Raw genomic sequence first — 571,574 nt, forward strand, 5'->3', positions numbered from 1 at the left:
GTGTCATATGCTTGTTAGGAAAGCTTCAAGCAAGTTTCATCCTGATAAAGTATAAGTTAATAGATATATCCTAACACTAAATATTTTGATTTACCTGCCAATATAACATGGTATAAATTTCAGTTTTTTATTTTTAAAAGACAGGTTTTTTTACTTAAAATTTCTTAGAGTCCAATCCTTAGGATTGGAGTCTTAAACTAGTCAGTGCACACCAATTGCTGTTAAATGCAGATTTCCAGTCCCATACCCAGAGAGTCTGAATCCAGTTAAGACAGGGGCGCCTGGGTGGCTCAGTTGGTTAAGTGGCCAACTTCAGCTCAGGTCATGATCTCGCAGTTGGTGAGTTCGAGCCCTGCGTTGGGCTCTGTGCTGACAGCTCGGAGCCTGGACCCTGCTTCGGATTCTGTGTCTCCCTCTCTCTCTGCCCCTTCTCTGCTCATGCTCTCTCTGTCCCTCAAAAATAAATAAACATTAAAAAAAAAAAAAAAACAGTTAAGACAGACTCTGTGCTCAGAGGCACTGGAATTCCATATCAGGTTCCTTATTTGCTTCTGATTTTGGGGACTCAGGAACCACACTTCACATATAGCCCCCAGGCTATAGTACACCTGTTTATCTGACAAAGATGATTATAATTTTAGAGGAACCTCTAATATTTGTGTGCTCTTTACTTTGTAATTTTTTCCCCTCCACTTTTTTCCTTTGAAAAAACTGAACGAATGGAAAAATGTGTTGAGAGACAGTGAGTACAAATGTTTAGTAAATTTTAGAAATTTGGAGGTTAGATGGTTTTTCTTGTAAAACATATTAGAATATTCCAAATACTTTTTTCTTAAACCAGAATATTGCCTTTTTTGTCTGTTTTCCCACTAAATGCATTCCTGGGGGACTTGTTTTTGATTCCCCAGTGCCTGAACACAGAGCTGGGTACTTAATAAATGTTGGTTCTACTAATTTATATGTGAAATTGGTTTTCAAATAATAGCAAAGTCTAGAAAACACAGACACAAGTCTCCTTTTATGGAGAAATTTTAGGGTCATGCTTAACCGAAGTCTCCTCATTCTATTTATAAAAGAGACTACTGCATCATGGTCTCTGAATGCATCTGCCCCCTGTTGAGCTCTTCCTTCGATTTCCTGTATAAACCATTGCACTTATCCTCTTCCTGTGCTTACTTCCTTGGGCTTTATTTTATAATATCTCCTTTTGTAATAGAGCCACATTGTATGTTTGGGTTTGTTTGGTTGGTTGGATTTTTTGTTGTTGTTTTTTTTGTTTTGGTTTTTTAGAGAGCGTGTGAGCAGGGAAGAGGGGCAGAGAGAGAGAATCTTAAGCAAGCTCCATTCTCAGCACAAAGCCTGATGCAGTGCTCGGAACTTGATCCCACAACACTGGAATCACCCGACTGAGCCACTTGGGTGCCCCAAGCCACATTGTTTCTTATGCTTCTAGGACAAAAATATACTGAACACTTTTCCTTTCATGAGAAAGTTGGAGGTTTTGTAAAAGCTTTTTACATTTTTTTAGATTTGCAAAATTTGAGCCACATGTTTCTGCCATATATTTTTTATGCAAAGAAGAGGTTTGGTGTCATTATGCTTTGCAGCTCTTAATCCAGAATATGATAGGGATCAGCACCATAAGAATAAGACTACTTTGACTATTTTAGGCCAATGTTAATTGTAGAGCACTTTAGTGGGTTGAGAAGTTTTTATTTTGTTAGTTTACTTGCTGGCATACTACTTTATACTGGAGGACATACTTCTTCAGAAGCCCCCCCCCCCCTTTTTTTCCTTATCCATAACTCCCCATTCTTGATGGAATAGGTAAGAAACTGGATTATTAGAGAACTGTTAGTAGCATGGAATTAAACATTTAGGTTTATTCTACCCAAGCCAGGGTTGAACCTGAGTATCCTGGTATCATGGTACATACCTTCTTGGTGATTACACAGACTATTTCTGCCTCTCTGATTATATCTCAGAGTCACGATTACATTTAATAATCTTCCTTTCCAGCTTTTTGCCTGGAGTTCACAGTTACCACCGATTTTTACCAATTTGCCCTGGCACTTGCTCATCCTGTTTTTTAGTTTTTGGTTTTTTTTAAAAAACTTGTTTAATATTGGATCTTTCTGTTGACAGCAGTAACACATTTTCAGATTATGTTTATAGAATTGTTTACTAGCTAACTAACCCCACCTCCAGTGTATGGATTTTGGTCAGGTCAGTCAACACTCTTCATAACCTTTCCTCTTTTTCCTGACCTTTGGTTAAAAATCTCTTCCCAAACCTTTTACTATAATAAATACTGACAACATAGTTCTAGTGCCTACTATGGGCAAAGGCTAATGGAAATAGTTGGGTTAGAAGAAATGAACTAATAAGTGGAATGCCAGTTCTGTAACATTGTATGGCAAACTCATTGCCAGTGTATTTAGTGTGGTCCTCAGACATAAAATCCCATCTTCTAGAGTAGGAAACTAGCACTCTTTGAGGTTGAACAACTTTTCTGTAGACCCACCAACAAATTAAGGGCCAGGGATTCTAGATTTGAACTACGGTCTGACTTGCTTAGTCAGCATTCCTTAACCAGTGTATAGTACTGCTTTTCTCTAATGGAAAGTCTTTTTTTTTTTTTTTTAATGGAAACAGTCTTTTAGGAAATTAATCTGACTATAGGATACCAGATGGGTTCCAGGGATGGAGAAATTTGAAGTTCTTTTTTTTTTTTTTAATTGTTTTTAACATTTATTCATTTTTGAGAGACAGAGCACACTTGGGGGAGGGGCAGAGAGAGAGGGACACAGAATCTGAAACAGGCTCCAGGCTCTGAGCTGTCAGCACAGAGCCTGACATGGGACTTGAACCCTTGAACTGCGAGATCATGACCTCAGCCGAAGTCAGTCACTTAACCGACTGAGCCCCAGGCGCCCCTTGAAGTTCTTATTACAGTAGTTCAAACATGAGGTTTGGAGTGATTTGGTGTAGAGGGATGGCAGTCAAAATGGAAAGAAGTAAAAGGACTCAGTAACTGAGCCAGTCAGTTGCTGAGAACTGTCTCAGCACAGCCCTTCTCAAGGAAGCCTACCTTGATGCCCTCAGCTCCTTTACATTGGGTCTCTCACTGGAATGTTGTCACAGCACTTCTGACAATTGTAATGAAATGACTAATTGTGTGATTGGAGTTTTCCCCCACCTTTTTAGGTTGCTCCTTGAGGACAGGACAGTGCTATTTTATGGCTGTTTCCCTGTTGGGTAAGCAGGTCTTCAAGGTCAAAACTTCTCATAATACTGAGATGACATTATTTACCTTTTCAACTCCTTACCTGTGATGACATCACTGATATTAATCAAATGGTGCTGTATATATTGAATTGTCTAGAATTTCCTAAGGCAGTATGTTTAGAATGTGAATATTTACATTTCTAGAAACTAACTTAGTTTTTAGGTTATACCTTCTATAATTCTAGCAACCTCCAATATTGTGCGATTGTTATTTTGAAATCCTGTAAATTTCATTGTGCCTAAGCATAAACATAAATAGTTTCAGCTGCAGTGTTTTAAATATTTCCTTAAAACTTCTAAATTTTTAAATCTGAGTACAACTTTTTTAAGAGTAACTTTATTCTAAAACCAATTTATATGTATATTTTAAAGTTTGAGAGAGCATGTGTGCAAGTGGGGGAGGGTCAGAGAGGGAAAGAGAATCTCAAGCAGGCTCCACAGTGTCATCACAGAGCCCTACACGAACTGCAAGATCATGATCTGAGCCAAGATCAAGAGTCAGATGCTTAACTGAGTCACCCTGGCGCCCCTATATTTTTTTTAAAGAATGGATCATTGGCTTTAAAAAATTATGACTACTTGTTCAACCCACAGCTACCATCTATGTCTAAAAATGGAAAAAACATTAAACCATAATATATTACAGAGTTCTCTCCTAGGAAGAATCAACTGCAAAGAAACTAAGAAAAAGCAACCTTAAAGGAAAAGTTATTGTATTATATTGGCTGGAGAAACATTTTGCAATAGCTGAGAAACTTTGCAAAAGCCATATACACAGTTGACACTGCTGATTGTCTGCTGAATGAAAAGGAAAAATCATGGCAGTGCCTTTTTTTTTTTTAAACAGCACATTGTCCTATTAAACATTGTGTGCAGACATGAAGTCTGTATTAATAGCTCATCTGTAGAAGTTTACTTTAAACCTGACAAATGGATGAATGTACAAACATGGCTGGGCTTGTTATTTTGCATGTATTTGTCTTACATCAGCTAGTCAGAGACTGTTCTGTCAGAGCCTGGCAACAAACACAACATATCCTGAAACAGCTGAAGTCTTGAGTAACTTACTTACTTATTTATTTCATTGAGTAATCTCTATACCCAGTGTGGGGCTTGAACTCACAAATACAGAGGTGAAGACTGAGCCAGTCAGGAGTCCTTTGAGCAACCCTTTAAAGTCTCCTGGTTTATTCTGATATTTTCACGAACAGTGAAAAAGCAAAAGTTGGTCAAGCAGCTGGCATCTTGGCATTAATCAAGGCAGTGACACCAAACTAGAGTAGTCATTCTTTACTGCCATTCATTTTCTTGTGAGAACAGTAAAATCATTTTATGAAACCTGGACCTTGAGTATGTAACTTTAACACTTCAGCTTCATGTTTAAAGTACAGTGGTTTTCTTAAGAAAAAGTGGTCATGCAGGTGAGTTGCAGGCAGAATTAGTGATTTTCTTTTCACAGCATTTTTACATCAAAGACTGTCAGAGTTGGCTATCTGGCAGACGTTTTTTCAGAATAGAAGTGCCCTTCAAAGAAAACAGTTGACAGCAGTTGTCAGTGATAAATCTCAAGCTTCACATCTTCCTAATGCTTAAAGGAATTTTTTAAATGAGCTAGGTGGTAATATAAATGATTTGTAGATACTATATAATAAACTGGGCCGGGGTTTGGGGAATTTATGTAATTTGGTGAACCGTATTTTCCAAATGACCAAATACATGAAATGACAAAATTGCGAGTATAAGTTAATATATCTCAACAAATTGAATGTGAAGATAAAAATCCAGCTGCCTACTATTTAGGCAGATGTGTAAATGAATTGCAGTAATACAAAATGGTATTACTCTGTTGAAAATAAAGTTACTTCCATGAAAATACTAATGCAGTTATTACTTTTTTTGTGTCTATTTTTGGAGAGAGATGATGAGTGGAGAGGGACAGAGAAAGAGGTAGACAGAAGATGCAGAATGGGGTTCTGCACTGACAAGAGAGCCCAATGTGGGGCTCAAACCTGTAAGCCATGAGATCATGACTGGTGCTGAAATTGGACATTCAACTGACAGAGCCACCCAGGCGTACCTCAGTTTTAATTTAGAATATGGTAAAATATTGGTTAGCCTATTTGAGGCCCTCAAGTTTTAAGAATGTGAAGGGGTCCCAAGGGCAAAAATTTGAGGAAGAGCTGCTCTAGCACAATGTACATAGTAAATATTCAGTTGCTTGTTGAATAACTGGATGGAGTTTAAAATGACTCCAGGTATGAAGTCTGGATGACTGGGAAAATGGGCGTGGTAGGACAGTTAGCAGGTTTTAATGGAGAAATGGTCATGGTTTGAGGGGAGATTTACAAGGGTAACTATGGGGCAGTTGGAAATTTAGAATATGGGCTTGAGGAAAACTAAAATGCCATTTTCCTTTCCATAAAAGTGCTTTTATCATAGAAAGTATCTCTGAATAGCTACTGACTTCACAACTGATGTGCAAACTTGTTAGCCTTGGAGCTAAAGTGTAAGGGTGACTAGGGACACAGTATCCTCTTATAAACAATCATAGTTTTCACACTTTAAATTTTTATTTTAGAGAGAATCTTAAGCCGGCTCCATGCTCACTGTGGAGGTTCCATCCGGTGACCCTAGGATCATGACCTGGGCCGAGGCCAAGAGTCGGACAGACGCTCAACTGACTTAGCCACCCACGCGCTCTGTGTGTACATTCTTAAAATTTGGTATAGGAGAGACCGGTTTCCTCCAAACTTAAAAAAAAAAAAAAAAAAAAAAAAAAGATACCTTTTTAAAATACTTTTTTTTCAATCTTCAACTTTGGGTCCATGCAGTGGAGACCTGAGCCATATCTGACATTGATATACCAGAATCAACAGTTTTGGCAGTTTACTGAAAGTCTTCCTACTATTGTAAAAGGAACGTTTCAACAAATGTTTCCCTTTGTAGCCCTAGTACATCGTCGGTCTTTGCGGGGTAACGATCATCCTTCTATTAAATTTATAAAATCTCTTTTATTTCCCTCAAAAATTTATGGACTCTTTGAATAACAGAATGTCTTGGTCCATAACTTGGTCATTTTGTGTTCTGATTCCCTTCCCTTTTCACATTCCCATGGTACAGGAGGTTCAGGGTCACATAACTAGTTGGTGACTGCAGCATGTGTAGGTCAGTCCCACTTCTGAGTCTTCAGCCTATTTCCTGTTCCTGTCACCGTATTAAAAAACATAATAGGGAGGAAGATAGCAGTTGTAGAGTGTTCATGGCATATTTGCATCATCCTTTTTAAAATTTTAAAATGTTTATTTTGAGAGGGAGACAGGATCAGAAGCAGGCTCTGAGCTGTCATCACAGAGCCCAATGTGGGGCTTGAACCCACGAGCTGGGAGATCATGATCTGAGTGGAAGTCAGATGCTCAACCGACTGAGCCACCCAGGTGCCCCTATTTGCATCATCTTAAAATTAATCTGGTCATGTTCTTAGTGGTATTTAGTAGAACTAAAGCTATAATGGATCAACCACAAGGTTGTTATAATTAAAAATTAAGCCAACATGCAAAAATACTTGTTCAGCAAATATTAAATGCCCACCCAGGTAGGTTCTATGCCAGGCATGTGGTAAAACAGTGGAGAGAACAGATAGGCTTTCCAGTTCTGATTTCTGACCAACAGATGTTTAAATGGTTTATTAGATGTGCAAGATGTGTTTTATGTGTTGAACTGAAAACAGTGTAACTGTGCATTCTGATGGTAAAAACTATTTCTAATTCATTTTGAAGTATGGGAAGTAGATCAGAAAGAAACCAGACTATGGCTGTTGACTATGCTGCTAGTGGGAACTCTTTCAAAAGAAACAAGTGCTGTGTCTAAACATGCAGGATTTAAAAAGATAATGAGTAGTACTACTATATTACTAATATGACACTGAAAATCTAAGCTGAAGGTAGCCAGAAACTCCCATAATAAACTGCATACTATAAAGAATTGTCCCAGGGAAGCACCATTTTCAGAAGGACTTAATGTTCATTTCATTTTCTGCAACTGGAAAAACAGCTAAATATGAACACAGATCCAAGAGAAAATAGAATTCTCATGAAGTTTTTAATTCAAAGATAACATCAGTGTGTCTGTAGTCCTTTTAAAAAACAAAAGTAGGGGCGCCTAGGTGGCTCAGTCAGTTGAGTGTCCAACTTCAGCTCAGGTCATGCATGATCTCCTAGTTCGTGGGTTCGAGTCCCGTGTTCGGCTCTGTGCCGACAGCTCAGAGCCTGGAGCCTGTTTCCGATTCTGTGTCTCCCCCTCTCTCTCTGCCCCTTCCCTGCTCATGATCTGTCTCTCTGTCTCTCAAAAATAAGTAAATGTTAGAAAAGATTTTTTTTAAATAATAAAAAACAAGTACTTTTGGCAGGTTACTGTTTGACTTTGTGTGCTGAAAGAAATTAAATTTGGCTTGTTGGTCCCGTATTTCACCCATCAGTATATTTGCTGTTTACAAACAGAAGTGTCCTATACTGCTAACAGTAAAACATCTGCAATTCCTTCGATCAGTCCTCGTCCTCTATTTTAATGCATTACTGTCAATAACAGGCATATTTTAATCTTTAAAGCAGATGGTAAACTTTCCAGTTGGTCTTGTGCGATTTCATCTTGTCATGGGGCCAACACTATTTCACAAAATGTAAATGCTTCATTTTTTTAAGAGTGAGGTAAAGCCAACTGGAAAAACTAAAGAGCAAAGCTGCACAGGCAATGCAATGTAGCCCAAAATGTTCTGATTATGTTCTCTTCCTTTGCATTAGGCCAGGGTAGCTTTCTACCTGCTACAATGGAAAATAGGAGCTGCCATGAAGCCTGAAAAGAAATACTCAAAACCCAAATCCTGGAGCATTTTAGTAGGCTTAGGATCTTCAAAGCATTTTAAGTAGTAATTTCCCAGCTACTCCTTCAAAAAAGCTCCAAAGCTCTGCGTAAGACTTTCAATTCCATTCATACCTTTTGCGAATGAAGGTGAAGAGCTTTAGATCAATTTAAACTATAATTTTATTAACTCGATTTTTCTCTCAAACCATATTCTTTATGCTGACATTCCTAGTGTCAGGAGGCACAAATACCATTAGGCATCTCTATTCTTTGCATCACCAAGGAGTTCTTTCCCCATCTTGTTCTATAGGATGAACAAAAGCTTGAGGTGTCCGTTTCAGAAGATAAACTGCTGCATGAAGACCCCCTATGTTCACCCAGACAGTATGCACCTTCCGCCAAACGTGTCCCATTCCGGATAATGCCTGTGTGTGCAAAAAGCATACAAGTAATTAGCAGATAATCTGTAGACCAACTAGAGGTCTTGCTGCCAGTAAGAAACCATGGGGGAAGAGAAGACAAATGTTACTAAACTAATATCACTAAGTTTAAATTCAAAGATCCTAAAGCTGCCACAGGGTGAGTTCTGGGGCTGGTTTACGGCACCTTGGTAAAGCACTTCTTGTCCTGAGTAAGCAGCACAGCTCGGCCTGTCCCTGGTCTACAGACACGGCTCATCTCTCGTAGGCAAGCTGGATAAAGGTTCCAGTTTCTCTTTTTGGAGCCCATCCTATGAAAGAAGGTCCAGTGAATCAAACACTTAGCAGATAAACAACCAGGACTATATGAAATGAGAAATTAAAAACTCATTCTCATTATAATAAGAACATTCTCAAGCCCAAACAGTTGTCCTTTAGAAGTCAAGGCTTTGCTTCTATATGCCAATGAAATGGGTGATCAGACTTAGTAAACTGCTCAGAAATATGAATCGGATGAACTGGTTACAGAATTTTTTGACCCCTCTAGTAGTACTATTAAGGAGTAAGTTAAGCATATATAAACTAAACCAGTGATAAGACAACATTTATCCTGAGAAATAGAACCAGGCTTCTCTCAATCTTTGTGCAGTACCCTATAATTAAACAATGGGCCAGGAAGTGGATTTAACCTGTGATGGTCAGATCAAAATGTAGTTACTATATGAGTTCTCAGAAGCAATAAACTGGGTGACTCTATCATATAATTTGCTTTATCATTTCATAATTCTTAAGTGAATAGAATAAGTTCAAAGAATAGAACAGATTTTGAAGACAAATTCGGTACTAGTTTAATAAGTGACTAGTTTTTCAAAAGCTAAGTCCCACCTTTTTCCAAATGGCATGTCTGTTACAATAATGTCCACAGAGCCAGTTCTCAATGGCAGACTGCAGATATCCCACTGAACAGCATCTATGGGCAAGCCCCAGGACACTTTGCTATGGGGACAAAGGAAAGATGCTTATTCTGAAGTATGAAATCTAAAAGCATTTCTGAAGAGGCTGATATCAAGTACAAAATGCTACTAACATGATAGTATCAGTGACAACATTAACTTAAGCAAAATTTTTAAAGCAGAACGTCAGAAGAAAACATACAGTCCTAGGATAAAACTTTTATGATGACAAAATGACAATTTAAAAAATGGTTCAGATTGGTTTCCAAAAGATGTCTGGTTTCAGCTACAATTTAAGAAAACTAAAGGGGTAAACAAGATTGCAACACAAAGAACTGCAAAAGATGGCAACAGTAATGAGGCAGTAAATTATATAACTGAGAATGTAAAACATCGATGAACACAAGGTAAAAAAGATTATGAGGTGACACATCTAAAGCCTGGTATAACTGTGTAGTAATAACAGGAGACCTAAAGAAACAGATATGTAAAATTAGTAGATATAGAGATACTTGTTTGAAAATTAAAAGACATGTTATCCTACTATAAAAAAATACGGCAAAGAAAAAGAATGAAAAAAACATGACAAAAGACAATGACTATAGTAAATGAGATAAATCCTCATTAAATCAAAGCCACTGGTATGAGAAAATACAACAGGCAGTAATAACAGGCTAAAAAGCAAATCAGATTGTGAGTAGAAATGAAGAGTTATTATACTGAGAGTGAAGAACTAGTGAGAAAATAAAATGTGTAATAAAGGCACTCCATAATGGGGGAAAAAAGCACAGATAACGAAAATATGATTATTGGGGCACCTGGGTAGCTCAGTCGGTTAAGCATCTGACCTTTGATTTGAGCTCAAGTCATGATCTCAAAGTTTGTGAGTTTGAGCTGTGTTGCCTGCTTGGGATTTTCTCTCTCAGACCTTCCCCTGCTTGTTCGCGCTCTCCCTTAAAATAAATGAACTTAAAAAAAAACTTGAATCTTATAAATCACAGGCACCAATAACTGCAACAAAATAAGAAATGAAGAAAAAATTTTAAAACCCTAGATAGATTGATAGAAGTAGTACAGGTAGACTAGATAAAAAAGGTACAGAGGGCCTGAAAAGCAAACAAGATAAAATATCCAAAAAATACAAAAGAAATAATTTGTTTAAAAATGTTTATCATGTCTCAAAAAAACTGGGGATTACTAAGCCCTAAGAAAATCTCAATAAACATGAAACAAAATGTACCACCGAAATTCATCACAATAAAACAAATGTAAAAACAAATTAAGCATTTCAATCACATATGTATAAACAATGATCTAAACCCTGGGTATTTAAAGGGGACCTCAGCCCAGCAGCATCAGTATTACCCATAAGCTTGCTAGGAAATGGAAACTCCCAGGTCCCCTCCAAAACCTGCAAGACTAGTTACCAGGATCCCCAGGTGCCTCATATGCAACAGTGAAGTTTGAAAAGCAATGCCCTAAACAACTACATCAGAGACACAAGTACACAACCAGGAATTTCAAAAGAAAAACAGAGAATTGTCAAAATCCATAGGATATGGTCAACAGGCATGCTTAGCATAAAAGTCAGCTCTAATAAAAAATTTTATCATTGAAAAGAAAACATTGATGGCCTATAACTTAAGCTTTTAGATAATAATTAAAAAAACAAAAAAACCTCAACAGGAAACAGGAATAAAAAACAAGTACTGGACATAAAATCATAGAACAAACAGTATATGAAAGAACTAAACAGAGCATTGGTGATTCTAATCTAAAAAGGGAAAAAATTAGCAAAGAAAAGAGGATAACCGACATACAGACATAAAACAGCATGAGTGAGGCATACCATGTATAATAAGTCTGAATAAATGCGTGTAATATCTGCATCAAATATTAAAAAGAAAAAACCAACCACCCTGATTTCTGCTTACAAATATAAACCTCACATTAAGGAGGCAGCTGTTTTTAGGTTTGGTATAATGACGTCCCTGAGCCATGTATTCAGAATGTGGAGCATCTACATTTGAACAACTCCCGCTGACCACTTACTACCTACTCTCGCCACTTTATAAGAAAGTGAAAGGCACAAGCAGAGGAGACCAGGGAAACAATTTTATGATGAGGCCTCTGGTAAGAAATAGAAGACCAAGTGACAATTTAACCAATTCCTCCCAAAGACAGCCCACACTGAAAGGACAGTGAGAGGCTGGCACAGGTGGTGGCACGGAATATGACTGGTAGCAGCAGGCCAGGGCTTAAGATACAGTAACAACGTATGGCTCAGATAAGCACCAAAATTTCCCCAAGACCAATGGACTTCCAGTGCACAGATATCAAGAAGATACAGCTGGAGGAGGACCTTGGACTATTTTGCTTGCAGAAGAGAGGATTTGGAGTGGGACAGGAGGAGGGGGAGTTTTGGTAACCTTTCAAATGTCTGATGTCAATCATTGTGTGATCCAGAGACAGGATTTTTCTTTATGGATCCCAGTGGGACTACAGAAAACCAATGTGTAGAAGGTACAGAGAGAAATTCTGTTCGCTGAAAGATCTGACTAGCACTCAAAGCTGTGCAAAGGCCGAATCGACAGCCTCCAGCAATAATCATTACAGACGGTTACCCGGACAGGAAGACTGCTGGTCAGGAGCTCCTAAAGGAACACTGAGGTAACGTGGAGATGGCTTTCAGGTTTCTTCCAATTCTGAGACTGCGTTAAAGTGCCAAATAATAGAGCAAAGGCTAAATGAACTGTAGTATTTCTACATAATGAAATACTATGCAGTTATTAAAAACAGACTATACAAAAACATTCAAAGTGTTTGAAAATTTGGAAAACTGAAATAAATCAACACAATATTCTCCTATTATTTGGGAAAAAAGATACATGAATAAGGAAAGAAGGCAAATATAGTTGCATTAGGGTGGGGGGATTATTGTTAAATACAAAAACATGTTTGTAAGTTATTTTCAATAAACGGTTTTAAAATTTAATAGAGTCTCACAGTATTCATTTTGGTTATAATGGGATCACCATGACCATGCACAGGGGGTATTAATTCATAAAGTCAATAAGAAAAGTGATTAAGTCTAAGAGATGCTACAAAATCTTTTAAATTAAAATTTTACCCTTCTTTAATTTGGCTCTTGGTCAATAAAGATGAGATGTTATTTGCTGCTCTACTCACAGCCAATGGATTATTATCACCAGCAATATGATAACAGTTAGACCATTCAGTAGCCCCCTAAAAGACAATAAATATATATTATAACCAAAGTAGCAAACTGCAAAAAAAAAAAAAAAAACCCAAACCAAAAATGATTAAAGGGAAAATAATTTCAACCGATTGTCAATAAACTAGATAATCCAAACCAATAATCCAATGCTTTTCTAAAGTGGCAGAATACTGCATGTTGTGAACTTTCTATTCCCCTTGCTAAAAAAGCCCTCCTGTTCTTTCTTGCTTGCTGAATTCCTACTTATCTTTAAAGACCTAGCTCAAATGTCATGCCCTCTCACATCAACCCCAACTTTCCATCCAAGTTGCCTCTCATCTGCCTCCCCACCCCAAAGTATTTTGTACATACTCTGCCACTGCACTTCTTTTTAATTATTTCTGTACCTGTCTACCTCTCAAGGAATCTCCCTAAGGAGAAGGCTGGTATTTTATTCAATGCCTCAGCCAGCAATGTCTGGCACATAGTGCACATTACAGACCTAAAATACAAACATAGTTTGAAAACTTAACCAAATTAAAGTGGCTGACCTATACCCTTTTGTGATTATATAATCTGATAGATTGGAATATTTGAAAATTTCAAAATGAAATGTAATATACACCACATAGGCCTCTGAATGACAACCACCACATCCCTGAAAGGATTTTGTAATGTCAAGTCACAAACACGTCAACAGAAGATAAATACCAATCTTACATCTCATTTGTGAAGGAGGTGACATACTACCCTAGGCTGAACAATGTTCTAAGTAGATTAACAGAAGGTTTCTGACATGAAAGCACAGACAGTTCTGCCCTCTATTTAGGGCTCTTCTTTTGTAAACAGTAATCCATCCGTATGCATGGACAGAAGGCTTCACCTTTTCTTTTGCCCACACACTTGAGGGTGATGTAGAAGAGACCTACAGAATTTGATGAAAGGCTCTCAGATGATTCTGACTCCCCAACGCTAATTTTTGTTTGAATGTGTTTAGATTTTCAGCCTCTGAAAGAGATGCATTTTATAGTACTTGCAAAGCTTTAAAAGGAGTACTCTAGATCAGGCATTTTATACTTTGGTGAACAATTGTGTATACATATCCTGTCAATTCCTTTTATACTTCATTCATTCTGATTACGTATCAGCTTTGATTTTTCTATGACATCTTCATGTCTACTCTTACAGAGAAATGCCTCAACCTTTTTCTTTTTATCTTTTTCAGCTGCGGAGTAGGGAGGGGGCTCTTCTGGACTCTCTCTAGCTCTGTTGTATATTTCTTGACATGTTGTTAACTTTCCCTGCTATTTCAGACATAAACACATCATGGTTTAATGCTAAAGAACACTCTGCTTTGTTCCCAGAATTTTTCTTCACAGCAACTGTTTTCTCTGTGTGCATCTCTTTAGCCAGGGTCAATTTCCCTAGCTCACACTACCAGAAAATAATAGTCATCTGGGCTATTAAGATTTCCTTCTGGGATTTCAACTCCCAGATGAAACATGTCATTTTCTAACTTGTTAGAAAACTCTGTCCAGTTTCTGCCCACTCATAGAATGCAAGTATCTCCTTCAGTATATTCCCATTGGCTTTAGGTATATGTAAGGACATACTATGTTTCATAAATTTGAGCAATTAAAACTTTTTTTAAATGTTTTATTTTTTTGAGAGACAGACAGAGCGTGACCTGGGGAGGGGCAGAGAGAGACGGAGACAAAGAATCAGAAGCAGGCTCCAGGCTCTGAGCTAGCTGTCAGCACAGAGCCCGACGTAGGGCTCGAACCCACAAACCCGTGAGATCATGACCTGAGCCGAAGTCGGGTGCTTAACCGACTGAGCCACCTAGGTGCCCCAATTTAAGCAATTTTAAAGAGAAGCACCCTCTTCCAAATTATTTGTAAAAGTATAGATAATACTAATTCAAGGAAACTCACTCTCCTGTTATATGTTCTCCATTTAGAAAATGCCTTTCGATCCTTTTCTGTAAGCAGTTTCTGAGTCCTCTCAGTATCAATAATTTTGAAAACTATTTACGATCATTTGGTGTGTGACCTTGTTAGACTTCCTAAAAAATCTAAATAACATGCATAGGTTTCTGTTTTACAACTATATTTACTCCAAGAACCTAAGTGGATTAAGAAGCATAATCTCACTTTATAGAGATGAAACACCTTCCTCCAGTTTAGGCCTTCAATACCTTTTCTGTACAAGTCTACCAACTCGTCTTTTATAGAAAAGAGATCACCAGTTTGTAATTACCAGCCTCCGCTGTAATCCATGGAGTAACCATCATTTATAATCTATCAGTCCTTAGCTAATTGTAATAAGTGGGCATATCCTTCACACAAATATTCCAGCTTTAGTAGTACAGTTCTACAATTCTTTTTTTAATTTTAATTTTTTATTTTTGCCAGTGTAATTCTTTAACACTTTTAGGTCCACTAACCCAACAGTGGTGATTTCATAATTTGGCCATTAGTTCCAGAACACTCTTGATGTATCACTTACTTATCTAAAAAGTAAAGTTATTACCTCTATTGGTATTGCCCCTGTTCCACACATCGGATCAACTATTATATCGGTAGGTTGAGGAGCACAGAGCCTATAGGAAAGAAAACAGCTTATACCAAACGACTTCAATCAATAGCTGAGATTTTCACACTGACTACTCCTGAAGCTATAAGATCAAGGACCTATTATGCTAGCATAAAGGAACACCAATCAATATTCATTTTAAAAATCAATTTGTAATTATAGGTTGACTCTATATCCTAGAAGTTTAAAAAAAAATTACATATAACTGACTCATCCAAAATCCCATTTCACTTCCAGAGCTTTTAACATACATATATATATATATAATAACATAGACATATGTCTATCTATCTGTGTCTGTCTACCTATGTCTGTCTATCTATGTCTTTAGAAAACACGTTACTTTGTATATAAACCTATTTTGTTATGTAAGGAAAAAAAAAACCCTCAAATGTATTTCAAGTAAAACATGTATTGTTAAGCATCAATGAATTTACTGGCAATTAGACATTCAGTATTCCTTTTACTTATGAATTTAAAATTTTTTAATGTTTATTTTGGGGGGGCAGACAGAGAGGGGTACAGAGGATCCGAAGCAGGCTCTACACTGACAGCATAGAGCCTGATGCAGGGCTTGAATTTGCAAGCCGTGAGATCAGGACCTGAGCCAAAGTTAGACATTTAACCGACTAAGCCACCCAGGTGCCCCATGAATTTAATTTTAAAGATCATAACCTTGTCGGGGCGCCTAGGTGGCTTAGTCGGTTAGGTGTCTGACTTTTGCTTAAGTCATGATCTCGCAGTTCGTGGGTTCGGGCCCCGCGTCGGGCTCTGTGCTGGCTGCCAGCTCAGAGCCTGGAGCCTGTTTCAGTCTGTGACTCCCTCTCTCTCTGACCCTCCCCTGCTCACGCTGTCTCTCTCTCTCTCTCTCCTAGAAATAAATAAAACATTAAAAAAAAAAAGATAATAACCTTGTCAAAAAATAACCTCTTTACTTTGAGCACTCAGTATTTGCTAAGCATGGATTTAAGCTATTTGCACGTATCATCTCATTTCATCTTTTTAACAACCCTTCAGTTTTTCTGTGAATTCCCTAGGATTTCCAATAAACTCCCCTTCCTACACAACTTTTTTTTTTATCTTGAACTAGCTCACTTAGGTTTCTAATAGTTGCACCCAAAATAACTCTCCATATTCCTTGCTCCTACCATAATGCCTGGCATTAGGTAACAAATATTTGTTAAATGAATGAAAACTGGTAGCTGTTCCTTAATCAAATGGACCTAGTTTTCTATTAATGTCACTGAACTGATAGACTCTAACTGTGCTGAACTGTGACTCCATGGATGAACAGGGTGAAAGAGGAAGCAAAGACTGGAAGAGAAGGAAATATACTTAGTAAGTAATTAATAATCAATACCAGGATATGCTAGGTACTGTATATAACAAGTAATAAGCACATATTTCTGCATCTACTCCTCGTTAACAATCCTGTAAGTCTCACATCAAATCCATTTTGCAGTCTGAAGAACAGAAACTAGACAACACAGCTGTCCGAGTGGTGGACAGAAGCACCCAAGAAAAGGGCAAAGGGCAAAGGAGACAGAAAGCCATTTGCATTTGAAAAAGTGGAAAATCCTGGATGGTTCCTGACACGTTTTGAGTGTAAACTTTAAAAATATAAGTGAAAGTTCAGGGCGCCTGGGTGGCTCAGTGCGTTAAGCATCCGACTTCAGCTCAGGTCAGATCTCATGGTTCATGGGTTCTAGCCCTGCATCAGCCTCTGTGCATAGCTTAGAGCCTGGAGCCTGTTTCAGATTCTGTGTCTTCCTTTCTCTCTGCCCCTCCCCCACTGATGCTCTATCTCTCTCTGTCTCAAAATTAACTATAAAAAAAAATCTTTAAAAAAATATACATAAGTGAAAGTTCTCTGTGTTCATTCACACATTATACACATTTTTAAAACTCTCTGCTTTCAGGGCACTGGCTGGCCCAGCTGGTAGATCATGCAGCTCTTGACTCTGGAGTTGTGAGTTTGATCCCCACACTGGCCTTAGAGATTACTTTAAAATAAATACATAAAAATAAAAAATATAAAAATCTCTGCTTTTATTTGCTTCATGGCAAAGAAATGAAACACAGCAAAATTGGTTGTTATTTCCCAACATATAGTATACCCTTTGTAAACAGAAATGTGGTAACCCCACTTGAGAGGCAGGTGAAGCCTATGGTTCTCATTTTATTTTGTTAAAGTTTACTTATTTCTTTTAAGAGAGTGAGAGAGAGTGTGAGCAGGGGATGGGCAGAGAGAGAGAGAGAGAATCCTAAGTAGGTTGTGAGCTGTCAGCACAGAATCTGACTCGGGGCTCAATCTCAAGAATAGTTAAGATCATGACCTGAGCCGAGATCAAGAGTCAGATACTTAACCAGCTGAACCATCCCTATTGTTCTCATTTTAAAATCAAGAAAACTGAGGGCACCTGGGTGGTTCAGTCGGTTAAGTGACCAACTCTTGATCTCAGCTCATGTCATGATGTCAACAGTTTGAGCCCTGCATCAGGATCTGTGCTGACAGCCTGGAGCCTGCCTGGGATTCTCTCTCTGCCCCTCCCTAGCTCATGTTTTTTCTCTCTCTCAGTAAATAAATAAACTAAAAACAACAACAAGAAAACTGAGAGGGCCTGAGCGGGTTGGTTGGTTGAGCATCCAACTCTTGATTTCTGCTCAGGTCATGATCTCACGGTGTTGAAAGTGAGCTCCACGTAGTAGGGTAGTACTCCGCGTGCTGAGTATGGAGCCTGCTTGGGATTCTGTCTTTCCCTTTTCCTTGCCCCTCCCCTACCCACATGCATGCAGAGGGCTGGCATTCTTGCTCTCTCAAAATAAATAAACAAACAAACAAAAAAGCTGAGATAATAGTTAAGTGATATTTTCAGGATCACAAGGAATCATAATGGGGTATGAGAATGAAAGAGACCATTAGCTTTTCATCCTGTTGTTCATTCACTAAAATCTAAGACAGTATTTCACAAAAAATTAAAGTGTTTTAAAGGGAAAATTCAAACCAAGGTGTCCCTTTAATCTAGATGGCAAACTCGTTCTCTTACCTGAGCATCCCATAGGCAAGAGTAGATCTAAGAGTTGTAGGTCCAAAATGTGTGATATTTCTTCGATGGAGACTCTCTTCTGTCAGTGCAATGCCCACTACAATTTCATTATCATGGATGTTCAGAAGAACCTATAATAAAAGACAGAATAAAATAGGGGCGCCTGGCTGGCTCAGCTGCTAGAGCACACTAGAGCACACAACTCTTGAACCTGGGGTTGTGAGTTTGAGCCCCATGCTGGGTGTAGAGATTGCTTAAGAATAAAATCTTTTGGAAAAAAAAAAACGACTACTACTGCCACAAATTAGGATTTTGTTTTTTTTGAACTTCATATACATGAAATAATCTAGTATATACCACTTAAACATTTTTAAATCTATTTTAATTTTGGGGAGCACCTGGGTGGCTTAGTCAGTTAAGCATCCAACTTTGGCTCAGGTCATGATCTCACAGTCTGTGAGTTCGAGCCCAGCCTCAGGTTCTGTGCTGACAGCTGAGAGCCTGGAGCCTGCTTTGAATTCTGTCTCCCTCTCTCTCTGTCCCTCCCCTACTTGCATGCACTCTCTCTCCAAAATAAACAAACAAATATTAAAAAGAAAAAAATGTATTTTTTTATCCATTATAAGTTAGTTCAAACCAGACAGCCTCTGAATTTTAAAAATACCAACATTTTTGGGGGCGCCTGGGTGGCTTAGTTGGTTAAGCGTCCGACTTTTGCTTAGGTCATGATCTCGCAGTTCGTGGGTTTGAGCCCCGCGTCGGGCTCTGTGCTGACTGCCAGCTCAGAGCCTGGAGCCTGTTTCAGTCTGTGACTCCCTCTCTCTCTGACCCTCCCTGCTCACACTGTCTCTCTCTCTCTCCTAGAAATAAACATTAAAAAAAAAATACCAACATATTTTGAAGGTTTATGGGTTAATATACATTTTAACTTTTTTGGAAAAGGTTTCAAACATGCTCTAGAATACTTGCACAATGAACTCTTAAATATGCTCTTCACTTAGATTAACCAACTGTTAACAACATGTCACATTTACTGTATCGCTTATTGTTTTCTTAAGGGTTTTTTGAATGACTTACTTAATAATGCCTCTGAAATATTTTATCCCATTGTTTTTCTAACACACAGTGAAATATAAACTATTCTAGTAACAATAAAACGTGCTCCAGTCTTCCACATAACATGATCTTAACAGCAGCAGCAGACACTGATCTAACACTTGCTATGTGCACACCACTGTTCTACACACTTTACAGTCATTACCTCATTTCAGATTCACAGCCTCCAAACCATGTATTTTTTTATGCATATATTTTTTAAAGTTTTTATTGACTTATTTGGAGGCAGAGAGAGCGCGCAAGTGGGGGAGGGACAGAGTTAGAGAATCCCAAGCAGACTCTGCATTGCCAGCATGGAGCCCAATGTGGGGCTCAAACCCACGAACTGTGAGATCATGACCTGAGCTGAGATCAAAAGTCAAACCACTCAACTGACTGAACCATCCAGGGCTCCCCCAAGCTAGGTAATTTTTTTTTAAGTTTATTTTTTTTATTGAAGTATAGTTGACACACAATGTGACATCAGTTTCAGGTGAACTAGGTATTATTCTCTTTCTTTTAAAGATGAGGGAATTGAGGCACAAAGAGGTCCTCTTACTTGCCCAAAGTCCTACAGCATTTACGTTGGGATCTGAACCCAGGGAGCATGGCTTCAGAATGTGTGCTCTGAGCACTGCACCCCCACCCCCACCCCGCCACTAACTTTCGGACGTTACTGTCCTAATAGCCTAGTCATTCTAATAACACCTATTATGTGAAAAACAGGAATGGGCAATTATTCTTCTGATTTGATATCCAAGGAAAGTGTATCGAAAGAATAAGTGACTTGCCCCAGATTCAAGTGTCCCAAAAGCAACAGGAAATGACTTCTTGGAAAAAGTGTTGGCTGCTAGGGGCCTTTTAAGCTGTCAGAGATTGTAAAGGCTACTTAGCATTGCCCACATGTAAATCAAGAGTAAGTATGCTAAAAAGAGGCATGTGAGTTTACGAATCTAGCAGTATTTAGTAAAGAGCTGGCTGTGGATGAGTATGAGCAATGACATTCAACTTCCTGATAGGAGGCTGGGATTTGTTTTAAAAATGTACTCCAGTTTTTTTCAGTAGTAAACCTCTACAAACAAGACACATAAAAACAAAGTGTTTTAACTCTGGTTGGATTTTATATTCTGATAGTTCATATAATGTAAGAAGTACTAGATAAGAACAAAGAAGTCTTAATAACTCCCATCTATCTACTGAGCGCTTACTATATACCAGGTATCACACCAAATACCTAAAATGTATTATCTCATTTAACTTTCAGGACACACCTATAGGTATATACTATTACTGGCTCCCTTTCAAACAGAGGCTCAGAGACAACATCTTGTCTGAAGTTATGCAGCTGTAGAGTCAAAATCTGAATTGAGATGTTTGCCCATGCTCTTGTTAACCACAACCCACTAGCTATGTGGTCGCAATTTAACTGCCCATAAAAGCAATTAGTCTGCAAATGCTACCTATTTGTGATGGCCTTGGAATCCTTACAACCAGGGGGCCCTGTACATACCTCCACATCAAAGTTGGTCATGTCAGCCTTCCACTTAAAATAATCTTGAACAGCACCCCCAAAATCTCTTGCAGCCTCATTTGAGGAAAAACAATGCTTTTCTCCTGCCCTGTTGCACGTGACTCTAAACTTGAGCACTTCAGGAGCGTCTTCTTTTGAGCCTTCATCAGTCTCGTCTTTGCAAGATGCCAAATCATCTCCTACTAATGTTGATATCTCTTCTTTGATGGCTGGATTTTCATAATAGTCTAAGATATGGGAATCTAGGGCTTTATTAGTGAATCCCTTTTTATCATCCTTCTCATCTGCTCTATCTCCTTGTCCATTATCAATCTTCTCTTTACTTGAATTCTGATTTATCTTTTTGCGCTTTGTTTTTTTTTTCTTGTAACTGGTGTTAACTTTCCATACTTTTAAAGGTTCTGACCATGGAAGCTTCCCAGCCAATTCTTCAAAATCCTTTAGAACTTCTTCCTGTAAAAGACAGAATGATGAAATCCATGCACCTCTCACCACTTTTTGAACAAATCCCTACTCAGCCTATAGATGTTGGGGGTGGTAGGAATGCAGGACAAAAGAGGAAATAGATAATGCCTACCGTTAAGGAAACTAAAATCTCTTTGTAAATTAAGGTATACACAAATTAAGCCACTAGTGAATAATACGAGATAGAATGGTAGATCAGAAGTTGGGCTTCAAGATTGAAATGTAAGCAATCAGAAACTATTAATGATTACTTCTGGGGAGTAATTACTTCTGGGGAGGGGAAGTGGGTGGACGAAAGACAGGGGAGGGAGGGCAACTTACCTCTCACTGAATGAATTCCTTCTGAATTTTGTGCTGTGTCAACATAGTACTTTTAAAAGTAGTATTTTTTTTAAAAATGCAGTATCTTTTAAAAGGAAAAACTAAACAAAAAAACCCCACATAAAACAAAAAAAAAGGAAAAACTTTAAGCAGTTAAAAACTCATCTATCCAATTTCTAAATAACATCCAGAATCATCTTTTGACATTTTTTTAATGTTTATATTATTTTTGAGAGAAAGAGAGAGAGAGAGCGTGAGCAGGGGAGGGGCAGAGAGAGAGAGAGACACAGAACTCGAAGTGGGCTCCCGGCTCCCTGCTGTCAGCCCAGAACCCGAGACGGGGCTCGAACTCATGAATCATGAAATCATGACCTGAGCCAAAGTCAGAAGTTTAACCTAATGAGCCACGCAGGTGTGCCCTCCCCCCACCCCATGTCATTATTAATAATTTAAAAGCCAGATCTTCTGAGAGACCTGCTCTTCATAAAGCAGTCCTCTCTAGTCCTTCTCTTCCCATTTTCTTTACAGAGCTTAGCATTATCTGAAGTTACTAGGCTTCTGTTTTGTTCGCCATCAAAGGTTCTCCCAGAAGAGGGTGGAAAGGACCTTACCTGTCCTGACCACTTTCTATAAGCCACATGTCTACAACAGTATATGGCATACAAATGGTTTTCAATAAACGGCTGCTGGATAAGATGTGATTAAATGTTAAAATGGGTGGTGCAGAGCCATGCCATCCAATACAGCAGCTATTAGCCACATGCAGCTATTGAAAGTAAAATGATTTAAAATTAAAAGCTCAGGGGCGCCTGGCTGGCTCAGTTAGTAGGGCATTGACTCTTGAGCACATGAATCATGAGGGTCATGAGTTCAAGCTGTACGTTGTGCTTAGAGGTTACTTAGGAAAAAAAAAAAACCAACTCAGTTTCTCAATCCCGTTAGCCACATTTCGCACGCTAATGCTAGTGGTTAGTGTTGGATAGTGTAGACCAAAAACATTCCCATCAGAAAAGTTATATTGCAGAGTGCTGGTATATACAATATATGCTACTGAACATCAAGTTAGAAAGAGGTCAGTGTTCACTGATGTAACTGTGACTTGAAATGGAGATGAGTGAAGGCTTTCACACTAATTGAAACCTAATGAAATAACGGTAAATTTCAGGTTTGGCAAAGTCAATTCTATTTACAAATTATTTCCCTATAAAAGGCATCTGCAGGACTTGGAGATTTTATGTGATGGAGAACACTGGTACAGCCCCTTTCTCCAGATACCATTCTAAACCACCAACAGAAATACCAAATTTATCTTATGCTTTTTAAAATATTTATTTTTGAGAGAGAGAGAGAGGGAGAGAAGGAAAGGGACGTGAGTGGGGGAGGGGCAGAGAGAGAGGGGGACAGAGGATCCAAAGCAGGGCTCAAACTCAGGAACCGTGGGATCATGACCTGAGCCAAAGTCAGACAGTCAACCGACTGAGTCACCCGGGCACCCCACCAACTTTATCTTAACAGAATCTATAGGATATCTATAACCTTGAACCGGGACATAAAATTTCTAACATATGATTCCCAAGTGCAGTGAAGGTCAAACAGAGGTACAGAAAGACACCAGAAGGAGAATGCCTATAGGTCTCAGACAAAGGTCAGAGAAGTCTGCCAAAGAAGTAGCAAATAAACTCTTCTTTCTAACAGCAGGACAAGCATGTACACTGACAGAAGGAGCTGCCCTGAACTTGATCTGTACCAAGAATAAACAGGGGAGAGAAATGGGAGCTGAACAAGGGATCTTACAGACATGATCTATTTGCTGCAAACAGTGTTGACGAGGTAGAGCTGGGGAGAGATGTTCTACACTGTAAACAACCCTGAAGCTGCTGATCCCTTCAGGCCAGAGAGAAGTAATGGTTAAAAGAGCTTACGCAGTAGTGGGGAAATTATACCTCAATAATGCTGTTAAAAAAAAGAAGGAAGAGGGGAGGGCAGGAGTGGGAAAACGATTAAAAAAAGAAGGAAGAGAGAACTCATTCATCTGTAACCCTTTGTCAGAAGGAACCTCACAGTGAAGCAGGGGAATTTCTTGCTGGCCTGGAACAGTTCCTGGCTTCTCCCACGGCCTCCTATCAAAAGCAGGTCCAAGAGGAACTTCCTCATTCACAGATGAGCAATCACCAAAAGTTATCAGCACAACACATATATGGACATAAGAAAGGACAAAGGAGGAAAGAACAGAAAAACAAAGAGCAGACAAAAACAGTGACCACAAAGACAATGCCACAGAGCAGTTGAAAACTGTGATCAATGGGAGTATGTGGGTGGCTTAGCTGATTAAGCTTCCCTTAATTTCAGCTTGGGTCATGATCTTTCTGTCTGTGGGTCTGAGCCTGGGCAGTATGAAGCCTGCTTGGGATTCACTCTCTGCCCCTCCCCGACCCATGCTCATTTTCTCTCTCAAAAATAAATAACAGCAACCCCCCCCCCCAAAACCTGTGATCAAACATACTGACATGATAGAAAAAAATTGTTAATGAGGAAATGCCGTTGTAAGATAAGAGCTCCAAGTGGAGATATAAAAGTGGAAAGGAGGTGAGGTGAGCCACCATAAAAAGATAAAACAGTAGCTTATAGATTTCAAAGAAGTGGAATAAAAAAATAAAACCACCGCAAAATGAAGACCATATAGAAAGCACCACATATAAAAGACTCCTAAAAACACAGTAAAGAATGTAGAGAAAAGTAAAGCAAATACAATGGATATAAGCAAAAAGTATAAAAAAAGGTGAAAGAAAATGAGAAAACATGAAAGAAAGTCAGGAGATCCTGCATATGTACAACTGGTTTATCTCTAAAGAAAGGATTTGAGGGGCGCCTGGGTGGCTCAGTCGGTTGAGCGTCCGACTTCGGCTCAGGTCATGATCTCACGGTTCGTGAGTTCGAGCCCCACGTCGGGCTCTGTGCTGACAGCCAGCTCAGAGCCTGGAGCTTGTTTCAGATTCTGTGTCTCCCTCTCTCTCTGACCCTACCCTGCTCACACTGTGTGTCTCTCTCTCAGAAATAAACTATTAAAAATAAAATAAAATAAAGAAAGGATTTGAGATAATGAGACAAAAAATATTTTAGGGGCACCTGGCCTGCTCAGGGGGTGCAGCGTGAGACTCTTGATCTCAGGGTTGTGAGTTCCAGCCCCACGTTGGGTGTAGAGTTTACTTAATAAAAAAAGATAGTAATTCAAGAAAACTATTAAGAAATGTCTATGAATGTGAACTTCTCTACAGACTGACATGTCCTGACAAGGAATTATCATCAATGAGACATCCTGGTGAACTTATGAGATTTCAGAGATTAAAAGTAAAATCTGGGCATGAAGCAAAAGTATTGAGAAAGCAAGAAATAAAGAGGAAAACATTAAGACAGCCTCAGAATTTTTCATGGCAACATTTAACACTAGAAGAAAATGAACACAGCCTACAGTATTTTTCAGAAAAAGCATCACTCCAAATTTTATACTTAAACTATTTATCAAACATAAAGGTGAAAATCATTAATTTCTGAACTCCTGCCATTCAAGTGATAAAAAAGAAAACTGGGATTATGACCACAGTCAGAACTTAAATATTACAAACTGGAATGCAGCTGGAGGGGAAGGAAAGAGGAGATGCTGGTATCCTCCTCTGTCAAGAGATTAAAGGATATGGGGAGCCTGGATGGCTCAGGCGTTTAAGTGTCCAACTTCAACTCAGGTCATGATCTCGCGGTCCATGAGTTCAACTCCCGCACCGGGCTCTGTGCTGATAGCTCAGTGCCTGGAACCCGCTTCAGATTCCATGTCTCCCTCTCTCTCTGACCCTCCCCTGCTCATGCTGTCTCTCTCTTTCAAAAATTAATAAAGACTTTTTAAAAATTTTAGAGTGATAAAGGATAGAAGTTAGAACATCGGTTCAACACTAAGATGAATAATAAAACTGGAGGGTGAAAAGGAAGGAGGGGAGATGTGGAAAATATGCCAACTTCATCACTGCTCTTAGTAGAGATTAAAAAAAAAAAAACTATACAAATAATAGATTTAGTTGTAGTTATAAACGTTAACAGCTAGAAAATAGAAACCTTCCAAACTATTAACATATATGTATATGTAAATAAGCAAAGAAAACACATAATGGGGGCAACTAGGTGGCTCAGCTGGTTAAGTGTCTTGACTCTTGGTCATATCATGGTTTGTGAGTTTGGGCCTTGTGTTGGGTCTCTACGTTGACAGTGCAAAGCCTGCCTGGGATTCTCTTTCAAAAATAAATTTCGGGGCGCCTGGGTGGCTCAGTCAGTTAAGCGTCCGACTTCAGCTCACGCCATGATCTCATGGTTTGTGGGTTCGGGCACCGTGCCAGGCCCTGTGCTGACAGCTCAGAGCCTGGAGCTGCTTCAGATTCTGTGTCTCCCTCTCTCTCTGACCCTCCCCTGCTCACACTCTCTTTCTCTCTCTCAGAAATAAAACGATAAAAAATTTTTTTAAATAAATAAACTTCAAAAAAAAAAAGGAAACACATAATGAAATTTTTAGTAAGAAAAACCAGAATGTGTATAACATAAATGTGACAGAACTAAGGCAAAACATTTCTGTCCCACCAATAAGTATCGATAAAATAAGGTATCTTATTAATCAGAAAAATGACCCTCAGCGCTGGTTGGCTCAGTTGGAAGAATGTGCAACTCTTGCTCTAAGTAAGGGTCATGAGTTTGAGCCCCGCATCGGTGGAGAAATTACTTAAATAAATAAAACTTAAAAAGAGAGAAAAAGAGAAAAGAAAAATGACCCTCAGATTAAACACACGCACAGATGTATAGAAGATATTTGTTGGGGCGCCTAGATGGCTCCGTCGTTTAAGCGTCCGACTTAGGCCCAGGTCATGATCTCACAGTTTGCGGGTTTGAGCCCCGCGTCGGGCTCTGTGCTGACAGTTCAGAGCCTGGAGCCTGTTTTGGACTCTGTGTCTCCCTCTCTCTGTACCCCTCACCCACTCATGCTCTGTCTCTGTCTGTCTCAAAAATAAATAAACTATTAAAAATACATAAATAAATAAAAAGAAGGTATTTGTTGAGCCACCATAGTAGCAAGAGTCTGAAAAAGCCTTATATCCTAAATTGGGATAACTAAATTAAGATATAGTAAAATCCAAGGATACTGGCATGCTCTTCAAGATACAGGCAAACAAGTACAGCACAGTATGTATGGTGTGTCTTCATTTGTGTAAGTACATAAAACGCACATATTTATAAAATATCTCTAGAAGACTACCCAAGAAATTGGGAATAGTTGTTGCCTCCAAGGAGGAAACTGAATGGTATGGAGATATAGGAGCAAACATTTTCCATTGCGTATCCTTTTGGTCTTTACAATTTGCCCTAAACACATATATTACAAAAAAACCAAAAAACAAAAAACAAAAACAAACAAACAACATATAAAGCACAGTGGTCACCTTTTGTTTTTTTTTTTAACAGGTTAATGAATTCATGATATCATCTGAATAGTTAAAAAGGAAAGGACCTATCAGAATGCTAATTAAATCTTTTTATAAGACATGTGAAAGTACAATGCTACAGTGAAAATAATAGTCAACAGAAAGCAAGAAGCAAATCTTTCTTTCTTTCTTTTTAAAGTTTTTGTTTTGTTTTTTAGAGAAAGAGAGAAAGAGAGAATCCCAAGCAGGCTTCACAATCAGTGCAGAGCCTGAAGTGGGGCTCGATCCCACGACCCTGGGATCATGACCAGAGTCAGATACTGGACCAACTGAGCCACCCAGGCACCCCAAGAAGTAAATATTGAAAAACAAGCTTTTACTGGGGCATATTGTAATTTAAGTCCACAAAGTGAAGGACTAAACCATTTTTCATGGTCACACACACGCCCTTGCATAGGTCTGAAAATCTACTTTAATCCTTGCTGCTCTTCTTTTGGGACTTCTTCAGCAACCTGTTCTCACAGTTACTTAGAAGGCAACTCTGCAAAGCTGGCTCACATAGAACCATTATATAATATCAAATTCACCTCCATTTAGAGATCAAACTTCACAAAATAATACAAAAATGTTAATAATGCTATAGTTAAAGGCAAAAATTTTCAATGAAACTTTACAGGATTTTTAATTTTTTTAAAATCGTTTTTAAAAAATGCCTGTTAGCATTTACTCATGAATAGAATTGGCTATTCAAATTTCCAGATATCAAGCAGCAAAAATTTTCAGTAGCTCCCGGTTATGTCCCAGCTTCGTAGATATGATTCAGTTAACAATGATCATCAGAAGTCTGCAGTGTTATAATACTAGTGCTGAAAGTTACATTCTTAGTTAATAAAATCTTAATCTATTTTGTTTGAATTCTTTTAGGTCTGGTTTTATCTTTTCTAGGCTCCGGGTTCATATCACTTTGATTGGTTATTGAATAATGCTTTAGAAATCTATCTGTTGCCAATAAATAAAAATCAGAGAATTAGGCAGTGTATCATAGACTTAAAAAATACACTGTTTCTAATATAGGCAATAAAACTGTTAGAAAAAAGTTTTTTAGCATTTGACTCTGGAAACCTGACCAAAAAGCAATGTGGAAAAATACTAATGCATTACTGAAATCTATTTTCCAAACTTCAACTTAGGCAGCATATCAATATTTAGGAATCAGATGCTAAATACAAATTGGAAACAAAGCTATTGCCTTAACAACTGAAGGAGTATTTACATATTATTTTAGCTTTAGTTAAAAAAAATGAAGTTAGAGAAGAATGCAGTTCTGCAAAAGAACTGTGAGAGAAAGTGTTATTTGCAGATGACTCAGTCACTTAATCTTTGATTCATAGTCTGGAAGCAATTCTATTTTGAAACCATGTATGTCAGCAAAGTTAACCTAAGGTATGTATCTTTTGGTAAGAAAGTAAAGAATTTATTTTATTTCTTATACACTTTGATGTCTTTCTAGATTGACATTTACTTGCTTATTTTTTTTGTTATTCTTTCATCTTTTAAAAAAGAAGTGTAACTGACCTATAACATTATTTTAGTTTCAGGTACACAACATGATTCAGTATTTGTACATATTGTGAAAGGATCACCAACCAACGTCTAGATCACATCTGTAACCACACATAGTTCTAGAATGGTTTTTGTGGTAAGAACTTTTAAGATTTACTCTCTTAGCAACTTGCAAATATGCAACACAGTATCTTTAGCCATACATTACATCTCTAGGACTTATTTATAAATTTGTACCTTTTGATCCTTTCTACCCACTGTGTCCACTACCAACAATACTGATTTTTTCAAAACAACTTTTGAGACAGACTGTCAACCAATCTCTGAATTTTATTATAAAAGCCTCCCAGGATTCTAGATTATAAAGCAACAGTAATGCTAAATGTCAGAATGCAAAAAGTAGGCATAATCTCTTTGGGGAAGAGCTACTGTGGGAAAACTCACCTTTGTTTCTTTGAACTGGTAATCTTTAAACTCCTTAACCACCACAAATAAGTTATCAACTGATCTCAGACAATGAACCTGGGGGAAGGAAAAAGAAATGGTAGAAACAGATTTCTGAGAAACGCTTTGAATCACACACCATCAAAATTTAAATATAAAAATGAGGGAGGGGAGCATCTTGGTGGCTTAGTCAGTTAAGTGTCCAACTTGGGCTCAGGCCAAGGTCCCTCGGTTTGTGGATCCGAGCCCTGCAAGGGGCTCTGTGCTGATGGCTCAGTACCTGGAGCCTACTTCAGATTCTGCGTCTCCCTTTCTCTCTGCCCGCCCCCACCCCACTTATTCTCGGTCTCTCTCTCTCAAAAATAAACATTAAAAAATTTAAATATAAAAATCAGTTATGAAAATTTTAGGATAGGTAATATGTATAATTTGTATTTTAACTTTTCCCATCTCCCCCAGTCTCCCATGTTTTGGGTTCCCCATTAGCTTCTATTCCCCTACCCAAAAGGAAGATTGAAGGGTTACCTGGGAAACACAGGTTTGAGGGAGAAAGGAAAGATGAAGACAGTCAAGTGGGGCTTTACTATATATTTCCCTCATGGCTCCCTAGGGTACAGTGTATCATGTGCAGTGGTTAAGAGCACAGGGTTTGAACTCCAGCTGTGATTACTAGCTGAGTGACCCTGGGCAAATTACTATCCCAACACCTAATGATTAATGAGGACAGTAACAGTATCTGTCTTCTCAAAGCTGCTGAGGTTATGAACTAAAATACTGGGTGGAAAATATCTGCTTTCTATTCATTCCACAAATATTTACTGGGTTTCTACTATACGCCAGACACTAAGAGCCTAGAAGATATCAACCAAAAAGAATCCAGACAATTCCTGCTCCTTTGGTGCATATACTGTTATGAGATACTGGTTAGCTTTTTTCCTAGTGGAAAGGCAGTTTGCTGACTTTCACTTTTCCCTTTCAGTGATTCTTGATGACTTTTGAGCAAGAATTTCTTTGACAAAGATTAAAAGAAAAATCTCTCCAGAGGCACCTGGGTGGCTCAGTCCGCTAAGCGTCCGACTTCGGCTCAGGGCATGATCTCACAGTTCGTGGGTTCGAGCCCTGCGTCGGGCTCTGTGGTGACAGCCAGTTCAGAGCCTGGAACCTGCTTCAGATTCTGTGTCTCCCTCTCTCTCTGACCCCTCCCCTGCTCACGCTCTCTCTCTCTCTCTCTCTCACAAATAAACATTAAAAAAAGAAAAAAAGAAAAATCTCTCCTTATATGCTTCACCAGCAAGTCGAAACTTTAGCTAAATGATGAACTCAATAAACTCAAAGTTGTCTGGCAGATATTCAGAATTTCTTCAAAAGTCACATAGGATTCTTTTTGGTGAAATTTGTCCCCAGGAAATATTAGGATCACTTCTAAAAATGTTGCAAATCTACTAGTCAAACTTACAAATCAGTACCAAAGAGAAAATTCAATAAAACTTTAAAATCACCAGATCTGGGGTAAAGAAAAGCAAAAAAGATTCAAGAGGGGTCTGTAAATCAGAAAACAATCATAAAATGATCTTTTCAGAAAACCATTTTTAATATTGCTTCATTCAAACCTGAGCCAGACTTTCCACTGAAATGTCAAAATATATCTTGCCCCGGTCTCTGCTGATTTTGCACGATGACCCCAATTTCTCTCTCACTTCATCTGCGGCTGTTTGCTCAAAACCAGTAGGTACAGTGGCTCCAATAGTCACTTGGAGGTGCTCAGACTCACTTCTGGGACCACCTTCTGTCACTTGTATAGACTTCTGGTTCCCATGAAGGTGCACATCCAGAAGCTGGTTAGTGGCTTCTTGAATATCAGACATGTTGACAGTGCTTCCAAGGTTAGTAATACAGTCCCTTTAAAAGCAGCACAGAAAAGAAAAAGAGGTAACGCCTAAACATTATCACCTCCTAGTTCATCTATAATTAAAAACCCCTGCTTTGGAGGGCTGGAAGAACAGGTAACACAACTGTTACCTCCATGTTCAGTCACCAAAGATAAAAGGATAGAGTAACATGGGCACAGAAGAAAAGATGTAAACTGTGATATTATTAAACAAGCAATATAGACGCTAAGGAAGAAAAGGAGGCAGAGGAATAGGAGTATTTACACACCACGCAACGTTTTGTTTGGGATCATCTGTATTAACAGCTGCTAGAGCACGTTCAAATATTATTTCCAAATCTAGTTCTTTTTTAGCTAGCAGTTCAGAATCCGGGGCTTTGGAACTACCGACATGGGTCTGAATTCACGCTGTCACCATTCACAGGGTGAATGGCCTAAAACAAACCTACTCTTCTGTGCCTCAATTTCCTTATCTGCAAAATGGGAACTAAATAATACCTGTCTCCTAGAGTTGTTGGGAGACAAAAGGGAGACTAGCATACTGCTATTGAAACTTGATATTAGGATATCTATCTTCCTCCTAGGAAGTGGACAGGGAGTCAGCCATGGGTTTAAAAATGATTAACGTGGGGGCGCCTCGGTGGCTAGGTCGGTTAAGCGACCGACTTCGGCTCAGGTCCTGTCACGGTTCGTGGGTTCGAGCCCCGCGTCGGGCTCTGTGCTGACAGCTCAGAGCCCGGAGCTTGTTTCAGATTCTGTGTCTCCCTCTCTCTCTGACCTTCCCCTGCTCACGCTGTGTCTCTCTCTCTCAGAAATAAATAAAACATTAAAAAAAAAAAAAAGATTAACTGAACATCTAGAATCTAATGCATTGCAAATGACTGTCTACCACAGGCCACGATCTGGGATCCAAGGACAGGAAACCGTTTCTATATCTGTAACAGAAAGCCAAATTTCCTGTTTCTGAGCGGGGGAGGGAGAGGTTGGGCAGGAGAGGTGGGAAGTGGGGATCAACAGCTCTCATCAAATTTTCAAAGGTTTCGTGACTCAAAAACAACTTAGGCAGGCAGAGTGCCTATACTGTACTGTTCTGTGCCCGGACAAACAACGTCTTTAACACTAAAAAGGCCCGTTCCAGACCTTAAGGAATTCATACTGGCTGTGAATACGACTTCCACCTCGTAACCAAAGCTGGTCAAGTTCACGAAAGGACATATCCCGCCCAAGGTCAGAGAGAGCCGATCAGTGACGCTGGCTGGAATAAAACCCACGTCTCCTGACTCCCACGCGCAGGGCTCCCCAGGAATCCCAACGTGCGGGTGAAGGCCTAACGGAGGCAACAAGAAGGGATCCGCAACACGGTCGAGCCGAAGTCCGGCTCGGGTCGCAAGACAAAGGTCGCTCCTCCCCACCACCGAAGGTCGCGGCGACACACCCGGCCACTCCCACCCGCCACCCGGTTACCGGTAGCCAGCGCAGACCCTTCCTGCTCCGGCACCCCGCCAGCCCAGCGCGCCCGGGTCACGCCGCCGGAAGTCGCGTGGACTCCCCCGGAAACGGAAGTCAGGCGGCGCGGTCCCAGACGCTGCGAGCTAGGGGCGGCGCGCCCTGGCGAGCAGGCGTGGAGAGAGGAGCATGCGCACAAAGGTCTGTGCGCGCTGGCGCCGCAGGTGGGCTAGTAGGTGTTGACGTTGGGTTAGAACGTTCTGCGAGCGGAGCTTGCAGAGCCTCGGGCCTCGTGGCCCGTCATCGTAGTAGCTAAAGCTTATAGCGCGCGTGGCCATGCCGAGTTCTGAGTGGCGCTTCACCGCGTCATTTCGTTTGTCCCAACAGCTGTGTTAAGGGCACGGAAATTCCCAGTTTTAAAATAGGAAACACTGAGTCTCACAGACGTTACATATTTTGACCAAACTCTCAGGCACGGCACTTTAGAAGCGCAGCGAGGTTTGAACCTGATGCTGTGACTCCAGAAGTCTTCCTCATGGGGTCTGAGCGAGTGTTGTTCACACTAGTCCCTGCGTTCTATATTGCCTTCACTTCTTTTTGTCCAATTGCACTCCCGTTTCCTTAATATTTTCTTTAGGTATGTATTTTTATCTTAAGTTATTTTGGAAGGAAATGTGCGCAACCCAACAAAAATAACCCAATTTAAAAATGGGCAAAGGCTTGAATATTTCTCCAAATAAAGTATACATATGGCCAATAGTCACATGGAAAGATGCTCAACATCCTGAGGGAAATGCCAATTAGGACCAAAATGAAATACCTATTTTAGTGGCTAAACTTTTAAAGAAATGGACAGCTCCAAGTTCCAGTTAGTATGTAGAGTAATGGAAGACTTACATATTGGTGGGGGGGATGCAAGATGGTACAGTCACTTCGTAAAACACTTGGCCTTTCCTCAAAAAATTAAACAGAATTGGAGTGCCTGGGTAGCCCAGTTGGTTAAGTGTCTGACTCTTGGTTTCTGCTCAGGTCACAACTCGTGGGGTTCAAGCCCTGGGTCAGGCTCTGTGCTGACAGTGCAAAGCCTGCTTGGGATTCTCTTCCTCACTCTCTGCCCCTCCTGTGTTCGTTTTCGCTCTCTCTCGCAAAATAAATAAACTAAAAAAAAAAAAGTTAAACAGAATTGCCACATGACTCAGCAATTCTACTCCTGGGTATACAGATGTTCAAACAAAAACTTGTGCATTATGTGCCTAAAACATTGTTTGTAGTAGTCCCAAAGTGGAAGCAAGTCAAATGTTTGTCCATCAGCTAATGAATAGGTAAAGAAATGTGGTTTAAATATCCATACAGTGGAATATTATTCAGTCATAAAAAGGAATGAAGTAATGATTCATGCTACAAAATGGATAAACCTTGACGTTATGCTAAGTGTGAAAAAAAAGTCCCAAAGACTACATACAGGATTCCCTTAGTATGAAATGTCCAGACTAAGCAAATATATAGAGATAGAAAGATGAATGGTTGTTTAGGGCTAGAAAGAGTGAGGGTATTGGGGGGGTGATAGCTAAAGGGTAGGTTTTTTGGGGGGGGCGTGATGAGGATGTTCTGAAGTTGGATAGTAATGATGGTTGTGCAGCATTGTGAATATACTAAGAACCAATTGTACAGTTTAAAATATTTAAAATAGTGAATTTTATGTTATGTGAATTTTATCTCAAAGGAAACTTTGGTCTCATGGGAAACTCAGTTTCCTCTAATGCAAAATGATGTATCTCTCTTAAGAGTTATTGCAAGATTTAAATGAGATTAACATGTTACCAGTCTCCTAATTGAAGTAGACAATGCTCCTAAAAATAGTACAGTGAAAACAAGGTTATTAAAATTCTGGCCAGATACTGTTCCCTGCAAAAGGCTCTGAATAAACTCTATAAGGCCATTCTCTATTCTTTAAAAGGATAAATTATCAAGTATCAGAGATACACTACCGCTATGTGAGGCTTTCTTGACATGAGAGGGATTAAAACATTGAGAAGAAAAGATTCTTTCTACTTGATTCAGTGTTATTTAATGCATACCTTTATACTATCTAAAATCATTTCTTATAAACAGATTCCACACTTGAGGAAGCATTGCTCTAAGACATATTATTTGCCTGTGGTATCACGTTAGGTGTCATTTAAGTGACAGAATTTATTGAGCACCTATTACGTGTCTGGCATTCTTTTAGGCACTATGGCTACAGCAGTGAAAAATTCTTCTAGAGCTTATGTTCTAATGGGAAATACAGAGAATACAGGAAACATCTAATATTCCTGAGATGATAAGTATAATGGAGAAAAATTAAGCCAGTCTGGGGACTGGAGAGTGCTGGAGAGATAGAGGGGAATGGTTACTTGATATCAGGGGGTTAAGAAAAGCTTCTTTGATAAGGTAACAAAGTAGAGCCTGAAGGTAATAAGAAAGTAAGCCGTTTAGATATCTGGGAGAAGAGCATTTCAGGCAGAGGGCAAGAAGATGTTCTAAAGGGTTTTAGAAAGGTCCAGGAGGCCAGTGCGGCTGTGGGGGAGTGTATGAAAGGGACAGAGTTAGAAGAATAGGTGGGGTGGGTACATCATATAGGCCAATGTTTTACAAATTATAACATTCAAAACGGATCACTCTGGCTGCTGCATGGGCAAGGATGGGAGCAGTTACCAGACTATTTCAGTGGCCCAAGTGAAAAAGAATAATGGCTCAAATTAGGGTATTAGTGGCTCAAATTAGAGAATTGTCAGATTCTGGTGTATTTTGAAGGATGACCTGTCATTGCTGATCGATTGGATGTGGATCTGAAAAGAAGGTAAAGAACAGGAAGTTTGAGGGTCAGACCCTGTCAATTTGCCCAGCTAAAGGGCCCTACTCTTGGGGGATGAGTGCTGAAGAACTGCTGAAATGCTGTGAAGGAAGTAAACATGGACACCGCTGCTCTTAACTGATTCTGATCTATTGCAAAGAATAATGATATTTTAGCTTATATCAGAAAAACTATGGTATCTACTGTAAAAGTATTGACTAAAGTGGATCCTTGCTTCAAGATGCCAGTTTTGGACAAGTGGCATATACAGGTGGGAATAGAAGCCCCCAATTTCTTTCTAACTCTCAGTAGTATTATGATAAACTGAAGTGACCTCTATGTTAATAAGCAAATGATTAAATGTGGTAATTCCCATTCAGATATAGCGACACAGATTAAGAATTCAGCATTACTTGGGGGCGCCTGGGTGGCTTAGTCGGTTGAGCATCCGACTTTCGCTTAGGTCACGATCTCGCGGTTCGTGGGTTCGAGCCCCGCGTCGGGCTCTGTGCTGACTGCCAGCTCAGAGCCTGGAGCCTATTTTGGAGTCTGTGTCTCCCTCTCTCTCTCTGACCCTCCCCTGCTCATGCTGTCTCCCTCTCTCTCCTAGAAATAAAAAAAAAATTAAAAAAAAAAAAGAATTCGGCATTACTTGTTCCCATGAATCGTGATATGTGTATCACCCTAATAGCTGTGAATTCTTGCCTATTTTTAAGGCTGAAACAAAGTCACAGTTAGAAAGTCAGATAGTACAGCCACTCCTCAGCCCAGCCCCTTCCTTTGCTCTTTTATAGAAGCAAGAACTACTAACTACCTCTTCTTTCAGTTCACATGGTGACTTCCTCCATGTCTCTAAAAAAATATCCTGCTTATAATGCTATTTCTTGTGTTTTCAATTTTGGGCAGTATCTACAGACTCTATTACAGTACTTGAGGTAGTCTATTAATATCCCCACCACCCTATTTTGCCTTTCCTTCTCTTCCCATTACAACCCAGGGGTGTTGTTACAACCCGGGGGTGCTTGCGTGGCTCAGTTGGTAAAGCATCTGACTCTTGATTTTGGCTCGGGTCATGATCTCACAGACTTCTAGCCTGTGTGTGGTTCTGCACTGACAGTGCAGAGCCTGCTTAGGATTCTCTCTCTACCTCTCTCTGCCTCTCCACCATTCACGCTGTCTGTCTGCCTCTCAAAATTTATGAGAAAGAGAGATAGAGTGTGAGAGGGTGAAGGGCAGAGAGAGAGGGAGAGGGAGACACAGAATGCCAAGTAGACTCCACGCTGAGCTGTCAGCACAAAGCCCAATGTAGGATTCAAACTCACGGACCATGAGATCATTACCTGAGCTGAGGTTGGACGCTTAACCAACTGAACTACCCAGGTGCCTCTCTCTCAAAATTAAATAAATAAACTTAAAAAAAAAAGTTACAACCCAATATATGGGGTGCGTGTTTGGCTCAGTTAGAAGAGCATATGATGCTTGATCTTGGGGTCATGAGTTCAAACCCCATGTTGAGTGTAGAGATTATTTTTTTTTATTTTATTTTATTTTTAAAAAATATTTATTTATTTTGAGAGAGAGAGAAAGCACCCAAGCAGGGGCAGGGCAGGGAGAGGGGGAGAGAGAGAATTCCAGGTTTAGCACTGTCAGAGCAGAGCCCTACCTGGGGCTTGATTTCACAAACCCTGATATCATAACCTGAGCCAAAATCAAGAGTCAGGTGCTCAACTGACTAAGACATCCAGGCACCTCAAATATAGAGATTATTTTAAAAAATTTTTTTAACATTTATTTATTTTGAGAGACAGAATACAAATTGGGGAGAGGCAGAGAGAGAGGGAGACACAGAATCTGAAGCAGGCTCCAGGCTCTGAGCTGTCAGCACAGAGCCTGATGTGGGGCTCGAACCCATGAACTGTGAGATCATGACCTGAGCTGAAGTCGGACGCTTAACCAACTGAGCCACCCAGGTGCCCCAGAAATTATTTTAAATAGATAAACTTACAATCTGTTATAGCGTGTTCCTGTATGTTAAATTTACTAAGTAAATTTAAGTGATATATTAGACATCTTTTTGTTCTTTCAACTCTAGACAGCATCTCTTGATCCCTCATACTGTACGATAAGAGTTTTGTCAGCACTCCTGGCCTTTCCTCTACCTGCTCTTCCTTCTTTGTACCTTCCATTTGGAATTCCATTTGGCACGTTGGATCCCTGTGGGGATGTAATTGAAAGACGGGAGGTCCCTACACCTGCTTCTCAATAAATTACTGAAATTCCATCTTCCCCAAGAAAACCTTTTGGGACCTCACAGGGAAGTGGGTGATGTGTCTACAATCCCATTAACAGTCCATGAACTCTTAACTCAACAGACCTTTGGCCTGTTGGGTGTTAACAACCGGAGGGGAAAACAATCAGCATTGGCCATGCCCTAAACATGCTGAGGTTTATTTACTTTTCTCATGCCCTTTAAAACCAAAGGCTGTAAAACTGCTTTAGTAATATAACTCTTCTGAGAACTCTCCGATGGAGTTAGTGCCATCAGAGTGCATTTTCAAGAAAATGTACCTGAAACTTATTGTTCACCTTGAACTTCATATGGATAAGTTGATTTAAAAGCAAGTCATTCACTTTGAAAGGAACTGCATCTTAGCTGTATTTGAGATTCTAAGGGTTGGAGTGGTGGAGAGACGGTAATGAACTGGGATCCGAAACACTGCTGCCACCTAGTGGTTGCTCATTCTGAAACACTGCAATTCTTTCAAACCACACGCAGCTGACTTAGTGCAGGAACCACCCTGCTAAGTCCCAAACCAGAGAAACTTCCATTTCCTTCTCTTTTGTTAGAAAGAGATGTTAGTGAACCTTTTGTAAATGGTCACAGGCGAAACAAGGTATTAATGGGATTAGCCCGTGAGAGCTGCTCTTCTTTTGTGTAATCAGAAGAATTAACAGAGCACTGATAAAGGCCAAGTGCTGTAGGTCAACATGGACAGCCACCAGATCTCTAGCACGAAGTGGCAGTTCCAAAAGGAAGCAGGAGGTGCAACGAATGAAAAGAGGGACCATAGTGGGGCAGGACCCTCAGTAGCGGTCACTGCAACGGCAACATGGGTCCAGAGGCAAAGCGGAATCAGAAGCAAGATCAGCAGGGAGGATGACGATCAAGTCACATATTATCAGGATCACTGGTCAGCAGTAGCTCTGAAGAACATGGCACTCAGGGAATGAAAAAAGTAATTAAATTAACCCTAGCTCCTAATAGTGCTATGGAGTCAATATTGTTATCAGTCCTGTTCTACAGATGATGAATTTGTGGCTAAGTCACTAGCCCAGAGTCACAGAACCAGTGAGGCTTAGAGCCAAGATTTGAACCAAAGCAAGTTAGACCCCAGAGTCTGAGCTCCTAACTACTGTGCTTTTCTGCTTCCCTCAGGGAGAGGGAACCCGGGGTTTAACTTCTCTAACTCTGTTGACTGTTGTTTTGAGGGATGGTTGTGAATTAGAACTCTCAAGGTGGTAAAGATTTGGTCCTAGATCTGTTACCTACTTGCAGAAGGTATTTAACCTTTAAGGAACTAAGTTTCCTTACTTGCAAAATAGGAACCAAAGGAGACTATTTATTTATTTTTTTTAAAGGAGGCTATTTAATAAGTTGCTTTGAAGATTCGTTGAGATAATATCCAGTTTCTGGCATGTGGCAAGTAAGACAGCTTGCCTGCAAAGGTGATTGCCAATGATTCTCATGATTGTAAGTACTACCACTCTTCTCAACAAGGGGTGGAATCTGTTTCCCTCCCCCTAGAATCTGAACTGAGCTTATGACTTGCTTTGACCACTGCAAGTGTCAGATATATTGTTGGCCAACTCCAAGCCTAAGTCTTAAGACTTAAGTCTTGCTTCCTTGGACCATCTGTGCTACTAGATAAGGAAGCCCAGCCTAGACTCTTGTATGGTAAAGACCACATGGAGAAAGAGGTACCAGGGAGACAGGATCCCACCTGAACTCACCATGTGGATGGGGCCACATGAGTGTACCACATGAGATCAGAAACGAAATGCCAACCCACAAAATTATAAGAAATAAATTGTTAAACTACCGAGCTTTGTGATGGTTTGTTATGCAGCTGTGAGAAATAAGCCCACTGACCCAATCAAAGGAGGGACATGGAGACTCAGAGCACAGCGCAGCAAGGCTTTAATCAAGAGTGGGTGTCTGATCGACAAGCATACTCGGGGCAGTTACACAGACAATTTATCTCCTGGCACACAACTCCCTCTCCTGATTCCCCATAGGCTGATACTACAGAGGTTACAGCCTTACCCCCATGTTGCCTAAGCTCATGTAAGACAAAAAGTAGTCTGATTGGAACAAATGTACATTCCTTGAGGTGATACAGAGGCTTCGGTTCTTTGGTGCATGATCATTGCAAACCCCGTAAAAATAAGCCCGTGAAACAGAGAGGGGAAGAACCAGGAGTGAAGTGTCTAAGGGTTTGGGACTCCACTGTGGCCGTGAGCAGGGGCTGAGTGGGGTGGGTGGTGCATTTTCCAATAGGTTGTAAACCTGTTGTTAATTAGACAGCACAACTTTTATTAGGTACTTCTGAAAGTGAATCATCTCCCTTCTCACAGCAGCCAATAGAAAGTCCTCAATAAATAACGTCTATTAGTATTATAATTGGTGCTGGTGAGGGATTCAGACAAATGTCTGATCCATCTTTTCTTAGGTCACTGACTTTTTTCCCCTTTCACTGTTATAGGCTGGGAGAAAGGAGGGACATATGTGCAGATGGACACTGCTTATTACAGATATGTTTATCTTTTTTTTTAAAATGGAATATTGCTGGGTATCTGCTCAGAAAGACTGTTAGCATTTCAAATTGCTATATACATTTGAGATAGTATAGAAGCATATTTCTTCACATATTTATAATCCAGACTTTTCACTAAATTGGTTATGGTGGAACCTTACAAAGCTTTTGTGTTGGAGGATTTGAGGCATGAGCGGCATGAACAGAGACTTATCCCCTTAATCCGGCATCTCAAAGCCCTGACAGTGATTCTTTAACTTTCATCTCTTTTATTTATTTATTTATTTATTATTATTTTTTTATTTTTTTTATTTTTTTTTTTAATTATTTCTAGGAGAGAGAGAGACAGCGTGAGCAGGGGAGGGTCAGAGAGAGAGGGAGTCACAGACTCTGAAACAGGCTCCAGGCTCTGAGCTGGCAGTCAGCACAGAGCCCGACGCGGGGCTCGAACCCACGAACCGCGAGATCATGACCTAAGCGAAAGTCGGACGCTTAACCGACTAAGCCACCCAGGCGCCCCAACTTTCATCTCTTTTATATCTCCTTCCCTAAGTCCTCTTTTTCTGTCCGTACATGTACTTTGCCTTCTTACCATGCCTTTCCTATCTCTTTTCCTTATTGTGACAATCAAATGAGACATTCTCTACCAAAATGTAGGCTCTGAGATGGAAGAGATTTTTATCCCTTTTGTTCTCTACAGAGTATTCTTAGAACAATGCCTGGCACACAGAAGGTGTGCAATGACTGTGTTTTAAATGAATTAAATAATTCATGTAAAAGCTATGAGAACAATATCTGGCATAAAGTCAATGATGCTCAGTAAATATAACCTATGACAGGCCAGTACTGTTATAAGTGCAGTTATTCACATTCATTTTTAAAAATGTTTTATTATTGGAGTGCCTGGGTGGCTTAGTCGGTTAAGCGTCGGACTTTTGCTTAGGTCATGATCTCGTGCTTCGTGGGTTCGAGCCCCACATTGGGCTCTGTGCTGACTGCCAGCTCAGAGCCTGGAGCCTGTTTCAGAGTCTGTGACTCCCTCTCTCTGACCCTCCCCTGCTCATGCTGTCTCTCTCTCTCTCTCTCCTAGAAATAAATAAAACATTAAAAAAATGTTTTATTATTTTGGGGCGCCTTGGTGGCTCAGTTGGTTCAGAGTCTACTTTGCGCTCAGGTCATGATCTCATGGTTTATAGGTTCGAGCCCCATGTTGGGCTCTGTGCTGACAGTGTGGAGCCTGCTTGGTATCTCTCTCTCTCTCTCTCTCTCTCTCTCTCTCTCTCTCTTTCCCTCTCTCTCTTGCTCTCTATCGCTCTCGCTCTTGCGCTCTCTTGCTCTGCCTCTGCTCCCGGCTCCCCGTCCAACTTGTGCTCTCTCCCTCAAAATAAATAAACTTAAAAAATGTTTTATTACTTTTAATCTTCTTCCCTTTTCTTTCTACTTTGTCCCTTTCTTCTTTTCTTTGTTTTTCTGTCATTGCATCTTCCCTCCAACCCTTACTCGTGGCCTGCCTGAGACCCTCATAGTTGTTGTTTTGCCTTAACTCAGAGGATGTTCAAGAAAAGGTTTTGGAACTTTGTCTTGGGTGGAACAGAAAAATTTGTGATTCATAGCTGACCTAAGATTACACATAAGATTCTGCTATTGAGATGAACCTAATTTTGATGTTACTAAATATTTTAACGAGGGGCCTAGATTATGGAAAAGCAAGCTAATTAAGTAATAGGCTAACAAATACCTGACTGTACATGTCTCTGAGCGTGTGGGTGTTTCTAGTGCCTGTTGGTGAGTAACTGTGCTGCTCTTGGCAATAGAAATGTGAGGAGAATCAAATAGAACTGGTTTTGCTAATGTTTTCTTCCCCCTTTTCTGCACAGGGGAATGGAAATGAACCAGCACGTAGTGTATAGGTTCTTTCTCAGGCTGGTAACATTACGGAATCCCTGTTGAAATGCAGGCTGGACTGGTGGAAATCAGATTTCCCGTATCTTCTCAAAGGCTGTTTGTCAAGGTAAATCCCATACATTTAAAACCATGACTTCCCAGGGCTTAGATGGGAAAATAGAAAGCTTTGGGCCTATAACCAGAACCGATTATGCAGATGTCTCCATTACCTCGGGTGGTCACTCTTGTAGGAAGAGCTCTCTCCTCTTTCCTGCTGGTCTTTGAGATTCAAATCAGGAGTTTCACCAATGTGCAGGCCAGTGGGCTGGGTAGCTTGGCCAAGTACGAAACAGTATTGACGCTGTTCTCAACACAGCCTTGTGTATGTTTCAACTATGCTAATAGGTGGCTCAGACTTTTAGCCCTGCTAGTGTTTAATAGAATCCTGTTCTATATGCAGATAACATGTATTTCTGCATATATTCTGTCACATAAGGCCGGTGTGTTAAAGACTGAGAGTTGGGAGGAGAACGGGTGGGTCTGTGAGCCTCCTGTCACCTCTCAAAACTGCCTTCAACCACTCTGTTTTTCTTTCTTTCCTTCAAACATTTGATCATCAGATAGACAATAATTTGCCAGGCCTCTTTATTAGTTAGCCAACCTAGTAGGCTAACCTAGAGTCAGGGTGGAGAGATTTTGAGGCATTCAGACCATCAGTTCTCAAACGTGCTAACTTAATTGGCACACAAGACCTCACAGTACAGCTAACCCATCCATCCCACTTCTGGTGGGAAAAGAATTTGATGATAAAGAATTATAGAGGAGCAAAATGGCAACCCCAAACAGCTAATGTGTATGCATGAACAAAATGATCAAACACCGAAAAACAAGGTTCGAGATGTGAAATAACACATACAAGAAGGGCTGTATTTTTGGGGCGCCTGGGGGGCTCAGTCCGTTGGGCATCCAACTTCGCCTCAGGTCATGGTCTCGGGATTCGTGGGTTCAAGCCCCGCATTGGGCTGTCTGCTGTCAGTGAGGAGCCTGCTTCAGAACCTCTGCCTCCCTCTCTCTCTGCTCCTCCCCTGCTCGTGCTCTCTCTCTTTCTCTCTCTCTCTCTCTCTCTCTCAAAATAGATAAATAAACATTAAAAAACAAAACAAGAAGGGCTGTATTTGAAACTCAAGACACTATGAAGCCCTCTCCCCCAACAACAAGCATCTTTCTTAAAAACTGTGAAAATCCCAGCAATCTAGGTTGTTATGTGTGCAGCAGGAAATTTATATCATTGCCAGCTTTTCTGTGGCAGCAAAAGTTTTCAATAATTGGCAATGCTGCATGGTTTTTTGTGGGGTTTTTTTGGTGTGTGACTATACAAATTTAATCACTCTTAATAATTAACGAAGGAAGCTGTTAGGTACTTAGTCGTATGTAAAAATGAAAGTCGCGGCCTTGCATGGCATTTACTCTAAGAGTTGTGGAAAGAATTTGCATACTTCGATCTCCTTTCATGGTTCATCATAAGACTGTGGGGCCACAGCTATACTTGGAAACGTGCTGGCTTAAATACCTGTGACATCCTTATTTCTGGGCCTTCTCTGGTCTAGTGTTCTTGAGCCTGTAAATTCTCCCAAGTATTTGAGTAAGGATCTGATTTCTACATTAAAATGATCACTTTACTGGCAGAAATGTAATAAATGGACAAAACCTTTCCAGGAAGTATTTGGCAACAGGTTCAAAGTCTTAAAAGTATGCATTACCTATTCACCCAGCAGCTCCACTCCTAAAGAAATAACTATGAATATGAGCAAAGGTGGATGTGTGAAAGTGATTATTATGTTATATTTTAAACTATTTTTTATATTGGGAAATTTTTCATGATGCTAATTTTTAAAAGTAGGGTATATTAGTGTGTATGATATAATCTTTTTCAGCTAAAGATGTAGGTATATTCATAGAAAATGGCTGGAAGTATATATAATACAATGTTAATAGTGATCATTTTGTATTATTACCGACTTTTCTCAAATGTCTACAGTAAACATGTAGTACTTCTGTAATAACAAGGAAACGTACTTAAATGTGCCTGCAAGAATAGATGTTTTTGGCAGCAGTGATTAGAAGAATATGAATGGGGAAAATTGGATGAGAGGTTATTACAGTGGTTCAGGCAAATGACAATGCAAGTAAGAGCCAAAGATATGGCAGTGGGATAGAGAAGAACACTGATTGGAGACATATTCAGTAATCCTATGAGAACTATAAGCACACACCACACCTTCAAGTCAATAATAAAACTGATCTTTTTAAAAAAAATTTTTATTTATTTTTGAGAGAGAGATAGAGACAGCATGAGCAGGGGAGGGTCAGAGAGAGAGGGAGACACAGAATCCAAAGACAGGCTCCAGGCTCTGAGCTAGCTGTCAGCACAGAGCCAGATGAGAGACTCGAACCCACGAACCGTGAGATCATGACCTGAGCTGAAGTCGGATGCTCAACTGACTGAGCCACCCAGGTGCCCCAAAATGGATCTTTTAAAAGAACCAACGTGATTCACCCATCTCGTTTAGTACCTTCAAATACGCACTTAAAGAAACTCAGAACCAACTCTGATTTAGTTTCCTGGCTTGTTCTACTAAGTTAATGAGGGTCTAGTTGACAGAACAGAGAAGGACTAGATAGTAAAGGGAGAGAATAAATGCAATTTTAGACTTGCAGAGTTTGAGGAGTTTGTGAAACGTGTAGTAAGCTGTGGTACATGAGTCAGAAGCTCATGTCTGATCGGTAGATATGGAATCAGAGATCATCAGTTTACATGTGATTGTTAAGCTAGTCTAGAGAGTGAGAAAAGGGCTGAGCGGGGAGCTTGGAGAACCTCCACCATTCAGGGCAGGATGAAGGAGACTTCTTCTAAGTCGCTGAGAAGACTGAGGAGTGGTGAGGTAGGCCAGCCCATAATAGGCTAATCCAGGTTCAAAGCTAGGCAAGAATGACCAGTTACACCAGTTCAGGGCTGCTTTCATTTCAGTTCACTACCGGGTCTGCAAGCAAGCATTGCAACAGGCGCAGGAAGTGAGACTGAAAGTGGGCGAGGAGATTCTGGGGTTTCTTCTGCTCTCATGGAGCTGTGACCCCAGTGTAGGAGTCAGCACAGCCCCTCTCAAGTCTGTCTGTCCCTCCCTGCTCTGCAGGCTGGGGAGGGGGCCTGGCAACCCTCAAGGGTCTAGGTACCTTCGCTTCAGGCAATTCCTTGCTGTGTCATAGGCACGTCCTCGTGTGTTCTCTTCTCATTGCCTCATCCCCTGCACAGGGCTTGGCCATGGAGTACCCAGAGTAGCCAGACGGGTTTGGAGGGAAAAGGAAGTTAAGGGATGAGAGAATTTCAAGGAAGGAGTTGTCAGCAATGTCAGATGCCAGAGAGTTCAGGCAAGTTAAGTGCTGAAGGGCTCCCATTTGGCGATTCAAAGGCTATTTGTAACCCTAGACATAGGGTACCACCAAGCTCAGATTCCCATGAAAGTCATTTTCATTCTCACAAAATATAATCAAGATACTTATTTTAGGGCCGCCTGGGTGGCTCAGTCAGTTAAGCACCCTACTCTTGATTTTGGCTTAGGTCATGATCTCAGGGTTCGTGAGATAGAGCCCCCATGTTGGGCTCTGTGCTGATAGCGCAGAGCCTGCTTGGGAATCTCTCTCTCCTCTTTTTGCCCCTATCCCACTCACGCTCGCTCTCTCTCTCAAAATAAAGAAATAAACATTAAAAAAAGATATTTATTTTAGTTGTGGTATTTTGTTATGGCAACCTGAGCTAAGACATAAGAAGGAGTCACTCTGCCAGACTCCTTTATTCATGGTGATTTATTCTTAGTGGCACTATTGTCTTTTCTAACAATCCATCCCTTTTTAAGGAACTCCCTGTCTATCACATTGTGGGCTGTGTTCAGTGTCTCTTACATAAGCCTCTTATGGCCCAGGAACATCAAGGAATGTGGCTGGGTACCAGTTTCATTGTCCCCAGACCTTCCCAGTAGGTGAGAAGATGATTAGATGTTGGTCTTCCCAGAACACGTGATGGGCGTCTAGATGACTCAGGTCTATCAGGGTAATTGCCAACTCATGGAATGCTCAGATACCCGTAAGTGGCAGAATTAAAGAAACACTTTAGAAATGAAAGAGACACTGCAGGTGGGGGAGTGTCGGTCTTTAGCACAGAATTCGAATATTTGGGTGTTCTAGAGCAAAGTGTATGTTGGGACTCAACAGTACTTAGATTCTTCTGGAAGGGATGAAGCAGCTTCAAACTTGTGTTGTTGGGCTAGCTTCTTTAGGCCCCCAAACCAAAGCAATATAAATATCCGTATCTTTTTACGTCTGTCATTGCTTATTTGGTTTTCCATCTGTCCTGCTCTGAAGTAGGAGGAGGAAGAGAAGGCAGAGGGAAATCGTGAGCTCTTTAGAGGAATAGTGCCAGATATTAAATCTATCAACAAAATAGATTGAACCGGAAGGAATGAGTCAGAGATGAAGGAAGCATGAAAGCAGTATCACGCTGGGAAAATGTCACCTGAAAGTGCTGACTGAATGTTCCTGGCATACTCGTGATTGGCCCCTGAGGTCCGGATCAGCACAATTTGGTTCCTGGACTACGTGTGCCTCACTGCCCTATTGTGTGTATATTCGTTGTTTCCTCATTTCAGGCCCTTAAATGCATTTATATAATACAAGCTGATGACCCATGGTGAGATTGTCCTTTCCTCTGGTGATAATGATCCTGTCACACCAGGTCCCTATTTCACTGGAGCATGAAGAGAGTTGTGCTGATTGATGGGGACCAAGCTGGAGTGAAATAAAGATTTTGCTGGAGGGTCCCTTAGTCTTCCTGTACAATATGCTCAGAGAGTACTTAGAGCTCGGAGTTATCTGCGGGCTTTGCCTTCTCAGAGTTAGTCTGTAATGGAGGTTGCAAACGGGCAGCCCCTGGGTCAGATGTATTTTATTTGGTCCACCCAGGATTTGGAGTTTGTTGCCAACATTTAAAAATAGGCATATTTCATATCCAGGTTTCCCACTCCTCTTGAAAACAGGAAGATCTGGAACATTGGACCTGTATCCCCTCCTGGAAACCACTGGCTAATGCCGAGTGGATCACTGCCCTTTCGTGGGGACAGGAACCCTTTAGATTTCCATAGTCTCCACTGCTGCACACTTTTATGGTGGCCACCATAGGCACTTAAGTGTGTGTTCCATGGTCTATAGGAAGGACGTGTAGGGGAGGAAAACCCTTTTTTTCTTTACTCCCCTAGGTTCACTGTTTGGGTCCAGGAATCAGGCTGATAATGGACAGATTAACAACAACAAAAAATCAGTTTTAATTACACAGTTACACAAGGGAGCTTCACAAAGAATAGAGACTCAAGGAGGTGGCCAGGTAATAGAGGCTTACATACCCTCTTAGGCTAGACAAACAAAAAGAGGTTTGGGGGCTTCTGGGTGGGGAGGCCAGCTCTGGGAAAGCAAGGGGAGGAAACCTAAGATAACATGGGTTGTCTCCTTATGAGAGGGGACAGTCCCTCAGGTGATAAAAGTGTCTTTCTCCCTGGCACAGAGATAACTTTACAAATGGATGTTTCCTTTCTAAATGTGAATTTCCTTTACAAAAGGGGAAATATATACTCTATTTTTAAGCAGTTAGAGGGAGAGAACAAGCTTTTCCTGCCTCTGCTGGCTCTCAAGTGCCTTTAGCTCAAAATAATCCTTATGCCAAAGAGGTATATTTTGGGATGACATATCCCCAGTACCCTTGAGAGGGAAACTAGCATTTATTGAGTTACCTTTATGTATGGACCACTGTATCTTGTAATTTGCACATATGATTTCATTTGATTATGCTCACAATCCAGTAAAGTTTGAGCTCCAGTGCTACAGGGACCATGCCTGTGACATGCCACCCCAAATATGACATTTTGGTATATTCAATATTTTGTTTGTTAAATTATTATTTTTTTTAAAAGTGTATTTATTTATTTTGAGAGAGAGAGAGAGAGAGAATGTGCATGGCAGGAGAAGGGCAGAGAGGGAGGGGATAGAGAGAGAATCCCACGCAGGCCCCATGCTATTAGTACAGAGCCCAACATGGGCTCAGTCCCACAAACTGTGAGAGCATGACCTGAGCTGAAATCAAGAGTCAGATGCTCAACTGACTGAGCCACCGTGGCACCCCTAAATTATTTTTTTAAATGTTGTTTTAAAATTTATTTATTTTTTAGTAATTACTACACCCAATGTGGGGCTTGAACTCATGCCCCTGAGATCAAGAGTTGCATGCCCCTCCCACTGAGCCAGCCAGGCATCCCTGGCATATTGAACATTTAAACTGAAGGAGTTTGAGAACATAGCAGAAGCAGGAAGGTCCCTCTGACCTTCTGCCTACCCTTCTTCTTTATAGTAAGTCGTAAAATCTTTGTGTGAGAGGTGCCCTCCCTATTCCAGGAGGAAAGGAGCATCCTTATCTCTGAAGACAAAGGGGCCTGGGAAGAATGCTAACCAAGAAACATTTCGAAGTTTCCCTCATACTCCTCGTGAGAAATAAGCCCACTGACCCAATCAAAGGAGAGACACAGAGACTGGAGCACAGTAAAGCGAGGCTTTAATCAATGTTCTTGCAAGAGTGGGTGTCTGATGGACAAGCACACTTGGGGCATTTACAGCAGACGATTTATCTCCTAGCTTGCAAGTCCCTCCCCTGATTCCTCATTGGCTGATACTACAGAGGTTACAGCCTTACCTGGAAGTCACCTATGCCCATGTGAGACAAAAAGTAGTCTGATTGGAACAAATATACATTTCTTGACGTGGGTTCTTTGCGTCAGTTCTTTGACGCATGCTCATTGCAAAGCCGGCAAAAATAAGCCCGTGAAACAAAGAACCGGGAAGTGAAGTGTCTAAGGGTTTGGGAATCCATTCTGGGGGCGGTGGAGGGTTCATGCATTTTCCAGTAGGTTGTAAACCTATTGTTAATTAGATAGTACGGCTTTTATTTGGTACTTTTGAAAATGAATCATCTCCCTTTCTTCTCATACCCCTGAATCTATCATATTCTTCCACCTCTGTCCACTCTTTATCAGACGTAGCATAAACACTCAGTTCTGTTCCACTGCATCTTCATTTCCTTATGAAGGCTTCTGGGGCATGCAAAACTTATATTACATAAATTTGTATCCCTTTTTTCCCCATTAATGCATTTTTGTCAGTTTAATTTTCTGACCCAGTCAGGTAACATAAGAGGGTCGAGGAAAATATTTTCCTCTCCTACAACCGTTTCTTTTACTACTATGCCAGTCCCAGCACTTAGTATAGTCAAAGCTAAGGTAGGAGCTCAAAAGCATTTGCTGGATGAGTGAATGTACACACGGATGCATAAGTAAATGAATGAGTTATTTTTATCCTTTTTTTTTTTTTTGTAGATGGGAAAATCTAGGGCCTGGACATTTAAGTAACTTGTTTAGAATGATATAGCCAGTAGAGGTTATAGGAGGGATTCAAATATGAGACTATGTGACTCCAGAGGTCCAGTGTGAAGGAAAAGGGAAAAGGCCATAGATCGTTTCAGGGCCCGGTGCACAGCAGGCATGTTGGAAGCACTTACTGAATTGGTTGATAATGCTTAAATGTAGTTTCATGAGTACAAGCAAGTAGAAGATTACAAATGAGGTTTTGAGCTTCTGAAATTTGTTTAAAATCTATTGGTGTCCAGGGGCACCTCAGTGGCTCAGTCGGTTAAGCATCCGACTTTTGCTCAGGTCATGATCTCGCTGTTCGTGAGTTCAAGCCCTGGATCGGGCTCTGTGCTGACAGCTCAGAGCCTGGAGCATGCTTCAGGTTCTGTGTCTCCCTCTCTGCCCCTCCCCCACCTCTCTCTCTCTCTCTCTCTCAAAAGTAAATAAGCATTTAAAAATTATTTTAAAAATTGGGATTTCTTAATAATGAGGCCTTGTAGCAGAGGGTACTATTGGCATGTAGCAAGGAGGGCATAACGTTCCTGTTCACAGTTGACTTGTGTTAGGTAAATGTGGTGAATTTCTAAAGCTAATCCTCCTTACACATCTAAAGAGCTTCCTCCTGGGCTTATTTCCTTAAACTACCTGCTGGTGGTGCTTGGTTACCACCCAGAGCCCAGAGCTGTGCTCAGGAATGAATATAATTCAATGCTTGCTTGAGGCTATTATTAGGAGGCTATTATTAGGAGGACCTGAAACTGGCTTAGGAAGCATGCTGTTCAAAACGGAGCCTTTTACAAAGAGAATGGGTTGGCCTGGCTGAGGGAAATGGGGAAATGGGTAAGAGATATACTCTTGTGACTTAAGTTCTAGCTCTGCACTGATGACTTCCAAATTGATTTATATTTTTTCCAAATTGATTTGTAATTTTCATATCTCTCACAGAAGTCTCATAATTCCAGAAACTGCTAGATATTTCCTGCAGACCTCTGTCTACCATGACCCTACACCTAACATTGAAAACTGAACATACCACATTTCTGCTCATGAGCGTCTTTCCTTCCAACTTTCTCTATCTGTGGCTCTTTATTTTTTCGCTTACCAAACTCCAAACTTCGGAGTTTTCTACTACTCTTTTCTATTTATAATTCATATATGTGCTGACACTTTTCCATAAAATGTCTCATTTCCTTCCTCCTCCCCTTCCATCATTCCTATCCAAGTGGAAGCCTCTATCCTCAGATCTTGATTGCTAAAGTAGCTTCTCTCTGCTTTCAGGCTTACTTTTCTTTTATATCCCTGCATACTACAGCCAAATTTATCTTAGTAAGTCCTGTTTTCATGTACCTTTTCAGGTTCCAAATCTATATTATCTTCTTGTGGCTTTGTTGCAGGATTCTCGCTCAGAGAGTCGTGACACGGAGACTTTTCTTTCCAGGAAGCAACTTTATTTTGCCGGCACCGCTCAGTTGGGTTCGTACCCAAAAGAACTGAGCGGCCCACATCATATGGCATAGGGTTTTTTATGCATTTTCTATTTCTTTGTCTCCCATATATGGTAATACACATAAACATGTAGTCTGATTAAGTTGTTTCAGTTTACAGGAACATGGGGGATGTAGGCAGCTGGACTCATATCTAGGTGACCTTGAAGTCTCCTCTTCTCTCTTCTTCAATTTTTTTCTTTCTCCTTAGGGAGGGGTTCCTACCACAGCTTGGACTCGCTTTTCCCATTGTTATGTGAAGCTTTCATTCCATAGGGAATTAATAGGGTTTAAATAAAAAACAGATTCTGTGATCAAATGTCAGAGAAATGCTAGGTTGACAAAGTTATGAGCCATTTCTTTCCTGCAGGATAACTCATAGCTTTCATGTTAGTATATGGTGTATAAACACTTAGTATATAGTGTTTTCTGAGGTTGATATTTTCACAGAACCTTTTCGGCAGAGCGTTTCACTGGTCTAGGTCTTTATGCACCACACTTCGGAAACACTGGTCCACAGATTCAAGTCCATACACCCTGTGATGGTTAATTTCATGTGTTAACTTGACTGGGCCATGGAATTGTTAACCCTAAAAATCAAATGACCAGTTATTCTCCCAACAAATAAATAGCAGAGAATTGCTATCAGGGACAAGCAAGGTACAGCAAAATCATAGGCAACTCTGCTGAACAAAGGAGAGAAAGGCTCTTTTGTACAGGAAGTCGGGAAGTTGGGAGCGCCGAATCGTGACTGTCTCTCATTGGCTGAGCTGTAGCAGGGGTGGGGGCGGGGTGAAAACCCTTCTTTCCCCCTTCTGGAATGATAAAAGTAGTGTCTCCCTGCAAGGTCCCTCTCTTGCTGTTGGTATCTGCAACTGATAAGGAGTGGCAGGGCATGAGAGCTCCCCCTGCTGGCCTTCCCGCTTCATTCTAGTGAGCTTTCCCTTTATTAATTTTCACATGATGTCCAGATATTTGGTCAACCACCATTAACCATGTTTCTGTGAGGCTGTTTTTATTTTTTATTTTTATTATTTTAAAAATATTTAGGGGTGCCTGAGTGGCTCAGTCGGTTAAGCGCCCGACTTCGCTCACGTCATGATCTCACGGTGCGTGGGTTCGAGCCCCGCATCGGGCTGTGTGCTGACAGCTAGCTCGAAACCTGGAGCCTGCTTCAGATTCTGTGTCTCCCTCTCTCTCTGACCCTCCCCTACTCACGCTGTCTCTCTCTCTCTCTCAGAAATAAATAAAACATTAAAAAATAAGATATTTATTTATTCTTGAGAGAGAGAGAGACAGAGTGTAAGCAGGGATGGAGCAGAGAGAGAGAATCCCAAGCAAGCTCTGCACTGTTAGCGCACAACTCCATGCAGGGTTCAAACTCATGACCTGAGCTGAAATCAAGAGTTGGATGCTTAACAGACTGAGCCACCCAGGCACCCATGTGAGGGTGTTTTTGGATGAGATTAACATTTAGGTCCGTAGATTGAGTGAAGCAGATTGCCCTCCTTAATGTGGGTGAGCATCATTCAATCAGTTGGAGGTCTGCATAGACCAAAAAGGCACATCCTCCTGTAAGAGAGAATTCTCGTGCCTGAACTGCCTTCAAACTGGGACATTAACTTCTTCCTGTCTTCAGACTCAAACTGAAGTATTAGCTTTTCCTGGGTCTGCAGCCTCTGCTGCCCTTCAGACTGGAGCTACACTGTCAACTCTCCTGGGTTCCCAGCTCCGACTTACCTACAGATCGTGGGAATTCTCAGCTTCCAAATCACATATGAGCCAACTCCGTCTATCTCTACACACACACACACACACACACACACACACACACACACACACACACACACACAGAGTCTATTGGTGCTAGTTCTCTGGAGAACCCTACTACACTCCCATCTTTTTCTCCAAGGCAGTTTAAGAGCAGACTCCTGTTACACCTGCTTGAGTTGATCTGTTTCCCAGCACATACCTCTGCTTCACGTAAGCTGGTCTTCTCATTATTTCTACATGCCCCTTGCAGAATTCACCTCCAAACTTTGTCCAAACTGTTTCTTTTGCTTATGTATGGCTCTTCCTTTTTCTGTGTGTTCACATTCTACCCATCTCTTTCTCTTTTTCTCTCTCCCCCTTCTTTCTTCCCTAACATTTTCTTTTGAGAAAATAAATTTCCCAAAGACAAGTCCTGCAAAGCATTGACTCGCATTCATTGCTAAGCACTGTGCTCTGTGGGAAGTGGCTAGAATGCTAATCCACTAGAAATTCAAGGAAGGAAGACGTGGAGGAAGTTCCTATTAGAAGAATAGGTTTAAAAAGTGAGACTCTTTCTCAGTCTTCTAATTCCCCAGTGCCTTCCCCCAGAGGCATCTACAGTTACCACTTTCTTTTTTCTCTTGTTTCAAGACCCAAGTTAATTCCCATGATTGAAAATGAGAGTCACTTGCAGTGCAGTTAAGACTCTTGAGGGCCAGGCTGCACCTCAGACCATTTACATTAGAATCTCCGGGGTTGGGACCGAGGCATCATTTTGTAAAGTTCTCCATTTGATTCCAGTGCATAGCAAGGAGTGAGAACTAGTGTGAAGTCTTCTTGATCAGAAGGTACTGAGCCCATGGTTCTTTTGGTATGTGCCACACAATCTGGCGTGTTGTGATCTCGTCTTATTTAAAAATGAGAGCCTGTGGCTTACCTGGTGGTGCTCAAGGAAGAGAATTTCTCTAGTTCTGAAAGTCAGCTTGTATATCCCTTCCACCCTTTCTCCTCTCGGGTATGGAGAGCAGTGGTTCTCTCTAGCAAGCATGAGACCCACCTCGAAGCCCTACTCCTAGAGTGTCTGAATCGTAGTTGTGGTGGGAGCAAGAATCTGCATTTCTTTAAAAACATTTTTTCAACGTTTATTTATTTTTGAGAGAGAGACACACACATACACAGAGTGTGAGCGGGGAAGGGGCAGAGAGAGAGGGAGACACAGAATCTAAAGTAGGTTCCAGGCTCTGAGCTGTGAGTGCAGAGCCCAAAGCAGGGCTTGAATTGATGAGCTGTGAGATCATGGCCTGAGCCGAAGACAAACACTTAACTGACTGGGCCACCCAGGTGCCCCAAGAACCTGCATTTTTAACGAATTCTCGGGTGATGCTGACTCTGTTGATCTATGGACCACATCTGGAGAACCATTGACCAAAAGGACCAAGATGCAGGAAGAGAGCCCAGTTGGGCCTAATGTGGCCTCTTGGGCCTGAGGAAAACCTAACGGACCGGACACAGAGGTAAAGGCTGGCTAAAAATACTACTTAACATGTAGGGTTACCAATTGGTGGCCTAAATCCTAAATTCAGTTCATAGATGTGTTTCACAGGGTCACGCAGTATTTTCTTTCCATAAAAATAGTTCATACTTAAAAATCAGGGATTTACATACACACACACACAGATATTTCAAATTTTCAAGAATTGATTGGCATCGGGGTGCCTGGGTGGCTCCGTCGGTTGGGTGTCCGACTTCGGCTCAGGTCATGATCTTATGGTTTGTGGGTTCGGGCCCTGCGTTGGACTCTGTGCTGACTGCCAGCTCAGAGCCTGGAGCCTGTTTCAGATTCTGTGTCTCCCTCTCTCACTCATCCTTCCCTACTCACGCTGTCTCTCTCTCTCTCTCTCTCTCAGAAATAAATAAAACATTTTAAAAAAATTAAAAAAAAGAATTGATTGGCATCAAGGGGCCCAATTTTGTATGTGACAACATTCAACTTTTAGCAACAAGGAATAGCTGCTTTGCTCTTCCAAATGAACCCAGCCCCCAGCTAACCTTACAAATGAATATAGCGATTTGAGTGAGCCCAGGCAAAACAGCAGCAGAAAAACTACTGAGCAAAGCCATAAACTAGTGAAAAGTAATATACTATTGTTGGCTTAAGCCACTGAGTTGTAGGGTGATTTGTTACATAGCAGTAGCTAACTGATATAACAATTGGCAGAATTCCCACAGGTCTGCTTCACTCAATTATGTTACTTCCCAGGCCCCTGTAGGCAAGTGAGCTTCCAGCCTGAGCCTTTTCCTATGGAGCACTAAGATAGACTTGAAAGCCTTTGCCACATCTATTATCCCAACAACCTCACAAAGTCAGCTGGTAATAAATCCATTTTGCTGATGAGAAAACTGAGGACTAGCCAGCTAAGGATCCCTAGAGCCACGTGGGAACAACACGGTGAGACTCCATCACTTTGTACTTTTATTTCAGTGCTTGTCCCCTTTCCTCCTGGACGATCAGCTGTTTCTCTCTCTCTAGGCCAATAGACTTGACAGCCACTAAAACCAAACTCTGTGAGGTCACAGAGTATGATGTTTTCAAGAAGGGGAGCCCTCTAGCTAGTCTTTATAGATTTTTTTTAAAAATTTTAATGTTTTGGGGCACCATGATCAGGTCATGATCTCATGGTTTGTGGGTTCAAGCTCTGCGTTGGGCTCTGTGCTGACAGATTCTGTGTCTCCTTCTCTCTCTGCCCCTCACCCACTCATATTCTCTCTCTCTCTCTCTCTCCTTCTCTCTCTCCCTATCTCTCTCTCTCTCCCTCTCTCAAAAATAAATAAGCATTTTTTAAAAATCTATAGGGACACCTGGGTAGCTCATTTGGTTGAGCATCCAGCTTCGGCTCAGGTCACGATCTCGCAGTTTGTGGGTTTAAGCCCCACATCGGGCTCTGTGCTGACAGCTCAGAGCCTGGAGCCTCCTTCGGATTCTGTCTCCATTTCTCTCTGCCCCTTCTCTGCTCACGCTCTGTCTGTCTCTCTCTCTTAAATATAAACAAAACATTAAAATTTTTTTAACTTTTTTTTAATGTTTTATTTATTTCTAGGAGAGAGAGAGAGAGAGAGAGAGAGAGAGAGACAGCGTGAGCAGGGGAGGGTCAGAGAGAGAGGGAGTCACAGACTCTGAAACAGGCTCCAGGCTCTGAGCCGACAGTCAGCACAGAGCCCGACGCGGGGCTCGAACCCACGAACCGCGAGATCATGACCTAAGCGAAAGTCGGACGCTTAACCGACTAAGCCACCCAGGCGCCCCTATATATTCCCCCTTCTATAACATCCTTTGATGTCCTTTTCCTTCTTTCCCTACTCACCAGACTCCCAGCTGGAGAATTTCATCTGTCTTCTAAGATCTGGTACATTTTCTAATCTCTTCTGCAGCACATAATTACACTGTATTATGTTTTCAAAAATTTTAAATTTTTATTAAAAATGTTTTTATTTTTGGGGCGCCTGGGTGGCTTAGTCGGTTAAGCGTCCTACTTTCGCTTAGGTCATGATCTCGTGGTTCGCGGGTTCGAGCCCCGCGTCGGGCTCTGTGCTGACTGCCAGCTCGGAGCCTGGAGCCTGTTTCAGTCTGTGACTCCCTCTCTCTCTGACCCTCCCCTGCTCACGCTGTCTCTCTCTCTCTCCTAGAAATAAATAAAAAATATTTTTTAAAAAATGTTTTTATTTTTAAGTAATCTCTACATCCAACGTAGGGCTCAAACTCACAACTCCAAGATCAAGAGTTGTATGCTTTACCAACTGAGCCAGCCAGGCACCCTTAAATGTTCAGATTTTTTTTTTTCTTTAAGTGGGCTTCACGCCCAACGTGGGTCTTGAACACAGGAACCTGAGTTCAAAAGTGGCATGTCCTATTGACTGAGCCAGCCAACCCCCCCCCCCTTTTTTATTATATTTTTGATGTGTCACTCTACTCCTTCAGGTTCTGGGTGCTTCCATTTTAGGGATTATAGATTTCCTTTTTATTTCCACAAGACCTGCACCAAGGGGGGTGCTGAATAAATGCTGATCAAATGGAAATGAAATTAAATTGCAGAGTTGCAAGATACATTCAGTCATAGTCTAGCTTGACCCCTATAATAATGATCCTGCAAAAGCAAGTACTATTATATCATTTACCCATATTAAAAATAAAGAAACAGAGGGGTGCCTAGGTGGCTCAGTCGGTTAGGCGTCTGGCTCTTGATTTCAGCTCAGGTCATGATCTCATGACTCTCAGATCTCAGGATCTCAAATGGAGTTAGCTGTTAGCACAGAGCCTGCTTGGGATTCTCTCTGTCCTTCACCTCCACACATGCATGTGTGTGCCTGCCTGTGGACATGCTCTTTCTCTCAAAATAAAGAAAGAAAGAAACATTTTTTTAAGTAAAGAAAACAGAATCTAACTCTACTAAGAATTGCTTTCCAATTGGTGATACTCAGGTGATATTTGTTAGGCTTTCCATCAAACAGTTGACTGTTATTCTTTGCTTTTCTTTATAATTTTTCTTTATCAAGTTTTCTCCTTGATGGCAGACCCTAAGCCTTAGAGCTCTATGCCCAGCATGAGGTGCGGCAGGTGGTAGACAATAAGTAAGTGTTGACTTGAATTTAATTTTCACTTCTGTGTTAGAAGCTACGTCTGGTACCGATGTGGGAAACAAAGGCAAATGAAAAATTAAATTTCCTTACTGCCTACAGCCCAATGACAAGTCCTTGGAAAGACAGTGATAGTCCTATAGGAGCTCAGCTGCCTAGATGATGACACTTTGCTAAAGGCAAAAGAGAATCTTAGCTTGATCCCAACCCCCCAGGATCCTGTAAGTACTTACCATATAAAAATTCCTTTGGAAACTTTTATCTCTACCCCCCAAGATATATGTTGGCAATCATACTCCAAGCATGTGGCCCACTGATATACATCTGAAGGGTCTCATGACTGAGATTTTACTGAACAGTAATAAATGACCTTTTCCTAACAGCAGCTGGTCCTTCAAGATCCTGGAAGGGAAACCTTGTTTCCAAAATACCTTAGAGATGTTTGCTGTCCCTAACCCCCTCCCAGCCTGAAGGTATATAATCAGTCACTCTTCACAACCCCCAGTGCAGCCCTTCCTGCCCCCGGGTCCTGTCCCCGTGCTTTAATAAAATCATCTTTTGCACTGAAGATGTCTCGAGAATTGTTTCTTGGCCCCCACTCCCGAACCCCAACACTTTGGTCCACATCAGTACCACTTTGGAAGGAAATGTTTAAAAGAGCTATTTATAATTTGCTTATGACTAGGTCCTACTTTCATTCATTCTGTCAGAACATTAACCAAACATACCAAAAGATAAACTCTTTTATCACAGTTTGGATGCCTGGAGAGACAGACAGAGACAGAGACAGAGACATACACAGAAAGAGACCGACTGACTTGTATCTTTGAGACAAGAAGGACACAGAAGATTGCGGGGTAACCAGAGCCTGTCTGAGAGAGAATTCTTTCTTTGTGCTAATGGTGGAGAAATGCGGGGCTGTCATGTGAGGAGCAGACCTACTCTTTGTGTATCAGGTAAGGCAGAAAAGAGATGACTAAGGTTCAAGGAAAGGGAGAATTAGAAGCGGCCAAGTGATTGCAATCAACAAAAGGAAGGCCAAGAAATATGAGACACGAAGAGGAAGGAAAGAAAGACTGAGAGGGTGTTCTGTCAATAGCATTTAAAAGAGAGTAAGGGATGCAAAGTGACCCGCTGTGAAGGAGCTACAAGACACCATCTGTGTTCTTTTCCCTGTGAGACCCTCTCCTCTGAAAAGGATTGTCATTGCCAAGCCCCAAACAGTGCTGCACTATTTTGTTGGCGATGTTGCTTTTAAAATGTAGACTATAATTCTAAGAGTTGAATTAATCTGCGACAACATACTGTTATTTTGTAACACGAAAATCTTCCGAGTCATCCTGTCAAGACAGAGGATAATCATCAAGAAGCTAGGGTGTTTCTTTCCTGTCATCACGGTTGCTGATTTTGACAGGGAGTTACCCAATGTGTAAGGAACATTTCTCGGTGTTAGCAGTGGGTTCCATAGCATGTTTTGAGCTAGCATGGTTTTCTGGTCTAGAGCCATTTGTGTCTGAACCAAACTGATGGCTGTAGTAACAATTTGTCATATTCTCCTTGCAGCTAGTTCCTTTTGCTCATGAGCCTGTTATTATTGAAGAAGCATTTTAGTTGTAGGTAAATGACCCTTGCCTTCTGTCTTTAATTGAAACTCAGCCTGCCACAGTTAATATGTTTCATGACTCACTAAATCCTGGAAGGAAAACCTAATGTGCTATAAAAGCAAAAGAAACAAAATTAATTGATTTCAGCACACATTCTCCTATGCAATCGAGCCAGCTATCCCTAAAGTGGAGTGCATATGAGTAGCTGGCTGTGGGCACGTATGTGTCTATGATTATATTGCGTTGCTTTTCATACAGAAGGAGTTCTTTTGATATTCTTCATGATGTAATCTTCCTCACTTTCTTACCAGTATCTGCTCAGTTGTATGGTTAGTTCTGTTTTGAGAAGAAGAAACCTTTGGTCTATATGAAAGGGAGTCTGAGATCTGTCTGTAGTCACCTCATGGGCATGGAGTGTGGGCTTGATCTCTATATTAGGAAAAGAGGTGCAAGAGCCTCACTAAAAGAGCTTTTACCACATTGTGTTAGATTAATATTTTTCTGTAGCACTGACCCAGCACGGGCACCTTGACAACTTGAAAGACAGCAATTCAAGTTGTTAGCTATTACTGCATAACAAATCACCCCACAACTTAATGGTTTAAACCAACAAATGATATATTACTCTGAACTATTTTCTGCTGTTGGTTTTGCCTGGGCTCCCTCAGGTGGCTATATTCATTTGTAAGGTTAGCTGGGGGATGGGCTCATTGGGGATAGCCGGAATGGATGGGCCTCATGGTCCATGTGGTATTTCATTTTGAGCTTCATTCCTCGGCGGTCCTGGGGTTCCACGTGCATGAGGGTGGAAGCTGCAACATCTTTGGAACTTTCACAGTATCACTTCTACCATATTCTGTCAATCAAGAATTCAGAAATTCTGAATTGCAAATTTAGGTACAAATTTGCAAGTCTCAAGATCAGCTCAGTTTTGAGGAATGGGGAATCTACCTCTCATCTTGCAATATTTTGAGGAGCCACAAAGTATTGTGGCCAAGTTTTTCACACTATCACATGACTAGTTATCTAGGAGAATTTATAATTTGTAGGCTATTTGGGGTTGGAAAGGGTGGTCGTATCTGCGTTTTGAGTCTAGACACCTGAGCCAGAGGTCTCTAAAGGGTAGTGCGCGTGAAAGCAGCTGGCGGGTAAGTGTACTCCTCTATAATTGTACTCCAAAGTCAATCAACATCATGGTAATTGGGCAAATTGCTTCAAGTCTCATTTCTTCATCTTTAAAATGGGAATTGTAATGATGCCTCTCACAAAAACTGTGACAACTAAATGAGAGAATTAATGTATAGAAAGTGCTTTGTATAGTTCCTGGCACATGGTAGGTGCTCAAATACATTGTAGCTAATTTTACTTTTAAGTTTTCTTTTTAAAAAGTCCTTAGCTATTTTTGTTTGTTTGTTTTACAAGTAATTTACATTCCTAGCATGAAAAATCAGAAAATATTGAAAAGCAAAAAGAGAAAATATATTTCAGATTACCTAATATTTTACCAGAGATTTAGCCACTAACAGCCTTTTGGTGAATTCATTTAGATTCCAGATTTTTTTTCAGTGTATATGCACATATGAATGAGCGTTAGAGAAAGACACACACACACACAAATACACACAGAGAAATATTTGTGTGTATTTTTAGATATATACATAAAAGTTGTTTTTTTTTAACAAATAGTTTATTGTCAGATTGGTTTCCATATAACACCCAGTGCTCATCCCCACAAGTGCCCTCCTCCGTGCCTCTCCCCCTCCCGCCTCCACATCCATCAGTCCTCAGTTTTTGTCAGCATTCAAGAGTCTCTCATGGTTTGCCTCTCTCCCTTTCCCCCACCATTTCCCCCCTTCTTCTCCCCCTTGTTCCTCAGTTAAGTTCCTCCTAATCCTCCTATACGTGCAAACATATGATATCTGTCCTTCTCTGCCTGACTTATTTCGCTCAGCATAACACCCTCAAGGTCCATCCATGTTGCTACACATGGCCAGATTTCATTCTTTCTCATTGCCTTGTAGTATTCCATCGTATAGATAAATCTTCTTGATCCATTCGTCCGTTGATGGACACTTAGGTTCAGATATATACATAAAAGTTTTAAAAACCAAAGAAGTGGGGCGCCTGGGTGGCTTAGTTGGTTAAGCGTCCGACTTTTCGCTTAGGTCATGATCTCGCGGTTCGTGGGTTCGAGCCCCGCGTCGGGCTCTGTGCTGACTGCCAGCTCAGAGCCTGGAGCCTGTTTCAGAGCCTGTGACTCCCTCCTTCTCTGACCCTCCCCTGTTCATGCTGTCTCTCTCTCTCCTAGGAATAATAAAAAAAAAAAAAAACCCAGAGAAGTACTTACTGCTTTTTATTACTTGTAACCTCCTCACCCTGCCATTTGTATAGGGCAGTCTCAATTACCCAGTGTTTTCTTTTCTTTTCTTTTAAAGATTTTATTGTTTAAGTAATCTCTATACCCAGTGTAGGGCTTGAACTTACAACCTCAAGATGAAGAGTTGCATGCAAGGGGCACTGAGTGGCTCAGTCAGTTAAGCATCTGACTCTTGAGTTCAGTTCAGGTCATGATCTTACAGTTCATCAGTTCAAGCCCCACGTGGGGCTCAGCACTGACAGTATAGAGCCTGCTTGGGCTTCTCTCTCTCTCCCTTTCTCTCTGCCCATCTGCTGCATGTGCATGTTCTCTCTCTCTCAAAATAAATAAACAGTTTGTAAAAAGTTGCATATTCCACTAATGGAGCCAACCAGGTGCCCCTCCGTTACTCAGTGTTAAATAGTACCTAACTCACAACCTATCGTTTTAGTCTTCTTTGGATCCCAGATATCAAGGCAAGAGCTCATACCTGTTACCAAATCTGAATTTTGCAGAGTGAATCCAGGAAACACCAGGCTCCTGAGATGCTCTGAGAAAAAAATTCTTGGTCAAATAAGATAGGGAAATGCTGCATATTTTCTCTTCTAGTCTTTGAGAATCATAGATGCACATTTTTTAAAAGATTATTATTATTTTTTTTTATTTTTAGGTAATCTCTACACCCAGTGCAAGGCCCGAATTTACAACCCTGAGATCAAGAGTCACATGATGCACCATGAGCCAGCCAGGCATCCCTATAGATATTCATTAGTGATTCAATAAATATTCAGTTAATTAATACCTATTAAACATGTGATTAAAGTGTGTTAAAGGCTCTGAGAAGCCCTATTATAAAGCATCCTGTTTTGGTCTAGCCCCAAATTTTCCACATTCACATGAATTCTCCCTTTAGTTTTATTTTGAAAAATATACAGTAAAATTAACATTTTTTGGTGGACACTTCTGTGAAATTTTACACATATGTGGATTTGTGTAACCATGACCACATTCAGGATACAGAATAGTATTATTACACCCCAGAACTCCTTTGTGTTAGCCTTTTATAATCACATTTCCTACTTCTCTAACCCTTGGCAACCACTGACCTGTTCTCCACCAATATAGTTTTCTTTTTGACATTTCTCTTTTATAAGAATATCATATAGATGGAATTATATACTATGTAGCCTTTGAGACTGGCTTCTTTTTTTTAGGTAATACCTTTTGAAACTCACCCATGTTGTTGCATATGTTAATTATTAGGGGTGTGTGTGTGTGCGTGTGTGTGTGTGTGTGTGTGTGTGTTTAGGTCTTTGATATTTTTTTATTTTTGAGAGACGGAGTAAGACAGAGTGTGAGTGGGGGAGGGGCAGAGAGAGAAGGAGACACAGAATCCGAAACAGGCTCTGACGTCTGAGCAAGCATTCAGCACAGAGCCTGAGGTGGGGCTTAAACCCACAAACCGTGAACTCATGACCTGAGCCAAAGTCGGACACTCAACTGACTGAGCCACCCTGTTATTGTTGAATAGTATTCCATGGTATGGATGTATCACAGTTTATTTATACTGTTGAAAAGTATCTGGGTTGGGGTGCCTGGGTGGCTCAGTATGTTAAGCCTCCAACTTTGGCTTAGTTCATGATCTCATAGGTCATGGATTCAGGCCCTGCATGGGGTTCTGTGCTAACAGCTCAGAGCCTGGAGCTGCTTCAGATTCTGTGTCTCCCTCTGTCTCTGCCCCTGCCCCGCCCATGCTCTGTCTCTCTCTGTCTCTCAGAAATAAACATTAAAAAAAAAAAAGAAATGTATCTAGATTGTTTCCAGTCTTTGGTAATTATGAATAGATCTGCTGTAAACATTCATGTACAGGTTTTTGTGTAAACATAAATTTTCACATCCCTAAAGTGAATACCCAGGAATGGGATTGCTGGGTCATTTGGCAACTGTATGTAAGCAAACGCTCTTCATTTGTGTAATACCTACTGAGACATAACTAGTATGTCACAGAATGTCTTTGACAGGATGCACTTTGGGGAGAAAAGCTTTAGGAAGGTCTTGAAGGGCGCCTGGGTGGCTCAGTTGGTTAAGCATCTGACTTCGGCTCAGGTCATGCATGATCTCACAGTTCGTGGGTTTGAGCCCCTGCGTCGGGCTCTGTGCTGCCAGCTCAGAGCCTGGAGCTGCTTCAGATTCTGTGTCTCCCTCTCTCTCTGACCCTCCCCTGCTCACGCTGTCTCTCTCTCTCTTAGGAATAAATAAAACATTTTTAAAAAAAGTTAAAAAAAAAAAAAGGAAGGCTTTGAATGCTGTGACTTGTTGCTGTTTTTGAAAGTCAAATGGACCTACCTCACATCCATTTCACCCACCCAAAGTTTGCTTATGTTCCGCCAGGACTCCCCCCCACACTCTTATTTGTTGAGGACCTACTGCCAGACATCTGTATCACAATCTCATTTAATTGAACCCTCCCATGATTTTGCAGGTGAGGAAACTGAGCCCCAGAGAAGCTCACAACCTACCCAAGCTCCCACAGCTGGTAAGTACCTGAGATTGGAATCTTTGTTTCTTTTCTTAAAGTCCAGTGTTTCTATTGCCACCCCTTCTACCTTTTTCTTCCTTTCCCTCTTTGAATGTTATTATGTGGGTCTATAATCAATTGTCTTAGACCAGGGTTGGCAAATAAAAAACACAATCACTATCACTTCCCACTTCATGACAGACACCACTTATTTATTTACTTCTTAATATTTATTTATTTTTGGGAGACAGAGGGACAGAGTGCAGGCAGGGGAGGGGCAGAGAGAGAGGAGACACAGAATCTGAAGCAGGCTCCAGGCTCTGAGCTGTCAGCACAGAGCCCGACACAGGGCTCAACCCACAAAGCGCGGGATCATGAACTGGGCTGAAGTCAGACGCTCAACCAACTGAGCCACCCAGGTGCCCCCAGATACCACTAATTTAATTTCATCTCCTCTTTCTTGCTCAGCCCTGATGCGACTTTCTCTAGACCATTGTCAGCTGATTGGAGTTAGCATTTGAACTAATAACCACATGTTGTTTTGTTCTTGGACTTTGTACTAGTTATCTACTGCTATGTAACAATCTCAAAACATCGTGGCTTAAAAATAGTATCATTTATGATCTCTTATAATTTCTATGGGTCAAGAATTCAGATAGGGCACTTCAGAATGGCTGTCCCTATTCTGTTATGGCTGGGGGCACAGTGAATTAGCAAGGACTCTTTGAGAAAGTGACAGATAACCAAAAAAGGGAATTTATCAGTTCACCTAAGAAGTTCAGGGGGATGAATTTGTAGTGATTGGATGCAGGGCCCCAGAGTGTGTTCTCAGGATACGTATTCTTTCTCTTCTGGTCTGCCTCTGTACTTTGGCCCTACGTTCTGTGCTGTTGTCTTTATTCTCAGGCAGGCTTTCCCTAGAGGCAGCCTATGTGGACAGTACCAGCTCGAAGCTTATTCTCCTGGCTTAGCAAGCTCAATAGACCAATTATCTCTTTGCCTATGGCTCCAGAATACTTATAAGACTGACACTTGTCTTAGTCATTTTCAGCTGCCTCAACAAAATACCACAGTCTGGCTAGTTTATAAACAACTGAAATTTATTTCTTACCGTTTTAGAGGCTGGAAGTCCAAGATCATGATGCCAGCCCACTTGGTATGCCTGGTGAGGGCCCACTTCCTGATTAGTAGAAGGCGCTTCCTTGGTGTATATTCACCTGGTAGAACGGGTAAGGGATCCCTGGGGGGCAGGAATCTCTTTTATAGGAACACTAGTTCCATTCATGACATAAGTACCTTCCAAATGTCCCGCGTGCAAATACCATCTTTAAGGGTTAGGATTTCTTTTTTTTAATGTTTTTTATATTATTTATTTCTGAGAGAGAGAGAGACAGCGTGAACAGGGGAGGGTCAGAGAGAGAGGGAGACACAGAATCTGAAGCAGTTCCAGGCTCTGAGCTGTCAGCACAGAGCCCGACGCGGGGCTCGAACCCACGAGCCATGATCATGACCTGAGCCGAAGTCGGACGCTTAACCGACTGAGCCACCCAGACACCCCAAGGGTTAGGATTCAACATATAAACTTTGGGGGGGGGGTGTTGGGGACACAAACATTCAGAGCATAGCAATGCTGACTGGCCTACCTTTGGTCACAGACTCACCCCTGAGCCAGTCACTGTGACATGGAATACAGGACTGGCTAGTAGGCAGCCAATCCCTCTTGAACCCATAAGCCATATTGGGGACATTTGTTCCTCAAAAGGATGAGATGGGCTTTGTTATCTGAAGAGGGCATGCTAGACAATGACAGCAGATGTTCCCTGTGCACAGCGAGGTACCTTTTGACCCTGAGGACATTCTCTCATCTCCGCTCCCCTAGTCCTGCCATGGCTTTTTCCTCAGCTGCATCCTGTCACGCTTATGTTCCTACTTTACTTGTAGGCTCTTAATTTCCCAGGAGGACAATTTAAAGGCAGATGTACCCTTTCACAGTTGACGGTCTAGCTCTTGATTCCTGATGCCTTGATTTACTTCCATGACTCCCTGTATTCCTGATTCCTAGTCTGCTCAAGATTTGAGGGTCACAGAGCACTTTGGTTTGGGTCCTCATTTTCCGGACACCTAACCTGTCTCTTGTGATCAGGAAATGGTTACTCCTTATCTGTGGTCTTGACTCTGGGCCTCCTGACTCCTAAGTCTCTGCTGTTTATAAACCTGTTAACCCCTTGCATCTTGTTTTCTTTTTTTACTGTTCCTTATTACTACCTTCCTCTTGGTTTAATAGTATCCCTTGGGTCAAATTATTTCCTAACAGACATCTGCTGATCAGTTTGCTGGGCTTTGTCTTCCATCAGCCGACTTCTCTCTCTCCCTTTTTTCATTGGAGATAAGCTGAGGTGTAGTATATTTAGCCTTGGATTTGGAAGCAGAAGCCCTGACATATGTGACTTTAGGGAAGGCTTTTTAATCTCTTTAAGCCCTAATTTTCTCATCTACAAAATGGAAGAATACTATCTACCTCACAACAGTGCCTTGAAGATTAAACAGGAGAATGTAGATACTACAAGATGCTAATGGGTGATTATTCTAAAATGCTAGTGTTTATGTGTATGTGTTTAAAGCAGATTTATTTTTTCTCCCTTCTTTTTTTAATATTTAAAAAATACATTTGTTTTTAAATATTTTTTAATGTTTATTTATTTTTGAGAGAGAGAGAGAGAGAGGGAGAGGGAGGGTGGGTGCCAGCAGGGGAGGGGCAGAGAGAGGGAGACAGAGAATCCGAAGCAGGCTTGGCACTGTCCACAGAGAGCCTGAGGTAGAGCTCGAACCCACGAACCGTAAGATCGTGACCTGAGCAGAAGTTGGATGCTCAACCAACTGAGCCACCCATGTGCCCCTATATTTTCTCCCTTCTAAGCATCTTTCTTTTATGCAGTTTTCTCCATTCAAGCAGCTAGGCTATTCTGTGCTCATTAACTCAGGAAAGGAAATGTCAGAGCAGAAAAAAAACAAATAGGAATCTTTCTGGCTTTGGATTTCAAAAGGCTAATGCCCTCAGGGGAACACGGAAAGCCCTGGACTGGTCAAAATGAGTGGGAGTAAGGGGTTTGAAGAGAGAGCAAGAGCTTCCACAGACTGGTAAAGGAGTCCACTTTTTGGGCAGAGGTGGGGGGGTGAGAGGAAGGAAGAGAGACCGAGGTGGGGGTGTAACGACAGCACAGCTGCAGCAGGACCCCGAATAAGAGGGGCTCGGGCCCTCCTTTCTAGACAGAGCCCTGGGGGGCAGAAAGGGCAGAGCTGGCAGGTTCTGGGTTCCCAGGGGAGCCCACAGATGGTGCTGGGCTGGAAGGGGTCATGCAGCCTGGGGCCGAAGGACACATCAGTGCTGATCACTGAGGATTGAAGCCTGTAGGCCTGACAGGGTGGTGGTGATTTCCCTTGACAACCGCATGGATAGATGACAGCACGGACCAGAGAGCACTTCTGTCCCACCCCCTCCCTGTACCACGATTCTCCATAAGCACCTAGAACCTAGAGGCATGCCCTGAAGGTGGAAGGAAGTCTTCAAGTTAACTGAGGTTACATTTTTGCCACTCTGGTTGAATAGGGGGCTAAACATGGAGTTGAGTTCAAAAATATTTTGTGTCTGTGGTAGATTGAGACCCATACCCACTGCCACAGAAAGCGCTTAGCCTTTGTCTGTAGGTAGGCACCAGAGTGTTTACCGAGTATGAATTCGAAAGCTGTTGGGTCTCGAATGTATGTAATGTCCTGCTTGATGTTTGGGGTCTGGTGCAGCCACTCTCTACATCAGGGGTTCTCGGGGTATGGTCCTGGGACCAGCAGCATCAGCACCGCTGGGCATTTGTGAGAAATGCACATTCTCAGCCTCCCCGCTCCCCTCCACTGAATCAGAAGCTCTTCCAGGTCATTCTAATACATGCTAGAGTTTAAGAACCACTGCTCTACATCCTTTCTATTTTCTCTTCTTATCTACACCCTCAGTTTCTCAGACTCATTCAAACACTCAAGTTACCATTTGATACTTGACTAGCATCAGCTTTAGGCTAGCCAGATACTTTAAGTGCCCCACAAGAGGACAGGAGAGCTTCTGATTTCCCCCAGAGTTTTCCTCATAACCACCCCCTTTTATTTCACCTCATCGAGGATCCAGCTCCTAAGAAGAAAACAAGGGAGGCTGGAAAGAGACCTTTTAGTAAATGGGGAGAGGGGATCATAGGCAAACACGATCTTAAACCTTTACCAAATCTTCAAGGAGCCGGTGAACTTCATAGCGAATGATTTTGTGGCCTGGCAAGGTCCTAGGGAAATTTATGGCAGAAACATTTCCCTGTTTCTGGGTCAGGAAATGATAGCACACAGATGGAATTTACAATGGGAGTGTGAATGGAGTGGCCCCACCCAGGCAGCCCAGCAAAGGCCCCTTTTACTGGCTCTATTCAGATATAATGAGTGCTCCCCAGGCTCTTCTGGCTGGCCGCTCTTTCTTTTTCCTCGACTGCTTTCACTTTTTCACAGAGGACTGCCCCTCATGCGGTCCACTTGGGACAGGGGTGAGCCTTGATTTGGCAGGAGAAAGGAAGAAGTACACGGTGGCCTACAAAATTGAATTGCTCTGCCTCCCTGGCCCCTTTCCTTGAATAATAGGCCTTTGTGCTTTGAAATGTAGGGAAGTCCCAGTTTCTCAGGCTTTAAAAAAAAAAAAAGCAAACCTTCCTAAAATCTTTTCTCCTGCCTTAAGATGCTTAGCAGAGAGTAGTTAAGGGCCAGAACAGTTATTAAATCAAATGTTTCTTTAATAATTTTAGAAAGTTTGTTAGGATAGCTGATTTCTAAACAAATATATCCCATGCATTCCTTCAGATGGACAAAAATATTGGCTCAATTTAAAAATCCAGCTTAAAAAAATCGTATGAAACAAATCTCTACATTAAAGACAAAGCCCAAAAAAGTGTCTTTGACTCTAGCCAGTGACCCACTTTTAGGAAATACTTGACAAAGCAAAATTGCATTATCAGAGAGGAATTCAGACAGACTTTGGAGTCTGTTGAAATGAGTTTTTGATAATAGGCCTGATTTATTTTAATTTTTAATTTTTCTGTCCCCATCCCCCCACCGCCAGCCGCCCTCCCCCCACCAGCCTAGGCATGATTCATATCATTCCATCTTGTAACCGAGCCAATGAACCAACGTGAGTTTGCTCCTTGGTGAGTCACAGATACCCTAGGTGGAATTGTCATAGAAAGTAAACTTTATTTGCATCAAACAAGGTGATGGGGGGGGGGGGGGATAACTTCCAGAGCCATGACTCCTTGAGCAAGGATGAATGGGTTCCTTATTTAGGGTTAAGATGGATAGGGGAGGGTTGTCGTGGTATGTAGATGTGGGGCATAAGGAGGCACCAGCACCTTCAGGAAACATGCCTATGCATACATTGTGTTATGTAAATAAAACTTGTGGTCCTTCTTGGGTGGAGATTTTAGTATTATAATGAGGTGAAGGTAGTTGTCATTCTAGAGGTCACTTGGTGGGCCATCTGCATCGGCATGAGTCACACTGAAACGGGTCTGGGTGGTCTGGGCCAGACAGAGGTCTTGTCTGGGCTGTCACTATTATTTGAGGGGTGGTTTTGGGTTCCATTTGCCTGAGTTAAGAGATAAGCTAGAAAGAAGAGCTTAAGGGTAAATGTGGGACAAAGGTCGACGAGTATAAGCAGGTGGGCAGCAAAGGTCGGGTCTTGGGGTCTAGTTGGTGACAATCTGTTTTCCTTTCACTAATTGTATCCTTCTCTTTCAAAGGTGTTTGTTAATAATAGCATTTCATCCTTTGTTTTTTTAATCCTGAAAAGAAATTATATTGAAAAATCATTACCATCATTTATGTCCCCATGTGTCTCAGTGGTTTAAGTATATTTGAACATCTTTGATTTTCATTTTATTATAAAAGGTATGATTTCACCATTTATTTTTTTTGAATGTTGTGGAATGTGGCAGAAAGTTTAAAACATTCTTTAGTCAAGGACCATTATTTGTCTCTTTGGCTGGGTTACCGGAGGCCAGGCTCTGGAGCTAAACTTGGAGTGAGAGGTGATTGTTTGCTCCTCCAACAGTCATTTTCCGTTCTCCCGGTTCCAGCCCAGATTTGTGTTTTCTTCTCTCAGCCAGGTGTTCTCTGTGAGGCACCACTCCCAACTCCTGATCTCCATCTGGCCAAATTATCAAATCCTTTGTCCCACCCCCAAGCATGAGGGAAGGCGAAGACCACAGTGATTTCTTCAGGGATGGGGCACATTGATACAGTCATAGCCAATGAAATACAGCCAATGCTTTTCTGGGATTGGCTGGAGAGAGGCAGGTGTCCTCCTTCCATTGGTTCTTAAGTCTGGGAAAAGATGGGGCGAGAGGTGCAGCAGCCATTTGGTACCCTGAGGGGAAAGCCTGAAGCTGTGGCAGAGGCTGGGGACCTCTGAGGAGCCCAAGGACGAATGAAACTGACCCAGCTAAAGATAGAGCCAAGAAATGGAGAAAAATTCAAGCCCAGTGACATCATTTGAGTCCTGTGCCTGAGTCCAGCCCTCTACCTCTACCAACTCTCCTCAGTGTTGTTGTAGGCTCCTTTGTGTAATGAGCATCACATTCATCATTGAATGTTTAGTTATTCAAGGGGCGCCTGAGTGGCTTAGTCGGTTAAGCGTCCGACTTTCGCTTAGGTCATGATCTCGCGGTTCGTGGGTTCGAGCCCCGCATCGGGCTCTGTACTGACTGCCAGCTCAAGCCTGAAGCCTGTTTCAGAGTCTCTGACTCCCTCTCTCTCTGACCCTCCCCTGCTCGCGCTGTCTCTCTCTCTCTCTCTCTCCTAGAAATAAATAAAACATTAAAAAAAAAAAGAATGTTTAGTTATTCAAGCCAACAAACCTCCTTAGTTGCTTAAGCAGGTTGGGGGTGGATTTTCTATTGGGTGGTTTTTAGTTGTTTTTTTTTTTAGTGGTTATGCCAAGGCAGGTCTGGAGTCCAGAGGCGCTGGGAATTTGCCAAGACACAGCTCCAGGTGTTGAATATGAGGCTCGAGTTTGGTCATCAGAACTGGGCCCCAGTGTTAGGTCCCCTTCTCAACCTAGCCTGGTGGAGGGGTGACTCAGTGCTGGTTTCTGTAGAGGGATGTTGGGGTGGCTTATGTCCTTGCCATCTCAGGTCAAGTCCGTCCTGGGAACTAGGAGCAGGACTGGACTTAGAGCTGGAGACCACAACCCTTCACTTGTTTTGAGAGAAGAGGGAGGTTGGGCACATGGTGTCAAGGACTATAGTAAGACAGAAACTTCATGCTGTGTTACCTCTCTTCACTGCATGGACCCTTTATTCTCTCCAGGGAATGTGTCTTTACTTTGGATTTCTGCCCCAAACATCTCCCCACCCTCTTGTGGTCTGCTGAACTTGTACAATTGGGTTAGACAACTCTCCTCAGTGTTGTTGTAGGCTCCTTTGTGTAATGAGCATCACATTCATCATACTGTTGTTGTTGTTTTTTTTTTTTTTTAATGTGACCATATTTGGAGGTATGGCTTTTATTTTATTTTTTAAAATTTTTTATTTTTTATTTTTTAATTTTTAAAATGTTTTTATTTATTTCTGAGAGAGAGAGAGAGAGCGTGAGCAGGGGAGGGTCAGAGAGAGAGGGAGATACAGAATCCGAAACAAGCTCCAGGCTCTGAGCTAGCTGTCAGCATAGAGCCTGATGCGGGGCTCGAACCCACAAACCGTGAGATCATGACCTGAGCCAAAGTCGGACACCCAACTTACTGGGCCACCCAGGCACCCCATATTTTAAAAAAATTTTTAAAAAATATTTATTACTTTTTGAGAGAGAGAAAGTCAGACTGCAAGCAGGTGAGGAGCAGAGAGAGAGGGACAGACATAATCCAAAGCAGGCTCCAGGCTCTGAACTGTCAGCACAGAGCCCAATGCGGGGCTCAAACCCTTAAACCATGAGATCATGACTGGAACCAAAGTCGGATGCCCAATCAATTGAGACACCCAGTCGCCCCTTTTATTTTTTATTTGTAATGTTTACTTATTTTTGGGAGAGAGAGACACAGAGTGCAAGCAGGAGAGGGGCAGAGAGGAAGGGAGACATAGAATCTGAAGCAGGCTCCAGGCTCTGAGCTGTTAGCACAGAGCCTGACACGGGGCTCGAACTCACGAACTGTGAGATCATGACCTGAGCCAAAGTCAGATGCTTAACTGACTGAGCCACCTAGGCACCCTGGTGACAATTTTTGCTTATTTATTTTGAGAGAGAGAGAGAGAGCGAGCGAGAGAGAGCACACACACACACACACACACACACACACACACACACACACATATGAGTGGGGGTAGGGGCTGAGAGAGAAGAGAGAGAATCTCAAGCAGGTTCTCTTACACTTAGTGCAGAGCCAGATGTGGGGCTTGATCCCACCACCATGAGATCATGACCAAGAGCTGCCTGCTTAACTAACAGGCCCAGTAGTGAAAATTGCCCCAGTGTTGATAATTTTTAATGCACTGGTAAGGGAAGTCTTCATGGGAAGGTGGCATTTAAGTAGAATTGAAGAAGTTGAATGAAGAGGCCATGTGAATATCTGGGGGAAATATTTTCCAGGTGAATGGAACAGCAAGTGCTAAGGCCCCGAGGGTGGGGGCTTGGTGTGACTGAGGAACAGCAAGGCAGCCATTGTGAGTGGAGTGGAGTAAGCACCAGGGAGAGGAATAGCGGTTGAGGTTGGCATGGGATTGACAGGAAAATAAGGATCAGCTATTGAGTTCTTTACTGCTGCATAAGGATCCACTTTAAAACTTAGTGGCTTAACATACCATTTATTAATTCTCATGATTTTGTGGTTTGACTAGGCAATTATTCTGTTGGTCTCACCTGAGGACCATCTTGTGGCTGCTCAGGCAAGACACTGGGATGGCTGGGCCTCTCTCCTGATGTGGTTTCTCATCATTCAAGTGTCTTGCCCAACCTTCTTATGTGGCAACAGGGTGCCAAAAGGGAGCATTCCAAGGGGACAAGCCCCAGTGTGCAAGTGCCTTTCTAGCCCCCACTTCCATCACATTTGCTCATGTACCGTTGGCCAAAGAACCCATATAGCCAAGACCAGAGTCAGTTTAGGAAGGGACCACATGAATACCAGGATGCAGAATTCACTGGGGCCACCCATGGAGGTTCAAGGATCCTTGTTTCTAAATCCCTCGAAAGAGTGGGGCAAGGGTGTACATGACTGATGGACTGTGGTGTTGGACTGGAATAGAAGACAGAGCCCAGTTCAAGAATGTTGACTACATTCCTGTGATCTGGTTGACTAGCTTTGTCCTTGGGTAGAGCCAGGGAATCACTGGAGAAGATGTAGTTCCCCACTGTTTCCATCAGCCTCGACCTCCACTGATATTAACAATTGGCATCATCCCACTTGTATTTAAGGTACTTTGCAAGCACAGTTTCATGACAAGTCCCCAAGCTCGATATCCAGCTAGATTGCTGCCTTTCAGCTGCACCTTAGTAATTTTGTAGTGACCACTGACCCTATAAATAAAAGGAAATGAGATCTGGTGAATCCATCAGGTGAACAAATGCCATTCACCTGAATTTGAAAGGAGAGATGAAACTATAAGGAAATGGTGGTTTGCCAACATGATTGTTTACTGACTCATACAACAAATATTTGGAGAGCATCTACGGTGTGTTAGGCATATGCCGTTACCATCATTTAAAAAAGACTGCAGAGGGGCGCCTGGGTGGCTTAGTCGGTTAAGTGTCCGACTTTCGCTTAGGTCATGATCTCGCGGTTCGTGGGTTCGAGCCCCGCGTCGGGCTCTGTGCTGACTGCCAGCTCAGAGCCTGGAGCCTGTTTTGGAGTCTGTGACTCCCTCTCTCTCTGACTCTCCCCTGCTCGCGCTGTCTCTCTCTCTCCTAGAAATAAATAAAACGTTAAAAAAAAAAAAATAAAATAAAATAAAATAAAAAAGACTGCAGAGTGGACTTGTAGAGGGGACCCGTGGGATTGTGAGTTCAAGCCCCACGTGGGGTGTAGAGCCTACTTAAAAAAATAATAAAGGCCTTTTTCCATCTTTTCCTTAAATGTGGCCTATATTTGGTTGACTAAAACACCTCCTGAATAGTTGTGTGAAAGGTTCCTGGGATGGCCATCTCCTTCCACACTGTTGAGTTGAATTGTGTATAACCATGGTTACCAGGCTTACTACCATTACATCCTTAAAGTGCCTTTCCAGCCCCCATGACCCCTGGCTTGCCTGTGTGTTCAGAGATTAAACTCCCTCGAGAAGTTTGGTGCCCCGGCTGTGGGTGGTGAGGGTATGTGTGTGCGGGGAGTGAGGTGGGCAGTGATAGAAGCTAGCTCGGCTTCTGTGGGCTTCTGTCCCACGTCTTGGCCCTCTTCACCCCTGAGACTTAAAACTGAGCAGTGCACTGCCATCGTAATACTTGTCACATTGCGTACTAATCCTTTGTTGTGTGACTGCCTCCCTACCTGGGAAGCTATGAGCTTCCCAAGGGGAGAGACCTTTCCTATTGGCCTGTGTCACCCAAGTATCCTGTGCAGTACCTGGGAAATATTTGCTGAATGAATGAATAAATTAATGAGTGACTGAGTGAATGCGTGAAAAAATGCAAGACAAATCCTGATACTACAGCCAGACCATGTTTGGACGCTCAGTTGGGGAAAGAAGAGGGAGGTGGGGAAGACCAAGGCTCAGAGGAACACAGCCTTAAGTCTATGGGCTTTGGAGTGAGAAAACCAGGGCTCACACTTGGGCCGGGGTACCCACCAGTCGGGTAAGTCACTCAACTTTTCTGCACTTAACTCTCCTTATCCACAATAAAGGCATTAATTCAAGTAATTGATTCAGTAAATACTTATTGAGTACAGTGTGCTAGACACTATTCCAGGTGTTTGGGGAACCAGCAGGGATCATGCTGCGAGGGGCGTAGTCAGCTTCAGCCTCCCTCCCCTGCTCCACTGTGTTCCTGCTGAGGCTGTGGTGAGAGTCCTAGGGCACTGCGGCCTGGCCTTTTCTCAGCCAGCCCTTCCTTCTTGTCTCTCCGTAGCTGTCACACCTGCTTCCGGCTTGGAGCACACCTGCCTATCCCTGCTCCGTCCCCCTTTATCCTTCTCGTATGCTTTTCCCAAGAGCTCCCCTCCATGTCTAATTCTGTCCTGGCATCTGCTTCCTGCAAGGCCCAAACCAACAGCTTTGTTCTCCTGAACCTTACCTGACAGAAGTCAGATAAAGCCCATCTCTGAAGGTTGTTGCGAGGATGAGGGAAATGATGTTTGAGAAGCGCTTAGCAGTAGGCCGGCACCCAGTAAGAGCTCAGAGATGTGCGTTGTTGTTGCTGTTATTGTTATCTTCACTGGTTCTGTTCCCCGGGTGAGAAGGCGGAAAATGGTATCTTTGAGGTGTCAGTTTCATGAGTTGGTTTAAGCTGGTGGACTGCACTTAACCCCGGGGCATCCTTCAGGGTTTTTTTCAGGAACAAAAAGCATACAGGCATACTGTAGGTATTCACTCTTCATTAATATGCATAATATTAGAACGGGGCATATCATGTAAAAAACCCTCAAAAAGTGTTAATTAAGTCAATGGGTATAAAGTTTCAGTTATGCACAATGAGTAAGTTCTAGAGGTCTGCCCTACAACTTAATGCTTATAGTTGATGACAATATGGCACTGTATTGTACACTTAAACATCTACTAAGAGAGTAGATTTTTTAAAAAGTTTATTTGAGAGAGAGAGAGAGAGAGGGAGGGAGAGAGAGAGAGGGGGAGACTGTGTGCCAGCTAGGGAGAGGGGCAGAAAGAGGGAGAAAAACTTAAGCAGGCTCCCCAACGCAGGACTTGATCTCAGGACCCAGGCATCATGATCTGAGCCCAAATCGAGTGAGTCAGATGCTTAACCAACTGAGCCACCTAGGTGCCCCAAAAGAATAGATCTTATTTTAAGTGTTGTTACATTAAAGACAAAACAAAGCAAAACCAAATCAAAGCAAACAAAAAAAAAAGTGAAGGAAAAAATAGAGGGAAAAAAAGAGGAAATGCTACAGCTTATGAGTGCTGTATGACTTCTAAAATCTATCATTCATTTCCTATTCACTGCATTTCAAAATAAAGTAAAAAAATGTGGGAGTAAGAAAGTGTCAGCTATTGAAAATATATTTTTTAAAAGTTTATTTAGTTTTGAGAAAGAGCACAAGCAGTAGAGGGGCAGAGAGAGAGAAGGAAACAGAGGTTCTGAAGCAGGCTTTGTGCTGACAACAGAGAGTCTGATATGGGGCTTGAACCCATGAACTGAGATCATGACCTGAGCCAAAGTCAGAAGATTAACCGACTGAACCACTCAGGCGCCCCTCAGCTATCACAAACATGACCATCCTTGATTGTTCTTTACTGTGTCTTACTGATCAGAATTCTGAGGTTCTGAAAGTTGAAGCACCTTGCCAGGGGCCACACAGTTGGGTATGGGCGTCTAGTCACTGGGAACCAGGTCTCTGGAGTTCCAGCCTACTGCTCTGAGACATTCTCCGAGCCTCTCACTAGGTGGCGCTCTTCCCCTGGGATAGGAACCGACCAAGGCCCCAGCTATAGACTAGCCTTTTCTCATAGCAAACAGGGATTTAGAAAGACAGAGGAATAAAGGTGTGAAAGTATGTCTCTGTGCCCAGAGTTATCCATGGTCACCGGGTGGTACTGGGGCGGTGTCCTAGTTTGCCCAATTCCAAATCTCCTTTGTTTCCCATGTGGCATCCCTTGCCCACATCCCCATAGCTGCTTCTGGACCCTTTCTTACAGGACTAGGTGCTTCCCTGTTGGGCAGGTGCTACGTTCTGCTATCTGGGTGTGGAGAAGGTATTTAGGGACAGGGCAGGGCTTTGAGCCAGGATGGGAGCCCCACCCCCATCGCTGGCCATTTCTTTTCTAAAGTCCTTCAGTGGCTGATTGTGTACTGCTCAGGGCAGGGACCCTGGAGCCAAATCACCCTTTGTCCAAACCCTCATCCTCATCCTCCTCTTCCCACCTGTGTGCCTTGGGTGACTGGTGAAACTCTGTGTCTCATTTTCCCATCTATTAAATGGGAATAATAGAATATCTATCACATAGGGTCTTTGTGAGGATTGAGTTACTATATGCAAAGCACTTAAAATAGCTGTAAGCATGTGGTATGAGCTATAGAAGTGTTTGCTCTCAGCGTTATAATTCACTAGCGTGAATATAAGCATCTACGCAAGAATGCTAATAAATGTCATCATACTCTTCACCTATTCAGTCATCCCATAATATGCTTTTCCTAATGCCTGCCATCTACTTGCAGTTATGCTGTGCAGTAGGCTAAACCTGGGATTTCAGTATCTCAGTTAATCCACAGAAAACCCTCGGTTACTGCTCCCAGCACAGGAGTTGAGGCTTTGATGGGACTAAGTCGTTTACCTACGATCTTGGAGAAAGCAACAGACCCGAGACTCAAGCTCAGACCTGTATGAGGAAGCTTTTTACCACTACAACACTGTACCTTCTATTCAAGTCCTTTACAAACACCAAAACCAGCCAGCCCCTGGAGGAGCCCCAGGGGTCAGCGGTGCTCACAGTGCAGAAGATTCCCTTCTCCGGGGTGGAGTTTCTTATCACTCTTACCCTGGGAGACTGAGGGGCAGATTTGATAGATGCCTCCCTGCTCCCCTGCAAAGGCACCACATGCTTTGACCGACAAAGAGGCCTCTTTAGATTAGAGGTGAGTTAGCCATGCAGCCTTCGAGGGCCATCTTCCCCCATCCTGCTTATTCTGAAGCTTGAAGGCTTGGCTCTTCCTTGGGCAGGTGGGGAGCCTTAGTCTCAAAGCTTGAGTGTGCATTCGCTTGAGTTCTAGGCGGTCCAGGATGTCACACAAGCTCTTAGTGACTCAGGCCAGCCTATCTGGGACTTTTCCTCTCTTGGCATGTGAGAGAGTCTGGGCAGCAGTGACATCTTTTAGCCAAGAAAGAAACAGCCAGCACCAACCTACAATTGCAGACTCAGAGAATGTCAGGGCTGGAAGGGACCATTGGATGTGGAAATTAGGATCCTGATGAGGGAGGGGTTTTGCTTAGGATCACATCAGATTTAAGCCTTTCCTCATCCTTCAGTACCCTTCCCACGACCCTCAGCATCCAGGAATACAGAGAGGAGGCCTGAGTTGGGATGAGGGTGGGGATGTGCATTCAGGCTACTGAGCATATGTGCATTCAGCCAGTTGGTTCTCTCTTGAGAGCATATGTGATGAGCCTCTATAATAGTTTCTAAGCCTCGGCACTATTGGCATTTGGGGCTGGCTAATTCCTTGCATTGTCTGATGTTCAGCAGCGTCTTTGGTCTCTACCTACTAGATGCCAGTAGCAGACCCCCCGTTGTGTGACAACCAAAAATGTCTCCAGGCATTGGCAAGTGTCCCCTGGGGACCAAAATTGCTCCCCTTCCTGCTTTCCACTCTTCTTGAAAACCAGTGCTCTAAAAGCAGGTTCCTTCCCTTCCAGAAAGATGTATCGAGGGCCTGCTATGAGCTATGCTCTACTGGCACATGATTCAAGCAGGGGCTGTGTCCTTAAAGAACTCAGAGACTAGTTGGGGAGACAGTCAGGGCCGCACAGGTGGCAAAGTTTGGGAAGCCCCTCCACAGAGACCAGAGGTAGGTGCTCTGAGGAGCACAGGGGCAGACCGCACTGACTGGGGAGATCCAAGAAGGCTTCAGGTAAGGATGTGGGAATTTTCTAGGCAGACAGGGCAAGTGAGAGACATTTCAGACAGAAGGAATGGGATATACGAAGGTAAAGAGTTGTGAAGTGTGATGTGCTGGGGGAAAAGTATTTTAGTATGATTGTCCCCCAAAGTGCACCTGGGGAGTAGTTGGGGGGGGAGGCTGGAGGGAGGCAGCACCGATGACGATAATGACAGTTAACACATAATTGAGCACTTATTATATGCAAGATACTGTTCCAGGTGTCTTACATGTATTGTTTCTTAGTCTTCACAACAATCCTTTGAAGAAGATATTATTATTATTACTTCTACAGATGGGAAAAATGATGCACAGAGAGATTATGTAATTTGCCCAAGTCACACAGCTTGGGAAGGTTACAGAAGTTTGGTTATGGTTATAGTTATACCAAGGGTTTTAAGTAAAGCAGTGTCATCGTCAGTGTGTCAGTTACCTTTTGCTTCATAACAAACCACTCCAAACTTTCTGGTTTAACCAACACTACTTTATTATATCTCATGATTTTGTGAGTTGGTTGAGGCTTACCTGGGTAGTTCTTCTATGGATCTGACTTGGGGTCTCTCATTAGCATCAGTGAGATGGAGACTGGGGCTGTAGTTTGGGACTGGATGTCTGGCACACGGGTGTTTCTTCATGTGGTTTCTCTATCACTCTTTGTCCTTGTGCATCTTTCCTCATGACCTTTGTCCAACAGAGTAGCCTGTTCTTGGTGGCTCAGGAGCAGCCAGGCCTTCCTAACGCCTGTATTCAGGATGTTACTTCTTTTGTGTTAGACTGGTCAAACTCATCCAAGATGAACCCAGATTCATGGGGAGGGAACAGAAGAGGAGGTTCATTTCCGGTGGGCTGATCAGCCTATGTGTATAGGGAGGGGTGGAATTGTTTGAGGCCATCTTTGGATACTAGATATCACACCCAGATTTTTATTCCAGAAGCAACGTTCTGGTAGCATTGTGGACGTAGATTGAAGAGGGCGAGACTAAAGACTTGAAGATAAATTATGAAGTCCTTGTAATAGCTTTGATAATTTTTTTTTTAAATTTTTTTTTTAATGTTTTATTTCTAGGAGAGAGAGAGAGACAGCGTGAGCAGGGGAGGGTCAGAGAGAGAGGGAGTCACAGATTGAAACAGCTCCAGGCTCTGAGCCGGCAGTCAGCACAGAGCCCGACGCAGGGCTCGAACCCACGAACCGCGAGATCATGACCTAAGTGAAAGTCGGACGCTTAACCGACTAAGCCACCCAGGCGCCCCTAGCTTTGATAATTTTTGTGGAGTTGGTCGCTTAGCCTCTCTGTTTGCTTCCGTACTGTGGAAAGACCAGAGTAATTGTCTTTTAATAATGATAACATAATAATCAGGCCAGCGTACGTTTATTGAGTACCTAAGTGCCAAGCACTGTGCTGTACTTTTCTAGATGATTTAATCCTCATAATGATCTCATGAGGTATATATATCCTTACCTATTCCTATATTGGGTAGCTTAAACAATTTGTTTTCTCATTGTTCTGGAGGCCAGAAGTCTGAGATAAGGCATTGACAGGGTTGGTTTCTTTTGAGGCCTCCCTCCTTGGCTTGCAGATGACCGTCTTCTTCCTTTGTCTGTGCAAGGTCTTTCTTTTGTGTTTATCTGTGTCCTAATCTCCTGTTCTTATAAGAACATCAGTCATATTGGATTAGGGCCCACCCTTATGACCTCGTTTTACCTTAATTACCTCTTTAAAGACCCCCATCTCCAAATACAGTCACATTCTGAGGTACACATTTTGAGAGGACACAATTTAGCCCATAGAATCAAGAAATTAGCATATACTCAGGTAGTTAATAGGTGGAAAGCCAGAGTTTGACCTGCATCTGATTTTACACTTCTTTATTAACTATTTCTTATACTATTGCCCATAACTGTGTTCAGCTCTTGTCCCAAGAGAAAAATAGCAAGTTAGAGGAAGATACCAAACCTGCTTAGCTTTGCATTTAGGATCTATCTATTTATAACTTGAGCAGAGATTAAATTCCAGTTACTTGTTCTGTTTCCTTCACCTATAGCTCTATCATAGTGATCTTTTTAGAAGGACATTGAAAGGTGGCATATCCTGACAGAATCATAAATGAGAGTGATGATAATGATCACTAACACTTTATGAATGTGTACAGTGTGCCAGGTAGAATGCTAAGTCCTTATATGCATTATTTAATTCTCACATTGATTCTATTAGAAAGGTACTATTATGTTTCCTATTTTACATATGGGGAAATTGAGGAGAGTAGTGTGTTAACCCATCTAAATCTACCCTACTAACGGAAAGTGGCAGGTCACACTGAGCACTGAGGAAATCTGAATTTAAAACCTGTGCTTTTAGCTATTATGTTTCCATATTGACTCTGAGAACCTGGTGAAGAATAAATCTAAACCATTCCCACAAAAATAATCTAAGTCAGAGAAGACTCATTAAGCTATCATTTTTCTTTTTTTCTTTTTTTTTTTTAAATTTTTAATGTTTTATTTATTTCTAGGAGAGAGAGACAGAGACAGCATGAGCAGGGGAGGGTCAGAGAGAGAGGGAGTCACAGATTGAAACAGGCTCCAGGCTCTGAGCCGGCAGTCAGCACAGAGCCCGACGCGGGGCTCGAACCCACGAACCGCGAGATCATGACCTAAGCGAAAGTCGGACGCTTAACCGACTAAGCCACCCAGGCGCCCCAAGCTATCATTTTTCTAAAAGGTTTCTGTTGCAACCATCAAGATATTTATTGCTACATATCAAAATAAAATACTGATACTGCTGGTTTTTGATTTATTAATTTTAGAAATCACATTGTAAGTTGTTGTTATCTGAGATAAAAAACATCGGTCTGTTTCTTCCTCCCTGTCCTTTACTGCAAATTCCTGTAGTCAAAGAATAATTTTTGTTAAAACAGTATTTTTTATTATTATATTATGTTTTATATAATTGTTATCCACTGCAAATCCAAAAAGTATACAGTGATTATATTTACTTCTTTGTATAACTTTTTGTTTTTCCTGAAGTTGATAATTTTTTTTGTTCATTTTATTTGCATTATTTTCAGTGTACCTGCTTTTCTTTGCTGTCAGAGCATTCATGGCCTATAAATAGTTTTTCATACTCAAGTGGATATACTTTCTAGACCTTTCTGGAGACTTCCTGTTCTAGTATAGACAAGTTTTTCATTAGGCCTTATAACTGTGTTGTTATTCTGGGAGTTTTCTTTGCTTCTTTTTTTTTTTTTTTCAATGTTTATTTATTTTTGAGAGAGAGACACACACAGATAGAGATGGAGCATGAGTAGGGGAGGGGCAGAGAGTGAGGGAGTCACAGAATCCAAAACAGTTTCCAGGCTCTGAGCTGTTAGCACAGAGCCCACTGCAGGGCTTGAACCTACCTGCGAACCGTGAGATCATGACCTGATCTGACCTGAAGTTGGATGCTTAACTGACTGAGCCACCCAGGCGACCCTCTTTGCTTATTTTGTATATTGGAACCTGTCTTTCCTGGGTCCCATATCTTATTTTACTTCCTTGTTCTGGTTTCTGTTGCTTTCTTCTTTCTTTTTATTTTTTATTTTAGAGAACGAGAATGTGTGAGCAGGGTAGAAGGGCAGAGGGGCAGAAAGAGAGAGAGAGTCTTTTTTTTTAAGTTTATTTATTTATTTTGAGAGAGAGAGAGCAAGCAGGGGAGGGGCAGAGAGAGTAAGAAGGCGAGAGAGAGAGAGAGAGAGAGAGAGAGAGAGAGAAAGACACCCAAGCAGACTCTATGCTGTCAGCACAGAGCCTGATATGAGGTTCAATTTCATGAACCATGAGATCATGACCTGAGCTAAAGCCAAGAGTCAGATGCTCAACTGGCTGAGCTATCCAGGCACCCCCGGTTTCTATTGCCTTCTAAGAGAGGGTACATGGAGATACATTTATTAAGTCCTTACTAATCTGAAAATGTCTTTTCTTCTTCTCTCACTCTGGATTTACAACGTGGCTATATAGAACTTAGGTTGCAAATCATTTTCCATTGAAGGCATGCTCCACTGTCTTCTTAGCTTCCAGGGTCATTTTTGAGAAGTCTAATGCCATTTAAAACCCTGTTCCTTGGGGTACCTGGGTGGCTCTGTCGGTTGAGTATCTGACTTCAGCTCAGGTCATGATCTCACGGCTTGTGAATTCAAGCCCCACATGGGACTCTATGTTGACAGCTCAGAGCCTGGAGCCTGCTTCAGATTCTGTGTCTCCCTCTCTGTCCCTCCCCTTCTTGTGCTCTGTCTCTCTCTCTCTCAAAATAAATAAACCTTAGGGGCGCCTGGGTGGCTCAGTTGGTTAGGCGCCCGACTTTAGCTCAGGTCATGGTCTCACAGTCCATGGGTTTGAGCCCCATGTTGGGCTCTGTGTTGACAGCTCAGAGCCTGGAGCCTGCTTTGGATTCCGGTTTTCCCTCTTTCTCTGACCCTTCCCTGCTCATACTCTGTCTCTGTCTCTCAAAAATAAATAAACATTAAGGACATTTAAACAATATTTGTCCATTAAATATTAAAAAAATAAACGTTAAAAAATTGAAAAAAATCCTGTTCCTTTATTTGTGATTTATGTATCTGGACACTTCTAGTTCTTCTGTGTGTCCCTGGTATGCTAAAACATGGCATTGGTCTTTTTTCATTCATTGTGCTTTCAACTGGAGACTCATGTCCTTCAGTTCCAGGAAATTTTTCTTAAATTATTTCTTCTATAATCTTCTCTTCCTCTGCTTTCTTATTTGGGTATTGAATTCACTTGAGTCCCTAAGTCTTTTACCCTTACATTATCCCAATTATTTTCCATAATTTTGCCTTTTTATTACTTCGAACCTATTAACTTTTTAATATTGACCATCATTTTTATTTCTAAGGGCTCTTTTTGTTTTTCATAATATCCTGTTTTCTAAAAAGTTGATGGATGCAATATTTTCACTTAACTCTCTTGGGATATTATAGTTTTTATATGAAGCTTTCTTCTGTTCCTGGCATCATCTATTTCTTCTTGGTTTAATTTTTTTTTCTTGGTTTCTCTTGGTCTCTGTCTTTCCTGAACTGTCTGGATGCTTAGTTATCACTTCATATTTTAGGGTAAGGCACAAAACTTAGCCCTGTGAACATAGGTAGAGCTTATCAGGTGGAGACCTTCATTGTTGGGCTTTTGGTGGGGATCTTTCAGTCTTGTTAGGGGAATCCCAGATGTCACTAAACTATGGTTTTCTCTTCCTGAGGTAGTGCAGTTTTTTATGAGAAGAATCCTTCATCTTCTGCCTAGGAGTCACATGCTTTGCCTGCATTTTGGGAGCAGAGTCAAGGAGCAAGATTGGGGTTCCCATTTCTCAGGATGCGCTCTTACCGAGTCTCCCCGTTTTCAGACCTTACCTCACTCCTGTGGGCTACTCTGCCAGTTGTACAGGAAGCTAGCGCCTCCCCAGGGCAGATTTCCCAGGGATTAAGCTTCCCTTTTCCTGCCTCTGGCTATTGGGGCGGAGGAGGTTTTCAGCCCTCATCTCTACCCTGGCCCATCCCTCCATCTCAGCCTGAATTCTTCAGAGCTTCTGTGGGACAAATCAGTTTGTTTTTCATTTGTAACACCCCCCCCCCCTTGCTCTGCTAAGATAGTTACCATCCCTCCATCTGCTTTCCATCTCTTAAAAATAAATAGAACAAATGCCAATAAGCACATGCAAATCTGCTGCACATCACTAATCATTAGGGAAATGCAAATAAAAACCACAATGAGATATCACTTCACACCAAGAAGGATGGCTATTTATCAAAAAAACAAAAACAACAAGTTTGGGGGTGGATGTGGAGAAATTGGAACACTTTCACACTGCTGGATGTACAGTGGTGCAGCTGCTATAGAAAACAGTCCAACAGTTCCTCTAAAAGTTAAACATAGAATCACGATTTAGTTCAGCTATCCCACTTCTGAGCATATACACAACAGTTTTGGAAGCAGGGACTCGAATAAATATCTGTACACCAATATTCATGGCAAAGTTATTCATAACAGCCAAAAAGTGGACACAACCAGATCATGTATCAATGAATGGATAAACAAAGTGTGGTATATCCATACAATAGAGTATTATTCAGCCTCAAAAAGGAATGAAATTCTGTCAATTACACCTCAATAAAGATGAAAATAAAATATAATCTGATTTAGTATGGGGAGAAGGGAATAAAATTCTGATACATGCTACAACGTGGATGAATCTTAAATACATGTTAAGTGCAGTAACTTAGACACAACAGGGCAAATATTGATTCTATTTATATTATGTATCTAGAGTAGTCAGATTCATAGAGACAAAAAATTGAGTAGTGTTACCATGGCAGAGGGGAGGAGGGAATAGGGAGTTGTTTAATTGGTACAGAGTTTCAGTTTGAGAAGATGAAAACGTCCTGGAGATGGGTAGTGGGGACGGTTGCATAACGGTGTGAATGTTAACGTCATTGAACTCTATTCTTAAATAGGATTAAAATGGTAAGTTTTATGTTATGTGTATTTTACCACAATAAAAAAAAAAAAGAGGAGAAAATAATAGAAATCACTTGCCTACTTTGGTTTCATTTCTTATTGATTGATTGATTGATTGATTGTCTGTGTGAGCTGTTAAAAAGAAAACAGCAGATCCAAAATGGAGTCACTTATGTTAAGTCCCATGTCAGCAAACCAGATTTAATACCTAACCTAATTGCAATTTCAACCCCTCCAGGAATGTAACAGTCAACATGGAATTTCCTGATCAGCACTAGAAAATTTACTGATAAGCTCCTTTCATTCCCCTTAGGAGGGCGACCTTGCCTAAAACAATGCATTCTTTGCTAATAATTTTTTTTCTTCTCCCTCTTTGCCTTTAAAAAAACCTTTCCTTTTCTGTAGCTCAGTAGAATTTCTTTCTGTTTGCTAGATGGGCTGCTGCCTGATTCATGAATCATTCAAGAAAGAGATTTGATCTTTTAAATTACTCAGTTGAATTTTTGTTGTTTAACAGGACATATTCCTTTTTAGTCTCTTTTTTTTAAGTTTATTTATTTTGAGAGAGACAGAGATGGTGTGAGTAGGGGAGGGGCAGGAGAGAGTGAGAATCCTAAGCAGGCTCTGCACTGTCAGTGTAGAGCCTCAAGCGGGGCTTGAATCAACGAAACCTTGTGACCATGATCTGAGTCGAAACCAAGAATTGGGCTCTTAACCAACTGAGCTACCCAGGAGCTCCTCCTTTTCAATTTCCCTACTGTCATTTTAGTGGAGTCTCAGGAAAAAGAGACAATAAATGTGTGTGGTCATTCCACCATGTATAACTAATTTCCCTCAAGTATTTTTCTCAGTGTTTGGTGCATGGATGACACTGTGCTAGAGAATATAAATATGATTGGTTTCCATGTCAGAAAAGAAAAAAGTTGCAGGCACAATACTCCTTGTAAACGTGCATGCTTTCAAATACAGTTTTGGCTCTGAGGTCACTAAAAGAGGAAGAAAATGGATTTGCAGCAATATTTAATATATTTGCTGTCATTTTGGACTATAGCCCTAAGTTGCCATAGCAACAGACCAGAGCAGGAACTTCATTAGAGGAGGAACTCCTTGGATTTTAACCATGTTATTCAATCAGGCATGAATGATGAGGTAGACCATCACATGGCACCCATAAGATCTTTTACTTTGATAAGCTGCATAATTAGCTAAATCTAATAAGTCTTTCGAACAAGCAAAACAACAACCTAAAACCTTGCTTTTTTGTATCTTTGTTCCAGAGTCATCAGTAGTCAAAAGACCTCGCTGGAATTTTTTTGGTGGAACTATCCAAAGTATTGCTAGCAATAACATCTGAGCATCTCATTCACCAGCAAATGGCAGGAAGGGACACCAAAAGATTAATGATGGGTAACAGCTTACTGTTACTGGCATTTTGAAAGAAGATGCCTGACATAAGCGAGGCCGTGAAAATAAAGACATAATAGTCAAGTTTTAGGTCTTTGTCACAAGTGAATAGGGAGCTATTTCTTGGAGGGAAGAAGGGCAACTTCTTACACACACACACACACCACACTTGGAAAAACTTCAGTAGCAATTTTAGTGCAACATGTAGTGAGTCCATATCGCTAAGGGAATTCCGAATAAAATGTGACCAGAATCAGGCAGGGGTGGCGTGGTGGTAATCACCACCAGGGACGGACTCCAGGAGGGCAAGAGCTTTAAGTAGAGCTTTGGAAAAAGAAAGAGTCGCTCTTGAGGAAGGCAGAGGAATTTCTGATTCATTAAGGTCTTACCATCACTTCAAATACTGAGTTTGTCTGCCTGTGATTCAGTCGGACTCATTTCTAACATTTCCCCCTTACCACCCTTCCAGGAGGCATCAGAGAGAGCCATCCATTGGAATCATATCCTGGTGAACTTACTCCGGCAAGTTATTTTCAAGACTTTTTACCAACGCTGGAAATCAATTGTTGACTCATTTTCTTCTCCTGAAGGGTACCTTGAGTTTAACCCTCCTATTTCCATTAGTGGTCTTTTTTACTGCAAATATTCTTTCATTGTGTTGTTCTCCACTGGATACAATTGTAGTATCGTGAAACATCTAAATGAGATAAATATCTTCCTTTCTCTGATTTTTTTTTTTTTTTTTGGTGGGAAGGAGGGCAGTTACTAATTCTAAAGCTGTGAGCTGGTACTGTGTGGTTTGTAAGAAGGGCCAAATGTAGCCCCTTCATGCTCTTAGGGGACAATTATAGGAGAAATGACAGAAGACGTAACCGGTGATTAACTACCAAATGAGTGATAGATACCAGGTGGTCCTCACCTGAGCTTCTCAGTCCCACAGGGTAATGAGGGAACCTAGGGAGGGGTGTCTCTGAGCTATTTTCAGTACTTCAAAAAGACTAACCAAAAAAGCTCGTGTTTACCAGAGATTAGATGCAAAGGCATCTAAACTAAGCATCAGGTTTCTTTGCTTTGGACTAGAATTATACCAACTCAGTATAGAAACATCAGTTACCCCATGCTGACGGGAAGCTCGGATTCGAAGTTACTCTTGTCTTTGATTAACAAAACCTGAGAAAACAAATTATTACTTGATAAGTGTGTTCTGATTAATAGACAAAAATATTTCAAAGCATGGGACTTGCGAAAGGAGGATAATGTTTGCTTTGGGTGAGAATTGATGAGATAGACAAGAAGTGACTAGGGGAAGTTTAATGTGGATAGAGAGGGCAGGAAGGGAGGGTCACTTAAACAGGGCTGTAGAAGATGTGTAGGAGTCATCTGCGCTGTGGTTCCCTAAGTGTGGTCTGCACCCACAGCATCAGCACCACTTGGAAATTTCTTGGGCTTCACCTGCTGACTCAGAAACTGGGGATGAGGCCCCTGGTCTAACGACTCCTTCAGGTGATTCTGACGTATGCTGCTGTTTGAGAACCACAGATCTATATCATCCTTTCCCAAAGTTGAAGGATCAGTGGAACAGGAGATGATTCTAGGAGATACATGTTCAGCCTTAAAACAAAATGAATGACTATTGAGAGAGTACCTTCCTTTTCCAGTCTCTTTTGCCTTTTGATAACATCACAGAAAAAGACTCAGTTTGGTCCTAGTAGGTCTTTAGTTTTTTGTTTTTTTAAAGTAAGCTTAGTGTCCAATGTGAGGCTTGAGCTCATGACTCTGAGATCAAGAGTTGCATGCTGTACCAAATGAATGAGCCAGGCACCGCCTAGTAGGTCTTTAAAAAGAAACATTCAAGTATCTTTTTTAAAATAAGAGAACAAGTTTCATTCAGGTTCAGAGTCTTGGCAGGTGTTGGAATTTGAGTGTAATAACTTGTTTTTCCTCCTTACACATTTATCTATCTATCTATCATCTATTTATTATTTATGTAATCTCTACAGCTATTGTGGGACTCAAACTCATGATCCCGGGATCAAGTGTCACATGGTCTTCTGACTGAGCCATGCAGGTTCCCCTAAAGATTTTATTTTTAAGTAATCTCTATACTGAATGTGGCACTGGAACTTACAACCTAGAGATCAAGAGTTGCATGTGCTACTGACTGAGCCAGCCTGGTGCCCCACTATGCTGTACTTTGTATCCCCATGTCTTATTCCATAACTAGAAGTTTGTACCTCCTAATCTCCTTCACCTGTTTTGCCCATACCCCTCACCACCTCCCCTCTGGGATCCAGCAGTGTGTTCTCTGTATTTATGAGTGTGTTTCTGTCTTGTTTGTGTATTTGTTTTATATTCCACATGTAAGTGAAATCATATGGTATTTGTCTTTGTCTGACTAATTTCACTTAGCATAACACCCTCTAGGTCTACCCATGTTGTTGCAAATGGCAAGATTTTATTCTTTTTTATGACTGACTAACATTCCATTGGGTAGAGATATATTTGTATCTATATATCTGTATCTGTATCTATCTGTCTATCTATCTATCTATCTATCTATCTATCAATCTATATCTCACATATATATATCTCATATATATATATGTATATATACACATCTTCTTTATCCATTTGTCTATTGATGGATGCTTAGGTTGCTTCCATACCATGGCTATTTTAATAATGTTGCAGTGAACATAGGGGTGCATATAACTTTTCAAACCAGTGTTTTCATTTTCTCTGGGTACATACCCAGAATTGGAATTACTGGATAAAATGGCATTTCTATTTTAGTTTTTTTGAGGAACTTCCATACTGCACCAGCTTACATTCCCACCCACAGCACATGAAGTTTCCCTTTTATCCACATCCTCACTAACACTTGTTATTTTTGTCTTTAAAAGAAAAAATTTTTAAGTTTATTTCTTTTCAGAGAGGACGGGAGGGGCAGAGAGAGAGGAAGAGAGAATCCTAAGCAGGCTCCATGCAGTCAGTACAAACTCCAGTGTAGGGCTCTATCTCACAAACTGTGAGATCATGACTTGAGCCAAAATCAAGAATTGGACACTTAAACAACTGAGCCATCCAGGCTCCCTATTTTTTTAGTCTTTTTGATACTAGCCATTTTGACAGGTATGGGGTGATATCTCCGAAATATTCTTCATGAAAATGGGTGCCTGGGTGGCTCAGTTGGTTGAGCACCCAACTCTTGACTTTGGTTCAGGTCATGACTCACGGTTTGTGAGTTCAAGCCCCACATTGGGCTCTGCCCTGGCAGCACAGAAACTGCTTGGGATTATATCTCCTTCTCTCTCTGCCCCTCCCCCATTTGCTGTCTCTCTCTCTCAAGATCAATAAAAATAAACTTTAAAAAATTAAAATATTCTTCATGAAAGCTTTTTAATATGAAACTCTGATTCAGTTTATTCTTTTTAAAATGTCTATTTATTTTTGAGAGAGAGAGTGAGAGAGAGAGAGAGAGACTTAGTGGGGGGAGGGGTGCAGACAGAGAGGGAGGGAGAGTCCCAAGCAGGCTCTGTGCTATCAATGTGGAAGCTGATGTGGGGCTTGGTCTCACAAACCATGACATCATGACCTGAGCCAGAATCAAGAGCTGGACGCTTAACTGACTGTGCTGCCCAGGCACCCCCAAAACTGTGATTCAGTTGAAAGAAAAAAGATAACAGTACTGGAGGTATGTGGAGATGGAAAACATAATGGCATTATATGTAGTATCAAAATTTGTGAAATATATTCAGGACAATTTGTGTGTGTGTGTGTGTTTGTGTTTGGTGTTGGTGCTTGGATGGATGGGTTTGTATTTGTCGTTGCTCATAAGTTGTTTTTTGGAGAATAGGCCACAAATAAACACATGCACCCCGTTGGAGCAAGTACAATGGAAAAAGTATCCAAGTAACAAAGGGTATTCCAGCCTACAACCTATGACCATTTGTGGGAGCAATACAAAATTCTGCACAGCAAAGGGACCCACTCAGTACTTTGGAGTTCACTGTACCAGGATTTTGTGATACTTCATCTTCCTAAGTACAGGGTTACTGAGATATAATGAGAGTCAGAACATAGGGTTTGTAATCTCCTGAGCAAAATGAGAAAACAGTTCTAGAATAGGTGACAATTAACAGCATGTTTTCACCCATACCAGGTTTATGGAGATGCCTTTTTATCACTTCATTTTGAGTCAGGAAATGCCACAATTAATTGATTTATGTACAAATATAGATGTGTTCCAGCATGCTGTGGGCAGGGTTATTCAGGGGGAAATTATACTGCATTCATTTTCCTCACAAGATTTTAATTACAGGTAAAATCTGATAAAAAAACAAAACAAAACAATATAAAGGGCATCCTTTTGGGGCACCTGGCTGACTCAGTCGGTAGAGTGTGTGGGCTCTTGATCTTGGGGTCATGAGTTTGGGCCCCATGTTGTGTGTAGAGATTACTTAAAAAGAAGATAAAGGGCATCCTCTATGACATTGCTTCTCTAACTTTTAAAAAATTTTAATACATGAAACATATTTTATAGCTTGACCTAGTGTGTATATAAGCACACACGCACACATATCCACACATACACTTTCTAACACCTAAACAAAGATTTAATGAAATCATACTCATAGCAAAGGGCACATTCTGTGAGTTTTTAATATTCTATTCTATCTCATTAAAAAGTGATTTCCCAGCCTGCTAATGATCTCTTCCCCACTCTCCTTCCCCGGGGAAACTGATTCAACAGGTTTGGGATGGGACTTGGAAATCTACAGGTTTTGATATATGAACCAGATGGTTCTGATGCAGGTGGAACTTGGTCACGCTGTGAGAAACTCAACTTTAAAGGGAAACGAGTAGAATCCTGAGATGTTGGTATATGAAACATGAGTCTTGTGGTCCAAATTTGGAAGCACCTCCATCACCTACTAGGTAAAGCTCAAATGCTGAATGATATTCAAGGCCCTTCATTGGCTAGTCCATACTGAAGTTTTCAGATATTTCTCCAGCTGCAGTCTCTTTGCCTTTCCTCACTTCTTTTTCAAACAAACAATCAGCATTAAACTGTTCATCATTTATACACCAAATGCTTTTATGTGAACTTCCATTTCTTGCACTTTGGAGGTACTACCTTGATGGATCCTCCTGCTGGAAACAGCTAAGAGCACTGGATAACACATAAAGCCACTTAAAAAAGTGTTCAGGGGCAACTGGGTGGCTCAGTTGGTTAAGCGTCCAATTTTGGCTCAGGTCATGATTTCATAGTTCATGGGTTGGAGCTCCACATCAGCCTCTATGCTGACGGCTCAGAGCCTGGAGCCTGCTTAGGATTCTGTATCTCCCTCTTTTTCTGCCCCTCCCCACTTGCACTCTCTCCCTATCTCTCTCAAATAAATATGAAAAAAAATTTTTAAATGTGTTCATAATTCAGCAAGTTATTAAGGAATCCTCAAAGGTCAAACACTAAGAAAGTAGATTTCCAAGGCTGCTTTTTGCCTCATAGATACATGCTGAACTAGGTGATTTTTGAGCTTTTGTTTTTCATAGCTTTAGTCACAGAAGAGAGGAGATGAAACCTAGAACCTGCCCAAATTAAAGATCTAATAGGAACCCTCCTATATAGTCAGGACCTCAAATGACCATACCTTAGTGTTAAGGTGATTTAGTACAAGGGTAATTTGGAAACAAAACTGTCATTGGAGGGAAAAACAATGGGACTTGAACAATGGGACTGGGTGGAGAGTTAAAAAAAAAAATTCTTCCCTGACAATTTGTAACCACAAGTCAACCCTTTGGAGGATCTGTAACACCAATTCACACGACCCAAGTGATGCTAGATTGGCAGTGTCCCTGAAGTGCCTACCAGAACCCAATGCACACCCCCTTAGAGGAACTCACCTTTTCCAGGCCTCAAGGAATTCTTCATGATAAATTTCTAAGAGATTTCAGCTCCTACTCAAAAATGATAAAATACGTTAAGGAAATCAAGGAAACGTGAGTACTGAGCCAGAAGAAACAACAGACAGCAGAATCAGACCCACGAAGGATGCAGATAGTGGAATTATCAGTCACAGAAAGAAGTATTTTAATATGTTTAAGGAAATAAAATTATGCATAAAGAACCAGACTATAAAACTGACAGGGTACATTTGAAAAACATTTTCAGAGATGAAAAATTAGGGATTCAACAATTAATTAGTCAGACCGAAGAAAGAATCAGCAACTAAGAGGAGAGCTCTGAAAAATATATTCAGAACACAACACAGAGAGGCAAAGGATAGCAAATATGAAAGAGACATCAAGAGATCTGGAAGACAGACTGAAACAACTTAATACATGAATAACTGGTATTCCACAAGAAAAGAGAAACATACAGAGACATGATACAGAGACAATATTTAAGCAGATAATAGCTAAGGATGTTTCAGTATTGGCAGAAGCCACCTGTCCATGCATTCAGGAAGCTCAGTGAATCTCAAGTGAGGCAAAAAGAAACCCAGTGTACACTCATCTTGATGAGCACTGAGTAATGTATAGAATTGTTGAATCATTGCATTGTACATCTGAAACTAATATAACAATGCATATTAATTATACTCTCTACAAAACATAAAGTGGGAAAAAAGCTAAGAAGAAATCTGTACTTGCACACATCATGAATGACACTGTAGATCGCCAAAGCAGAGAAGATCTTAGAGCAATCGGAGGGAAGACAGATTACATTGAAAGAATGGCAATTATCCTGACAGTTGTCCTCTCAACAGTAATCATAGAAGCCACTGAAATATCTTAAGTGTGTTGAGAAAATAACTGTAAACCTAGGATTATATCTGCAGCAAAAATATTTTTTAAAGGAGGAGGAAATAAAGACATCTGTAGATAAAATCTGAGAGAATTCATCACCCGCAGACTCTTACCAAAGGAAAATTTAAAAAAAATTTTTTTCTTTCAATGTTTATTTATTTTTGAGAGACAGAACACGAGTGGGGGAGGGGCAGAGAGAGAGAGGGAGACACAGAATCTGAAGCAAGCTCAGGGCTCTGAGCTGTCAACATAGAGCCTGAAGCTTAAACCTACAAACTGTGAGATCATGACCTGAGCCGAAGTCAGACGCTAACCAACTGAGCCAACCCAGATGCCCAAGGAAATTCTAAAGAATATACTTTAGGCAGAAGGAAGGTCTGAGACGTGAGAAGGAATGAAGAGCGAAGAAAGTGCTAAATAGGTGGATGAATAAAAAAAAATTTGATTCTATAACAATGCGTTTGTTGTAAGGTTAAAAACAAACAAAAATGAAATGTATGATACAAGTGGTACAAAATTTGAGAGAGGAGGTGACAGACATTGAAGAGTTACAATCCTTATTTTTTTGCAGGGAGAGGAGGACTAAGATACTGATCAGTTTTGGGTTTTGACAGGCATCCGTGTTAACATTTCTAAGGTAGTCACTTAAAGAAGAGAAGTGGAATGATCTCTACCTCTTCCCTGTACAATCTGTACTAGTGGATTCCTCTGTCCTACTTGGCTCTATACTTCTGAGTGGCGTTATAGGTGGGGAGCAGTGGGGATGATCTGCCCATGAGGGTAGGAGTATTTTATCACTGGCATTATTTGGAATTCCCGTCACACACACAGCATTATTTGGAAATGCCAGTACATGATAGTAACAGCGCATACCAACTGTAGTGGGTTTTATTATTGTATTGAAATTCTTCACTTCCCTAACCCCATGCCACTGTTCCTAGATTTTCATTGATAATTTCCGCAAGCAGTGATTATTCATTTTTTTTTTTTTCTGAGAGAGAGAGAGACAGCGTGAGCAGGGGAGGGTCAGAGAGAGAGGGAGATACAGAATCTGAAACAGGCTCCAGGCTCTGAGCTGGCAGTCAGCACAGAGTCCAACATGGGGCTCGAACCCACGAACCGTGAGATCATGACCTGAGCCGAAGTTGGATGCTTAACCGACTGAGCCACCCAGGCGCCCCAGTGATTACTCACTTGGCAGATCTTTGGCTTTTGTTGCTTCTCCGTCTCCTTCTCCTCCTTCTTCTCCTTCTCCTTCTTTTTAAATAAGCTCTATGCCCAACGTGAAGCTTGAACCCATGACCCTGAGGTCAAGAGTCCAAAGCTCTACTGACTCAGCCAGCCAGGTGCCCCTGTTCATTTTTCTTTAAATCATTTCCTTGATCAACTACATACCTTAGGGCGGTGGTTCTAAAGTGTGGTCTACAGACCCCTAGAAGTCCCCAAGACCTTGTCGGAGGGTCCTCAAGGTCAAAATTATTTATCAATCTAAAAGTATTAGATGAATACTAAGATCATTATTTGCCATTTCACCATGTTGACATTTGCACTAATGTTGTAAAAACCAACGGCAGCTAAACTTGCCGGCACCTTAGCAGAGACAAGGCCGTGGCACCAAAGTTTACTAGGGTTACTTGTGTTGCATACCAAAGTACGGTGATTGTCTCAGGGAGCGTATTTGTACTGAGTCGTGAGCAGAACTAGCTGCCTTTTTCTAAAAAACAGCATTTTTCTTTGAAAGAATGGGTGACAGAAGACTGTAGGGAAGATTTGTACTTCATAGGAAAACTGTGCGTGGTCTGTAGCAGATGCCTAGCTGAGAAAGATTCTATGGAGCTATTTTACAGCCCTGTAAGTTGTAGATAATTGATAGCAATGCAAAAGAATTCTTGTCTATAGATATGCAAATGAATCCGCCTCCTGAGGGACATCCTTTCCCCTCTATGAAAAAGCCAGTTTTGTGCCATTTGCACATTCATTTCAACATGCTTTTATTCATTATAAATTTGTGCTTCTTTGACTTTTTTGAACTGGTTAAAACATCTGTCTGGTTCTCTCATTATGAGTTAAATGAAATCTTTAATATGTGTTCATTTTATATTTGTAGAAGTATGATTTTTACCTTTTTAAAAAATCTTTTAACAAAAACTATAGTTACTCCAGCTTAGGTATGTGGTAGAAAATTTCTCAAAAAGAATTGAAATGAGCCTATGAAGGAAAACACCTATCGTATTTGTTACCAAAGATTAAAATCAAGCCTTTAAGTGAGAATTAGAATATCTGTCACTGTGAACTTGACAGCTTCCCAATAAAGACTTATCTCATGAGATTAGTAGTGATGTTAATGAATATGATCTTGTATAGTGAAATATGACAATATTTGGAAAATCTGTGTAACTCAGCCAATATTTTCCAAATGACCAATACATGATGTTAAAAAATAATGCATAAGTTTGGGGCACCTGGGTGGCTGAATAGGTTAACTGTCTGACTTTGGCTCAGGTCATGATCCAATGGTTTGTGAGTTTGAGCCCCACATTGAGCTCTTTGCTCTCAGATCAGTCCTCGTCTTTCTGCCTCTCCCTCACTTTCATTCTCTCTTTCTCTCTGTTTCAAAAGTAAATAAACATTCAAAAAATAATGCATAAGTTTTAAAATATCCACTCAAAGTACATGATAGGCCAAGAGATTGTAATGTTACAGAGTGTGAAAATTTCATTGATGCGGTTTCAGATTCTACCTGCAGCTGTTCTTTAAGAAAGTATCACTTGCTGAGTATTGAGGTAGTAATAAGGAAGAAAATCCACAATTATCTAAACAGTCTATTTAAATATTCCTCTTTTCTGACTATTTTCCTGTATGAGACTGTATTTTCTTCATATGCTTTAGTTCAAACAGTATATCACAGTAGATTGAGTGCAGAAGCAGATTTGAGAACGTAGCTGTCCTCTATCAAGCCAGACATTAAAAATATTTGCATAAATGTAAACAATGCCACTCTTCTCATTAAGTGTTTTTGTTTTGGAAAATAGTTCTATTTCATTAAAAATTTTTTTTCAATGTTTATTTATTTTTGAGAGACAGAGAGAGACAGAGCGTGAGCAGGGGAGAGGCAGAAAGAGAGGGAGACAACAGAATCTGAAGCAGACTCCAGGCTCTGAGCTGTCAGCACAGAGCCCAATATGGGGCTTGAACCCATGAACCACGAGATCATGACTTGAGCCAAAGTCAGATGCTTAACCAACAGAGCCACCCAGGCGCCCCCTCTCTCTTTCTCTCTCTTTTTAAATGTTTATTTATTTATTTTTGAGGGAGGTAGGGGCAGAGAGGGAGAGAGAGTCGGAGAATCCCAAGCAGGCTCAGCATGGAGCCCCGTGTGGGGCTTGAATTCATGAACCATAAGATTGTAACCTGAGCTGAAACCAAGAATCTGATACTTAACTGATTGAGCCACCTGGGAGGTGTCCTGGAAAATAGTTACATTTCATAAAAATATATAATTAATGTTAACAAGTAATGAGTTTAGTATTATTATTTTTTCAAATGTTTTTTATTTCTGAGAGAGAAAGAGAGAGAAAGAGAGAGAGAGACAGTGTGAGCCGGTGGGGGGAGGGGGGTGTCAGAGATAGAGGGAGACACAGAATCCAAAACAGTCTCCAGTCTCTAAGCTGGCGGTCAGCACAGAGCCCAACGTGGGGCTCGAACCCATGAACCGTGAGATCATGACCTGAGCCGAAGTCAGACGCTCAACCGACTAAGCCACCCAGACGCCCCTATTATTATTATTTTAAAAGAAACTAATAAATAGTTTTAAAAACCCATATAAATGAAAGCTCTTTGGGAATCCTCAATAAGTTTTAAGTGCAGAAAAGTCTCCTAAAACAAAATGTTTGAGAACTACTGCCTTAAAGAAGATTGTTAAATTTGAACTGGTTAAATGGTCAGTTTGTGTCAAAAGACGGTGGGATATGGAAAGAAGTGGGACTATGGATTGAGGTGAAGTTGGATTTTCTCTTGCATTGTACACAAGTCTCCTGGGGAGTAATTGGTTTAGTTCTGGCTTTGCCATTAATAAGAGTAGCAATTATTTGGGGGGCACATATTATATGCTGAATACATGGATTACTTCTTTTCTTAAGTTTTATTTTATCTTATTTTGAGAGAAAGAGAGAGTGGGGGAGGGGCAGATGGAAAGAGGGAGAGAGAATCCCAAGCAGGCTCCACCCCGTCAGCATGGAGCCCGATGTGGGGCTCTATCTCACAAACCCCAAGATCATGACCGGAGCTGAAACCAAGAGTCAACCTACTGAGCCACCCAGGTGCCCGTTTACTTCATTTATTCTTACAACAATTTTAAAAGGTAGGCCTTTTATTATTATCAGCATATTTATTATTCTTAACTGAACCCAGGTTCAGTGAGGTTAACTGACTTGCCTGGACTCTAATAGCCAGGATGCAAACCCCATTCAGTCTGGCCCTACAGCTAGTGGCCTTACCCGGGAGTCCACGTCAACTTCTGATTCTCAGTGACCATGGCCAAGTCTCCTAAGCTTCCTGGGTCTCAGTTTTCCCATCTATAAAATAGATGAGATTGGACAGAGCTTTACCTAGCTTACAGGCTAGGTCCTTAACCCTGTGTAAGACACATAGCACATTCTCTTGTCTTCAGGAGTCTCCCAGGCTTGGTGATCCCTGACATCTGGTCCAGTTGTCTGATTCTGTAATTTTCAGAGCTCATATTCTTTGTGTCATCACCATCAGTCCTGGGGTTTGAATGGCTTTGTGGTTGGAAGTGAAGAAGCCCAAGCAGAGGATGAAGAGGCTGCCAGCTCATTAGTGTGGAGAGGCAAGATATTAATCCAGTAGTTAATTCATCTTGCCACTGAATCCTGGAGGCCTGAAACCAGAAACTCAAGCATGAACCTTCCACTGCCAGAGGATTTTATCCTCCCAACCCTCCCCCCTACCCCAATTCAGGAATTGCTTTCAGCCAACATTACCTCTGCTTTCTGAGCACAAGCCAGGCTATTGTGCTGGAAATAATCTGTGTTAGTCTTACTGGAGTGGCTTCTGTTGCCATAGTTACTGTTTGGGTTCTGTGCACCTAAAATTTCAAGTATTTATCAGGCAAAGAGAGTTTGCTGATTTTTTTCTCTTTGGAAAATCGAACTGGAGAGACAGATTTTATATCCTATTAAATGTCTGTTCTGGGTGGGCACTGTCATAGCCAGCATTACGGAGTAATGGTGAACTCTCCAGTGGTGAAAAGTGGGTCTGGCCACAGCCTTGAAAAATGGAGTTATCAGCATCCTGCTGAGGACCCACAGTCACTGCCCGATGATGGATGGAAAAGCAGATTGTCATTGCTGATTGCACAGCTCAGGAAATTGCACAAGACAGCTGGTTATTTATGACAGAGCAACACGGAGCTCCTTAGTAGGGTTTCACAGTTGCAACCACTCTAAATGGTCGCTTGCTACCCAGTGCTGAGGCTGGGTGGGAAGTTTGCATGGAGATGGGAGGTGGGGTGGGCGCCGACTAGTGTGGGCAGAGAGCAAACTTGGCCCCTATGTACCCGAGAGCAAATAGAAGTGCAACATATGAAGACTCTGGTTTTGCAGCCATGATGTCTGTTTGTACTACTGCCTGTCTGCCTGTCTGGTTTGCAGACTCTGTGTCGGCCCACAGTTGAGCCCAGAAATAGTCCCCTTTGCCTGGTCGCCATGAGCCAGACTTGTCTTTATGTGGCTGTCTCCTAGGAACCCAAAGCTATGCCACATGGCTGGAAGCTGTGTTTACAAGCTTTTCATCCGTCTTCCTTAACTTGTGGTTGCTATGGTTTTCTTTGCCTGCTGGGCTTGGCCCTTTTAGGGGGACAAGCTGTCCACTCAACCAAAAGCCAGACCCACAGCTTCACCAGCATTGGCTTCTTGGCTGCCGTCCCAACCATATCTTGTTACCTGCCCATTCTGAGCCCTAAACTCTGCCCCTTGTGGGCTGACCTTGACTTTTGCCCATGCCCAGCGTGGGATCCAACACCTTACTGCCCGTCCTGAGACCTTCTGCATTTGCCTCAGTCAGGGTGCTCATTTTACTTCTCATTGGGCTGACAGTAGCTCAGAATTTACTTTGCAGAGCCCTGCCCTCCTCTATAATTACCACAATTACCTATTTATTTGCAAGGCTCATTTAAATCTGGAGACAACTCCATAGCGTAACCATCACATCCTCTGTCATGGACATCTGTTGCTGCTGGCCTGGGCATCCATTGCCCAATTTTCAGGTAATAGCATTTTGTCTTTTGGAGAATCATTCCTCCACCCCAATCTCACCTTGCTTTTTTTTTTTTTTTAATTAACTAATTAAAAAATTTTTTTTAACATTTTATTTTGTTTTTGAGAAACAGAGCATGAATGGGGGAGGGGCAGAAAGAGGGAGACACAGAAACCGAGCTGTCAGCACAGAGCCTGACACGGGGCTTGAACCATTGAACCATGAGATCATGACCTGAGCTGAAGTTGGATGCTCAACCAACTGAGCCACCCAGGCACCCCTCACCTTATGGTTTTCTAATGGGGTTTGTCTCACTCTTCTTATTCCAGGGCATGACCAGTCAGAATATTATTATCTCTCAGCTTTAGTATTGGTCTGGGGATGGACACGTGATCCAGAATTAATTCTGGAACTTTGAGAGTAAAGAAGTTTCCTGCTCTGTGTTTGTTTATGGGGCTGCATGTAATCCTGATGTGTTGGTGGGGGGTGGTGGTGGCTATCATTTAAGAAGAATGATACAATGCATAGGAGAATAGAGTTAAGAGTTCAAGAAAGAGCCTATGTCTTGGCAACATTGTTTGCATGCCTAAACTCTAGTTCAAATACTTGAATCAGAATCAACTCCCCTTTTGTTCACATGCCTGTTGAGCTGGATTTTCTATCAGTTGCAACTGAGTCTGATACATTCTCATTCATGAGGACACTGAGGCTCAGAGAAGTGAAATAACCTACTCAGAACACCCAGCCACTATGATTTGACCCCATTTCTTTTGGATTCAAAGACTATCTCTCTTCCATTATCCCACACTGACTTTGGAATAGTAATCTTAGATTTGTGGTGCCACAATATGGGAGTACTTTCCCATGGTTTTCATGGCTTACTAATTTACTGTTCTCTCACATGTGCTCTCCACACAGGACTGTTATTATTATTTTTATAAACACTGTATTATCATTCCCATTTTTCAGATGAAGGCATTGAGGATTGACTGCATGTGCACTGTAAGGTGGAGCTGCTTATTTTAAGTCTGGTTTAAGACTCATTTCATTTCGCTTCATTACTTCCTGAACATGCCACAAAAAGTAATTACCCCAGCTGGTGGTCTCTTGCCCCTTACTTTTCCCCAGGGAGCCTTGACCACTCCATACCTTGGAGGTAGTTGCCTTTGGAGGAGACCTGACATGACGGAAAGGGCATGAGGTGTGGGGGTCAAGGAGATCAAGTTTAGATCTCGTTTCCACTACTTACTGGCTCTGTAACCATGGGTGAGCTACCTTATCAGAACTCTAGTTTCCTTTTCTCTAAAACCTATGAGGCAGGCAGAATAGTGCTTACCTTGCAAGATTTTTGTGAGGATTAAATGAAATCAATGCATGTGAGCAGTAATCATAATAATATCAACAGTGAACATGAACGGAGAATTTACTATATTATTTACAATTATTATCTCTATATACCATATGAGAAAACCTAGGAACAGAGAGGTCAAGTGGTTCATCCAAGGTCACATATCTTGTGAGTGGCAGAACAATGTTCAACCCGTTCATGATGGTTAAGAGCCCTAATCATACACCTGAAACAGTGTCTAAATAACAAGAGTCTCTTTCTTCATCCCACTCCCATTTCTCTGGAAAACTCAGCATCCAGTGTTGGTATTGAAGCAGTGAAACTAGGGTGGAAGAGGGCCATATGTAGGTGGCATAGATCAGAGTGGGGCTGGAAGCAGTATGGGGGAGGTAATGATGGTCAAAGCACTCACGTGGACCAGAAACCAGAAAGACAGATAGAACCCGGATGCCAACGAAGGAGGGCCCAGCAAGACAGATGGGCTCAGGAATTAAGACCCACAGGACCAGAGAAGACAGGACCAGTGATACCTTAGTGACCCGGCGGGCTCTGTATCACAGACCCAGAGCTTTGCTGTGGTCTCTGTTAAGCTAGGTGCCTACTAAGGAGTGGTTGGCCAGGGCCCAGCAGGAGAAAGGGGTAGGATTTGGGAATATTGCAGCTTCTGGCAGGTGTCTTGACGCTGACTAAAGCTTGATGGTGATAATCTTGATTCCTTCATTCAATAGATCTTTGTAACCCAATGGAGAAAAGTCTTATTTTCATAGTAGATTCTTCCTTCTCTTAATGTCCCCTTCCCCGATCCAGAAAACCCATGTAGGTAGGGTGAGCACTGTGATCAGCTGCTTGCAGTGGGGGTGAAGGTGAGCCCCTAAGCATTAAGCTTAAAGAACAGTAGATAGGTGGTTCTGCTCCATTAACCAACCACCAGGCTCTTATTTGTCTGAGTGGGTTGGCACGGTAAGGCTGAGAACTGAATAGTTTTGGGACAATAGAGCACACTTTTTAGAGCTGAATTAAAGGGAGACAAAGAGGAGGAAGGAAAATGAAGTAGTGGCAGTGAGAAGACTGAGGAAAAAGAAGAGAAATATTTAAAGGAGTTTTATGAAGTCTTGACATATTGTGTGCAATATAAACTCTCCTGTCTTCCCAAGAATTCTTCAGTAAAGTAGACATTTCTTGTCAATATGTTGTGGCGTTTAGTCTCTTTAAGAATGCATTGAATTGCTGAGTCCCAGTTCGAGGTGGCCAGGTGATGAGCAAAAGTTGCCTACTAGCATCTTGACATTTGGGTCATATATTTTTGGCCTCACCTACTACGTATCAGAAACAATGCCAGGCACCAAGGTTACAAAGACAGCTGGACATGGCCTTGTCTCTTAAGGAATGTACAGCTTTTTGGTGGAACGTGTATGGAATCAGATTACAGTGGAAGACCTTTAATCTGTGATGCCAAATATCATAATTGTTTATAGAGCTCTTAAAAGGATATTAAAAGTGATCACTCTGCTTAAAACAGACATATAGACCAATGGAATAAAGAGCCCAGAAATAAATCCTCACATATATGGTCAAATGATTTTCAACTGGGTTACCAATAGCATTCAGTGGGGGGAAAGGACAGTCCTTTAAATAGATGGTTTTGGGAAAACTGGGTATTGACATACAAAAGAATGAAGCTGGGCTCTTACCTTATACCATATCCAAAAATTACTTCAAAATGGATCAAAGATCTAAATGTAAGAACTAAAACAATAAAACTCTTAGAAGAGTAGGGAAAAAACTTCATGACATTGGATTTGGCAATGATTTCTTGATTTCCAAAGCGTAGGCAACAAAAGAAATAAATAGATAAACTGGACTACATCAAAATTTAAAACCTCTGTGTATCAAAGGACACAATTGACAGTGATAAGGCAATGAATAGAATGCGAGACCATATTTGCAAATCATGTATCTGGTAAAGGGTTATAACCAGGATACATAAAGGATGCCTACAACTCAACAACAACAAAAACCAAACAACCCAATTAAACAATGGGCAAAGGACTTGAGTAGATATTTCTCTAAGGAAGAAAAACACATGAAACGATACCTAACATCACAGCTCAGTAGAGAAATGAAAATCAAAACCATAATGAGATGCTACTTCACACCCTTTGGGAGGCCTTCTCTCAAAAAAGGAAATAACAAATGTTGGTGCAACTGTGGAGAAATTGAAACCCTCACACACTGTTAGTAGAAATGTAAAATGGTAGAACCACTGTGGAAAACAGTATGGCAGTTACTCAAAAATGTAAAAACAGGGACACCCGGCTGGCTCTGTTGGATATGGGACTCTTGATCTTGAGGTCATTGAGTTCAAGCCCCATGTTGGGTGTAGAGCTTACTTTAAAAAAAAGTAAAAACAGAATTATCATTTGAGCTAGTGATTCCCCTTGTGGTTATTTACATCTAAAAATTAAAAGCAGGGACTTGAACAAATATTTATTTAATTTAATTTTTAAAATATTGATTTATTTTTTGGGGAGAGCACAAGTGGGGGAAGAGCAAAGAGAGGGGGACAGAGGATCCAAAGTGGACTTGATGTGGGGCTTGAACTCATGAACTACAAGATCATGATCTGAGCTGAAGTTGGATGCTCAACTGACTGAGGCACCCGGGTGCCCTGAACAAATATTAAATACAATGATATTCACAGCAGTATTACTCACAATATCCAAAAGGTGGAAGCAATCCAAGTGTCCATCAGTGGATGAAATGGATAGACAAAATGTGCTATATACACACGATGGAATATTATGTAGGCTTAAAAAGGAGTGAAATTCTGACACACGCTACTACTACCTGGATGAACCTTGAGGACATGTTAAGTGAAATGTACTAGTCACAAAAGGATTAATCCCATATGGTTCCACTTGTGTTAGAGACCTAGAGGAGTCAAATTCAGAGACAAAGGAAGTAGAATAGAGGTTACCAGGAGCTGGGGAGTTTAATGGGTATAGTGTTTCATTTTGGGATGATGGAAATATTCCTGATGGTAGTGATGGTTGCACAACAATGTGAATATACTTACCATCACTGAATTGTACATTTAAAAGTGGCTAAGATTTGGGGCCCCCGGGTGGCTCAGTCAGTTACGCGTCCAACTTCAGCTCAGGTCATGATCTCATGGTTCGTGGGTTCGAATTCCGCGTCGGGCCCTATGCTGACAGCTCAGAGCCTGGAACCTGTTTCGGATTCTGTGTCTCCCTCTCTCTCTGCCCCTGCCCTGCTCACACTCTGTATGTCTGTCTGTCTCTCTGCCTCAAAAAAAAATTAAGAACAATTAAAAGTGGTTAACACCGTAAATCTTATGTGTATCTTACCATAATTAATTTTTTTAATTAAAAAGAAATGATCACTCAGAAATCATACCACTGTCAAGACTGACAACATGGTGTTATCCGAGATGGTTTGACCCAGTGAATTGTGAATGACTGCTGCATACCAGTGGGTAACCACTGGTGATGGTTACCCAGATAAGGCAGATTCTGGTAGACAGTGGCCATGACATTGCAATGGACTCATGGCAACAGACTCTATTACAGTTTTCAGACATTTATCTGTTTTAGCAGGTAGCAATGACTTCAGTTTGATCATTGTAAAATTAAACACATTTTGGCATTAAGATATTCAAACTTCATTCTGAATTTATAATAGTTCTGAAGTTTGAATATCTTAATGCCAAAATGTGTTTAATTTGACGCTGCACCAATCCCTTCCTTTGTCTTCAGAAATTACTGGTACAAGAAGTTGGTCATTTCCTGGAAAGGTAGCACAAAATACCTTTGCGTCATGAACAAGAAAGGTGTTGAATTTTTGTTCCTTAAAAAATACCTCTTGGGGCGCCTGGGTGGCTTAGTCCAATAAGTGACTTTGGCTCTGGTCATGATCTCACGGTTCATGGGTTTGAGCCCATGTAAGGCTTTGTGCTGACAGCTCAGAGCCTGGACCCTGCTTCGGAATCCGGGGCCCCCCCTCTGCCTCTCCCTGTCTGCCTCTCCCCTGCTCACACTCAGTCTCTGTCTCTCTCTCAAAAATAAACATTAAAAAAAAAAATCTTGCTCAAACAATATTATAACACAAAATGGGAATAAAATTTTATTAGGCTTGCACCTTCTTTAGGCATTGCTTATTTTGTTGTGCTGCTATTGGTCAATATTCTTATACCAATTTTATATATGTATGTATAAACATTATATGTGAGTATATTTATAATATTTATATTATATGTATATAAGCAATACAAAATTTCCCTGATTGCAATGGTTATTTATTTATTTTTAAAGATTTTATTTTTAAGTAATCTCTATACCTAATATAGGGCTCGAATTTATAACCTCAAGATCAAGAATCGTGTGCTCCATCAACTGAGCCAGCCAGGTACCCCCACAGTGGTTATTTTTTTTAATGAGTTAAATTTCATACAGAGAAATGGGAAGATCTTAAATATACCATTAGATTAGTTTTAATAAATGTATACATCTGGGTAACCAGCACCCAGTCAAGGTAAACATTTCCATCATTCTAAAAACTTCTCTAGTGACCTCTTCTGGTCAGACTTCACCCCCTCCCCCACAGGCAACTCCTGTTCTCATTTCTTTTTTCTTTCAGTTTTATTGAGATATAATTGACACACAGCACTGTGTAAGTTTAAGGTATATAGCATAGTGACTTATATATATATAATTTATGTATATATAGTATATATTACATATACTATATATGATTGAAATGATTACTGTAATGATTACTGAAATGTGAAATGATTACTGTAATATGTTTAGTTAGCATCCATCATCTCATATAGATACAAAAAGAAAAAAAGAAAAAAAATTTTCCTTGCAGTGAGACATCTTTTGATTGACTCTCTTAACAACGTTCACAAGTACCATACAACAGTGTTAGCAAGTCATCATGTTGTGCATTACATCCCAGTACTTATTTATATTATAGCTAGACGTTTGCACCTTTTGGTCCCCTTCATCTAATCCCTTCTACCCCATGTTCCCTTCTTCCATGTCTCTGGTAACCACAAATCTCATCTCTATTTCTATGAGTTTGTTGTTGTTTTGAATTTCACATATAAGTGAGAATATATTGTACTTGTCTTTTCCGTCTGACTTATCTCACTTGGCATAATGCCCTCGAGGGCCAGCCATATCATTACATATAGCAGGGTTTCCTTCTTTTTTTTTTATGGCTGAATAGTACTCTGTCGTATATAAATAAAACTTCTCTATCCATTCATCTGTTAGTGGACACTTAAGTTATATCCATGTCTTGTATATGGTAGATAATGCTGTTACGAACATGATAGGGGGAAGATATCTCTTCAATGTAGTGTTTTTGTTTCCTTTGGATATATTCCCAGAAGTAGGATTGTCGGGTCATATGGTACTCCTATTTTTAATTTTTTAACTTCCCCACTCTTTTCCACAGCGGCTGCACCAATATATATTCCCATCAAAAGTACAGAGCAATTCCCTTTTCTCCACATTCTAGCCAACAGTTGTTATCTCTTGTCTTTTTGTTGATAGCCATTTTAACATTCATGAAGTGATGTCTCAAATAGTTTTGATTTATGTTTCCCTCATGATTAGTCATGTTGACTACCTTTTCATATACCTGTTGGCCGTTTGTCTCTTCAGCAAAAATGACTCTTCATGTCATTTGCCCACTTTTATTTGGATTATTATTTTTTTTTACTCTTGAGTTGTAGGGGTTCTTTATATATTTTGTATATTAGCCCCTCATCAGATGTATGATTTGCAAATATTTTCTTTCTTTCCATGGGTTGCCTTTTCATTTTGTTGACAGTTTGCTTTGCAGTGCAGAAGTTTTTTAGTTTGATGTAAACCCTCCTGTTTATTGTTCTTATTTGCTTGTGCTTTAGGTATCATATCCAAAAATTATTGCCAAGACTGATTTCTGTCACCATGGATTAGTTTTTTAAAAGTTTATTTATTTTGAGAGAAAGAGAGAGAGAGCGAGCGAGCTCATGTGCAAGAGCTGGGGAGGGGCATACAGATAGGGGGAGAGGGAATCTCAAGCAGGCTCTGCACTGTCATCATGGAGCCTGACACAGGGCTTGAACCCACGAACTGTGAGATCATGATCTGAGCTGAAAATGAGTTAGATGCGTAACCGATTGAGCCACCCAGGCGCCCTTACCATGGATTAGTTTTGTCTGGTTTTGAGTTTTACCTGGAGGGAAGCATACATACTTAACGTTTCTGATACATACATATTGATTTACCATTTTATTTTTTATACTCATTTATTTGTTGAAGTATAGTTGACACACAATGTTACATTGGTTTCAGGTGTATACATTGTGTTAAAGACATTTATACATTATGCAGTGCCCACCACAAGTATAGCTACCATGTCAGTAAAGTACACTATTACAATACCATTGACTATATTCCCTATGCTGTATTATTTTATTTCTGTTACTTGTTCCACAACTGGAAGCCTGTACCTCCTATTCCCCTTCACACCTTTTACCCACACCCTTACCACCTCCCCTCTCGCAGTTATCAGTTTGTTCTCTGTATTTATGGGTCTGTTTTTGCTTTTTGTTTGTTTCTTCATTTGTTTTGTTTTTTTAGATTCCTCATATAAGTTAAATCACAATAGTATTTGTCTTTCTCTGTCTGACTTATTTCATTTATTACCCTCCAAGTCCATCCATGTTGTCACAAATGGTAAGATCTCATTCTTTTTTATGGCTGAGTAATATTCCATTGTATACATATACCACAACTTCTTTATCCATTCACCTATGGATAGACATTTGGGTGCTTTTATATCTTGGCTACTGTAAATGACGCTGCAGTAAAGATAGGGATGTATATGTCTTTTCTAGTGACTGTCTTTTCTCTGTTGAATTGTACCAGACATTTCTTTTCTCTCTCTCTCTTTTTTTTTAATTTAAATTTTAGTTAACATACTATGCAATATTGGTTTCAGGAGTAGAATTCAGTGATTCATCACTTACATACAACACCTAGTGCTCATCACAGCAAGTGCCCTCCTTAGTACCCATCACGCATCTAGCCCATCTCCTACCCACAGAGTCTCTTGTGGTTTGTTTCCCTCTCTTCTCTTTCCCCCCACTTCCATATGTTCTTCTGATTTGTTTTTTAAATTCCACATATGAGTGAAATCATATGGTAGTTGTCTTTCTCTGATGGCATATTTCACTTAGCATAATACCTTCTAACTCCATCCATATCATTGCAAATGGCAAGATTTCATTCTTTTTGATGGCTGACTAGTATTCCATTTATACCACATCTTCTTTATGCATTCATCTATGGATGGACACTTGGGTTGCTTCTGTATCTTGGCTATTATAAATAATGCTGCAAAAACATAGAGGTGCATATGTCTTTTCAAATTAGGGTTTTAATTTTCTTTGGGTAAATACCCAGTAGTGGAATTACTGAATCATATGGTATTTCTACTTTTAACTTTTTGAGGAACCCCCATAGTCTTTTTCACAATTGTTGTACCAATTTACATTCCCACAAACAGTGCATGAGGGTTCTTTTTTCTCCACATCCTCCAATACTTATTTCTCGTCTTTTTTTATTTTTTATTTTTATTTTTTTGTCTTTTTTTATTTTAACCATTCTAACAGGTGTAATGTGATATCTCGTTGTTTTTTTTTTAATGTTTTATTTATTTCTAGGAGAGAGAGAGAGAGACAGCGCGAGCAGGGGAGGGTCGGAGAGAGAGGGAGTCACAGACTGAAACAGGCTCCAGGCTCTGAGCTGGCAGTCAGCACAGAGCCCGATGCGGGGCTCGAACCCACGAACCGCGAGATCATGACCTAAGCGAAAGTCGGACGCTTAACCGACTAAGCCACCCAGGCGCCCCCTCATTGTGGTTTTGATTTGTATTTCCCTGATATGAGTGATGTTAAGCATCTTTTCATGTGTCTGTGGACCATCTGCATGTCTTCTTTGAAAAAATATCTATTTAGGTCCTCTGCTTATTTTAACTGGATTATTTGGGTGGGTTCTGTTTGTTTGTTTGGTGTTGAGTTGTAGAAGTTCTTTATATGTTTTGGATATTAACTTCTTATCAGATATATCATTTCCAAATATCTTCTCTCACTTAGTAGGTTTCATTTTCATTTCATTGATAGTTTCCTTCACTGTGCAAAAGCTTTTTATTTTGGTGTAGTTCCAATGGTTTATTTTTGTTTTTATTTCTCTTGCTTTAGGAGACATATGCAGAAAAATGCTGTTCTGGCTGATGTCAAAGAAATCACTGCCTATGTTCTCTTCTATGAGTTCCACGGTTTCAGGTCTCACATTTAGGTCCTTAATCTATTTTTAGTTTATTTTTGTGTAAGGTGTTAGAAGGTGGTCCTGTTTCATTCTTTTGCTCGTAGCTTTTCCAGCACCATTTATTGAAGAGACTGTCTTTTCTCTATTGTATATTCTTGTCTCCTTTGTATAGAGTAATTGAACATATGGATTTATTTCTGGGCTCTCTATTATGTTTCATTCATCTATATGTCTATTTTCGTACAAGTAGTATACTGTTTTGCTTACTATAGCTTTGTATTATATCTTGAAATCTGGAGTTGTGCTATATTCAGCTTTGTTCTTTCTCAAGGTTGCTTTGGCTATTTGAAATCTTTTGTGATTTCATACAAATTTTAGTATTCTCTGTTCTAGTTATTTGAAGAAATGCTGTTAGCATTTTGAAGGGATTGTGTTGAATCTGTAGATTATTTTGGATAGTATGGGCATTTTAAAATATTAATTCTAATCAGTGAGCATGGGATATCTTTCCATTTGCTTGTGTTGTCTTCAATTTCTCTCATCATTGTTTTATAGTTTTCAGAGTGCATGTCTTTTACCTCCTTGGTTCAGTTTATTCCTATGTATTTTTCTCTTTGGTATAATTATAAATGGAATTGTTTTCTTAATTTTGCTTTTTTCCTACTTCATTATTAGTGTATAGAAATGCAGCTGATTTCTGTGTATTAATTTTGTATCCTGCAACTTTACTGAATTCATTTATTACTTCCAATAGTTTTTTGATGGAGTCTTTAGGGTTTTCTAAGTATAGTATTATATCAAAGTATATTTCTAAGTATAGTATTATGCATGTGGTGACAGTTTAAATCCTTCCTTACCATTATGGATGCCTTTTATTTCTTTTTCTTAGCTGATTGCTGTGGCTAGGACTTCCACTACTATGCTGTATAAAAGCTGTGAGAGTAGACATCATTGCCTTGTTCCTGGTCTTAGAGGAAAAGCTCTCAGTTTTTCCCCATTGAATAGGATGTTAGCTGTCAAATTTTCATATATGACGTTTATTACACTGAGGTATGTTCTCTCCAAACCCACTTTGTTGAGAGTTTTAATAATGAATGGATGTTGTACTTTGTCAAATGTTTTTTCTGCATCTGTTAAGATGATCATATGATTTTTATCCTTCATTTTGTTAATATGATGATACACATACATTTAAAAGAACAACTTCCCCCCCTTGTTTTATAATTCCCTCTACTTATGTAATTTTCTTGTTGTATATAATACATCAGCATTTGAAAACATGAAATAATATTATGTAGCATTAAAAATGGTTGTCCTTAGATCTGCTTTCTATAGGTAATCACTGGATCCTGACATATTTTCTTGCAGAAGTGGTTCTCAAAAAGTCTGGACTAGACTAGTCCAGACTAACAGCATCAGAGAACCTGTCAGAAATGCAAAATTTCCAGTCTCATCCTAGACCTACTAAATCAGAAACTCTGGGGGTAGGGCCACCAGTGTGTTTAAAGATGTTTTCCAGAGTGTCTCTGATAGGTGCACATTTGAGAACCATTTCCTTAGAATGCTTTTCCCCCCCTTTTCTCTTTCTTTTCCAGATAGATTATACAATCCTCACATTTTTACAGTCTATCTTTTTATGTAACAGTTTATTAGGAACATTACCATGTCATGATGGGTAAGGAGTTAGCTTATCCAGATTAATTACAACTGGTATGGTCTGTAATGAGGCTAAATATATTTTGGCTCTTGTGTTCTCTTGCAGTAACTCTTTCTCAACAGGACCACATTTGTGGATGGCTTCCTTTACTGGCTCTCACCACCATATAGTGTGATGATGCTGGAAGTGTGTTTGGGTGGAATGACTCTAGTTGTATGTGGGAAGATTTACAAATGGACCTTATCTCATACAGGACGGTGAGTAACAATTTCATCCAGGCAAGTGACACAGAAGGATGATACTTGTGATTGCCAAATAAGAACTGGTTTGAAGAAATCAAGGTCGGCAGACACAGACACACCAATGACAGGGGAAACATCTTGAAGGAAAGTAACTTAGATAGCTCTTTGGGGGACACTGGATTCTTGGTTCTTTTTTTTTTTTTTAATATTTCATTTATTTTTGAGAGAGAGATAGAGACAGCATGAGCAGGGGAGGATCAGAGAGAGAGGGAGACTCAGAATCTGATATAGGCTCCAGGCTCTGAGCTGGCTGTCAGCACAGAGCCCGATGCGGGGCTGGAACCCATGAACCGTGAGACTGAACTGTGCCAAAGTCAGACGCTCAACCGACTGAGCCACCCAGGCGCCCCTGGATTCTTGGTTCTGATTGAACAATGACCCCCACTCTTGCCTCATGGCACAGCAGCACCAATTAGTACTGCTTCCACTGGTAGACTCTGGACTGTCCGGCAGACTCCAGGCTGACTCTTGGAAAATGCCCATTGACTCTTATTGTCATGAGATGATATGTGATAGGCTGAAAAAGGAGGGTGAGGGACTTAATCTAAAATTGTCCCCAGAATGTAGCCCTCTACATAAAAGCTTTGTATTCCTCTTATAAGAAATACCTTTCGAGAGATGCCTTGTGAGGACTCAGGTTGGGGAAGAGACTTGCAGTTACTTGCACAGGGGCAGTGTCAGACTGGTTCAGAGTGACGGCACCTGTGTTGACACCTCTGGGAAAAGGCAAGGAGAAAAACATGAGAAACACTGTGATCTAATGCAAAACCAAATGCGTTCTAGGACCAGGTTGACTTGATTTAGAATCAGAGCAGAGGCACTTATGGGTTGTGTGGCTACATCAGTTCTCTATTGTTAGTAACACATTACTCCCAGAATGTGGCATTAAAAACACACATTTATTATCTCACAGTTTCTGTGGATCAAAGATTCATTGTTGGATTCTCTAGCCCTCTGCTTTAGGCTGCAATTCAGGCTCACAAGTCTGCAATGGAAGAGTCAGCTGGTGCTGAGGTCTCATATGAAGACTCAACTGGGGTGGGTCTTATATTCGTCAGCTCAGGCTGCCTTGACAAAGTACCACAGACTGGGTGGCTTAGACAACTGATATTTATGTCTTCCCAGTTCTGGAGGCTGGAAGTCCAGGATCAGCATGGTGGGCTCTGGTGAGAGCTGTCTCCCTGGCTTGCAGATAGTTACCTTGTTTTGTCCTTGCATGTTGGAGACAGAAAGAGACCAAGCTTTCTGGTCTCTTATAAGGCTCTTAATTCCATCATGAGGGCCCCGCCCTCATGAGCTTATCTAAACCAAATTACCTACCAAAGGCCCTATCTCCAAATACTAGCACTTTGTGGCGGTAGAGCTTCAACATAGGAATTTTGGGGGAGCACGGTTCAGCCCATCATGGATCTGCTTCCATGCTGACTTATGTGATTGTTGGCAGGATTCAGTTCCTCACACGTTGTTGGACTGAGCGCCTAAGTTCCTTGTTGCCCGTTGGTCAGAGGTCACCTTCAGTTCCTTCCACGTGGGCCTCTCCAACAAGGCAGATGACTTAACTTCTCTGAATTCCCCCCCATTTTTACCCTGTAAAATGGGAATAGTTATAGGTGTCCTAGAGTTGCGTTGTGGGATTCATTGAGTTAGTGTGGAAAATGGCTTTGCATGGAGGCTGGCATTGTTGTGGCTTCCCAAATGGTAATTATTATTACAATTTTCAGAGCATCTGATACTCTGGAGCCTGGCTTTTGTTCAGACAGCATATGGAGCTATGCCTCTTGTCCTCTGCTATAACACAGAGGACTTCCCAGGTAAAGGACAGTTTCTAAACTGCAGAGAAAATACTTTTCCTGAAGCATCTCAGACTACATGACTGACAGTTCTCAGACATGCACCGTGGAGTACATAGTAGTCATACTGTTTGTTGTCCCTTCTGTGTCAGCCTCTCAGAGCAGGCCCAAGAATTTGCTTTCATGCCCGTGGAAACAGACTATGTATAGCATCCATTGGCCGTGCATCACATGCATTCTTGGGGAAGTTCAAAATGAGCCACCGTTGCACGGTGGAACTCAGTTTGTCCTGTCTTGTAAAACATTGTGTGTTCTCTGTCAAAGATTCTGAGTCTGCTTCTTTCCTATCTAATCCTAGGCACAATTAACAAGTTGAAGTATGCTTTCCAGAGGTCTTGGAAGCCATATCTTTCTCAGTCATCATTTGGGGTGATTAGAGGGGGAAGTATAACTTTGTCTTATTGCCACGGGATAATGTAGATGTCCTAATCCTCACTGTGTAGAAATAAGACCAGACTGAACGTCTGTTCTGAATTATCTTTCTGACTAAATAGAGCCCAGGAGGGACCCTAACTTGCAAAAAATATATTTTTCAGCCCAATGCTGATTTCATTTCCTAAAAGAGATTGGGTCCAAATAAGACTTTAATTGAATTCAGCCTCTTGACCCGATACTGACTTGGTTCTCCTTCCTAGTGCCTTCCAACATTAGACAAGGGAGGAGGAGGAGGAGGAGGAATAGACAAATAAAGCGATTCACATGGATTTATGGGCTGAGCACTTCCACATTCCATAAAGCCCAAATGACTGTATAGGAAACAGCTGCAGTATTTACTGGGGACTGGTGAGGCCTCATTATCATCCCACCTCCTCACAGGGGGTGGTTGGCTCCAAATGGAGTGCAGTGGAGGGAGTAATTGATTCTGCTGCCCTGGCACCTGGTGTTTCTGCCAGATGCCCGAGGTCATTGCCACAAACAGACCCCACCCCACCGGGTGGAGGGAGGCCTCAGGGTTTCTGGTGAGAGGTGGAGAGCAGAGCGAAGAGCAGGTCAGAAGAGATTTTGATGTTCATCTGTTCATATCTTTGTTCATTTTGCTTAAGAATTATTTATTGAACAACTACTAAATCAGGTACTGTTGAAGGCACAGGAACATAGTGACAGACATGGTCCCTGCCTTCTTAGAGCTTATACTCTCGAGCTGCTCAGTCCAATACAATAACCACTACCTTTAAATTTAAACTCATTAAAATGAAATCAAATTAAAAGTTCAGTTCTTCAACCACATGTCAAGTACTCAATAGACTAGTGGCTATTGCATTGGACAGTACAGGTATAGACCATTTCTAGTATTGTAGGAAGTTCTATCAGATGCACTAGTCTAGTGTGGGTAGGGTATGAAGGGTCTGGAGACTGTCATTAAGTGAACTAACATATAGGTAAATAAGGTAATTTCAGATGTGGTGGTACTATGACGAAAATAAAACAGAGGAATGGGCTATAGTGGCCCTTTAATAGGGTGGCCTGGGTGGGCTCCTCTGAGAACATGACACATGGGCCAGGACCCTGGAAGGAGCGGCGTGAACAGAAAGTCCTTGTAGCATTCCAGAGGTATAAGAAAGCCATTGTGGCTTGGAGTAGGGAACCAGAGAGAGAGAGAGCAGTATGAAATGGGGCCAAGAGCAAGTAGAGACCCAATCACATGGGACCATTGGGAAGAGTAGGCATTTAATTCTAAGTGGTGGGAAGCCACTGCAGGATTTTTACCAGTGAACTGTCACGATCTGATTTACATGTTAAAAGCTCATTCTGGCTCCTACGTTGATCATAGATTATGTGGAGGCAGAGGACCAGGAAGGAGGCTATTAAAGCTGTCCAAGTGAGAGAAGCTGGGCCCTTGGAATCAGGGACAAAACCCTGAGGGGTGGCTCTGTGGGGGACAATCTCTATCTGAAAATATGGGGACAATATTAGTACCTGGTGTATGCTCTCACTGATACAAAGATACAGTGAAGGAATGTTTGTAAAGCGCCCCATCTTCGCAGTACAGCAGCACGTGGCATTACCTTGTCTCACCTACCTTTGTGTGTCTCCTAAATGAGGGTGACAGCCTCTCCTCTGCCCCTCTAGACCTTTGTCTTGTTTGTTCTAGTCTGGTTTCCACACTGCCACTGGAGTTACCTTTCCTGAAATTACAAATCTGATGAGCTCAGTTCCCTTCAGGGGCTCCTGAATGAACCCGGCCAAACCCCAAACTTGTTGACATGGCTTAGGAGGCTCTTCAGACTCTGGCCCTCATCTCTCTCCAGCATCATCTCCCCCATGTTCCACCTTCAGCTGAGGCTCCGGCTACCCTGATTATCACCCTCAGCTCACGCGGTTCCCTCTGCCCACAGCACTCCCCGTCCTTGTCGTGAACTTGCAGTCTCCAGCTCTCTGTTTTTCTAGGCTCAGCTTAGAAATTTCTGCCTCTGAGAAGCTGTCTCTTGGCTCTCTAAGCCAAGGTCAAGGGCACTGATTACGAGATCCCATGGTACCCTGAACTTTTCCATCACACTGAATTATAATTCATTGTTTACTTGTATCTTCCATTAAAGTAAGATCGCCGTGAGAGTTGTGACTGTCTGTCTGGTTCATGATTGTGTCTAGTTCTTTGTATGCTTAGCCCATGAGAAGTGCTTAAGATGTATTTGTTGAATGAGTGGGCAAACGAGGTAAAAATCTCCTATTCATAGCCTTTGACATAGCTACGTCCTTTCACTATATCCTCTTTCCCCCATTATTACTATTTTTTTGAGTTAACCATTCTCCAGGCTTCCCAGCCTAAGTGTCTTAGCTCAGGCTGCAATGTCAGATACAACAGACAGGATGGCTTAAAAAATAGACATTTATGTTTTCACAGTTCTGGAGGTTGGAAGTCTGAGATCAGGGTATCAGCATGGTCGGGTTCTGGTGAGGGCCCTCTTCCCGGCTTGTACATGGCCAACTTGTTACTATGTCCTCACATGGTCGAGGGAGAGAGGGATGGGTAAAGGAATGGAGGGAGAGAGAGAGAAAGAGAGAGGCTGAGGGAGAGCAAGTGCAAGCTCTTTGGTGTCTCTGCTTATTATAAGGGAGTAATCTCATCACAAGACCCCACTCTCATAAGCTCATCTAACCCTAATCACCTCCCCCAAACCCCACCTTCAAATCCCATCACATTGTGGCTTAGGGCTCTAATGTTGGATTGTTGGTGGGGGGGGGGGACACAACTTTCAGTCTATTAACACTGAGACAAGGTGAGAATTTTCTGTGGGTTCCCCATTTCCTACCCTGATCTCCAGATCACTTATGAATTCATTGGCAGTCGATAGCCTGCATGAAGTACTAGAGTCAGATGACCTATGTTTAGAGCCCAGCTCCAGTTATATCAGAGTTACATCAGACCTCGATCAAGTCACATCATCTCTTACTTCTCCCAGTACTCAAGGGAGGGCACTTAAAGTGGCCAGGACATACTCATTAACTGCATACACAGGCTCAGTGGGCACTTTAATAATTCTTCATAGCCCTATGAGAAGCCTTCTCGTTCATGATCTCACCCATGCTTCTAAGAATCCTAAGAAGTCATATTATTCTCCCAGTGCAGAGATGAGGAGGCTGAGACTCTGAGAATCTTAAGTTGGCCCTTTGTCCTGATGCTGGAATACTTTCCCTATGCTTTTGTTTCACGGTCTCCTCTTTTACGTCCTTGCTGTCTCTCTGGTCTTGAGGACTTGTGGCCTACGCAGGTATCTACAGGTCTGTAAGATGTGACCTGAGTCATTATAGCTCGGTGCTGTGCTCTGAATGTTTGTATCCCCTCCAAAATATGCATGTTGGAATTCTAACACTCGATGTGATGGGGTTAGGAGGTGAAGAAGACTTTAGGAGGTGGTTAGGTCATGAGGGTGGAGGATTTATGAATGAGATTAGTGCCCTTACAAACAAAACCCAAGGGAGCTTCTGCCTTGGGAGGATACAGTGAGAAGTCTATGACTCAGAAAAAGACTCTCCCCTAACTACACTGGCACCCTTGTCTTGAACTTCCAGCTTCCAGAACTGTGAGAAATAAATGATTGTTGTTTATAAGCCACCCAGACTGTGGTATTTTGTTATAGCAGCTCAAAGAGACTAAGACTCTTGACCATCTGACAAAGCACCCACAACTGTGCACAGAAAACCTTGAAAAGCTGTAAATATTTTAGTGTTGGGCTTTCATGGGGTTTATGTGTTACAACCTTGTCTTCCTCTTTCAAGTTTTGGACCAACTTAGAAGTAAATATAGGAGACAGATGGAGAGTCTTTAGTTGTTTAACAAACACTTATGAGGTACTTACTAGGTGCCAGCCAGCAATGTGCCCAAGGTCACGCAGCTAGTGAGGGCAAAGCCGGGCTTCCAACCCAGCTCTAAAAACTTTGTTATTCTGCTTCTTAAAACGTAAGCTTTATTCATGAAAAAACTAGATTAGAGGACATGGTTTAAGCGAGTGTCTAAAAAGGGGATTTAACTCTTTATCTCTGAATTAGACTCTTCCAGCTAGTGGTGGCCACCACAGATGCCCTCCACTTACTACACAGGGCACAGCTATCTTGCCCCCCCTCCCCCCTCCCTTACTGCAGGGTGGGAAGAGCAGAGCCAAATGTATCTTTCTGTAAGCAGAGACGTCTGGAAAGAGAAGATGAAGGGGGAAAGTCAGTCTCTCTTTCTCAGTTTCACCATTTGGCTCTGTCACTTTTTCTCCCCTGGGGAGGATAATGAGCCACAGTACTTATATTTTCCATGGATCTCTTCTTTTTTTTTTATTTTTAAAATGTTTATTTATATTTATTTACTTTGAGAATGAGAGAGTGTGTACATGGGCAGGAGAGGGGCAGAGAGAGAGAGAGAGAGGGAGAGAGAATCCCAAACAGTCTCCGCGCTGTTAGCTCAGCACAGAGCCTGACAGAAGTGCTCAATTTCACAAACTGTGAGATCATGACCTGAGCTGAGATTAGGAGCTGGTTGTTTAACCAACTGAGCCACCCAGGTGCCCCTCCATGGATGGGTCTCTTCTGTGAATTCCCCTTTCTTAACCCCCAATTTTTTTTGTTTTGTTTTGTTTTGTTTTTTGAGACAGAGAGAGAGAGAGAGAGAGAGAAAGAGAGAGAGAGAGAGAGAGGCAATAGGGGAGGGTCAGAGGGAGAGAGGGAAAGAGGATCTTGAGCAGGCTCAACACTGGGAATGGACATGGGGCTCGATCTCATGACCATGAGACCATGACCTGAGCTGAAATCAAGAATCTTAGGCTTAACTGACTGAGCCATCCAGACTCCCTTCCCCAATCTTTTTCATAGCAGACACATGTTGATTTTGCTCATCCAGAATCCATTCTTCTGGAATAGCACCTTGATCCTTCTTTGGGAATCTCTTGGGACATGCTGATTGTTTGGGACTGACCTCAACCCACAGCTCCAGGGGCAAGCCCGTGATCCATGACTGGAGAAGCAGAACATTGCACCCTTCCGGCCACAGTGATTGGTTCATGGGTAGCCATGCACCCCAGCCCAGGCCGGTTGACTATTCCTGGGACTTTTGCTAGAACGCTTGGGAAAGGCTGCCTTCATGATGGAATTGCCAAGCTGGGGGAATGTGAGCCTGGAGCTGTCGGGCCACCTTTCCATCTTGTGGGGACCGACTGCTACCATACAGGAAAGCAGAGTGGAGAGTTGGATGAAGACGTACAGTGTTGACATTGTTAGAACCCCTGGATCTATCTAGCCATGCCTGATTTATGCTCATTATGAATGAGGTTGATTAACATTTCATATGTTTTCCCCTTTTTGTGAAGTGTTATTTGTAGCCTTTACTTATTTCTCCACTGGACTGTTGGTGGTTTTTTTTTCACAGATTTGAAGGAATTAAAAAAAAATTTATTGCAATGAAGTTCCCATGACAAAATTAACCATTTCAAAGTGTACAATTCGATGGCATTTAGTACTTTCACAGTGTTGTGCAATCATTTCCTCTTTCTAGTTCTAAACATTTTCATCACCACCACAGAGACCCTGTACCCAGTAAGCAGTCACTCCCCATTTTCCCCACCTGCCCCAGCCCCTGGCAGCCACTACTCTGCTTTCTGTCTTTGTGGGTTTATCTAGTCTGGAAATGTCATATACATGGACTTATACAATATGTAGCTTTTTGTGTCTGACTTCTTTTACTCAGCACAATGCTTTTCAGGGTTCATTCATATTGTATCATTATCATATCATTCATTTCTTTTTATGGCTGAATAATATTCCATTATATGGATAGAACATGTTTTATTTCTCCATCTTTCTATTGATGGACATTTGGATTGTTTCCACCTTTTGGCTCTCATGAATGGTGCTGCTATGAACATCCATGTCCAAGTATCTGTTGGAATTGTACATTAGGGAAATTTGTACGTTTTTGTGTAGTAGGGAAGTTAGTCCTTGGCTTATAAGCAGGTGCTGCAAATATTCTTCCTCAGTTTGCACTTTGTCTTTGACTTTGTTTATAGTGCTTTTTAACCAGGCAGAATTTTTAAAAAATAGTTATGTACTTGACTGTGTCAGGCTTTTACGGCTTATGGGTTTTGTGACATAGTTAGGAAGGCCATCCTTATATGTGAGGTTCTAAAATAATTCTCCCATCAAAGCTGCCACTTATATGCTCCTTTCCTCAGACAGGGATTAAAAACAGGCCACTTGTGCTCTCTGCCAGGGTTATTGTGAGGACCAACTAAGATAAACAATATGAAAGGGCTTCATAAAATATAAACCAGTACATACACGCATGGCTTGTGTCGTCGCCACTCTTACTTCGTATGCGATTCTGGCACTAACTAGCTGAGTTCTGTTGTTGCTCTCATTTTGCAGAGCAGAGACTGAAGGGCAGAATTAGTCACTGAGCCAGCCAAGGATGAAGTAGTTGGTAGCACTGGGGAATGTCACAGAAGATATCAACCCTTATTAGTCATCTTGGGGAGTTTTCATATTTGACCAAAAAATGCCTTAAACCCAAAACTTTTCTGGTCATTCTTCCTCCAAGTAGAATCTTTTTTTTTTTTTCCTACCAGGAAGAGAAACCAGTTTAGTGGGTTTGTGTTTTTCAGCTGTAATTGTAATTTAAGCCTCATCAATGGCCATTTTTGATATGTTTTCCTTATTTTTTAAATTAAAAAAAATTTTTAAACGTTTATTTTTGAGAGACCGAGAGAGAGACAGAGCACAAGTGGGGGAGGGGCAGAGAGAGGGGGGGAGACACAGAATCTGAATTAGGCTCCAGGTCCGAGGTGTCAGCACAGAGGCCAATGTGGGGCTTGAACCCATGAACCATGAGAGAATGACCTGAGCCAAAGAAGGACGTAAACTGAAAGAGCCACCCAGGCCCCCCTTCCTTATGTTTTTAAACCTAAATTCTTTTTTTAATGGCAAACTTTAGGTTGAACACTGTATTGATTGAAAAAAAAAGTCAATACTTGACAGCAGTTATTCCTACGATGATTGCTCTGGTATAGAATGTATGCCGATTAAGTCCTTGGGCTCCAATATCAGTCAGACTTGGATTTGAATACGATTCAGTTGGTGGCTAGTTGTGTGATCTTGGAATTGCTTCATTGCTCTGTGCCTCTATTTCCCTATCTGTAAAACAAGGATGATTACAGAATCTGACCCACTGGATTGTAGCAAGAAGTCAGTGATAAAACCTAAATAAAGTACTTGGCCCAGTGCCCGGATGGAATGGGGTCTCAATAAATATTAGCTATTAGTATAATTCAGAATAACTAAAAGAATTTAGGAAATGAGCCGGAGATAAATGGAATATACCCTTTCAGTGGGTGTTCCCAGCCTTGGGGGTGGCACAGATCAAATTACATAGTAGAGCCCCTGGCCCACCGCATAGCACACTTAGTTTTGGAAAAATCTGAGCTCTGTTACTACCTTGTAAAGGGTAGTCATCAGGTGTGGCAGCAGGGAAGAAGTGACCACGTGGAGGGGAGGGTCACAGAAGCGCGCTGAGCCGTGGTGAGGACAGGAAGGGGGAGGTGGAGGACATCGTACCGGGGGGCCTGCCCCAGTCATACTACTTCCTCTTGGGAAAGGGAGATTCTGGACGATGTGGGTTCACTGTGTGTGGTGATGCATTTGCAGGGGGCATAGCCCTTCTTTTCTTTTTTCTCTCTTCCTGTTCCTAACTGAGGGATCTGTGGAGCCCCAGCTCTGATTCTAAGCCCTGGCCGGGTGGGCCTGAAAACGAAATGACATCTGTGGGACCTCTGCCACGTGCCAGGCACTCTAAGCTCATAATCACGTTGGATCCTGAGCCATGAGTAAGAGCACCACCTATTTTACAGGCGAGGAAATGGGAGTGAGGCTCAGCAGAGACATAGAAGCTGCTCAGGGCCAGCCCCATGCTGGTAAGCAGGAGAGCTGGAGTTTTCATCGCCATCTGTCTCACACCCAAATCCAGCGTCCTTTGCCGCTCAGCATGTAGCTCTACGCCATACCTCCCTTCAGTTTCGTATACCCTTTGGTGACGTTCCTGTGGTTCAGCGCCTGCACATGGGTCTCCCAGAAACACATGTGGACTCGAACTCGTAGTAATGATGCGAAAGGCTCACATGCACTGGTTCCTGCCTCCAACAGGCAAGAAGCAGGTTCTCAGAACTACTGTGGCAGAGCCAGGCGGGGAGTCCAGTCTGTCATATCCCAAGATGTGCAGTACTTACTTAACTCTTATTTTCCTTCGAGAGTCAGGCTTGAGGCAGGGATGCTCATCTCTGAGCACATCTTTCTCAGGTAACATGTGTGGCTTTCACTGTTTTAAACTGGTCCAGAGGGGAACCTCAGAGGCCTGAGCATGCCCATGGGAAGTGTGAGGCAGGGGGGTGATGGCACGGGTTGGGGGACAGTCCCTATCAACTCTGTGACTTTCTATCTGGACATGAAGCTGTAATAAGCCCTGTGTTTCACCGCCTGGACTTCCCCATGTGCTCTCTCCAGGCAGATTCTCTGCCTCCCCATCTGCAGGCTTAGCTCATACTGTTTGCTACGTAGGAATCTCCTGTCTCCTCCCGACCTCCCCCTAGAACCTCCCTGCCCCCGGGCCCCATGCCTGTCTGAGGAGATCCATTGCAACTGCCGCCCCCTCTGGAAAACCTCAGTGGACTGGCATGGATTCATTTCTGAACCCAAATCCAATTATTTATTATACACAATGTAACGGGCAAACGTAAGACTGTTCTGAGAAATTTGTGAAAATACCAAACTTGGGGGATAATAGGTATTAAGGACAATCTTGATATGTGTAATTCCCGTGCTTGATTTCATTTTTAGAGAACAAATCTTATTCTACCTAAGTGCCTCTGAAATGTTTTTGTAAATGTTTATTTATTTATTTTGAGAGAGAGTGTGTGTGCATGAGCTTGTGCATGGATGAGGTGGGGAGGGGTAGAGAGAGAGACTCCCAAGCAGGCTCTGTCCCATAGAGCCCGAAGCGAGGCTTAGTCCCACGAAAGGTGAGATCATGGCCTGAGCCAAAATCAAGAGTTGGATGCTCAACTGACAGCCATCCGAGGGCCCCTGAAATAGGTTTAATCTCTCTGGTAGAATGCGGGATACTCGAGTATTTGCATGGTCAAAATCTGGTGTCAGATAGCCCTATTTTTTAATATGCTGGTGACCTTGGGTAAGTCACTTCCCATATCTGTGCCTCTCTTTCATCATCTGTGAAAGAGGGATGCTTATACTGTGTTGTTAGGTTTCTTTTGGGGGAATATCATGGGGTAATAATTGCTACCATTTACGGAGTGTTTACTACTATGTGCCCAGCGCTGTCCTAAGCTTAGCTTTACATTCTTAGTTGATCCTCCTAAGAGCTCCCTCAGTTTTGAAGTCCTTTACCCTATAATATTTTCTTCCCCAATAGCACTTACCTTCTTTCCCATGTTGTATAATTTACTCATTTTGTTTATTCATCTTCCCCTTCCTGGGCCTCTTCTGTCGTGTGACTCCAGGAGGCACGGTTCACAGGGCATTCTGGGTTCTACCATTACTGAGAATGTTAACATGACTGGTGGGGATTTCCCAGAGTTGTGTAGGGTAGGATCCTGGAACTGCTCCAGGAGGGCAGGGATTTTTTTTTTTTTTAAATGTCTGGGCATATTTTGACCATTGCTGTATCCCTATATCCAGAATAATGCCTGATCTCTGCTAAACTTTCAATAAATATTTGTTGAAAGAATGAATTAAAAGGCCCTAGAGAGATCCCATTTCATTGGTGAGGAAACTGAGGCTCAATGAGTTATTGATTTGCCTGAAGCTCTAAGAGACAGTGAAGCAGCTGGGTGTTTCTAGCACGCCGGCTCTCAACAGCTTTGCAAAGCTGCATGTCTGAAATGCCTGGCATTGTCCCTGCCACCCCGCAATTGCTCAACAAATATTAATGAGCTTGCCTACACGGGTCAGTCTCTCTCTCCTCTGCTAGACAATCCCTACAGAGTAACATACTGTCACATAGCCGTTGCTTTGAGAAATTAAATTGCACGGTGCAAAGAAAAGGTGAGCCGTTTGGAGTTTTTGGAAGAAAAATTCCTAACCCGACTGCTAATGGAGTTTGCAGGGGCCTCTCATGCCTTTCCAACCCGATTCTTTTTCCTGCTGCCTTCCCTTTTGTGAGAATTTCTTCCCCTTTTTGCTTGCAGTGAGTTCTGCTCTCCTGTAGGCTACAATGTGTCAGTTGTTATAAAATCCGGGAGGTGGAGCTTGGTGACGAGGTGGGTGGGGGAGCGCTCAGCCAGCCCTGCAGGGCGAGCAGTCCAGCCCTGGTTCACCGGAGCTTAAGCCTTGCAGCCGGAGAACTTCCATTTCGCTCTTCTGGCTTTGATCCTCACTGTACATCAGACCAGAGGCGCCGGAGGGAGGGAGGATGCGAGATGACCGGTCCTTTGGCAACCTGACCATCTCCTTAGCAGAGCCTTCGAAAGCCAGCCGGAGACTGACTGCACAAGCAGGGAGGCGCCGCGCCTCTCGTGGATGTGTGTGTGGATGTGTGTGTGTGTGGGTGGGTGGGTGAGCGGGTGTGAGTGAGTGAGTGTGTGTGTATGTGTGCATCACGACTGTGTGTGTGTCCAGATGAGTGCGAGAGTGCACGCGTGAGTGTGTTTGTGTGCATGTGTGTGTGATTGCTCTTGGTTATCATTTTTTGTGGAAGAAAAATCTTGAAAATCTGGGGCAGGTTACTGTGCTCCTAGAGGTGGTAGTTCTTCTTTTGCAAGAGGAGCTGACCAGACCAAGCTACTAGAGACATTTTTCCAGCAAGTAAAGAGAATTTTCCTCCCGGAACGAGAGGGATTTCTCCCCCTCCGGCTCTGCAGCCGAGTAAGAGAGATTAGTCCCTAAACCCTGTGAAATCGACTAGAGCCGTGTGATTACCAGGGCTTGAGAGAGGACTGGGGAAGAAAAAGAAATAAATCAAACAGCCTGTCAGTGCCTTTGGCCACGTTGGAAGATGTCATCTCAAACTAAGTTCAAGAAAGACAAAGAGATCATTGCTGAATATGAAGCCCAAATAAAAGGTGAGATGCGGGCTGGGGAGTCATGCTTCCCCTCCCCTTTCCTTTTTCTCTTGCTTTGGCTTTCTTTTACCCCTTTTCCTTTCTGCCATCACGAAATGTTGTTCTGCATCAATAATCTTATTGTGAGTAGGAACAGTGGCAGGCGCACAAGTCCAGACTGGTTTCAACTGCAGAGAGCCCTGGCTCTGGGAGTGTGGATTATAGAATGGGCAGCAATCACTGCATTGCAGGTGTGTGAGGAGGATCCTACGCCCGGCTTGAGGAGTGTCGTGGATACTCCATCATCTTGGCTGTGGCTTGTCACTCTAAGGCCATTTTGACAGTCACAGCCTCCTCCTCCCTCCCACGCCGAAAGCCCCTTAATGTGATTTTTTTAACGATCCGCTTTTATTTTCCTTTCTTCTTTTTGGTTTTTGTCGTTGCTTTCCCCTGCCCCTTTCTCTGGGCTGGAAGTCACATGCATGTGCACGGAGAAGCAGCATCCCTGGGCTGCACTTCTTTGTCAGTGTCTCTCGGCGGCCTGGGTTGCCGTGGATTAACTGTTATGGGGCATATTGATCCAAACTAATGCAGGCATTTAGGCATAAAGAGGGAGCTCGGTGCAGAAAATGTATCCTCTCACAGCGTGCAGCCCCAATCACTGTCCCTCCGCCTGCTAACGCGTCGGGTCATCAGCCTTCATTCAAAGCCAACAGCTTCGTGTGCCGATTTGGCTGGTAGGAGCTGCGTGGCTTCCATAGCGCCAGAGGAAGCCTGCCAGCGGGGTGGGATGACCTCTGGATGCCTGTTCCAGCTCTGGGGCCACGGGGTGCAGGCTCCTCTCGGCAGCTGCTCCCCAGTTCCGCACCAGCAAGGCAAAATAGGAAACTGGACTCAGTCGCAGAGACAAATGCGGGCAGAGTCGTCATTCACGCCAGGTGGGGTTCTCCCACCTTCACGAGTTCTAGGCTTAGTTTTGGCAAGGCAAATCTAAAAGCACCACGCTCGCCTCTCTCCGGGGACCCCGAGGGAAGCCTGTGCCTGCGTGTCTTAGTGTCTGTTTTCTCTCTGGTCATGGACGTCCTTGCTGCGGCACAGGGAGTGTTTGTGGTCCCCCACCGAAGGACTGAAGACAAAATACATCTCTGGTGGATGCTGACGCCTGCCCTTGAGATTATGGGAGGACTGACTATTTGAGCAAGTTGATTATCTGGGGCTCAGGTGACCTGAGGCTGCCACACCTGCTTTTAGGTGCTTCTGCAGCTCCAGACTCAGCGACCCGGGAAGTCGGGTCGCCTCCCCGGGAGCGGTGGGGGGCCGGCATCCACAGCTGCTGCTCCGGCTCCAGATGCTTGGGAACCTTTGGGACGGGAGCGGCCATTAGGGGAGGGCTTTGTTTTTTTTTTTTCCAGTCTCTCCAACCCTCTTGTGTCTTTCAGTCCTGGTCAGGCCCGGCATGCGAATCACCTCTGAGGGTGGACCCCGGGGTGAAGGGAGCAGAAAACCCTTCCCCAGGTTTCAGCTCAGTGTTGAAAACTGACTTAGGGTGCTTCAGCTTTGCTGAAAATTGAGTCACAAGCCCTTTACTGGTTAGAGATTTGAACACCCCCCCCCACCCCACTGCACCAATACAAAAGCCCAGTTTCGGCCTTTGCGTACACACTTTTTAGGGAGTTTATGTTTTATAAGACGAATTTGGCTGATTATTATCGTTCTTTTTAACTGAGGTTCTCATGAGCCTCCCATCCTAGAGAAAGGGATGCTGAGTTTTGGAGAGTTTGGGGGTTTTGTTAGCATTGTCTTGGTAGGAAATACGCTCGTCTGGGTTTTGGATTACTACCACAGGGCCCGTGAACTTGGCTTGAGGATCAATGAAGCATTTATTGCTCTGGCTGATTGTTTTACTTTCTTACCTTTTGCTTTTATTTTCACAACTACTTAGCAAGTCCAAGGCAATGCATTTCAGCAGGAAATTTGTCCAGATGATCTTGTCTCTTCCAGACCCTAAAGGTCTCTACATTCTGGTTAAAGGAGTTGAATTTTATTCCTTTAGAATTGACACCCACATGACTTAGGTCAGGATGTTGCTGTGCCCGAAGCCGTCTGGAATCTTTTCGTTTCAAAATTCTGTTTGTTAATCATCATCATAATTACTGATGATGTACGCACAGGGCCCCACGGTTTCTCTGTCTGGCTCACTCCCAAACATCACTACTTTTGGCCTGCACAACGTACGGAAAGTGTTCGTATGAGCGAGCTTAGCTTTAGAGATGAGGAGACCGAGGCTTCGTCAAGGCGAGTGACTTGTGCAAGGTCACAAGGCCAGAAATGTGAAGGTAGCCGGTCTTCTCTCCCGGCACACTGTCTGCCTGAGGCTGCCCCTTGAAGGATTGATGTCAGTGGCAGATGGCGGTTTCGTGGTGGGGACTGGCTGTCTCTTGACCGTGTTCCATTGTTTACCCTCATACTTTTATCCCTCGTCTTTGTTGCTTGCCTCTGAAGAATGTTTGACCAGTCACCAAAAATAACGCCTGATGCTGGCTTCCTTTCTCCCTGGGCGTCATTTGACCAGTTTGGTGCAACCCTTCGCCTGCTTAGATAGATTTGTTCCTCTGTGAATTTAGTGAGGGGGATTTTTGGTTTTTAAAAATGATACTGAGTTCTTTGTTGACTTATTCTCTTTTATCTCTTTTTGAAGAATTTATTGACCTAAGGAGAATATTTTAACACTTTTTTTTTCTGTTGCAAGAAATATCAGATCCATGCCTTCTCTTGCCTCATCAGATGCCCGAATTCCTTTGATTATGTCTTTGCAATGCAGTAGTATACCATATGCTTGTACATGTCCAGTGGTGGGGAGCTCATCACCTCCCAAGTCCACATATTCTACCTTTGGATACCTCTGGCTGCTGTAAGTGGTTTTTACATCCATCTATTGGTTCTATAGTATCTTCCCCTTGGGAGTTCATAGAACAAGACAGATGCTACTTCCCCATGGCTGCCCATTGGATGGTTGGAAACTCTGATCCTAGCCCCCCGGACTATGATTATCCTCGTTTACTCATGTAAGATGCTTATCTGCTGCTTAATCATCTTCACTCTCCTTTGGATTCACTGTATCCTGGGTTACAAACTCTAAGTGCCTTTGTGTGCTTGACAGAATAAATGAGTGAAGTTGGCTAAGTAAATGACTTGCGATAGTTGGTCTACCACCTCCGTGAGGGCAGTAGATGCAAGGCTTGTGGTGGTTATGGAGCCCTTGAGAGCACATGTCCTGTCCAAATGGAAAGTCACTACTTGGGTCCGACCTCTTGTTGCTGTTTAGGAATGTAGGCCTGGACAGATCTTTCCGTTTTTCAGCAGATGCCAGAAATCTAGATGAGAGCTGTATGCTTTTAAAGATGTTTTGTCAAGGACTGCCTGACTGGCTCTGTTGGTAGAGCGTGTGACTCTTGATCTCTGGTAGGGGAAGGGGTGGCCCTGAGTTTGAACCCCACGTTTGGCATTACAGATTACTTTAAAAAATTGAGTTTGAGCCCCACGTTGGGTGTGAAGAGTGCTTGCAAATAAAATCTTGGGGCACCCGGGTGGCTCAGTTGGTTAAGCGTCTGACTTCGCCTCTGGTCGTGATCTTGCCATTTACGAGCTCAAGCCTTGCGTCGGTCTTGCTGCTGTCAGGGCAGAGCCCACATCAGACCCTCTCTTACCCTCTCTCTCTGTGCCTCACTTACTTGTGCGTGTGCTCTCACTCTCTCAAAAATAAATAAACATTAAAAAAAATCTTTAAAAAAAGGTTTTGCCAAGTGGACCTCCAAAATATCATACTATCTATCAAAAACCTGCTTGAAGAGTGTTTCTTCTTCTTCTTCTTTTTTCAAATGTTTATTTATTTTTGGGAGAGAGGGAGACAGAGCATGAGTGGAGGAGGAGCACAGAAAGAGAGAGAGACACACACAAAATCCAAAGCAGGCTCCAGGCTCTGAGTTGTCAGCACAGAGCCCGATGCAGGGCTTGAACTCATGAACCATTAGATCGTGACCTGAGCGGAAGTCAGATGCTTAACTGACTGAGCCACCCAGATGCCCCCTTTAAGAGTACTTCTGAGTTCTAGGGGCCTTGGGTGGCTCAATCTGTCAAGCATCCCACTTCAGCCTAAGTCACAATCTCACTGTTCCCGAGTTTGAGCCCTGCATCGGGCTCTGTGCTGACAGCTCAGAGCCTGGAGCCTGTTTCCGATCCTGTGTTTCCCTCTCTCTTTCTCCCCCTCCCCCACTCACATTCTGTCTCTCTCAAAAATGAATAAACATTAAAAAAAAAAAAAGAAAAAGGTGTTTCTAGTTCTAGATGAGAAACTCTTGATGTGGTCAGAGAAAGAAAAACAATTATCACCTCCTTTATGCTGCATGTAATGCTTCTATTAATATAGCCCTAGGGTTGAATTAGCCCTTTTTGCTGCTCACCCCTTCATTGTACCGTATCTATTATACCTGCTATATTTCTCCAATCCGTTAGGCTAGAATCTTTGTCACAGAGAAGAAAATGAAATGAATTTAATATGACTTTTTCTTGGTGACCCTGTGCTGGATCCAGATGGACTCTGTTTCCTGTGTGAGATACTTGCAAGTGTCCCTTTATGAATCAGTTAAAGAACTGTGCTTGAGAGTGACATCACATTCTCTAGTCTGGAAATAGCAAGCTCTAAATTCTTCCCCCTTTTCAAAATCAGAACAACATTTGGGGCGCCCAGGTGGCTTAGTCAGTTAAGTGTCCGACTTTCGCTTCGGTCATGATCTCGCGGTTCGTGGGTTTGAGCCCCGCGTCGGGCTCTGTGCTGACTGCCAGCTCAGAGCCTGGAGCCTGTTTCAGAGTCTGTGACTCCCTCTCTCTCTGACCCTCCCCTGCTCACACTGTCTCTCTCTCCTAGAAATAAATAAAACATTAAAAAAAAATTTCAAAATCAGAACAGCATTTGCCCATCTCCAGCATTTTGTCACCTATCCTGTTTTTCACAGTTCCCTCAAAGATCACCGATGGTGTTTGGTAATCTTATCTGCCAGAGTTCTCAGTACCTTGGGCTCTCATTCATCTTGCTGTCAGACATAATGATCTAGTCTGCATTTATCCAGAGTTCCCATTTCTATTTCAACCTAATAGAAAATTGAAATAGAAACACAGTGATTGACTTTAGGGTTTTGTTTTGGCGTTTAATTGTACATCCATAGCATGTTAGAGCATCTTCTTCTTTTTTTTTTTTAATGTTTTATTTATTTCTAGGAGAGAGAGAGAGAGAGAGAGAGAGAGAGACAGCATGAGCAAGGGAGGGTCAGAGAGAGAGGGAGTCACAGACTCTGAAACAGGCTCCAGGCTCTGAGCTGGCAGTCAGCACAGAGCCCGACGCGGGGCTCGAACCCACGAACCGCGAGATCATGACCTGAGCGAAAGTCGGACGCTTAACCAACTAAGCCACCCGGGTGCCCCTTAGAGCATCTTCTTAATAGCAAGAGTCTAGAATTTAGGAGAAGAAGAGCAGATTTTGAAGAAGATCACAGAGAAGTGTTTATTTACTCATTCATTTATGTATTCATTCAATAAACATTGATTATCTACTTTCTTCTTAGTCTTGAGCTGGGTGTTGTGAGAGAATGCAGAGTATACGATACATTCTTGGCTTTCTAAGAGTTTTCTTCAAATGTGGTGATAAAATCGGTGAAGAAAAAAAAACTCAGAACACAAAAACTTCGAGTTGAGAGCCAGAATGAGTTTAGTCTTCAAGAGATTATGCCATTGAGTGAATGGACGAGCTCCTTAGGAACCCTCGCTACTCTCCGGCTTCAATGAGGAAAGCATGGTGGGTGGGGGAGGCACGTGGGAGTAGTGAGGACTGTGGCTGATTAGGGCTCATCACTGCTCAGCTCCAGTCTTCAGCGCCAGGCAGGATGTGAGCCCGGAACGGTTAGTTCTTTTAGTGTTTCAAGGGCATCTGGATTTTAAGACAAAATCTCCACATTTTTATTTTTCATTTTAAGTTTTTAAAAATGTTAAAAACATTTAAAAATTGGGTGGTCTTTTCTATTTTTGAGCTGTAAATTTTTTTTAAAACTTTTTAAAATATTTTTGAGAGAGAGAGACAGAGAGAGACAGAGCATGAGCAGGGGAGGGGCAGGTAGAGAGGGAAACACAGACTCGGAAGCAGGCTCCAGGCTCTGAGCTGTCAGCACAGACCCTGATGTGGGGCTCGAACTCATGGACCATGAGATCATGACCTGAGCTGAAGTCGGATGCTTAACTGACTGAGCCACCCAGGTGCCCCGCTGTAAATTTTTAAAAAATTGAATGATATTTGACACAGAAGGTTATAGTAGTTTCAGGTGTACAACATACTGATACAACTCTGAATGTTACACCATGCTCACAAGTGTCACTACCGTCTGTCACCATGCAGTGCTGTTGTAATATCATTGACTATATTCCCTGTGCTGTGCCTTTCATCCTCATGACTTACTCATTCCAGACTGGAGGCCTATACCTCCCACTTCCCTTCACCAATTTTACTCATCCCACTACCCCTCTCCCTCTTACAGCTGTTAGTTTGTTCTGTGTATTTATGGGTGTGTTTCTGCTTTTTGTTTGGTTGCTCATTCTGTTTTTCAGATGCCACATATAAGTTAGATCATATGGCATTTGTCTTTCTCTGTCTGACTTCCTATACTTAGCCTCTAGGTCCATCCATGTTGTCACAAATGCCAAGATCTCATTCTTTTTTATGGCCAAGTAATATTCCACTCTATCTAACTGTCTATCTCTCTATCTCTCTATATCCACACATGCGCATACATACATAAACACATCACATCTTCTTTATCCATTCATCCATCCATGGACACTTAGGTTGCTTCCATAATGGCTATTGTAAATAATGCTGCAGTAAACATAAGGGTGCATGTATCTTTCCAGATTTGTGTTTTCATTTTCTTTGGTTAAATACCCAGCAGTGGAATTGCTGGATCATATGGTATTTCTGTTTTAATTTTTTGAGGAACCAACATACTGTATTCCACAGTCACTGCACCAATTTACATTCCCACCAACAGTACATGAAGGTTCCTTTTTGGAGCTATAAGAGTTCTTTATTCTGGATACAAGTCCTTTATCAGATATATGATTTGCAAATATTTTCCTTCCATTCTGTGGGTTATGTTTTCCCTTTTTTGATGGTGCCCTTTGAAGCACTAAAGTAATGTTTATGAAGTTTAGATTATCTATTTATTCTCATGCTTTTCAGGTCATATCTAGGACTCTTTTGCCAGATCCAAGGCCATGATGAAAATATCCTGATTTTAAAAAAGATTTTGTTTAGTGTTTATTTGTTTTTGAGAGAGAGAGACAGAGAGAGAGAGAGAGAGAGAGAGAGAGCCAGCCAGTGGAGGAGGGGCAGAGAGAGAGGGAGACACAGAATCCAAAACACCCTCTAGGCTCTTAGCTGTCAGCACAGAGCCTGGCACAGGGCTTGAACTCATGAACTGTGAGATTATGACCTGAGCTGAGATTGGATGCTTAACTGACTGAGCCACTCAGGTGCCCTGAAAATCTCCTGATTTTTACATGTGACCCAAGTTTTTAAAAATATTAAAATTTTTTTAATGTTTATGTATTTTTGAGAGAGAAGGAGACAGAGTGGAAGCAGGAGAGGGACAGAGAGAGATGGAGGCACAGAATCTGAAGCAGGCTCCGGGCTCTGATCTGTCAGCACAGAGCCCGGCACAGGGCTCGATGTGGGGCTCGAACTCACGAATTGTGAGATCATGACCTGAGCTGAGGTTCGACATTAACCGACTGAGCTTAACACATTTTTTAATGTTTATTTATTTATTTTTAAGAGAGAGAGAGAATGTAAGCTGTGTAGGGGCAGAAAGAGGGAGAGAGAGAATCCCTAGCAGGCTCCACGTCGCCAGTGCAGAGCCCCATGGGGGCTCAAACTCACAAACTGCGAGATGATGACCTGAGCCAAAATCAAGAGTTGGCGCTTAACTGAGTGAGCCACCCAGGTGCCCCAAATGTAACTCAAATTTTTAAGAAACACTATGCTGCCTGAATGAACCCATCAGCAGGACAGTGTCAGCTCATGGGCCACCACTTTGCAGCTTCTGGCCTACAAGGTGAACTCCATCAAGGGTCTTGGTGATGGAGCCTCAGACAGTTTTCCTGTTTTATCTTCAATTGTTTCTCTATAATAGGTCTGTGCGCTTACAACCACATGAGGCCGATCCCTTGTCTCGGAATCCTCCGTACCCCTTCCTGGAACCTTCAAATCTTCCCCATTTGTGCCTTTCTTTGTTTCGTTCAAAATGTCCCCCTTCCAGCACCCCATCTTTGTCTGGCCACCCCCTGACTGTCCTTCAATGCCTGCCAAAATGACACCTTCTTCTACATTGTGTTCCTAATAACCCTCCGAGGCAGAATTAGTGGTTCCCTCACATCTGCGCCCCATATTCTGAGTCTTACTATCCTTTATTACCATCTTGTGATAAGTCCTTTGGCCGTGAACTCTTGAGGGCAGACACGCTCATGGCCATTTTGCTTCCCCAGTGTGGTTGGCACAAGATAGGCTGAGCAAGTGGCCGGTAAGTTACTAATGAGCAGTTTTACTCTTTACAACTTTTAGCTAACTTAGTTATTTTCTTTGACATGTGCCTTAGTCTGTTTGGGCTGCCGTAGCAAAATACCGTGAACTGAGTGCTTAAACAGTAGATGTTTATTTTGACAGTTCTGGAGGCTGGAAGTCCAAGATCAAGGTACCAACAGACTCAGTTTCTGGTGTTGTAGGTGGATGTCCTGTTGCCATATGCTCACGTGGCCTTTGCTTACTGTGTAGGGGGGAGAGAGAGAGCTGTCTGTCTTCCTCTTCTTTAAGGGCACTGATCCCGTCATGAGTGCCCCACTCTCATGACCTTCAGCTAAACCTGATTATCTCCCAAAGGCCTCATCTACCTCCAGATACTATCACATTGTGGGTTAGGGCTTCAACATAGGCATTTGGAGGGAGAGACACAAACAATCAATGACAGCACCCATACTTTCTGTTCCGTGAAAGTCGGGGTGTGGGCCACCTGGGTGGCTCAGTCAGTTGAGCGTTGGACTTTGCCTCAGACCATGATCTCAAGGCTCCTGAGTCAAGGCCCTGCATTGGGCTCTGTGCTGAGAGCTCACAGCCTGGAGCCTGCTTCAGATTCTGTCTCCCTCTCTCCCTGCCCCTCCCTTACTCATGCTCTGTCTCTGTCTCTCTCTCAAAAATAATAAACATTTAGAAAAAAAGAAAGTAGGGGTTTTATTGATAAAGGAAACATTCTCCATAGTTGACTGAAGTTCCTTGTTTGTCCCTGATAGGGGAGATGTTTATTAGTGTAGATTTGGTGAAGGCTGATGTGTTCAAAGCCAGAGTAGTATTTGATGAGGTGATGTTTGCCCCAGTCATGCTGGGGTGTGGCCAGGAACACAGGCTCTTTGCAGTTTGGGGAAATCCGTGAATCTAGAGGTCTGTATTGGCCATTTTTGGAGTTTTTACCACCAGAGTTTGTTAATGACAACCATTCCTTTCTAGAAACCTCAACCACTCATTCATTCACTCACTCACTCACTCACTCACTCACTCACTCACTCATTCCTTCAGTGACTGTTACAAGCCATGCTTCAGGCTGTATAACTTTACTAAATGTGGGAGGTAATTAATTATTATTTAGTTCCGGGTCTCAGTCATATATACAGCACCTCATTTTGTGATCTCAGTACTTCTCAGAGGTTGTCATTATTCCCATTTTATAGATTAAAAGCTCTAACATTCGGAGAAGTAAATGAAATCAGTTGCATCAGATTGCACAGGGAGTGGTGGCGGAGCTAAGGTTTAAACAGAGCCTTCCTGACTCCAGCCGTTCAGTGAGGGGAGAGCTGTGTCACAGCAATGTGGCCGTGACACCCGGGAGATCCTTTCCTGGGGGGCTGTTCTGCGAGGGGTCTTCACCTCTGACTTCCTACCACTCCTAAAACTTCACCTCCCCTTCTAGTCCGACTTCTCCTGGTTCTCCCTGGATGCCACCAGCTGTGTTGGACCCTTCCGCACCGTCCCACGGGGTCACTTCTGCTAACGTGCCTACTGGAGACACTCTGTAGACTCAGCCGAGGCTGCCACATCTGCCTCCACCAACCTGGAAACAGGGGACTGGGAATTTGAGGGGTCTTCGCGTCCACCTCCCCCACTTTTCTTCCCCCACCCCCCAGATGTGGAAACTAGTGTTCAGAGAAGGGTTCTGGCTTAGAGACACTTCTAGAGCGTATTTCCATGAGAGGGAAAGCTCTCTCTGATAGGTTCATTGCTGTAGGCTCATGCCTGGCATCTAGTTGGTGATGGAGAAACATATGGGGTTGGATTGCTCTGGAGGGTGGTGCAAGGCCAACCGGTGGGGGTGGTTTCCTGGGAGGCGGAGCTGAGTGGTACCTTGGAGAATGGGATGAGGCAAGGGTGTCAGAGTCAGGAGGTGAGGGGTCAGGAGGAGGTGAGGTTAGGCTCATTTAGAAATTGGGTCCTGTCCTTGTCACTGCCAGGAAGGGACAGGGGTTGACTTCTTCAAGGTGCTGAGTTTTAGAACCTCTGGCCTAATACAGGACCCAGCAGTGGTGTTCTAGACTTGATTTCACTTGTAAATGATTCATTCCTGATGGCTTGTTGGTGTTTATAAAATATTTTGGCTGGCCAGGAGTCGGATTTTGGCTCTTTTCTATATGATTATTCATATAATCATTAGGCCAATTTATGTTTGGAGTAGTGTTCCCTGAGATTGGATGTGAAGAGGTGTTATGTGGGAACAATAGTTATGTGGTCAAATGGGTCTTGGAAGTTCTAACATAAACTGAGTTAAATAGGCTTATTTCCCACAGGACTACTTCTTCTTCTTCTTCTTCTTCTTCTTTTTTTTAAAGTTTTATATATTTATTTTGAGAGAAAGAGAGCACGAGTGGGGGAGAGAGAGAGAGAGGGAGAGAGAAATCCAAGCAGGCTCTGCACAGCATCCTACAGGGCTCCAGGTCACGAACCTGGACCTGTGAGATCATGACCTGAGCTGGAGTCCAGAGTTAGATGCTTAACAGACCGAGGCACCGGGAAGCCCCCCCACGGGACTTCTGGGAACCTTGAATGTGCTAAGTGTGAATCGCCAAGAAGGGCCATGAACTTTTCTTAAACTTATTCCATCTTGTAGATGTTTCTCATGGAAAATCTCACAAGTCTGTATTCCTGAGATCACATTTTGAAATCCATAATTTGTGGATTATCCAGATTCTTCCTCTTTTTGCCTTTTGCCCAGTTGGCTAATTTTTACACTTTCCTCTGAGGGCAGTTTGAAGAGGGGAAGGGGTAAAACAAATGCGTATTCAGCTCAGCTAAGTGATATTGATGTGGTGTTTTGAGGTCACTTAGAAAATGTGGGTTTTGACATCTCCAGTCACAGAGTGCTCAACCATTGATTTAAATGGTAATTTGGCGACAGCTTGCCCCTAATCAATATGCGTGGCGTGTGCCCGTCTGTGTGTGGCAGGAAGGGGATGCACTGGGCTGCCGGCCATGTTCAAGGTTCCTCGAAGGGACCGCAGCACTGCCCCTGGGATAGTGCAGTCGATGCCAGGGGATAGAGGTGCAGAGGGACGCTCAAAAGCCCGCAGCCCGTGTGCCTCGGAGTGAACAGACCCCAGCCACAGATTCAGGTGTATGAGAGAGAGGTTTTCTGTATTTCGCTGTAACTTGATTTCCATTTCTCATCTCTTGTTTGCTGGGGGTGGCAGAAATCAATCTAAGTCAGTTTGGGGTTCCTCCTTCTTCCTTCAGGGCTGTGCCCCAAGGTCCAGGGGACTGAGGCGGTGCCGCGTGACCCCTGTGGTGGTTTATCATCAATCTCTTGTGGCAGCTGAGATAGCCTCCCTCCCTTTGGGTCGTCAGTGGTCTGTCCATGCCAGTGATGGATCCTTCTTTGTTCCCAATCTTGAGACTTTCCCGTGTCTCTCTCTTCAGCCCTTCTACGCTGTTTGCAGGCACCAGGAGCCATCCCGGCGCTCACATACCGTGTTGGGCTGTGAAGGACTCTGGACATTTGTCTCGGGCCTGTCCTGCCCGGCCCCACACTTGATTCCCCTCCAGTGCCTTCCCACAGCCCTGCTTGGGGAAGTGGCCCCGCTCCTGTCTCTTCTCACATTCTGCAAATGTATGTGGGCGGTCCCTCAGCACCCTCTTTCCCTGGGCTTATTTGGGGGGAGGTATGGTGCAGGCTGTTTTCCTATACATCCATAAAATCTGCATACACTTTGCCTTAGTGACTCCTGCACAGCTTTATCCATGTCCAGAATTGGGAAGGGGAAAGGAGGTTATTGGGGGTGGTATCCTGGCTCTTTGTCATCGGACATTCCCTCAAAGGTATTTTGAAAGTCAAAAGCTAAGAATTGACTCCTCTGTGTTATCCCTGAGGCATTGAACACAGAATGCCCTCTTTGCCTGAATCTGGTCCAGAAGCTCTTAAGGAAATATGGAAGAAAGCCCTTCAATATTTCAAGATATTATAGTGGATTTTGTTTCTTTTCCACCTGCACCATCCCGGCCCAGACCACCATCGCCTCTTGCTGGGACCCTGGCAACATCCTTCTACCTTAAGGTTTCTCCACCTCTATACTGCTGACATTTGGACTTGGATTCATTTGTGTGGTGGGGGCTGTCCTGCACAGCACGGCTTGTTAGAGGCCTGTTAGTTGTTAGAGGTCTGTAGACCCTAACCCCCTCCGTCCCCCAAGCTGTGACAACAAAAAATGTCTCCAGACTGTTGCTGAAGGTTCCCAGGGTGGGGGTGGGGGGGCGTGTGCAAAAGAGGCCTCAGTTGAAAGCTACTGACCTAACTGGTCTCCCTGCTTCTCTTATTCCAGTCACCTGTTCTCTGCATAGCAGCCAGCAGTAACCCTTACACGACTTAAATCTAACCATGTTGTTCTCCCTGGTTACAAACCCTCCTGTAGCATCTCATTGTGTAAGAGTCGAATCCAAACCACTGGCTACCTTGGCCACCCTACCTCTCCACAGCCCCAGCTTGTAATCCACTTTGGGCCTCCGTACATAGCTTTCCCTCTTTCTAGGATCCTCTTCCCCTGGATTGTCACATGGCTGGCTTCTTCTTGGGATTCAGCTTTCAGCACTCAGGTCACTTCTTGACCACCCAGCCTTAACTAGCCATGAAGGAACTTGGATTAGCTGACCTGAGTTCTCAGCAGGGCACTTATGGCCATATGATATTTTCCCTTCTTTGTTGATTTCTTCTCTTTACCAGAATTGAAGGTCTGTAAGAATAAGACTTTTGCTTCTTCTCTTGTCCATTTGTGTTTTGTTAGCACCTAGAACAGCCCTTGGTATGTACTGGGTGATCATGCTATTTGTTGAGTGAATGAACGAACGTTTCCTTTTGATGGACTTTGCACGTATAGATGCTCTGCTTCAGGGTACATGGGACTGTGCTGGGGATTGCCGTTTAGAGGAACATGAGGAAGCTGATCTAGGCTTTCCCCAAACCCTGACTCGAAGGCAATTCAGGAAGATGAAGAAGCCAAAGAGCAGGCAATTGTATAAGTGCAGAGCTGTCCACCTCATTTGAGGGAATGAAGTAAGGGGACCAGGTGGCCACTTGTAGTGATCCTGCAGGAAATCCAGTCTTTTCTGTTAATTGAGCTCCTGGTTTGTGTCCGAAATGGGGACACAAAAATGGATAGAATATAGTCCCCATGCCTGTCTCGATGGACTCTGTTTTCTAGGAAAGATAGTTACAAACATAGATTAATTGATGATAGTAAGAATGAGAAGCACCGGGACAGTGCTGGAACCTTACATGCTTGGGAAACTGAGAGTGAAAGTTGACCGCTTTGCCCCCGGCAGCTGGAGAAGCTCTTACAGATGAAATGACTTCACAGTAGAGTTTTGAAGGATGGGTAGAAGCACAGCTGGTGGTGAAAGTCATGTTGTGAAGAGAGAACAGCATGTGCAAAGCCATGAGGGTTATAAAAGGGCCTGGGTACTTGCAAAATGGTGAGAAGGTTGATATGGCTGAAATCCAGAGTAGATGGAATGGTCTAGGGATGGGATATGAAACTAGAAAGAAAAAGAGCTTCAAGTTCCTTTCTAACCACTGGGTCCCATGAGTCTTTGACTTTGGAGATGGTGGATAGGAGTCTTCTTTTTTTTTTTTTTAAATTAATTAATTAATTTATTTTGAGAGAGATAGATTTAGCACAAGTGGAGGAGGAGCAGAGAGAGGGAGAGAGAGAGGGTCCCAGCCAGGCTCCATGCTGCCATCACAGAGACCGATGAGGGGCTCAGCCTCGTGAAACTGTGAGCCCTGAGCCGAAACCAAGAGTCAGATGCTTAACCGACTGAGCCATCCAGGTGCCCTGGGTGAGAGTCTTATTTTTTTTTATCACATTTTTTTCTGATTATGAATATAAGACATGTTATTTTAAAAGTTTTTTAAATATAGAAAAATATAAAAAAGAGAAAGAAAGAATTGAGAAGCCACTTCCTGAGCCAGCACTATAAACATTCAGTGTGTTATTATCTTCCAGATTTTATATCTCTATTTACCAAATCCGTTATATACACATATATGTGTATATATATGTAAATTTATGTATATATATACGTATATATATAAAACAAAAAATGGGATCATAGATCTTTAATGAAAAATTATAAAAAGAAAGCTGATAGGCAAATCATCATAGGCTTAGCGCTTAAAATAGATAGCGTATGGCCTAAAAATAAATAGACTTTGTCAAGTAAGAACATCGATCAATAAGCATAACCTTCCACGTGTCACGACGGCCCTTTAGAGCAGGGGATTGGTTTGTTGGGAGCCATTCTGTTGTGGGGATTGGCTTGTGTTGCTGCTTCTGTCCCACTGGATTTGTATAAAATTGAGGGAAACTGAGTTGACTCATCAAGAACCGCCCCTCCCCCCCATCTATTCTAGCCACTTGTAGCTAAAATTTTCCCCCTTCCTGGTCCCTAGAGTCTCACTTCCCTGTTGGTACCCAGGCAGCAGTTCCTGCCTTTGGCAGGAAATATTAAAAGGAGAGTGTCGTCTCGGCTAAAGAGTTTAGCCTCAGCAGCAGCTGACCCTTCCCTGCTGGTACCTTCTCTTCAGTCCCCTTTTCCTCGTTGGTCTCTGCCAGTGTCCTGGTCATCGGTAGTACTTTCGGGGATTCCTGATTGCTGGTCTGCTTCCAACAGTGATAACCTGCTTTCTCCTTACTTCTGATGGTCAGTGAGGCTATTTCAGAATATGGTTTATTTTAGATTAGTAACTTTTCCAACTCTTTGTCGGACAGAATGGCCTGGATTCCTGTAGGCGGGCAGAGCTCTCACTCAGACATTGGAGCACACTGGGAGGGGACAGCTGTGTAGGAGCGCTTTCTAGAGTTTAGGGTGCCTTTAAAGGAAGGAAAAAGACACAAAGAGAGATGACATGAGAGGACTCTTACCAGTGAAACACCTGAGCCACCTCAGGGGCACGGAAGAATAGGTGTCAGTTCTCTGATTTTATTCGTACTAAAGAATGCAAACCGGCTGAGCAACATGGCTGCCCTCCAGCTGTCTTCTGGGTAGGGCGTCTGTAAGCACGGTTGACTATTACATGACTTTTTACTTTACACTGTCTTCATTCTTATCAGTGGCCTCTCCAGACACTGTGCTTTGGATCTCCCAAAGACACATCCTCTTGAGGAAACTGAGGCAGAACAGCAGTTAGTCCCTGGCTTCTGACACCTGGTAACTGTTAACTCCTTGACCTTCTGCCCTGGCCACTTGGGCTCCTGACTTTTGCTAGGTTGTGGTCTTTGGACTTTGTTTGTCCCTTGACCCTCAGCTAATATAGGGCTTTCGTCTGGGCCTGACCCTCCTGCTTAGGCACTACCCTGAATATCTCTGACTTGCTGGATCTCATGCTTGGCATAAATTTGCCATCAAAACCCTGCGGCAAAAATGTCAGAGGCCCTACTGCTGTCTGCTAGAAACACGGAATTGTTCTATCGGAAATGGTGGGAAAGAAATGTTGAGAATGTGGTGGGCCAGTCCACTTCGATTTAGCTTAACAAGTATTAGTTGAGTTCTTACTATGTTCCCTGGCCTCATAGACTTTTAAAATTCTGCGAGGAAGACAGATTTTAACCTGTAATGACAAAAATGTTGAGCGTTACGAGAGGGTGGTACGGATGTCCGGGGTGGGGCGGGGGGGGGGGACCTGAAGCAAGTGAATGTACATGGATGAAAATATTGTAGGTGATATCTGATATTGATCTATAGAGCTGAACCACATCGGCCAAGCTTTTGTCACCACCATCATTTCCTGAGCTATTTGGGATCTGTACAGAACCATCTGTCCATTTTGAGAAGAGTCAGAAGCCATCAAAATATTGAAGGAGTCAGGAAGTGGTACTTGTAAGAGAAACATACAACTCCTGGTATAAAAGACAAAAATGGTTCCAGCAAAGGAATGTAGTAGTAGTTATACTCAAGATGGTAAATACAATTGTGGGATAAGTGCTATTAAGGGGAAATTAAAGCCAGGGCTCAGCTGAAGAGGGCTGAAATCCATCTGGTTGAACAAGTTATGCTAAAGGCACAAAGGGGAGGCGAGACAAGTATGTGGACTGTGGAACAAGGTGGGGACCGTGGTCTGGATGGAACTGTGGAGACCTGGGTCTGAATTTTGCCTTATGGCTTATCAGCTGAATGACCTTGGATAAGTCTTTTCTTATCCGAAAAAAGAGAAGAAGAATGGGGATGGTATTTCACCAGTTACTTTTTTGGAAAATGGGGATGATAATGTCTCACTTGCGCACACGTGCGAGTGTGTGTGGGGGCGGGGAGGAGAGAGAGAGAGACTGAAAATTAGTTGAAGTAACACATATCAGCACACTGCTTGGTACACAGGAGCATTTACTGATAAATGAAAATGTTAGCTGAACCAGTAAGAGAGTCACCAGCATTCAGAGTCCTGGACAGGGAGCCCCTGCCTACAGAGGAAGCACTGAGTGAGTGCAGCTGGTTGGAAGAGAGAGGCAGAGGGGCAGAGCTAAGACACCGTGAGGGCAGGAGGAGCTGCCCGCATGGGCAGCTGGAAAGTAAGTCTCAGGCAGGGCTTTGACTACTACAGTGTTTTTACCCATGTGGCTCCTGGCCCACCTGCATCGGAATCACGAGGAAGAATTTATAGCAAATTCAGATTCTGGGGTCTTATCTCAGACCTATTGTATTAGAATATCTCAGAGGGGGGGTGGTGGCTGGGAACCTGCATTTTTAAAATGCCGCGGGTTTTATGAACTTGAAATATTTGCATCTGAACTGTAATAAACTCATCCATTTGACTCTTTATATCTTTTTTTGAGGGCAAAAATCATTTAGTAATTATGTAGGTTATGTGAATGAGAAAGAAAACCGTGCGTGCGTGTGTGTGTGTAAGTAATATAATCCCGTTTTTTTAAATAAAAAATATGTGTCTTTGTGTATTAGGTGTGTGTAAAAAGAGTCTGATTATTGTTACTGATTTGTAATGCTGTTTACTCTTGGGGACTAGAAATGGAATGTAGGTCAGAAGTGGGGGGCAGGATGGGAGTGACAGGAAAATGTGGAAAGGAGACCTTTTTTCCTTACATTCTTTCACTTTGATTGATTTCTAAAATAATGAGTGTGATTACTTTTCTAATTAAAAAAACCCACAAAGTTGTCAATAAGTAAGGAAGTAAGTGTCTGATGCTGGTGCTCAGACATCAGCTGAACTATGAAAGGAAAGAGGGAAAGAAAAGAAGACAGACGCATGCAACAGGTATTTAAGTAATGCTCAACTTCTTGTGTTCCTTGTGTAAGAATGATGGCTAAGGCTTGCCTGGGGGGCTCAGTCAGTTAAGTTTCCTATTTCAGCTCAGGTCGTGATCTCACGGTTCGTGGGTTCGAGCCCCACATTGGGCTCTGTGCTGACAGCTCAGAGCCTGGAGTCCACTTCGGATTCTGTGTCTCCCTCTCTCTTGGCCCCTCCCCTGCACATGCTGTCTCTCTCTCTCTCTCTCTCTCTCTCTCTCTCAAAAATAAACATTAAAAAAAAAATGATGACCGAAATGAAATATACTACTTTATTGGATTATTCCACAGTGGAAGTGGAAGGTGATTCTTCCTGCTCTGTCAAAATTCTAAGTGATGGGGATAGGGGTGGAGTAGTTAAGCCCAACCATTTAATTTCTTGGGTTTTTATCAGGAGCCATTGTGATACCTGTCCGGAATCTGGGGTGTAGAGTTGTAAGACCTGATTTTCCATCTCTGATCTGTTTTTTGAGCAAGGCACGTCTCTATTCTGCATCCTTGCTTCCTCATCTGTGAAATGAAGACATTATCTACCTTAAAGGCTAGTTGCTGTGAGGATCAAATGAGGTGGTGTGTGAGAAAGTAAACTCGGGAGTGCTGCAGAAATGTTAATTATTTCTATTTTTGCCTAGCTCCTCCCCTGGACATGCTGCTATTACTGTGGGGTTGTTTATGTGTCTGTCTCCCTGTGAGATCATTGAGTGCGGAGGCCTTGTTTTATTCATTCCCGAATTCTTGTGCTTAGTGCCTGCCACACAGGAGGCATTCAAAGCAAGTTCTGGAATAGCTATCAAGGATAGAAAAATACATGCACAGTTAGGTTTAGGCTTATGAATATTAAGATGCTCTTCCAGGCAACACTGCCTTTCACTTCTATTTAAAAGATTTTATAGAAAATTCATTCAACTCCACAACAGGAATGATATTGCTAGGAGAAAGAAAAGAACTTCATTAAGGAAAATTTAATTGCCCAGTTTTCTAAAGAAACAGAGCCGCATCCCTCCATCCTCATTACCGTCAAATGCAGTATGGCCGGTTCCAAGGAGGGCAAGATGAATGAAAAGAGATTGTGAAAAGGCAAACCCTGATACTCCTGAAGAAAAGTCTCCCAAGAAACAGGAATGCCCCCTGGATCACCAGTTTCCTTTATTGTTTGTCAGAGCCCGGGAATAAGCCTCCTCTGGGCAACTCAGACAAAAGCTGTCTTTGGCCTCTACCCCAGACCTTGGCCAGTAAACCACAAAGTCCCTTATTTCCCCTGGAGGCGGGAAAACTTCCAGTTGCTTGACAAAACGGGAAGGATTGTCTGAGGCTCAACTTGGGGGCTCCAGTACCTCCAAGACCCGGGTAATTATCATCTGAATGGGCAGGAGGAGGACTGGAGCGCAGTCCCGAGAAAAGAGACCTGGGGTAGACCCGCAGTTAGGAAGGAGGGGGCCAATCTCAGGTTTGGTCCTCTGGACCCTTTGCCCATACTGCCACGAGTCTGCAGTCTCTTCTCCCCTCTCCTGTGCCGGTTCAGCCCGAGGGCACCACTGGATGGGTTGATGATTGTCCAAACGAGTGCCAGTTATTGCACGGACCACTGTCAGCCCGGGTGAAGTCCCTGGTGGTCTGCTCAAAGGCTCTACCCGCTTCCGTGTTTGAATGGAGCAGTTGGATGATGACGTGAGCACGCCCATGCTGTTTGAGAATGGGAGGACAGCAAGGAGAGCAGGTTAAGTGGCATGGTTAGTGGGAGCATGGTTAGTGGCATTGAACTACCCAAGGTTTGCAGCCCAGCTCTGCTGCTTTCTAACTGTGTGACTTTAGACAAGTCTTTTCATCTCTTGAAAACTCAATTTCCTCATCTGTAAAGTGGAGGTAATATTCCCACCCTAAAAAGTAATCTTGAGGGTGGAATGAGATAACACCTGTAAAGCGCTCTGTACAGTGCCTGGCACACGGTAAGGACTCAGTCAATGTTAGCTATTGTTCTTAATATCACAGCTGTAAGAGTCACACTGCAGGCTTTGGAGTCCAGTAGATTGGGCTTCGATTCTAGCTCTGTCATTTATTAGCTGTGGGCAATTTGTCTAACCTTTAGAGGCTCAGCTCTCTGTACTTCTGCAGAGTAGGAACAATAGATAATACCTATCTTGGGCGTTTCCGTAAGGCATTTAGGCCAGAACAGACACATAGGTAGATGTTCCATAAACAGTGGGTTACCATTAGGAGAAACAGCACATCCTATGATAAAGAGGACCAGGAAGCAGAGAGATCTTAATAGCATGGGATGAGGGACAGACTCCAAAAGTATGAAGTTTAATAGTTTCTTAAGAGAAGACCACTAATTCTTCAAGAGAAGCTCAGCTTTTCTTTTTCTTCTTTTTTTTTTTTTTTTGCCTCTTGATCCCTGAGAGGAGTTTCTCCTATGCATAGATAGAAATGTGAATAGGAGGGGGCGCCTGGGTGGCTTAGTCGGTTAAGCGTCCGACTTTTGCTTAGGTCATGATCTCGCGGTTCGTGGGTTCGAGCCCCGCGTCGGGCTCTGTGCTGACTGCCAGCTCAGAGCCTGGAGCCTATTTCAGAGTCTGTATCTCCCTCTCTCTCTGACCCTCCCTCGCTCACGCTATCTCTCTCTCTCTCTCTCCTAGAAATAAATAAAAATATTAAAAAAAAAAGTGAATAGGAGTAGGAACAAATTGGTATTTGGCGGGGATTCTAGACCTTGGGTCCTGACACCATCCTGTCTCTTGTTCAGGTATGTCTTGGCCCCTCCCCAAGAGGCCAGAGGGAAATATATGATAGAGGCCACTGACGGGGTAATGAACACCCATCCTGAAGCTGCTTAGCACTCCAGTGCTGAGGGCTGGTGAGCCGTTCTCCCCTGGAGAACTCCTTTAGCCTATGTGGGTTAGGCATGCAGGCCTCACCTCCACGCCCATACTTGAATCTTGGCTTTATTGTTCCACAGTAACCGAAACTGGGCTAGAGCTAGAACCTCTGACCTCTTCCTTTTAGGAACCAGCCCAGACAATTGCTCTGATTCCTCTCTGAGAGGCCACCAGGCCTAACCGCCAAAAGGGAGAAGAGTGAGTTAGAAGTCTGGACCCCCTAAGATTTGAACTTTGGCCTCCTTGGAAGTATAACCTCTAGGAATTTTGGTCCATGAAGGTATCCTAAAACCTGGCCAGTCTATATATAATCTCAGCTTTCCTTCAGGTGGGTAGATTTCTATGGGTTAAATCTTGACCCTGACTTAGGAGGAGTGAATAGAGTTGGCCTTCAGCTCTCTGAAGGTCAGCATCCCCCCTTCCTCCTTCTGACCTTTCTTTGAATGCCCCCAAGAGCTTAACAGCCAAGCCTATGATCAGCTCAGGGTGTGGCTCTCTCCTTCTCAGAAGAAATCAGTGGAGAATCCATGACGTTCATTCTGCATCCTCAGCCCTGCTCCATAGTGTGCCTGCCATGCAGCCAGGAGCTGGGACGTTTAGCCCCGAAGGATTTAAGAATACCTCTTTGATGTCCCTCTCCTTCTCCAGATTTTAAAAAAACAGCTCGAGCCTAAACTGAAAAATTCAGTGTCGTTTTTCCGATCCACTCTGATCCCCAAGCAAGAAGTAGTCTGCAGGCCAGAGATGTATTTTCTTAAGGTGCACAGCAGAGTCAGGCAATTTAATATACAAATCTGTATTGTTCACTTTTTGAAAACAAATCAGGTGATCTGGCTGCACTAGGTCCCCATTCCTACATGGTAACAAATCAGCCAGAGCTGAGTAGCAGCTGCCATTTTTAAGTAGGTGGGGCTCAGTTGGTTAAGCATCCGACTCTTGGTTTCGGCTCAGGTCATGATCTCACAGTTCATGAGATCAAGCCCCAATTCAACCTATGATATAAAAATGCCTCCAACTTCCCACCATCCTTCCAGGTTCACAAAAGAGATGCTTGTATTATGTAAGTACATCCCTTTTCACTTCTCCTCAAGGATGAGTTTGACATTGGAGTCAAGGACAAGACATTCTCCCTTAAGAAGGGCAACTGTGTTTGCCCCTGACCCATCTTTGAGGAGAGGTGGGGAAGGAGAAGAGATTTATTTATTTGTAAATAATGGCTTCAGCTGCTAGAAGCCAGTACAGATCCTGAGATGTGGTGGATGGCGTCCTTAGTTACCTCATTAGTAGTCACTACAACACATTTTTAATAGTTAAACATCCCTCAGTGTAAGCTATTTTAACATCAAAGCACAGTTCACTTAAAGCAATTCTGCTCAAACAGTGTGGTCCCAGAACTCCATCCTGGACTCTGAAATCAGACAGACCTGGGACTGCATTCCATCTTTATCACTTACTAATTGTTTGACATGGGGCAAATCATCTCGTCTCTCCACTGCTCAGTTTCTGTCTCCTTAAAATGGGCACCTCATTGGATTCTCATGAAGACTAAATGAGATAATCCCCACTTGGTATCTAGCCCAGGGTCTGGAACACGGGGAACACTCAGTGAGTGCTCTCTATTATTATTCTTACCCAGACTTAGAGGGCTTGAGTTGCTCCAAGAATGAAATTTAGACCATCTACCGCAGAACCGGCAGCTTGGAGGCAAACTTAAACCCACTAGTGTGTTTTGCTTGGCCTTTGGAACATTTACAAAAGTGAATTAGTTTCCAACACTTAAATATTAAGGGGCGCCTGGCTGGCTCCGTCGGTAGAGCACGCGACTCTTGATCTCAGGGTCGTGAGTTCAAGCCTCACCTTGGGCGTGGAGCTTACTTAAAACAATAATAAAATAAAAATCAAGAAAGTGCAAAGAAATCAGGAGAGTTTACATACAAAATCCAGATTTCTGGCATTTCTTGTGATATGGGGAGATGTAGGCATTTTGCCCTCATTCTCAGATAGAGGCAAAAATTGGCTGTCCCCTTCAAATGGGGTACGGGGTTCGCCTGCTCCAGGGCCCACCTGACCCACTGCACTCATTTTTGTTGCCTCCTTGACTCCTAAGGGCAATTGAGTTTTTGATCTGAAGGAATGGACCAACCTCCATTCCTCATTATGTAGGATTCAGTCGGTCCTCCATAAATATTACTTCCAGCAACTGGGCTTTGGAGAAGGTAGGCAGCAGGTTGTATTAGCTGGCAAATGCCCCGGTGCCATCTGTGTTATCGATTAAGTGCAGAGCCATCGGCTTCAACAATCCATGGAGCAGAGGTAGGGTCAAGGGCTTCTTCAAAGAATCTGGGAAACTAACAAAGATGTGTACCTGTGAACAGATGCCCACCTCATTACAACATGTAGGTGGGCTGAAATTTAATAAGGAAAAAAGTATGAAGTCTTGCCCTCATGTCTAAAAACCCAGCTGGCCAAGTACAGACGAGGGAGAGATGTGCTTAGCAGCAGTGCTTGTGAAAAAGACTTAAGGTTCCCCTTGACAATAAGTGTGATGTGAGTCACAGGGAGGCAGCTGCCAAAAACCTGATCTGACTTTGGGCTGAGTTTATAGAAGCCTGGCGTCTGGGAGACCTTTCTAACAATTAGGCCCGTCTTGAAGGGCCAGGCAGACAGGCTCAGGAAGCCTTGATCTCCCTAGAATAGGAGGTGTTTGAGGCTGAAGTGATATGGCCCTTGGAAAAGAGGGTCAGAGTGGGGATTTAGGCAGCAGAATATTTGTTCAAGGTGACATAAGGTTTCTGCCTGCCAATCTTGTGATTCTGCTTTCTGCAGCCCACTGGAAGAAGATGATTTCCATGATAAAAGTAAAAGTCTTCCTTCCTGATAGAGGAGAGCAGACTTGCTGAAGAGGCTGATTGGATGCAGCCATTTTGATCTGACTCTGTCAAAACAGAAGCGTGGACTTCCGGTTCTTACCACATTATTTGGATGCAGATGTCACTGGGCCTTCTTTATCCCTGAACCTCATCTCACCTGGAACCCCACCGCTGGCCCCCTGAATCATATCTCAGAGACGGAGGGGGTGGGTGAGCGGGGAAGGATCTGTTTTGCACATTACTGGTAATTTGTTTAAGCTGGACTTTTATGCAGAGCTTGCAAACTGACGGCGTACAGGCCAACTCCAGTCCTCAGATGTGTTTGATTTGGCCTGTACTGTGTCTTTGAAAAATGCGACGTAGATGCCAACATGTAAAAATGAGGAGATTTCACATAAAATCTGGATTTCCAGCACCTTTAAAAAAAAAATTTGGAAGGTCTGGCGACCTGGGGCAGCGGCAGCTGGAGCTGAGCACCCGTAACCCTCCTTGGATAGGACTGGAGCTCACTTGGCCACTGTCATCTCCCTAACCTGCCCTGCTTTGCTAGTTCACCTGCTGTCCCTGGTCCCCATACGTATTGGAGGTAACCCCCCCACCCCCCCCACCCCCAGCTGTAGTGGTGGTGTTTGTTTGTTTGTTTTTTTAAAAGCTTCTTTTTTTTTTAAATGTTTTATTTATTTCTAGGAGAGAGAGAGAGAGAGAGAGAGAGAGACAGCGTGAGCAGGGGAGGGTCACAGAGAGAGGGAGTCACAGACTGAAACAGGCTCCAGGCTCTGAGCTGGCAGTCAGCACAGAGCCCGATGCGGGGCTCGAACCCACGAACCAGGAGATCATGACCTAAGTGAAAGTCGGACGCTTAACCGACTAAGCCACCCATGCACCCCTTGTTTGTTTGTTTGTTTTTAAAACAAGAATGTCACTGAACTTTGTTTTCATTATACAAAAGTCACTGATTAGTTTTCTGCAACCTTGGAGGGAATATTGTGTTTGGGATGGGCCTGACTTCGAATATAGCCTTCGTGGCATACCTGGAATGCATTTTCTAGGAGGCGTGTCGGGGGTACTTCAGAGAGAAACAGGCCTCTTCACAGCAGCTGGAGCTCAGGTGAAATCTGTCCTGTATCTCAGGAAGAGACTTGCGATAGGTGTCAGGACTATGTGGACCAGAAGATGGGCACCAAACTGAAATTTTTCTCCCAGAGCTAACGCTGTACGGTGTGTTGTTTCACGATAAGGAGAATAGATTTGTTTGCTTGTTTGTTTGTTTACTTAAGCCCAACTCTATGTTAGATAATGGTTTATTTTCAGGACCACATCAAAATGCCCCGCGCTGTCAGAGACATCTTTAGGATGTAGTTGTGGGCTCTGTTCATTCATCTTCCCGACAGGGGGGCTGGCAGCTGGGGGTCCACGGGGGAGGGGTGGGGTAGAGGTGGGGTGGAGGGAGCAGAGGTAGTTGCTCCTGATGCATACCTGTGGCTCATTTATCACAAGCCCCCAATTCTTGCGTCTCAGGGAACATCCCGGGCTGTTCTTTTGAACCACCCGAAGGCTTCTGTTGGTTTTTCTTACGTTGACCCAAATCTTCATCCTTGTTACTTCACTGTGGCCTGTTCTGGAGCCATGCCGAACAATGGCTACTTCTTCCGCAGCACAAGCCCTGCCAATATTAGCAGATAGTGGTCTCCTCTGTTTTGTGAGCCGGCTGAACAATCCCTGAGGAGAGGGGATGGGGGCAGGGGTGCAGAGAGACCAGGTGGATTTAAGAGAGACCATATTGCCTTCAGGTGGGTCTTGAGCTGGGTGATTGCTGCCCCGCATTTCACACAAAGCACCGTCCTCTCCAAAGGCTCCTTGTGCTGGCCTCTGAACCTCCCAGTGAGTTGCAGCGATCGAGGGGAGACTACAAAGAACTGAATCTTCTAATAAAGCTTTGGTATCTGGTGGTAGAAACCACAAGAACTTTACCAGAAGCAGGGAACCCTCAAGTGCGGTTAGCATAGTGTCGACAAATTGAGGGGAGCGAGGCCCAGCTATTGGCCCAAGACAGAATTTGCTAGATCCTTATGCTGTTTGAGTGTCTCTGCGCTTAGGTTCTCAGACTGAAATTGTCCAGCCTGGGACTTCAAAACCCTGAGGGACACCCTCCGGCACCACTTCCTTGCTGAGTGGGCCCCTCCCTTCATGGGACGTCAGGTTTATCCCTTAGGAAATGCCCTTTCGGTCTGAGTTCTCTCTGGTGTGGACAGAGGGTCTTGTCTGGCTCTTCATGGTACAGCATCTGGTGGCAAGTGTGTGTTTTCACTGTAGTCACTTCAGTGCATCCTGTCACTGAGTCATCCTCTAGGAGTGGCATTTCTCTTTCACCTTTTCTCAATCTCTCTCTCTCACTTTTTTTTATTTAAAAACTGTTTAATGCTTATTTTATTTTTGGGGGGGAGGGGCAGAGAAAGAGGGAGACACAGAATCCAAAGCAGGCTCCGGGCTCTGAGCTGTCAGCACAGAGCCTGATGCGGGGCTTGAACACACGGAACCGTGAGATCATGACCTGAGGCAAAGTTGGACACTTAACCGACTGAACCACCCACTCGCCCCTCTCTCTTTTTAAAAGACCTGCCCTTGCCCTGGGCCTTTCTTCGACAGATAGAAGTGGTGTATATGTGAATTGTGGGAATTCCAGGAAGATATTATCTCTTGGGAATGGCAGGGACTCCCTACAATTACGTGGCATCTGGAAGACGCCGGAGTCTGTGTGGTGGGGTGGGGGAGAGATGGGCAGGCGCCATCTGAACTGCCTGGACTGCAGGTGAGTGGCTGGCGTCTCCACATGTCCATCTTCCTTCCCACTTTCTTCGCTCTGTCCCCTTTCCCACATGCCCCACTTCTTGTTTTGGAAGAGGAAATGGTGACATCCATTTGTAAATGGTGTGACATCTCAGCATAATGTCATTGCTACTTCCTAGTCTGGGGTGCTGGCCATTCCTTACCTTATCTGCTGGCCTTCCTGCCGGTGCTTCTATGGGTCTGAGTCAGAATAGAGAGGTTTGTGTCTGGACGAGTTGTTTATTAATTGGGCTTGGGTGATAGTTATGTGCGAGGGCTCAGGGCAAAGGTCATGTCCGTGTAGTGTGGGGAAGGGTCTACCATCGGAGGGGGGTCAGGTGTTCCTTCTGGAGGAGCACCTGTCCCCTTCGGAACCCCATGGTCTGTGAAATGGCTTTGCGTGAGGAAACCGTGTGTCTGGAGCCCATGTCACTCCCGTGTAGTATGGAGAGCGAATCAAAACTTCCAGAGGAGAAGTGCCTGTCTTCCATCCAGAATCAAGATTAATTGATGTTCTTTAATGGAAACAAATCGAATCTCTCAGCAACCCTTCCCATTAAGCTTATAATCATGTACTTTTCTACCGAGGCACAGGTGAGTTTTTCAGAATCAGCAGGTTCTTGGAAACAGCTGACTCTTGGAGGCCATTTTTGTCTGTCTTCAGAGTCGCTGGTGGGAAATGGAGAGAAAATGCCTCTAAGTTACTGGGCAGGAGGTATAGTTCTCATTTGCCTGTGGTTTGCACGGCCTACTCATATCAGTGTTGCTTTTGATCTTCCTGACAGCCCTATGATGCAGGTAGAGCCAGGGTTATTATTATCTCTTATTTATTTATTAGTATCTATCTTTATTCTCAAATTGACAAAAGCATATAACATACTTTACAGTATAAACTAAGTAAGTGCTATGCATTTTGCTTATAAAGTGACTTAAAGTATTTCAAGCATTATATACTTCAGTTTGTACACAAAGTAAATTTCCAAATAAAGCTTTGGTTAGTAGAACTGATAATGTACTGTCAAATCCATTTTCCAAAGTTGTTCAAGGGAAAAAAGGCTTCATCCACTAATGCAGCGTTTTCTTATATAATCAGAGCTTTTTACTATTTAGTAAGAGTGGAAAATATTACAATAATTGCATTTAATTTCCCAGTCTGGATCAGACTTTTTCTTCTTATTTATATGCGGCCAGAATCCTATGACTTTTGGAAAGCGTAAGTTAGGCCGGGTATTATCTCTATTTTATAGATGAGGAACTCCCCTAGACTTCGGAACACTACTCCCTCAAGATATTTGCTATAGAAAGGGCTCTGTTCAAGTAAGTGTAGGAAGCATTCTAGTATGCTCCCTTAAAGATTCATAGTGTGCCTCCATATACTAAAGGCTCTGATAAGTACTGTAAAACATAACTTATTTAGCCCATTGTTTCTTGAACTCATTAACCCAGGTACTATTTTTTCTTTAGGATACACCTATCGTCATCTTCCAGATGTACAAACTTTTTCTGTAAAGGGACAGATAGTAAACATTTCAGGCTTTGTGGGCCATATGATCTCTACTGTAACTGCTCAGTCTACTGTTCAATGCAAATGCAGCCATCGATAGGAAATGAATGGACATGCCTGGCTCCAAAAAAACTTTATTTACAAAAGTAGGCTGTGGACCAGATTTGACTCATGTAGTTTGTAGGTTGCCGACCCCTGTTCTGGAACAAGCATCCTGCAGTACCTTCTTTGGGAGATGCTGTGTGCAGTGTTCAGGGAGTCCTAGATAGGGACTGAAGTCTTCACCTCCCAGAACAGTTGGCGTGAGTGGCAGTGTCTTGTTGAATGTGGCTCAGAGATTGAATGCCTTGCTTAGGGTATATGACTGTGAAGTGGCCATGACAGAGAGCACTCAGGCTTTAGACTATAAATTTTATTTATTTTTCATTGTTTCTGCTCCTTTGGAGTGAAAGCCTCAGGAAGTGAAGGGGGCAAAATGCCCTGAATGCCTGCTGCGTGGAATTGGAGCACATAGGTACATGTGGGTGTTTGCGTGCAAGTTGGTCTGAGTGTGACCATGGTATTTTTGTTATTAAGCATCAGTGTGGTTGATGGATAAGTTATCCAGTTAGAGGTCTTTGTTTCAAAGCACCTAATGGGAGATGCTGAAGAAATTCACCACTGCTATTTGAATTGAGGTCTGTGGCGATAAATCAGGAATATATTCAATGAATGTACAAGAATTTACAAAACACATAGCTTGTGCCCTTGCTTTAATAACTTTTGGTTGTGGTCAACAGAAACCAGCAGAAGCGAGCGGTAATGAAATAGGGTGTGTTTAAAGATACATGGTGTTCCGTGGAACCCAAGTGGGGAAATGCACTTAGCCTCATGATGGCCAAGAACCAGGCACTGGGTTGTTAGGGAGCCGTGGAGTGTTCTAGATGTCAGCTGGCGTACTTTTCTCTCATTTTCGCTTCTCTTTGCACATCTGCTCCACTCTTCCTGCTCTACTATTTCTTCTCTGGTTATTTCTGATATTTCTTTGTGACAGGTAAACAATGGGTGCTGGCAGCTCCCAAGTTCATGTTTCATTTGGAGATGAACACATGGAAAGACCATCTCTATGGCTCACTCTCTCTTTTCATTTTTTTTTTAAATTCCTCCTTCACTTCATTATTGCTGGGGAAGGGACTCTGATTGGCCCAGCCTAGGTGGTCCCTGAGCCAGTTGGTGTGGCCTGTGATGTGAGGTTAACATCAGAACTGTGTCAGCCCTCCCCTGTCAGTGGGCAGGCGTTTTCCAAAGAAGGCAGTCTATCATAGCCCTGCCCTGGCTGGGCACTGAGCAGGTGCAAGGTGAAGTAGGCTATTTCTATCCACTGACATTTATAGACTAGTTGGAAAGTAAAACAAATACATAGTAGTGATGAGAGTGTCAGATGTGCTAAATTGTTTCATTAAACAGTGAAGAAGGTAATGGTATAAATAAGGGAGTAATTTTGCCGTACAGACACTGAATGCAAAAAGAGAGACAGGAAAGGCCTGTGTGGGCTCACATCACCAGAAAGGGCTTTAGGCAGCAAGATATGTTCTCTGAAGGTGGGTGCGAAGCAAATAATTCTGGCTAGGGAGATGGGCATGGATAACGATATAGAATTATAGGTGTGAATGCAGTCTGGTTCTTTAACAAGAAGATTCCTTAAGAGGAGGGAGGTGGGGGCGCCTGGGTGGCTCAGTCGGTTGAACGTCCGATTTCGGCTCAGGTTCGTGGGTTCGAGCCCCACATTGGGCTCTGTGCTGACAGATCAGAGCCTGGAGCCTGCTTCAGATCCTGTGTCTCCCTGTCTCTCTAGCCCTCCCCTGATCATGCTGTCTCTGTCTCTCTCAGAAATTTAAAAAAAAAAAGAGGAGGGAGGTGGCTTTAGAGAGCAATGGGATGTACGCTCAGGTAGTAGGAAGCATTGCTGGAGACAGTCCACTGTGGTCAGGTTAACTGTAGCACAGGACACGGGAGGGGCCATACCAGGAGGGGCGGGAAGCCAGAGCTCTGCCCACGTCGGAGAGGGGACCCCCGGCTCCACATGGGCTGGCAGGTGCAAGTCTACATAGGTGACAGTGTTGGGTATCTGAGTTGGGGTTACTCTGTAGTACTGGCAACATAGTGCAGGAAGCAGGGCCTGGCCATGGCGTTGGTTAAGTCAGGGACAAGCCCCAGGCGCTGGGTATCAGGGCGGTACTGGTGCTGGAGGGTGGGACAAGGCAAGACTTGAGAGTCGAATGCAGATTGGGGTACAGGACAGAAACCCCAGGAATCTGAAATGGGCCATGAGGCTGCAGCAGGCCTGACCGTGAGAACGGAGTTGCTTTGTCTTTCTGCAAACTATCCCTTTCCCTGGTGGCGGCCTTCCTGTTCTTCCTTCTACCGCTCAGGACCTTGCAGCCTGTGGTTGGCTGGTCATCTGGAGACCCCTTGAGCTCGCACCCCGTTTCGGAACTTCTGCATTGGAACAGAAGCTATAAACACCGCAGACCAAAAGAACGATGGTACCTGGGATGTTAGGACAAGACAGTACGTTCAGTATCAGAAATTCCATCGGTGCCCCTTTGTGGAGGGAACTCTCACTTGGAGACGGGATGAGCAAACAAGATGCCTGCTGTCTAGCAGTGAAGCAGCTTGACCTGGATCTGAGCACTCGTAGAGCAGCAGAAGTGGGGCTGTCCCCTAACACGTGGGCAACGTCTTTAGGGAAGATAAAGCCCCCAGCGAAGGTTCTGTCGGAGAGCCAGTTAGCCTCGGAGGAGGCCTTGTCTTGCTGCGTGTTCGCAGCTCATGAAAGTGGGTGGGAAACAGGTAGGACTTGAACTTGCAGGGTCAGGAGGTGAATTCTTTTTTTTTTTTTTTAAGTTTATTTGTATTGAGAGAGAGAAAGCACGAGCGGGGGAGGGGCAGAGAGCAAGAGAGAGAGAGAGGCAGTAGAGAGAGAGAAAGTGCAGAACTCAACTTGGGGCTCGAACCCGCGAACCATGAGATCATGACCCGAGCTGAAGTTGGTCATTCAACCGACTGAGCCACCCAGGTGCCCCAGGATTTGGTGGGCCAATCCCTCCCTGTGTGAAGTTGATCCCCCCCCCCCCCCCCCGCTGCCTATATAGAGGTCACAGTATCCACAGTGATAGCCCGCGGGCCTGTCTCTGCCACATGGTAAGTGCTCAGTACACAGGTGTTACATCTGAGTCTTCAGTCTTAGTTAGCATCACAGAATTTGCCTGGATGCCCACACTGGACTGGAATTCCTGATGGCCTTGAAGCCTCTGATTGGAATGTCCAGTAGCAAGGGACCGACCACTTCATAAAACAGACTATCCTGTTCTTGGAAACATTTGCTAGAGAGATCTTCCTCGAATAGGACTGCAAGGCACCTCTGTCTTTTGGAACAACTCAGAATAAGTCTAAGCTGCTGACTCATGCATGGTAACATTTCCACTCTCTGAAGACCATTCTTAAGTACTCCTAAGTCAAGGGTGGGGAATAGTTTATATCTAATGTATCATCTGGGCCCCTTCATGGAGAGAGCTCTCGTTTGGAGATGGTATGATCCCCAACTGAGTGCCAACTATGATGGATTGGTAGTGCCTGTTAGAGGGCTGTACTGAGAAGGATTCTGGGACTATGTTCCAAGGTCAATAGGAAAAAATATTCGATCTGCCATGGTGTGGGCAGTGGTGACTTATGTACAAGGTATTTGTTTTCTCTGCTAAGCATTCTTTTTTTTTTTTTAAATGTTTTATTTATTTGTGTGTGAGAGAGATAGCATGAGCAGGGGAAGGTCAGAGAGAGAGGGAGATACAGAGTCTGAAACAAGCTCCAGGCTCTAAGCTGTCAGCACAGAGCCTGACGCGGGACTCAAACCCACAAACCGTGAGATCATGACCTGAGCCGGTCGGACGCTTAACTGACTGAGCCTCCCAGGTGCCCCAAGCATTCTTTTATTTTTTTAAAAATAGTTTATTGTCATGTTGGTTTCCATACAACACCCAGTGCTCATCCCCACAAGTGCCCTCCTCCGTGCCCATCACCCGCCTTCCGCTCTCCCCCATACCCATCAGTTAAGCATTCTGATGCTTAGATTCTTCTATTATGCCCTAGATGACTTGTTCCCTGACCCTCTGGTTTCTTTTTCCTGCCACATTTCAGCTTATCAACATTTTAAAAGCCATCTGGCTGCCATTATCTCCCACCTAATTCATTTCTAGGATGGATTTAACCAATCTGGTTAACAGGGTTGAGGTCTCTCCTAGAGCAGTGTTTTCTGGGAAATCTTCCCAAATAGAGGAGGACCATTTTTGCGTCTGCAGTCCACTGATAAACCTTCCAAATTATTAATATCCCTTTAAATATGGAGACCAGGCTAAGCAGTGTCTTTCAGAAGTACTCTGAACAATATGGAGGCCGGCGTGACTAATAATACATCCCTTGATCCTGTTAATGCAGCTTAGAGGTTGCATTCGCTTTCTCCCTGTGTTTGTAAAGCTGAAGCTCAGACACTCTGCTCTTGACTCGGAGGTTGGCGGGGAGGAGAGGGAGGAGGGGGGGAGGGGAGTGGGGGGGAGGGCAGGAGAGCCGGACGCAGCCAGGACATCTCCTTCTGTCCCTACTCTGCCAGCCCCTTGTGCTCTCGTTCTGTCCCACGTGGGTCGTGACCACTGGCACACGGCTCACTGAGGGAGGAAGAGCTTCCACCGGGCTGGGGGGCTGCCTCGCTGCCTTTTTTCTGCCATCGCAGCTCTCTGTCTTACGCTCCCCCCCACCCGTCTCCTTCGTGCCTCTGTGACTCTCTTGGTGGTTTGGCTTCAACAAGGCTGTGGGGCCTGCAGCCAGCGCAGTGAGGTCCAAAGGCCCCAGGCCTCCTTCTGTCATGATGAGGGTATCTGCTCTAAAGGTCCCCAGACCACTGTCAGTCTGTGGGGTGTCTGCTGGGCTGCAGTAACGTGAAAAAAATAAGGACAATGCAGGGATTTTCCCTTAAAGCTAACTCTATGTGATTAAAGACCTGCTGTATATTCTAAATGTTATTCTTCCTTTCCAGTGTGTGTGTGTGTGTGTGTGTGTGTGTGTGAGAGAGAGAGAGAGAGAGAGACAGAGAGAGAGACAGAGAGAGAGAGAATGAGAGACAGAGAGAGAGAGAGAGAGAGAGATTATACTGTCCTAAACAATTGGGGTAGCTTTTCACCCTAATACCTTTTGTTATATTTGCCACCGTTTGTAGACACCCCCTCCTATATTTTTGGATGGTGGAGGTAGATTTTACTGGACTATGAAATCTAGTCTGAAAACTGCAGCCTTGTGCAAGGTGAGGCCCATCAGGCCTCAATATGCTTCCTAGGATTGCAGAGGGAGGGGTTGGTGTAGAAGATGCAATCTGGTGTTCCAGTGAGGCCACTGAGGCACAAGATTGGGGCACTGGGTCACTTTTACTAGTAGTTTAAATTTCCCACAGCTCAGTTTATTGTCAAAGCAGCACGTCTGGGATTATGGATTTGGGAGATTCTGTTAATGAGTGCCTGCCCTGCCAATTTTTAGCATGGCTCTGGCAAGTGGCTTAGCTCCTCAGTGTCTCTGTTTCTTTGTTTAATCAGAACGGTGGTGTCCTTTCCCTAGGGCTGTTGTGAGAATGAGTTTGCAACGTTGTTTAGCTGCAAGGAGCTATCAGATGCTGTCCTTTATTGTAGTTATTTCTGACAACATTCAGCGAGCGCTTCTCAGGGCTTCTAGTCTGAGGACATTCGGGGATGAAGGGTGGTAGAGGACTCAGGGAAGCGATCAGAGAGATGAGTGGGCGGTTCCACAGGGCATTTGGGGGCAGGTGAGTCTTCTTTGAGTGGACTGTCCCGTGCATTGTAGACGTTTAGCATCCCTGGCCCCTGCCCAGTAAATGCAGGTATCGCTCCCTAGTTTTAGTGGCTTACTTCTACCAAGTTTCGCATTCCCCTTGGGCTGGTTCTGCTTTAGGGGAGAGCCCCTGGCTGGGTGCTCTGGAGTGGTCCCAGGCAGGTAAGTAGATGCAATGTGGAAAAGAGGGGCCTTTGGAGAATGGCCCAGTGGGCTGATACTGTTAATGCTTGGTATTCTAGTTTTCTGGGTGTTGAACAGAGAAGGAGCCTGGTGTCACAAAGGGAGCACAACACAGGGAGGCAGGGTCTACATTCAGGCTCCAACATCACTCCTGCCTAGTTGGGGGACCTTGAGAAAGCCTCTTCCCTTTTCTGGGTCTCATCTGTAGAATGGGCTTTATGGCTCCAGGCTCTGAAGGGAAATGGCTTCGATTTGAGTGAAACCAGAGGAAGCACTTGCTACCTGTCATGCTCCGAAGAGGGAGGAGTAGCCTGACTGCTTACCTCTGTCTGGATTGGGAAAGATGAAATCTGATGGGGAGGCTGGGCCTGGAAGAACTGACCTACCGAAGCGGCTGCCTAGACCAGTTCTCTTTTTAAAAACTATTTGTTTAAATTTAGTTCATTTTTTTGAATACATAATACAGACACACATAAAGCAGTCTAAATATAATGGTAAATGCTCCCTCACGTCCACCCAGCTCCCCTGCCCCAAAGGCCACTTCAGTTTACCCTCTTCACTCTCAGTTTCTGTGACCCGAGACGGAGAAGATACTTTTAAACATGCCGTGGTTGTTATGCCTTTAACTTTCTGGTCTGAAGGATGAGAAATTTGATCCTCCTGTAGCATGTGGTTAGTTTCCTACAATGAATTTCCCCCATTAGTCATAGTTTCTTTTTGCCGCTCTTGAGTAGAGGTACAGCCCTGTACATCTCTCTCCACTCCCCCGCCCCTCCCAAGTGCCCTGTCCTTCATCTGAATCAGGGACTTCCACAAACACAGATCAAACTCGAGACAGGACATCTGGGTGCCTTGCATCTTCTCCGTCCGTGGATTTCAGAGGGGGCTCATTTTACGTAATTGTCTATTTTGATGGTTTCCAAAACGGTTCCAAAGCCTTATATTCTTTTTTGTCTTGGAGCTTAACCCAATCCTGCAAGTAACTGCTTTGTTTCTCCTTTGGTGTTGTGAAGTTTATGCCCAGTGAGTGGGAAGCTCTGTTGGATGTTCACTGCAGAAGAGAAGAACCCCAGGCTAGAAGGGGAAGACCTGGGTTTGAGTGCAAAATAGGCATCTTTCTTGCTGTGTGATCTTTGGCAAACTGCTTGGCCTCTCTGAACCTATTTCCTCATCTGTAAAATAAGGATTGTGCTCCCTGCCCTTTACAGCTATTTTTAAGGTTATGTAGGGTAATGAATGTGAGCATACTTTGCAAATTGTTAAGAGCCTTACAATTAAAATTATTGTAATTCTTTAAACAAGTATTTATTAAGCTTCTGTTGTGTTCTTGATATTAGAGACAGTGTGGGAAATGAGCTTATATTCTGCTGTGTGTGTTGGTGGGTAGTGTAGGGGCATAAGGAAAAGCAGGGAGACTGGCAATAAAAAGGTTGATAATCAGACAGATTCAGATAATGGTGATTATTACAAAGAAAATAAAATAGCAATGGAATAGAGATGGGGTGAGGGGGACTGGAGTTCTTGATAAAAGAGTGGGAAAAGCCCAAGTTGACATCTAAATGGTATGTGAAAAGCTGGGAAGCTGGGCCCAGGCTAGGAAGCAGCATGTGCAAAGGCCCTGAGGCAGGAACGAAAGCTTTGGAGAATTAAATAAGAAAAAAGAAAAGGGGGGAATGAACTGTAAGAAAGTGGATATAGCAGGAACAAAGTGAGCATGATAGAGAATGTCCCAAGAAGTGGTGAAGAGGTTGGCCAGAATAGGGTCACAGAGGGCCTTGTGAACCATGTTAAGAACTTGTATTTTATTCCATGTGCTGGTAGAGATTTTAAGCAGGGAGATAACATGATCAATTTTCTTCTTTCAAAAGACTCTTCCTCCTGGAACTTGGAGAATAGATTGTTGGTAGGCAAGGAGAGGCAGTGAGGTGAGTTAGGGGCTCCTGCAGCAGCCTAGGCAAGAGATGATGCCGGCAGATCAGAAAAAGCACAGCTAACATCATCCTTGAGGCTTGTGTACCGGGTGTGAGGCTGTGAAGCTCATGGAACAGTTTTCATATGAAAAGGACAGTCTCCTGGTATAAGGTAGCAAGTTCCCTCTCTTCCTTTTGCCCATCTGCTTTGCTCTCTCTTAGGAGTATGGAGGGAGTTGTGTACCAGGTGTACATTAATGAGCAGACAGACAGGCTTCCTGCCCTCATGAAGCTTATAGTCTACTAGAATTCACTCCATCTTCCTTTCTTTGTAACAGCTGGAGAGCTTCCTTTTGGGGAAGGCTGGGCTGGTCTCAGCTCCTCCCTGTAGCTCTGGGTCATGAGATGCTGGCGCCTGATTTGGAAGTACCTCCTGGAGTTGGGCAACAATGACCACAGTGCACATGCATCTCAGTCCAGATTTCAGGGCAATGGGACCAGCGTGGCTGCACACTGGTATTCGTACAGCTCCTTCATTCACCTCCGATTAGGAGAAGCAAGAAAAAAAAAAAAAAGCGGCACTCTGGTTTCCATTGGAAAAGGGAAAGATTTGTCCTTGAGACTCAGAGTCTTCATAGAAGCTATACCTAAAACATGTACACTATTCTGTATGTCTGTTACACTTCAGTCAATAGTAAAATTGATTGAGCTGCTGGGTCTGAGCTTAGAGAAACGAAGGCAGGGAGGTGGGTCAGGTGTATAGTGAGGACTTCCTGGTGTCTCTGTATCTTGATGGGGTCCTCAGGCCCTTGACTTCATTCTTCAGCTTTTTTTTTTTTTTAGGTTTATTTATTTTTCAGGTGGGGGAGGGGCAGAGAGAGAGGGAAAGAGAGAATCCCAAGCAGGTCTCCCAGTGCTGTTGAGTGAGGAGCCCAGTGCGGGGCTGGATCTCGCAAACCCTGAGATCATGACCTGAGCTGAAGTCAAGAGTCGGACGCTTAACTGACTGGGCCACCCAAGTGCCCTTGATTCTTCAGCTTAATGAATAATCAGTTTATTTTTATCAGACTTTGAGAAATCCTCCCTCCTCCCCTTTTTTTTTTTTTTTTTTTTTTTTGCCAGCCAAACTGAAAAGAAATTGCTTTATAAGCCAAGGTGTCCATAGATAGGTTAACACTGAGGGATGTACTTCTCCAGGGCCTTCGTTTCTCCGGCTTTAAGGTGGCTGGCTGGGAAACAGAATTAGTCATTGTTTGGGGAGCTTGGAATGAGAGAAAGGCAGAGATGGGTGGTTTTCAGATTTTTTTTCCAGGCTGCGGTGGAGCCAGGAGAATGAGAGATTCCATACATCTTGTGACCAGATGTGGCATTTGTAACTGGGACTCAGCAGTATCAACGAAACCAAGTCAATTTAAAACAACACTGCTTTACTTATTAATCTTAATTTTTACATTGTATTTTTTTAGATTATAAAAGCCATGCTCACTTCCCCCTAATGTTTTACTAGGAAAATGTTCAAACGTATAGCAAAAATACCTAATTAAAAAAATCATATATATATATGAAGTGCACCATAAAGAAAGTAAAAGGTTCTTATAATCCTGCTTCCTGGAGAGAATAGTACTGTTACCTGTTTCCTATAGATTCCTCCAGAATTATTTTCTGTGTGTTACTAACATATATGATGATTGCCTTAAGAATCATATAATATTATTCATACTATTTCATCTCTTTAAAAAAATTTAACAGTTTTTCTTGGGCATCCTTGCATGTGAGAATTTATTGACTTATCTCATTCTTTTTCTTTTTAATGTTTACTTATTTTTGAGAGATGAGCCAGGGAGGAGCAGAGAGGGAGGGTGGTGGAGAGAGAGAATCCCAAGCAGGCTCCACGCTTAGCACAAAGCCTGACACAGGGCTCGATCTCACGAACCTCGAGATCATGCCCTGAGCCCAGATCAGGAGTTGGGTGCTTAATGGACTGAGCCACCCAGATGCTTCTGTCTCATTCTTTTTGTAAAAAATAGTTTTACTGAGGTATAAATTATGCACCATAAAACTCACCTGTTTTAATTCATTGACTTTTTAATAAATTTTCAGAATTGTGCAACTAACACTGTAATTCAATTTTAGAACATTTCTTTCACCCCCTAAAATATTCCTTGTGCCCATTTGCAGTCACTCCCTGTCCTCATCTCTGTCACCAGGCAACCACTAATCTATTTTCTGTCTCTATAGATTTGCCTTTTATGGGCTTGCATATAAACAGAATAAAAAGTATGTATTTTTCTGTGTCTAGCTCCTCTTTAACAAACAAAACTGACTTTCATTCATGTGACAGACCCTTGTTCTTTTTGAACAGTATTGCATTTCAGGATATTCTACATTTTGTTTATCTACCAGTTGGTGGATATTTGGGTTGTTTCCAGTTTTTGGCTAGTATGAATAATCCTGCTACAAGACATTCATGCACAAATCTCTGCAAGGATGTAGGTTTCATTCTTTTTGAGTGTTTCTATAAATTTCCATTTTATGGGTGTACAACAGTGTGTTCAGCCGAACCTCACTGGTGACCATTTACATGTGTGTTGTTTTTGTTTGAACAAATAGTGCTGTGTTGAACATCCTTTTTTTTTTTTTAAGATTTTATTATTTTAATGTTTTATTTTATTTATTTATTTTTTGAGAGAGAGATAGAGACAGCGTGAGCAGGGGAGGGTCAGAGAGAGAGGGAGACACAGAATCTGAAGACACGCTTCAGGCTCTGAGCTAGCTGTCAGCACAGAGCCCGACGTGGGGCTTGAACCCCTGAACTGTGAGATCATGACCTGAGCCGAAGTCGGACACTTAACCGACTGAGCCACCTAGGCGCCTCAAGATTTTATTATTTTTAAAAGTAATCTCTACACCCAGCGTGGGGCTCGAACTCACGACCCCAAGATCAAGAGCTGCATGCTCTTCTGACTGAGCCAGCCAGGCGCCCCTGTATTGAACATCCTTGTACATGTATCTTTATGTATGTGTGCATGTTTTGGGAAGATATATATTTGGAAGAGGAGGTTCCAGGTCAACAGATGTAAACATCTGAAATTTCCATAGCTAGTATCAAATTGTCCTCCAGGAGAAGTTGCACCAACTTCTGTCTCCTGCCCCTGGCAGCAGGTGAGAGTGACTCTTTTCCCTTGTACTAGTCAGTGCAGGCAGGAATGAACGCTTTTCGTTTTTCTAATCTCACAAATGAAAAATGTCTTCTTGTCATTTTAATTGATATTTCTTTTATTATTAGAGCAGTTTGTCCATTGAGTTTTTTTTTATCTTTCCTATAACTTTGAAAGAACTCTGTCTTTTAGGAAATTGGCCTTTTGCTTATAAAATCTACTGCAAGTTTTTCATTCCTCAGCTTACCCTCTTTTTTTTTTCCTAGAAAATCTGTTCATGATAGTTGTGCTACACACAGCTGTTTTACATTTTTAAGTAATCATATCTGGGAGGGGTAAAAAAAAATCTGTGAACCGTTTACAAGTATCACTTAGATATTTATAATATCCCCATAAGGAGGTGAGGAAGGTAAAATATTGATGGAGGAGAAAGCTGAGGAATGTTGTGTACGCTTCATCTACCAAATATCTGGATGGTTAAGATTTTTTTTCAGTGCTTTATGTAGTTGTTTTGTGTCCTGTAAGCACAGACTCCACATATTAGTACAAAGTCTGAGAACTAAATTTGGATACTTTTTGTTTCCCAGACCCTTGTTAGTAATAATTATGACAGCTGATGTGAATTGAATGCATACTATATGCCATTGGTTGCCACTAATCCATGCAGTCACTCTGTGAGATAGGTGGTTGTTTCCCCATCGAAAAAGACACAGGGATCTTTGGGTAACTGGCTCAAAGTCATACAGCTAGCAGGTGCTGGGGCCGAGATTCAGACTCAGGGTCACCTGACTCCGGAAATTGTGCTTATTAACAAGGACCCCTTTCATTGTCCCTGGCCCAAAGCAGTCGATGAGTTGACTTAGCCTGAGCTATCCTGTAGGCTAACCTGGATAGGTCTGGGGATATTGAAGGCCTGGAAAGGATATGGTCAAAATCCATAAAAGCCTTGGGGGAGGTTTGAGGGTGGGCATACATTTGCTGATTTATTAGTTACTCAGGAAAGCTAGGGTGCCAAGGGCAACTGTGAGATGAGGGCACAAAGATGAATGGAGGCTGCTCTCAGGGGACTCGCTGTCTGGTTAGGGAAAGGGATCTGGTCAGAGATTCCTTGAACTAAAGTAGAGGCGTGACTCAAGAGGTTCAGATAAAGAGCTGGGAGGCAGAGCAGAAGGAGCACAGACTTCACAGTGATATCGTCTTGGCCTTGAATTAATGTCCTGAGGTAATGACAACACTAACTTGTTGAGCACTTACCACGTACGTTGCACGGTTTGGCAGACAAGGTCCTCTTCAGGACTGAAGGACTTATCCTTAGGTCTGATGGCTGACAGCCCTCAGCTGTTGAGCCCGTTGGAGAACTGCCTCTGCTGAGGAGAGCTGCGCAACCCAAAATTACACCCCTCCCCACCTCCCCCAAACTTGGGTCAACTATGAAAGGCCCTTGGAGTGCCTCCATGGGGCTGTTGTGGCCTGACTTCTTACTGTGCCCAGTCCCTTCTCCGTCCTTCCACAGGGTTTGAAACAAAGAGCACAGCCTAAAAAACTTTCTGTGTGATGATCTCCATCTTGGAGTTTGCTTCCCAGCCTCCCCCGTCCCCCCATGGCGCATCGGTGATCTGTTTTCACACAGTCAGAGCCCTGAGCTGGGATTACTTGCTCCAATTCACAGGTGAAGTCACTGAGATTTAATGAGGGGGGGTTGAATGGTTTGCCCAGTGGCATTACATGGCAGATCTTGGGTTCAAACCAAGTCCAGTTATGGCCAAAGCACAATCTTTCTATATTGCCACCTTGTAGGTGTGGGGCTTTAGGGACTGGAAACCATGGGGTTATAAAATTGGATTGCTGAAAGGAAACTCAACGCTGCTTTGGTTAGACCTTCTGTTCTTTAATCTCTGGACCTGAGGTTTTCACATGCAGCCCGGAAGGTCTCATGTCCTGGGAATGCCTTTCCTCACTGGTGAGCCAGGGTGGTTGGTCACCCTGTGTGAGGACTGACTGGAGCACTCTGTGAGTCCATCCATCCAGTCATCCATTCATTCAGCAAATATCCTTGAGCATCTGCTGTGTTCCAGGTATCGCTTTAGGTACAGCAGTAAACACAGCAAACTCCCTGCCTTGGAGTTGCCTTGTAGCAGGGGAGGCAGAGAGCAATGAAGTAGACAGAAAGGTGCATACTGTAATGTCAAGTAATGGTAGGTGCTCTGAAGGAAGATGAAGAGAAGAGGGGGATGGAGGGTGTGGAGCCGAGGGCACGAAAGTGTTCTATTTTAGAGACAGGGAACAAAGAAGCCTTCTGGGATGGGGGGACCTCTGGCTAAAGACCTGAATGAGGGGAGGAGCTGGCTACACGGATGTCGGTGGAAATGCATTCCAGGAAGGAGGAATGGCACATGCCAAGGCCCCGGGCATCGGCAGGTTTAAGAAGGATGGAGAAGGCAGGTGGGAGGAGCATGCTGAGCCAAGGAGGAGAAGAGATTGGAGAGGCATCAAGGGACCGTAATCCGGCAGGGGCTGGGGGTCGGGAACAAAGGTCTTGGGTTTTATTGCAAGTTGGTTTGGAGAAGGTGAGTGGTACCATGAAGCCTATGTTTCAAAGAAGGTTTCATAGCTTTTATGCCGAGAATAGTTTGTAACAGGTGTCATTTCCATTTCCTTCATGGATTATTTCTATTTCTATTTGAGGACAGAGAGGTTTTATGAAGGGCATCATATTTAAGAGCACAGGCTCAGGAATCAGTCTCCCTGAGTTCCAGTCCTGGTTCTGACCCTCATCGTCCCTGGGACCTTGAACTATCTGCTTAATATGTTTACACCTCGGCTTCCCCATCATTAAAATGGAGGTAATAACACCTGCTCTATGAGAGTGGGCTTATTGTGAGGTTGAAATGTGGCCATGCTCATAGAGTTTAATATAGTACCTGTTTTTCCTTCATAGCTGATTTTTTTTATTGTGATAAAATGTAACTTAAAATTGGGAGTGCCTGGGTGGCTCAGTCGGTTGAGCATCTGACCATTTTGGCTCAGGTCATGATCCCATGGTTTGTGAGTTCACGCCCTGCATCAGGCTCTGTGCCATCAGCACAGAGCCTGCTTGGACTTCTCTCTTTCCCTCTCTCTCTGCCCTTCCCCTCCCTCTCTCCATCTTTCTCTCTCAAAAATAAATAAGTAGACTTAAAGAATATAACATAGGGGCCCTTGGGTGGCTCAGTCGGTTAAGCATCCAACTTTGGCTCAGGTCATGATCTGGCGGTTGGTGAGTTTAAGACTGGCATCTGGCTCTGTGCTGACAGCTGGGAGCCTGGACCCTGCTTCTTTCACCCTCTCTGTCTGCCCCTTCCCCCGCCCCATCTTTCTCTCTCAAAAATAAATAAACTTAAAAAAAAAATAAAGTTGACCATTTTACCTATTTTTAAGTGTATGGGGCAGTGGCATTAAGCACATTCACATTGTTGTGAAGTCATCACCACCATCCATACCCAGAACTTTTTTCATCTTCCCAAACTGAAACTCTGTTCCCATTAAACATGAACTCCCCGCTCCTTCCCTCAGGCCCTGGCACCCACATCCTACTTCCGTCTCTGTGAGTCTGACTGTTCTAGGGGCCTCATATAAGTGGAATTATACAGTGTTTGTCTTTTTGTGACCGACTTATTTCACTTAGCATAATGTTCTCAAGTTTCCTCCGTGTTGTAGCCTGTGTCAGAATTTCCTTCCTTTTTAAGGCTGAATAATATTCCATTATATGCACATAGCACATGTTTATCCATTCATTCACTGATGGACATTTGGGTTGCTTCCGCCTCTGGCTATAGTGAATCATGTACTTGTGTTCTGTAAGCACTGGACTTATCTTTGCTGTAATTTTGATCCTGATGTAAATGGTGGGAATGGTAGGTGCTCAGGATCAGGAGACAGGAGATAGAAGTTCTAGATTTGCATGAGGCCAACTCATTTATTCAGGCTGAGCCTCAACTCTCTCATCTGTGAAATGGTGACACTAATGCCTACTTCAGGGGGTTTGTTATGAAAGTTCAAACTAAATAGCTTGCAAAGTTTATTTAAAAAAATTTTTATTAAACATTTTAAAAAATATTTATTTATTTGGGGGTGGGGGCGCCGAGAGAAAGGGAGAGAATCCAAAGCAGGCTCCAGGCTCCTAGCTGTCAGTACAGAGCCCCATGAGGGGTTGAACTCACCAACCGGTGAGATCATGACCTGCTCAACTGACTGAGCCACCCAGGTGCCCCTATTTTGTAGCGTTTAGAGCTACGCTGGCTAATATGGTAGCCACCAGCCTACTGACCATTTAAAATGTGGTTAGTCTGAAATTAGGGCATGTGGTGCATGTAAGATAAACACATTTTGAAAACAGTACAGAATAAAGAGAACGTGAAATACTTAGTAATAATTTTTTATATTGGTTACTTGAAGTAATAATGTTTTGGATATATGGTTAAATAAAATATATTATTAAAACTAATCTCACGTCCTTTCATTATTAACGTGGCTACTAGAAAATTTAAAAAGAGCGTGTGGCTTGCTTCATATTTTGTTTGGGCACTTCTGGTTTAGAGTTGAGGCATAGTTTCAGAGCACACTGGGGCAATTTTCTGGGTGTTCCTCCCCAAGCTTAGTTAGGGTCAGAAAGGAGCTTCTCTCCCAGAGCTCCAGGCGGACAAATGATTTACATCACTAAGGTGCTGCAGTCTAAATGGTGATCAATGTTTATGGCCCATGGAAGCTTAAACAAGCCGAGAGAATAGGCTCAGCGTTGCTGCAAATAACGTCCAGCCATTAACGTGCAGCCTCCCGGCTCCGTCTACAAAGGGAGGTTTCAGCGTGGCCACTCTGCTGGGAATTGTGATTTAGCTCCGTGTTCCCCAGTGACAATAGATTTCTTCATTTCAAAGCCTAACTCCTACGGAGGCCGGGGCTGGGGGGTGGGGAGGGCCGGCGATTTCCCAGCTCAGGCCTCTGTGTATTGCTAATTGTATTATCACAGTTTCTTTAGGGAAAAACCACGCATTCATTTAGGACTTAAAAAAAAAAAAAAAAAAAAGGACCTTAGGGAGAGTTAAGATCCGTTTGGTACCGTGTTTGGGTGAAAAAAAAATTGTTCCCCTATGGGGCAGAAGAGAAAAGAATTTCTATTTTGCAGCTGGAAGAGAGCTTTTGTGTGCTTACCCCTCCCTCCTCCCTCATTTTATCTCTCAACCGATAGGATATTCAGGGAGCTGAGGCAGCGAACGTTCCACAGAAACAGATAAGTTGGGAGCCCAAGCCGGCGGAGGCAGGGGTGCATCCAGCCCAGCTCCGGCGGGAGGGCGCAGTGGGGCTGTGGGGGGCGTGGCTCCTCTCCGCTCCCAGCTCGACGGATTCTCTGCTGGGTCAGCCCTAGTGCTGCCTCCCCACTTCCCCGAGGCCCACGCGCCCCCAGGCTTCCGTTAATGTACCTTTTCCGCAGATCCTCTGCCTTCTCCACTTCTCCTGAGTGGGACACACAAGGCCCTGCTCCCTAGGAGTTTTGTCACAAGCGGCTCTTATGCCTTGGGGTCTAAATAGTTTCCAAGAGGAGTCCAGATGCTTCATGGCTTCTTGCATTCAGTTAGGGTGGTGGTCTCCCAATGGGGGGAAGTCACAGATCCCATGAGTGGGCTGGGCTTGGTGGAGACAAGGCCTTCCTAGAGATGTCAAGCTCTATGTGAGGTCTGCCCTCTTGTTTTGGTTGGGGAGGCTCAGATGGAAGGGACGTAAGCCGGCTGACAGTCGGACCTGGCTGCGCCAGGGTGCAAGCCACTTTGGCACACCTCGGTCTTTGGGTTTCGGCTGTAGAATGAGACAACGGTTCCAGCCGTGCAAAGTTGTTATGAGAACCAAATGAGACCATGGTTATGAAAACAGTTTGCACATTTTAAAGGGCTGTGTGAGCGCAGGGTATTATCTTTGCTTTTACTGCGACACCTTGCTTAATGGCTTAGTGAGTTAGTTTGCAACTATTTTTATGCCCTTAACATGTGCCAGGCTCTGAGATAGGCATGGAGAATACAAAAGTCAGGAACCGCATTCCCTGCCCTTATGCAGCTCACGATCCAATGGAGGGGAAAGGCACAAAGCAGGTAATGAAATGCAGAGAGAGGATAAAGGCTACAAGAAGGGTAAGATGACGGGCTGTGGGAAGACAGAGGTGATCTATTCTAGCTTTGGGGGTTGGGGAGGGCTTCCTGGAGGAAGTGACTTTGAAACTGGAGTTGCAGGGAAGAAAACATGGTCAGTCTTCAAAAAGTACTTGTTGAGTGAATAAGATAATTAAAAATGCCATTATCTTCAAAGATAACAGCCCCAGTGTTCACTTATCAATTTATAGATGGAAATCTGACTCAGAGAGATTAAGTCATTCTCTAAGACGTGCTTTCTTCACCCTAGAGCATGTTTGGAGAGGGGCTCAGCTGAAAGCTGTTGGCCACCGACCCTGCAGGCAGCTGGGGAATGGTCCCAAAGTTCTGGAGTGGGGAATGTACTCTGGCAGCAGAAACAATAGAGGCCTGCTGCTGTGAGACCCAAAGTCAAGGCCTGCAGGATCAGTGGTGAATCAGGCAGAACGTCAGCTTGTTGCTTCCCACGGAGTGAAAGAAGAGTTTCAAGGGGGTGGACAGAGCTGGGGTAGGAATCTAGGAGGGGGCTCAAGTGTGAGGCAGATAGATGGGCAATTTCCATCTGGAGGTCTGAACAGGGGCGGGAAAACCTCTGCTTCAGACAAGAGTCCTGGAGAGGGCCCCGGTCTTTGCTAAAGCACTGAAGGATAGTGAAAGTCTGATTCTCCTTGCCCCGGGGCCTCCTCAGGTGGGATTTCGGGCCCCTGAAACTGGGGACTCAACGGATGATTATAAGGCTTGACTTCACAGAAAACCTGGTGTTTGGATTAGCTGGTGTTTTGGGAGGGGACTGAGCCTTCAGGTGGTCCAGCTGTGGAGACAGGAGAAGCTGAATCCAGAAGATAAAGTGGGAGCTGACACCACTCTCTCTTCATCAAGGAACAGTCTGCACAGTCCCCAGCCCAACTGCCTCAAGAGTGAGATAATTTGGCCACAGCTCCCCACCATAGCAGTTTCCATGGATACGTTTCAAGCCTCAGTCTGGTCATCTTCAAAAGCATCAAAGGCAGCAAACCCCATCCGTGCATAATCTTTTGTTATAGCTGCACAAATAGCTTTTGTTACAGCCCTTCCCCCATCTCTCCCACCCATCCTCCAAACCAAAGAGACTGGCTTAATTGTGGCACAGTCATCCTGTGACAGAAGTGTTGGACTTTTTCCGGAAGTTTGAAGACCTGAGTTTGAATCCCAGCCTTGTCATTTGTAAAATGCAAATAATAGCACCTAGGGATAGAGTTGTAGGGATTAGATAAGTTAACCGTAACTGAAAATGCTAGACGTTAGTTTCTTTCCTCTTTCTATTTGTCATTTGCGTCACTTAGAAATCATGTTTCTCCAATAGCACCCACACTCTGTACGGCGTCTCCTTGAGTGCCCCATGCTCTTCATACTGAATAAGTTGTCCTTGATGCCAGTCTACTTTCCCTGGTGGCTAACATCTAGTGCTTTGATTACAGCCTCATCGGGTGTCTCAACCATTCTCTTTGCTGGCCCCCAAGTTTGCAGGGGTCCTGAAGGCAAATGGACCAGTGTCTTTCTTTCCCTTCTTGAGGCCAGGTCTTTGCTGGGAGCATGCAGAGGCACACAGAGGTGGGGGAAGCTCCTTGCCTCCTGAGAGTCTGTCCCAGCAGATGGCTCTGCTGCAGTTCTGATTTGGAGGTTAATGGACACCAGATGTCTGGGCAGGCAAGCTTTCATTTTCTCCTAGAACCACTTAATTTGGCTGAACGTCTGCCTTGGCTTCCAGGCTTTTCTGTCACCTGAGCTTCAACACTGGTTCAATCACCAGTGGATGTCAGAGGACCTCCCTTGCCCCTTTCCTCACTCAGGGCCTTGGGGTATACCAGTCTGATTTGTGAGAGGTAGAGTTTGTGGCCGGGAAGAGACAGGAGTGGGCCATGGTTGGCTCCTGTCACTGCCTTTCATGTGTGGTCTCTTGTCACTGAGCCTTCCTGTTGGAAAACCAATTTTAAGCCAACAGAATGGTGTCTGCCTGATTAGGGGATATGTCCATCTGGACTGGCACAGGCGGACTATCAAGGGCAGAGAGGCGAGGAAGTCTTTGGCAGTGACTTGAACAAGGTGCCTACATGCTCACCCCTCTCCTGCCCCATGGCCTTCATTGATGCATTTCTAAACCATTGATGGCAGATGGTCTCAGGGAGCAGTTGTGACTTGATTTGTGCTTGGAAAGTGCCATTTTGTTGTTGGTATCACTGTTTTTTAAACACTAGCATGTGTATCAGAGTGACCGGAGGCATTTAGTAAGGCTCAGACTGCTGCACCGCACCGTAGGGGTTGGGAGTCTGTAGTGGAGCCCAGGCATCTGCATTTGAAACAAGCCCTCCAGGGAACGATGGTGCAGGTGACTTTAGACTATTCAGATCAATCTGGCCTGGAACCCTGTCTTTTGGGGTTCTGGAATTTCTTCTGTTTTCTATTTCAGGGATACACATACAATTTTTTGTTTTTTGTTTTTTGGTTCTGTTTTTCTTCTTTGCCTGGGAAACTGCTCATCCAATAAGATCAGATCCAGATAAAAAATGACTTCAACTTAGACCTTTTCTGGACACTCCTTTATTGGGCAAAAGGACTTGCTTCTCCTTATTTTTCCATAGCACTTTGCAGGTACTTTTAAAAGACAGCACAACTTATGTTTATCACGGGCTTTTTTTTTCTTTAAGTGTTTTTATTTATTTTTGAGAGAGAAAGAGAGCGAGCACGAGTGGGGGAGGAGCAGAGAGAGAGAGGGAAACACAGAATCTGAAGCAGGTTCCAGGCTCTGGGCTGTCAGCACAGAGCCTGACGTGGGGCTTGAATCCACAAACTGAGATCCTGACTGGAGCTGAAGTCTGACACTTGACTGAGTCACCCAGGCATCCCTATCATGGGCTTTTAAGTGCTTTTTGAGGACAAGGAGCTCATTTTCATCTTTCTATTTATCCTAGAATGTAGCATAATAGCGTGTCATAGGCACCAATAAATATTTATTGACTAAACAAAATAATCCTTATCCAACCCCCTAAACAATGTACTCTTATAATAAATAGGGTCTTCATAAAGTATACTCAAATAAGACAATTTTAGTTTTGATAATTTAGCTTATTTATCTTGAAAACAAAATAAACTGTGACATTTAAAGGACAAATACATTTTCTTCTCAAGGTTCATGGCTCTGATCCTCATAGGGTGCAGTTTACTACTTTTCTGGCTGTAGCTGTGTTTTTACCCAAGCACGCAAATGATTCCTTGCTTACAACGGCCGTGTTATCAACCCCTACTTTAGCCCATTTGCTTTTATTTATTTATTATTAAAAAATTTTTTAAAATAGGCTCCATACCCAACGTGGGGCTTGAACTCACCCCAAGATGAAGAGTTGCATGCTCGACCAACTGAGCCAGCGAGGCACCCCAACCAGTTTGCTTTTAATTGCCATTTTCATGGTTACTAGCCAACCTACAACCTATATTGCATTTTGTGATTCTTAAGGCCTTTTTGTAAAAAAAAATTCTTTTTAACGTTTATTTTTATTTTTGAGAGACTGGGAGGAACAGAGCATGAGCAGGAGAGGGGCAGAGAGAGAGGGAGACACAGGATCTGAAGCAGGCTTCCAGGGTCTGAGCTGTCAGCACAGAGCCCGACGTGGGGCTTGAACTCACAAGCTGTGAGATCATGACCTGAGCTGAAATAGGACACTTAACTGACACCCAGGTGCCCCAAGACTTGATTTTTTTCTTAAACATTTATAATTTAATGTCTAGAGTGATACTGGTCTCCTGCTTCTTTTTTCCATAGATCCTCTGTTTAATACCTTAAATTGTTGTCTTTCTCAGTGGCAGGTTTCCAGTGAACAGGGATCACATATTTGCAATTGTTTTTGGACAGGGCGTGGCACATCCAGTCATAATGAAATATCTAGAGTATTATACAGTTTATAAAGCCCTTTCTCAAGAACCATGCTTTGGGTTAGAAATACTCTAATTTCCCCTTTACGGTCTCACCATCTAGTAAGAGACATAGACACAATCTGAAGGCAATCTTCCTCCTTCTAGATTCCATGGTTTCAAAAATAATCATCACAGCCCTATTTATAATGACAAACAAACAAAAGCACGACCTCTGTAATACCAACAGGAAGAGAATAGCTAAGCCTTAGATGGCATCTTGGTCTGCTTGGATACCACGGATTGGGTGTCTTGGAAACCAGACATTTATTCCTCATACTTCTGAAGGCTGGGAGGTCCAGGATGAGGGTGCCAGCATGGTCAGGTTCTTGGTGAAGGCTCTCTTCCTGGCTTGCAGATTTGCAGATGACTGCCTTCTTGCTGTATCATCCCACGGCAGAGAGAGGGATGGGGGCGGGGGGGAGAGAATGAGCGCATGTGATGTGAGTATATGCATGAGTATATGCACATCAGCACCAGGGCTCTGGTCTCTTCCTCTTTTTACAGAGTACACTAATCCTGTATGGGGCCCCACCCTCAAGACCTTATCTGAATCTAATTACCTCCCAAAGGCCCCACCTTCAGACACCATCACACTGAGGGTTAGGGCTTCAACATTATGAGTATAGGGCATACTATATGCATTTCATTCCTAAGAGATGGTCACAATCATTTGATGGAATATTCCTCAGCCCTTAGAAACGAGGTCTCTAAAGGCAATATAGCAACATGTAGATGTATTTATTGTCATGGCAATGATATAAAATGGATAAGAAATAAAACATGGGAAAATGAATGCCATTCAGTTGGTGAGAGTGTGTGAAATGCTGTGATTTTTTTTTAAATTTCAGTCAGTGTTGTTAGAATGTCAGTGTTGAAAAACAGAAACAAAATTGAACACCCTCCCCATTTCTGCCTCCCCCTCCTCCCTCCTCCCCCTCCTCCCTTTGCCACTACACATTTGCACTTGGTTAATGCTTCTGAGGTGCTGATGAAGTGAGAACAACTTTCAGCTTCCAGAGGAAAAAAAAAAGCGTGTGCATGAGTCACAGGAGTGTGGTCTGATGCAGATGATTAAGCCCCTGGCAAATGCAGAATTAAGTAACTCTGATAACAGAGCCCTGGAGCATCCTTCTTGGAGATTAAACCTTTCAGGCTTTTAGCAGCTGAGAGGTTCTGGGGATGGGAGATAGCTGGCTTAGAAAGGAAAGGAAGGGGGGCACGTATTAGATGGGGATGGCAAGGAAAATGCATCACATTCAGGTTAGTGCTCTTTTCTGAAATTGGCAGTCGCCTGGAGAAGTGGTGGAAAACGTACCATTATCTGGGGAGAGGACAGTGGGTCTCCTTCCTGTCTTTTGCTTGCCTTCTGAGGGGCCAGGGTTTGGGTTTTGTGTGCCGACCTATTCTTCCAGCTTGTTTGTGTGTGCATTTTCATTCTCACTTGGTGACTGATCCTGTTTTACATGTGAATGACCTTCAAAATACAAGGGCGGTTTTAGGCCTTTCTGAGAAGAGAAAGGACCCGCCTCCCTCTTCTGCGGCCCTTTCCTCGCTTCTATTCATCCAGTGCGTCCATAGCTTGCCGCTTTCTAGTGCTGGGCACAATGCTAGGTGCCGGGAGTCGACAGATGTGGTCTTTGCCTTCATGGTACTGACAATTAAACATTGGTTGTTCAGGACTGGCTACACAATTTGTATGGTCTGGTACAGGGCCCCTTCATAGAAAATTATTAAGCACTTCCAGACAGTACTGGCAAAGCACCAAACTAAGCATCCTTCGGATCGCCGGGCCTACGTAGCTTGTATGTGTACAGGTCGTGTGTCCAGGATGCTGACCCTGAGGCTGTTTCTCACCCTGCATAAGAAGAGGGGTTTATTCCTTCCTGATTGCCCCAGTCTTCCTTATCACTATGTTCAGGAATTGAGCAGTCTCAGGAGAGGGTGTTATCTTTGACTCAGTTGGCCTGCATAGAGAGACAGTAGAAGGCAGATAAAAGGCAATGTAAATATTAAATACCTATTGGTTGCATGAGGCATGCAGCTAGGCCACATGGACATACATAGAATGTTCAACTTCTCTGAAAATATCTGGACATAATCAGATATGATAATGGAAATCTTTGCCATTCAAAGTTTTACCTTTTGGAGCACATAGATGGGCAGTGATCAGTCTAATTACTATGGGCCTGAAGGAAAGGCTTTGTGGTTTTTTCCTTTGTTCGTTGTTGTTTTGATTTTTTGAGAGGAGTTTTTTCTTTTTTTTCCCCCAAAGATGTTATTGCCAAAGGTAATTTATTTTATGCAAACTTACCATAAAGCAACTGCTCAGTGAATAACAAGATCATACAAATTTACTGGTAAGCGCATTTATTCCCTGAAAGATAGGCTTTGGTATGATGCCTGTGTTTTGTATGGTAATGTAGAATAAGGAGTTTTACCTGTTTCTATAAAGGACTAGCTGAAAGTAGGGATAGAGCTAATAGTAACTAGGGGCACCTGGGTGGCTCAGTTGGTTAAGTGTCTGACTTCGGCTCAGGTCATGATCTCATGGTCAGTGGGTTTGAGTCCTGCTGTACTGACAGCTCAGAGCCTGGAGCCTGCTTTGGATTCTATATCTCCTTTTCTCTCTGCCCTACCTCTACTCATGCTCTGTCTCTATATCTCTCAAAAATAAATAAATGATAAAAAAAAGTTTTAAAAAATTTTTTAAAAATTAAAAAAAAGAACTAACAGTAACTCTAACAGGCTGGTCTCACATCTCTCAAAATGTCCTCTAGCATATTAATTTTAAGGGAGAGATTCTACCTAAATTGGTTAATTTGACAATTAAAAAAAAAGTTTATTTATTTTTGAGAGATGCAGAGTGCAAATGGGATGGGGAAGGGCAGAGAGAGACACACACACACACACACACAGAATCCAAAGCAGGCTCTAGGTTCCGAGCTGTCAGCACAGAGCCCCATGCGGGGCTCAAACACATGAACCATGAGATCATGACCTAAGCCAAAGTCAGAAACTTAACCGACTAAGCCACCCAGGTGCCCCTGCAAACCATTTTTTTAGGTTGCTTTATTCTCTGTTGCCTATTGGAGATTTATAATGCATGTTGACAGTGCCATAGCACTGAAGAAGCCCGTGACACTTTCAACACAAGGTGTTTTGATTATGACATCTGTCTTAAAGAGTAGTAACTACCAACTATATCTCTATCTCTAGATACACATAGTAACATGGATATTTATGTATACCTTTAGCAATCTACGTATACAACAGGGATTTTGAAGAGTATATTGTGGGAGACGTTGGTGATACAATTCTAGACTTTTAAGATGAGTGGTCTGGGGTCACAGGATCGGGGTTTGAGACCCACTCACAACAATGAGCAAATTACATGGCCTCTCAGAGACTGTTTCCCCATTGGTAAGTAATAGTACCTGCATTACACAATCATATAGATTTTTTAAAAGAATGTTTATTTATTTATTTTGAGAGAGCACACATGTGCATGTGAGCAAGGGTGGGGGGGAACAGAGAGAGGGAGAGAGAATCCCAAGCAGGCTCTGCACTGTCAGCGTGTAGCCCGACACAAGACTCAACCCTACAAATCTGAGATCATGACCTGAGCCGAAATCAAGAGTCAACACTCAAGTGACTGTGCAACACAGGCACCCCTACAATCCTATAGATCAAGTGAGACACCCAGGTTTGAACATTTTGTTAACTACCCAGTTGTTGTGCAAAACATTTAGTGGTTATTGAAACAATAATGAAGTAAATAGGAACTATTGTCTCTATTTGTGAGTGAGTAAACTGAGACCTGGAGAAGTTAAGAATGGAATCTAGAGTTCAGAGCCAAGTAATAGCAAAGGCAATCTGGTCAAGATGTATTTTAAACCAGCTCTGCTTCTAGATTTCAGTTTAGAAAACACTTAGACCGGGACCCCCGGGTGGCTTAGTCGGTTAGGCGTCCGACTTTCGCTTAGGTCATGATCTCGCGGTTCGTGGGTTAGAGCCCCGCGTAGGGCTCTGTGCTGACAGCCAGCTCAGAGCCTGGAGCCTGTTTCAGTCTGTGACTCCCTCTCTCTCTGACCCTCCCCTGCTCACACTGTCTCTCTCTCTCCTAGAAATAAATAAAAACATTAAAAAAAATTAAAAAAAAAAAAAAAGAAAACACTTAGACCACCTCTTGGGAAAGATGAAACAGCCAGAGGCGGACGCTGGCATCAAAATGCCAACTTTTCATTCCAGCTTTGACAATTGATGTTAGGAGAATAATGAATTCAGAGGTGACAGATTTCAAGAGGATTTGTATCCTCTGCAGGCCAGCACACCCTGTTATCTATATGAATCTCTTCTTTACACTGAAAACCAGCAGTGAGGGTGACTTAAAAGGGAAGGTGGCTTTTTCTTGTCAGGAATGACCGGGGCTTGGTGCCTGTGATTTATTGAAGGCATGCCCTTCAGGAGAAACTGGTAAGGGGAGAGGGACTCAGGAGAAGGTAGGGGGAAGGGCTGAGGGGGAAGTGGCTGCTCCTCAAGTCTAGCCTTGGCTTGATTCACTGGGGGCTCCGGAGTTAGTCATGCTACTGAGTTGTTCCCTGGATGAGATGGGTGGGCAAGACTTTTGCACCCCCATGTCAGTCACTGGTGGCAGGTGGTCAGGGATGGAATGGAATGTGTTGGAACTAGCTCTTAAGGACTCATTGGAGCCAATTGTCAAGTTTTTAGGAAATCTTGTGAGCCACTATGAAAATTAAATTAGGGGCGCCTGGGTGGCTCTGTTGAGCGTCTGACTTCAGCTCAGGTCATGATCTCACAGTTCGTGGGTTCGAGCCCCACATTGGGCTCCGTGCTGACAGCTTGGAGTTTGGAGCCTGCTTTGGATTCTGCGTATCTCTCTCTCTCTGCTCCTCCCCCATCCGTGCACTGGTGCACTGTCTCTTTCTCTCCCTCTCAAAAATAAACATTAACAAATTAAATTATGTAACGTATAATTAAATAAACAATAGTAATAAATGTTCAAAACTCATCACTTGATAATTATTTTATTACAGTTTTCTTTCATTGATGCTCTGGTGCTTATTTTTGCCTGCTAATATCGTTCTGATGAAAATACCACAGGGTGAAGAGGTGCTACGCGTCACCTTGCAGCTCCACATTCAGCGGTGTCACATTGCTAGCTTGGTAGGAGTATTTACACTATGGAAAGTGGTACTCAAACCAAGACTCCCTCCTCCCCCGCTACCAGAAATGGTTGGTAAGCATTTGCTAACACAGCACAGGGTCTGCTTTCCTGGGCGAGGCGGCTTCCATCAGCCGGACAGGCAGGGTAGGAGTTGTCCAGGGGAGAGGGCAGCTGGGAGCCACTTTTGGCCAGCGCTCACCTCGGCTGAAGGATAGTGCACGCATGGCCCGGGAAAGGGGATCTGATGAGGCACCAGCAGTGTCCTCTAGACAGTAGCAAGTCTTTTGGTGTCTTATCCGTGTCCTGAGTTGTGGCACCCTCTCTTCTATTTTTATAAGTTTCCATGGAGAGGAAGGAACAATGAGATGTAAGCCTGGAGTCCTGCATTCTGGGCTTGGCTTTGCCACTACCTTGCTGTGTCACTCTGGGAGAGCTATTTGACATCTGTCTCCTCACCCTTGAAAAGAGGAATCGAATGATCTCTCAGGAGGCTCCTAGCTCTGCACAGCCTCAGACCATGTGATGCTTTTAACCACTCTGGCCTGAGTTGGGAGCCTTGCATAAACGATGATTCATGTATTACCTACAGGACCTAACACCTGAAAGTGTCCTCTCCGATGCCCTGGCTTCGAGAACCAGCAATAGAAGTAGGTAGCATTTATTGAGCACTCACTATAGACAAAGCATTTTAGGCCTTAGCTCATCTCATTCATATATCAGTCCTGTGAGATCGGGTTTGTTTGTTCTTTCGGTTTCACAGATGAGAAAACTGAAGCTCAGGAATATTAAGTCACTTGCCCAGTCACGCAGCTAGCATAAGGCCAAACTGGGATTCCAGCACCAGTCTGCTTAATTCTTGGGCCTGTGTTTTCAACCATTTCCCATTGTCTCTTATTGGGAAAGAACTTGTCAGAGGCTCTTGCTACATCAGAGTCCCCATTTGGGACTTTAAAGACTAGCTGGTTCCATCCCCCTTCTGCCTACTCTTTGCCTTTCTGAATCTGGGCACTCTTCTGGCTAGAATGGATTCGAAGCCTTTTTACGGCTCAGGCCTTTGTAACTGTTGTAAAAGCAAATGAAGGAGGAAGGCCAGGAGGGCAGAGGCCAGCTGTGCACTTAGCTGTTTGTCTGGGATGCACAGTGATGAAGTGGGGCGAGGTAGGGGGTGCGAAGAAGCCTGGTAATGATTGTTTCCCAGTGATGCCTGCCAAGGGGTGCTGCAGGCTCTGTGCTGCTGTCTGGGACTGTTGGGGCCATCAGAGCACAGCCGGGAGATGTGGGATTTGTCCTTGGAGTTAGTGACAGGTTGGATCACCTTTACTCTGAAGGCCCTGCCACTCTTCGTGATGTTGGGTTCTGGGCACAGGTGGGGAGGGACCACAGCTCACACTGACCCTTTGCTACTGGGAAACCCATGAAGTGTAGGGGAGACTTCCTGTGCAGACCAAAGGGCTTTCATTTCTCACCAGTCAATTAACCTTGCACACTGCCCCCACTCTGGTATAACAGGGATCTGAGTCTTACCTCCCCATTGTCTGGCACAGAACCCCATCGTGGTGATTAAAATCTCATATATCCGTTGTTTCTTTAGGCCCCTGCCACCCAACCTGGGCATTTCCTCTGCCTGGCTTCCCATTTCACAGAAAGAGCTAATGCCTTTCTTGTGATTCTGCCAGCAGAGAAATCGAGGTCAGGGAGATCTGCCAGGTACACGTTTCGGTGGTTTTTAAGGAGGAGCAATGTGTAAGCGGTCACAGAAGACACAGGGTTGAAGGGAAGGCTTCAAGGAGAGAAAACAGAATGGTTGAAGCAATCTGTTTGCCCCTGAAATTCAGAAATGAATACAGTGGAAGAAGCCAGGCTGGGCTTGGGAGTCAGGACACCCCCAAACATTAGCTTCTCCCTGCAGGGTTTCCCGTTTCAGTGACTGCCACTGTCATCCATCCCGTTGCTCAGGCCAGAAAACTGGGCCTTATCCTTGACTTTTTCCCTCGCCCCGAAGTCCATTTGGTTACCAGGCCTTGTTGCATCTGTCTCCTGAGTATCTCTTGAGTTCAGTTCTTCTCCATAGTCACTGCCCACTTATCAAGGGCTCACCAGCTCTTACCTGGACTGGTTAGCACTCCCCTCCCTGGTCTTGGTCTTCCTGCTTCCAGCTCTGTCCCCTTCTCCCAACCATCCCCAACTGCAGTCTGAAACACTCTCCAGAAGTGTGTATCTGACATTGTCATGCGAGCCCCATGTTAAAACCCTTCCGTTCTATAACGACCACCTCCAGGTGAAGTGCAAACTCCTTAGCCTGCCAGGCGAAGCCCTTCTTGATTCGCTCTTGCTTGACCTTCTGTGACAGGGGTCCCCAAGACCACCTGTAGATTTGATAATTCACAAGAAGGAGTCAGAGAACCCAGAAAAGTTATTATACTCACAGTTATGGTTTATTACAGCACAAGGATACAGATTAAAGTCGGCAGAGGAAAAGGTGCCTAGGACAGAGTCCAGAAGACCCCAAGCATAAGCTTCCAGTTATCCTTTCCCAGTGGGGTTGTGTGGACAGTGCTAATTCTCCCAACAATGGTGTGTAACAACACATATGAATTATTGCCAACCAGGAAAGCTCACGTGAGCCTTGCTGTCTAGGGGTTGTATTGGAGTCAGTCACATAGGCATGATCACCCATTTGACTGACCTAAACCACTCAGTCTCTAGCCCCCCGCAGAGGCCCAGGGCCCCAGGCACACAAGCATAGGCCTTCATCACACATCACATTGTTAGTGCACACTATTTGTTGTGGCCCAAAGCCCGAGGTATACAAAGATACTGTCAGGCAGGAAAAACAAGATCTCAGAGTTTATCTCCCAGGGATCGGTCAAGGATCTATTCTTTCTGTGGAAAGCAAAGGCTTTGAGCACCCTAGGCTGTTGGGTTAACCCTTTTATTGTACACTCCCCAGTCTCACATCCACCACTCTCTCCCAGGCACCCCCACACTCTAGCCATCCATTTAGCAATACTCTCCTGCCTCTGTGCCTCTGTACATACTGTTCCTTCTGCTTGGAATTCCCTTCCACCTCCCCTGCCCTAGTCATGCATCCTCAGATCTCCAGGGAAGCATCTCTCCCCTGAGAAACCTTTCCCCGTGCCCCCAGCCAGGCCAGGCTTCTCCCTCTCTGTACCCAAAGCACTGTGTAAGCACCTTCTGTCCTTCATATGTCACTTCCCACATAGTAGGAACCACCGTAAGCTCTTTTGGGTTTTTTTTGATTTTTAATTTTTTTAGGTTTTAATTTCAATTCCAGTTAGTTAACATACAGCAGAGTGACTCAGCATTTCCACACATCACCTGGCGCTCATCACAACAAGTTGTAAGCTTCTGTAGAGTGGGGACACGAAGTCCATTGAAAAGAAATGTTTGTTTTATTATGTTATAGTCCAGTTGTAAAAGTAATACTTGCTCTTGGTAAAAAAATTCAGCCCCTTTGTCCCATTCCAACTTTTTCTTTCCAGTGCCTTCCACATGATCCTGGTGACACAGGGCCTGGGCCTGGCTCTGCCTCCGGGTTGTTCTCTAAACCTCTGGAAGGTGAATGAGGGTGGCCCATACCTGTTCTTTCCCATCCCCCTTTCCCCTTCATTCCAGAAACACGTGAAATGGGTTGGGAGCTAAGGACATAGAGTTGAGGAAAATGCAGCCCCTGTTCTGAGGAGCTCAGGGTGGTGGTGGGGTTGGCTTTAGAGGGCTTGTTGTGTGAGAGTGCCATGAAGGAAAGGTGTGGCACTGTGGCAGAGAAGGAGTGACTTTTTGCTGCAGGAAGTAGAGATGGAGTAGGCATGGAGTAAGTGAAAATCCCCTGAAGAAGTTGCCATCTGGGCCAGGCCTAGAAGGACCTGAGAGTTTTGCTCAGGGAGGGGAGGAAAGAAGTTTCCAGGCCAAGGTCATGGGACAAAGGGGTGAGTGGCAGTGTATGGCCTGGGCTGGCTGAGCACAAGGCTGTGGTACTGCCCTTCCTCCAGAGGCCTCAACCCTCAGATGTGACACACCACTTGCCTTTCCTTTGATCCCAGGCAGGGGTTGTTCCCAGGGGGCTGCCCTTGCTGAAATGCTGGCCCCAAGTTGTGTTTTGGTCATGGGGCTTGTTTATTTTGTTTTGTCATTTGGCCCTGGGTATGTGTGAAATTGTAATTCAGGCTCAGAATTGCTGGCTGATAAAAAAGTAGTGAAACAAAAAAAAAGAAGGGGGAACTGTGCACTGAAACAGATGCCCAGCATCCCCAGGTAGCTCAGCTGCATGCCAGCTTTCAGCCTATAAATACATCGATGGGCACGTCTTTCTGTTCTGAATCAGCAAGCCCTGGGGATCAGAGCCAGCCAGTGCTATTCCATGATACCACGTTTTTCGTTTTAAAGAGTATTTTGAGCAAAATGGAACCTTTTGGGGCCAACTTGTCATGCTTGAGGTTATGAGGAGATCTGCATGTTCATGCCAAGAACTCAGGGTCCTACCTGGGTCCTGCTGACTCACCTGCTCTCATCTCCTGTCTCCTAAATCTCTCACTGCTGCTTCCTGTTCCTGTAACTGGGACTCTTCACTCCTTATCCTGCAGCTTTTAGGGGCTTTGAAAAGATTGCCGGGGCTTTCTGGGGGCTACTTTTCTTTTTTTTCTTTCTTTCTTTTTTTAATGTTTTATTTATTTCTAGGAGAGAGAGAGAGAGAGAGACAGCGTGAGCAGGGGAGGGTCAGAGAGAGAGGGAGACACAGACTGAAACAGGCTCCAGGCTCTGAGCTGGCAATCAGCACAGAGCCCGACGCGGGGCTCGAACCCACGAACCGCGAGATCATGACCTAAGCGAAAGTCAGACGCTTAACCGACTAAGCCACCCAGGTGCCCCGATAAACTGTAATCTTAAATATAGGGGTGTGGGGAGCTCCATTTTCAGGCTCTACAGGTCGTCCATCTTATTCTCTTCCCACATAACTTTTCCCATTAAGTGTGATGATAGATAAAAACTGACTTCCGGAAGGGACTTGTAAACACGTAGCTAAGGATAGGTTGGAACCTGTCCTTATTGGATGCAGCATTTCCTACGCTTCAGTTTTCTCTGGGTAATATTCTAGACAGTCCTACTGAAGGTCTGAACATGCTGTATTTCTACTTTGAATTTGGTTTTTAAATCAACTTAATAAGTATTTGCATTCTTATGACCGATTTTAGGTACATGTGGACTGGGCTTGGCCTCCGCCCTCAAGGAGTTTATAACTTTACAGGGGAGGGAGGATTGAGGCGCACAGAGCAGAAAAAGTACAGTACAAGGATGTATACAATCAGATGCTAAATTAAGTACTAAAATATACATTATAAATCAGAGATAGGAAAATATAACATCACTGCCACTTTTGTAAAATCATGGCAGACATAACTAATCAATCCTGGTAGCTTTCTTAGTACACTCAGATGCCACTCAGCAATCTTCTCAACATGGAGTTGCAGGCAGCCACTCCCATAGGTCAGAGTTGGCATATGAAATCAAATCTGTATGTCATCCCGTGTTAGATAAAATACATAAAGCTAGCTGCTGTAGCCACAGAGAAATCTCAGTGGCTTAGCACAATAAAGGTTTATTTCAAATTCATTTTATTTTATTTTACTTTATTTTAACCTTTTTTTAAAAAAGTTTTATTTATTTTGAGAGAGAGAGAGAAAAGGAGAACACAAGTGGGAGAGGAACAGAGAGAGAAGGAGAGAGAGAGACTCCTAAGCAGGTTCCGCATTTTCAGTGCAGAGTCCAATGCAGGACTTGAACTCACGAACTGCGAGATCATGACCTGAGCTGAAATCAAGAGTCAGATTTTTAACTGACTGAGCCACCCAAGGACCCTCAAATTCATTTTATTTTAAAATTCTATTCATTTTTATTTTATTTTTTTAATGTTTATTTATTTTTGAGAGAGAGAGAGAGACAGAGACAGAGACAGAGATAGAGACAGAGACCGAGCACAAGCAGAGGAGGGGCAGAGAGAGCCAGAGTGTCAGAATCCAAAGCAGACTCCAGGCTCTGAGGTGTTAGCACAGAGGCTGACGCGGGGCTCAAACTCACAGTGAGATCATGACCTGAGCCGAAGTTGGATGCTTAACTGACTGAGCCACTCAGACACCCAAATTCATTGTAAATTGCTAGTGAAGTCTTCTCCACACAGTGATTCAGGGACCCAGGCTTCTTCCATCTTGTGGCTTGGCTCCTCCTCCAGGCCTTTGGAATCCTTTCCACTCAGCCATATGTAGATGGAGAAAGAGAGGACCAAACCTGAGAATTCTTTAGGGGCTGGGCCTGGAAGGGCATGCACTGCTGTATTCACCTTTTATTGGTCAGAGCCCAGGTACATGACCACTGCAAGGAAATATGGGAAATGTAGTCTAGCTTTGTGCCCAGGAAAGAGGGAAGAAACGCAGGTATCTGTGGACACTAGCAATTTCTGACACACAACCTGGAATAACAAGAGACTTCTAACAAGAGTGGAGTTGTCAGAGAAGGCTTTGAGAAGGGCTCCGAAAGATGTAGAAGACATGGCTATGCCAAGGGGTGGAGAATAGGGAGGGCATTCCTGGCCAGGGCAAAAGCAGGAATAAAGGTTAGATGTGGGAACCATTTGCCTTTAGGCAAAGACAGGAAGGAAGACAAGACTGGCTGGATCTAAAGGTATCTGGGAAGAAGTGCAGCATAGATGGGATTAGGAGATGGTGGATCCTTCACTGTGATGATATTTCATCTCTAAATGGCAGAAATTCGGAGCCGTGTTTTGTCCCCAGCAGAACGGAAAGACCCTGTAGCAGTCACTGGTCTGAATCTTTCAGCTTCTGTTTTCTCCTTCTGCCATCATTTGAAGAACCCAGCAGCTTATTCAGAAATACCACCCTTTCCCAAGTTTCCTCAAAAACCCTTTCTTTAATAGTGTAAAGAGAGTTCCCACTGAGAAGAGAGTGAGTGGGCCAAGGAGCCAGAAGCCCTAGGTCTTAGCCCAACTTTGCCTCTCTCCCTATTTGCATTTATTATCATGCACTAATTATTCGCAGAGAGCCTTGCCCTTTGTGGGCTCACATTAATTTAGATTGCTTTTGAAAAGCAATCAAGGAGGGAATTAAGTGATCATACATCAAACGGAGAAAAGATGTGGCACCCAAAAGCCAGGATGTGCTTTGCTGTAACAGGCCATGTCAGGCTGCCGTGAGCTTCCTCTAGCCCAGGACACACTGGCAGGTGGCCTCCGCTCTAGCACCGCTGGGACCCTGTCTTGATCACTATCCCAGTGAACAGGAAGGTAGAGGAGACGTGTGTGGCAGATGATCACTGGACTGAGATGCGGCTCGCTCTTCTTCCCAACCTCATTTTCCATATCTAAAAATGAGAAGGTGAATTCGATGATCATTTACCTCCCCACCCCCCAACCTCTAGGTCTACAGCTCTCTTCCAAAGTGTTTTTGAAGATGAATAATTGTGTAACACTACAAATAGACACACTAATTACCTGCTCATAATCCATACGGCTTTTCCTTGCTCAGTCTTCCCAGGGGCATTATTAGGAACAGGAAAGCAAGCTGATACTTTCCTGTCTCACTGCGGTTATCCAGGGCTGCAGACCTAGCCGGCGGTGTCTCAGGTGGTTGCTTTTTGTTCTATTTGGGGTCTTTAAAAGGCTGTGTAAAATGTGGGGTGCCTGGGTGGCTCAGTAGGTTAAGCGTCCAACTTCGGCTCAGGTCGTGCTCTCATGGTTCGTGGGTTCATGCCCCGTGTCGGGCTCTGTGCTGACAGTCTGGAGCCTGCTTCAGATTCTGTGTTTCCCGCTCTCTCTGCCCCTCCCCTGCTCACACTCTGTCTTTCTCTCTCTCTCAAAAATAAATACACATGAAGAATATTTTTTAAAAGCTGTGTAAAATGTGATATACAGAAGGGCACATGTTTGATACGTGTGGTTTGATCCTTGCTTTCTTTTTTTTGGTAATGTTTTATTTATTTCTAGGAGAGAGAGAGAGACAGCGTGAGCAGGGGAGGGTCAGAGAGAGAGGGAGACACAGAATCCGAAACAGGCTCCAGGCTCTGAGCTGGCAGTCAGCACAGAGCCCGACGCGGGGCTCGAACCCACGAACCGCGAGATCATGACCTAAGCGAAAGTCGGACGCTTAACCGACTAAGCCACCCAGGCGCCCCTGATCCTTGCTTTCTATGTTCATTTTCTTATATCCCCTTTCTCCTCCCCGCACTGTCTTTTAATTTGGGATGGACGCTGAAAGGAGCTGGGACTAGAGTCCCAAATCTCTTGTTCGCATAGGCCTTTGGCAGGGGGTTGTTTGCTAAATGAGTTTGGGAGACCGGCTGTGGACCTGGTTTCTGCTTCCCTAACCCTCCTTACAGTTCATGCGAAGATGATCTGAGGGTGTTGCTGATTGGCACAAGCCGTATCTTAACACGGGATTCGTGAGATACCCAGGGGGCAAACCTCCAATGGAATGAGTCAGAGGCTGAGGGCAGGGCCCTGACTGGAGAGCTTGACACGGGAGGAGAGTGAGATGGAACAGAGCACGCGTCCTCAAGACGAGCAGCAAAGAGAAATAGGCGGCAGAGACAAGATTCATGTAAACCAACGGGGGCGGGGCAAGTTCCGGCAAGAGAGGGTGAAGAGGACCAGGGCTGGACAGCGCACTAGATTTGTGACCAGAGGGCTGGGTGAAGACGGTTCTTCTCTGAAGAGGTGAAAGGGAGGTGGTGTGTGCAGAGATAATGGGTGCGAAGCACTCAGCAGTTTGTGTGTGTGCTGGTGTGTTTCTCCCCCTAATTACCTCTCATCTACCCTCAATTACTGGGCGACAGTGATTAAATCCTGCCCAGCCCCTTCCTCAGTTAATCTACCAACTGGACTGCCTCTTTTCTGCTTTTTATCTCGGAGGCATATTGCCTTTTAGAGAGATTTGCCATGAAAGCTGTTTTGGCTGAAGAAAAAGTATGATTCAGGGAGAATTTAGTACCCACTGGCCTTAGAAAGGGCTAATTAACCTTGCTCTGACAAGCCTCTCCTCTGTCGAATTAACAGATGCCCCTGATGTTTATTCAAGAGCAGCTTATTGATTGGACTGACTCAAATTGAGTGGATTTCAATAACTGGAAAGAATATCTACTTGAGGCTACCTAAGGACACGGCATAATATTCCTAGGGTCATGTGCACATACTTGGGTTTGGAGAGAACTGGAGTTGACATTTAGCCGAGGTTCTTCAAAGGACAGATTCCTTATCTGTAAAATAGGGTAAGTGATTTATAGTTTGCAGAGTTATATGAGGATTAAATGAGATTGTCTATCTCACATATGTAGTCCCTGGCATGTAGTAGGCATTCGATAAAAGGTGGTACTACTGCTATTACAAGCAAGCATTTATTGAGTGTTCAGGTGCCGTTCTAGAATTTAGAATACAGGGCCCTGTTCTTATGGAGCTGGCAATGCAGCAATAGTGGGAGACTCATAACACACGGCAAGGAAATAATCACAAGGTGGTGTGGGAAGTTTAAGAGGGGCACTCGGGACTCTGTGCGAACACAGAGGCGAGAATGAAGAATTCATTCTGGGAGAGGCAGACAAGGCTTCCCTAAAGCAGGAGTGTCTTAACTTAGACCTTGAAAGCAGAGGAGCGAGGGTTTTCCTGGCAGAGGAAACTGCAAAGTCCAAAGGCCATGTTGTGTGAGGCACTTTGGTGCTCTGCAAGAAAGCGTAACTAGTGCGGTGAACCGGGCTTGGTGATGACTTCTGCCAGCCCCAGGGTTTGAGGGGTGGCTTGGTGGGAGGGTGCTGAGTGGAGTGCTCCAGAACCTGTCTAGCTGAGCTCCGCGTGCCTGCCCGCTCCCATCTAATCCTCCCAGCGGCCTTTTGGGAGGGATCAGGCTCGGCAGCCAGGGCTCATTACAGTCTGTTTCCAGTCCCTTTCCCCCTGTAATCTCAGACACCCATATTTCTCAGCATTTGCTCAGCAGCCCTCTTACAAACTGGGTGCCACTGGTACAGCCTTCCTTCCTGCAGTGAGCCCAGTTCAGAGATGGCTCCTTCTCCTCCTGAGCCGCCCTCTCTAAGCCACTGCAGCCTGTGCCTCATTCTGGAACAAAGAGTAGCTAATGAGAGGTCTAGGCCAGGCATATGGGGATAGAGAGGCATAACCTGGTGGGAAAGGCATGGCAAGGTGTCCAAAGGTACCCAGCTTGCCAAAGGGGGATTGGAATCCAGGCAGGCAAAGGGATTCACAGTGTTTCTGAAACCACAGGACCCCTCCCTGCCCCAGCAGGTGGATAGAACACTGCAAAGCAGCGCCTGTAACCCTTGGGAATCCAGTGCAGGGCCTTGTAGGGAAGACCCCAGTCTGGTAAGAGCCAGATACACCAGACAGGTAACTGGAATAACACCCACCCAGGGCAAAGGTGGGACTTCGGCTGTCAACACTGGCATTCACACGGCAGGAGCCACAGGGTGGGGCCTGAGCTGATTCACAGCTTCTGTCGGAAAGGGAGGTTCCAGAGCTGGGGGAGAGGCTGAGGAGGAGAGGTTCAAGGGTGAGGAGCCGGGCTGGGCTGGATAGCTACCCCTTTTAATCTCTCCCATAAAGCAGCTATCTAACTAGCTATTTACTATTTGTTTGACCATTAGCTTCCTTCAGGCCTCATGTTTACTTTCTTGGGTTGGTAAATGCCTCTTTTACCTTGTAGCCAAGATCTCACTGAACTTTCAAGTGGCTCTGCCTAGCTTCCAGCTAGACCCTGAAGGCCTGGAGGAAAGGGTCTGTGTCTGTATCTTTAATTCTAATAATAGTAATGACATCAATAGCACCCATTTGTTAACCACTTCCTCTAGATGCTTGGGAGATTACATGTGTAACTCATTCATTCTTCACGTTAAAACCCGAGGCAAACTGATCCCCATTTGACAGATGAAGAAACTGAGACTCAAAAACTTAAAACCTGGTATTGAATGAAGATTGCACAGCAAGTAACTGTTGTAGTTCAGATGCAAGTCAAATCTGATGCAAAACCAGTACTTTTAATCCTTGTGCTATTCTGTGAAACAAAATCATTTCGATTTATTGAAACAGGTCTTTGTTAAAGGCCATAACTGTGTGGCATCTTCCCACATCTCTTCCTCACCTTGGCCTCTGGCGTCACCTTGCTCAATAATCTCTGTATGTGACCTTGTTTGTTTGTTTGTTTTTAAGTTTATTCATTTATTGTGTGAGAAAGCAAGCAAGCAGGGGAGGGTGGGGGGGTGGCGGGTGTTGAGAATCCCAAGCAGGCTCCGCACTGCCAGCACGGAGCCCGATGCAGGGCTCGAACTCACAAACTACGAGATCATGACCTGAACCAAAATCAAGAGTCAGGTGCTTAACCGACTGAGCCACCCAGGCGCCCCTGTATGTGAATTAGTTGATTGGTTGACTGGGAGTAGGGATTGAGGGACTGCACAACCCAGGGGGTCCTGGAATAAAGGGGACCCTTGGGAGTGGATAGAAATGTTTGCAGAGTGTTTCCCAGTTGGCCCCCCAAAGCATTCTGCCTAGCAGCCAAGAGCCTTTCAGCATGCAGGTCCTGGAGGAGGAGCTTACGGTGGTGGGGGCCTTTTTGGAGTGCTTGTCTCTGGCTCCACAAAGGCAGCAAGCAGCAGCGGACGGAGTTTCATCTTGGCCTGTGCAGCTGAGGGTCTGAGGTTGGGTGTGGGAGTGAAGGCTGAGGAGAGGAAGAAGGTCTTTAGGGACTGTTTTGGGGGTGCGTATGTGTGTGAGAGCAAATCTGTGTTTCAGTATTAGCACACAGCTGTGTGGGTGTAGAAGGATGTGCTTAACTAGGTTCCCAGGGAGAGATGTGTTTTTAATTAAGAACAGTTTGAAATTATAAAAGTAATCCATGCTTGCTGTAGAAAGGGAAATATCATAGAGGTATATAAACCTCTAAATAAAACATTGAAAGCTCTTCCACCCACCATAAGTCATCACTCTTAACACTGTCAAATGTATTCTCCCAGACTTGTGTATGCATGTGCATACGTGTGTGTGTACATACAATGTTTTATATATGTGTAATTAAACATCTGTAAAATAGATACCTAACTATAAGGGCTAAATTTTATTGAAAGCTTACTATATGCCAGGCTTTGTAATGAGTGGGAGGTGATCTTTATTTTCATCACCTCATTTAAATCTTTTTTTTTTAATTTTTTTTCAATGTTTTATTTATTTCTAGGAGAGAGAGAGAGAGAGAGACAGCGTGAGCAGGGGAGGGTCAGAGAGAGAGGGAGTCACAGACTCTGAAACAGGCTCCAGGCTCCGAGCTGGCAGTCAGCACAGAGCCCGACGCGGGGCTCGAACCCACGAACCGCGAGATCATGACCTGAGTGAAAGTCGGACACTTAACCGACTAAGCCACCCAGACGCCCCTCACCTCATTTAATTCTTACATCTCATGAAGTTACATACTACTATAATCCCTGTTCAAAGGGTGAAGAAAATGACACAGAGCAAGTTGCAAAGGTGGGGAAATGTGGCTGCCAGGTGCCCACTTTGTGTTGTTTATAACCACGCGGGACCAGATTAGCTCTCTTTGTAACCTGGCTTCTGCTCCGGGCCGTTACCCTTGGCCCCTTCTCCTCCTCTTCTCCCAAGGTCCTTGCTATGGCCTTTCCCTCTGGGCTCCGTGTGCTCTGTGAATCTCAGTGAAGGAAATACGCTAAAGCATGGGGATTGATCGTCACTGGATGAATTCGGTAGGCAGAATAACAACCCCTGAAAGATGTCTGCACCCTAATTCTCTGGGAACCTGTGAATGTTACTTCATACAGCAAAGAGACTTCGTAGCTATCATTAAGGTTAAGATCCTTGTATTACTTTTCCGGGGCTACTGTAATAATGCATCAAAAACTAGGTGACTTAAAACAACAGAAATTTAGGGGCGCCTGGGTGGCTCAGTCGGTTAAGCGTCCGACTCTTGGTTTCAGCTCAGGTCGTGATCTCACAGTTTACGAGTTCAAGCCCTGCACTGGGCTCTGCATTGACAGCACAGGGCCTACTTGGAATTCTCTCTCTTTTGCTCTCTCTCTGCCTGTCCCTTGTTTGTGCTCTGTCTCTCAAAATAAATATATGCGCTGCCGAAGCAAACACAGTCTCTCAAAATAAATAAACTCCAAAACAAAACCCAACAGAAGTTTACTGTCTCACAGTTCTGGAGGCCAGAGATCTGAAATCAAGGTGTTGGCAGGGCCATGCCCTCTCTGAAGGCTCTAGGGGAGACTCTTTTCTTGCTTCTTCTAGTTTTGAGTTTTGGCCCACAGTCCTTGCTGTAGATACTGCAGTTGGGTTACATGGCTGCCTTCTCTCTGTGTCTTCACATCTTCCTTCGGTGCGTGTCTGTCTCTGTGTCCAAATTTCTCCTTTTTATAAGGAGACCAGACATATTAGATCAGGGCCTACCCAAATGGCCTCATTTTATTTAAATTTTTAATTTAAAAACATTTTTTAAAGTGTATTTCTTTATTGAGAGAGCATGAGCGGGAGAGGGGCACAGAGAGAAGGAGAGAGAGAGATGTGGGGCTCAAACTCACCAACCATGAAATCACAACCTGAACCGAAGCCAAGAGTCTGATGCTTAACCGACTGAGCCACTCAGGCGCCCCTTAAATGATCTCGCTTTAACTTGATTACCTCTGTTAGAGCCTATTTCCAATTAAGGTCACATTCTGAGATATTTGGGACCTAGGACTTCAACATATTTTGGGGGGGGCATAATCCATAACACCCTTGAAATATGGAGATTATTCTGGATTATCCAGTGGGTCCAGTCTAATCACATGAGCCCCTAAAAGCTGAGAACTTTCTCTGGGTGGAGGCAGAAAGCAATGTATGAGAGGAAAAGTCAGAAGACCAGGACACCCTGCACCAGCCCCAGCTCTGAGACAGAGGGGCCCTATTTAAGTGCAAAGATTGGAGAGAGGTAAGGGCACCCCGAGAGGACATCTGGCCAAGAAATGGTGACCTCAATCCTACAACTGCAGAGAACTAGATTCTGCTGTGACCACAATCCGCAATCCACAATGAAGTAGATTCTCTGCAGAATCTTCCCATGAGAGCTCATCCAACAGACACCTTGGTATCAGTCTTGCAAGACCCTAAGCAGAAAAGCAGCTAGTCATCCCACCTTCTAACCCACAGAACCGTGAGATAATAAATTTGTGCTGTATTAAGTTGCTAAGTGTGTAGAACTTTATCCCAGCAGTAATCGAAAAGGAGTAAGTCACCTTCCCATTACACTGGCCCTTCAGCACCTAAAGCCAAAGAAATGGCCGATGCTAGGAATTCCTCAGGAGCTCACGTCTACATTGGTGGGTCTTTGAATACTAATACCATCTGCCTGTGCAGAATGTGATATTTCCCAGTACCTTTCACACAAAATTTCATTTGCAACTCTCAGCAGCCTTGTAACATGTAGGGATATTATTCTCCCCATTTTACAAAGGAAGAAACCAAAATTTAAAGAAGCAAATGCCTTGCTCAATGCCTTAAAGAACTGGGGCTGCAAGCCAGGGTTCCTGCTTCCAAATCACATGCGCTTTTTGCCACAGCCCACAGCTGCCTCCATTTCCCAAAACCATCTGTTGTCTGGACGTAGTTACGACTGTCCAAAGGGCTGGGCTCCCTTGTGATGTCGTGAGCTTCCTTTTGCTGAGAAATGGTCAAGTAGGAGCCAGTGGACAATTGATTTGGGATGCCGAAGGAATCAGTCTCTGCCATCGTGGCAACAAATTAGCAGGTGCCTGCTAATATCTTTTTCTTTTCAGAGTCTACAGTGGGAAGGGTGGTAAGCTTTTGGCATTGCAGTTCAGACAAGAGAAACTCGGTGGGAATTGCACTGGCCAGGAGACGGGTTCACAGAGGTGGCGAGATCTGCATGAGGATTTGGAGAATGAGCAGGACTTAGAGAGGATGGCTGTGTTTGGGTTTCTGGCCTGATTGTAGGGTACGACTTTTGCCCACGCCTTCCGACTCCCGTTGCTTTGGTAAAACTTATAGGCAGGAACTGGGTCAACCCTGAAGTGACCCATTCCACCCCCAAGTCCGTCGTGGTGGCTGAGGGTACGTCATGCGGTTGCCTCCTTCTGCAGCCAAAAGAACAGTGGTGGGAGAGCAGAAGGGCAAGGGGAAACACAGGCTGAGAATAACTTCCTGCTCTGCCTTGCCTTCTGTGGCTTCCCCGCTAACCCACCATAACTCTTATTAACTCTCTTTGTCTTTCTGTGGGTGGGAACCAAACAGCCTGTCTTTTGAGGGCAGCTGCCTGCCTATCAAAAGTTCTTTAGCAATTTCCACTTGTCCTTCTTGAGCCTTGTCCCCTCTTCTGCCTTGTTCTGTGCGTGACTTACAGTGTGTCTTCCCCAAGCTGAGACTCTCTTGGGAGCTGTGAAAGCCACACACTCCCTTCCTTTCCCCTGCATGCCTTGGGGTGAGCTCTGGGGATGTGCTGGAAATGTGGGCCTAGTAGGCTTCTGCCTGGGAGACAGCAGGGCACTGTGGAGAGAAGCCAAGTATTTATTAAACACCGGCTGTGTTCCTGGCCCTGTGCTAGACTTCAGGGACACGGTACCGAGCCAGACAGCCAGAAGTCCATGTACAAGTCTTAGTCCTGTCCCTTGTTAGCTGTGTGGCCATGAGCCAGTCACTGCACTTCTGTGTCACAGTCATGTCTCACAAACACTGAAATGGCACTTTGAAAGTATGTTGCCAACTATAAAGCTCTATGGAGGTGATATCGTTACTTATTATTCTTTACTTGATTCTCTCAGTTACCTGTGAGATAGCAGCACTTGATAAACCCATTTTACAGACGAGAAAGCAACGCGTCAGAGAGGGTACAGAGCAGGAGCAGGAAAAGGCACCAAATGTTCAGCTTCTTAGTTGTGGGCTTGTTCTGTTTTACTGTGTAGCTGCATCCCCAGCAGGGACCGTATTTAATGACATTTTCAACAATAGCAACGTTAATAACTGGACATTCATGAAATGTCTGCTTTGTGCCAAGTACTGGTTAAATCCTTTACATGCCTCTTATTATACCTTCTTTCCAGATGAGAAAATTGAAGCTTAGCAAGGATAAGTCATTTGCCCCAGGTCACTTTTCCAGAAAGAGGCAGAGGCAGGATTCAAATTCAGGTTTGCACTCGAGAGCCGAGACTTCCAACCTCCGTGCTCTCTGCTTCTCCACTTGGGCCTCCCAACCTGATGTGGCTGAAGCAGCCAGAAAGCATACAAGAGAGCAGGAAAGGGCTAGACCAGCAGAACTTCCCGCTCCACACATACCAGCACGTGGAGGTGTGGCCCCGGCAGTGGCAACATCAAGAAGGGGCAGCTTTCTGCAGCCTGCAGTTATTTGGGAAGGTGGATCTTGAACAATGGGCAGGATTTGAAGCTTAGAAGGGCAGAGGCTGGTCTGAACAGGGGGCGTGGAGGAGGAAGAGAACCGAGGAGGGGGTTCTGGCTAGTGGGTGCCTGCCAGGGAGCCGTGGGAGAGGAGGTGGGCTTTGACTGCACCAACAGAGGTGAAGCTGGTTCCAACAGCCTTGGCCACCAAAGGAAATTTGAACCCAGAGATGTCTCTGGGTCTGCAGTGGAACAAAGATCGCGCCCTCATTGCCATTTTTCTTTCTGAGACCTTGAGGTTAGAAAAGAAGGACAGAGCTCTTCACCCTGGAGTTGGGGAGAAGGAGGAAGAATGGAGGGGTGCAGGCCAGTGGGGGGCATCAAAAGTATTGGGCATGTCCTCAGGCTGCTGAAGGGCCTTGTGCCCGACAGCAGCAGGAACCCTGGTCCGGGGGTCCAGCGGCCCAGGCCTTTGTGCTTATGTGTAGCTTTATGACGTTGGAAGATTCTTCTAAGGGCCTCAGTTTTCCAAACTGTGACTTGAGAGATGTATGAGTAAGAACCACTGGCTGCAAGTGACAGAAACCTAATTCAGACTGGCCCCAAACAGGGACTTATTGACTCTTGTGACTGAAGAGCTCAGGGATAGTTCTGATTCTAGGGAAGGTTGGATCCGGATGTTCAAATGGTATCTTTGGTATCTGTTTCTCTGCATCTTTTGGCGCTACTCTCTGCTGTAATGACTTTTGTCACAGGCAAGTTCACTGTTCAAGATCTCAAGGTAACTGCCAGCTGCTCCAGGCATATATTTTACCAGCCTTGCAAACAAGGGATTGCAAACAACTATTAGGAGTCGCTGCGGAAGTCCTAGGGTGGATTCTTATTGGTTCTGCTGGATCACGTGCCCATCTCTGAGTCTGTGCCTCTGGCCAGGGCAGACTAAGGTTAGATCAGGCAGTCTATGCCTGCCTCTCATTGGGCCACACTAGGGTTACATGATTCTTCCTAGTTAGGGGTAGAGTTAGTCCCACAGAAATCACAAGGAGTGAGAATGGGAGGGATGATTTCTCCAAAATCTGGTGCTGACCCCAGAAAGAGGGGTAATGAATGTCAGGCAGGCAAAACCCTCACATGTCCTGTTCATCATCTAAGGGCTGGTCTGACTGGCTCCAAATGAAGCCACGGACAGTGGGACCCGTGCAAAGTTTGTTAGGATCAGAGCCCTTTGAGAATACCATGAAAGCTATGGGCCCTCTCCCTAGAAAACCAAAGTTGGGCCTCCCTGGCATGGCCTCGGAGGTGCCGCACAATCTCTCTCTTCTGCCTCCCCGAGGTTCCCCAGCCAGCCACACTGCCCTCTTAGATTTTCCTGATACTCACCATGCTGCCTCCCTCCTATGGGCCTTGATCTCATTGTTCCCTCTGACCTAGTAAATCCCTCCTCTTTGTACGTTCTCTTTGCACCATGAACCGCTCCTCCGGCCCTATGTCAGTGTGGCAGCTTTACATTTTTTATATGATTATTTGCTTAATATCTGCCTTTCCCAGTAGAACAGAGGCTCCATGGGGGGAGACAGCTGATTTGGCTTTCCTTCATATGCCCAGGAGAGCATCTGGCATGGAGTTGGGGCTCAGTAGTAAATGGATTAGTGTTTGCCCTTAAAGACACAATTTTCTCTGAATTTTTTAGTGGCATACATCTTCAGTCTGTGGACCTCAAGAAACTCAGAATAAAAAATGGAAAAATCAAGGCACTGGAAAGTAAACTCTCTTAAAGCAGGGCCATACGAATGAGTACCTTCCAGGCCAGCTTTCCTGACAATGTAGATGCTACTGACTTAAGTTGATGTCTCACTGAATAGAATCCCATGGACAATTAATTCTGGATAAAATCTGTAGTCTAATACATTTGTGGGATACTGTCTAATCTATCCTGCTCTTGGAGATTCATAGTAGACAATAATAGTAATGTAGTTTTCAAAATTATCATCACTATAACTACCATTTATTGAGGGTTTACTACGTGCCAGGTGCCTTACTAGGTCCTTCATATGTGTTTCACATATAATCTCATAGTAGCCTTGTATCACAGATGCCATTATAACCCCATGTTACAAAAGAGAAATGAAATGCTTGGAGGGTTTAGGAACCCTAAGTTATCTTTTAGGAGATGGTAGATTTGGAACTCAAACCCTCGCAATCTGACTTTGTCTGAAGCACTTAGAAGGGTCCCAAGGATCATACCTAGTTTGGGACATGCTAGTGAAGTACTGATTCATGTTGAGTAAGACAGGAAGAAGGTAGATTCCTCAATTCCCCATATGTTCTGGAGCAGCCCTGTGCCAGGCGTGGTACCAACACCATGGGCACAAAGCCACATCCTCACTGACCAGAGTTATCCAGTGCCCTTCTTGTCACCATGGCAGACCAGAGCCTTGCCTCTGGGCTACCCCACACAGAGCCCACCCATCTCGGGGGCTTCCTTGGAACATTCAGCTGTGTCTTCACTGAGTCACGTCTGTGAATTAGTTCATAGCAAAACACACACTGGTTCTCTAATTGTTGTTTACTGAGGACCTCTGTCCTCTAGGACCTTTGTAGGGACTGGGGATATAGAAACAAATGAACACTGTCTCATTTCCCAGGAAATCTATTGTCTAGTTGGGGGAGGAGATTGGTGCATAGGAAACCATAATAAATCCAAGTACAAGATAAACTGAGAAGTGCCCCATTAGAGGTACAGACTAGTGTACCTGGTGAGTGATTGCTTTCTTTTTTTTTTTTAACCAAATTAATTTGGTTTGAGATTTAAGCTCATGATGCTAAATGATGCTGGAACATCTGGACAATGGGCAAGCCCAGATGTTTGGCTGACAGCAGTGAGCAGCCATGTGTACAGTAGCATCCTGGGGAATTCCTGCCTACCTGAGCAGGGAGGGACGTGGCAATGAGGTGCTGGTTCGCCAGGCTCCCTTGGGCTGGGCCGCTGGCCACACCTAGGCAGTGCCTGCATGCATAGCATGCCATCACCCCCTGCACCTGCCTGCCGATCTTTCAGCCACGGAAGGACACCTTTGTGGTGTCTAGCGTTACTGGGTCACTCCTATTCCCGCAGATTTACTCACCGGAGCCCTCAGAGACGAGCGTGGGCTTTTCGTTTCACTGACCTCATTTGTCAGATGTGAGTAAAGATTCCGCCTCACACAAGGTGTCTGGGAGCATCAAATGAGATGAAATACACAGAAGAGTTTTATAAATGTCACATATTGTTAAAGCCCTGTCAGGGACCGGGGGAGTCCCATTGGAGGAGAAGCAGAGGGTTATGGTCCCCTTTGCCCCCTACTTCACTCTAGTGCATATGGGCAAGGTCGGGGGAGGTGGAAATTCTTTCATGGTTCCTAAAGCCTCATGTGACCTCCAACCTCTGGGTCTTAGCTTGGTGCAGTAAACGAGCTGATGATCGCTGTGGATGTGTAGTGTAGTGCCTGCCTCAGTGGCTGATCTTAACAAACGGTGCTGGCTGTTGTTTGGCTACTCTTGTTCCATTCCCTTTGCCTGAAACGCACTTCTGTCTTTTCCCTCCTTCTTCCATCTGACTTCCCCCTCCTTCTCCTTTCCTCGTTTACTTATTTGGTAAACACATCTTTCTTTTTTAAATTATTATTTTAATTATGGTAAAGTGTACATAACAAATTTACCGTCTTAGCCATCTGTGTGTAGTTGAGTGGCATTAAGTGCATTCGCATCATGGTGCTACCACCCGTCTCTGGAACCTTTTCGTTTTTCCCAGACTGAAACTCTGTCCCCATTAAACACTGACTGCCCCCTCCCCTCCCTCAGCCCCTGGCACCCACCATTCTACTTTCTATCTCTAAGGCTTCGATTACTCCAGAGACTCATGTAAGTGGAATCATGTAATATTTGTCTTTTTTGTAACTGGTTTATTTCACTTAGCATAATGTTTTCGAGGTTCACCCATGTTGTAGCAGGTGACAGAATTTTCTCCCTTTTTAAGGTCAAATAATATTCCATCATATGGGTAGGCCTCATTTTGTTGATCTGTTTTTCCGTTGATGGACACTTGGGTGTTTCTGCCTTTTGGCTATTGTGAGTCATGCTGCTGTGGGCATGAACGGGGGTGAGCACTTTTTGAGCATTAGCACGTACCTGGTGCTGTGCTGGGTGCTGGGGCTGCAGTGACGAGTGAACTTTGGTCCCTAGCTTGCAGAACTTATAGCTTCTGGAAGTGATGTTAAAAAGCGAGCAAGCCAATAAACACAGCATGAAATTTCTGTATGTCCCATGAAGGCAAAGAGCAGCGTCTGGGAGAGAGAATGATGGCAGGTGTGAAGGTGGGTGGCCCTCACGATGAAGAGGTCTCAGGAGGTGGCCTGAAGGAAGGGAGGGGTGATGGAGGGGCGCAGGGGTGGGGAGCAGCATTCAGGCAGAAGGAACAGCGTATGCAAAGCTACTGAAGTGCAACAGAGTTGGCAAGTTGGAGGACTTGGAAGAAGTTCAGTCCTTAGATTGTCACTTTATTGTACTATCCTCCAGGGAACATCCCACCCACCTCCAGGCTCAGTTTATATTACTTCTGGCCCATCATTTTCTCCACCCTGGTGCTTATTGTAATCCATTCAAACTGCTCCTTTGTTCAGCTCTTTTCTCTCACTGGCCAGTGAGCTGGTTGAATGCAGGAATTATTATTTTATCTTACTTTGCTTTGCTTTATTTTATTTTATTTTACTTTACTTTACTTTACTTTATTTAATTTTATTTATTTTATTTTGGGGGTATGCTTGTATGTCTTGGTAGGTGTCAGTGACTCTTGGACACTCCTCTGAAAGACGTCCGCTGTTTTACTGATAAATCCCCAAGACCATCTAAACAAGGGGACTTTGCCATCTGGGGCCTTCTAGAACTGGACAGAGAACCAGCATTAGGACAATTGACTCAACGTGGAAGTTTTTCCTCTGCACCTTCGCTCAGGGTGTGGCGTGCACTGTGCACAGCAGTGTGCAGTGCTGCCCGTTTCGGCTGCCTGAAGCTTTCCTGCTCTGCTGCCTCCTAAGCAGGGAGGGTGGGAAGCATCCTGCCCAGGGCCGGGCCAGATGTGGTCAAACCTCCCTCATGGCATCTGCCCCGGTCTGCAGATGTCCCGGGTTGCTGTGCCAGCTGAGCGGACTCACCAGCCATGGTGCAGAGTGCTCCGGGGTTGGTGGCAGTGGGCCATGCCCAGCCACCTCTCCTGTTGGCCTTGGTAGCTTCCCAGCTTCCTCTCACATGACTTCTTTCTCTGTTTACTTCTCTCTGGCCTCCCTGCCTGCGGCGTCCCCATGCCACCTCGAGTCAGATCTGCTACACTAGACACAGCCATTGCGATGGCCCCTTCATGGTGGCCTCACTCCAGAGAGCAAGCTGTCTTTGGCTAGGCCTCCTAGCTTATGCTCCTCACCCCCATCCCAGCTCTCTATGCCATGAGAGTGAGGATCTGTGCAGTTTTTCAGTATAAGTCTATGATGTTGTATCTGGGGCTCCTCCATCAAATGCCCCCAAGGGGACCAGCCCCTGGGTGAGGGCAGAAAACAGGTTAATCTTGAAGTCATGGGATGAACATTCCACAGTGGCCTAGCCCAAGCCTGACGGAAAACAGATGAGCGAGGTAGACATGAGGGGTGGCAGACATGAACTGTGATCTAGTCTCCGAGAGTCCCGGAGACTTGGGGAGAGGTGTCTTTTTTTCTTTTTTCTTTTTTCTTTTTTTTTTTTTTTGAGAGAGAGAGAGAGAGAATATAAGCAGGGGAGGGGTGGGGAGAGAGAGAGAATCTCAAGCAGGCTTTGCAGTATCAGCACAGAGCCTGAGGCAGGGCTTGAACTCACAAACTGTGAGATCATGACCTGAGCCAAAGCCAAGAGCTGGACGTTTAGCCAGGCACCCCAGGGGAAGGTATTCATTATGGGTTGAATTGTGTCCCTCCAAAAGATGTTGAAGACCAGACCTCTCAGTACCTGTGAATATGATCTAATTTAGAGATCAGGTCTTTGCAGGTGATCAAGTTAAGATGAGGTCATTAGGAAGGGCCGTAATCCAATATGACTAGTCTTTATATAGAGGAGAGATTTGGACACACCGGCACCCCCCCCCCCACACACACACAGAGGGAGGATGCTATGTGAAAATGAAGGCAGAGATCGGGGCGATGCATAAATCCAGGAATGCCAAAGATTTCTAGCAGATCAGCAAAAGCAAGGTAAGAGGCAAGGGACAGATTCTCCCTCACTGCCCCCAGAAGAGCAAATCCTGCTGGCCCCATGGTCTCAGACTTGTAGCCTCCGGCACAGAGGCAGTAAGTTCTGTTGCTTGAGCTTCCCAGTCTGCAGTGCTTTGTGACGCCAGCCTCAGGAAGCTGACGCAGTATTCGAGTACCTTCAGAGTTTCTCGCCCCTGATTATGGGTCATTGCGCTTTAGCTATTGGGTTTCTTCGTATCTTATTCTTTTGGACACACAGGGGCTATTTTGAGGCACCCAGGCAAAGATTTTAGTAATAATAATTTTAAAAACTTTTCATAAGACTCTGATAAGAGTTTTAATAAGAAACCTTGATATCCTTCCAATTGACATAGAGCTGGGCGAGGGGCAGTCATACCAGGAGTCCCACACATACTTTCACAGGGCTTTCCAGTTTACAAAAGGGTGTCGTATTTATTATCCATTTTGACCTTCAGGGCAACACTGAGCATTCCCATTTTGGAGAGGAGATAACTGAGGCCCATAGATGTTCCCTATTTGTCTTAAGTGGCAGCACTGGGATTTTAAACATCGGCCTTCTGATTTCCCTCTTCTGTCCTTCCTGTGCCCTCACAGCTGCACCTGAACTTGGAGCAGGCGGGACAATTCAGAGGCAGCTGTCCCCTTACCTCATGGCCTGAGGAGTAACACATTCTTCTGATCCTTTTTCAGGAGTGAGGAAGAGGGGACATCATCTTGCCAGGACCTTTCCAGGTTCTCCTAGAAGCCACGGAAGGCCTCTGGGGTTCTTGGGCCCCTGCTAGAGCAGTGTTCCATTGTGAGAGGCCTGAGTTCAAGCCTTGCAGAGTATGACCTTGGGCAAGTCCCTTGAGCTCACTGAACCTCAGGGCCCGCACCTGTGAAAAGGCTGGGTGAGCACATCCACCTTGCTGGGAGAGATGAGGATGAAAGGATATGGCGGGAGAAGTGTACAATGATTGATCTCAGTGTTATTCAGGATAATAATGAGTGAATGTCAGGCATGTTTGGGGAAGAGGCCATAGCTCCTTCTGCCTATGAGGAGCCATAAAGCACCACCGGCAACTTCTTAAAGGCAAGTCCTGCTCTGTTCCATTTGCCTGTCTTTTGTTGTGTCAGGGTGTGACTCAAATTCTTTTGCAGTGTTTGGCCTCTTTAGAAAACTCTTCTGGTTTCTATCACCAGAGAGTTTCTTTCTGCTCTATCTCTTCCCGCCTCCTCCCTGCCACCACCACTCTGAGGCTGTCATGTGACTGTTTTCCATGTAAAAAATCTGGAAAACCCATTCAAGTCAAGCAGAAAGACAATATTACTGAGTCTGCAGTTGACTGAGTTCATTACTCAGTTGCCCTGGCTTCGGCAGGCTTGACAATTCTCCAAGTGTCAAAAGTCTTTTCAGTTTGTAGACTCAAAGGGTGTGAGGCTGAGGGGCTGTTCATCTGAAACAGTCATCGAAACATCATGCATAGCAGCACCGTTTCAGTGGTGGTGATCAAAACTTCGATCCCTTCTTCAGTACTTCCTGTGGGTCTGTGACTGTGTGAAGTGTTCTACATATATTAAGTCCTTGTGGTAGGGGTGCCTGGGCGGCTCAATTGGTTAAGCATCCAACTTCAGCTCAGGTCATGATCTCAGGGTTCGTGGGTTCGAGCCCCGCATTAGGCTTTCTGCTGTCAATGCAGAACCCTCTTAGGATCCTCCGTCTCCCTCTCTCTTGCTGTCCCACCCTCTCCCCTGCTCTCATGTGCTCTCTCTCTCTCTCTCTCTCAAAAATAAATATTTAGAAAAAAATCCTTATAGTATTCTCCTAATAAATGTCAAACACAGATCTATCTGACTTTAAAGTCAGACTCCAAGCAGTTATGGTATTGTGTCTTTGAAGAAATTCTAGCCCAGGCCCTTCATCTTGTAGGTGAGGAAAGTGAGGTTCAGGAAGAGGGATAGTGAGTTCCTAGAAAGGAGGGAGTGGACCCCAGGTGTTCTGACTTCCACGTTTTTTTTTCTGCTCCTCCCTCTTCCCCTCTGGAGAATCACTGAGCTGCTGCTAAGGGGTGCCCAGTGAGTGCCAATGGGAGCCCTGACTCAGCAGCGCTCTAGCCGTTACTTCCTGGGGCCTGGTTAAACCTGGCCAAAGTGGCATTGGTTGATTCAAGCCATTGTCTACTTCAAAAGGCTTTGGCCGAATTGACCCAAAGTACAGCTACTTTGAGTTTCAAAGTCAAGTATCCAGATTCATAAGTTAGGCACCCGGAGGGAGTTATTTGCTCATTTACTGTGCACCTGAGCTCAGCAAAAAATTCATAATTAGTGGTTAATAGTGCAGGAACTTCTCACTGTTCCCAGAACATGCAGTGACATGTAACGCCTCATTTCCTTTGTACGTACTGTTCTCAGAGCCCTGAATGTTCTCCCTCCCAATCCCAACCCTCTCTTATTCCCTGCCCGGTGAGTTCCTATTCATCCTTCAAGAGCGATTTCCTGATTCACATCCTGCCACTCTTCCCCACAACCCTTGGCATAAATAGATGTAACATTTCTACAATCTGCCTCTCCCACTAGACTGTAAACTCCATGAGGGCAGGAACTATATCTTATAATAATAGTACTTTAAAAAGTCCTTCCTTGCAGTCAGGCTGTGTGCTAAGCACTTTACATGCATTATCTCATTTTGTCCATGGACATTATAAGGTAAATAACCACTACTATCCTCATTTCCTAGATGAAGATATAGATTCCTGGAGAGGCTCAGAAACTCGTCCGAGGTTACATGGGAGGTGGCAAAGTCCGGATTGAAATCAGTGGTGCCATGTAGAGTTGTGCTGGCTGCACGTTGCACAAGGGCATCGGGGGAGGAGGCAGCTAGTAGAGGCTTGCTCTCACCTTAATGCAGAGCCGCGAATGTTGGGAGGAAGGGACTCACAGACACCACGTGGTTGGGCTCAGGCTGTAAGCTCTTAACCACTGCAACATGCTAGAAATAGAAATATACATATTTATATTGCTAGTGTCTGGCACAGAGTAGGGGCCTAAACACGGATGAAAGGGAGATCATAAGCCAGTAAGCTTTTCCTTTTTTTCCCTTCCCTTTTTACTCATATCTGCAGAAACAGGTCATTACTTAACAGGTTCCTCGGTTTAAGAAACACATCTTTGAGTTGATTTGCCTCCTAGCCGGTACAAAGAAATGGCTGAAGATCCAGAAAGAAGCCACCGTTTGGAGCTCTAAGCGTTACACAGGTGTCTCGTGCTCTAAGTAACTTCATTCTGCCAGCTCTGAGACCTTCGAAAGTTGTTCAGGGAATATTAAAAAGCCACAGGCGAGCAGAAACAAGAGACTTTTTTCGAGCCAGCTGCCAAGAACAGAACATTTCCGCATGCACGGTGTGCTGGGTTCTGGCTCTAGTTGAGGTGCGTGAACACCGGGTCATCCCGCTGGGTCTCACCCCGGTCCCGAACGAAGTGGGGTTGCTGCTGCCCAACCAGGCAATTTTCCGCGAGTACTTACAATAGCCGGAATAGCACAGCTGACAGATGGGCCTCTGTCACAGGCAAAAAATGGGCTTTAGGACGAAATGACTTCAGAAATGTCTGAGTTTGTCCATACTGAGGCTGGGGCCTGGAGAGACCTGGGGAACAAAGTTCTCTCTGATGGGCTTTTGGTCTGAAAAGTCAAGCCATGCATTTTGGACCTGATTTGTAACTGTCGTATCTCCTAGTGACATAGGAGACTACCACGTGCTAGTTGCATCCTGGGCAGGTCTCTTAACCTCTCTGAGTCTTTGTGTACTCCCCAGCAGAAGTGGGGGGGATGTCACCTGCTGCTGAGGATTCCAATGGGGAGTCAGTGAGCTAATGTTTATGGAAAAAGTACTCTGTGAATTGGAAAGGGCTGTACAGAGGCTAAAACCACCATTATTTGTCATTAGGTGGTTTTTCTTGCCGTTCCCTGGGGGCAGTTTGCTCCCAGCTGCATCGGCTGAGTGAGCTTGGAGGAGGCGTTGAGGGAGGAGTAGAGTGGGAAGGAAAACAGCAAGGCAGGCTGAGGACTGGAAGGCTTTCAGGCTGGGGCTCTTGTTTGGAAGTGGAGAAAAGTGGGTTTTGCTTTTTTCGGTCTGAAGTGGGAAAATTGATGGTCTTCACCAGATGCTACAGAGTCGTTTGGGAATGGATTTCTCCTCCCTCCTTACATTACCTCCTGGGTGTCTGGGGATGTTCCTTAAAACCAGCACATCCCAAGGATGGAGCCAGCCCAAATTTGGGGACTTGGCAAAGGAACCCAGGTCCCAGCTTCTCCTCCTTCTAGGCTGGTCTCTTTGCTGTCTGCCGGTTGCCTCATGCTCACACCCACCTCCACACTCTCGCTCCGATGTTCCCTTCATCCAGCACATCCTTCCCACGCCCGTCCAAATCAAAGCCGTGCTGCAGAACTGTTCACACCTCCATTCATTCCACAAGTATGTGTTGGGTGCCATTACTCAAGACATGGATCCCAGGAGAAGGCTCATAATTAGGGGAACAGGAGAGGATGCTAAGTGTCATTTGGACATGTCAGGGGTGAGGAGCATCTGGCAGCTGTCCTGGAGGCAATAGGGAATCAGCCCCTGGAACTTAGGAGCAAAGTCAGAGAATTAGGCCACTGATGTAGATGTCATCACATGCAGGTGAAATAGGGACACAGCATGGGATGACTTAAGATGTGAGTAGAGGTCAGCGAGAGAGATGGTGCCTTGGGGAGACCAAGTGTCAACTGGTTACGTTCAGAAGGGAGCTAGCGATGGAGAATGAGAGAGGGAAAACCAGCAAGAGGAGTAAGAGCCTCTTGTGGGGTGACCCAAGTTGGAATGGTGGGTGAGAATGGGAGGCCAGGCCAGGCCACAGTGGGGGAAGGCAGGATGGATACCGAACAGAGCCCACACAGCCCTTTGAGGATTGATGTCCCCCTTCCTCCTGCCATTGGTGAGCTGTTGATGGTGGGAGTGGTCACATCTCTCAAGGCTGCCGGTTCACAACAAGGATGCAGAACCCCAGGACTAGAAATCTCCAGGAGGCTGGAGAACAGGGATGGTTGGGTATCAGGTAGGGGCAGAAAGAAAAGAATGAGGGTTTACAACTAGAAAGCGGAATTTTCCAGTTCAGGATTTCAGAGGGCAGTTCCTGGAAGTTATCAAGGTCAGAGTGGGTTCTAAGAAGGCCTGGAACAGAAGACTGTTGGGTTCGTGAGGACAAAGAAACGAAGTCAGGGTGATAATCAGTCATCAGCGTGGATGTTCAGAGGGCTCCAGACAAGGGCAGGAGTGCACATCACGAGGAAACTGCCTACCTGTCCTTCCGCGTGTGGTCTGGAGGTCTGTAGATATACTATGCTTACATATGTGAGACGTTGCTCTGTCTCTCTCATGTGACAGTCCCTAGCTGTAGGGGACGCTCTGCTCTATGAGGTCATGTGGGGGCCTGGGCTCCCTCCATGTAAAGACTCTTCCATTTTCTGGGGTGCTGCACTTACCTACATGCTGATGCTCGGTGCCATGATGTCTGCTCACATCCCATCGGAAAACACTTAGTCACTGGGGGTCACCTCTAGTGCGAGGGAGGCTGCGGAGTTTTCTCTGGGTCAGCTGTAAGCCCAGTGAACACTATCCCTGTGGATGAAGGGGAGAACGACATTTGTGGGACCACCTAGCAATCTGGTACAGATAGCGTTAAGGCTTCATCCAACAAGTACTTACTGAGTACCTCTTAGGTGCTAGATACTGAGGTCACAGAGGTGGGGGAGATGCCTGCCCTCATGGAGCCCACAGCCTAGCGGGGGTATGGTTTTCAGCCGAAGAAAAGAAGGCTGCCGAGTGTTGGCCGTAGGTGAACCATGTGCTGGCCAGGAGACGGGCAACCTTCCCAGGGGAAGGCTGTGAGGGGAAGGGTGGTTCGAGGGAGGTTAGACTTGGTCTGAGGCAGTAGGTAGAGGAAGAGTCATTCATTCACTCACTCATTCATGCATTCAAAAGCTACTCAGTGATAGGGATACAGTGATAAGTGAAACCGGGTATAGTGCCACTTTCATGGGGTTTTCTTCCTCATTAAGTAGATAATCACATGTGTGGGATGAATGATTACAACCTGAGACAGATAAGGCTTTGAAGGAGCAGAATTTAGATCTGTGAGAGCTCTTTTTTTTTTTTCTTAAGTTTATTTATTTATTTTGAAAGAGAGAGAGAGAGAGAGGGAAAGCACACACCAGCTCGGGAGAGGCAGAGAGAGAGAGGGCAAAAGAGAGAATCCCAAGCAAGCTCTGTCAGTGCAGAGCCCAATGTGGGGCTCGAACTCATGAACCATGAGATCATGACCTGAGCTGAAATCAAGAGTTGGAGGCTTAACCAAGCAAACTACCCAGGCCTCCCACTGTGAGAGCTCTTAACAAAGGGATCTGACCCAGAGTGAGGGTTCAGGGAAGGAGGAATGACGATTTGAAAGATGACAGGTATCAACCAGGTAAGGAGCACATCACAACAGAGGAGTACCTCCCAAGGCCTGAGGATGGAAGGACTGAGAAGTGTGTGGCAGAAGTGGTGTGGAGTAGAGGAACCAGTTCAGTTCCTCCAATGGAGGGCCATTGGGAAGGCGATCAGGGGCAAGCACATGCAGGACCTCAAGGTTCTGGTAAGGATTTTGGCCTTTATCCTAAGAGCCAAGGGAGGCCACAGATGAGTGACATGATGAGAACCCTGAAGAGGGCCAAGCCTGTGAGGCAGTGTCTCTGCAGCTGAGTAGACAGCTGAGTAGACAGGAAGAGCTAGGAGAAGGCTCAGAAAGGGGTCAGCGAGACTGCGAGAGCAAGGAGGACAGCAGACACCCTGGGTAGGGTTATGGCTCATGGGGATGATGGAAGAGGGGAGTTGAGGAGCAGAGGGATGGACAGAGAAGGGGCTCTTTAGTCTCAGGCTGTGAAGCTTTGTGCCTGGGCCTTCCCCAGGAAGGGCTCCGTGGCTGCCTGACTTGCTGGTGGTCATGGTGGGTGCCTATCCCAGCATAGCCCCCTCCTGGATAGTGTGATCCTCTTTTCTAGGCAAGACAAGACCATACTAGGTTATGTCTCTGCTGGAGTCCCTTCTCCCTCTCATGTGGCACTGGTGACTGGCAGGTGACTCAGGCCCTGGGAGACATCTCTGGGTCCACATGGCTGCCTCCAAAACTGATAGGATCATGGGACTCTGCTCACTGGGAGGCTAGGCCTGTGGGCCCAGAGATGGGGCAGGGAATCAGGCGAGGCGGGTGCTGGAATTGGAGTCATAGGGTAACCTCTATGTGGATTATTTCCCAAGTGTGGGGACTCTACCTGTTTTCTTCTCTGTAAAACGAGCGTCAAAGTAAAGGTTAGTTAGTTAACAGTGAGATGCAGCATGCATATCATGGGCATTGATAATAATAATATAGACTATCTGGAGTACGGAGTGGCAGTGACATTCACCTGAAATGCCTGCATCATGAAGCGAGAAGGATGATAGTGTTCAACTGTAAACACTAGATGTGTTCCTTATAGGTAGTTTTTGAAATAATTATGTGTGTGTGTGTATAAATTGGCCTGGGGGTCAGGGGTTTTGGGCTCAAACTCAGAATCAGCAGTAGTTGCTGGCAATCTTGAGCAATTCAGTTTCCCAATTTATGTGGTAGATTATTTTGTTTAAACGCACAAGGTCCCGGGGCGCCTGGGTGGCTCAGTCAGGTAAGCGTCTTGCTTTGGCTCAGGTCACGACCTCACAGTTCGTGGGTTCGAGCCCCACGTCGGGCTCTGTGCTGACAGCCAGCTCAGAGCCTAAAGCTGTTTCTGATTCTGGGTCTCCCTCTCTCTCTGACCCTCCCCTGCTCTCTCTCTCTCTCTCAAAATAAATAAATAAATAAATAATAAAATAAATAAATGCACAAGGTCCTGAAAAAGATCAGCCAGTTTTCAAATCCACTGAGCTGTTTGCCAGCTGTGTGACTTACAAAAATACAGAAATAATGGTCGCTGCCGGGAATTCTAGGAGATGCCACACCTAAGGTGCTTCATATGGTCCCGGCACAGTGAGTGCCCATTAAATGGAAAGAGTGGGCCCCAAGTTCCTCATCTGCAGAGTTGAGCTGAGTCTACCCCCGTGGTGACAATGACAAGGATTTCCACTGGGAGTGTCAGAGTTTCCTATGAGTGTCTCCCCCGGGTGGGATCCCGGGGTCTCTGAATCACTCCTGCTCGGCTTGTGCGCAGGCCCCATTTTGACCGCTGTCCCCGGCCGGGGCTTGTTGGAGGCCTGGAGTGCAGGTCCTTGCAGTGGTTCGAGCCAGGCTGCTGGCCAGGGTCCCAGCAGCACCCACAAGCCCTTTAGTAGGGTCTGTCTCCTTTTTCCATTGTGCCCCCCACCTCCCAACTCTCATGGCCTCTTTGCGTTGAAAGCAGCTGCCTCGTAGTTGGGGCCAAGTGGCAGAATGGCCTAAATTTAGCCCTCTTGCTTCAGTGGTGAGCCACAGGTGAAGACCAAGGGGCAAGGCGGCCACATTTTCAGAATACCTTTGGTCAATACCAGAAACGGAGCAAATGTTAGGCCCACAGAGGGGCCCACACCCTCTGCTTGTTTTTGAGGGAAGGTTGGAAGACGGTCTTACTTCCTTCTGGTCTGCTTCTGCAGATGGCCCGCCCTCAGGGAGGCCCGCGGACCCTTCCGCCTCAGCTCGGAGCAGCCAGTTGGAAGTGTTCTCTCCCCTGAGAGTGGGGGTGTTGGGCTGAGGGGGAAGGCCCTGCAGGCTGTGTTTGGTTTGGCTGGATCTAAGCTAGGTTTGGCTCGGACAGACCAGGCCTCATTATGCAGACTCCCTCCCCCTCAGCCTCACCCAGGGTTGCTCCCTTATGAGGCCTGATCAGACAGGTCTGGGGCAGATGATGCTAACAGTAAGTGCTCACATTTACTGAACACTTGCTGTGTACTGGACATTGTTCTAACAACCTTATCTTCGTCAGCACATTTGATCTTCCTAATAACCTAAGAAGTGGGTACAATGATGACTCTTTTTATAGATGAGCAAAGTGAAGTACAGATGGAGTAAGTTGCTTTCTCAAAGTCACACAGCTGGTAAGTGGCAGAGCTGGGACTGAAATTCAGCCTCCGAATCCCAGCCCTTGACCACTGCAGTCGCTGCCTCTGTTGTATAGCTTCATCCTTTTTGAATCATTTACGGTTGTTGTTTTTTTTTTAATTTTTAATGTTTTATTTATTTCTGAGAGAGAGGGAGAGAGAGACAGTGTGAGCAGGGGAGGGTCAGAGAGAGAGGGAGACACAGAATCTGAAACAGGCTCCAGGCTCTGAGCTGGCTGTCAGCACAGAGCCCGACACGGGGCTCAAACCCACAAACCGTGAGATCGTGAGCTGAGCCGAGGTCTGAGGCTTAACCGACTGAGCCACCCACACGCCCCTCAATCATTTATGGTTTTTGTGTATATTATGTGTATTATGTCAGTTAATCCTCAACACAGCCTATGAGGTAGGCGCTCCTATTATCATTTCCTTTTTACAGAAGTGGTAACTGAGGCTCAGAGAGGTTGATTGGCTTTCTCAGAGTCTGGACAGGCAGCTGTGGAGTCTAGCCTGGAGTGCCAGGTTGTAGAGTTTATGACTCCTAGCCCTGTCCACCTTGGTGGCCCACCCAAAGTCAGCTTCCCTCGTGTGTGTTCCCACCCGCAGATTGTCCTGGAGCCCCGTGTCTCCATGTCTGAAGGGCTGTCTTCATTGTGGTTTTTCCTGCGGGCTTCATCACAGCAGCCTGCTAGTGCAGTAGAGGAGCATGGAGGGCTCAGGATTCAGAGTTGTAGGCAGCCACCTCCATGGGCAGGGGCTGCTTCCAGAGCCCCAAATATTAGGACTGAAAGAGTCCAGGTGTTCCTCAAGGATAGAGATTCTTTAAAGTCTATCCTTGGAGGGGAGGGGGGTGTTAAGGGAGCATCTTAATATCCCATTCACAAATTTTCTTCATCTATTGCATATACCGAGGTGCTTATTTAACTGTGGCAAAATATACATAAGATGAAAAATTTAGCAGCTCAGCCGTTTTCAAATATACAGGTCAGTGGTATTAAGCACATTCACATTGTTGGGCAGTCACCATCACCATCCATTTCTAGAGATTTTTTTGTCTTAAACTAAAACTCCGTCCCCATTAAACACTAACTCTCCATTTTCCTCGCCCAGGCTCTGGCACCCACCCTCCTACTTCCTATGAATCCGGCTGCTCTAGGAACTGTGTATAAGTGGAATTGTCCAATATTTGTGCTTTTGTGTCTGGCTTGTTTCACTGAGTATGTTTTCAAGGCTCCTCCACGTTGCAGCATGTGTTGGAATATTCTTCCTTTTCAAGGCTGAATAATGTTCTGTTGTATGTATATAGCACGTTTTTTGTTCATCCATCCATCCATCCATAGACACTTACGGACCTTCTGGCTATTGCAAAGTAACACTGCTGTCATACAGTAAGGTTTGTGAAAACATTTGCTTGAAGAAAACTTTGGCTGCTGAAAGAAGTTTGAAAACCCCAGCCCCGTCCAAAGTTGGGGGAGGTGGAGACTGAGCAAGTAAGTGTGAGTAAGGTGCCCGTGCAGGAGGGCCAGAGCTGGAAATACAGCATTTATACTCCACATGCAGCACTTCCCCTCCCCGCTCCGGTGGCTGGTTCTTTCTTTAAATTTTTAAATTTTATTGTAATTATTATTATAATTTTTTCGTAAATATAATTTATTGTCAAGTTAACTAACATGCAGTGTATACAGTGTGCTCCTGCTTTCGGGAGTAGACTCCCATGATTCATCACTTACATACAACACCCAGTGCTCATCCCAACAAGTGCCCCCCTCAATGCATATCTCCCACTTGCCCCTCCCCCTTGCCTTCCCCATCAACTGTGTTCATTCTCTGTATTTAAGAGTCTTTTATGGTTTGCCCCCCTCCCTCTTTGTTTGAAACTATTTTTTCCCCTTCCCTTCCCCCGTGGTCTTCTGTTAAGTTTCTCAAGTTCCTGGGGCGCCCGGGTGGCTTAGTCGGTTGAGCGTCCGACTTTTGCTTAGGTCATGATCTCGCGGTTCGTGGGTTCGAGCCCCGCGTCGGGCTCTGTGCTGACTGCCAGCTCGGAGCCTGGAGCCTGGAGCCTGTTTCAGTCTGTGACTCCCTCTCTCTCTGACCCTCCCCTGCTCACGCTGNTCGTGGGTTCGAGCCCCGCGTCGGGCTCTGTGCTGACTGCCAGCTCGGAGCCTGGAGCCTGGAGCCTGTTTCAGTCTGTGACTCCCTCTCTCTCTGACCCTCCCCTGCTCACGCTGTCTCTCTCTCTCTCCTAGACATAAATAAAACATTAAAAAAAAAAAAGTTTCTCAAGTTCCACATGTGAGTGAAAACATATGGTATCTCTTTGTCTCTGACTGACTTATTTCACTCAGCGGAATACCCTCCAGTTCCACCCCTGTGGCTTCAAATGGCAGGATTTCCTTCTTTCTCATCGCCAAGTAGTATTCCTCCAATGGCTGGTTCTGATGTTTATCAGAGGGAGGGACAACAGTGTAGCTCTGTCTCGAGGGCAGCTGCTCTGAGTTTCCCAGAAACCTCTTGGAGCTGCAGAAAGGACTGGCTTCTGCATTTATTCCATGCCCACGGGATCCAACATGGAGATGGATAAAGCAGGGTCTGCCTCTCCCTGGTAGTATGACCTTGGGCACGTTATTCACTTCTCAGAGCTTCGGTCCTTGTGAAGATCAAATGAGAAGACACATGTCTGGTGCTTCCTGGTGCGGTGTCTGGCACACAGAACCGGGGAAGAAGGAGCCGCCGCTCTGTGAGGATGAGGAGGTGAACCAGGCAGGCCCTGGCCCCTCGGAGTTCAGCACTGCAGCGTATCCAGAGTCACATGATGTTGGTTTGCCCCCTTCTTGGCGATATTGACATTTATCAGTTGATTAAGATAGTATCTGCCAGGTTTCTGCATTGTAAAGTCAATTAACCAGTGTTTTGTACTTGCCAATTAATTAGTATTTAATAAGCGTTTTGTGGGAACTGCTCTGAGACTATATAAATATTCTATTTCTCATCAAACTTTCACCCTGTAGTTTGAGCACCACGTTTTGCCAAATGTTTATTTTAGAAATCCATTATTCTTTTTACATTTATTACTTGGAATTTTACTGCAAGGCAGAGCTTTCACTTCTCCTTTATTCATTCATTCATTTATCCATTCATTCATTCATTCACTTATGTCAGCATAGATTCATGAATTTCTTTTTTATTCAGTGGGTTCTAATCTGTAACAATAATTATTATTTTGATGCTCAAGTTGTTTGTCTCTAACTTTGAGGATATCTAGCTAATGTGGCTATTGGCAGGGGCCTCAGTTCCTGGCCACATGGACCTCTCCATTGGGCCACCCGAGTGATCCCCCAGAGAAGAGTAAGGAGGAAACCACAATGCCGGTATGACCGAGTCACAGAAGGAGTACACTGGCACTTTTGCCACATCCTATTCATTAGAAACGAGTCACTTAAGGAGAGGTGAAGGATGCTTGTAGGCCCGTTTTGAAGAGAGGAGGTCAGAGAATTTGTGGCTAAATTGTAAAACCACCCCAAAACATGTGAAGTCTTATTAACTCTTTCATCTCTAGCAGAACCCCATGAAGTAGGCATTACTCTGAACAAATAAGTGCCTTACCCAAGATCAGACAGTGGTAAAACTGGGATTTGGATCTAGACAGCCTGGCCCCAGGGCCCATGTTGTCAGCTACTACCTGATCTGACAGGGCCTTGAATCCTTGGCTAAGCTGAGCTGAGGAAATGAAGGATTTCTGGAGGTTTTCAAGGGGGAGAGAGACGTGATCCAGCCTCCTTGTGGAAGGCAAGGTGCGGCAGTGTGCACGGGAGAGGAGAATGTCCGACTGGATTCTCAAGCGGGGCCTTTTCCCCTCCGTAGCTGGGAGGCCTGTTTTTTCACCTGCTGCTCTCCGTCTGTTCATTTCGCAGGTAGTTAGAGAAAAACAGTGTAAACTGTAGTTTTTAAAAAAGGGCCGGCATACTTCGGATTCTCTGTCTCCCCCTCTCTCTCCCTCTCCCCTGCACACATGTACACGTGCTTTCTCTCTCTCTCTCTCTCAAAAATAAATAAATCTTAAAAGAATAAAAATGGGCAGAGTGGTCCTGCTAGACTTCCTTTCCTGGCAAAATGTCAGGGGAAGTCTGGACGTGGAACATGTATAGTGGGGTGGGGTGGGGTTGAGGAAGAAAATGGAACAATATGAGACATAGTCTTTACTTTCAGGAGCATGTTGTCTGTTCAGAAGACAAGAATATCAACGCAAATTTACTTAAGACCCCGATTACTTGTAATTAACTGTTAAATGGTTGGGCCAGTGATTGCGTTTGGTTGCCTTTCTGTTTGGTCCCAGTGCGTAGCAGGGTGCTTCGTTTTGCTTGTTAAGCAAATGGAAGACAACTAGATACTTGATGGTGTCCTGCCATGGCATGGCTCACAGAGACCAGAGGGAGGTGGGTGGTGAAGCCAGATGAGCTGACCAGGGAAGGTGAATGTTATGACACATCTGGCCCCAGAAAGCCAGAGTAGCAGACTCAGCAGATGTCAACTGCTGAGGTATCATCAGGGGTCTACAAAGCTTGGCAAGCGGCAAGAGATGGGCCAAGAACTCAAGGATGAGGAGACGCCAGAAGTCAGGAGAGGTCTGACATGGAGAATCTTGGGGCAGGTGGGTGTCAGCACCTGGAATCTAGGTGGATAGGCCAAGAGAGGTACAGCCTCAGAATCAGAGCACGAAACGTGGGCTCGAGCCAGGAGCAGACGTACTTTGCCTTTTGGTGCCCTTTGAGCTCACATGGGCCTGAGCTGGTGTCAGAGGGGTTCATTGTCAGGAATGTGAGCAGGAAGGGGCCAGGGCGAGTTGGAGAGGCTCCTGTAGCTGCTGATGGGCTCTGCCATGGAGGCTGGAGATAGGGGCTTTATTTGGGCCAACCCACTGCACTGTGTCCTGAGATTACTGAGGCCTTCACACCCCCAAATTCTGGGTTATGGTGCAGACTGGGGTGAGGATGAGCCTACCTTCAATGGATTTTTAGTACTAAATTCCCTAGGAGAAACCCAGGGCCACTCTGGAAATGACACCCAAGGAACACGACCACCATGCATACCATACCTGTCTGCAATTTTGTACCTTTCCTACTGTGTGAAGAGAGAGAATTAGCTTCTTCAGCTTCTCTACAGAGAAGGTTTCAGTTAGTGATATGAGCCCCAGCTTTGCTACTTTCTTCTTGAAGGACCTTAGTAGGTAGGTGATATGGGATAATTCCTCATCTGGGATATGGGGATAATTAATATCCACCTCTTGGGCTTCGGGGAGAATCAAGTCCATCAGACATGTAAATTTAATTGTTTGAACAGCAAAGTGCTGTGGGAACCCAAGGGAATATTACTGTGAAATAAACTTCTCCCAGAGAGAGCTGAAAGTACATAGTATTGTCCGTGGATCCCTCTTCACATATGAACCTGGACATGCCAGCCATGTTCATAGGGCAGCTACAGAAATAACTCACTGCCCTTCTCTGGCTCATGGAGCAAAAACTCAAGAAGAACTTGGTTAATAAAACCCTCTGATCTGACTAGAATCCCTCCTCACCCCCAACTTTCTGTAAAAGATTGATTGGTACCTTCTGTGAGAGTATCATATAGAATCTTCCCAGCTATGAGCAGATGAGACAGCCAGACAGAATCCCTGGGTGGGCCACACGGTTTCACTCCAGCTAGGAAGGGGCTTCACTTTTACACAGCACTGGCGTTCCAGCCAGGCTCACTACTTCTTCATAATACTTGGAAGAGTTATTTTAGTTGGATTTTCATAGAGACCACAAAAGGATTTAGGTGAAAATAGCAGTGGCTGTTATTCATTGAATGGTACAAGAGCAACCTCTGAATCTGAATTTCCCCTTAAAGAATCTTCCCTAAGCCTAAAAGCACTCCTTTAGTATTACTTACTGGGCTACTTCCGATGTAACAGGAAGTTGTCCCTCCTGCCTGTAGAAGTTTGTATTTTACCTGTTTGGTGTTTACATATGTATGGGTTATAGGTTGTAAAAGTTGTCCTCAACCCTTTGACCTGCGTTTTATTTTCCTCTTAGGGTCCTCTTACTTTAATTCCTGGTGTCCCCCCAACATAGTTTAGAGAAGGCTAATTGTGTATTGGCCAAGAATGGGTGCTCTGGGGACAGACTCTACCATTACTAGGTGTGGGTCTTGGCCAAACTTCTCTTTCCCTTTCCACAAAATAAGGCTAACAACAGTATCGGTCTCATAGGATTGTTTTGGGGATGAAAGTTACTAATGTGTATAAAGTGCTTAAATTGTACCTAGTACCTAGTGAATACTCAATAAACATCATTTTTTTTTAAAGTAGCATATACAGGGGCGCCTGGGTGGCTTAGTCGGTTGAGCGTCCGACTTTAGCTTGGGTCATGATCTCACGGTTTGTGGGTTCGAGCCCCGCGTCGGGCTCTGTGCTGACTGCCAGCTTGGAGCCTGGAGCCTGTTTCAGTCTGTGACTCCCTCTCTCTCTGACCCTCCCCGGTGTCTCTCTCTCTCTCCTAGAAATAAATAAAAACATTAAAAAAAAAATAAAGTAGCATATACAGTATTAATTACCCCCAAGAGAAATATACTCCCTAGAAATATAAACATCTTGAAAGGTTCACATATATTCATGGATTCATACTTGGAATATTAAAGAAAACTAAGGTGCTTGGCAGTACAGAGTATAGTCATAATACATATTTGTATTTGTGTGTGTGTGTGAATGAAGGGTACAGGGGATGCCCCTTTGACGTGCTAAGCCCTGCTGTGCTTGGCTGCATCCTGTCTGTTGAAATACTTACCCATGTTTTTGCCTTCTGCTCTTATTTTTCCAGAACTGGTTGACATCCCTTGGGAGATAGGTCGGTAGCTCTTGCTCCCCTGGCCAGTGCAGCTCTTCTCCACTCCTAGGCTGGAGCCTCAGTGCTTTAATGATGAGACCAAGTGGCAACCCCCCCCCCTAGAATACAGTACATACAGGGAAATAGGTCTCAAAGTGCCCCATGAGAGGCAGGGTCCGAGACAGACTTACTGCCTGAAATATGGGACTGGAGCAGAGTTCCCTCACCTGGGAAAGAAGATTGGTAAAAAGCTTCTCTTGATTGCTGCCCAAGGCTATGGCACGTACCAAGTGATGTGCCAACATGTCCTTCCAGTTAATAGCTGGAAAGTCACCCGGCGGCTCAGTAGCAGGACTTGGAATGTCTCCTATATCACCGTAGTCTGGTTCTGGACTCTGGTGGCCGGAACAAGCCAACTACAAAATGCCAGAGGGAGGGAGGGGGAAAGAGAGAGAGAGAGGGAAAGAATATGCAACAAACACCAAGCAAACTTAGGAAGAAAACTATGCTAAGGGAAAAGGAGAAAGGATGAAAGGGATATAGCCAGTGCCGTCCACAATAGGAAGGTGAATTCATAAGAAATAAGAGCAAAAACTAATAATGACTTCCAAATATGTGTGATAAGGATCCTCAATGGTCTGAAAAAAAGAATAACATCTGTAAAAAAAATAGTGAAATAAAAAGTTAGCAGAAACAAAACAAAAACACAGAACATAAAAAGAACAAATTAGAAATCAGGAAATATAGAGTATAATTTTTAATTTCTTAATAGAACCTCACTAGATGGGAGAGCCTCAATACTGGACATAACCGAAGAAAGAATCATGGATTAGATGTCATAGTGTGAAACTGAAAATATGAAAGAGCAGTTGAGATACACAAAGAATGTATGTCAGTCAGAGTTCCAGGAGAAGAAAATTGAGGAAATGAATGAGGAGCGATATTTGCTATTGAATGCACATTGTCTCGTAACGGAAGAAAGACATGAGCCGAGATAGAAAAAAAGCACCGTGACTGATGAAAAATAAATCTACACCTTATATCGCAGTGCAGCTTCAGAATCTCAAGAATGCAGACAGTCTCAAATGTTCCACAAAGAAAAGACAAATTACCTACAAAGGAGCAACAATTAGCCTGACAGCAACTTCTCATCACCAACAACAGCTGCCAGAAGACAATGAAGAAGTATCTTGAAAATGCTGAGGAAGAGGAATTGTCAACCTAGAAGTCTATGTTCGGCTAAACTAGCACTCAAGAGTGAAGATGATACAAAGGCATGTTCAAATATACAAAAAAGAAGAAGGCTTAGTACACACTGACACAGGTTGTGTGTACTTTCTTAAAGTGTGAACTTTATTCAGAAGAAAAGTAAAGACTGACATTAAAAATGGCATGCAAAAAAAAGATTGAGCCTACAAATTGGTGATTCTGTTGGTTGCAAATTTACATAACTCTTGATTATTTAAAACATAAACTTTTGTGCAAAAAAAAAAAAGTGCAGACAGGTCAGTTTCTACTTCCTTTCATCTGATCAATGCCATTAAGAAGCAAGCCTTGGGGCGCCTGTGTGGCTTAGTCGGTTAAGCGTCCGACTTTCGCTTAGGTCATGATCTCGCGGTTCGTGGGTTCGAGCCCCGCGTCGGGCTCTGTGCTGACTGCCAGCTCGGAGCCTGGAGCCTGTTTCAGTCTGTGACTCCCTCTCTCTCTGACCCTCCCCTGTTCACGCTGTCTCTCTCTCTCCTAGAAATAAATAAAACATTTAAAAAAAAAAAAAAAAGAAGCAAGCCTTGTGTTGCCAGGTCTCTCAAAATGAGCCACGGCGCCAGAACTTTTATGTGAAGTCTCCTGACTTTAATGGGTTTGCAACAAATTCAGGAATTTTTTAGTGTGCCAAATGCTTCAGCACTTTGTAGATTCAAGAAAACTTCATGGTTAGATCCCAGGTTGGTTTTTCTTTGTTTTTTGTTTTTTGTTTTTTTAGTGAGAGCACTCACACACATGTGTCCAAGTAGGGAAGGGAAGAGGGAGATGGAGAGAGAATCCCAAGCAGGCTTCATACCCAGTGCAGAGCCCAGTCTAAGGCTTGGTCTCACAACCGTGAGATTATTACCTGAGCCAAAATAGTCAGATGCTTAATGACTGAGCCACTCAGGTGCCCCATCGAGTCCAAGTTTTGGCAGGGAAAAAAAAAAAACCAAAAAAAACGAAAGAAAACATCATCCTTTCAGCCTGTAATCGGTGACCTCAGGTACAGACAATATTTAAATGTCCCTTTGGCTCTCTCGTTTCTATCACATGAACAAGGATGCCTTCTCAGAGGAGGGGGTATTTGGACTGGGAACTGAAAAAAGAAAGGAATCTAAGTAAGTGGAAAGCGGTGGGAAGGCTAGTTGGGACCTTGAGGTAGGAGAGGTTTGGGCAATAATGAATTTGATGGGGGTGGGCTTGGGAGGAGGAGGTGAGGTTGCTTGGGGCCAGACATATTTGGATATTGTCCTGTACCCTCATGTCCTCCTTAACATCTGGCAGCGGGTCTATTTTGAGTCACAACGTTTAGTGTCTTACATCATTCCCCAGGGACGGCGGTGGTGAATAAATGAACACTGTTTGGTGATGAGGGTGAGAATGCCAATGAAAAAGGCAAGAAGGAGAAATCCGGGGACATATGGGAGAATATGTGGTGGATGGGATGCTTCCCAAGGAGCTGTGTAATGTGTCAGCCGGTCCTTTAATTAGAAACAGCGAAGGGGCGCCTGGGTGGCTTAGTCGGTTAAGCGTCCGACTTTCGCTTGGGTCATGATCTCGCAGTTTGTGGGTTCGAGCCCCGCGTCGGGCTCTGTGCTGACTGCCAGCTCAGAGCCTCGGGCCTATTTCAGAGTCTGTGTCTCCCTCTCTCTCTGACCCTCCCCTGCTCACGCTGTCTCTCTCTCTCTCCTAGAAATAAATAAAAATATTAAAAAAAAAAAAAAAAAAAAGAAACAGCGATGGAGAATGCACGGCTGCGGTATGGGTATTCACGTTGATTTCTCAGTAGCTTGAGTCTCTGGTTCTGAGTGTTCCTAAATAGCAGTGTGGCAGCGTTCTGAACCGGTTGGGTTCCTTCGAAATAAAACCACATAAACAAACGGAGGGGGACGTAGGTGGGAATGGTGCAGGGAAACTGAGTGGCGAGTCAGGCGACCCAGGTTCTAGTTCTGTGTTGGCCAGCAGCTCCTTCAGAGGAAGATCCGCCTTACAGGGGTTTGGATTCCAAAGTCAGCATGTCAGGCCATGGCCGTTCCCGAACTTGCTCTAAAATATAATGTACAGTTTTTACTGTCTATAACAATATACATAATATGTGTATGTAAAATATATAGTGATGTGCCATGAGTACAGTACATATCATAGATAATTTATTATGGAGAAAATTACATTTTTCAAATATTTTTCGTCCCTCTTTTTTTTTTTGCCACATGCGTATATATTTATTTTTGCAACTTAATGAGGATTTATTTTTTCTCACGAGCAAGAGTGGTACAGTGACTCAATAATGTCATTTATGTTCTAGGGCAGCACTGTCCAATAGAAATACAACATGAATCACATATGTAATTAGGTACAGTTAGTTTTAGTAATATGTATCATTTAACTTAATATATTCCAAGTACTGTCCTTTTAATATGAAATCAATATAAAAATTATTACAGAGATATTATACATTTGGGGGTCCTAATTCTTCAAAATTTGATGTACATTTACACTTAGGGCACATCTTCATTTGAACTAGCTGCATTTCAATTGCTTAATAGGCTCATGTGGCTAGTGGCTACTGTATTAGTATAAATCTAAGGCTTTCATCTTTTTGGTTTTAAAAAAAATTTTAATTTAAATTCTGGTTAGTTAACATACAGTGTAATATTGGTTTCAGGAGTAGATTTAGTCATCCATGCCACATGAATATTTTTATTTTGCATAAGCAAATGCTTATATGTTGCAACTGGATTGTGTGACCTTGAGCATAAAAAATATCATCCCTTTGAGCCTCGGTAAGATAAAATGACTGGCCTAGATAATTTATAAGCCCTCATCCGGCTCAGAATATTGACTCTTTGGCATTGTGATTGTGTGTTCTTGATGCAGGAGGCAGGGTTGAATATGGTTAGGAACACAGGTTCTGTGTCTGGCCAACTGGATTTTCATTTGGACTTTACCCCTGCCTAATTGTACGGTTCTGGGAAGGCATGCCTCAGTTTTGATCTTTTAAAATCTCTAAAATGGGGATAATAGCACCTGCCCCAGATGGATGCTGTGAGGATTCAGTAATCCTTGTAAAATGCTTAGAACAATGCCTGGCACATAGAATTTACTCAATAAAAGTTACCTATAATTATTATTACTATTATTCGCAAAGTACTGGAGTAAGGGCTCTTGGCAATACAGAAGAAGGAGTCATCACAGGGGCGCCTGGGTGGCTCAGTCGGTTGAGTGTCTGACTTCGGCTCAGGTCATGATCTCACAGTCTGTGGGTTCGAGCCCCGCATCGGGCTCTGTGCTGACAGCTAGCTCAGAGCCTGGATCCTGTTTCAGATTCTGTGTCTCCCTCTCTCTCTCTCTGACCCTCCCCTGCTCAGGCTGTCTCTCTCTCTCTCAGAAATAAATAAAACATTTAAAAAAATGTTTAAAAAAAGGAGTCATCACACTTGAAATGGATTTTTTAAAAACTGGTACCGTCAGTCTAATCAAGACTTACTCATGCTGGCTAATGTACAAAGAATTTATCGTAAGGGTAGACTGGGTGATGTTAGGGCTGTCGAGGGTGGGGTTCCCTGGGAAACAGGTGCTGAGGTGGAGATTACTATGTGGGACATCTATTAGGGAGTTCAGTTGGGCCAGTGCCCATGAGAGTGAGGCAAAGGCCGGAGGGTTGGACAGAGGGAGCAGCTGAGCTCTGGTGCAGTACCAGTGACGGCCTCAGCCAACTCCGGGGGACACTGTGGAACCCGCAGAGGCCCTCAGAGTTGCCTCAAGTTGGCGCAAAGGACCCGGGCCTCTGTGTCCCCATGCTGGTCAGTCATGGATGTGGGCTGCCGCTGGAAGGCAGCATGACCTACGGTGAGGCACCTTTCTTCAGGCTCCACAAAGGGCTGGCAGCAGCCCCAGTAGCTGAGGGAAGGAGGCCTTCCTTCCTGAAGGTGAATCTGGTGGCTCACCATAGTGCCCTCCAGAATGCCCCAGGACTGCGAACAGCACTGAGGCCATCGTGCAGGGAGGGAACGGGGAGGTCGGGAGTGGAGGCCGCTGTGCTCACGTGCCAAGTCTGTACGGGTTTCGTCCCTGCTTCTGTCTGCTCCAGTCTCCTGCCTCAGTCACTGAACACCAGCTTCCTCCACCTCCTCACTCTGCACGTGGCCCAAGATGGCCACCAGCCCAGAGTCTGTATGACTTGTCGTGACTGACATCAAAGACCCCTGTGTCTTAGTAAAACCATGTGGAAGAGAGACAAGCCTGTGAGTGGATACGCTCTGCCCACTGCCAGCCTGATTTACTGCCCCGTCCTGGGCCGGTCACTGGCGGTGAGGGGCCGGATCTTGTTGTCCGCCCCTTTCCTGGGGTTGTGGCCAGACAGGCACCTGGAACATGTCTATGGGTGGTTAACAGGGGTGTCCTGAGCACCTCTGATGGGCCAGAAAGTATTCCAGCCCCAGGGGATAAGTAAGGCCCGATGCAGGTGGACTGGGATCCAGAACAGCATCCTCACAGGGCACCTGCGATGGTGCGGGGGAGCGGCCAGAGCTCCTCAGGAACCCAGTCTGTCATGGCTTCTCCCTCCCTTGCAGCTTCGAGCTTTCCTTCCAGCTGGCTCCTCACTGCTTCCTCCTTCTCCTCTCCAAACCTGTCTTTTCAGAGCAGCAGCCCCTTTCCTTACCATTGCTTTCCCTCCAGCTCCTTGCTGCCCCCTTAGATAATCCAGCCCCCCATGCCTGACTGCCACCTCCCTTAAACCTGCAGCCCCTCCGGCTTTCCTGTGTACCTGGATTTCACAGCCGTTCTCACAGATGTGAGACCTTGGGATGACCTGTGACTCTGCTCTTTCCCTCCAGCCAGTCATCAAGTCGTTTGGCATCGGCTTCTCACATCTGTCTCCTCTTCTCTGGCCAGTTCTGGCAGGATCTTCTGAACTGCTCCCGTTGGCTTTGGTCTCTCCTTTCCGGCTATCTCATTGGTCAGCCAGATTAATATTCCAGAAACGCACCCCTGATGTCACATTCTTTGACTTGATATCATCTTCTGGATAAAGTTCAACATCCTTCTCTTGGCGTCTCAGAACTTCCTTGACCTGGCTCCAAGTTGCCTTTCCAGTGGACATTTCACCTTTTTCGTATTGTTGATGGCTGCGCTCCAAGCATCCAGAATGAGTCCCCAGGTGGGCTCCAGGCTTCGCTCCCTCCATGGTTTTGGGTGACTTTGTCTCCCTCTAGGCCTTTCCCCCATTCTCCTCAGTCCCTGACTCATCTTTCTTTCTAGAAACCTTAACCTGATTCGCTCATCCAGATATGGCCCATCTTGCCGTCTTCCAAGCTCCCCAGACGCCATCTGAATCTCGTCTTACCACCCCTTACCACCTGTTAACTGTACTACAGACCATTCCACACTCCATAGAGTTCCCCACTCAGTGGCTGAGCCAACGGCTTGAGGTAACTTCCCTAGGCCACCCCAGATAAATACATAATCTAAGTAAAAGTAGGGTCTTGATATTCTTACCCAGCTTTATGACAATTTCCCTAGTGTCCACGTTCAACAGATTGCCCCCACTAGGCTCTGCCTGTGTAGAAAGACGTGGGACCTCTGAGAACAAGGTCGAAGTCAAACCAAAGGACTGGTTAGTCCTCCACGGCAGTGGTGGGGGGCTTGCAGAATATTTGTTGGCTGGAGGAAGGAATGCCACAACACACAGCCCTTTCTAGAATTATCTTTTCTTCTTTTTTTTCATAGAGGTGAAACATACTTTTGTTTTCTTCCAACTGGCTGCTTGAGAATAGTGCTCTAGGCTCTAGCTCTCATGTCCTGGCTCAAGTCCTGTGTATGAAGTGGCAAAGAACCTGCAGCTCTAGGCAAGTAGCTAATGTCGCTTACGGTCCAAATGCAAGAACTTCTCCAGCTGCCCTCAGAAGGCTGTCTCCAGGCCCAGCCCCCTCTGAGGGTGCACTGGAAAATGTTCTGTGGCCCTTAACTATGCACAGAGAAGGCTCCTGTTTCCTCTTCTGCATTTCCCTTGACCTTGAAAATAAATACAGAAGAAGTACCTGGGGGTGATCGGGTCTTCCGGGTGCTTGCCCCTCAGGATTCCCTTTTCCTGTCCCACCTTCTTACTTCAGGTCTCCAACCAGCCAGTTATGTGTCTCCTCAGGCCTGTGCCGGGCTGTGTCTTCTGCTGGGAAGAGGCCTCCCTGACACCCTCGCCTCACCCCACAGGGTCGTCTTCAGTCTTTAGATTTCCACCTACATATCACCGCTTCCAGGAAGCCCTCCTAACTGCCCTGGCGCAGGCTTTCTTCAGTCAGGTTCACCTGCCCTGTGCCTGTGCTACGCCCTGGCCTTACGCCAGTGTCCGTCTCACTGAGGTGTAATCATGAGCCCTCCGTCCTGGTGTGCACACTCCGTGATGGCATGGTGGGGCCCGTCTGCCCACCACCACATCCCTTGTGTCCAGCACAGTACAGGACACACAGTAGATGCTCAACAGGTACACTGAATGAATGCACGGAGGCACAGGTGGGTGGGTGGGTGGATGAACCGAAGGGTGAAACAGGTGCTATGTATCTGGTTAGCTGCTGCTACAGAACTGTGCATGGCAACCCCATTCACCTCAGCGGCCTTTATAGTAACAAGTGTTTGCTGCTCATGCTTCTGGAGTTATCTGGAGGTCAGCTAGGCAGCTCTGTTGATCTTGGCTGGGCTCCCCTGCATGTCCGGGGCGGGCTGGTTTTGGCTGGGGTGACAAAGGCAACTAGGGTATCACAGTTCCACTCCTTGTGTCTGTTATCCTTCCACAGGCTAGCCCAGGCACGTGCTCCGGGTGACGGCTGGGGTGTAAGAGTGAGTGGAGACACTCAGGGCCCCTGGGGTCCAGCCTGGAACGGGCACACCACATTCTCCTGGCCAAAGCAAGCCATCGGCCAGCCCACATTCAAGGGATGGGGAAATAGATGTCACTTCTTTAGTGAGAGAGGAACTGTAAAGTCGCAAGGCAAAGACTGTGGGTATAGGAAAGGAAGGATTGAAGAGATGGGGCCATTGCTACATTTAAGCTGCCACGCAGGGTGTCAAAAATCCTGGGTCTCGGTTCACAACGAGAGATTGTGAATGGGGATCTCGGGGAAGCCACACATGTCAGAGGGACTCAGGAGCTTCATTTCCTCACCTGGAAAATGGAATGGTGTCATCCCCCCTGCCCATCTCCTGTGATGACAAGGAATTTGTTCATTCTGTTGTCAGTCCATGCTCAGAGTTTGGGAAGGATTATAAACTGTGAAGTGCCGTGCTGTGGGAAGCAGAGCGACCTCTCCTCAGGTGCCCACCCAACAGAACTGGCGAGGCATGTAGAGCAGCAGAGGCGGGGATGGCAAGTCCAGGAACCTGCCTGCCTGACCCACACCTCCGCTCTGGACGTCTCACATTCTCCACTGCGCACAGCGGCCATGTGGGGTCTGGTGAATAATGGATGTAAATGGGTGTTTGGGAAGCATCAAGCATTGTGTGGTTGTAAACTATCATTAGATGCAGGACCCCCTTCACCAAAGTAGCCAGTAGACAAATCTGGCTTTAGCCCAAGGCACTTCCTCTGTCTCCTCAGGAGATGAGATGGTTGGGAGCCAATTATTCTCAAAGGTGTTTCCATAGCCCAAGACGAGGGTGAGCGAGACTCACCAGGTGTTCATTCCCTGCACTGGACCGTGAAGTTCTGCCTGTGAAATTGCTGGTGGTTGTGTGCCAGGCCCCTCCGTCTGTTGTCTGCCCCGGGCCGAGCAGTGCTAGGGCTGGTGCTTTGCAGGGGCAGTTTCTTTCTCCAGTCGTACTTGGCCATCCCCGCAGAAAAGTCCGTTGTTTCTGGAGAAGCAGGCATCTCCTCCTTCTTTCCTCCCTTAAGTTTATGGCCCGTGGTGATCAGCTGCAGCTCTGAAATGCTAATGGGAGGTTCACTTGGGCACTTGCGCTAAACTTGATCCGTGGGCATTTCTCCCACTGGCTTTGGAGGAAAACACCCATCAAAACAACAGCCCCTCTCTGGCTCTGGAGACAGTCATGGGGGTGGAAGGTGGGGCCTGAGGCCTTTCATTCCCAATTCAGAAAGCGAGGCAAGCGGGGGTGGAGTTGGAAGCTCGGTCTTGCAGGATGAGAGGGAGAGGCCAGAGAATGGTAATAACCTCTCAGGGCCTAGGCGCCCATCTGAGCTGCGTGGACTCTGGCTTGCACCCTCTTGTCTGTTGGTGTGGCTCAAGAGCAGGCCGCATTCCTTTCTCCCTGAGGCCTCACATCCCTCCAATGGCCGCCGTCTGGCTGGCGGCGTGGAAACACCTGGCTCAGAGCAAGTCCGGTTCCTGCAGCGCAAAAGGAAGCGCTCGAATGCTCCTCGCTGACAGCACATTGTTATTTTCCTTTTCCCTCTCTCATGAATCATTATGTCTGGAATCTTCCCTGGAAGCATTCGTCGGGCCAATAATTCTGTCCCCAGTACTGGGGACTCTGGTGCATTGGTGAGCAATGATCCAAGGCGGCTGACATCTGGGGGGATGAGCCGTATTGGGCTCACACAGCCATGGGCTCAGGTTCTGGCTTGCGGGACATGCCGGCTGAGGGGATGTGGGGAGCTTATCAAGTGGGCCTCAGTTTCCTCATCCACCAGCCCCTCTGGGTTCGTGGGCAGCCTGAAATGAGATCAGGTGGTGAAAACTGCCTTGCATAGAGGGGTTTTGAATCTGATTCAAGACCGATCAACCCTAGAGGCTCCTGATCCCTCAGCCCACGTCTCTGCTGGCTGCTCTAACCCCATGTCCATTTCCCTCAAAAATCCAGGCGGGGGCCTGGCAGTTCTAGGTGTCACAGGGTATCTCACGTGTGCCGTGAACAAGCCTGCTCATGCTGTAGTTGATGTCTGCTTCTTGCCACGTGCCAAGGGCGAAGCGTCACCCTCTATCACATCCTGCTGGGGGTGCTCCCTTGTGGGATTACCATTTGTATTCCTTTTTTTAAAAAAGTGTTTGTAGTTTATTTATTTTTGAGACAGAGAGAGACAGAGCATGAGTGGGGGAGGGTCAGAGAAAGAAGGAGACACGGAATCTGAAGACAGGCTCCAGGCTCCGAGCTGTCAGCACAGAGCCCGACGCGGGGCTTGAATCCACTAACCATGAGATCATGACCTGAGCTGAAGTCGGACGCTCAACCGACTGAGCCACCCAGGCGCCCCACCATTTGTATTCCTTTCCGAGTCTTGTGCTCTCCAACCTGCATCCTCTCAGGTGCCATTGTATTTTCACTGGTCTGAGTGGCCCCAAGGCCATCCTCATTCTAAGGCAAAAGAGGGAAGAAGTCCTTACCCTCAACTCTACCATACTTTGTCATGAAATCTCACAGTGTCTCCCGTGGTGCATCTTAATTGGGCCTTGCAGTGTGAGTAGGAGTTCAACAGGTGAGGGGTAAAAATGACACTTATATTTTGCTTAGAAGCTACCCTTTCTCTCAGATTGACTTCCTCTTTATAGGTTTATGAAGTCAGTTACACAGATTGATCCTGGGGTTACCTGCCCTACATCCCTCATCTCATTTTGGGCTGGGAGCTCCGTGCACTGTATCAGCAGCAGGAGTAGCAGCTGCACATCTTATCTGTATCCCCACTAACCGCCGCTGGAACAGGACTCTGACCTGGACACTGTAAAGGAAAGGCTGTGTGTGACCTCTACTACCAGAAACTTAGCATTTGATATTGGCCTTGTGGCATCACATCCGCCGAGCTCTTGGAAACGTCAGCCAACCAGGATTTGTCAGTCAACATGTGAAATGCCTACTTTATGGAAGAAATGTAATAAATACCTCCCAGTTGGTTCGCCCAGTCCTGACTGTAGTATTGCAGTGGCCCCCTAACTGGTCTCGTTATCTCTTGTCTCCTGTACCAATCATTCACCTGCCCTTCGTGCTGCTGCCAGGTTTTTCTGTAACCTTGACTGTGGGGTAGAGTCTAATCCCCTTAACGTGGCCTTTGAGGTTGTTCACTATCTGGCCGCAAAGGAACCCTTTCTTTCCTTCCTTTTTTAAAAAGGATTTTGTTTTTCTTTTCTTTTTTTTTTTTTTTTTAACATTTATTTATTTATTTTGAGAGAGAAAGAGCATGAATGAGGGAAAGACAGAGAGAGAGACAGAATCCGAGCAGGCTCTGCACTGTCAGCATAGAGCCTGATGCGGGGCTTGAACTCACACACCATGAGATCATGACCTGAGCTGAAACCAAGAGTCAGACGCTCAACCGCCTGAGCCACCCAGGTGCCTCACGAGGAACCCTTTTTGCCTGAGCTGCTCCTGCATCCTGCTCAACTTACCTCCAGCCTCATCACACCCTTTGCCAGTTCTTGAACATGCCGTGTGCTTCCAGGCCTCATGGCCTTTGCCTACTCAGTTCTCCCTGTTCTGAGCCAAAGTGCGGAGAAGGCCTGGTGGTGCTGCCTTTTGTGTCTCCCCTAACCCGGTGGACCATCCTCCCTTCAAGGCCAGGCCGGGTGAAGCCTCTCTCTCTACCCACTCAGCTTCCTTATCACTGTGCCTGTAAGCAGTTCTGTGCATGTCTGTTCTAGTTCACTGTCCTGTAATTTTTTGTATATGTTGTTCCCTGTTGAATTCCTCAAGGGCGGGTCCTCTGTCATCCCTGTAGAGGTGTTCCCCTGTCCTGGTACAGAGCCTGGCGGATGCTAATGAATCTTGAGTGAATGTGTCAATGAATGAGTATGGAAGCATAATGTTACCTATGAATTAGATCATCAGTATCTTAGGAGGAAGGGGGATTTTGAGTACCGGCATAAAACATAAAGTTTATATAAGATGGAGAGGAAGGCAAGTGTCTGTGAGATTTCCAGGTCTAGGTAGAAATAAGAACATTTTTGTTTCCCTCCTGAGCGTTGTGAAAAGATTTGCCAGAGTTGAAGATAAAGCTGTTAACTTAGAGGAGAAAGAAAGAAGGAATACACCGGCGTGGGTAAGAATGGACTTTCTGATTTAAACATTTATAATGCATCGGTAATAACGTTTATTGAATTCCGAGGCAGTGTGCCAAGTGCTTTGGCACGCATAGTCTTCTCTAATGCTTTTAGCAACTCCATAAGGTAGTTACTCAACTTCTGTGAACCTGAGACCTGAAGATGAATAGGACTTAGATGGGATAGGAAGGTGTAATGGAGGGAAGAAGAGAAGGGCATTTCAGGTAGGAGAAATAGCAAGTGCAAAGGCCCTGAGGCAAGAAGGAATTTGGGGTGTTCAAGCAGCAGAGAGAAGGCTGGGGGGTTTGGAGACAGGGAGTAGGGGGCAAGTGGAACCAGATAAGGCTGTGGGGGTGTAGAGAGAGCACATGTAGAGTCTGATAAGCCACATGAAGGTGGGGAGTGGGGAGGACAGAAACCTGCTGGTGGTCGTATGGACTAGGTTTTTACTTTCCAGAGAAGAATTGGTTTGAAAATATTGGAAGAGGGACAGAAGTAATGTGGGGGCTGCTTTAGGAGGCTGTTGGGCATGTCCAGGTCAGAGACGATGGGCACTTTAACTGGCGATGGTTGGTAGGGGAGTTAGAGATATACAGATAAATTTAGAAATGTTAGGCAGTAGAATTGATAGGACTCGGTGATGGATGAAGACATGGGGGTAAGCAAGAGGTAAGGAATGGATAGATATTAGCTCGAGTGTGTAGGGGAATAGAGGTGCCACTTCCTCACATAGGGAATATTCAGCGAAGGGGTGAGTTTCAGGGTAGAATGAGGGTCATCTCATGGGCACAGGGGACTGTGGAACTCCCTGGGGCAATGCTGGTTCCCTAGAATTTGTGGAAGTAAACCTGGGGTGAGACTGCTACCCTCCTATCCGGTGCTTCTAGCCCCATGATGTTTCTTTCCTACGGGGAAGCGGTGGACTGAGAGCTAGTCGTGATCATTGTTTTGCCCACTGCCCCTCGGCTGTTCAAAGACAGATGCTGGAAAGAAGCCAGCATCACTAGCATCTCTCTCTGTTGTTGGTATGTTATATTTCCTACTGTGAAGTATTTTAGGGTCCAAAAGCCTTGGTTCTGGGAACTAGAATGCAAAATTATTTTCTTTTTTTCTTTTTTTTTTTCGTTAAAAATAGTTTTTAGGGGCATCTTGGTGGCTCAGTAGATTGAGCGTCCAACTTTGGCTCAGGTCACGATCCCATGGTTCGTGGGTTCGAGCCCCGCATCGGGCTCTGTGCTGACAGCTCAGAGCCTGGAGCCTGTTTCAGATTCTGTGTGTGTCTCTCTCTCTGACCCTGCCCTGCTCACGCTCTCTCTCTCTCAAAAATAAATAAAACATTAAAAATTTTTTTATTAAAAAATATTTGTATTCGTTTTAGAGAGAGAGATACAGAGTACTAATGGGAGAGGGGCAGAAAGAGAGGGAGACACAGAATCCGAAGCAGCTCCAGGGTCTGAGCTGTCAGCATAGAGCCCGACGCGGGGCTTGAAACCATGAACCGCAAGATCGTGACCTGAGCTGAAGTCAGACGCTTAACTGACTGAGCCACCCAGGCGCCCCTGGAATGCAGAATTAAATGACATTTTCTCTGTTGACCTCCCGTTGAGCCAACCCACAGCATCCTCCCTCCTTTAGGAGGGAGACTGTGAGTCTTCAGAAGTGAGAATCTGTCCCTGTTGTGTTCTTGTCAGAGCAGATGGCCCTGGGCTACTCACCTCAGTGCCGAGGAGAACTTAGCAGAGGCGAAAGGAGGAGGGAGGGGACATTGGAGCCCATCTCTGTGCAGTCAGTACCCAAGGTGTGGACCTTGCCTTTGAGGTGGTTCTTATGGGACTTTTGAGCATATAACCTAATTTATTTTTTTAAATTAAATTAATTAATTAATTAATTTTTTTACAAATAGTTTACTGTCAAGTTGGTTTCCATATAACACCCAGTGCTCATCCCCACAAGTGCCCTCCTCCGTGCCCATCTCCCCCCACCCCCCCACACCCATCAGTCCTCAGTTTGTTCTCAGCATTCAAGAGTCTCTCATGGTTTGCCTCTCTCCCCCTCCCCCACTATTTCCCCCCTTCTTCTCCCCCACGGTCCTCCGTTAAGTTCCTCCCAATCCTCCTATACGTGCAAACATATGATATTTGTCCTTCTCTGCCTGACTTATTTCACTCAGCATAACACCCTCAAGGTCCATCCATGTTGCTACACATGGCCAGATTTCATTCTTTCTCATTGCCATGTAGTGTTCCATCGTATAGATAAACCACATCTTCTTGATCCATTCGTCCGTTGATGGACACTTAGGCTCTTTCCATGTTTTGGCTATTGTTGAGAGTGTTGCTGTGAACATTGGGGTCCATGTGCCCCTATGAATCAGCACTCTTGTATCCCTTGGGTAAATTCCTAGCAGTGCTGTTGCTGGGTCCTAGGGGAGTTCTATTGTTAATTTCCTGAGGAACCTCCACACTGTTTTCCAGAGGGGCTGTACATATAACCTAATTTATGCTCAAACAGGACTCAGCAGTGTGTTAGACTAAGAAATTGCCCACTTGTTTGACATACAGTAAACTCTTAATGCGGAAGCAGACCTTCATCCAATGACCCCACTTGGTGCAGAATCTGAGGCCCGGAGCTTGGTTCCTAGTAGGACCACAAGAACAGCCCACTGACCCACTGACCCACTGACCTGGAGTAGTGAAGCTCTTCGCCCATAGTCTCACAAAGAGTTATCGCCCGAACAGGGAGCAGGAAAGTGGTGCCAAGTGGCAAGCTCATAAACACGAGGTGTTTTTCCTCTTTGGTAACAGGACTCAAGACATGAAATATGAGCTTGGCAGAGAGTTCCACATTGCGTTAAGAGGACAGATAGATTTATATTGGGGTGGTAAGTGCTTGTGCTGAGCCCAAGTGTGAATGATTGGACTGTAGCCTGACCGTGGAGATTTGCTCCTGTGCTGCGAGTGCATCCGCTAGGGGAGCCGTAACCTTTTCCTGGTTGATCTCGTCACTATTGCAGACGGTGGGCATGCAAGCAACATTTTTCACTAATTGGCAGGTAAGGGACTCTTATACAGTAATAATAATTATACTATGAAGAAGAATCACACCCATTTGTATAACTGTTTAGAGGACTCTTTCATGTATGTATATATTTCCTCATTTGATCTTAACCACAATTCAGAGGGAGATACCATTAGTCCAGTTTATGGATGAGGTTGATGCCTTGAGGCAGAGCTGGCACTGACCCAGAACTTACTTCTTGAAGTCCATGTTTGAGTCTGAAATAGCCTGACCAGATCACAGCATGTATATATGCCAGCATTTTCTGCGCTCAGGTTTGGAAACTCTTATTAAGCCATTAGGCAGCTATAATGATTTTTTCTGAGCCTTTTCCTAGAAGTTCGCTGAACTTAGCATTTGAGCAGGTACTTGATCCTTTTTCTTATGTTTTGCTGCACTTCGCCTATCCTCAGGGACATGTAGGGTCTCCTCAAGAGTTGCTCTTGAAGGTTCACTGACGGGCGACAAGAATTGATAGCAGTGATTGTAAGGACTTGCTTGACATGCACTGTAAAAATGAAACTCCTTCAAATAACCAGGCCCCACTCACGGACCTCCTTGAAAATTTAATCTCTGCCCCTGTTTTGGAATGGACAAAGATTCCCTTGGAAAACCTTTGCAGAGTTTACGAGTTTATGAAGGTTAAAAAGAAAATGTGTGTGTGTGTGTGCGCACGCGCATGTGTGCTCCGCCCCCCCCCCGCCCCCCCCCCCCCACTCACAGGCCCGAAATCAGACCCTTCTTGTTTCCCCTTCTCTCCTTTACAAAAATCAATCGGCAAGAATTTGCTTGCCAGGATGAAGTAATGGGTAATAATTCACGTGGCTTTCAGAAACATAAATCATTCAGCCTGATGTAGTGCCTTTCTGTGCCGTGGCCAGCCTTCGTGAGCAGTAGCTGCAACGTGCATAAGATATTTGGGCTTTACTGTGGCCTTGGATATGCTTCCATGTGGCATTCTCATCAGGAGGTCAGGGAAATTCGTCCTGCATCCATTACTGTCAGGTGAATGCACACATGGCCGGAGGCACCTTCTCAGTGAAGATTAGCAGCTCTTGCCTGGCCTGGTCGTTTCAGCACGGGGTAATGGGGGTCAGGGTGGGGACAGCTGTGGCAGAGTGGGGACCGCCTTGCTCTGGGTTTGAATCTAGCAGGGCTGGCACTGGCTAAAGTGATGTTTTCTGGGAAGGTTTTCCAGGGTCACAAGCTGGAAGTTGACGGATTTTTGTTTAGTGGGTACAGCAGTAGCTTTAAAGAGTGAATTTGAATACATTTGGTCGGATCTTGCTCTCTGTCTTGTTTTACACTGGGTTTTACATTTCTGTTTTACAGGAATCCCATTTCTGTTACTCAGCTAACAACCCCTGGGGGTATTTAAGGTTGTCACTCCTAGAGGAGATGTCACCCTACGAGATCCAACCTTGGCCTTCTCAGGCCAGGCTAACCGATATGGAGTATTTTCAAAAATGTACGGTTTCCCCCCATATTCGAGGTGTATTACCTATCATGTGGAACATTGAAAGCATATAGAAAAAGTGCAGTGATTAGTATAGGGGTTGGCAGCACACTGGCCAAATACAGCCCGTCACCTCTTTTTGTACATAAAGTTTTATTGAAACACAGCCATGTGCATTCATCGCATACTATCTGTGACGTGCCTGCTCTTGTGTTACGAGGGCAGAGCTGAGTAGTTGCAGCAGAGATTGGAGGGCCTGCAAAGCGTAAAATATGAACTATCTAGCCCCTTACAAAAACGTTTGCCAAGCCAAGGCGCTCAGTAACTATTTACTGGAGAAGTGAAAATATCTGTGATCCCACCACCTAGATAGAGGTAACCACAATGAAGATTTTGGTGTATGATATTTAGTCTTTTCTCTGGGCATAAATAGCTGAAATTACATTTTAGGAGGGCTAACCTAGACATCCTAGTTTTGTCACCCACCTTTGTCATTGCACTATACATTACGGGCATTTTTCAAGGTCATTATCATCATACAGCATGGTTTCTAAAGCCATGGGAGTTGCATGGATGTGCCAGGATACTTACCCAGATCCCTGCTGCTGGATTATGTTGTGTCCACATTCTCACTTTTACAAACAATGCTGTATAAATATCTCTGCACATACAGTTTTTGTGTGTTTGCCTCTGGTCCTAGAAGGGCAGTTAGGCCATCTCCTATTGCTAAATGTTTCTTCACCTCGGTATGGCCTGTCCTCCCAATGCATTGGGAGGTCCCTGAGAGCAGGGATCCTCCTGTGTACGTATGTCCGTCTCCCCTCCCCCAGCCACTAACACACACAGAGCAGGCAGCCAGTAAAGGCTTGTGGGTGGATGACAGGATGCCCGCCTCCCCCTCCTCCCTGCCTGCCCAGATCCCGCAAGTCCTCCCCAGCTCTCCTCCTCCACGAGGCCTCAGCTGACACTCCGGCACCCCCGACCCTGCCTGTTCTGGTCAGCTGACTTGCTGAGGCCACATTCTCTCGTTCTTGAGAGCTTCCAGGGTGGTGGGATGTATATTGTATTAGTTTCCTATGGCTGCTGTGACGAAATACTGCAAGCCTGGTGACTTACAGCAACACTCATTACTTCTCTCACAGTTCTAGAAACCAGAATGCTGCAGTCAGAATTCTGTTTCACTGGCTCAAAAGTAAGATGTTGGCAGAGTCCCGATGCTGCTTCCAGAGACTCTGGGGAAGAACCGTTCCTTGCCTCTTCCTGCTTCTGGCGGCTTCTGGCGGCTTCTGGCATTCCCTGGCTCGCAGCTGCAACACTCCCGTTTCTCCTCTTCTGTTTGTGCCAATCTACCTTCTCTCCCCAAAGGGACACTTCTAATTGCATTTGGGCTCCATCTGGGTAGGCCAGGATAATCTCCTCCATCTCCAGGTCCTTAATCACATCTGCACAGTCCTCTTCTGCCTTTTAAGGTAACATTCACAGGCTCCAGGGACTGGGAGCTGAATATATGTTGGGGATCATTATTCAGCTTACCACATATGTGACTTCATTTGACCGATTAATTGATGTAAAAATATTGTGAGGAACCGACGTGGTGGCAGGTCCTGGTGCCGTGATAGCTGCCTTTCATCACAACAGGGCAGAAGGGACTTATGTGTGACGAACTATAGTCAAGGTAGCTGAGCGCTGGCCAAGGAGCTGGGAGATCCGGGTTCTGGCTCCACCCTGAATGAAGCTCTCCATTCTTTGACTCCTCTGTGAATTAAGGGGGTTGGAGCAACCACCGTCTTCTGAAAGTGAGGACAAAACACCACTGCTGGTATAGATGGAGGATGATTTTAGGTGGTTCTCAGAGACAAAACTAAATAGCAATGACTCACAGACTCTTTTTAATTCTCTTTCAACCCTTCCTATTACCTTAAAGAGAAAGTCTCCGTTAGGTGCTCACATGCCTTTAACACTTCCTTGCATACTTGTCAGACTCCTTTTATGACAAAGAAAGCAGGTCCCAGACAACAGAGTCTGGGTCGAATTTACTATTATTTTGTGTCCATTGTTTTTAGTTTTACAGTTGCCTTCCATTAATGGTGAGTGATTCAAGTTTTTCTGTTGATGCTACTATAAAATATCCCATGTAAAAAAGCGAGGTGATTTAAAGAAATACATTAAATAATTACAGGATGGAGGTTTTTTAGAGAAGACGCATTGTGAACATGGCTCTGAAGTCTGGGAAACACTCAGATGTTTCCAGGCTGGCGCCCAGCTCTCCGACTTTTATTTCAGTTCTAGAAGCAGGGCAGGATTGAAAACAAAAAGAAGCATCTTCAGTCAGAGGACGCAGCTGGAAATTCAGCATTAATGAATCCTGATTTCTTCCCATTTAAATGCATCTGATCCTTCAGGGACCATTGGGCAGCAAAGCCGTGAATATTAATCTCGTGTTGAAATTGATCACGGCCCACTTTAACTCAGAGCTTCTGGTCGGAGGATGCGTGGCTGTATTGCGACCGTGCTTTGCATTTTGCTGAACATCTGGAAGGCAGGGAGGCAACTTCTGTCTGACTTCTTTTCGAGGTGGAATGGCTGTTAGACATGACACAGATGCTGTGGGGAGACCTTCCCCCCCACCTACTCTCCTCTACCACTTTCTGATTGAGGGAAGTGGCTTAGTAATCCAGGTAAAGGTGCTCAGGGGGCTTCGGAGCTTGGTCTCTGCCTTGGGACCACAGTGGGAAGTGGGACTCCCCTGTTTCCCGTCTCTTCAGCCATGGATGTATATCCAGTGCTAATTCCCTAACGTGTTTGGGGACCGTATTGTTTCTTCTTACTTAGAGGAAGGTTTTCCCACAGCATCACCATCGCCGTTATTAAGTAACTGTTAGTTTTTGCACAACCTCACTCATGTACTGTGCTTCCTTTCTGGGGGAGGGGGCGGTGCCGGCAAGAGGAGGGGGAAATGCCAATCATTTCACCCAGCTCATGTGTTCCCTCACCATCCAAGAAAGCTGGAAGCAGATGTGCTTCGCTTCCAAGAAGCCTCAGGAGTTGGTGTGCTTTGATTGTCTGTGCTAAGCCTGGCGTTCGCTATTCTGAGGAATAGTAGATGGCTGGAGACAGAGTTTCTCGGCTGGCTTGGTATAGACTGGATGGCAAGTGCTCGGGAAACATCTCTGGCAAATGGTACAGATTTGGAACCAAAAGACTCCTTAATGTCTCGGTGAACTTGGGCAGGTCACTTCTCCTCTCTGTGCCTTAGTATTCTCCTCTGCAAAATCAGGTAACAGTAGTAGCACCTCCTAAGGCTGCCGCATGATATTCACTCCTTTGCCTGTATCAGGAGACAATTCATAGAAAACACTCGGCACAATAATCATTTACTGTTATTCTCTCCATTTTGCAGATGGTAAAGCCACGGCCCAGAGAGGTTACTGACTTGCTGAAGGTCACACAGCTAGCAAGCTTCAAGGCCAGTCTCTGAACTTAGCAAGTCCGATACCAGATCCAGGTCTTGGCGTTGCATCACCCAGCCGCCCATTGATTTGGGGCCGAGGTGGTGAAAAGATTTGAGGAATAGCTCTGATATGGGGCTGATCTGCTCTGATTGGTGGGGACAGAGCTAGACTGGCCAGCGACTGGCAGGGCTAGATGGGACCAACTTTGAGTCCTGTGGTTCAGGCAGGTCCTTTCCCTGCCCCTGGGCCTCACTTTTCTCGTTTATGGCATGATACCCACCCCCTCCCTGCCGCCCTCTTCTGTGGTCGGAAGCCGTGATGGATATGAATGGGCTTGGTTGGGTTAATACAGGACAGACTGATGTCATGGGTAGGGGTCCTTGGCCCAGTGCCTGGAACTGGTTCATGTCTGCAGAGAAGGTGCAGTGAGGAGCTTGCTCCCCGTCACTGACCCAGCCGCAGCACACACCGAGAGGGTGGCATGCAGGGGAACGTCCCGCCCCCCCCCCCCCCACCGTGGTTGCTGGGGAAACGGCGCTGGTGGCTGGGGCTGGCTGAGCAGCTGGTGCCCTCCGGCATGGCGTGGTGCAGAGCCTCGGTACCCTTTGGGGGCCTCAGGCACCTAGGACAAGCCATTCCTTCACAAATGGGAGGCTAGGAGAAGGGTGGGGGTGCAGAGCCCGCACGCGGGCCGAAGGAGCCTTCTGTGCAGGGCCCGGGGAAGGGAAGAAACATGGGTCTAGGCTTTCAGGGAGGGCGGAAAGAGGAGGGAACCACGCTGAGGGGCCCCAAGGATGGTGGCCAGTAATAGAATACAAACTGCTTGGTGGGCTTGTGTTTGGAGGGTGTGCGATGCGCCTTGGGGAGCACCTAGCTCAATGCCCCGTGTGCCCCATGCTCAGTCTACATGGCTACTGTAGCAGTGGCCTGCCATTTTGGCTTGTCTCCTCTGCACCAGGCATTGTGCCGGGCACTTCACATGCATACCGTCTCTCTTTTGACAAACCTGAGAGGAAGGTATTATTATTCCCCATTTTATAGGTGAGAAAACAGGGAGTTGAACTGACTTCTACGAGGTGGAGCAAACCAAGCTTCTGCCCAGGCTGGCTGCCCCCGAAGCCTGTGAACATATGCCCTTCCCTTGTCCCCAAAGCCTGTGAGCATGTGCCACCTCTCTGTGGAGGCTGTTTGCCTGGGGTCTCCTAGGTGCCTGGCACATTACGCACGTTTCTAGTCTGATCCTTGCCGTAAGCCTGCGGGATGAGCATGGTTACCTGCCTTTCACAAATGGGAACACAGCTCAGAGAAGATCACATGCCTGCCCAGGACCTCCAAATGCATACCTGCCAGAGACAATATTCTGCCTTGTGACAGCCGCTGGAGTCCAGGCTCTGTTGATCTGTCCACTCCTCTGCTACACCACCTCCTTCCCCTAAGGCTGCAGTTGGATGGCAGTGGGCTCCTTCAGCATGCTGGCTGTTGGGCTGGCCGCAGAAAACAATATTAATAAATGATGATTGTAGCTAATGAGAGCTTTTATGAAGCCTCTAATACAGTGCTATCCAACAGAAGTTTCTGCAGTGCTGTAAATATTCTGCTCTATCTGATACGGTAGCCACTAGCCACATGTGCTTTTGAGAACTTGAAATGTGGCGAGTGCAACTGAGAAATGAATTTTTTATTTTAATTAAATTTAAATGGCCACATATGTCTAGTGGCCACTGTGTTGGACAGTGCAGTGCTAAAACAGATGAAGCACTGAACTAAGAGCTTTCTTGAATGACCACCTATTGTCCTTACAACAATACCAGATAGATCATTATCATCCCCATTTTACAGAGGACATGGAGTCTCAGGGAAATGAAACCAACACGCCCAAGTTCATTTGGCTAACTGTGTAGCAGGGCTAGGATTTGAATCTGCTGGGCAGGTAAACCCCAGAGCCTGCTACATTGTGCTATCAAGTTGATGTTTCCCTCCACCACCGGAGGGCTTGAGGTCAAGGTCAGGATGCACTGGGTTGGATACAGTGACAGCCAGGACCAGTGAGAATGGCAACAGGGTGACAGATGGAGTGCGGGATGGAGGCAGGAGGTGGAGCCAGACACGACCCCTGAAAGGGTAGACGCTGGATCCCCCAGGGAAAGCACCTTGGCCTGGAGACCGGGCGATCTTGGTTCCCGTCTGCCTCTTACTCTGGATTGGAGCCCTGGCTCTGCCAATTTCTGAGTGACCCCCGGGGCAAATCACTCCTCCTCCTTGAGTCTCAGTTGCTTCATCTGTGAAGTAGGAATGATAATAGCTCCAGCCTCATAGGACGGGGCAATAATGAGGCGGGATTGTGCGTAGACGTGATGAGGCACTGTCAGCTGTACATAACGTACAGGTCATCTCCTTGTTAGCCCCTGAAACTGTACCAGGAAGGGTGTGCCCGGCTGCCTCTGTGGAGCAGGAGGGGGTGGCAAATGCTAACTTGATCCTGATTTTCAGGACCCCGTGAAAGTGGGGCCTCATCATCCCAGGAGGTGTCATTTACCCAGTTCTCAGGACAGGATCCAAGGATTAGGATTGGGTGGGGCCTGGGAAACTGGATATAGAGTTGCTCTTAGGGTCACATTATGGTCCTTGTTTCTAACCCATCTGCAGGCTGGGGGCAGAGGCCTCTGGGGACAAGTTATTTGGCATTCCTAACTGGTCAGACCTGTTAACCAAAGCTGCAGGCTTTGTATCAAGTTACTGACTTTGTCTGCCTTCCTTTTTTCCCTCTTTTTTATTGTGGAAAGTTTCGAACATTCCCAAAGTAGAGAGAATAAATAACAAGCCTCTTCCTCATATCCGTCATCACGGCTAAACTTCATCAATGACAAGGCCAGTCTTGTGTTACTTACAAACCTGCCACTCCCCAGCCCACCACCCAAGGTTATTTTGAAGCAAATCTCAACATATCTGTTTTTTAAATAGGCCCTATGACCCACTCGGAGATTTCTGGTAGAGGAACAAATTGGTACAACTTCAGAGGAAGGCACTTTAGCAGTCTCAAAATACTAATGCAAAATAGGAATGCGAATTCCTTTTGATCCTCTACTTCACATGAGGAATTCGTCACGCAGACGATATACCTGCACATGTGCAAAACAAAGCTTGTGTATGGTTATTCATCCCGGCATCGTTGATGATTATAGTAAAGGCTTACAAACAACCTAAAGGTCCAGAAAAGGGGGCTGGCTAAAACATTAAAAATTTTTTACTGTGGAAGTCTGTATGTAGTACTGTAAAACGGAATGAGGAAGTTCTTTATAAAATTATATGGACTGGGGGCTGCTGGGTGGCTCAGTCTGTTAAGTGTCAGACTTTGGCTCAGGTCATGTTCTCACGATTCGTGGGTTCAGGGCCTGCATTGGGCTCGGTGCTGACAGCTCAGAGCCTGGAGCCTGCTTCGGATTCTGTCTCCCTCTCTCTCTGTCCCTCCTCTGCTCACGCTATGTCTCTGTCTCTCTCAAAAATAAACATAAAAAAATTAAAAAAAGATAAAATGATCTCCCCAGTGTGGTTTTTTTTTTTTTTTGATGTTTATTTATTTATTTTGAGGGGGGAAGGAGGGGCAGAGATAGAAGAGAGAGAGAATTCTAAGCAGGCTTCCGTCTGACAGCTTAAATCAAGAGACAGATGCTTAACCAGTCACCCAGGTGCCCCTCCCCAATGTATTCTGAAAATAAAAAGGTAAGGTACAGGACACTGTGAGTGATATGCTATTATGTGTGTAAAAACGGAAAATAATATATTTGAAATATGCCATTATTTCTAGAAGGATGCACATGAACCTAGTCACTTGTTTGCATTTTTAGAGGGGGACTAGGTGGCTGGTGGGCAGGGGTGGGGGAGAGTTGTTTTTTTTTAAGTTTATTTATTTACTCTGAGGGGGGGAGAGCTGGGGAAGTGGAGAGAGAGAGAGAGAGAGAGAGAGAGAGAGAGAGAGAGAATCCCAAGCATGCTCCACACTCCCAGCGTGGGGCCCAGTGCAAGGGGCTCGATCTCATGAACTGTGAGATCATTACCTGAGCCAAAATCTAGAGTCAATGCTTAACTGACTGAGCCACCCAGGCCCCCCCACGATTTTTTTCTTTATATACCCTTTCTACCTTTTGAATTTTGTACTAATTTTTTAAATTCCTGTATTTCCTGTATAAAACTAGAACTCCTTTTCTCCCCCTGTAAACCTAAGACTGCTCTTAAATATAGTCTATTAATTAACAAAAAAGGTTTTTCTCCAAGCGAGTTGGAAAATTTATTTGGCTTGCACAATGCATTCATAATCCCCCCAAACTGGTATCTATCAAGATGTCTTTCAGTAGGTCAATGAATAAACAAACTGTGAATATTATTCCATACAATGCAATATTATTTAGTGATAAAAAAAAAATGAACCTTCAAACCATAAAAAGACATGGAGGAACTTCAAATGCTTAATGCTTAAAAAGCCTATATAATGTATGATTTCAAGTATATGACTTTCTGGAAAAGGCAAAATTAGAGAGAGAGTAAAAAGCTGAGTCGTTTCCAGGGATTGCAGAGAGGAGGGAGAGACGATTAGGTGGAACACGGGGGAGTTAAGAATACTGTGTATAATAGCAACATGACAGCCACACGACACTATGTATTTGTGGAAACTTGTGCGATGTAAAACACAGCGAGCCCTAATGTAAACTATGGACTTCAGGTAATAGTAACATATTAGTTGGGGCGCCTGGGTGGCTCAGTCAGTTAAGCATCTGACTTCGGCTCAGGTCATGATCCCACGGTTCGTGGGTTCGTGGGTTGGAGCCCCGCATCTGGCTCTGTGCTGACAACTCAGAGCCTGGCGCCTGCTTCAGATTCTGGGTCTCCCTCTCTCTCTGCCCCTCCCCCACTCATGCTGTGTCTCTCTCTGTCTCAGTAAGAAATAAACATTTAAAAAAAAAAGTAACATATTAGTTTTGCCCATCGACTTGTAACAAATGGACCATGCGAATGCAAGATGTTGACAGTGGAAGAAACCGTTCAGTGGCCTGAGAGGGAGTACATGGGAACTCCCTGCACTTTCTGGTTAATTTGTCTGTAAACCTAAAGCTTCTCTAAAAAACAATCTATTAATTAAAAAAAATAGAATTTCTAGTTACCTTGAACCTGAAGAAGATCTGTTGCCTCTGTTTGTGAGGTGTGTTTTTTTTTCTTTTAATTTTTTTAAATGTTTTATTTCTGAGAGAGAGAGAGAGAGAGAGAGAGAGAGATAGTGTGAGCAGGGGAGGGTCAGAGAGAGGAAGATACAGAATCTGAAGCAGCTCCAGGCTCTGAGCTGTCTTGTCAGCACAGAGCCCGACGCGGGGCTCGAACCCATGAACCGTGAGATCATGACCTGAGTCGAAGTCGGACGCTTAACCGACTGGGCCCCCCAGGCGCCCCTGTGAGGTGTGTTTTTGAGAGGGATGGGGAGGGTGAGGGTACTAGTTCACCTGCAAGGCAGGTCATTGTCCTGAGTGCTGCCGTGGGTGGTGACGTTGGCACAGGTCAGTGGCCTTTGGTGGTACCGTTTTTATGGGCAATGGATAGGCCGGCTGTAGATTCCTGGGCTTTGAGTGTCAGAGGAGTTTGGTTTTGACCCTATTAGCCACAGGGAGCCATGGAGAATTTTATCAGGAGAGTGACCCAGGAGAGCTGTGCTTCAGGAGACTGGGGTGTCAGAATTAGCTCTGCCCCTTCCTTGGGCCTCAGGCCTCTCTCTGTAAAATCAGGAGGCTGCTCTAGGTGATTGGAGAGGGCCGTTCCAAGGTTCTGAGCGCAGAGAGCCTTTCCAACCCCCTGCCCTTCCCTGCCCCACCCGCTTTTCATTTTTCTGCCACTCAGTGCTGTGCTGTGGCTGGAACTGCCCCCTGGGGGGAGCGTCTGCTGAATGGAGTCTGAGCCTTGGGAGCAATTCTGTTTTATTTTATTTTTGTCGCTCCTTTGAAATCTTGAAATCTTCAAGGAGAAAACCGAAATCTGTGCCAGCTCCAAGGAGGAGCAACTTGGAAAGGAGTTAGAAATAACGAGATGGGTAATCAAATCCTTTCAGGGTTCCAGAGAGAGCACGGGCAAGCTGCAGTCTGAGATCCGGCCAGGACTGTTTCCTGCTAGAAAGATTTGACTCTGAGCTGTCCAAGCTGCTGGAAGGTTCTATGCACGACCCAGCCTGGAGGCTCCAGCTGATGGTAGGAATTGGGGGAGATTCTCTGTTCCTTCCAAATCCTCTTCTGTCATCACAGTGTGATTTATGAGTTTCTCCTCTGAAATATGAGAACGTTGGCTCCTGATCATGCCCCGTAATGGAGGAAAGCAGTGGCTACAGCATTTCTGATTAATAATACTCTTTAGACCACCATCCTGTTACAAATAGGATACAAGAGGTTGAAGACAGATGGATTAAAATGTTTTTTTTTAAAAAATAACATGGTCTCAGTCTAGTTAGATATCTGGAGGGTCATTGCTCCCTTCTGAGGGATCTGGGATTGATTCCTAGATTAATTGCAACATACCAGCTGTTATGAACAGAGGCTGCTTACCTCCGAGCCTCTACCTCCTCCTCTCTAGGGGCGGGGGGCGGGGGGGGGGAAATGTGGGGAAGGATCACTAGTAGCACCTGCCTTATAGGGAAGCTGTACAGATCATGTGAGATAAATACGTAAAGAAGTCAGCACTAGGCCTGCAAGAAATGACAGGCTCTGTAAGTGCTAGTGATTATTATTAAGATTATTTTTGAGTCCCAAATAGTATATAGTCTGAAAGTAATTTGAAAAATATTTGGGAAGCATCTTTATAACTGTGTGTCGACATGGCAGGGCTTGCCCTTTGGGGAGTCTTGGCTTCTCCATCCAATGTTACAAGTAGGCCGTGTCATAGGTGCACCTGTGTGCCTTGTTACAGTTCAGGGAACAAAATGTGACCTTGGACAAGTTCCTGAGTGTAGTTTATACAGAGCCATGGTTTCTTCCTCTATAAAAATGGATAGTGATGGTGTGATGGTGTGTGTGTGATGGTGTGTGTGTGATGGTGTGTGTGTGATGGTGTGTGTGTGATGGTGTGTGTGTGTGTGTGTGTGTGGTGTGTGGTGTCTGTGTGGTATATAGGTGTGTGTATATGCGTGTGTGTGGTGTGCTGTGTGGTGTGTGTGTGTATGTTTGTGTCGAGTGAGACTCCTGTGATCACAATGCTTAATGTCCTTGGGCAAAAGCACTTGGTAAAGATAAATAGTAATTTTCTATACAGATATTTCTCCTGATGATCTATTATGTGCGGGGAAAGTCCACCACCTTCAGACCTTAAATTTCATTTGAGGAGCTAAGGCGGATATGACACATGCACCGAAAGAATGAAAACAGCAGCAGGAGACAGAAACAAACCGGAAGTGACCGTGTGAGTTCAGAGTAGGGCCAAGACGGACAAGCAGTCCGGGACTCCCTGGGAGGAGCCGACCTTGACACCGGCCCTCGGGCTTGGTTTAAGCTCTTTTGCTTGCCTGCCCTCCAAGTGAACTTGGTGGGGGAAACTCTCTTGCCTCACACATCTTAACTTGACATCTGAAAAATTTCATTTTAACTTTAAGTAGTTACAAAGGATCTCGTGTGTGCCATATTGTAAATATTGACCTTGTAGAATAAAGTGACACTAGTCTCTTACATGCGTCAAATGGAAACTAACGTAGCATTTTTAATCTGGCCTCTTTATCGCAGGATCACGATACCAGTGTACCTGCCACCCAAATCGAGGTGTAGTTCTTCTCCAGTGTTCTAGAAGGTACCCTTTTGCTTCCTGCCAGTCAGTATCTCTCCAGCAGTGACCATTTCTCTGATCTCTGTCGCCATAAGCTAGTTTTGCATGATCTCATTTGTTCTGGCTTCTTTCAATCAACGTCAGGTTTGGGAGATTCAAGCATGTCTCTGCAGGTAGCGTAAGTTCATCTTTTCCATTGTTGGATAGTATTCTATTGAAATCTCAATAAAAAAAGAAGGTCTTGTCTACCCTTAATGGACATTTTGGGTTGTTTGTATTATTTGGCCAGAAAGCTACTATAAGTATTATTCTATGTATTTTTTTGGTGGACATAAACTATGGATTTGTTTTGGGTATGTAGTCATGAGGGAACTGCCAGGTCATGGGATAAATACCATAATGCATTGGTATCCACCACTGTCCATCAAAAATTACCCAGATAAGTCACGAATTTTATATTGCACTTTACTTTTTTAAACTCATAATTCCCTTCTATTTCTCCAGCAGAATTTTATCTTAATGTATTTTTATACTTGAAATTCTTTTATTGATTACTCTCTCATATTTCTTTTTTAAAATGTTCATTTATTTTTGAGAAAGAGTGTGAGGGAGGGTCAGAGACAGAGGGAGACACAGAACCTGAAGGAGGCTCCAGGCTCTGAGGGGTCAGCACAGAGCCTGATGTGGGATTCAAACTCAAGAACCACAAGCTCATGGCCTGGGCCAAAGTCAGATGCTCAGCCGACTGAGCCACACTCAGGCGCCCCTCTATCATACTTCTTTTGATCCAGAACATGTATATAAATTGAAATGGACATTTAAAATGTTTCCTTTGCCCATAAAAGCTCTAAGTATCTATCTTTTGGATTAATTTACCAATTTAGTGATCACATATACAGTTCATCAAAATAATAGCAATATTTTACACATTTGATAAATAATGACGAAACATAAATAAAAAGTACTGTAGTGTGGGAAATGCTTCTCATAAGGAGATGGATGGGATGGTGGATGGCAGTGCTTCTCATACTCTGAGGGACATTAGGACTGCCTGGGGATCTTGCTGAAATGCAGATTCTGAATCAGAAGTTCTGCATTGGGGTCTGAGATTCTGCTTTTCTAATAAGCCCCCTGGTGATGCTCATGTTGCTGGTCCACAGACCACACTTTGAGGAGCAAGCGTTCATGATCCGAAAGGAAGATCTGCAAACACCAGCATGCTCAATTGTCCATTTTGGGGGGCACCCAGGTATCTTGACACCTGGGGACACTGCACCATAGTCAGATTATAGATGGACGAAGAAGTTGGTCTTTCTTCTTCTTTTTTTTTTTAATGTTTTTATTTATTTCTAGGAGAGAGAGAGAGAGACAGTGTGAGCAGGGGAGGATCAGAGAGAGAGGGAGTCACAGACTGAAACAGGCTCCAGGCTCTGAGCTGGCAGTCAGCACAGAGCCTGACGCGGGGCTCGAACCCACGAACCGCGAGATCATGACCTAAGCGAAAGTCGGACGCTCAACCAACTAAGCCACCCAGGCGTCCCCGGAGTTGGTCTTTCTTCTGCAAAGCAGGTGTGAAGAGGGAGGTGGGGAAGGAGAGCAGGTATGTCACCTAGACTGAGACACATTCTCAGGCAGAGCCGGGAAGAGTGGGGAGATGGAAACAGGATTTCCAGCTGATTCCTTGTACTTTTCCTGCCTGCATACCCCCTGGGGGAAGCCTTTGTCGACCCCGCATAGGGCTGTCCCCATGAAGACCACTTCCCTGAAGGATGCTGACATGGTGTTGGCCATCATTTCAGACAGGGTGTCCATTTACACAGGTGGGATTGGACCTTTCAAGGACTAGTTTGAATGGTTTCAAGAGTCTGTTGGGGGTAAACTCTGAGAAGTTAAGTTTGTGTCTGGGTGGCCGGTGGCCTTGAATTGGAGTTGGGCTTATGCTCAGGCAGAAGGGGGCTGTGGGGGGTTTTGAACAAGGAGTTTGTGTGAGCAGAGCGTGGGGAGGCAGGTGTTGAGCAGCTTGTGGGATGGCCGCGAAGGAGTTAAGGCAGAGGGACAGCAGCAGCGACAACACTACGGGTCTGAAGATGAGGTTGGCTGTAGTTACTGGGATTTGGCTGTGACTTTTATCTCCACCTCCCAGCTTTTGAACTTTTGCCCTGGTTGCACGGATCTGGTCTGCTGTCAGTATTTCCTGGAGCCTGGGTGACATTCCTCTAGGGGTACTTGAGATGTTTATGCGTGGACCTCCAGGTGATATAAAGTGGAACACAGATGTGGCCTTAAGTAACACTGAAACCCAAGAGCCCCCACCCCCATCCCATACCCTTCTCAGCCTCTCTCAGTCCGACTGCATCTGGGGAAAGCTTTTAGCGACTTGCATGCTCCCATTTTCCTTTTTTGATAGAGAGCAGGCAGCTTGGGCTCAGGGCCTTTGGTGAGCAGCAGTCTCTAGATAGAATTCTACAAAATTTTTGTTTTCGTTTAAATCATTTTCCGTGCACCAGGATGGCATGCGGTCCTAGCTTTTTCCCTTTAGCTCCGTGACACAAAACCGTTCACTCCAAGTAAGTTCATTTCAGGAAGAAAAGTGAGCCAATTTACTAGATCATATGGAAGAAACAATAATGCTGGCGGCTTGTGGGTATGGCAGAAAGCATGGTGGTGACATGCAGGGATTCACCTCTGGGAAGCGTCGGGTTAGACCACGTGACCGGAACCGGCACGTGCCAAATCCTCGTGCGGGGGCCTGCAGGCTGGGGTCCGGGTCGGGGGAGGGCGGTGGGGGAGGGGGGCTGCGGGAACTGCCCGGCGGGTGGCCGGAGCAGCCCCGCCTAACGCCGCGCGCCTTGCCTCTTGCCCGCAGAGATCCGCACGCAGCTGGTGGAGCAGTTCAAGTGCCTGGAGCAGCAGTCGGAGTCGCGGCTGCAGTTGCTCCAGGACCTCCAGGAGTTCTTCCGCCGCAAAGCCGAGATCGAGCTCGAGTACTCCCGCAGCCTGGAGAAGCTGGCCGAGCGCTTCTCCTCCAAGATCCGCAGCTCCCGGGAGCACCAGTTCAAGTGAGCGGGGCCGGGGGGAGGCAGCAAAGCCGGAAGGCGGCCAGGATTCTTGAGAGGCAGACGGTGTGCTTTTAAGGCCCTGGGGTCTCAGGTTACCCACCTCTCTGTGCCTGACATCCTTCGGGGGACGATATTTGTTTCCCACGCAGGAGGATGCCGTAGGGAATAAACGAGAAACACAGGAACAGCGCTTAGCGCAGACAGCAAATGTGTACCCTTGTCCCACCAAGCGACTCATGAGTTGCTTGCATGAGTCTTTATTTGGGCCAACGTGACATCCCCCGTCCTTTGAGGACATCCTGACCCTACCCAGTTCTCTTTCATCTGGGGGTCAGCCGGCCCACTCCCCCATTCCTTCAGCACAGAGGCCTCAGGATCGCTTCCCGGTGGAGCTGATGCTCCACGCACCCTCTGCCCCGCTCCTCTGGAGGAGCCGTGCCCTGGCTCCGTCTCTGCCTTGCTTACTTACGATACGCAGGCTCCCGGGTCCTGATTTCTCGCTCTCCAAACTTCGGGGTTGTGAGCTGGGATCTGCTCAGGCACTGACGTGGCCGGCTGCGTCCAGAACCCGCGCGGGGCCAGCCGCTCAGGGCAGGTAGAAGGTTCACTCCGCAGGGCGATGCTCTGCGACCCTCCCTCCAGCTGCCTCGCTCCCGGACCTCCTCTTCCTCCCGTGCTGTGTGTCCAGCCAGCTGCCCTCAACCGCAGGGCATCCTCAACTTGCATCAACGCCTCCCATCCCCCACCCTGCGCCCCCCTGCTCCTTCCTCTGGGTTCCATCCTGTTCTTCTCTCTACATTAAAAAAAACTGTGGTAAAACGTACGTAATATGAAACCAGCCACCTTAACCATTTTTAAATGTACGGTTATGTAGCATTTAGGATACTCCTTCCCGCCATTGGGCATCTGTCACCACCATGCAAACCCCGTAAATGCTTTTCATTTTGCAAAACAGAAACTCTGTACCCATCAAACACTAACTCCCCATTTCCTCTCCCTCCAGCCCCTGGCGACCACCATTCCGCTTTCTGTCTGTATGAATCTCACTGCCGTAAGGACCTCATCTAAGTGGACTCATACAGTAGTTGCCCTTTGGGACTGGCTTCTTTCTCTTAGTATAACCTCTAGGTTCTTCCACGTTGCGGCATGTGCCCTTTTGAAGGCTGAGTAATATTCCACGGTGTGATAGAGCACATCGTGTTTATCCATTCACCTGCCAGGGGACGCTGGCTTACTTCCACCACCTTTCTTTCATGTATGTTTTTGTGTTCTGCTCTGGCCAAGGAGTGCTCTTCCTTTAAACCCTCTTAAACATTTCCCTCGGTCTATGCCACACCATGGCAACACTCACTTTCATGCAGATTGTTTTATCAGAGAGCAACAATTTATGATATCTTTGCGAATACCACTCTCGTGCTTCTGGCCAATCTCTATTCAAACTTAGGCTGCAGGAGGAAGCTTCTATCAGTAACCTCCTCCCAGCCACTCTCTAGGCCCTTTCACACACTAATCTCATTTTTCTGATAGATTTTTTTTTTTTTGAGAAAACGTGCTCCCCGCCTCCCCAAATGATGAAAGTAAAATGCTTTACTTTCAATTGTATACAATTTAGAAAACACAGACAAATAGGAGGAAACAAAGCTACTCGCCCAGGGCTGCCACTTAGAAGCAAACATGGCTCATGTTTTGGTGCCTTCTCTTGCCTGTCGTTTAGTGATGGCAACAGCAATGGCAGTGTATGGAGTGCAGTAACCGAGCCTGCGGTGCCGGGTGGGTGTTGCCGCCCTATCTTAAAGACGAGGACAGTGAAGCTCTGAGAAAAGCAGCTTGTGCAGACATGTCTGTGGACCAGTCATTGCAAAGAGACAGATGTGCACTGTCGTTTTCCTTCTGCCTCCTTGGCCTCAGATAAGAAAGAGCCAGGGTGCAGCCAGAGAACAGCGACAGGATCTGAACGCTCCCCTAAAACCACAGATAACAGACGCACGCATGGAAACCCTTGTCTCAGGGTGAGCTGTCACTGGAGCCATCCAGGGCTGTGTGGTCAGGCTGTAGCCTCAGCTCTTGCCAGTCTCCTCCGTTCCCATTTTCGGCGTGAACATAGGGGAAAGGCGGGGGAGTGGGAGAGCATGGGCAGGGGTCCCCTGTTCCTTCGCGTCGCCTGTAATGAGCTCGGCCGGCCCCTCACGGGTTCATTAAACAGAGGCCACCAAAAGGAACAGGAGCCCCAGCTGGCAGTCGGGCCAAGCAGGCTGCTTGACACACTATGAAAGTCTAATTAGGGTGTCGGTCCAGGCCAGTGCAGCTGGCATGGGCCCTCCGCACGATGCTAATGTGGCTTTTGGAAGCGGGAGTCTCTAAGGGATGCCTGGATTTGCCCTTTGACCCCAGGGCCAACCAGTGCTGACCCCTAGCTGCCCCCCTGGAGCTCAGCGAACAGGATCTGTGCTGTGCTCTGCGTCCTTCGTCCTGCTGTCCGGAGAAGGCTTGTCTTGTTGTCTTTAAGATCCTTCATTTTAGAGTGTCCATCTCACTGGCAGGTAGCCTCTCAGGGCCTTGAGGGAAGGGCCCATACCTTGTTAGTTTATTCCCAGGGTAGTGGGTCCAGTGCCAGACAGAGATGGGGGGTTTGTGAATGAGCGGCAGCAATGAAGGGAGGGCGGAAAGGCTACTCTGGCTGAGAGATTGCGTTTAGAGACGGAACTGTCGTGCCCAAGAGAGGGGATTGATTTGCACGGCAGATGCGTGTCCGAATCGGGATGGGGACCCTCAGTCCATTTGGCTGCTTTAACAAAGCACCGCAGACCGTGGTGGCTTATAAACCCATCTCGCACGGTCCTGGAAGCTGCAAGTCCATCACAGCAATCATTTGATGATCTTTGCTTTCTTTTGTGGTTTATGTTTGATTGTTCATCTCTTTTCCGCTAGACAGGAAGTTCCACTGTGGCAGGAACCGCCTGTCTTGTTTACTGCAATAAATCAGGGCCTGGCACTTGGTAGGTGCTCAGTAAATACCAGCTAAATAAGCAAATCAGCAAATACAGAATGTGATGGGCACACAGAGGAAGCACCAGGTCAGACTCAGGGAAGCTTTCTAGACGAAGTGACCTCTAAACACCGAACCCCGGAGAGTAAGCAGATGGCAGAGTTCAAAGGACATGGCCGCAGGGCCTGGGTGCCCACCTCAACCATACAGACCAGCTGCGGGCCTGCCCCATGCCCTGTGCGTGTCTCTCAAGAGAAGGGACAGTATTTGAGAGCAGGGACTGTGCCCCATGAACCTTTGTGTGTCGGCACCCGGCACAGTCTAAGAAAATGAGAGTCCTCCCTGTCGCAGTATGTGATGGTAGAGACGAGACCAGCGATGCCGTTGTTCTCCCGATGCCCAGCCTGCCCCAGGCGAACCCTCAGAGCTGTCACCTGAGGCTTTCTTTGAATCACGTGCCGCAGGGGGCTCAGCCCCAGTGAGTCCAGCCCTGACGGGATGCCAGCATGGCCGGGTTCTGTAAAAGCCTTCTCAGTGTGCGGACCGCTCATTCTCACTGTGCCTTCACGTCAGCTCTCTGCTGACCCTTCTGAGGACACGAATTCCATTCGTGCGGGCTCTGCCCTAATCCTGATTGTCTGCCACACGTTCTACCTGAGACCATCACACTGGGCGTAGGGTTTCAACATATGACTTTTAAGGGGACATAGACATTCAGTCCCTAACAAGAACTCAGGTCTCTTGATTCTAAGTTCAGTGTTCCCTCATTTGCTTCTTATCTGCCTGGGCAATTGAAAAAAAAATGTATAGCTTCCCAGGAGGTGCAATGATGGAAATAAACGTAACGCAGAGCGTTCTGGTTATGTAGCATGTGTAACAGCAATACTAGGTCCCACATCTTAGTAGCTCATGGTTTAGTGGGTCAGGAGTTTGGACAGGGCGCAGCTGGGTGATTTTTCTACTTTATATGGCACTGACTGGCATCACTGAGTGATATTCAGCTGGTGGCTGGTCTGGCTAGAGGGTCCAAGATGGCGTCACTTAGGAGCTTTGGTGGGGATGGCTGGAAGGCTTCAGACTTCAGGCCCCATAACCCAGGACCCTGAGAGAGCAGTGGGGAGGCCCCATCTTCAGTGCTAGGTCTGGAACTGGCACGGCACCACCTCTAAGCCTGAGCTCAGCTTCAGGGAGATAGGAAATAAAGCCTCCCTCTCATCAGAGGACTGTCAAAGGATTCCCAGCCCTCTTTCATCCTCCACGCTGAACTAGAACAGCAGTCAGGGAAGGTGCCTGGAGGAGGTGGCATTTAAGCAGAGACCTGAGGAATGAATAAGGGCAGCTCTGGGGCAGCATGATCCCATTTCTGGTTTAAAAAAATTTTTTTAATGTTTATTATTATTGAGAGAGAGTGAGAGAGAGCACAAGCAGGGGAGGGTGAGAGAGAGAGGGGGATGCAGATTCTGAGTCAAGGCTCTCAGCTGGCAGAGGCTCCAGGCACAGAGCCCAATGCAGGGCTCGAACTCACAAATTGTGAGAACACGACCTGAGCCGAAGTCGGACACTTAACTGACTGAGCCACCCAGGTGCCCTGCCTGTTTCTGTGTTTGAAAGATGACCCTGGACTGGAGGGATCATGAGTGGAGCAGGGGAGACGGGCAGTGTGGATGGGAGTTTTGCCCTACAGGTGAGTGGTGACGATTGTAGGGATGATGGCGGAGCAGACACAGAGGAGTGGACGGCGCTGGGTAGTCTTTCAGAGGTAGGACTGAGGAAGAGAGGAATCAAGGATGTCTTCCATCTCTGACTTGACGGAAGGACTTGAGAAGAGTGAGGCAGAAGCTACCATCCTGTGCTGAAATCACCTCTGTTCTTATCCATCCCCCTTTTGACAACCAGTGGGCTATGAGCTCAGAGAAGGCAGAAAGAGTGGCTCTTGACCTAGGGTCACTTAGCACCCGCTTTGGCTTGTTGTTGGCACTCGCTACATGTTAGTTGGATGAATGAACGAAGATCGAGTGGTAATTGGAATTGCTCTGGGCTGGGGCTGGTGGGAGGCAGGGAAGGGCCGTCTGTCTTCTGGCTGCCTTAGGAGCTCAGTGGGGCTATTTGGGCAAAGGGTCACCCACGCCTTTGCCTGGTGCCCGGCACAGTGTTGTTGAGGGGACATAGTGTGGGCTTTACGGTGCTCTCCCTGACCGGGTAGTTGGGATGCTAGGGCACCAGTTTACAAAGTGTGCTCCTGACCAGCAGTGTCACGTGGGGACTTGTCAGAAATGCAGAATCTGGGGGGCGCCTGGGTGGCTTAGTCAGTTGGGTGTCCGACTTTTGCTTAGGTCATGATCTCGTGGTTCGTGGGTTCGGGCCCCGCGTCGGGCTCTGTGCTGACTGGCAGCTCAGCCTGGAGCCTGTTTCAGTCTGTGCCTCCCTCTCTCTCTGACCCTCCCCTGCTCACGCTGTCTCTCTCTCTCTCCTAAAAATAAATAAAAACACTAAAAAAAAATTAAAAAAAAAAAAAAAAAGAAATGCAGAATCTGGGGCCTCCTCCAGACCTGCTGAATGAGAAACTCCAGGGGTAGGGCCCAGCAATCTGTATTTTCACAAGCCCCCCAGGGGATTCTGATGCTCATTTATGTCTAAGGGCACCCGCTGTGATGGTTTTCCAGGTGATAAATTATTCACCACTCACTTTTAGGCCATGCTGGCCTTCTAGACCCTTTCTCTTCCCCAGAGTCAGGTCCATAATCCGCTGTCCTTTCCCAGCCAGCCCTGGCCTGAGCTTGGCTTGTCCTTCGCAAAGCCTGGAACTGAGCGCCCTTCCTGAGCAGGAGTGTGGTACGGGTGGCAGCACCCAGGGGGTGCTTAAAACCTGCCTCTGGGGGTACACGGACGTCCTCCAAACAAGTTGAATACTTCTAGGAAGCCAGGGGGTTCCTGGGACAAAGACTTTTCCTCCCTCGGAGGAGGGTTTTCTAAGACACCAATACACTGAGATGTCTAGGGACCAGGGCAAGGTTAGGGCATATGAATGGAGTCAGGAGCAACTACCCGTCCCTTACTCCCTCCTTTTTTTTTTTTCTTTTCTTTTTTTTAATGTTTTTTTATTTATTTCTGAGAGAGAGAGACAGTGTGAGCAGGGGAGGGTCAGAGAGAGAAGGAGACACAGAATCTGAAACAGGCTCCAGGCTCTGAGCTGGCTGTCAGCACAGAGCCCGACGTGGGGCTCGAACCCAGGAACTGTGAGATCATGACCTGAGCCGAAGTCAGACGCTTAACCGACTGAGCCACCCAGGTGCCCCATCCCTTACTCCCTCTTAATGATTCCCGACACCTGTTAGGGTATGGAAGGCTCTGAGAAGTTCTGCAATAAATGAGCCTGTTGATTTCTTTGTGAATGATCACAGAATTCCTCCTCCCCTGTAATTTTGATTAATATTTCACCAAACGAGCACTTCTTGGGACCCAGTTTGAAAAGCCCTGTCCTAGCCCAGCTCCAGGTTTCCATCCGGAATATTAGCGCCACGTGCAAGTAGTGCCCCGTGTGTGAGGTGATGTCGTCTTCTATCCTGACACCTTCACAGTGTTTGATCCCTCTTACCTTCCATGGGCTATACCTGAGAAAAGTGCTTTCTCCAGCCAGCTGCTGGTTGCTGTTATTTGGACAGCTGTGTGTGTGTGTCTTGCGGGAGGTGGGGGGTGGGGGGTGGGTGGGAAGGGTGGGGAGGGAAGCAACAGAGAATTCTGTTCAAATATGTTTAAAATTGGGAAAGTTGGATTTTGGAAAGAACTGGGAGGTGCGTGGCTAGCTAATGAATAATGCCTAACAGCGTGTGCGAAGAAGGTTTGGAGCCTCAGCTGCACGGAGCAGTTGGAAGGGAGGATTCCAGCGAGCAACTAACGTTTTCTCGCAGATGTAATATTTCCCTAAAAAGATGCTAGAATTTAGATTTAGCCTTTCAGGTGAAACCTAAGCAGAGAAGCACTTTTGTAGCAGGTAAATGGAGGCTGTCAGTGGGCTGAGGATTCAGAATGAAAAGGTTTGTTTTGACCGAGGTGGGGATGAAGGGGAAGGTCCTCCAGGCGGGGCCCCTGTCTCCATTGATAGCCACTACTATTACTATGACTAGTATCACACTAGTAATAGCTGTCCAGTAGTACCTCCCAGGGCTGATATTCTCCCAGTACGGTGTGCTAGCCACGCCTCTCCTGATCGCTCGGTGCCGTGCTGTGCAGGCTGTTTAACCCTTGAATACCCATCATATCCACGTTACCGGGTGCCGAGTGTCCCTCTAGATCTTTCGCATGTGTGGCCTCATTTAACTTTCATGGTAAACATTGTGATCGTTGAGGCAGGCACTATCCTGCCTTTCTCACTGAAAACATTGAGGTTTTGAGAAATTAAGTCATTTGCTCAGAGGGACATGGCTAGAGCAGGTACGTGGCAGAGCTAGAATTCTGATGTTGGTTTTTCTGGCTCCAAAATGCAAACCTGCTTCAAGCTGCATGACTTTGGGTATCCCCTCACCTCTCTGAGATAGTTTAGTGTTTCCTGAGAGCCACCCGGAAGTCTAGACCAGTCCTCCATGTGTGGGCATTCAGGGTTCCCTTCTTTCCTCCTGAGCAGTCCCGGCTCATCGCAGGAGGGCCAGCTCAGGGCTCACTCCCTTGGGGAAGCCCCTGCTGTAGACACCAGGCCCACAGTCAGCTGCTCCTCCTCTGGCCTCCCAAGGGGACCTGTGTGTCACTCACATTGTTACAATCAGATTATCAAAGAATGTTCCAGTTCATATGTCCTGTTCTCCCACTTGAGTCTGCCGGCTGCTTGAAGGCAAGGGGTCACTTCTAGTCTCTCTCTCCCTCTCTGATCAATGATACACATTTTTTGAATGAATAATTGAAAACACCAAGATATTACCAAATACTTCCTTCAAACACATGAAGGAAATAGACTTACTTGATGTGGCTACAGAAAGGGGAGAGGTGAAGTCCGAGGATAGCATTTTCAGAGAAACGGTTACACCTCGACCTAGAGAACATTCCAGTAGCCAGAGCTGCCCAGCAAGGAAAGGGCTGCCTTGAGGATGTGAGTTCTCTGTCTGCAGAGGGTTGCACACAAAGATCCGGTGTTTTAAGTGGGCATTTCTGCAACACGAGGGATGGTCAGACCAGATTGGTGTTCCTCAAAATGAGGGTGCGATCACTGATAGCACAGAAACCATAAACACTGAATTATTCAGTTCTCTTTCGGGCTCTGTGGTTGGCTCAAGGAGGCAGTCTCAGTTTGGTTACCAGTGTGTTGCTATGCCTCTCTAATCTCCCTTTTCACAAGTAGGCAACAGACCTCAGCCACTTGCCTAGAATTGAATGATGCTATTTTGTTTTCCTTGAACTCACTTCTTCAGTTAACTTTCTATTTATGGCAAGTGATGCTGGTTTTTCAAATTTTATTTTAACCAAGACTGGGGAAAGTCTTTTGTAAATAAATTCATTTAAGTGGAAAATAAATAATTAACAGGGAGGTATTAAATACGGTGGGCTTGCAGGAAAGGCAGAAAGCCTGAAGCCCATGGAAGACCCCCCCAGGAGCCCCTTTAGCTCCTCCTGGGGAGTGAACGTCTTGCATCACAACCCTTTCTGTCTTCATTGCTGGGAGGGATTCTAAAGCGGGAGTCTCAGCCTAAACCATGGTCTTTGCAACAGTCACAGCCACTTTTTCTCCTTCCAAGTTTTCTATTCTGTTCCTTTTCTAGATCCTACACCAGCTTTCCTGGAATCTTCAGAGACCATAATTAGCAACTTCCAAAGTATTAACCAGGACGTGGTTTATTTATGTATGATATGCTTTATATAAACCTATATGTGCATATCATTTAAATTTTATTCTAAAAATGAAAAATAGATGATGTCATAAAGGAGACTTCATGTTTTTAATTTTTTATGTTTCATGGCCATTTGCATTTTATTTATAACTGCATTTGAAAGCATGCTTGCCATTCCTCATTAGGCATTGTGGTATTTGATATAATCAGAGGAGATAAGTTTGTTGATTCCTAAACCCATGAGCCACTCTAAGCCCACTCTTCTCTCCATTCACTTCTTTTTTTTTTAAATTTTTTAAAAATTTTTTTAAATTAATGTTTTATTTATTTCTAGGAGAGAGAGAGAGAGACAGCGTGAGCAGGGGAGGGTCAGAGAGAGAGGGAGTCACAGACTCTGAAACAGGCTCCAGGCTGTGAGCTGGCAGTCAGCACGGAGCCCAACACGGGGCTCGAACCCACGATCTGCGAGATCATGACCTAAGCGAAAGTTGGACGCTTAACCGACTAAGCCACCCAGGCTCCCCTCTCTCCATTCACTTCTAGACAGGATATCTAGTGTTACCTTTTTTAAAATATAATTTATTGTCAAGTTGGCTGCCATGCAGTGTATATACAGTGTGCTCTTGGTTTTGGGGGTAGATCCCCGTGATTCATCGCTTACGTACAACACCCAGTGCTCATCCCAACAAGTGTCCCCCTCAGTGCCCATTTTCCTCTCTCTCCCCTTCCCCATCAATGTTTAGTTTGTTCTCTGTATTTAAGAGTCTCTTATGGTTTGCCTCCCTCCCTCTCTGTTTTTTGTTCTTTTGTATGTGTGAGGAAAATTTTAACGTTGTGTGAGCAGAGCCATTAATTCCAGAACATCTCACTCATAATTATAACAGTATTAACCTTTATCAAAAAATAGCAAATGTAGAAGAGATACTAATGCATCAAGTATAAAAAGGAATACTTTATAAATTATTAACATTTAATAAAAGTGATCTTAAAGTATTTTATACATACATAACACAGGTTAAATTTTGTATAATTTGCATTCAAAGAAATTTGGATGGAAGTCTACACTTTCTATAACAAGTGCAGACACTGTCTATTGACCCCCAGTGCTTTCAGTTACTTTCAAAAGTAGGGCCATACGTCTTGAAATTTGTCATTACCATTTAATAGGCACCAATGGTTATGGAAATATTTGTATAGTAAACCACAGTGAAAAATTAAATTGTTATTTTTTGTTGTTGTTTTGTTTGGAGAAGAATATTTATTTGTAGGAGCACTTGAAGATAAAGTTTTAAAGGTCAGCCTAGGCCAGTTTTTCAGAGCTTTTTTTTTTTCCCCTTAAATAGTTCATTGTCAAGTTGGTTTCCATATAACACCCAGTGCTCATCCCCACAAGTGCCCTCCTCCATGCCCATCACCCCCCTTCCCCTCTCCCCCACCCCTATCAGCCCTCAGTTTATTCTCAGCATTCAAGAGTCTCTCATGGTTTGCCTCCCTCCCTCTCCCCTACTGTTTCCCCCCTTCTCCTCCCCCACGGTCCTCCGTTAAGTTCCTCCTAATCCACCTATACGTGCAAACATACGGTATCTGTCCTTCTCTGCCTGACTTATTTCGCTCAGCATAACACCCTCAAGGTCCATCCATGTTGCTGCACATGGCCAGGTTTCATTCTTTCTCATTGCCATGTAGTATTCCATGGTATAGATAAACCACATCTTCTTGATCCATTCGTCCGTTGATGGACACTTAGGCTCTTTCCATGTTTTGGCTATTCTTGAGAATGCTGCTGTGAACATTGGGGTCCATGGGCCCCTATGCATCAGCACTCCTGTATCCCTTGGGTAAATTCCTAGTCGTGCTGTTGCTGGGTCATTAGGGGAGTTCAACTGTTAACTTTTTGAGGAACTTCCACACTGTTTTCCAGAGGGGCTGCACCAGCTTACATTCCCACCCACAGTGTAGGAGGGTGCCCGTGTCTCCACATCCTCGCCAGCACCCATAGTCTCCTGATTTGTTCATTTTCGCCACTCTGACCGGTGTGAGGTGGTATCTCAGTGTGGCTTTGATTTGTATTTCCCTGATGATGCCTCCCTCTCTGATTGAAACTATTTTTCCCCTTCCCTTCCCTCATGGTCTTCTGTTAAGTTTCTCACATTCCACGTATAAGAGAAAACATATGATACCTGTCTCTCTCTGACTTATTTCACTTAGCATAATACCCTCCAGTTCCATCCACATTGCTGAAATGGCAGGATTTCATTCTTTCTCATTGCCAAGTAGTATTCCGTTGTGTATATAAACCACATCTTATACGGGAGATTTTAGTAAGCAGTAATATGCAGGGATTTACTTTTGAGTCGATTCCATTAGGCAAACGGGATAATCATGACCTTCGAAGAATATGTAGCACCTTCCTTACACGTTGCAAGTGACCTCTCCAGCCTTAGCTTCTTAAATCCTCCCAAGAATCCCAGTGGAGCTGGGAGTCCGAACAGGTGTCATCCCCACATGACGCACAAGGGGCCTGAAGGCCAGACAGGGTGAGTCCTGGTTTAGCATCCGCAGGTGAGCAGTGAAAGAACAAACCAGAAGAGCCATGGGTCAGGGCTAGCACTACAATGGTGCACTCATTTTGCAGATGGATAAACCGAGGCAAAGGGCTTTGTAGGGAAAGAGAAGATAAGGTTGTCCGGGCTTTGCCCCCATGGAGGCAGAGATTTTCATTCTGGCGCCAAGAATACTTTTAGCAAGTTCAAGGAGAGCTCAAAGGTGTGAGCTCTGGACAGCAGACCCAGTGTGCTGTCACTGTGAGGTGTGAGAGTGAGGCAGTGGGTGAATCATTCTGCCCCTGGGTGGAGGGGGAGGCCCAGGACCATTTGCACTGGATCTTGAAGTACACATGAGAGTTCGCGGTGGCGGAGGAAAACCAACACTTGTAGAAAGCCTACCATGGGTCGTATGTCTGTATACGTGCATCGTGGGACTTTCCTAACAACCTAATGTGGCGCTAGTGGTCATAATAGTGATGATAGCAATAACAATAATAATTATCATATGCTGGGTTTGGTGCTAAGAGCATTCCATGAATTACCTCATTCAGTTCTTAAGGCGCCATTGTGAGGTATGTGTTATCAACCCTGTTTTACAGATATGGAAAGAAAAGGTCTAATTAACTTCCCAAGTTCACCCAGCTAGTGAGGGAGAACTGGGATTTGAGCCCCGGCCTTTGACTCAGCACCGCAGCATGGGTAAGCAGATCCTGCCTCAGCCAGGTGACCCAATGGATGTAGTCCTGCCCTTCCGAATTATTCTGTCTCAGGGCCAGTGTCAGCCAAAGGTAGCTTCTAGTCAGTGGACTTCATTTCGCTCTCCTTGCCCTAAAAACTCACATTCACCGTCTGTCATGGTGGCTCTGAGGTGAAGCCCCAGGGTAAACTCTTCCTCCTCACCTGCATGGCTGCCCTGCTTCCCACCCGGCCTCCCTGCCTCAGTGATCTCGTCATTGGCCCACTTCAGACCTTCATTCGGCCTTGATCTGTGACGTCCTTCCTGCCCCAGCTGCCTCCGCTTCCCTGTGCCCTCCCTCAGCCCTGCTCTAGACACTCCGCTCCGTGTCCTGTCTGACTTGACAGCCTCACACTCAGGCTTCCCTCTGCCCGTGGGATGCTCCCGTCTTTGCCCTTCGCACCTGGCAGACTCTTCTGCGTACTTCAGGGCCCAATGCAAATGTTCCTGTGACTTTTCCTCTACCCTGAGGCAGAGTTAGCCCCTCCCTCCCTCCCTCCTCTGGGATCCCATTCCTCACACAGCAGAACATAGTAGGTGTCTGTTACTGTCTCTGCTTAGCATCCCTCCTCCTTTCTTCTGATAACGGTATTGAGATTTTCCTCTGGGGAATCATCCCTAAGCAATGGTGAATCTGTGACCGGCTCTATATCACCTTGGTCACAGAGCTATAAGCTAATAAATGTAATTCTAGGACTCTTAGTGGACTGATGGTGGGGGAGGGGGGGGAGGAGAGAGGCTGTCTTTCTACTGGGATTACTAGCAGCCAGTATTTTTGGTCTGTAAAGGGCCTGCCTGAGAGTGAAGCCAATGCAGAGAGAGGAAAGCAGAGCCGAGAGATGGAGAGCAAGACCAGATCCTGAGAGCATCCTTGGAGCCCCTGCATCCAGCTATTCCTGAGGCCAGCCCCCCTCCTATTCCTTTATAATTTTTGATTAAAATGTTTTATCCTTTAAATTTTTCCTCCTCTCACCTACTATCATGTTTGCTTAAGCCAGTCTGAAGTATTTCTGTCACTTAAACTAGAGGAATTCTGACCAATAGCTGTAATAATTCTTGGTTTCGGTTAATTTTACCTGTTACACTGTGAGCCTAACTGTCCCTAGCACATGGCAGAGGTTTAAAAAAATATTGGGGGGCGCCTGGGTGGCTTAGTCGGTTAAGCGTCCGACTTTCGCTTAGGTCATGATCTCGCGGTTCGTGGGTTCGAGCCCCGCGTCGGGCTCTGTGCTGACTGCCAGCTCAGAGCCTGGAGCCTGTTTCAGTCTGTGACTCCCTCTCTCTCTGACCCTCCCCTGCTCACACTGTCTCTCTCTCTCCTAGAAATAAATAAAAAAACATTAAAAAAAAATTAAAAAAAAATATTGGAAGAGCGACTAAGTGAACAAATGAATGAATGAATGAATGAATGAATGAGGTTCTTCCAAGGGCTATGGAGGAATACAAGGAAATACAAGAGACTATTCCTGCCTTCGAGGGGCTTCTAGAATAAGCAAAGGAGCAAGCCCCATACATGTGAGTGGCGATTGATGAGGTGAGCAACAACATAAACGGTGACTGGAGGTAACTATCTGAGAAGATCTAAGTGGGTGGTTTAGACAGATCTCAGATAATCCCCAAAGGAAAAGCCTTTTGAACAAGATTTCAGAGAATGGGCTTTCGTTGTGTGGAAGGGGTAGGGGAAGGCTTTCAGGGTGAGTGAAGACAGAATGTTCACAGGTGCCCAGGCATGGGCGCCCACGAGCCGGGAAGAGCGGGTACCCGCTTCCTGCATTTCGGCAGCCTCATTGTCCTGTCGTTGAAGATACATACATGAAGGGTCCTGTGTAATGGCTATTCACAGTTTTCATTTTTGTGCATCTTGTGAGGCTTTTCAAATAATGAAGCTGGGGAATTGGGAACAAAAAAGCTTTTGTCAGCTTATGTGCATGCATTTTGGTTTTGGAAAACACAGTCGATGTCGTTAACATTTGAAGACCCTCACTGGCCACTGAGTCATTCATCCACCCCTATGATAGATGAGACAGTGAGCCTCAGAGAGGTAGACCGACAAGCCCAAGAACACACAGCTGATTAGCAGCAGAGTCTAACCAGAGTCAGAACCTCTCCAACTCACAATACAATGGCCTCAGATTCCTTGGGAGGTAAAAAAAAAAAAAAAAAAGATGAATGAAGATACCCATCCCTGGCTCAGAGTTTCATCCACTGCCTGGAGAAGGTTTCTACAAGCAGAGAGGGGGCTGAGGGGAGGAGTGGACTGGCCTTGAGTGCCAGCTAATGGGGTCAGAATTTGTCCTCTGCATCCCGGGTCCATTTGTTCCTCTGGTGGACCGTATGAAAGATGCCTGAATGATCATGTAAACTGTCCTTAGGCTCCTGATCCACTTGGGGCAGGAGCCTATTATGGGTTGAATTGTGTCCTCCCCAAATTCCCGTGTCAGAGTCCTAACCTCAAAACTTTAGAATGTGACCTTGTATGGAAATAGGGTCTTTGCAGAGATAATCAAGTTCACCTGAGCATAGGGTGGGCCCTAATCCGGCATGACTGGTGTCCTTATAAAAAGGGGAAATTTGGACACAGACGCGGGGAAAACATCATGTGAACTCAAAGGCAGAGACTGGGGTGATAATGTCTATAAGCCAAGTAGCACAAAAGATGGCCAGCAAACCACCGGAATCTAGAGGAGAGGGTGGAACAGGGTCTCCCTCAGCCTCCAGAAGGAACCAACCTTTCTGACACCTTGATCTCAGACTTGTAGCCTCCAGAACTGTGAGCCAACACATTTCTGCTGTTTAAGCCCCCAGTGGGGTACTTTGTTCCAGCAGCTCTGTACCACAGCACCCAGCCCCGATGCTCATCCTGCCCTTCAAGGCCCCCGCTCATGCTACCTCTCCAGCCTTGTCTGCACCCCTGGTCACCTCCTCTCTGCTCTCTGGCCACACATGTCTTCTCTCAGTTTTATGAGGTGTCCGTGCACACAGAGCCTTCATACTTACTGCTGGGAATGTTTACGCTGAAATCTGCCCATCCTTCTGATTCCAGCTTATCCTTCTGGATAATTTTCATCTCTTCAGCCAACTGTGTGCCCAGGCCTGCCAGAGAAAGAGTGGTGAACATGATAGACATAAGCTTGAGAGGAGTCAGGGACCAGAAACAGAAAGTAAATGAAAAGGACAAATCTCAGGAATGGAGTGCTGTAATGACAATAAAATACGGGATTGTGCGAGGGACCAGGGAGCCCCTGAGGGCCAGGGAAGACCTCATGCAGGAGAAACATCTCAACTGAAGCCTCGATGATAAGAAGGACCAGCATGGTCAGCAGAAACCCACTTCTACCTCCCTGGGGTGGGGTAAGCCCCCATTATAGACCCGTGAGGTCTCATGCATTTCTCCTTCATCGCCCCTACCAGTGGTACAATTTTCTATTTATTTATGTGATTATTTGATTATCACCTGAGGCCCCCACTGGACTGTATACTCATGAATCAGGGAGTGTGACTTATTTTGCTTACCATTGCCTGGCACACAAGCTGGCACTCAGGTAATATTCGTGGACTTAAATGATTCATGCTCCAAGCAAAGGCAATGAATTCCAAATCCTGCTCAGAAAAGCTTAGGTAGCAAGAGGTTACTCATACTTTTGGGCACTAGAACTAATGGAGGGAGCTCTTTTCAGGGGCAGCTTTGCTAGCAGTCTCTAGAGCAAACCAGTGTAAGCCCCAGGAACGTCCTAGAAGGGAGCAGGAAGCCAGAGGCAGGCATCTGGCTTCTTGGGGATGGTGTCAGCTGCAGGAGCCTTCCTCTCTCCCAGAGAAACCACAGTCCCTGGGCAGGAGATTTGGATTCATCTGAAGTGTGGGGTTCTGCAGGCCTGGGAATGGGTTCTGTTTGCTAAGCGGAATTTTCCGGCCCCCAGCTGAGAAGCAGGAGAAGCTGGCTCACTGCTAATTTCATTTCCCTAGCTCACCAGCTTGGCAAGGCCTTACTTCTCCAAGCTGCATTCTCTTGGAGCCTCATACCCAGCAACTCTAGCCAAAGAAAGAAAGCTGTGACTCACCAGAAATTTTCATTGCTGTTTTCTGGCCAAAAAAAAAAAAGAAAGAAAATATATATACATATATGTGAAAGTTCTCACATATATATGCATATGCCTGCTGCTTCTGCTGCTGCATAGATACTGGGATGCAAGATTGGAAAAGCAAAAAAGATGCTCAAGATGTGCCTTAGAGGACAGAGTGCTGGCCAGGTTCACTGTGACACCTTCCAAAAGTGTGGCTGCAGCAGGTGAAATGAGCCCTGGAATGGAGAGCTGGGTTTCAGGTCACAGGGGTCCCATTCTCAAAAGGGACAAGTAACCCCCTGGAAAAGGTAGGCTGGCGTCCAGCTCTTCCACGTGTGGTTGGGTACTTCTTCCTGGGTTCCAGGACAATCCACATGGCCAATGGGATGGCGATCGATGTGCTGGCCTGAGCCCTCGAGACCCTGCACCAGTCTCCTCCTCTGCTTTGCTTCCTGGGCTCCAGCCGCAGTGGCCTTGATTCAGTTCCTAAATGCACCATGCCCCCCCCACATTTGCCCATTCTCTTCCCTTTGCCTGGGCCCTTGTCCCCTGAGCCTCCCCTCCCACCCTCTTTACCAGGTTCCCTGCCCTCTTCCTTTAGAGCCCAGCCTGGAGACCCTTCCTCAGGGATACTTTAGGGACTCCCAGGCCTGGTCTCCTTGTTAAGGGCTCCCCATGGCACCATGCTCTCTAGCACTTCCTGCAGCTGTAACTTGAGACACATTTGCAGGATTTCTTGAGGAGTGTCTGTCTCCCCCACTAGACTATAAACTCCACGGAAGCAGGAAGTGTGTCTCTTGTGCCCAAAATTACATCCTTGGGGTCTGGACGATATGAAATAGTCAATAAAAAAATGCATTGAGTGGATGAACTGCTGCATGAATGACCATGGAGCTGTTTTCTGGTGTTTAATCCCAAGGTTAATGGGACCACTTGAGTAGCTAGAACACAGGGGTTATGCACAGACCTGCATAAGGTCACGGAGGCGGTGTGGTGGACACAGGTGAGCAGTCACCCTCAAGTCCAGGCATCATTCTGTTTTGCCACGCTGGGTTCCATCTGCGGCTCTCGCTGCTTCTTTCTGACACACTGAGAGCCTGGCATCACTGTGGCCAAGGCCATGGATGGCAGCTTTCCACAGAGCAGTCGATTCCACCCCTGACCCTGGCTGTGGACAGCCCTGTCCCCCACCCCCCACCCCCCAGCCATGTAGTCTATGAACGAGCTGCCCCGCACAAAGGGAGCCAGGGCCGGGAGAAGGTGAGGCGAGCAGAACAAGCAGAACTCCCATTCTGGGACAGACCAAGCGGATGGTGGCGGGCCTGGGCGGCATCTCTGCAGAGAAGGATGGGCTAGCCCATCATCACCATCCTAGGTGATGGGGGGCAGCCTCAGCCTTGCCGGGCCTCCTGAGGACTTACCTCCTCTGCCATGTGGCCGTGCACATTCGGAAAGAGTTCCATGTCATCCCATGGTTTGAAATACCATCTGAGTGCTGGGTGCCTGCCTCCCCATTTGTTTCTCTAGCCCAGATACCACCATCCGGGGGTTCCCTAAGCGCCGTAGCCTGTTGTGTTCAAACAGGGCTCCTCTCCATCCCTGCCTGCTTCACCACTGCCCTGCTCCTCCTCAGTGCCGCAGATGCCACCCGTGCTCTCCCAAGGTGCCCAACCCAGGAACTTGGGAGTCTTCTGGACATCTCTTCCTCCCTCCCCATCCCCATCTCAAACTCCATGCGATCAGCCTCCAGGCCCAGGCTGTTCACTACCTAGGTATTTCTTGAGTCCCTCATCTTCTCTCTTGGCCCCTTTGAGCCCATCCTCCACAGAGTAGCCAAAGCTAGAGTCTGCAAACGCAGTTTTACCTTTTTCACTCCCCTACTCTAGATTCTTTGATGGCTCCCCACTGACTTGAGGACAAAGCTCAAACTCTGTAATGGAACTCATAAAGGCCCCTGTGTGGCCTCTGTCTGATTCCCCAGCCTCCCACCTCCACTCCAGACCGCCATGCTGGAGCCCCCTCGACTATGTTCTCCTCCCCCACAGGCTCTCCCCAGCCTCCCTTGGGGCCTTTGTTCACCATATTTCTCCGTCTAGAAAGCTCGATCTATCTTCAGTGCAGCCTTTAGTTCTCAATCTAGAAAGTGCTTCCTCTGGGAAGCCATCCATCACCTCACCACCAAATGTGAGCGAGGGGGCCCTCCTGTGCTCCACAGCTCCTTCTCATGACTACATTTATGAGGCTGTGTCATCATCTTCTGTTCCCCTGTGTGTCCCCTCACTTGAGTGGAAGGCATGTGGGGGCAGGGTCTCGGCTGCTTTGGTCCCTGCTGCATCTTCAGCACCTTGCTGCGCCTGGCCTGTACACAGAGACTGAATGAGTGAAGCCTGAGAGAACTAAGACCTTCCTCTTCCCAGCAGCTGCTCACTTTAGCTTGACAAGCCCTTGGTTGCTTTCGGGTAACTTTCTCCCGCTTGCCGCCGCTCGCCCTGCCTCCCTGTGGGACCCTGCCGGAGATTGCTGAGATTGCTTCCTGCCCACAGCTTCTGATGAGGAAGGGCTGTGCTGTCTTTCTCTGACCGAGTCTCTGACCAGGGTACCTCATTTCATGGCTCCCAAGCCATCCCAGCACTTCTGTAGCCTTTCAAGATCACTTGCCTTCTTACACCCCCACCTGAAATTCACCTCCTGGCTGTGACTTCCATAAATTTTGTACATTTAATTCCCTGATGCTGTTCAATTTTTGCATCCCAGACTGAGCTAAGCCCCTGAAGTAATTTGAGTAACAGCTCAATTATCTCATCTCTCCTTTAATCTTTCCATTTCTATTAGGAAGCAGTGAAAAATGGGATGTGCAAAGTATTTTCTGCCCAGCCTGCTTCTCCCTTGCGGTTGTTATCTCACTTTGTGTCATCAGCATCCACCCAGTTGCCTTGGGATCACTCTCCTCTCCTCCCTCCTTCCTCCCTATTTCCTGGAGCTCTCCATGGTGATCTGCACTCCCTTGGAGGTGTCTCAAGCCCTCCCTTCTCTGGCCACACTGCTACCCACCCAGGCCCTCATCATCTCTCTTCTCCTAGACTAAGGGCACCTCCTGACTGTTCCTCCTCTCTCCAGCCCCGTGCCTGTGTCCACACCCAACCATCCTGCCATACACTCACCCATCTCTCAGTCACTCATCTATGTATCCATCCGCTCATCCACTAATTCACTCATTCACCTACCCACCCACTCATCTACCCATCCATCCACTTACTCATATATTTACCCATCCATCCACCCATTTATCCATTCATCCATCCATCTATCCATCCATCGACCCATCCATCCATCCATCCATCCATCCTACAGTCTGCCCTCAGTGATCTTAACCTCTGCTTCAGTAACTTTCATAACCCCTCACTGCCTACAGCAGTCATTCTTAGCCCTGGCTACACATTAGAATGTTACAGAAAGTGTTTTAAAAATACCACTACTAGGGGCACCTGGGTGGCTCAGTCGGTTAAGCATCCAACTTTGGCTCGGGTCATGATTTCATGGTTTGTGAATTTGAGCCCCACGTTGGGCTCTGTGCTGACAGCTCAGAGCCTGAAGCCTGCTTTGGATTCTCTCTCTGCCCCTCCCCTGCTCGTGCTCTCTCTCAAAAATAAATAAACATTAAAATTTTTTTAAAAAAATACCAATACTAAGGCTTTACCCCTAGAGATTCTGATTTAGTTGGTCTTGGATTGGGCCTGGCTCTTGGTGTTTTCTTAAAGCTCTGCAGGTGATTCTAGTGTACAGCTAGGTAGAGAACCATGTGACCTAGAGGATAAATTCCAAGCTCGCTAGCTTGGCATTCGTTGCTCCCCACAATCAAGCCCTTACTCTGTCCCTCCAGCCTCATGTCTTACCAGTCCTCCCTTAACGTATTTGAAATTCTGGCTCTACTGAGCCACTTACCTATCTTTGTGTCCATGGTCCCCTCTGCCTACAATTCTGTCTCTCTCTGCTCTGTTTTGGAAAGCTCCTACCCGTTCTTCAAGACCCAGCACAAATGTGTACTCTTCTCGTGCAACTCTCTTCTACAGCATCTGCTATGAATCAGGCCCGTTCCTGGGCACTGGCTGTGGTACCTGGACCACAACAGTCTCTCCTCTGGAAGAACTTACAGTAGGATGAGGAACGGGGATGGAAACTCCTTAAGGCAAATGTTCTCAAACCCGAGTGTGTTAGGGCACCCAGGGGGCTGGTTGAAACACAGATGCTGGGCCTCCCCCTACAGGGTTTCTTATTAAGTGGCCTGGGGTGGCCCTGAGAACTTGCACCTGCAACAAGTTCTTGGCTGATGCCAATGCTGCTGGTCCAGGTACCACAGTTTCAGAACCCGTGCCTTAGCGTTTGCTCACAGCTGTGCTCTCTGTGGAGGCACCATTGAAGCTGAGACCAAGAGGAAGAGAAGGAGGCAGTCACAGGAAGAGCAGGGGCTCGCGCGTTCCAGACGGAGGGAAGAGCATGCGTGAAGGCCCCGGGTGGGAGGGAACCTGGCACGAAGGAGAAGGGCGCTGCGTGCCCGGCGTGTGGAGAGCACGGGGGAGAGTGGTGCCTTCTCCAGCTTCTCAAGCGGAACTGATGCTCCTTACACGTCTCCATTATAGCGCTTTCTCTCCTTCACAGCCCACCCGAGACCTGACGCTGAGTAAATGCCGAGGCAATGGGGCTGGGTGGTTGAGTTTTTTCGTGTTCTAGCTTTTTCTCTAGGCTACTAGCAAGGAAGCATTTGTTCATTTTTCTCCTATGGCAGCCTATCTTTTCCTTTTTCTTTATGCATTTCCCACCATAGCCATCCTCTAAACCAAACTCTTTCCTCCGCGATTCCTGCTGTCTAGGCGGCATTTTAGCCCATTTGGTGCCAGCAAGAAAATTCCTGTAAGAGGCCCCTCCTCACCTGTCCTTCCCAAGCTCAGGTGTTGGGGTGGAGTATGGGGCGTAGGGGTGCCGCGGGTGCCCGGAGATCGTCAGGGCTGCACCCCTGGCACATCCACTTGGCTGTGGGAGGATGATGTGGTCATAGTGAGGGTCAGCAGAATCGCCTTCCTCAAAATTGCTGCTAGTGGGTGGCTGGCTGCATCTGTGTCCAGCCCTCGGGGGTGGCCCACCCTGAGGGCACGAGGGGAGAATGCAGGTCTGGGGGCATCGTAGAGGCCACCAGCGTCACAGGCGGACGGCCCTGTCCCCCACATCCTGCCTTTCCAACATGTCCTTCCCACCCTGGGAAGTAGAGTAAGGGAAGAATCAGGGCCAGAGGGCAAGAACACAGCACACCACCACATGTGGCCGCGTGAGATTATCGGTTTCTAATTACCCTGACCTCTTTCTTTCTGGAGAGTAGGATGTGTACACACACACACACACACACACACACACACACACACACACACCCTTTACCGAGGCCAACAGAGAGGCTTTTGGGAAAGTATACAGAAGAGAGGGATATTCTCCCATTTCAGTTTTCAGAAAAATCCCATTTCTCAAGCCTTCTGAGACTGTGGTATGTAGATATCTGGTGCTCAGACTTTAGCTTGAATCAGAATCCCATAGAGGGTGTGTTAAAACCCACATTGCCACCTCTAGCTGATTGAGCAGGTCTGGAATGGGGCTCAAGAATCTGCATTTCTAGCAGGATCTCTGGTGATGTTGCTGCTGGCCTGAGGAACTCACTTTGAGAATCCGCGCTTCAGCAAAATGCCCACTTAGAGGCTGCTAAGACCTGTCCGTTGTTACAGGAGAGAGACTTCTTTGTCTTGTATGTACTTCGCTCAGGCGTGCCATTTGGGAAGATGGGCTAACATCCTTTCAAGTACAGAACCTGAAACCCTCCAAGCCCCCAGCTCCACTGGGAGACAAAAGACATGTGTTTCCAAGAAGCCAAGACACAGAAGCTGACCCTTGTCAAGGGTCCAAGGGGCTGGGGGAGTCAGGGAAGTGTCCACTTCTGTTTCTCCACTGCATAGTTTTAGAACTACTGTGGGTATCTCAAACACAATTGGTTGAGTATTTCTTAGCCTCATGGAAGGCAGCTTCTGCCCAGAAGGGAGCGATGCACATAGCAAATGCCACATGCAGTGGGAGAGGGGAATGGGAAAGGACTTAGGACCCAAAGACCTGGGTTTGGCCCCAGCACTGCTCTAGGACCTTGGGGGAATCACTTCGCTAGCTGTAAATGTGTTCCAATGAAACCGAACTTGAAAGGGCCCCTTGAGGGTCAAAAGAGCTACAGTGGATGACCATGCAGAATACTATGTGGGCGACAGTCCCAGTGAAGCCAACCTGAGCTGCCTTGGTTTCCACAGGAAGGACCAGTACCTCCTCTCACCCGTGAACTGTTGGTACCTAGTCCTGCATCAGACCAGGCGGGAGAGTCGAGATCATGCCACCCTCAATGACATCTTCATGAACAATGTCATCGTCCGCCTCTCACAGATCAGCGAGGATGTCATCAGACTCTTCAAAAAGGTGGGCAAGCGGGCCGCTCCGCCTGCTTGGACATCCCTGCCCCAGGCTGGCCACGGCATCGCTGCCGGCCACGGTGGGATATGGTGTGGGGGGGTGGGACCGGGAGGGCAGGCGAGCTGAAGGGTGCAAGGGGCCGAGGGCTGGACACGGTGTCCCAGACTCTGAGTCTGAATCCTAGACATGACTGGTGGCCTCAGCCACTTCCACAGCCACCCCCACAAAAGTTAAAATCTCTACATGGTTGGCAAATACTGCATGTTCATTGTGGAAAACTGGGGGAAATGGACATGTGCACACACACACACACACACACACACACACAAATTAAAATCTCTGGGAATGCTATCACCCTGCAATAATCACTTTGGTACCATAGGAATTTATTTTTCATATAACTGCAAATACATTTTTTGTAAGTTCTCATATCTATGCATTTCCACTATACATTTCCCAAATGACACAAGACTGCATCGATAACTTTACTACCTTATGTCACCTAACAAATTACATAACACTGTATTACAGAATTTTCGCACGTCAATAAATATATTTCTGTACCATTTTTAAATGATTCCATAGAATTTCATGGTAGAGATTACCCAAACTTATTTAACCAATCTTTTATTGCTGAACACTTAGGTTAATCTCCATTATTTTACTCTTAGAAATAACACGGCGGAGAGCGTCTTTGTATAAATACTTTTGCCACGGTCACTGCTATTATGGTCGGCTTCTGCAACAGGAGTTTTTGGGTCAAAAGTTTGCTCATTTTTAAGGCTTTTAACACAGTGCTCTGTTGCTTTCAGAAAGGTTTTACCCATATAAATGCCCAGAAGTCAAGTGTGCAGGGAGCAGTCACTTGTATGTGCCCTGAGGTCTCTACATCCCCAGCGCCTTGCACGGCGCCTGGCAGACAGTAGATGCCGTGTGTGATGTTTGTAGATCTGAACCCACCTCTGTGAACTTCCGTTTCCTCTCTGTAAAATGGGCTAGTCCTTTGGTTTCAATGGGCCTCATCTTCTGTGTCCATCAAATGGTTTTAAGGTCAACTACTTCCCAGGGGCAGTGTGAGGGTTGAAGGGGATAGTGCGTGTGAAGGACGGGGAGATGTTGACCAGGGTGTGGTCTCTGGGTCCAGAATTTTAAAATTCCTGGGTTCATAGGTTCATAATCCTGGTTCCATAATTTATCAGCTGTGTGTCTTTGTGTGTTGTTCCTTTAACTCTGTGCCTCAGTTTCGTCATTTGTGAGATGGGAATAAAAACACACACGGCCTTGGGGAAGATTAAGAGGGTATTAACCCATGAAAAAAATAAAGATAAAAAAACAGAAACGACTTCAGCACAGGTCACGATCTGTTCAGGAGTTCAAGCCCCGTGTCGGGCTTTGTGCTGAGATCACTGAGCCTGCTTCGGATGGTCTGTCTCCCTCTTTCTCTGCCCCTCCCCCACTCTCTCTCTTTCTCTCTCTCCCTTTCAAAAATAAACATTAAAAAATTTTTTAAAAAATAAGAGGGTGTTAGTCCAAAGAAAGACACGGACAGTAAGTGTTCGGGAAAGCCGGCTACCACTATAGCAAGGTGAGCGTTACTACCAAAATTATTGAGCTCTTCTGGCCCTGCCACGTGCCCATTTTAGGGGTTCGGTGACCTGGGATTGCTAGACGCAGGAGGAGGAGAACAAGTCGATTTGAAATGTAATCATCTCCGTGTGGTCTGTATTTGGATTGTCCACTTTCAGGACGACTTCCACGGCAATACTGTAAAACCACAGGCTAATTCCCTTCCACCACACAATGTGTGCCGCTCCTCTCCTGGGGAGGTGTTTACGAAATGTGGTCTAAGTTTAATATTTGTGTGAGCAAACATAATTAGGAAGGTAAATACAGTGCCATAATAAAAAAAAAAAAAACAACACAGTGCTTTGCAAAACCAAACAGATGATTCCGATCCCTCGGTCTGGCCAGAAGCCCCCCGCCTGGTGCCGCTGTCACATCTTTTTCCTGGGTGGGAGTGACTCACAGAGAAAGGGTCATCAGGGCCGTTAGGAAATGAAGGGTCTTTTTCCTGACTGAGCGCTGGGACAAGTGAGATAAATCTTTTCAGTTCTCATTTAGGCTGACAGCAGCCTCACTGGTGATGGGGGTTAACAGGGTAGAAAATAATGAAAAAATGTCGACAGCTGAGCTTCTGGCTCCTTGTTACCAGGCCTGTGGCTGTGGAACAAAGGAAACGACCTGGCCCCTGTGGGCCGGGAGAGAGCCGGAGAAGGGCCTGGCTGGCTGATTTAGCACAGCTCGGTCCCTTTGTGTCACATCAGTCACAGATAATCTCGGCACGGAGGCTGCACTCCTCATGTACTAATAGATTCCGCAGACCTCAGAGCAACGGTGAGGCCAGTCTCTGGTCAGACTGGGGAGTGGGATCGCCACTCACCCCACTTTGCTAATGAGCAGGTAAAGCCTGAGAAACTTCCAGAGAACCCAGACTTGTCCACTTTGGGCCCCGTTTTCACCACCGGCGGGAAGCAGTATGGCTGGGCTTTTGAAGTTTGTCTCAGAACTGCCCCTCACTGACTCGTGAACCCGGGCAAGTCTCCGAGCTTCAGTTTTCTCGAAATCTAGGGAATGGAGATGGTGACAGGGCCCATTTTAGGGGCTGCTTTGAAGAGCAGAGGTAGGCCAAGTGTCCGGCACAGACCTGGCATCCATCAGATGCTCATTAAATGGTGGCTAATGACCCCGAAGACTGGAGCAGCCCCCTCCCCATTCCTGAGCTGGGTCCTAACACTCGAGTGGGTGTTCCTTCACCACCTATGCACTGCTCATGCATCTGCAGGAGGTGGGAGAAGCTTCTGGGCCAGGTGTCCTTCCTGGGCTTGGGTCTGGGGCAGCTGCTCTGCCTGCCAGCTTCTCACTGTCTCACGTGCTCTTTGACTTAATAACGTACCTTCTCCTGATTCTCCATTTCCCCTTTGCAGTCGTTCTTATGACTAGAGACAGCACTTCCCATTCCACAAGGCATCCTACGACTCCTGTGGGCAAGTGGACATAGGCACACAGCGGCCCTTGCATTAAGGACGAGATAAGGATCCGTTGCAGCCAGAGGGACCGGCTGAGACCTTAGAGGCCATCATGGTGGTCAGAGCTTTTATGGTTGCGAACAACAGAAACCCATCTCAGCTGTCTTGGGCCAGGGACTTAGCGGCTCTCCAGAGCCAAGGCTGGCTTGGGCATGGGGGCTTCAAGGGCATAGAAGAACTCCATCTCCCTGCACCTCTGCTCCAATTTTCTCTGTTTTCTCAGTTTTTTCAGGGGTGGGGTGAAGGACTCTTTCACAGGAAGTCTCTTTCCATGTGATAACCATGTGCCCCCCTCCCGGCCGGCAGCTCCAGGCTTGCCTCCCACCTGCATCAAGCCCCGTGGCAAGTCCGAGCTCCCTTCTCCCAGAATTGAGTCTTAGGGGCTCCGATCGCCCAACATGGCCCACACCAGCGCTCCTGAAGCTGCATCTGTGGCCTGCGAGAGGCGGTGCTCTGACTGACCAGGCCCAGGAAACATCCCCACCCCCGAAGCCACGCATACACTCAGCTCCGCCTAACCCACCCACAGAGAATGGGTGGTTCCTCCGAAAAACTAGAGTCATCTTCTAAGAAGACGGGAGAAATAAAACAACAGATGTCCACTAGGTCTGTGTCCTTGTCCCTTTATCATCTGCTCCAGGAGCCGTCCTCCCTCTGCTAGATGTCCCTCAGAAATGGTATTCCTTACCTCTCAGGATGGCTCATTCCATCTGGGGACAACCATGATCAACAGAAAATTCTCCCCAATGTTGAGCGGCGCCTGGGTGGCTCAAGTCGGTTAAGCGTCCGACTTCGGCTCAGGTCATGATCTCACGATTCGTGGGTTCGAGCCCCGCGTCGGGCTCTGTGCTGACAGCTCAGAGCCTGGAGCCTGCTTCGGATTCTGCGTCTCCCTCTCTCTCTGACCCTTCCCTGCTCACGCTGTGTCTATCTCTCTCAAAAATAAATGAAACATTAAAAAAATTTAAAAATAAATAAATAAATAAATAAAAGAAAATTCTCCCTGGTGTTGAGATGAAATCTCCATGTTTACACTCATGGTCCTGGTCCCGTCCTGAGGGCCACGTAGACCAAGCCACGTGGAAATTTGTCAGCTGCTCGAAGACAGAAATCACGACCACCCAGCCAGATCTTTCCCACCTCTGTCTGAGTAAACACCCCAGGTCCCTTCAGTTTACCCTGTGATTTGGCTTTGCCCCCACCCCCCCCTCGCCCCACCGAAGTCAGGCCCCAGGCTTCTCTGACCTGCACAGTTAACATTCAGATCTGTTCAGAATACTCCAGGAAGGTTGGACAGGCGAAGAGTAGAGCAGGGCTGTCTGTCTAGACACATTCTTTCTAATAATGAAACCTATGCAGGCGTTTGCCTTTTTGACCTCCATCTCTTCACATGGCCGGCTCCCTCTGAGCTCCCTGCTTGAATCCCTGGGTATTTTTATGCTAGCTGTTCTTTAATCTGTCTTTTGAATTCTGTACTTGTATTTCTTTATATTTGGTCTTTTCAAACTTTATTTTATTAGATTCTGGTCGAGACAGCTGTGGCTCAGTTGGCTGAGCATCTGATTCTTGATTTTGACTCAGATTATGATCCCAGGGTTATGGGATCGAGCCCTGCATTAGGCTCCGTGCTGAGCATCTAGCCCGCTTGGCATTCTCTTTCTCTCTCTCTCTCTTTTTTTCCCTCCCCACTTCCCCCGCTCTCTCACTAAAATAAATAAAAAGTTAGATTCTGGTCAAATGGGATCACTGTTTTTATTTAAGTGATTTTTCAAGCAGCAATAGGGTAACTCTTCTGAGAGGTCCTAATTCCTCCTCTGGGGAAAGACTTTTATAAGTTCGCTATGTCTCCCTCTCTCTTCCCTCTGTGTTCCCTTCTTCTGTGTGTCAATTCTTTAATCTCACGTTTGATTCTTCTTTACCTTCTTAGTGGAGTGGTGGACAGTGGGTCAGAGGCTTGAGGATGAATTCACAGTGGGGGTGACCTTTGAGTTGGGTGCTGAAGGATGAATAGGAGTCTGCCAGATGGAGAAAGGACGCTGGGAGTTCAGTGTTTGGAAAAGTCAAGAGCACAGTGAGTATATCGCGGTGGAGGTCCAAGGCAACTCAGAAGGGAGGCTGCAAAATGGCAGGCTTCCGTTGAATTTGGTTCTCAAGGATAATCTGCATGGCCCTCACTATGTTAAGAAAAATTAAACCACTTTTTGAAAATTGTAGGCCTTCACATAAAGATCAGGACTTTGCATTTTTCTTCAGAAATAAGAAGTTCTGCCAATATCAGATCCCCATGGGTAATTCTTGGCAGAGTTGGCTGGAACCAAGCAGCTGGTGGCCTCCCTAGGCAGGGCACACTCTCCCTGCTGCCCCAGCGTCCCCGCCTTCTCTGGTGTAGCATACCTGCTTGGCTCCTGTATTTTGCCTCCCTGCCCCTTTATGTATTTGCATTTGTGGCCTCATTTTTAAACATTATCTACCGGTGATTCACAAATTCTAGCCTCAGAACCACCTGGAGGTCTCGTAAAGCAGATTGCTAGGCCCCACAATGTCTGATTTCGTAAGGTGGAGAGAGGACTGAGAATCTGCATTTCTAATAAATTCCTTGGCGATGCCGCTGCTGCTGGTCTGGGGACCGCCCGTGGAGAATGACTTACCTCTGTTTCACAGGTGAGGGAACGGAGGCCTGCCTCTGGTCAGTGCAGCGTCTGGCCCCAAAGGCAGGTTTTTCCACTCCAGGACCTGCACTGAATCCACTAACTCCTGCAGAGCACCACGGGGAGGTTCCATCTGCATCCTGCCTGCTCTCCCTTCCTCTCCCTACCGTGTCTGAGACTGGGCACTGAAGCCCATTCATTCCATTTTCAGTCCCAGCCTCCCTAACAATAGCCATCCATTATTCTATGCTCCGATGCCTGCAGAATTTAATTACTTGCCTGGCCGTGAAGTGAATTTGATTGTTGGGAGCTGCGGTGTTCTGGAGGAAGCACTAATGAGGAAAGACTCTCAGCAGAGAAGAGAAGGCATCTGGGGGCTTGTGTTTGAAAGCAGCCATTCACTGTGTGGCAATAGGTCTTGGTCTTCAGTGAGCTTTTTCGTTCCCGCCTCGAAGATGTCCGTCGCATTTCATAAATAAATCAGGGCTTTTGTGTCCAATAATTGCCTTGCTTTGTAACCAAGATCAAAAGTGCCCAGGGCCTTGGATTCAAAGCCAAGTTTATTTTTTATTTCGTGGTTGCAGGAGAGAGTGAGGGTTTGCATGCTGGAGGGTCCAGCTCGGAGGCCTACATGGAGAGAGAGCAAGTGGGCAAACTGCCAAGGGAATGAGAAACCTTCGGCCGGTCTCCACTGGCTCCCAGGGAGATGAAGTTGTGAACACTCACCCTGCTGGCAGAGCCTGCTGAGCTGGTTACCATCAGGCGTTCAGCTCACTCAATAAACATATATTAGTGCTATCCTGACAGTAGGTAAACAATAATCATAGAAAGCAAACAGTGAGTGCTTACTGTGTGCTGGGCTGTGGGCTAAGCACTCCCTAGGTAATTAATTCTTAAAGCCTAAGAGCCAGATGCTGTCATCATCCCATTTTACAGATGAGGGAACTGATGCTGATGAAGGTGAGCTGGGATTTGAGTCCAGGTGTGTATGACTGGAGCCCATGTGTGGTGGTAGACAGGTGGTAAAGAAGATAGAGATGAGTCAGACACAGTGCCCTCTCTCGGAGAGATCACGCTGTAGATCTTTGGAAGCAAAGACAGTTGTGTAGGTGTGATTCAAATACAGCAGAGAGGACCTTGGTTCAGAGCGGGGAGGACTTCTAATCTGGGCTAGAGGTTGGGTCTCAGGGAAGGTTTTATGTTGGGAATGCAGCATTTGAAGTGAGTCTTGAAGGATTAGGATTTATCCCAGTTTGGGTTCCCCAGGAAGCTGACTGAGAGTGATTACGATGCAGGGGTCCATTTGTGAATGTTCTCAGGGTCCCCACCCGCAGAAGGAAAGGAAGGAAAGCTTGAGTCAGTGAATGGAGGAGTTGGGCTCTGGTGCAGTCACTACTAAAGCCTCAGTTGTCTCCGTGGGGGAGCTCTGAAGCTGGGCTGGCCCTTCTGAGTTCTGAGTAGGGGCGAGAAGACTGCATCTTTATACCTTCTTGGGGTCCCCAGAAGGGGGCATGGTCTTAGGCAGATGGCTCTTTAGCCAAGGCAGTTCCTAAGAGGGCCAGCGGCTGGGAGTGCCTGCCAGCACCCCTCCACGCAGCTGGGGGATTTAAAGGGACTGAAAGGGACCTGGGTGCCTCATCACTGTGTCCACGCAGATATGCAGAGATTTGAGAAAAGTCAGACATGGGATTCCAGACCAAAGCAAAGGCTGGCGGACAGAAATGTCTGGGTCCTGTATCATTAGCAGGTAGGTCGGTGTTGGAGTTCAGTGCAGTGTTTAGAGCTGAGAACAGATTCTCTGGCTCAGTCCCTATTCTGCCACTTTCTGACCGTGTGAGCTCAGCCTAAGCTTCTGAGTTTTGTCATTTTCAGGATGAAGCTAATGATAACCTCCTTCATGGGGTTGCTGTAAGGATTAAAGAAAGATAATATAAAACCACTACCTGGTACACAGCAAGCAATCAATAAATACTAGCTTTATTAGGATGGTTATTGGGACTTTGAGAAAGAACACAGTGAGACTTAAGTTTGGAGATGGGACGAGGGAATATTTTATTCAGGGCATACAGATTAAACAAAGTGTTAGAAACAAAAAAAAATGTATGCTCAGAAATCTACTCACCGATTAGCTCTAAACGATGGCAGCCCTGTCTCTTCTTTTATAACTGCTTATTTCTTTTTCTTGCCTTATTATATTGGCTAGGACTTTCATTTAGTACAGCATGGAGGGAAGTGGGAGAGAAGTAATATTCCTGACTTTTAAAAGGCATGCTTCTAATTGTTTTACCATTTAAGACAAAAACTCTTAGCAAACAGGAATAAACAGAAACTTCTTTAGCCTGATAAAGGGCATTTACCAAAAGCCAACAGCAAATATCATACTTCCTGTTGAAGAGAATTCAGCAAGATGGCTGGTTACAGAAGTTAATCGTGTTCTTGTTTGTCAGCTATGTCCATTAGAAAATAAAAATGATTGAAAATTAATGCCATTAATGCTACAAATTAGCTGCATCCTAGAGGTTCTGATAAGTGACGCTTTCCTTGTTATTCATGACAATGAAATATTTCATAATTTCCATGGCAATTTCTTCTTTGACCCATGAATTATTCAGAATTATGTGTATTTTAGTTTCAAAGGTTTTTTTTTAAGCTTTATACTTGCTTTTAACTTCTGACTTTATCACTGTTGATAAGAAAATAAGGTCTGTGGGTTATATTTTTAAATTTTTGTTGAATCATTTGCCTTATTTAGAGTTTCTCTAAAGTGATAGTAAAACAGGCAGTTTTAGAGCAGTGCTAGGTAAGCTGACTAATGGGACAGAATAGGACCTTTTGCAAATGAGAGCACAGTACGTGACAGCGGTGCATTGCAGATTGGTCGGGGCGTAGGGTAGGCGATTTAGAAGCAGAGTAGATTCCACTGTTGTCACTTTGGGGGTCATTTTCAGGAAATGATTTTATACATACACACACATATTGTTTATATAGAAAAATAAGACCTCTACCTTCATTCACAAAAATATGTTCTAGAGAGATGAAAGCACTAAAGGTAAAAAGCAGTACTTTAAAACCATGGAAGAAAATGTAGGAGGTTATATTTAAAATCTTGGGGATAGGAAGAGAAACATAAAGAAGAGTATTTCTTCTGTCTAAAGGAAGCACAAAAAAAGCACAAACTCTATAAAGAAAAATATTGATAAATTCCATTATGTAAGAATAAAAAAAAAAATCTGCCTGCAACAACAAATAAGTAAAGAGAAAAGCAAATGAGACATAGCTTGACTCATAGTTTAGATTGGTAGGACAATCCTAAGTGCTGACAAGAATGTGGAGAAACAGGGTCTCTCATAACCTGTAAATTGGTCCAGCCCCTTTGGGGAACAATTGGACTTAACCTAGCAACAGTGAAGGAAGAGGTATACACCCTATGGCCCAGCACTTCCACTTCTAAGTATAATCTACAGATATTCTAGTATATCACACACACACACACAAACCTTGTATGAGGAAGTTTGCTGCAATAGTGTTCATAGTAAAGTAACAGAGAAAAATCGCCTAAATGTTCATCATGAAGGGGATGGTAAATAAGCTATGTATAGTCATACAGTGGAAGAGCAGACGATCCTTAAGATGAAGGAACTAGATCTATGTGTATCAGTGCGGATAAGACTTGGAAACGCAATGTTGGGCCAAAGAAGCAAGCTAAGCTGTGATATTTTTAAATAATTTAAAACAGAAGTTCATATTGGTTTTTTTGTTTGTTTTTAAGTTTTTATTTATTTATTTTGAGAGAGAGCGCATGAGTGGGGAGAGGCAAAGAGAGAGGGAGAGAGAGAGAGAATCCCAAGCAGGTTCCACACTGTCAGTGCAGGGCCTGATAGGGGCTTGAACCCATGAACCATGATGCGTGACCCGAGGGGAAGTTGGACGCTTTACTGACTGCCCCCTGGGCGCCCCAGGTTCATATTGTTTATAGTATTAGAAACCTGTGTGACCTAAAGCTATGCAAAGGTGGGCTGTGTAAGACACACTAGCTGCAGAGGAGCAGTTGAGGAAGGAGAGAGGAAGAAAGGGGACTGAGAACACTTCAGCTGTATCTGTGACATTTTGCTTTCCAAGAGTGGTTTTGGAGCAAAAACAGAAAAAATCTATAATTTGGGTGGCATCTTCGTGAGTGTTTGTTATTGTTTCCTCTCTTCTTCTGTATGTTTGAAATATTGGGGAACTGAAATTAAGGTGGTGGGGGTGTTGGGGGGGTGGGGAAGAAAGCCCAGTTGGAGACAGACGGAAGATGCCCTTGGATGTCAGAATAGGTTGGGCTTTATTTTCGAGACATTGGAGCATCACCAAAGTTTCCTGAATGGGGATGACATAATCAGAGCCAGGTTTAAGGATGATTAATTTGATATGTTTGCTGGCTTTGAAAGAAACATGCTGGACTCAAGGAGAGCAGTTACATGTTATAACACATACACACTAATACACAGATTAGTGGTGAATGGGTGGGAGGAGCCTGGATCAGGGAGGGTGATATGGGAGTAGAAAGGAAGAGAAGGACGGATGGATGAGCAGAGAGGTGGATGGGTAGGTTCATGGGTACATGGGTGGGTGGACAGATGGGTGAGTAGTTGGGTGGACAAACAGACGGGTGGATGGGAGAATGGATACAAAGGGTGTGGATAGCTGGCTACAGACATTTTTGAAACACCAAAGCAGTCTTTATTACGTCCTGATCACAAACAATGCAGATGAAAAAAAGATCAGATGATAAAATGACAGGGAGGTTAAAGTGATGTCTCAGATCAGTGATGCAGCAGTAATATGTGAATAATAATATTTTGAATCTAACAAATAAGCCTGACAACATTTGTATTCACCTCAAAGATCATCTAGAGAGGGAAAAAAAAAACAGCTCAAAACTCAGTGGCTGCAGGTTTTCATAGATACTGATTTTTCAGAAAGATAGCTTTGTCATGCTATCCTCACTCCAAAATTTTCTCTCCTTACCTGTAAAAGATTCATGGGGAAAAAATGTAGGTCAACGTCAGGGACATAGTCCAGAAAGACTACTCCTGAATATGCTCTGCTTCCACAGAGACTCAGGCCAGCGTTCCACCCCGTCTCCTTCTGCCTTGACCTGGAGGCCATGGGGGAGGGCAGGGACTTGGTCACAGATAACAGGAGATTCTGCAGAATGGCACTGGGCACTGGGTGTTATCTGATATTTACGATGATCTACAGCAGAGCCTTGTAAACGTCAGGATGCTCTTCATACTGAAGGCAGAGGAGTATCCGTGTTTTATCATTATTTGGGAATGCTTGGGGGAAAAAAATTCTAAAGGCACATAGAGTGCTAATTCTCCCAATGGAGGCAGCAGAGAGGAATGGCTGAGAGAATCACATCTGCCAGCTCTATGGTCTTGGGCTTATTACTCACCTTCCCTGAGCATCTATGTCCCCATCTTTAAAGTGAGGTTAATGATGGTGCCTCCCATAAAGAAGGGGCCGATACTAGGCTCAAGTGAGTGATTATCTGTAAAGTAGGTATCACTGGGCCTGGCACATGCTGAGAGATCAATGAACAATAGCTAGTATTGTTCACTATCTAATAGTATTGTTGTCATGATCTATACTGACAGGTAGTATGAGTAGCAACAGTACTAAGCATTATTATTAACAACGATAACAAGTGTTATTAATACTACTACTTAGTATTACTAGTAAAGATCCCAAAACTCCTAGTCTGTCCGGTCACTTGAGTGTAGTCATTCCAGGGTATGCTTGGACTTCCTCAGACCTGTTACGTTAAGCATTGCTGAAAATGGAGGCCTTCAGTGCAAACAGCATGCCAGAAAGATGCGGAGAGTAATTACGGGGGGAGGAGGGTGACATTGCTGGGCTCCTAGGTATCCATCAGTGGGGCCCACTGCTGCCAAGAACCTCTGACGACTGGGCCCAGGGCCTTCCTGCTTCCTGCAGTCTGGTATCCCAGCCCCGGCAACAGGGGGAAGAGGTCGGGGCTCAAGTGTGCATTCCAGCTTCTTGCACAAACATGCAGATGACAGCATTCGGAGCTGCAGCAATAGCAGTCCTGGAGTAGTGTGGGAAGGGAGTTGAAGCAGGGAGGCATCCAGGAACAGGGACAGGAAGACGAGAGAGGAGAGGGAAGAGTAACGAGGGTCCGGATGGCAGGTGGGGGAGAGACTAGGCTCTGGCTGATGTTTGGGGACAAGGGGCCGTGACACGGCAGAGCGCCCACAACCCACTTACTGGCAAGCCAGGACACAGCTAGGAGAAACAGCCAGCTAGCTGTCTAAAGCACTGTTTCCAGGGATAAGCTGACCTCCCAGGACAAACTAGAGAAGCCCCGTCCCTCTGAGACATGCCTTTTAAGTCTTCGCTTGGGAAGTAAAAGCACAATTGCTCTGGGGGACGGCCAGTGGTACATATATCATGTATTTAAATAGGGAACATCTGGGGCACCTGGGTGGCTTAGTCAGTTAAGCGTCCGACTTTTGCTTAGGTCTTGATCTCGCGGTTCGTGGGTTCGAGCCCCGTGTCAGGCTCTGTGCTGACAGCCAGCTCAGAGCCTGGAGCCTATTTCAGAGTCTGTATCTCCCTCTCTCTCTGACCCTCCCCTGCTCACGCTGTCTCTCTCTCTCTCTCTCTCTCCTAGAAATAAATAAAACATTAAAAATAAATAAATAAATAAACAGGGAACATCTGCGGGTCTCAAGGTTTGTTAGTTACTTAGAAAACAAGTAGGAGTGTGGAAACAAAGTTGGATTTTTACAACTAAAAGAGCCAAAACTTTTGTTTTATTTAGTTTTATTTGTTTCCTATTGTTTGCTTGGAACCCTAGAACTAGGAAAGCCATGAACTGTCCCCAAAGGCAACCCAACATGAAAACATGTAGTCGAGCAAAGGGAGATGAGCCTTTGCTGCTGCAGCACCTGACAAGGTGAAAGAGAGCCCCCCACCCCCCACCCCAGGACAGCTGAGAGTTGAGGAAGCCTCCACCTCCCTCCTTGGAGGGATTTTTCTCAAGGATTGTTTCAAATGGTCTCCTTCAGAGAAGTGGAGGGAAACTTGTCATTAAAACCCAACATTTTCGGATGGTCATTATTTTTCTAGGCACAAAGGGTGATGTTAGGACTGGAAATGACCCACCTGTTAGTTTGCCCTTTAAAAACAGAAACTTTCAGGGGCGCCTGGGTGGCTCAGTCAGTTGGGCGTCCGACTTCGGCTCAGATCATGATCTCACGGTTCGTGGGTTCCAGCCCCGCATGTGGCTCTGTGCTGACAGCTAGCTCAGAGCCTGGAGCCTGCTTCAGATTCTGTGTCTCCCTCTCTCCCTGACCCTCCCCTGCTCACGCTGTCTCTCTCTCTCTCTCTCTCAGAAATAAATAAAATATTAAAAAAAAAAAACAAAAAACAGAAGCTTTCAAATATAGCTCACGAAGTCCCAGGACCTACGGCAGTAATTTTGAGGGTTTCCCCCTAAAAGCTCAATTAGCCCTGTACTGAAAACTAAATCAGGGGTGCCTGGGTGGCTCAGATGGTTAAGTGCCCTTGGTTTCGGCTCAGGGTATGATCTCATAGTCCGTGAGTTCGAACCTCGCATTAGGCTGACAGTTGTGGAACCTGCTTGGGATTCTGTCACCCTCTCTCTGCCCCCTCCCTCATTTGTTCTCTCTATTTTTCTCTCTCTCTCTCTAAAACAAAAACTTTAAGAGAAAACTAAGTCAATCATCCATGGCAAGATTTTTCAGAGTAAAGAAATTGATTTCACTCAGGAACTGTTGTGTCAAAAAAATTTTTGCCAGCTGGTCCCATGTTGACATGAATATGTAGGGGTTTTGTTTTTTTTTTTTGGAAAAAAAAAAGAAATTAAAATATGGCCACTTTGTACTCCTTTCTGGTTTCCTATTGCTTCTGTGTATCAATTAGCTCGTAAACAGGCATTTATAGAGCACCTTCTGTATGCAAGTCTTTGTGACCAGAACCACAGGAAGCCATAGTCCCAGCCTTTAAGGAGCTTATGCTCTGATTGCTTGGAGACTGTTCCTTTTGCAGGAACTGTTTGAAAACTTGTGCCTGGAGGAGGGTTTTCAGAAGACTGTCTTGCTCTGTGGTCACTCTGGTACATTCAGACTGACATAAGCACAGATTACATCAGTATTCTTTCACATCAGCAAAAGTGACAATTTAGTGGATCCAATAACAGAGGAAGTCTGGATGTAAGTCTCGTTTAGGTTTCACTGGACCCAGGATGCAGATGCTGTTGTCAAACCTCGACTCTTCTTGTGGTGGGCAAGGTGACTGCAGGCAGCCCAAGACTCCTGATACCCTAGCTTAGCAACCCCAGATGAGAGAAGATCTGAGAGTATGGCTGTCAGAAAGCTCCCAGGAAAGATCCTCATTGGCTTAGCCTGGAATATGTTCCTATCTCTAACCCAATCACTAGAGACAAGTGCTCTGGTCAAACTGGGTCCCATGACTGACGGACCATCTTGTATGACTTTGCAAGCAGGGGTCAGTTCCACCGTGTCTCCTCTCCTGTTACTAGAGGAAGGAAGGGAGAAGTGAGAGGCGGTCATCATGGCTGATTTATTTCTAACAGGACAGGTGGGCTAAGAAGGACCAGGCTAAGGAGAACTATGCCTGCCGCAAGTGGGGCGAGGGCCAGGGGTGCAGACTGCTGCACAGGCGGTGAGAAGGTGTACCAGACAGCCACGTGGTGTCCTGCCAGAGGGCACACCCTCCTTCACACCTTCTCTGTGCCCTGGGCTCGTTGCTGTTAGGGCATTGCGATGACCTCTCCCATCCATGTGCCTGGATCTCCTCCTGGGCCCTGCGGAAGCGGACCACAGAAAAACATTACAGGTGCCGTCTTTGGAGTCAGACCAACCGAAAGCTGAATCCTGGCTCTGCCACTTCCTAGCTGTGCAGCCTAGGCCAAGTCACTCAACGCTTCTGAGCCGTCAGCCCTCTTTTGTCAAGGGAGCATAATAGTACCTACCTTAAAGGTTTAGTTAGATAATGTATGGAAGTGGCTTTGGACAGTATTCAGCACGTGGAAAGTCCTTTGTAAATGCCGGCTGCAGTTGATAAAGCAGGAGCCATGTCTCACTCAGCGTTGTGTCTTCAGTGCCTCGTTGAGGCTGGTACCTAGTAAGTGTTCCACATATGCTTGTGTAGATTGAACGGAAACTTGGTGAGGAGTTGGCCACAGAGGTACAAGAGGAGGTAGTGCAAGCAGGAGTATGGGTACAGGGGGCTCTGAGAATCTACAGCAGGCAATGATGTTGGGGCCCATGGGGGAGCCAGGAGGTGGGCCTTGGGAGCCAGACTCTTCAGTGGCCCTCAAGTATTGGGCTCCGAGCAGGGCACTTGTTAAAAAGACACCTTCCTAGGGTCCAGTCTAGCAGGTCTGGTATTGCCAACCTCGATGAGTGCCAGGGGGTTCGGATGGCTGCCCCCTGTGCAACCCCATTAGCTTAAGGGTCATAAGCTCAAACGCGTCCATGGGCCAGGTGGGTGGTGTGGACAGGGAAAGGGAGATGCTGGGTACTGTGGCCAACTGGAGAGCACAGACCTCATGTAGAATGGCAGCCATACTCGAAGTAGGGGCTCAGTATTGCTGGATCTCCAGTTTTTCAAGAGAAGCTGAAAGTCAACACTTCTAAGGGGGACTTTCCTGATGTTTTAAATGCTGAGAAATGAGTCAGATGTTTGAACGCACCGAAAGGCCAAATAAAACATGTCTGCAGGCTGGAGATGAGTGGCTACTTGGAGCCCTTGGTCTAGGGCAATGGCTCTCACCCGGGGCGGTTCTGTGTCCCAGGGAATGTCTGAGATGATTTTTCTTATCACAGCCCGGAGTGGAGGTGGGGAACGCTACCGGCCTCTGGTGGTCAGAGGCCAGGGATGCTGCTAGCCACCCTAAAGTGCCCCAGAAGCCGCCCCCACCTTCAAGAGTCACGTGGCCAGAAAGGACGTTTAGCTGGCATTAGCAGTGGGCAGAAGATAGAGGCAGGGCTGGAGACCCCTGCTACCTGATTGTATAGACTTATTTGGGTCAGAGAGACAGGGCTCCGCCCTTTCAGCCCCGAGGAGCCAGTGGCTGCCGTGGCGCCCCTGGTTGGTCGGTATGATTGTTCTCTACGGTGCGTACACTCCCCATGCATGCAGCAGCCCGCCAGCCCCCCACCTCTGCAGGCATGAAAGTCATGCTAGAAATGCGGACAAGTGCGAATCCATTGCCACTTGAGTCCCCAAGGGCTGGGTGTGATGGTCTGTTAGGCATCATCAGGGTTTTGGCCTCCCGTGCCTGGTGGAATGTTTGGTTTGGGTTCCTCATTCAGTCATTTCTGGAACTGTGGTTGAGAATATTTCCCTTCCCAACCCTGACAAAATAAAATGTCTTTGAGTCAGTAACTCTCGGCCGAGCTCTGGCTCTGGGGCCAGCACAGCACTTGGAGCTGAGGGAGGGACGAGCAGCAACCCCGGCAGGTTCCTTCTGGAGGCTTCCGTCCCGCCCTCCCCATGCAACCCACCCGCCGTGTACCTGTGTCTTCATCTTCCTGAAGCACAGTTCTCTGGTCACCACTCTCTCCCACTCAGGAACCTTCTGTGGCTCTCAGTTCCACTGTAAGTGATCTGGCCCAGCCCCCGTTTCAGGCGTGTTATCTGCAGTTCTGTTGCTGAGTTCTTCTCTTTGCAAACCACGCTTTTCCTGTCCCCCATCTCCTGCCCTCGCTCAGGCTGTGCCCCCTGCCTAGAATGCCTTCTCTGGCCGTTCGTGCCGAGGGAGGTGGCTCTGGTGGTGCTCTCCCCGTAGTCTCCATCACTTCATCCTGTACCACTTCATCTTTCACTCTTTATGGTCCTGCCTGGCTCCTGCCTTAGAATTATTTATGTTCTTAACCCTTGACCCAACCGAACTGGGAGATTCTTAAGGGAAAAAGTTCATTAAAAAGTCAACTTTACGTTCCTGTTCTGGGCAACTTTCTAGCCTTGTCTCTGGCATCCAGTGGGTGTCAGCTCAGCCTGTGCTGTTATTTCCCAAGCTCTTCATCTGTGCCTGGCAGGGTGCCGGATGCGGCCAAAAGTGTCATCTCTTTGTATCCTCACAAGGACTCTGACACTCCTGATATCACCCTATGTTTACAGAGAAAAACCCTAAGCCTAGAGGAGCTTTTTTTTTTTAAATTTTTAAATGTGTTTTATTTATTTCTGAGAGAGAGAGTGAGTGAGCAGGGGAGGGTCAGAGAGAGAGGGAGACACAGAATCCGAAGCAGGCTCCAGGCTCTGAGCTGTCAGCACAGAGCCTGACGCGGGGCTCAAACCCACGAACTGTGCGATCGTGACCTGAGTCAAAGTCGGATGCTTAACCGACTGAGCCCCCCAGGCTCCCGGCCTAGAGGAACTTTTACTTAATTCATTCATAGATTCCCACCATATGACGGGCTCTATGGCACTGCAGGGACATAGCGGTGAGAGAGCAAGATATTACAGACTGGGAAACCCAGGAGGCAAACTCTGAGGCAGCTGAATTTAACATCCAGCAAAGTGGCGAGGGAAGGTTCTTGGGGCCCATACCTTGGGAGGGAAGCGAAGGCAGAGGTCATGCTGGAGGCAGCCTTGCTAGAGGCTTGGGCAGCGCTATGGGAAGTTCTAGAGATGGAACCGCCCTTCAGAGTGGCCCCAATTGAGAAGGGAGAGGCAGACCTCTATGCCCACCATGCATTTATCTTCAGACAGACACCTTTTAGGCTTTGGAAGGGATGTCACACGGTCTACTGAGGCCGTCCCTGAAGAGTGCTCCTGACTGGGGCTGCCTGCTGCGTGCCCTCCCAGCAGCTAGGGTATCTGAGCATCGACCAGCAGAGAGAAAGTCTCTTTGTGCTCATGCAGCTTGCATTCAAGTGGAGGAAACAAATGGTAAGTGAATTAACACGTGAACAAGCCAGCAAGGTCATTGCACTTCCCTTAATAAGTGCCAAGAAGGAGAGAAACAGGTGCTCATTTTACACATGGGGAAGCTGAGAGGCCCAGAGGTCAAATGGCTTAAAACCCCACCTCCAATCCTGGTCCCTGGCTCCAAAACTCAGCCCTCTCGGCTGTGGAACCAGACCTGAGCTAATCGTGTAGAGCCTCATAAGTTAAGCTGAAGAACTGGGTCTTGATTTTGATTGAGGAGGCTCTGGAGGGGGAAAAAAATACAAAACTACACTGGCACAGGCCTGCAGAACTGGGGACAAGAGCAGAGGGCTGAGTGAAGGCCCGGGTCCTGCAGTGACGATGGGCTTGTTCTGGGACTGGTGGTCCTGGGTGCTTAGGGCCTTTGACGGCAAGTAAAAGAAAACCATAGTTTAAAGTGGCCTAACCAGCAAAGTCCCAGAAGTGGAGTTCGCTGGGAGGCAGGCTCTGGGTTCAGTTGAACCAGTTTCTCAGGAGGTCATGAAGAAGCCAGGTTTCTTTTGCTTTGCTACCCAAGGTTTCTTTCTCTTTCGGTCCTAAAGTGCCTGCTGGTCGCAGCTGGAGCCCTCAGTAGAAAAGCTAAAACCTTCCCTTAACCATCTTAGTTCTTCTCTTCTATCCAGTTAAGTCACATCTTCAGCCCCGGGCTAATAGTTCATACCAGAATCCAGAGTCAGCTTTCCTGGAAGAACTCAGCTGGAGGAATCAATAAAGCACCAAATGCATGGCTCTTTTAGGAAGCAGAAAGGATGCTGGGATGGATGTTGGGGAGGGAGTCAGCCTTATCTGCTACAGAGAATAAAATTGAGCAGTTCGAAGGCAGGACACCGTGACAGATTGAATTAAAGGGAAAGGAAGACAATTTTTTTTTTTTTTTTCAAAAATAACTCCAGGGGTGCGTGGGTGGCTCAACCTGGTTGAACATCTGACTCTTGATTTCAGCTCAGGTCATGATCTCATTGTTCGTGAGTTCGAGCCCTGCGTCAGCTCTGCTTAGGATTCTTTTTTTCTCTGTCCCTCCCCCGCTCGTGCACGTTTATGCACACTCTTTCTCTCTGTCTCAAAATAAATAAACAAGCATTAAACAAGAATAACTCCAGGTTTCCCATTGCCATTCTTGGGAAGATCTTATCCCATTGACCAAACTCAAGGGGGTGGCGGAAATTTCAGGTTTGATTTTGAATAATTTGAGTTTGATATGATGAAGAGACCGTAAAACCATGTGGTTCTGCAACAGCTGAAGCTATAGGTCTTTGAGCTTGGGGTCAAGGTGCTTTAGGACAGAGCCAAGGACAGAGGACTCCTACAGAAATGGTGCATGGCTGCGGGTTTCTGAAAAGCAGAAGCTGGAGTCAGGAGTGTATGTGGAGCTGGCGGGGGCCAGGCCCGAGAAGGCAAGGACGTTCCTGGCAGAGTTACTTCTAGGAATTTACCTGACAGGGGTCTCTGCTCATGTGCACAGTGACAGGGTACAAGGCTGTTCACCACATCATTGTCTGAAGTGTTAAAGGTGACTGGAGACAACCTAAATATCCAGCGCTATGGAGTTGGTTAATTCATTATGACATATCTGGTATATGGAACCCCAAGTGGCTGTTAACAAAGGAGGTTGCAGGAGCTGCATGGCTGCAAAGGAGAAATCTCAAACAGACTGTTGGATGGAAAAAAGCAAGATGAAAAGATGTGTATAGAATACTTCCATTTGTGTTTAAAAACAAGAATATACACTATTCAAATGTATGTTTGTATATCTGTAGAGTGTTTCTGGAAGGTATCAAAAGAAACTTCTTTATTTTAAATTATTATTATTATTATTATTATATTATTATTATTATTAGAGAGAGAGAGAGAAGGAGAAGGAGAATCTTAAGCAGGCTTCACACTCAGCATAGAGTCCAATGCACAACTTGATCCCATGACCCTGAGATCGTGACCTGAGCCAAAATCAAGAGTTGGATGTTTAACTGACACCCAGGTGCCCCTCAAAAGAAAATTCTTTAAAAAAATTTTTTTAATGTTTATTTTTTAGAGAAAGAGAGAAGAGGGGGACAGGTAAAGAGAGGAGACAAAAAAAAAAAAAAAAGAGAGAGAGAAAGAGAGAGAAGGAGACACAGAATCCAAAGCAGGCTCCAGCCTCTGAGCTGTCATCACAGAGCTAGATGCAGGGCTTGAACCCAAGAACTGCAAGATCATGACCTGAGCCGAAGTTGGATGCTTAACTGACTGAGCCACCCAGGTACCCCCAAAGAAACTTCTAATAGCAGTTGCCTCGGGGTGAGGTTCTGGGATCCTGGGAGACTTACTTTTTACTTTTTACCTTGCTGGCTGTTAGAGTTTCTTTAACCATGTGCATATATTTCCTGTCATTAAAGTTAGATCATAAAAGTAAATACATAAGAAACTGGATCTTGGGTGTCAGAGAGGTTAGTGAGACTGAGGAGCTAGAGGCGGCCACTGGAGAGTATCAGGGAGTCCAGAGTCAGCCGTGGGGCAAAAGTCAGGGGGAGGGGCCACAGGGGAAACTGAGGCGCAGGCTGACCACTTCCTTGTGAGACTCAGGAATAGAAGGAGGTGACTATAGCTGGTTGGGTTCATTGAGCACCACTGCAAATGCACAGGATGCAACTGAAGGTTCCCTTGTGAGCTCTGCACAGGCAGTTCTGCTCAGGCTCCGCTATGGTTTTGGGCTGGGTCTCCTATCTTTAGCCTCCGGCACAGCGGGGAGGTCTAAGCAGATCCCTGGACTGCCCAGAGCTTTTGCTATCTTTTAAGAGATCTTGTGCAGGCAAGGGCTACCCTCAGATGGGCAATTTCCGGCAATTGCAGTACCAGAAGCTGAGAGAAAGACTCCGGGGGTGAAGAGAAGGAGCCTAGGAAGTCATCATGTCTGGTCCTGAGCCTTCCTCTGCCACTGCTGAGTGTGGGGGCTCCTGCCCTAAGCAGGGAAGGGCGGAAGGCTGATCTCTATGCATCTGCTGCTGGTCATGCTTGGGCTGAGGGAGCTGAAAGGGGGGAGCAGGATGACTCAGCTCTCAAGCAGCAGAGATCAGGGCTCCCGTCCGTCCGTTCTTTCTTTCTTTCTTTCTTTCTTTCTTTCTTTCTTTCTTTCTTTCTTTCTTTCTTTCTTTCTTCCTTCCTTCCTTCCTTCCTTCCTTCCTTCCTTCCTTTCTTTTTCTTTCTTTCTCTTTCTTTCAATTCAAGTGTAATTAATATATAGTGTTATATTAGTTCCAGGTGTACAAAATAATGATTCAGCAATTCTGTATATTAGTGCACTTCCCAATAAGTATGCGCTTAATCCCCTTCACCTGTTTCTTTAAAATTTTTTTAAATTTATTTTTGAGAGAGAGAGAAGGGGGAGGGGCAGAGAGAGAGATGGAGACACAGAATCTGAAGCAGGCTCCAGGCTCTGAGCTGTTAGCACAAAGCGTGATGTGAGGCTCGAACCCACAAACCGCAAGGTCATGACCTGAGCCAAAGTCAGATGCTTAACCACTTAACTGGCTGAGCCACCCTGGTGTCTCACCGCCCCCCTCACCTATTTCACCCATCCTCCCACTCCCTCCCCTCTGGAAACCAATTTGTTGCCTGTATTTAAGAGTCCATTTTGGGACGTTGTCTTCTTTCATTTGTTCCTTAAATTCCACATATGAGTGAAATCATATGGTATTTGTCTTTCTATGAATGGCTTATTTAATTTAACATTATACGCCCTAGGTCCATCCATGTTGTTGCAAATGGTAAGATTTCATTCTGAATAATATTCCATTGTGTGTACACACACACACACACACACACACACACTGTATCTTTATCCATTCATTGATGGGTACTTGGGCTGCTTCTGTGTCTTGGCTATTGTCAATAATGCAGCAATAAGCATAAAGGTGCATATATCTTTTGGATTAGTGTTCATTTTCTTTGGGTAAATACCCAGTAGTGGTATTACTGAATCATATGGTATTTCTATTTTCAATATTTTGAGGAACCTCCATACTGCTTTCCATAGTGGCTGCAGCAGTTTGCATTCTCACCAATAAAGCCTGAGGGTTCCTTTTTCTCCACGTCCTCGCCAATACTTGTTGTTCCTTGTGTTTTTTATTTTCAGGGCTCCCATTTTCAACATGGAAACTTCATATGATAGTCCAGGCAAACAGGGAAGGTATTAACCAAAATAATAATAATAATAATAAAAATACCTTAAGTAACAGAGAATCCTAAACTCTTCAGCCTGGGTGGGACCTGGAGATGATTTGTGAATTGTATTTCAAATTATAACTCTCAGGATACTAAATGCGTAAGTCACCTCATGGAAAAAAGATTGAGGTCATCTAAACTGCATACTACTGTGCTCCTTAGAAAGCCCGTGCGTATGAGGATGTGAAAGCCTCTGAGGAGTCCTGCAGTAAGAAAACCTGTCTCTTTGTTCAACTAGCTTTTCCCAAATGTATTTGCTTACAGGAGCCTCTGCCCCCCCTTTTTTTAGTGTAGCACTCAGCAGTTACCCCCAGACCAAGCTTTGTGATGCTCTAGTTTATCTTGTAGCTGTGGTAAGTAAGGCTCCAGGGCCACAGGGCCCATCAGGGATGTCGTGGAGGCAACAACCGTGATCTCCTGCCTTGTGCTACAGTCTGTTAACCTGTACTCTTCATGATGAGCTGAGATGCTAGATCATTATTTCTCAAACTGTGTTCTGTGGAACCCCACTCTCATGAGATGCTAATGAGTGTTGAGCTAGGGATACATACTCTGGTCACATCAGCTTAGGACCGGCAGAATTAAAGAAAGATGAACAGATTGATTGGCTGTGGGCTTCTCAGAATCTTTAACATGATGATGTCTCTGTAAGTCACCAATGCAGGGAGGTATAAGGTTCTGCAATTTATGTGGCCAGGGAATTCCTTTTCCAAGGGGCCCCTCTGGTAGATTTGCTTCATAGACACAAGTTGAGGAATTCAAGTCTAGATCAATGAGGTTTATGCTGATTTCTGTACCCATTCCCACCCCGTCCCAAGTCTTCCTGCCCTTTCTGGGTTGAAAAGGAAATTGGTTGGTGCAGCCAGTGACCTTCTCCCCCTCTGATATTTGTTCTTCCATATTCCAGAGCAAGGAGATTGGCCTGCAGATGCATGAGGAGCTCCTCAAGGTCACCAATGAGCTTTACACGGTAAGTCCTACTCAGGCTCTGCTGCTGTTTGGGGTCAGGTCCTCTTTCTTCAATACCAGGAGCCAAAGGGAGTCTAAACCTGAGACCTGGGATCACTATGGGTGTTTTTGCTCTGTCTTGTGCCCAAGTGACTGGGCGTCATCATGGTGGGAGGTAACGGTTTGCAACCCTGGCTTCTGGTTCTCTATACCTGGGGTGGGGCCCTGGGCATGTTTAGTTTGTATAAGTTCACAAGAGACTTGCATGACCTGCCTGCTGTGGGATTGTGTTACCTATAAAAGCAGAATACACAAGGTCATGGTGGGGGCAACATGGACATAAAGCCTCCTGAGGCAGGGATGTGGGTTTGGAGTCAGGTGCAATGGGCTGAAGTTGACCCTGCTCTCTACTGATGATGGTTAGGTATGTAGCTCATCTGGGGTTTGGTATTCTCATCTGCAAAATGGAGCGCTGTTCTGAGGATCACATGAGGTAAAGGGGGTGAGCATGCTTTGTCATCTCCAAGGAATGATTTCAGAACATTACAGCTTGGCCCAGCACTGACCTTGCTACTGATGTGGAGGTGAGGTCTAACTGGACTTGAGATGGGTATTGGAATCCAAGCAGGTGATTGGGGAATGCAGGAGTTTACGGATTGGGCCTCGAGAGTGTCTGGGCTTTTTCATGGAAGAATGTGGTGAGCCCCACGGACAACCTGGGGAAACAGAGTGAGGTAGCCCCGGCAGTTGGAGCTCCAGACCCTTCACTGCCAAAGACAATTAGGACAGATTAAAACTGTTGTATTTTAAGTATCTCTGGGTTCCTTATAACGTTTCTCATTAAAAGCGGGGATTCTGCTGCTGAAATTATGTTTAAGGAAGGGAAAGAATAGCAGGGTGTGAGAAGACCCCTCTCTTTGATGTTATCTTTCTATGTTCACATCCTATGTGACCAGCAGGTAGTGAACTCCCCAGGGGCCCGGAGCTTTTGCCCAAGAGCCTGGACCTCATGTTGGAAGTCCTGCCTCACACTCCAACCAGCTATGGGACTTAGAGCAAGGCATTCACTTCTCTGGGCCTCAGTCTCCCACTCAGTAAAATGGGGATGAGACTTCCTAGAGGTCAATCTGTAAGAGTTGAACTTCACATTTCAATTATTTCAGGTTAAGGAGCAAAACCTGAGCTCTGGACAGTTTTTAGCTGGGTCTTCACTTAGGGTAAAGAAAGAATTGCCGCTTGAGAAAACATGTGACTGAGTTAGCTGGGCATTGTCGGGTAGAATCACCTTGTAGATTAAAGCACAACTCTAAAGCCAGAGTCCCGAGTTCAGATTCATTTCTTGAATAGAAATATTAACACCTACTTCTTGCAGACCCTGTGGGAGTTGAGGGAGACCAGTAGATAAAGAATGCTTAGACCAGAGGGTGGTGATAAATATGCAGGGCTAGTAACCAGATGGGCTTTCCGATTCAGGATTCTGTAGAGGACTTGTCTAGACCAGCGATCCCCAGTCTAGGTCCTTTTTATGATCCTCAGGCACCTCTGTGAATGGATCACTCTCCTCTATGGGATTTCAACACCTGGGTCCTGGTCCCAGGGACCACCCCCCACCCAGATCTCTAGCCTTTCCTCTGGGCTCCAACTGGGCTCCTCTCCTTGACAACGTCTGCACACCCCACATACTGCCCCGGTTGGCCCTTGACCCTGCAGCTCCCCATGCCTCACAACTGCCCGTCATAGTCATTTCTCAAACCCACACCAAACTCCACCTTTCGAAAGCTATTACCTCTGGGCTTTGAAATCTTATGGCAGTTAAAAAAAAAAATCTGTCATGTTATCTGTGTCCCCAGTTGGCGTGCAGTCTCCCTAGAGCCAGATCTTGCTAGTAACACTGCACTTAATGCCCAGAGACGGTTTGAACCCATTTGTATGGCCTCTGGCACCTCTCAGTCTTGGCTCTGATCAACAAGGCTGGCCGGGCGTAGACTGGACAGAGCAGGCGGGGATTGGGAAGACGGTGCTGGTGCCCAGCACAGTGCTCTGCACTCAGCAGGTGCCCCATGCACACTTGCCCCTGCTGGTCACGGGGCAGGGCGGCTGGACAGAAATGCCGCTGGCATCCGACGCGCAGGCCGGGCAGGCAGGTCTGTCCCTGCTTCCCACGCTCACAGCAGCCTGACGGTGGCCTCAGAGCTGGTGGAGGAGGAAGGACCACACCACCCAGCTTTCTCCCGCAGCCACTCCTGGAGGGAGGAGAATGCCAGCGGCAGCTCCCAAGCCATGTACTGATGGCACGGCACACAGAGTCTTCAGTCCTCACCCCCAGAGCATTTAAGTTCGAGCATTTGGGGCTGCCTGCTGTGGGCCCCGCGCTACATGAGGCACGGCGGCGGGCTGTGAACATTTCAAGAGTTCATCTTTGAAGTATCTCATACATCCCCAGAGTTCCCTGGGTGCTTGCTGAAGCAGAGGGGGGAGGGGTGCATGGCTACATGAACGAAAGTGGTTCTGCCTACCATGAGTTTCGAATCTGAGCATGGAGACCAGACGCAAGTGCGCGAACTGGTGATGCGGCAGTCCGAGACAGTGTGGTGCGTGCTGCACTCCGAGGGGGAGGCACCCAGGCCACGAACCCCGTGGGGACTGTGCCGTGCTCGCCCCCGCGTGCCCAGAGCCCGTGGCAGTGCGTGCACATAGTGGGCGATCACTACACATGTAAGTGTAAAGAAGCAATAGGGAGAGTATGAGCGTGCAAGAGAAATCAGACGTTCTGAAAAGCGATGGCTCCAGGTGGGCTGCTGTGACAAGGGTGAGTTCTGAGCTTGGTGCGTCTGCAGGGTAGGATAAGGAAGCAGAGGGGGAGAAGGGAGGAGAAAGGGAATTCTCCGCAGGGGCAGCAGTGTAGGATGCGCAGACCAAACCGATGGCAGACAGACCGGGGTTTGAAGCCTTGCTGCACCACCTACCAGCTTGGCCAGGTCAGTTAACGTCTTGGACCTCATTTTCTTTATTGTCAAAACAAGGATACTAACAACTGTGGCCATTTAGTGCGTGCCTGGGAGGTATGTCACACTGTATCAGGTACTTTATACATATTATTTAATTAGCATGTTCTCTAGATAAAGAAACTGGGACACAAAGGAACGGGAGGCCTCTGTAGCAGTTTTCAGTGGCTACGTAACAAATGATGTCACAACTCAGTGACTCATGATTTTGTAGGTTGGCAATTTGGGCTAAGTTCGACTAGGGCCACTGATAAGGCTATGGATTTCTGGCCAGTTTAAAAAAAGGGCGCAAAGTGGGAACACCAAACGTGCCAGCACTTGTCAAGCCTCAGCTCGTGTCATACTTGCGAATATGCTATTGGCCAAAGCAAGACACGCAGCCAAGTCCATAGGTGAGGCGTGGAGGAGTGAACATCACCTCTTGTTGGGGGTTACTTGCTAGGTCACAATGCAGAGGGGCTATGCCTGTGGCCAGGGAGGGGGCCATCGTGGCCATCTCTGCAAATAGCCCACTTCAGCCGCCCAGCTGACCCCAAATCCCATGCCTTATGATTAGGGATGTCTTTTGAGCACTTTCTAGTTACTATGTCTGGTTACACAACTTTCCCCCCTCGCCCAGCCCCAGAGTCACAACAGCAGTGACTGAGGAGCAAATGATGTAGAAAAGATTCTCCAGTAAGCCTCACTGTCGTTCTTTTAATGTTTTCCAGAGGAGGTGACATGTTAAGGGAATATTGGGCACAGTGATGACAGAGATACATGGAAAAGGCTTGTCTGCATCTGAGACCAGGGTGTGGAGGAGACTGCAGGCCTGGGCATTTAGTTCATTCATTCGTTTGTTCGTTGTTCATTCATTCATTCATTCACTCACTCACTCAAAAATCTTCCCTCTGCCCAGTCTTCATCACCTTGAGGTGCCCTCCTTTCTAAAACATGCCAGCATGTATGCAAGCACATGTGCATGTGTGAGCACACACACACACACACACACACACCTGCTCTCTCACTTCACCTATTTTTCCCTGAACCCCCATCAATCAGCCTGACATAATATATCTCTTGGTCATCATCTGTTGGCCTGGGGGAAGAAAAGGGCAGAAGTTGAGAGTGAGGGCCTACGTCCTAATCCTTCCTGAAGAGGCAAAACCAAGACAAACAACAATGAAAAACCACTGTTTTCATTATTTAGCTAAAAATACGTCCAGATTTTCAATATAGTCCATGGAACGTATCTGTCATGTTTTGAAGTGACGAAGCCCTTTCTTTGTGCCCGACCACTGTGCCCCAGGCTCTCAGGCAGGGTTGCCGGGGCGGCCTCCTGGGACTTGGTTCAGGCTGATGTGGAGCGTCCACACCTCACCACAGCTGGTGACAGGTAGATACTAATTGGAGTAAGGAATGGACTCTACTTTCCACTTGTTCAGGCTTTGATTTGATTTTGCGCTGGGCTCAGGGACAGGAAATCAACCTTAGGCCCCCGGGCAAACGTTGCAAGAGCATCTCCTTCCTGATGCCCACCCTCAGGGACGCAGGAGGTGGAGAGAGCCTGAGACTGGGGGCCCAGCAACCTGGCTTCTGGCTCCGGCTCCATCCCTGGCTCACGATGAGTCTTCCCGGAACAACATCTCCACGTCTGTTGTCATCCAGGTGTGACTGTCACGGTTCCATCATGTCATTGGGCCTTCTCTGCTTTATTTAATATTTTTCTTTAAGTTGACTCACTTAAAAAAATATCACTGTCCTAATTAATTAGTGGAAAAGCAACCTTGTGTATCGGGAAGAGTCCAGGTTTTCGAGTCAGCATGGCCTGGGTTCAAGGCCGTGTCAGTTGTCAAACCTTCTGAGCCTCAGCCCCTCTCTAGACTCGGGGGAGGTTACCATCCATCTCTGGATTGTTCTGAGAAGAGTGAGTGGCAGAGAGCATAGTGCAACGCCTGGTAAACACTAGTGCTAAATCATGTATTTTATGAAAGAATGGAGCATAAATGGTTTTCTTGTATACTTCTGCCTCTTTCCTCTCTCCTCCATCTCCCCTTGTCACGGGGCCAGCCAAGACCTAAGAATGTTTTGCCTGAGAAAGCGCAATCACCAGCTGACCACTCTCCCATCCCCGAGGCTTGCTCTCCATTATGCATCCTCCATACTCCAGCCACAGAGACTTTCCCTTTTAAAAGATTGTTGAATATTTAATGCGGCGCCTGGGTGGCTCGGTCAGTTAAGCGTCTGACCTCGGCTCAGGTCATGATCTCATGGTTCGTGGGTTCGAGCCCCAGGTCGGGCTCTGTACTGACAGCTCAGAGCCTGGAGCCTGCCTGCTTCAGATTCTGTGTATCCCTCTCTCTCTTTCCCTTCCCCAATCACATTCTCTCTCTCTCTCTCTCTCTCTCTCTTTCTCTCTCTAAAGCAAACATTAAATGGTTGAATGTTTAAATTTAGAAATCGATAATGCATGCACTGAGTAAAAAGGAATGATTAAGCTGTATAACAAATTCCACAGTGAGAAGTATGTCTCTGTTGCCAGAGTCCTCTTACTCCATACGACCTGGGTTACTTGTTTCTGGTTGAGCAGCATCCGCTCACAGAGATGTTTGATTCGTCTGTGAGCATACACAAATGGACGTGTCCTGCACACCCCTGTTTTTACACAGGTGGTAACAACTAGACCTAGTTCTGCAGTTTGCTTTTGTGGTTATATTTTGAAGATTGTTTCCTACCCCTAATAATCAGTCTCCACTCTTATATGATGCTTGCCATGTGCTAGGTACTGGGCTAAATGCTTTGCATTTCTTAATTCATTTCATCCTCACTGTAATTTGTTGAGGTAGGTGATAGTATTACCACCCCATTTTATTTTAAGTTTATTTATTTTTGAGAGAGAGAGAGAGAGGAGGAGGAGAGAGAGAGAAGGAGAGAGGGAGAAGATCCTAAGCAGGCTCTGCACTGTCAGCATGGAGCCCAACGTGGGGCCCAAACCCACGAGCCATGAGATCATGACCTGAGCTGAAATCAAGAGTTGGATCCCCAACCGACTGAGCCACCCAGGCGCCCCCATCACCCCAATTTAGAGATGAGAGGTCTGAGGCACAGAGAGGTTGGGTGTCCAGCCCAGGGTCACCTAGCTGGGGAGTGGCAGAGCCTGCTCCTAGTCAACCCCCCAAAGCTACTTAAATAAATACATTCAGTTATTTATGTAGATATATATAAAGTCCTATCTGCATCTCTTTTGGAAAATTATAATAGTTCATGTTAGCGAACGCAAAATAACGTGGTGGAAACAGAAGTGTTCTGTAAGTTAGATGAAGGTACAACAGTCTCCTTCCCGCTGGTGCCTGCGAAGCAACAGCAGAGGCATTAGACATGTGAGCACCGAACGGAGTTACCCCTCCTCTTAGAATCGGAAGGACTCCAGGAGAACTGAAAGGGTTGACCACATATCTGTCACCCCTAAAACCTTCCTGCCCATGCAGGTGGTTCCCATCTCACACTTTAGGCAACGCCAACCCGGCGCAGGTTAGCTGGGCTCTGGCCCTTGATCTCGCCCATCTGTGGTATGAAGGCACGAAGCTCGAGGAGCTGAGTCTCCTCTCCACCTCTGACCTTCACGCCACATGACTCTCTGTGGGAGACGAGGGCGTGTCTCCAACTCAGGGCAAGGAAAGCTGTGCCAGACGGTCGCAGCCTGCTGGCTAGAGTGTGGCCCAGGTTCATCTAGGGATGGAAGTGGTCCAAAGAAGAACAGGGAGTTGAGGTTTGCCTCCAGACAGCCTCGTCATCTCTCCCAGCTCTCCCCCGAGACATCCCTTCAGTCGTTCAGCGTACACGTACCGATCCTCTACTGTGTCCAGAAGATGGGGTATTGTTACACCATGTGACAAATGTCCTTGTGGGATTATAGACACGGTGGGAGGAGGGGTGGGGAGATGAAGTCCAGCTGGGCATCAAGAAGGCCACAGAGAAGAGATGCCATTTGTTTGGATCTGAAGGACGGTGGACTTCCCTGGGTTGGCTGGAGGCCGGGGGCAGCAGCGAGGCAGACGCTGGGGTGTGGGACGAGCATCCCCCTGCGCGCTCAGTCAGTATTGTCTGGTTGTGACTTGGGCACTGAGGTAGGCCAGTAGGGCCCAGGACTGGGGAGGCTGTCGGGGACTCATTCAGTAGCTAGGGACGGGAATGCATGCCAGCTAGCAGAGCGAAGGATCGGTGTAGTGAGTCTCAGAAGCTCACGCACTTGTTTGTCTCCCGAGTAGGGTGTGTATTCCGTGAGGCACCACACCTTGTCTGTTTTCCACGTAGTAGTATTGCCGGCACCTGCTATGGTACGTGGCATGTCATAAACTGCTCAGTAGGTATGTCACGATCGAGGTGCAGCTGTTTTCCCCACACCTAATAGACTCACCAGAGCGAAGGCATGAGACTGCACCTCTTCCACTTTATCCGATTCCCTCCCTCACTCTCCTCCTTCCATTCTGTCGCCCTCTCTTTCTTCCGTCAGTTCATCCATCTATCCGTCCATCCCCTCCCTCTTTGGATTTTGCTTTCCTCTGTGATGTCTTCATGATGAGGCAGGCTTCTCCCAGGGGTGACAAAGATGGTCCCCTACTGCCAGCTCACTTTCTATCAGCCCAGTATATCCTGGTAGAAAATTAATAATGCCCTTCCCAGCATTTCCAGCAAAGCCCGGGCTGGGATCTTGGGTTCCAGTCACTGTGGTCAGGTTAACACCATGTTTCCTGGTTGGCCAGGCCTACGTCTCATGCCCACCCCTGTATTGGAGGGTGGTGTCAGTTTCCCATGATCCACTGGGACTGAGAATGCCGGAGGGGAATTTGGGGGATTTCCTCAAAGAAAATCAGGAAGCTGTTCCAGAAGAACGAGGTCTGGATGATTCTAGGCAGAGAAAAACAACAGATATCCACTGAGGGGGAGTGTGTGGGGGAGTGTAAGGAGGTGACTCCATTGGCTAGTACTCAAACACGTGATACACTTCTACCTGTAAGCTGCTCCTAAAACCTGTTTGACTCCTGCTCTTTCTGGGCTTAGTGCTCACATTGCTCCCTTTCTCTGGAATATTCCACCTCAACTCCTGCCCTGTTCACCCAGGTAACAGCTATCTTCTCTCAAGGTTCAGTTTAGGTGTCGCTTCCTCCAGAAAGCCATCCTTTATCACCCTGCATTTTCACAGCACTTGTTACACCATGTGCTAATTGCTTGTGAACTTTCCATGTCCCTTCCACAGTGTGTATTCTTCGATGGTGGAGACCCTTTCTTCCACACGCTAGTGTTTCCTAGTATAGTACATAATAAGCTATTCAGTAAATATTTAACGATCAAAGGTGTAGCTGTCTCCTTCAAATACATACAGATACATTCACTAGGGCAAGTATATTCACCTTCAGATATATTCACTAGGCCAAAGCCAGTAGAACTATATCTCCTCCATTTTGTTCTCCCTTCTCTCCTTCCTCTGTTCCTTCCATCCACCCATCCACCATCTATCCGTTCACCCATCTCCCTATCTATCCATCCTTCCACCCATACACTCAGCCAGCCAGCCTGGTGTCATTCATTCACTCATGCAAACATATACTGATACTTGCTGCATACCAGTCTTGCTTTAGTACAGGGAATGTGTTTATTGACAAGGTCCTGGCCCTCTGGACTTTGCACTCTAGTTGCAGTGAGACAGTGTATAGACGTGCAAATGAGTAAATAAGATGGTGATTGTAAGCTGTTCAGAGAACGTAGGCCGCACAGAGTATGGGTGGTCATACTGAAATGCGGGAGCTTTGCTTATCCTCCAGAGATATCTTTGGCATGCACTGGGCCAGGATTTCACCCATACACAGCTCTTGCATGACTCAGAGATGGTCCTGCCTGTGGGGAGGAGGAAGTGCACATGAACTTCATTGTTGACAACTTGCTGTCTAACAACTGATTCTTACCCTGCTCCAGCATGTCCCTTAATGGATGCTGTCAACTTCCATATTTCCTTTGGTTTATTTTGCATTTAAGTGAGGGTCTGAAGGACTATGCATATAATACTTTCTTGTTTTCGTGATCTGAGTATTTGGGAAGATGCAGAAGCAAAGTGTATACAGCCAAAGGCAGCATGATTACTAGACGCAGCTCGGAAGTCCTAGCTGTGTGGCCGCTGTGTGACTTTGTACAATCCACCTGCCATTTCTGAGCCTCAGTTTCTTTCGATGATGGGCTAATACATCAAGATTTCCGGAGAGCCTTTTGAGAATATATGAAACTGATCTGTGTCCAAGAACAATGGTCTCAACTTACATGCCCTTCCAGGGCCTTCCTCAGCCTGTACCAGACTCGTTCCACAGGGCTTCCCTGATTGGGTCTAGAGGGTTGGAACATGAAGGTCCCATTAAGCCAGGCATCAAGCCTGGTGGGTACCTCTGGCGGGTCGTTCAGAGGTGCCAAGTTGAAGACCGGGTCTCAGTACCTTGGCCTCAGCTGAATGCCTGTGTCCACCTCTGCTCCTTTCCCAGCCCCAACACTGGAGCTGTCAGCCAGTCACTTTACGGTTACAACTTACGGAGCACTTCCCTACCCACCCCCGTTCTGGTCTCCACCAGGTGGCACAGAGAGGACAAGCCTCCGTCAAGGTCACCTAGCAAGTTGGGGTTGAGTCTCAAAACCAGGTCTCCTGAGGCCCTGCAGGGAAGAGGACCCTTCCATCCCTATTTTGTGGTTTCCGCATCCATAAAGCAGGGATATATGGTATCTACCTCCTAGGGTTTTTGTGGGAAATAAGAGGGTTTATATATGTACAGTGCTTAGAACAAGGCCAGGCATGTAGGAAGTGCTCAATAGATGTTAGCTGCTGTCACCATTATCGGTACCACACTGCCTCTCAGGGTGGGGGTAAGGATTCACTGAAATGCTCCTTGGGGGTAATAATAATAATAAAAAAAAAGGTTTGCAAACTCTGAAGTAATTGACAATTTTAAATATTAATTAACACATCCTGGACTGGCAATATTGAGCAGACTGTTCTAATCTATTGAGCTAAGGACATTTCAAGCTAAAACCCGTATTTCAGGTAATTAAATAAAGGGAACAGCTAGAGGAATTTGGGTATAGTTGGACTCATTTCCGAGAGGGCCCCAGGTAAACTCTTTTGTGGCAGCTGTGTGACATAAGTCACCCTGGGCAATCAAGTTCACCGTTATTCTTAGGATCGGGAATTACCAGTTGGATCCAGAGAGTTTGGTCGCAGGGTTTTTGGGCTGTATTGTCCAAGCATGGGATTTTTGCAACCCCGCTCAGAGACGGTACTGCAGAGTTTGGCTTGTTGCAGAGCAGAAAGAGTGCTCTGTGGTTCACGTGGGAAACTAGGCACAGGGAAGTGTAGGAGGCTGAGAACACACAGCCGGGATGCTGACCTTGAGGGAATAGATGGATGTATGCATGGATGATTGGACAGGAAGGTCTAATTGCAAATAGAAACACGTTCTCCCTTTCTCCAAACTACTCAACACAGATGATCGATGAGTGGTGAGGTAAGCAGACCTCAGCATCTGAAACAGAAAAGTGGGTTTTGCAAGAATCATGGAACCCAGAAGGGAGTAAGTCCAGAAATAAACACCACCGGCAGCGTGGTAGAAAAGTGAAGACAGCCAGTGGCGCCCGTGAATGCAGGGGAATAGAGAAAAGCTTTGAGAAGGGAAAGGGGGGTGGGGGGCCCTTGGAGACAGACTTCAGCAGGCATTTCCAAGTCTTATATGTATGACGTTCCTGGAGCTAGAGCTGTGGCATAAAGATGGTGGAAAAGTAGGCAGTTGCTTTGGTTTTCTAGAAGCCTGCAGTCATTTCTTTTGGCCACTAGATGTCGAGAACACATCGGTCTGGCACACTTTCTGACACGTTGGTCAGGTCCACTGAGTTTGGAAATAAGTTTAGTGGAACTGGCATTAGGAGTGGATGAAATCAGTGAGAATAGCATCTCTAGAGGCTTTAGAACAATCCAAGAAAGCAAACATGGGTGGAATACATGGAAGAGGTCTTTCCATCAAGACCAATAAAGAAAAATTGATTGCATTTTTATTCATTTATTGTTTTGACATTTGGGGCAGTTTTCAAGATGAAAGAAGAAGGGAGAAACATGGAAGAGAATAAAATTTTGCAGGGCCCCTCAGTGGTCCGATCGGTTGAGTGTCCAATTCGTGATTTTGGCTCAGGTCATGTCACAGTTCGTGAGTTCAAGCCCTGTGTTGGGCTCTGCGCTGATAGCACAGAGCCTGCTTGGGATTCTCTCTGCCCCTCCCCTGCTTGCTCTCTCTCTTTCAAAAATAAACAAACATTTTTTTTTTTAAAAAAAATAGTAAAATTGTGTGCAATACCTAATGTTCTTTAGAGTTTGTAAGCATTTTCCTGAACTCAGGTGAGTAAATTAAAGGTTCTCAAACCCTCAGCCCAAATCAAGGGTGATGATGATGGTGGTGATGGTAGCAGCTGATGTCTACATGGCTCTTACTATGTGGCAGGTGTTGTTCTCAGCACTTTACCTACATTAACCCAGTCTTCATAACCCAGTCTTCTATGAGGTAGGTGTCGTGGCTATCCCCATGTTACAATGTGGAAGCAGAGGTCAGAGAGGTTCTGTGACTTGCCCAAGGTCACACAGCCAGTAAGAGGCACCATCAGGACATTTGCACCAGACATTTGTATTGGGGTGCATGGTCTACAGTACCTACCATGTTCCACAACAGACGCTTCCCACATTAACTCCTGGCCGATGGCAAAGGGGACTTTCTGTGCAACAGATCAATGCTGTGATTTAGTGGTAAAGAGTCAGAGAGGAATTCTTCATCTAATAAACTCACTTCACAGCACTTCAGATGAGAAGGGATAAGATTATAATGTTGATCAAGAATTTGTTCCAAGTTCCTTGACTTAAAGGGCCCCATCAGGCAGGAGTGTATCCCATCCCCAGGTAGAAGCCTCTGCTCTATTAGCTGCTGTAATTATCCAGATGACAGGGGAAGAGAACAAGCAAAGCTCAGGAGCCATGAGCCATCTGTGTTTCTTAGTGCAGAAAGATGATCATAAACTTGATGCTGCCCAGGAAAGGTGCACCTGGGAGATGGAGTCCTCTTGATATGGGACCTCCCAGCTTGCCCTAAGGCTGCCGAAGCTCTTCACGCCTGCTGAGAAAATGACAACCGATTATGAAAACACTATGATATGGTAGAAAGATTGGTGGATTAAAGGAAAGAGAGCAGAATTCTTTTTTAAAATTACTTAGTTATTCCATATGCTTCCTGAAATAAACTCGTCTTTGGCTATACAATGAATTCCCACAAGGTCAACTGCACTTTGCTCTTCTACTTCCACAGTAGAAGTTACATATTGTTATAGCAAGGGGATCTTTGAGACAGAAGAAATCCTAGATGTCATCTAATCCAACCACCAAATTTTACAAATAGGGAAACTGAGGCCCCAAAGGGCAAGTGGCTTATCCAAGATTGAACAGTATTATCCGTGTAGTCTCCAAACTTTGCATCCGTGTGGACAACACGACAATCAAGCTACAGAACGCTCCCATTACACCACAGAGATCCCTCACTCCCCTTTACGGTAGATCCCTACCCCCCTCCCCAGCCCCAGAATCATTGATCTGCTTTCTGTCACTGCAGATGGGTTTTGTGTGTTCTAGAACTTCATATACATGGAACCAACACAAATAAATTCTTTGGGTGCCGCCCTCTTTTGCTCAGCATAAATTTTTTGAGATCCTCCCATGTTGTATCAGTTCTTTTTCAATGCTGAGTAGTAGTAGTACATTGTATAGGCCGATCGCTATTTGTGTATTTATTCATATGTTAATAGTTACCTGTGTTGTTCACAGTTTTGGTCTGTTACGAACAAAGCCGCTAAAAACGTTCATGTACAATTCTTTGTGTGGACATGTTTTCATTTCTCTCAGGTAAATATCTAGGAGTAGAATGGAGGGTCATATAGGAAGCATACATTCAGCCCAATTAGAATTGTGGTCTCTTTACCTAAATGTCCATCGACAGATGAATGGTATATGTATACAATGGAGGCAGTTAAAAAGAATAAAACCTTGCCCTTTGTAACTACGTGGATGGAACTAGAGGGTATTATGCTACGTGAAATTAGAGAAAGACAAATATCATGTGACTTCACTCATAAGACTTTAAGATACAAAACAGATGAACATAAGGGAAGGGAAGCAAAAACAGTATAAAAAAACAGGGAGGGGAACAAAACATAAGAGACTCTTAAAAACTATGGAGAACAAACAGTTGCTGGAGGGGTCGTGGGGGGGGGATGGGCAAAATGGGTGAGGGATTAAGGAATGAATCTACTTCTGAAGTAACTGTTGCACTATATGCTAACTGATGTAAATTTAAAAAGAAATTATTTTAAACATTTTTAAACTGGCAATTAGGTTACCCAGGGATACTCCTTTTGGGGACAGAGCCATTTGCCGGCCAATAAGGAAACAGCTGAGAAGATGATTTGCATGTCCCATAGGCGGTCCCTGAGTCCCTGAGGAGGGGCTTTCCCAGTGACACTGGGGGGAAGGAAGGAATGAGGGACAAGAGTGGTGGCTGGCAGGGCCAAGTTTGTCATATCACCTCTGAGACCCCCACATACTCGGGGGCTTTTAAATTTTCTCTTTTTTTAAAAAAATTATGTTTATATTTGAGAGAGAGAGAGAGAGCACAAGCAGGGGAGGGGCGGAGAGAGGGAGGGAGATACAGAATCTGAAGCAGCCTCCAGGCTTGGGCTGTCGGCACAGAGCCTGACGCTGGGCTCGAACCCAAGAACCCTGAGATCACGACCTGAGCCCAAGTCAGACACACGTGACTGAGCCCCCCAGACACCCCTTACGTTTCCTCTTTACCAGTCCATTCCTGGCATTCAGTAAGGACTTAATGATGTTAGTGATGATGATGGCGGCGATGAGGCTGCTACTGATGACCATCAGCATTCCCCACATTTGTGCGAACGTAAAGAACTTGGGGGGAGCCCAGTCGTGTGGTGGGAAGAAGGCAGGCCCCCGCTTACCAGCACGGAGGACCCGGAGGGCCCCGGGAGCACGGGGACCACGTGCCCGGCCGTGCGTGCTGCTGATCTCCTGCCCTCCTGTGTCCGCAGGTCATGAAAACCTACCACATGTACCACGCAGAAAGCATCAGTGCAGAAAGCAAGCTGAAGGAGGCCGAGAAGCAGGAGGAGAAGCAGTTCAACAAGTCGGGCGACCTCAGCATGAACCTGCTCCGCTACGAGGACCGGCCCCAGCGCCGCAGCTCCGTGAAGAAAATTGAGAAGATGAAGGAGAAGGTGAGCGAGGGCCCAGGAGAAATTGAGGGCCGGGCAGAAATGCGGGGCTCACTCCCTGCTGACAGCCTCGGCCTTCCCCCCTCGGCGGCCTGAGGGGCGTGGGGGTAGAGTCACCCCCCTCCCTCCCGCGTGTGCTCTCCTGGAGGTCAGTGTCATGGAGGGGGCAGAGCTGGCCATGCCTCGCTAGCACTTGTCGGGCCTGGCCTGGCGCCAGGATCTTCAGGCAGGGGAAGCGCTCAGCGGACGAGAGAGCCGAACCGTGGTGAGACTCAGGCCCAGCAAGCACGTTCTCGGATGGGCAGCGATCACCGGGCATTTGTGGGCGCAAAGGCCTGCTCGGGAGGCCACTTTGGTGGCTGGAGGGCTGGCTGGGGTTGGGTGTGTCCCAAGAGGAAACAGCACTGGGTTGCCAACCAGCACCGGGGGAACCCAATGAAGAACCCATTCCAAAGTACCACCAGCAAGCTAAAGATGGGAGATTTAGAATTACCGTGTACGGGAGCTGGAAAAGTGTGTTAGTGGGCACGGTGACGGGAGTGCCAGTGTTGGAGTCAGACAGGCTGGGTTTTGGAAATGCCACATTTACAGTACTTCACTGAGCCTCAGTTAAATGTTTGTTTGTTTTTGGGAAAGAGACAGGGCACAAGTGGAGGAGGGGCAGAGGGAGCCACAGAATCTAAAACAGGCTCCAGGCTCTGAGCTGTCAGCACAGAGCCGGTTGTGGGGCTTGAACTCGGGACTAAAGATACCATGACCTGAGCCAAAGTCGGACGCTTAACTAAGTGAGCCACCCAGGTGCCCCTGAGCCTAAGTTTAAAAATCGGACAGTGATGGCAAATGACTCTTTTCTCTCACGTCCACTCTGATTGATTGGTAGTGCCTGCCCAGAGCTCTGTGTTGAAGATTGTGAAGCCCCTTGTAGGCATCCAGGCATCAGTTAAAACCCCAGCTGTGATCAATTAATGATGTCTGCCATGGCCAGGGAATTTAGAAGGTCAGTGTACATGCTTTTTTTTTTTTGTCATCCTAGATTAGGTCACTTCTAAGGTTTCTTTCTTCATAAAAGCTCTGATTTTCTTGTTGAATTCTCTGCATTCATTTATTCCGTACAATCAGCAAATATTTCCTGAGTTCTTTCTACGTCCCAAGCATCATACCAGATGTTTATTTGGGCTTCTATGAGTCTAATTCTATGATTATATGATCCTATAGCTCTTAAAATGATAGGAGATTGAGTGGAAACAAAATTCACCAGGGCCTCCGTGAGCTGGAAGAGTAACCATAGGCAAAGAAAATAAGAATCCAGCATAATTTCCAAAAGCAAAGAAAAGTATGCTTCCCGATAATTAGATTGAGACCCAATTTAAAAATGGGTAAAGAATTTGAATAGATATTTCTCTGAAGAACTTAATACGAGTGGCCAATAAGCACATGAAAAGATTCTCAGCATCATTAGACATTAAGGAAATACAAATAAAAACCACAGTGAGATATCATTTCATACCCACTAGCATGGTTAAAATAAAAAAGACAGATAATAGCAAGTGTTAGTGAGGTTGCAGAGAAATTGGAACCCTTATACACTGCTGGAGGGAACGTAAAATGGTTCATCCACTTTGGAAAACAATTTTTCAGTGCCTCAAAATGTTAAACATAAAGTCACCACATGACTAAACGGTTCTGTCCTAGGCATCTACTCGTGAGAAATGAAAACATACATCCACACAAAAACCTGCACATGAATATTCATAGCAGCTTTATCCACAGGAGCCAAAAGGTAGAGACAATCCAAATGCCCATCAGTTGGTGAATGGATGAATAAAACGTGGCTTAGCTATGTGGTGTGATATTTATTATTCAGCCATGAAAAGGAGCGAAGTGCTGAATGTACTACAACATGGATGTATCTTGAAAACAGTATGCTGAGTGAAAGAAACCAGTTGTAATATTGTATGATTCTATTTATATGAAATGTCCAGACTAGACAAATACATAGAGACAGAAAGTAGATTATCGGTTACCAGGAGCTGGGGTAGAGGAGAATGGAGAGTGACTGCTAATGGGGCTAGGGCTTCTTTTGAGACTGATATTCTAAATTTCGATAGTGGTGATTATTGTACAATACTGTGAATATACAATCAGTCAATCAATCAATCAGTCAATCAATCAATAAAAGATAAGCAGGCAGGGAATTACAGAACTACAACATGGGGGGGTAAATAGAAGGGGAGAGAGACCACCAACTGGGAGGTCCGGAGACTAAGTTTAGTTCAGAGTCATATGCTAATTAGCCATTTGGCTCTTGGACAAGCCACTTTTTTTTTTTTTTTTAAGTAATCTCCACACCCAACGTGGGGCTTGAACTCACAACCCTGACATTAAAAGTGGCATGCTCTACCAACAGAGCCACCCAGCTGCCCCCAAGCCACTTCTTTCGGTTTTCATTTTCTCACCTATAAAGTGGGTGAATTAAACTATGATACCTTTACTGTCCTTTCCGGGTATAAAATTTTATGAATCCGTGAAGGGCTGAAAGTGGTCTGGGGGTCACCCTGGAAATGGGTGAGGAGTCTCAAAACTCTCTGTGAGGAGTCAGGTGCATGGCTGGTATGGGACCGTAACTACCAGGAAAAATTTGTTTCCCAGAATAAGTGGACCCTGGAGAAAGGTCAGAGATCTATGAAGAGAAGTCAGAGGTTGACCTGAAAGCACCCCTACTCAGTAGCTAGGAGAACTTGATCTGGAATAATAAAGGCTTTTTAAATACCCTTCTTAGTCCCCTTCACTCTTTCACCCTCTCCCCACCCACCTTCCCTCTGGTAACCACGTTTGTTTGCCCTGGAGTTTAGTTTTTGGTTTGTCTCTTTTTTTCTTTGTTTACAGTTTTGTCTCTTAAATTCACATTAGAGTGAAATCATATGGTATTTGTCTTTCTCTGAATGACTTACTTCACTTAGCATTATACCCTCTAGATGCATCCATGTGGCTGCAAGTGGCAAGACCTCATTCTTTTTATGGTTGAATAATATTCCGCTGTATATGTATACCACATCTTCTTCTTTTATTTTGAGAGCGAGGGAACACGAATGGGGGAGGGGCAGAGAGAGAGAGAGAGAGATTGAGCATCCCAGGCAGATTCCACGCTCAGTGCTCACTGCAGAGCCCAACACGGGGCTTGATCTCCCAATCGCGAGATCATGACCTGAGCCAATATCGAGTCGAGATCGAGAGTCGGACATTTAACAGACGGAGCCACCCAGGCGTACCTCTACCACATTTTCTTTTTTTTTTTTTTTAAATGTTTTATTTATTTCTAGGAGAGAGAGAGAGACACAGCGTGAGCAGGGGAGGGTCAGAGAGAGAGGGAGTCACAGACTGAAACAGGCTCCAGGCTCTGAGCTGGCAGTCAGCACAGAGCCCGACGCGGGGCTCGAACCCACGAACCGCGAGATCATGACCTAAGCGAAAGTCGGACGCTTAACCGACTAAGCCACCCAGGCGTCCCTCTACCACATTTTCTTTATCCGTTCATCCGTCAGTGGACACTTGGGGCACTTCCACAGTTTTGCTTGGAATAAGGAAGATTTAAGAGTGCCTAGGTGAAAGAGGAAACCCTGTTTTTTTAAGGGGAGCTGTTTTTCTACCCAGAACGGGACTCATCATCTGAAAGGGGTAAAGAGACAACTCTCCAACCCACCTTCTCTTCACCTCTTCCTGCCCAGGCCGGCCCAGGACAGAAGCAGCTTCCAAGGGAGGCCATCCAGCTCGTAGCCAACACTGGCACCTCTAGCTGCCTCTCCCACCGTTCACGTCCAGACGGCCAGTGAAAGGTGCTTACTGCCCACTTTGTGCAGAGGCAGTTTGGGTTCTGCAGGCCCAGTGATGATGAGAGCAGATCAAGTCCCTGCCTTCCTAGGGCTTACTTTCTAGTGGGGGACACCAAAAACCAGCAAGTAAGCAAAGTGGTAAAAAATATAATTTCAGGTTATGAAGAATGGTTATGAAGAAAAATAGAGCCACCAAGATGTCCTTCGGTAGGTGAATGGATAAGCTACCTGCGGCCCACCCAGACAATGGAATGTTACTCAGTGCTAAAAAGAAATGAGCTAGCAAGCCCTGAGAAGACATGCATATTACTAAGTGAAAGAAGTCAATGTGAAAAGGCCACATACTGTATGATGCCCGCTATATATGACATTCTAGAAAAGCCACGGAGACAGGAGAAAGATCAGGGGTTGCCAGGGGTCAGGTAGCAGGGAAGAAGTGGACATGGGGAGCACAGAGTATTCATAGGACAGGGAAACTACTCAGTCCGATATTATAATGATGGATGTATACTGTTGTACAGTTGCCCAAACCCAGAGACTGTAAAATACCAGGAGTGAGACCCAATGTCGACTATGGACTCTGGGTGATCACGATGTGTCCCTGGAGGTTTATCAGTTGGAACTGATGTACCTTCTCAATTTTTGCTGTGAACCTAAAACTGCTCTAAAAGTACAGTCTTTAAAAACATTATAGAGAAATGAAAGTTATCACGAAAATTGAACAAAGATAAAATACATGCAAAAAGTAGAGCAGGGGACGGGAGTGGGGGGGTGGGTACCGCAGATGCTGAAGACTCATTTCAGACAAGGTTGTGCTCAGAGGCTGCTCTGACCATTTGACTTTGGGGAAGGACTTGAAGGACGGAAGGAGCAGGCCACACGGGGACTTGGAAGGCTGGCTTGCCAGGCAGAAGGAAGGAGCCTGAAGGCCTAGAGGCAGGAATGAACTTGGCCTCTTAAAGGAAGGGCAGAGGAGACTGGGCAACAAGGAGCCTGAAGGCAGAGGGTTCAAAAGAGGGATGAGAGCCAGCGTGAGGCCTCAGCTCTTAACCTCTACTCTGTTCTTGCAGAGGCAGGCAAAGTATTCTGAGAACAAGCTCAAATGCACAAAGGCCCGAAACGACTACTTGCTGAATCTGGCGGCCACCAATGCAGCTATCAGCAAATACTACATCCACGACGTCTCCGACCTAATCGACGTGAGCACCTGGGGAGGCTGGAACGGAACAGGACCCCCCCACACCTGGGCTGGCCCTTCTCTTTAGCTGATGTGCATGTCCCGTGAGCCCCGACGGAGGGGAAGGGCAGTGGGCGTGGGGGCCTGGGGAATGAGTATCACCTCACGGTTTCTACTTGCATGGGTGGGAGTGCACCTCTGGCAGCCCCTATATAGTTGGGTCAGGCGGTCTTACATTCCGCCTGCACTTCCCAAGTCCTCTCCTCTACGCTGGGCCCTTTGTGGGTATAGAGGTTCGGGGTGATTGTACACAGTCCTCAGCCTGGAGGGTTTCCCAGGGTGGTAGAGATCTGTTCAGGGGATATTATCGTGGGAGAAATCAGGCAGTTTAAGCAAAAGCAGAATGGAACCCTGACTCCTGAGTACCAGATGTGCAGGTCACGCTGGAGGGAGAGAGAGCTCCGGGCTTGGAGAGAGAGCATCCTGAGTGGCATCATCATGGAGAGCTTCTGTGTCATCTGTGTTGGAGCTGAGGCTGCTTCTTGTGTCTTGTCCGTCCCATGCGGGCAGGGATCTGGCCTGCGGACACTCAGGAAAGGTTCCACACTGGTGGATGGACCCTTTTCCTCTGGGTCTGCTGTGTCCTGTTAGGAGGGCAGAGGGTCACCACTTTTCCATGGCTGCAGTAGGGACCCATTGCCACCGTCCCCAGGAGAGGGAGCTGCCCAGCCCTACCTGTGGCTTCCAGTGCCCCAGGCCAGATCTCTCCTCTTTCTCACAACTTTTCACTCTTTCCAGCCCTCTCCTGTCTTCATTTACCACATTTTTATCAAGCACCTGCTAGCTCTAGCTGGCACCGCAGTGGACAAGGGCCCGTGGGTCTGTCCTGATGAGACTTACAATACATAACCCTAACACATTAATAGGCAACTGCAAAGCCAAGTGACAGCTGTCACCATGAGGGGGGTGGAAGGAGATACGGGCCCCCAGAGGAGGGAGGCGTGATTTAAACTCTGAGCGGGGAGTGCATCAAGGAGGACTTCCTGGAAGAAGTGACCTTTAAACTGAAACCCGAAGGAAGAATATTTAGGCAGTATGACAGGCAGAGGGAACGCATGTGTGAAGGCGTAGAGATGAGAAAGCATGTGATGACTTCGGGGCACTAGAGAAGTCTGCTAATGCCCAAATCACAATTCCCAGCTCCCACTGAGGGCTTTGGGGAGATTTGTGCAGGAAGATTCCAAAGTGCACAAGGGCTTCCAGGATGAAAGATCTGAGTGTGGAGTGGGAGGTAATGGTAAGTCACCGTGATGGGGAGGGAATGCCGGTGGCCCTCACCTGCACGTGACAGCCCACGCCCTTCTGTCGTGTGCCTCTCTCCAAGTGCTGTGACTTGGGCTTTCATGCCAGCCTGGCCCGCACCTTCCGGACCTACCTCTCAGCCGAGTACAACCTGGAGACCTCTCGCCATGAGGGGCTGGATGTCATCGAGAACGCGGTAGACAACCTGGACTCCCGCAGCGACAAGCACACCGTCATGGACATGTGCAACCAGGTCTTCTGTCCTCCGCTCAAGTTTGAGTTCCAGCCCCACATGGGGGATGAGGTAGGCCTCTCCCAGCAGCCCACACCGAGGCCGCTTCTGCCTCTTCTCCCACGTGCTCCCACAACAGCGGGGGGAGGGGAGCATCAGCCTCCATTCCACATGCACAGCATTGACCTCGGAGGCCTCAGGTCAGGTTCTCGGTCCAGGGGCTTCCCCAGCTGGGGAGTTTCGCACTGACGCCCTAACTCTGCTGGCTCACATGCCTCACCTGCAGCACGCAGGACCTTAGCTCCCCTTAACATCCTTCCCAGTTGTATCTGGACCCCAAGGGAGTCCCCTGTCGTCACACAAGCATCTCACAGTCTTCCCTCGGATGGCCTCGGATCGCAGGAGGCTGGGCCTCACTGTAGCCCCTCTGGCGGCAGCCTTGCCTGGGCACTGCCCGTACGGGAGGCTTCCCACCAGCTCTGCTCCCTTGGGTTTTGTGCCACCCAGATCCTCAGAATCGTGTTCTGGAATAAATAAATAAGTAAGTGGGGGAACGTACTTGGTCCAGGCCACAAAGCAGCACACGGGTTACTCAAACTGTACAAAGTCCCTATGCAAATAGCTCCTTGAGCTGTTCCTTTTCATCCCTCCCCACTTTCTTCATTTGCAAAAGAGGGGGCTTCTTCAGGGTGTCCCCACAGCTTCTGGCCTGTCCCTCAGCCATTGCATCCAGCCCATCATCTGGACCTGAAAATCCTGGCCTCATGGTTACCACGGGTGACTGTGAGATTTGAGTTGCCTAGTTAATGGTAAATCACAGAGCCCTGCTGTCCCTTATGATCTCAGCTGAGTTAGGCCAGGCTGCCCAGCCCACGGGTAGTAACAGAGCCGTGAGTGGAGTGGATGGAGGGAGAACCGTGTCTCCTTCACCCCTCCTCCACCCCAGGAGCATGCGACTGCCTCACGGCTGCCTCACAGAAGCACCTTCCTGCTGGGGAATAGGAGCACTTTACTGATGGCTTCCATTCGTGGTCCTTTTCATTGGTTTCTGTCAAGCCCGTTGCTCTCCTTCTATAACTTCCTGTTTCGAAATTAACTAGTCTCACTCAATGAGATTGTGTTCAAGCGCTTAATAAACCCTCAAGGGTTGGACACACCTAGAAGACCATGACTGAGGGGCCACAGCTTGCAATGTGAGAGGGTGGCCTTTGGAGTAGGAAGACCCCAGTTCCTGGCTGCTGTTGGCCAGGTACAAGCCATGTGACTGTGGGTAGGTCACTTAACCTTTCAGAGCCTGTTTCCTGGGCTGTTGGTAGGGATGTTGATGATGGCCCGGGCCTGGCTGCGCACAGCTGATGAGAGCACTGGGCGATGACAGGTGGTGGCTGTCCTATTGCAGGTGTGCCAGGTCAGCGCTCAGCAGCCCGTCCAGACGGAATTGCTCATGCGGTACCACCAGCTGCAGTCCAGACTGGCCACTCTCAAGATAGAGAATGAGGAGGTGAGTGGGCCCCTCTGCCCCGTAAGGGATTTCCTTACAAAGGCCTGCCTTGTCCTGGAACTCTGGCCGTGGAAGGCATTCGAAGTTAGGGTTCATCCGTCAGACGGATGATTACACAACCATTAACACTGGGCACACCGAGAATCTTGAAAGGGGTGGGGGAATGCCCACATAATGTTGAAGAAAATCAAAGAAGATGTAGAACTGTATGTTCAGTAGTATCCCAAGTATGGTAAACTAGAGTAGGTGCATGTGTATCTGTGTTTATTACAAGAAAAAAGCCTGGGAAGAAATGCTTTGAAATGTTGATTGTGATTACATCTGGGTAGAGGAGTTACAGGTGATTTCCGTTTTCTTCATGTGCTTTTCTCCATTGAGTTTACGTTATTTTTATCATCAAAGATAGTTATAGGCGTTTGAAATTACACAATGAAATAAAAAACCCAGGGCACACCGAATGTATGACGGATCTGAGCCCCAGGGAGCTTCTGTCTTGCCGTGGCGGGCACACCTCCCCTGTGGCCGGTGACACAGGCTCGCCCCCCTGAGGGCACAGATGGAAATACCAGCTGCCGTGTGTTTTGATGTGGACTGAGGAGGCCGGACGGGAAACATCCCATTCCAGCCTGGATGCCTCCATGCAGGGAGCATGTCAGCCAGCCAGAGACCCCTGGAGAAAGGACACCGGGATGTGGAGAATGTCACCTGAAATCCTGGGCGGGTTTATCACCGAGAAGTGCAGTCATGGCTGGGGATGGGGAGTCCTGGACCCTGTCTTCACATCTCAAGAGGGCTTTCCTGGGCAAAGAGAGCTGGTTTACTCCATGCCGTCACAAAGGACAGAGCTGGGACAGACATGACACAGATTGTCACTCAGGACAATAACGAATCAGAGCTGTCCCTGGCGGGGAGGTTATACAGGAATGGATCATGCTTTTATTTTTCAAACCTGAGGAGAGAGAGGAGATGAAGCAAGTATTCTGTATCCTCCCCTGAAGCATTTTCAGTTGTTTACGTGGAACAGTCTATGGATAACAATGCTGATGGGGTTTAAATTGGAAATCAGGGCCCCAGAGAGGAGAATGAAGCAAAAGTTCCCCTGTATAGGCTATTCGTGGCTATGGAAATGCTTAATTGTGAACCTGACTCTTGTCAGGCTGTGTTAGAAAGAACCGATCCATACATTATTCATTCACAAGTGTGCATTCAACCAGTACTATTCAAGTATTTATTGAGCACATTCCATGCTCTAAACACTGCTAGATGCAGGGTAAAGTGAGTGAACATGATAACATAGTGCCTCCTCTCCTGCAGATTATAGTCTAGCAAGAAAAGATAGATAAAACATGGAAGCGAGCAAGCCACCAAGTGAAGAAGTATGCAGAATAGCAGGTGATGATGGGCACTAAGTTAGGAACGGTTAGTCAGGGCGCTCTGATGTCACTAGGAGGTGACCGTTGAGATCTGAGTGACAGGAAACACTTCAGGTGACAATAATTTAACAGCGAATGTAGATGCAGTTTCTCTGCTGACTGTTTTTGGAGTGACCTTCCATCAGAGTATAGGGTACAAGTCAGTCCGGGGATGCTGCGAGGTCAGGGCTTGTGTGCTCTGCAAGTGTGGCCTTCTGGGGAGGGAGTTGGGACTCCAGGAGAGAAGTTGGGATCCTGGAGGACTGTCTTCCTTGAGTTCTCTTTTCTCAGTCAGGCTTTTGATAAGTCAGGGGCAGATAGCCAGAGAGTCTGTCCACTGAGGATGGCCCCTCATCCTATCCAGACTGTGTCCCCTCTTCTCTCAGGATGAGCACCCAGAATATTTCTCCACAAGGGACCTGCCTCCCATTGGAGGAGCTAGTGGGGGGCTACATAATCAGGAAAAGAGAAACACATGTAGCAACCTGGCTTCCTTGTTCGTCACGACATTCTCCAAGGTTCCCTTCGGCAGAAGCAATCCAGTAAAATGATGTTAGATTGGGCAACATGGGTTCTCACCCCAGCCAGCTCGCTGGCCTTATTTTACACATCAGTGTAATGGGAATGATCATCTTTGTCCTGCCCGCCTCCTAGAGGCTATACATGGAAGAAATTAAGTGGGGAGAGGGATTTTGAGGTGTGAAAGGGATTCTGAGGCTGAAGGGTTTTTGTTGACACGCTGCGTCTCTCCAGGTTAGAAAAACCCTGGATGCCACCATGCAGACCTTGCAGGACATGCTGACCGTGGAGGACTTTGACGTCTCTGACGCCTTCCAACACAGCCGATCTACAGAGTCTGTGAAGTCGGCTGCCTCCGAGACCTACATGAGCAAGACTAACGTTGCCAAAAGAAGAGCCAACCAGCAAGAAACAGAAATGTTTTATTTTACAGTAAGTGGTGTCTTGGACCCAGAACCTACTGTTTGCTGACCTGCTGGCAGTGACTTTTGGGGAGCAGCCCAAGCTAGTGGGAGCCAGCAAAACCCTGTGGATCAGTTACAGCTAAAAATTTTCCACCAGGCTTCTCAAATGAACTTGCTTTGTAAGATGCAAGAAAGCGAATTACCAGTGGGGAGCATCCACATGGATGCTGGATTGATGGTTATTCGCAGTTAACCTAGAGAAAACTTAGAGAGTTGTGTTCAGTAGGATGGGAGGCAAATGGCTGTTAGCCTGGTGAAAGCCCAAACAACAGACCTAAAGTTTAGTGTACGGTTGTCACAATGGGGTGTCTTAAATTTGGGTGTGAGCTTTAGAAACCATGCCCTGGGTGACCTGTGCAAATTGCTGGTGAATTGTCAGCCCTTCATGTAAAATCCCAGATTACCTACATTCCATTCAGTTGAGGCCAGGAAGCATAAGGATGGGGTTTTAATTCAGCATGTGTTTAGCAAACATAGAATTTTGGGGGTGTAAGGGACTTCGAATCTTCTATCTGATGCTTGATGACGTTCAAGCATATCCCTACCAAAAAGTCATCCCATCTCTTCTTGAACAGCCCAAAGACTAAAACATCCTTCCTTCTTCAAATAGCCCTTTTGTTTGGCCTGTGGCTGGCAGTAGATTTATAATGTATTCCGTTATCTCTACTTCACTAGGATTTCTCATCATTCATCTTGATCCTGTTCTTTGGGTCAACCCAGGGAGGCTAATTCCACAAGACAGTCTTTGGTGTGCTTGTAGGGAGCTAGGTTTTCATTTCTCTGGGCTACACATACCTGATACTGCAAATCCTGCCTCGTAAGCTTTCATTTTGAGTGGCCTCAGCATCCTGGTGACTCTTTCCTGAACTTGTTCCTTTTGTCGATGCCTGTTCTAAGGTGAGACTCTTGAGCAGTGGCCCGACCAGCACAGAATAGAGCTAAACTCCCACCTCCTCCCACCCTAGGTGCTATTTATTCTCTTTTTCATCTGTTCTAAGATCATATTCTTTTTGTTTTGTTTTTATTTTTATTTACAAATTTTAATTCCAGTATAGTTAACATACAGTGTTATATTAGTTTCACATGTACAATATAGTGATTCAACAGTTCCATACATTACTCAGTGCTCATCATGATGAATATACTCTTAATCCCTTATCTGTTTCATCCAACCTCCCTCCCACCTCCCCTCTGGTAACCATCTGTTTGTTCTCTATAGTTAAGAGTCTGGTTTTTTGGTTGTCTCTTTTTTTCCTTTGTTCGTTTGTTTTGTTTCTTAAATTCCACATAAGACTGAAATCATATGGTATTTGTCTTTGACCACCTGATTTATTTTACTTAGCAATATACTCTTTAGATTCATCCATGTTCTGGCAAATGTCAAGATTTCATTCATATATATATATATAAAATCTCTGTCCATATATATACCATCTCTGTCCATAAATCTATCAATGGACACTTGGGCTGTTTTGATTTGGCTACTGTAAATAATGCTGCAATAAATATAGGGATGCATATGTCTTTTCACATTAGTGTTTTTGCATTTTTTTGGGTAAATACTCATTAGTGGAATTACTGGATCATATGGTAATCCTATTTATAGTTTTTTGAGAAATCTCCATAATGTCTTCCACAGCAGCCACACCAGTGTGCATTCTCACCAACAGTGCAAGAGGGTTTCTTTTTCTCCACATTTTGCCAACACTTGTTGTTTCTTGTGTTTTTGATTTTAGCCATTCTGACAGGTGTGAGGTGGTATCTCATTGTGGTTTTGACTTGCATTTTCCTGATGATGAAGTGATGTTGAGCCATCTCTTCATGTGTCTCTTGGTCATCTGGATGTCTTTGGAGAAATGTCTGCTCATGTTTTCAGCTCTTTTTTTAATTGGATTATTTGGATTTTGGAGGGTTGTAGTAATTCTTTATATATTTTGGGTACTAAACCTTGAATGGATATTGCCATTTGCAAATATCCTCTCCCATTCACTAGGTTGTCTTTTAGTTTTTGTTGATTGTTTCCTTTGCCGTGCAGAAGCTTTTCATTTTGACACAGTCCCAGTAGTTTATTTTGCTTTTGTTTCCGTTATCTCAGGAGATGTATCAAGAAGAATGTTGCTACAGCTGATGATAGATGCCTGTGCTCTCTTCTAGGATTTTTATGGTTTCAAGTCTCACATTTAGGTCCTTAATCCATTTTGAGTTTTTTTTTGTGTATAGTGTAAGAAAGTGTAGCCCGATTTCATCCTTTTGCATGTAGTTGTCCAGTTTTCCCAGCACCATTTGTTAAAGGGACTCTTCTTTTTCTCATTGCATATTGCATCCTTTGTTGCAGATTAATTGACCATATAATTGTGTGTTTATTTCGGGGATCTCTATTCTGTTCCATTGATTTATATGTCTCTATTTGTGCCAGTACCATACGATTTTGATAACTACAGCTTTGTAGTAGATCTTGAAATCTGGGGTTATTATGGCTTCAGTTTTGTTCTTCTTTTTCAAGATTGTTTTTTTGGCTATTTGAGGTCTTTGTGGTTCCATTCGAGTTTTTGGATTATTTGTTTTAGTTCTGTGAAAAATGTTTTCGGTATTTTGATAGGGATTGCATTAAATCTGTAGATTGCTTTGAGTAGTATGGACATTTTAACAATATGAATTCTTCCAATCTATGAGCATAGATATCTTTCCCTTTGTTTTTACTTTGATTTCTTTCATCAGTGTTTTATAGTTTTCAGAGTATAGGTCTTTCACCTCCTTGGTTAAGTTTATCCCTAAGTATTCTATTATTTTTGGTGCAATTGTAAATAGGATTGTATTCTTAATTTCTCTTTCTGCTACTTCATTATTAATGTATAGAAATGCAACAGATTTCTGTAGTATATTGATTTTGTATCTTGTGGCCTTACTGAATTCATGATTCTAGTAGTTTTCTCGTAGTGGCTTTAGGGTTTTCTATACATAGTATCATGTCATCTGCAAATAGTGAAAGTTTTACTTCTTTCTTACCAATCTGGATGTCTTTTATTTCTTTTTGTTATCTGATTGCTGCTCCTATGGCTTTCAGTACTGTGTTAATAAAAGTGGTGAGAGTGGACATCCTTGTCTCGTTCCTGTGGGTTTTCATATGCAGCCTTTATTATGTTGAGGTCCTTTCCCTCTACCTACTTTGGTAAGGGTTTTGATCGTGAAACACCAACATCCATGTTGTACTTTGTTTTACATGTCAGATGCTTTTTCTGCATCTATAGTTTTTATCCTTTCTCCTATTGATGTGATGTATCGCATTCATTGATTTGTGAATATTGAACCATCCTTGAAACACAGGAATAAGTCCCACTTGATTGTAGTGAATGATTATTTTAATGCATTATTGGATTTAGCTTGCTACTATTTTGTGGAGAATTTTTGCATCTATATTCATCATAGATACTGGCCTACAGTTCCCTTTTGTTGTGGTGTCTTTATCTAATTTTGGTATCAGGGTGATGCTGGCCTCATAGAATTAATCTTGAAGCTTTCCTTCCTCTTCCTTTTTTTTTTTTTGGAATAATTTGAGAAGAATAGGTATTAAGTCTTCTTTAAATATTTGGTAGAATTCACCTGTGAAGCCATCTGCCTCTGGACTTTTGTTTGATGGGAGTTTTTTGATTGATACAGTTCCATTGCTGGTAATCAGCTTGTTCAAATTTTCTATTTCCTTTTGATTCAGTTTTGTGAGGTTGTATGTTTGCAGGAATTTATCCATTTCTTTTATCTTGTTCAGTTTGTTGGCATATACATTTTCATAATATTCTCTTACAACTAAGATCATATATATATATATATATTTTAAGTTAGTATCAGTTAAATCTCTCTCCCTGTGTACTGCCGTTAAACTAGGCTACCTTCCTGCTAAAGGATGGGTAGGTGATATCTTGGGTCAGTCTTAGGTTAGTTACCAGCGGGATTTCCTCTTGACGGATTTAGTTCATGGCTCCAGACTGTCAAGACCTTGCTGCAGTTGTTCAACGTACGTGCTATCTTTTCAGACTTATGTTTTATGCAGATCACGTGAGTGTGGCTTATGGTCATACCTTAAAGTTTGTCAGTTAAAAAACGAATAGGTATGCCAGAGCCAAGGCCAAAGACAGAGTTGTTTAAAACATGCCACTAGGCTGATAGTGATTCACTAAATCAGCACTTCCAGATGGTGGTCATTTAATGAGCCACAAACGCACCCAGTCCTGACACCCAGCTCCGTCTTGTGATGGACCTTGTCAAATCCTTTGGTGAAAACAAATAGTTACACGTATTGTATTTCACAGTCATCACTGTTTGACTTTGTTATTTTCAAGAAAGAAAATAAGACTAGTCTGGGTGAATCAGCCCATGCCAATTTCTGGGGTTCACCACTTCCACTGGGGACCTACTATATTTACAAAGAGAATTTTATGGGTCACAAAGATTAAGTAAGGAGTGCGCATGAGTATGAATTCACTAAGGCAGCAGAAGCAAAGAAATTGGGTGGCAAAAGCAGAGAAAAGGGGGCCTGGCCGGCTTGAAAGTAAAAGATAGAATTTACCAGTGTTCATGATTAAGGGTCATGGGCGTTGTATTTTAACTTTAATATCTAATCTATCAACCTGGTTGGCTAGTACACCTCATGACTTGATGTTCTGACATTATTTTAGGCATTTTTAAGGACATGATATTCCTTTTAATACAAGCATCGGTACAATTTGACAGTATTCTTTCCATCATGGTTCATGTATGAAGCCTGGATGAAGCTTGGAAAAAGTAGGCAAAGTCTATGGACTCCAGAGCCCTGGGGTATAATTTCCACCAACCAGTCAATAACCCATCCAGGTGTGAGTTACATGGTTGGGATTAGAGCTTTGACTGCTGGAGGTAGCAAGGCATGAGGGAGAAAGTACCTGCTTATACCTCAGCTCTGCTTCTCATGGCAAAGTTTTCAACACTGATCAGAGCAGAGCGTGTCATTACTGGAAGCATCCAGAGAGAGCCTAGGGGAGAGCTTTCATCAAACTGAAGTGAGTATTCGAATCGTGTAGGAAGCTTGTTGAAAATGTAGGCTCCCAGCATACCACCCTCTCTGGGGTGGGCCCTGGAAATTTGAACACCTCTAGTCCTCTGTAGTGCCTTCTTCAGGTGTAAAATACGATATTCTTGAGCTGGAATCTGCATTTTGACCCTCTCCCCCGCTGGCGCCACACTCGCGGAAACATCGCAGGTCAATGATCACTTTGCCCTGAGGAGGGAGGGAGTAAGCCGCCCAAGGTGGCACTCTGAGTGACCACAGCTCTGAGCTTCTGCCCCTTTCTGGCAAGAATGGGAATGATGATGCCCCCTACTCTTTGCCGTCCAAGATTGTGATGAGGACCGGAAGTACGAGCCTGAACCCTGCTAGGTGTTCCAGGGGGAGTGCTTCCTAATACCTAAGCGACAGGGTCCTAGGAGCCAAGGACTGTGGTTGACGAGAGAGGGGACCACTGTCTCCTGCCAGCCCCACCGTTCCAGAAACCTGTCAAGGCGGGGCCAGGTGAGGTGACCCCAGTCATCTGTGCACGTCAGCCCCCACCCGCTGGGCCCCTTCCCGACAACTGTCGTCGATAGGATGATGGTGATGTTCCAGATGCTCCTTTACAGGTCATGTTGGAGTGTCCTGAGCCTCTATAGTTCACCTGTTCGCTTCTCTGCACCCTTTTCCAAGCCTCCTGGCTGGGGCAAGAAAATGGATTTCTCTGTGAGAAACTAGCTGGCAGATTCGGGGCAATCACTCCATCCTGTGCCTTCATTTTCAGGGCGTTTGCAGTTGCCATTCCATCTGCTGAAAGTGTCCCTTCCCCTGTGTGCCCACGTGTACCCACACAGCCCCTGCCTCACCTCCTTCAGGCCTTGGTTCACATGGCAACTATGCAGTGAGGTCTGCCCTAATTCCCAGTCCCCCCTTCCTGCCTTATTTTTATCCATAGCATTCACCGGCCTCTGGCCAGTTGTGTATGTTACTTTCTTTATTAGCTTATCGTCTCTCTTCCCACTCTTCTGTGTCAGCCCCCACGAGATCAGAGCTTCAGCAGAGTGTCTCAGCACTGGCTCTATGCCAGGCACGGCTGTAGGCACTGGGGATCTGGAAACAAATTGGGTGTGGACCCCACCAAAGCGGCCCACAGCCTAGCAAAGACCCGCCCCAGCAGAGAGGGCTCTGGGGCTGTGTTTGCGTGATGCAGGGTGGGCCGAGGAAAGCTGATCCTTGTGCTGAGGGGTGGCTGGGCTCAGTTTGGGCACAGGTAGATGCGTTTCTGTTCCAGGTGACTCCTGTCCGTCTGCGCTGCTCAGAAGCACATTGGCATAACAAGGTCCCTGAACTTGAGGCAGCCTGGGAGTCCCAGGGACGTGGGGCAGATCAGTTCTGTATGCCAGCCTCACCCGTCTCCTCTGTAAAGAGAAGAAAACTGTATCCCCCAGTGCAGTTCAGGTTATTTTAATAGGAATGTCGTAGGGGGCCTCTGAAGCCCTTCCTCCTCCAGAGCGGGGCCAGATGAAAGGAAGGCTCCTTCAGAGGCTCCTCTGGAACAGATCTGATAAAACGCTCTTGCCTCAGCCGTGTGTCCCCAGAGACGGTTCCCATTTTCATTGCTCGTGGCCCAGAAGCACAGTGGAGCCTCGATGACTAACAGAGCTGTCTGCTCGGAGCGCAGTCCGCGGTCCTCCCCTGACAAAAGCCCCGTTCACTGCTCGCATTCCCCCTGCGCTTTCTCTGTGTTCCCCACACTGCCCCGAAACGCCCAGGGTGGGACAGCCGCGCTCAGCGGGGCTGGGGGCTGATGGAGCAGCGCCGAGGGAGGGGCGAGTCGGAGGCCCTTCCTTTCCCCACGCGGGGGTCCCTGAGGGGGGCGTGATCTCCCTTTGACCTCCCCGGCATAGCGCTCGGGTCCAGAGGCAGAGACCACGTGACGTGGCCTTGCAGTCCATAATGTGCTTGTGCCTTGTGTCTTACAGAAATTTAAAGAATATGTGAACGGCAGTAACCTCATCACTAAGCTACAGGCCAAGCATGACTTACTCAAGCAGACCCTGGGTGAAGGTGAGTTGGTTGGGTGGCACAGGCCTGTGAGGAGGGCCACGTGTTTTGCTGTGGCCCCTGAGCCATTTCAGCTGAGGCCTGGGGCCCTCGGCCGAATGAGGCCTGGCACCAGAGCCCCCCGCAGGACTGGGCAGGCCGGTACAGATGATGGGAGAGGTCTGGTCTGGCTGCAGAGAACATGGGGCCGCCATGTTAGTATAGGTTCTGAGGGAGAGTCCAAGGCAAAGTAACGAGAGGGGGGTCTGCAGTGGGTAGGGGGTGGGAATCCAGGAGCACAGACGTCTGCGTTGATGTTTTTTAGCAGACACTGTTTGCCAGGAATACTCCTGGAGTGTCTGGCCAGGAGTCTGGGTCCAGAAAAGAAAAAATCCATATGTGTATTTTGGTCCTTGAGGGATGTGGGGAGTAGGCTTAAAATTGCCCAAAGGCTTCCAGTGACAGTTAGAATAAAATCCCAAGTGCTCTCACACAGTGCATGAGACCTTATATCATTTGAAGGCTGTCTTTTTCACTGAACGTGTTGATCATTCTCTACTCCCTTTCTGTGCTCCAGCCACACGAAGCTCCTTTCTGCCCTTTAAAACTCATTGAGCTCATTCCTGCCCCAGGGCCTTTGTATCTGCTGTTCTCTCTGCCTGGAATGCCCTTACCCCCAGATCTCAGAATGGGTGACTTCTTATCCTTCAGCAGTCTCGGCACAGATGTCACTTCCTCTGTGAGACTCTCTTATCACCCAACCTCAAGAAATCACCACCTCTGTCCCGACACACTCTCTGTTTGATTTTCTTCATCTCATTTATCACCATGTGAAAACACCATATTTATTATTTGTTCATTTATTATCTTTGGGTACTTCCTCACCCCAACTGTCTCATATCTTCTATCCAAGTAGGGACTTCCTTGTTTATTTTGTCCACCACTTTATCTCTGGTGCCTAGAATAATACCTGGCTTACACTAGGCACTCAGTTAATAGTCACTGGGTGAATGGAAAGGTGACCAGGACACGAGCCTGCCCCTAAGGTCGGGGATGGTTTGCAGCAAATCCTGGTGGCCCTGGAAACTGATGTGAGTCTCAGCTATGAGAGGAGGAGCTGAACGGGGCATTTCTGAAGTTGTGAGGCCTGCTTGGAGCCCCACATCCAGAGATATTCTTGTATTCTGGTGGAGAGGTGTGTAGGCTGCAGGGTGTGCTCTTCCGAAAGGAAAAAGAGCATGGGATCCAGGAAACAAGGAACTTCCAAGGTGATGATGCCAGTAGATCCCGAGATGACGGCTTGAATCAGGCCTAGGGATCACCCAGGAGCTTTCCAGGGGATGAGGAGTGTAATTGGTGAGAGTCATCGTGGGGCATGGCATCCCACTCTTCTCCAGACGGGTGCACCTTCTCGGGGCTGTGCCCTGGCCACTCGGGTCTCCCCTGACACTGTCCACTCGGCACCAATCGGGTGTGGGGGGTGTGAGCTGGAATCTGCAGATGCTTGGCATTTGTGAGCCCCATGCTTTAGAGGAAACAGTGAGAAAACACACCATTTCCCAGCCCCAAGGCGCTTCTAACCTAGTGAGGAGACAATTCATGAATTCATAAAAAATTTAAACGATAACATTAAGTCACACAAATACTAGATGAATTGCCTGGTGAACAGTACAGACTCTTAAGAGTATGAGCCAGGAAAGGAAGGGGTCACCATGGGCCCAGAAGAGCCGGAAAGGCTTCAAGAAAGATGAATAACTGGGGCTTGGAGTAGTAACCAGGACTTTAAAACTAATATCAGTAGAATTTTTTTCAATGGACTTTATTGACCTATAACTTATATACAATAAAATCCGCCCATTTTGCATAGAAATCCATTGTGACAAACATATAATACCTAGATCAGGATGTAGAACATTTATGTCAGCCAAAAGCTCCTTTGAACCCCTTTGCAGTGAATCCCTTCTCCTCCACCCCAAGCAACCACTGATCCCATTCCTGTCAGCATAGATTAGTTTTGTGTCTTCTAGCTGGGCAACTCCTGGGAGTGTTAAAAATTTGGGTGCTGGCTATACTCAGGTGTATACATTTGTCAGACCGCATTGATTGGGGGTAAGGGTGGAAGCAGTGAATTGCATTGGGCTTTTTCTTCACTTCCCCTTATACCCCTCTACGTTCTGCCCATCCTGACATTTCCATATTGGGCTGGGAGAGTGGGGCTGCAGAGGAGTAGGAGAGCCAGAAAGTCCTAGGGAGGAGCCAAGGTGGTGTGACAGGGACAGCTCCCATGCCCAGCCTTAAAGAGGAGGATTGGTTTTATAGCCAGTGGCCCGGGGGGCTGGAGGCTGTTTCTCAGAGCCATGTACCAAAAGGCAGGTCCATGTGAGTTGGTTGGCTACTTGTATTTTCAAAATCAGGAGCCCTGGTTTTAGAAAACTAGATGTTCTTTTACATTTTTTAAAAATGTTTTATTTATTTTTGAGAGAGAGATAGAGACAGCATGAGCCGGGGAGGGTCAGAGAGAGAGGGAGACACAGAATCCGAAGCAGCCTCCAGGCTCTGAGCTAGTTGTCAGCACAGAGCCCGACGTGGGGCTCAAACCCACGAACTGTGAGATCATGACCTGAGCTGAAGTCAGACACTTAACCAACTGAGCCACCCAGGTGCCCCTGCTTTAGAATAGTTTTAGATTTATAGAAAAGTTGCAAAGATAGTACAGCTAGTTCGCATAGACTCCACATCCAGTATTTCCTGTTATTGTCACTAACAACTCATCTTGAGTGAGTATGGAGTATTTGTTACAAGTAATGAACGCTGGTACATTATTATTTCTAAAGTTAATAAATTGTCCAATTACCGGAAAGAACTGCAGCTGAGACAAAATCTTGAGTCACTTTTGTATCCCCACTGCCTGATAAATGTAGAGGTGGATTCTTAAGGCTCTGGGTGAAAGGGAAGGAAGTGCACTGACTTAGATCGGTACGTTCTTGCCTGTTGGGCAAACGGGACATGGAAAAAATTGAGCAGCCCAAAGCGAGCTCAGAAGCTTGGCTCCTTCATTTTTCTGAGTGTCAACAGATGATTCACCTCTACCCCCACATGCTGACTCTTCCATTCAGTAGAAAGCTTTTCTAAGAGTGGGCCGGGGTAGGTTTACGCCTGCATCAGTGACCTTTTTATGTCCTCTGAGGGCTATTTTGTATTGGGAGGGACAATCTGGAAATTTTGGAAGCAGGTGACAAATATGGGGCCACGCAGACTATTTTGATTAAAAAGATACCAAGCGTTGTTATTTTTAATGAAATGTGTCATGTAATCCGTTTCTCTTAAGTAATCTTTTGACAGCATGGCTCAAAGAAGCCACAAGTTAGAGGAAACGCAGGTCTTTTGGGTCAACTTAGAAGCAAAATTTTTAACAAGATTGATCCCAGACACATAAGTCAAGAAGCTTCTAGATGTCCTGCAAGTTGGCATTCCTTGTTGTGAACGTCATGGACACATCTTGGGAACAAGAATGCGTCTTCTGTGCTCATGGCTATTGGTATGCCATTGATTGGCCACAGGATTCTTAGTTTATCATCCTGAGTCTTAGATCTCTGACCTTTTTACTGCTCTGGGTAGTCTGTAGGTTCCAGGGTTTATACCCGAGATGTGGGTGGCGTTTCAATTTACAGTAGCCTCTCAAGAATGAATAGTGTGTTGTCTGTAAAAGGGATGAGACGTAACCTTTTCAGACCAAGATTTAGTAGCACATTATGGAGCCAGTGTTCACCAGGACCAGACAGTTTGACCTTCCGAAAATGACTGGGCCACTAACTACAAAATTTATTTTTAAAAACCCCAACAGATCTCAGAAGGTAAAGGGCAGACATTTTTGGTTTCTAGAAGTTGCGAAAACAGATTCCAAAAGATGTTGGTAATGGGGTTCTTGAGAGCTAATGCTGAAGGGGAGTAGATTTGATTCCTTGCCAGAGGAAGGTCTGCCTTGAGTATGTTTCTGACGTTCCACTGCAGGACTTCGGCACTTAGATCCCTACCTCCCCACTGCTTCCCTTTCTGCCCTTATCTGCCCATTTATCTATCCATCCATTATCCAAAGCATAGATGCTATGCTCAGCCTGGACGGGGAGAATAGTGAACACAAGACAGATAAGATTCTTGCCCTCATGGGGAAGAGAGACCTCAAACAGTAAACAAACTACGAAATAAAGAACTATAACCATTTTAAGTGCCATGAATGGGACATTGGGGCTGAGATAGAGAACACTTGTTCATATGGGGGAGCGAGCGGGATGGGAGACCTGCTTTATGTTGGGTGAGCAGTGAAGCCTCAGAGGGCAGGGGATGTTCAAGCTGAGACTGAAGGATGAGAAGGCATCAGCCTTGTGAACAACTGAGGAAAGAGTGTCAGTGCAGAGGGAACAGCACGCGTGAGTGTTGGAACCAAGAGAAGGTGGAACAGGAAGCACCTCGTAGGTATCCTTTGGAGTCAGAGTTGCACAGCTCACTGTAGCCATAAGGGAAATTGTGTGTTTTCTAGCCAATGGAAGCCATTGGCTGACCCCTTTCATGGGTTGCATTAGCTGCAACTCAGGGTCTTGGGTCTGCATGAAACCTGTAGCTCAGGTTGGCATCTGGTGGGAATTTGTCTGAGACTCCAGACACATAATAAGATTATGCAGAAGAGATATGTCCATTTTGCCTAACTTTGAGCCTTTTTTGCTTTGGTCTTTGGCTCCAGTTCAACCAAACGTAGTAACCCTTGTAACTTCTTGTGGCATTGGTCAGGAATTAAAGAATGGTGGTTGATTCCCTCCCAAGTATTATTTTCAGACTTATGTTACTCTGTTCTTACCCCCGTTTCTTCCCCCATCCTCATTCAGTATTGTTTTCTCTAGAGAAAATAAATGCTCAGTTCTTTCTTTTAAAAAGTCCTTTTTATGCATTCGACTCTTGATTTCGGCTCAGACCATGACCTCGCAGTTTGTGGGATCCAGCCCTGCATTGGGCTCTGCACTGACAGCGTGTGACCTGCTTGGGATTTTCTCTCTCCCTCTCGCTCTCTGCCCCTCCCCCGCTCACACTGTCTATCTCACTCTCTGTCTCTCAAAATAAATAAAATTTAAAAATTGCTTTAAAAAAGTCCTTTTTTCTCCCATGTGAATGCTGGATGGGATTCTAGTCTAGAGCTTTCCAATATGGTGGCCACCAGCTGTATAGCTGTCAAACACTTGAAACGTGGCTAGTCTGGATTGAGATGTATAAGCTGAAAACCAGATTTCAAAGAGTTAATACAAAAATCTACAAAATAGTTTATGAATTTTTATACAAATATCCATTGAAGTGATATTTTTGATGTATTAAGCTAAACATTATTAAAATTAATATCATTTATTTCTTTACTTTTTTTGAGAGAGAGAGAGAGAGAATGAGCAGGGGAGGGGCAGAGGAACAGGGAGGAGAGAGAGACTCTCCAGCAGGCTCCATGTTCAGCATGGAACCCAATGTGGAGCTCTGTCTTATGAAATGTGGGATCATGACCTGAGCTGAAATTAAGAATTGGACCTTCAGGGGCGCCTGGGTGGCTTAGTCGGTTAAGTGTCCGACTTTCGCTTAGGTCATGATCTCGCGGTTCGTGGGTTCGAGCCCTGCGTCGGGCTCTGTGCTGACTGCCAGCTCGGAGCCTGGAGCCTGTTTCAGAGTCTGTGACTCCCTCTCTCTCTGACCCTCCCCTGCTCACGCTGTGTCTCTCTCTCTCTCCTTGAAATAAATAAAACATTAAAAAAAAATTTTAAAAAAAATAAAAAAGAATTGGACCTTCAACCGACTGAGCTACCACCCAGGTGCCCCTCTTTACTTTTTGTGATGTGGCTGCTAGAAATTGTGGCTTCCATTATATTTCTATTAGACAGCCTGGCCTAGGGGTTCTCAACTGCACCATTAAAGGAATGAAGTACTGAATCATGTGTGGATGAACCTCAAAAGCAGATGCTAAGCGAAAGAAAGCCAGCGCAGAAGACTGGATTGCATGATTCCACTTTTATAAAACGTCCAGATAAGCAAATCCATAGAGACAGAGGATAGATGATCAGTTGTCATAGGCTGGAGAGGGGGAGAGGGAGAGACTGTGAATTGGCACCAGGAGTCTTTTTCGTGTGAGGAAAATGTTCTAAAATTGAATTGTGGTGATGGCTGCACAACTTTGAATATTTACTAAATTATTGAATCATACATCTCAAATGGGCGAACTTTTTGATATGTAACTCACACTTCAATAAAGCCATTAAAAATGAAAAGAAGTCAGTGCCTTGGAGTCTGCAGTTTCAGGGGAATGGAGGGTCCGGAGATAAGATCAGGGAGTCCTCAGTAAGCACTTAGGTCGCCCAAAGAGGGTGTGTTGAAAGAGCTGGGTACACCTCCTGGGGGCAGATGAGGAGGAGACAGCAAGAGAAACTGAGGAACAGGCTGGTGGGCGGGAGGGACACCTGGCAAGTGTGGAGTCATGAAAATCAAGGAGAACACACTTGGTAGGAGGAAGAGAGTGATTCACTGAGTTGACGGTGTTGAGAAGTCAGATAAGAATAGAGAAGACAGTGGATTCGGCCACAGAGCAAGCAGTCGCTGTGGATGGTGAGGCCAGAAGCCAGCTGCCGTGGGGTGAGCGTGGGAAGCCACAGGGCCTCCAGAAAGCTCCATCAGCAGGTTTTGTAAAGGAGAGAAATGGGAATGGAATTAGAGGGATAAAGTGGGCCCAGAGGAGGTTTCAAAGCTAGATTGTGCATATCCGGAACGTGTTTGTATGCTGATGGAAATGCTCCAGAAGAAAGGAGGTTGGTGATGTTAGAGGTGGAGGGAGGGCACTTGCAGAGACAGAGGTCCCGAGAAGGGTGGGTGGGGTAGGACCCAGGGCACGGGGAGGAGGTCTGGGCTTGGCAGAATCGGGATGCTTCCCCAGAGTACCAGGACGGGAGGTGGAGGGTGATGGGCAGGCACAGGTAGGCGGGTGCGTCTTACAGAAGCGTGCCAAGACCCATCTTACTGGTTCTCTTCTCCAGGGAAGGAAGCGAGGTCTTCAGCTGCAAAGAAAGGCAGGAGAGGTCGGGGTGGGGATGTGGCTGGGTTGAGGAATAACAAGAAGGTAGATACCTTCTTGTGGCTGCTGCCCTTCAGGGCCAAGCACAGGACAGGTGCTTCACAAACCTTTGCTGAGAGAAAGCAGTGCGTGCGTTCTCGAGCTTTAGCATGCACAGAAGGGATCGCCCCCGGTGCTTGTTAAAATGCGGACGCGTGGCTTCTTAGCTCAGAGATTCTGATTCAGGAGGCCCCTGGGAAAGCAAGAAACCCCTGCGTTTTTAACAACATCCCCAGAAAATTCTGAAGCCCGTGGTCAGCAGGCTGCAGTTTGAAAATTGCTGGGGGAAAAATGTACATGAACAACACAAAATGAAATTTATGTGAACATAGCCTTACAGATAGCAGGCACTGGGGGTTTAATGAGACTCCGTTCTTTCCAGCAGACCAGTACTTAGGCATAATTAGATTTCCCATTTCACAAATAATTAAGTTCAGTTGTTTCTTGTTTCGGGGAAAAGATGAATGTTCGCTGGTGAAAAAAGAAAGAAACAGTCTAACATCAATGTATACTTTTCTTTCCAGGGGAGAGAGCAGAATGTGGCACGACCAGGTAAGAGCTGGGGATCTGGGTTGTTTCCACCTGCTGCCTGAGGTGGGGGGGGGTGGGGCAGGAGAGGCGGGAAGGTGGGAAGGGGGGAAGGCCGGTGCTGCCGAGGAGCACAGAGAAGCTGGGCTGTTCTTAAGGGTGGGCTAGCCCTTCCCCAGTGTCTCCAGGGGGGGGTGGTGCAGCCCGTGCAAGAGAGAAGGCTGGCTGCTCTGCTTGTGCTGGCATTGTGCTGGTGAAGCCACGCCCCCTACAGGCCGGTGCCGGGGAGGCGCCTTTCCCAGCGCTGTGGGAAAGCGGGGGGGGGTACCTTCCGTGGGCACTACCCGTCTGGTGGGGCAGTGATATATATTGCAGAGTGGCTGAAGACAACCAGTAGAGGCCAGAGGCTGTGGGGGTAGCTGTTGACCTGTTTCACCATCTGTTCCGTGGCTGCTGAGCAGACTGTTCAGCCCGGGCGGAGGGCCCGGCCTGGGGTCCCCATTTGCTAAAGGCTTTGGATTTGGCTCGTATGGCACACATGTGGGCAGATGCATGCGCAGGGCCTCACAAGCGCGCACAGATGCCCCTACTGCCGAAGCCCTGGCTTCAGAGCTCCTGGGCACTTGGATGGACTGATGGGGGAGCCCTTTGCTGGGAAAGTAACCAATGGGCAACTTCTGCTTTCTCTCCAGCTTGCTCAACATTACCCTTTGCGCTTTTCCTTGAGCAGACCAGAGCCAGTGGACACTTTCCACTCAGCAGCTGGTAGCTGAGGGGTTGACTTTCAGAGACTGGACCTTTCCTCTACTTTCAGAGGGTTGAAATCCATAAGCAGCCATGTTGCTGCCTGAGTTGTTCCTTAGAGCCCATCCCTCTCCGAGTTCCCAGCAGTAGTTATCCCACTGCCCAACACGAATCGAGCCCGGGGCCCAGAATCCTGGAAAGCTGTTATACTTGGCGTGAGGAAAGATGAACCCTCAACCCCCTCCTGCTCATCTGGATGATAGTTGGCTGAGACGAGGCCTGGAAAGCTCTGAGGTTTTCAGTTCGCTGGGCCCAGGGTGGGAGAGACGGAGGGCTTTCCAGAAGCTCAGCTCTGCAGCTGTTCTGCTGGGCCCTGCCCGTCTGGGGGCGACAGGACGATTCGTAATGCCAGGCGAGGGCCTTCCTGCACGAGGGCCCGCAGATGTGCAGGGTCACTTTCTAAGAGCCTTTCAGAAACAAACTCCTCATTTATTTATTTCATTTTTTCTGGCAAGAGGATGTTGTAGTCCCCAAACAACAGAAGCCACATTTTACACCAAAGTCTGCAAATAGGAAAGCAGATGGGGGATAACTTGAGCCATCCCTCGCTTCCTCCTAATTCCTAGAACTCACGCAAACGAAGATGGTTCCAGCAGATTGCCAGAGAGATCTGTAATCGAACCCTTGGCCAGGGCCCAGGGTCTACCTCAGAGAAAAGTTCGTGTTTTTTGCTTTTTAAAAAAGCCATCTGAGATGTAGTCTTCCACACCCTCTTTGACCCAGGGCCTGGGAAATGCAAGCTGGGACTACAGACCTCCCACTTAGATATATAGTAAACCACAAACCCAGCCATCTGTACTCTGGCCCTTGGCCAAGGTCAGAAACAACTTTGTTGGTAAACTAAAAGCTTCCCCTTACTTCCAAAAACCATTTTAAACTTGTTGTTTAAGATGGCAATGCCCTGCCAACTTGAAGTGGTTTTTAATTTAATCCTAAAGGCCCTGGCTGCGATGTTTCTATGCTATGGCTCACTGTATTTTCTGCGGTTTCCTGCCCAAGGTTAGTGTCATTTTGGATGATCCTTTGAGCAGGTCCCCTTAGCCAAGCTGCTGCTGACCCTGTATAGACCGACCAATTTTTGCACATGGGCTGCAGCACGTTACATTTTTTTCTCACACTTAACAAACTTAGAATAATCCCAGTTCATAACCCTGTAAAGTAGTCAGACCAGATGCAATAGTGCCCTTGAACAGTGTGTGCGTAAATGGCATAGCCAGATGCAAGCGTAGGATTTAATTGTGTTTGTTCCAACCACAGACTGGCTTCCCTAACCCAGGCTGGCTTGTCCCCGTGGCTCGGATTAGCCGTGAAATCACTTGAGATTTCTTGTCCAAACAGATGCAGCCTGACGCACACTCATGCACCCTTCCAAGGGCCTGACTGCCACTGAACACAGTGCTACCCCCATTTTGGATGTTCACACACACATCTCTTGGGCTACCTAGGGAACGTTTTAATCACTACCCTTTTGGTCACAGAGTAATTTTGAGGCCGATTCCTATGTTGCCAATATATGTTACTTTTCATCTTGGTTGAAAGGCAGAAAGGGGACATTGGTCTCTGGTTTCTCTCTCTTCCTCTCCGTGGCTTTCTCTGTTCCTGTTTTCCCTGCCTTTCTCTCTCTCTCTCTCTCTCTTTCTTTCCGTTTTGCTCTGCAACTGAGCAGCAGAAGAGATGGAAGGCTTAGGCTGCCCCACTTTCCTTGGCTGAGCTGCCCCCCTGCTCCCCACTTTGTGCCCCACCCAGCACTTCAGTAAGTCAAAATTGATTTGATGTCATGCAAAGTTGGGATAGCTACGTTTCCTTGTCAGAGATTTCCGGTCAGTGCACGGGCCACCACACGGAGAAGGAAATCCCGTTGTGATTTGCACAGTCCTTTGCTTTCTGGATTGGGCAGGAGAAATGGGAAGAGTATCCTTTTCCCCCTTTATTCCATTTTGTAAAGAAAAAAATCTCCTTTCCACTTATTTTAAGGACACTCTTCAGCTGGGCACCCTAGATTTTTTTTATATCGGGGTGTCCAACATCTACATTAAGAATCTCTACTTTTGCTTCCCATGGGTGTTCAATAGATAATTTAAAGTGGCCACAGGATGTTCTGTGATGAAGTCAACTTCCCAATTTCATATTCATACCAGAATTTTGAGTAGGAAGAGCCGAATTAGCCCCAGTCACGTATTTTGTGTGTGACCCTTGGGAAGTTTCTTAATTTCTCATGGGCTCATTTGCCTTATGTTTAAAGTGAATGTAGTAAGTCTTGCCTGCCTCACAGGGTTGTTGTGAGGGTATCATGCATGAGATAAGGAAGCCATCTAAGAACGCTCAAATAGAAACCCCAAACACTAGGGAAACGAGGTGGTGCAGCTGCTCGCCTCACGTTATCCCTGATCCCAAGATTTAAAACCTATGGCCTTGTGTCACATTGTTTACTGTCTCTTTTGGCATTGGGAAGCTCAAAAGCAGATCCATTGTAAGAAATACCACTCCCACATACCCGCATCCTCAAAAATTCAGCAACTTGTGAAAAAGAAATGACATGGACTTAGCTAACCAAATTGACATAGATCCAAGATGGGCTCGAAATAGTCTTGCCTTGTTGTTTCTTTTCAAAATTTTGGTCTGTGCTGTTATTTTGGTTCCAGTGTTTGGGTGGCATGATATTTGGATTCAGCTGTGTCCTTGCCCATGCATGTCCTGCAGCTAGCAGCATTTGCTCAATACCCAAACAGGTAGGAGAAGCTGACTAGATTTCCCTAGACGGCCCGGCTGCTGAAGAAGACAGGCACAGCGAGGCCAGTGAGCAGAGGCAGCACGAACCTCTTCCACCTTGATTGGCTCCACAATCCATAAGATTTCTTGCCCATCCACAGAAATCAATGAAGACTGTGGGGGCCAGGTCTTTGCTCGTCACATGTGGACGTTTTATCTGTGCCAGGCTGGGTCCCCACTAGTTGCTCCCCAAATTGTGAACCAGGCCATTTGAAAACGAATTGCCTCTCTTGGTTAGGGGCCCTCCTCCTAACCTCAGAAAGCCCTTTGCCCTGGAAGGCTGGCAGCCTTGAGTCAGGCCAACTTGGGTGGCGAAAGATGAGCAAATAAGCCAACACAGGTATATGCATGGTGAGCAACTCTGGAAACTGGTCCAGTGTTTGTGGCTGTTTCACTGATACTGGTGAACTGTGGTATGGTTTCCCCTCCCTGGAGCCAAGAGTGCAGCACAGGGAATGGAGATCCTAAGTAAAGCAAGACACTTTCAACCTGACCCAACGGGTCCTCTGCTGGCAAGGGTTAATGGGATGGAAAGAATCCTAGGCTGGAAACAAAAACAAAACAAAACAAAACAAAAACGGGCCCTAAGGCTCCATGGCTGACCTGGTGGGAAAAATCTTGGCATTGGAGCCAAAGAGGCCTGAGTTTGGGACCTGGCTCTGCCAGTCCCCCTCTCTAGGCCTCAGAGTCTACCTCTGTAAAATGGGACCGTACGTCAGGGTTGAGCTGACGTTAAGTGTGATAATGGATTTGAAAGCGCTTCAGTCAAAGGTGTACTTGACAAAAGAACAGGATACAGTCATCGTCCCGCATCACGCGCGGACCCCCAAGAAGCTGTAGCCTCCCTCTAAGGCATCAGTATCTTCATCGCTAAAATGAGAATAATAATTGCCTAGCTCTTAGATCAATGAAATAAAGATTAGTCAAGTGCATTTGAAATGCCAAGAGGCATTAGAAAGCTCAGTGCCCTGGTACATTGGGAGTTGAGGCTTGGTGATGAATTTAAGCCAAAGTAATGAAAATTAACCCTTCCAATCATCATTGAAAGTGCCTTGCTTTCTCAGGCTACAGATTACATCTCTGTCCCCTGGTTCCTCCTCCATCTGGTCAGCTTTGTGGGATGACAGCCTCCGATTGGGGTTTCAGTGGTTTCCTGGATACATACTATTTCCCCCTGTGATCTTGAATGCATTTGTGTGATGCGAGCATTGCTCCTGCCTGACATTGTGGGTAAATTAAGATTCCCTTATGCATCCAAAGGCCTTCAGATGGAGCATTGGACACCAATGTGCTGGGGGTTCAGGGGCTTCCATTTGCATTCTGTGTTCTCCTTCAGCCATGGGTCTTAAGAGCGTCTTTCCCAGTTGTATGTTTGCGTTGGTTGCTTTCTTGATTTCTTTTGTTCCATTTTCCCTAGGCCCCCCTGTCTTCCCCCTAAACCACAGAAAATGAGGAGACCTAGGCCTCTCTCAGTGTGTAGCCATAAACTATTTAACGGCTGTATGGAAGCGTTTATTAAGGTACTTGCTGGGGAGCCACGGAGTCCGCGAATGCGCCCAATGTAATGGCAGCCTTTCTCCACCTCCTCCCCTTGGCCAACGGCCCTACCCCGACCCACTGGAACTTTCAGTCATGCCCTGGCCCGGCCCTGGGGTGAGCTAGTTCCTCACGGCCGCCTCCTCTTAGCTTCAGCAAGGGCTTCTAGACAGACTATTTTGGTCTCTGACCATTTGATCTTAAGTGCCTTCCCGGGATCCTCAGCCCCAGAGGAGGGATCCGATCCTGATGAAACCCATGGAGTCCAAGTGGGGTTGAAATGCCAGCCATGCTCTCCTGCTTCAGAAACTGCAGTCCTAGCTAGCCTGAGGGGCAGTTAGGAAGCCACCTTGCCTCACTTCACATCCACGCCTCTCAAGAGGAGATTGGTTAGAAGCAACACAAAGAAAATCCCTGCAGATAAGAGTGTGTTTTTATACAATTAGTTATGATGATGATGATGATGATGATGATGATTAATTTTGATTGACACTATGGCAGCAAAAGAAACACATAAAATGTTTGGGAGAAAACTCTCCCTCTTGATTTTGCTTTCTGTTAGGCATTTTGGGAGAAAGGAGAAGCGCTGAGGTAGTCCCTTTAGAATTCTAGATTAACCTTGTTCATCCTAAACTAAACATGAAAGTTGCAGCTCAGTGGGCTTCTCTTTTCTTGCCTCCTGGATGCAGAGGGCAGAGGACCGAGGTGTCCGAGGTAGAAGGAATGGGGGCTCAAGGTCACTGACGGATTGCAAGAGAAAGCGGGGGGGGGGGCGGGAGATGCTTGAGAAACCTTAGGGGGAGCAGGGGAGAGGGTCCCTGCCAGTTATTTGAGAGCCCTCCATTATCCAGCAAAGCTACTTCTTGCAGAAAAGAAGGCTGGTGTCAGGCAGGAGAAAACTAAATGCTCTTGAGCTTTGCTGGCGATTTTGGAGTACTGGAAACTGCCCTTGCTCGGTGTACCCTCCTCTGTCCTGACAGGCTGCACACGGGGCCTGCAGGATGGGGTGGGGTGGGGCAGGCATGGGACCAGGTAGGCAGAGCCAGCCTGGGTCCCAGAGCTGTCTCTGCCGGTGAGCTGAGTTCTGGGGAAAGTTCCAGAAGGGGACAGCAGAACATTAGGGCACCAGTTGGGACTGCCCCGGGGCAGGGAACAGCAAGGGCTGCTTTAGGATGCCTAAAGGTGAGGCACGGAGGACCCCAGAAGGAGGGCTGCCACTGTTCGGAGGGGACCCAGAGTGAGCAGTTTGCCATCCAACAGGTCATGGGAGACGCAGCTGCGTGAAGAGTCGTTTCTTTATCGCCCTTCCTGTCTCCACCAAGACTTGTCAGTCCACCCTTACCCTCAGAAAAGCCACTTTCCTTAGCTAAGAGGGGACCAAAAGGCACATTAGCTATTCTCCCTGCCTTCAAGGAGCATATAGGGGCGCTCAGGAGGTTTTTAGCACAGAAAGCTAAGGCCATTCAGGTTGCGCACTCTGTGAATTACTGCCTGCTCGCAAGTTCCGTGGGAGCCCAGAGCCAGAAGAGCTAGGAGCGGTGAACACAGGAGACTTCTGCAGGCGTGTGGGCGTGTGACAAAAGGAAAGGAATAAAGCAGAGAGGAGCCGGACACAAGTCCCTGAGAGGAGGAAGACCATGGTCAGAGACAGGCCTTCCCGGATTTACCCAGCTCTTTGGAAACGGGTCATCAGTCAGGGCACTTGGAAGGAACTGACTCTCATTCATCGGGACTTGAAAATTCCGTGTTCTGTTTAACGAAATAGTCTTTGAATAGAGAGCTCCTGCATAAAGTATGTGACGGCCACCTACTCTGACCTTCTTCCCCCTGAACTCCTTCAACTGCACGTTTGCCCCCAGAGGTAATGACCGTGAGAAGCCAACACAGTCTTATTCTAAATCTACTGTCAGTGCTGCAGTCAGTCAGCGTTCCTTACAGCCGGTAGCACGGCCCTGGTCGCTGGTGCCCAGACTTCGTATTAGAATGGACACCCTGGTCATTGTAAGGAAAAGCGTCCTTCCGTTCAGTGCCGCAACACCCCGGAGGTAGAAAACGGCAAGAGGCATGAGCTACCGAGGGGCTGGCTGCCTGGCTCTGAAAACCCACCTAACGCATGTCACATTGCTGGAGTAAGTGCACAGCATCTAACTCAGGGGACTCGGAACAATGACACTCATTTGGCCGGAAAGAAATATATATGGTCTGTTTGTCAGCCATGATGTCATTTCTTCACAGCCACACTGTACTTATGCCACAAGCTGTCAGAGCAGTTCAACAGACTCTTCCGTGTGCCTGCTATGCTAGGCGGTATGTGGACGCACTTACACGCAGCAGGGGCTGGCCCTCAAGGATTATTGACTTTTGGAGAATGAGAAAGTCCTTCAACCTTTGTGAATGGAATGTAATTTTCTCTGATGATTCACATGATGTCTGGAAGATTCCACGTGATTGGAGAATACCCAGCTTTGAAATGCCAAACCCGCGGAAGGCTTTTCAGTAAAATAACATCCCTGGGACTCCGTGATTATGAGGGTTTAGCCAGATGAGAAAGCATCCCCAGGTTAAGAATGATGGATGCATTTATAGATTTCTAGGATCCTCAGAATTGACCCTTTTCAACATCTCAGCCAGAAGGAAACCCAGTTTTTATTACAAATTTTGAAGCCATTTAAATGTTATTTGTTCCACCCAGCCAGAAGGGAACTCAATTTTTATTATAAATTTTGAAGCCCATTTAAATTGTGTTATAAATTTTTGGAGGAAGAGCCCTCACCCCATTTCTATAAAATGAGAATATTAATTACCTAACTCGTGCACATATGATGCAATCAAATGACCTAATAGATGCCATGCTTCTATAGAGTACTCCTGGCACACAGTATGTGCTGTGGAAATACTAGCCCTTATTGTTGCCATTAGCTTTTAGGAAATTGCTCATAGCATCCCACCTGACAGGCTGTTTGCTCTGGCATTCAGGTCATTTTAGCCAACATCTAATTCTAGTGGTTTAGATGCTGGGGACTGGACAGATGACACCAGCTTGAAGGCATCCATCCCCCACTGTCTCAGGTCAGCCTCTCAAGGAGCCTGGGTGAGACGTGGCTCCCACGCCAGAGCCTGACTGCTGCACACATGGAAGAAAGAACAGACCGTGCTCCCCTGAAAATGGGTGGCGACAGTGCAAGTAAAGGCTCCAGTGCTACCTGCAAGGTCATAATGACGTTTTGACTCTCTACTGCGCTCCCTCCCCCAGGCCTTTCTCAGCTTTGGGATTCCCTGAAGTATTCTCAGTGCCAGTGTGAGGGTCAGGGGGTAGGAAGGAGAGCAAAGCCTATGGATACATACCCAGGAAGAGGTACCCAGGGTGTTTGGTTGGAAAGCATGGGAAGCTGTTTGAATGTGGAATCAGGTGGGATCCCGTTGGGCTGTATCCACAAGGCGCCTAATAAACGCAATCTTGGTACAATTAACTTTTTACTAAGAATGAGGTTTCCTGAATTGACTTCCAGGGGCAGTGTTACAGCAGATGCCAGAAGGTGTGTGTCCCTCCTTTTTGTGGGCATCTGGGCTAAGCTTAAGGTATCTTAGGTGGGCCCTTGCCCTTTGGTGAGTAAACAGCCCCCGTGTTGAGGAGAAGCTAAACGTGGGATGAGGAAGGTGCTCAGTACACACCACCCCTGTGCTTGTGACAAGGACTGCTAGAGCCCCTTTGCCACCTGGTGTCCAAGGCAGGCACCCTGGGAGGCTGGCGGGGGGCAGGGTGCGAGCTCCCGCGAGGCCCTGAGGCGCAGGGGGGCCCTCCCCATCGGCAGACTGGCCGGCAGTCTCCCCAGGACCGTTGCTGGCTGCCATTGCATTTCGGCGTTCACGGACTCTGAAGGATCTGCCTACTCTCACTGATCTTACTCCTGCATAATCTTTTCTTTTTCTCCTGCTCTGCTGCCTGTTTATTTTTTGTTATCAGAGGAAGAAGAAATGCTCGAACCAGGAACCAGGTATTTACTAGAAAGGTCCGTTAGCTCCATTCAACTGAATGGAACCTGTCTTTAGTACTGACTTCTAGAGCAGGGCCCACCTTGCCTATTGCCACAGGGCCCATTTTACTATCCTCTCCCTGACTGTAGCTAATCAAGGAGTGAATTCACAGGGGTGGGGGGCGGTGTGGAGGAGCCCCAAAGGCATCAAAATCTGTGGGTGTTTTCTGTCCCTTTACGAGAGCATATTACATTTGCCTTATTGTTTCCTCACCCGAGGAGGCTAGTAATTTAACTTGGCCCCTTTTAAAGGCAATTTAAAAATGATTTTATGTTATTTAAGTGACCTGAAATAACAGAGAGATCAACCAATCATGGAATCCAAGAGAAAACTACCCCTTGCCTAGCTCTTTGTGGCTGTGGGCCCATCTAAGAAGATGTAATTGAAAGTACATTCACCACCTCCCCCACCGACGTGTATATTTACAGCTACATCTGATGCAGCCTTTTTGACTAAGGTTGACCACTCAGTGGTCAATGGCTGACATTAGCTGTTTCCAGAACTTTTCCTCCTAACATGTTTATTGTGGAACAAAGCATCTGCATGGGTGTTTAGATTGGAACCTCGGGAGTAGACCTGGCCTTCCTTTCTCAGAGCTCCAAAGAACCCTTGGGGCCATCCTTATTTCCCATAGTGCGTTCTTCTTAATTCAGGCATCAGATAACTGCCATGCTAGAGGACGTCTTTGAATCCTGCCTTTTGATGCTTGAGCGCTGGGAAGATAGGGTTGAGTGGGGCAACATGGAGTGAAGGCAGAGCTCCCCAAGAGCAAACTCCAGCCCTATCCGTGCAGTGGGTTCCCTCCCCTTCCCTGATGTGCCTGTCAAGCCTCCTGAACCCTGATTTCTTCCCAGCTGAGTAAGAAGACAGAGCATTTCTTTAAAATTATCATAACTATGCCTTTTCCGCACGTAACTGGAGATTTTCTATTTTAACCGTTGGTGGAGACTTTAGGATTAGCAACGCCTTGCTTATTTTCCTACTAATCCGATGGTACTAATATTCTGGCTTGAGTTTGTAATCTGTGTCTGCAGTGTCGTTTTTCCTCTGCTGGCTGCCATGCCCAGTACAACTCACAATTTTTTTTCTTAAGGATTCAGGACAAGCTATACCACTCGTAGTCGAGAGCTGCATCCGGTACATCAATTTATACGGTAAGCTTGATCTTGGGGCAGTGTTCTCAGCTCTCTCCAGAACAGGTGCTGGGCTGTTCTCAGAGGAAATGAGACTCTCAGAGGAAATGAGACTTCATCTTGGAAGGCTTCCTGTTACTGCCCTGCTTCCTAGAGAGAATATGTTTCTTGCCACAGCTGCTGTGCTGAGTGCTCTTCTGAGCTCATCGGCCCGGGGACAGAAGGCAGTGGTTAAGAGGACCCAGGAACTAGGAGAACCGGGGATCAGGGAAGGCATGGCTAGGAGAACCATAGAAGTTCCTTCCCCTCTCCTGCCCCACCTCAGAGTGCTGTGCTGTGAGCACTGAACATAGCCAAGCCAGTCAGTTAGCAGGTTGACTGCAGTATGCTCCATAAAGGAAATCTGGGGTCTGGGATTTGCCAGGCACTCCCTGCGCTTCATTTGTGCTTCCATCTTTTCATTCATTCACTCCTCCAAAAATATATTTTCAGAATGCATAGCAGGCGCTGCTCTGACAATGGGAAGGAATACAGGAGTTGAATGACTAAGACGGGTGAGGCGCGGGCCTTAGGTAGCTTACATTACCAATGAGAAGGGCGAGGAAATAAACATAAGTAAATGATACAGGTTCATTAATGGTAATGCCTAGAAACTAATTAAAAAGCGCTAGAGAATGTCTGAAGGACAGCAGGGCTGCTTTGGCGAAGGAGGCGAGGAGAAACATGACTGAGGGTGACACTTGAGTAGGGAGGCCAGCCATGCAGTCTCCAGTGGGGAGCACCGCAAATAGAAAGGTCTAAGAAGGAAGGCAAGTGTGACCTGATGGGGAGGAGCCAGGACGATTGGATACAAGACACAGGTGGTAGAAATTTGATATTGGTTAAGGAAAGACCTAAACAAGCTTTTATTGAGCATGTACTATGTACAGACCAAACTTGGACTAAAGCCCGCCTTTTAGAGGTAAACACGTTTCTAAATAACAATGTGGAGAGTTGTTTTATATAGAAAAACTGAATGTGGGGGAAAAGATCACAGTCACCCCATTACTCCCCATTTAAGATGAGAGAGGCCCCTTTAACCCCTTCAATTCTATAGTTTATAATCCTATGTCATTTACTATTATGTCAGGTATCAAGGTCTCCTCTTTGTTATAGTCTTGTAGAAAGATATTAAAAAAAGAGATTGTTCTTCTTTAATGAGTTAATGCCCCCCAAACTCCTTGATCCCAGGCCAGCATGCACTCTGGACTGTAGCTTTTCTGGAAGGAAGAAGATATCTGTGTAGGTAGGGGGTGGTAGTGGTTGAGTGAGTGGTATTAATCATTCTCGCTCAAAATCTCTGTGGCTGTTACACTGAAAATGGCACTTGTAAACTCAGGCCAAGGTACTCAGTATCAGTGTACCTGGTGAACTTGGTAGGCAAAGTGCCTGTTGGTTAAACTGGAAGTTATTCACTGGTCCTGGGTTGATGTAAACCTCTTGTGGCCTTTTCCTTTAAGCCCAGAAAAGAGATCACAGACGTATGAAGCAAGATGCCTCAGAGTATTTTGGCCACAGCTGAAGTTCATTGCAAAGACTACATTTGGGCTTCTGCCAAGAGATCGTTATTGGGAATGACTCTTGAAGAAGAATGGTGGTATAAACATTACAATGTTAAAAAAAAAAAAAAAAAAAAAAGAATGGTGGGATAAAGAGACAAGCAATGGGAAGGTTCATCAATGTTTCCAAGTGATCTGATGAGCTCAAGGCATCATGGCATTTTGTGTTTGTTCCTTTCTTTCTTTTAGGACTCCAGCAGCAAGGGATCTTCCGAGTGCCAGGATCTCAGGTTGAAGTCAATGACATAAAGAATTCCTTTGAGAGAGGTAGGTGCAGAGTATCCATCTCAAGCTTGTGTCCAGAGGAAGCCAGGATGGGTGGTGTTTGTCTTAGAGTCAGCAGTGTGCCGGGGCTGGCGCATAGCAACATCTCTTTCCAAGTTTGCGTTGAGTGCCTTCACCTTAGTAGCTTGAAATCAGCCAAGGCAGGAGTATTTACACCACAGAAGTTGGCAAACGCTAAGATCTTTTCTCTGTCTTTTTCCCTCCAAGGAATTAGCTGTAAAGCCTTTACCAGCACCTGAGTGACTTTGTCTAGTGACTGTAAAGTAGTTGCTGGGAAAGAGGGTCTAGTAAAGCACTCGAAATTATGATAGGAGTTTCTGAAGGCTGCTGAGACTTTTAGAGAACTTGAAAGGACACAGGTAACACTGAGTGGCTTTTAGAATATCCTAATGCTTGGGTTTTTAAAACTTAAATTAATTTTTATTTTTTAATTTACATCCAAGCTAGTCAGCGTATAGCGCAATAATGATTTTGGGAGTAGAATCCAGTGATTCATCCCCTGTGTATAACAGCCAGTGCTCATCCCAAAAAGGGTCCTCCTTTATGCCCCTTACACATTTGGCCCCTCCCCCCACACACCACCCCTCCAGCAACCCTCAGTTTGTTGTATGTTTAAGAGTCTCTTATGTTTTGTCCCCCTCCCTGTTTTCTTTTCTTTTATAGTTTATTGTCAAGTTGGTTTCCATATAACCCCCAGTGCTCATCCCCACAAGTGCCCTCCTCCATGCCCATCACCCCCCTTCCCCTCTCCCCCACCCCCATCAGCCCTCAGTGTGTTCTCAGTATTTAAGAGACTCTTATGGCTTGCCTCCCTCCCTCTCCTTAACTATTTTTTCCCCTTCCCCTCTCCCATGGTCCTCTGTTAAGTTTCTCCTGTTCCACATATGAGTGAAAACATATGGTATCTGTCCTTCTCTGCCTGACTTATTTCACTTAGCATGACACCCTCGAGTTCCATCCACGTTGCTACACGTGGCCAGATTTCATTCTTTCTCATTGCCACATAGTATTCCATCGTATAGATGAACCACATCTTCTTGATCCATTCGTCGGTTGATGGACACTTAGGCTCTTTCCATGATTTGGCTATTGTTGAGAGTGCTGCAATGAACGAACATTGGGGTACACGTGCCCCTATGCATCAGCCCTCCTGTATCCTTTCGGTAAATCGCTAGCAGTGCTATATATATATATAATGGTGTGGTATATATCTATATACCACATCTTCTTTATCCACTCATTCATCAGTGGACATTTGGGGTCTTTCCATACTTTAGTTATTGTTGATAGCACTGCTATAAACATTGAGGTGAATGTGCCCCTTTGAAACAGCACCCCTGTATCCCTTGGATAAATACCTAGTCATGCAATTGCTGGGTCATAGGGTAGTTCTATTTTTAAGTTTTTGAGGAACCTCCATACTGTTTTCCAGAGGGGCTGCGCCAGTTTGCATTCCCACCAGCCGTGCAAAAGAGATCCTTTCTCCACATCCTCGCCGATATCTGTTGTTCCCTGAGTTGTTAATGTTAGCCACTCTGACTGGTGTGAAGTGGTATCTCATGGTGGTTTTGATTTGTATTTCCCTGAGGATGAGTGATGTTGAGCAGGTTTTCATGTGTCTGGTCTAATGCTTAGTTTTTTATGCAGTGTTTTGGCCCCCCAAAAATTGAGAACCCCATTCCCAAACCCATTTTCCTGTAGCATATCACATCCCAATTTACAAAACACTTTTTTATCCTTTCTTTTACATAATCTTCCTACAGTCTTGGGAGGTATTTGGTTTGTCCCTGTTGGCTGTGCTCTGAGCATGCCTGTCCCTGGGCTCTAGGCCTGGAGTCTCCCTACTCATTGCTGGGCTTCCTCTAGAGGGGCTGCCTCTTAAGCAAACTAACCCCTGAGTCCATCCTGAGGTCTAGCTCTCGAGTAGAGGAAGCACTCTGTCCACCCCAGCCAGACACTGCTGCAGCCCCCAGCACAGACCTCTGTGGCCCTTGGCACTTGGGCCTCACACCAGGTTTAGAGAGCAGGGTTTGGCTGGATGTGGTGCTCGGCAGCCTTCTAATGTCCCGAGGAGCTTGTTTTGGAGCCTGCTTCTGGATCACGGGCACCTAGAACCCGGAAGCCGCAGAGCGCCCCTGTTCCAAGCTCCTACTCATGCATTTATTCATCCTCCCAAAAACCATGCATTCGTCATGCCCTACACCGGGCTAGGGAGTGGGCTAGGGCCTGGAAACACAACAGGAACAAAAGACAGTCATGACTAGTAGGGAGCCAGTTGAGCAAACAGACAACAGAGTAAGCTTTGGATGGTATGGGAACCCTTAGCCCAGCTTGGATGGGGTGGGGAGGGGTAGTAAAGCCAGAGAAGTCTTCCTCGAGGAGGAGAAGCTCAAGCTGGGGCTTAATGAGTAAAAGCCTGAAAAAGCAGGGAAAGTGCATTCCAGACTAAGGGAACAGCATATGCAAAGGCCAGAAAGCAGTGAGGCTGATGGGAGGGTCAGTCATCATTCTCGGAGCATCTCTTGACAGCACTGGACAGCCCAATCCAAAGTTTTGTTTCTTCATTTCCCCCAAACCCCCTGCTGTCCTGTGTTCACTGTAAATCACCAGAACCATGGTCTGAAATCTTTGCTGGTTCCATCCTCCTGGACCCTTCCCCTTACGCAGAATTCCTTGAGACTCATGGCTGAACTCACTGCCCGTTGCCTCCAGCCTGGTGACTGCCACTGCCTCAAATTTCCCTGCTTCTCTCTTGTACCAGGAAGCCAGGCCCTATCCCCACCCCAAGAGCACTGCTTTCTTTCCTTCTTGAATGTGGTTCTCTGAGGTCAGTGCCTTCTGTCACTTGCTTGGGTGCCTTGCAGGGGTGATGTACAATTTAAGACTTCTCTGTTCCGAAGAGGCCTTGGATCGCCCCACTGGGCAGAGATCACCTGATCCAAATCTCAGCTACCAAAATGTTTTCTGCTTTTCCTTTGCCTCAAATATGCAGTCAGCTCCTCTAGATCTTTCCATCATTCCAAAATGAATCTCATTCTTGTGACAGCTGGGGCTTTCTGCTCCACCTAAGCTTATCATGAACCATGGCTTATTCTACAAAAAAAAAAAAAAAAATTAGTTCCTGGAATGTCTCTTTCAGAAAAGTCAGTTCCTGGCTTCTCTGGGCTGGCTAGTGCCCAGATCTCCCACTTACTCTTTTCTGTTTCTTCATGTTCGCCAACAAACTGCCCTGGGTTTGGCTCCTTGCCCAGCTGACCCTCAGGGTCACCTCCGCCTCTCCTGAAAATTTCTCTGCACCCTGGCAACCAGGTGGCAAACCTAGGGTGTTCAGTATTTCTCTTAGCGCCCACTGCTCCGTCCCACACACTCTAACTTGTGACTGAATTTTCTCTCAAAACCAGCACATTGTATGTTTTATTTGTTAAAATGCAAGTCTCCTAGTCCCTGCAGGGTGCCTGTCCTTTGCCATTTGTTCAAGATCCAGGTCTTTTTCTTCCTTGGCCCCCTTCTTTCTCTCTCGGGTGAAGTTTTTGCCTGCATTCCTTGTATGAGGCTGTTCAAAGGAGCACAGATCTGTTTTCTTTAAGATTCTGAAAAATGGCAACATGTAGGAAAATCATTCTTGGCTTATTATGCCTAAGCCCACTTTCTTTTTCTTCTGACATGAGTCAGCCAGGGTTTTAGTCGAGCTGGTGATGATAATGATATGATTTTTTTTAAATGTTTATTTTTGAGAGAGAGAGTGAGACAAAGCATGAGCAGCGTAGGGGCAGAGAGAGAGGGAGACACAGAATCCTTAGGCTCCAGGCTCTGAGCTGTCAGCACAGAGCCTGATGCGGGGCTCAAACCCACAAACTGTGAGATCATGACCTTAACCAAGTCAGACACTTAACCAACTGAGCCAGCCAGGTGTCCCTAATGATGTGCTTCTTTGCTGTCAGCAAACCTTAAACTCATCACTCAAGTTTTGTGATCTTTCTGTAATCTGACAAAATGAAGAGGAAATATCACAAAAAGGCAGGAAAGTGGCAGCCCTGCCGCGGAGAGCCATGCTGGCTTCTTGTGTCTCAGGCCAGTTTCCCTGGACAAACTGTTTTCTCCCCCACCAACCAATCCACTGTCCCCTTTGCAGGTAACAATGAGGGGGCGGCCAGGGGTCTCTCCTTATTTGGAGGGGTGGCTGGAAGGGGAGTCCATGGCCTTGTCAGCCTGTGCAGGTCAGGACAGGGTTTGGATTTGAGGCTGAAGTCACGGCATGTAGAGTCGGACACATTTGAGATGTGGCCCTTCAGAGATCTATTTCCTGCCCCAGGGAGACGCTGGGAGGGGTTGTCATGGTGAGGAGCCTCAGCACAGGCTTAGGAAGGCCTGTGGCCACAGAGATGCCCTTGTGTGAGACCACCTGCGGGCTTCCTGCCGCGCACCCCCCCCCCCCCCCGCAGCAGGTTTCTTCAGAGTCTGTTAAGCACCCACTGTGTGTGCTCTGCCCTGGGTGCAGCCCTGCCGTAAAGCGCCTGGCGATGCCCAGGTGACCTGGCCGAGAGCGCCATAGTCAGGGCTGTTGGGTAACACTTCTAGAATCCCCGGGACGTTAGCTAGCCAAGCATGAGCGCAGCTTTCTCTCAGACTTGCCTAGGATTTTAGCTGTAATTCTCCTCCCGGAGGAAGCCCTCATTCCCGTGAACCATCCCATTCATCCTGAACTCTGGAATTCGAGTCATTTCTGGAACCAGAATGGACTCACCTTGTAGAAAGCCAAAGGTCTACACCAGGAAGAGAGGATATTTGGATGGTTCCTTTTATGGCCTTCTGAGAGGAAGAGGAAGAGCAAATGGTGTGTGTGTGTGTGTGTGTGTGTGTGTGTGTGCGTGTGTGCGTGTGTGCGCGCGCGCACGTGTGTGTGTGTGTGTGCACATGTTACGTACATATATGGTGTGTATATATAAAGTCCATATGTTAATTGTGCATGACAAGGAGAGCTAATATGCAATATGGAGGAAAAATCCATGTGCTTTTGAATCATGAGAGCACAGGGTAACATGTGGTAAATAATAGGGAAAGAGCTCATTTGAACCTGTCTGGTTCTTCACAGGGACCTCAAGGGCAGCTGCAGAACGGAGGGGCTGAGGAGGGGGTGCAGACCTCTCCTCCCAGCTCATCTAAGATAGCTTTGTTTTGTTTATTTTTATTTTTTAAGTTTATTTATATATTTTTGAGAGAGAGAGAGAGCATGAGTGGAGGAGGGGCAGAGAGAGGGGGAGGGAGAGAATCCCAAACAGGTTCCGCACCGTCAACGCAGAGCCCGGCAGACTTGGGGCTCGGTCCCATCAGCTGTGAGATCCTGACCTGAGCCGAAATCGCGAATTGGACACTTCGACCGAGCCACCCAGGTGCCCCTAAGACAGCTTTGTTTTATATGTTGAACAGAGAAATTTTTTCTTAGAAAAGGTTAGGATTCTACCCTCTTTCTAAAAAATTTTTTGAATGTTTATTCATCTTTGAGAGACAGAGCATGAGCAGGGGAGGGGCAGAGAGAGGGGGAGACACAGTTTGAAGCAGGCTTCAGGCTCCGGGCTGTCAGCAAAGAGCCCAACGCGGGGCTCAGACCTACCAACGGCGAGATCATGACCTGAGCTGAAGTCAGATACTTAACCAACTGAGCCCCCCATGCGCCCCTAGGATCCTACCTTTAAGGAGGGAGGGAGGGAGAGAGGAAGACAGGCCTGCAAGCAGACAGATCAGCTTGAAAACCAGTGGTAAAAAGGAGAACATCTCCCAGGCATTACTACGAGACCTGGGGCTGCCAGGGTCTGTTCTCACTGTGTGAATGTGGGCAAATCACTTCGCTTGTTGGGCCCTCAGCTTTCTTGCAGGAGAGAATGGTAGTGTTGGAACCATGCCTTCCCCCGTGCCATGCAGTGCTGTCGTGAGGACTAAGAGAGATCACGTGTGTGAATGTGCTTCTCACTTGAGAAGTGCTTTGTCAGTATAGACACTGATTTTTTATGTTTTCCTCTCTTCCTTCCCTGCAAGGAGTTCTTCTCTCCTCCTGTGGGGGTAGCTGACCGACGGAACATTGGTGTCTCTGCCACCATATACAGTCAGTCAGGCTGGGCACCACGCACGGGAGCCCAGGCAAGGAGGGCAGGTGGGAGCTGAACTCTGGCTCATGCTCTGTAAGCCACAAGACCTGGCTCAGGAAGGAAGCGGCGGGGGGGGGCGGGGGGGGGGTGTCTCTCTAATTTGCACTACAGCATGTTGGGGCTGGCTGAGGCCTTGGCAGTGACATGCATTCTTTTTCTATGGAGGTGGAGAAAAGGGATCCAAGTATGCATTTCCAGCTCTGCTCCTCACTGCTTGCCAATCTTAGAACAGTCCGTGGGCTGCTCTGGGAGAAGGAGGAAAAGCTCGCTGTGCAGACATCTGTCAGCACCTTCAGAGAGCTGTTAGATTGCTCCACGCTCCCTTTCATCTCCTCTCGTGGAAACTCGGGGTGATCTAGCTGAGCAGCCCTTGATTAAATAGAAAAGTGCTGCCCTTCTGAAATATCACTGTCCCCTGTCCAAGTGGCAAAAATTTGAAAGATTGACAGCACTCCATGGGCAGGACTGTGGAAAAGAAGCATTGTCCTGTGTTGCCAAGTAGGAGTATAGTGCAGGCCCAGTGGGGAGAGGATTTGTCTCTATCTAATGAAACTATGTATACATATGCTCTTTGACCCACGATCCCACTTCTAGGACATGACCAGAGACACACCTCCACAAATACAAAAACACCTGCACAAGGCTATTTGTGGAGGCATTATTTGTAATAATGAAAGGTTGGAAAGAAGCCACACATCATGGGAGATTGGCTGACTAAATCATGGTCGATCCATGAAATAGAGTACTTTGCAGCCGTTTAAAAAAAAAGAAGAGGGGCGCCTGAGTGGCTTAGTCGGTTAAGCGTCCGACTTTCGCTTAGGTCATGATCTCGCGGTTCGTGGGTTCGGGCCCCGCGTCGGGCTCTGTGCTGACTGCCAGCTCAGAGCCTGGAGCCTGTTTCAGTCTGTGACTCCCTCTCTCTCTGACCCTCCCCTGCTCTCGCTGTCTCTCTCTCTCTCTCCTAGAAATAAATAAAACATAAAAAAAAAATTTTTTTTTAAAAGAAGAATCAGGAGGATCTCTATGAACTGATATGGAGGGATTTGTAGTGTTTATTGTGAAGCAAAGAAACAAGTGTATGCAGCAATATTGTATACTGCTTACATTTGTGGAAAAAGTGAAGGGAAATAAAAAATTCGTATGTATGTTATTTACTTAAGAGGGCAAACCAGCAACTAATGAAAATGGTCAAATGTAAGGTATGGAGGGAAGAAGGATAAGAGTAGGACTTGTCTGCATGCAACTTTTCATGTGTTTTTGGCTTTTGGACAATTTAAATGCTTTATATTTTCAAAATTACACATTTAAAAAAAAAAAGGATTTCTAAAAAAAAAAATCAATCCCTGAAATTGAATATAAGTAGAAACAAGCTGTGTATCGAATTGATCATCACACAAAGAGTAACTTTTGGACATATGCGCTGGTTATACATTTTTAACAGCTTTATTGAATTAGATACCATAAAGCTCACCCATTTTTAAAGTGCACACGTTAGTCATTTTAGTGTATTTACAGAGATGTATGATCATCACCCTAATTCAGTATCAGAAATTTTCATCATTCTCGAAAGGAACCTTGTCCCCATTTGTAGTCACTTGCTATTCCTCCTATATCTCAGCCCCCCACAGTAGGCAAGCACTAATCTACTTTCTGTCTTCTGACCATACATCTTTAGTGGGATACATTCTTAGAACTAAATCTACCCCCCTCAAAAAAAAAAAAAAGCCCCTGCAAAGAAATCTTAAATTTTATAGTGGTGATGTTGCTATTCAAATTTCCAAACTGTGTTATGTATATTGTAGAATAAAGCAGATAACAATGTTAGTGTTATTCAGAACCAAAATTTTCACTAAGAAAAATGAAGTGCAAATATAAAATAAAGTAAGGTAAAGATAAAATTTTATGTTGAATATGAATTGGAAATAACTATGTGAACTCATGAAAAAATGATATGTATTCTTGCTCTATCTCCTGAAAAGGTTTAGCAGCTCTCTGTAGCACTCCTTTACCAATGAGCACACCTGGAGCTTAGATCTTGGCTTCTAATTACCATTCCCTACAGAAAAGCAAACAGATCTCCTTGGAGCAATGTTTGATTCCAGATCTGGGTCAAGGAAGGTACAAGGTGATCAGTGGACATCTTTTGTGCCATAAAGCAAGGAAGTGCTCAGTGGAGGTCACATATAAAGGACATTTGTCCCTGGCAAAATTAGAGACAATCTGAGCATTCCAAATAGTGATAATAATGGATTATGACACATTGAATTAGAAATTACAAAAACAATCCCTTAAAGATGCTAAATAATAACAATAATAAGTAGAAGAGGAAGTGAACATGGGGAAACCTCTTCTTTATGGAAGAATGCCAGCTAATAAATGTAGAAGAAATTAGAAAATCACCATTTTGCAACCGCAGGATAATAATTGATTCAGGCAAAAATCATCAGTGGATGTTAACGTGTTAACACCAGTAGGTGAAACATGTTGAGCACAATGACATGTACATAGATCACTTGTCTACTTCAAATATAGTTTATATTCTATACTTATTTTTACAAAAGGAAAGTAAACCTTTGCAGTGCAGAAATCTAGAGGTCACTCAATCCACTGATCACACTTAGTACCACCAGTAGCAAGACAGGCTGATATTATGTGCCTCTGGATACAATAAGGTGTCTACAACACTCATGTACAATTTTTGCCAAAAATGTTTAACTTAAATCAAATCTTGAGGAGACAGTAAGACAAATCCAGGGTGGGAGGCATCCTATAAGGCAACTGGCCTAGACTCTTCAGAAGGGGCAATATTCTAAAAAAGCTACGACAAAAAAATATATTGAGGTCTCTTTTACATTCAAAAGACTAAGGTGGGGCACCAGGTGGCTTCGTTGGTTAAGTGTCTGACTCTTGATTTTGGTTCAGGTTATGATTTCGTGGTTGTGAGATCAAGCCCTATGTCCATGCTGGGCATGGAGCCTGCTTAAGATTCTCTCTCTCCTTCTCCCTCTGCCTCCCCCCACCCCCAAAAATGAATAAATAAATAAAATAAACATAAGACTAAGGAGTCATAACAACCAAATGAATTGTGGGAATGTTGATTAGATCTTAGCTCTTGAAAAAAATCTATGAAAGACATGGGGAAATTGGGAATATCTGAATGTACATGAGATGGTGTTTTGGAACCATTGTTAATTTTTTCTTAGATGTCATGATACCGTGTGGTTATGTAGGAGAATATCCTTATTCTTAGGAGAAATGGATTGAAGTATTTAGCAGTGATGTGCTATGATATCTACAAAATACCCTCAAATCATCGAGAAATAATAAATACAAGTAAAGAAAGCATGCAGATATGGCAGAAGATGAGTGTAAGTTAATGAGTGTGAGTGGTGACAGATGCTCAGTGTTTTAGTTTTACAGTATTGCCATAGATTTTAATATTTTCAAAACTAGTTACAGGGAGAAGGGCTGGGCCAGGCCATCCCTTCTGCCATCAGCACATGTCCCCCCCTTACCCAGCTGAGTCATCACCTACTGTTTCTTCTCAGGTGAAGATCCCCTTGTGGATGATCAAAATGAACGTGATATCAATTCAGTTGCTGGTGTTTTAAAACTGTATTTCCGAGGACTGGAAAATCCACTCTTTCCTAAGGAAAGGTTTCAAGATTTGATATCTACTATTAGTAAGTATTTCCCAGGTGGAATGGTGGAATGACCCACACTCTTCGACATATCTTTATTGAAGTTGTACTATGGGCTCATCACTGTGAAGGGAGGGGGGTACTACGAAAGAAGCAGTATGGTCCTTGTTCACACAGAACTTAAAAGCTAGTTGTAGAGATAACAGGATACTGGAAAATGGCATGGTACAGCCCTGGGTATGAATGGCGCTTGGAGAAGAGGCAGAGGAAGGCTTGGTTTTGCAGATCGCAGCTGAGGGAGGGATGTGAGCAGAGCCTTCCAGGAGGAGCAGACAGAGTATCCTGAGAAGAGTTTGGGGACACACAGACCAATGGGACCAGCGGAAGGGTGTCCCAGGGTAAAATAGAGGGTAAAATAGAGCAAGAGAGGTGAGACCTTGCAAGGATTTGGAGCCTTTCCCCTTGGGTGATGGGGACACACAGAGGGTTTGGGAGTCAGGCCAGCCCAATGACATACAAGGAAAATGGTGAAAATAAGTTGACTGTGGGCTTCTTCCAAAGTCACGAGCCATATCTTGACAGGTATTTCTATAGATGAAGGCGAGAGCCCAATCTAGGGGGCTGAAGTAAAGGCACCTTGACTGTAAGATGGCCAAACCCAAGGCAACATTTTGGGAATTTTTAAACATAAACTTTTAAATATTACAATATGGAAATCTTAGTGTTTCAGAATAAACTCTTTAATTGATTTACGGAAAATTGCCCCACACCCAGTGTTATGAGGGATACTTCTCACAGTGCTCTGAGAGAGATTTGCAGCCAGGAAAGGGCCCCTGGGGGCTGGAGGCTTCAAGCCTCTTACCTGCCTGATGTAAAAGAGCCTTCCTCTGCCCTTCCACCCTCCACACTACCTCCTGCTCATCTTTTCAGATCCACTTCTAGCTGTAAATCACCCTCAGAAATTCCAGACCACGGGGGCATCCGGGTGGCTCAGTCAGTTGAGCATCCAATTCTTGATTTTGGTTCAGGTTGTGATCTCACTGTCGTGAGACTGAGCCCTGACTTGGGCTCTGCACGGGGCGTGGAGCCTGCTTAAGATTCTCTCTCTCTCCTCTTTCCCTCTAACCCTCTCCTGCTTGCATCTATGTGCTCGCTCGCTCGCTCTCCCCACCTCTCTCCCTCTCCCTCTCACTCCCTCTTCCTGACCCTCTCTCTCCCTTCATCCCTCTCCCTCTCTCAAAAAAAGAAAGAAAGAAAGAAATTCATTCCAGGCCACAAGGGCCCAGCCCAGTCTGAGCCCCATGTCACATGCTCAGCTAGTGTTTCCAGAAGCCACATTAGTCTAGTTCCTGAGCAGAGCCCTGAGCAGACAAGGTGGTTCACCTCTGGTACAAGCTCAGAACATCACATACCATGGATCGCACCTCACATCACCCTGTGGAAAAAGAAATCCCTTCTCATTTCCCTCCCAAATGCTGTGACTACTTCAAGGAGAAAATTCCAGAGGTCCGTCTCCCTTCTAAACACAGAGAGGGGGCCTCCGTCTGACATGTTTGTACAGTACGATGCCTACCTGTAATTTAGTAACTTGTTTTGCTTTCATTGTCTATTTTTATGCTACCTCCTAATTATAGCAAGTGTTCCTGGTTTCCCATTTACAGAGGGAGGTAAACTTTCCTTTTTAAATATATGGATTTAAGAAAAAAATGTATTTAAGTGGAGGTGGTACTGGGGCGGTGATGACTGAAGCTAAGGACACGGAGCAGCCTGGATCGAGGGCAATGGAATCAATAAAGGTCCAGAAACTCTTAGTTCTGTGGGGGGCTTGGCCACGGCTTCTCAGTGCCAGACTCTGAAGGTAGGCTAGAGTGTTCTGGGCAGAGTAGAGACACCACCAGTGCGTACAAAGGCCCAGGGGCAGGAAGGCCCTCTGTGAGAGGGAGATGGTGGATAGGGCAGCCTGGCCAGGGGTTCTCAGGGGGGACACTATTGGTATTTAGGGGAGTGCAGTGCCTTGCTGTGTGTCCCATACATTCAGGACACTTGACGCCTTGGCCCCTGGATCCGAAATGCACCCTGCAGTCACTGTGACAACCCCCAAGGATGCCCCATAGAATCGTAAATGTCTAGAAGTGTGCACTACCACCTCATTTGAGAAACATGGCTCTGTATCATCTTCAGATACTCCAGGAAGGGGTAGCAGCTGAGAGGTGAGACAGGCGAGGTTCGTTGAAGCCCCACGGTGAAAAGCCTGAGATACAGAGGAAAAACCAGAGAAGTCGCATTTTATTTTTTTTTCAAGTTTATTTATTTATTTTGAGAGAGTGTGTGTGAGCAGGGGAGGGGCAACGAGAGAGAGACGGAATCCCAAGCAGGCTCCGTGCTGTCAGTGAAGAGCCCGACGCACGACTTGAACTCACAGACCGTGAGCTCATGACCTGAGCCAAAACCAAGAGCCGACGGTTAACTGACTGAGCCACCCAGGCGCCCTAAGAGAGGTTGCACTTTAAAAGGAACGTGCTGACAGATGTGGAGGCTGCAGAGAGGGGCTGTGTGAGAAAAACATGTTTTCTGAGAAAGAACCTGGCATAGGCTTGCCCACTGGCCCTGCAGACAAACGTCGGAGCTCTGGTGCTCACCCTCCAAGCCAGCTTTCCCCCTGCACACCCTCTCCACCAGGCAAACCCACACAGCACTTCTCTCTACCACGCCCAATTTGCTGCTCCCACCCCTGGCCTGACTGATACAAATACCAATGTCTCTGCCTAGGACTGACCTGAAGACGGGCGTGGGCGGTCCGATCGCAAGCATCTGCGAGGCCCGTTGGCCAATACATAGCTGTCGAGTTGGTTATTTAGTCAACCCTCATTTCCAGCCTACTTTGCACCGTGCCTGTGTTTCGCAGGCGTCAGGTGACAGAAACTCAGCCTACACCGGATTCGTTCATAAAAGGGAATGTACTGGGGCGCCTGGGTGACTTAGTCGGTTAAGCATCCGACTTTCGCTTAGGTCATGATCTCGCGGTTCGTGGGTTCGAGCCCCACGTTGGGCTCTGTGCTGACTGCCAGCTCAGAGCATGGAGCCTGTTTCAGTCTGTGATTCCCTCTCTCTCTGACCCTCCCCTGCTCACGCTGTCTGTCTCTCTCTCTCCTAAAAATAAATAAAACATTAAAAAAATTAAAAAAATAAAAGGGAATGTACTGACTCACATTCTTGCCCTGTGCGGCCACGTCAGGGTCACCTGTCAATCCCCAGAACCACGTGGACTGATTGAGGAGCAAATGTTGGTTGTACTTGGCTCTCTGAGGACGAAAGACAGCCTGAAAAGCCCCCTTTATGTTACAGAACTGGAGAACCCGGCTGAGAGGGTGCACCAGATCCAGCAAATCCTCATCACCCTTCCCCGCGTGGTCCTAGTGGTCATGAGATATCTCTTCGCTTTCCTCAACCAGTGAGTTGCTCGGCCAAGGGGGTGGCGGGGGGGACTCTTTGCCTCAGCTCTGGCCTCCTTTGGGAGGGGGTGTCCTGAGGCTTCTGCAGGTGCAAAACAGAACATGGAACCCTCCTGGAGTTGAGTAGAGCCCTCAAAAGACAGAACCCACAGGGGGGAAGATTCACCTTTCTCGGGTGACTTGTGAGTACCTCCTTTCTTGTAGCCTCTCGCAGTATAGCGACGAGAACATGATGGACCCCTACAACCTGGCCATCTGCTTCGGGCCCACCCTCATGCACATCCCTGATGGGCAGGACCCCGTATCCTGCCAGGCACACGTCAATGAAGTCATCAAAACCATCATCATCCATCATGAAGCCATCTTCCCCAGCCCCCGGGAGCTAGAGGGACCTGTGTATGAAAAATGCATGGCTGGAGGGGAAGAATATTGGTAAGATTTCATTCCTCTTAATATTATTATTATCACCATCGCTGTTGTTTTTGCTGTTGGACAGGAACAGTAAGAAATCCTTCGATTTTCTTACTGCTTTATTGTCTGTACTCCCATATGCATTTCCTCATTTGAGCTTTGCTGCAGCTTTATACAAGACATAGTTACATCAGCCAGGACTCTCTCGGTTTGAAAGAGACAGAGCTACAACTCAAACTGGGCTAAGCTAAGTGGGAATCTTTTGGTTTACTTTACTTAACTAAAAAGTCTAGGATTACAACTTCAGGTATAGCTGGATCCAGGGGTTCAACTGTTATTATCAGGAATTCATCCTGTAACCCGCAGCCCCTGGCTCTGCTTTCTTCTGCATTGGCTTCATTCTCAGGCAGCCTCTCTGTTGGTGGCTTCAGGAAGGCATACGGTAACTCCAGATTTTCGAGAACATTCTCTCAGCGTCCCCGGTGGAAAAAGACCTTCTCTTTCTCAAGTGTCCCAAAATAAATCCAAGAAGTATATCCCCTTGCTGAGGCATGGGTCTGGTGAGCTAATCCCATTAGTTAGAAGATGCAAAGCTGTCAAGGGCCAGATGTGTCTCAAGCCCTTCAGAGGCAGCAGGGGACTGGATAATAATCCCCACCTCAGCCTCTTGAGAAACAATTTCCCTTTTCCAGACAAAGTGAGTTCACATTTTCCAGACAAAGTGAGTTCACATTCTTTGAGAGCTCCGGGCCAGGTCAGCACTTGACAGTGGGGTACTTGTGTGTCCCTGGTACCACACAAGGTCTTGGGAAAAAAATTTAGAACCTAATCAAAATCATGGCAGACCGCCTTCCCCAGACTAAGACCGTAAAACGTGGCGAAGAAAGGACGTTTTTTTTTACATGTGGAGGAGACAGGAGAACAGAACCCCACCTGACAGAGACCCGTCAGCGGATTCCTATTCATTCTTTATTCTCAATCCCGGACGACGCACAGCTGTATATTAGGTGTTACCCACACTGCTTTCCGCTAGGGGCCCACAGGGGAGTTTGTCTCTGGGTTATCAAAGCATTCCTGAACTCTTGATTCACTTCAAAGAAGAGACACTCCAGCCCCTTTGTTTCCTCCCCGTCCCCCATAGAAATGTGGGCCCGGCTGGCTTGCAGTCACAGCCCTGGAGTAGGCTTTCTGTGAGGCTCCGGGAGCAAGTCTGTCCCCGTTCCTTCCGTAACAGAGACATTAAACAGCCAGCAAGCACACTTTCTGGACAAAGAAAGCTTTTCACGCAGCGTTTGCCATCGTTACCACTTCTCTTTTCTTGCCGCAGTATATATAATTTGTGTCCTGGGAGGGGTCCTCAAGATCGGTTGTACTTACCGAAGAACAATATACAATAACCACACTTTCCTCAATCCCATTTGTGTCTCATGAGGAAGGAAAACTATTACGTTGGAAGCATTTGCAAAGCCAAAAGGGGGGATTTGGCCGAGGGTCTCCTTGGAGTGGACAACGTTCATTCATTCAGTTAGACAAATGGTTGCCGAGTGTCTGCCCTGGGCCAGGCCCTGGGCAGGGGGGCAGGGATGTAACCCGAGCAGGATTAACCCCTGATGCAGGGAGCTTTGGTGGAGGAGGAAACCGGCAGCTCCAGAAGTGAGGCTCCTTGAGCCGATGTAGCGAGGTCAGGAAGGGCTTCCTGGAGGAAACTTAACTGAGGTGGGATGGACTGGAGTCAGCCAGGTGAGGAGTGGGCAAAGAATGTTCTGGACTTGGAGCGTTCAGTACAATGGACGGTGGTTCCCTGTGGCCAGAGTGTTGCCTGTGTCAAGGGAATGGTGAGGGAGAATGCTTCACAGGCCAGCAGGAGCCAGGTTATGAAAGGTCTTAAACAAGCCAGTGTGCCAAGTCTGGACCTTATTATCCAGGAGGCAATGGAGAATTTTCATAATGAAGTTCATGTTCTTTCAAATGGCATTGCAAATGTCACCTCCTCTGAGAAGCCCTCCCTGACCACCCTATGCAGGTCCCCTCAGCTGTTCTTGTCTCTGCTCATTTGTTCCTACATAACACATTTTGGCTTGTGGCAGTTTTATTTCCTGGCCCACGAGGGCAGAGTCTGTGTCCACCTTCCCCATCAGTGCGTCTCTCCTACCTCCCACAGTGCCTGGCATATATTAGGACTCCATCAATGGCTCAGTCAAAAAAAACTGACTAGGTGAATAAACTGTGGCCTGAAGAAGCTTATAATCTAGCAAGGGGTAGCAGCTAGCGAAGTTCTCCCAGTGCATTAATACCCAGATCCGACCGGCCTGGATTCAGGCCACCCATCCCCATGCCCGTCACGGCTGCCAGCCTGCTTGTACCACCTGGGCTGGGCTTGTGCACACAGCATTGTGAGGCACCCGGAGAGCCCTGCTCCTTGGGAGCTTCCCTCCAGCTCACTCAGTGCGTCACCTCCTCTGTGAGACCCGGAAGCAGGCTCGGGGAGTGTCTCGCGGCACTTCCATAATCCCTTTCTGTTCTGGCCCGTGGTCCTTCTCAGGATAAATGCCAGGGTTTTACGGTGCCCTCTGGGTCTTACAGGACACCTAGGAATTGGCAGCCCAGCAAATTCCAGGGCTGGGGGAAGCAGGGGGAGGTTACTCGGGATGGCTTTCCATTGAGGGGGCTGGGAGTGGTTTTCTATTAGGAGTGTCCGTGGGTGGTCAGAGGGATAAGACAAGACAGGGCAGGCTCGCGGCTGACCTGGGTCAAGTGCAGAGCTGGGCTGGGTGGCACTTGCGGGGAGCTGAGGACTGTGTGAGGGTGCAAAGCCCAACGAGTCCCCTTCCCGTGTTTCCTTGCAGTGACAGTCCACATAGCGAGCCAGGAACTATCGATGAAGTTGACCATGACAATGGCACGGAGCCTCACACCAGTGACGAAGGTGAGTGAGGGGGACTCTGGGGCCAAGGAACTCACCCGGGGCCTCGCATGCCGACTCGGGCCTGCGCAGCCGCTGGGCTGGCCCGCACACCCCCTCCAGCTTTGCCAGCCAGCACCCTGTCCTCCAGAATAGAGGGCGGCCCAGAAAGACATCGGAGACAGGGCCACCCCCATCACCACGCTCCTGCCGGCCTGTCTCCTCCCTTTCTGTGTCCTGCCTGGCCCGAATGTAAATCCTAAGTGACAAGAGTTTGCTGCGTAGGAAGCATGCATTGTCCCCTGTCCGTCCCCAGCCAGGGATCTGTGCTGGCACTTGAGGTACTTCAGTGAAGGACACATGAGTCATTGAGGAGCTCCCAGTCTCGTTACCACGTTGGGGGCAGCTCCCCATGACACACAGAAATTATGCCCAGTGACAGCTGTGTCCCCAGTGTGGGGGCACCTCAAAGATGAAGCTGAGCAGTGATGACCCAGGGAAGTGCTGGAGGGAGACAGGGAAAGGCTGGCCTGGGCTTTGAGGGACTCGTTGGACACTCCACCCCTTCTAGAGAAGGAGAAGAGAGTTGGGGAAACTGAACCGTGTAGACAAGCATTGGGATAATACGGGCCCAGTGCCAGTGAACCCATTAGATAGAACAGACACAGAGCCCGGGCCCATGGTACATTTGAGGACCCCTGAAAATGTTTTGGTGTCATTTAAAATAGTGAGAAAAAAGGAATATGATCCAGTCTGGATTGTATTCATCTTTATACCAATGCAGTTATAAAATATAATTTTTAACTTTTTTTTTTTACATGGAGGAAGGGACCCAGGCAAGAAGCAAAAGTTCTTGGGGCCCATGAAAGTCATAACATAATCCTGTGTAGACCAAGCGTAGCCCTCCTTTCTCCCGCTGATGGTTTTACTTTTTAAAAATCGTTATTTAGCAGCTTTCTTCTGGGCTTCTGCGTTTCCCTTTGGGACAGTCCCAGGCCCTGTTGCCAGGAGAGCTGGTATGTTCTCAGGTGTGGTTTCTGGGAGCTGGTGAAAGACCCCGCAAGACTGATAGGGAGGTTTTCACATGCTAGTAGGGCTGCTGCACTTGCTAACGACAGATACTCCAAGTCAAAGTGCCTTAAGCATTAAAGGCCTCAGATCATACACCTGAAAAATCCCAGGTTAGGTATAGCTTCAGGCATGGCTGGATCCAGGAGCTTAGTTGGTCTTCTTAGGAGTTTGTCTCCATCTTCCTGTTCTGCTTCCCTGTGTGTTGGCTTCATTCTCACATAGGATCTTCCTGGGTGGTGGTCTTTGGCATTTCCAGGCTTTCACTGTGCTTTCATCCAAAGTCCCAGTAGAAAAGAGCTTCCTTTTCATCATGGTCCCAAGAAAGCTCCTGGGTAGAGTCTCATCAGACTGCCTTGAGGCACGTACCCAGCCAAGGACCAGTCACTGTGGCCCACGAGGGAGCTCACGAGTCAGGCCTGAGCCACGGCTGTGGAGGAGCAGATCTGGGTGTAACGCTCAGCTCTGCCAGAATCCACAGAGGCCAGAGCCGTCCTGAGCTGAGGACGCTGCCCTGCAGAGCCTTTGCCAGGAGATGTGAAGGCTGCCACCGTGTGCGTGTTGACAGCGACTTGCGCTTCTCTTTCCTTCTTTTCTGTCTCCTGTCCTGCTGCCTCTGGCTCTCCCTCTCCCTTCTTGCTGTCTCCATCTGTTGCTTTATTTCTGCGTGTGCATGTGTGCGTGTGTGTGTGTGTGTGTGCGCGTGCGCGCGCGTGTGTAGCTCCCTCTTGTTCCAGATCTTGCCCTCAGTCTCTCTTCTTCCACTGGGGGAAGACATCTCTTGTCCGATGAGATGACTGACTTTTCAGAATTAAGTAAGATGTGTGGGGACTGCAGCCGGGGGAGGGGGATGTGTCTGCAGGAGGGGGGCCCCATGCCTTCTGAGAACCCCGCAGCCCGCCCTCCTGGGGGCTGAGGTCTCGGCCAGTCACCCTGCCCGTGCTGAGTCTCCCCGCGGCCCCTCAGCCTGGGGGGTGGAAGGCTGCCATGGGCCCTGAGAGTGGGAGGAGGGACACAGAGAACAGTCTTGCTGGGCAGGCGAGGCAGCAGCCACGGGGCTCGCCCAGCAGGCCTCACCCCACACCAGGAAGACCCCCCTCAGAAAATGCTGCCTCACTCCCCGCAGCGTAGAGGCTCACGATATCCCTGGAGTGGGGTAGGTCAGAGCTTCTCGTCTGCTTCCCCGGAGGGTCCCTTCTTTTTTTTTCTTTATGTTTTTAAATATGTATTTATTGTTGAGAGAGCAAGAGAGACAGACTGTGAGCAGAGGAGGGACAGACAGGGAAGGAGGCCCAGAAGTTGAAGCAGGCTCCAGGCTGTCAGCACAGAGCCCGATGTGGGGCTCAAACCCACGAACCTTGAGATCATGATGTGAGCTGGTCAGACACTTAACCGATTGAGCCACCCAGGCACCCCTAGAACGTCCCTTCTGTTCCCTGTCAGGCTGCTGGTTTCTGAGAACGACAAAGGCAGAAAGAGATCATCCTGGAAGGGCAGCAGCCAGCTTCAGGAGAGCTAGGTTCACACTCCCTGAAGGTTCTCACTGCTTCCTGTGTGGCGGTGGTGGCTGCTGACGCAGGAGCGTCCTTTGGAGGAAAATTCAGTGCATTTCCTAAATGCTTATGCACAAGCCTGCCCCAACCACCAAAACAGTTGCAGGAATGGGACGCCTGGGTGGCTTGGTCGGTTGAGCGTCCGACTTTCGCTTAGGTCATGATCTCGCGGTTCGTGGGTTCGAGCCCCGCGTCAGGCTCTGTGCTGACTGCCAGCTCAGAGCCTGGAGCCTGTTTCAGTCTGTGACTCCTTCTCTCTCTGACCCTCCCCTGCTCACGCTGTCTCTCTCTCTCTCCTAGAAATAAATAAAAAATATTAAAAAAAAAAAAAAAAACAGTTGCAGGAACAGTTGACGGGGTGCCAGACTCTGAGAAAGGAGACCTGGATTTGAAAGTCAGAGAGAGAGACCTTCATGGCCCGTGATCTCTGAGGAGCCATGTAACCTTGTACCTCAGTTTCCTTATATGTAAGGTGGGAATGACAGCAACAAGAGACTTGTGGCCTAGGTTCAAACGGGGTGACATATGTGGAGAAGCTAAACATAGTGTCTGGGAAGACGAGGTAGATAGGAAATATTAAGACTGTGTGCCCAGTATAAATCCTTCCTAATTGTGATCATGAAACTGAGCCGGGGCACCTGGGCGGCTCAGTCTGTTAAGCATTGGAGTCCAGCTCAGGTCATGATCTCATGGTCTGTGGGTTCGAGCCCCGCATTGAGTTCTGTGCTGACAGCTCAGAGCCTAGAGCCTGCTTCGGATTCTGTGTCTCCCTCGTTCTCTCTGTGCCCCTCCCCCCCACTCATACTTTGCCTCTTTCTCTCTCTCTCTCTCTCTCTCTCTCTCAAAAATAAACATTAAAAAAGATGGAGTCTAGGGAGTTTTCTGATCTAACTGCTAAACCTCCTGATATCTTTACTTTCCTCTAAGACATTTCATTTGGGGAATCATGGGTATCTTTGTTTCTCTTGAGAACAGCCTTATGAAGGGTGCCCAGCAAACTTCAAAAGTCAAATCAGCCAAAAAGCCATGACCCCCGTGCCTGACCAACCAAAGTGGAGGGACATCTTAATTCCTTGGCCTTTCCTTTGTCAACATATTCTGTGCCTAACTGATTCCCGCTGCCCTGTCTTGAGTCTGTTAGCACTTCGTGGGGATAAGTCTGGACACTCCATCTGTGCTTACTCTTTGGTCGTCAAGATTTGTAAAGAAACCATGATTAGGCTAAGAACCCTTGACTGCCGGGTGTCTGGGGGCTCAGTCAGTTAAGCTTCTGACTTCAGCTCAGGTCATGATCTCATGGTTTGTGGATTTGAGCTTCGCAACAGCTCTGCACTGACAGTATGGAGCCTGCTTGGGATTCTCTCTCACTCTCTGTCTCTCTCTCTCTCTGTCTCTCTCTGCCCCTTCTCCAGTTTCACACTCTTTCTCTTTCTCTCAAAATAAAACCCCCGATTGTCAGAACTAAGCCAAATGAAAACATTGAGGCAGCCTGTCAATAGCAGCTTTATTAATTGGATGCTAAATGAGGAACGGGGCTGCCAGATAAAGAAACAACTAAAATCAGTAACAGAAACATGATCATATAGTTACAGTATGTCAGTTTTCAGTTATAACTGCACCATTATTCTCTCACTGATATTTTCCTAAAATTCTCCCAGTTGACTTCCACTCCTTGCCCACCATCTATATCTGGAAAGCCATTAAGTCATTAACTCTTTGGATGTATTGGGGGCCCATAAGTGGGCTTTAGGAGGTCCAGGGTGGGCAAAATTTTGTTTCTTTTGGAATGTGTGCCTCTGAGGAGAGGTCCCTAGTTTTCATCATGCTGTTCTAGGCATCTACTAGAAATCAGGCTAAGATTTCAGTTTGCTTGCAGTTCACGCCATTTCCTTTAATAATAATTTTGGGGCACCTGGGTGGCTCAGGCAGTTAAGCGTCCGACTTCAGCTCAGGTCATGATCTCCCGGTTCATGGGTTAAGCCCCACGTTGGGCTCTGTGCTGACAGCTCAGAGCCTGGAGCCTGCTTCGAATTCTGTGTCTCCTTCTCTCTCTGACCCTCCCCTGTTCACACTGCCTCTCTCTCTGTCAGAAATAAAACATTTAAAAAATTTTTTTAAATAATAATTTTAAAAAGGCCAAGCACACAGAAAAGTGGAAGTTTTACATAAAACCTATCACCTAGTTTCTACAATTGTTAACATTTTTTTACATTTGTTTTATTATGTATCTATCAATCCATCTTATTTTAGTACAAGTCAAAGTGAATTACAGCCATCATTACAGCCTCCCTCCAAACACCTTAGCGTGCAACACTGTACACAGCAGGGGTCAGCATTGTTTATGCGTCTTTTTTTTTGAAGTAAAATTCCATACGCTGAAATGTATAAATCTTTAAGTGTATCATTCCCTGAGTTTTTACAGATGCAAAAACTTGTGTTAACTCCACCCCCCCACCAGCATACAAAGCATTTCCAATACCCTAGAAAGTTCCTTCGTGCACTTTCCCAGTCAGTCCCTTACTCCCGAAGCCCAAGAGGCATCCACTGACCGGATTAATGTTTTCATCGTAGGTTAGTTTTGCCTGGTCCTATTCTTGTGCAGAATAGGGTCTTTTGACTCTGGCTTCTGTCTTTCAGCATACTGTGTAGAGATTCACACACGCTGTAGGTATTAGGTGAGGTTTTGATGGCCTTAAAATGGTCTCACTGTCAGCTTACACGCAGATGCCCAATTCTGCCTGAATCATGGCCACCCACCTGGAAGAAATAAAGAACAATAGAAAAAGAGAGCAGCGGCCCCTTCATTGCTAACTTGGCTAGTGTTCCTGACCCCTCGTGCAGAGATGGTGAGCTGGCCTGTACCACGTGTCTTAGACCCAGAACCTAAATGGGACTCTCCCTTCCTCTTTTATTTTAACCATTTATTGAGATATAGTTCACATACCATACAATTCTACCCTTTTTTTTTTTAATTTTTTTTTTAATGTTTTATTTATTTCTAGGAGAGAGAGAGAGACAGCGTGAGCAGGGGAGGGTCAGAGAGAGAGGGAGTCACAGACTCTGAAACAGGCTCCAGGCTCCGGGCTGGCAGTCAGCACAGAGCCTGACGCGGGGCTCGAACCCACGAACCGCGAGATCAGGACCTAAGCGAAAGTCGGACGCTTAACCGTCTAAGCCACCCAGGCGCCCCATATTCTACCCTTTAAAGTATACCATTCAATGGCATTAAACATATTCACAGATGCATGCAGCAATGACCATAGTCAGTCTTTATCACCACGGAAACACCCCAAGCCTCTAGCCGTCATGTCCTACCTTCCTGTCCCTTTCACATCTCTTCCCAGCCCAAAGCAACCACTCATCTACTTTTGGTCTCTATGGATTGGTCTCTTCTGGACATTTCCTATCAGTGGAATCATGCGATTTGTGGCCTTTGTGTCTGGCTCCTTCCCCCAAGCAGTGTTTTCCAGGCTTATCCTATTGTTACAGGTGTCTGACGTTTATTCCTTTTTGTGGGCGAATAACATCCCATTATATGGATAGACCACATTTTGTTTCTCTGTTCGTCAGTTGCCAGACATGTGGGTTGTTTCCACTTTTTGGCTGTTACAAATAAGGTTTAGGCTGTCTTAAACCTTTGTGTACAACTTTTGTGCAGACATACGTTTTTATTTTTCTTTGGTATGTGCCTAGGAGCTGCTGGGGCACGTGATAGCTCTACATTTAGTCATTTAAGAAGCTTCCCAGAGTGATTTCCAAATGGACCATTCCGTTTTATCCCACCCCCAGCAGTGTGTGATCTTTTTTAAACACTTATCATTCTCTGACTTTTCAATCCTAGCCATTCTCGTGGGCGTGAAATGGCATCTCATCGAGGTTTTAATTCAAATTTCTCTCATGATTACTGATGCTGAGTCTCTTTCCATGTGCTTGTCAATTGTTTACCTTCCTTGGAGAAAACGTGTCTTCAGCTCCTCTGCCCATTTTAAAATTTGGTTATTTGGTTTTTTATTATTGAGTTGTAAGTGCTCTTTATATATTCTAGATATAAGTTCATCAGATATATGATTTTGAAACCTGTTCCTGTTTGAAACATGGGCCTCTTCTTTTTCTTGATGGTGTCCTTTGAAACAAAAATGTATTCTGATTTTGGTGAAGTCCAGTTCATCTAGTTTTTGCTTTTGGTTGCTAACGTTTTTGGTGTTACATCTGAGAATCCTTCGACAAATCAAAAATCATGACGATTTACCTATGTTTTCTTCTAAAAGTTTTAGGTTTTAGGTCTTATGTTTAGACAATCTATTTTGAGTTAGTTTTTGTAAATGGTGTGAGGTTGTGGTCCAACTCCATTCCTTCTTTGTGTGTGGCTATCCAGTCATCCCACCACCATTAGCTGAAAAGATTATTCTTTCCCTCATTCAGTGACCTTGGCTCCCATATAAAAAATCAGTTGACCATAAATGTGGGGGTTTCCATCTGTACTTTTAGCTCTGGTCCACCGAACTGCATGTCTGTCCACGGCCAGCACCATACTGTTTTGATTACTGTTACTTTGTAGTAAGTTTTGAGATTGGAAAGTGTGAGTCTTCTAATTTTGCTCTTCTTTTTCAAGATTTTTTTTTGTGGTTTTTTTGGATTCTTTGCAATTCCATATGAATTTTAGAGTCAGCTTGTCAGTTTTTATAGAGAAGTCAGCTGGGAATCCACTAGGATTTGAATGTGTAGACCAGTTTGGGGTATTGCCATCTTAGCAGTGTAATCTTCTGATCCACGCGTCACACATCATTTCAACTCAACCTCAGTTTCCCCATCTGTAAAATGAAGATAGTACTGCAAATATTCTTGTGAGGAGTAAATGTGATAATGTAAGAATAACACATAGTAAAAGCTTACTTTGTCCATGCAAATAACATCGGGTGCCAGCTCATCCCAGCGACGGTTCTACAAGTGGGAAAATAGCAGGTTTTAAAGTAAAAATCCCTGTCCTAATGGAGCTCACATTCTCGTAGGGAAGATCAACAATAAACAGATTTGAAAATAACATGTGCGTGCGCACACACACACACACACACACACCACACGCAAGTTCAGATTGTGCTAAGGGCTATGAAGAAAAGAAAGCAAGGGAAACTTAACGATGTGACATTTGGTACTTTGGTAGTTGAGGGTGGTCTGGAAGGGCTTTGCTAAGGTAATGACACTTGAGTACAGACCTGAACGAAATTAGGAAATGGCACACAGTGGTCAATCAATATTTGTTGAATGTGAATGAATGCAAATGTCTGAAAGTATTGCAGGGAGAGGCAGTAATAACCAGTGCAAAGGCCTTGTGGCAGAAAACGTTTTGGCATATTTTAAAAGCATCAAGAAGCCTCTATTAATATTTATGCTGTAGTGCTTATAGGTAAAAGTACTGATGTCTGCAACTTACTTTAAAATTCATTAAAAAATAAGATGGGCAGTTAGATGGATGGATAGATAGAAGGATGGATAGATAGGTAAGAAAGCTAATACAGTAAGCTGTTAATGTAGAATTTAGGTGGCAGGTATGTGCATGTTCACTGTAAAATTCTTTCAACTTTATTTGTGTTTGAAAAACGTCAGGGGCACCTGGGTGGCTCAGTCAGTTGGGCGTCCGACTTTGGCTCAGGTCATGGTCCGTAGGTTCGGGCCCTGCGTCGGGCTCTGTGCTGACAGCTGGCTTGGAGCCTGGAGCCTGCTTCGGAGTCTGTGTCTCCCTCTCTCTCTGACCCTCCCCTGCCCATGCTGTCTCTCTCTCTCTCAGAAATAAATAAAACATATTTTAAAAAGTTTAAAGAAAAACGTCAGGATACAGTGGTGGCTAACATCAGAATAACGCTGTGTAGACCAAATGAGGAGGGAGTGGTAGGGGAGGAAGCTGCAGAGCGCTCTGGGCTCAGAACACAGAGGGGCTTCAGCGCCCTGAGAAGACTTGGTTTGGCTCTAAGCACAGTGGAAAGCTGTTAGAGGGATTTGAACTGGAGAGTTTCTTGATCCGATTAGGATTTTAAAAGATCCCTCTGGCTGCTGTGGGGACAAATGGCTCTACCAAGCACGAATGAAGGTAGGGAGGCCAGGCAGAGGGACAGCAGTGGTCCGGACCAGGGCAGTGGCAGTGGAGAGAGTGAGACGGATCTGATTCAGGGGACACTTCAGAGGAGTTGCTGATGGATTGGGTGTCTGATGCTTAAGACCAAGGCAAGCTGGCAGCCTGTTCTATTTCCTGAGATGGAGAAGACGAGGGAATTAAGTTTGGGGATGGGGTGTGTGGGAGAGTGACGGGGGGAGAGTAACATATTCTATTTCAGGTCTGATAAACCCAAATAAGAGACTTCCTAATAAATGGTGGCGATTATTACTTTTTCTACCGCACGCACTTACATAATGGCGTCTGCAAACACACGTGCCTTCTCCCCAGCTTGTGGCTCAGCTCTGCTCCTCCTCTTTTCTTCTTTCCTTCCCCTTGTATTTCCCATTCCTCCTTGCCCACCCCCACCCCCAATCCCACTCCCAACTCCACACCTCCCCCACTGAGTGCTGGAGGCTCTGGAGATGAGGAAAGCAAGGCCCCAGGCAGCCCAGCCACGCTCCCCCTGGCATGAGCAAACCCCTTCTCCTCCTCTCTTATCATTGTTGGGATTTGGGCCCAAAGGAAGCCGCTGGGGTGAAACCCTGGGCACACACAGCCCTCTGGGTTCAGCTCCTGGTCTTGCAAACCCTCCGGCCTTTTTGTCTCTGTCGCTAGGAAGGCAGACAGGTTACCAGGCAGGGCTAGTCTGTGGCCGGCGTGAGATCCAAAGATGCAGCCGAGAGAAGAACAGAGATTTCCCACTTTACTGAGGACGTAACTCTGAGTCAAGATCCAAGTCAATGTGGCCCATTTAGCTGAGCTGTCATCTTGCGTCAACTGTGTCAGAATAGCACTTAAAGACATTTGTCAGGGAGCCAGCTGCAGAAAGCTGGCTTGACTGCCCGAGGCCCACCCGCTGTAGAAGGCTGTCCCGGGCACTGAGGACTAGATGCATCCAGAGGCGACCATGGCTCCCAGAAGCACCGGCACAGTCTTCGTGAGCCAACTACTTAGAGAGGGGAGCTCTGATATGCTCCCAGTGTGTGTGGTGGGGATTCACTGGGGAGACGAACAAATTAGGTTCCTCCTTCTGTTCTTTGACTTTTCACGCTGCCCTTAGCCCTCAGGAGGGCATTCGCTCTGGTAACAACTCTCAGATAGAGCTAACTATGTGCCAGGCACTGTTGCAAGCACTTCGTATATAGTAACTCCTTAAATCCTCATAACAGCCTGAGAAGCTGTGTACTGTTATTATCATTCCCATTTTACAGATGAAGGAAGGGAGGCTTAGAAAGGAGAAACAAGTTCTTCCAGGGCACATAACTAAAAAAAGCAGCAAAGCCAGTGTTCTGGACTTACGTCCTTAATGGGCAGGTGGGTGGCTAGAAGGACAGAGAGGGGATAGTCCATGAGGAGCAATAGACAGTCGGCATAGGGAGGTGTCTGTAGGCTTGAGACAGCAGGGGTCACTTCATCACTCTTGTCCTGTTATAATGTAATGTATTTAATACGTTTATATATGTAAACATATACATAAATAAATAGGTCTTATTTTTAAGCAAAACAAAGCGTTAAGCATCCTTGTGCTTGCTTTAAAGTATAAATACATTAATACTTAGACGCAATCAGTTTCCTACCAAGTATGGGCCTCTCTTAGGGTACAGCCTTAACACAGATTCAGTAAATCAGAAGCACAGCTCCCCTTCTCCTCCAAAAGTCTCTTCCCAAACCTCATTAGCTATTGGGAAAACCACATAAACTCTCTACAGCTTAGATTTCTTGTCTGGACCTACCTTATCGGGTAAAAGTTTATAATTATAAAAATTATAATCGTAATCATGAGAGCTACTGTCAACTGAATACCTAATCTATGTCTGTACTAAGCGGAGCACTTTCACACATTACGGTTTTTAAAAATATATTAAAGTCTAGGGGTGCCTGGGTGGCTCAGTTGGTTAAGCATCCAACTTCAGTTCAGGTCATGATCTCACAGTTCGTGGGGTCGAGCCCCACATCAGGCTCTGTGCTGACAGCCAGCTCAAAGCCTGGAACCTGTTTCAGATTCTGTATCTCTTTCTCTCTCTGACCATCCCCTGTTTACTCTCTCTCTCTCTCAGGAATAAATAATAAAGGGCTCCTGAGTGGCTCAGTCCGTTAAGCATCCGACTTCGGCTCAGGTCATGATCTCATGGTTCATGAGTTCAAGCCCCGCGTCAGGCTCTGAGCTGTCAGCACAGTCTTTTTTCGGAGTCTGTGTCTGCCTCTCTCTCTGACCCTCCCCTGCTCACGCTGTCTCTCTCCCAGAAATAAATAAAACATTAAAAAAAAAAAAGAAGAAATAAATAATAAAAAAATTTAAAAATTTTAATAAAAAAATCTATTAAAGCCTAGTATACTTCTTTCTTTTTTAATTGACATGTAATTGTCATATAACATTATGTTAGTTTCAGGGACACAACATAATAATTTGATACATGTGTTGCAAAATGGTAACAATAGTGAGTCAAGTTAACATCCATCCTTAACCAATGTATGTATGTAGTCACCATACATTGTTACAAATGTTCTTGTGATGAGAACTTTTAAGATATACTCTCTGAGCAACTTTCAGTGGCATACATTGTTATTAGCTATAGTCATCTTGCTTGACATTACATCCCCAGGACTTATTTAGTTTGTAACTGAAAGCTTGTCCCTTTTTATCACCTTTATCCATTTTGCCCACTCCTTACCACCTGCCTCTGGCAACCACCAGTCTGTTCCCTGTATCTGTGAGTTTAGTTTGTTTTTGCTCTTAGAAGCCACACGTAAGTGAGATCATATGGTATTTGTCTTTCTCTGTCTGACTTATTTCACTTAGCATAATGCCCTCAAGGTCCATCCATTTGTTTCAAATAGCAGATTTACTTTCTTTGTGTAGCTGAATAATATTCCACTATATGTATGTACCAAACTTTCTTAATCCATGTATCCATCTATCTTTTCAAGTGAGTATTTTGTTTCCTGTGGATAAACACCCAGAAGCGGAATTACTGGATTATACGGTATTTCTATTATTAGTTTTTTGAGGAAGCTCCACACTGTTTTCCACAGTGTCTGCACCAGTTTACATTCTGCTAACAGGGCACCAGGGCTCCCTTTTCTCTACATCCTTGCCCAACACTTGTTCTTTCTTTTGCGTTTTTTTTTTTTTTTTTTTTGAGATATAGAGAGAGATGCGCACAAGCAGGAGAGGAACAGAGAGAGAGAGAGAGAGCAGCAACTTTGCACGCTCCTTGCTCAGAGAAGAGCCTAACATAGGGCTCAATATCATGACTTTGAGAGCATGACCTGAACCAAAATCAAGGGTCAGATGCTGAACCAACTGAGCCANTTTTTTTTTTTTTTTTTTTTTGAGAGATAGAGAGAGATGCGCACAAGCAGGAGAGGAACAGAGAGAGAGAGAGAGAGAGAATCCTAAGCACGCTCCATGCTCAGAGAAGAGCCTAACATAGGGCTCAATATCATGACTTTGAGAGCATGACCTGAACCAAAATCAAGGGTCAGATGCTGAACCAACTGAGCCACCCAGGTGACCTTGTTTTGTTTTGTTTTATTTTGTTTAATAAATATTCTGACAGATGTAAGGTAATATCTCAGTATGGTTTTGATTTGCATTTCCGTGATGATTAGTGATGTTGAGCACCTTTCCATATATCTATCGGCCATCTGTAGGTCTACTTTCATGCATTATATTTGAATCCTCCTAAAGGCATCTGAAGTGTACGTAGGTTATGTAACCTGCCTGAGGTCACACAGAGAAGGGCTGATGGATTTGGGTAGTAGGAATGCCTCAGGCCTCAGGGCCAAGAGCCATACCCTCATTGCTTAATCCTGCTAGGGCTTGTCACTAACCAGGGAAGAATAAAGGCTTGATTGGTAAATGTGTGTGCGCAGCAAGATAAACTTGAGTTGTGACCCCAGTAAGAATTCTCCTTCCTCCAAAATTTAGTCCATGGATGAACGTGCTATCCAGCTCAGGCTGCTAGAACAGAACTGGGCAGCTTAAACAATGGAAATTTATTTCCCAACAGCTCTAGAAATCCAAGACGAAGGTGCCATCAGGATTGGTTTCTGGTGAAGCCTCTCCTCCTGGCTTGTGGACAGCTGGCTTCTCACTGTATCCTCACTATGGCCTTTCCTCTGTGCACAGAGAGAGAATGAGAGAACTCTGGTACCTTTTCCTCTTCTTAGAGGGACATCAGTCCTGCCTGATGAGGACCCCACCCTAATTATTCACCTTAACCTCAATTACTTCCTAAATGCCTGTCTCTAAAGTCCATCACATTGGGGGTTAGGTCTTCAGCATATAGACTTGGTGGGGGAGGAGGGACAAAATTCAGCCCGTAACAATGAGCTTTGAAAAATTCTGGGAACCCTTAAAACTGTGTACCACATCTTTGCATGGATGGGAGTCCCCAAAGTTTACAAAAGTATGAAGAGTGGACAGAGACAGAAAGGGTTCGTGGGCAAATGGAAATGGAACCTGTATTGAGAGGTAGAAGAAAGAGAAAGTCCTTATAATATTATTTTAATTAGTGTTACAAAGTGGACAATAAGAGGGGCAGTGGAAAATGAGGAGATGGTGTGTCAGAAGTTAGATGGCCTGGCTGAGACCACAGCATGGGGCGTGGATCTGAGCTTGAACCTGGTGTCCCGAGCCGTGGCCCGCATGGTTTCCACCGGGCTTGCTGTCTCTGCTGCCCCACAGGAGCCAGGGCCATTTGAGCAAGGCTCCTCGCCATCCTCCCACTCACCTCATAGATGCTCTTTCCCTTGCTTGCTTTCTAGAAGTGGAGCAGATCGAGGCCATCGCCAAGTTTGACTATGTGGGGCGATCCCCGCGTGAGCTGTCCTTCAAGAAGGGGGCGTCTCTGCTCCTGTACCACCGTGCCTCGGAGGACTGGTGGGAGGGTCGTCACAATGGCGTGGACGGACTCATCCCACATCAGTACATAGTCGTACAGGACATGTGAGTGGGAGTCAGGACCTTCTTTGAAGAATGCCGTGATTGATTAGTAATGTCTGGAACGGGCACAGGAAGGGAAGTGCGGGACTGTGTGCGAACCCTCTGCTCTCACTGGTGTGACATATCTGGTCTTTTGTAAGAATGGGTTATATCGAACTTCCCCTTAAATGATGATCCCCTTAACAAATAAGCAAATCGCTCATTGTTCAGAGTACACAGAGACCGCGTTCGGTGCCTTTGGCTCACCCTCCTGACCCACCTGCCAGCCTCCAGGGCACTCATCACCTGCCCTGGGTCTCAGCATCCAGTGGATCTTGCCATATTCCTCCACCCTCCCGAGCCATCCCTCTACTCAGTGGCCAGCACACTGTCCCCTTCACTGCCCACCATTCTCTGCCCCCCAAGTGTCTCTCTCAGAGGATGGGCAGAAACCATAATCCCTTCATTTCCACTTAATAGGGCACTGTTATTTTTTTAAAATTTTTTCAGGTACAAAAAAAGAAAGAGAGAGAGAGAGAAAGAAAGAAAGAAAGAAAGGCCTCTATCCCAAATACGTAGTCCTACCAGAGGGTCCAGAAAGTCTATACCTTCTCTTCTTAGAAAGCCTTCGAAGGTCCCTACGACACACACTCCCCCTGAGTTCTGGTCAGGCTCACATCAACCTGCTGTGCCAACGAAGCAGCCACCACGCTGGACCACAAGGGAAGGGGAACAAAGGCATAACGAAACCCGAGAAAAGTCCAAGGCCAGGCAGACAACAACAGAAATGCCAGTGGAGGACCCTCAGCAGCCTCCTCATGTCCCCAGGCCTCTGGAAGGGAGAGGGTGGTGGGAAGGGGCAAGCAGGGCCCCCCAGCAACCTCAAGCCACCTCACAGTTATCCAGAGCCCTGGATCGGGAGCTGAGGGATGGAGGTACTTTTCTTCCTCCCTTGTGGAGACTCGGCTTCCAGTGCTCAGCTTGCGGGCTCGTCCCCGTTTGCTCCAGCACTCCCTCCAGCATTTAGCTTGTCCTAGCCTGGAGCGGCCTGGGAGAGAAAGACTCCGAGGAGGGGGCAGGAGAAGGTGGGCCTGGGGCAGAGAGGCATCTCCGGCCGGCCGAGAAGGTGACTAGGAATGGGCTTGTAGGTGTGTGTGTTGCTAAGGGGCACAGTGGGAAGTGGCTCCTCCCGAGGATGGGTTCAAATCAGCCGTAAGGTGTGTGTGGATCCACCCTTCAGACAGGTGCGCTACACACCCTGGGTTCTCTGGAGCAAAGCACTCCCAATTCACATGTGTCCTTCTCCCCAGGGACGACGCCTTCTCCGACAGCCTGAGCCAAAAGGCTGACAGCGAGGCCAGCAGTGGGCCGCTGCTGGATGACAAAGCCTCCTCCAAAAACGACCTCCAGTCGCCCACGGAGCACATCTCGGATTACGGCTTTGGGGGGGTGATGGGCCGGTAGGAAACGCGGGTTCATTCTTTCCTAGTAGTGCCATGCCGTGTCTGATTTGGGAGAGACAAGGGAGCAGAGGGGAGACAGGGAGGCTGTTGCGGCCCCTTGTTCCCTGCAAGATGTGATACCGGGCACACCTTGGGGTGGGGGGCGCGGGGTGCCGGCTGGAGCTGGCCCAAGAATGCCAGGTGTAAAATGGTCCAGCTTGCAATTGGCAGTTGGAGAAGGAGAAGAAGAGACATATATTGGCAAATCAGTGCTTTTTATGTGAAATAGTAATGATGGGAGAAAGAGAGAGTTCTAAATTGGCAAGTATTTTTCCTACCTCTCTCCAGATCTTGCACCTCCTCCCTACTTTCTGTTGAAGACCTAAGTTGTTATATTTAAAAATTTAAAGCGCACATACTCCCTGAAGTGCACTACACAAACAGAAAACTCAAACCCACTCATGCCTTGGGGGAAATTGACACTTGCGGCCACCCACTTATTTGGTGGGGAGCCCATTTGCCAATTTCTTCCCTCCCCCGCGTGTGGGCTGGACTGTGTCACATGACCTTTCTGCCGGGCAAGGAGCTGTGCATGTTCTTCCACATGCAGGGATAGTCCAAAGATTGTGGCTGTTTCCCAAAAAAATTAAATAAGAAGTAAAAGAAAAGAGAAGCTGACAGTTTCTCACTGCTTCCTTAATCAGATTCTCAGAATGTCATATTCTTCATGTTTTTGGTGGAGAGGTCATGGGATCAGCTCACACAGATGGGAGCTTGCAGATAGAACCAGAGATATCGTCATAATAGGAACATATGTTTATGAATTTATTTCAGCAGAAGTCTCAGTGCCTCCTTTGAAAGCATATTCTATTCAATTCAGCAAAAGGCTCGGGCACTGTGATAGGTAACAGAATTGAGGAGGGGAGTAGAAGTCGGGTAGGTAGAAGACCAAGCCATGGTTCCTTGACTTCTAGGATGGCCATTTCCTGTCCTGCCTCTCTCCTTCCTCTCCCTCTCCCCCGCCCCCCACTTTCTTCTGGTTCTTTCTTTCTCAATATTTCCTCCTCTCCAACACCTATGCTTTGGTCCTGTTGGGGTTCCCACAGGCAGTGCTTAGCTTGGCTGGTGGCTCTGGGATCTGAAGTACTGCTGACCACATTGAACTTGGTCCTCTGGTCATGGACCGTTCCAACACTCTGGCCCTCCTCCCCACCCCCTGGCTACTTCCAGCCTCCAATCTTTGTTGACCTTCATAGGATGTAGCAAAATCACCTGTGGGTGGAGCCTTTTCTCTTTAGAGTGCTTCCACGTCCGCCAAACCTCCCTGGAAGGTGGGCAAGGAATATTGTGCCTATTTACCAGATTAATAAAATGGGTCTGAAAGAGCACACAGGAAACCCCGTGACAAAGCCAGCCCTCCTGATAGACACTCTAGTCCCCTTTTCACTCCACCAGAGCCTCCCTAAAGAGTGAAAGGTGGCCAGATGCATGGAAGGCATGTCCACTGATGCAGTTTTTACTCCTGAATGACTAGCTGGGGAGATTAGGGGTGGCTAACAATACTGGACTCTGTTCAGTTCCCAGGGTCCCCCTCCTGTGCTTGCAGGGAGCTGGTGACTTTTTGGTACAGTCAAGCCTCAATGCTTCAGACCAATTAAGAAGCCCTTCAGAATCATGGAAATGTCTGAACCACTTAAGAACATATCATGAGCCCGACTAACCGTTACCATAGCATTCCCAGGTTGAAGGTCTCCTGGCCTTGACTCGACATGTAGACAAGATTCATTGTGTAATTAGTAGCACCACCATTTGCAGTTTGCAAGCAGAATGCTTCCGATTCCTTCGTTTTGTGCATTTGAAACCTGCCCCTTGCCGCTAAGTTACACGCTCAGCCCGTGCTTTCATTGCACAAGTGCGTCTGGCTGAATGAGGCTTTACTATACCTGTTCCCTAGACTCGTATGTAGTGTGTGTGGCCTGGGGTGAGCTGCCCTGTTCTGAGACTTGCCAGGGCTGACCTCTGCCCCACGCCCCCGCCCCCTCGCTCCTTTGCAGAGTGCGGTTACGATCTGATGGAGCGGCCATCCCCAGGCGCCGAAGCGGGGGCGACACACACAGCCCGCCCCGGGGCCTGGGCCCCAGCGTAGACACGCCGCCCCGGGCTGCTGCCTGCCCCAGCAGCCCCCACAAAATCCCCCTCACCCGGGGGAGGATCGAGAGCCCTGAGAAGCGGAGGATGGCCACATTTGGGAGTGCCGGCAGCATCAACTACCCTGACAAGAAGGCTCTCTCCGAAGGGCACTCGATGAGGTCGACCTGCGGCTCCACCAGGCACAGCAGCCTAGGGGACCACAAGTCCCTGGAAGCTGAGGCCCTGGCAGAAGTAAGGGCCGGTGGGAAGGCAGGCGGGGCCAGCAGAGGACCCCCGAGGGGCGGCCGGGTGGGGGCCTGTGGACTCGGGAGGCACTTTGCCCTTCACACGAGGCTCGAGGTGAAGCCAGAACACAAGAGAGAGAGCACGCTGCCTCCCCATGGGAGTGGAAGCCGGATGGGTACGACCCTAGCTAGGGATCCTGTAAAAACTGAAGTGGAGGCTGGGGATTCCCCGCCCCGGGGGCAGGCCAGATGAGAGGGATTGGTAATGACAGGTGTCTCCACAAGAGGGCATAGTTGAGTTATTCATTCATTCATTCGTCTGTTCATTCATTCATTCATCTGTTCATTCATCCATTCCTTTATTGACAAACGTTGATTGGGCCACTATTGTGTCACAGTCACCACGCTAGGCACTGAGAGTCCAGGGATGACTAGAATGGACCCAGGCCCCGTCCCCCACTGCTCATCTTCCCCTAGGGCCTTTCTGCAGCCCCGCTCTGCAGATTGACGCATCACCTCTCAGACTAATGCAAGGCTCGTGCCTAAACTACTCAGCTGATCTTTCTCTGAGCTTTCTGTCTTTCTGGCTCACATTCTGCCAGGGAAGAGGGGTGGTAGGGGTGGTGGGGGAGGGGTGATCATTACATTTTGTGTTTTAAAGTTTCACCTTTTGGTTCATGCTGGAGCAGAGCAGGAATAGCAGTGAATTTCATAGGGGACTTCACTTAAACAGAATGGGCCGTGGAAAGCCGGTGATATCAGAGCCTGGCTGGGGTGTATAGCAAAGCTGGGGAGAGGATTGCCCTCTCTGCCTTCATGTAGAAGGCCCCCCCACAGCTGATCCTTTAGGATAAAGGCAGCAAAGCCTCTTCTTAAAGTAGCCAGTGTTCCGGGCAAGGGATAAAATGTCATGAAGGAGCATAAAAGCTACTATTAGCCATTATCCAAACAACCATAGTCTCTTAACAAAGCAAACAGGACAGGCTGGACCCTGTCCACCAGATTGGAGCCTGCTGTGGGGGCCCAGGGCAAGTCCCCTGCTGTGGGCCAGGGAGGAGAGAGGGTAGAAGATGGCGGGCGGGGCTGCGGGGAGGGACCAGCTTGACATCTCCAGGCGCCAAGTCCATCGGTGTGACAACACTTGTGGTTTTTCTGGGCTTGCCTCGCCGGACATGGTACAGCGCGCCTGCTAGCAGCGGTTTGAAGCAATGTCCCCTGATGTCCCTTCGGTGGCCGGGTTGTTCGGGCTCTGGCCTACCTCGGCCTCAGCAGCTCCCTGCACCTCCTTTGGTGTGGAGGCGTCCCTGTAACACCCGTGTGAGCCGCGGACTCTGGCTGGAGGGAGTTTGAAAACGACTGCCTGGCAGTTTACAAAGCGCCATCACATCCATTATCTCATCTCATCTTCACAGTAAATGTAGGGGCTTTCAACAGAGAAGCAAAGTATGGTACAGAGGGCCTGAGACTTGGCCAGGGTTGCACAGTGAGCAAATGCCAGAGGAGTCTTTTCACTAAAAAATTCCAGGCCCTTTGCCATAGCACAGGGCTCCAGGGTTGAATGCTGCGTCCAGCCTCAGCGCCCCCTCCTGGTTTGAGGAGGAACAGAAGCCTTGGGAAGGTGGAATGGAGGTGTCCTGAGGACTCTCTCTGTCATTCAAAGTGCTCTCCTACTGAGGAGCTCTTAATATTACAGCGTCCCCAGGAATTACGTAGGAAAATAAGGGTTTTGTTGCTTTTTAAAATTTATATTTTTTAAAAAAGCAGACTTTTCTGATTATGATACAGAAGAGAAAGTAACAGTCCCATTATTCTGGAGTGAACATTGTGGACATTCTAATATATAACCTCTGAGGGATTTTTCTGTGGGCAAGAATTTTTTTAATATGATTTTTTAAAGTTTATTTATTTTTTAGAGAGAGAGAGAGAGCATGAGTGGGGAATGGGCAGAGAGAGGGAGACACAGAATCCGAAGCAGGCTCTAGGCTCCGAGCTGTCAGCACAGAACCCAACGTGGGGCTCAGACTCACAAACCGTGAGATCATGACCTGGGCTGAAGTCAGATGCTTAACAGATTGAGCCCCCCAGGCGCCCCACCAACTGTTTTTTTTTTTTTAAATAACAATAATGGTTAGAGGCCTGGGCTCTAGAGACACACTGTCTGGGTTGAACCTTGGGCTACGCTACTAACTAGCCATGTGACCTTGGGCAAGTTACTTGACCGGGATGAGCTCCCGTTTTCTTATGTGCGAAATGAGCAGAAGGGTAGTTCCTACCTGACAAGTGTGAGGATTAAATGAGCTACAAATGGAAAGAGCTTGGACCGGTGCTCTGTTATCACCATTGTCACTGCCATTATTATTTGTGAGTGCTAACTCGATGTCAGGTGCTGTGCCAAGCTCTTCCCAGGGACTGTATCATTTAACACGCTCGTCAACACCCTGAGGTCATATTATTATGATCTGTATTCACAGATGAGGACCCTGAGGCTCAGAGAGTTGAGGTAACTTGCCCAAAGTCACATAGCAAGGAAGTGGCAGAGCCAGGACTTGAACCCATGTCTGTCTGCCTCCAGAGCCTGCCTTCTCCACCAAGAGGCTAGCCTGCCCTCCTCCTGTGCAGGCAGGTGTGCAGGCGATGCCCACGGGGACTCCCTCCGGTTGGTCATAGCACACCCTGGAGATTGACCTCCCCCTCCCAGCCATGAGGTTCACGTGCACAGGCAGTGGAGGAAGGACTGGACCCTCAGCCTCCAGACCCTGTGCTGACCAGAAGCTCTTTCTGTCCCCAGGACATCGAGAAGACCATGAGCACAGCTCTGCACGAGTTGCGGGAGCTCGAGAGACAGAACACGGTCAAGCAGGCGCCAGATGTGGTGCTGGACACCCTGGAGCCGCTGAAGAACCCGCCAGGCCCCATCAGCTCGGAGCCCGCCAGCCCCCTGCACACCATCGTCATCCGCGACCCCGACGCCGCCATGCGCCGCAGCAGCAGCTCGTCCACCGAGATGATGACCACGTTCAAGCCCGCGCTGTCCGCCCGCCTGGCCGGCGCCCAGCTGCGCCCGCCCCCCATGCGGCCCGTGCGGCCGGTCGTCCAGCACCGCTCCAGCAGCAGCAGCAGCTCGGGCGTGGGCAGCCCGGCCGTGACCCCCACGGAGAAGATGTTCCCCAACAGCTCCGCGGACAAGTCGGGCACCATGTGACCTCCGGGACGGGGCGGCACCGCCGTGGCCCGCCGTGGCCGGGGGAGGCCTCTGTGACTTCGGCGGCCCTCCCAGTGCCCTTGGCTTTGTCGGGTGGGGACCGGAAGGTCCGCCTGGAAGCGCGTCTGTGCAGAGCTGAGGCCCAGGCTCTGGCTGCGGCTCGTGTTCGGCCATGTGAATCCCGCAGGCCTCCGGCGCCTAAGCAGGCACCCAGAGGGGTGCGGGTGCAGGAGCCTCTCCTAAAGATTGGGGCAAACTGTTAAACGGCCTCCCCGCGTATGGTCACTGGAAAATGATTCTCTCCACATTCTCTCTACATACATAAATATGTGTGGATATATATGTGTGCATATATACACACATACATGTATGTATATGTCTGTAGGTGTGTGTATATATATATATATTTATGCATCTATATACATCTACTAGATCTGGACACACAACTAAATGTATATAGGATCTCCTTTTTCTTTTTATGAAACTTAGATTTACCTCAGACCCATGCCACCAAACACTTCCCGCTGAGTTACTTGGTGGGACTTGCAGGGACCTTTCTGGGAGAATTTAGAGGCCTCAGTGACTGCGGATGAAGCAATACACCACTAACCTGCAGAAAAATACACAAAAACAGTCTCCCACTGTCTCCAGAAGTCGTGGCCTTCCAGAACAATCTGCCCCTCACGGAAGGGTGGGACAGGCGGTACCCCCAAGCAGGCTGCTCCTAGAGGTGGGGAACCCTTCACAGAACCCGCCCCCCCCGCCCCCGTCCACCCCAGAGACCCTGCCTTTCCACCTGGAGGCCAAGGGCCAACCGAACCTCCAAAGGCCCGGGAGGACGGCGAGAAGGCCCCTGACCACAGCATCCTTGTGTTCGTGTGTAGAAAAGGGGATCGTGAGAGCCTAGGCCCCATCGCAGCACAGTGTTCTGTGTGGTTGGGGAAAAGGCAAAACAAAAACAGTGGTGTGGAACCTTCGAAGCCTAGACACGCTGTAGGAATAAAGTACCTATAGAGGTTTAACTTATACCATTTTCAAAATATTTAATTTTTTTCTTTTCTTCTTTCTACTAATTATACTGTGTCAGATCTGGAACTAAACAGGCAAGGAGGCTTTCGGTCACATCATTTTAATTTCAAATCAGTCCGCAACCCACTTTGGCTGCTGCCCTCCTGCGTGAAACGCAGGGACCTCACAGCAGGGGCCAAAGAGGGGCCATCCTCGGCACTTTCTGTCCTAGAGAACACTTCGGTTGACTTCATGCAAATGAAATGGCTTCCCTCTCCCCCATCCCTCCCCTTCCTAGCCCCTGCACGCCCGCCCTCCCCCCACCACCTCCAGAACATTTAATGTAATTGAAAATACGGTGATAGAACTGAGGTGAGTGATTTTCAAGAATTAGGAGCTAGACTTCGGCCTCTTGGCTGGGAAAGGGCCTTCTGGATCACTCTTGTTCCATTCCATTTTGCTTCCTCTTTTGGTCTTTGTATTTTCCAGAGATAGGCTGATTTCTGGATGATGGAATGTAGGCGAATCACATCCTAAGGGGACCACTTTTATTCATTCCTCATGCCCAGGGTCTCCTCCTTACCGTTCTCAAGCATTACCTCTTTCTCTGAGTGCATCTCCATGGCTGTGGTTCAGAGTCAAAAGTCCTGTGTTTGAGTCCCAGCCCCCACCTCTTAGGAGCCGTGGCCTTTGGGCATGTCACCCCACCGCACTCAGCCCGTTTCCTGCTCCGTAAAGATAAAGTGTAGGTGAGCAAGCTCTGGAAGCTGGAAAGCACTGTACCAACATGATCGCTCTTTTTATTATCATTAGTGAGGTAAGTCTTTTAGAGCAAAACCCATCCAGAATTCTCCTTTTGAAGCTTCCTAAGGGCATTTGAGAAGTGGGCGGTGGAATTTTCCTAGTAGTTTCATAAAAGCCGTGAAGCACAGCCCTACAGATAATATCACCTACTGACGCTTGAAATTCTGCCCTTACCATTTCACCTCATTGGACTAAGTTTTGCCCTCTCCTCTGGTCCTTCGTAAAAAGGTAAATGCACCCCAGGGGGAGGGACCTAGTAAGTCACTACTACCTGAGTGTGCAGGAGTGGTAGGCCATTCTGTCTCATAGGAAGCATTGGCAGTGAGCACACTCAGTGGAAGGGGTCAAGAAAGGGCACAAAAAAGAAAGTGCCAGACAGAGGTCAATGATAAACGTCCTTGTTTTGCCGAAAATCTCCCATTCTGTTTTAGCTCCTGGAAATGAAAGAGCCTCAGAACCAGCTAGGAGCCCTCTGCCTTTGAGCAGATGACTCTGTCCCCCTTTTACAGCTTGGGGAAGGAAACATGGCCTTGGGATGTGCTGTGACTTGCCCAAGATTTAACAGACGGCCGTGATCAGGCGCTTGCCCAGGAGGACGCTCTGCCCTCCAGCCAAGATGCAAGACTTCTCATTTCTACCCCAGAGATACTCCCAGACCTTAAATGCAGTCACTTCCTGTGCAAAATGTCACATTATCTGACACAGCTACCCAATGAGAAGCGAAAAGTTGAGTTGACGACTGTGTTGCCTGATGTGTAGACCAGTCAGAGCATGTGGCGGTTCCTGTAGACTGACCGAGTTTTTCCTTACTGAAAGTGGATCTGTCTGCCCTTCACCAAATTACCTGAAGGCAGAGTCTTCGCCGATTTCTTTTAAGTCCCTATTTTTCCATTGGGAAATGGCCAGTGAGTTCACATTTAGGGAAGCTCACAGCCCACTCATCCAGATCTGACGCTTGGCGCAGAACCACATGGAAAAATACTCTCCTGCCCCGCGTCCCCCCTCTTCCTCATCTGGCACTATGCATGCCTCCGCCGCCCTCCATGCACACCCTGTCCCATCCACGGTCACTGAGCATTGGCATTCTCTTCCTGACTCCTGCCTGTGTTAGTCCACTATATATTGCTGTATTTGCTTAAATGCTGGAAAGTAACTGTTAAAATGTGAAACTGTAATTTTTAAAAGGCTACAATTAAATTCTAGCCAATGCCACTCACCAAATCTTTGCACCTAGTAGATAGATCAATGTAAAAAACAAATACCAGAAACCTAACTGTACAGTGAGTGTGGGGGAAACGTAGTAACCTAGTTAGTAGTCCTCAATATAACCAGTTGTACCAGGGGAGTGGTGGTTACCTACTTGTTCATCGCCATTGCTGAGAGCTGTACCGGTCAGTTCGTTGATAACGGGCATTTTTTTTTTCCTTCTTCACAGAATGATTTCTTTTCTTAACCTTCGACTTACCCTGAGGTCAAGCCTTTTGTCTTTATGTGTAACCGATGTTCAGTCTATTTTAGGAATGAACCAGCAAGATGTTCATTTAAAACTGACCAAAGACAATTCATTCCTGGTCTAGTTTCCCGGGCCTTGGGGCCCAGCCGCCGCTGAAGACCTTTCTCCGATAAAATTGAGAACAAGCTGTGCTTCCTACCCCACTCTCCTCTCCCTTTATTCCCCCTTCCCCCTTCCTCTTCAAGAGCTGCTCTGAGCTGTGGGATTCTATGAAAAATTCTTGCCTTTCCTTGTTTTCAGTGCTAACGATTTCTCACCTCGAAGCGCCTTTTGAACCCCGGACAGAGCGCATACCTGGAGGGAATTGTAAGCTCGGGAATTAGACTTGGGAGTCTTTTCTCTGAGGTCCCCAGGCCAAGGGGCAGGAGAGAAATGGATTCCCAAGGGATGAAAGGTTCCTGTTCAACGAGGAAATCCGAGTGGGAAGAGACCCAGGGAAAAGGAGCCATCGTTTGGCTACTGGCCGGAACCAGCAGTTCAGAGATCTGCCTTATAAACCCTTCAGGACTGGTTTGTGGTACAGGAAGGGGAGCCAGTGTGGGGAAGGGCCCTCACGTGGGCTTGCTTCTCTGTCGCAGTCCCTTGGAGTGCCTTGTTGGGTATATTTCTTTCTCATTCAGGAGGCATGAACGCGGAGGACTTGCCGTGGCCTGGGCGTTGCTTGGCACTCCGCACACGCCCACGGCTGATGGAAGACCTCAAGGACTAAAGTAACGGTTCTTCCTCTCCGTCTTTCTAGTCCTAACTTTCCACACATCCAGATGGTTCCACACTAGAGCAAATGCCTCATTCTCCGGAGAATCCCAGAGAGAAGAGTGGCTGGCTCACGACGGCGGCGGCAGGCCCTGTTGGGCTTGGGAGGAACAGGCGGGAGGGGGTGAGCGAGGTGTTGCTCAGCTGATTCTCTGCTGTGCAGAGCTAATGCTGACGTTTCACGTCAATTTCCCCGGTTCTCTGGGGTCTCCTCTCTTCTGAGCGGCTGTGTAGAGAATTCCCCACATACCCAAAGCTGCCCCCGGGGAGCCGGGAGAAGGGACTTTGCTGTCATGTCGGACTCCTGGCTTCTCTGAGGCTGATCTGCCGATGTCCCGCTGTCCCATCCTCCGGGACTGGCCGAATGGCCACCGCTGCCCCTCGCCGACACCCCCTTTCTGTGTGAACTGTCCCAGGCAAATCACAAAGCTGTTCCTTGAACCAGAGCAACCAGAGTGCACTTTGCCTTCCTTAGACGGAGGAAGATTCTGGCTAGAGTTTCTGCTCAGGCTCTAGTTCCCGGCAGTGTGACTGTTTACACGGTTTGGCAATAGATTTGGTTCTGATTGCTTCAGAGTGGCTGGTCGATTTCGTTTCCTTTGGTTTCCTTCCTCCCCAAACTGTGTCAGGAAAAAAATAAATGGAAAACAACCCTAGGAAATTGCTGGTTGCCTGTCCCCACGTGATGACAAGTGTCGCCCTCTTCCGGATATCGTTTCTCTACCTTACAACCAAACGCCCGTCCTATAGAGTGTCTGTTGCGTATTCTGATGGTGCCTGCTGGTTTGACGTGGAGCTATCCTGTGAAATAAAACAGCTTAACTTTTCTCAAACATGCTCCCGTGGCTTTTTGAGAGGGTGAGGTGGCGCGGGGAGGGTGGGGAGGCCCCGACCGGCTGTTTCTACCCTCCAGTCCACACTGTCTGTGTGCTGCCCCCAGGAGCCGTCCCTGAGATCTCCTTTAGCTCGGCTCCAGCAAGGTGAAGGCCAGCGTTCCAAGGAGGACTGCTTCCCTGTAGAGCTAACTGAGAAAGGTAACTGCGGGATGCCCTCTGGGAAGGCAGAGACTGGAAATGTCAAGGCAGAGGGAAATGAGAGAAGGAGCTGTCACACTGCACAGAGGCCACCGGATGCTGAGTGCCCGTGTGAAGGCGTGCAGGGTTTTCAGCATTTGTACCGACACACACGTGACTCTGCCCCTTAGATTTTTTTTTACATGGGTATGTTAGTGTGTGTGTGTGTGTGTGTGTGTGTGTGAAGTTTATTGATCACTTCTTTCTTTCCCAGGCGCTAGATTAAAACCCTATAGGTGCGTTTTCTCATCAAATTTTCAAAACAGCTATGGAGGGTAAGTACCCTCCTCAAATCCCATTCTGCAGATGTGGAAATTGAGGCTCTAAGAGGGTAGGTGGCTCGCCCACGGTTAGGAGAAAGTGAGGGAGCCCTGTCTGTCTCCAAAGCCACGCCTTTTACAAGCCCATTGTACTGCCTGTCATTGAGCATGCCCACTACACAGCGCTGGCAGGAGGATCTGCCCGCCACAGGCAAGAAAGGCTCTGGGCCTTTCCTTTCTGATGAAGCCTCTGGTGGATCTTCATGCAGAGGCCTCTGCCGAAGAGAATGAGGTCTTCTGCCAGCCTCAGGGAAGCCATTGTTCCCGCCCTAAGCTCTCAGCCCAGTGCTGGCCCCTTGCTAATTCCAGGCTCCAGCACCGTGAAACCTTCTGACAGTCTAAATTTTGGATGCGCCCCACAATCTGTTCACTTGCTCAAAGCAATCAGGCTCACGTGAGAGCCTCAAGTCAGAAGCCTCTCATTCAATCAATAAGAGTGTAGGAAGCACCTTCGTGTGCACCTTGCCCCAAGCTGGCTTCTGGGGTAACAGGTGGGTGAGACCCAGTCCCTACCCTCAAGCTGCTCACAGTCCGCTTGCACAAAATGATCACTCCAGAATCCCGAAATCAACTTCAAGTTCTTGTGACAATGATTAATAGGACAGTGTCTGTGCGCCACGGAGGCACAAAGAAAAGGCACGTTTTTAACTGTTCGTCTGCTTTGCTAACCGCAAAGCCGTCCCTTGCTGGACTATCCACTTCTGGGCAGATGTGTTTAGGACTCTTCATCTGCGCATGACAAACTATCCAACCCAAACAGCCTTAAGAAAAGAGAATTTATCAGCTCACATAACAGGAAACTGTAGGTTACGACCAGCTTCAAATACGGGAGGAAATGAGAATGTGAGTGTCGCCTCCCGGCTGCGGTCCTCTGCTTCCCTTCTTCTGGCTCCACTCAGCTCTGCCTGGTAGCTGTACCGCCACGCAGGCTGTCTGCTATCTCGGGATGGCCTGGCGGCTGCAGCAGCCCCCTTTGGCCACAGCTGCTTGGCATCAGTACAGGCCTCAGGTTTGCGGCACACGGGCCGGGCTGAGCTGCAGGTTTGCTCCTGAAGCACGCCAGGGGGATGGGATCGGCCTAAGCAATCCTGGCTTTCAAGGGTGGTGTCAAACCCACCCAAACCTTGTATCCGGAAAAGAATAGCTGCCCAAAAGGGATCCTAGGCGCTGTCTTCATTCTACAGGCCTGAGATAAATGGTAAATGGAGGTGGTTTCCATTGACTAAGTTTTAGAGTCATCAGGGGCGCCTGGGTGGCTTCGTCGGTTAAGCGTCCGACTTTCGCCTGGGTCATGATCTCGCGGTTCGTGGGTTCGAGCCCCGCGTCGGGCTCTGTGCTGACTGCCAGCTCAGAGCCTGGAGCCTGTTTCAGAGTCNGGGGCGCCTGGGTGACCTAGTCGGTTAAGCGTCGGACTTTCGCTTAGGTCATGATCTCAGGGTTCGTGGGTTCGAGCCCCGCAGCGGGCTCTGCGCTGACTGCCAGCTCAGAGCCTGGAGCCTGTTTCAGAGTCTGTGTCTCCCTCTCTCTCTGACCCTCCCCTGCTCACACTGTCTCTCTCTCTCTCTCTCCTAGAAATAAAAAAATAAAAGAAAAAACAACATTAAAAAAATAATAAACCAGTAGGTTTAGAGTCATCAGTTATGCAATAATAGCTAACCGATACCCTAAAATACCCATGCACATACACTAAAACTTTGCACTTTTGCATGGACAACAGATTAACTTAATAATTGGGACACCTAATAATTGGGATGCTGGGTAGGTTAAGCATCCAACTTCAGCTCAGGTCATGAGCTCACAGTTTGGGATTTTGAGCCCCACATCGGGCTCTGAGCTGACAGCTCAGAGCCAGCCTGCCTCTCTCTCCGCCCCTCCCCTGCTCGTGCTCTGTCTCTGTATCTTTCAAAAATAAACAAACATTAGGGGCGCCTGGGTGGCTCAGTCGGTTAAGTGTTCGACTTCGGCTCAGGTCGCGATCTCACCGTTCGTGGGTTCGAGCCCCGTGTCAGGCTCTGTGCTGACAGCTCAGAGCCTGGAGCCTGTTTCGAATTCTGTGTCTCCCTCTCCTGTTCACACTGTCTCTCTCTCTCTCAGAAATAAATACAACATTTTAAAAAACAAAAATAAACAGTAAAAAAATAATAAAGCTAATATTCATGGAGTGCGTACTCTACGTTCTTCCTAAAAACACAGTACAAAGTATTTCACGTACTTTATACTGAACCCTTAAGACAATCACAGGTGTAAATTATGTTAGTAACCCTATTTTTATTTTATTTTATTCTATGTTTTGGGAGATAGAGAGAGAATGAGAGAGAGAGAGAGAGAGAATCCCAAGCAGGCTCCGCACCATCAGCTCAGAGCCTGATGCGGGGCCTGCACCCACAAACTGCAAGATTATGACCCAAAGTGAAATCAAGAGTTGAACGCTTAACTGACTGAGACACGCAGGCACCCTAATACCTTATTTTACATATGAAGAAGTTGATGCGCAGGAGGTTTAAGTCTAAGATTCCATAACTTCTCTAGTGCCAGAACCCACACCTGTCTCCTCTCCCACGCTGCCTGCAAGACAAAATATAGGAACCACCTTTGGGTTCAGCCCTTTTAGGCCAGGCAGTGTTATGTGGCCCCTAAAACCCTGGATGTAAGGAGGCCTCATTGCTGTGACAACTACCTTAAGATTAAACTCTATGCCAGCTTCTCCTGGAAACCCATGATAACTCTATTATTTATCAATCTCTTTTCAACTGTAATATTGAAGGGAGTGATTATTATGGATTTTTTGCATTCGTGCCATATTTATTTTCTCATTTTTTAAATCCATCTCCCCAAAGGACACACAGATTTATAGTAAGTGAGATGTTCATTTCCCAAATGGAGAAGCTGAGGAACGGAGGACCCAGGACTTGCCCAAAGGCCCAGGACACATTAAGGAAGAGAAGACACCTCTGGCCTTCCTGGCCCGAGGCCCAAGTTCCCTGTGATCTAGCTACTCCCCCCAACAGCCACCCCTAGCATACCCAACTCCTACATTCTACATTGACTGGGTGATCGTGGGGAGTTTTTCAGCATGGATGCAAGTGCAAAGGCCCTGGGTTCAAACAGACTCGAGTGTGGCTCCCAGCCCTGACTTGTATCAGTTGGTTGACCTTGGCAAGTGATTAACCTACTGGAGCCTCTGTTTCTTAAGCAACGTGGGGCTAATGAGAGACTACTTCTCAGGGTGGTTTGAAGTTTGGAAAGGAAGAGCTATATGACGTGCCCAGACCATCCAAGCACCCAGCAAATGCTACTGTAGTAGCCCCTGGCCACGCCTACTCATTGAAGAGTTTTGGTGCATCTGTCACTGTCTGAGAAGAGCAGGTGGTAGGATGTCTGAGGAATGGTTGAACCAAATGAGCTTTAAGGAAAAGTCTTGAACTGGGACTCTGCCATTTTCTGGCTACCAGATTTGGAGCAAGTCCATTCCAGTCGGGGCCTCAGTTTTCTCATCTATAAAATAAAGGCGTTGGGGACATTGATTTTGACTATTTCTTCCAGATCTGAGGGCTCACTTGATATCTTGGCCGAAGGCTGCAGAAACACACATGGGAAATGGCAACTGTCCCCTGCCACACCCACCCTGCTCTCTATAGGGAACATCCCGTCACCCCTGTGACTTCAGTGGCCATGTTTGGTGTCATGTCATCCCATCCCCTGGCCCCAACTGATTGGATCAAGAATGGCAGTTGAGCCAAAGGCAATTGATGGTGGGTTGGTTGGTAACTTTGGCCCTTGGCAAGTGGGGCCAATAAATGGCCTTTTTTAGGAAGGTTGACCCACAAGTAAGAAAATGGCCCATTACCACGAGGAGGGGATGGTGAATGGCCACAGTGATGAGGAGATTGAAGGCCAGGAGGTACCTCTTAAGGACCAAGTGGAGGCTAAAGTCACGAGGGAGGAGACTCTTTGAGCCCAATGAGAAAGCTGATGGGTCTGGCGAGACAAATGGAGGCATCCATGGACTTTGAGAGCCATGCCCTCCTGGCCCCAGAGAGAGTAATCCATCTGGTAGCTGCCCCATGCCTCTTCGTCACTGGAAGAGCTTACAGTCAACGCCCTTGCTTGCTGTTACTTGAGTAGGTTCCTGCTCTTGCAATCAATTGGAAAAAGAGGGAAGAATGGTAGTAGCCGTCATATTTTGAGCCATTACTGCACCCCAGACATTCTTCTAAGCCCTCCCACATATACATTAATCCTTCATCCTCTCAACCACCCTATTCTATCTAGAACTAAGCAGTTTCTATCACTCTTCCCAGGTTACTCATGAGGAAATAGCACAGAGAGGGTAAATAACTTACTGCCAGATGTACTGCTAGGAGGTGGGAGCTGGGATCCTCACCTAGATGGTCTCACTCCACAGCCAGGTCTTCGCTACTTCCTCCAAGGTTGAAGGACCAGACAGGACCCTGGGCGTGACTTGGAACAGAGAACAGCATGTAATAGTGAGCCTTGCTGGTCTGGGTGTGTTTGGCCTGAGATGCCTCACCTGGAGGGGCAGGACGGGGGACCCTTGTGTCTGGCATCAGGGCAGATGTGGCAGGGATGAGTGGTGTGTGTGCTGTTGCTGGCTGCGGCCCAGACAACCTCAGAAGAAGAAAGGAAGGAGTCAAGGTTCTACCAGACAGTCCTGCCTCAGGGGGCGGCCAGGGCCAGGCCCTGCCTCCGACATGAGTGAACATTTTACATTGGACAATTCTCTAGAAAAATGGTGTGTGGGGGTAGCGGAGGAAGCCTTCCTAAGAGCCCCCTGACAGGCGCCTATCTCCCACCCTAGCCAAACAGGCCTAGAAATGACTCTGCTGCCACCTCAGTGCATGTGGCTGCAGGGGCCCTGCCCCCAGAATAGCCTGTGCAGTGGAGAGATGTGGAGAAGGATGATGGAGTGCAGGGGAGGGGGTGGCATCGGAAAGAGACCAGCCGCTGGAGCAGAAGTGGTGGCGGTGAGTGGGGATTGTGCCTAAATAAGGGACGCTAGGAAGAAGCAGAGAGGAGAAGAACTACCTAGGCCTTCTGAGCCACCCAGAAGTCCAGCCTGGGATTTGAGAAGCAAACAATGCAAGAGGGATGCCTCTCTTACAGAATCAGCACAGGACACATCACGTCCTGCTCACCTGCAACCTCCTCATCCACCCCAGGCAGCCTGGAATCCCAGCTCTGAATCCCACAAGGCCCCACGGGACCAGCCCCTGCCCATCTGGCCCACCTCGTCTCCTCCTCATCCTCATCGCGGGTCATTCTCCACCTGAGCCTCCCTCTCCTCGGACCCACTGAAGGCACATACTTCGTGTCCTTAATCCTCACTTAGCCCCCTGCCTGCAATGCTCCTTCCCAGCCTCTTCTCCTTGCTGCCTCCTCCTCTTCCTTACACTTTCTGTTCAAGTGTCATTGCCTCAGAGGGGCCCCCCTGTGAAAGCTGCCCCCTCTCCCCCACACCATTTTTAAAATTTTCCCCATTGTACGTCTCCTCACTGGAACTTATTTTGTTTATTTGTTTACTTGGGTATTATCTCTCCCCCCAAACTAGAGTGTTTGAAATGTTAGAAAATCTGGGGTTCTATTTGTCCTCACCCTCTCCAAATAATGATGGATCCTAGCACATAGTGAATGCTCAATGAGTATTTCTGCACAAAATGACTATTCATTCACAACTGGGGGTAGATGCCATTTTGGAGTGAGGAGGCTTTGGTAATGAAACAAAATCACATCTTTGGCTGTCATTGACTCATTTAACAAAGTGTTCTTGAGCACCTACCATGTGCCAAGCATCAAGCTGGGTACTGGGGACAAAGCTGGAAGTGAAATAGACCAAGGTCCCTTTGGAGTTTATGGTCAAATACTGGAGATCACAAACAATGACAACCACAAAACAGAAAACACCAAGGCTATAGGGCGGGGGATATTGGGTGCTGCTTTAGACTGGGAGGTTGAGACAGCCGCTTTGAGGAGAAGAAACTCAGACTGGGAACAGAAGCCTAAGAAGGGGCTCATCATGTGTGGGGCTGAGGGTGGGGCTGGAGAAGGGATCATGTGGGTCAACATCATGGACAAATGCCCTGGGGTGAGAAAGAGCTTGACACATGAGAACGGAGAAGGCCATTGTGTCAGGGACTGTGGAGGTGAGAGATGAGAAAATAGACGGGTGGGGAGGAGGGCATAAGCAGAGGCCTGGTGAGAATTTTGTTCTAAGATCTGTAAGAAGTCTATGGAAGGTTTTCATGGGGGCATTACTTGATCCTATATGTTGGTGTTAAAAAATTATCTGTGGCTTCTAGATCACAGCTTCTTTTTAACAATGGAGGGCTGAGTGATGATTAGGGATTCAAGTACTGCATGGGCACAGGTCATAATAAACCTGTTTCTCTTCACCTAAGGTCTGATGGAGAAGGAGGAAGAGGAGTGTAAATAATAATTATTATTATTATTTTTATTATTATCATTTATTATTATTATTATTATTATTAATGGGTCTTAAGCACCCCCACCTATTTTGTGTCTGGACTTCTGACTTAGCTCCCCTTCTCCATTCTCATTCCACCCATTAAACCTCCCAAGGGGGTTATTTGAATTCTTCCCAATATGGAGATCAATGGCCCATGAATGCATCAGACCCTCAGACCTTCTTTATAGACAACTTACAGCGTCCTGTCATATATGGAACAAGATTTTCCTTCTTCATGTGCCCATTCTCCTTTATTTTATTTTTTTTTTCATATGCCTCTTCTTTTACCTGAAACTACATCAGTGCCCCTACGTCTTTGATGCTCTGACAAATAGCTTGGCTGTTTCTGCCTCATGTCACGCTGTTGAGAAATGCTTAAATTAGGACTCAAAAACCCAACTCAGCTAGCTTAGATGAAAAGGAATGATTTTTGCCCCATCTGAATGAAAAGAACATTATGATTCAGGAAGGACTAGATCCAGGTGTTCCAACAATGTCTACAAGCTTCTGTCTCTCCAGCTCTCAGCTCTGCTTTCCTTCACTTTGTCTACATTCTCAGGCTGACTCTTTCCAAGTGATGACAAGGATGGGCCAAAGCAATCCCACATGTGCATCTTAGCATTCAGCTATACCAGTAGGCAAAGAGCATATCCTATTTCCCAGTAGAGGACTGAAAGTCCCAGAATTTTCTCTGATTGGTCTGGCTTGAGTCACAAGCTTAGCATGAACCAATCAGTGAATGGAAGGCGGAGCTTACTGTCATTGACCAGATCTAGTCACTTGCCCATTTTTGAGCTAGTGGTGGGTCTCATCAGCCTTACCTGACCACGTGGCTGAGAGTAGGATAAGAGAAGTTCTCCAACAAGGAAGAGATGGATTTTATTATCAGAAAAATGATGCTGGGCAAGCAACCCCAGGAGCCGATCAAAAGTCCTATGGTCCAGGGGGTGCTCTTGAGAAATGCATTCAGAGCATGATCTTGGCCCTTCTTGCCAAGGTCCACGGATTCCTGTCAATGGCAGGATGACACTTTCTCTCTCTAGCAAAATGCTTCATCTTTCTGTGGCACCCATTGCTAAAGAAGGATACGGGGGATATAAATAAGACTCATGGATATGAATGAGGACTCGGAGGCCAGACTGCCTGTGTTTAAATCCTGGCTTCCCTTCCTTACCAGCTGAGAAACCACAAAAGCTCTTTACTAGCTCTGTCCCCCAGTTTCCTCATCCCTAAAGTAGAGGTAGTAACAGTACTTGCCTTGTAGGCTTGTTGAGAGAAGTAAGTTAGTGCATGTGAAATGCTTCAGATAGTGCTGAGCACAGAGAAAAGCCTCAGCAGGAGTTGCTGCTCTAATCCTGTAATCATGGTCTTGCTTTCTGGAGAGTCTTAATTCCAGTGCCCCAGTCTCAAGGCCATGTTCATCTTTTTTCCCAGTGGACTTTGGAGTCTTGGTGTAAATCAGACCAATTGAACAACTGCTTCCATCCCCCAGGGCTCCACAGGGGAACGTGGGGATACCTAATGTTCACACTGAGCACTTACTATGTGCCAGACACCATTCTAAGCAATTGATATAGACTATCTCATTCTTTTCCAACAGAAAATCCATAAGGTATGAACCATTTTTAGTCCCATGAGGTTCATAAAGGTGAAGTAACTTTCCCAAGATCATATAGCAGGTAGGTGTGCAAACCAGAATGCATGTAGATGAGGTGAACTCACACAACGCCAGTGACCACTCCCCCTCCCCAGGCTCCCATATTAGTTTTTTAATTTCCGACCCGCCCAGCCAAGGTCTCCATTCCAGTGATGGTAAACACAGAGACCCCTGTGTTATCACAGACACTTCCCTCCCCTCTCCAGACAGAAGCTCCTGGTGACAGCCCTGTCCCGGCCTCCAGACACACAGACACTATTTATACCAGTGCCTGCAGCAGGAAGGGGTGGGATGAACTTGACCTGTCGCCAAGCTCGAGGTCCTTTAGTAAGGTGGTTCTCACCAAAGGTGGATTAGATGCCAGGATGAGATGAAGTAAATGAATAAAGAATGAATGGGGTGATTATTCTTCTGCATTTCTAACCCAAAGCTTAGGTGCACATCCAGCTCGGTACTCCACTGCCCCCATGTGGCCATTTGTAAAATGGCAGGATCAACGGTCTCCAATTTTTAGTGTGAAAATGTTTAAACATGCAAAAGAATACAGGGAACAGTATAATTAACCCACTATGTATATCCTTTGTTTAACAATTATTCGAAATTTTCTGATTTTGCTTTATCTTTTTAAAATTTCAAATGAATCACTGGCATTGTGACACTCTACTGTGAAAGACATCAGCATCTATCTCTAAAAATCATTATCTGCTACATATTGACAATCCCATTGTCAATCTGATCAAATTAATGAGAACTTCTCGGTATAATGCAATGCCTAATTCATATTCAAAATTCATTGACTGTTCTAAAAATTTTCTTTGAAAGTTTAGTTTATTCAAATCAGGGTCTAAACAAGGGTATAAGGGGGTTCTGTCTATTACGTCTTTGTTATTCTAGACCAGTGACTTCTGCTCATGACCTGTCGAAGAACTTCTATTCATTTTCTTTCTCCATGGTCTGAATCTGTCCGGTTGCTTTCTCAGTCTGTCAATTCCCTGGTTGCTATCCCTCATGTTTGTGTTATAAACTAGAAGTTGGATCTAGATGTTTTGTGAGAATCAGTTTCACCCTTTTTTGCAACAATGCTCCCAACATGATGAGTGCTTCATATTGTATCACATCTGGATGTGCTTGCTATTTGGTACTCCCTTTTAGAGATCAGGTGGATTCTCACTCATCCCTCCACTGAAAAGCTGCATTTTCCCTATGAACAGCAAGCAGACTGTGGTCTGATCATTTGGAACCTGATAAATAATCCAGTTCTATTAGTTTTTGACAACTTCCTTATTTGGGAACACAATAAGATGCTCTAGGCTCATCTCACACCTCTTCTGCCCTGGACCTCAAATCAGCCATGTCTCCAAACAGCCCAGACCCCTTTCCATGGGAATAGTATTTAGAGACCACAGTCCATGCACTAGTAAGCAGTGGAGCTGAGATTGGAATCTGGGCAGCCTGACTTCAGCGCTGGTGCTCAACCTCTATGCCCGCTGGTTGATAATATGCATTGGTGACAATGACAGTAATAATTATGACTGTTAGTCATCTTGCCATGGCCAGCCACTCACTGTCAAATGCCCTGTAGGTGCTTCCCAACATTTAAAAAAATATTTAACGTTTATTTATTTTTAGGGGAGAGAGAGAGATTAAGTGGGCAGGGGCAGAGAGAAAGAGGGAGACACAGAATCTAAAACAGGCTCCAGAATCTGAGGTGTCAGCACAGGGCCTGACGTGGGACTTGAACCCACGAACCATGGGATCATGACCTGAGCCGAAGTCAGACACTCAGCTGCCTGAGCCACCCGGGTGCCCCTTCCCAGCATTTAAAAAACATAATTGCTATAGCACTCTCAGCGGTAGGCATTATTATTGTTACCCTGCAGAAAAGGAAACTGAGGCTCTGAAAGAAAAGTGGCTTACGGGGCGCCCGGGTGGCTCAGTCGGCTAAGTGTCCAACTTCAGCTCAGGTCATGATCTCACGGTTCGTGGGTTCGGGCCCCACGTCAGGCTCTGTGCTGACAGCTCAGAGCCTGGAGCCTGCTTTGGATTCTGTGTCTCCCTCTCTCTCTGACCCTCCCCTGCTCACACTATCTCTATCTCTCTCTCTCAAAAATAAATAAAACATTAAAATTAAAAAAAGAAAAAGAAAAAAAAGTGGCTTAGGTAAGATCACATGGTAAATGGAAGAGCATGGGTGCAAATTGGGGTCTGTATAACTCTCAGCCCTGCCCCTGAGATGCTAAAGACCAAATTCGTCGGTGAGAATTCTGTCTTTGGTGATTCCTACCCTTTCCCCTTCCATTCTTTCCTAGTTTTGCTCCCTTTGCCCAAGTACTCCCTGTATCCAAGGGCCCCAGAGCCCTTGGGGCTAGTTTGTTATCTTCCCAGCCGATACACCCCGTGAACACTTGTGGGGACCATTCTATTAGCTGTGCTAGGGCATGGATGGTCTTGTTGGGAGAAAGTAATTTCCATGGAGTGTCTTTGAGGTACAACCTGCTTTAGCACCCCCAGAGGAACATTCAACTTTCCCAGGAGGCTCTGAGAATCCAAATAGCCTTTGAGAACCAAAGAATTGGAGCTTGAGTGGGGAATGTGTGTCCAGATATCATGATGGATGGTGGAGGCACAAGACTCAGCTACACATCCTTCAATTTCTTCCGGTGGACGGCTACATCCGTGTAAGGGGGAACGGCTGGAAGCCTACAGAAAGAATTGCATATGAGTCGCTCTTCACAAGGACTGTCATGCCCCTGGGACCCATAAAGTCTGGCACCAGATCAGAAGCAGAGTGGAGATAAGTTTTTGGATCAGAGAGCAGCAGAAGACTACTATGGGGAAGAGGAGGGGCCCATAAGCCTAGGGCGCCCCCCTGGCAGGGGGCTCTGAAGCCAAGCTCTAGGCATGCAAAAGATTCCTGGGGAGAGCCACCATGGTTTTTGCTCACTGAGGAGGTTAGCCATTGTTACTATGTGACAAACCACTCCTGAACTTAGTGGTTTAAGATAATCAACATTTATTATTTACCATGAGCCTGTGGGTGGGTATGTTGAGCAGTTTTCTGGTCAGAGCTGGCTGAGCTGATCTGTAGGAAGGCAGGTGACTTGGCTGGGGCTGGATAGTCTAGGATGGCCTCACTCCCATCTCTTGTAAGTGGCTCTGTGTCAGCCGGGGTGACGAACATAACTTGGCCACCTGTCTCATCATCCACGGAGTTGTTAGGGCTCGTTCACGTGGCGGTTTTTCCAAGAGCAGTAAGACAGAGGGGAAGCTCCACTGCGCAGGCGCTTTTCAAGCCTCTGCTTACATCACCTTTGTCAATGTTGTAGTGGCCAAAGCAAGCCCCATGACCAAGCCCAGATTCAAGGAGCGGAAAAACAGATTCACGTCTTGGTGGAAGGAGTCATATCATAAAGAGGTGTGGATATAGGAAGAGGAAGAATTTACAGCCATTTTTGCAATCTGCATGTTTACAGAGAGCCATTCCCTCTTCCACTGCCAATGTTACCCCAATGTTCATTTGGAGCATCTACCACCACCCCCCCCCCCCAACTCAGACCTAGACAATCTGAGGCACAGTGATTGATCTAAAGATGAGCATGTGATCCAATTCTGGCCAATGAGATTCAACCTGGTGCTTTGGTGGGAGACTACTGGGAATGAGGTGTTTCTTTCTGCTCAGACAGCTTTGCTGGCGGAACATAGTCTCCGAGCTTCCGGAGGCTGAGTTTGCTGCCGCATCGGGGAAGGCTGCCTGGGCATTCAGACAACACTGACGAAAGCAGATATGAAGCCTTAAGAGAGACTGGGAAGAAAGAAAAGAGACCAATCTGCTAACACTTGGATCAGGCCACACCTGAATACCTACTGCTGGACTTCCTGTTTACATAAACTAATACATGCCTTTTTTTGATTAAGACATTTTGCGTTGCCTTTCTAACTCAACATTTGTAACAAAAAGAATACCAAGTAATACAGCTTCCTCTCTTAAAGTTCCTCCTCTCTGATCTCAAAGCTCTTCCCATCTTTAGACCTTCACTTGGGCAGATATTCTTTGTCTAGTTTATTGCTCGTGAGCTCTGCCTGGACCATAGGGCCTGCAGGAAGCTCTCAGTAAACATTCATTGAAAGCATCCATTGGAAGGGCTGAGACCCCTCCTAAGAAGAGGCTATCATGACAGGCAGGTAATCAGTCTTAGGGAGAAGGTTCCAGAGGTTGTGGTCTAACAGGCAAGTGGAGCAGATGATAGACACAGTCTGTCAATGTAAACTAGGCCCTGCTGGCCCTGGGGCTGGGGGCCCAAGGTGGGGGGAGCTGGAAACTGGTGAGAACAAGCTAGGGTGGAGTCTGCAGCAGTAATCATGGGGCCCACAGCACTTTCACCTCCTCCTGACCACTGCCAAACTGGTCAGTTCCCGCTGATCGGTACTTTTATTCTTTCTGAGGAGCCTGAAATTAAGTCCTCCATTAAGAGCAACCTCGGGCTGCACGTAGCCCCGGTTCCAGGAAAAGCTTCAGCTGAAGCCACCCTGGGACCACCGTCGGATCAGCCAATCAAAAGAAATGTGTAACATTCCTGTGGTCTGAGTCAGGGCTGGGAACTGTAACATTCCTGTGGTCTGAGTCAGGGCTGGGAACTGCTGATAGTTACTTTGTACAAACTAGCCAATCACTCACCGCCCGCCTAAACGCCACGTGGGCCCTTTGAACTCACCTCATAATTGGTCATTTTCAAAGGATTCCCAAAGGTCATGATTGGGTCCCACCAAAAGTAATGAACACCTCACAGATACTGAATGGTTAAAACTGTAACCATGGGTGCTGCACAATTATGTGATGATGCAATACGTACAATGTGTGCACTGTAACACCCCCGTCCCTTAACCCCATAAAAACCCTGCTCACTATTGTTCGGGGCTTCACCTTGCTGCCACTGCGCCGGTTGACGGATGAGCCCCTGCTCGAGCTTGTAATAAAGACCCTTATGTACTTGTATCGGTGTCGGCTCCTTGGAGGTCTCTGGGGACTCGAGATTCGGGCACAACATTTCACCACTAAAATCCTTTATTACCCAGCAACTAGAGTGACCTTTTGAAAGCGTAAGTCAAATCATGTTACCTCCCTGCCTAAAGCCATCCAAGGGCTTCCCTCTGTGCTGACAACAGCATAGTAACAATGTCAGCTGATATTCACACAGGGCTGATTAGTTGCCAGGCACTGTTCTAGGCACCTTACTTACAATAGTTCTTGTAATTCTCATAACATCACTGTAAGGCAAACGCTATTATTAACATCCCCGTTTTACAGATGAGAAAACTGAGGTGTGGAGAGGTTCAATAACTAGCCTGAGCCAATTTGTCAAAAATGAATAAACTTAAGGGGCGCCTGGATGGCTCACTCGGTTAAGCGTCCCGCTCAGGACATGATCTTGTGATTCTTGAGTTTGAGCCCTGCTTCGGGCTCTGTGCTGATAGCTCAGAGCCTGGAGCCTGCTTTGGATTCTGTGTCTTCCTCTCTCTCTGACCCTCCTCCGCTCACTCTGTCTCTCTCTCTCTGAAATAAATAAAACATTAAACAGTTTTTATAAAATGAATAAGCTTTAAAAAAAGTATTTGTTGAATGAGTGAATGAAAGCATGCATGCATGTTGGGTAGCAGTGACAAGTGGCAAGAGTCTGCCCCGAGTAACACAACTGGTGACTTGGGGCCATGAGGCCTAATGCAGTGAAGGCCCACATAAAGCAGTGGGCGAGTGCTGAGTTAAACTGACAGACTGGGTGGTATGATGGTCAGCTTCCCATTTGGATAGTGGGCATTCTTATTCTTGCTTGGTTGGTGAGAATATAAACGTAGAAATGCATTAGTATAAATCAGCCTTTTTGGCAAATGATTTATTACGAGCTGTCACAGTTTTACAAGGGCACACATATTGGCCTAGTAGTTCCATTGATAGGGAAGCATCCCCAGATATCTTAGCCCAAGTGTGCCAAGATGTATATAGATGGTGTGTTCACTGCAACTCTTTGCAATAGTGAAAAACTGGAAATAACCTAAATGCTCCACAGAAAGGGAGTAATAAATTGTGGTACATCTGTTATTGACTTTGTAGCTAAGAATGAGATAAATATACACATATTAATATGGAGAGATCTTAAGATGTGTGGTTAAATAAAGAAACTTTCGAAAAACTCAAGTTGACAAAGCTATGCATTTAATTTAATAACATTGGTGGGGGGAACACCCGTATCTATATACCTGCATAGGAAATATCAGAAAGTAAATATCTGAAAGAGTTAGGGTGGTTGTCCCTACAGGAAAACTGTTTTGTTTTTTTTTGTTGTTTTTTTTTAATTTGAGAAAAGTAAGCACTCCTGTTTAAAGTCCAGAGGCCCTATTTGTAGTCTGGGCAATGACACTGTATGACTCAAGGAAACTCTATTCACTTTTTTGAGTCTAACTTCTCTCTTGTGTTAACTAACAATGGTAACATTCACCTCTCAGTCTTGTGATGGGGTGACATGAGATAATAGATATGAAAACACCTGCTCAGAGAAGGGACGGGTCACTATAGCAATCATGGAGGGCGACGTGAGGAGGAGGCAGAAGCCTGGACCTTGAGAGGTTTGGCAAGGTCCGGATTTGGCTTGATTCCTGACTGTTTTTTCCTAACATTCAACGGGCATTTACTTATCAAGGGTCTTCTGCAAAACCTAATGTGGGCTTTTTAACCATTGACCTGCCCTGAGAGGCAAAGGGGAGGCTTGGAGCGTGCGCAGTGAGGGCGTCTTGGCGGCGCCCCGCCCATGTACTACAACTCCCAGCAGGCTTCGCGCACGCCTCAGGCGCGGCGCACACTGCTGACGTGTCACCGTAGCGCGGGGAATTTCGAGTATCGGTGGAGCGCGGGGAGGCCAGTGGGTGACGGACCCCCCAGCCTACTTAGGAGAAACCATGGACTCCCAAGTGGAGTCTCGGTGGCCGCCAGGCCTGGCAGTCATGAAGGTGAGTGCTCGGGGGAGGTTGGGGGCACCCGGGCGTCCAGGAGGCCAGTCCCGCCTTGAGAACAAGAAGGGATGTGGTGTGAGCCTCCAGCTGGGCCAGGGAACCCGCTTCGGCTCTGCCGCCGAGCGACCTGGTAGATTTGGGCCTCCTGCCGAGAAGTGACGGGGTCAGGCCTCGGTCCCGTGTGGGCAGCTTAGGTTGGTCGTCTATGGAACCGGGTATTAAGCGGCTCAGTCACAGCAAGAACAATGGCCTCGGGGAAAATAGTCCAAACAGTGAAAACGACAGTGACAACTAATCCTTTCCGAGGGCCTACTACTTGTCAAGCGTTGTGTAAACTCTCGTAGTACATTAGTGACACGGGCAAGATTGGGTTTGGACCCTGCATCAAAACACACTTATTTAATCATCTAGCAAAACAGGTCTTCTCCTTTACGTTCTTTCGTTTCTTCTAACTTACCTGGCGCTGGTTTGCCCTAACTCCTCCCTGACTTGCCCAAACTCCTAACAGTTGTGCGTCCCTTTTATTTATTTATTTTTTTAAATTTTAAGTGTTTTTTTTTAATTTATTTCTGAGAGAGAAAGAGACAGCGTGAGCAAGGGAGGGTCAGAGAGAGAGGGAGGCACAGAATCCGAAACGTGTTCCAGGCTCTGAGCTGTCAGCACAGAGCCTGACGCGGGGCTCGAACCCAGGAACCGTGAGATCATGACCTGAACCGAAGTCGGAGGCTTAACCGACTGAGCCACTCAGGCGCCCTTGTGCGTCCCTTTTAAACAAAATCAGAGTTCAGGCTCGGCATTCGCCTTTTGTTTCATTGTATTGTTTCACTTAAGTAACTTTTTTTTTTTTCCCCAAGTCATTCTAGTTCCATTTACTATAGCGGGAGCCCTGGATTCCTTCTGTGCTTGATCAAGAGCAAATACACTTTGCTGTGCTAGCTAAGAATCAGTTGCTTGGTTTTTCTTCTTGCTCTGCAATTATGTATTTCTTTTTGTGTGCAAGATCACGTTCTAGTTGATATCCCTCAGTTCTGTAAATATGGGGATTATGGGATCTGCCCCACTGACTGATAAGAATGACTTTGAGGATTAAGTGAGGGGACTTGGGGGATAATGCCTTGTTCTTCTTGCTGTCATCGGCATCATCTACAGAGCTTGGGGACTTGAGATAGCCCCGGGGTGAAAAGCTGACATTGTGAAAGGATCTAGGAAAGATGTGGTTTTGGAGTTGTGGTGGCCTTGGCACAAAGGTACAGTGGAGAACATAGATTTGGGTTCAGTGGTCCTGGGTTAAATCTGGTCTCTGGCTTTTATTTAACTGTGTGATCTTGAGTCAGCTACTTAACCTACATGAGCCTGACTTTCTTCAACTATAAAGTGAAGACAATGAGTTGATGTGTGTGGGTAGGGATCCTGTCTGCCTTATTTACTGTGCTTGCTCAAAGATTATTTGCTGATTGATTGAAGGCAGTATCTGGAAGGTACTAAGCATTCAATTCATGTGTCTTTATTATTATCATTAGCACTTAACGTATGTAAAGTGTTCCTTCCACCCCTTTTTATTTGTTGTTGGGAAGGTTGATTTGGATAAAGGATTAAAAGCTTTGTAGCTTGTAAAGCTTTTTGCTTTGTAGATTTAAGCATATTTTACCTATTACTACGACTTCCACAGTGTTCTTTAGAGGCAGGTTCCTTGTCTTCTCCAGATTTGATGTTTCACCCTGGCACTGAATATAGGGTTCAGCACCCGAGAGTGTTCAACGATGGGGTTTACTGAGCCCATATTAGAATCGTGGTGGAAAGCCAGCCCCCTCCAGCATTTTCTTTTCTATTTTTCTAATAGATCTTTATTTTATTTTATTTTTATTGTTTGTACCTCTTAATACTCTTCATTTTGCTCTTCCCCCATCCACCTCCCCACTGGCAACTACCAGTTCTGTATATTTAAGAGTCTGTTTTTTGTTTGTTCATTTGTTTTTTAGATGCTACATATAAGTGAAATCATATGGGTATTTGTTTTCCTCTGTCTGACATATTTCACTTAGCATGTTACCCTCTCAGTCCATCCATGTTGTCACAAATGGCAAGAACTCATTTTTTTATGCTTACTAATATTACATTGTATCCATGTACCATACCTTTTCTATGCATTCATCTATCCATGGATGCTTGTGCTGCTTCCATACCTTGGCTTTTGTAAAAAATGCTGCAATAAATGTAGGGATGCGTATGTCTAGTAGTGGAATTACTGAATATACAGTATTTTTGTTTTTAATTTTGTGAGGAAGCTCCATAGTGTTTTCCACATTGGTTGCACCAATTTACATTTCTACCAACTGTGCAGGAGGGTTCCCTTTTCTCCACGACCTCACTAACACTTGTTATTTCTTGTCTTTTCGGTACTAGCCATTCTGACAGGTGTGAGGCGATATGGTGGTTTTGATTTGTATTTCCTTGATGATGAGTGATGTTGGGCATCTTTTCATGTGTCTGTTGGCCACCTGTATGTCTTTGGAAAAATGTCTATTCAAGCTCTCTGACCATTTTATAACTGGATTATTTGGGGGGGGGGGTTGGTGTTTATTTGTCTAAGTTCTTTATATATTTTAGATCTTAACTCCTCATTGGATAGATCATTTGCAGATATCTCCCCTTCACTGAGTTGCCTTTTTGTGTTGTTGATGGTTTCTTTTACCGTGTGAAAGCCTTTTATTTTGGTGCATTCCCAGCACTTGATGTTTGCTTTTGTTTCCCTTGCCTGAAGAGACAGATCTATATAAATTTGTTGCTAAGGTGATGTCCGAGAAATTGCTGCCTAGGTTTTCTTTTAGGAGTTTTATGGTTTCAGGACTCACATTTTAGTCTTTAATCCATTTTGAGTTTATTTTATGTATGGTATAAGGAAGTTCTCTAGGGGCGCCTGGGTGGCTTAGTCGGTTAAGCGTCCGACTTTCGCTTAGGTCATGATCTCTCGCGGTTCGTGGGTTCGGGCCCCACGTCGGGCTCTGTGCTGACTGCCAGCTCAGAGCCTGGAGCCTGTTTCAGTCTGTGACTCCCTCTCTCTCTGACCCTCCCCTGCTCACGCTGTCTCTCTCTCTCTCCTAGAAATAAATAAAACTTTAAAAAAAAAAAAAAGAAAGAAAGTTCTCTAGTTTTGTTCTTTTGCATGTAGCTGTTCAGTTTTCCCAGTACCATTTATTGAAAAGACTTGCGTCCTTTGTTGTAGATTAATTGACCATATAAACCGTGTGAGTTTATTTGTGGCCTCTCTCTCTTGTTCCATTGATCTATGTGTTTTAATCCCTTTATAGTATATTTGCCAATTTGTCATTTAGTCTTTGCTTGAACTGTTCCAGGGACAAAGAATTAGCTGCTCCCAGAAGCTGTGTTTGAAGTTCTTTCTTACTTTGTGTAGAGATCTGTGTTTAAATTCCAATAACCTAGGAGCCATGGACAGACTTTTGTATCTGGAATTATTGATACAATTTTTGTTTGTATGTTTTTCTGGGAAGAGAGTTCATAACTTTTATCCATATTAAAAAAATTTTTTTATGTTATTTCGAGAGGGAGAGAGAGCAAGAGCAAGCACAAGTGGGGAAGGGGCAGAGAGAGGGAGACACAGAATCGGAAGCAGGCTCCAGGCTCTGAGCTGTCAGCACAGAACTACCGCGGGGCTCGAACTCACAAACTGTGAGATCATGACCTGAGCTGAAGTCGGCTGCTCAACCGATGAGCTACCCAGGTGCCCCACTTTTATCCATATTTTTAAGGGGACCTGTGACCAAAAAAACTTAAGAACCTTTCCTATAGTTATTAAGTCTTTTCACGCACTCCCTACTTCCCCCGTCCACTTCCCCCTCTTCTAAGTTAAAGAAGTCCTGGAGCTTCCACCTGACCACTCTGTCTAGTGCACTGCATGTTAGTTACCATCTTGAAGTGGCAGGAATAGAAGTTTTTGCAAGAATGTTACAGCTCATCTGATACAGTATCACCTTCCACAAACTTCGCTCAGCACTTGTCAGAACCACTCCTCCATAAGAGAGTGTATGGTTCTTAGAAGAAAGCACAATAGAGTGGATGCCCGGACTCTGACTTCCAGCCCTGTCTCTGTTCTTAACTGGTTTTCAACACAGTCTTCTAGTGGTTGGTGTCCGTGGTAGCTTACCATCAAAAGTGATAGAAGATTTTGGTATTTTAATGTCTATTTCCTTGGATTTATAGCAATAGGAATTTCTGGTTTTGATGGTTTATAAATGGAGTATGTGTATACAGTAGAAAAAATTAAAATTCAGATTAAGATAAAAGAGAAAATGAAAGTTACGCATCAACCTGCCATCCAGAGATAACCACTGTTTAATGTTTTCTCCTGTTTTCCTTCAGTTTTTCTTGTGTGTGTATGATGCATATATGCATTTAAATTTTGGGAACACTTTGGAGTCAACTTCTTGGGTTTGATTCAGTCACTATAAGCACAGTAGGCTTCGTCTTTAAAACTGGGATATAGATACTATAGACTTCATAAGATTATTAGGGAGATTAAACTGTATAGTTCTACTGTAATGTATTATAGATTTGTTCTCTGATTTTTTTTTAAAGTTTTTATTAAAACATGAACATTTTCCCATGGCATTAATTATTCTTTGAAAGTGTGTGTGTATGTGTTTTCTTAATTTTTTTTGTTTTTGTTTTATGTATTTCTGAGAGAGAGAGCATGAAAGGGGAGGGTCTCCCTCTCTCCTGCCCCTCCCCTGCTCACACTCTGTCTCTCTCTCTCAAAAATAAACAAACATTAAAATACATATATATAGGAAATAGAAAGTAAAAGTCCCCCTTCCTACCTGTTCCTTATCTGTCCAGTGTTCTGACCCCTGTTACCATTATTTATTACATAATATGTATCTTTTCAGAATTTCTTCATATGTATACAAGGTAAAAATAGAATACATATTTATTCTGCCCTCTCTTTTTAACAAAAAGAGTAGTGTACCTTACTTCCTCTTTGCACTTAGCTTGGCAGTCTTTCCATATCGGTACGTGAGAGAGCTCCTTTTTTTTTTTCTCTCTTAAATATCTGCTCAGCATTCTTTTGAATGCAAAATAACACTTTATTTTATTTTTAATTATTCTTAATGTTTTTATTTATTTCTGAGAGAGAGAGACAGCGTGAGCAGGGGAGGGTCAGAGAGAGAGGGAGACACAAAATCCGAAGACAGGCTCCAGGCTCTGAACTACCTGTCAGCACGGAGCTGGACGCGGGGCTCGAACCCACGAAGCGTGAGATCATGACCTGAGCCGAAGTCGGATGCTTAACCGACTGCACCCCATATTTTATTTTAAATGATTTAGAAGATTCTGGGTTGCAAGAATAGATCCTTTCCTGTTTGGATTGCATCCCAGGCCGCAGCACATCCATCCGACTTCCCAGGCTAACCGCTGCCTTACCTCTGCTGCCACTGGCGCCAGCCCCTGCCAGGGCTTCCTTGTTGCCTCCCGCCGCTAGTAACTGACATGTGGTGTCGTGCAGAGACATCGGGCCGACGACTGCCCAGAGGGTGCCGGGAGTTTAGGGCTGGCGTGACTCATCCCCGGCATGTGTGTGCCTCTCCATTTGTGAAGAGCTTAAACTGGATAATCTCGAATGTTTGACTTTAATAGTCTCTCATTTTGTTCTTAACCTGTGTGGTGAATGGCGGTTGGTACCTTTTACCCAACAGTGGCTGTAGGCCAGGGAATGGGGTTTGAAGGGGAGGAAGCTTTGAGTAAGAGCCGGAAGCACACGGGAGATGGAACAGGAGTGGAGAGGCCCTTTTGTGAAGGGTTGCGGAGCCGACAGGAGCAGGAATCTGTGGTGCCCCTTTACCTGTCTAAAGCGTTTTCCATCACCTGGCATTTGAATGTGTAAGTCATGGGGGGGAGGGGAGGTTTTTCTCCATTTGTCAAGATCGCTTGCAGTTTATGTGGAGTTAATTTTGGGTTTGTATATTCATAAAGAGTATTATTAAATTTTTTTTTTTTTAAAGATGGAGAAAGAGTTCTGTGGCAGACGGTCCAGTCTTGGTGTCTATCTGATAGGTATATGTGTATTTTTGCATTTCAGACAATAGATGATTTGCTGCGGTGTGGAATTTGCTTTGAATATTTCAACATTGCAATGATGATTCCGCAGTGCTCCCATAACTGTAAGTATGCATTGTCGTTGTGAGTTAGTACGAGTGTGATTTTCATATAAGGTAGTGTTAACACAAAGGTAAGCACTCATTCATTTCTTACGTTAGCTTCTCTGTCTTGAAGTTTTCAGAAATTATTTTCTGCCATCTTCCTCTTGGATTTTTTTTAAAGCAGAAAATTATTATATTTCAACACACAACTTCTATACAACCAAAAAGTAAAACATCACTGTAAAACATTGGTGAGAAAACGTATTATTTCATTTGCAATGCTTGGCGGATAGTTAACATCCTTAGTCGCAAATGATCTCTTAGAAACCAGTGACAAAGACATTAATATTCCAAGGGATATGAAAAAAAAAAGAACACAGAGGAAAATGAAGTAGCAAAAACTAGTAAGGTTTAAGGATGTATAAAGATGATTGAAGTGAACAATAACAGAAGAGAAGCAATTACTTTGTAATATCACATTGTCAAAGATTAAAACACTGACATCTAATGTTTGTAGTGTTTTAGAAAACAGAAATCATAATCATGTGGGGGAGGGCAGGATTGATGACAATCTAAACTGTTTTGGGAAATCTGCACTTTTGACTCAAAATACTAATTTTGGATATCTTTATTTCCAATAAAGTGAAACTACTGGGACTATTTCAACAGATTAGTTGGAGAAATTCACAATAATTTATGTATCAGCATGTTCACTGCATAAAAATCTGTAGCTAACATAGGGGCCCATAAGACTATTTGCATATCAGTTTATCAGTATACCCCAAAAGGATAGGCACAAAACTCCATTAACAGATAATGTTGTGGAGTGGAGTTAGAAAGGAAAAAAACATTTAGGAAGTGAAAATACTATCTTTACAAATTTCTGTGTCCTCTAAAATCTGGAAAAAGATAACTTTTTATGAATCAATTTTAAATTTACCCTGTGATAAGTGAAAATTATAAATATGTGCACTTAATACTTACGGGAATACTGAAATGAAGCCTTATAATCATACCATCAGGAACTTGTCTGTATAATAACATCTCCATCATTCAAGCTCCCAGTGTTTATGAAAAAAAATTTTTTAATGTTTATTTGTTTTTGAGACAAAGAAGACAGATGGTGAGTGGGGTAGAGGCAGAGGGAGAGGGAGACAGAATCCAAAGCAGGCTCCAGGCTCCAGGCTCTGAGCTGTCAGCACAGAGCCCAACACGGCGCTCCAACTCACGAACTGTGAGATCATGACCCAAGCTGAAGTCAGATGCTTAACCAACTGAGCTGCCCAGGTGTCTCTCAAGCTCCCAATATTTAGTCCAATATCAATAATGAGAAGAGTCAGCCTGTCTGATTACAGTTCTTTCCAGGGACACTCTGGGTAGCTTTCAAACGTGAGCATTCTCGGTCCAGTTTTTCTTTTCTTTTTTAACGTTTATTTATTGTTTATTTTGAGAGGGAGAATGGGGAGGGGCAGAAAGAGGGAGGGAGAGAATCCCAAGCTGGCTCCGCACTGTCAGTGCAGAGCCCCATGTGGGCCTCGATCTCCCAAACTGTGAGATCGTGACCTGAGTCGCAGTCAAGAGCCAGATGCTTAACTGACTGAGCCACGCAGGTGCCTCTCAGTCCAGTTTTTCTGATCTGTGAGGACCGTCCACTCCAGTACATGAAAGAGGAGTATCCCCACATTATGAAGACTGTCTTTTGGATTTGAAGATAGTGGCAGAAGCAATAGCATCAGTTTCACATGTCGTCAGTACTCATTTCACCAAGGGTTATTCCTGGGACCAGAGACGGGAGTGAAGAACACCTGAATATCGCCAACAGAGGTCTGGTGGTACCAGTTCTTGCAATTACAAGCAAAGATGGCAAAAGTGTGTTTTCCTGAAACTATCATCTCCTGTGGTTTCCAGTTAAGACTGACGAAGTAGGAAAGTCCATAGGACCAGGAATATTCCTGACATCAGCTGTCCTCAGATTATCTGTAAATCTCTTCCTTTTATCATGTTCATCTCCAATCCCATCTTCTCCCATGTTTTTTTGCATCTCCTCTTGGATATTTTTATACCTTTTATAACATAACAGCAATAAAGATTTTGTCACTATATGTGGTTCTTTATTTGCCAAGCACTTTTAGATGTTAAATTTCAGAATTTTTGCTGTGTAACAAGATAATGTATGGATAGTTCAATCATGTAGTCCTTGGCATGCATATATAATTCAAAGTTTAAAAATATGTTCAAAGTTTTGGGGCGCCTGGGTGGCTTAGTCGGTTAAGCGTCCGACTTTCGCTTAGGTCATGATCTCGCAGTTCGTGGGTTCGGGCCCCGCGTCGGGCTCTGTGCTGACTGCCAGCTCAGAGCCGGGAGCCTGTTTCAGTCTGTGACTCCCTCTCTCTCTGACCCTCCCCTGCTCACGCTGTCTCTCTCTCTCATAGAAATAAATAAAAATATTAAAAAAAAAAATATGTTCAAAGTTTAAAAATCCCAGTGGGAGAATGCTACCACTGAAGAGTATTACACTTAACTGGCTGTGTGATTGTGATTTTAATATATTGAGATTTGCTTGTACTTCTATGAGTCTCTTATGTATTTTTTATACTGCAGCTTAAGGTATTTCATGCATAGAGGTGAGCCAGTCCTTGGTTAGGAGCTGGCCATCCAATTAACGGGTTGTTTAGGTTCATGATCTTTGTTGTCCTCTATTTTCAATTGATTTGTCTTAGAAGGTTAAAGACCAGGTAGGCTTAAAAATGGTTTTGGTGGATAGTAGTAGCTTCGGTGAAAAAGTTTCTGTAGCAGAGACGTCAGAGGGTGGTGGTGGTGGCAACATGGGCATTAGAGGTGTACTTAGGCTTGACTCTTGACCTCCCTCCCTTACCAGGCAGGTTAATTTGCAAATGCTAATGTTTCTTCAAATGTAAAAATTTGATGAGTAATTTGTACTTTAAAAGGTGACTGTGAAGGGGCATCTGGGTGGCTCAGATCTGCTGAGGCTCAGACTTTTTTTTTTTTTTTTTAATTTTTAATGTTTTATTTATTTTTGAGAGAGAGAGAGACAGCATGAGCAGGGGAAGGTCAGAGAGAGAGAGGGATATAGAATCTGAAGACAGGCTCCAGGCTCTGAGCTAGCCGTTAGCACAGAACCTGATGCGGCGCTTGAACCCACGAACCGAACCGTGAGATCATGTCCTGAGCTGTAGTTGGACACTTAACCAACTGAGCCACTCAGGTGCCCCAAGCCTCAGACTCTTGATTTCGAATCAGGTTTGTGAGATTGAGCCCTGTGTTTTGCTCTGAGCTGACAGCCCAGTGCCTGCTTGGGATTCTCTCTCTCCCTCTTTCTGCCCCTCTCTCATTTTCATGGGCGCACACACACACTTTCTCTCAAAATAAGTAAATAGACTTAAAAAAAAAAGATGATTGTGAAAACTAAATGTGCAGAGCCCAGTGTCTGGCATGATGCATACGGGCCCTTAATAATTGTCAGTTCTTTTCTAGAGTAGATTCACTTTAGTTACCAAGATAAGTTTTAAGAATTATTTCTAAATATGAGTTAAAATAATCTTTAGGTATAACTTACATATAATAAATTACATCCATTATAAGATGTAAAGTGTACAAGCATCAGTGAGGTTTGACAAAGGTATTTACCATGTAACCAGTATAGTTAAGATACTGTACATTTGTATCTTCCCCATCTTAGTCTACATGGCTTTAGGTAATAATGTGTGTGTGTTTTTCCGGACTCTCTTCTGTTCCACTGTTCTCTGTTTTGATCCTTGTGCTAATACCACACTGTCTTAATTACTGTACCTTTGTAGTAAGTCTTGATGTCAGACATTTTAAGTCCTCTCATTTTGGTTTTATTTGGACCTTTTAGGATCTTTGCATTTTATGTGCATTTTCTTTCTTTTTTTAATGTTTATTTATTTTGAGAAAGATAGCATGCACTCTGAGTGGGGAAGGGGCGGGGGGGGGGAGAGAGAGAGGGAGTGAGGGGGGGGGNGAGGGGGGGGGAGAGAGAGAGAGAGAGAGAGAGAGAGAGAGAGGGAATCTCAAGCAGGCTTCGCACACATGGAGCCTTTAGCACAGATTGTCTATGGGGCTCAATCCCACGAATGGTGAGATTATGACCTGAGCTGAAGCCAAGAGCCTGATGCTTAACTGACTGACACATCCAGGCACCCCCTACCTTTTTGTTTTTTATTTGTCCAGCTCTTTCTTGTCCTTCTGCCTTTTTAGGAAATAATTGAACATGTTTTTAAGTATTTGTTCCTTTCCGCTATTGACTTACTAGCTCTGCTTCTTTGTTTTATTATTTTAGTGGTTGTTTAAAATATGCCTCTTTAATTTATGACCGTCTCCTTTCAAACAGTATTATGCCACCTGAGTAGGGTAGAATTGTTACAGACGTGTACTTCTATTTCCCCCTTCCTGTTATCCTATTGTTGTCTTTAGTTTTATGTGTACATATATTATAGACAACACAATACATTGATATTATATTTGCTTTAGAGAGTCCATTATCTTTTTTTTTTTTTTTTTCCTAAGTAGGCTCCATGACCAGCACAGAGCCCAGTGCAGGGCTTGAACTCACCACCCTGAGATCAAGACCTGAGCAAGATGTATAACCTACTAAACTACCCAGGTGCCCTGGACAGTCCATTATCTTTTAAACAAATTAAAAAAATTTTTTTGTCTTTTGTATTTACCCACATATTTTATCATTTCTGATACTCTCCTTTCTTTTGTATATATCAAAGTTTCCTTCTGGAAAAAGTATCATTTTTTTTCTCTCTGCTACATTTCTTATAGTTAGGCTGCTTAAGAATTCTCTCAGCTTTTGTTTGTCTGAAAAAGTGACTTCATTGCTTTTTGAAAGATGTTTTCAAAGGGTATACATTCAAGGTTAACATTTTTTCCCTTTCAGAATATCATTCTACTGTTTTCTGACTTTACTGGTGTCACAAGAAACCAGATATGGTATTCTTATCTAGAGCTTTCTGTATGTAATGTGCCTTTTTTCCCTAGCTGCCTTTCAGATTTTTGCCTTATCACTTGTTTTTAAAAATGTGTAATATGCTTTTGTTTGCTTTACTTTGTGTTTGTCTTGTTTGGGGTCCATGGGCTTGAGATTTATACTTGGAAACATTTTAACCCTTGTTTCTTTGAATATTTTTCTGTTCACATGCCCAATCCCATGCCCCATTGCTGATTCCAATTAAATTTTGTTAGACCTTAATTATTTTTTATTTTACTGCTTGATTGATTTTTACCTACAGACATTAAGACTCTGTTCTTTTCTTTTTTTTCTTTCTGTTTTGGTCTCCCCCTCACACCCACCCTCCCTTTATGTGCTTAGTTTTGGGTAATTTCTTTTGCTATGACTTCAGGTCTATTGATCTTTTATTCTGTAGTATCTCGTCAGCTGTTAGTCTCATCCAGTGAAATTTTCACTTCAGATCATCTCTAGAAATTTCATTTCTAACATATTTTCTGTTTCTTCATTAGGTTCTTGTGTGTGTTTTAATCTTTGAAGGTACTGAACGTATTTCTCATAGCTAGTTTAACCTCCCTTTCTGCTAATCCTTTATTCGTGGCGTTTCTAAGTCTGTTTATGTTGACTAATTTTTTCCCCTCCTGATTATAAACCATATTTTCTTGTTTCTCTGCATGACTGGTAATTTTTGATTAGATGCTTGCCATTGTAGTGTTTACACTTTTGAGTGGATAGATTTTGTTGTATAGTTTATTGGAGTAGGGGCTGTGTTGTGGCAGGCAAGTAAGTTGCTTGTGGATTAGATTGATCCTGTCAAGTTTTGTTTTTAAGCTTTGTTAGTGTGGGTCAAGAGTAGCCCTTCCTATAGGGGTGGCTTTTGGCGGGGGGGGTGGGGGGGGTGAAAAACACATAATATGAAACTTACCCTGTTAACAAATTATTCCATGTGCAGTATAGTATGGTTAACTATATGGACATTGTTGTACAGGAGATCTTTAGACCTTTTTCATTTTGTGTGACTGAAATATTATACCCACCGTACAGCAACTCCTCAGTTCTCCTTCCTTCAACCCTGGCAACAACCAGAGTTTGACTGGATATCTCATATAAGTGGAATCATGCAGTATTTGTCTATCAGTGATGGGCTGATTTCACTTAACTTAATGTCCTCAAAGTTCATCCACATTGTAACATGTAGTAGGATTTCCTTTTTTATAAAGGCCAAATTATCTTCCATTGTATGCATACATCACATTTCCTTTATCCATTCATTTGGTGGACACTTTGGTTGCTTCCCCCTTTTGGCTGTTGTGAATGATACTGCTATGAACATGGTCATGCAAATATATCCTTGAGATCGTTTTCTTCATTTCATTTGCATAAATATACAGTAGGATTGTTGGCTCAGATGGTAATTAATTTTTTGAGGAACCCCCATACTGTTTTCTATAGACGCTGTGTCATTTTACATTTTCATCAACGATGCGCAAGTGTTCTCATTTCTCTACGTTGTTACCAGTACTTACTTTCTGTTTTTCTTTCTTTCTTTCTTTTTTTAATAATGGCTATTCTAACAGACGTGAGGTGATATCTCATGGTTTTGATTTGCATTTTCTGGATTATGAGCAAAATTGAGCATCTTTTCTCTTGGCCATCTGTATGTCTTTGGTGAAATGTCTCTTCAGATCCTTTGCCCTTTTTAAATCTTGGTTTTGGGTTTCTGTTGGTGGTGAGTTATAGGTTTTCCTTACATATTTTGGATATGAACTTCTTATAAGGTATATGGCTTCTTGCAGATATTTTCTCCTATTTAGTAGGTATTTGGTTTTTTTGTTCTGTTTTGTTTTGTTTTTACTGTATAGATCATTTGCACAAGCTTTCTAGTTTGATGAGGTCCCGCTTACCTATTTTTGCTTTTTTTTTTTTTTTTGCCTGGGCCTTTGACATATCCAGGAAATCATTCCCAGGGCTGATGTTATACGGCTTTTCCCCTTTGTTTTCTTTTAGGGATTTTATAGTTTCAAGTCTTCATTCTTTTGGATGTAGAAGTCTCGATTTTCTACTGGCATTTGTGGAAGCGACTGTCCTTCCTCTGTTGTGTGTGCACACTTGGCACCCTTATCAAAGACCATTTGACTGTGTATGTGTGGGCCACCCTCTTTTCTTTCTGGTACTCTGCCCTACAAATTCTAGCTCCCTGGATTGCCCTGAATTCTGGTCTTTGTTACTGCAACTAGCAAGACTGATGGGCTGTCTGACTCTCTTCCCTGCACTGTGGTTACGAAATTGCTTCCAGACAAAGGTTGGACTATGATAGAACTTTCTCATTTCTGCTGTTGTCCAAAGTCTGAAAATAGTTGTTTCATATTTCCTTCCAGTGTTTTGATTGTTTATGGAAGGACCCTGTTATTTTTTTTTTATTCTGGACCCTGTTACTTTCTCATGGACAGAGATAGGAGTCCCATCTGTAGATGAAAGTCTGCTTTTTATGAATTCAGTGAACTCTATTTAGCTGAACAAATTAGCCTTTACTTCCATTCTTTTCATTTTCATTGTTTGTTTCTTTGTCACTTATAGGTTGTCATTGATCTCATTCTTTCTCTAAGAGGAAGTCAGTAGAGAGTGCTTTCAGATTACTTTTGAGCGCTTATTTTCCACATTGTACCTCTCATGATTTGGTAGGCCCTCTCTGTTAAACACCACTTGTCACCGCTTCCCACAAGACCAAAGGTTTCTCTGGGTCTGTAGTATTCCTTTAATGACACAAAGCCCCCAGAGCTTAATAGGAACTACATTTGGCCATCATGTTCTGCTTTTGTCCTGGGTCGACTAGAACTGGTGACCCAAAATCTACCTACCCATTATTTATTGCTGCTCTTTAATCATTTCAGGATTTATCATTTTGAATAGCTTTATTCTGTTTTGTTCTGTTTAGAGTTTTTGAATATGGCTAATGAACACTACAGTTACAGTTCTGTTATTAAGGTTGGAGTGGGATGCTTTGGCAGAAAGCAGGTCTGTTAAATTGATCCAAAATCATGCTATTAAAGAGCACTTTTTAAGGGAGAGGGAATGGACTTACTCCAATCTGTAAAACATCATTAAGTGAGAAATGTTCTCAGTAATAAATTGATACATTCAAGTGCCAGTTTTCTTTGCACTTGCCCAGTTTTTCTGGCTTGATAATGGAAGATGCTCAAAATAATTCCTCCTAGATGAAAGTATTGGCTTGTAGACACTGTTACCAGTGCCTACCAGGTAACATAGGTTACCACTAATTTAAAGGTGGATCAGGAAACATTTTTCTTTTGTGGATTTTGACTCCTAAAATTAAGTGAAACTTATATTAGACTAAAAAGCAATTTCATTTCTATATTTTGTAAGTAAAATATGAAATGTACCATTTGCTGACCTTTGCTAAATTAACAATATAAGATTGCTTTAGGGGCGCCTGGGTGGCTTAGTCGGTTAAGCGTCCGACTTTCGCTTAGGTCATGATCTCGCGGTTCGTGGGTTCGGGCCCCGCGTCGGGCTCTGTGCTGACTGCCAGCTTGGAGCCCGGAGCCTGTTTCAGTCTGTGACTCCCTCTCTCTCTGACCCTCCCCTGCTCATGCTGTCTCTCTCTCTCTCCTAGAAATAAATAAATAAATAAAACATTTAAAAAAAAAAGATTGCTTTAAGCAAATATGTGTTTTTCTTCTCTTACATTCTGATAAGGCAGCACTGTGGAACAAGACGGGAGAAGAGTGATAGCCTGTGGACGGATGGGACATAAAGTTACGCAGAGCCGCACGTGTGAGAGGCTGGAGGGACAGTGTTCCTTACCGGCTAGCTGGTTACTTGGCCCTAGAACCGGAGGCAGAGGCCAGCTTTCTCAGCTTTCAGTACCTCCTCTTCCTTTCAAACTAGGAACTGGATTTTCTGCTTTTAACTGGACACTCAAGAACTATTTTTGAAATGGTTCATTTTCTCACACAATCCTTAAGATCACCCACACAAATAATTGGTTTTACTGTTAGAAAATTGCTTTTTACTGTTGGCATGCTAGGCTCCTTTAATATTTGAAAGCTAGCAGTTTGCTGTGTCCTGTTCAAGATTAGAAATGCCTGCTCCCCCAAGGCTTGCGTGTTTCTGTGCAGCTACCCTTTATATCACTGTCTTATTCTGCCCTCCTCCACCGTGTCCACAGAGCTCACAGCTGGGTTTTGGGAGGAAAAACAAACTTCATAGGTGATTTAAATAAAGCCACCAAGGTATACATGGTTCAGATCTCGTCACCTGCTCGACTTTGAGTGGAATATGATGGTAGCTTACTAGAGAATACATTGTGCTGGTCTACAGTTCGCCACTACATACTTAGTAAACCAGTGTACTGAAATGAAGCCAATGGCTTGATCTACTTTGGGCCTGTGTCTGCTTCTCCAGATGTGAAAACTAAACATATCACAAGATTATGCAGAAGAGAAAACAGCAGCTCATTATTCATACTCTGGTACATGTGATCCTATTAAGTAATATCTATGTTATATAGGTATATATAATAGATATATTTTATAAACAAATTATACATGTTTTAAATAATTAGTAATAAGTTAAGAGCATGAGCCCTGGTACTTGCCTTTGTCACTTACTAGCTTTGTGACATTGGGCAGATTGGCTGAGCCCTTTGCTGCATTTTACTTGCTGTAAAGTAGAACTGCTCTTACTGGGGCGCCTGGGTGGCTCAGTCAGTTAAGCATCCGACTTCGACTCGGGTCATGATCTCACGGTTCGTGGGTTCGAGCCCCGCATTGGGCTCTGTGCTGACAGCTAGCTCAGAGCCTGGAGCCTGTCTTTGGATTCTGTGTCTCCCTCTCTCTGACCCTCCCCTGCTCATGCTGTCTCTCAATCTCTCAAAAATAAATAAAACATTTAAAAAAAAAAAGATTGGATGTTAGACTTTAGAGTTGGTGCTGGAATGAATTAAGATTTTTGGGACTGGTGTATCATGGAGTGAATGTATTTTGCGGAAGAGAAGGGCATAGATTTTCATGGGGCAGGGAGCAGAATGCTGTGGCCTGAATCGTGTCCCTCCCAGAACTCATAAGCCTTAACCCCCAGTGTGATCATATTCGGGAGATCATCAGGTTTTGCTGTGGCCGTGAAGGTGGGCCCCTGGTGATGGTGTTAGTGCCCTTCTAAGCAGAGACGTTTAGCTTGCTCTCTCCCCCTGCCAAGTGAGGCCACAGTGAGTAGGCAGCCATCTACAAGCCAGGAAGAGAGTCCTCACCACAGACTTACCATATTGGCATCTTGATTTTGTACTTGTATCCTCCAGAGCTGTGAGAAAATTTCTGTTCTTTAAGCCACCAGTCTGTGGTGTTTTGTTATGCCAGCCTGAGCAGACTACGGTACCTCTAATTTCTCCCTCCGGTCCTTTGAATCATTGCTGTCATTCATTCCACCTAAACATAAGCACACTTAAGAATAGTACATCTATACATATACTATTTATTATATATGTTGTGTATGTATATTAACATGTGTGTGTATTAACATTACCGAAAACTTTGCTGACATTATTGTTTTGAACAGTTACCTGTTAGATCAATTAAGAATAAGAAAAATAAGTTTCTAAATTTTAACTGTATTTATCCCTTCTCTACTGCTTTTCCTTTGTTTCTGTAGATTCAAGTTTCTCACATTATTTTCCTTCTCTCTGAAGAATTTTTTTTTTTTTTTAGCATTTCTTATGATGCAGGTCTACTGGGAGCAAATGCCCTCAATTTTTATTTGTCTGAACAATTGTTTCTGTTTCACTTTTAAAGCATGATTTCATGGGACATAAAACTCTAGGTTGCTGAAAGGTCTTTCTCTCAATACTCCATTCTCTTCTTGTTTGCATGGTTCCGAGTGGCTGAATATAATTCTTCCTTGCTTATTTATAGCTAAGATGTTTCTCCCCACTCTGGCTTCTTTCAAGATTCTTTTCTTTTTCTTTCCTTCTTTTTTTTAAAGATCATTTTCTTTCTCTTTGATTTTTTTGCAGTTTGAATAAGATATATCAGGTTGTAGGTTGTTTTAGGGGGGAGGGGAGGGAGATTCTCAGTCATTATTGCCTCAAATATTTCTTCTGTCTTTTTCCCTCTCTTCTCCTTTTGGCAGTATTGCTAGTACCTGTATAGTACACCTGTGTAGTGTCCCACTACAAAGACGTTCTTAAATGTTGTTTTGTTTTTTTCCAGCCTTTTTTCCAGTTTTGTAGTTTCTATTGAGATAGTCTCAAGTGCAAGTGATTTTTTTCTTCAACTATGTCTCATCTACTAATGAGTCCATCAAAGACATTCTTCATTTTGTGACAGTGTTTTTCTTTACATTTTTAAAAATATTTATTTTTGAGAGAGAGACAGGGAGAGAACACACGTAATCTCTCATGCATGTGAGCAGGGGAGGGTCGGGGGGGGGACAAAAGATCCCAAACAGGCTCTGCCCTGACAACACAGAGCCCACTGTAGGGCTCAAACTCACGAACCATGAGATCATGACCTGAGCTGAAGTCAGATGCTTAACCGAGTGAGCCACACAGGCGCTTCTGTTACAGTGTTTTTCAACTCTAGCATTTCTTTTTGATTCTTTCTTATAATTTCTATCTCTCTGCTTACATTACCCATCTGTTCTTCCAAATTGTCACCTTCGTCCAGTTGTTTTAAGTTCCTGGTCTGTTAATTCCAGCTTTCGTGCCATAGTTGGCTGTTGGCCTCTTTCTTGCAGTTTCTTCAGACTATGTCTTTTGCTTTTTAATATGCTTTGTAGTTTTTTCCTAATAGTCTGTCATGATGTTCTAGGTAAATGGAACTGTATTAAATAGACCTTTAGTAATGTGGCAGTTGGATGGCAGAGAAGTGCAGTGTTTTTTAGTTCTCTGATCATGTCTGTGTTTTAGGGATCCTGTGTCCTACACTGTGAACATCACAAGTGCCTCTCAGTTTGTTCTTCCCCTTGGGTGGAACAGGATAACTAGCTCATTTCACTTCCCTGGGGTCAGCTGGGCTCTGAGAATATCCCAGAAGACTTAGGTCTGGTAAAGTAGTTTCTCTTGAGGGCAGGCCTTGTTAAGAAGAGAGCTCTGGTGTATTGCAGATGTTCGCTTTCCCCCTCTTCCTGCAGAAGGGCGAGTGGATTTTTCTGATTGTTACTTTGAATACCAGGTAAAACCCTTGGAGCTGAAATTCATGTAAGTGTGAGACCCATCGTATGTCTTGGTCCCCTTGGAGTTTTTAAATTAAAAAAAATTCTTTTTAATGTTTGTATATTTTTGAGAGACAGACAGAACATAAGCAGGGGAGAGACAGAGACAGACAGACCGACAGACAGACAGACACAGGATCCGAAGTGGGTTCCAGGCTCTGAGCTCTCAGCACAGAGCCCCATGTGGGGCTGGAACCTGTGAACCATGAGATCATGACCCGAGCCAAAGTCGGACGCTCCCAACAGACTGAGCCTCCCAGGCGCCCCCCCCACCCCCCCGCCCACTGGAGTTTTTCATGCTCAGACTCCTCTCCCCTGAGTTTCCGGTGATTTGCCGTTACAGTTCGGGTTTTCCATCCCCCGCACTGGTTCTAGCAGAGCGTCTTTCTCTGGTTCTCTGGCTCTTTCTGCTCTGGTCAGCTGTGGTTCTCGGCGTCCAGCCTGTCTGTGTCAGCAGTTCGGGAGCAGCAGGTAGTCCTGGACGCTCACTTCCCTGCTGGAGCTCGGAAGGGTTGACTTTTCAGCCTGGCCACCTTTTTATTTGCTGATAGATGGAGATGTAGTGATGACTTCCAAGCCTCTTACCCGTAAACCTGGAAACTGGAATTTATTCGTCTTTGCTTCCCCAAAGAACTTAACCCATTGCCTGTTTTATCTTCTCTTTTAACATGTTCTTTTATTTTTCCTCCTGGGCTCTCTTGCTGAGGTTGCCGTGAGTTGTTCATTTCCTGGATATTTATACCTGAACTCATACTGTCTCCTCTTCTTTAACTAAACTGAATCCTTTTTAATGAGGCCGCTTCACTAAACTGAATTTGGGCTGATAGCAAATTACCTACCATTAAGGTACCATTCTATTTAGTCACATTTTTTTTCCTTTGAAAGATCATTTTACACTGCCTTGGATGTGAAGAATTTACTTAGCGCCAATTTCATGCTTAAATCCTTAGAATTTATTACAGTGAATTGTACTTAAATTGCCTCACTACTTTGTTCGCTACTTAAGATGAAGAACCTTCCCTTGAATATTGTTTTTTCTTAGTGCTTGACATGAAGTGCTTGTTATATGTGACATGATTGACATCACTTATAGTTAGGATGTAATTGATAGCCTAGATATACATTATTTCTTTTTTTATTAAAAAAATTTTTTAATTTTTTTAAGAGAGTGCAAGCAGGAGAGAGGGGTGGAGGGAGAGAATCTTCCGCGGGCTGTGTGGAGCCCGAAAGAGGACTAGATCCCACGACCCTGGTATCATGACCTGAGCCAAAGTCAAGAGTCTGATGTTCAAATGACTGAGCCAAACAGGCTTAACATGTGTATATATCTTATTTCAAGATTTATATTTTAGAACATTAGGCATAGGGATATCTGACATATTTAGATAGTATCCATTCCAGGTCTTAAATGTACATTTCCTACATTTTATGGAATTGTGATATGCTAGGGACTCATGATTATTATTATCTGATATTTTTCCCTCTCCCAAAAATCTTTTTTCATCACTTTTGCAAATATGCTTAGGTACAGTAGAAGTGTTAGAATTTTTAAATTATACTGGTATAATATTTTAGATGATGGAAATATTCTAGGACTTAAGTTAGATTTTGTCAGAAGTCAGATTCCTATGTTATTAATATAGCCTAACTAATTTATTATGTTGCATTTGTTTTTTTGCAGACTGTTCTCTCTGTATAAGAAAATTTCTCTCTTATAAAACACAGTGTCCAACTTGTTGTGTGGTAAGTTTTCCTTTCCAGTTTTTTTTTTTTTGGAAACTTAATTGGTACAAATATCTCTGTGTCACATATACACAAAAGCCCAAAGGAAAAGGTGTAATTATTCTAACTGGCTACATAAAAGATATTTTCAGTAAGGACCTTTAAAATACATATATGGAAAAATGGGCTTTGTTCAATTTCTCATAAAGATTTCTGATAACCTAAATGTATTTTAGGAAGTAGAAATTGATTTTAAGATCAGGAGGTACCACTCTTTAAATCTTATGACCTATGTTTTTGTGGCTTCTCAGGTTTTATAATTTTTCACCGTGGGTAGAAAATCTGATGGTAGGATTATTCATTTGCATAGGATTGGTGTTTAGAGTTTGTGTGGAAGGCAAAGATTCATGGCCATTGGGCTGAACCCAGTCTAACTGGTCCCTTACCTCTTTCCCAAACCAGAACTTCAGGGAAAACACTAGGAAATTTGTTGTTAGAGTTTTTGAAGCATTTCAGGTAGGTGCGAAGGTAGGTAAGAAGGGCAAGTAAACATAAATAGGAATAAAGAAAGAAGAAGAAGAGACAGGTTTAATAGGAAGAACCCTGGGACCGATTGAAGGGTTTGGGTTCAGCTTTGACACCTCTGTTAGGTACACAGTGTTGGAGGTCACTGAACTGCTCTCAGCTATTTCCCTGTGTAAAAAATGGTGCAGTTTGGCTCCCAAGTTTAATCCCTTTGCAACTTGCCATTGTCAACATGGTATCATCAAGGAGATAAACTGCATACCATTATGCTAAATAACTACAAGATCGTTCATTTTCCTTTTGCCTGTTTCCTGGACAGCAATCTTGTTTTAAAAAAAAAAAAATTTTATGTTTATTTGTTTTTGAGACAGAGAGACAGAGTGCGAGCTGGGAGGAACAGAGTGAGAGGGAGACTGAGAATCAGAAGCAGCTCCAGGTTCTGAGCTGTCAACATAGAGCCTGACACAGGGCTCGAACTCATGAACTGTGAGATCATGAACTGAGCCAAAGGTGGACGCTCAATCGACTGAGCTGCCCAGGCGCCCCAACACCAATCTTGCGTTTAAACCCTCTTTGAACACCTAATGCCTCTACTCATGTGGTCACTTAAAAAAGCATCTCTGTTCTGCTTTTTAGGGCAAATTCTTGGGATGGCATTTTGAATAAGGATTCTTGCTCATATTAGGTTTTATCTTAGTCAGTACAGAGCACATACGATTTTACCAGGGGCTGTGGAGATCTTTTATCAGACTTCCAGTCAGCAGATGCTGATTCACTGTTTTAAAATTCCATATTAGCATAAGATAAATGAACTTTATTTTGAGGCTTTCCTGGAAGACTTAGTGGGATGGGCTATCTCAGGAGAATGGACCATGGATTTTCAAAACAAGATTATGACAAGTTATTTATTGTTTGTGACCTTTTTCCATCTGCTGTTTTTCCTTTCTAGACAGTCACAGAGCCGGATCTGAAAAATAACCGCATATTAGATGAACTGGTAAAAAGCTTGAATTTTGCACGGTATGATTTAATTTTGTGACTAACCCCTAACTGCTCTGGCCTTTGATATGAGTCCCCTCTTCACTCTGTGCACTTTTGGGGATTAGGGAATGCAGGGTTGCAGATTTTGAAGTAAAAGAAGGGAAGTGACAACAGTCATTAATCACCCGTGGACAATCTAATGGTAATAATTTTTCTTCCTTTACTTAACAGAAAGTCTCCTGCCATGAAAAACAGGAGTTAAAATGCAGATTTGAGTACTTACTTTTTTTTTTTTTTTAATGTTTTATTTATTTCTAGGAGAGAGAGGGAGAGACAGTGTGAGCAGGGGAGGGTCAGAGAGAGAGGGAGTCACAGACTGAAACAGGCTCCAGGCTCTGAGCTGGCTGTCAGCACAGAGCCCAACGCGGGGCTTGAACCCACGAACCGCGAGATCATGACCTAAGCGAAAGTCGGACACTTAACTGACTAAGCCACCCAGGCGCCCCTTTCTTGGCATTTTAAGGGACAAGATGATCATGCGCATTAAGGCCATAAGTCATAACTGCTTGTCTGTGCATGCCAGATAGGTGAGGAAGAATACTTGGATCAGATCTTACTAATGAGAATTTGATGTATGTAGATTAAACTTATGTTGTATGGTTTAAATGTTAATGCTTTTTGCATTGCTGAAAAAATTCAACTTAGTAAAATTTAAAGGTCTTACTGGCTTTATTCAACACTTCAGTGAATTGGTCAGCATCGAGTGTGGCAAATAGAAAGGAGCTCTAAAAAGCTGTAGAAAGTGAAAAACTTCTTTTTTTTTTTTTTTAATTTTTTTTTTAATGTTTTATTTATTTCTAGGAGAGAGAGAGACAGCATGAGGAGGAGAGGGGTAGAGAGAGAGGGAGTCACAGACTGAAACAGGCTCCAGGCTCTGAGCTGGCAGTCAGCACAGAGCCCGACGTGGGGCTCGAACCCACGAACCGCGAGATCATGACCTAAGTGAAAGCCGGGCGCTTAACCGACTAAGCCACCCAGGAGCCCCTTGAGTACTTACTTTTTGAGGACTACAAAGATACCCAAAAGTATTTTATTTTTCCTGTCCTACCCCTAGAATCGTCTACTTTTCTAAGGAGCCCTGGTTCTTTTTATTGGGTATTTAGAATCAGGGTCTGGAGCTAGGTATGGTCATTGTTCCTGAGATGTCACTGCTTCTAAGCCCTCTCAGTGGACAGAACTGGGTATTTGCATGTATACATATGTGTGTACTAACCAGTGTATACATGCGTACCTATAACTGTTTCTATGTCTGTTATATATTAACCCATTAATTCTTAATCTGATTCACTCAGCATGTATGAGATGGTGTGCACTGTGAAACAGGTAATTGCTGGTACTTTATACAGCGCAGAAATGTAACTTTACTTCTTAGTTGTCAGATGCATGATGGTGAAAGTGAGTTTGGTCACCTAGAGGGATATTAAAAGGCGTATTTTACCAACAGTATCTTGAAATACAATTTTTAGTTTTAGTCATGCAAGTCAGTCAGGAATTTTCATTATGAACACAGTGTTTAGTTAATAGTTAGGTGCTCATCTCCTTAAGTGTATGACTTCTTGGCTCTTGGGACAGGTCTTATAGTACATTATATTCATTCTAAAAATGTAAAGAGATTTCTTCCAGTAGAATTGCACATTTATTTCATTGAGTTGTGTCCTGAAAATTATCAGATTTAATACTCTGAACTCGCCTAATATGACTTTCTAGAAATTGGCTTGATTAGTCATTTCCGTAAAAAAGGCATAAAAAGGTGATATTTCCTAGGTTAAGAAACTGAGATTCTCTGATTCTCATAATTACAGTGTATTACTTTTTTTATTTTAAAGTCTTTCACCAGTTAGCTTTTGAAGTCCGTGAGAAGGGGTGGAGCCATGTCTTAAGAAAGGAATTTATTAGCTGTTTGATTTTCCCTGAGACCATAAAATTGTATCTTGAGGCTTATTTTTTTCCTAGTTGGTACTGAAAGCATAATAATTTTGCTGCTGGGGGAAAGGGAGTGTCACAAAGCAAGTTTCTGTTTGTTGAAGAGAAGCGACTGATATCTTTGGGTTCATAGACCTTTCGGTAACTTAAAGGGAGGCCTTGGAATGATTGAACTCTCCCATTTCCCACTTACTTCCAAAAGGAATAGGCTGTTTACTTATTCATTATAGTGAGTGTGGTGAGAAGCATTCTTTGTGGATTTGGGATGGATTTTATCATTTGTTTCTCCCTGTTTGCCTTGGAATTGCCTTAGGGTGAACATTCCTTGGACATTTGTCATATCTAACGTATACTTCATTTGCAAAAGTAGTAGAGATGAAATTCAAGCTAATCACTCTCACTACTTGTTTTATATCTGGTTTAAGATTGAAGAGGGAAGAAGTTTAATCTTCTGACTAATGTAAGATATTTGTTTGTCAATTTTGTTTCTTTAGACAAAAGATTGACATTCACATCTTACATTTTCTTCTAACTCTAGCCATTTACTTTGAAAGAACAAGAGGAATTTTCTTGACTCAGTTTTATTTAAAATAATGTTTTTTTTTTTTTGGCTGTAAGCTTTTTTTTTTCTTAAATAGTTTATTGTCAAGTTGGTTTCCATATAACACCGAGTGCTCATCTCAACAAGTGCCCTCCTCCATGCCCATCAATCCCTTTCCCCTCTCCCCTACCTCCATCAGCCCTCAGTTTGTTCTCAGTATTCAAGAGTCTCTCATGGTTTGCCTCCCTCCCTCTCCCCCACTATTTTTCCCTTTCTTCTCCCCCATGGTCCTCTGTTAAGTTCCTCCTAAGCCACCTGTAAGTGAAAACATATGGTATTTGTCTTTCTCTGCCTGACTTATTTTGCTCAGCATAACACCCTCAAGTTCCATCAAATGGCCAGGTTTCATTCTTTCTCATTGCCGTGTAGTATTCCATTGTATAGATAAACCACATCTTTTTTTTTTTTAATTTTTTAATGTTTTATTTATTTCTGAGAGAGTCACATACACACAGTGTGAGCAGGGGAGGGTCAGAGAGAGAGGGAGACACAGAATCTGAAACAGGCTCCAGGCTCTGAGCTAGCTGTCATCACAGAGCCCGACGCGGGGCTCGGACCCACAAACCATGAGTTCATGACCTGAGCCGAAGTTGGATGCTTAACCGACTTGAGCCACCCAGGTACCCCAAACCACGTCTTCTTGATCCATTCATCAGTTGATGGACACTTAGGCTCTTTCCATGATTTGACTATTGTTGAGAGTGCTGCTGTGAACATTGGGGTCCAAGTGCCCCTATGCATCAGCACTCCTGTATCCCTTGGGTAAATTCGTAGCAGTGCTATTGCTGGGTCATAGGGGAGTTCTACTGTTAGTTTCCTGAGGAACCTCCACACTGTTTTTCAGAGGGGCTGCACCAGCTTACATTCCCACCCACAGTGTAGGAGGGTGCCCGTTTCTCCACATCCTCGACGGCATCTAGAGTCTCCTGATTTGTTCGCTTTAGCCACTCTGACTGGCATGAGGTGGTATCTCAGTGTGGTTTTGATCTGCATAAAATAATGTTCTTAAGAAAGTGTTGTGTGGAACAAAATTTAATCAGAATATTTTTGTCTAAGTGGAACATCATTTTTGACCTAAGTAAGAAAATACTGTTTCCGTATTTTTGTGTAGCAACCAGTCTACATCTGTATCATTTTTACAAATTGAGAGAATTAAGCATCATTTACTGCTTTGGTTTATCCTGTCCCCATCAAGGTCCCAATTTTGTCCAGGTACTTACTCCATGTTTAAGAATTCAGACATTTTAGATGATAATTATAATAGATCATTCCCTTAGCATCTTAAGGGAGTATGTAGAATATAATTTCCGTATGGTATAGTTTAAAGCATACTAGCTTTGGATTCAGGCAGAACTGGGTTCTCGTCCTGGCCCTTCTAGCCGTGATGTGACTGTGATCAAAATATTAAACCTCTTTGGCCTCTGTTCCACATCTGAAAAGTAGGAATAATATTGTTGATACTTTCAGGGATCGTTATAAGGATTGGAAATGAAGTGTTCTACCCAGCATAATACCTGGAGCAAAGGAACCTAAAAAAGATTCCTGTCATTATTATCATTTATATTTTACCTGTGTTTGTATCATCTTCCCCTGCATCATATATAGATACCCTAAGGTGCCGATAAGAATTTGTGCTTTGGTAGGCCTCTGCCTGTGTCACCAAACGGTACTAGACTGCTGTTGCATGTTTTGAATCAAAACAGCGTTTGCGGGGACTTTTGCTAGTTAATGAAGTCCATGGGCTTGATCACGTGGGTTTCGGGACCGCTCTGAATTTCTCTTTCATGTCTACCCAGAGACCTATTTTCCTTCTTGATTCTTGGCCACATTTTGAAGAGATAAGGTTATCATATAGTTAACAAATGGGCCAGATGGTCCTGTACTTGATGGAGTCACAGTTATTCTGAATGGCCATAATTCACCCCAAAAATCTGAGTATCTATGGTAAGTGCTATTCGGTAGTATAATACCAACTCACTTTAAACTAAATTTATGGGAGTGATGGACATGAAAGGGAAAATTACCAATTCAATTTAACTCTGAGCATCCATTTTAGAGTTAGTATTTTTACATAACCCCGATTAAGTGGTGTGAATGGCAACGCTCCCATGGTTTTCAATCCCGTATGTCCATTTGTGACTTACAAATTTACACCTTCAGGTAGATCTCACCCCAAAACTTCAGGCTCCTCCACCCCACTGCTTACCCCATATCTCTACTTGAACCCCTTAAAAGCGCCTCTCAGCTCTCTATGCTGCCTGCCAGCCCCTGCTCCAAATCTCCTGCCCCCACAGTCTTTCTTCCCTCAGTAAATGGCAGCTCCGTCCCTTCATTCGCCCAGGCCGCAAACCCTGGTGTCCTTCCCGACCCTTCTTTTTCACCCTGACTCTGTCACTCTGTCAGTGAAGCCTCCTGGCCTGGTCATTCCCTTGCTCCCGCGTCGACAGCTTCTCCTCCCCCTGCCGGTACCGTCCTGGGCAGCCGGCGTCGGCCGTGTTGCCGTGAGCACGTCCGGTGGTGTCCTGTGCCTGCCTCCGCCCCCGTAGTCCTTCTGAGGCCAGCAGCCTAACTGTTACTTTAAAACAAGAAGTCTGTCGTACTTAATGTCGTCGGGAGGTGGTGTCCCGTCTCATTTGGAGGAATGAAGGGGTCCTCTGGCCCCCACAGACCCGGCTCGCTCGCCGACGTCGTGTCCCCCTTCCCTGCCCCTTGTTATTCTGTTCCAGGCACACCGGCCTCCTGCTGTTCCTCTAACATGTCAATCACACTCTGACGCTAGAGGCTTTGCGCTTCCTGTTAGCTCTAGGTGAAACACTGTTTCCCCAGGTGGCCACTGGGTTAGTCCTTCACTTTCCTCGGGCTCAGGTTTTTCGTAGGTCCCCTTCTCCGCGAGGCTCACTGTGACCGTCCTGTAAAGAGTGTCAAGCTCACCCCCTCCTCACACACGGCTTCCCTGCCTTCGTTTTTCACCATAGCACGTTCATATATGTCGTGTGCGTCTAGTAGTCCTTCCCGTACTGTAGTGTAAGCTTCCTGAGGACCGACCCAGTTTGGTTCTCTGTTATCTTTCCACTGCCAAAAGTGCCGCGAAAGTGGCGGGCACGCAAAGAAGTTAATGAATTTCAGTTGGGCTTGGGGCATAATTTTGTCACCGCGGTGGCACAGCTGTACCGCCACCGCACGTAGGCATGCCTCGTCTCACTGCGTTTTGCTTTCCTGCACTTCCCACGTTTTGTGTTTTTTACAAACCGAAGGTTTTTGGCCACCCTGCATTGAGCAGGTCTTATCAGTGCCATCTTCCCAACAGATTTGCTCACTTCATGTCTCTGTGTCACATTTTGGTAATTCTTATAATATTTTGAACTTTTTCATTATTATTCTATTTGTTATGGTGATATTATTGTAATTGTTTTGGGGTGTCGCAAACTGCAGCCTTATATGACCACGAACTTAATTGATAAATGACATATGTGTACTGACCCTTCCACAGGCCATTTCTCTGCCTCTCCCCTTCTCCTTGGGTCTCCCTATTCCCTGAGATACAACAGTATTTAAACTAGGCCAGTTAATAACCCTGCAGGGCCTCTAAGTGTTCAAGGGAGAGGAAGAGTCACATGTCCCACTTTACATCACAAATAAGAAACGATTCGGCTTAGTGAGGAAGCCATGTTGAAAGCTAAGATAGGCTGAAAGCGAGGCCTTTTGCGCCAGATGGCCAAGTTCTTGAAGTGCTACTTCAGTGAACACACACATGATGAGAAACAAACAACCTTATTGCTGATGTGGAGAAGGTTTTCGTGGTCTGGATAAAAGATCATACTGGCCACAGCATTCCCTAAACCAAAGCCTGATCCAGAGCAAGGCCCTAACTCTCTTCAATTCTGTGAAGGCTGAGGGAGGAGGGAGGTGAGGAAACCGCAGAAGAAAAGTCTGAAGCTGGCAGAGGTTGGTTCATGAGGTTAAGGAAGGAAGCTTTCTCTATGAGTGCGAGGTGAAGCAGCAAGTGCTGATGTAGAAGCTGCAACAAGTTATCCAGAAGGTCTAGCTGACCTCATTAATGAAGGTGACTGAAGTAAACAACAGATTTTCAGTGTAGCGAAACAGCCTTCTATTGGAAGATGCCCTCTAAGACTTTCATAACTAGAGAGAAGTGAGGGCCTGGCTTCAAAGCTTCAAAGGACAGGCTGCCTCTCTTGTTAGGGGCTAATGCAGCGGGTGACCTGAGGTTGAAGCCAGCGCTCGTTTACCTGTGGATTATCCCAAGACCCTTAAGAATTCTGCTACATCTACTCTGCCTGTGCTCTATAAATGGAACCACAAAGCCTGGATGATAGCATATCTGTTTGCAGCATGGTTTACTGAATATTTTAAGCCCACAAGAAAAAAAGATTCTTTGAAAATGTTATTGCTCATTAATAGTGCACATGGTTATCCATAGAGCTCCCCCTGATGGAGATGTACGAGGTTAATGTTGTTTTCTTTTAAAAAAAATTTTTTTATGTTTATTTTTGAGAGAGAGAGAGAGAGTGTGTGCGAGCAAGGGAAGGGCAGAGAGGGAGGGAGACATAGAATCTGAAGCAGGCTCCAGGCTCTGAGCTGTCAGCACAGAGCCCGATGCGAGGCTCAAACTCACAAACCATGAGATCATGACCTGAGCCAAAGTCGGATGCCTAACCCACTAGCCACCCAGGTGCCCCAAGGTTAATGCTGTTTTCATGCCTGCTAACACAGCATCCGTTCTGCAGCCCGCGGATCAAGGAGGGTTTTCAACTTTCAAGTCTTATTATTTAAGAAATATATTTTTTAAGGGTGTAGCTGCTGTACATAGTGATTCTTTTGATGGATCTGGGCAAAGTCAGTTGAAATCTCCTGGAAAGAATTCAGAATTCTAGATGCCATTAAGGACATTCCTGATTCATGGGAAGAGGTCAAAATATCAATGTGAACAGAAGTTTGGGAGAAGTTGATCCCAACCCTCACGGATGACTCTGAGGGATGCAAGACTTCAGTGGAGGAAGTAACTGCAGATCTGGTGCAAACAGCACGACAACTAGAGTAAGTGGTTTCTTGAGGTGGAAACTACTCCTGGTGGAGATGCTGTGAAGATTGTTGAAATGACAACAAAGGATTTAGAATATTATGTAAACTTAGTTGATAAAGCGGCAGCAGGGTTTAAGGGGATGGACTCCAGTTTTGAAAGAAGTTCCACTGTGGGTAAAGTGCTGTCAGACAGCATTGAATGCTATAGAGAGATTGTTCATGAAAGGAAGAATCAATCCACCTGTCAGACTTCACTGTGTATTCTTTTAAGAAATTGCCACACCCACCCTAGCCTTCAGCAGCCACCACCCTGATCAGTCATCAACAGTGAAGCAACACCACCCTCCACCAGCAAGAAGATTATGACTCCTTGAAAGCTCAGATGATGGTTAGCATTGTTTAGTAATAAACCATTTTTCAATAACGTAGAAGGGTTTTTAGATATGATGCTATTACACCCTTATTAGACTACAGTATAGTGTAAACAGACCTTTTATAAAGCACTGGAAAACCAAAATGTTAACTGGACTTGCTTTATTGTGATATTTGCTTTACTTCATTGGGCTGGAACTGAGTCCACAGTATTTCTGAGATATGCCTGTACTGAAGTAGAGAGTAAATTAATAGAATAAAATCCATCTGAATTGTGAGTAGAAGCAGAAAACGTAGACAGAAAGGGTTAGCTCTAGGGTAGACACTTAGCTGAAAAGGCATGCCTCCGTGGAAGCATGGAAACAGTTCGTCAGGGAGAGTTTTATGCATGAGTTGAATAGTGTTTGTCTTACTTTGTCATAATGAGACGAATACTTTTCTTTGAACCGTCTTTGTACCAAATCTAGATCCTGGCAGGAAAAAAGAATGATTGTGGTTCTATTATTTCTACGTTATTTCTATTTCCCCTCAAAGGTGGTAATCCTTAAGTTTTTCTTTTTGCCTTCTTCCTGCTGTAGCTTTTATTTATTTTCAAACTTTTTATTGTGGAAAAGTTTACACACATACAAAACCAGAGAAATTAGTATGATGAATGTGCACATCACCCTACTTAAACATTTATCAGCTCATGGACAGTCGTGATTCTTGTGCGTATCTACTCATCCTCTCTCAACCCTGATTATTAATTTAAAAATATTTAGGTGGCTGGCGCCTGGGTGGTTCAGTCGGTTAAGCATCTGACTTCAGCTCAGATCATGATCTCGTGGTTTGTGAGTTCAAACCCCACATTGGGCTCTGTGCTGACAGCTCAGAGCCTGGAGCCTGCTTTGGATTCTGTGTCTCCCTTTCTCTCTCTGCCCCTCCCCTGCCCACACTCTGCCTCTCTCTGTCTCAAAAACAAATAAACACTTAAAAAAATAAAACATATTTAATATTAGCATTTAAAATATTAGGTATGCCTGTTAGTCTCAGGACATATTTTAAAGGGTCAAAGCATTCAGAATATGAATGGCAATTGATTATGATGTGAAGCATGGTATTTTGTAAATAGATAAGTAAGTAAGAATTTTTGGTGGATTTCTATAAAACTATGAGGCAGAATAAAATAGTTACTTATTTTTTCCTTTTAAGCCATTTTCTGCTCAGTGAAATAACCAACTCTTTGGTGGTGTGAGAGTTAATAGAGTGTTAAAAGAGCAGACTTTAGGCCAGTAGAGAAAGGGAAATTCAATTAAATAACACATCATTGTGGTAAATATTTGATATTTTTCTATGAGTCTTTTGATTTCACATGATGATATATGGGTAATTTTTTCCCCTGTTTTCTCATTGATAGATATTTGGATCGTTTCTGATTTTTGTCTATTCTGAAGACTGTTGCTTTGAACTTTCTTGTGTGTGTCCTTTGTTATATATTTCTTTTGGCATATATCTACAAGTGTAATTGCTAGATCAGAAAGTAGGCTTTCATTTATTCATTGGTATCATTAAAGCTAGTTTTAAATTGTTAAAATCTAGTCCACTTGTACCAGCCAAGTATGAGGGTTCCATTTGCTCCATATCCTCACCAACACCTGATGTTTCTGGTCATTGTAATTTAGCCTTCCTGATTAGTTTGTCAGTGAGATTTTTGAAATTATTGTTTTTATTTTTACTATTTCTTGGTTCTGTCAACCGTGCTAAAATTTACACATAGCAAAATACAAATAGTATGTTTGAATTTGGTCATTGAATTTTGGTTAGTGCATCCATCTGTGTAATCACCATCATAGTCAAGATCTAGAATGGTTCCATAACCGCGGCTCCCTTATTCTGCTTCTAGTCAGTCTCTCCCCAACCCCATACACAGTCATCATTCAGGTTTCTGTAAGCACTTTGTTTTAGGCTGTGTTTACATGGAATCATACCACGTACATTTATTCTTTTCTTTTGCTTCACATATGGTTTCTGTTTTTGTCTGTTGTTGCTTAAGTTGGTATATTCATTCTTTTTTGCTGAGTACTAGCTATTGTATGAATATATAAAATTTGCTCATTTATTCATCTGTTGATGAATTTGGATTATTTCCAGTTTGTGGCTAGCATGGTAAAAGCTGCTATGAACATTTGTGTGCAGTCTTTCTGCAGCCATCTCTTTTCATTTCTTTTGGGTACATGTCTCTGGAATTGCTGGCTTATATGCTATTTCTTTATAAGAAATCGGCAAACAGTTTTCCAGTTGGGTTGGACCACCGCCACCAGCCACATGAGAATTTCAGTTGCTCCACATCCTGGTTAGTATTTGGTAATGTCAATCCTTTTAGTTGGAAGCATTTTATTGGGTGTAAAGTGGTAACTCATTGTGGTTTTAGTTTGCACTTTCTGATGACTAGTGTACCTTTTCATGGGCTCAGTGACTCTTACTATAACTTTGGTGATATCTGTTCCATTTTCTAACCAATTTTTATTTTATTTTTTTAAGCTTATTTATTTATTTTGAGAGAGAGAGAGAGAGAGAGATCCCACGAATGCAGGGGAGGGGCAGAGAAAGAGGGAGGGAGAGAATCCCAAGCAGGCTCCGCACCGTCCGTGCAGAGGCCACTGTGGGGCTCGAACTCACGAACCATGAGATCATGACCTGAACTGAAATCATGAGTTGGGTGTTTAACTGACTAAGCCACTCAGGCATCCCTAGAACACTATATTTAATGGAAATGGAATTCTTGGTAGTTTTGCTTTCTTTCTGTACTTTAAAGATGTCATGATGTCAGAATATTATCTCCTCACTTTCATTGTTTTTATTATGAAGTCAGTGATGTTTTTCTTGTTTCTTGGAGCAGTGGCTCTCAACTGGGAATGATTTTACCTTCCTTTTTCCCTCTTCCCCAGGAGAACATTTGGTAATGTCTGGATATGTTTTGGTTGTCTCAGTCTGGGGGGGGGGGGGGGGGTATGCTGCTGACATTCCTACAATGCACAAACAGTTCTTTACACAAAAAAATGATTTGATTGAAAGTGTCCTGAGTGCCAAAGTTAGGCAACTGTGCTTTAAGGTAACATGTCTTTTTTTTTTTTTTCTGGTTGTTTACAAGATTTTCTCTTTCTTATTTGTTAACAATTCGATTAATATATGGCTAGGTTTTATTTTCTTTGTTTTATCCTTTTGGGGATGAATTTTTATTTCCTCTAACACTACACTATCGTTTTATTCATTTGTCTCTTTTTTCATCTTTTTCTTTAATATATTCATTGTAGTTACCTTGAAGTCCTTATAATGCCACTCTTTGGGCTACCTCTGGATCTCCTTCCATTGATTCTTTTATCTTTTGATTAAATGTGTTTTGAACATTGTTGATGAAATGTTTTTGAGACTGTGAATTATCTTCCTTTGAAAGATGTTGGATTCTGTTCTGGTGGCTAAACGATCAGCTCTTTACTTTTGTTCTGTCGGGGCCTTGTTTAGTTCTTAGCTGGGTTTGGTCTGCTTTACTTTAAAAGTAAAGTTTTATTTACTTTTCCTAAGGTGTGGCCTTTGTGAGCTAGGCTGAATGTCTAGGATCTTTACCAAGATGCCTGCGATTTGGCCGGGCTCAAACTGCTAACAGCTTGTCAGCAGCTTTGGGAATCTCACCTTCTCAACATCTGCTTCCTCCTAGGTCCTCATGTGTTTTTGTCTTAGGCTTTTGCAGCTGTGGAGATGATCAGGAATGGATGAGAATTTCTACGCAGATTTCTGGGGTTCTCCTTCTGTGGCTACCGTCTGTCTACCACCTTGTCCCTCCAATTGTAGCCATATTTGCCCAGAACTCTAATTTCTGTTTCCGCTCCATTTCAATGCCCAACTCCCAGAAGATGCTTCTAGGGAATCTCTTGGAGGAATGTTGGATCACCTCAGGTTTCTCTTCTCTTTCATTGGCTGCAGCCTTGTGTTGATTACAGTTCATGCTATAAACACTTGTTTTATATGTTTTGTTCAGATTCTAAAGTTATGTATGGTTAGAGAGTTAAGTCTTATGCCAGGTGTTCTCCAAGGCCAGATTCTGAAGTATCTCTATTTGCCTTTATAAAAGATTAACTGCATTTAAAAAAAATTATTGTGTGTCTGTGTGAGCGCACACACACACACACACACACACACGAGTGGGGGAGGAGCAAAGAGGAAGGGAGAGAGAAAAATCCCAAATCCCAGACAGGCTCCATGCTAGCTCTGAGCTCAGTCCGATGAACCATGAGATCATGACCTGAGCCAAAACTAAGAGTCAGATGCTTAACTGACTGAACCACCCAGGTGCCCCAAAGATTAATTGCTTTTTAAATCGGGTTTATTGCTTTGAAGAAATGCTGGTTTGGTTGCCATTATGGAATAAGTTCTGTATTTTACAGAAGCAAGTGTTAATTGGGAAAACAGCTTATGTCCGTTAACTTATTATGTATAACTTGACATCTCAGTTCCCGGTTGTATTTTTTGTGTTTCAAGGAATCATCTGCTACAGTTTGCCTTAGAGTCACCCCCCATATCCCCTGCTTCCTCCTCTTCAAAGAACCTTGCTGCCAAAGTACACACTCCTGTAGCCTTCAGACATTCAAAGCAAGGAAGCAAATTAATGGAGAATTTCTTGATCAGAGAAACTGGTGGTTCCGCATCAGAGTTGTCGATAAAAGAGAATGAAAGTAAATTCCTCCCTCAAAAAGAGGGCAGCGCTTCTTCAAAGACCAAAGAGACGCCTTCTGTGGAAAAGACAGCTCCACATTCCTTAGATGCTCATGTTCCTGAGACACCCTCTACGTCAGCCTTGAAACAGGCTGTCAAAGGTAGGAAATTATTTTCATGTATGTATTTTCTTAATGGAAATCTTTTCATCCCACATGACATAAGAATAAATCAGCATCTTGAGTGGGGGAAGGAATGGGAAAGGGCAAACCAGATTTCACATTATAGTAGTCTCAGAAATTGATGTAGGCAGCGCTGCAAGATATTTTTGGACTCTTTTGCTCTCATAGAATAGGGATTGAGGCTGATTGCTGGAAAAATGAAGCAGTTTTAATTAGCTCATATTTTAACTATGGCAGTAGCTGTCTATTTTTCAGCTTTTAATTTCCCCCCTCGTCTTTTTTTTTTTAATTTTTTTAAATGTTTTTATTTATTTCTGAAAGAGAGAGAAAGAGACAGCGTGAGCAAGGGAGGGCCAGAGAGAGAGGGAGATACAGAATCTGAAGCAGGTTCCAGGCTCTGAGCTAGCTGTCAGCACAGAACCTGACGCGGGGCTCAAACCCATGAATCATGAGACCACGACCTGAGCCGAAGTCTGATGCTTAACCGATTGGGCCACCCAGGCACCTCTCCCCCCTCATCTTTCATATCAGTTCCATTTCAATCTTAAAGAGTTCCTTTTATCTTATTATACCACTTTGTAAACACTTCCAAGCTGTTCTGACTGGCATTTATAGCCATAGACAACTTGACCCCTAATCTAGCTGTCTGATCTTATTTCTTATTTTTCCCTTTCAAAAACCTTTCTACGCTAGCCAAGGTGATCTCCCCATTATTCCTTGAATATACCCAGAGATTGGAAAAACTAGAAGCTGCTGGCCAAATTTGGCTTGACACCAGTTTTTGTAAATAAAAGTTCACTGGAAAATAGCCACCGCTATCTGCTAGTGAAGCTTTCATGCACCATGACAGAGTTTAGTAGTTGTGAGAGAGACCATCTGGCCTCGAGAGCCCACTTCTCTAATTCCTGGTCCTTCACTAACAATGTTTGCTGACCCTTGTTTTACCTTTTTGGACCTTATCTAGATCCTAACCATTCTTTGGTTATGTGAGACAATACTGACCTCTTCCATCGCCTCAGTGGCAGAGCACTTGCCTTCTGGACTATTTTGTGTACAGTTTGCTTTTTTGATGAATAGCTCAGTTTGTTTAACCTATTTTTTCCATGTCTTTTCTTGCCTGTGAAGTTCAGAGCACCTTGTAGGCAGAAACTAGATCTTACACATCTTTGGTATGCCCACATCACATACAGTGCAGGGCAGTGAGTGGTTATTAAACTTAGGTTGAAATTAGCATATTAGTACTCAAGATTTAAATTTTGTAAGGATATGTGAATCTTAAATGCATTTCCTGGCATATCTTTGATCATTCTGACTATCACTTGACAGCTCTTGTTGTAGTGTTTTTGGCTGATAGTTAACTTTTTTCCCCTAGCAGACCAGTTTTTTCAAATGAAATCTTAATGAGCTATAATACATAAAATAGATAAAATTGGCCCTGCTCCATTTAAGTAGAGATAGGGGCCGTGACCTCCCCCTTTTTCCCTGCCTTTATCATGGTAGCTTCTGGGCCCCAAGATTCTTCCACAGTCCTCTACAGCTTCATCAAGCAGTTTGAGAATGATTGCATTTCCTAATGATAACACTGTATTTGTAATGACAGATGAGAGCTAAATTGTTGAATTGATCACCTTTGCTAATTTGAACAATAGTTGGTCCAAACCAACGAATGCTTCACTAGTTGCACATAAACCCCTCCCCCCCCCCCCCCCCCCCCCCCCGGCCAAGTGTACCTTATTCACATTGTTAGGGTTGCTACAATGCTAACTATTAATGGCTCTAAGACTTGGGGAAACATAAGGTTAGTTCTACAGGTTGGTCACAACTTGGTAGAAAAGACTTAACCAAAGCATTTTCTATTAAATGAATCTCCAGTCTTCTTTGCCGTCTCTTTCTGTAGGCCGAGGAGTCTAATTATGTGACTTCCCACAATTTAACCGTTACTCAGTGAACAGTCTATCCTTATCTCTGTTGCCCTGAGGTGTCATTCTTTTTCTCTTGCTTTTCTAAGTGCATGTTAAGGTTGGGATTCTGTTTTTTTATATTAATTGCTGAAAGATGTCAGGTTATACATTATTTTTGCCCTTTCCATAAGTAATAAGTCTTTCTTTCTCTTTTGAAAAATACAGTGGATTGTCCTGTTTGTGGGGTTAATATTCCAGAAAATCACATTAATAAGCACTTAGACAGCTGTTTAACACGTGAGGAGAAGAAGGAAAGCCTCAGAAGGTAAGAAAGTTATGTATAACCATTGAGGTACTTTAGCAAGGTACTTCTTATGCTTTGTAAACTATTTTCTAGCTCTTCTACTCTGTCTCCTTTGTCCTGAGGGTTATTGCCCTTAAACCATAAGAATCTGGTGACTTGAATTTCTCCTTAGAAACGTTTCTTCTTGGGGCACTTGGCTGGCTCGGTTCATAGAGCATTTGACTCTCATCTCAGGGTTGTGAGCTCAGGCCCCATGTTAGGCATGGAGCCTGTTTGGGAAAAAAAAAAAAAAAAGAAAAGGAAGAAAAGTTTCTTCCTGAGGAATGAGTTTCAACTATGGAAGCTGAGTATTTTCTCCTTAATGGTGAGGTATCAGCATTGATCCTCTTGCTTGGACCACCCTGTTTCTAGATGCATCTGTCATATTTCTTCTAATACATTTAGCTCTGTCAATTTATCCAAGACCTACTCATCCATATGTAATTAAGTTCAAGTTCCCATGGTCACACCTTGCTCCATGGAATATGTTGTCCTGCCATTTGCTCTCTCTTGCAGTTTAGAAGCCCTGCATATTGTATCCCTCTTAGGGAAGGGTTCACTGCACCAGTTAGTGTATCGAAGGCTCTGAGAAGTTCTATATCAAAGGTAGTTGTTGGATTTTGCTTAATCCAGCCATTGCTACAGTTATTTGACTGCAAAACCTTTTTGTCGTCATATCTCAACATCTTGCAAAACTAGTATTTGTGAAAATACACTTAGGGAAGCATTGAGCTGTGTTTCTCTTCAGTTGCATCCTGATCCTGGGGTCTGGTCACATAAAAGAGACTGTGACATTTAAAGTATTTTATCGACAACACCCTGATGGGGCATTTCCTCGATAGGGGTGACAACCCTCAACCCATTCCGTGTAGAATCATGTCAGAGTTGATTCATCCTTTTGATGTCTTCAGATTCTGAGGACCCTTAAATGCATTACTCACTTTCACTAAATCCTGGAAGAAGAGTCAGTGTAATCTTCATGTTTTGGGCATTATCTATCAGTCTTCATATTTTAAAATTTTTAAATTTCTTAATAGAAATTATTGATTCCACTGGTGCTTTTCGTCATAAATGCCAACGAACAGCACAGTTTTCCATTCGAGTTTCACGGGCATAGGTTTAATCACCTATTCTTGCTAAGCTGAAATGTTTTAGATGCAGACTTAATGAACTGTTCCTCACAATGTGCGTGTACAAACTCCTACGAAATGTTTCAGGTCTTGCTACGTACTGTGATTTTTATAGCCATGATCTTATCTTGTAGAGCCCCCTGGGTAATTTTCAGTAAAACAGAATCTGTTGAGAGTTTGCAAGTCTTTCTGCAGTTAAATCATGATCTCTGGCTTTTAGTTTATTGATAGAGCATAAAAGAAATAATTTAGCTAGGGAAGAAAAATGTTAGGTTGTTTTCAGTCTCTGTTTATTCAACTCTACCATTTCTCTCAGTATAATTCTTGGGCCATTTTCATCAGATTTACCCTGTGGAAGCTTGTTAACATAGACTATAGGCTTCAACTTCCGAAGTGGGTGGTATGGAGATGTGACCAAGAATCTGCAGTTTTATAAGTCTTCCCTGTGGCTCCAAGACTCACTGCGATTTGGGCAGCATGGACTTGAAGGCAAACTAGTTACATGCAAGCCCTTTGTAAAATCTTGTTTTTTGGATAAACCTTTTACTTTCAAGTGTTTATTAGTTTTTACTGGAGACTTTGGTATTTTCATTTTGAAATTATTGAAATTGTAATGACTACTTTGAAGTCATGTTTATTAAGCACCTAATTGCTGTGGTGTTGAACCAAGCAGTGTACTCAGAGAGTCAGATTATAATCATTTTAAATAGATTAAAATTTACGAAGGAGTCCTTTTATAAAATTGTCTCAAGTCATTGATACCCTTAGGTAGCTTATTTCTATTCCATTTTAAGAAGTAATGTTTATTAATTGGTTTTTTGGAAGGAGCAGAAGAAAATCAGTTGATAGGGCTTTGCTATATTACATTGCAGCTTAGTGCTTGTCAGTGTATTAATTATATAAGTAGGATGAAGAGCCAGGTGGTGGTTTTGCTAATGCGCTTGTAAGGCCTTATAGATTTGTTAATATAATTAACTGAAGTTGAAGGCAACAAAACCCTCTTGTATTTTTTGCTATTGTTTTCAGTCCTGTTCTTTGAAGATGCTGCCGTTAGAAGGCTACCTACCTGTCAGCTTTCCGAATTCTTTTTTCATTGGCAATAATGAATTGGGTAAAGCTAAGGGGGTAGTTTTGATTGTGGATTAGAATTTTTTTCTAAAGAAGCTATATTCTTAAATCTTTTTAGTCTAAATCTCAATAGTGTTTGTACTCTGAGGTAACTTTTGTATAGAGATTTTGCCTGGAAACCATGGGCAATTTTAGGGCAAATGTGTTTTAAACCATTGGAGAAATGAGTAAGTCTATGTAAGTGTTATGTTAAGTGAAGTTCTTACAGCATTTAGCGCACAAGCCTTCCGTGGACGTCTCCGGTCTGCATCTTTAGGCCTGGTTTCTTTCTGAGAACTCTGTTCCTCTAAGTTTGGCTGCCTCCTGGATCCTGGTATCTGAATGTGCTATCAGCACCTCACATGCATCATGTCCAACACTGTCACCTTTATTTGCAAATTTGTCCTTCTCTTTTTCATTTTTACCTTAACGATTCCACTGTTCTCCCAGTCACACTGGTACTCTGTCAGAAGGCAAATTACTGTTTTATGTGAAGAGCTTTTGATAATTCAGAGTAACCCTTAGTGATTTCTTTTTTCCCTCTTTTCAGTTCTATTCACAAAAGAAAGCCTCTGCCCAAAACTGTATATAACTTGCTCTCAGATCGTGATTTAAAGAAAAAGCTAAAACAGCATGGATTATCTATTCAAGGAAATAAACAACAGCTCATTAAAAGGCACCAAGAATTTGTACACATGTACAATGCCCAGTGCGATGCTTTGCACCCTAAATCAGGTAAGCTAACAAAACAATGAGTTCTTCTTGTTCTCTGGATAGAGCAGTTTGTGTAGCTCAGGGATTATAAACCATAGAAAAGAAACATTGATAAATAACAATTTTGATAGTAGATGAGACATGCAAATGTATTCCTTCAAAAGATATCTGGAGCACACTCTGTGAAGCCAGCCTATCTCTCAGTCCCTGTTGCCATCTCACAGGCAGCACTGCTGCCTGTTTCTCAGGTATAGGTTTCCAGAGACAGTGCAGGATGAAGAGTTGATCTGGGGAGCCTGGATTATAATCCCAGTATTATAGCTTTATGACTGCGTGACCGTGGGCGAGTTACTTATTATCTCAGTTTTCTCACCTATAAAATAAGGGTTATAATACTGTGTACTACATAGTGTTTTTAAAGGCATTAAATGAAAAGTGCATGGCACTGTACCATAGCAAGTAGTTAGCATTCGATAAATGTTACCATTATGATTAGAAGTTATACACAAACATATGTCCTTGATTATTGTTTCGTAAAAGTGTTACTACTATATACACATTATTTAATGGTTTGTCTTTTTCATTTAACCACACACATATTTTGGAGTTCTTTGAATTATTAGCACATATATAAAGTTGCCTAATTTAAAAAAAAACTGAAGTAGAATATGCAAACAGAAAAGTAGACAAATTGTATTGTTTGGTGAATTATCAGAGTAAATTTCACAAAGGGAAAATACCTTTGAAACTACTTCTCAGATCAGAACCAGCATCGCCAAAGCCCCTGTGCCCCTACCTCCAATCACTACCACCTTCATTCTCACAGATGACCAGCATCTTGACTTCTAACACCACAGATTATTCATTTTGTCTTCATGTAAATGGAATACTGAGTAGCTTATGTATTCTTTTGAGTGTGGCTTCATTTGTGCAGCTTTATGTTGAGAAGATTCATCTATGTTTTTGTGTACAGTTGTGCTCTTTTCATTTTTGTCACTATAGAGTATTCCATTGTCTATTACACTATTTATCCATTCAGTGGTTGATGGACATTTGAATTTGTCTGCTCTTTGGCTCTTAAGAATAGTGCTGCTGTCTCTTTTACGTGTCTGGGTGCACATAGGCACACATGTTTTTTGGATATGTGTGTATCTAGGAGTGAAAGTGTTGATATATTTTTGCATTTGCTCAGCTTTCAGGGACATAGCCAAAAACTCCATGCCAGGGTACATTATTTTCCCCCTCGTTTAATTTCTTTCTTTTTTTTTTTTCTTCTTGTTTTGGTTCCTACCAATGCACACTTTCATCAGGAGGGTCTGACAGTTCCAGTTTTTTCACATCCTTGACAACATCAGTATTGTCAGTTTTCCTTTTTGGCCATTAGTGGGTCATTGGTAGTGTCTCATTATGGTTTTAATTTGCATTTCCCCAATGATTTACAGAGTTGAGCAAGTTTATGCTTGTTGATCATCTGGATATCTTCTTTGGTGAAATACCCACTTCAGCGTTACGACCAATTTTTTAATGATGTGTATCTTTTTTTCCCCCTTATTTATTTATGGGAGTACATGAAATTTTCTGTATATAGATATTGCTGTATATATGTATATTTAAACTCTTCTTTCAATTTGCCTTTTCATTCTCTTAATGACTTCATTCAAGAAGTAGAAGTTGTTAATTGTACTGTCTAATCTTTTGCATTTTTCCTTTGGTCAGTACTGTTTATGTCCTTCCCTGTCACAAGGTCATGAGGACCTTCTCTTGTTTTCTTCTAAAAGCTTTATTGTTTTTGCTTTTACATTTTGACCTGCAATTTATCTGGAATCTATCTTAGCCTATGTTGTGAGCTAGGGATGAGAATTTCTTGTTTTTCCATATGGATAACCAATCAACGCAGCGCCGTTTATTGAAAAACTGCCCTTTCCCCTTCTCTTTATGGTTTTAATTTGCATTTTCCTGAGGCCAATGATGTTGAGCATCTTTTCATATGTTTATTTGCTATTTTGTGTGTGTGTGTTTTGAAATATTTTGTCAGATAACACTTTTTATTGATTATAAGAGTTGTTTATATATTCTGGTGGTGCTTGGGTGGCCCAGTCAGCTGAGCCTCCAACTCTTGATTTCGGCTCAGGTCATGATCTCAGTTTGTGAGATGGAGCCCCACATCGGGCTCTCTGCTGACAGCGTGGAGCCTGCTTGGGATTCTCTCTCTGCCCTTCCCTGCATGTGTGTGCACTCTCTATCAAAATAAAGAAATAACTTTAAAACATAGAGTTGTTAATATATGCTAGATACCAGGCATTTGTGAAATACATGTATTTGAATATTTTATCCTAGGCTTTGACTTGCCTTATCGTTTTCCTAATATCTTTTGAAGAACAGAAGTTTTTCATTTTGCTGAAACCCAATTTACCACTTTTTTTCTCTTATGGTTCATGCTTATTCCACCAAGAAATATTTGCCTACCCTAGGATCACAAAGAATTTCTTTTATGTTTCCTTATAGAAGTTTTATAATTTTAGCTTTTATATTCAAGTCTATGATGCATTTCCAGTTAGTTTTTCTGTTGATGTAAGATGAAGGCTATGGCTCACTTAAAAAAATACGGCTGTATATCTAGTTTTAACAGCCCATTTGTTTAAAAGGCTGTCCTTTCCCCACTTACATTCCCCCCCTTTGTCAAAAATCCACAGACCATATATGTATGTGAATATACCTAGAATCTTTTCTGTTCTGTTGGTCTCTATGTCTGGTTCGTTTGTTTGTTTTGCCAGCACCACACCCTTGATTACTATAACTTTGTTATAGTTATATAACTATAGCTTTATATATAGTTAATATAACTATAACTTTTAGCAAGTCTTGAAGTCGGGTGGAGTAAGTCCTTCCAATTTGTTCTTTTTCAAAATTATTTTGACTATTCTAGGTCCTTTGCATTTCCATGTAAATGTTAGACTCAGTTTGTTGATGTCTGCAAAAAAGCCTTCTGGGATTTTAATTGGGATTACATTGAGTTCATTAATCAACTCAGAGGGAATTGATACCTTTACTGAGTCTTTTAATACTAGTCAAGTTTTATTTCTCTTTGTTTCGGTTTCCATTAATTTCTCTCAGCATTGCTTTCCAGTTTTTTATATGCATGTCTTCTAAGTATTTTGTTAATTTTTTTTAAATATTTGTATTTATTTCTAGGAGAGAGAGAGAGAGACAGCGTGAGCAGGGGAGGTTCAGAGAGAGAGGGAGGCACAGACTCTGAAATAGGCTCCAGGCTCTGACCTGGCAGTCATCACAGAGCCCGAGGTGGGGCTCGAATCCACAAACCGCGAGATCATGACCTAAGCGAAAGTTGGACGCTTAACCGACTAAGCCACCCAGGCGCCCCAGTATTTTGTTAAATTTATCACTAAGGGTTTTTTTTTTTTTTTTGGTACTATTGTAAGTGGTGTTTTAAATTTCAGTTTCTCACTACTATTTTACTATTTTAAAGAATCATTTTGATATGTTTATTTTTGTACATTTGCATTATATATACACATGTGTATATTATATAGTGTTAACTTTTGAAACTAAATGATTTCTAGTTGTTTTTCAATAGATTCCATAGGATTTTTTATTTACACAATCATGTCAATAAAAATAGTTTTATTTATTTTTTCTTTTCAGTCTGTGTGTCTTTGCTTTCCTCTTCTTGCCTTACTGCACTGGCTAGACACTCCAGTGCAGTGTTGTGTGGAAGCATGAACAAATACCTTTCCTTACTACCAGTCTTATAGGTAACATAGTCAGTCCTTCACCTTCAAGGGGGACAGCTGTAGATTTTCAAAGATACCTTTTTTGAGGTTGAGGGTGTTCCTTCGATTCCCAGTTTGTTGGGAATCCTGAAGGAGCGTTGAGTTGTGTCCAATCTTTATTCTACTTTATTGAGTTGGTCATTTCTCCCCTTTATTCAGTAATATTCTGTAAAATGGCTTATTACATTGATTTTTAATAGCTTTGTTGAGATATAATTCACATGCCATGCCACCCATTTGAAGTTATAGTTCAGTGTTTCTTAGTATGTTCACAGTTATGCAGCCATCACTGCCGTACATCTTAGAACATTTCATCACCCCAAAAAGAAACTCTGTATCCATTAGCAGGCACTCGGCATTTTTTCCCAGTCCTCACAGCCCTAGACAATTCTCTATAGACCTGTCTCTTCTGGATATTTTATTTACTTATCTCACAGTGCTTGGATATTCTGTTCATTTTTTTTTTTCAGTGTTTGTGCTTTTTGCCTTTTGGTATGCCTTGTAATTTTTTTCTTGATAGTTGGCGCATGATATACCAGTTAAAAGGAATTTGTGGGGCACCTGGGTGGCTTAGTCGGTTAAGCGTCTGACTTTCGCTTAGGTCACAATCTCATGGTTCATGGGTTTGAGCCCCACGTCGGGCTCTGTGGTGACTGCCAGCTCAGAGCCTGGAGCCTGTTTCAGAGTCTGTGACACCCTCTCTCTCTGACCCTCCCCTGCTCACGCTGTCTCTCTCCTAGAATTAAATAAAACATTAAAAAAAAATTAAAAAAAAAAAAGGAATTTGTATAAATAGGCCCTTAGTAATTGGTGGTGAGGTGTGCCAGGGAGCAGAAGCTTTTTATAGTCTTAGCTTTAGGCCTCAATTCTTTAGTGAGCCTGTGTCTCTGGATTGTAAACTTGCCAAGTGTTTCTTAGTTTTTTTTCCCTCCTCCCTCAGGTGGGAAGATGGCCAGAGTGGGCTGAGGTTGGGTGTAGTAGTCTCTCCCTTATCCACTGGGGGTACTTCCAAGACCCCCAGCGGATACCTGGAACCATGGATAGTACTGGATCCTATATATACTGTTTTTCCTATGTGTGCACACCTAGGATAAAATTTAATTTATAAGTTAGGCACCGTGAGATAGTAACAATAATGACTAATAATAAAATAGAACAATTATAACAACATATTGCAATAAAAGTTAAGTGAATGTGGTCTCTCTCTCTCAAAATATGTTATTGTAGTGTATTCACCCTTCTTGTGGTAATGCGAGGTGGTCAATTGCCTGCATATTAAGAGAGTTGAATGACGTGGCCATTGTGATGTGGTGTTAGGCTGCTCTTGACTTTCTTGCTCATCATTTATCAGAAGAAGATTATCTGTGTCCGAACCATGGGCGATTGCAGGTTACCAAAACCGTGGAGAGTAGAACCGCAGCTAAGGCGGGGACTTCTGTGTCTCTCTTTCCCAGGTCGCTTAGGCTCCAGCAATACCCCAGGTGATTAGGCTCTGTTTAACTAGTTTCCTGGGAGGACAAGTCTTGTGAAGAGAAGAGTACACTGGTATATTTGAAGATGGTCCTTTTCTCCTCCCCCTGCTGGAAACCAGAGAGTTTTCTTTGGTAATTTACTATAAGGATCTTGTTGAACTCCTGGAGATGAATCTCACGACATTGTCTCCCCAACATCCTCCAGCCATGACTGGGTCTCCCTAGAGTTTTTAACTCTCAGCATCATCTGCATAGGACCTCTAGCAATTAATTAATTAATTAATTACAGTTCAGGTTTTCTTATCTTTTGTTGTGTTTCCCGCTGCAGTTTCTGCTTGTAAGTTTCTCCCAAAGTAAGCCATTACTCCCTGTATTTGAAGGTCTCCACAGGCTTGGGGGGTATTAGTTTGCCCTGTGTCCTCTTCATTGTGGCTCTAAGAGAAATTGCTGATTTTCCAGTCTGTTGAGCTTTTAACTTACTGTTAAGATGGGATGGCAACTTCCAACCTCCTGTGTGGAACTGGAAGTCCATTTCATTTAAATGAATTCATATAAATACATGGCCTTCCGTGACTGACTTCTTTGAGTTAGCATATTTTCAAGGTTATTCAGTTAGTACTGAATATCCATGGTTAGCACTACATTCCTTTTTATTGTCAAATAGTATTTCATTGTGTGCGTATGTTACTTATTTTTGCCTATTCATTGACTGACATCTGGGATTTTTCCACTTTTCAGCCATTATGAATAACGCTGCTATGAACTATGAATATCCATACACAAGTGTTTGTGTGGCCATATATTTTCCTTTCTCATAGATATATACTTAGGAGTGGAATTTCTGGGTTAAATGGTAACTACATTTTTACATTTTGAGAAACTGCTGGACTGTTTTCCAGTGTGCCTTTAGCATTTTACATCTCCCTTGCATAAGGGTTCCAGTTTCTCCACATTCTTGCCACCATTGTTATTCTGTCATTCCTGCTTTGGCCACCCTAGCCACCTGAAGTGGTATGTCATTCTGCTTTTGATTTGTATTACATTGATTTTTGAATATTAAAGCAGCCTTTTATTTTTAGCAAGGACTGTATCCATTTCATCTAAGCTCTTGAATTTACAATTTACTATCAGTACTTTTTAAAAGAATATTTCCTTCATTGTCTTTTAATGTCCGCGGGATCTGTGGTAATGTACTGTCTTTTGTTTTTGATATTAGAAATGTGTCTTCTCTCTTTTTTCCCTTGATTGGTTTACCTATAAGTTACCGATTTTATTGATTTTTCCAAAGAACTGGCTTTCAGTTTCATTTTTTTCTCAACTTGTTGCCTATTTTCCATTCTATTGAATTTTTCTCCTATCCTTATTATTTTCTTCTTTCTATTTACTTTAGGTTTAATTTGGTCTTCTCTTTGTACTTATTATGGTAGAAGCTTAGATCATTATTTCAGATTGTTCTTCTTTCAAGATTTTCATGTAAGCACTATTTTACCTGCACCCACAAATGTTGAAATGTTGTGTTTTCATTTGCATTCAGTTAAAATATTTTCTAATCTTTGTTGCCATTTCTTCTTTGACTAATGGGTTATATAGAAGTGTTTTCAATTTTCAAGTATATGGGTATTTCCCAGATATCTTTTATTATTCATTTTAATTTGATTCTATGTGACCACTTCTGTATCGTTTCAGACCTTTTACATTTATTGAGACTTGTTTTATAACTCAGTATTAGGATTTCCTAAACACTTGAATATTTTGCTTTTTTTTTTCTTCTTAAATGTTCTGTAATGTTGCTTGATAGTACATTCAGGTCTTCGGCATCCTTGCTGATCCTTTACTGGCAGATGGTATCAATTACTGAAAGGAGTAATCACCAACTATATTTATAGATTTTCCATTTTTCCTTTAAATATTTTCAGTTTTCCTTATATTTTGAATCTCATTAATTAGGTGTATGTGCCTTTAGTATTGTTATGTTTTCTTGGTGGGTTAATCTACTACTTATTATGATGAAATGTTTGTTGTTGTCTCTGGCAATATTCCTCATCTCAAGATCTACTTTATCTGATATGAATGAATATAGCCACTCTATCTTATTTCACTCTTCTTCTCTTTAAACCCGTTGTGTTATTATATTTAAACTCTTTTGAAAGAGGTTTGGATTTGCTTTTTTCTTAAGTTTATTTATTTATTTTGAGAGAGAGAGCAAGAAAGAGCATGAGAAGGGAAGGGGCAGAAAGACAGGGAAAGAGAGAATCCCAAGTTGGTTCCATACTGTCAGTGCACAGCCTTACATGGGGCTTGAGCTCATGAATGGTGAGATCTCATGACCTGAGCCAAAATCAAGAGTCAGATGTTTAACTGACTGAGCCACCCAGGAACCCCTGGATTTGGTTTTAAAACGTAATTTGACAGGATATACCATTAAGTTGTAGGGCTTAAACCATTTTCATTTCATTTAATCTGTTTGGTTGAGTTCAAGAATACCATCTTGCTTTTCTTTTCTATATGTTCTATTCATTCTTTGTTTTGTCTTTTTTTCCCCTTTCTTTTGGATTGAGTATCTTTTAGTTTTCTATTTCATCTTCATTATTTGGATATTAGGTATATCTCTGTTTACTTTCTTTTAGTGATTATTCTAGAGCTTAGCATATGTACCTTAAACTTATCACTGTCTCCCTTCAAATAATATACTAACTACTTCCTGTAAAACATAGAAGTATCTTAGCACTTCCATCTTTTGTTTCATTGTTGTCATAGATTTTTCCTCTATATGTGTTACAACCTCCATAATGCCTTTTAACTCTTTTTTTTTTGTTTTAAATTGTCAAGTTTCTTTTAAAGAAAATAAAAAATGAAAAAGAAAGTCTATATGGTGCCTACCCATTACTGTTTCCAGTGTTCTTCATCTTTTTGCTCAGATCCAGGTTTCCATTTGATGTCATTTTCTTTTGGCCTGAAAAACTTTATTTAATATGTCTTGTAAAGAGTGCAGATATGCTGTTTGCGAATTCTTTTCAGCTTTTGTCTGAAAAAGCTTTTTTTTTAGCTTATTTTTCTATTTTGAGAGAGACAGAAAGTGCAAGTGGGGAAGGGACAGAGTGAGAGGGAGAGAGAAAATCCACTCTGTGCTGTCAGAGTGGAGCCCAATGCAGGACTTGATCTCATGAACCATGAGATCGTGACCAGAACCAAAATCAAGGGGTGGACGCTTAACTGACTGAGCCACTTAGGTGCCTTGGAAAAGCTTTAATTTTGTATTCCTTTTAAACTTCTTTATTTGGAAATAATTATCATAAAAACCCCCACATCTATGCCCTTTATATGGATTCACCTATTATCATTTTGCCTTATTTCCTTTATGAATTGCTATTACTCTCTCTCTTTGTATAAGAATACATGTGTGTACATATTTATATACTTCTACTTTTTTCTTAAATCATCTAAATTGTACAATCTCGATTCTTTACCCTTAAGTGCTTACTTTGCATTTCCTAAGAAAAAGGATATTCTCCTTTATTACCAAATTACAGCGAATAATTTCAGTAAATTTAACTTTGTTAACAACACTTTTATCCATTTCTATAATCTCTGTTCTGTTTTCAGCAATAGACCCAGTCATGATCACTAATGGATTTTTTTTCCTTCCAGTACATGATCCAGTTTTGGATCACATACTACATTTAGTTGTACTATTTTTTTCAATCTCTTTTTGTCTAGAACAATTCCTCAGTCTTTCTTTGTCTTTTATGACACTGGCCAAAAAAATGCAGTTTTTGTTGTTTCCTCTCCCCATCAAACAGAATGTTTCTCATTTTGGCTTTGACTAATGTATCCTTATAATTACATTAAGGCTGTGCATTCCTGGCCAGAATACTATATAAGTGATGTTTTTTTTCCCTTCTCAGGATATCACATCCAGGGCGCTTGACATCTTTGTGCCCCGTCCCCGCCCCCATTTGTGATGGCTGGTTTAATCATCTTACCAATTTCTCCGATGTATAGTTTTCCCCTTGCTAGTAATCAGATACCTGTAGAAACACTTTAACACCATGTAAATATCCTATATCTCTTTAAAATTTCATCTGTATATTAATTAGCATTCCTAGGTAATTTCTACATGAGCCAATCTTTTCTGTGATAGTTGCAAAATGATGATTTTCTAACTTCACTCCTTCCACGTTGCTCCTTGGTGCCTTTGCTTCTAGGCTCTTTTAGCAGATTGAGCTCAGGAATAGATGCATGCATATAGATGTGTGTACATGGGTGTGTACATATACAGGCACATATTTATGTGCCTGTATACTGTATGTGTATGTACACATGTAAATCCATTTACACTTACATACATCAGAGATCATGAGAGCATACCGATACCTCTGCTTGCAGTCCAACCCCACAGAGCACTTTACCTTTCCCTGTCCGTATTTATATTTCCCATTTTTCCCCATGCGGAGAATCCTCCCTTCAACAGCATCAGCATGTGTACTAATTTGGCCAATTCTGTAGTGCATCTAAAATAGTTTCAGAGTTGCTTCATCTGTACTACTGCACTGCTGCACACCGGACCTGCCTATAGGAAAGAATTCAGGATAATTTTTAGTTCTCTCTACCGAGATTTGCTTTCTCCTCCTCCATTTCCCAGATTGAGGGTATGCTGTGTTCATAATTTCCTTTTTATCTTTTTTCAGTGTGGCTTGGCGTTTTACTGAAATACAGTAGGGTTCATTTGTTGTACTGTGTTTCTAATTGTTGCTTTTCAGTTGTCCCTTCCAAATATAAGAAATTTTAATAACTTAAATGTAACATTTAAACTACTTTCAGAAGATATATTTTTATAATGGACCACTGGCTGCCTTAAAAATATTATATACAGTAGCAGTTTTATTTTCTTTTGTTTCAAGAGCGCTCCAGATTACTTGTTGAGGCACTTTTATGATGGTTGCTTTATTTATTTATTTATTAAATGTTTTTTATTTATTTCTAGGAGAGAGAGAGAGAGAGACAGCGTGAGCAGGGGAGGGTCAGAGAGAGAGGGAGTCACAGACTCTGAAACAGGCTCCAGGCTCTGAGCTGGCAGTCAGCACAGAGCCCGATGCGGGGCTCGAACCCACGAACCGCGAGATCATGACCTGAGCGAAAGTCGGACGCTTAACCGACTAAGCCACCAGGGCGCCCCTATGTTGGTTGCTTTAAAATTCTTATCCGATGTGGAGAAACGGGCACCCTCCTGCACTGTTGGTGGGAATGTAAACTGGTACAGCCCCTCTGGAAAACAGTGTGGAGGTTCCTCAGGAAACTAACAATAGAACTCCCTTATGACCCAGCAATAGCACTGCTAGGAATTTACCCAAGGGATACAGAAATGCTGAGGCATAGGAGCACATGTACCCCAATGTTCATAGCAGCACTCTCCACAATAGCTAAAACATGGAAAGAGCCTAAGTGTCCATCAACAGATGAATGGATCAAGAAGATGTGGTTTATCTATACCATGGAATACTACATGGCAATGAGAAACAATGAAATCTGGCCATGTGTAGCAACATGGATGGACCTTGAGGGTGTTATGCTGAGCGAAATAAGTCAGGCAGAGAAGGACAAATACCATATGTTTGCACGTATAGGAGGTTTAGGAGGAACTTGACGGAGGAACAAGGGGGAGAAGAAGGGCGGAAATGGTGGGGGAAAGGGAGAGAGGCAAACCATGAGAGACTCTTGAATGCTGACAAAAACTGAGGACTGATGGATGTGGGGGGGAGGGGGGATGGGCATGAAGGAGGGCACTTTGGGGATGAGCACTGAGTGTTATGTAGAAACTAATTTGACAATAAACTATTTGTAAAAAAAAAAAAAAAAAAAAAAAGAAAATCACACTGCTTTAAATGAAGTCCCTTTCTTTTATTTGGTATTTTTAGATAGCATTCAGTTAGACAAAATCTTTAAAACTAATTTTCCCCCAAGTTCTCTGCTACATTAGTATATTTGAGAATTGTGTTTTTGTAGAGCTAATATGTTAGGATAAAGATGAAATCTTTTAATAAAATCTTTATATTAAATGTTAAAAAAAAAAAAATTCTTATCCGATAAGTTTCAAGATTGGAGTCATCTCAGTGTTAGCATCTGTTGACTGTCTTTTCTAATTGAAGGTATTATTTTCCTGCTTCTTAGTTGACAAGAGTTTTTATTGTGTCCTAGACATGTTGACTGTAATATGAGATTCTAGTTCTTTTTTAAATATTCTCCTTTAGCAGGCACTCACCCTGTGTACGTTTCACATGCAGATCCAGGCCTACTTCTGTGGACCGTGGTTCTAATGACTGTTTAATTTTCAGAGTCCTTACAGTGTTGACCTGTTCAGCTTCACTTAATTACTACCTGGAGGGCACTCGGAAAATCTGGTCTTTTATACTGTGCTCCAGTTCTCAAACCTTTTGGCCTCTAAAATTAATTTTTAGAATATTTCACATGTGAGTTGCTCAAGAATGTGTTTAGGATTTCCCGTGCAGGTTTAAAGGATGCTTTTCTCCAGGTTTTGTCTCTTTGAGATCCTCACTCCAATCACTAGTTAGAGGGTGAGAGTGCTACCTGCTACTGCTGGCTGCGGTCTGGGTTTCTCACTTGGTCTCCACTGGCCCTGTGTTGCTGGGGAACACAACCCAATCCTCCTGTTACCGCTGGGTGGAGAAGCGGTGGGGGAGGGGCGGAATCCATACTCCACCCTTACTCTCTGATTGTGCTGTAGAGGGCAGGAAGCAGCAGCAGTGTTTAGCTGGAGTACGTCAGGTCAGATATTGTCAAAAAGTTTTTTGGTTTCCTCCTTTCACAGTGCTTTGCTAGAAAAATGGTTTCTTGTGGGGGGGGAGGTGGCGGTTGGTAGCTCTGAGTTGCAGGCTTCATCAGAGCCCAGTCTGGGATTTATAGAAGATAAACAGAAAGCCCAAAGAACTCACCATCATGTTGTTCCTTAACTTCTGAAGCCCTTAGCCAGTCCATCTTACTCCTTCTACCTTTAAGAGTTCTCATAATTGTTATCTTACATCCAAGGGTTTTAGTTATAATTACTGAGGAACAATATGAGATATCAGAAGAGAAATGAGTCTAGTCCATCTTCTTTGGAACTAGAAGTTCTCTATCATGTATTTTGAATTTCTGTTCTAGGTGCAGGCACATTTAGGATTGTTAGGTTTTCTTAGTGAATTAACTCTTTTATCATTATGTAATTTCCCTCTTTATCTCTGATAACATTCGTTGTTCTGAAGTCTGTTGTGCTTCATATTAATATAGCTATTCCAAGTTTCTTCTCTTCAGTATTTACATGATACATCTCTTTCCATACCTTTATTTTGGACCTATCTATGTCTTTTATTTAAAATGCATTCTGAGGTGCCTGGGTGGCTCAGCTGGTTAAATGTCCAACCCTTGATTTCGTCTCAGGTCATAATTTCAGTCTGTAGGTTCAAACTCTGTCTATGGCTCCTCACTGGCAGTTGCAGGGTTTGTTTGGGGTTCTCTCTGTCTCTCTTTTTCTCTCCCTTACCCACTGCGTGCATGCCTGCATGTTCCCTCTCACTCACTCATTCAAAATAAATAAACTTAAAAAAATAATAAAATGGTTCTTTACTGAAAGCATATAAAAGTCTTGCTTTTTTATATCCAGTCTGCATTCTCTATCCCTTATTGATGCTGTTAAACCACTTACAGTTAATGTACTTATTGATATAGTTGGCGTTTTCTGTTTGTTCCATCTGTTTTTTATCCCATTTATTTGTTTATTTGCTCTCTTTTGGATTGAGTATTTTTTATTCATACATTTTATTTCTACTTTGGGCTTATTTTACCTCTTTTTGCAAAAGTTTTAGTGGTTGATGTAGGATTTATAATAAGCACCTGTAAGTAGTAACGGTCTACCTTCAAACGATATACTGCTTGACTTACAGTGTAAATGTAACCTTACAACAGTAGACCCTCAATCCCTAATTCTTTGTGTTGTTGCCATGAGTTTTACACTTTTACCTATGATATTAACACAATATATTGTTGTTTTAAACGGTCAGTTATCTTTTAGAATAGTTAAAAATAAGAAACATATTTTGTCTTTACCTTCATTTTTACCATTTCTAACACTCTTCATTTTCTCTTCTAGGAAGAGATAAGTTTCTGGTTTCATATTTCCTCTGCTTGAAGAATTTCTTCTGACACTTTTTACAGTACAAGTCTGCTAATAATATATTCTCTCAGTTTTTGTTTGTCTAAGAAAATCTTTAGTCCTCCTTCATTTTTGAAAAATACCTTCATTGATATAGAATTCCTGATTGGCATGGCTTTCTCTCTAAACTTTTAATTCATCACTCCATTATCTTCTGGCTTGAATAATTTCTAATGAGAAGCATGATATAATGCTTGAATTTTCTTTATGTAACATATTCTTTCTCTGACTCACACAGATTTTCTCTGTGTATCTGTGTTATATATGTTGTATTTTGTTTTGTTTTTGCATTCTGCGTAATGTTCTTTGAGTTTCTTGCATTTGTGGTTTGATGTCTTTTATATGTGGCAAATTCTGACCATTCGATCTTCAAATATTTTTTCTCTTCCCTTTTTTCTTCTTCTTTTGGGATTTCTGTTGCATGTATTCTGGACCTTTTGATATTGCTCCATGGGTCTTAATGCTCTGTATCTAAAAATGTAAATTTGTATCGAGTACATTGGAGTTTGAATAGATATCTGCTAAGAATTGAGTTCACACTAACAAGTTAATTGACATATTCCATTGGGACTGCTGTTTCTACCTATATTCTTAAAGGAAGGAGCAAAGTGACTTTACTGTGTTCCTATGGTTATGTCTTAAACTGTTGTGCATGTGTAAGAGTTCAGTGTTTTACTCCATGTTATTTTTTAAATCTTCTCTTTTTCGATAACTTTGGACTTAGAGAAAACTTATAAGAATAGAACGGGGAGTTCACATATACCCATTACCTAGCTTTAGGGCAGTCCAGTGATCAAGACCATGTAATTAATACTGCCTGTATGTTCTTATTTTAACAGCTGCTGAAATCGTTCAAGAAATTGAAACCATGGAGAAGACTCGGATGCGTCTTGAAGCTAGTAAACTCAACGAAAGCGTATGTTGATGGTCTCTTTCATTATCTGGGTAGAAAAATTGAATGCCCAGGAAAATTAAATCTGTTCAGTGGGAAATGTCCTGGAACACATTTCTATTTAATGTATTTAATGATTTAATTGCAGCTCATTTTTAGCACACAACTCTATCACAGTTAGCAGTCTTCTAGGGCTAAGTACAATCCAAAGTAGAGTGTATTAATGAATTATAGTCCTGTGGAAAAAGCATATGCCTGAATATCTGGTATTGATATTAGTCCTTTCTCTGCTGGTTGCATTTGATAAGCTCTTAACATCTGTGTCCCTTAGGATCTTTGTAAAACTCAGGAGTTATATGATCTCTAAGATATCCCCTTTTAGCTCTGGCATTCTGTAATTCTGTGATTATGCTGATGAAGAAATTAAGTAATTGTAAGACTTAATGAAGATTGAGTATCTATTGAGCTTGTTGAGGGAATCAGAGACCTAAAATTCTTTGCTATTGCCTTCTTCTAGTTTGATGGTCCAAAACTTGAGGAAAGGATACCAAAGAAGAAAATAGTCATTGTGTCCTGTGACACTGAAGGAGGTGTTATGGGCTCTCCCAAATAGACTTTTTTTCCTACACCATTGGGAATGTTGAGGAAAGGATAACAAAGAAGAAAATATAGTCATTGTGTCCTGTGACACTGAAGGAGGTGTTATGGGCTCTCCCAAGTAGACTTTTTTTCCTACACCATTGGGAATGTGTTTGTAAGGAAAGCAACGACCTTAGGGAAGTAAGTTTATAATCAGATAGTAGGAAAAAAATGAGATTTTCATTGATTTTTTTTTTACTGTGTGTGTGCTAACTGTAAGATGGAGACTGTAATGAGTCATGTAAGTAGATTTCTGATCTCTTAAGTCTAAGATTTTCAAAAGTAGAAGTAGAAATTTAACACACTAAGTGTTATATTTTCTTCATTTATTACCTTTCCAGTAGACTTGGAGAGGTTAGGTTGGAAACAGAAGTCAGATAAGAAAATCTGCCTTATTAATGATCTGCTAAATACTTTTTCAGACTTGTAGTTTCAAGTGTTACCTGTTGTATTAATGAATATGAAAAATTAAATATTGAAAATAAATTTAACTGATCATTGTGTTACTACTTCATGTTAGTGTTAATATGAATATTAGTGTTGCATTTTCTACAGATGAGAAAACAGTAATGAGTAACAGGTATACTACTTATGATATTCAAAGGAAGTACACAGGAGTTACTCTTCCTAGGTTTATATGTAACAGAGATAAGAGGTTATTTTCCCCAATTTTAACATTTGTAGTACTAACTTCAGTTTTTGTCACTTTTTGAATTTTTAATTAAGATCTTTTGGATTATTTTAGATAATGGTTTTTACAAAGGACCAAACGGAAAAAGAAATAGATGAAATTCACAGTAAATATCGTAAGTTGTGTGGCATTTTCTTTATTTGTAGAGAGCTTGGGTTGCGGGTTCATCTTAAATAATTTTTCTTAATTTTTTAAAATAAGTTCTTATAATGTTAGAAACTTTTCTTGTCTATTACTTAAGTAACTGAATGTTAGTTGTTTACTCAGTGACCTTTCTTGTAACTCTGTGCGCCTGCTTTTTGATTTCTAACATTCTTCTTTGAGCTTATCACTAAGCACTTTAAAATATTAATTAGCTGCTCTCAAGCATCTCTGTGAAAATAAAATGGAGTTAAAATGGGAACATTCCTGACTTTCCATCTTGTCCTCAGGCCACTCACTGCAACACTTGTGTGAAGAATTTCAGCACTTCTGTAACTTGCAAATTTATGCAAAATAGTCTTCATTTTATCAGTTATTACCAACTTCCAACTTACTTCCTTTTCCTTATTAGGCTTTCCGCATGTATCGTTTCTAAAGCTAGCACATTCATGTTTTGTCACTTCGGTACCTGTTATTGTTTGGTTGGTTGTTTTCTAGTTTAAATTTATATTTAAGTACCTGACAAACAGGTAGTTAATAAATATGAAATGATATTCCACACATGATATTGTATTTGCTGTGCTATCAGAATTCTCTTCTCTTCCCTTCCCTTCCCCTTCCTCTTCCCCTTCCTTCCTTCCTTCCTTCTTTCCTTCCTTCCTTCTTCTTCTTTCCTTCCTTCCTTTCCTTCAGTTCTTAAGCTTTGAATGTGTAGGTTCAGGAAAGATCTCTTTGGGAGGGGAGATGAAGTACAGAGGCACTAGATACAGGTGAGATGGCCTGTGCCTTACCAGAGTAGGAAAAGGAGCCTAGAGCATTCATGGACCTTAGACTGAACAACGAAAGTCAGCGTTTTTCAGTTGTTAGAAGGATAAGTGTGATGGAAGCCTCCTAATTAATATTTGGGAAGCCAACGCAATTTTTCTTGAGGCAGAAGATAGAGCATATCAAGTGACCACTGAATTGCCAAAAATAAGGAAACCAGCCAATTTGCTGGAGAGAAAATAACTTAAACCGTTAAAAGAATAATGTCTAACAATTATGCCATACTGAGAAAAATATGAGTTAGATTTAGGCAAGAAAAGATATAACTATCGCTCCCCATTTACATATCTTTAAAAAAAAAAGTTTAGAGACAATAGAAATTTGTATCTTTACTAGGTACGTCATGTTAAGTTAATGCATTTAGCCCTAAAATAAATCTCTATGTTTTTAAAAAATGCATGAAATAGACAACTGCCTTGAAAGACACAAACTACTAAACCTATTCAAGAAGAAATAATAGACAAATTGAAAATCCCAGGTCCAAATAGGTTCACTGGTGAATTCTATGAAGTATGTAAGGAAGGAAATAATATTAATTTTAGACATATTCTGCTAGAAAATTGAAATGGAAGGAATACTTCTTTCCTCATTTTATGAGGCTGAAGTTTCCATGAAACTAAAAACCAAAGACGATATAATAAAAGTTCATGAGGTGCCTGGGTGGCTCAGTCCGTTAAATGTCTGACTTCGGCTCAGGTCATGATCTCGTGGTCCATGAATTCAAGCCCCCTGTTGGGCTCTGTGCTGATGTCTCAGAGCCCAGAGTCTGCTTCAGATTCTGTGTCTTCCTTTCTCTGTGCTCCTTCCCTACTCGTACTCTGTCTCTGTCTCTTTCTCTCTCTCAAAACTAAATAAACATTAAAAAGAAAAAGTGCTGACCACTATTCCTCATGAACATGGATGCAAAAATCCTTAACAAAATGTTAGTAAATTAAATCTGGCAATACATATACAGGATAATACATCATAACCAAGTGGGATTTATCCTAACAATGCAAGATTGGTTTAATTAGAAAATTATTGTAATTCACTGTATTAAGGAACTAAAAAATAATGCTATATGATTTTCTGAGTAGATGAAGAATAAGCATTTGACAAAATTGAACACCCATTTATAATAAAAACTCTTATCAAAATAGAATTTCTTCAATCTGGTAAAGAATATCTATAGGAAACCTAAAACTAGCATCATATTTCATGATGAAATATTAAATACTTTTCTTCTGATTGGGAATAAGGTAAATGTATTTTTCTTACCTTTTTTATTGTACTATAGGTCCTAAACAGTGTGAAGGAAAAAAGAGTAAATAGTATACAGATTTTAACAGAAGGAATAAAACTTTATATTCACAGTTGACATTGTCATCTTTCGCATCTAGTATGAATCGTGTAAGAAAAAGCTAAAAGGAAATGTGATGTTATATTTCAGTAGAATTTAGCATTTACTCTTTAAAAGGCAAATATGAGAATGAAAATTCAAGCCATAGATTGTGAGAAAATACTGCAAAATTTATATTTGACAAAATACTAGTATCTAAAGGGGCGCCTGGGTGGCTCAGTCAGTCAAGCGTCCAACTTCGGCTCAGGTCACGATCTCACGGTTCATGGGTTCGAGCCCCACGTCAAGCTCAATGCTGGCAGCTCAGAGCCTGGAGCCTGTTTTGGGTTCTGTGTCTCCCTCTCTCTCTGGCCCTCCCCTGCTCACGCTATCTCTCTTTCTCTCAGAAATAAATAAAACATTAAAAAAAAAAATACTAGTATCTATATTATGTAAAGAACTTTTAAAATTCAATAATAAGGCATATGGCACATATTTTTTAAAGGGCAAAAGATTGAAGCATACTTCAAAATAAATATTTAAATGTCAAGTGACCATGTGAAAATATATGGCTAATCTTATTAGTCATTAGTCTTTAGGAAATTATAATTTTAAAAAAAATTTTTAGTATTTATTTTTGAGAGAGAAAGATACAGAGCATGAGCAGGGGAAGGACAGAGAGAGAGCGGGAGAAACAGAATCCAAAGCAGGCTCCAGGCTCTGAGCTGTCAGCACAGAGTCTGACACAGGACTCAAACCCACAAACTGTGAGATCATGACCTGAGCCAAGATCAGATGCTTAACTGACTGAGCCACTCAGGTGCCCCAAGAGAATATAATTGTGAATGAAATAATACTATATACTTATTTTAATGGAAAAAAAAAAAAAAAGGATAATACCAAACTGCTGGCCAGGATATGGAGCAAATGCATTGTTGGTAAGAATGCAAAATGATACAACCACATAGGTAAACAGTTTAGCAGTTTGTTTTAAGGTCATATACCTCCATACAACCTAGTCATTCTACTCCTAGCTGTTTATCCAAGAGAAATGAAAGCATATATCCACACATAGATTTTTGAAGTCAGATTTATTGAGATATATAATTTCCAACAAGGAAAATTCATGAGTTGTATTAAACAATTTCAAGAGTATTATGGACAAATATTAGAGCAGCTTATCCATATTATCCTAAACTGAAAACAACCTAAATATCCCTAAATACATTGTGATATATCCATATACAATGGAAAAGTACTTAACAATAAAAAAGGATGAACTCTTGCCCTCTGAAGCCACATGGATGGACATCACTTACATTGTGCTACAACAAAAGCCAAGCTAAAAAGGTAGCATCTTGAATGAACATTTTTATAAAGTTCTAGAAAGGTAAAAATCAGAAACAGAAAGCAAATTGGTACTGCCAGCTGCTGTGATGGGGGGACAAAGGGATCACAAAGGAACTCTTTTGGGTGATTTATCTTCTGTTTCATGATTGCATTGGTAGTTACATGACTATAGGTTTTTTTTTTTAAAAAATGGATCAAATTGTTCATTTCAAATTGATGAATTTTATTATGTGTAAATTATTGCTTGGGAAGTCTGATTTTATTTTTATTTATTTATTTTCCCCCAAGAAAATAAATTTTATTTATTTAAAATAGTTAATATCTGGGGCGCCTGGGTGGCTTAGTTGGTTAAGCTTCCGACTTTCGCTTAGGTCATGATCTCACGGTTTGTGGGTTCGAGCCCCGCGTCGGGCTCTGTGCTGACTGCCAGCTCAGAGCCTGGAGCCTGTTTCAGAGTCTGTGACTCCCTCTCTCTCTGACCCTCCCCTACTCATGCTGTCTCTCTCCTAGAAATAAATAAAACATTTAAAAAAAAAAATTTTTTTAAATAGTTAATATTTTTATTTTTTATTTATTTTTTAAAATAGTTTATTGTCAAGTTGGTTTCCACATAGCACCCAGTGCTCATCCCCACAAGTGCCCTCCTCCATGTCCATCACCCCCCTTCCCCTCCCCCACCCCCATGTGCCCTCAGTTTGTTCTTGGCATTCAAGAGTCTCTCATGGTTTGCCTCCCTCCCTCTCCCCCACTATTTTTCCCCTTCTCCTCCCACATGGTCCTCCATCAAGTTCCTCCTAATCCACCTATACGTGCAAACATCTGGTATCTGTCCTCTGCCTGACTTATTTCGCTCAGCATAACACCCTCAAGTTCCATCCACATTGCTACAAATGGCCAGATTTCATTCTTTCTCATTGACATGTAGTATTTCATTGTATAGATAAACCACATCTTGGTCCATTCGTCCGTTGATGGACACTTAGGCTCTTTCCATGATTTGGCTATTGAGAGTGCTGCTACGAACATTGGGGTCCATGTGCCCCTATGCATCAGCACTCCTGTGTCCCTTGGATAAATTCCTAGCAATGCTATTGCTGGGTCAGAGGGGAGTTCTACTGTTAATTTTTTGAGGAACTTCCACATTGTTTTCCAGAGGGGCTGCACCAGTTTACATTCCCACCAACAGTGTAGGAGGGTGCCCGTTTCTCCACATCCTTGCCAGAATCTAGAGTCCTCTGATTTGCTCCTTTTAGCCACTCTGACCAGTGTGAGGTGGTATCTCAGTGTGGTTTTGATTTGTATTTCCCTGATGAGGGACGCTGAGCATCGTTTCATGTGTCTGTTGGCCATCTGGATGTCCTCTTCAGAGAAGTGTCTGTTCATGTCTTCTGCCCATTTCTTCATTGGATTATTTGTTTTTCGGGTGTGGAGTTTGGTGAGTTCCTTATACATTTTGGATACTAGCCCTTTAACTGATATGTCATTTGCAACTATCTCCTCCCATTCCATCGGTTGCCTATAAGTTTTATTGATTGTTTCCTTTGCTATGCAGAAGCTTTTTATCTTGACTAGGTCCCAATAGTTCATTTTTGCTCTTGATTCCCTTGCCTTTGGAAATGTATCAAGTAAGAAATTGCTGCAGTTGAGGTCAAGGAGGTTGTTTCCTGCTTTCCCCTCTAGGGTTTGGATGTTTTCCTGTCTCACATTCAGGTCCTTTATCCATTTTGAGTTTATTTTGGTGTATGGTATGAGAAAATGATCTCATTTCATTCCTCTGCATGTTGTTGTCCAGTTCTCCCAGCACCATCTCTTAAAGAGGCTGTCTTTTTTCCATTGGACACTCTTTCCTGCTTTATCAAAGATTAGTTGGCCAATATTTTGCGGGTCCAATTCTGAGTTCTCAATTCTATTCCATTGGTCTGTGTGTCTGTTTTTGTGCCAGGGAAGTCTCATTTAAAAATTTAGTGAGAAGAGTGACATTCTTTTCTATTTTTACAAATCTCTTTGATGTCTTGCTTAATAGAGAACATCTTGATTCTCATATCAGCTTCTGCATTTAAACTGTTGTTTTGTGTTGTTTTGGTTAAAACATATGAAAAATATCCAGCCTGAAACAGGTGGGTAATTGAGAAGAGGGAAGTGTTTCAGTAGATTTTTTTTTTTTTTAGATGATCATGGGTATTGTTGGCAAGTGTTATTTCAGAAAGGTTAGTTACAACGGAATTTGAAATCATATTAATGAAGTTTATATACTCTACCGCATAAAAATCCACTGGCCTGTCATGTGCTTTGAATGGACCTTCTACCTATGAATGATTTTGTAACATCACTTGTTGGTTATTTGGAAAATATTGGTTCACTGAGTTGCAAATATTTGCATTTTTCATTTATGCTATATAAGATAAAAGAATAGCATTCCTTAATTTCACCACCAGTTTTCTCAGGAAAGTTAAGTGTTGGGAAACTGTTAGCTTGTAATGGCAGATACACGTTACCAGAGTTCTGAAGTTCACTTGAAAGCTATCCCTATCTTTGGCAGCAAATGCTGTCACTTGTTTTTCTTCAAGTGACAATCTCCCTCATTCCCTTTTGAGAAAATATATTACCCAAGTGTAAATAATCAGTTTGTCTACTGTTTTTTCAAGTAAAAATGCTGTTTGTTTAAAAAGTAGCTAATTGGGGTGCCCGGGTGGCTTAGTCGGTTAAGCGTCCGACTTTCGCTCAGGTCATGATCTCGCGGTTCATGGGTTCGAGCCCCGCGTCGGGCTCTGTGCTGACTGCCAGCTCAGAGCCTGGAGCCTGTTTCAGAGTTTGTGTCTCTCTCTCTGACCCTCCCCTGCTCACACTGTCTCTCTCTCTCTCTGCTAGAAATAAATAAAACATTAAAAAAAAAAATTTTTTTTAATAAAAATAAAAAGTAGCTAATTTAGGGGCTCCTGGGTGGCTCAGTTGGTTAAGCGACTGACTTGTGCATTGCACAGCTCAGAAGCAGCAAGCTAATTTCCACAGAAGAGTTTGATGGGTCTTTTTTTTTTTTTTTTTAATTTTTTCATGATTTTTATTTATTTCTGAGAGAGAGAGAGACAGTGTGAGCAGGGGAGGGACAGAGAGGGAGGGAGACACAGAATCTGAAACAGGCTCCAGGCACTGAGCTGGCTGTCAGCACAGAGCCCGAAGCAGGCTCAGACGCATGAACCGTGAGATCATGACCTGAGCCGAAGTCGAACGCTTAACCTACTGAGCCACCCAGGCGCCCCTGCACAGAACAGTTTCTTAAGAAGGAAGGTGTCAGAAGCTATGGGTGTCCATGAGACGAAACTGGAGATGAGGAAGTGAGACTAAGGTGGACAGCTCTTGGGGAGGTTTTACTCTGTCAGGGAGAGAAAAATGAGGGGGTAGCTGGAGGTGGGTGTTGATCAAGAGATGGTTTTGTTTGTTTTTCAAGTTGGGAAATACTTAACCTAGTGTCTTTTGATCTTTCTGACTGCAGCCCACAGTGAAAATTATATTTTATATCATTACTAACTATATACACACGTTACTGAAGTAAAAGTTTTAGAAAGCAATATTTACCCTTTTTTTAAGGTTATATTCAGCTATTTTCAGATGATGTTCACATTCCCCCTTCCCAGCCTTACATGTCTCCAATGTAAGAAAAATTTTTTATCCATCATTTTGGTCTCAAACTTTTATTGACTTTGAAAAAATGTAAGTAGTGGGATAATTGAGTTCCAAAACCAGTTGGTTATCCAAGCTGTCTGTACTGCATCTCTCTCTCTCTCTCTCTCTCTCTCTCTCTCTCTCTAAGACTTTATTTTTTTAGAGCAGGGGAATGTTACAGTTCCCATATATCTCCTGCCCCCATGCATGCATGGCCTCTCCCATTATCAAACTCGCCCCCCCACACACACACACACCTCTGGTGTTATCAGTAATGAACCTCCCCTGAAATCATAGTCACCAGAGTCCATGCTTTACTTGAAGGTTCACACTTGGTGTTGTCCATTCCATAGATCTGGACAGAGATGTCAGGACGTGCATCACTGTGATATACTACAGAGTATTTTTGCTGCCCTAGGGAGTCCTTTGCGTCTTGTCAGTTCATACCCTGCCAGCTACAAAACCCCTGGCAACCACTGATCTTACTGTCTCCATAGTTGTGCCTTTTCCAGAATGTCATATAGTTGGCCTCCTGTAGTATGTAGTCTTTTCACATTGTCTTCTATCACTGGGCAATGTGCATTTAAAGTTCCTTCATGGCTTGATAGTGCTTTTTGTTTTAGTGCTGAATTATATTCCATTGTCTAGATATATTATAGTTCATCCATTCAGCTACTGAAGGACATCTCGTTTGCTTACTCTTTCCATTTTTAATGTACTCTGGCACTTTATACTCTTTATATCACTAAGAAAAAATGCTGGTCTCTACCTAATTGTTTTCATAACCCACACTCTCACTTTCAGCAGAACAGTCCCAGGCATATTTATATGCCAGTGGGAAATTGATGATGTAAGAAAGAGAGAGGTTAATTACAGATGCTACATATTTGAGCAGGCCTTAGTGATGGACTCCAGAGCGTAAGTTAGATAGAGGTTGGCCTTAAATTGCTGCAAGGACAGTCATTTTTCATGAAATTCAAGGAATATAGAGCGTATGTGCACAGATGAATTAATGGTAGTTGGAAGATGATAAAGTTCCTGTTAGAATGTTTCTATGTTTTCAAAGTAGTGTGAGGCCAGCTGAGCAGGGAGGGGTCGCAGGTATGCAAAAGCTTGAAATGGTCATTATGGAGAATAGTAAAGCAGAGTTTGCTAGAGAAAGGTGGAAAAGTTGTACAGCAGTGTTGAGTGCCAATTTTAGGTTTACATCACGAAATAAAGTGAGAGTGTTCAGTTCAGGGCTAAATGAACAAGCCCTTAGCGTTAGCCATTACCGTTACTCTCTTCTCCATCCAGGGTTAGCTGCTTGGGTGTCCTAGGAGGTTTGTGGGAAAAAAATGTATGAAATTGTACTTTAAGAGACATTGACTCCAAACTTGTTCTGTGACTTCAAGTAGATGAGTGAGTATCTCAGTGTCATCGCTGTAGAGGGTGAGTGTCCCATTCTTGAGAGAGCCTGGGTCTGGTCTTGTGTACCGCTGAGTTCACGAGCAGAGCCAGAGACACTCTGGCTATAAAAGATGGTTTAGAAAGTAGTTAAGGGGTGGTGAAGGAGGGAACGAATGGCTTGACTTAGCACTAGAAAAGATTATGATATTTCACCTTAGAAAGGCAAAAGGGTGATATTATTCAAGTATTAAAAATCTTGAAGGATATGAGTTGGTTGAATGTAAAGTGCATTCATGAGTTCCCACAATTATGTCAGCCACCTAATATTTTTAAGAGATAAATTCAGGGCATCTAATTAGCAGAACCAAGATTTTAAACTCTAAGGAACTTCTTGCCAGATGGCACAGCTCCTAAAATGAGGTGAAGAGATGAATGGGAACAATTTCATTAGTCATAATCTCTTGGCATTGTTCATCTTTTGAGCCAGGGTTATTGTTCCTCTTGGGTCAAAGCCAGAGCAGTGGCTGCCATTTACTGTTTGGTTTCCAGCCTAGCTGAAGGGGTAATAAGACTGAACAAAGAAAATCTCTTTTAAACCTGGGATTTTATTACTTCAGAAGAGAAAGTCATTAAGCCTCCTTAACTGTTAATGAGATTACTTGAACAAGTTTCTTAAGTAAGTCTTACACCCATAATTCATAGATACACAGTGGCCTTACTGGGAAAATGGCCTAGACCAGGTCTGACTAAATTACGCAGACCCCACGGTGCTATGTTACCCTAGCCTCACAAACTACATAGTGTCAGTGGTGGTGTTCACCCATTGCTTCTGGGGAGCTGAAGGAAGTACAAAATAATTATCCTCAAATGCATAGAGTTAAATAGGACCTGAAAGAAATCACCTAGGCTTATTGCCTAGATAGGATCTCACCTATTTCTAAAGAGCAAACTTTTCCCAGTAATCTTTGTAGCCAGCCCATATTTCTTTTGCTGAAGTTTTAACCAGTCTCTTAATTTAAAATTTACCAGATACTTTACAACCCAACATGTTAGTTTCACTGGGAGTTTCACATGTACATACACATAAATATATTGGGATTAGGAGCAGCCTCTCCCTAGTGTCCAAAGAACAGTCACATTTATAGATCAGGTCTATTGAAATCAATGTACAAATAGAGACAAAACTGGCTTCTTCCACAGTGGAGAGAGAAGTCAACTGAACCTTCACCAGACAGGATTTTGCATGTCTATAGACAAGAATTATTTTCCATTGACATCAGTTATCTACACTTTAGAGAGCTCAGAGGCAGTGAATGCTTGGAATCTTGGAAGGAGAGCTCTAGAAAATGCATAGTTTTCAATAAAAGCACACATTTTTTCCTACACTCAATTGTTCTTAGTGTGTGCCACAGGGAAAATGTTGGTTACTGTATCTGTAAATCTCAGAACTTTAACTATTTACAGTATGAGTCTTTTTTTTTTTTTTAGTCTTTTATTTCTAGGAGAGAGAGAGAGAGGCAGCGTGAGCAGGGGAGGGTCAGAGAGAGAGGGAGTCACAGACTGAAACAGGCTCCAGGCTCTGAGCTGGCAGTCAGCACAGAGCCCGACGCGGGGCTCGAACCCACGAACCGCGAGATCATGACCTAAGCGAAAGTCGGACGCTTAAACAACTAAGCCACCCAGGCGCCCCTGCAGTATGAGTCTTTCTAAAATATATTTTTACAGGATTTTTGGCATCATTTTGAGCCATATCTTAGGTGTTTGAGGGTGCTAGATAAGTAAAATGCATCCTCAGCTATTTGCACCACAGTTCAGAATCACAAAGAGATGTCCTGAAGCCTGTGCTGTAACAATGACTGGTGATTCTTTATTGAGCAAGTTAATGTACAGTAATAATGGTGACCTAGAGATCAGGCTTACGTTGTCTTCAGAGATATGAAAGCAGCAGGTGTTCTATGCAGCAATGGTGGTATCGTGGGGAGTACAGCTGCTTCCAAAGTAGCAGATGTTTGTGAAGATTGGTGTAATTACATCCTGAGATATGGTGATTGGCGGGGGGTGGTGGAGGTAAGGGATCTTGATGGGAAACAGGCAAGAAACGTAAAGGAAAAAAGAGGAAATTGGAATGGATTTTCTTTGTTTTTATAACCCAGCTCTCCTCAAGGCTTCTGCGCTTATAGTCACTTAATGTTCTTCATGTTGGTAGTACTCTTTTGTTTCTTGGGAGTTAGAATGGTGTCTTTTGGAATTATTTATGAAAGTGATGTCTTTTGTGCTTCATCAAAAGCCCTTCAGAGTAAGGGGTTTGGGAAAAACCTGCAGTAGCAAAGTAGGACTATCCTGTTTCCATGTTTGTATCTGAGGAAGGAGAGAAGGAGAGGCTTCCGTGACCCCCAGCCCTTTGTATTTGTGTGGTTCCCAGCTTTTAGGTTTACGGCAGGTGCTTTCCAAGGATGTGGTTCTTGAGCAAGCCTGTACACTTGTTGATTCTCCATGTGCCAGCATAACAAACATAACCTTGCTTTACTGAGAAGATCTTCTGAATTTTAGGTAAAAAACATCAGAATGAATTTCGGCTTCTGGTGGATCAGGCCAAAAAAGGATACAAGAAAACTGTTGAAACGCCAGCCAAAAAAGTAATGAGAAAAGAAGATGAATCTACAGAAAAGCTATTATGCACGGGTAAGAGTCTTTAATTAAAAACAGAAATATGTGGAATTTCACTGTTCATTTTTAATATAAAAAGAAAAGAAAGTCACAGGAATTTACTTTTTTATTAAGTATCTGAAATGGGAAAAAAATATCTGTAGACATATAGCAGTTGTTGAATGTAAACTCAGTTTATTACTGTGGGGAAAATGATTACAAGACTGTCTTGAAGACAAATTTATGAAATCTTTCATTTATTCATAAATCAGAAGTTTCTTAGTTGTTTCAGCCTGAGGATGTTTTCTAAGTATAGGATTTATTGCTGTATATCTTCAGATATCCTACAAATAATTTTATTCTAGCATAATTTTCGTTATAGGTCACTGGTATTTATTTTGGGATGGAATGTTTGGCTAAAACATCTGAAGCTTATATACTTGGTGTGCGTATATGTAGCACATTCCTTAATTTTGATCCATTTTAAAATTTGAGATTAATATTATATTTCTATTGCCAGGGCTTTATTTGGACCAGTGAACAAAACAGAGTCATAATGGAGAGAAGTGCACAAGAAAATTCCTTATTTTTTTCTTTATCATGACAAACTATACATAATATTTATCATTTTAACTATTCATAAATGTACAATTCAGTAGCATTAAATATATTCAGAATGTTTTATAACAGTCACTACCACTGGGGCGTGCCTGGGTGGCTCAGTCGGTTAAGTGTCCAATGTCAGCTCGGGTCACGATCTTGTGGTTCATGGCAGCTCAGAGCCTGGAGCCTCCTTCGGATTCTGTGTCGTCCTCTCCCTCTCTTTCTGCTCCTCCCCATCTCATGCTCTGTCTCTCTCTCTCTCTCTCTCTCAAAAATGAACCCTAAAATTTTTTTAAAAAATAGTCACCACCACTGTCTACACCCAAAACTTTTTAATCATCCAGCATAAAATCTGTACCCATTAAAAATAATAATAACCCTCTTCCCCTTACCCAGCCAGACCCTGGTAGTCTCTACTTTTTTGTGAAATTTGCTTATTCTAGGTATCTCTTGTAAATGGAGTCATTGATATTTGTCCTTCTCTGTCAACTTATTTCACTAATAAGCATATTTTCAAGGTCCTCATGTTATAGCTTCTATCAAAATGTCATTGCTTTTTATGGCCACATATTCCATTGTATGTGTATGCCACATTTTGTTTATCTGTTCATCTGTAATGGGTTATTTTCACATGTGGGCTACTGTGAATGATGCTGCTATGAACATTAGTGTTCAAATATCTGTTCAAGTCTCTGCTTTCCGTTCTTTTGGGTATATACCTAAGAGTTGACTTTCTGATTTGTATGGTAATTCTGTGTTTACCTTTTGAAAAACCACCAAGCTGTTTTCAAGTGGCTGCACCCTTTTATATTCTTACCAGCAATGCTTAAGGATTCTAGTTTCTACATATCCTTGCCAACCCCTGTTATTTTCCTTTTTTTTTTTTTACACTAGCTATTATGGTAGATAAGAAGTGATATGGTTTGATTTACATTTTCTTAATGACTAGTGATGTGGAGTATCTTTTTACATGCTTATTGGCTATGTGTTTTTCTTCTTTGGAGAAATGTCTGTTCATGCTCTGCTTATTTTTCAGTTGGGTTGATTGGTTTTTTGTTGTTTTAGGAATTCTTTATATATTCTGGATATTAACCCTTTTTCATGAATATGAATTGCAAGTATTTATAAGCATTTTCTCAGTTGTCTCTTTGCTTTCTTCATAGTTTCTTTTGATGCACAAAGCTGCTTGATTTTAATGTAGTCTGGCATATTCATTCTTTCTTTTGTTGCCTGTGCTTTTGGTGTTATATCCATGAAATTGTTGCTGAATCATTCATGAAGATTTTCCTCTTTGTTTTTTCCTAAGAGTTTTCTTGTTTTAGCTCTTAATGTTTAGGTCTGTGATCCCTTTTAAATTAATTTTTGTGTGTGGTGTAAGGTAAGAGTCCACAGTTTGATACTTTTATATATAGATAAAGCGCCAATTGTTAAAAAGACTATCTTTTCCACACTGAATGCTCTTATATCCTTGTTGAAAGTCAGTTGACTCTACATGTGAGGGTTTATTTTTATACTCACTGTTCTTTTCTGTTGGTCTAAAGGTCTCTTCTTATGTCTGTACTATACTCTTTTAATTATGGTAGCTTTGTTATAAATTTCGAAGTCAGGAGGTATGAGTCCTCCAAATTTATTCTTCCTTTTCAAGATTGTTTTGACTATTTGGGTCCCTGGAGATTCCATGTATATTTTAGGATGAATTTTTCTGCTTCTGCAAAAAGTAGCATTGGGATTGAGTTGAAACTATAGACTACATTGGTAACTTCCAATATCTTAATAATACTGTCTTCTAGATTGTGAACATAGGATGTCTTTCATTTATTTATGTCTTTAATTTCTTTCAACAATGTTTTATAGTTTTCACTGTTTAAATTTTTCACCTCCTTGGTTAGATTTATCCCTAAGTCTTTTATTTTTTTATGTGCTATCACATTCTTTATTTTTTTTCCAAAGTTCTTCTGGTGTCATTTAGTAGGTTGCTGCGTGAGTATAAACCTTCATGTTCTTTGTGAACAACTTGAATGTGTGTTTGTGCCATTGTCAGAGGATTGCCTTAGAAAGCAGTTTAGCTTCTGAAAAAATCTGGCTTAATATCCTAATCTGGAGAACGTTTTGGCTATTGGTTGGATGTATCTTGAAAACGATTAGTTGCTTATACTCAGGATTGTGCCCTTTATGAGTATATGCCTGTAAATACTACTGTCCGTGGCCTGCAGAGCTGATTGCTGCTAGTAGATTGTTGTGCGTGAATGCCCATGACCGAGGGGGCTGGAGAGTGTGAGAGAGAGGAGACAGACAGATGAGCACAGGCTTACTGAAGAGTTGAGCTTTGTATAGCATCCTAAAGTGTGATTTTTGCCCTTTCGGATAAACTTACTCACTGAAGTGCCAATATAAGCCAGCAAGGTACATGTTCTCTCAAGTAAATCCCTCATCTGTTGTTTTTTCCTTCATCTGTTTTTGTTGCATGTCTCTGGGGAGGTTTAATGCCGGAGCCTCATATTTGGAGGCTCTGTTTGACGTCCTGTTCTGACATCTGTGGATGGATAGATACATGAAAGATGACTGACTTTCAGTGCCCACAAATTGTTGAATGATATTTGTCCCCAAGAGGGAATTTATCTTGCAGAAGTTATATAATATGGGAAGAAGTAAAAGATGATTATAAATCAGGTGCAAAAATAAAAGAGAGTTTTAAGGAAAGTTAAGTTTTAAGAATTCCCACTCTCTGGTTTGTGAGCTTGCTTGCATTCTCCTGGCCAGGGAGTGTTGGATTGCCTGGGTTCCCTGGGTTTACCAGGTGCTTGATTCTTTCTAATGTGATCATGGGGGTCTGTTTACAAGAGGAGGTCCTGGAGCACCTGGACGGTTGTTGTGGTTAACATCTTTCCTTTTCCCAGATAAACATTAGAGGTAATGGTTTACTTATTGAAAGCCAGGCAACATCAAGAGCTTTTTTTTTTTTTTTTTAATTGTACTTTTGTGACCTATGCTGTTCTTCAGTATAAGAAAAACTTACTATTTCTGGAAAAATCTTGGAAAACTTTTGACTGTGTGGACTTGGAAAGGTTTTTTTGTTTTTGTTTTTAAAGAATCTGTCTTATTCTTTACTATAAATTTTCTCTTTATAACAAAACCTTGGCAATTCTCCTTAGTGTCTTTTGTCGATCACATGTGTCTGCAGGCATCCTGGGTGATTGATGTGTGAGAGCGCTGCTTCTTTGGGAGGAAACTCATGAAAGGGGTGCTACACTATTAGCACATGTGGCTTGCCTGCTAAGGACTTACTAAGTTCCTGAAGCTTAAAGAAGTACAGCTGAAATCCTAGCAGAGTCCTAAAACAGACCGTGAGGGAGAGCCCCAGGCACTGAGGAACCCCTCCGTGGGGATTATTTCTGCACTCGTATTGGGACATATTTGGTCGTCCCTGTTATGTCACATTCTTGCCAACCCTGTGTGCATGCCTCCAGCTTCCCTTATTTTTATCTGCAACAGGAGACCTGAGAAATTGAGGCTATGACAAGGGATACATAGAAATGTGACATGTATTGGATCAAAGGGAAATACTGGTAATATCTGACTAGTTTTCCTTTTCCATAGTAAATTATTAGATTCCATTTAACAGACTAAGAGAAATTTCCACATGGTTCACTACCACATAGCACTCAGTGATAAATATCAAATCTCTAATGTTCTTTTACTGTGCTTCATATGTTGGTGGGTGTTCTCTGATCTGTGAAATATGCAGGAATTCTTTAGTAGTACTATAAATAGAAGCTTCATTAGAATTACACAGTTCACTACTCCTGATTTTAAAAGGAAATTTTGGTTTCAAATTAATTAATCTGGAAGTGCATGGGATGGGCATTATAATTGGATGGCACACGGGAGTGATGATTGATGATTCTTATTCTCTGTCACTGGGGTTTTGGATTCCATTTTATATAAACTTCCATTTTACTGAGTATAAACAGTAATATTAAATGTTGTAGAAATAATATACAGAAGTTGTAGATTTTATGGTACTCTTAAATGTTTCTTTTTCTATTACCTTTTTAGAACAGGAAGATAAAAAAATGAAATTCTCAGCTATTCTCCCCATAACAAACCACTTCCCTCAGTCAAAGCTGGAATCTCCAGGGAGAATGGAGCCTGACAGACCAGATGATTCTTCCAGTTGTACTGATATTCAAGAAGAAGCTCTTTCTTCATCAGACTCGGACTCATTCAATAGGTAAGAAATCTGCAGTACCCAGTTATTGTAAATTTCTATTTTCTGTTCCTGTGCACCTAAGATAGAAAGGCAAGAACAATTAAAAAGTAACTTTGAGGCATGGGGCGGTTCAGTCTCTTCCACTTCAGTCTCTTCTTACTGCTTTGTAACTTCCACAGTGACAACAAGCAAGGCAGTGTGTGAGACAGCATTGTATTGGCTGTAGGGTGGCTTTGTTTCCTACTCTGTACCCTTTAGATAGATATTTTTCCTGGTGTTGGAAAAAAGCATGGCAGACAGTGATGTTTTTGTCAAGACAGTGAATGAAGAAGGTAAAGACAACTATATTAGAAAATAGAAATGAACAGAAAGACAGTGTAGAGGAGAGAAAAACAAATAAGAAAAACATAACTGAGAAAGTAAGAACAGATGGGAAAGCTTTAAAAAGGAGAGACTTGGAGGTGAGTCATTCTTTAAATGATACTTTTAAAAGACGATGTACTTTAGAAGATGATCTAGTGTAAAATCATATATATGAGTGTGTGTATGTATATATTTATATAATTTTTGTGTTCTGACATTCACTTTATATCATAAACTGTTTGTACCCATGTTTCTACCTCATCTTTATAGCTCTTTTTTTAGTAGGTACAGAGCTCTCTGATGGTTCTGTATCATAATTGACCAAACCCTTCAGTTTCTGTTCGATATCTACATTTTCCCCAGGGTTCTACTTACACACCTAAAGCTGTGATTAAACTCTCTCCTTATAGACCCTTTTGTTTCTAATAAATTATTTATTTTTAACACCATTTTGACCATGGTAGGTGTTGCTGCCTTCTTAGTGAATTATACCAATTTTAAATGCTACAACCATTGTGTCAATGTGTCTTAGACATTATTTAATCTTTGATATTTCTTCATTTAAAAATTAACAGTGCTCTAGAATGATAGATTGTCTAATCTAAAACATCAAATTAAGAGGAATTTTTTTATAAGAAGAGTATACCTCAAACCCCTCTGCTTTCCAGGGATTCTTAGGAAATGGTTTCAAATTATTCAGGCTCAGGTATTAGGAAGGGAAAATCTTCTCACCTCACCCCTAATGTTTTCAAAGTCAAAAACATCTCTCGAGTTGGGTAAGGCAAGAACACGTGGTGGTCTGCAAGTTGTCCCTTTTGTCCAAGAGTGTGGTACTGCTGCCCAGTTTCTCCACATCAGGCTGTTCCTTCAAGTCCAGTAGCCAGTATTTTCTTTTTTTTTTATCAAATACAAATCATACAGGAATGCAGGGTAAAAATGGAGGAAAATCAGGGTCCAGGTGAGTAAGAATTAGTTTTTAACCATAGTCACAGAATGCCTGAATGTGTGCGAATGCCAGGGTGAGCTGGGACACATTTGAGGTGGGGGAATGGAAGAAAGTGTGGGAGGAGCTGCATGGTGGCCAGATGTGTATTTATCTGGTGTGGGAGGATGGGAAGGAGCGTGAGTTTGTTGGAGGTCTTGGCCTCAGCCAGATTTATTAGCATCACCAAAATATGAAGATTATTAAACCACTAAGAAATGTCTTTAAGGTAAGCTCTTATATTCTGTTTCACATTTTGTTTAGTTCTGTACGTGTGTGTGTGTGTGTGTGTGTGTGTGTGTCTCCGCACACATGCACCTGTATCCAGTGGAACTCCCTCTTCATTATGCACATTAGTGGCTTTATGGAGATATAATTTACATACTGTGCAATTTGCATGTGTAAGTAAACAATTTCATGGTCTTTGGCATGTTCACAAAATCGTACAGCTGTCACTACAATGTTAGAACATTTTCATCACCCCAGAAAGAACCCTCATACTCGTTAGCAGTCACTTCCCACTTCCTCCCAGCTCTGCCCGCAGCCACTCATCTCTGTTCCATCTCGATCCATACGCCTACTCGGGACAGTCCATACCAGTGGGATCAAACAGTATCAAACAGCCTTTTGTGACTGGCTTCTGTCACTTAGCATAATGTTTTTGAGGTTCATACATGTTGTGACATGTGTCCCTTTACACTGTGGCATATTAATTCTGTTGTGTGGATGCACATTTTATTATCCATGTATTAGCTCATGGACATTTGGGTTTTTTTTAAATTGGAATCTTACAAGGAAAAAGAAACATTGAGTTTGCCTCTACACTTTGGAAGCATAGCTTTAGAGACCGTATATGAGGATTTGTTTGGCTTGCCCTAAGAAAGCAGGCAGTTTGAGTAACTGGTCTATACATAGTAAATATTAAATGTGTTTTAATCTTTAAATTTTTTATCTTATTTAAATTCTTTTTTACACTCTTTTTATTTGTCCTGTCATTTTATCTATCTAAGATTTTGAAGTTTAAGAGACGGAGTGTGTTCCTTCTATAATACCCAGAAACGAAGGCCAAAGGGAGTGTGAGAATGAAGCGAGCCTGTATTGGTGCTATTTGCCTTGATATGAGGACAGACCCCTGGGCAACTGACTCAAAACAAGCCTGCCGAGGGGGGCATGTGCAGGAGGGGGAGGAGGAGGAGGCTTACACCTGCCGGCTGTGCAGTGGGATCTGCTGGGTGACTTGAGATCCGTCTTCTGAAGTCTTTCCATATCTGTGAAAAACATAAAAACATCTTATTATCTCAGCTCTGTGGGGAAGATGAAATCAGGTCATAGATCTGAGAATCTTTGATAAATATGTGACTATTTTACTTTATGAAGATGAGGTCACTTACATCACCTTCAGTAATGCTGCACACGTTGGGACTCTGTGGCTGGATGCTGCATCTCCTTCCTTCTAAATCTTCAGCTAAATCCCACAGGTTATCTTCGCCTTCACCCCCGTCGTCCCCCACCCTCCCATTTCTGTTCTGAACTTTGCTAGAGAAAGGTGTGAGCTTTTCATTTTATTCAGCCTCAGCTGGGTGTTCCTACGGGGACAGAGTCCTCAGTTACTCTCTACTGCATGTCCCATGCCGCCTAGTCCACACCCATTGCTTGTGTCTGTGTCCTCGTCTTCAGTGGATACCGTGCCTCACGGTTCACCGCCGCCAGCCAATCAGACCTGCCTCCAGCTCTGCCTTCCGTTTTAAGGTTTCTTGTAATTTCTGGCCTCTTTCCTATTTATGATAACAGAAAAACAATTTTTTAAAGACATTTCTAAATAATTTCCTTAATGAGAAAGAGACATTTAAAAAATTATTGTTTTTAATTTTGATTCCAATGTAGTTAACATATGGTGTTATATTAGTTTCAGGTGTATAATATGATCCACCAGTTCTGCATTACTCAGTACTCATCATGATAAGTATACTCATTTTTTTTCTTTCTTTCTTTTTAGGGAGAGAGCATAGGGAAGGGGTGGAGAGAGAGAATTTTGAGTAGGCTCCACGCTCAGTGCAGAGCTTAACGCAGGGGCTTGATCTCATTACCCTGAGGTCATGACCTGAACCAAACTCAAGAGTCAGACACTTGGGGAGCCTGGGTGGCTCACTTGGTTAAGCGTCTGACTTTGGCTCAGGTCATGATCTTTCAGTTCCTGAGTTCCAGCCCCTCATCAGGCTCTGTGCTGACGGCTTGGAGACTGGAGCTTGCTTTGGATTCTGTGTCTGCCTCTCTTTCTCTGTTCCTCCCCCGCTTGCACTGTCTGTCTCTCTCTCTCTCTCTCAAAAATAAAGATTAAAAAAACAAAAAGAGTTGGACACTTAACTACCTGAGCCACCCAGGTGCCCTGATAAGTGTTCTCTTTAATCCCCTTCACCTATTTCATGCATCTCCCCACTTACCTCCCCTCTGATAACCATCAGTTTGTTCTCTGTAGAATCTCTTTCTTGGTTTGTATCTCTCTTTTTTTGTTGTTGTTCCTTTGTTTTATTTCTTGAATTACACATATGAATGAAGTCCTATAGCATGTGTTTTTCTTTGACTTATTTTGTTTTGCGTAATACTCTCTAGCTCCATCTCTTATTGCAGATGGCAAGATTTCATTCTTTTTTTTATGGCTGAATAATACTCCATTGTATATATATGTGCACCACGTCTTTATCGATTCATCAGTTGATGGACACTTGGGCCGCTTCCATAACTTGGCTATTGTAAATAATGCTTCAATCAAGGAGACATTATTTCTTAAGATAAATTCATCTACCTCCTCTAAGACATTACTCTGTCAGCCATTCCTCAGGACTGTTCTTGGATGACCTCTTTCAGCCTTTCCTCTGATCTCTTTCTCTCTCATTCTTCACACTAAGCAGGAAGTAATTTCCTCTTCTTCTCTAAATTCCTTTAGCAGGGTATCTGAATTCCATAGCAGTTTATCTAAATTAAATCCTATCTTGTACTATAGTTATTTGACTATTTTTGTCATTCCTATTATTACCCATCAGAGTCCTTAAGAATTGAGTCTGTCACTCATTTTCAAAAAAGTCTCCTGCCAAGAGTTTATCACTAGTCTGCTGTTCCTACTAGAGCTTTATTAAGTGAATAATATATTGCTTCTAAGACATCCATTTTCTTTTAATGTCTGAAATTGTGTCTGAATGCCTAAAATTGTGATGTATATTGTAATCAATGGCATCTTAAAGTTGCTACCAGCTAGGTTGTAGTCCTGATGTACTTACCAGTTCATAAGCATCATGGCTTCCCAGACTGTTACAATTTGAGTTACATGCATTGTTAGCATATCATTGGTTTGTCATTTAAAATATCTTTCACAAATTAATGAGAGAAAAAGGTTATCAGGTTTTTTCTAAGTGGCATAAAATAATAGTTCATCTTGTCATCATTATTGTCTTGAGTTTTTGAAATGCAGTATTTGACTATGAACAAGGCATCTGACTCACTTCAAATACAATTTCATCACCTAGTTGGAAACACATAAAGTACATCGTGATACTGGCTGGTGGTACTGTGGTAGAAAGTTGTCCTGAAGTGTAGTGATCCGTTGGTTATAGCTGTTGGGACTTAGTGACTACAAAACCTGAAAAGTCAAAGGATCCCGTTTTGATTGGAGTAATTAGCTCCATAGAAATCAGGAAAAGAATTCAAAGTGAGAAAGGGACCCATCACAACCAGATGCTTCTAGTAGACTCTTAGCATATTAGAGGTAAGTCGTCTTTATTTATTCGGTTCACCTTTTATTTTCCATAATATTCAGGCATCAGATGGAAGGTTAATAGCCTTGCTGAGATCTTTTCCAACCCCGAAATTCCATAAACCTGTTATTTTTGATGAATATAATAGTTGGTAAGTTACCTGTGTTCTTTTACCACTTGTTCATTGCAGATCATGAATCAATCTTCTAGGATTATAGTTATTCCTTATATATTAAAATGTTTCTATCTTTATTCTTTTCATTATTTTTAAAATTTTCTCATTTTTACAAAATTTTAATGATAGTTTTGTTGCTTTCATTGTAAAGCCATACATTTTCAGAAGCACTTTTAAATTAGATGTTGTGCGTGTTCGTTGTAAAGGATAGAAAATTTAGGTAAACAGAAGGAATAAAATTCCATAATTTTATCAGTCAGAAATAACTTCATATTAACATTTTCACGTCTAGATCCTTCTAAAGATAGAGGTATGGACAGATAGGTGAACATTTTTAAAATAAAAAGTTCTTAATTACAGTTTTTTGTTCATTTTTTCACTTTTAAGAGAAAAGTCATGCTGTTTTGGGTCTCATGTAAGTGTAAATATATTGCACATTGTTCTGAATTTGTGCAGTCATGCTGTAATACAGAGTATAGATCTTACTATTATACTGCTGAATAAAGATGTTTTCTGTATGTTAGAACAGTACTCAAAGTTACATAATATGGCAGAGTGACAACTAAGAATAATTCTATTTTAAGAACAAGTAGGTATATCAATCCAAATAATTATTGAGATGAAACTGTTTTGTTACTAACTTGATTCTTAACTTTTAAGCAAGTATTCTTTTTAGAATTTGAATTACAAATGCTGTATTGATTCTCTGTTGCCAACATGAAGACAGATGCTAAACAAATTGATTAGAATTTTACATTTTTATGTGACTTCTTGCTAGGTGATTTCCGGGAATTTAAGAGACTTGTCCAGCTTTCTGTAAATTAACTTATTGTTCTTCTTAATGAAAAAGAGAGAGCTTTTGTTCCCTAATTTTGGCAAGCAGAGAAAAGTGCATTTTTATTGAGTGATACATTATAAGGAAAGATACTTCTGACTATGACCTATAGAGGAGGCTTTATCTTCATGCAGGGATGAATAATAGTCCTGCTTTTCTTTGGAAGAAGCTTTAGATCATTATTTTAAAAATACGTATTGGTGCACTTTAGTTGTAAGCAAGAAATATATATAAAGAGACATTATGTTTTGGCCTAACTGAAGAAATTTCAATAAGCTCTATAGATAAGATAATATTACAGTGTCACTATTTAGTTTCCTAGTTTCGATAATTTCATTGTTGTCATGGATGTGAATGCATGCAGTTCTGAAGAAATGCACACTGAAAGGTTAAAGGTACATGATGGCCACAATACACTTTCAGTGGTTAAAAAGTAGTAATATGTGTGTGAGCACATCAGAGAGAGGGGGACAGAGCACATGTGGCAACATGGGAACAACTATAAAATCCAGGTGAAGGGTATGGGAGTCACTTTTTTAAAGTCCTTTTTAATGTTTATTTATTTTGTGAGAGAGATAGATAGAACAAGAAATGGGTAGAGAGAAAGAGAGGGGGAGAGAGAGAATCCCAAGCAGGGTCCACACTGTCAGCACAGAGCCCGATGCTGGGCTTGAACCCACAAACCGTGAGATCATGACGTGAGCCAAAATCAAGAGTTGGATGCTTAATCGGGTGCTCCAATAGTCACTTTTTTGTAACTATGAAATTATTAAAATTTAAAAAATCATTGAGAAGTCATTGTCCATAATCAAAAAGTTTGTCTATTCTAGGACATTTTTTTTTAATATTTTTATTTATTTCTAGGAGAGAGAGAGAGACAGCGTGAGCCCGGGAGGGTCAGAGAGAGAGGGAGACACAGACTCCGAAACAGGCTCCAGGCTCTGAGCTGGCAGTCAGCACAGAGCCCGACGTGGGGCTCGAATCCACGAACCACGAGATCATGACCTAAGTGAAAGTTGGACGTTTAACCTACTAAGCCCCCCAGGCGCCCCTCTAGGACATTTTCTAAAGGAAAGATTTATATTTATGATATATTGTCCAAAAAAAAAGTGGCAGCCAGGGGTCTACATGGGGTGGTGCATCTGGTTTTCATTTATCTCCGTCATTCAGTCCAGGACAAACCCAGCTAGGTTATCTCCGCTTTGATGTGTTAGAGAGCGCGGGCTAATGAAGCGGGCACTGTGAGTTCAGTACTTGTGAATACCAGCTCGTTTCACCACTTTGTAACCTCGGTGAACCATCCTACAGATGCCAATTGTTGGTCATAAAACAGTCTACGTCAGACAAGGTGTGAATTAATAGATTTTAACTTTTCACGATTTCTGGCAAAAACCACTAAGTTAGTAGGAGCAACGTTGCAAGAAGTCCAACACAGACATAGGCACACAACAGGCTCTTGGACAGAAAGGCTTAAATCGACGGTTGGCCATGCATTTGATATATTTTGGTGCAACTTTTCTTCGCTTTCCAGTCACTTTTGGAAGCACTGTCCAGAATTCTTCAGAGCAAGAGAACGAAAACCACAACAAACACAAAAATATGAAGATATCTTGATTACCATTTGTTGGAAAATTTAAGGGAATCTCAGCCTTACCTGAGTTCAGAGTAAATTGGAGAACGATGGCACAGTCTTAAGAAAAAAAGTGCCAGTGTGTGACATTCATCTAAGGACTGTTGACTACCGGCATCATCAGCCTGTTGAGACCAAGTTGAGTTTTATTGCTGATTGAAGGGAAGAGGAAACACTCCCTCTGTCGTCAGAGTGGCCTCTTAGAGCCAGAAGGGCAAAGTTGAGATGCATGTTGAGATTTCGAAGTGTGGTTTTGGGCAGGTCTTTCAGTGCAGGCTTGGTTAGGATCAGGTAAGCCAACAACTGAGAACTGGTGAGCACAGCTGGACAAGGTTCTAAAGAGGTGAGGCTGCAAAGAGTCTGAGGGTATGTCCTTTGATGTTTTCTACTGAAAAGCTGATGGGGTCTTTTGGATTGTTGGAGTCAACAACAAAGCTACAACTTTTATCTTCCTAGACAAGTCTTCTGAAATAGTCAAGTCTATTGGTGAAGCCTTATTAATGTAGACAGTAAACGTGTGTGATTTTGACAGTTATTTGAGCACTAAGAGCATTGCATGTGTTATACATTTAGTCCACAGGCAAACCCATTTTAAGATGTGGACATGAAAGGTTAAAGGAGTTCATTAAGTTGCTTAGGTTGTATGTATGGTATGTAGCGACATCAGAATTTGAACCCAGGGCTGGTTTACCTCAGAGCCCACCGTCTCTGGACCAATAATTCCAAGCTGGCTTGCTCTTCCCACTGTTGAAAGAGTGGAAATACGCAGTTCTTGAAGTGGTTGGATTTCCCGAGAAGACCTTGAGACAAGGATTTGAGTGGAAGCGGTTAACTTGGAAGGTGACGGAACTGCTGCAGGAGGTGAGCACGTGATACAGGAGCAGGAAGACTGTATGGAAGGGGGCACGTCATCAAGCCAGGTATTACCGCACAGCCAGAGCTTGAGCCTCCTTGGAATTAGGCTGGTTTAAAACACTCACCTGAGGGGCGCCTGGGTGGCTTAGTCGGTTAAGCGTCCGACTTTCACTTAGGTCATGATCTCGCGGTTCGTGGGTTCGAGCCCCGCGTCGGGCTCTGTGCTGACTGCCAGCTCAGAGCCTGGAGCCTGTTTCGGAGTCTGTGACTCCCTCTCTCTCTGACCCTCCCCTGCTCACGCTGTCTCTCTCTCTCTCCTAGAAATAAATAAAAAAACATTAAAAAAAAATTAAAAAAAAAATAAAAAATAAAACACTCACCTGAGTTAACCCAGGCAAGGGCTAAGGGAGTCAGTTATTGGGCGGGGGGCTGCTCCCTGCTGCTTGCAGCCTTCCATGCTGGTGACAGAGCACACCTCAACAGCGAGAGGAGTCTCTGACGGAAGTCTTGACAGTTGGAGGTCAAGCCTGGTCCACCGAGGGGATCGGGCTGGGAGGCCGGGCCAGGGCACCAGCAGAGCCTGCCAAGGCAGTGATTCCAGCTGAGGATGGGAAATGGTTTGGTTTTCCGTATGCTTCATCAATACAGACGGGGTGCTCGAGGCTTCTGCCTGTTAGAGTCCAAGAGAAAGTCGGAATGCCCCTGGGCATTCCAGAGCTGCCTGCACCCCTGCACGTCTGTTTGCCGAGCATACTTGCCCGCTGCTGCCAGGAAAGGAAGAGATAGGGGTGCCTGGGGGCTGTTGAAGAAGTGTTAGATGTCAGGGAGAGACAGGAACATTATCTAGAAAGCTTTGAGACAAATGAGTGCACAGACTGATGGGGGGAAAATGTGCTTGTTGATTAGAAACAGTTTACTCTTTCATCTTGTGTGATAATAAACTGAAGTACAAAATAATCTGTCATCATACTAAAATTTACTGAAAAACTGAATAAAAATCTCTTGGCCTTAGGCAGAAAATCACAAGCATAGATTTGGGAGTTCTTTGATTGTCGGGCATATTTCCTTATTTTCCTGTTTTGTTTCTCCTCGCTAGAGGTAACCGTACTGTTAATGGGCCTTGGGTATTTGGATATTCTCTCCCACTTCTGAAGTTACTTCACTGGCTGTAGCACAGCAGACCACTGGCCTTTTTTAGGAGTGGCTTTAGATGAGTGGCAGTGTTATGTGACTTTGAACCTTCCTTAGACATTAAAAAACAGCTAACATTCTATGTAGGTATACAAGGCACATCTAATAGTAATTATTTATAAATATTTTCTTTGCACAGAATTGCTTGCTTATTCATGTTTAAGAATCAAGAGAGTAGTAAAGAGGCGCCCAGGTGGCTCAGTGCGTTAAGCGTCCGACTTCTGCTCAGGACGTGATCTCATGGTTTGTGAGTTCGAGTCCCGCATCGGGCTCTGTGCTAACAGCTAGCTCAGAACCTGGAGCCTGCTTCGGATTCTGTGTCTCCCTCTCTCTCTGACCCTCCCCTGCTCATGCTGTCTCTGTCTCTCTCTCAAAAATAAAACAACAACAACAAAAAAGAATCAGTGTAGTATTTTGAAGTGTACTTATCTATATTTCATTTGCATTGATGTGTGGACCTCAAATATTTCTCTAATATATGTGAAGTTTCTCCCTGCTGTACTTCAGAAGACTTTTATCTAATCTTACACACCTGTAGTTTAGCATAATTTTTGTTTTTGTCACGTTAGCTCTGTGTCTTTGTCTTAACATGGGTGGCAGATGGGAGGCAGGCTGTTGGGAGTAGGGGATTACAGACAAGTAGGGCTACAGCTTTCCGTGTGGCACAGGGTGATCTCATGGCTAGCTCCTGTCGACTCAGATGTAAGTGAGCTAAGGTACACACAGGTGTTTCCTTGCCTCGTCAGCTGCCAGGGCCCAGAAGCAAAGGCAGTGCACTCGTAGGCAGCACACCCAGTGCACTGATCTTGGTTTGTAATAGCATTCCCCAAAACAAAGAACTACTGCTTCTTGGAGAAATGGCTGAGTCCAGAAAGCATGACAATGCCAGAAAAAGAGAGAGAGAGCAAGAGAAAAATAGAGAGGGAAGGAGAGAGGAAGGTGGGAGTAGAGGGGAGGGAAGAGAAAAGAAGGGGAAAAAAGAGAAAACAAAAACCTGGCAGACACTACCTCAGCCAAGAGATCAAGGTCACTGTGAAGTGCAGTGTTCTGTTGATGGCATCTGCTCTTGATGTGATGTGGTCGGAATGACACTTTACCTCTGTTGTCTTCCTCCCAAAAACTCAACATCCTCGGTCAAGTTGTGAGAAAAAGATTAGACAGATTCCAGTTGAGGGTCATAGTACAAAACACCTGACCAGTACTCCTCAAAGCGGTCAGGGTCATCAAAAACAAGGAAAGTCTGAGGAACTGTCAGTCTGGAGGAGCCTAAGGAGACCTGATAACTCAGTGTAATGTGGTGTCCTAGATGGGATTCTGGAACAGCAAAAAAAAAAAAAAAAGATGTTAAACAGTAAAGAAATACAATTTGAGCGTGGGACTTTAATTAATATTCAATTAATAGTAACGTATTCATATTGCTTCCTTGGTTGTGGCTCATGTGTCAAACTAATGTAGGCTGTTAACTGAAGAAACTGAAATGTAGGCCATGTGGGAACTTTCTGTACTGTCTTTGCAACTTTTCTGAAATATAAAACGATCCTAAAATTGAAAAAAAGTTTATTTTTTAAAAAGTTCATTAGGACATCAAAATAAAGACAGATATTGGTATGAACACAATCCATATATTGTATGATATACCAAGATATTGGTATGAATATTCAAAGAATGTATTGAATACTGGAAAACCAAAGGTTATCGAAATGTTATTTTCTTTAGTGGTAGATTGGACAATGTTTCTGGGTTGTAGTAAGTTTAGTTATTGAACTATTCCTTTGTTCCTTTCATTTAACATCACCTGTTATGTTTAGTCCTATAAATTAATTAATAAAACTATGCTTTCATGCATTCCCAAAAATGCATTATTATTTTGTGCTGTGTTAAAATTTAATCCATAAATGTGGCCTGAGGAAAGAATCCTACTTTCCTCTCCATTGTCTTTTTTTTTAAATCAGTTTTTCTTTCTTTTTTTTTTAATGTTTGTTTTTGAGAGAAAGTGAACGGGGAATGGGTAGAGAGAGGAGGAGAGAGAGGATTCCAAGCAGGCTCTGTGCTGTCGGTGCAGAGCCTGATGCAGGGTTTGACCTCACAAACTGTGAGATCATGATCTGAGCTGAAATCAAGAGTCTGACATTTAACCTTGAGCCACCCAGGGGCCCCTCCAGTTTCTTGTACTGGTATTTTTACTCTGTAAAATCAGAAGATGTAGTACTCTACATCAGAAGATGTAGCCCAGCCTTTGCATTTCATCACAAGAGAAATCATGCATAATTTACAATATGCCTCTTCGCCTTCAGTTACCATATTTGAATTAGTGAATATACACTTGTAAAAGTCATTTCAGCAGTGATTTCCAAGAATAATTTGAAAAGACAAGTAGTTTTATCTTTTCTTCAGTACTCATTGGCAGAAAACATTTGCTGTTTCATAATAAAGTTTTCTTTTACTCTCAGGCAGTTGATGTTGGCACGTTTTGGGAGTTTTTTATTATGTATTTTTGTTGGGTAATCTGATGGGATTCTTTATAGTAGCTTTGCTCTTGTTGTTTTATAGTAAGTTCTTGATTTTTCAGCCTTCTGGGCCAGTCCCAGGTGGCAGATCTTTTCGTTTGTTTTTACCAAATTCATGAACTGCCATGATACAGAAATCCTCTATAAAATTACTTTGAGCCCTTCAATTTCCTGTATCAAGAGAGGGTTTTTAAATTCTAGAGTAATGATTACTTGTGTATCTAAAGTGCCTATAGAAGCTGGCAGTTCCTTCCAGGTTCCACACTTACCAAATGACCCCTCCATTGTCATAGCTTGGCGCAGTGTCTGATCATCACCCAAGGTTTTGTTATGATGACTGTTGTGTTGAGAGTTTTGGTTGGCATGACAAGGTAATACTTGTATAAGGTTGACATTTTATTTTGTTTAATTTTGTAAAGCATTTTTTAAATTTTTAATTTTTTTTAAGTTTATTTTTGAGAGAGAGACAGAGGGCAAGCGGGGGAGGGGCAGAGAGAGAGAGGGAGAGAGACAGACAGACAGACAGACACGGAACCCGAAGCAGGCTCCAGGGGCCTCAAACTCGTGAACCAAGAGATCATGACCTGAGCCGAAGTCTGGCGCTTCACTGACCGAGTCACCCAGGTGTCCCTAAGGTTGGCAATTTTAAAATATATTTTTCTGTTTTAGTTTTCAGACATTTTATAAAGTATACAGGAATTCTTGTTCCATATGCCTCTGGATATATTTAGCTTGATATATAAAACTGAGATACAATCTTGATTGGTTTAGAACTCAATTTTTCATTAAAAGAAAAAAGAGTAGCAGATAGTATATTTTTCACAAAGCTTTGAGAAGAGCAAGAATAAGACCTCGAAGGAATTACCAGTTTCTTCTAAATATTAGGTATGTAGTCACTATTTTGAATCAACTCTCCCAGACTCCAGACTCTGGGCAGCCAGGTAAGAGCTTTCTGTAGAAACAAACAAACAAATAAACAAAAGAATTCAAAATCACAGTCCTTTTGCACTTGTTCTGGTGAATGAAATTGGATGGAATAGAAATCTACAGTTTACATATCATGCTATTGGAATTTTTTTTTTAGTCAGTTGATCAAATTTATAATTTGTTACCATCACCTTGGAAGTTGAAACCAGAGGGTTTTTTTCCCCCTGCCTTCTCATTTCTTTCTACCTCTGCTTTAAATCAGAGGAACAGATATATGAGGTCTCCATGGAGATCTTTAGAACCTGAGGAAAAGGCATATTGGGATAGAATACAAACATTTTTAAGATAGAAGGTAACTCAAGAAGTCACTGGATATAGTAACTTTGTATCACAGGTAAGGAAATGGAGGCTGCCTAGACAGGTAAGGGGACTTCTCCAAAGTCCATGAACAGAATTGAAGCCAGTAATGCTCAGGCCAGATTTTTCCCCAGTGACAACATGAGTTGCATCCAGAATTTTTGACTTAGGTGCTGTCCCTTCTGTTGTTAGTAGCATTTTAATGAAACGGTTCAAAAAACAGATCAAGAACAACTGTTAGTTTCCTGGAGATAGGCTGGTTTCCATTTCTTGACTTGGCATCATTGTATCAATATTGATCCCTATATTACTCTCCAGAGTGTCTGGTTTTACATGATAGATTGTATCGTTGCCTTGTTGGAAGGATGCGGGATGTTAATTTGCACACATTCTCTGTTCTTTTTATTACCCCACAAACAGTCACATTCTGGAACATGGCTACATATTAAATCACTGATTTTGCTTCCTCCTTTGATTTTACTACATCAGTAGTGCACATTGTTCCTGTATCTCAGAGAGATTTGAGTGTTAAAGAATAACAGGCTTCAAATACAGAAGCATGTTATTTTTTTTTAAGGTAATTCTGCAAAAGTCAATTAAATTTTAGAAGCCTTTTAAGGTTGCATTAATGTGCACTGTATATGCTTTTCTTGCCCTCATAAGCACATTTTATTAGAGTCATTTATAATGTGTTATTGGAATTCGGGTAATAGTACAAATAAAAAATTAAGAATATGTATCCGAACATTAAAATTTGGCATACGTACAGTTTTGGAAGGATAGTTCTTTCTCGTGCACTAGATCATTTAGTCTAACGTTTCATTGTATTGGGAACTGAGTCGCAGGAGACTTCAGTGTCCCCTGCCTAAAATCCAGCAATATAAGGTAGTTTTCAGGTTCTTCTCCTTGAACATACCATAAAAGGTGGAGTTTCATGGCCTGAACATTGACTTGTTATTGGGTTTCTGTAGTTTGCGTCATTGGTGTTGGCCAGGCTTCCTCCATCTGCACAGTTGAATGTGAATTCTCAGGGTGGACAGATGGGTAGTTTATATAGAGGTTGGCCTGGCTCTGCAGAAGACATGGCAGTCTCATTATGAGCTTCATATCCAGCCCCTTGGTCCCTGTTCTGAAAGAAATGTTAATCATATGAAAGCTTCTTAAATGGTAGAGGACATTTTCATCTTTGTTATGTTGGTTGTCTTTTAACTCATTTCAATACTCTTTTCAGATTGCATAAATCTTTTGCCTTTTAACTCATTTCTTTTTGTGGGGCTGAAGATTGTAACCTGTTACTCTGTCTTGTTACCTTTGAGTATTTCGTTTTTATTCATTTCAGTCATCATACTGCTGACATTCTAAAGAATAAAAAAAAAAAATGAAGCTTCATGATTTTGTCCTCCTGCCCATTTAAGTTGATTCAGTATCTACTTGTAGCAGTGAAAATGTTGCTAATTAAAAAAAAAAAAATTCCCTTACATTAGACTCTCAAGAGTTGTCTTCCTTTGTTTCTTAAGTTTGTAAGTAAAACAAGCATACATGTTTAATTATATTCTGAAATGGATTTTTTTCCCAGATAGCCAAGAGGACTCCAATGTTTGGAACTAAGCTAATGTCCTTTTATTTCTCTTACTTAAACAACACACAGTACTTTTCTTCACTTTTTATAAGAATTTGAAAAGATTGACCAAAAATGTATGCTTTTCTCTTTAATACAGTGTTTCCTACCCCTTTATCTTGGCACACAGAAAATGGTAGTATTTGTGTGTCATAAAGACATCATGCTGGAGGCCAAAGATGCCTGCCTTGGGCTTCAAGATTATTTTTGCAACTTTAGGTCCTTTGCATCTCCATATGAACTTTATTTTTTTATATACATAATTTATTGTCAAGTTGGCAAACATACAGTGTATACAGTGTGCTCTTGGTTTTGGGGGTAGATTCCCATGATTCATCACTTATAACACCCAGTGCTCATCCCAACAAGTGCCCTTCTCAATTCCCATCACCCATTGTCCCCACTCCCCTGCCCCCCACCGACCCTTTGTTTGTTCTCTGTAGTTCAGAGTCTCTTATGGTTTGCCTCCCTCCCTCTCTGTTTATAACTATTTTTTCCCCTTCCCTTCCCCCATGGTCTCCTGTTAAGTTTCTTAAGTTCCACATATGAGTGAAAACACATGATATCTTTCTTTCTCTGCCTGACTTATTTCACTGAGCATAATACCCTCCAGTTCTCTCCATGTTCCTGCAAATGGCAGGATTTCATTCTTTCTCATTGCCAAGTAGTATTACATTGTATAGATAAACCACATCTTCTTGATCCAGTCATCAGTTTATGGACATTTAGGCTCTTTCCAGAATTTGGCTATTGTTGAAAGCATGGCTGTGAACATTGGGGTACCTGTGCCCCTATGAATCAGCATCCCATAAATTCCTAGTAGTGCTATTGCTGAACCACATTGAGATACCACCTCACACTGGTCAGAGTGGCTAAAATGAACAACTCGGGAAACAACAGATGCTGGCGAGGATGTGGAGAAACGGGAACTCCATATGAACTTTAAAACCAACTTGTCAGTTGCTTTAAAAAAAAAAAAAGTCTGCTGGAATTTTGGTTGAGATTAAATTGAATCCCTGGATCAATTTGAGGACCAAATGACTTATCAATATTGATCTGATGTGATATGGTCTGTTGTTGTTTTTTAATGTGTTTTAAAGGGATGACTCCAGAGGCTGTGAAGAATGGATGAGAGGCTAGAGGTGAAGCAAGAGTGGAAACAGGGAGGCAGGCTTTTGTAGCAGTCTGTCTGAGTTTCTGGTGGCGTGCATCTGCATAACAATAGTGAAGCCAGAAATGTGTGGGTTTGGGGATTTGTTTAGGAGGTAGGAGGGGCAGAACTTGCAAATGATCTGAATATGGTGATCAAGGAAAAGCTCAGCATCAAGGATGAATCCTAAATTTTTGGCTTTAGCAATTGGGAGAGTAGTTTTAGCAACTTAGTGCTTACTCAGTAAGATGGGAAAGTTTGGCAAAGGCAGTAGAAAGTTTGGTGGGGCGCTGGGGCATGGGATGTATTGACAATGAAAGCTTTTGCTTGGGGGCCTTTGAGATAAACCAAGTATAGATATCAAACCACAAAGTGGAGGTGAGGCGAGAAATCAGGGTGAGATACACTTAGGACCAAACCCTCTCTTACTCTAACATTTAGAGAGAAGAAACATTTAGAAAGAAGAGACTGAGCAAAGGAGATAAAGGAAGAATAAACCAGTGCGGGATTGAAAACTGAGGCCTTGAGAAATCATGGAAGTTCGCAGAAGGAAATGGATTGAGAGGCCGAATATGATGATAGAAGGAACTGTGGACGTGGGTAGCATCAGGGTCTTATCAAGTGTGGCCTCAAATGTGTGGGTTTCGAGTAGAAGACTGACTAATGTGAGCTGAGGGGGAAGCCTTAGGGGAGAAAGAAGAGATTGCTTCTACTGACAACTCTGTAAGTTGGCCCTGTGAAGGGTGGTAGAGATTAAAACTATCTGGAGGGACACAGAGGATCAAGGGGGATACTGATGAGGGGAGGGGAGCTAATTGAATGAGGTCCTGAGGAGGCAACAGAGGGTGGGATCAGGATTGATGCATCCGTAGTAACAGCAAGGAAGACCAAGGATGTAGGTACATACACAGGTGGGAGATCTGATCAAGGCATGACCAGCAAGGCCACCTCATGACTCTTATTTTCTTCATGGAGCTAAGGCAAGTTGGTCAGCTGAGAGTGGGGGCAGGGTGGCCGGTAGGTGATTTGAGAAGGTGTGAATGTGAGAATGGGAAGCAGAACATGCCAGGTAAGTATTGTAGGATTGCCTGGTAGTGAGGATTGCCCATTTCAGATTTGAGGTCAAGAATTTTAAATGAGATTAGTTTGCAGATAGTCAGATAAATAGGTGGATTTTTCTCCTGAAATGGTTAGTTGCTCAGAGTAGGTAGTCAATTAGGGTTAGCCAGAATTCCTGCATTGATTATAGAGCATAGTGTGGGGTTCAAGACAAAATCAGACAAATTTGATTTTGGATTGCAACCAGAATTAAAATTAAGATAAGTATAATGCTTGCTTTGGACTTCTTTCTCATTGGCTGAGAAAATATCAAATATGTGGCTTTAAATTTATTTTTTTAACATTTATTCATTTTTGAGAGACAGAGAAATAGAGTGTGAGCAGGGGAGGGGCAGAGAGACAGGGAGACAGAGAATCCGAAGCAGGCTTCAGGCTCTGAGCTGTCAGCACAGAGCCCAATGCAGGGCTCGAACTCACAAGCTGTGAGATCATGACCTGAGCCAAAGTTGAACGCTCAAATGATCGAGCCACCCAGGTGCCCCAAATATGTGGCTTTAAAGAAATAATGTTTAACTTTCATATATAACTTCATAGAAATGTTTTTGACGACGAGAGAAGACATGCTAATACTTTTTCTTACCGTTTATAGAGGTTTAGTAGTACCTTTTTTAAAACATTCAAGAGTAGATATTCTTTCTGAACACCTAGAGACTGAAGAGGAAAGGACCCACAAACCTAGTAGAAAAATGGACCAAAGTCACAGAGACGATTTGCTAAAAGAGAAGTGCAAATTAAATATATTTTTCACCTGGTAGATTGGCAAAAACCTTAATATTTACTCACATTCTCTGCTGTAAGGCTGAAGAAACAGACACTTATTTCTTACTGGCTGGAGTGCTACATAATAGCATCTCTAAGGAGAGGAATCTGATGAGATCAAGCAGAAGTACTGCTGTTTGGCCTTTTAACCAGTATTTAATGAATTTGTCCTCCAGAGTACACCTGGACACAAACACGGTGACTTACACACAAGGTTATCCATTGTTTATGTAATAACAAAAGTCTAGACACTACTCAAGAATCTTTCATTGGGGCTGGTTGATTAACCTGCAGTACAGCCGCACAGTGAAATCCAGTGTGATTGTTCAGAAGGATTGTTCAGAAGGACAATCTCTGTGTGCGGTCACCAAGAGATTTCCAGGATAGATCTGTAAGTGCAAAGACCATCGTTCAAAACAGGATAGATAGCATGCTGTCTCCTTTCTAAAAGGGGTGGCGGTGGTATATACTTAACATTTATTTGGTTTTCCGTAAAGAAACACCAGAACGATAAACAACAAACTAATAAGTGATTACATTTTGCAGACAAGAGGGAACAGGTTGGCAGTGGAAGGAGACTATGAGATTTCTCAGTGTACATCTTCTTACGTCATTTTGATTTGAACCCTGTAAATGTATTAATCTGCTTTAAACAAAAGAAGAGTCTGTACTCTTTAAGATAACGGTTTGGAAATCATCATTATCTTCAATGTTATTGTAAATTGGTAATGAAGTTTGGTGGTGCAGGCAGTAAAGTAAGACACATATATTAATGGGATTTTGTTATGTAAAGGTCATTGGGATTATTTAGAAAAATTGCTAAATAAGTTTATGTTTCTGGTCAAATTAAGAGAAAACATCTAACGAAAACATCAAAATAACTAAACAGTAACATTAAGTTGTAAGTATCTTACTGTAATTCGGTGATACCTTGTAGTTTTTAAAATCTTCATAATTGCTTTTGGAAGGTTGACATTACATTTGGTTTTTTAACATTTAAAAATATGACATTTAATGACTTTAGTGTTGGCATAAAACCTTTTCTTCCTAACATGCATTACTGTTTTGTATATTATTATTGCCTTTTTTCTGGGAGCATTTATGAACCTTAGAATACTCTTGAAAGCTAAATGGTTCACTTTATTTCAGGTGGTGAATTTGTTTGCTCAAAGTTTCTAGACAAAATGTGGGAACATAGAATAGTTCTTTGACATCTTTTTCAATTTCAAAAGATCTTAAACTAGCTGGTACCTGAGTCTACTGTCCTTTGGATGAATGTGACATTGTTTTGGAGGGAATGTATCTTCACATAAGATACTGTGACATCAAGTCCTTGGAATGTATGTGTGTCCATGAGATCTCCATACGTAGCAGGCAGTCTTTGTTTATGGGAGTTCATCTCCGTCATGCTTTTCTGACTCTAAAATGGTTCCTGGCATGTGATCGACTGTTGAATTAATTTCCCTGGGCTTCACTTGCCCTGTTGATAAAAATGGGAGGAGAGCTTTTTGTCCTGGTAATCTCCCTGGGTAATTGTAAAAAGCAAATGAGATGTATATTGTGGATGCTTCATAAATTGAACATAAACTTAGTTATGGTTTGCTTTCATCTCTTTTTAAGGATTTACCATATATTACTTGATTAAAAAGTTCTTTTTCTTCTATCTGAAGCTTTCTTCATTTTATGTTTTTGTAGATTTAATGGAGAGCAATGAAACTCTTAGCTCTGCTTTATCTGTGAACCCTTTTGGTGGTTATCTGATAAAGCCTTATTGATGAATACATAAGAGGAGGTGGTATTTTTCATTCTTGTGGATTAGTAGCATTTTATTACTCTACTACTGATTGAAGCAGCACAGTGTGGTAAAAAGAAGACAAGCTTTGCATTCACATCCCTAATTCTTTTTACTTAATGTCTCTGAGCCTTTGTCCATCTGTCAAATGTGGATAAAACCTAGGGTGCTGTATGAATTAAGTCTAATGCATAGAAGCTAATTACCACAATGATCTGTAGAAGTAGTTGCTCACAAAATGATCATTTTTGTCATGGTCTTCATTGAGTGATTTCTTTCTTTTTTTCAAGTTTATTTATTTTGAGAGGGCAGGGGGAGAGAATCCTAAGCAGTCTCTGCGCTGCCAGCATTGAGCCTGATGTGGGCCTGAGTCCACAAACCCTGAGATCATGACCTGAGCCAAAATCAAGAGTCGGATGCTTAACTGACTGAGCCACCCAGGCACCCCGAGTGATTTCTTTCTTGAACATAGGATGTTTACTGTTCTAACATGTTATTGTCAGCCAGCTACAAACATATTAGGCATATAAGCTGCTGCTTACCCTGTAGAATAAGAACAGATTACTAAAAATAAGGGTTTGAGGAAGGATTAATGGTGGCTGGCAGCATTTAGTTAAGTACCGTTAACTAAAGTACCAATAACTAAGTCTGGTGGCATTGTATCTCCATCAATCCTCCAGTGATCTATCCCTTAAGGAGTGTTTTATTTTTAAGTTTGATATACTCAACCATGCTCCAGTTAATGCCACAATTATCAGAAGAGATGGGCCGGTGGGCGGGGGATATGGTGTGGAGTAACTACTAGATAATAGAAAAATCCCATTCGTAAGTAATCTTTAATCCACAGGATTTTTACAGCAGATGTTTGCATTTTTTTTTCTGCCCCACGGTACCCTGTGTACCTGCCATGCTGGATAAATAACAAGTTCTGATGAATTTGTACCTTGGTGTCATAGAAACAGTGCAAATCAAAGATTAAAATAGAGCACGTAGTGATCAGGTTTCCTAGGGCAAATGGAAGCATAGTGCTGAGGCAGTTATTCATGTAGTTCAGACCCAGGTTTGTGTTAAGAAAATGGAAGTATTATTTATTGAACACTTACTATGTGCTAAGCTCTGTGCTAAACATCCTCTATGTTATATTGATCAACCTGGGAATATCCCTGTGAACTGCGTGTGTTATTGTCTTGCCTTCACAGGTGAGGCTGTTGAGACTTGGAAAGATTAAGTATCTTGCCCAGTATTACACATTCAGTGACCGAAACAGCACTGAAACTCAACTCTCTTTGACACTATAGTCTGTGATTTCTTTCCCTCTGGGTAGTCTTATCAGTCATACCTTTTCCAGAAGTATTAGGCACCTTACATTTCAGCTTTGGTGGTAAAATCTTGACTAGTAAGGTGAAATAAGACGCTGCAAAAGAAACATGCAAAAAGTGTTTTCCTTTGCCTGTTAAAATGCTCTGCTACTGCTTTTGGTAAGAGAATAACAAATGTAAGATATTACAGGAAGACCAGCTAGGTCGAAGACCAACAAACAGCAGTTTAGCGTATGTTTTTGAAAGTGTGAGCTGAAAATAGCGTTCAAATGGCATGAAAAATTAAGTGTGGGTATTCTGAATAGAGCTACTAGAATCTTCCTGAACAAAGGTTGGAAATTCCATAGAATGCAAGATTAATACTTTTGCCTGTGAGTCCTTCTCATGTGTATTTAATTTATAGACTAATTTCTGCTTTAGCCTGGACTGTTGGTAATACCAGAGAGCACAGTGTAAACACTCTTACATAGGGAGCTCTGACTTTCATGTACCTGACTTCATATCCATCCAGCTTCTTAAAGTATGGTCTACCAGAGTGTTCCAAACCCAAATAGTAGAGGAGCTGAAATTTATTCTGCGAAAGTTCCTTGCATGAGGATTAAAAGCTGTAGCTGTATAGGCTCATATATGCTCCTACCCCAGGTATACCAGAGTGATTCTCCTGTGGAGGATTTTTTAGATGCCTTGAAAAGTATATGAAAGGAGTTTTTGATCTCCAGGGCATATTAAAATGGTTAAGACTTCAAAAATATTAATTACTATCCACAAGAAAGAGATCTGAGAGTGTTAATTTTTGATACACTGACTGTTGTGCCCAGTAGTCTGTTTGTAAAATCCTATATGTGAAACTGTATGTATAATTTCAGGAATGTGGTTTGTAAGTAGAATATGCTGAGTACATTACTTTAAAAAGGAATGAACGCTTTTCTCTGTTGTTTTAGTTTTATTAGTATCAACTCTCAGTTTCTCAGTGGTGACTATAATTGGAATACAGATATAGCAGATAATCCTGAAACATCATTGTAGGTAAGCTTCAGACCTCCCGAAATTTGTGTCCCTCGTATTGGTGACTAAGCTGGGGTGGAAGGGAAGGTGGCAAGGAGTGAGGGCGTCGGTGAGCTGGGCGCTGTGGCTGGTCAGGGGGATTGAAGTCACAGAGCAAGAGGAGATTGCAGACCACTTTTGGGGTGTGTTTTTTGTGAACCTCCCCGACCATCTGTTTTCACTGAGGTAGTGTAGCAAAAACCGCTTAGGTTTATGTCACTAATGTACCGCAAATATTTTCCTTTAACAAATCAGTGATTTCTACTGGTGATTTGAAACCCCTGGGTAAATTGACCACAAGACTACTTGGTTGCTTGACAGGCTCAGCTGTCCTGGTCACTTAGCTGGAATGGCGGGGGGGGGACTGATTTCTAACCTTCCTTTTCAAAAAAAAATTATATGTGTGTATTGGGGGTGTTGGCAAGAACCACACTTTATTTTTTCTGGCCCTGTGACACCTACCAGGACCCAGAGCTGCGTGAGCATTCCCTTAGCTCACTCAGAGTTCTCAGTAGGAGCCCCCAGGGAGGTGGAACTTGGTTCTTGGCAGCAAGAGGGCTGGATGGAAAAAAAAAAAAGAAAAGAAAACTCTGTGTATAAAGCATACACACAAACGCGTGTGTGTGCACACACACACACAGATACAAATGTATAAACAGATACACATCATATTCCACTATTAAAATTTCATAGAAGAGCAGTTAGGGGGGAAAAAGGTCTAAAAAAGCTCTAATGGGGGGTGGAAGGCAGTAATGAAAAGGGCTGAGGAACACTGCCTTAGCCCTATCCGTCCGGTAAAGAAGAGTGGGTGCTGGTATCATTGTTACAGTAGAGAGAAGAGAAGGAAAAAGTTACATTAAAACAACTTCAGTTTTCTTTATGAAGTTGGAGTAGTTGAAAGCAAAGTAAGGAGTAACAGGAGTCGGAATCTTGGGAGTGGAGAGGTTAGTCTGCTTCTGTGGGAGTAGAGGGGGCAGCGGACATCGGCCCGCCCCAGCAAGTGGCGGTGTGGGTCTCCTAGGAAATTAAAGTTGGTGAAATCTGCCTTGTCTCTCCTTAAGGGCCTTCAGCTTGTCTCTCTCCCCTGCTAATGAAAACTGCATTTAGCTCACTGTTTAAGGGGAAAGCTTATTTTAAGGCAGTTTGTACTACGGAAAACATTTCCAGGGATAAATGAATATTACTATTTTCCAGGGCACTTGGATTTGCACAGGGGCCACCCTCAAATGTGAGAGTAGTGGATGCTTACGTGCTAACACTTTAGATCAGCACTTCCCAGCCTGGGGCTTGAGGGCATGATTTAGCGGGTGTGCAAGAACGCACACACATCAAGAATTATCTTTAGACATAACCAAGAGTATCTCACAAACACAGGTACTACTGTGTTTTCACTGTCCTGCATGTGTCACTATAATGAATAAAATATAGACTAAAAGCATTACTAAATTTATAATACTTTGTTATTATGTATTTTCTCAAGCCACAAATACTGAGAAGTATTGTTGCTCCTGTATGTGGATCCTTATCCTGAAATGCCTGAGAACCGCAGAACTAGCTTTACCGGAAGGTCACTAGGCCTGTCGTGCAAATGGAACCCCCTCCTTCCCCCCTCCCCCCACAGGCCATTACACACAGGAGCCATAGTCAGAATATAGCTCCTTGAGAGTCTTGGGATTTGGGGGGGAACCCCTGGAGTCAAATATTTGGCACAGAACAGTATTTATTTGCCTTTTTTGTTCATGCACCACAGACAAACATCGCTTCCAAGTGATTTGTCAGGTGTTGAGAATGATTCACTGCCACTTAAAGTCTCCTCAGTGTTTAAACTTTTGTTGTTGAATATCATTAGAAAGTGATCGGCCCTGACAAAGAGAAAGTTATTCTTTGGTTTTAGCCCCCTCCATCCTGTGGTGGTGACCGCTGTTTCTTGGTGGACCCCATGTCATCCACCCCTTCTTTGTCTTGGATGTCTAAAAATGCTTTTTTGCTACTGATGCACATCTTTTTTTCCTTTTATTTATTTGGTAGGAATCTGAGTAACAACAAGAGTTGTCAACAAGCCTTAAAGCAGTTTTTTCTTTTAAAGAAATAATACATGCCCAGTCTAACCTTATTTACCCTGTACTCTGCACAGATAAACCAAAGATTACACAGCACTTTAAACCAGGCTGCATTATAATGAATTCCATCATTAGCACAGTTCAAATTAATGAAATTTTACTTTACTTTGGTTACAAAGGGACTAAAAAACACTGAGGAACTTAATGTGTCTTTGTGAATCTCATTACTAAGGTGCGGTTTTTAAGACACAGTTTGACCTTTGGTTGCCTTAGGAGATTAAAAAGGCTTATGACTGTATTCTATTTGAATGCATGTTTTCTATTGAGGGATTTGTTTGAGCTTTTGTGATTTTTTTTTTCTTTTTTTGCTAACTTGTTAAGTTTTTTACACCTTTATTGAATTGATGTACAATAAACTGCAACTATTTAAAGCAAACAATTTTATGAGTTTTGATACATGTATATAGCTATGAAATCGTCTTCACCATCAAGATGATGAACCTGGCCACTTCCGGAGTTTCCTCGTGCCACTTTGTAATCCCTCCTTGCCCACCTCTTGCCCCCAGGAGGTAATCACTGGTCTGTTGGTTTGTTTTCTGTCACCATAGATAAATTTGCATTTTCTAGAATTTCATGTAAGTGGAACCATACAATCTTTTTATTGTCTCGCGATATTGATGTGCCTTTCCTTTTAGTTCTAGTTCAGACATCATAAGAGATCTTCTAGAAGAAGAGGAAGCCTGGGAAGCATTACATAAGTGAGTGCTCGTCATCAACTAATAAGCATGTACTTTGAGAAATTGTAATTCTACGCAGTTGATTTTCAAACAAAAGAATATTTGTGCTTTCTGACTTAAGAAAGTAGGAATTCACACACATTAAGGTAAAGATTTCCAGTTTACTGCTTGTTTCTGTACATTTCTGCTTAGAGATGAAAGCCCAGTGTAGTAACTCTGGTCACTTGTCAGGAGTTGTCTTTCTAAAGACAAATTGTTCCAATGAGAAGTTCACAGTTTAGCCTTAAGCACTGGCTCAGAGTGTTAAGACTTTCAGTCCTTTCCTAGATGTTTCTGGTCATAAGACGTGTTTAGTGTAGAATAAATGCAGTTTGCTTCCTTCTTCTGTTAGCACTAGGAACCTGGGAAATGAGAGTGGTGGAGGGGACCTATTCCAGGTCCTACTGGTAAGTAAGGAGGAAAGTGACAAGAGTATTAGATTTTCATGGATCTCACCTGCAGGAGTGATCTGCAGCACAACGGGGCAGCTTTGTTCCACTGCCGCTTCATGATTACACGCCAGTAGGCCCTCGAAACTGCTTAGCAATTTTACTGTTTCTGTGATCATTTCTTTATCCTGTTCCTCACAGGGGTTATTGGAAACCTTGGCTCTTTCCAGTGGCTCCACCCCCAGCTCGAGATCTTTTCATCTTTGTAGAGAAAATAGAATCCACTATATAGTAGTTCTCATCTTTCCAACACCAAGTGTATAAATCTGCTTATGTTTGTACACATTTAATTCCTTCTCCTGTGAGGGCCCCTGGGTGGCTCAGTCAGTTAAGCATCTGACTCTTGATTTCAGCTCAGGTCATGATCTCATGGTTCCTGGAATCCAGCCCCACATTGGGTTCTGCCGTCATCATGCCAAGCCTGTTTGGGATTTTCTCACTTCCTTTCTCTCTGCCCCTCTCCCCACTCATGCTTTCTCTCTCAAAATAAACAAACATTAAAAATATATATATTTCAGAAAAAGAAGAGGAAGAAAATAAAGGCTAAGAGAAGAAAATAAAGGCTAAGGCAGAGCCATCAACCAAGTGTTGGATGCCTGCCCCAGCACACACAGAGCCCCTTGGGTTTTGCCAGGGCTTCTGTGTTACATTGGCTCCAGATGTTTAGGGGAATTTCCTTCAGCTGACCACTGCACTCACCTAGCAGACACATAAATGGCCACCCACACACAGCCATGAATGCTGTGGTTACGGGGTTAGATAGAAGGTCACTAAACAACAATAGCAAACAGCAATGTCAGCAAACCTTGGGGAAGGAGAATCTGCTTTCCAGAGTTGCCACAGTATATCGTTTAAGATGTCCTGTTGTCAACAACAAAAAAATGGAAACGTACTAAGAAACAAACTGTGGCCTATACACAGGAGGAAGAAGTAACCAATACAGATTGGACTCAGAGGAAACTCAGACACTGGACTGCTAGACAGATCTTTAAATGAACTGGTTTGAATGTGTTCAGAGAATTAAAGGGAAGTATGGGAACACGTCTCACCAAATAGAGAATGCTAATAAAGAAATAGAAATTATTTAGAAAAAATAGAAATTCTGGAGTTGAAAAGCATAGCAGCTAAAATAAAATCACTAATGGGACAGCAGCAGATTTGAGCAGGTGGAAAAAAGAATCAGCAAATTTGAAGACAGATAAATTGAGATTACTCTGTCTCAGGAACAGAAAGAAAAAAAAGACAAGAATAACGTATAATCTCAGAGAACAGTGTCTCACTGTCAAGAATATCATATGTGTTATGGGAGCCTCATAATGAGAGGAGAAAGAGGCAGAAAGAATATGTATAGAAATGACTGAGAACTTATTAAATTTGACTTAAAGAAAAAAAATTAAACATCCGAAAAGCTCATAGAACTTGCCAAAGGTAGAAAATTGCGCAAGGATCAAGAGAGAAGCAGTTCATCACAAGGAATTTGGTAATTTTTCATCAGAAACCATGTAGGCCAGAGGCAGCAGAATGACGTATTCAAAGTGCTAGAAGAAAATGGCCCTCAACCAAGAATTCTATATCTAGCAAAACTGTACTTCAAAAATGAAGGAAAAATCAAGGCCTTAGAGAACCAAAAACTGAGAGAATTGGTTACTAGGAAATCTGTCCTATAAGAAATACTAAAGAGAGTCTTTCAGGCTGAAAGGAAAGGACACTAGACAGTAACATGAATCCACATGAAAAATTTAGAGCACTAGTAAAGGTAAATATAAAGGTATAGGTTAATATAAAAGATGTAGTTTGTTATTGTGTGATTTAAAAGAGAAATGCACAAAGCAATAATTCTAAGTCTGTGTTGATGAGCAAACAGTGTAGAATGATGTAATTTGTATGACAGTAACAAAAAGGTAGGAGCAAGCAACAGAGCTATATATAGGAACAAAGCTGTGGAATACCTTTGAATTAATTGGAACTAGATTGTTATCAGTGAATAGATTAATTATCCCCAGGGCAACCACTAAGGAAGTAAATTTTAAAAGAAATGACAAAGGAATTAAATGATAAACTAGATAATACAGACGAAAGCAGTGATGAAGAAATAGAGGAACAAAAAACATAAGACCTAGAAACAAAGTGGCACTCATAAATCGTATACATTGAGAATAAATGGATTAAATGTTTCAATTAAAAGGCAGAGAATGGCAAAATTGATTTAAAAACAAACCATGATCCAGGTATACACTGTCTACCAAAGATCCAAAGACACAAATAAGTTAAAAAGGATAAAAAAAGATATACCATGCAAACAGTAACTAAAAGAGAGCTGGTGTAGCCATAGTAATATCAGACAAAGTAGACTTTAAGACAAAAATTTTTACCGGAGGACAGAGAGAGAGACTTTTTTTTTCTTAAATAGTTTATTGTCAAGTTGGTTTCCATATAACACCCAGTGCTCATCCCCACAAGTGCCCTCCTCCATGCCCATCACCCCCCTTCCCCTCTCCCAACCCCCATCAGCCCTGTTTGTTCTCAGCATTTAAAAGTTGAGAAAGACATTGTATAATGATAAAAAAAAGTCAGTCCATCAGGAAGACATTATTATAAGCATATACACACTGAATGACAGAGCCCCAAATATATGAAGCAAAAAAGATAAAAAACAAAAAACCTTAGAGTTAGATGAGAAAAGTGATGGGAAAGGAAACCACCTCAGAGTAACAGGAGCAAAAGCCCATCAAATAATTATTGTGGATGGCCCTGCCTCCACTCTGTTTATAGTCCCTTTTGGGTGGGGAGCCAAACAGTTTAAAGGCAAAGTGAGCCTGTGGCTGTTTCTTTTTTTCAATCAGGTTTATTGAGGCTTGATAATAAAAATCACCACTTTTAGGTGTTCAGTTCTGTGAGTTTTGATAAACATTTATAGCAATATAGCCACTATTTACAACTGACATATAGTATATTCCCATCACAGCAAAACACCTGGGGCCCTTTTTTTTTTTTTAATTTTTTTTAATGTTTTTTTATTTATTTCTAGGAGAGAGAGAGACAGCGTGAGCAGGGGAGGGTCAGAGAGAGAGGGAGACACAGAATTGGAAACAGGCTCCAGGATCTGAGCTGGCAGTCAGCACAGAGCCCGAGGCAGGCCTCGAACCTACGAGCCACGAGATCATGACCTAAGTGAAAGTCGGACGCTTAACCGACTAAGCCACCCAGGAGCCCCTGGGGCCCTTTTGTATGCACTGTCCTTCCACCACTAGTTCCTGCGACCACTGATTTGCCTTCTATCCCAACAGAATGCTCTGTCCCATTTTTCCAGAATGTTCTAAAATGGAACCATATAATTAGCCATTTGTATCTATCTTCTTTCAGTTAGCATAACGCTTTTGAAAATCATCCATATTTTTCATCTATCATTAGTTCCTTTTGATTGCTGACTGGTATTCCTTTGTAAGATTGTGCCACATTCAAAAGCTGATGGGCATTTACGTTGTTTTGAGATTTGAGGGAATGTGAATAATACTGCTGTAAGCATTTGAGTGCAGTTTCTTGTGTGGGAATAAGTTTTCATTTCTCTTGGGTAAATACCTTTTTGGTAATTACCGAGCTGGTGTTAGTGTATCATATGCTAAGTGTATGTTCAACTGATAAGAAACTGCCCACCAGCAGTGAGAATTCTAGTTGCTCCATATTTTGGCCAGTAGTTGATTATGGACTTCTTTTTTAAAAAGCCACTTTAAGGGGCGCCTGGGTGGCTTAGTCGGTTAAGCGTCCGACTTTCGCTTGGGTCATGATCTCGCGGTTCGTGGGTTCGAGCCCCGCGTCGGGCTCTGTGCTGACTGCCAGCTCAGAGCCTGGAGCCTGTTTCAGTCTGTGACTCCCTCTCTCTCTGACCCTCCCCTGCTCGTGCTGTCTCTCTCTCTCTCTCTCTCTCTCTCTCTCTTAGAAATAAGTAAAACATTAAAAATTTAAAAAAAATAAATAAATAAAAATAAAAAGCCACTTTAATAGATACATAGCAGTATTTCATTGCCATTTGAATTTGCATTTCTTTAAAGATTAATGATACTGAACTTCCCTTCATGTGCATATTTGCCATCCCTGTCTTTTGATGAAATCCTTCCTCAAATTTTCTGTCCATTTTTTAAACTGGGTGGTTTTTTACTTTTGAGATTTATGACTTTTTTTTGTCAGAAATGTATTTTGCAAGTATTTTCTTCCACTTTGTGGGGCATCTGGGTGCCTCAGTCGGTTAGGCATCCTTTGGCTCGGGTCATGATCTCACGGTTCATGGGTTCGAGCCCCACGTTGGGCTCTGTGCTGACAGCCAGCTCAGAGCCTGGAGCCTGTTTCAGATTCTGTATCTCCCTCTCTCTCTGAGCGTCCCCTGTTCATCCTGTCTCTCTCAGAAACAAATAAAACATAAATAAAAAATAAATTTTTTTTTAATATTTTCCTCCACTTTGTGACTTGCCTTTTCATTTTCCTGATAGTGTTTTTCAAAAAGCAGTTTTAAATTTTGATGAAATCTAATTTGTCATTTTTTTCTTTTATGTTTTGTGCTTTTTTTTATGTCCTGCCTAGGAAATCTTTACCTAACCCAATGGTTTTCTATTATGTTCTGGGAGTTTTAGGGTTTACATGTAGGTCTATAGCCCATTTCAAGATAATTTTTATAAATGATGCACAATAAGGATTGAGGTTCAGTTTTTCTGTTTTACATGTGGGTTTCCATTTTCTCTAGCTTTATTTATTGAAACTATCCTCTCCCCATTTAATAACCTTGTGCCTTTATCAAAAATCAATTGAATATATATGTGTGGGTCTACTCCAGGCATCACTGTTTTGTTCAGTTGATCTATATGTTTGTCTTTTCACCAATAACACACTGTCTTCATTACTGAAGCTTTATGTCTTGAAATCAACTAGTATGAGGCCTCTTTTTTCAGTTTACATCAGAATTATTCTTTGTGTTTTTAGTGTATGGATTTAACAAATGTATAAGACATGTATCCACCATTATACTCTACAGAATAGTTTCTCTGCCCTAAAAATCCTTTGTGCTCTACCTATTCATCTCTCCTTCTCCCTAGGTCCCTGACAACCATGATTTTTTTTCTTTTTTTCTTTCTTTTTTTTTTTTTTACTGTCTCCCTAGTTTTGCCTTTTCTAGAATGTTGTATAGTTGCAGTCATACAGTATGTAGCCTTTTCACATTGGCTCATTTCACTTAGTAATATTCATTTAAGACTTCATGGCTTGATAGCTCATTTCTTTTTAGTGCTGAGTAATATTCCACTGTATGGATTAATTACTACAGTTCATTTATCCATTCACCTATTGAAGGACATCTTGGTTGCTTCCAAGTTTTGACAACTATGAGTAAAGTGCTGTATATTATTGTATTTTAATTAAAAAGAAAGCGCAGGGTTTAGTGTGGACCTAAGTTTTCAGTGCAGTTGGGAAAATACCAAGGAGTGCAATCTCTGGATGGTATGGTAAGACTGTGTTTAGTTTTGTGAGAAACTGCCAAACTTTCTTCTGGAGTGGCTGTGCCATTTTGCACTCCTACCAGCAGTGAATGAGAATTTTTCTTATTCCACATCCTTATCAGCATATGTTGTTGTCAGTATGAATTTTTCTTCCTTAGAATTGTTTTGGCTATTCAAGCTTTATTGATTAGAAGTGGAGCTGAAGTTCCCCTGTGCCTAAGAGAGATGAAAGGCTGTCTATTCCAGTCTGGATGTGTTGCTGAACTTTGGGAAGGGATTTGATGGCTCCGCTGGATATAAGTGCCAGATTCACCACCCTGCCCTGTTCTATGTGGGAACGAAGCACCTGCATTGATTTTATGGGGTTGGATAAGGTTTATGATAGGAAAGCTAATGTGACCTTGGAGGTGGGGGCCTTTGGGCTAATTCATTGTACTATTGTTGTCTTTAAATTTGAATGTATGTAGGAATTGATGTGTTATGCACTTAGAGGTCCCCATCCAGTAAGTGCAAGAGCAGATTCTCTGATAAGGAAGAGCCTCACACAGGGAAGTGCTAGTCCCCTGCGTTCCCACAACCCTAGTGACCCCTTAGAGCCACAGGTCTTTATGACTAATGATTTTCCTGACTGGAGCCTCTGGCAAAGGGACGCAGGCTTCAGCCAGAGGCACCTTTGGGGATTGTGGACGTGTGTCCAGCCTAGCATAGCTGCCAGTCATACCCCTTTTGAAAAACAGCTCTTTACTTGTTACTAGGTTCTTGTCGAAACTGAATGGCCTGGGGTGCCTGGGTGGCTCAGTTGGTTAAGTGTTACGACTCTTGATTTCAGCTCAGGTCATGATCTCATCCCACACTAGGCTCTGCACTGACAGTGTGGAGCCTGCTTGGGATTATTTCTCCTCCTCTCTCTCTGTTCCTATCCCACTTGTGCTCTTTCTCTCAAAATAAAGAAATAAACTTTAAAAAACTTAATAACCAAATGGCCTGGTCCGTGGAGGCTCTTAAGGACTGAATTGTGTTCCTCTAATATTCATATGTTGAAGCCCTAACCTCCAATGTGACTTTATTTGGAGATGGAACCTTTAAAGAGGTAACTAAGGTTAAGCAGACCATAAAAGTCATGAAGGCCACAGATTGGCAAATCCTCTGCGCTGAGACTAACAAGCCTGAAGGGTGCTAATTGAACCATCTGGGTCACTCATGAACATATCAATAATAAGGGCCCATTTTCCAAAGAGAATGACTGGAATCAATAATGGGCTGATGGTCAAGGGATTCACTCAACCCTTTATCCTCCCTGTAATCCACAGGCATCTAATATTTATATTTAAAAATACCAACTCCCTCCTCACCTTCTCCCGGTCCATACACCTTAGTAAGGAAGTTTGGACACTGAATGCTGCTGTCCCCAGAAAGGAATCATCTTTTGGCCACTTTCTGGGTAATGGTTAGGACAAAAAGCACGTTGGGGTTATATTTACCTATTTCAGAAACTCAGGGTTCCTTAACTATTCATAAGCATGATGCTTCTTTCTTTCTCCTAACAGCAACCACATACTGGCCAGATTGGTACACCTTCTGGGTGGCAGTTTAGCCAAGAGGGGTCTTCGAGAATTTAGACTTAATTCTGGGCCAGCTTATTGGATTCACTTGCTGTAGTGACAGGGTTCCAGGTCAGGGATCAGCAAACTCTGGCCCATGGGTCAAATCTGGCCTGCTCTCTGTTTGATAAAGTTTTATTGGAACATAGACACATACATTTGTTTATCTCCTGGCTCTGTTTCTTTTCATGTTACAACAGGATTGCGTTGCAACAGACTCTATGGCCCTCAGAGCCCCAAATATCTGGTCCTTTACACAAAAAGTTTGCCAATCCCTGTCCTAAATCAAAAGTAGTAAGCGCTTGGCTGAGTATACTACTCACTGAGTCCTCTTGCTCTGGAGGACATGGGTCAAAGTGGGGAACATAATGAGTCTCTGAAAAGTTTAATAAAAATGTTCTTATCCCTCTTACACTTGACTCTTCCGGGTCAAAGGACTGCGTGTGGATAGGGGGTGATTGGAGAAAAGGTAAAGTTCCAGCTGAGAAAAAGGAACATGCTGATTTTGGGGGGTTGGAGAAAGCAACAATGTTGACACCTGGGGAGGAACCTCTTAGGCTCCGGGAGGTGCAGAAAGGGAGGGGCAGTAATGACCTTTGTCTCTCAGAGCCACCCCTGGAACATCTCTCCATGTATGTTCTCCAGCTTTTCCCTAGAGCCTTTACCATATTAATCAGTTGCTGTCTTTCTCTTGGCTACTTTCTCTCTTGACACTGGACTCCTTATTATTTGTTTTTTCTTCTTTGTGCATTTTGCACGAGTGCCAGACATACAGTGAAGGGCCATAGATACTGAGTTAAAAATAGTGCTTATACCTGGAAACAGGCTTGCTTCTTCTGTTAGGCCATTCGTGTGGGGAATTGACCCAGGTTGGAATTTCCTTGTTCTAACATGAATGACCGTCAGTGGATATCAGAGGCATCAAGATCTTCAACCACTGGGCCACTTTTACCTTGTGCTTAGTGTGGGGGCTTGATTGTGGGAAGGTTTTGTTCACTGCTTTTGTTCCCATTTACCTTTCAGCCTCGTCTACATGTCTGCATCCTAGAGGGGCCCGTCTTCATGTTCATACCTCGCCCTCAGCAGTTACTGTTACTCCCTAATAGTTGGTGCTCGGCTCCTGGTGGGGGCCTGCTCAGGCTCTCTCTTGTCTTGTTCCAGCTACGGTCTTGGGCAGGCCCCGTGTGCCTGGATCTTGGGGGTGGAGATTTGTCCTTCTCCCCTCTCCCTCCCAAGATAGTCAGACTGCCTTGACCCAGCCTCTGCTTGGTGTTATTTGAGAGCATTAGCCCAAGATGATTTTCTGTCCTTCCTCTAGAAGTAGAGGCTTTTATTTCTACCATTTCCTCAGCAAGAAAATACCTTTGCTAGTGTTCTTACAATTGATTTCCTGTCCTTCCCGCTCACGCAGATTGCTCTTCCCTCTGCTCCTCTTCCATAGACAGTAGATCTTTGCCTGATTGCCATGGGCCGGTGAGATTCCCCCAGTGACTGAAAGCTTTCGCTTTGTAGAAGAGAATAGTCCCAGGAAGGGATAGGGCTTTCTGCCCGACCCATTCTGTGCCCCCATTCACCAGCTTTATCCTATGCCACCAAAGTGGGCTGTTCTCAGTCTCCTGCCCTGTTCCCAGTTTTTCTCAGGAGCATTTGGTGGAGGTTCCTGGAAAAGAGCTTCCATGTGCACATAGCCTCTCCGTGCGTCAGGGTCCTTCCACACTAGCCCATAGTTCAGAATTCCATCAGATGTTAGCGCATATCCTCTTACCTGGTTGTACAGTAACCACCTTTCTCCAGTGCTGTGTCCAAAGTGAGATGTGACCCGTCTCTCTGGTGGGGCCTATCTTGCTTTCGAATTTTGTTGTCTTGGTTACCTTACAACCTCAGCCCTCAGGCAGGATTACGAGAATGATTTCATTGCACTCTGACTTTGTCTTGTTAGGACAGAAGCACCTTTTTTTTTCTTCCAGTTTTCTTCATGTCAAGCAAAGTGTAAAGCTATTGTAGGTTTTGATTTAGAAGAAAGGGGTTCGATTCCTGCCTCTGTCACTTACAGCCTGTGATCTTTGCTAAGTCACTGTTTTCCCAGTTATAAAATGTGTTTAAAAATAGTAATAATCATTATTGTAATAGATGAGCCAGTGGAGTAGAGGGCTGTGTGGAGGTTTCAATGAAATAGTGCACGTGAGGGGCGCCTGGGTGGCTTAGTCGGTTAAGCGTCCGACTTTCGCTTGGGTCATGATCTCGCGGTTCGTGGGTTCGAGCCCCGCATCGGGCTCTGTGCTGACTGCCAGCTCAGAGCCCGGAGCCTGTTTCAGTCTGTGACTCCCTCTCTCTCTGACCCTCCCCTGCTCATGCTGTCTCTATCTCTCTCCTAGAAATAAATAAAACATTAAAAAAAAAATTAAAAAAAAAAAAAAAAAAGAAATAGTGCACGTGAAAGCACGTGTTAACTAGAAACTGCTGTAGAAGAATCATGATCACTATCTTCTAAGGTGCTGTTTCCTTCTTTCTGTTTTCAGAAATGATCTTCAAGATGCAGAAATGAGTCCAAGGCACAATCGTCGAACAAGATCAGATGAGATTGCTGAGATTGAGCCGAGAAATAAGCGGAACAGGAATTAGTGTGGGCTTTGCTGACTTTTCCAGTGTGGTGGGTGGCATGTGCTGCTTTGGGTTGCCACGCAGACTTCGTGTTCATAAATGCCCAAGTGAAGGTGTTAACTTCTCAATATGATGGGTAGCCGATTTTCATTCTTTTTTGTTATTCCTGGGAAAAATAAGTTACAGAACATCCTCACTTGGTCAGTTACCTCCCGTCTCTAAAACATCTCTCTCTAAAAATACATCCACACATCCGCCAGCTTTGCAGGGTACACAGACGTTTTGGCAAAGGAGTTTTGCGGGGTTTTGTTTCTAAATTTCAGGATGTCCTTAAGGCATTCTCCTTCTCTTCCATGGAGAAACTTAACTTGAGAAAATGATTCTTTTCAACCTCTCTGCCACAAGGAACAGCTGAGGAGGTAAGAGCCTCTGTATTTCTGGAAAGGCGGGATGTCATAAATCACCTCGGGTGTGTGTCAGCTCCTAAAGCCCGGACGCCAGCATGCCTGTCATAGCAGTTACGTGATAGTCGTTGCCCGAGTTTAATGTAGTTGTTCGTCACTTGGAGGGGTGTGTTGGGTACTCTAACTTAAAGTCACAAACAATAACTTTGAGACATCAAGCATCTACTTTGGAAATGGCACTTCAAAATGATGTTAGTCTTTTTTTTTTTTTTTTTCACTTGGGTAAATCAGATTGTTAACTCTGAATCCCAGCTATTAAATAGAAAGAATGCAATAAATGGATTTTGTAAATGAACAGACTCTATATCAGTTGAAAATAATGCCCCGAAAACTGTCATGTGAATAGTTGAGTACAAGCTGCCAATCATTGGAAGGGCTTGGTCAGAAATTGTCGTCTCTGCAAAATGTCCACTGGTTCCCAGTTCCTTCCAGAGTCCTTCCCAACGCCTCTCTTTGGCATCTCGAGCCAGCCCTCCTCTCCCTTCCCCGTCGCCACGTCACTGCCCAGCCCGCACACGTCCGCTTTCAAATAACACGACCGCACACTCGCCCATGTTAAGACAACAAACATGAATGTGCCAGCGACGGTTGTGGCTTCCCCTTTGCAAAGAATGTCTCCATTGACTTTGGCTTTTTGGTATGCTTTCGGGTTCCTGGATAATGTGCGGAGTCTCATTATCACTTAGAGTTCAGCGTTTTCACGTTCAAATGGCCATTTGTTTTCCTTTTGAGTTCTCTGAGCTTCAAATGGTTACATAAGAATTTGTCATAGTCATTTCCTCTGCTGAATTATGAGTGGTGCATTAAGGAAACTAAAAGCAGCACTGCTCACGGAATCGGTCAGAGAATCTGATGTGAGGTGAGGGAGCAATACCAAGCAAAGTAAGGTTTAACACTGATGTGATCTTTATGTCACTGAATTGCCAGAAATGGTGCTAAAACAAAAACTTTTATTAAAAATTGCACAACCACTATAAATTAAACTGGAAATAATTACTATTTTAATTGCAGCTGTAAAAACAACAACAACAACAAAACCCCAAATCCAGACAAGTAAATTTGAACATCTAATTGGCTTTATTCAGGGATTCATGAATCAGGCAGCATCCCATCTATAAGTAGAAAGGAGCTCAAAGAGCTGTACAAAATGGAATATTTTTAAAGGCAGAAAGGAGATGGGACAAGGAAGTCGTTAGCAAAAGAAACCATTGGTTTAGTCCAGGTCACCTTTTGGGGAGAGGAGAAGGGGCCTTTCATGCAGATGACCTCACTAGTGCTGATCAAGAAGTTCGGGCTAAAGGTCACATTCCTGCAATACAACTAAGTCTTAGTTGCTGTTATGGGAGTATGCGACTCCATTTTGGGCCTGTTACTTCTTTTTCTTTTCTTTTTTTTTTTTTAACACAGTAAAAGGGCAACAAGGGAGTAGTGAGACCTCAGATAGGGAAACAGGCAAATGACTTTATTCAGTAAATATTTGGTTATCTTCTTAGTCAAGTAGCAGTCACTGTGCTGAGCACTAGGAAAATAGAGGTGACCGAAGGCCGTCTGAGAAGATGGTAGTCAGTAGGGCAGAGAAGATTTTGCTCCTAAGGGACTTTTGCCAATTTGTGGAGACATTTAAAAAAACTTATTTTTTCATGTTTGTTTATTTTTGAAAGAGAGAGACACAGAGTGTGGGCAGGGGGAAGGGCAGAGAGAGAGAGAATTCAAAGCAGTCTCCAGGCTCTGAGCTGTCAGCACAGAGTCCAGCATGGGGCTTGGACCCATAAACCAGGAGACCAAGACCTGAGCCAAAGTCAAATGCTTAACCGACTGAGCCACCCAGGCACCACCTGTGGAGACGTTTTTAGGTGTCACACTGTGGGGTTAGGAGATTGCCTTTGGTATGAATGCATACCATGCTTCTGAACAATGTATATAGCACACAGGGCAAGCCCTATGGAGTGTTTGCTCAAGCTGCCATAACACTACCATGGCCTGGGTGACTTAAAAGGAAAAACAAAATATTTCCCTTCCCGTTCATGGAGGATAGCAGTCCAAGATGAAGTCAGTAGGGTCAGTGTCTTCTCAGATCTCTTCCTGGGGCTTGTAGAGAGCCACCTTCTTGTTGTGTCCTTAGGTGATCTCTCCTCTTTGCTTGCGCATGTTTGTGTCGTCATCTTCTAAGGACAGCAATCATGTTGGATCAGGGCCCATCCAGATCACTTCACTGTACTTTAATTATCACTCTAAAAACCCTATTTCCAGGTAGCTCAGTCAGTTAAGTATCTGACTCTTAATTTTGGCTCAGGTCATGATCTCATGGTCTGTGGGTTCGAGCACTGTGTCGGGCTCCCACAGTGACAGCGCAGGATTCTCTGTCTCTCTCCCACTCTCTCTGCCCCACCCCCACTTGTGCCCACGCCCTCTCTCTCAAAAATAAATAAATAAACTTAACAACAACCCTATTTCCAAATGCATTCACATTCTGAGATACTGGGGGTTACAGCTTCAATATGTGAATGGTAGGGATGGGGAACACAACTTAGCCCATGACACTTCACAGTTAGGCATTTTCTGATCCATTAAAATTGTCTATGGTGCCAAGATTGAGAAACCCTGGTGTAAAGGATCTCCCAAATCTGCTCGAAAAATAATTCCTAAAGGGCATTTACTGAACTCTTTCTGTTAGCACTTAGGATACATTTAATATTCATTATTGAAAGAAAGGCATTTTTATATCCATTTGAGAATACAGAACTTAGGTTAAGCATTAGATCTAGGATTGAAACCAATAAGCTTTTGATTCCAAAATTCATCTTTTAGTGGAAATGTGATCCTCACCACTGGTTATTAATTCACTTTACCTCCTAACTCCCCTCCAGGGTACAACAGCTCCCTCGAGTATGTCGTCCCACAGTGGCAGTGATGCTTTCGTTTTGGGGTGGCGCAAGTGAGCTGTTGTGTGCTCTAGAAAGGGACCTCCAGGCTGATCTCATCCGGCAGACCATACTTTTATCCACCTATCCCTTTTCTCTTCTTTATTCCCCTCCTTGAGAGTCAGTGGTCTGGCTGAAAAAGTAATTCATACACATAAGACGATGTGAGTAGTAAAGTGAGGGTAGTACACGTTTAAGAACTGACTCATGCGGTTGAAGAGGTTCAGAGCAAGTGTCCCTAAAATGTGCCACTTCGGCATGTGGTAATTGAGCTGAACAACCGAGACCCTCCAGGTCCAGCAGAAACCTTTTGCCATTCCCTTAACTGTCTAAAAAGAATTTAAATTGGAGGTTTTTCCCAGAATTAGAGTTAATGCCAAAGATAAATTTTATCTGAGTAACCGATCTCCTATGAACATCTAATTACATCTAAAACATCTGCTCTTTTTCCTATAGACCTGTGACTTGCCTTCCTCGTCTTTGAACCCCCAGCCCCTATCCCATCCTTAGCTCAGGGTGACATATCAAAGACTTTCTGTCTTTGACCCTCTCATGTATGTGGGGCTCCCACACATGCAAAATTAAACTTGATTTTCTTCTGCTAATCTGTCTGATGTCAACTTACTTGTCAGCACCAGCTGGAAGAACCTGGAGAATGAGAAGAACAGAATGATCTAGACTAGTAGACTGATGATTGCTGTGGTTGAAGTTTGACTGAGTTTTCTTGGAACTGGGGAAAAGGTAGAAACCGTGGATTACAAATTTCTTAGCCTCTGCTAAAAGGAATAGCAGTTCTTGAAATGAGACACAGTTCTTCCTGTTAATGTGTTTCTTTTTATTATAAAAGTAATTATGAACATTAGAGGGGGAAATCAGCATAAACACTGAATTCGTGACCGTTTTGGTAACATTTCTTTGGTTTTAGTCTTCGGGCATCTCAGATGTCCTTAGCAGTAGCCACTTGAGGTTATAACAGGTCATACTGGTACTAACACCCCTGTTACTCGCTATCTACGCTTAGGCCTTATGGGGGCATTTCCCCATCCGCTTCCCCATATGTCCGGGTGTCACTGGCCTCAGGCTACTGAGAGTGTAGGAACCAGTCCATGCCTCAGTATGTCGCTGCTCTGCTGCCACATTCCTGCTGGGCATCTGTCACCCTTGTCAGTGCTGTCTGACACTGCTGGGCCCGCCGCAGACTCCTGACTTGCTGGGGTGCCATCCTGTTGATTTCACTGATTCTTGGCCTTGCTGTGTTCTGTGCGGAAACAGTGAAGGGGTGTTCCCTCCATCTGATAGTGTCTGTCACCTGGACCCATTGTGTCCTTCATAAAAATTTTGCTCTTTCCTTTCTCCCTTTCCCCTTTACCTCCTCTTTCCTTTTTCCTTCCTGTCTTTCCTGGACTATCATGACTGCATGTCAGGTAGTCGTGCAAAACAGACAGACCCCGCCCTGAGGGGACTTGTAGGCCACAAGGGTAGACAGACGTTAATTAATTATACAAATTACAATTGTGATAAGTAGAATAAAGCAGAGGTTCATGGCCCTATGAAAATATGTAATCGGGGGATTTTGATTTTGCCTATAAGCTCTGTAGGAGCTTAAAAATCAGTCCGAGGGGATAATGTTAATCACCATAGTCCTGCTTTGTCTTCTGTGTCCTCATCCCCAGGAAACTTCCTGTATCTTCTGACATTTTTGGCCCAAAAAACAAAATATTAAAATATTCATGGAAATCAATGTATGCAAATATGTGTCTGTGTGTCTACTAACTTCACACCTATGTCAGAGAAGCTGGACAAGTCACAATTGCATAGGACTTAGCCAGGACTGACTCCACACTCCACACACACACACACACACACACACACACACACACACACACTGCTTTTATCACTTTGCCACAGAACACTTTCACAGTGCGTTATCAGTACTCTTTAGTGATTGTGTCATGAACCCATCTGGTCATGTGCCATATTTGCACAGTCTTCTCTTTCTGGACATTTAGGTTACTGTCAGTTTTTCCCAGTTATAAATAATAATGGAATATTTTCCTTCAGTTAGAGTCCCAGAAATGGAATTGTTGAAATACTAGCTCTTAACAAAATATATGGGCAAGTTGTTTTCAAAATAGAGGACATTAGGATATTAAATTCTAAAGGGGATTTTGTCTGTGTTTTAAAATAAGGGCTAAGGATATGTTGGAGCTCTTTATGGGAATCTCACAGCAAGTGCAAAAGCTTTCTTATGGCTTCTGCTTCTATTAGCTATCAAAGCTGATGGGTCCACAATTCATGGGGACTGAGAAAAGATAGCTCTCTAGGGTTATAAGCAAGTAGAAGGCCAAAGTACTGTGGGCATGCTAATACCGTATTTAATAGGCTCTCTGAGGGGCGTGGCTAGAGAATCCTCTTACAGCGTTTCACACCCAAGCTGGTTACGTCTTCTGGCAAGCTTCTAGAGCTGTCATTTTTCTAGTGCTGGCCTGAGAAGCGTCCAGCTGCTTTGCATGACAGATGAACACGCGACAAAGTTGGCCACGTCCTACAAATGTCTTTACTTGGATGGGGCACCAGGAGGGCTCAGGAGTGCCAGCAGGCAGGGGACTCTTTGGCCCCAGTATTACAGCTTTGAAACTACAAGCTTCATAAGTGAAACCCCCGACTTCCACATGGCATTATTACTTCCATTTCAGTTGTGCGAGAACTGCATCACACCCTTGAATGGGTTTTAGATTTTTTGTGGGCGTGCACCCTTTAGAGTAGCCACTGTTTATAGAGTAGCCCTGACTTTTCCATACCAAACAGCGTGTCTGATCTGCAGAATTCACTTCTGGGTAACCTCACATTCATAGGTGAATGAAGCTGTCCAATACAATAGTTTGAATTCTGAAGAATACCTGCTGGAAACTTTATTTGGCAGCATTCATTTCTGAAACTGCGACAGCTGTTTAGAGCAATTTATATCATATTTTCAATTCATGGCACTGAGTTTATCTAAACAAGTTAAAAGTTTGAAGGAGGAGGTAGAATATGTAATAGCATCTTAAAGCTGGCATCTTATCACCTTGTCACAGTTTTGCAGAAATACAGGCTTTATAGAGACCCATTTTGCCTCGATCTGTTTCAAGATCATATGGTTTGGACTATTGCTGATTTCTATCCAGAAGTGGAGAAGAGATGAATAAAAGTTTCTTATCCTGGTCAGGGCTGGAATTTTTTTCTTGCAAAGTAAAAAATATGGTGGTGATGAATTGTGGAATAGTTATGTTTAAACTCGCGTGTTTCTCATGCAAGATATTAGCTTCAGACACCCAGGCTGTACTCCATTAAATTTCACTAGGCCACCAGCACTGCGAAAGGATGTTCTTTTAGTAAGAAGTCCTAGAACCCGGAGAGAAGTGAGATGCCAAAGGCAGTTGTGAGTCAAGAAATTGGTAAACACATTGGCAAATCTAAGAAAAGACAGACCAAAAGAAAAAGCCTACTGGGCCATGGTCATAACAAGTTGGAATTCAAGTATTACACAGTAACATGACCTGTAGAAGAGAGATGCCAGAATATCAAAGATATTCTGAGGCCCTTGGTATTTATGTGGGAGACAATAGCCTATTTTACATTAAAAAAAATTTTTAACATTCATTTTTGAGACACAGAGACAGAGCATGAGTGGGAGAGGAGTAGAGAGACTGGGAAAATCTGAAGCGGGCTCCAAACTGTCAGCACAGAGCTGGCCGAGGGGCTCGAACTCACAGAGGGCAAGATCGTGACCTGAGCTGAAGTTGGACACTCAACGGACTGAGCCACTCAGGCGCCCCGACGTATTTTACATTTTAAGTCAAGGATCCATCTCAAATTGTTAGGGGTAACTATTCGTAAATAGAAACAATGTAGTCCTTTTCAAGTCAACAGATGGGATTAAAGGAGAACTTGATAATCAAACTACTACCAGGCATAGAAGAAAGTTAAAAAAAACTACAAGAAAGTGTGGTGAAAACATAAGACAAGATGGTCCAATAAGCCCAAATACACCAAGAATCACTGTTTATAAATGACTGAACTTAGTAATAGCTAATGTTTATTACATCGTGTGTCGTGCTTGCCAGGCTCTGTTCTCTGAGGGCTTTGTCAGTGTTGAGGCAGCCATTACAACAACGAAAGCTTATAGATAAGGAAACTGAGACTCAAGTCAAGACATATTCCAGGAATCCACACGCTGTATGTATGCAGATTATCCTACACCTTTAACTCCTCACGGGTATTTCAAAAAGCCCAGATGTCTTAGAGAAACTGGACTTGCCATGACTTATACTGCCCTGGCTGACCCGATCCGTGTCTACTTTCCCGCCATTTGCTGGGCTGTAGCCACCCAGGCCTTGCAGTCACTCATGCCAACACACTAGGCTTGTTCTCTCTTCGGGCACTTGACTCCGGTCTCCTCAGCTTGGAGTCATCTCCCCACCTTCACATGACTGCCTGCTTCTGAGCAGTCAGAGAGCCGCACAAATGCCACCTCATCCAAGCCTTCCTGGACCTCTCTCTAAAGTAGTCCCTTCCGCCCGCAAGCCATTGTCTGTCCCAGACTCAGCTTTCTTCCTCCGCAGTTCTCCCCTGCCAGCCCCACAGCTCTGTGGGAGAAGGGGCTGTCACGTTTCCTACTGTGTCTGCTGTGGCCTAGAAGAGTGTCTGGTACACAGCAGGTGTTTGAAACTGTCAACTAAAAGCTAAAAGCTGTTTGTGGCCTGTCTTCCCTGGCTGGACCGTGAGGCCTGGAGCCGCTCTGTGTGGGGCTCGCCTCCAGAGCACTAGTGTTCTGAACAGCATGGGAGCCCAGCACTGAAGACGTGCTGACTGCGCCCTTGCTGAAGAGCAGAGAGATCTGGCTAACTGGGTCCGGGGGCCGTCCCCGCCGTTCCTCCTTTCCTCAGCTCCCGTCTTCCTTTCTGCCTGTTCTTCAACTGTCCCAGAAACATTCAGTTCAGTAGGATGAAGGTCACACCAATTACATCATTTACGTGAACTGCTCGTCACTTATTCCAAACCGTCGTGACTCTCAGTAGCAACTCTGTGCATCTTCACTTAGTTGTACAGTGATCTTTATTGTCGGCTGCTTCGATCACAACACTAAATGCTTTTCTGGCTTTGTGAAGTTTGTTACTCTAGTGTGGACACACTCCAACTAAAAAATGTTACAAGGAACATCATTGAGGACCTCAGCCATGGAAAGTATTTTCTATCTTGAAGTAATGCTTACCTAGAGTCTTATTTTGGGGGCCCAAACTTGATTTTGCTTTGAGCCCTGTTGGCCTGCATGTTGGACACACAGATCTTCACTTAAGACACATAAAAAATTCCTAATGCTAAAAGCTATTCCTCTGGCATCCTGGGAGCCTTCAAGGATTTTGTTAATAGCTTCCATTTTGGTGTAACAAATGATCCCAGAGTCTCTGTGTCATATTGAAATGTTCAGCACTGCCATCTCTTGTCTCTGGAGTTTTTGTGACAAGAAGAGCAGATGTTTTGTTCTGGAGACAAAGCTCTGTTCTGGGAGCGTATATTGATTCACTCTCATCAGGGGACAGATGAAGGGGCATCTGAAGGATTAATGTTTGTGATCATGAAAGAAAAAGAGGCCTGAGATTGTTTTAGGTTTTCTGTTCAACAAGAGGTCATAAAACTGGAGTTTGAAATCAGCCTCCCAGCCTACCCAGTTCAGCGTGTCATTGTCTTACAGATGGAGGTACTCAGTTCACAGAGAAAGAGCACTTCTCTCCAGGTCACCCAGTGGAGGGACACAGTGAAAGTAAAAGCTGGAATTCCACCTGGGCAGATGAAGGGTTGGGTCCCAACGCACTGTTAAAGCTGTTCCTAGCTCACTGAGGGGTCTTGGGTGAGTCCTTTAACTTTTTTCAGTTATGTTCATTATCTGTAAAATGGGCCCACCAATTCCTGTCTTTCCCACTTTATGGAGAAAAGTCCAGATGGGTATTACAGTTAGTAAATTATTTGTGTCCAGTTATACATGGAGTAGCTCTGCCCTTTTCATAGGAAGAGTAGCAATATCCCCATAATGCCTGTAATTAATTTACTTAAGATTTTAATTACTTGTAAACAATACATTCTCACGCTTCATTATTCATAAGGTAGAAAAGAAATCTGTCACCACCATTTTCTAGCCATTGAGTTCCCCTCCCTGGAGCCAATCTTCCCAGTGGATTTTTTAAAAACATCTTATGCACATGTGGGGCGCCTGGGTGGCTTAGTCGGTTAAGCGTCCAACTTTCACTTAGGTCATGATCTCGTGGTTCGTGGGTTCGAGCCCCGCGTCGGGCTCTGTGCTGACTGCCAGCTCAGAGCCTGGAGCCTATTTCAGAGTCTGTGTCTCCCTCTCTCTCTGACCCTCCCCTGCTCACGCTGTCTCTCTCTCTCTCTCTCTCTCTCTCTCTCTCCCCCCTAGAAATAAATAAAAATATTTAAAAAAAAATATTTTATGCACATGCAAGAAAATATGCAGTCCCCCCTTTTTTTTCTCACGGAAATAATAACATATAATATACACTGTTCTGTACCTTGCTTTTTTCTCTGAACATTATATCTTTTTTTTTTTAATGTTTTTATTTATTTCTAGGAGAGAGAGAGAGACAGCGTGAGCAGGGGGGGTTCAGAGAGAGAGGGAGTCACAGACTCTGAAACAGGCTCCAGGCTCTGATCTGGCAGTCAGCACAGAGCCCGACGCGGGGCTCGAACCCACAAACCGTGAGATCATAACCCAAGCGAAAGTCGGACGCTTAACCGACTAAGCCACCCAGGCGCCCCACATTATATCTTTTTATATATCATTTAATCAAGTATCCTTTTTCTTTTTTGAGGCTGCATAGGATTGCATATATGGCCATTCTATAATGTCTGGATCAGCTTCCCATTGAGAGCTGTTTAGATTTCTAATATTTTTCTGTTATAAATATTGTTTACATTTTTTTTATATATATTATGTGTGTATGTGTGTTTACCTGTATGATAAATTCCTAAAAGTGAACTTAATGGGTCTAAGGTTTTGATAGTTTATGCCACTTTAATTCCTTCGGTTTAAATACTGCTTTCCACCTCTTCTTTCCCATTGATTATAGACTCTGGCCCTTTGACTCAGAAGCTTAGGATCTGAGTTAAGAGAAAAAAGGCATGAATATGTGTCTGCATAATAAAAATATGGGACAAGGAGTTCCAAGACGACAACCTGGCAGGCTTTGAGAAGGGAATAGACGTGAAGGTTCTTGGAAATTTTGAACAGCTCACGCTGCCACTTTAGGATGCCTCTTCCCCTAAACAGGACTGACAGATCACAAAGGATCCCATAGAACCTGACCTAGATTGTGAATCCTTCATCTGGCTTGTCTTTATAAGTGCCAGAGTGGACCAAGTATGATAAAAATTAGTATAAAAATTGCAACAAATATTTGTTGGATGAGTGAATATATTCTTAGGCTCCTGTGAATGTCTGGGTCAGCATGGAACTTCCTCAGACCCTACCCAGACCAGTGCTGGGGGCTTGTGCTATCAGTAAGAAGGCAGCACAAGTGGGTTATGCTCTATGGGGCCCATGCTAATCAGCATTGACAAAATCAAATGGAACTGTACACCAAAAGGAAGGAAGGAAGGAAAGGAAGAAAGCAGGCAATTTTCCTGTATGATAAACACACACAAAACCACAACTACCAAGCAGACTATCAGTGAGTGCTTTGCTGGGCTTCCCTTTCCAACAACTCCTGCCCCCGTGGGGAGGGGGGCGATATCACACTAGCCTATATACCTAGCATGCCCTATATACCTTCACCTTGCTGCTTACAAAGTTAGACACCATATGCAGTAATTGAGAAGTAAGGTTAAAACGGATGAAAGAGGAGCAGAGGTAAAGGCATTTGGCTGAATGTAGGTTTAAGTATCTTGGTAACTAAGGCAAAATGGTAACTGTGTAAGAAAGCCTCGTTCTCACCTGCTGACACCCTGTTGGTTTTGGTTTCCAAGTTCTCAGTATCCTGTAGATATTACTTATGCATTGTCCTTTTTCGATCAAAGCAGTGGGATTTGATAGTCACAGGTGAGGGGTCTGTCACTGGTTTCCATCCCTCGGGCATGTCACCTGTCACAGAAGAGCTAAGATTAGAAAGTGTCCCCACTCCTTGGAGACAACTCTGCCTGTATTCTCGCCTGATTCTCAGGACACTCCTTGTAAGGCCTGAGGCCAGCCTGGCTCTTCCTGACCCTCCCTTCAGCCACTCATGGACCTGTCTACACGGGTAGACAATCAGGATGCCTGATTGTGGTCTGGTAATGGTTGGGGGTTTTAGGAGCCATTAGGCACCATCAGGGTCAATGTCATCTCCGTCTCTGTGCTGTCTACTTGGCTATCCTGGAAGCTTGGGTGTTGGGTGCACTTCTAAGGGAATAAATTACTAGGCAGCACTTGTCATTAGTGTTTTCTCTGCCAGCCAAAAACCATGTCTCCAACCCACTGGATAATGTGATTCATTTTAAAAAATGAGGCTAGGGGCACCTGGGTGGCTCAATCTGTTAAGTGTCTGACTCTTGATTTTGGCTCAGGTCATGATCTCACGGTTTGTGGGTTCGAGCCCCTTGTCAGGCTCTGTGCTGGCCATGCAGAGCCTGCCTGGGATTCTCTCTGTCTCTCCTTCTCTCTTTGCCCCTCCCCCTCTCACTCTCTCTCAAAATAAATAAATTTAAACAACAAAATAAAATAAAACATAAAATAAGATTTAAAAAATCTAGACCTCCAGCTTTCTAACCATATCAAGCTGGTGAGGAAGTCAAGTAGCCTGATCCAAGCCATTTGAGAGAGTCAGGAATTGGGTGTTTAGGGTTCCCTGGAAAATGCCTGCTGCACCCTCCCTGTCCCATTCCCCAACCAGATCTCTGCTCTGAGAGCCCCTATGCGTGTCAGTTCGGGTTTTCCCAGAAGTGGACGCCAACACACATTGAGCCGGGCCAGAGGTTTATTGAGGGAACACCTGTGAGGATATAGGGCGAGGGAGCAAGACATGGCAGGGAGAGCCTTCAGGCACCTGGAGGAGGAGGGAGGACTGGTGGAGGCTTGAGTCGGCGGAGCCTCGGACCACGGTGCAGACATCGCTCCCAGTCCATCCCTGTGGACAGAGTGAGGCCAGGTCTGGATCCCAGCTCTGCACTGAGTTCAGCACGTTTATCTCAGGCCTCCTCCAGGCGCCGCTTCCCCCGGCACTAGAAATACAGAGGTTTGGTGTAAGGCACAATCCTTGCCCATGAGGAACTCCGTCTGGAAGTAGGGAGACCAGCAGGTTGGCAGATAACTAATTCGAATGGCATGCAGCAAATTCACAGAGAGCAATATGATTAGAGCAATCCTGGTGACAAGGGGCAAGGCCTTCAGGGAAGAGATTTGGTGTTCTTTCTGTGTGCACTTAGCACGGTATGAACACAGTACCTGCGGCCTCCCATGGAGGAAAAGTGGACCCTGAAATTAAGGAAAACGTTTTCAGTGCCTGACACCAAAGCAGAGGAAGGCAGCTGCTTGAGGTCAGTAAGGACACAGCATTGTGGGGTGACCCTCGCATCAGCATTGCCTCGGGAGCCCAGTCTTTCTCGCCTGAAAAGAACTAACACGAACCCAGTGAGACAGCCTCGTGAGAGCCTCCTCTGTCTTCTGTGCACAACCAGAGACCCCAAGAGGAGAGGGGACCGACCTCTCCCCGGCCTGCTGGGCTTGGAGGTCTGTGCCTTTGTCCTGATCTGGGACAGAAAGGGGGGGATTACAAGGAGGGGCCACTCTTCTCATAAAGGATCCCTGACCAGCAGCCCACATTGGGTTCCCTCGGAATATGTTCTGCTCACTTTGGGAGCAGAGCTATCCCAAACCCCCCAAAAGGGCTTTTTCTCTACTTCCTCAGGATGGGGGGACGTTCCCACTTCCGAGGCAGGAGTCAATATCGGAGGCCTTGAACAAGATGACTCGAGGTCTCAGCTTCCCCCCTGGTGAAAGAAGAGTGAAGCTGGAGGCTGTTCTAGTCGGCTCCTCAGAAGGGCGGAGGTCAGGATGTCAACTGGGAGCCCCCAGGTCAGCAGAGGGAGAGAGAAGCTTTTTCCCACACAACTGTCAGCCAGGAAGGGAAGGAACGGGTTTCAGGTGCTTCAGAGGCAGGATAGAAAATACAGCCTCTGAGAGTGGACAGCTCGAAGGTGGGAAGAGTCAGAGCCTTAAGAGAGTGCACACCGTGGCTGTGGGGCTCAGTTAAGCTGGTGTCAGCAGCTCTGAGGCTGCCCGTGTCCTGGTGACGTGCAGTTTCCTTGGCCAGCCTGAGAGTTGTGCTTTGTTGCTGGGTGCAGAGAAATGGCTTCTGCTATGTGAGGGGCCACTGGGAAGATCCTCTGAAGACATCAGTAAGGATGTTCTGAAGCTGCCACCGCCCTGCCTGAGGGCTCAGACAAGCCCAGTTGACATCCACAGCTTCCATGGAGATTCCTACAAGGATCAGCACCAGCTCCTGGAAATCCTACCGCTTGGAGACCAATGTTGTTTAACAGATTTTTTGAAATACAATTCACCTAATGTATAATTCATTCATTTAAAACATACTATTCAGTGGCTTTTAGTATATAGAGAGTAGTGCAGCCGTTGCCATAATTAATTTTAGAGCATTTTCATTTTCCCTTCACTCCCTGTCTGTCACCTGCAACTCTCCCATCCTTCCCAGCCCCAGGCAACAACTAACCTACCTTCTGTCTGTATATGTCCTTATTCTGCACATTTCATATCAATGGAGTCATACTGTATGTTGTCCTTTGTGTGGCTTCTTGCACCTAGTGTAAGTTTCTCACGGCTTATGCATGTTGTAACGCATACCAGCACTTCATTTCTCTTTACTGCTAAGTAATATTCCATTGCATGTATTATTTATCCATCCATCAGCTGATGGATATTTGGGTTGTTTCTCCTTGTTTTGACCACTGTGAAATAATGTCCATTTGTGTACAAGTTTTGATGTGAACATATGTTTTTATTTGTCTTGGATATTTATCTAGAAATGGAATTTTAGGATCATATGGTAACTCTGTTTAATATTTTGAGGAACTGCCAAACTATTTTCCAAAGTGACTAGCAGTGAATTGGGGTTCCAGTTTCTCCACATTCTTTGCAACATTTGTCATTATCTGTCTTTTCTATTACAGCCCTGCTAGTGGGTATGAAGTGGTATCTCATTGTGGTTTTGGTATATATTTTCCCTTTAGCTAATGATGTTGAGCATCATTTCACATGCTTATTGGCCAATTCTGTGTCTTCTTTGGAAACATGTCTATTCAGATTCTTTGCCCATTTGTAAATTGTTTTTTTAAATCTTGAATTGTAAGAATTAATTGTATAGTTTTTTTAAATTTAGTTTCTGATTGTGCATTGATAGTTTATAGAGATAGAGTTGATTTTTGCATATTGATCTTGTATCTTGCAACCTTGCTGAACTTACTAGTTTGATAGCTTTTTATATAAATTCCATTAGATTTTCTACATAGAGAATCATGTAATCTGCCAATCAAGACGGTTTTATTTCTTCTTTTCCAATCTGGATGCCTTTTATTCTGAATATAAGTTCTCTATCAGATATATATATATATCAGGTTGGAGATATTTGCTTCTATTCCTAGTTTGCTGAGTTTTTTTTTTTTTTAATTAGGAATAGGTATTGAATTTTGTCAAATGCTTTCTCTGCATTTATTGATGATCATGTGCTTCTTCTTTTTTAGTTTATTAAATTTGTGAATTACATAAATTGATTTTTGAAAGCTAAAGCAAAAGCAGGAGAAACCCTCCTTGGTTATGATGTGCTATTACATACTATTGGTTTTTAAAAACTAAAATTTTGTTTAGAATATTTTGCATCTATTTTCAGGAGGGATAATTGGTCTGTAGGTTTTTTTTTTTTCTTGTGATATATTATCTGGTTTTGGCATTAGGGTAATGCCGGCCTTGTGCAGTGATTTGGGAACTATTTCCTCCTCTTCAATTTTCTGGAAAATTTTATGTAGAAGTGATATTTTTTCTTACGTCATTTAGTAGAATTCACCAGTGAAGTCATATGGACCTGGAATTTTCTTTGTATGTAGGTGTTAGTCACATATTCTATTTCTTTACTAATGCGTATAGGACTGTTCAGGTGACCTGTCCCTTCTTGAGTGAATCCTTCTTAGAGAATCCATCCATTTCATCTAAATTGTCAGGTTTATAGACAGAAAGTTGCTCATATGTTTCCCTTGTTGTCCTTTTATTTTCTGTTGAACCTGTAGTAATGTCATCTTTCTCATTTCTGTTATTGGGAATTTGTGCTTTCTCTTATCCTCTTCATCAGACTGTTTAGAAGTTTATTAATTTTATTGGTGTTCTCCGAGGATCAGATCTTGGTTTCATTGACTTTCTCTAATGTTTTGTTGTTTTCTATTTGATTGATTTCCACTCTGTTCTTTATTATTTCCTTTCTTCTGCCTACTTTGGTTCAATTTTTTTTTTGGTAGTTTTTTTTTTAATATATTTAAATTTTTTTTTAATTCCAGGGGCACCTGGGTGGATCAGTCAATTAAGCGTCCAACTTCGGCTCAGGTCATTATCTCACAGTTTGTGGGTTCAAGCCTCACGTTGGGCTCTGTGCTGACAGCTTAGAGCCTGGAGCCTGCTTCGGATTCTGTGTCTCCCTCTCTCTTTGCCCCTCCCCTGCTCATGCTCTGTCTCTTTTTGTCTCTCAAAAATAAAATAAAAATATTTTAAAAATTTTAATTCCAGTGTAGTTACCACACAGTGTTATATTAATTTTAGTTGTACAGTATAATGGTGCCACAGTTTTATATATTACCTAGTGCTAATCACAGTAAGTGTACTCTTAATCCTCATCACCTATTTCAGCCATCCTCTACCCACCATCCATCTGGTAACCACTAGTTTGTTCTCTATAGTTAAGAATCTGTTTTTTGGTTTGTCCCCCTTTTACTTTGTTCACTTGTTTTGTTTCTTAAATTCCACATATGAGTGAAACCCTATGGTATTTATTACCACCACTTACTTCCTTTATGTCTGTTATTTGCTGCTTTATCTCATTTGGGTACTGTCATGTTGGATGCATAAATATGTGCAATAGTATCTTCTTGTTGAAGTGTTCCCTTTATGGTTTTATAGTGTCCTTTTATGTTTCTTGTTACAGTCTTTGTTGTTATTGTTTTAATGTTTATTTATTTATTTTGAGAGAGAGAGAGAGAGAGAGAGAGAGAGTGCATGTGAGCAGGGAAGGGGCAGAGAGAGAGAGAGAGAGAGAATCCCATGCTGAGCATGGAGACTGACTGGGGATCATGTCCTGAGCTGAAATCAATAGTCAGATACTTAACTGTTTAGCCAACTAGCCACCCACGTGCCCCTTATTAACAGTCTTTGTTTTAAAGTCTATTCTGTCTGGTTTCAGTATGACCACCCTGGCTTTCTTTTCATTTCTATTTGCATGATAAATATTTTTCCATTCTTTCACTTTCAATCTGCATATGTCTTTAGGTCTGAAATAAATCTCTTATAGATAGCATATAGATGGATCTTATTTTTTTATTTTTTATTTAAGTTCTAGTTAACATACAGTGTAATATTAGTTGCAGGTGTACAATTTAGTGACTCAACACTTTCATCAGCACCTGGTGCTTATCACAGTAAGTGCCCTCCTTAATCCCCATCACCTATTTAACCCATCCCCCACCCATCTCCCCTCTGGTAATCATCAGTTTTGTTCTGTATAATTTCTTGGTTTCCAAGATCTATTTCTTGGTTTTCCTCTCTTTTTCCCCCATGACTATTTTGCTTCTTAAATTCCACATATGAGCGAAATCATATGGTATTTGTCTTTATCTTATTTTGCTTAGCATCATACTCTCTAACTCCATCTACAATCATTGCAAATGACAAGATTTCATTCTTTTTATGGCTGAATAATATTCCATTGTATGTATATATACCACATCTTCTTTATCCATTCATCAGTGGGTGGACATTTTGGCTTTTCCCATAATTTGGCTATTGCTGATAATGCTGCTATAAACATGAGGGTACATGTATTCCTTCAAATTAGTATTTTTGCTTTTTTTTTGGGTAAGTACCTAGAGTGCAATTGCTGGATCATAGGGTAGTTCTATTTTTAACTTCTTAAAGAAACTGTATACTGTTTTCCAGAGTAGCTGCACCAGTTTGCATTCCCATCAACAGAGTAAGAGGGTTCCCCTTTCTGTGCATCCTCACCACTACCTGTTGTGTCTTTTGTTGTTAATTTTAGCCAGTCTGACTGGTGTGTGGTGATATCTCATTGTAGTTTTAATATCTATTTCCCTGATGATGAATTATGTTGAGCATCTTTTCATGTGTCTGTTGGCCATCTATATGTCATGTCTTCTGCTCATTTTTAACTGGATTGTTTGTTTTGGGGTGTTAAATTTTATAAATTCTTTATATATATTGGATACTAATCCTTTATTGGAGATGTTATTTGCAAATATGTTCTATAGGTTGTCTTTTAATTTTGTTGATTGTTTCCTTTACTATACAGAAGCTTTTTATTTTTATGTAGTCCCAATAGTTTAGTTTTGCTTTTGTTGCACTTGCCTTGACATATCTATTAAAAAGTTGCCACAGCCATTGTCAATGAAGTTGCTGCCTGTGTTCTCCTCTAGGGTTTTAATGGTTTCCTGTCTTACATTTAGGTCTTTGATCCATTCTGAATTTACTTTTATTTATGGTGTAAGACAGTGGTCCAGTTTCCTTCTTTTCCTTCTATTACATGTTGCATGGGTTTTCTAGCACCATTTGTTGAAGAGATCATCTTTTTTCTACTGGATATTCTTTCCTGCTTTGTTGGAGCATTTAGTCCATTTACACTCAAAGTAATTATTGATAGGTATGTACTTATTGCCATTTTGTTATTTGTTTTATGGTTGTTTCTGTAGTTCGTCTCTGTTCCTTTCTTCTCTTGCTCTCTTCTCTCCTGGTTTTTTTGGCTTTCTTTAGTGATATACTTAAATTCCTTTGTCTTTATTTTTTGCATATCTATTACTGGTTTTTGATTTATGGTTACCATTAGGTTTGTGTATAACATCTTATTGTATTGTCTTCTGAGAAGCTTTCTTTTAAAAATTTTTTTAAATCTTTATTTTTGAGAGAGAGACAGAGTGTAAGCAGGAGAGAAGCAGAGAGACGGGGAGACACATAATCCAAAGCAGGCTCCAGGCTCTAAGCTGTCAGCACAGAGCCCGAGGCAGGTCTCGAACTCACAAACCACAAGCTCATGCTAACCTGAACCCAAGTTAGACACTCAGCGGATAACCACCCAGGGGCCCCTCTGAGAAGCCCTCACTGGTGGGTGGGGCCTGCAGTCAGAGCAGATGTCTGCCCCTGGCACACTGCTGGGGCTGCAGTGGACCTGTGTGTGTGGTGATCTTCCCCCCCCCCCTCAGGGCTGGAATCACTTTGGAGTTGTGCTGGCCCCTGTCAAAGCTGCTTGCGTGCTGACAGGCTTGTGGCACCGCTTGGGGGGAGCGGGGCATAGGCTCTGGCTAAGGGTGTATTAGAGGGGGCAGGAGAGCACAGGGGCAAGGCCCCTGGTGCCATCAAGATCCGCCAAGGTCTGCTGTGGGAGGGGTCCTGCAGTCACCCAAAACTCCTGCCAAAGTGGGCCGCGCTGGAGGGGAGGGTCCGCAGAAGTGTGCAGGGTTGTGCTGTAGGCAAGTGAGGCGAGAGTATTGCCCTGCTCTGGCTACTGCAGTGTCTGTGCGTCTGGGCCACGGGAAATGTCTTCTCCGTGTGGGTTCCCTGTGCCTGGGATGCTTGGTGAGAGGGTCTTTTTTTTTTCCCTGTCTCCATGCCCGCAGTGCCCCTCCCTCCTGCAGACAGTCCGGCATCCGTTTGGTTCCCAACCATCTCTCTACATTGCTACCCTCTTCTCTGTGGCGTCTTTTCTAGATTTAGCTGAAAAGAGTGAAGAGTCTGCTCCGCCAGTCTTCTGGTTGTTTTCTGGGTTATTTACCTGATGTAGGTGTTGGGTGTTACCTAGTTGCACCTGTGGGTCCAGGTGAGTTTAGGGTCCTCCTACACTGCCATCTTTCCTGGAAGCCTCTTTTATGGTAGTTTCTTAAGTTAGACATGTATCTTATTGATTTCAGTCCTTTCTCCTTTTTTAATATAAGAATTAAATGCTATGCATTTCTTTTTATGCGCTGGTTTAAGAACATTCCACAAATTCTTCATATGTTGTGTTTTCATTTTCATTCAATTCACAGTACTTTCTAATTCCCCTTTTGATTTCTTACTTGACACATGAGTTATATCTAAGTGTTACTTCATTTTCAGATATTTGAGGGTTTTCCAGAGAGCTATATTTTATTGATTTCTTTTTTTTTAATTTTTAACAATGTTTATTTTTGAGAGAGAGAGAGAGACAGAGAGACAGAGCATGAGCATGGGAGGGTAGAGAGATTGAGAGACACAGAATCTGAAGCAGGCTCCAGGCTCTGAGCTGTTGGGACAGAACCCGATGCAGGGCTTGAACCTAGAAACCATGAGATCATGACCTGAGTAGAACTTGGACACTTAACCGACTGAGCTACCAGATACCCTGATATTTCATTGATTTCTAATAATTCCATTATGGTACAAGGACATAATTTTTATGACTTGAATTCTTTTACATGTCTTCAGACTTTTTTTATGGCCCAGAAGGTAGTCTATCTTGGTAATACTCTACATGCACTTGAGAAGAATATGTATTCTGCCATTGTTAGGTAGAGTGTTTGATAAATGTCAATTACATCACATTGTTTGGTAGTATTGTTTCAATCTATTAAATCCTTGCTAATTTTCTGTCTGCATGTTTTATTACTTTTTGAGGGAGTTATTGAAGTCTCTGCCTATGATTTGTCAGTTTCTCCTTATACTTCTATCAACTTTTGCTTCCTATATTTTGAAGCCCTGTTATTAGGAGCATAAATAGGATTGTTATGTCCTTTTGGAAAATTCAGCCTTTATCATTATGAAGTGAACTTCTTTATCCCTTGTAATAATCTTGGTTCTTCGATCTACTTGGTCTGGTGTTAGGATACCCATTCCACCTTTCTTGACTAGTGCATTTTTCCATCCTGTACTTTTAACCTGTTTGTGTCTTTATATTTAAAGTCTGTTTTTTAGGGGCTCTTGGCTGGCTCAATCAGAAGAGCATGTGACTTGATCTTGGGATCATGAGTTTGAGCCCCATGTTGGGTGTAGAGATTACTTAAATAAAACTTAGCAAGTATGATTTTGTAGGCAGCATGTATAGTTAGGTCTTGTTTTGTTATTCAATCTTAAATCACAATGTCTACCTTTTAATTTTTTTAATGTTTATTTATCTTTGAGAGACAGAGAGAGACAGAGCATGAGCAGGAAAGAGGCAGAGAGAGGGATAGAAGCAGGCTCCAGGCTCTGAGTTATCTGCACAGAGCCCAACACAAGGCTTGAACTCACAAACCGCAAGATCGTGACTTGAGCCGGTCGGATGCTTAATCCAATTGAGCCACCCAGGCACCCCACAATGTCTACCTTTTAAATGGTGTGTTTAGGACTTTTGTATTTAATGTGATTATTGGTATGATTAAGTTAAGTCTATCATCTTGCTGTTTGTTTTCTATTTTCCCATCTGTTCTTTATTCCCTATTTCTTTTTCTACTTTGGAATCATTGAGTATTTTTTAATTATTCTATTTTGCCTCCTTTATTAGCTATCATTCCATAGCTTATTTTAGTGATTGAATTGGGTTTTATGGCAATCATCTGTAAGTTCCATTTCTCCCCTCAATACCTTCATGATACTGCTGTTAATATGTACGTTATAAATGCCATACTCTATTGTTATTATTGTTGTTTAGACAATTATACTTCGAAGTGATTGGTATAATAACAAAAAATCATATCTATGTTGCATGTAGTTACATTTTTGGTGCCTGTGATGGCTTTTTGTATGTCTGCATTTCTATCTGATACCATTTTTCTCCCACTTGAAGAACTTTAACATTTCTTATTGTGTATGTCTGCTGGTAATCACTTCCTAGTTTTTGTATGTCTTCCTTTCACTTTGAATTTGATAAGAAATCTTACCAGAGTATAGAATTATAGGTTAACTTCTTTTCTTTCAGTATTTTAAGATTTTGCTCCATTGTCATGTCACTTGCTTTGCTTCCAGTGAGAAAGTTTCTGCCATTCTTTTTTTTTTTTTAATGTTTTTTTTTTATTTATTTCTAGGGGAGAGAGAGAGACAGCGTGAGCAGGGGAGGGTCAGAGAGAGAGGGAGTGACAGACTCTGAAACAGGCTCCAGGCTCTGAGCTGGCAGTCAGCACAGAGCCCGACGCGGGGCTCGGAACCCACGAACTGCAAGATCATGACCTAAGTGAAAGTCGGACGCTTAACTGACTGAGCCACCCAGGCGCCCCAGTTTCTGCCATTCTTATCTTTTTTCTTCTATATGTAACATGTCTTTTTTTTTCCCCCTCTGGCTGCTTTTAAGATTTTCTTTTTTCTCAGGGTGCCTGGGTGGCTCAGTCAATTAAGTGTCCAACTCTTGGTTTTGGCTCAAGTTATGATCTCATGGTTTCGTGAGGTCAAGCCCTGCATCAGGCTCTACACTGGCAGCACAGAGCCTGCTTGGGATTCTCTGTCTCCTCTCTCTCACCTGCCTCACTTGTGCTGTCTCTGTCATAGATAGATAGACAGACAGATAGATAGATGGATGGATGGATGGATGGATGGATGGATGGATAGATAGATAGATAGATTTTCTCTTTTTTATTAGTCTTGGATGTAATACAGGCATACCTTGTTTTATTGTATTTCACTTTATTGCACTTTCCAGATACTACATTTTTTAACAGATTGAAGGCTTGTGGCAACCCTGCATTAAGCCAATCTATCAGCATCATCTTTCCAACACAGTTTGCTCACTTTGTGTCTCTGTCACATTTTGGAAATTCTCACAATGTTTCAGACTTTTTCATTATTACTTGTTATCTGTGATCATTGGTTACAGATCAGTTAAAGTTCAGATGATGGGGGTACCTTGGTGGCTCAGTTGGTTGAGCATCTGGCTCTTGATTTTGGCTCAGGTTATGATCTTGTGGTTTGTGAGTTCGAGCCCCATAATGGGCTCTTCCTTGACAGTGCAGGATCTGCTTGGGATTCTTTCTCTCCCTCTCTCTCTGCCCCCCCCTCAAAATAAATAAACTTAATAAAAAAATATTTTTAAAAAGCTCAGATGATGATTAACATTTTTCAACAATATTTTTTAAATTCAAGTATAGTGGACATACAATGTTACATGAGTTTCAGTGTATAAAATAGTGATTAGACATCTCTCTGTGTTGTGCTTTGCTCAGTACAAGTATAATAACCATCTGTCACCATAGGACACGGTTGTAGCATCATTAACTATATCCCATGCTGTACCTTTCATCCCTATGACTTACTCATTCCATAACTGGAAGACTGTATCTCCCACACCCCTTCACCCATTTTACCCAATCCCCCCATCCCTCCCCCAGCAATCACTAGTTCTGCTTTTGGACCTATTTCTGGTTTTTTTCATTTGTTCATTTTTTCTTTTAGATTTCATATATAAATGAAATTATATGGTGTTTTTATTTATTAACTTCACTTAGCATAATAAATACCCACTAGGTTCTGTCCATGTTGTACCAAATGGCAAGATTCCTACGTTTTTATGGCTTAATAATATTCCATTGTATGTATGTGTGAATATACATATATATATACACATATATATACATGTGATGTATGTGACATATATATACACATCACATGTATATATATATATATATATATATACACATCACACACACATCACATGTATACACGTGATGTGTATATATATATATATATATATATGTATGTATAATCTTTTTATCCATTCATCTGTCAATGGACACAGGTTGCTTCTATATCTGGGCTATTGTAAATAATCTGCAATAAATATAGGGGTAGGTATATCTATATATTTTCAAATGAGTGTTTTTGTTTTCTTTGGGTAAATACCCAGTAGTGGAATTACTGGATTGCATAGTATTTCTAATTTTAATTTTTTGATAAAGATATTTTTTAATTCCGGCATGCACATTTTTTAGACATAATGCTATTGAATACTTAATAGAATATAGTATAGTGTAAACATAAATTTTATATACGCTGGAAACCAAAAAATTCATTTGACTCACTTTATTGTGGTGGTGTATAACTGAATATGCAATATCTCCAAAGTGTCCCTGTAACAATATGCATTGGTGTCGTTTTCTTCATGTTTCTTGTATTTGGGGTTTGTTGAGCTCCTTGGATCTGTGGGTTTATAGTTTTTATCAAATTTAGAAAAAAAATTTTTAAGCATTTTGTGTGTGTGTGTGAGAGAGAGGGAGGGAGAACACACACGTGTGACTATAAGAGAGGCAGAGAGAGAGAGAGGGAGAAAGGCAAACCCATGGAGGCTCCATATTCAGCCCAGAACCCAATATGGGGCTTGATCTCATGACCCTGGAATCATGACCTGAGCCAAAGCCAAGAGTCATAAGCTCAACTGACTGAGCCACCCAGGCGCACCTGATGTTGTGTTTTAAAGCTGTTAAATGTTTTTGGGAAAATATTTGTAGATATAACTTCATAATATGGTAAATGAGCATAAGAGATAAAAAATCTCTATGTATATTAAATTCCAGTGCTTAACAATGTATTGTCATATATTACTCATGTATTATGTGAATACACATAGAAAAAAAGAAAATATCCCAAAATGTAATTTCTGAATTTTGGTATTTTACATTATTTTAATTGTCTTCTTTATTTTCTACATTCCTAAATTGTCTCTAATGTATTCACTGAGAATCCTGTGCATGTGTGTATGTGTCTATGTGTACATATATCATAGATGTACATGTGTACAGACAGGGATTGGGGTAAGGAGGAAATATGGAAGCTTTGATTACAGGTGACAGAGGACACTTGTACCATAAGCCAGGCTCTGCTACAACTCTCCTATGAGCTTTAGGGCAAATCGTTTTCCTTCTCTGGGCCGTAGTCGTCGTAGCCACAAAATGATCCATCCCACTAGGACCTAAGAGCCAGTGACTGCTTTAAAGTGCGTATTGCCTCAGTTGTTCTGCCATTTCCATTTCTCCTCCCATGGCTTCCTTCAGAGCTAAATAATAAAGTGAAATATTTCCCAGAGCTCTCTGTAACTCCAGATGGGATGACATTTCTCTTCTGGTCTGTTTTTCTAGGTCAAGGAGGAGTAGGAAATTGTAGGGAATTTATAATGTTGAAGGAACATCTCCCTCAGCTGCTTCCTGCCAGGCTGGAGTGAGCAGCGAGCACAGGGTTGGTCTGGGGCTAAGGCATCGTCCACGATGCTCCCGTGCAGATCCCTGGCCCCACCGCCGCGACTCGCCAGCTGGTGCCATGTCCTGCTCACTTCCAGGACGGCTATTCCCAGCATCCCCAGGCACCTCCCTGTACCCGCCAGATGTGAAAGCTCAGCTTGTTCCTGCTGCACGGCCCTTCCAGATTCTGCATCTAAATGGCCAAGGGTATTCATTAGCCTTGAAAGCAGAGGACAGCAGGAATTGACAAGGAAAGGACCGGAGGCAGGCAAGGGAAGACCCATCAGAGCAGCAAAGGACACCCAGAGCACATGCTGTACCCTCAGTCCAAGAAGGTGAGGGGCCTGAGAACCATGACATGAACCAGGGTATTTAACTAGAAGAGAATGTTCTTCAGGATATTGGTATCCTTGAGTAATAAAAGCTGGTGTTTACTGGGCTCTCAATGTACGCCAGGCACTGTGCTGCATTTTCACTTAAAGATTCTCACAGTTGCCATTTACAGATGAGGAAACTGAAGGACCGAGAAAGAAAAAATTACCATCAGTCTACCTCAGTGCTGATTTTCACAGGATATGGAAATAGGTAGATGAAAGGCTAGGGCACAGAGCCCGGAGTGGCAGGGTTAAGATCTGAACCTGGGTTTTTCCGGCTGTAGTTCCTGCAGTCTTCACCAGCACATCTGTGGAACTTGATTTTTTTCTATGGTGGAAAGTACAGGGAGACATATTGGAGCTCAATAGAAATAATATTTCAGTTTTTCACTATTGAAAGTGAAATAGGCAGGCAGCCTTGACAGTGAGTTGACCATCAGTGGTTATAAATAAACCAAGCATTCGTAAGGGATACAGAGGAGACCCATGTATTGACTAGATAATGTGTAAATCCAGGATCACAGAGTGACCTTCTGGGGCCACTTAGAAAATGTATGGGTACAGAATGAAAAGAAGGTGTCAGTCAAGGGAAAATGTCCAAGATCTGGGAGCAGAATATCTAGCTGTGATTGCTGAAACTTGAGGACCAAAGTCAAGGATCCTCGGCACTGCCAAAGATGGCCTGTGAAGAGACAGCAGGTGACAGAGGTGTGAGTTGGGCAGGTTGGGGACCAGGAGCCTGGGGGTATACAGTCTTAGGGAAGTCCTCACAAAAGCCCTGCACAGAAAACTATTCACATGTTCATGATGACCTTCCCCCAATGGGCCCAGTTGCAGGCTGACCTCCTCTGTGAGGCTTTCCCCACCACCCTAAATGAGAGCGGCCAGCTCCTTTCTCCTTGTTCATAGGCAGTAGGTTTCAGTAAAGAATCCCTGGTCCAGGAGTCAGGATACTTGGGTCCCACTTTGTGAAGTAACATGTTATGTGAACATAGTATGTCAGTTACCTCCTCTGGGAATCAGGTTTTCTTATCATTTAAAAGAGGAGGCTGGAGGGGCGCCTGGGTGGCTCAGTCGGTTAAGCGTCGTATTTTCACTTAGGTCATGATCTCGCGGTTCGTGGGTTCGAGCCCCGCGTCGGGCTCTGTGCTGACTGCCAGCTCAGAGCCTGGAGCCTGTTTCAGAGTCTGTCACTCCCTCTCTCTCTGACCCTCCCCTGCTCACGCTGTCTCTCTCTCTCTCTCTCTCTCCTAGAAATAAATAAAAACATTAAAAAAAATTTAAAGAGGAGGCTGGAGCACACACACTCTGGGGTCTCTGTTAGCTTTCCATTTGGAGATGTTTTCATTCCAAAGGCCTTTATTTTATTTTGGTCTTTTGTTCTTAACCCTTCTTTTTTTGGTTTCGAGTTTCGCACCCCAGTGCGTGCACATGGGCTGAAACAATGCTGGAGCTCACACCGGGAACATCTGCCGAGTGAACACCAAACCTGAGACCACTGGTTCCATTTTTAAGCGTGTGCCCTGGATTCCTAACCAGAGTATGAACTTCTTGAGGCTAGGGATTGGGCTGCCCGCTGTCAGAACCCAGAGCTGGGGGATAATAAACTCGGGCGGGGAGGCGGGGGGGGGGGGACTCGGTAAAATAAACCATCCCAGACGCAAACATCAAGAAAAGAAAACACTGGCTATCCTTGCAACACACTGGTTACCTCCACCACCCATCACATCCCGCCCACGCTTCAGCAACTAAGTTGCTACCGTCAGCCAATCAGCAACAGCTTCGCGCCAGAGACCTTGCTAAGAGCCAATCAACAGCAGCTTCACTCCTGGCTGCTAACAGCCAATCAGCTACAGCCTCTAGTGGAGTCGCCTTCGCCTGCTTAAAGTCGGCCAATCAGCAGCAGCGTCACTTCCCGACCACGCAGCTGAACTGGAGGGAACTGTCAGCAACAGCCACCCTCATGTGACTGTGTCTCCACAGCTCAAAACGACTCCGTCTCTAAGCACTCCCCTTCGGGGAGTCCGCCCCAAACTCCCTGCGTCCGCGGACCGTCTTGAAGCAGCTCTTGTTCGTTGCGTGTGTGCTGCACGAGCGCGGCTCCCTCTCCCTCAGCAAAGGCCTGGGCCTCGTGAGATACAGGCTGGCCGCCTCTTCCAGGAAGGAGGGCTTTCACTAGAGGAGGCAGTAGTCGGCCTCCCCACGTGGTCAGCCCGGATCGCAGAGCCCCTGGCACAGAGCACGAGCTCGGTGAGTAGCGCGTGAGTTACCGAGAGCTCTTTGGGCCCCTGACTCGTGCTGGGGCCTAGGTGGCGAAGAAAGGTAGGCAACAGCCAGTGGAAGTGCTTTCTTCCCGGTAGAGCAGCGTGGGCTGGGCTTGAAGGAGCGGATCCCGACGTGAGAAGGCTGCGAGCATTTGGGCGAGAGGTGAGTAGCCCCCTATTCCTGCCTGCTTCCTGGAATGCTCCTCATCCATCTTGTCCCGTAACCCCCCCTCCCCCAACACCTTGTACCCGCTGCACTGAAGAGGCCTGGCTCAAGGTACGGGGAAACAAGACAATAAAACACGTTGGCTGGGAGGGACCTTGACGTTGGGTGATAGAATCAAAATCCCTAAGCTGTTCTGATACCAGAAACACTGGGCTGATGCCGCGGTATCAACCTGGAACATCTCAGCAGAGAATCAAGTCATTTCTCTGCGCCTCCTGTGCGCCGGTGTAGGCGAGGAGAGAACAGAAGCCTGCACTCTGTCCCCGGAGACCCTGATTTAAATCGGTGTGTAGTTGGGCCTGTGAGATGATCTTTTCTGAAAGCTGTTCGTATGACTCAGCTAGGGTTGGGAACCAACCACTGAGCTAAATTGGCATCTGGGACCATTTCCACTTCTGACATTCCGTGACCCCTGTCCTCTCCGTTGGTGATGTTGGTAGAGGAGGTGCAGTATGTGGAAAAACGAGGTAGGCTTCATGTGTTTCGTGGTAAGAGCCGCTGTGGCTCCCATTGTTGGGCTCATTGTCTCTGCTCGGTTTTTAGTTTGTTTTGAGAGAGAAAGTGAGTGAGTTTGATCCGGGGAGGGGCAGAGGGAGAGAATCTTCAGCAGACTCCACGCCCAGGGCGAAGGCTGAAGTGGGGCTCAGTCTCACAAACCCTGAGATCATGACCTGAGCCAAAATCAAGAGTCAGATGCTTAATCACCTGAGCCACCCACTGCTCGGATCTTTGCACCCTCTACTAATTAAATCTTCACAACACCCCCATCAATCAGTATCTTGATTGGTGCTTTAGAGATGAGGGAACGAAGCTCCGAGAGGCATGATTTGACTTGCTGGAGGTAACACAGCAGACTGTTACCGTGTAGCTGTGTAATGTGGGGTTACTTTAGCACCTACTGAAGGGGAAGTTCACCTGTTTTCTGCCGTGGCTACACACCATTGCTAGAGGGTTGGATTCTACTCTCTTATATTTGGAGCAGTGCTTTGGGGTGAGTGAGGGAGCCAAGCAGCCAAGAGGCCCCTTACTGTCACACGTAGGACCAGGAAGGATAACAGGCCTTGGCTTCAGCAGCAGAGACAGCAGGTGGGAGACCTGCCCTCAACTGCAGCGGGGACTGTTGTGTGCAAGAAGGAAGAGTTGTGAAGCAAAGGGTCTGGCAGTCCTGAAGACGGGCTGTCTAGCACTCCCCTAAAAGGAGTGAACAATGACCTGGTTTGAACTTAGTTTTAAAGATGAAGTCAGTGCTACGGAATCGGCCCATTTCCTCCATGTTCTGTGTTTCAGAGATGTCTGCTGTGGGGTAACACTGGCCCTCTTCGCGCGGTGGCTTGAAGGGAGAAATGGCAGGGATGCTCACTGTGGCCTATGTGACTGCCATCTGCGGCTCAGCGATGTCGCAGGGATGTGGAATCTGTCCACATGTGCTTAGAGCTAGCAGCGGATGGAGGGCACAGCCTCCTGTCTGGCCTGGCACACGGTTTTAACCAGGAGCACAGGCGTCAGCCTTGATGGCAGCACATAGACGTGCTGGATGGGCCCTTGGGTCTCAGCCACTTGATGCAAGGCTCTGGTGGTGTCAGGTGAACACGCACAGAGCACCAGGTGGAGAGCTGCACACTGGGGATCCTGTCCGTCTTCTGGAAGCTCACGGTCCGGTTTGGGGAGAACAGATGGCACATGACTAATAGGTGGCTGACAGTGGTGAGTGTGAGCATAGTGGTGTAGGACACAGGAGAGGAAGGAGTTCCCAGCAAGCTCCAGAGCAGCCATGGTCTTCTCTAAGAACTATCTAGGAAGAAGGGTGTCTGGGTGGCTCAGTCAGTTAAGTGTCTGACTGCGGCTCAGGTCATGATCTCGTGGTTCATGAGTTTGAGCCCCGCGTGGGACTCTGTGCTGACAGCTCAGAGCCTGGAGCCTACTTCGAATTCTGTGTCTCCCTCTCTCTGCTCCTCCCCTGCTCATGCTCTGTCTCTCTCTCACAGAAATAAATAAACCTTAAAAAAAAAAAAAAAAAACCTATCCAGGAAGAGAATTTCTGATGCCTTGATAGTTTGGCCCATGAAAAATAGTCAGGGAGGTGTTTTTTGTTTGTTTGTTTGTTTGTTTTTGTTTGGTCAAGGGGAAGGAGGTAATGTCAAGAGCATGGGGCGCATAGGTATAGCAGTGCTGTGGTTCATACCCCACATATTCCCCCTCCCTTTCTAATAATAGAATGCTGCTTCCGTTTGGTACAGCCACCCTTCACACAGCCATGCCTTCCACGACATCAGGCTACCTCGCTCCTTTGCTGCTAACTAGTTTAGGCGTGAGCACTTGGTGTAGTATGGTCAAGGAGATGTAAGAGGAAGTGTGGTGGGGGCTTCTGGGAAAGGCTTCCTCATTGTCAGGAGACAGACAGGAATGGAAGGCATTTTCTTCTGGATGTTACTATGTCTGGATGTGAAGCCACACTGATGGCTACCATCTTGCTACATGAAGGGAGTGACTTTGATGGCAAAGTCCAGGCTAAAAACAGTGGAATAGGAAGGTGGAGAAAATCCACATTCCTGATGACGTCATTGGGCAGCTGTGTTTGCTCACTTAGCTGTGGACTCCTTATGTTAATTGATTCATATCTTTAGTGTTGACATCTTGAGATGGGGGTTTTCTTTTACATGAGGCTGCTAACGTCCTACCTGAAACAAAGGAATGAGGACACTCTGAAGGCTGTCACACATCTAGCATACAACCATAGGTTTCCTGAGTGTGAATGGCCCTCCTGAGAATGGATTATTGTTGCCACTGTGAGCCAACCACCTTTTTCTGGCTCTCAACCCTTTCCAAAGCTGGGTCCAAATAGGGGCAATTGATTGGACACATCTCCATTTTAAACTTTTTAAAAGATATTTTTATTTATTTTTGAGAGACAGAGCACGAATGGGGGAGAAGTAGAGAGAGAGGGAGACACAGAATCTGAAACAGACTCCAGGCTCTGTGCTGTCAGCAGAGATCCCAACACGGGACTTGAACTCACAAACTGAGAGATCATGACCTGAGCTGAAGTTGGATGCTTAACGGACTGAGCCACCCAGTCACCCCTAGATGTCTCCGTTTTAGGCAAATCTTTTTTTATTCTAAGACAAGCTGGAGTTGTCCAGGAGAATTATTAACTATTACTTAATATGTGTATAAAAGTCTGCTACTCACTCTGAGGACTTGCTACATAAAGTTATACAAGTAAGAACCAACAGCTACAAATAAAGTCTCTGCCCTTGAGGCTTGAGATTCCACGTTGGTTTGTGAATCCCGCCCCTCCCCCTCCATCTGTCTCCAGCACTGAGTAGCACACAGGTCTTAGTCCCAGTTGCTCTAAAAGATAAGCACTTCCAGTTACATCTGGGACCTTCAAGAGTGAATTCTGGGAGACCAAGTAGCCTATATATATAATGTCAGGTTGCCCACCCAAAACTTATCCTTTCTTTGATGTAGCCATCAAGCTTTTGTTTTAGAAAACATGCTGTGGTTAAAAGAAAAAACAGACTTAATTTTATTTAAAGCGATGACCAGATGCTCAGCATTTCACCTCGAGGAATAAGTCGGCACATGGCTCTCAGAGGAATGTCTGTGGGCCTTGAGCTAGGCTAGAATATCCACACGCTCTGCTTGCATTTCAGTATCTCAACCGTACTTAAGTACAGCCAGTAGTGAGGCTGTTTTTATTAATTGTTCACATTATTATAATTATTAACAGTTTTTAAAAAAAATTTTTTTTAATGTTTATTTTTGAGAGGAAGAGACAGAGTACGAGTGGGAAGGGACAGAGAGAGAGACAAGACAGACAGACAGACAGACATAATCCAAAGCAGGCTCAGGGCCTGATGCGGGGTTCGAACCCACAAACCATGAGATCATGACCTGAGCCAAAGTTGGACGCTCAACCAACTAAACCACCCCAGGCACCCCTGACAGTTTCTAACATGACAGGATATTTGGGAGACTGAAAAACGCATTGATCTTAATCCGTCTGACACATCAGAGAATTAATTTCATCCTGATGCGCAGTCTACCAGCATTGTCCATATACAGGTATATTTGTGTGCCACAATCCTAATACATGTACATATTTGTATGTGTCCTGATTTTTTTCATTTTATTAAATTATAAGATTTTGCCCACGTCACCACATCACTTTTACAATTACTTGAGCAGTTGCGTAGTGGGACCAGCAAGCAGTAGAATGATTTAACTTTGTAGGAGACACGGTAGCTTGTTTGGGGAACTGCTGCTCGCCGCCTCCTCCTTGTCATTTGCTTTATTATTCATCTCCCCGCGACAAGGAATCAGGACATGAGTGAGCCATCCCTAACTCCAGGGTCAAATCCTGATTGGTCTGAGTCAGTCATGGTGGCGCCATTTCTCCTGCCAGAGAAGGTGTAGGCACCTGCCTGTGTTGCTCTTCTGTGAGGGGACATGAGGGAGCATCTGCTGGTAAAAAGCTTTCATGCTCTTAAAAAGAAGCATGCAGGACAAGGTGCCGCCTCCTCCCACTCGGTGTTGTTTATCTGCAGGGGATGCCTGAGAATGCTGTAGGGACCACATCCCAGATGAGGGATTCTCACTGGAGCCCTTAGTGCTTCAGACGTGAACTCCTGTCTTTAGTGGACTGAACCTTTGGATGTACTTGGTTTAGACTCTGCCCTCAACCCTTAGACTTTTGCAAGAGGGTAGGATTCAGAGCAAGGAGACTTGGGTCAAGATTCTGATTTTATTCCTAGCTCCATTTTAGGTTAGTTATAATTGGGAGCATCATCTGCCCTCTCCAGTTCTCAGTTTCCATGACTACAAAGTGCAGTTGATGGCAATATCTCGGCCATAGAATTGTTGGGTATTAAGTGACGTATATGAAATTGAATAGCAATCTGTGGGCCATCTACGATGTGTTTGGCTCTGGGAATGAAAACATAAAAAAGAGTTCCTTCTTCTCCTTAACAAGCTCCCAGTCTCATGGAGAAAATGGTTACCATCACTGCATCCCAGGATCTATATGCTTGAAGTTCAAGTAAGAGTTTTCTTAACACATGTCACATGATCTTACCGCTATTGCCACAGCAGGGTGACAGGCACACCGCAGGCTTGGCGGGACCTCTGTGGGCTAGGACCCTGTCTGCAAGGCGGTATGGACATCTCTCTCTTGATATTTTCCACATCCAGTTTGGGGGCAGTTTGAGCTGAGGGGTGATGACATCATGCTTCTTATTCCCAAAGCTTCCAATGTGGATTGACACACTAGGAATTGATGAGGATGTAGGAATGTGGAGAATTTGGAGCGGGGTGTTGGGCCCTTCTCGAACTGAGAGACTCTGGAGGGACATAGAGCACCAAACAGAAGCATCCTGCTGGTTGGTACCTTGGCATGAGTTCTTTCCCTCCAGCTAGGAGACGAGTGCTCAGCCTTGATGAAGGAAGTGTAAGAGTTTACTTGTTTGTCAAAATAATCTGGTTAGGGGTGTTTCAAACTTTAACAACAAAACAGAGCTGGAGCTGGATAATGTGCTGAGACAAACCCAGCCTGGCAGGGTGTTCCTGCCAAATGTAGAGTCCGTTTGTCTGCACACTGTCTTCTTGAGGCCCTTGAGGTCCGGTGGCGGTGCCTCAGAGGCTAAATTGGGGCAGAGAAGAGGGGGAAAGGAGATAGCGAGGAGAGGTGACCAAGCACTTCACTTGCATCTAACTCAGTGCTTCCCAGACTTGGCTGCACAGCAGGGCACCTTGGGGCTGTAAAATCCCAGGTGCCCTGGCTGTGCTCCAGAGCCATTAAATCAGGTTCTGTGGTGGTGGGTCCCCAGCCTCAATCGTGTAAGAACCTCAGGCGAGAGCGTATGGCCAGGTTTGAGAACTGCTGGACCTATTACATAATAGGCCTCTGTAAGATTTTTTTTCCCCTGGATGTTTTCCTGGGCTTCACATACATCCAGGTAGGGTCTTCTACCTTTGGACAGTATCAGGTTTACTTAGGGAGTGTGGTGAAACACTCACAGGCCACACACACCCTCCTCCAGCCATGAGCTGGGGGCCCTTGGTGTTTTTATCAGCTTCCCAAGGGATCTGAGACACACCAGAGTTGAAGAGCCACTGGCATAAGAGAATGCCTGCGTGGTAGGGAATGAGAAGACAGATGACTGGGGACAGCTCACTAATCCGTGACTCCTTGGGCCCAGAGCCAGGAAGGAAAACAGGTATTTCTGTATGGGTTTTATGACTTAGAAGCTCTTCCTGCTACAGCACTGTGTTGGAACTTAACACTCTATAGATATTATTGCCTCCAGTTGACAGATGAGGAAACTGAGGCACTAAGATAGGAAACAACTTGCCCAAGGCCACATGGGATTTGAACCCCAGATGTGCCTGCCTCCAGATCCTGGGGGTGGTGTGGAGTCATGGTTTTTCTTCTGTCACCCCAAATCTGTTACAAGGACCCCGAGAGGTCTGTCTCTTAGCTCAGGTGACGCACTCTCATTTTCCCTTAGAAGTGACTCCAAAAGCCCATGTTTGGAGACTCAGTCCTGGGTTCACAAAAGGATGCCTCTGGTTCGTGCCTTCCTGTTCATTCTCCTCGTGTTCTCCTGAGAGGAGACTTGCAGCTCCTTCCTTTCTTCCAGAACCCTAGAATTAGCCCTGAATGTACATCTAATGAACAGAATTTTCCGTGCCGTAATGCTGTGGGGTAAAATTACATACATCGTCTTCAGCCTGCACCCACTTACCCTTTATAGTACCTTTGAAACTGCAAAAGTCACATGTTGACTATAGGACTCTATAATGTTTGCCTTTAGTTCAGTATTCTTCATGGTCCAGGTAACTTTGGGCAACGGTCTATGAAAATCTAAACTGAAAACTGGGGCCATAGAGTGGGAGATTGTTCTCTTTAAAGAATACATTCTCTTCTAAGTTGGTTGATAAAATAAAAGCCTCTTTACTAGAGTTCAAACACACGTATTTTCAGAGCCACGCTTGACTGTGTGCAGCAAAGCCCCATTTTGCGCCTGACCACGTAAATATCTAAGGAGAGTCTTCACTCCTAGTTCTTGACAAACATGAAATTGCTTTCCAGAGGATGCATGGGAAAGCAATTACCATTCTGAGTGGCTTTGGCAGCTGCCCCTCTGCCTTATTAATTTTGTAATACATTCGACCTCCACTTCATTCATATTTGATGGGAAGCCTGTGTAGTCAAGAGGGAACCCCCATATAGTGCTTATGAAATTGTGGATGAGGTTTCAGCGTATGCTGGTGGGGCTTTGCCTACATTCAGGATTGTACTTTCCCTTCCCTCAGTGACCTTGCTGGACATGGACATCTGCTCTGACCTGGCCTTTGAGATAGTAACTGCTCTTTCAGAAGCCTGCAGCAGACCTGCTGAGTAACCAGCGGGATGTTATCTAACAGAAACCAAATATGATTTGAGCATCATTTAGAATCTGCCATGTTTCCTCAGAGTGCTAGCAGGCTGTGGTGCGTCAGTGAGGAAAGGTCCTTCTAGCTGCCTCTGAGGGGGAGGAAGGGCATTGGCTGCAATATCTCAAACTTGGTCTGAGCTTTACAGTTGGCAAAACACTTCCAAACCCATTGCCTTAGGACAAGGCTGTGGTTAGTTCCCTTTTAGCCACGGGGAAAAAAGAATCTCAGAGATTAGATGATGTTTAGGCTCTTCTGGCCTCCTTTACACAATCACCCCTCACTTCTTCACACTTCCAAGCACCCCTTTGCCCTGCCCCCTGGGTCCCCCAGGCCCCTGCCCTGTATCACATTATCAGAGCCTCTGGTATCTCACCAGGAGGGAGGAGCAGAACATGCCAGGATTGTCAGAGGCCAGTTCGGGGTCATCCTCTGATCAGTTAGTGCTTGCTGTGTAACAACCACTCCCATAGTGGCTTAAAATAACGGTTTATTCTTTCACACAATTCTGTGGGTCGGGTGGCTGGTGATCCCAGTCCCGGCTGGTTTGGCTGCGACAGGATGGTCTGGAGTGGCTTCGCTCACATCCCTGGGTCCTCAGGTGGGACACTGAATTAATCGTGCCTTTTTATATTCTCCCTTTTGATGGTTTGACATCTTGGACCTTGCAGGCTCTGGAGGGACAGCACCCCCCCCCCGAGTTACCCACATTCCCAGGGAGTCTCCTCTAAGGGCTCCCCCTCATGTGGAAACCACCCAGCCTAGAGCCCATAGTGCTCCCCACTACTTCCTTTGTGGAGCACTTATACTCCTGGCCGCTGTCCCCTGCCCTCATTATCACAGGGCAGATACCAGACACCTAGGGACTGCCCCTGTGCCTGTTTTTCTCACTTTGCAAATTAGACTCGGGCTCTTATGAACAGCGCTGCTGGGAACATTCTTATAGATGTCTTCCTGGCATTCGCACACACACATTTCTGCTGGGTGTGCATCTAGGAATGGAATTGCCGGGTCATAAAGTACAGATAGATTCATCTTCACAAGCTGATGTTCAACGTTTTCCAAAGTGCTCTTACAGGTTAAACTCTCACAAACACTTCTGTGAGATTCCAGTTTCAATATGTGAGTGGATCTTGGCCAACATTTGATACTGTATCTTTTTTATATTAGTCCTTCTGGCAGGTGTTTGGTGGTATCTCATTACAGCTTAATTTGCATTTCTGACTTGTGTCTGCTGCTCTCTGGTTCCTGTACAATTCCTGACTCTTGGCTCTCTTACATTTATTATCTTGCTCTTATACTTCCCTGTTTGGTGTTTTTCATCTGAAATTGCCAGTTTCCTGCATGAGGTTGACTACCTTTTAAAAAGAAATTTTATTTTTTAAAAGTATTATATGGTACAGAGAGCCCCCGCATACCACCTCGGCCACCCCCCACACACCCTCACACACAGGTGCCCTTGTTATTAACATCTTGCATCACCATGGTATATTTGTTGGCACTAATGCACTAATATTCATACATTATTATAAACTAAAGCCCAAAGCTTCCATTAATGTTCACTCTTTGTGTTGTCTTAATTCAATGGGTTTTGGCAAATGCACAATATCACGTATCCCCCATCAGAGTATCATACAGAATAGTTTCACTACCATAAAAACCTGTGCATCATCTACTCATCTCACCCCACTTTCCCCAAACCTGTGGCAACTGCTGATTTTTTTTACGATCTCTACAAGTTTGGCCATTTTCCAGAATGTCATATAATTGGATTCATACAGTATACAGACTTTTCAGACTGGCTTCCTTCATTTAGCAATATCTGTTTAAGGTTTCTCCATGTCTTTTCATGGCTTGGTGGCTCATTTTTAAAAATTGCTTAGTAATATTCCATCGCTTGGATTAATATCCGAAATATCCAGTTTGTTTATCCATTTGTATGTTGAAGAATATCTTGCTTGCTTCCCTGTTTCGACAGTTGTGTATAAAGCTGCTCTAAATATCCATGTGCAATATTTGTATGGGTATAAGTTTTCAGTTCATTTGGGTAAATACCAAGGAGCAAGATTGCTGGATTGTATGATAAGAGTTTGCGTAGTTTGGTAAAACAAAACAAACAAACAAAAAAAAAAAAACAAGAAACAAACAACAAAAACAAAAAACTGCCCAGCTGTCTCCCAGAGTGGCCATTTTCATTCCCACCAGCAACAAATGAGACTTCCTGTTGCTCCACATCCTCATCAGCATTTGGTGTTGGTAGTCTGGGGATTGTAGCTATTCTAGGATGTGGGTAGTGATCTCTTTCTTGTTTTAATTTGCAATTCTCTAATGACACGTAAAGGTGAGCATCTCTTCATATGCTTTTCTACCGTCAGTATATCTTCATTGATGAGTAGTCTCTTCTGGTCTTTGCCTAGTTTTAAATCGGGTTCTTTAAGAGTTCTTTGTGTATTTTCTTACTCTTATAAGAATAAGAGTTCTTTGTGTATTTTGGATACAAGTGCTTTATCCAGATGTGTGTTTTGCAAATATTTTCTCCCAGTCTGTGGATTGTCATTTCATGATTATGTCTTTCATGAAGAAGAAATTTTTAATTTTAATGAAGGGCAGCTTATCAATTTTTTTTTCTTATATCATGCTTACATACATCATGAAAACCCTATCACCAAACCCAGATTCTTTTCTTATGTCATCTAGAAGTTTTAGAGTTTTGCACTTTACACATTAAGTCCATGTACTTTGAGTTAGATTTTGTAAAAGGTATAAGGTCTGCAATTACGATTACTTCATTTATTTATTTATTTAGCATAGAGATGTCCAATCCTTCCAGTACTGTTTGTTGGAAAAAAAATAGTCCTTTTTCCATTGAATTCTCAGTCTTTTGATAAATATAAGTTCTTAATTTTGTTCAATGTAACAATTTTTCTTCATTGCTTTATATTTCATGTTCTATTTAAGATCCCAAACTTATGAGTAAATTCTGCTATGTTATTTGCAAGAGCAGGGATCTGCAACATTTTTTCTGGGAAAGGTTGGAGAAGAAATATTATAAGCCTGTGGGGTGGGTCATGCGGTCTATATCAGACCTACTCAACTGTGCAACTGTAGTGTGAAAGCAGCCATAGGCAATATGTAAATGAATGGACCTATGTGTTTTCCAATACAACTTAATTTACAAAGTTATGCAGTGGGCCAGTTTTGTTTCATGGGCCATAGCTTGCTGAGCTGTGTTCTAGAGCAGTGCTGGGCACTAGTATTTTCTGTGATAATGGCAGTGACCTATGTGAGCATTGTGCATTACAGTAGCCACAAGCCACACGTGGCTGTTGTGCAATTGGAATATGGCTAGTGCAATTGACAAATTGAATTTTATATGTTGTTTAATTTTAATTATTTTTTAATATTTACTGAGAGAGTAGAGCATGCACGCTGGAACAGGGGAGGGGCAGAGAGAGAGAGAAGGAGAGAGAGAACCCTAGGCAGGCTCCATATTGTCAGTGCAGAGCCTGACATGAGGCCTGATCTCAAAACCATGAGATCGTGACCTGAGTCAAAATCAGGAGTTCTATGCTCAACCAACTGAGCCACCCAGGAACCCCAGTTTTTATTAATTTAAGCTTAAATAGTCCCATATGCCCACTGGTCTCTGTAGGGGACAGTGTAGTTCTAAAGGCTTTTTGTTTTCTCATTCACTTAGCTCTACAATGCACTTGGACATGATCTGGTGGCACGGTGGGAGTTGGGGGAGAGGGGGCTATCCAATCTACACAAAAACCATTTATTTAAAACCCTATCTTTTCCCCACAGCTGAACAATGCCATGTTTGTTGTATATCAGGTATTTTTGTGTACATGAATTGGGTTTTGGACTCTATTATGTCTCATTATGTGTGTTTATCTGTCCATGCATCAGTATCATAGAGTTTTAAACACTGAAACTCAACACTAAATAAGACTGGATATCTGATTGATTTAATACTCTTACCTTTTTTCTTCTTCAAGAATATCTTAGTGCTTTTTAATCTTTTGCATTTCCATATAAATTTTATAATTAGCTTGTTAATTTCCATACCAAGAACACCCCTCTTCTTGAATACTTTATTGAGACTGCATTGAATTTGTAGATCAATTTAGAGAAAATTGACCTACTTCTAATATTCAGTCTTCCAGTTCAAGTACCCAGTATAAGTCTCCATTTATTTAGATCTTCTCTAACTTCTACCAATAATGTTTTATAGTTTTCAGTGCAGAGGACTTCTACATCCTTCAGTAGATTTATTCCTAGGTATTAAATATTTTTTGATGCTATTATAAGTGCTACTTAAAAATTATTTTTAATTGTTTCTCGTAGGTATAAAATATACAATTGATTTATGCCCTGACTTGTATCCACAATCTTGCTTAATTCACTTATTAATTATAATAATTTATCTATAGATTCTTTGCATAAAACATTTAATTTATGCATAAAGACATTGCTATTTCTTTCTTCTGTTCATTTATTTTTCTTCTGTGTTGTTTTGTCAAGAATCTCCAGAAAATGTTCAGTAGAGGTGGTGATAGAGGTTCACTCTCAGAGGGAACGTGTTCATCATGTTTGTTCCAGGTTACACTCTATCAGCATATCTTACCTGGCTAGTTTTCTAACATCAAACCATCCTTGCATTCCTGGAGTACCCAATTTGATTCTATTGTATTCTTCCTTATTCTTTTTTTTCTTTTTTTTTTTTTTTGAGAAAGAGAAAATGCAAATGGGGAAGAGGCAGAAGGTGAGAAAGAGAGAGAATCTTAAGCAGGCTCCATGTCCAGTATGGAGCCACCACTGGGTTTGATCTCATGACTGTGAGATCATGACCTGAACCAAAATCAAGAATCAGATGGTTGACTGAGCCAATCAGCTGCCCCTGTTCTTCCTCATTCTTAATATTATCACTGAATTAGTTTTGTTAATTTTTTTTTTTTTTTTATTTCTAGGAGAGAGAGACAGCGTGAGCAGGGGAGGGTCAGAGAGAGAGGGAGTCACAGACTGAAACAGGCTCCAGGCTCCGAGCTGGCAGTCAGCACAGAGCCCGCCGCGGGGCTCGAACCCACAAACCGCGAGATCATGACCTAAGTGAAAGTCGGAAAGTCGTACGCTTAACCGACTAAGCCACCCAGGCGCCCCATAGTTTTGTTAATATTTTGATTGTGATTTTGGCATCTATATTGAATAAGCAAGATGGCCTATAATTTTCTTGTTTTATATCTTTTTAATGTCTTGGTCACTTTTGGAATCAAAGTGATGCTGCCTTCATAAAACTAGTTGGGAAGAATTTCTTCATTTCCTATTTTCTGACAGATGTTTTGCAATATTGGGCATTATTTCTTTCTTAAGTATTTGGTAGACTTCATCCATAAGTTTAGGATTCTTCAGTTTCTTGTTCATTTTGTGTCAGATTTTGCAAGTTATATTTTTCTGTGAATGAGTCCATTTTATCTACATTTTCAGATTTATTGCCATAGAGTTATTAATCTTATGATTTTTCAAGTGTCTGACAGTTCTGTAGTGATTATCTCTTCCATATTCTCCAAATGAACTATTTTTGCCTTTTTGGTTTTTCTTTATTGGCCTCTCTAGGGTTTTTTCAAAGAACCAACATTGGTTCTCTTAATTTTCTATGTTATTGCATTTGTTTTCTGTTTCATTAAGTACTGCTATTGTATTTGCATTGAAGTGTTTACTACTTATATATTGAATTATAGCATCATATATATACATAAAATTGCCACAAAACATAACTGTCCAGTTAATGCATTGTTACAAAATTAACATACTTATTTAAGAAATAGAATTGAACAGCACCCCGGAAGCCCCCCATTGTCCTCTCTAGTCACCAGTCCTCCTCTCAGTCCCAAAGACAACCACTATTCAGATGTCTAACACACCATAGATTAGATTTTATGTTTTTGAAGTTTATATAAATGTAATCATATAATATGTTCTTGTTTGTGTCTTCTTTCTGTGAACATAGTGTTTATGAGGTTCATTCTTTTTGTTGCACATAGCTAATATTGCATATTTTAATGATGCATAGCATTTTTGTATAAACATACTGTACTTGGTTTATCTCTTCACCTAGAGTTGATGTAGCACAGGGGTTTTTTTTAGCCTTGGCACTATGGACATTTTAGATCAGCTAGTTCTGAAGGGCTGTCCTGGGCAATTTTGGATGTTTAGTAGCATCCCTGGCCTCTACTCCTTAGATGCCAGTAGCATGGCCTCTCTCCTGCCACGACAGTCAAAAAAAAAAAAAGTCTCTAGAATTGCCAAATGTTCCCTAGGGAGCAAAATTACATTCATTGATTTAACATATGGTATGAGGTAGGGGTTAAGTTTCATTTATTTTCTCATAGCCTGTTCAATTAATTGTATTTCTTCCTTTACAATTTGTATACCTTCTGTTTATTTTTCTTTCTTTGTTGTACTGGTGTTAGCCTCTAGTTCAATGCTGAACAGAAATGATGATAGCATGGGAAGTTGTGTATTCCACCATAAGTATAATTTTCCCAGTAGGTTTACTGAGAATATCTACTCTCTGATTCAGAAATTTCCCTTATATTCTTAGGAATTTAACTAAGACTCTTAGGAGTTTTAAAAAATCATTAATGGCACCTGAAACTAATATAACACTGTATATTAAGTACGTTGGAATTAAAATGAAAACTTAATGAAAAAATCATTAATGGATCAAGTTTTTATGAAATGCTTTTTAGTATCTATGCAGATGATCATGTAAATTGCCCTTAATTATGTTATCATTGCCTAACATAAATACATTACATAAATTGATTTTGCAATGTTAAACCAGCTTCAAGTCTTTAGAATAAACCCAATAGCTTAGGCCTTGGATTATGTTATCCTCTACTCCCAGGGAGTTTTTACTTTTGCTTTTGGAACGCATGAAAGGGCATTAGCGATTCAGCAGTTTTAGGCACTGAGATATTCAAAGTTGAATTGCAGTGTTTTCCAGGGCTGTTCTACTTCCTGTTTAATCACACTCCTAGAGGCAGCTGTTTCCGGACCCCATGGCAGGGAGAGTTACCAGGGCTCCTTTTCCTTTAACTTTGGTCCATCTGCCTCATAAAGACGTTAGGAAGACAAGTGAGGTTACCAGCCTCTCAGTTCTCTTCCAGAATTAGCAAGTTGCTCCTGGGGAAAGTAGCCCCAAACACTCCCCTTTCTGCATTACATCTTCTTCCAGGTCATGACCTGGTCATTCTTCCCTGCCTTATTAGTTCTCTGAGGGTTTCAAACTGTTTCTTTGTAGAAATAATAATAAGTAATATTATTGTTGTTATCATTGTTTTGTTCAGCTTTTATAGCTGTTCTCATTGGGATGGTTGAGCCTGATTTACCTAATCAGTCATTACTAGAAGAAGTTTCTGTGTTCTCAATTACAGAAATAAATATCAAGTACACAAAGATAAAACATGTGTGTTCATTGAAATAAAATAACCAATGGATCACAATCTGTTATGAAATAAAACATTATGAGTATCTTAGAAACCCCTTGTTTGTCCTGCTCCAATCTCATTCTTCTCTCTCTCAGCCATAACTAACCCCTGCCTTGATTTTTGTTAACCTTTCATTGCTTTTCTTTACAGTTATGTATGCATTCCTAATTATGATACTTAGTTTTGAACTAAGTATTTTTTAACTTGAATACTATTTTTGAATTTGAATACTGTTCTTGAACTTTATATAAATGGAATATTTTTGAAAAAAGTTTTAACGTTTATTTATATTTGAGAGAGAAAGAGAGCACAAGCAGGAAAGGAACAGAGACAAAGACAGAATCTGAAATAGGCTCCATGGCCCAAGCTGCCAGCTGTCAGCACAAAGCCCAATGGGGGGCTCCAACTCATGAGCCCTGAGATCATGACCTGAGCCAAAGTTGGACCCTTAACCAACTGAGCCACCCAGGCACCCCTGTGGAATCTTATTAAATGTATCCTTTGGTGTCTCACTTGTTTTCTCAAGGTCATATTTTTGAAATTTATCCAAAATGGTGATTTTCTCTGTTCCACAGCTTTCCATTGATACACAGTGTATTTTCATTCTCGTGTAGATGGGCAATTGTATTTAGATTTTGAGCCACTATAAACAATGCTATAATGAATGTTCTGTACACTTCTTGATGCACAGGTAAAGTTATAGGATATACCTGTCTTCACTTTGTTTGATAATACCAAACTTGTCTAAGATTATTGTAGTAATTTATAATCCTACAGCAGTAGGATTCCTACAACAAGTTTCTGTTGCTCTACAATCTTGCCAACACTTGGTATTGATCGACCTTTAAAGGTACTATTTTTAAAGATGGGGGCCAGGGTTCAGGGAAACTGCAAAAGACGGTGAAGCATCTTGGGATAGTACTAGCCGGGAACATGTACCACATCTAAGCCTGAAGGGTTAAGGGGAAGGCATGACTTACTGGACTCAGCGAAAAAGCAGAAGAAAAAGGCTGTTGTATAGAAGATGAGACTTACCGTGAAAAACATACCAGCCACTGTGGCCCAAGAGCGAGAGAAAAGGCCAGAGGAATAAATACTTGGCCGTTCAACCCCATCTTTGTCCCTCCTTCAGATCTCCTGCTGGTGTGGAACCCACCATAACTCAGCCAGAAACCAGAGTAGGGGGAACCCACTGACGGAATCCATAAAGGTCAGCTCTGGGGCACAGAACAGAGCAGAGCAGAGAAGGATGGACAGTGTATCTAGACAGAGAAACAGAAATCATCAAACACCCCTGTTTCCTTAGAACTCTGTTTTCCGTAAATGAATGAGTTTGTATGGGTTCTCTCTGTGTTGTGCCTCTGGTCTATTTGCACCAGTAACACACAGCTTTAGTTGCTGTAGGCTCCACTTGGAGCTTGAACTCACAGCCCTGAGATCAAGAGCCACATGCTCTACCAACTGAGCCAGCCCGGTGCCCCAGGGAACATAGCTTTAAATCTGATTTCATACTTGGGAGGACAAGTCTCTCCTCCTTATTTTTCTTCTTCAGGAATGTCTTGGCTATACTTTGCCTTTTATTCTTTCTTACGTATTTTAGAATAAGTTTGCCAATGTGCCTAAAAAAATTCTATTGGAATTTTGATTAGAGCTGCATTGAACTTCCACATGAATTGGAAGAGAGTTGACATATTTACAGTAGTGAATCTCCCCATCCAAGGATATAGTTTATGTCTCCATATACTTTGGTTTTGTTTAATGTATTCCTTCACAAAGTTTTATAAGCTTTTATAAAGGGCTTCTGTTTCTTTTGCTAAATTTTTTTTTCTAGATACTTTCTCTTTTTACTGCTATGGTAAATCTCTCTTTTTTTTTTTATTTTATTTTATTTTTTTTTTTTTAAACTTTTTTTTTTTTTTAATGTTTTATTTATTTCTAGGAGAGAGAGAGCGTGAGCAGGGGAGGGTCAGAGAGAGAGGGAGTCACAGACTGAAACAGGCTCCGAGCTGGCAGTCAGCACAGAGCCCGACGCGGGGCTCGAACCCACGAACAGCGAGATCATGACCTAAGCGAAAGTCGGACGCTTAACCGACTAAGCCACCCAGGCGCCCCTCTCTTTTTTTTTTTAATGTCACTTTATGTCTGGTTGTTGCTCATGTGTAAAATTGTAATTACTCTTGTCTATTTTAGAGCCAGCAACCTCACTGAATTATCTTAGTAATCCTGATGGTTTCTCTGAGAGTTCTTTGGGATTTTCTCTGTAGTCCTATAGTCTCTAATGAACAATACTGTTGTTTCTTTCTTTACAATCCATCTGTTTTTCTTATTAAAATCTTTTTTGCACTGCCTAGGACTTCTAGTAAAGTATAGACCAGAAGTGGTATTAGCAGACACCCATTACTTGCTCATGATTTTAGAGGAAATGCTCTCAATATATCATCATTACTTATGGTGTCCACTATAGGTTCTTATAGAAGCCCTGCATCGGTGATGGAAGTTCCCTTCTATTGTTAAGTTAGTATAATGCTTTTGTTCTTAACATAAAAGGATGTTGAGTTTTATCAAGTGCTCTTACTGCATTGATTGAGGTCATCTAAGGAGTTCTCTTCCTATTGCATTTGGAATGGTTTCATTTCTAATTGCTAAATTCTTACTTACCTATTTTTCAATGCCTCCCCACACCTCCTGAACAACTCCCCTGTTCCTATCAAAAGAAATCCTGTCTCCTCTACCTTCACTTGATAATTAGTCTCTTTGAGGATGAGAACCATATGCTACTCCCTTATAAGTCCCTAATGCACATTGTAAATGCTAACAAAATGTTGACTGAATGGTGGCACTTTCTTATGGCACTTAAGAGCTTTGATTTTATAATCTCTTGTCTACTTGTATTTGCTTCCTTTCCAGCTGGGAAGCTTTCAAGTGTAGGGTCCACATCTAATTATTCTCTTTGTCCCTCTGGCACCCAACCCTGGGCCTGATTCAGAGCACTACTCGCTGACTAAATGATTTCTTGCTCTCCTTGGTAAGCTGTATCATTAAAACTGTTCAATCAGACTTCCGGGCATAGCCAGTCCTTCTTCAAAGTCCCCCTTTGCAGAGAGGTTTGCTTCCCTCCCACCCTCAGGGAACCAGACGAGGCCTGATAGCTAAGGGAAAGGAAATTTCTCTAGATTAATTTTTAAAAAGTAATTTTACAACAGTCTGAGCTTGATTGTCCAGGGTCGAAGGATGGAGAAAGCAAGCTGTAAAGAGCATTCCTTCTCTCGTGTAGAAACTGAACCAAGGACCAGTCAGTCAGCAGTGTCAGAGAGTTGGCCATTAATGAATCTTTACTTTGTGCCCAGCTAGGCATTGAGGTGAGTAGGACATGTTGACCCCAGTTTTGAGCCTATAGAATGTATTCACCTTGGAAACAGAAAATTCACATTTGGCAAGTTAAATGGCACCACCAGCTTATCTCTTCACTGACTTATGCATGTATCCATCCTTTCTCTCATTAAGGATTGTAAAGCCCCTACTATGCAGCAGACATCGTGCTAAGCACTAGTGGATGGATTCTGGGAGGAAAAGAGGCTGTCCCTGTCTCAGGTAGCACACAGTTGAATGAGGGAGCTGGTTTTATAAACCGCTTCAGCACAGTGTGGGAAGTGTGGTGGCCAAACTATTCAAGTGCCGAGGAGTGCCCAGGACAGTGACCATCATGGGCCTGGATGTTCAGGAAGGACATAAATTTGGTGTGGAAGTTCTTTATCGGGGTAAGAGAGAAGGATGCAAATACAGTTATGGAGACATGGAGAACATGGCAAGTTTGGGAATGATGACAGATTGTGACTGGAATTTAAGGACAGGATGAGGGTGAGAGAGGAAGAAGGGGGAAAACAAGATGTGAGGCTGGAAAAGTACGCAAGGACCAGGCTCCTAAGGGCCTTAGTTCACAATGAGAAGGTGTGAGAAAGTGTGGGAACTGTGTCCTCAGGGTATCAAAAGCCGTGTAAACATTTATGTAGGTGGGAAATATATTCTGGTTCATGTTTTAGAGAGTTCCAAATGGAGAGAAGGGAATGGATGGGAAGAGGGGAACACACTAGAAGGAGGAAGACCCATGAAGAAGTGTGTTGAGCTGAACTGGAAGCATGGGTGGAACTAACCGGATAAGGATGAAAAGGATGCATTCTAGACACAGGGAATGGCCAAACCTTGGTGTAGAAATCGGAGAGCATTTAGAACATCACGGGGCCAGTGAAGTGATCATGCTGACTGGAACCTAACTGAGCAGCAGTTGGTAGATGTTAGGTGAGATATGTAGGGCTCAGCAGTCTGTAGAACCAAGTGAGGAAGAGTCCATCAAGATCCAAAATCTTAAGGGTTGAAGATGTAACACAGGGTCCTTGGAAGACATCTGTTGGAGACAAGGAAACTTAGATACTAGACTCTGTTGTGCCACCAACTGGCTGCATGAATTTGAACAAGTTGTTTCTGCTCTCTGGGTCCCAGTTTTCTTGCTTATAAAATGAAGAGGCTGGCCTAGACCTCTTCCAGCACCAGTAGTTTAGGATGCCAGGCACTAGCCCCTGGCCTTTTGTTTAGTAATGTTTGCATTTGCCTCAGACCATCTCAACCATGCTCACTACCCTACTGCCTCCTGCCAAGTTCCGTCTCATCCAAGGAAGCAGAATTGCTGGATGAGATAGGACAAGACAAAAATAAGTGTAGTATATATCCTCAAAGGGATGTTACACCATGAAACAGGGACAAACAGTGATGAAGAAGATTCCAGACAAGGAAAACCTATTAACTGAAATAACAGAGTCAACAGACAAGTTGACAAACAGAAAGGATAAAGCTGAAGAACAATGTATCAGTTAGCTTTTGCTGTATAACAAACCACTGCCAAGCTTAATGGCTAAAAATAAGAGCCATTAATTACTGCTTATAGTTTACAGGTAAATTGGACAGTTCTGTTGATCTCAGCTGAGCTTTCTGAGGCCTCTGTGGTCACTAGGAGGGGGGGCAGCCGGGGGCTAGTTGGTTTAAGATGGTCTCATTTATCTGACAACTGTCTGGCTGTCAGCTGAGACAAAGAGGCTGACAAGGTCACCTGTCTGTTATTATCAAGAAGGCTCCCAGGGCTTGTTCACATGGTGGTGTCAAGATTCTAGAAGAGAGAGAGAAAGAGACTGTGAATGGTGAAAATAAATCACAATAGCAGCCAGTCAGGTGGGGAAATAGATTATCTGTTGATGGGAGGAGCTGCAGAGTAATACTCCAAAGGGCACTGACAAAGGAAGAAATGAAGGATCGTGGCCATTTGTTCAGTCTACCAAAGTCTACCCTCAGAATGTTACTCACATTCCTCTTCATTAAACTGTGCCATCAAGCTTGGAGTCCAGGATCCCATGGTCTGTATCGATTCCAGTGAGACTCCTCAAATGTGGCTCCTTTCATTTGGAGACCCATGAACCCAGGAGATAAGCTACCTGATACACAGCTAAAACACATTGGTGATACTTGCAAAGGGTACATGGAATGGACACACTTATTCCAAAGGTGGACGAATGGGGAACAGGTAGCAGGAGCAGTGCTGACATCCAGCCAGGCTGGGGTCTTCTGCCTCAGAGGAGGGAATGTTCCTGTACCAGGTCTCAGCTCTGCTCCCTGGGCCTCGCTCCATAGTCTAGTTTTCTCTGCAGCTCCTTAGTCTGTCCTCTGGGACTCCCAAGAAACAGCCTGAGTTTTCAGCTTTGTCACTTTCTCAGTCTGCTTTCCTGTCTATAGAAAGTTAGGGACCCAGGAACACTTTTCTAATTTGAAAATCTCAGATGCCAGTTCCTTTTAACCCAGGCTGGCAGAACTGCCACATATTCTCTTAAAAACAGTGTGGGCTTCCCATGAATACAACTGGAGTCCAGTCCATTTCAAAAACTTCACACCCAGTTTCTTTTGAGATACGACTCCCCTTTAGATTTATTCACTGCTAATTTTGGGCTTGCCAGGCAGCCATGCCCTTAAAGTTCCTCGAAGCCCTTTTGTCCAGACAAAAGGGTCTGCTGGGAGGCAACAACTGAATTCTCTCAGAGGTCTTAACAGAAGGTCTTTCTGTCATATCTGTAGGCCAGTAGGGAAAGTTGCACAAAGCTTCCAATGGTTTGAAAACTTCCTGTGTGGACAGTGATAGTCCCTCTGGTTATGGTGTCCAGAGCAGGCTCCTTCCATGGTCAGACAGTGTGAGTATTGCCTACAAAGTATGCTAAGAGATGCCAGGAAGATTCCATTCTCAGACTCAGAAATCTTTTTTTATTTCTCCCATGCCTGAATTCCTTCCATAGAGACTCATTTCTTTGGGTTAAGCATTAACCTGTCCCAGGGATCTACCATGTATGGCCATTGCCATGGATAATGGTTTCATTACCTATATCTGTACCTCACCCTTGGTAGGTGTTTAGCACATCTCAGTCTCCTCCTTCTGGTCCACTCCCTAAGGATCCTCTCTTACTGTTTATATTACACCACAGAGGGAACATGGTGAAGTGCTATCAGCTCAGTGTAAGTGAGTTTGTTGGTTAGTTCCTTGAACAACCAGGTATTTATGGAACATCTGCTATGTGCCAGGCACCATTCTAGGCACTAGGATTGATCCCTGACCAAGTCATTCATCATCTGTCCCTTTTTTGGAGTATACAATCCAGTGGTGGCAGATAGATGGACAGTAAGTGAAGAACCCCCCCCCAAATAATGGCAGGTTGTGATAACCCCATAATGGAAACAAGGTGAGGGGGCTGAGTTGTGGCAGCTAAGGACCCCTGCCCTCTGGTGAGAGCAGAGAATGCAGAGGAGGGAAGGGGAGGCTGGAAAGGGAAGCTGAGAACAGTCCTGTGCCTCCTCCACAATTTTGTTCGATGACTGCAAAAGGGACACTTTAGTTCAAATAAACAAATAAATCTAGAGAAATATGATCTGTCATAGCAAACTCAACACCATTAGTCATGATTCCCTCAAGGATCAGAGCAGTGGACGTGGGCGCCAGAGTCCTCGGCTCTAATGCCAGTATAGCCCCCAACCCCCATGTGTCTTTGGCCAGTCCCCTCCCTCCCTGGAAGGGCAGGGCTCAGTGCTGCAGACCACCCAGTGCTCGCTAAAATGACTGGCACCTTCCCTGGGAGGTTAAGCCAACCCCAGAAAGACAGACGGCTGCTTGCCACCCAGTGTCTAGCTGTTAGAATTCCCACTGTGCAGTCTCCTTGCCTCGCTTCACTGGCTTCCAGCTCTAGGCCATCTCTTCTTTTATGTGTGTAGTCATTCTCCAGACAGTTGGCAGATCACAGCACCCCTGGAGCAGTGATCATCTGGCCTGGATGCTGTTCCAGAGAGTCACTGCTAACTCTTAGTTGAGTCCATGTGCCTGGGGAGTGCCACCATGTCCTGTGCTTTTAAGCCTTCGCCTCTCCAAAGAATAAGAGCAGATAATGGTGATAAACTTCACAAGAGCTGCCATTTATTTAGTACGTATGTTGTCCTCAGTGATGGGGATCTGGGCACCATTGCCACAATTTCACAGAGGAGGGAGCTGCCGCTCTGAGAGGCCAGCCAGCCGGCAGTGGAGGCGTGAGCCTCATCCAGGAGCGCATGACCAGTCTCTCTGCTGCCATGTTGTTTTGCAGTTCTTTGCCCTGGCTGTGTGGAATTGCAGCAGGAGGGCCAGGGGAAGAGGGGGGGTTCTGCCTCCACCAAAGACCCTGCTTGACCGAGTCTTTCGCCTTTGCCAAGCTGCATTGTGCTCTGCCAGCGATTACTGCTCTCTTGAAGGCAGGCTGGGAGCAGGAGCCACCATTGCTGGTGCTGTTGTACCAGATCATTTTGGAAACAAAATCCTGAGAGCAAGGATGCTGGGCCAGGGCTGTGGGCCTTGTCTCTGATGATGCCTCACTCACACAACACTGTTTAATTCATCCTTGTGTCTCGTCCCTTAGTCGGTCACATGGAAGCGTCGTGGGACCGGCCTTAGAGAAACGGCTCTTTCCAGCTGATGTGATTGGTCACTGGTGTTGCAGTTACACATAATCACACTCAAGGAGGTTGAGGGGCAGTGCCGGCCTTGGGATTGGCCCTGCCAGCAGGGAATCCGTGTCCTCCAAGCCCTGACCCTGCACGTCTCCATTCTGTTATCCCAATGCCAGCCCCATCCAGGGCTGGATCTGCTCTGGGCTGAAGGACAGGTGCTGTCACAGCAGAGGCTGGACCCCATGGGGGGAGGCATTGCTTTCCAAGCGTCTCTCCTAGGAGTGAAGAAGCCTTTTTCCCAGAAATCTTCCCCCCTCCCCCACTGAAACCTTTCCTTGAACCCTATGCCAGAAAGGGAATAGGATTCCCATCATGGGCTTAGATTAACAGGACTCACAGCTGTTCCTTGAGTCATTCCTGAGTGGTGTTAGGGACGGGGGGGGGGGGGGGGGGGGCGGGGAGAGGTGAACACATTCAGGCTTCTGTGAGGATGGAGGAGAATTGTTGTCCAGGGGGAAGCCAGAAGTGTCCACTGCTCAGTGTCATGTTGCTCTAGCTTTCGACCTCTCTGAACCTACAGATATGCTTACTAATTAACCTTGACTCTGGTTTGGGGGGAATGGCTTGTTTTGAGATTCAGGGGCAAGGCATGGGGGCCAGTTCTCCACTGCCACACAGATGGCAAGCAGGCGTTGTGCTGGGCCCAGGAACCAGACTGATGAGGCAGTGCAGGCACTGGAACCTAGTGTACTCAAAGCGTAGCCCCTCCTTAGTTCATCTGAGGTAGAATCAGCTGGCTACAGGCAGAGTGCACTGGGGGAGCCGTCACAAGTGCACATTTGTAGGCCCTTTGACTCAGAACCTTTGCAGCCAGGGTCTGGGGAGCTGCACATTTAACGAGCCCTGTGGAGCTTCTCGGGCACAGAGCAATGGCTGAGCTGCGGCACCGCCAGCAGTCCTGGCCCAGGGGCACAGGGGTCTCCATCCAGCAAACAGTTGGCATTTGGTGTCCACGGCAAGGGAATTGGTCCCAGTATGGTGACACAAGATCTAAGCTCTCCTGAGTTCTCCTGGGTCTGACTGGGCAGTGGGTGATAGCATTCATTCATTGCTCTTTCTTGATGAGCGGTTATTAAAGCCCCTCCCATGATAAGCCCTAAGAAAAGTCCCCAGCCTCAAAAAGTCACAGTATAGCATGTTGGGGAAACACAGACATAAAGTCATAAGTGGCCACGTGGCATGGTAGGTGTCATACTGAAACACGGGGCTCTCGGAAGAGCTCCTGACAGAGGCCTCACCTGGTGCTGAGGCTGGATTGGTTCTCTAGGGCTGCTCTAACAAGTTCACACCAACTGGGTGGCACAATCCAACATGAGTTTATTCTCTTAACATTCTGGAGGTCTGAGTCTGAAACCCGTTGGAGCCAAAATCGAGGTGTCAGCAGGACATCCTTCCTCCAGAAGCTCCCGGGGAGAGTCTGTTCTTCGCCTCTTCCAGCTTTTGGAGGCTTGTGTGGCTTGTGGTCCGATGATTCCAGTCTCTGCCTCCATGGTCCCATTGCCTTCCCCTCTTCTGTCCACTCTCCCCTGCCTCCCCTTCATAGGGATACAGGCAGTGGACGGATGGCCCACCTGCATAATTCAAAGCAATCTCTCCCTTAAGATCCTTTGTCACATCTGCATGGTTCTTTTTGCCCTTTAAGGTAACATTTCTAGGTTGCAAGGTGCATTCTTAGCACAGTGGGCAGTGCCTCAGTCTCATAGGTTGCAGGGGTCAGGACCTAGATGTCTCTGGGGCCCGTTATGTAGCCTACCACAGCAGTCAAGGGGAAAGGAGACCTTTGACGTGAGTCCATAAAGACAGTCGGGTTGGCCAGATGAAGCAGGTGGAGAAGAACAGCAGAAAAAGAAACAGTACATAACAGGCAACCAAATCCAGGCAGTTTTTATGGACTGGGGCTCCCAGCATGGGGTAGAGAGCCGAGGTGAGAGGAGAGGATGCAGCAAGGTGTCTAGGGCCAGACGATGGAGGTCTTTGCCTGTGAGCTACATTCCATGGCCAATGGGGAGCCACCAAAGGCCTGTGAGCACATGAGCAAAGGCATCAGGGGCACATTCTGGCGGTGCTGTGCAGAACGGTTTCCAGGGAGACGGACCATTGAGGAGGAGTTTGCATTGGTGCTGGGGGTCAGGGGGGAGGGAAGGATGAGTCCTAAACAAAGTGAGTGAATCAAGAGAAGCAGATAAATCTGGGGCTGTCTAGAATGTGGAATTGACAGTGCTACATGGGTGGATGGGGAGAACAAAAGCAAGGAGAGAGTCAAAGCGAGACCTTCAGGTTTCTGGCACTCAGTGACAGAGAGACCTTGGAGGGGAGCATCTGGGTAAGGAGGGCAGGTAAAGGCTTAATTTGAGGTGGTTATGGGTCACTAAGTTGTCTAGGAAGCAGGATCATAAGGGCCTGGAAACAAGCAGGGAATCTGGGCTGGAGATGCAGATTTGGGGTGCCCACGCCGACAGGTAGCTGGTAAAGCACTGAACGTGAACGTGATCAGCCTGGGAGACAGGGAGTGCAGAGGGAGTAGATGGACAGAGAAAGAAAATGTCAGAACTTGTTTGGTTGGGGTCTTTGTATTTTATTATTATTTTTTAAATGTTTATTCATTTATTTTAAGAGGCAGGGAAGGACAAGGAGAGAGAATCCCCAGCAGGCTCCACGCTCTCAGCACAGAGCTGTACGCAGGCTCGAACTCACAAACCATGAGATCATGACCTGAGCCAAAATCAAGAGTTGGACGCTTAACGGGCTGAACTACTCAGACAACCCAGGTCTTTGTATTTTAAAGAGAGCGGCTGGGAAAAGGATAGTGTCAACACCAAAGGAACAGTTTTCTAAGGTGAAGCTTGGGGACCCTGTGGGAGGAATATTTGGGGTAAGAAGGCTCTCAGGTCCTGCCCATAAACAGTTATCCCCTCTGCCTCTTTGCTGGCCCAGCCATGGTCGTCAGACTGTTGGCGGCTTCTGTGATAACTCACCACCCCTTTGAGACCCAGGGAAGCCCCAGGTAGCACCAGGAAGTCAGCTGCATTTGTTGATTCTTAAAACACATTATGTACCAACAGCATGGCCCAAGTAGAAACCAGGGACACAGAATGGGCAGAGGGAGCCATCTCCGTTCCCCGGCGCTGTTATTGTTGGCCTGGCAAAGTAAGTGTCCTCCCAGAGTCATTTCCTGCTTCTGCCCTTCCTTCTCCTCCACATGGACATTTTGAGACATTCTGAGACTTGGATTGTTAGAGCAGATACCTGAGTGAAGAACCCAAGACCCTGGTGGTAGGGGAGGGCCTGGAGCAGCTGCAGGCCTCTGCAGTCTTGAGGACCCCCACCAGAGCCCCCCGCTGTCTTCTCCAGGGTCCGCTCTCTGCTCTTAAGATGATCGTTACAGTTGTCAGCCATAATATGTTGTTTCACAGTCTCAGAAAGTCCTTCTCACTTTCATTATTCGCTCAATCCCCAAACCCATCAAATAAGTATGAATAATGCTGTTAATGGCTGAAGAATCAGGGTCGGTGAGTTAGGGATTTCCTGAACATCTAGAAGCAGAATCCAGATATCCTTTTTTTTCTTCTTTTTTAAGTTTATTTATTTATTTTGAGACAGAGAGAGGGAGAAAGAGAGAATCCAAAGCAGGCTCCATGCTGTTAGCACAGAGCCCAGCACAGAGCTCGAACTTATGAACCATGGGATCATGACCTGAGCTGACACCAAGAGTCAGACATTTAACTGACTGAGCCCCCTAGGTACTCCTTTCCTTGATGCTAAGTCTTGTGTTCTTTCTCCTGCTGAGCCTGCTGCCATGATGGGGTGGCAGAGCCTGGCACCAGCACCCCTCATGGCCTGCTGGAGGGCCCAGGACCCGGCCACAGGCCACTGAGAGCTGCTGGGCATTTGCCAGGTGGCCCTTTCAGAAAGGGTAATAAGCCTCCCAGAAGGTCACAGTGGGGGCACTAACACAGATGATGTCCCAGATTTGTTCTGGGCTGTGACCCATCTCAGTGGAGCATCATTCTGGTTTTGATGCAGCAGAGGACATGTTTCTTGACCCTAATAAGAAAGCTTTCCAGCATTCAGCTTTAAAGAAAGAAAACTAAGTACTGCATACAACAGACATCACTCTGTCACTGAGGTCTGCCTTATCTGTCCCTGAGGCCCAGACTGTCCATCTCTGAGCCTCCCCTGGGACTTGACTGTCCCTCACCCACATTCCTTACCTCAGCCTGGTGCTGACGCAAACTCATCCCTCACTCCCACCTGAAGATGGAAACTCACTTGTCTTCCTGTGTCGTCTCCCATCCTTCACCCCAGCCCTGATCTTTCACCCAGTTCCCGAGCCTTATCCCAGCCTGAACCTGAACTCCATCCCTTACCCAAATACTGAGCCTCACCCCATCTCTGACCCCATGCCATGCCTCACTTCATTCCCGAATCTACCACCATCCCTGATACCAACAATCCATCCCTTGCCCAAACCCAAATACCAAACAGCACTGAACTTTGATGCCCCACCCCCACCCTGGAACATCCTTTACTTCATTCCTGAGCCTTGAAGCGAGAAGCCAAGGTGCCTCTTACACACATCACTGGGAGATTTCATAAATGCTCTATGGTTAATGGCTTTTCTTGGGCTAACAAAACAAGCATGGCTGTTAGAGTCAGACTGGCTGCTCGAAAATGACACTGCTTGCAACTGAGGCCAGGCGTGGGAGGACGTTATGTAGAAGATGACCTCCAGTGGTGCCGTTGTGTCCAGATGAGAAGGAGGGAATTAAGGTTTGCAGTCAGTAAGCTGAGCAGCCACGTAAACACTGCAAATAGAGCCTGAGAGAGGTACGGTAATTACTTTGTGTAATGACGTGGCGGGAGACCACCTCTGACACGGGACATGCAGGCTCAGACCATCCATCTTCTCAAGCCAACATGAAGGCTTCATTTTTCAGACTGGTAGCGTTCATTAGAACTTAGCTTTTTTTCTGTCATTCCAGTTGTTCATTGGTTTGTCTTCTCCCTGCCTTGCTCAGTGATTGATTTTCCAAACACGTGAGCTCCCTGGAGGATGAAGACGGTCTAGAAATGCCAGTTATGCTAGAAGTACCTCTGGCAGCACCCCTCACCTTCCCTGCAATAACCATCTCTCTCTGGGAAAATGTCACCTGGATTAGAGATGGTTCCCACGATGGGTCGATGGATTGGGGGAGGGAAAAAAATGAACCGTTGTGGTCTTTTTCTTTTTTTGAACAAGATTTTTTTTTAAGCTTTTTTTTTTTTGCTTCAGTCCCTAGTTAGATGTTTAATTTGCAGAAACTCCCAAGAATCTGCAGCCAGTGTTGTAGTTAGACCAAAGCTTGATTTAGGCTGGCACATGAAAACCCCCTTCTGCTTTTTAAAGTGCCGTGTACTCTTTCCAGAACCATCATCCTGTCCATCTATCACAGTATCCCTGTGTGGAGGGTGTTCTTATTGGCATCTCTGGGGGGTTAAGTGATTGGCCACCCAGCTGCTGAGCCCTGGACAGCACTACCATCCCCATGGTATGGACTGCCCAGGGAGGGTGGCTGAGGCCTGGGAAGGCCTGGGCGACATGTCAGGTGTGATGGCCTTGGGAGGGGAGATCTGACCCATGGTGCTGTCTGTGAAGCACAGACATGATTGGAAACTTGGAAACTCAGTTTCCTTAGCTCTTTCCAGATATCTAAAGGGCTCCTGCAATGTCAAATGAGTGTGTGGATTTTTAACTAACTTGTTTTTCCTCTGCTCTTTTGTAACTGAGAGAGCCCAGGGCTTCATTTCCAATCTCATGTAATGCTGGCAGTAGCCCTGAGATGGAGGTGCTCTTATCCTTGCTCTACCAAGGAGAAGTTAGATTACATGCCTGAGTTCCCCACAACCTGGGGGCAGAGCTGAGGTTTGAACCTGGATCAGCATTACCCTTATCTACCATGGCACGCCTCTCCTCTGCAGGTGAGAAAAGGATTGGATTTTAGTCTGAGCTTTTTTCTCTTTTGAGTTCCATGTCCTTGGACAAGTTAACAAACTCCAGTGAATGCTTACTGAGTACAGACTTTAGCTGGAAGTGGGGCAGGCAGGGATGCAAAGACTGAAATGAAAGGCGGTGGAGGGCAAGGTCTCTGGCCTCAGCTGTAACATCGATGAATGTGTAGCTTCCTTTCTGACATGGATGAGAGTGTGTCTATAGATGCATGAGTTAGGCTAGGATTTGGAGTTAGGCTAGGATTTGGTTCCTTCCAGAGCTCATATACCATGATCCTGTGATATTAATACTCTGGAATCACAAGAATGTGGTGCCCACATCTCCTGGGTGCTCCTATGAGTTTCCTCAAGGTCAAAGGCAACTTATCTCAAACTTCAGGAAGGTTCCCTGAATTTCACACCCGTGAAAATCTTTGTAACTCCTCTAAGCACTGTTTTTTGTATACCTCTCTGATTTAATCTACACACCCACAAATAGAGTTAGGTGTGACTGTTTATTACCATCTTAAAAATGAGAAAGCTGGAGCACAGTGATTCTGGCCCCTGGCACAATGTCATAGAACTAGTACAAGGCAAAGCTGGGACTTCGCCCTAGACAGCTACGGCTTCCTCATACCAGCGATGGGAGTAGCTCACACCGTAGGAGAAGCTGGCTTGTACTGAGAATGCAAGATCCCGGGCTCTGGAAATACCATTTGAAGATGCTCAAGTCGGCGGGGGGGGGGGGGGGGGGGGGGGGGGGGGGGGGAGGTGTCACAGGTCGTCTGCTTCCCCACAGACCATTTGGTATTTGTCACACTAGATCTTTTTCACTGTCCTTGTGACCTTGTCTGTGAGTCAGTCCCTGACACATGGTAAGACAAATGAGCATGAAATGGAGTCATTCAGGTGATCTTTTGGAACCTCTGAGATGCCTGTTTCGTGACACAGGGCTACTCAGCCTCCCTGCAGCCCGTCTGTCTTGGGCCAGGAGACGAGTGGAGCCTTTGGCCCCATCTGCAGAAGACCGATGTCCTCATCGCTGAGATGATGTCACTCTCAGGTCCTGAACCTTTACCACCTCTCCCTCCTGACAGGTGGTCACCCTACCTCATCACGAAGTGACATTCATCCCCTTGCAAAGTGAGATGGAAGCAAGGCTCTTCATTCCCAGCTGAAGAGCTTTAGGACGGCCTCTTGGCATCAAAAAAAACCCCATCTGGGCGATGAAAATAAGAGTTGACTTATTGAAAAAATAGAGTTAGTGGAATATATCACACTTCTAGTTGGCAACCAGTCCTAGCTGGTCATTTGGGGGAAGATGATACTGTTTCCGTTGGCAGCTGTGTGTGCACAGACATCACATCTTCCTCACCTCTCTTACACCCAGACCCCATAGGGGCCTCGGGCCCAGGAAGCGAGCGTACCAGTCACCTTAGCACCACGTCGCAGGTCATGGAAAGGTCTGGTCCTATTTTTGCTACTGATTCCTTTCCTCCTCCTCCCTTTTACCCTTCCAACTGCCACCAAATTTTCTCAGGAAAATATTTTCTTTCTGCTTCACTCTGAAAGCAGAGTGTTATCGTGGTCAGGCATCTCCAAGGCACACACACTCGTGTCTGAAAGGAATGTGGTAATTTCCAAGTATAGGCAGATAATTCCTGAACATTCCCAGACATCCTAGTCAGAAACTTTGCAAAAGGCCATTCTCCTCATTCTTCTTTAATTATACATAAAACTTCTTTGTCAGGTAGCAATGTTCACAAGAAATAAAAACCTTAATAATTTCCAATATGATTATGCTTCTTATGAGTTTAGTTTCTACTGTGCTTATTACTTTGCAACCATGTTCTAATGCAATTATATGGTATTTTGACTACACTCTAGCTTTTGTGGGCCAACCTGGGCACCTAATGGCCAATTAGGACATTATGTCCTGGGGAAAATGGGTTCTGCCTTCAACCAGCCAATTTACAAATGATTCTTTAGAATATAGCTTATAGCTTATTTGCAGTTGTACTTTGAAGAATAAAATTATGTTTCTTCTTAGATGTGGAAGTTAAGGAATCAAATCTGGAATGTTTGAGCTTTTGCTGAAGTGCAGTGACAGCCATTTTTTCCCCCTTCTCTCTATGGACCCCAAAGGGAGGTGCCATCTGGGCCAGCTCTTGTGTGTCACCTCCCGGGACCCACTGAGGATGAGCTGGGGCTAGCGGATTGGAATCAGCCCCACATGCTGTTGTTCTGAAGTGAGACTTAACTTACATTCAGGAAAGCGCATATAAATGAAGTGTACAGCACTATGAGATTTTCCGTGGTTAACATTTTTTTAATGTTTCTTTTATTTTTGAGAGAAAGAGACAGAGTGTGAGCAGGGGAGGGGCAGAGAGAGATAGGGAGACATAGAATCTGAAGCAGGCTCCAGGCTCCGAGCTATCAGCACAGAGTCTGACATGAGGCTCAAACCCACAAACCGTGAGATCATGACCTGAGCTAGAGTCAGATGCTTAACTGACTGAGCCACCAAGGTACCCAGAGATTTTCTGTATTAATACACCTGTGTAACATCATCTGTGTTGAAATGTAGAATGATCCAGCACCTTAGCAAGCTCCCTTGTTGATCGCTGGTCAGTCAGTGCCCTCCCTCCAGGGTCACCACTATTCTGACCTCTTTTTAACAGATTCATTTTCTACCCACTCATTTAGAAAGTCTTATGTCACAGCATAATTAACAAACAATAAATTGTACAGATTTCAGGTGTTAATGTCAATGTGTTGTGACAACATACACCTGTGTAACTCTCACACAAAACAAAATAGAGAAATCTCAGTCAGCACAGGAAGCTCCTTGTACCCCTTCTGATAAAACTTCTCCCCAGTCCCAGCAAACACTTTCTGATTTCTAACACTGCACAATAGTTTTGCTTGTTCTCGGAGTTCCTTTGGATGGAATCTTACAGTTATTACTCTTCAGCATCTGGCTTTTTATTTTTTTTTTTAATTTTTAATATTTATTTAGTTTGGAGAAAGGGAGAGAAAGAGGGGTGGGGAGGGGAAGAGAGAGAAGGAGACAAAAAATCTGAAGCAGGATCCAGGCTCTGAGCTGTCAGCACAGAACCTGATGTGGGGCTCGAACCCACGAGCTGTGAGATCATGATCTGAGCCGAAGTCAGGCGCTTAACGGACTAAGCCACCCAGGCGCCCCGTGTCTGGCTTCTTTTACTTGAAATAATTGTTTTGAAATTCATCCAGATTGCTGTGTATGTCAGTAGTCAGTTATTTTCTCTATTAAATGTTTTCTTGGCTCCATTTCTTAAATACAGAAGCCAATGCTAAAACAATTAAGATTTCAGCTGTGTGTAATTTGATCCCAATCGTTTGAAGCCCTGACACCCACATCACAGGTTCTTTGTTTCTTTTCTTTTTTTTTTTTTTACAAATAGTTTATTGTCAAATTAGTTTCCACATAACACCCAGTCCTCATCCCCACAAGTGCCCTCCTCCATGCCCATCCCCCCCTCCCCACCACATCCATCAGTCCTCAGTTTTTATCAGCATTCAAGAGTCTCTCATGGTTTGCCTCTCTCCCTTTCCCCCACCATTTCCCCCTTCTTCTCCCCCTTGTTCCTCAGTTAAGTTCCTCCTAATCCTCCTATACATGCAAATATGATATTTGTCCTTCTCTGCCTGACTTATTTCGCTCTGCATAACATGCTCAAGTCCATCCATGTTGCTACACATGGCCAGATTTCATTGTTTCTCATTGCCATGTAGTATTCCATCGTATAGATAAACCACATCTTCTTGATCCATTCGTCCGTTGATGGACACTTAGGCTCTTTCCATGATTTGGCTATTGTTGAGAGTGCTGCTGTGAACATTGGGGTCCATGTGCCCCTATGCATCAGCACTCCTGTATCCCTTGGGTAAATTCCTAGCAGTGCCATTGCTGGGTCATAGGGGAGTTCTACTGTTAGTTTCCTGAGGAACCTCCACACTGTTTTCCAGAGGGGCTGTACCAGTTTACATTCCCACCCACAGTGTAGGAGGGTGCCCGTTTCTCCACATCCTCGCCAGCATCTAGAGTTCTCTGATTTGCTCATTTTAGCCACTCTGACTGGCGTGAGGTGGTATCTCAGTGTGG

At 44.4% G+C, this 571,574-nt stretch overlaps 3 protein-coding genes across 6 annotated transcripts; 2 read left to right on the top strand and 1 right to left on the bottom strand.

Moving 5' to 3' along the window:
* Positions 1–8,307: 8,307 nt before the first annotated feature.
* On the bottom strand, positions 8,308–32,684 carry THUMPD3 (THUMP domain containing 3). 3 transcript variants are annotated; one of them, XM_039231294.1, is made up of 10 exons: positions 32,604–32,684; positions 30,862–31,150; positions 29,252–29,329; positions 20,982–21,455; positions 18,377–18,507; positions 15,267–15,336; positions 12,648–12,763; positions 9,450–9,560; positions 8,752–8,875; positions 8,308–8,570 (listed from the first exon to the last, which is right to left on the bottom strand). In XM_039231294.1, the coding sequence occupies exons 2-10, from the start codon at positions 31,114–31,116 to the stop codon at positions 8,421–8,423; spliced, it is 1,509 nt and encodes a 502-aa protein (XP_039087225.1). In that variant the 5' UTR covers positions 31,117–31,150; positions 32,604–32,684; the 3' UTR covers positions 8,308–8,420. The 3 variants fall into 3 exon arrangements, with proteins under 3 accessions (XP_039087225.1, XP_039087226.1, XP_039087227.1); XM_039231295.1 differs by having other exon boundaries at positions 32,621–32,642; XM_039231296.1 differs by lacking the exon at positions 9,450–9,560.
* Positions 32,685–124,426: 91,742 nt separating this feature from the next.
* SRGAP3 (SLIT-ROBO Rho GTPase activating protein 3) lies at positions 124,427–388,215 on the top strand. 2 transcript variants are annotated; one of them, XM_039231356.1, is made up of 22 exons: positions 124,427–124,821; positions 248,697–248,889; positions 271,367–271,529; positions 294,347–294,409; positions 308,541–308,726; positions 313,624–313,752; positions 315,115–315,336; positions 316,664–316,765; positions 318,931–319,128; positions 326,160–326,244; positions 333,874–333,901; positions 338,868–338,970; positions 344,115–344,175; positions 345,942–346,019; positions 355,729–355,863; positions 359,167–359,272; positions 359,478–359,705; positions 362,531–362,610; positions 376,129–376,309; positions 377,596–377,745; positions 379,782–380,109; positions 382,891–388,215. In XM_039231356.1, the coding sequence occupies exons 1-22, from the start codon at positions 124,755–124,757 to the stop codon at positions 383,302–383,304; spliced, it is 3,300 nt and encodes a 1,099-aa protein (XP_039087287.1). In that variant the 5' UTR covers positions 124,427–124,754; the 3' UTR covers positions 383,305–388,215. The 2 variants fall into 2 exon arrangements, with proteins under 2 accessions (XP_039087287.1, XP_039087288.1); XM_039231357.1 differs by lacking the exon at positions 338,868–338,970 and adding an exon at positions 342,951–342,981.
* A 15,584-nt stretch (positions 388,216–403,799) lies between these two features.
* Positions 403,800–510,891, top strand: RAD18 (RAD18 E3 ubiquitin protein ligase). The gene is made up of 13 exons (XM_039231276.1): positions 403,800–403,915; positions 410,013–410,094; positions 423,978–424,039; positions 425,493–425,563; positions 438,036–438,370; positions 440,518–440,617; positions 443,423–443,607; positions 457,895–457,971; positions 459,332–459,392; positions 470,511–470,642; positions 475,266–475,440; positions 500,547–500,609; positions 510,680–510,891. The coding sequence occupies exons 1-13, from the start codon at positions 403,865–403,867 to the stop codon at positions 510,780–510,782; spliced, it is 1,497 nt and encodes a 498-aa protein (XP_039087207.1). The 5' UTR covers positions 403,800–403,864; the 3' UTR covers positions 510,783–510,891.
* The last annotated feature ends 60,683 nt before the right edge of the window (positions 510,892–571,574 follow it).

Source organism: Hyaena hyaena, unplaced genomic scaffold (genome assembly GCF_003009895.1).
Source record: "Hyaena hyaena isolate Hyena2069 unplaced genomic scaffold, ASM300989v1 scaffold_56, whole genome shotgun sequence".
Lineage (NCBI taxonomy): Eukaryota > Metazoa > Chordata > Mammalia > Carnivora > Hyaenidae > Hyaena > Hyaena hyaena.

Bases quoted from the DNA above. Each gene is read 5' to 3' on its own strand.
- SRGAP3 (XM_039231356.1), top strand. From the start codon at position 124,755: ATGTCATCTCAAACTAAGTTCAAGAAAGACAAAGAGATCATTGCTGAA. The intron at 344,176-345,941 runs GTAAGCTTGATC...TCTTTCTTTTAG, and splicing joins CCGGTACATCAATTTATACG to GACTCCAGCAGCAAGGGATC. The intron at 359,706-362,530 runs GTAAGATTTCAT...GTTTCCTTGCAG, and splicing joins GCTGGAGGGGAAGAATATTG to TGACAGTCCACATAGCGAGC.
- THUMPD3 (XM_039231294.1), bottom strand. From the start codon at position 31,116: ATGTCTGATATTCAAGAAGCCACTAACCAGCTTCTGGATGTGCACCTT. The intron at 18,508-20,981 runs GTATGTACAGGG...CTTTTATTATAG, and splicing joins TGACCAACTTTGATGTGGAG to GTTCTTCTGAACATCCATGA. The intron at 12,764-15,266 runs GTAATAACTTTA...ATTGTCTTTTAG, and splicing joins CAGGGGCAATACCAATAGAG to GGGGCTACTGAATGGTCTAA.
- RAD18 (XM_039231276.1), top strand. From the start codon at position 403,865: ATGGACTCCCAAGTGGAGTCTCGGTGGCCGCCAGGCCTGGCAGTCATG. The intron at 403,916-410,012 runs GTGAGTGCTCGG...TTTGCATTTCAG, and splicing joins CAGGCCTGGCAGTCATGAAG to ACAATAGATGATTTGCTGCG. The intron at 500,610-510,679 runs GTGAGTGCTCGT...TTCTGTTTTCAG, and splicing joins GCCTGGGAAGCATTACATAA to AAATGATCTTCAAGATGCAG.